We start from the raw sequence: 533,187 nt of genomic DNA, 5'->3' as shown, positions 1-533,187 counted from the left end.
AGAGAGAATAAGGAGCGTGGATCCCAACGTTCCCTCCAAGGGCATGTAATTTCTCTGACGTAACTTCCTGCTACGGGTTATCACCTCCATCCCTTTGCACTGGGCCCTGTTAATGTGGTCTAATGGTGCCCTTTCGAATCACTGGCTTAAGAGGGGTTTGTTTGTTGTCTTTTGAGCGCTTCCCTTGTAGTTCAGGCTTGAACTTGCTATGCTGCCTAGGATGAACTAGAACTCCTGACCCTCCCGGTTTATACATTACTGGAGAATATATAAACCCATCACTTTGTGCTTGCTAGGCAGGAGCTCTATCAGTTGAATTCCACCCCAGACCATCTGATTGTTGAACAAGATCATAATAAGGCAAGAAGCCAGACACGGTGTGACTCAGACCCCCCACCCCAGCACCCCATATGCATAGGTGGGAAGGTCTGGAGTTTGAGACCAGACAGAAAGACCCTGTCTCAAAAACCAAACCAAAGCCTTTTGGCCAAATTAGTTCTAAGACTATTTTTCCTGACTAGGTGATAACTGGACTATGCGGGGGGGGTGTTAGGGCTCCAAATCTCTTTGAATACTGTACTAGTCCACCAAAGAGAATTTAGGAATTACTGGGTTGACAGACATGGCACATGCCTTTAAGCCCAGCACCTGGGAAGCAGAGGCAGGAGGATCTCTGTGAGTTGGAGACCAGCCTGGTCTACAGAGAGAGTTCCAGGACAGCCAGGGTAGGAAACACTGGAAAAACAAAAAAAGTGAGGACCTTTTAGTGGGGCATAGCTTACCTCAGAGAGGAGAGTGGGGAAGCAAGAGCTGAGACGCAAGAACTGAGAGGCATAAGGTACGGCGACTTTAGAGTTAGTGTAGAAGCAGCAAGACCCAACAGGCAGGGAGATCTCCCCGTTTCTCCAAACCACCCTCACTGGTTTGGGCTTCAGAAAGTCCAAGTTGCTCCTCTTCAGCACATGTGGTGGGGTCCTAAGACTCTCTCTCCCAACCTCCAGCTTGGCTTAGGGCCTACAGCAGGGCCCAGAGAGCCCTGGGACTGGAGCTGACTGCCCACTCACCCCCTGCGAGCCCCCGTGCTCGCCCACAGCAGTGGGTCCCATCGTGGCCATCTGCTGTGCACCAAGCAATTTTCGTGTGTTCCATCACGCTCTGCCCTCAAAGGCCCTGGCATTATCTCTGCTGGGCAGAGGAGCAAAGGAGTTCAAAGGGTTTCCGCAGTTACTGAAGGGTTCATGGCCACCAAGTGACAAGAGCTGAATGTATAGCATGCCTCTCCTGCTCCTGTGGCCACAATGGAGAATTCCTTGTTCTGTGTCTAAGTGGAAGAGCTAGGATCAAGAGAAATGACAGCCATTCCATACTAGTTGGTTTAGTTGTCTCTGTAGTTGTTTGCAGTACATGACTTTGCACATGCTAGACTAATGAATGCTCTTCCACTGAGCAATAGTCTCCACCCTTTGTATGTATGTATGTATGTATGTATGTATGTATGTATGTATGTATTTTTGGTTTTTTGAGACACGGTTTCTCTGTATAGCCTTGGCTGTCCTGGAACTCACTCTGTAGACCAGGCTGGCCTTGAACTCACAGATCCCATCAGCCTCTGCCTCCCCTTACTATTTGTTTTTGAGGCAAAGCCTCACTCTGTAGCCTAGGCTGGAACCCATTATGTATCCTATGCTAATCTTGGACTTGTGGGACTCCTCCTTCATTCTCCTAGATTTTGGAATTACAGGCATAAATGAGCATACCCTACTAAGGCTTTCTTATTGTTAGGACTAAAAAAAGGAGCTTGGCTTGTGTTTTATCTAAAAACTGGCAGATAATTCGGAGGGATTAAATGCAGCGTGGTATCCCCAAACCACTAAAAGAAATATAAGCATATACCTAGCACCAAGCATACTTTTCAACTTTGAACTAGTCCACTCCGAAGGGAAAGGTAGCCCCACCCACTCTTATGAGCTTCCTGTAGCCAGGGCCCCAGACATCAAGGGCACAGAATGTCTAGAGCAGCAATGCTACTTTTTTTTTTTTTTGACTCAGGTCTAGCATCCACAGAACGCTGGGTGGATTTGGGAGGATTTGCACACTGCTGGAATGACAGGGTCTGGAGGACATAGCAGAGACCTGAGCAGCACTGGCACATTCTCAGTGAGGGTTGGTAGAGGAGTGGGAGTAGCTATTGAACCCTGGGAACTGGCTAGTGCCAACTGAAACAGCCTTCACTGTAAAATCCATTCTAGCTCCCTACCCCTAACTCATTGCTGCGCCTCAAACCCAGAACCCTGTGCGTGCTCTCTATCTCTAACACCAAGCTACTTTTTGAAAAAGCTATTTTCATTAGCATATTATGTGTACATGTGTGTCTGTGTGAGGATGGGTATCCTGTGAGTACAGCTACTCTCAGAGGACAGAGACCACCCCCCCCAAGATGAGTGGCAGGCAGTTGTGAGCCACCTGACATGGTCCCCTGGAAGAACAACAGCCTTCGCTCTGTCCTTACTGGCTGTGTCCCCTCTCCAGCTCCCACTGAACTGATCACAGCCTGTACTCCACATTTCTTAATATGGAAGTAAAATAATATAAAATAGCTTATTAATATTTTTAATATTGACCCTATGTAGAGGTAATGCTATTTGGCACATATTGGATTAAATAAAATATATTAAAACTGCCGGGCGTTGGTGGCGCACGCCTTTAATCCCAGCACTCGGGAGGCAGAGGCAGGCGGATCTCTGTGAGTTCGAGGCCAGCCTGGTCTACAAGAGCTAGTTCCAGGACAGCCTCCAAAGCCACAGAGAAACCCTGTCTCGAAAATATATATATATATATTAAAACTATTTTCATCTTTTTTGTGTGTGAGAGAGAGAAAGAGACAGAGGGAGAGAGAGTTACTGGAGGACTTGGAGGTCTATTGTGTATGCTAAGCAAGCTCTTAGCTACTGAACCTTCACACCTTCTTTTACATGTTTTGTTTAAGTTGGCTACTAGAAAGTTTAAAATACCTTGCAGGGCATGATGGAACATACCTATCATCCAAGCACTTAGAAAGTGAAGGCAGAACAGCAAGAGTTCAGGGCCAGCCTGGGCTACACAATAATATCAAGTCCCAGCCTGGGCTATACCCTAAGTTCAAGGCCCAGCCTGGGCTACTTGAGACACTGGCTCAAAAAGATCAAAAGTAAAGCAAAATAAATTTAAGAAACAACAAAAAAGTTTTTTCTTTCTGTTGGATGGCCTGACCATCAGTATTGTATGCAGGTGGGCAGAAGGTTGAGCTCCTAAAACTGACTGCACTGTCACCTGGGAAAACCTGGCTCAGGGGAGGAATGGGGGTGGGGAGGACCGAGCCACCCCAGGTGCTGGAACCCAGAGCTGAGTAACGGGGTTGAGGATGGACACACACAAGCAGGAGAGAAGGGTTCTGAGGGAATGGCTGTCAAGTGGGGTGGGACCCTCCTGAGGCCATGCCCAGACTGTGGGAAGGGCTGTTTTGGGTGAGATACAAGAAAGGGTATTGCTTACTATCTGTCCTGGTTACTTTTTTGTGAACTTGACACAGGCTAGAGCTATCTGGGAAGAGGAAACTCAAATGAGAAAATGCTTCTATCAGATTGTCCGTGGGGAAGTCTGTAGGGCATTTTCTTGATTAATGATTGACGTGGGAAAGCCCAGTTTACTGGTGGCGGGTGGGGGGGGGTAGGGGGTGGGGGAGGTCCTCCATGGCCTCTGACTCAGTTCTTGCCTCCAGGTTCCTGCCTTCGTTTCCCTAAATGATGGACTGTGGTGGGGCATACAAACCAAATAAACCCTTCCCTCCCCAAATTGCTTTTGGTGTCTTTCTCACAGCAGTAGAAACCTAATGAAGACACCAGCTATGGTGATGCACATCTGTAATCTCCATACCTGGGAAACTGAGGCAGGTTTGAGGCCAGTCTGTGCTACACAGCAAGACCATGTTTTTCTTTTATCCTCATACCAGAGTCTCCTGGTTTTCTAAGTGACAGACTGCTGATATCCCCCAGGTACTCTAGGTCTGCCCTAGGCAGTGTCCTTGGTGTGTCCTCATGGTCTCTAGGCTCTGGCCTGGCCCCCAAATCACAGGCATGGGTGACCAAAGTCTAGAGGTCCCGTGAGGGTTGCATATCTGGGAGTTGGAGCCTTGTGGCCTGGCCTGCGAGGTCTGAGGCATCAGAGTCCCCAAACTTTTGCATCCACATTTAGATGTGAACTTTCCAAAGAACTCTGCTGCAGCCGTGCCAGCCCCGGACCTCAGGGGCTGTGCCAGGAGCACCACAGGTGCAAGTGTGACTAGCTGGCGGTGACAGGGTGCAAGTGTGAGAAACCGCGTGCTGGCAGTGAAGGGGGGAATGTGATGCCAGCTGCCAGCACGTGACTGGTGGTGTGAGCCCACAGCTTAGTTAGGCCAAATGACTGGTGGTGTGAGCCCACAGCTCAGGCCCCTTTACTTACTGCTGGGTGTTACTTAAATGTCACCTCCAAGATGCCAAAGGATGCTTCCCTGGGTCCTTCATTTATTTTAACTTACTTTTATTATTTAAGAGTGTATATGACTGTAAGTTCCAGTGGGGGGGTACCCGAGGAGACCAGAAGATGTCCAATTCCCTGGAACTGGAGTTCCAGGCTATTGTGAGGCACCATGAGGGTGCTGGGAACCCAACTGAGATCTGCAATGCAGCCACTGCTCCAGCACCGTCTTTTCTCTTAGTGTACAGTGTATGCTGTGGAGTCAACCTGAGGTTTCTCTGCAGAGCTCGGCCCAAAGTGTAGATGTGTGAGCAAAATAAATGTTGTCTGAAGCCCTTGAGTTTGGGGATGGTTTGTTACACAGCAGCGGAACTGGACCAGAAGTCTGGGATCTAAAACAAGCTTTACATTGTCCTTAGTGGTCTTGAGGTAGAGGCAGGAGGATGAGGTGTTCAAGGCTACCCTCGGCTACATAGAAGGTTGAGACTAACCTGAGCTACATGAGGCCTTGTCTAAAAACAAAAAGAGTGAAAAGAAAAAGAAACAAATAAGAAACACAATTCTTTGATTTTTCCCAATGAAATGGAGATATTTCTCAGTCACTCCTGAAGACCATTAGCAAAATAAATGAGATCATTGGATGATACAATCAAGATACTTCCAGCTGTTCTAGACAAAAGCATCAACCCTCCCTATATTTCTTCAAGTCAACATTGAATTTCTAGTTCTATTTTTTAGATTCATTTTTATCGATGTGTATGTGTGTATATCTGCATGTATGTATATATGGGTGCCCACAAAAGCCAGAAGAGGGTGTTGGATCCCCTGGGACTGGAGTTATAGGTGGGTATGAGTCACTCAATGTGGGTGTTGAGAACTGGACCAGGAACCCTAGGAAAAGCAGCCACTGCTCTTAACCACTGAACCATCTTTCCAGCCTTGCCTAGTAGCTTTTTAACCATGGTGTTGCACACTTTGATCCCAGTCCTCAGGAGGCAGAGGCAGAGGCAGAGGCAGAGGCAGAGGCAGAGGCAGAGGCAGAGGCAGAGGCAGAGGCAGAGTTAGAGTTAGAGGCCAGTTTTGTCTGCATAGTGAGTTATAGGACAACAAGAACTACACAGTAAGACTTTGTCTCCAAAAGAGTTGTGAATAGGTGGATGTGTGCTTGCCATAGTGGACATAGTGTATGAGGGTCAGGGGGCAGCTTTCTGGAGTCACTTCTCTCCTTCCACAAGGTAGGTCCTAGACATGGAACTCAGGTTGTCAGGCTTCATAGCAAACACCTCATCCTGCACGGGAGCTCCTTAAGCCCAGAGGTAAACGACAACAAAAGAGCTTCAAGAACTCCCTGAAGCTGACTAGTTTCACTAGGCCCCTCCCTACCAGAGTAAATAGAGCCAAGTTGCAAGGAAGACTCTCAGAGGAGAAAAACTGCAAAGATGAGTCTGAGACCAGCTGAGCTGTTAGAAGAGGGTCAGACCAGAGTCACCTGGAAAGGACATTCTCCAGCCTGCTGAGCTGCCTGCAGGCTGTGCAGTGTCCTTGAGGTTCCCAGCTTCTGTGAGCTGTCACTTACACTGGGGTGGGCCTTGGCCTTGCAGTTGTCCTTGAGTCATTTCTGCTGCTGTAAGTAACCCCTCACCCATATTCCTGTAAGTAATCCCAATAAACTTGTTGACTCACCAAGTTGAACTTTGGTGGTATCCGATCTGCAGTGATTTCCCTATCTGGGGTGAGTGGACAAGTATGTTTTGTCTCCCCAGGAAAAGTTTTATCATATAACACAACTTTACCTATTAAGCCCATCTTGCTGAACCCCCTAATAGCATTTTAAGCTCTCTCTCTCTCTCTCTCTCTCTCTCTCTCTCTCTCTCTCTCACTCACTTGAACCCAGGTTCTCTTCCATGTCAAGTATAAAAGTCTGCTACTGAACTGCACCCCTCATGGTTACTCCCTCCCCCAATAACTGTTTTGTTGATTTGGTTTGGTTTTTGAGGCAAAGGGTCTTAACTGTGTAAGTATAAACCAGGCTGCTGTGAACCTCCTGCCTCAACCTTCCAAGTGCTGGAATCACAGGCATGAGTAGCTATGCCCAGGAAGAGTACATTTAATACTTTATTTTCTTAAAGGGCTTTAAAAAGGAAACATACATTTTACTTTGTGTGCTGGAGATTGAACTCATGGCCTCCTTCACACTAAGCATTGGGACTCTGCCACTGAGCCATACATCCCTCCAGTAATTTCTTTTTTGTTTTGTTTTGAAACAGGGTTTTGTTATGAACCCCAGGCTGGCTTCCTGCCCTGAAATTTTCTTGTCTCAGCCTCCTGAGACCTGGGATTATAGGCGTGCACTCCACGACTAAAATGGAATTACGTTTTCATTCCACGACTAAAATGGAATTAGGTTTTCATCAGAGCACAGGCAGGCTCTGAATATGCCACGCCCTCTCTTCTCAGACTCCCAAAGATGCGCAGGCTACCAGATTGTCCCTTTCTCATCGCAGACACAGCCCAGTCTTCAGACCACAGAGGTCGGAGCAGAGCTGGTCCCCAGTGCAGCCACTACAGTGTTTACAAGCTATTTCTCCATACTTGGCTGATGTAACCCCAGTCCTCACCATCCTTCCTTGGGGACAATGACGGCTCTGCTTGTTTTTACTTCAATCTCTTGTTTTAAAAGTTGCCTTATTTATTTTCTCTCAAGCCTTTTCTTTTCTCCACAGTGGTGGCCCCCACATAAAAAAAAGCAATGTATTTGCTACTTTGGTCTCTTAGCTCCCGGGAATCAGGAGGGTTCTTGTTTTGTTTTGATTTGTTTTTCCTCCGTTTATTTTTGTTTAGTGTTTCTAGTTTGTGTGGAAACACGTCAGTGATATATGAGAAGCAACCCCGCACCGCCCAGGGCATCTCCTACTCCAGGGCCTCAGCACAATGACTGCCCCCTACACACGTGGGGACGCACGGATGTCACCAGGTGCTCCCACTTCGCCCATTTCAGCGGGTCCCAGGCCGCGAGCTCCCAGGTTGGAGCGCTTTTGGAAGAGAACGGAACTGCCTGAACCGTTGCCAAACTTAACTCCCTAGTCTTTGCTACCGGTTTCCTGGGGACCACGAGGTCCCTCAGTTCCTCGAGGGTGGATTCTTGAGCAAGATGAGAGTTGATTTCCGGGTCCATGCCTGGATTGACGACCGGTCAGCCTCCAATCTCCATCCTCAAGGAGGATTAGGTAAACGCGACCCCTAGGACGCACGGACACCCGCTTGTCCCCTATCCAGCAGGCTGTGCTGATGCTCCCGCGCCTCCTTAAAGCCGCAGCCCCGCCCCACCCGCCCCGCCCACTCGTGGTTCTACCCAACCGCCCGGTCCCGAGCGACACCGCTGAGCGTCACAAAGCCACGAGCCCGCAAAGAGCGCGCAGCCCCCAGCGTCCTGGTGCTGGATCGCGCGTCCCAGCTCCTCCACCACCACCCGCCACCATGTCCAGCGAGGAGCTGGCCCGCAAACTGCAGCGCCGGTTGAGACTAGAGGCGTTGGCAGAGACCGACCAGGGTGCCCCCCATCCTGCACCCTGCGTTGCCTCAGCGGGGAACCGGGATCCCGAACCGCCTGCCAGGGCGCCCACTGCCAGCGCGGATTCCGAGCTAAGCGCCAAGTTGAACCGCAGGCTGGACATCCACCAGGGCACAGCGCGGTCCCGCCGCAGCAAGGTCTTCAACCCCTACACCGAATTCCCGGAGTTCAGCCGCCGTCTCCTAAAGGATCTGGAGAGCATGTTCAAAATGTGAGCGCTCGCCCTGCGCCCCCGAGGAACGGGAGGTCCGGGACAGGGCGAGGGGCGGCGCGCCGCTAGTGGGACGGTGCGGGGAGGAGGTGCAGGGATCCAGGGGTGCACTAAGCATCTGGCTCTGAGCAGCCAGATCGTTCGCACCGGACTTCGTTGCGTGCAATCAGAGACCGAGCCAGGCTAGGGATCTGAGAGTTAGGATCCCTGTGTCCCGGGCAGAGCTCTAAAGTTCCCACTAAAAGCTCCTCCCTGGAATCCCCTGATCCTCGCCCTCTCCACTCACACAGGTCCAGAGAGTTGCTCTGAGCAATTTCTAGGAAGCAAACCTGGGGCGCACCTCACCCGCCAGCCTTAACTTTATCCCTCAGGGAGAAATTAGCTGGATTGTTCTATTATCTTTTAAAACAAAGGAGAAAGTTAATCCTTGTCTTCCGCACCGGGTCTGAGGGGTGAACCAAGACTGAGAACTTGGTTGAGTTCAACTCAAAGGTGGAACCAGGAGCCACCTGAGGGCGTCGCCTAGTCAGCTACCCCTTCCAGCCGGCTGGGTTGCAGATGCGGCTGACGTGGGACTGGATCCCGCTACAGGTCACTAGGATGGTGGCTGCTGGCGTCCGGATCACCCCTCAGAAGAGGAGAGCATACAGAGGCCCAGAGGGTGGCCTGCCACGTGAGAGGTCTTTTCTCTGGCCTCATTTCCCCACCTGAAGAGGGGATGCAGTAAAGACCCTCGCTTTTTTTTTTTTTTTAAGTTTTCGGTTTGTTTTCTTTCTAAGTGAGGTGTGGTGACACTCAGATTTCATTCTAACATTTGGATTTGGAAAGCAGAGGTAGACGATCTCTCTGAGTTCGAGGCCAGCCATGGCTGCATGATGACACTCTGCCTCCCCCCCAAAAAAAACACATTTATTTACCGAGTGTGTATGCGTGAGGAAGAGCCATGACACACTCGTGGAGGTCAGAGGACAGCTTGTGAGAATCGGTTCTCCCTGCACCGTGCAGGTGATGGGATCGAACTCAGGTGGCCAGAGCTGGTAGCAAGTGCCTTTACCGGCTTAACCATCTCGCTGGCCCCACCTTTGCCTTTTAAGGTCACAAAGTAGTCTGTACACCAAAAATGCCTCACCAAACTATTAATATTATTTCCAGAATTGGGCCCAGACCGGAAAAATGGCTGGGGGAGCGAAGGCCACTGGCCAGGTCATGCTTGGGCGTCTTTAGAAGCGCTTGGAATGTGTTTGCCCTCCGCAAGGAGGCTCTATTTAAAGGCACTGTGGCGAGCACCGCCTCCACTGCTCCAAGGTTTGCCGAGCCCGCACCTGCAATACTCACTGCCCCGACACCTCGATCTCTCAGTCCCTGGCTCGAAGCCACTGTTTTCTGGGTTCAGTCTGGGCAGCCCAGGAAGGTGGAGTTGGGACTAGAAAATTAGACTTGAGAGAAGGTGGAAAAGCCCGGTAACACACAGTAGCTTGACAGAGACCCCAGTGATGTACTTTGGGTTTTACATTTCCCGGGAAGGGCTGCTCTAGACTGGATGCTCACCCGTGTGGCAATCCCTCCAGCTTGCTCTGTGGTCTCTCCAGCTTCCCTTGCTTTTACTTGGAAACACTCTTGGAAGGTTAAGTTTGTTAGTCTGCCGCCTAATAGGAATGAAGTCAACCGTGTCTGGAGGTCTTCGGGGCCCAGCGATGTAAGGGGCAGGCTGTGTGCGAACTGGTGTTTCAGGAGAACCTGCAGCCTGAACTGTATGTGCAGGGCATTTCTACAGAGCTGTGCTGTCCAACTGAATTCTAGCTTAGATCTTTTGTCACTGCAACAAACTTAGCATAAACAAAGGGGCGGCATCTGGCTCCAAAAACGAAGCCAGGATCAGCTTCAGGTGTGGCTGGGTCTGGGAGACCGGGGTTATGATGGAGTCAGACATGTTTCTTTTGTCTTTTCTTCCCCACCGTTCTCATTCCCTTTCCTGTTTTTTACGTTAGGGTCTTTGAGACCCTAGCCAGCCTCAAGTTTCCTCTGTAGCTGAAGCTGGCTAGCTCCTGGTCCACAATGCTCCCATCTCTGACACAGGACCTCACTCTGTGGCTCAGGGTGGGCTTTCAGCTGTTGAAGTCACTGGTGTACACGTCCAGCACATTCTTGTTTGTTGTTTGTTTGTTTTCAAGTCAGTTTCTCTGTGTAGCCCTGGCTGTCCTGGAATCCACTCTGTAGACCAGACTGGCCTGGAACTCACAGCGCTCTGCCTGCCTCTGCCTCCCAAGTGCTGGGATTAAAGTCACCACTGCCTGGCATATTCCTTAGTTTCTAACACCAGCTTCCTCCCCCGCCCTTCTTTTCTGTCCTTTTTCTCAGGTAGCTCCTTCCATTGGCAGAAGTGTGGCCATAGCTGCTCCAGAAAAGTCCAGTGAGAAAGAGTAGTCACAGCATCTGCCTTTATGTGCCCTTTTCAGGGGTGTGTGTGTGTGAGAGAGAGAGGGAGGGAGGGAGGGAGGGAGAGGGAGAGAGAAAGGAGAGAGGGAGAGAGAGAGGAGAGAGGGAGGGAGGGAGAGGGAGAGAGAAAGGAGAGAGGGAGAGAGAGAGGAGAGAGGGAGGGAGGGAGAGAGAGAAGAGAAAGAGAGGGAAGAGATGGGGAGAGAGGAGAGAGGGAGGGAGAGAGAGGAGAAAGAGAGAGGGAGAGAGAGAGGGAGAGGGAGGAAGGAAAGAGAGAGGGAGAGAGAGAGGGAGAGGGAGGAAGGAAAGAGAGAGGGAGAGAGAGAGGGAGAGGGAGAGGGAGAGAGAGGGGGGGGAGAGAGAGGGGGGGGAGAGAGAGAGAGAGAGAGAGACACTATTGTTTGCTATTGGCTCTTAGCCAGGTGCTGTGCTCAGGGTGAAGCTCTCAATGCTCTCATTGACCAGGACTTAGCCTCATGCCTTCCCACCAGCTCTGCCTCCCTACCTCAGGCTCCCCTTGCCTGATAGAAACCTTCTAAATGCCCATGCCACTCAGTAATGAAAGTCACTCTCCCCAGTTCACCTTCCCATGGGTGCTCCTGCTGGGTCTTCCGTGCCTGAGGCAGCAGAAGTCCATTCTCTCCCACACACCTTATAGTCAGGGTGCCCCAGTCTGGGAGACTCACTGTGTAGACTCTCCTAATAACCTCTGGTTTTGGGTCTCGCCTGGCCTGCTGTCCCAGGGAGATATGAAGCCCTGACCAGCAGTGAACACATCTTCTGAAGGCTCCCGAGGTCGGATCTGCCCAGCTGCTCTGCCTCCACCTTGAGCTGCCTGGGGTGGTCAGCTGGCTCCCGGTCCTTCTCTGTTTATCCCATCAGCTGGTGTGTGTGTGTGTGTGTGTGTGTGTGTGTGTGTGTGTGTGTGTGTGTGTGTGTGTGTGTGCGCGCGAGCCTGAGCCTTCTTCCACCCTTCTGATAAAGCCACTGTGGCTTGGTGGTCTGTAGATCTGCTCTGGCCTGGCCATATCACCTATCCTTTAGGCTGGCCAGTGTTCTTTTCCCTCTGCCTACAATCCTGTTTGACTTTATTTACTAAGACAGGTTTTTTACTGTATAACCAGGCTGGCCTGGAATTCGTGTTATTGCTCCTGCCTCAGCTTTCCAAGTGTCGGCTCTGTGTTACCTTTTTCTTTTCTCTGAGACAGAATTATATATATATTGATTTTTCAAGAGAGGATTTCTCTGTGGCTTTGGAGCCTGTTCTTGAACTCCCAGAGATCCGCCTGCCTTTGCCTTCCGAGAGTGCTGGAATTAAAGGCGTGTGCCACCACCGCCCGGCAGGATTTCATATATCTTGGGCTAGCCTTGAACTCACCATGTAGCCAAGTTTGACTTTGAGTCTCTGATCCTCCTGCCTCTAGCTCTCAAATGCCAGGGCTACAGGTGCGTACCACCACATCCATTCAGGCAGTACTGGGGATCAAACCCAGGGCTTTGAATATGTTAGGCAAGTACTTCACTAACTAAGCCACACCCCTATCCTTCTGCATGACTTTAAAAGAAGACATAAAACTGTCCAGGTGCTCCTGAACACCCTCTTGCCCTCTAAGCCCCACACTTGGCCCATAGAGAGCTCGCTGCCTTGACTGTTAGCTTTGGGCCAGACAAGGAGCTTTGCAGAAGGGGGCTCCTGCGGCAGACTCCCCTGGAGATCAGTGCATGCGAATCAGCTCTTCCCTGCTTTCCTGGCCCTGAGAGTCTGGAATGCTGGGGCAAATTCAGGCCCCCCTTACCCCCCCTCTGCCCCCAAAGCAGCATGCTAAAACAAACAAACTAACAAAAAGCAGAATGTGCCAGCCTGCCTTCTGTTGGGGGACTTCCTGCCTTTTCCTCCTGGCTGACCAACCACTCTCGGAGGCTGTGAGGAGCATAACTGTGATCGGGACTTCTGAGGTTCAAACCTGGCCTTACCTCTGCTCCCCAGGAGAGTCCCTCTAGGAAGCTAGTTTAAGCTTTCTTTGTGTTTGGGTTCTCCTTCTGCCAGGCTGGCTGCCCTGCGGGGTGTGAGGAGCAGTTCACTGATGTTTGTTGGAAACGCTTGTTGGGTCAGTTTTAGCCACTGACATTCAAATCATACTTATTGCTTATTGTTATCATCGCTTTTGGAAGTAGTGTCTCAATCTGTAATCCAGGATAGGCTTGAACTCAAAGTAATCCTCCTGCCTCAAAGTACTGGGATTATGCGAATGAGCCAATACATGATTCACAGATTTTTAGATGGCTGTCATTTCGTCCCCATGAAAACTTGCACTGCCCTTCTTGTTTTATGGTACACTTCCTATGCTTCTCGAAGTGGGAGGTGACTGGCCCTGGGGGGCTTTTGCTTGGCTGTTTGTTTTTCCTTTTCCAGTCATTTGTGGCAGGATCTCACTGTGAATGGACCAAGGGCCCTCAGCACCACACCCAAAGACAGCCTGCTCTTTGAGCTGTGTTGTGGTGGTCTGGTCCTTCTGAGGTCAGTGGGTGGATCTCTGGCTCAGGGTCCTGCTTCCTTGAGGCTTCCAGAACTCAGTTTCATACGGGGGGGGCTGAAAACAGATTCTTCATAGTTCTGGAAGCCGAAAGCTTGTGGTGCAGGTGTTGACCGTACCCTGCCTGCTCTGCAGGCTCTAGGCAGAATCTTCCTGCCTCCTCTGTCTGTCTGTCTGTCTGTCTGTCTGTCTGTCTGTCTGTCTCTGTCCCTGTCACTTGCTCTCTCTCTCTCTCTCTCTCTCTCTGTCTCTGTGTGTGTGTCTGTCTGCCTGCCTCTGTGTCTGTCTGTCTGTCTGTCTGTCTCTCTCTGTGTCTGTGTGTGTGTGTGTGTGTGTGTGTGTGTCTGTCTGTCTTCACATGGCTTTCTCATAAGTCTTCTAGTCACTGACTGGCCTAATCCAGTATAACCTCATCTTAATGTATGACCTCTGCAAAGACCCTATTTCCAGCCAAGGCCATGTTGTAAGAGTCTGAGTGGACATGATATGGGGGAAAGGGGATTCTACTTAACTCAGGAAAGTGAGTGAGACAAGCCACTCAGTCCTCAAATCGCTCTGGACCTGAGACTTAGGAAGATCAGAATCTCAGCACAATGCCTCCGAAACCCCAGCCCCTCTCTGTGGAATAGCCTCCTCAAAACCCAGGCTCCTGTAGAAAAGTGATCCAATGGAGGCAGCCCCATCTGTGCCAGGAGCGGTCTGGCTTCAGCTGGGCTTGCCAGAATTTCACTTTTCATTGTTTCTAGATGTGCAATCTGATGTCACCTTCTCTCCCTGGGCCCCTTGCAGGGTGTAACCTGATTAGACCAGCACACCCACTCTTTGTCAGTAGGTAAGGCTAGGTGGATTCACCCAGACACAGCAAAAATACTCTTTGGTCTCTTATATTTGGTTTTCCTGTTTTTAATGACGTGGCGTAGGGGAATGGTTCCCAGCCTGGGAGCTTGCTGGGTTCTTGGAGTAGGTGTCAAGTGTCCTGAGTTCTAAATGGAGAAGAAAGACAACTTTCTAATGAGTGTGGGAAGCCAGAGGCGTCGGCAGCCTCTCAGCAGCCTGGCCAGAGCTAGTGCCTCTCTGTTTCCAAGCGTGTAAGTGTGTCACTGGATAGCTGGGGCCAGAATGGTGGCCTGATTTTAAAGGAAGGGTGAGAAGGGCCCAGAAGAAACTGACCCTATAGTGTGTGTCTGTGGCTGAAATGCGATCAGAGCTGGCTGTGTAGTCAAGGTTAGACAGGAAACTTTAATTACCCTGGCTGCTCCAGAGGCCCCTGGCAAAGGGAGGTAACGGGGACAGCCACTGGCAGGCAGGGCCCAAGCACAGCAGCTTACCATGCAGCTGCGGCAGCTCTGTAGCACAGCAGTGAGAGCTTGTGTTTCAACTCCCCAAAGAGAGGGTGGGAAGGGGAGTGCTAGCCGATAGGAAAGCTGCTGTTTTATTAAGAATCTGAATTACTGATGTCATGATGCCCTGTCAAGGCCACACTCCCCATCGCCAAGACACCACCGACCACTGAAAACATGGATTTTCCTCCCCTTCCCCACTTCCCTCCCTCCTTAGTCTGCCTAGGAGGAAGAAGGGTGGGAGGCAGAAAGTGTGTGGGTTGATTGGATTTTCTTTCTTTCTTAGTTTTGGTTCTGGGCCTAGAACTCAGGGCATGTGCATGTCAAGCATACCCCCTACCGTGGAGCCATACTCTCAACCCTTCTAGACTGAGAATTTTTCATAGGAGTGAAGTGTATGTATCCTCTTAAGGGAGTTGGAGGGAGGTGCCTACATCTGGGCATCTTAGGCTTTAGTGTGAGTTGGTTCTTACCGTAGGGCAGATGGGAGCCAAGGCATAGATAGCTCACTGGTAGCATGTTCACAGTCAGCGCGCTTGAGGCCCTGGGTTCCGTCCCCAGTGCAAGCACACATGCTCACACACACACACACACACACACACACACACACACACACACTCACTCACTCACTCAGGATGGTGGAATAGAGAAGAATAAATGGAAGGTGAAGACTTTTCTGACTCCTGGATTTCAGCCCTCTTCAGTAGTGAGTGACTTGCTTTGGGTTTGAAATGTTCTCACCTGGACTGGGTTTGTACATTTAACCATCTTGTCTTGAGAGAGCAGCAAGAGAACCCAGGCTGGCCCGAACTCCTGGGAAGTAACTCCAGGCTTTGTCCTCTAAAGATGCATGAATGTCCCTCTCCTCCCCGACCCTTGCTTTCCGCCCCTCTCTCTCAGAGTCTCCTCTGCAGCATATCGTATGGGAATTTGAAGGATGGTGCTTTAAAATGGAGCGATAAAAACAGATTTTAAAACCTGAGACAACTTTGTGATAGGGAAATCATAGGTGGGTGCAGTAGCTGCTGTGTCCCCTAAGCAGCCCCTTGTCATCTCAAAGGCTAGCACTGCACCCTAGGTCCATCCAGGCCGGTGACCACCCAGGCAAAGATGATATTATAATGGATTTTTCCAAGCTGGAGCTAGCGCCCCTTCCCTATGGCCTGTAATGGGGATTCTGCTAATGAGGAAAGATAAGTGGCCCCTACTGTGTCCCTCTGGATCCCTTTTGTGACATAATGTACCATGATTCTTGTATGTTCTTGTATGCCTACCTGTTTTCTTGTGTGTGCAGGTTTTTTGTTTGTTTGGTTTTGTTTTCCTTTGAGACAGGGTTTTTCTGTATATCCCTGGCTGCCCTGGAACTCACTCTGTAGATCAGATTAGCCTCAAACTCACAGAGATTCACCTGCCTCTGCCTCCCGAGTGCTGGGATTAGAGACCACCACTGCCTGGCCCCACCTGTATTTTGTCTACCTGAGGGATTTTGGGTGGCAGGCGTAGAGGCCAACAATGGTACATGGAGAATCCTATCATGAAGGAGGGGTGGCTCTTAGTGTCCTTTCTCCTTGGACACTCATGCCTGTCTCTGCAACCCACATCTATCCCCAGTGTTTTCTTCTTGCCTGTGGGTAGGCTAGAGTATGGGCTTCCGTGTGGGGCTGTGCAGGATGTTAGTCAACTGTCTTCCCAGCCTTCTCTCAGATGAGCCTCCTCCACACCCCTCTGGGCCTGAAGGGCCCAGCTGACAGAGCTCATCCATTCCTGCCTGCCCTCTATCCTTGAGAACTGCTTACTGTTGCTTCCTCCGTTTCCCTGCCTTCCTCTACCCTCAGCCTCCTTTAGGTTCTTCACCAAGTGGGTCTGGGGGGGGTCATGCCTCTGACTTCCTCCCCTCTGAAAGCCAGGGGTGTGTGAGTGTGTGGTGTCAGCTTGCATTGATGGGCCTTGTCCCTTTAGTAGTGGTCTACAGTTTTGTTGCTAAGGCAGGTGTGTGTGTGTGTGTGTGTGTGTGTGTGTGTGTGTGTGTGTGCACACTCGTGCAGTCACTCATACATTTATCTGTCTGTCAGTCTGCAACTTGTTTGGACAGTGTTTTGTGCTTGCTAGACAAGTGTTTTGCCACTGAGCTACGCTCAGCCGTGGGCTATTTTATTTATCATCAAACAAAGTATCGTATGTGTAGTACACATGTGTAGAGGTCATAAGACAGCCCTGTGGAGTCTGCTCTCTCTTTTACTTTTAAGTAGAAGGTTCCAGGGATTGAGTTCAGGTCTTCAGTTCATGCCTTTGGGCCTGCATGGCAAGTACTTTACCTGCTGAGGCGCCTCTCTCGCCTCCCTTGTTTGTTTCAGCTGGAACCCCTTGCTTCTGAATGAAACTCCGTTTTTTGGCTTAGAGCTAGGCCTGTTTTGCTGGTGATCGCAGCAGACCTCCTTCCAGTTCTAGGTTAAGCAGGGCCTTGGGGACAAGGTGGGGACTGGGTGGAGACCCAATGGAGTGGCAGGGGGCTCTTTGTAACTGTTAGGGTCTGATTCCAACATAGTGACCCTCATCTCTGGTGGGTGTGGTGACTGTCTGGTCCTCCTCTCCAAGGCCAGCGGTAGGTCACAGACCCACCCTCGGCCTATTGCCAGCTTGGACTAGGATTGCAGGAAGCAGAGGAATAATGTTAAGGACTTACAGGCTGGTCCTTCCACCCCTTCCTGGTGGTAAAACACCAGGAGAGCCCCCCAACGTCTCCAGTCTCTCCTCTCCCTCCTCCCTGCCACAGTGCTCACTGAATACCCATTGTGCTTTGGGATAGTTCCTGCCAAAAATATCTCACTGCCGACAGCCCTAGGTCTTTGGCCATGAGGACCTGCTGAGTTCAGTCATGGCCTTGGGGAAGCTGGCCCTGGATCCTGCCCAGCTTGATCTTGGCAGTGACTTTCTCTGCCCCTCCCTGAGTGCTTCAGGCTTCCCTCTGCAGGGTAACCAGTGAAACTGAGTGCTGCCCTACCCCCAGCAGTGTTCTGGGCTCGGAGTTACACAGAGTGCCTACTGTACACAGGCTCAGTTTGTATCCAGGCACACATGGGAAACCATTCTTCCCTTTCAGTGCTTTGAACTGGGTGCTAACAGCTTGCTTACGGTACAGCAAGGAAATGGAATCCCAGAGAGGCCAGATGACCAGCCCTGTAAGTGGCGAACCTAGAGTTTGAACTCAAGTGGCTTGCACTCTGGTCTTCAGTGTCAAGAGCCTTCTTCATTAATACCACTTCTACCCTGAACCCCAGACTCCAAATCACAGCCACTCTTGAACACAGATTACTACACTTCTTGCCTCTGCAGCCTGCCTGAACTCCAGGTCCCACAGGACCTCACACCTCATGTCATACTGGGCCTCGTCCATCTATGGTACATATTGTATCCACAGGGTCCTTGCCTGAACCCAGATCTCATTACTCGCTTCCTTTTTTCAGAAGTCCTTGTGGATTAGAGGCAGCACAGAACATTCATGAAACAAAGCTCAGATTCCTCATTGCTCATCCCACTCTCACTAGTCCTTTAAGCCTGTCCCTGCCTTGTCCTCTAGTTAGTTTCCAGTAGACTTTGGTCTTTCAGTTATTGCCTCTTGTGTGCTCCCCTCCTCCTCCTGGGAAATCAGCCATATATGAATGTACGTATGTGAGCACGCACGTGTGTGTGTGTGTGTGTGTGTGTGTGTGTGTGTGTGTTGAGACAGGGTTTCTCTGTGTAGCTCTGGCTGTCCTAGAATTCACTATGTAGACCAGGTTGGCTTCAAATTCAGAGAACCTCCTGCCTCTGCCTTCCCAGTGCTGGGATCAAAGATTCATGCCTCCATGCACTGCCTAGAGCCAGATTATTTATTTATTGGTTTGTTTGTTTTTGGTTTTTCAAGACGGGTCTCTCTGTGTAGCTTTGGAGACTATCCTGGCACTCACTCTGTAGACTAGGCTGGTCTGTAACTCACAGAGATCTGCCTGCCTGGGATTAAAGGCATGTGCCACCAACACCCTGCTGAGCCAGATATTTTAAAAGACAAATATATATATTTCTTAAAGACAAGATCTCATGCATTTCAGACTGGCTTCAAACTTGGTATGCAGTCCAGGATGACTTCAAATTTCTAATAGTCCTGTCTCTACCTCCAAGTGTAGGTATTGGGATGTTATAGATGTATGCCACCATGCCAGATTTATGTGGTGCTAGGGACTGAAGCCAGGGCTCAGAGCATGCTCACTAAGCACTCTACAAACTTATCTGCATCTTAGTCAATGATTCTTTATAGTTGAGGGTAACCAGCATGTCTCTGTGATCTTCCTGGCCATCTCAGGGGCATGGACCTCCTACAGAGATTTTGCAGTTGCTCTGTACACGGCTAGGCAGCTCTCAAACCTGTGGTGGGGTCCTGTGGTTCCCTTCAGCAGAGCTACTGACCGGCTCAGGCACAAGCCAGTAAGTGAGACGTGGAAAAGGTAAATGACCACTTCTCAGGTTGTACCCAAGATCGCGTGACCACTGAGGGTGCAGGTGGGGCCTTAATTAGGTCACTGGTTCTAGCTGGGTGCTCTAGACACTGAAGACTGCTGGGTTTAAGGTGGTGCCAGTGTAGAAGAGGGCATGGGAAGAGGTCTTGTTGGCAGGAAGGAGTGGGGCAGAGATGGATGGCCGAGGACAGGAGGGTGACAGATTGTGCGTACTACCTTCATTTTTAAGCCATAAGTCATTCCTCACCTTACTCTAAAGCCAGGCTGTAGCCCTTGGGTGTCTCCAAGCCCTCCCTCTCTCTCCTTGCTCCCAGCAGGCTGTCCCCCTGCCCCTCCCCCAGCTGGCTGCAGGACTATCCTTTACTTAGTGCTTCCTAGGCTCTTCCGGAATTTCCTGCCCTGGGAATCAGGAGGGGTGGGCGCAGCCTGACCAGCTCTCACGGACCATAGAAAGCCTGTAGTGTTTGAGGGCATTGTACCTATAGTTCCCAACAAAACTAGTCCCGGGGGCACCTCTACCCTGAGGCCCATCCCCTCTGGACTTTTTGAGGCTGCACCATGGCACGCTCCCGTGGCCAACTCTGGTTGGAAGAACCCTCCGAGAGTGGTGTAAGTCTGACTCATCTGAGGTCGAAGAGGTTCTTAACTGCAAAGGCCACTTGAGCTACAAATTGAGTTCAAGGCCAGTTAGAGATGTAGCTCAGTGATGGGACGCTTGTCTAACACGAAAGACCCTGAGCTCACCCACCAGTAACCAAGAAAAAGAAAAAAAAAACCCTAGGACTTTCCCTGCCTCTCCCCACCCCCAACACCCACTGGAGCAGTTAGGGCTGCTCCAGACTGGCATCCTACAGGCCACCAGAGCTCTGCCTTCCCCATCTACTCATCTCCCTCTCCTTTCTGAACAAACCACCTGGAACTCTAACTCTCCAGGGTTTCTCACTCTCTTCCCTGTCCCAAATCACAGGCCAGCCTGCCTGTGCCAACTCAGACCCAGCTAAACCCAGATCCCTTTCGAAAAGCACCCTGGGATCATGAAGTAATAGTCGGTCCCTAACCAGGTGAGTTCTTTTCTGTATGCTGGGTGCTTCGAAGAACATTTGCCTGTCATCTTGTTTTTTTTAAGACTTATCATTTTTAATTATGTGGGGAGGGAGTACATGTGAGGAAAGCTGCTACCAGGGAGTGGAAACAACATCTTGGAGTCTCCAAGGCAATCCAGACTTCACCTTTACAGCTTCATGCAATGGCCTCTCTGGATCTCCATTCAGGGACACCCCGACACATGGTTGGCCTCAGTGACTTTCCTTAGTTGTAGAGGGAGATTCCATAGCCCCATTCTTCTATCCTTGACTCTAAAGCCAGAACCATGTGGCTGACACTGCCACGTTCTGCTGCTTACATGGTCCTCTCGTTCAAGAACCATGTGGCTGCTGCTTACACGGCCCTCTCGTTCAATTACACCTTTACCAGCTTTCTGTCTTTCACTGCCTAAGCTTGGCTGCCCTGAGACTTGCTCTGTAGACCAGAATGGCCACAAACTCAGAGATGTGCCACCCTCTTCCTCCCCAGTGCCAAGATTAAAGGTGTTCCCCACCACACCTGGCTCTAAGCTTTTCTTCAGTTCCTTTTCACACATTGGAAACGGCTGCAGGCAGACACGGCGCTGAGATGGCCACATCTGGACCAGAAGGCAGCAGGACGTTGACTGTCACACTGAGGGACCTCAAAGCCCACCCCCACATGGCATACTTCCTCCAACAAGGCCACACCTCCTGATAGTGCCACACTCTTTAGGGGCCATTTTCTTTCAAACCACCACAAACAATTGGTCTTCTGCAGCCTTAAAAAAAAGTTCATCTTTTACCAGAAAAGGAAGAGAATCTTCCAGAAGGGAGTCCTAAGGCACTGGCTGTGTAAGAGCAGGTGAAACTGGAGTTCAAACTCGCCTTGTGCTACTCCACATTCAGGCCACCCTCCCCAACTGCTCTGTCCTTTGCTAAGCCTGCCACATATTCACCAGCTTGGTGGTGACCTCCAGTAATCCTGTGTTGGCACCCAGAGGAGAGGTTTTCCTGAGACAGGCACCTAACGTTGGTCCTTAGTGCAACCTCACTATGCTCCTGCTGCCCCAATGAAAACACAGCCCTTTCAGAATGCCTTGTGCGAGATGGCCTGTTTCTCCCTTTCCAGAATATTCTGGCACCCCCAAAACCGCATCACAGCGGGCGTCCCCTTGCGGAGCTCTGCACTTTCGCCTCTCTGTTGGCCCCTGTGCAGCCTGTGACTGCGCTCGCCACCTCACAGCGCAACACTTCCATTGTGTCTGCAGCCCTTCTGGGACTGTCTTTGTGTTCCCTTCTGCCTCGCAGAGGCCCCAGCACCTGAGAGCCTACTGATGAGGGCGTGGATGAATGAGTATTGGGAGCTCAAGAAAGCCAAGAGCTGTGGGACAGAAGTGGCGGTGGGCAGGCTAGACACAGAGGTTTTGTGTTAACTGTCTTTGCGTTCACTTGCTGAGAGCCAGGGTGTCCAGAGCCAGAGTGAGTACTCTGGCTTTGGGAGCAGTGATAACCCACTGAAGAGCTGGTTTCCAGCCTGCTGCAATTGGGAAGGTAGGAGCAGTGATAACCCACTGAAGAGCTGGTTTCCAGCCTGCTGCAATTGGGAAGGTAGGAAGGGCAGGTGCCGTGATAGCTAGGGAGGACTCAGGGACCTGGGTAGGGAAATTCCAGGCCTGTAGACTCAGGAAGTCCCTGAGGCCAATCTAGACAGGTACTATGGGGGCCATCAGCTTGGGCCTCTGAGTGACCACCTGCTGTGGGTACCCTACAGTGCATTCACTGACTTAAAAATGCCTGGGGTCACACAGGAGCCGATGACATGAAGACTCTTATCCAGCTGGATTGGGGCAGAAAATGATTCTGACTATCCCACGACGTCCTTGTTCTGTGCTGCCAGCTCTGGTCATTTGAAAAGACATATGTTCCCAACAAAGCCTTACTTTGTGCATTTGTAGGTGTGTGAGCCTGCGAGCTACACAAACCCAAAGATAGGTGTGACTGTGCCCCAACATAAAATGGTGAAATTACTTGAAACAGTTTTTCTTTTTTGGTGGGGTTATTTTGTAACTCGATTGTGAGCTTCTCAAGCATGACTTTGTACATCACATCATGTTACAGTGTCAAAAGATTGTCCTTGCTGAGGCACCCGTCCCCAGGGACTCCCACCCTCCTGAGAAAGCACTGAGGGGTCCCCCTGGGGAGTTTCTGATGGCAGAGCCTCTACACAAAGGTTACCTGGTTTCTTTTTTTCTTCATTAATGGCAGGATTATTCTGGTGAGCTGAAAACCAAGAAAGCCCAGGGGCTCTGTGCAGTGCAAACAAAAAGAATAAGCAGTTCATCCCCCTTCCCCGGGGGTGGGGCTGGGGGGCAGGTGCCAAAATTGGTTGAACACTAGAAACCAACTCTTGTCCTCACTGCCATCTTTTTCATAGCTGGGCCCCTTAGGCCGGGTTGCAGAGGGGGTGGGGGCTACCATAACCAGGAACTCAACCTACCCTCCTCATGAAGCTTTCATTGCTGTCCAATTAACAAAGAGTAGAGAACATTTCCTGGCGGAGCTGGGCCCTGACCTTGTCCCCAGTGGACTGGCACAGAGAGTCTCTTCTGACCCAGAACAGGGAGGCAGATGGTGGGTTACATTTTCCTCAAATGTCAAAGATGGTGAAGACTGGGGCCAAGTTGAATCTTTGGGGTAGAAGCATAGAATCTTTGTTTTGTCTGTGGACTAGACTTGTCTGTGGGTACCAACTCTATAAAAGGAGCCCCAGGCACCAGTCATAGTGCCTGCTGAGGACCAGCTCCTTGGACAGCGCCACAGAGCAGGCCAAATCTCTCCAGGTGCCTAGTAGGGTGGGGCTTGTGCCCAGGTCTTCAGGACCATCTGGGGGGGTCAAGGGAACTAGAGTCCCCCCACATTAAATCCCAGAGAACCTGAAGAGGGAAGGACAGAGAAAACGGGAAACATCAACATCTAGGTGGAAGCCTCAGGAAACAGTGGGAGAGGGGCTTGGGGCTGTGCTGTTTTCCTCCTCCTCCTTAATCGTGTTGATTTATTTTCTTTTGTGTATGAGTGTTTTGCCTGCATGCGCATGTGCGTGTGCACCACACGCCTGGGGAACCTGTGGATGTCCGAAGAAGGCATCAGATTCCCCTGGAACTGGCGTTATAGTTGGTGACAGATGAGCCACCATGTGGGTGGGTGCTGGTACCTCCACCTGGGTCCTCTTGAAGAGCAACCAGTGCTCTTAACCACTGAGCCAACCCCCCTGCTGCTCCCCCCCCAGCCAGCCAGTGCTTGTTCTTTGCTGGGTGAAACAGCAAAAGAAAAAAAGATTTGAGTTAAAATTTAAATCAGAGGCCAGATGTGGTAGAGTATGCCTTTAGTCATAGCACTGGGAATGCAGAGTCAGGCAGCTCTCAATGTGGACCAGACTGGTCTATGTAGTGAGTTCCAGTCAGACTTACATGGTGAGACCCTGTCTAGAAACAATCCAAGTCACAGAAGGCATGGGGTGTAGCAGAGTGGTAGAGGGCATGCTTAGTCCTGGGTTTGACCCTAACACCCTCCTCCCTCCGATTGTAGGGACAAGGAGGAGATAAAGCTGAGTGTGGCGGCATATATCTGTAGTCCTAACACTAGGGAGGCTGAGGCAGGAATGTGGGTATCTAAGTAAGCCACATTCTAAAACAAGACATAAGGAAAGAGGAACTAAGATACTGGGGAGGAGAAATGGGGGCCAGGGGACTTTTCTAAGCCTAAAAGCATTGGAAGATGTAAGGGTGAGGGGTGTCCTCCCAGTTGTCATTGCTGGGCCTACTGACCTCAGGCTCATGAGTCACAATGGACTCCCATTCTTCAGCATGTGGACAGTGTCACACCTCTGAGAGTGGTGCTGAAAGATTAAGCAGGTGAAAATTTTCTGAGGCATTTCTGGTGAGACCATTCCTCTGAATGCTCATAAAGTGGTTAACAGAGCTCTCTTGACCAGAAATGAACTCCGTTGCGTATACTACAATTCTTGGGCACCATGTGGGACCAAACTCAGAGTCCATTCATACCTAGGCCTTTCAAATAGAGCTCTTACCATTTCTGCTGCTCTTCAGATGTAAAGTACAGAAGACGTAACTCAGCTAACACAGCTAGGATCTTCCTCGGGACAGTGAGCATGCCTTGTGCCTGCCCTAATCTCTTGTAAGTTGAGGGCTTCATCATTTAAATGCAGTCACTGGTTGTCTTGCCTTCCCTGCTACTGTAGAAAGCCCCTGCCTGAGGGGCTGGAGCGATGGCCCAGTGGTTAAGAATACAGGTTGCTTTTCCAGAGGACTGGGGTTCTCTTCTTCTAGCTCTAGCTCTAACTTCAGTTCTATGGGATCCAGTGCCATTTTCTGATCTCTTCAGACATTACACACACTTGGTGCATAGATAAAACACAGTCAACACATGAACACGCTGTTTTTTTTTTAAACCCTGCTTGAGAATCCCATGTTAAAATATGGCATGGAGTTAGTGAGATGGCCCAGCGGGTAAAGGCACTTGCCACAGAGCCTGACAACCTGAGTTCTATCCCAGAGAAAGGAGACAGCTAACTCCGGAGAGCTGTCCTATGACCTCCACCCAATGCCATGGCATAAGCGCCCTCCGTGAATAAATGAGTATAATAGATAAGTAAATTGTTTGTGGTGACTTAGACCTATAATGACAAGAGGGTCACTCACCAATTTGAAGCTAGCCTGGACTAAGTAGAAAGTCTGTCTAAAAGGGAGAGAAAGAGGAAGGTGAGAGAAAAGACAGGAGAGAAAAAAGAGGAGGGACGGAGAGAATACACCAACTTAATTCAGCTCCACCTGACTGTTTTCATCATCCATTGAGTGAGGCCACTAATTGCCTCCCTCAGTGAGGTAAGGCCCTCAGTGAGCTCTTAATTAGCAGTGAGGGCAGGCAGCTATTATTAATTTGTTACAGGATTGACTCAAAGACCAAAAGGCTTACACCAAGACGACACACACACACACAGCAGAGCAGTTGGAGTTACTATCTTGAGTCCTTTTTTTTTTTTTTGTACCACTGCTGCGTAAGTCACTTCCCGCTTTGAGTGGGCAGATAAAATGGGAAAATGAAAGCCCGCCTGTGAAGTTTTGCTCTTGCCTGCCTTGCAAACCCAGGCCCTGAAGGAAGTGACGGCTCTTGTAAAGCTCTTGTAAAGGGTCACTTTGAAGACAGGGCTACATGTCTGATTTTAAACCCCAGCTCCACAGGGGAGCAAGACATCACTGATGTGGTCACTTTATAGTCCTGCCAGGACTTCAGTAGATGGCACTAGGCCCATGTTTCTAGTAGGAACAAAAGGAAGCAGCCTTGACTGAGCACTGGGGCAGGGATGGGGGGTGGGGAGCTGGCTGGTGCCTCTTTGCTTTCCTGCTTGCTATCTTGACCTCAGGGATGCCCCTTCACATGTATATATGCTTTACTCCTGTGTCAGTCAGATGAGATGCTGCCTCCCCTGTCCCCCCCCCGCAGAACAGAGTCAGGGCTCTCTTGCCTTACCCTTGGCTCTTTTTTCTGCCTGGCATTACTGCTTCTGGAGGCTTCTGCTTCCCAGCAAATACTTTTCAAAGGGCTTGAACTCTAATCTCATCCCCTCCCCACCCCTTTTTAAGTTTTACTGTCCTTTTGGTTTTGAGACAGGGTCTCTATATGTAGTTCAGTCTGGTCTCAAACCCTTGATGTATCCTCAGCCTTGTACCTCTACCTCCCAACTGTTGGGGTGATGGGCTTGTATCCCCGTGTCCTGCTTTCTTCTCTATTTAAAAAGAACTGTCGAGGCTCAGTGCTTGAGAGAGAGCCAATGGCTGATCTAGAGGACCCAGGTTTGGTTCCCAGTACCCACAAGGAGGCTAGCAACTGTCTGTAACTGATGTCTCAGGGAATCTAACACCCTCTTCTGGCCTCTGCCATTAACTAGACACACGTGGTGTATATACATGCAATGTAGGCAAAATACCCGTTAATATTCTTAAAAATAATTTGGAGGCTGGGAAGATAGGTCAGTGGATAAAGCACTTGCCACACAAATGTGAGGACCCGAATTCAGATGCCCAGAACCCACATAAAGCTGGAAGCAATCCCTTGTCTGTATTCCCAGCACTCCTACTGTACGGTGAGAGGCAGAGACACGGGGGCCGGGGTCCCTGGAAACTGTCAGCCAACTAGCTTGGTATATACAGTGATGAATGTTAGTAACTCTGCCTCAGGAAGGCAAGGACTAACCCATGATAGTCTTCTAACATACACACCATACATACAGACATGTACACACACACACACACACACACACACACACACACACACACACACACGAGCATGCACATGGAATTGTGTCAATCTGAGCCTAGCGCTTACTGGGCTCCATTCTGAGCTATGTGAGCTTTCTGTTAGACCTGGAAGGTGTTTCAGACCTCGGGTCTATTAGAAGGTTTTTCAGGTCAGAATCCCAGGGCAGACTCAAGGACCGCTGTCCTGAACCTAGAGGTGAGCCCCTGCTCAGACTGGCCTCATTGGCAGCTCTCTCTAGTGAGCATGGGAAAGGCTCCCTCTCCTCCAGTGTGTCTGTAGACAAGTCTTTGCCTTGTTTGTTGACCTTTACTTATCACCCCATCCTTCCACCTAATCCTTCCAGCTGCTCCCCCACCTCCTCTATTCAACCAGCTTCGGAACCCTCTGTCAATGCCTGGGCTGATTGTTTATTGACAGCACCGTCTTCCATGGCTCCAGTCTTCTTTGTAAATGTTGGAATGCATAGTGTGAACAGAGGACAGAAGATATTTATCTACGTCTCAGCATCACAGTTACTTTAGTGTGCCCTAACTGGGCCCCTTCCCCTGCTGTTTTTGTGTAGTGTTGGGAATGGAACCTAAGGTTTGGTGCATGCATAGCAAGTACCTTGTGACTTAACCATAACCCCAGCCCCAAGGCCAACCCTTAAATGCAATATTGCCACTGTCTCCCGTGGAAAATCCCCAGGCCTGGACGATTGTGAGCTTAGGATAAGCCACAGGGTGATCTGGTTCCCTCTTGTAAGTTTTGGACACAGAGCCCCATGGATGGAGTTCTGGAAAGTTCCACTTTGCAGAAACCTGTTGTTTTTGACCAGGACTCTTGTAACAGAGACATCCCATTCTAGCCTGTTTGTAAAAGCTTAGCATTGCAGGGTCAAGTTCTCAGTGGCTCTCCGAAAGCGCTGCTCTACATCTGAGACCATCTCCGGTCACCGCTGAGCTTCGGGCAGCATCTGCAGGCAGCTATGCGTCCCTGTCAGATACCCCTGGTATTGCCTTCCGCTGTCTTTGAGTAGGATTTTAGCCTGTTCACCCTCCTAGAGTTCTCTCCCTGACCATCTCCAGCCTCTCTGGAGTGCACGACCTGCACAGGGTGGAACAGAGCATCATGGGACTAGAGAGGGTGACTGCCTCTGTAGGGCTTTGGGACTTTGTAGCCTGCCTTGCCATTATTGAGTGTTGTCACAGACTCTTGGACTCTCTGCCGGTCAACAGATATCCAAACTGAACTCTGCCTCTTCTGCAGCCTAGGCTTGAGAAGTTGACCTGGGAGTGGAGGGAGTTTCAAGACCTTACTTCTTCTTCATTTATTTTTGTTTTTCTTAAAAATTTTATATGTATGGGTGGTGGTGGTGGTGGTGGTGGTGTGTGTGTGTGTGTGTGTACCCCGTGTGTATATGTGTAATGCCTTCAGAAACTAGAAGAGCATTCCCTGGGGCTGAAGTTACAGGTGACTGTGGACCACAAAATGGAGCTGAGAATAGAACCCCAGGCCTCTGGAGGGGTAGCAGTGCTTTTACCTGTTGCACCATCATCTCCCTAGCCCCAGGCCCTTTGCTTTTGAAAATAATGATAAGATAAAAGCCAAGAGAGTTCTCATGAGTTCAGCTGTTTCTGCTTGCAAAAGATCATCCCCAGCTGGACTTCCAATGACAAACCAAAGTTCATCCTGGGTAGCCATTGGGTTTATTAGGGTTACTTACAGAGTATAGGTGAGGGCTTCTAGGCAGAAATGTGGCTGACCCACTTGGAAAGTTTGCAGCCAGCACGGATGATGACTTCCACATGGCTGTGTAGATGGATCATTGACCCTCTAGTCCTTCCCCACCTGTGTATTCTAACCCCCTCGCTCCCCCAGGCAGGCAGAATAACAACACACAACTGGATATTCCAGTGAGGTCCCATGTCTTAGTGTTTTATTGCTGTGATGAGACACCATGACCACACCAACTCTTATAAAGGAAAGCATTTAATGGGGCTGGCTTACAATTCAGATGTCTAGTTCATTGACGTCATGATGGGAACATGGTAGCATTCACGCAGATGTGGTACTGGAGAAGTAGAAAAGAGTTCTGCATCTGGATCAATAGGCAGCAGGAAGAGAGAGAGAGAGAGAGAGAGAGATACCGGGCCTGGCCTGAGCGTTTGAAACCCCAAAGCCCACCCCCAGTGACACACTTCCTCCAGCAAGGCCACACCTACTCCAGCAAGGCCATACCTCCTAATCTCTGTCAAGTAGCACAATTCTCTAATGACAAAGCATTCAAACCCATGAGCCTATGGTGGCCATTCCTATTCAAAGTACCATATCTTATAACCCTCTAGCCCCTTTTCTGTGAGGGGAGACCTTGGATGATATTTTGCATAGCTCTGCTCACAAACATGGTAGCAGTTTGGCTCAGAGGGTAACCTCCCCTACACCTTTTAAGAAATGGTGCTTAGGGTCAAATCCCAGGCCTTGCACACTCGGTAAGCATTCCGGCTTTAAACATTCATTCCAGTATCGAGAAGTACATTCTAACTGTGGCACAGTCGTCACCACCATGTGGCCCCAGAGCTTTTTTATCTTCTAACGCTGACAGTTCCCTTACTCCTCCCCAAGTCAGATACCACAATTGTACTTCTGTCTCTGTGAATCTGGCTACTCCAGGTGCCTCATAGAAGTGGGGTCGTGCAATGTGTGTCCTATACCTTGTGAGTTAATTAGTGAGTTAGCGTGAGTTAATTCACATAACTTTGAATTTACTTCGTCCTTGCTTTAGCATGTGCCAGAACTTCCCTTCCATTCTGTTGCATGGATCCACCCCATTTTACATATCCGGTCACAAAAGGGCTGATGGACACTTGGGTTTCTTCTGTTTGACTATTGTGAACAGTGTTATGATGAACCTTCTTGTACAAGTATCTAAGAGCCTATTTCCATATCCATAGAAAGTACAATAAATAAATAAAAAGCAAAACAAATAAAAGAGAGAGAGAACCTGGAGCTTATGTAGACGCAAACTGTTACCTAGCAGTGGGATCTCCCTGGTTCTGGGCAATGATGAAGGACAGAGATGGAGAAAGGTTCGCTTTCTGGATTGGACCTCCTCCAAGGACCACTAGAAGCCACGTTGGTATCAGAGTCCATGCTGCTGCCCCAGGCTGTGATGAAGCCTAAGGTCCGTGTGAAAGTATGCAGTCTGTGCCACTGTCTGATGCCTTGGTGATGTCCTTGGCCTTTCTGCCTCTGATGCTGATGTGAGTGGCATGTATAACCCACCTGAGGGCATGGCAAGGCTTTGGTCTGCTGAAGGCCCCGAGTGTGTCAGTGATCCTGATAAAGCAAGGGTGGTGTTGATGTCTACAGCCCATGTTTCCACAGAAGCCCATGTGGATGCCCTGTACTCTGTGCAGCTGCCTGAAACCATGTTACTATTTGTGTTCCCATGAGAGCTGGTCCCACCCCTTGATGGCTCATGGCACTGAGGTGCAGGCTGTGGTGCAGTGTAGGAGAGCAGTCTCGGGCCACTCTTGGTACTCCTCAGTTGATAGCTTCTGGTACACATGTAGGTGGAGAAAGACATCCTCCTCTGGAGGCCACTAGGAGTTTGACCATGCTCCAGTTAATATACGGACAACGGAAAATGGACTTTTGGGGGCGGGGGACAGGGGAGGGGATGAACATTGGAAGACTGGGAGGTGAGTGCCATCAGGATGCATGATGTGAAATTCCCAAATAAACAATAAAAAGTAATAAAAAATAAAAAAGGAGTGATGAGTATGTATCTTAGTGGCAGAGTATTGGTATGTGCAAAGCCCTAGGTTAAATCTGCAATACAGAGAGAGACAAAGAAAAACAAATGTGTTTCAGGATACTTGATCACACTGTGACACTGAGACTGTTACTAAAGTTAACTTTGAATCAGGGGGTGGAGTCAATGAAGAGCTGACCAGGATTAGCTATAGAGATTTTGGAGGACCTAGGAAATGATAGAGAGGCACAGGAAGGACTAGGGAGAAGCTTGGAAAGATTTGCCAGCCTTTTTAATCTGGGAACTGTGGAGAGAGAGGGTCAACTAGTTATTCTTCCGTTGCTTGCTTGCTCTGTCAGATTTTTACCCCAATAGCTGACTCCTGAGTTTTTGTTGTAATCGAAAAATTTAGTTAAATGCTTCATCAACAAATTGAGGTAAATGCTTCATCAACAGAATTGTTGGGTTGTGTGGTGACTTGAACTCCTTGCTGTGTTTTACTCCTCATCATCAAGCCAGCGTCCTTTCCCCCCCCCAATTATACCTTTTGTTTTATTAGTGCATGTGCACAAATACCAAGGCACCCGTGTAAAGAGAAGCTTTTTCCTTGAGAGAAGCCTTCCCGCCAGCCTGGTTCCAGAGCCACATCAGTCCCAAATAAACACACAGGAGGCTATATTAATTATGAAGCTGTTGGCCTTGCTTATTTCTTACTGGCTAGCTCTGACTTAAGTAATTACCCCATAATTGTTAATCTAAGTATTTCTCTTACCGGACAATAGTTCCGGGCTTCCTACCCCATGGCGTTACATCTTGACTCTCTGTGTTTCTCCTTCCCAGAGTCCTCCTGGACTCCTAGTCCCATCTATCTAGATTCCTATTGGCCAGCAGTGCTTTATTGACAAATAACAGGACTTCCCACCTCACACCCGTGTGGAGGTCAGAAGACAACTAGGAAGAGATGGTTGTCTCCTCCACCTTTATGTAGGTTCTGGGATGTCAGACTTGTGTGACAAGGTCCTTACTCACTGAGCCATCTCACCTGCCCCAACTAGGTGAGATGTTTTGGGTTTAGATTCTTCCCTGACAGATGCTGCCCCAGCAAGATCTGAGATCACCTTCCTTAGATGGCTCAGGAACAGACAGCTCCCCTGACTGTCTGGGTGAGTGCACCTTTGAGTGTCCCACAGGTGGCTAATGGAAAGCCTTGCTCACCTGGGCACTGGCATCAGAGTTGGCCATGGCTTTCTGTGGGACAAGCTTGACATCTGTGTTTCAAAAGTAAATGAGTGTATGTATTTCAGCAGTTCACCTTTGGACAGATCACAAGCAAGCTGAAACACAGGAACACTTGTACCCCAGTGTTCAAAGTGGGGTCATTTCTTATTAGTACAATGCATTTTGATATTTATTCCCTCCCAGGTATTTACTCATTCCAGATCCACCTCCATATCCCTACATACCCAACTTTGTGTCCTTTTTTTAAAAACCCACTGTGGTGGTTTGAACAGGAACGGCCCCCATAGACTCGTGTGTATAAATACTTGGTCCATAGGGAGTGGCACTGTCAGGAGATGTGGCCTTGTTGGAGTAGGTGTGGCTTTGTTGGAGCAAGTGTGTCACTATGGGGTGGGGCTTTGAGATCTTAGAAGTTCAAGCCAGTTCTTTTCCTGTTGCCTGTGGATCCAGATGTAGAACTCTCAGCTCCTTCTCTATCACCATGTCTGCCTTCATCCTGCCATGCTTCTTTTTTTTTTTTTTTTTTTTTTTTTGGTTTTTCGAGACAGGGTTTCTCTGTGGATTTGGATGCTGTCCTGGAACTCACTTTGTAGACCAGGCTGGCCTCGAACTCACAGAGATCCGCCTGCCTCTGCCTCCCGAGTGCTGGGATTAAAGGCGTGTGCCACCACCGCCCGGCCTGCCGTGCTTCTTATGACAATAATGGACTAAACCTCTGAACTGTAAGCCAGCCCCAACTGAATGGTTTCCTTTATAAGAGCTTCCTGTGGCTGGGCGGTGGTGGCGCACGCCTTTAATCCCAGCACTCGGGAGGCAGAGGCAGGCGGATCTCTGTGAGTTCGAGGCCGGGCTGGACCGATAGCCTCCAAAACAATACAGAGAAACCCTGTCTCGTAAAAACCAAAAAAAAAAAAAAAAAAAAAAGAGCTTCCTGTGCTCATTGTGCCTCTTCACAGCAATACAAACCCTAAGACACCCATCGGATGCAAAGTACAATTTATACTGCCACATGCTCTTGGTCTTGGATATGTGGCTTTCTTTGGAGGCTGGTCTAACCATCAAGGCCCACACTCTTTTTTTAATGTTTTAATTAAATTGTTTTTATTTAAATTAGAAACAATCTTGCTTTACATGTCACTCCCAGCTCCCTCTCCCTCCCCTCCTCCCCTGCCCCCTACCAACCCCCCCTAACCCCCCCCACGCAATCCCCACTACACTCCCCAGGGAGGGTGAGGGCCTCCTTGGGGGATCTCCAAAGTCTGCCATGTCATCTGGGGCAGGGCCAAGACCCTCTCCATGTGTCCAGGCTGAGAGAGCATCCCTCCATTTAGAATGGGCTCCCAAAGTCCATTTGTATGCCAGGGATAAATATTGATTTACTACCCAAGGTCCCATAGATTGCTGAGGCTTCCTCACTGACACCCAAATTTAGGGAGTCTGTATCAGATTGATTCTGGCCTCTCAGCCATCAGTCTGGGGTCCATGAGCTCCCCCCTTGTTCAGGTCAGCAGTTTCTGTGGGTTTCACCAGCTGGGTCTTGATCTCTTTGCTCATCACTCCTCCTTGTCTGCAACTGGGTTCCAGGAGTTCAGTTCAGTGTGGGGTCACACTCTTAAAGAAGGCAATCTCTCTCTCTTTCTCTTTCTCTCAGCTATCAACTGCCAATTCTTCCTTAGCTAGGGGTGGAACTTCATGTCCACTTCTCTTCTCCATGCTAGAATTTTATCTAGCCTGAGTCTGCATCAGTCTTGTTCATGATGTTTAAAAATGCTCTTAGTTGATGTATACAACTTCCCTGCTGTGTACAGAAAACACTGTTTCCTTAAAGTCAGCCATCAATATGACTTTTAAAATCTTCCTTCCCCCTCTTCCACCACGGTCCCTCAGCCTTGGGAGGAGGGAATGTGATACAGATGTCCCACTTAGGACTGAGCATTCTATGGTCTCTTATTCACTGCTCCTTGATCAGCTGTGGGTCTCTGTGTTAACCACCACCTATTTCAAAGACAAACTGCTCCCAGGAGAGCCCCGATACACTACTCTATGGGTATAGCAATAAGTCCCTAGGAGTCAGTTTAATATTATGTACTTTTGGCAGAGTGATAGTAGCAAGTTCTCCCCTAAAGATCCATGGCCTATCTAGTCACAGGTTCTTGGCCCAGTAATGGTGCTAGGTGTGAGATTCATCTTGTGGAATTGGTCTGAAATCCAATGAAAGAGTGGTTGGTTACTCCCATACATTTGTGCTACTGTTTAGCTTAGAGGGTTCACAGTTGGGCAAGAGTGACGATTCCTTTTCTCCCCTGTTAGTGTTTGTAGCACCTTCTAACACTGAAAGCTGGCCAGTAGGGATGAAGCTTCCAGGTTAATGTCAGCTTGTCTTCTCCGTGTTCTCCTATGAGGCGAATGTATGGTGCCTGCATGGTATGGCATTGTTGTAAAAAACGGATTAGACTTCTGAAGAGTTTCCTTTTTAAGATATATGTTTATTTTCTTTTTTCCTTCTTGTTTTTCTTCAAGACAGGGCTTCTCTGTGAAACAATCCTGGCTGTCCTGGCACTCACTCTGTAAACCAGGCAGGATAGAACTCACAGAGATCAACTTGCTTCTGCCTCCCAAGTGCTGGGATTAAAAGCATGCATGTTTCTAAGTTGTATTTTTATTTATTAGAATGTGCATGTCTACCGTGTGTGCTCATACTCACAATGACTGGAAGAAGGTATAAAATCTCGTGGAACTCCAGTTATAGGTGGATGTAGGCTCTCTGATGTGCGTGCTGGGAACTTGGGTCTTCGGCAAGACAATCCATGCTCTTAACCACTGTGCCACATCTCCACTCTGAAAGTGGTACCATTTGTGATACCCAAAAAGGAAAATAGCTCAAACACCTATTTCCATGGCTCTGGGAGAATAGTTTGGAACCTCACACAAGGACTGTACCACCAAATTACATTCTTAGCTTTAGATCTTTTGATTTTTAAGTAAAAAAGTAGGTAAACAGGGTCTACACTGAGTCAGTTTTGGCAAACCCATGGAAATCATTGTTTGCTTGTTTTGAGATAGGGTCTCAAGCTATGTAGCCCAGGTTGGGTTTTAAATCACTGAGATGTGCCTGCCTCGGATGTTTGGGATCACAGGCATGGATCCTCATACCTCGGTGCTTGAATTGATCACACATCATCCTTGGATGCTTCCAGGTCCTGGGCTGGCTTATCTAGAAACCTGGAGGCTTCCTGTTAATTTCCAGACATGGGGCTCCCATATTACAGGATTCTCAGAGGTCATCACCAGTTACATAGAGATCTTGCCCGTAAACTTTGTAGAGTAACTCTTGTGTACCCAGTGGGAGCTCAGAGGACCCAAGGGAGAAACAGCCAGTAGGAGAGGGTGGCACCAGAAAAGGACATACAATGGATGCTATTGGGGAGCAGGAAGGCCACAGAGCAGAGGAGGGAGCGCTGCCTGTGTTTGCAATGGGTGGAATAGCATGAGGCAGCCACTGTGGCTAGAATGGAGTGTGTCAGTGTGTCCTGCCCCTTCTCCAGCATGACAAGGTGGCCTTTAAATGCCACCGCCCACAGTTAGACTTGCCCACAGGCTACATTTCTTGGTGAATGGTGGTGGTTCTCAACAGACCTGCTTTTTCAGTATGGGGGTGGGGCAGGGGGGGATAGTGGAAAAGACTGACTGTAATTTTTAAAAAATAGAGTAAAATGTGCATAACAAAAGTGGCTACTTCAAGCTGGGCGGTGGTGGCGCACGCCTTTAATCCCAGCACTGGGGGGGGGGGCAGAGGCAGGTGGATCTCTGTGAGTTCGAGGCTGGGCTGGACCAACAGCCTCCAAAACAATACAGGGAAACCTTGTCTCGTAAAACCAAAAAAAAAAAAAAGTAACTACTTCAAGCTGGTATAGTTGCACACAACTACAAACCAGCTCTTAGGAAGTTCAGAGTGAATTTCAGGCTGGTCTGAGCTACAGAGTGGAGCCCTGCTGCATGCCAGCATGCATGTGCACATACACACACACACTCACACACACACACACACACACACACACACACACACACACACACACAGGAGTACGCACAGAAAGTGAGGAATGGACCCCTGGATGGTTGAGTGAGCACCGCTCTTATCAGAGGACCCAAGCTTGGTTTCCGGCACCCACATCAGGTAGTTCACAACCTCCTGTAACTCGATCCCAGGGTGATCTGCTTCTGTGAACGCCTGCACTCATGGGCACATACCCACACACATATTCACATGCATGCACATAATTAGAAATAAAGCAAAGGCAATAAAACGACCGTTTTAACCTTTCAAGTGAACTCAGCTCAGGGGCATTAAGCATGTACGCAGTGTTGCACCACTAACTTGACCCTTTCCTTATCCCAGACTGGACCTTTACCCGTTAAACCATCCCTCCAACCCCAGAAAACATCCTTCAACCTTGTCTCTGTGAGTTTGGCTGCTGTCCTTTTGTGACTGACTCATTGTCTTATCGTGGCATCCCTGAGGGACACCTATGTGGCAGCAGGCATCAAAGTTCTCTTCCTTTTATTGCTGAAGAATATTCCATTCTGGAACTATTCTATCCGGCATAATATGGGTGAGCCCATTGTGCTTACCAACCTATCTGTCCCTGGACTCTTGGGTGGTTCCCAGTTCTTGGGTATAGAGAACTCATTGATTCATTCTTTTGTTGTTGTTTTGTTTTTTGAGACAGGGTTTCTCTGTGTAGCCCTGCCTGTCTTGGAACTCACTCTGTAGACCAGGCTAGTCTCAGACTCACCTGTCTCTGCCTCCCAAGTGCTGGGATTAAAGATGTGTACCCCTCATCCCTCGAGCTGATTCATTCTTATTTCTGTGTATGTGGTGCTGGGGAGTGGAACCCGGGGCATCCTGCCTAATGAAAAACAAGTGAGCTTCATCCCAAGCCTCTTATTTGTTCTTTTTTTTCTTTTCTCTTTTTTGAGATGTGTGTGTGTGGGGGGGGTCTCTCTTCATAGGCGTGGCTGTCCTAGAAATCACTATTTAGAATAAGCTGGCCTAGAGCTCACAGAGATCTGTCTGCCTTTCTCTCCAGAGCGCTGTCACTTCTTATTTGTTCTTTAAAGCAAGTTCTTCAGACCTGAGCAACAAGAGGTTTCTGGGAAGGTCTGGAGAGAAGGCTCAGAGGTTAAGAGCACTGGCTGCTCTTCCAGAGGTCCTGAGTTCAGTTCCCAGTAACCACATGGTGGCTCAAAACCATCTCAATGTGATCTGATGCCCTCTTCTGGTGTGTAGGCGTACAGGCGGATGGAGCACTTGTATAGTGGGAAGTAGGAAGTAGCAGGAAGTATAAGGAGGACTCTCTGGGAAGGGAGTCAAGAAGCCCTTGGAAAGTCCTGTGAGGCCATATGCTCTGGGAGGAGTCACAGAGCAGGTACCTGAAGATGGCTGTCTCAAGGAGAAGGGGTCAAGGTAGACTTCTCACCCCATGAAGCTGGTCTTATTTACAGACAGGGATCCATGACTAGAGTGACAGCCAGGAGAGGGGCAGCCACCCAGCTGTGACTACTCAGGCCTGGAGATAAGTGACCTGGAAGTAGAAGCATGGAGCCTGAGGCGAGACTGCACCCACTTCACAGCCACAACTGGGGCATAAAGCAGCTTCAAAGACAGAAGACAAGCAGGAGGGGCTGGAGAGAAGGCTCAGTGGTTAAGAGTACCGTCAGCTCTTCCAGAGGACCTGGGTTCAGTTCCCAGCACCCACATGGCAATTCACAACTGTCTGTAACTACAGTTCCAGAGGATCTGGGACCCTCGCATGCAGGTGAAACACCATTGTACATAAATAAGAATAAATAAATTATTAAAAAAAAAAAGAAGACGAGCAGGAGGGAGGTTTGCCAGGAATGGGTGTGGCAGAGACATCAGGCCTGTGGCTGTTTTGTTTGTTGGGTTTCAGAGCATGCCCCACTACATGCCCAGAGTCCAACATTTGGCGGTGTTGGGTCTGTGTTGGTTGACTGAAAATGAAGGAGACGAAGGAGATAAAATAAATGAAAATCAACATGTTGAATGAGATCCATTTTGAGAGTGCAAAGCACAAAGTCAAACTTTTTGTTCAAAGAGAGGTCTCGTCTGATGAGGTGGCCTTGTGGGGGGCTCCCTCCTGATGAGGTTGCCTAGAGGGGTCACCTGTGGTGAAGTGGCCTGAAGAGCCTTACCAAAGCAGGAGGCAATTAAGTAACTTTTCAGTGGATAAAGCCAGAAGAGTTACACATCTGGGAAACGAACATGTATCATTTTGTCCTGACCTTACCTCCTTTGACTGTGCAGGTATGATGCAGGAAGAGATGGCTTTATTGACCTGATGGAGCTGAAACTCATGATGGAGAAGCTGGGGGCCCCCCAGACCCACCTGGGCCTGAAGACTATGATCAAAGAGGTGGATGAAGACTTCGACGGCAAGCTCAGCTTCCGGGAGGTACCTTCGGCCTGCTGAGCCTGAGAAGCCCCAGTCCGCAGCCCCTGAGCACAAATGACTTTGCCTGTTAAGCATGCGCTTTGGATGCATGTTTAATCTTCAGCTAAGCTTTTAAACGCATCTCCTGTAAACTGTGTGGGTGAAATGTTCCTATAATCCCAGCACTCCTGGACACAGAGGAGAACCATGAGTTGAAGGCCAGCCTCAGTTACATAGTGAATTGCATGAGAACCTGTCTCAAAAAAAAATCTTTCATGGTAGCTTATATTTGTAATTCAAGTACATGAAGGCTGAGGCAGGAGGATTGTTCTGAGTTTCTGCCTGTGAGCCACTATGCCTAACTTCTTATATAATTTTTTTTTGGTGTGTTTAGGTTTTATTGGAAGACTTTGAGATGTTTCAGTTGAATGTGATGTCATATAACTTGTGACAGCATCCTAATGACAGGATGATAGAATTACACCATTTTCTATTTTTCTGAATCAGCCAGGCCATTGGGATTAAGAGCAATACTCTTAACCACTGAGCAATCTCTCCAACATCCTCTCTCCTGTTTTATTCTGAGGCCACCCATAGATGATCCAACTTAATCTAAGCTACTAGATTGGCCATCTTTTGGTTAGCTTCTAGTGTGGCCATTTCTCACAGAAGTGGACATCCAATGCTTGGAGACCTCTAAAGCAGTTTTGCCAGCTGTAAACAAGCTCCAGTGACATTCCCCTCAATCCTTTGTGAGCTCCAAGTCCTGTCTTGGTCGCATTTCTAGGTCTTACTAGGCATGTAGGCTTGGAAGTGTAAGAAGATGCAACCATCTAGACCCCACAAGCATCACCCTGCTCTGTGATTTGCTTTGTTGTGTCTACGCATGGCAGAAGCCACCTGGGCTTGTAGGCAAACCTCAAGCTGTCAGAGCAGTGCGTGTCTCTTGAGAACGTTCTGCTTTCCTGGAAGCAGAATTTATCCTAGGCTGGCCTCAGACATGGGACCCTTCTGCTTTAGCTCCCCAAGTGCTAAACCTGTAGCCTTGTACCACATGCCTGGTCACCTTGGAGTGACATAGCCTAGAATTTGCTATGTAGCATAGGCTAGCTTTGAACAAGTAGCAATCTTTCTATCTTAGCTTCCTCAGTGCTGGAGATTACAGGCATGTATCACCATAGTCCACTGGGTCTGTCTGTGTGTGTGTGTGTGTGTGTGTGTGTGTGTGTGTGTGTGTGTGTGTAGTGTGTGTGGTGTGTGTGGTGTGTGTGTGTGTGTGTGTGTGTGTGATATTAGGGGTGAGGAGAGGGCCTTAAAAACATTGTTTTACAAATTACTATTTTATGTGTGTGAATGTTTTGTCTATATGTACACCTGTTTATTATCACATGTGTGCCTGGTGCCTTTGAGGCCAGAAGAAAGCATCAGATCCCCTGGAACTGGAGGTACAAATGGTAGTAAGACTCCATGTGGAAACGGAGAACCAAACCTGGGTCCTCAACAAGAACAGCAACTGCTGTTAACTGCTGAAGCCGTCTTTCCATCCCTGAAGGCAGGGTCTTACACAGTATAGTGACGGCTGGCCTCAAACTCACCATGTAGCTGAGGATGACCTTGAACTCCTGATCTTCTTGCCTTTACCTCCTAAGTGCTGGGATTACAGGCGAGCACCATCACATCTTGATTTACCCTTGGGGGTTCTTTTTTTTTTTTTTTTTTTTTTTTTTGGTTTTTTCGAGACAGGGTTTCTCTGTATTGTTTTGGAGCCTGTCCTGGAACTCGCTAAGTAGACCAGGCTTGGTCTCAAACTCACAGAGATCTGCCTGCCTCTGCCTCCCGAGTGCTGGGATTAAAGGCGTGCACCACCACCGCCCGGCTTGGGGGTTCTTTTTAATTTCTTTTTACTTTATTTATTGTATGGGATATATGTGTCTCCATGCATGTGTAAAGGTCAGAGGACAACTTGGAGGAGTCAGTCCAGGGCTTGAACTCAGGTCATCAGTCTTGGCAGCACACACCTTTACCCTTTGAGCTCTTGGGTTCTTGACAAATCCTTTTTCTATAGCAAGTTACCTCCTTGGTCCTAAAGTAAGACATGTATGTCTGTCACAAACGAAGAGCTCTAACACTTGTACACCAGGAGCCATTGTCATGAGTTAAAAATCCCCTCATCTCAGGACAGTGTCCTCCTTGGGCTTGTGACCGAAAGAGCTTCCGCACTGCGCTAGCTCCCTCTGCCCTCAGCCTTTGTTCTCTACCCCCCCCCCTGCTTTTCTCAGAGTCACAGCTCGGACCTTTTCCAACTGGACACCATGCCAGTCTTTGTGGACTATAAATAGGAAAACAAACAAGGTTGGGCAGTGAAGGAGACTGCAGTGACTATAGTGGGTGAAATGGGAGTGCCTGGTATGCTGGATGCCTTCGGGTTAAACTGGATTTTCTTTTTCTCTTTTCTGTTTTGACTGGCTGGAGTTAGGAGACCCCTGAATTATGATGGGGGAAGCTGTTGATGGTCAAGCAGAGTGAGCTTCTGCTACCTGAAATGTCCTGGGCCTCAGGGCTCAGAGCAAGCAGTGCTGGGAGAAGCCCAAGGGATTCGTTAATGTTTCTGGTTCACAATGAATTATGATGGGGGAAGCTGTTGATGGTCAAGCAGAGTGAGCTTCTGCTACCTGAAATGTCCTGGGCCTCAGGGCTCAGAGCAAGCAGTGCTGGGAGAAGCCCAAGGGATTCGTTAATGTTTCTGGTTCACAATGTCCTTCTGTGGATGTGAACACTCACGATTTTAAAAATTCGTTTTGTTTATTTTGTGTTGAGGGAAGGGGTACATGGGTGCCACGGCACACCTGTGGAGGTCAGAGGACAACTTCCATCATGTGGGTCTGGGGACCAGACGTAGGTTGTCAGTCTTGATGACAAATAGTTGGAGCCATCTCACTAGCCCTGCCTGTTGAAAAAACAGAGTCCTGGGGAATGGAGAGCCCCCGGATGCTGAGCTGGGACAATGCCCCCGCTTTCCTGAGTGGTCCCCCTGAGACTCTGAGAAGCATTGCTGTAGAAGGTAGCTCTCCTTGTGGGAACCTCCAGTCCGTGGAGTACTTTAAGGACAGTAGGTGTCTGGACTGGTTTCTTTTGTAATAACAGACCATCCCAGCCTGGATTGTCTTGGCCTGCAGTTCTGGGAGCCCAGGGCATGGCACCGGCTTCTGCAGAGCTCCTTGTAGAGGCTTGAACTCGGGGTGGAAAGCCCAGGGTAAGTGTGGATGACAGATCATCACGGAGAGAGAACAGGAATACAGAGCATCCCCCTCTCAGTGGCCTATTTGCCTCCTTAAGGCCACCACCTCTTAACGTTTTTGGGACCAAAGCATCATAGGCACCAGGTGCTGAGGGGCAGGCATTTACTCCATCCACAGCTCACACTTGCAATGCTGAAGTCTTTACTTGATCTCTCTCTTAATGAGAGAAGAGAAAACCAAGAGAAACTCAGCAGTCACCGCCATCCCCACCCTCCAGGCTGCCATCGCATTGCTGGGGGCCTGGCCTCCATCACCAGGCTTGGTTTCTCTCCAGTGTGCTGGCTCTAAGAACCTGCTGCAAACAGAGTCTTTGGTGGCCTCTAGTGAGAGAGTTGGAAGCTGCATGTGGGTGAACGTGGCTTTTCTGTTAATTGAGACAGCCCCGGGGACCTCAGAGGAGCTACAAATTCCCGCACATCTCTCCTCATCTCGTGGGTTGGTATTCACCAGTGTCCAGGGCAGAGGGAGGATTGAGTGACACGGGCAAGCACAGAGCAGGCTTCCTAGCACAGAGGAAGTTGTAGCCTTGAAAGCTAAGACACCGGGGTTGGGATTTGGAAAGTCTGTTGAAGTGGTTGACTGTCTTTCAGAAAAGGCGTTTTTGTTTCGAGACAGGGTTTCTCTGTGAAACAGTCCTGGCCTGGCCCGGAACTCACTCTGCAGACCAGGCTGACCTCGAACTCACAGAGATCCACCTGCCTCTGCCTCCCAAGTGCTGAGAGTAAAAGGGTGCGCCATCACCACCCAGCAGAAAAGGCATCCTTTAGGGAAGATGACTGTATTTTCCCTCTATACATGCTTTCAATCGCACCTGAAAACCTGGAGAAACCTCTTGCAGTGGTGTATAAAACGTTTTGCCTGCATGGATGTATATGTATACCATGTTCATGCCTAGTGTGCACAGAGGCCAGGAGAGGGTCTCCCATCCCCTAGAACTGGAGTTGTGAGCCACAGAGGCCAGGAGAGGGCCTCCCAATCCCCTAGAACTGGAGTTGTGAGCCACAGAGGCCAGGAGAGGGTCTCCAATCCCCTAGAACTGGAGTTGTGAGCCACAGAGGCCAGGAGAGGGTCTCCCAATCCCCTAGAACTGGAGTTGTGAGCCACTGTGTGGTTGTTGGGAAAGAGCCTGAGTCCCTTACAAGTACAACACATGCTCTTAGCCATGAATCCATGTCTCCATTGCCACCCTCTTCAAATTGTAGGTTTTGGGGAGGGTGAAACCTGACAACCTGAATCCAGTCCTGGGGACACACATGGTAGAAGAGAAACAACCAAGTTGTCCTCTGACCTCCACATGCATACACCATGGCATGCACGTACACAAAACAAATAAGATGTGACAAGGTGATTTTTTAATTCACAGGTGTTTGCTGTTTGTTTTTGTTTTGTTTTGGGCTAGAGTTTGATGCCATAGCCCATGTTGTCCTAAAAATCCTCCTACCTCGGCCTCCTGCTGCTGATGTTACATGTGCAAGCCACCGTGCTAGCTTTATAAAAAATGCTTAAATAATTAGAAAGTAACACAGGGAGAGAGGGCCAGGTAGAGGAGAGACTGATATTTAAAATTTTATTCAGTAGAGGCCCTAATACAATTGCCCTCCAAGATTACTTTGTTCAGATTGTACATTTTGAATGTGGAGGAAGACAGTGGATTGCAAAATAAATGTGGGGCTTACTAAGTAACTATTTGGAAGAAAATAAGGTTAATGATTACCCTTGCAATAGAACAAAATACATTTCAGAGATTAAATATTTACATGTTTTAAGGAAAAGCCATAAAAGTACTAGACAGAAACATGCCTGACTGTTTATGTAACCTTAGTGTTGGGGAAGGTTTTCCTAAGTGCTGGGATTAAAGGCAACACTACACCCAGCTCTATGATTCTGAGACCAGCCTGGTCTACAGAGTGAGTTCCAGGACAGCCAGGATTATGTAGAGGAACCCTGTCTCAAGAAGCAAAATCAAAAATAACAGGGCTGGGGAGGTGGCTCCGTGAGCAAAGATGCTTGATGTCAGTGATGTCAAGCCTACCGGCTTGGGCTTGATCTCAGGGACCCTCGTGGTGGAAGGACAAGAACTGACTCCCCTGACCCCCACACCTGAGTAAACAAATAAAATAACCATAGTCACAGCCTGCTTCAATGGCCAGTAGCAGAGCTAACGCATTTAAGACATACCAAGGCCTACAAAGTTCTCTTAGTAAACCACAAGAAAGGTAAGCCGTCTCATGGAAAACCAGAGCACGTGGAAAAAATAGAAGTGGCTAAGAGATGTTCAAAAGGTGGGGCGGGGAGGAGGGGCATCGAGGAGGCTCCAGTGGGTAAAGGCCAGGCCTGATGACCTCAGTTTGGTCTCAGGAACTCACATGGTGGGATAAGAGAACCCACATGTGTGCCATGGTACACGTACACACACACACACACACACACACACACACACACACACACACACGAACACACATGCATAACCATTAAATAAATATATACTTTTAAAAAATAAGATAATTACGTTGGGGCTGGTGTAATGATAAAGGTGTGTAATCCTAGCACTTGGGAGACAGGTGGATCTTTGTGAGTTCAAGACCATTTACACACCCCTAAAAAAAGCCAATTATTTAGTTAAAAAATAGGGTATAAGGAACAGGGAAATGGCTGGATGGATAGAGGCTCCAACTGTACTAACTGTGCAAGCCTAGCAACTGAAGTTTTTTTTGTTTTTGTTTTTGTTTTTCAAGACAGGGTTTCTCTGTGGCTTTGAAGGCTGTCCTAGAGCTAGCTCTTGTAGACCAGGCTGGCCTCGAACTCACAGAGATCCGCCTGCCTCTGCCTCCCAAGTGCTGGGATTAAAGGCGTGCGCCACCACCGCCCGGCTAACAACTGAAGTTTAATCCCTGGAACACATGTAAAAAACTGGGTGCCTTACCACATGTCTGTAATCCTAGCATTCCTATAGGAAGATGACAGGTGGGGACAGGAGCATTGGTAAGAAGCTGGAGGGCCAGCTAGTCTTGACTGGACAGTGCAGCAGCAGAGACATGATGACAGACCCTGCCTAAATAAGGTTGAAGGCAAGAACTAACTCTGGCCTCCTCACACACACACACCCTCACACACACACACACACACACTCTGAATGAATGAATGAGTGAATGAATGAATGAATGAATGAGAACTAGACATATGTTTTCAATCCCCACACTCAGGAGACAAACAGACAAATGGATTTCTATGACTTTGAGATCTTCCTAATTTATAGATAGCCAGTTCTAGGCCAGCCAAGGCTACGTAGTAAGACCTTGCCTCAAAGATATAAAGACCATCAAATAAATAAACACTAGGATTACAGGTTGAATCCAGGGCTTTCTATCAACTGAGCTACTCTGCAACCTTATTATGTGGATTTTTAAGGAATAGGTTCCCAACAGTGGCATTACTGGATGGGGAGAGAACAATAGTTAATTCAGTTAATCTATTTGGTACTGGGGATCGGACTCAGGGCCTTACACACTCCAAGCATTGCTTTACCATTGAGCTATGCCCTTAACCACCACCAACCCCTGCCCACCCCTTTTTTTGTTTTGATGATCTGGTAAGGGACAAAATAATTCTCCATGCATGCATAGACTTAATGTCCTTTCCAGGTAGAAGAGATGGCTAAGAGTATTTGCTGCTTTGGCAAAGGAGTCAAGTTTGGTTCCTAGTACTCTTATCAGGTAGCGCCCAGTTTCCAGTAGCACCAGCTCCAGGGGTTCCAAGGCCCTCTTCCAGTCTGTGGACACCTGCACCCACACATGTGCATCCTCTCCCTATATACATATAATTAAAAAATAAATGTTGGGGCTGGAGAGATGGCTCAGCAGTTAAGAGGACCCAGGTTCAATTCCCAGCACCCACATGGCAGCTCACAACTCTCCTTAACTCCAAGATCTGACAGCCTCACAGAGACATACATGCAGGAAAAACACCAATGCACATAGAATAAAAGTAAATAAATTATTATTTAAAACAAAACAAAATACCCTTTTCAAGTTCTTGGCAAGAATGTCAAGGCCAGAGGGATTCTTGTGGATGTGTTGGTGGGGCATCGTGGATAGCAGTAACCCTCCGGTTCCTCTTCCTCCCACAGTTCCTGCTCATTTTTCACAAGGCGGCTGCCGGTGAGCTGCAGGAAGACAGTGGGCTGTTGGCATTGGCCAAGCTTTCTGAGATCGACGTTGCACTGGAGGGCGTCAAAGGTGCCAAGAACTTCTTTGAAGCCAAGGTATGTGTCTGTTCCTTCCCTACCCAGCCACCATGCTTCCTTTACCCTGTCCCGGTGACAGGCACTCCCTGTCCAGTGACGCATTAGCTTACTCAGGACAAGGCTCTACTGGGAAGTGAGAGTGTGCCCTCACACAGCACAGAAGACTCCTGGCCCAGGAGGCCCCAGGCTCCAAGACAGACTCTCCCTCTAGACCTTGAGTTACTTCCACAGGCCCTGCCCCCCTTTTCGTTTCTCATCTTAAACATCTGGGTTGGAAGGCTGGAGAGAGGCTGCTCTTGCAGAGGACTGGAGTTTGGTTCCCAGCACCTGTATTGGGCAGCTCACAATTCATCTTACTCTAGTTCCAGGGAATCTGATGCCCTCTTCTGGCCGCTGTGAACACACACATACACACATACTCCACAGGCAGTGGTGGTGGCACATGCCTTTAGTGCCAGCACTTAGGAGTCAGAGGCAGGTGGATCTCTGTGAGTTCAAGATTAACTTGGTCTACAGAGCGAGTTTTAAGATAGCCAGGGCTATACAGAGAAATCCTGTCTCAAACAACAACAACAAATCAATAAAAATAAATATTTTAAAAAATAGCATATGGGTTGCAGACAAATAGGAAAGGGGTCATGGAAGGGTGTCAGGATGGTCTGTCCCAAATCAACGTTTGCATCACTGAAAATGATCAGGAGGGAGGGAAGCCTCATAGCCCTGCAAGTTCACAATCCCCGAACACTGAGGCACCTGTCCAGAGCTAGCTGCTGCCATCCTTGTCTCTGCAGAGCACACCTGCAGACACAGGCAGGACAGCCCCTTCACCCCGGCTGCCAAGCAGAGCAGAGTGCAGTGAGATGGGCACATCACCCCCGACCCCGAGCAGGCAGCGCAAGAGATCTGCCTCCCTCCCTCCCTCCCTCACATTGCTACACTGGCCGTTTCCACTTGTGCCACAGAGGCACTGGCGGGATTGGATGAGCTTGCACGTCCAGTATTAAGTAATTGCCTGGCTCTTGGGGAGCAGTCAGCACATAGTCCCAGCCATCAGGATTACATGCATCTGTCTTCAGTCAGTTGCTGGCCTCTGGAGGACTTTGAGTTTCTTCCATTAGCTTACCCCAGGACAGAGCAACCTTGGTGACATCCTGGTCTGTTTAGAGCTCGAAACAGGACACCATTCTCACTTGTCTATGAGGCTGCTTGCAGATAGACTCTGTTGGTGAACACCAGCCAGTGCATTGACTTCTGAAACCCAGGAAGAAGGGGATAGAACATTTGCCTTCCTGCGGGGGCACAGTGTGGGGAGGAAAGTCAATCACTTGTTGACACAGAGGGTGGGGGCAGTGATGAGGAAGGGTCCCTTCCACTGTGATGGAACCTGTCCATCCATTAGTGCCTTCACCTTTGCAGTCTCTTGAGACTTGGGAAAGATCCTAGGACTGAGGCCCAAGAGTACCAGGACAGTTCCCTGTCAAGGTAGACTGAGCTAAATGCTCTAGGTGAAGCACATGGGTCCCTGGGGCTATATCATCTGGGCATTCAGGACCTGTCACGACTTGCCTATGATCCCTGTTCCAGCCCCATCCAGTCCTTCAGATGTTGCTGGGAATTTTCACAACTGATCCTCAGAACCTGTATCTCTCCTTGCCCAGAACTTCACCCCAAGGCCACTGTTTGGAGAACTCTACTCCTTTGGGACCACCTTCTAGGGCAGCCTACTCCTGCCTATCCTTCTCCTGAATGCAAGTGGCACTGTTTTGTATCTGTTCGAGGTGCTCTTAGACACTTGAAGGGAGACTGCCAATCAATCTGTCTGCAGAGCAGTTGGTACTCTGCCTCTGGAACATCTCCCTTCCGAGGCGCTTGCACACTTGGTAAGGATTTACTGTAACACAACTTAAACTTCAGTTGTCAGAGATGAGTTCATCATGGCATGACCATATGCTCACTCATTCTGTAGCCGTCAAAGATTCGAGACAAGGCTGTGTCGTGTGTGTACGCAGGTGTCCAAAGTAAGTCAAGCAAAGTAATATGTGGACACCTGACTTTAAATGCTGAATACGGCCTAGATAATTACATATGAAAATAGTAATAGCTACGTGAAGGGACACATTTTATACTTCTGTAGTGTTGTAGAATTAGTGTGCATTATTTTTATAAGGAGAAAAGATGAAACGCACAAAACAATAAACTTTTTCCTACTTGCTGTGTAAATATGCCTGACTCCTCAGCCAGACTCAAAGGCAGAGTAGGCGTGTTATCTTTGTAATTACAGCGCCCGATGTGTAATGGCCCTCAATAAATGTTTGCATGAATGACGAATAGAGGGAAGCACCGCTTGGATTTGGGAGAGGCTGTAAGGGAGATGACACTGGTAGCAGATGCTCTAAGATAAATGGGGATTCACCTTGTAATCAAGGAAAGGAGGCGTTCTGATCATGGGAGCTGCAAGCGAAGGCTCCGTGGCGTGGAGGACTGGGCATCCTGGAGGCCAAGGAGAATGCATGGGGTTGTGGGAGGGCAAAGGGCTGGTGCCACAGCAGGGAAAGCAAGCCAAAAAGCAAGAATGGAGACCTAGGAACTGGGCCACCACTTCCCACCTTTGTTATGAGGTAGGTGACTCTGAGGTCAGATGGCCCCTGCTTGTAATTCCCAGGTTGAGAGACACCTGGAGACTGGCCTCCCAGGCCCAACCCGGGTCTCTTTAAAACTCTTTTGGGTGTGGGGGTGGGGGGTGTTGCCAGGAAACAAGGAGTTGATCCAGCCCTGCAGGTGGGTGGCATCAGGTGCACCCAGGCTGGGACAGCACAGCTGCAGGGGCTGGAGAGCCCTCAGAACTGGCTGGGAAGGTCTGACACTAGGAGCCGGATTCCTAGGAGAGGTTTCTATAGGCGCCTGGGGAGGAATATCAGTTTGCCAAGCTTTGTGACAGTGGGCCCAGGGGCAACATAAAGACACACAACTTTAGAACTTCTGTGTTTGTGACTACCTTATTAGGAGTTTGGGGAAGGCCAACAGAAGGTGTGCATTGAGGAGGGAAGCTGAGAATTTTTGTTATCAAGAAAGCCCCTCCCCCAAGTGGGAGTGGTTTGAGGAGGAAAAGCAATAAACTGGGCTCTGGTGTGAAGTCCAAGACAACTTCAGGCACAGTAAAGACATGGATGAGTTTGATGGGTGTGGTGATGGCTGCAAATGGTCCTCCAGTAACCACACAGAGGCTATAAAAATATCCGTCCGCCTTTCTTGGAGGTCTGTGTTTCTTGCTGTAAAGATGGATCGCCACCATTGACAATGGCTGGAATATGACTGTCCTCATAACCCCCTCCTGGGGTGTGGGGTCAGATTCCACGTGCCAGGTGAGCGTCCCATGGGAAGAAAGAAGGGAAAAAGTAAGCTCTATGGGCATCCAGTAACACAGGGGTAGGAGCCATCTTCACAAGTACACATTGAAACAGCAGGAGAGTGGCCGAGAGTGGATTTTCGTGGTGACTGGACTGCACGGGAAGCTTTGTATTTCTGTCTTCAGGAAAAAGATGGAGTCATCAGAAGCCCAAGGGAATACTGGAGAAAAAAAGCTACTTAGCTGGACGAGAGCGGTTTGGGCTTTTTAAATTTTATTTTTGTTAATTATGTGTATGTATGAGTCTGTGGCCATGACTACAGTTGCCCAAAGAGGCAAGAGGTGTCAAATGTCCGTAAGCTTACAGGTGGTTTTGAGCCTTCTGACGTGGGTGCTGGGAATGGAATTCAAGTCCACGTGGAAGAGAGCAGTGTACGCTCATCACCTCTGAGTCACTCTCCAGCCCTACCAGTTCTCGCCTTCCGCTACGTGGGTCCAACAGATTGAACTCAGGTTGTCAAATTTGGCAGCACGCCATCTGGCCAGCCCTCAGGAGAGATGTTCAGGGGTCAGATTCACCCTATTGAGCTGATTGCGTTGGGATGGACCTAGCAGGAGGAAGCCCGAGAGCCAAGACCCCATTGCTGATGTTGGAGCAGGTGAGACAGCAGCTTAGGGTTAGGTAAGAACGTCTTTGTTTACTCTGCAGCCTCTGAGAGAAGTCAGTATGTTTTCCTACCAGGGAGAAATTGCCTAGGAACCATGGACATAAAAAGCAAGATGACTGATCAGATAGGTTATGGGGTGGGGGTTTAGGGTCAGGGGTGGGCTATAGAACCCAGAGGCAAAACTTGTAATGGAGGAAATGAAAGATTCCTGAGTGAAGAGATGGCGGAATTCCCTCCCCTGCTGTCCTAACTAGGAATGGTGGAGAGGGAGGGGGAGTGTTGGTGCAGGGCCAGACCCCCTCCAAGGCTTCAGTTTAGTATGCTAACACCCCGGAAGTAGGTGTTTTTTGTTTGTGTGTTTGACTTGAGACAGTTTCCTGTAGTGTAGGCTGACCTTGAACTTTCCATCTTCCTGCTATAATCACCGTAGTGCTGGGAACACAAGCATTTGCCACTAAGACCCAACTGTTGTCTCTTCTTGAAGATAAGGAAGTTGAAGCTTAGACATTAGTAATTGCTTGGCAAACATTTAGCAACAAACTATAATATCTAGTAACTTTAGCATTCAGGAGGCAGAGGTAGGAACGCTAAAGAAGAGTTCAAGGCTCTAAAGTTGTTTTGCTGAAACTGCAGGCGATGAGGAAAACACGACAAACCCGGAGTTTACTGGGAGAAGGGAACAAAGGGAGGGGTAGGTGTTGGCCAACCGGGAAAGGGGAAGGGGGAACAGAGATGGAAGGGGGAAGGGAGAATGAGGATGATAAGGGAGGAAAGAAGGAATGAACAGGTGGAGGAGCTCGCTTAAAAGGGGAAGCTTGCACTCGCCTACAGAGTCCTTACGTAGACACATACCGCATGACATAGTCACGCAGCACAGGGCCCTTTGAGCTGTCTAAGTATCTGCCTGAATGCCTGTGTGCTTACCTTGCCAGTTGCCAGGGGGCGGGGTTAGCATAATACCTGAATCCTTACATCTAGTCAACTGTGTATGGAATTCAAGATCTGTCTGGTCTACAGGAGACCCTATTAGAAGCACAAACGGCATGTTTCCCGTTTGCTACAAATTATACAAATAACATATTTTACATTGTATATCATACTTCACGTAGATATTGATCCTCAGAGGTGTTTTTTTTTCTGTACTCTTGCATCTGTTGCCAGATTGTGGTTGCAATGGACAGAAGAGAGTAGTTTCCAGGGCTGAAGAGAAAGCCTCAGTGGTTCAGAGCACTCTTCCAGAGGACCTGGGTTTGATTCCCAGCACTCACATGACCATTTACAACTGTCTGTGACTCCAATTCCAGGGCTTCCAAAAATCCTCTTCTGGCCTTTGCAGGTAGAAGACATGCAATGTGGGGCACAGAATTACATGCAAGCAAACCACCTAAACATAAAGATATGATTTAAAAAAATAGTCTCCATATGAATGTTGGTTCATCATTTAAGATAATTCATAAAAAAGTGAAAGCATGAGTACTGAACCTCAGGCTGGGTTTGATAGTGCATGCCTGTAAACCCAGTCCTTGAGGAGCTGAGGTAGGAGGCTTGCTGCAAGTTTGAGGCTAGCCTGAGCTACAAAGCTAGTATCGGGATTTCCAGAGCTATGTAGTGAGACTGTGTCTCAAGTTGGGAGGGTGGGGTAAGTGTTAGAGCTCTGAGAGGAAAGGCATCCTGCATTTAAATGTTGTGGCTGTGAGGGGAAAGATTTCCCCAGGGGAAGTGTTATAGTTCTGAGAGAGAAGTTTTCCACATGGAAGTGTCACAGCTGTGAGGGGAAGGTATCCTGGCAGTCAGGAGCCAAGGAATACCACAAAGCCACACTGCATAACAGACCTCACACAAGAGGGTGGCTTGGGTGAGAAGCAACTGGGAACTGAACAGGAGACAGGTTTATATAGGGTTTCTTGGTGTGATAAGAGTAGAGGGAGTTTCCAGGGTGGAGATTAGTGGGATTTCAAGTCCTGAGCTTGGAGCAAATCCAGAGATTGATGAGTTTTTGAGCTCAGGGATTGGGTTTTTGTTTGTTTTTCAAGACAGGATTTCTTTGTGTAGCCCTGGCTGTCCTGGAATTTGCCCTGAAGACCAGGCTGGCCTTGAACTCACAGATCTGCCTGCCTCTGCCTCCTGAGTACTGGGATTAAAGGTGTGTGCTACTGTTACCTGGCAGATGGTGGGTTTCCAAACCAGGAAGTGAGCCTTGGACCTTTTACCCTGGTTGGGTGGGGACTTCAAGATGACCCAGTGGTTAACGTGTTTGCTGCAGGAGGGGCAGAGTTCAGATCCCCAGAGCCCTTGTGAAGCTGGGCATGTGAGCACATCTATAACCCCAGTTCTCTTGTGCTCTTGTGCCAAGAAGGGAGGTGGAAAGAAGCAACCCCCACCCCAGAGGCTAGCAAATCAGCTAGTCTGAATACAGAGAGATGAGCAAGAAAGAAACCTTGTCTCAAACAAAGTGAGGGTGAAGGCCAACACTTGAGGCTGCCCTCTGACCTCCACACACAGGCACCGCCAACAGAGAGAGACAGATATAGAGAGGCACACACAGGCAGAGAAACACACACACGAGAGAGAGGAGAGGAAGAGGAAAAAAACTACTTCATTTCTTGATGTGCTGAGCAATTTCTTATGGATGATTCCAAGTACCAAAAGGTCATCCCCTCATAATGCAAAGGCAACAGACAACAAATTTTTAAGCTTCACCTGCATTTTTAACAGAGACAACGAAGGTCAAATGTGTCACGTTGGCGTTTCCTGAGGTATAAATATTCACACCGAGGCAGAGTTCAAACTCTCAATGGAATGTGGACGCATGTGGAACAGAAAAGCTGTTCACAGTCATCATGTCATCACTCAATACTTCCATGCTGGGGGCACAGCCCTAGCAGATAAAATAAAATGTGCTGAGATCATCAGAATGTGATGGTCCTTCAGTACTCAATCCTTTTGCTTTTGGTGCAGTTGACTGTAGATTCATACAATTAAAAAAATTTTTTTGGTTTTTCGAGACAGGGTTTCTCTGTATTGCTTTGGAGCCTGCTCTTGAACTCTTCTGTAGACCAGGCTGGCCTTGAACTCACAGAGATTCACCTGCCTCTGACTCCCAAGTGCTGGGATTAAAGGTGTGCACCACTAACGCCCGGATGATTTAAAATTTTGTAATGACTAATTTTATAAACAGCTCACAGACATTCCAGGAACGAGGCAGTTGGTTTTTGAGCAGTTACAAGCCAGCTCCAGCATACTTAAAGGTAGTAGAATCTCTGTTTCCTTCCAGTTGAAAGAGGGAGTAATGGGAGGGATCAGGGACCACTGTGAGGAGATAGATTGGGAAGAAGGCCATTGAAGACCCAGCTCTGTCCAGAAATCCCCAAATTCCAAGTCACAGTGGATCTAGCCACTATTCTTTTTTGGGGGGTGTGGGGCATGGAGGAGTGGGGGAGATTGGAGTGGGGTGGGTCAAGACAAGGTTTCTCTGTGTAACAGCCTGGGCTATTTTGGAACTCATTCTGTAGCACAGGCTGGCCTCCAACTCAGATCCACCTGCCTCTGCCTCCTGAGTGCTAGGACTAAAGGTATGCACCACCACTGCCCAGCTTAGCCACTATTCTTATGATTGGTTTTTGAAAGATTTATTTGTTTTTATGTGTATGAGTGTTTTCTCTGCATATGTGTGTGTGTGTGTGTGTGTGTGTGTGTGCACCATGTACCTGTAGAGGCCAGAAGAGGGTTCCAGAATCCTTGGAACTGGAAATTCTGAGAGTTGTTAGCTGTCAGGTGAATTCTGGGAACTGAACCTTGGTCCTCTACAAGTGTTCCTAGCCACTGAATCTTCTCTCCAGGTGGAAGAGATTTCTTTCATTTATTATTTATTAAAAAGTGTGTCCTCAGCATGCATACTAAATCATGGCAGTGAGGGTGGGCCTTATTGAGAGGGATGGGCAAATGTGAACCTTGTGCCAGGCAGAGTTGAAGGTGCAGCTGGCCTTTTGTGTACATGGAGGAGTTGGTTCCAGAAACCTCAGATGTGAACATTTTTATATGCTCAAGCACCTGCCTCTGCTCTATCCCCCAGATCCCATATAAAATGGTACATAGGCCTGGAGAGATAGTTGGCAAAGCACTTGCCTTGCAAGAATGATGACATGAATTCAATCCCCTGAACCTACTTGAAATAGAAGCTAGGCATGGTGATGTATTTGGATCCTTGGGGCTCCCAAGACAGCCAGCCCAGAGTACTTAGTGAGCTCCAGCCTAAAACAAGGTGGACACCTGAGGAACTACAGTCAAAGTTGTCCTCTGGTCTCTGCATGTATGTGTACCGTCACATGTACACACATGACATAAAAGGCAAGAGTAAATGGTTGATAAATGACATCAAGATTTTAAGCACTGTGGAGGCTTGAGATATACTGTAAAACACCTGCCAAACTAGGAAGAGACAATGGAAATATCAACAGCAAGAGTAGGTAACTCTCCAGGGAAGAGATGAGAGAAGACAATATTTGACTATCAAATGGGCAAGAAACCGAGGATGATGATGGCAAGCTTTGGCCAAGTGTATGTGGGAGTGCTTCTGGTCCATGATGGTGGGGGTGCAATCTGGAACAGCTGCCTTCAAGGGCTGTATCACAGTCTTTGATGAAATCACATACACAGTGTGCCGTTGAGAGGTGGTACCAAATAAGGTTTTGTTTGTTTGTTTTCTGTTTTCTCAAGATAGGGTTTCTCTGTGACTTTGGAGGCTGTCCTGGAACTAACTCTTGTAGACCAGACTGGTCTTGAACTCACAGAGATCCACCTGCCTCTGGGCTGTATTGGGGCTAGAGAGAACGAGTATGTCCTGTTCTTCCGGAGGACCCAAGTTTGCCTCCCAGCATCCACCTCATCCAGAAAGCTATTATAAAGATTTCCCCTTGCAGCCCATCATCAGACGCAAACCCAACCAGAGATCTTCCACCTAGAATGTTGTAATGTTTTAAAAAACATTTTTATTCTTTGATAATTTATATTTTTGCTCCAGCTCCTTCTTTAATTCTTCCCAAATCCATCTCTTCCCTCCACCCCACAACTTGCATCCCTAAAAAAAAAAATGCTGGGTGGTGGCGGCCCACAACTTTAATCACAGCAGTGGAGGCAGAGGCAGGTGGATCTCAGTGACTTGGAGGCCAGCCTGGTCTACAGAGTGAGTTCCAAGACAGCCAGGGTTATACAGAGAAATCTTGTGTCAAAAACTAAAACAAGGCCGGGTGTTGGTGGCGCAAGCCTTTAATCCCAGCACTGGGGAGGCAGAGGCAGGCGGATCTCTGTGAGTTGGAGGCCAGCCTGGTCTACCGAGTGAGTTCCAGGACAGCCTCCAAAACAATACAGAGAAACCCTGTCTCGAAAAACCAAAAAAAAAAAAAACCTAAAACAAGCAAACAAAAACCAATTAACTCCATTTTTTTTGCTAACCATACACCTTTGGGTGTGGGGCCATCCACTGAAGCATGTTCGGCCTACCAGGAGTCACACTCTTAAAACTCACTCTCTGTCCCAGAAGCCATCAGCTGCCTGTACATCTTCAAGGATGGGGCCTCCTGAACCCCATTCCTACTATACTCTATGCTAGGAATGGTGACTGGCTTGATCGTGTGCAAGTCTCATGCAGGCAGCCACAGCTGCTGTGAGTTCATGAGTGCAGCTATCACTCAGCTGGGGCACCCCTCACCCCCTCCCCCTCCCACCTCAGCCCATCCCCACCCCTGACCTCTAGCTTTTAGAGTTTCTACCCACTCTTCAATGATTCTCCCTGAGGCTTGGTGAGAGAGTATGATATAGGTGCCCATTGGTGCCTGAGTACTCCATAGTCGATTATTCTCTGCACCTCAACTGGTGCTGAGTTTCTTTGTCTACTGCCCTCTAGCTGATGCACAAAGAACCTTCTCCGCTGAGGTCTGAGAGTAGCGCTGACCCTGGTTCAGGACTGGTCCACCAGAATGTAGTGATAGTGTTGTGAAATCAAAGGAATGTAAATGTGGGCAAGAGTTTGGGGAAGTGGCGTCACAGGACAGCTGGCCTACCAACATGAAATAGTGGGCACTCACTAGTACCCTGAAAAAGAATCGAGAACTAGCAAACCCAGGAGATAGAAGCAAGTAAAAACCAGTTACCAGTAAAGCAATGGTACCCCCACTCACCTGGACCAAAGGAAGAGGAGTCATTGGAGCACATGCCATGGGCAGTGACAGCTCCATTTGTTCAGAGTTTGCAAGTCCACTGCAAAGACTTGGGTGCCGCAGGGCGTTTGGCGCACACCTTTAATCCCAGCACTCGGGAGGCAGAGGCAGGCAGATCTTTGTGAGTTTGAGGCCAGCCTGGTCTACAAGAGCTAGTTCCAGGAGAGCCTCCAAAGCCACAGAGAAGCCCTGTCTGAAAAAACCAAAAAGACAAAAAAAAAAAAAAAAAAAGACTTGGGTGCCAGCATCCCCATTCCCTTCCCTGCCCTTACTGTGTCATCTGTTTGCTATTTCTCTGCAGGCCCAGGCTTTGTCATGCTCCAGTAAATTTGAAGCAGAGTTAAAAGCTGAGCAAGATGAGCGGAAACGGCAGGAGGAGGCCAGGAGGCTCCGCCAGGCAGCCTTCCGGGAGCTCAAGGCTGCTTTCAGCGCATAGTCCCGCTGACCTGACCCATGAGCACAGCTGTGCCTTACACCCTGGAGGAGATGACCACAATGTTCACATTTTTACCCCCGCTGCCCTCTGCCTTAATGACCTCCCCCTCCACACCTTAGTGCCTCTGGATACTCGGAGACTGCTTTCATCCTTCCCAGGGTCTTGGCCTCCTCCAAAAGGCTTGCCAGTTGACCTTTCCTGCCTGCACTCCTCTGCTGTTATCTGTAGTGGAGACTTATTTCTTCTAGGAAACCACCCTTGTCCCTGCACGGTTCTCTGTCAACGAGTCCTGTTCATCTATGGTCCTCAGAGGACATGTCGCCCATGTCTCGGATGGGTCTCCCCTGTCATCCTGCATTGTTTCCTGGTTACCATCTCTTCTTGTCACTGCTCAGATTCCGTTGACTTCTTTTTCACCACTCTCCATCCTAGTGTTATGGTGGGATTTGAAGGACTTGTGGATCATTACCTATCCCCTCTCCAACTGGGGACTAGCTTGCTATCATATTGCCTGTCTCCTGGCCCTGAACAGTACCTACCTTGTCGTTCCCCTCATCCTTTTCTTCCCATCTCGGCCATTTTCCCACTCTAAGCCCTTTACTATAAGAATGAAAGAATTGTTGGAAGTAATATTAATGGGCAGAAGGATATCTGTCACCTGACTCCATGCAAATCAGAATGGACCCCTGAAATTCTCAAGTGACACAGCAAGATCTTTTGAAATCCCAGAAGTCATGACCATCCTCTGGTGTCTGACACCAGCTCCATGGAGCTGAGGCAAAGGTACTGTCACCTGTGGGACAGATTTTTGTATCTTGTGAGTTCTTGGGATTTCTCACAAATACCAGGGGGTTGTATTTTTTAACAAAATTCCCAATGTCATATTTATTACTTCTCTTTTGTAACTGCTGTCTTTACAATAAAGAAAACATCTGCCCTTCTATCTTACAGCTGTTTCCTTTTAAATAAAATGTGCAAATGATCTTTGCCTTCACACCAGTGTGCCAGTGTGCCATTGGTCTTTTTTGAATGAGGGGAAGGAAAAACGTGTTTTCTTTCAGCGGGGTCAGTTCAGCCTTGGGCTTCTGTTGCCACTGAGTTCCTAAAGATATGGGTAGAAATAGGAACAGGGTGAGTGGGGCCAGGGCTGGATGTGGCTCAGTTGGAAGAGTACTTGCCTAGCCTGCATGAAGCCATGAGTTCAGTCCAAGAACCACATACGACCAAACACGGTAGTGTATTCCTGGAAGTCCAGCACTCAGGAGACAGATGCAGAATTCAAGGTCATGGTCATCCTTGGCTATAGACTGAGTCTGAGGTCAGGCTGAGCCACATGAGATCTTATTTTAAGAAATCAAACAACAAAAAAACAAAAGTAGGACCGGGATGGTGGGTCCCCACTCATGACAGTCACACTGACATTGTCACCTGCTCTCCTCACCAGTGAGACTGCTTTCAGCTGCTCGGAAAACAGCAAGTTTTGTTCTTTTGCTTGCAGATTCCTTGAAACCCTTACTAGGGTATGGCTTTAATAATACCTTGTACCTTGGCACATCAAATTGAACAAATATTTCACACCAATTAGAGAAAGTGACAGGTAGTCAGGGCCAAAGATGGAGAGATATATGAGATTTGAATAATTTTTTTTTGCTCAGTTTCTCTGTAAACCTGAAGTTTTCTTTAAAACACTAAGAGTGTTTAAAACACTAAGCCTGAGCACTTTGAGTTCGATACCCAGCCCTACAGGGTAGAGGGAGAGAAACACCTCCTTCAGGTTGTCCTCTGGATTCTACATGCATGCCTTAGCACATGAATGTCCACCCCATCCTCACATTTCACCCCTTTAAATGGCTCAGCAGATAAAGGTGCCTGCTACCAAACCTGGTGACTTGAGTTTGATCCCTGGGTCCCATGTGGTACAAGGAGAGAACCAACTCCACCATATATTCCTAGATATAACTGGGAAGAGGACATCTTAATTGAGAAAAATGCCTCCATGACATTGGTCTGGGCAAGCCTGTGGAACATTTTCTTATTTTGTGATTGATGCAAGAAGGCCCACCCACCCGTGGGCAAGTGGTTCTGAGGTGTTTTAAAAAGCAACCCGAGAAAGCTATGTGGGAGCAAGTCAGCAAGCAGCACTCCACGGCTTCTGCTTCAGCTCCTCCCTGAGTTCCTGCCATGACTTCCCTCCGTGATGGACAGTGACTGGACATATAAGCTGTAATAAGCCCTTTTGTTCCCAGGTTGGTTTTATCATAACAATAGGAATTCTAAGACAGCCAGTTTGAGACATCCTGGGCTACATGAGACACTGTCTCAAAATCCAACCAAAACAAAAAACCAAGATAAAAGCAAAAGTCATACAGGGGAAACAAAATCTTTCTGTACAAACAGGTCAAAGTAAGAGCCAAAGCTTTCAAGTGATATAAAATGTCCCACAAGAGTTCTTAGGACAGAAGATGACATACATTAGACCAGGTGGCCACAAAGAACGGGGGTACGATGTCTTCATGCCCTCTTAGTCCATGTTCCGTGTCCTGAAGAACTTGCTCCCTTTATAGCTGTAGCCTCTGGTTCCCAGGCTCCATCTCCAGGGCCAAGGCCAAACCCCAGCCCTTTCCTGGTCGTTCCTTGGGACTCTACAGTGACCTGACTGGTTTTTCTGCTCTCCTTTTGCTTGGTTGTCCACTGTTCAACTAGGATACTCTCTGAAATGCAAATGTGTTCCTAGCATCTCCAAAGCCTCCAGATCTGACCCCTGCTCACTTGGTCTACCAGAAGGCCCAGGACTGAATTGGGAGGCAGTTCCTGGAAAGTGCCATACCTCAGCCTTGCACAATCTGTTTCCTCTCCTCCCTCCCACTAGTGACTGCTTCTCCTGGAAAGTGCCATACCTCAGCCTTGCACTATCTGTTTCCTCTGCTCATTTGCACTCCCTTCTCCCTCCCACTAGTGATCTGCTTCTGCTTGTTGACTCAGCTCAGATTATCTTCCAGAAGTTTTCTAGCTGCTGGTAAGGAACACCGTAGGATTCCTTTTTTACCTTGAGACTTTCCTCCATTGTACTCTCAAGGCTTGTGGGCATTCTACAGGATTCCTCACTCTACTTCCTCGGCTTCCTGTTAGGATCATGACCCTCTTAAAAGTGTGTGTGCATGCCAGGCGTTGGTGGCGCACGCCTTTAATCCCAGCACTGGGGAGGCAGAGGCAGGCAGATCTCTGTGAGTTGGAGGCCAGTTTCTCCAAAACAATACAGAGAAACCCTGTCTTGAAAAAAACCAAAAAAAAAAAAGTGTGTGTATGTGTGTGTGTGTGTGTGTGTGTGTGTGTGTGTGTGTAGAGGTCAGAAGACAACTTGCAGGAATCAGTTCTTTCTTTACATCATGTGGATCCCTGGGATTGAACTCAAGTTGTTAGACTTGGTAGCAAGTGCCTTGCTTTGCTGAGCCATCAAGCTGGCACAGGACTATGAACCTTTTCGAGGACAGAAGTCTGGTCTGGTCTGGTCTGCTCTGTCTGCTGCTATAGACCTACCAGGTAACTTTGCAGACTTATATGTAAATTTAACAAAGATATGCCAAGTTTGTTGAAGAGATGGAGGTAGACCAGGCAGGATCCTCATCACTGATGTCAGAGAACTTCCAAGCACCTGTTGTTATAATCATGAAATACCCAAAGCCCATGATCTTTGAAACAAAAGTTTATGACTATTGTGTTGGTATCAGTTCAGTCTGTTTGTGGGGACAACAGACCTTGGCCAGAGACCCACCAGCCTGGGACCAGGCAGCTGTAAGACAATGTTTACTAAAAACAATACAATGCCCGGGCAATAAGTTCCTGAAAAGGGTTTGCTCACGGGAACTGCCCTGTCCTTGACCTTTTCCAAAGACTAACCACCTCTTCTGACCCACCCAACCGCCTCTGGTGTCAGGGTATATAATAACCAGCCAGAGTAGGAATAAAGGAGAGCCTTCTTGAGGAGCCTTCGGGTCTCTGTGTCATCAATCCTGACACCCTCCGCACATTCTCAGATACAGGCTGCACAGAGGGCATGGCATCTGTTGAGGGTCCTCATAGGAAACCATTAGCATACCAGGATCCAGTGCGGGTTAGAGGAATCACGGAGCCAGATAGGACTTCTGGAGTGAGCGGAAACAGTTCTAACTGTTTTTACAACAGTTCTCTTGGGTGTACAAATTCATGGGCTCCTGGACAAAAATGTGAATACCTTCAGAAGGCTGCACTCTCTGTGATCTAAGGACCTCTTTTCTCAAGGTCTCATGTAGCCCAGGTTGGCCTCCAACTTCATGTGTAGCTGAAGGTGACATTGAATTTCTGATCTTTCGGACTATACCTCCTAAATTCTGGGATTACAGGCATGTGCCACCCTATCTGATTTATGCAATTCTGGGGATTAGACCTAGGCTTTGGGTGTGCTAAACAGATAGCTCCTGTCCACTGACCTGCATCCTCACTCAGCCTTCTGCTCTGCAATTTAAAAAGTTGTATCTCTGAGTATGAATGTTTTGTCTGTGTGTATGCATGCTTATTACCTGAGTGTCTGGTGTTCTTGGAAGTCTGAGGGGGCTTTGGATCTCCTGGAATTGGAGTTGTGGATGGTTGTGAGACACCACATGGGTATTGGGAATTAAACCAAGGTCCTCTGCAAGAGCAACCTGTGTTTTTAATCACCATGCCTGGATTTTAAAGTGCTAATAAACCTCAACAACACCACACCAAGGACCAAGTCTCACAAACCACATCTAATCCCAGATAGGCTATTGACACACGCGATCCTTCCCTGTGGGAACAGTTCTGAAAGTAAGAGCAGCTAACACTGCATATCCATTGAGAAACAAACAAACAGCAACTAAGAGTTTCACCTCTGCCCAGGGGTCACTGTGTGATGTAATGAGATTTAGACTCAATCACTAGTGACTCAGGCCTTGGTAAGCCACCATATTCTTACCTGTAAAATGGGAATGGTTAACTACTAGGCAGATCTCATGCCTGGATTAGGATTCAGGACATGAGTCCACCCCTCTACTTGCCATCCTCCACAACTGCAACTCTATCTCTTCCTGAGCTTTGGGTCTCTACATTTAGGTTCAGTGACCCAGGAATGTTTAGTCCTGCTGTTGTCTTTGCCCCCAAGGTCAGGTATCCATTTACCATCTTCTCTGGTCTGTTGTGGTGGTGGAGGGAGAACAACTACTCCCAGTCTGTCTGCTTAGCTGCTACCCCTCTGCGGCTGACTTATCTCTCTGGGCCTGATCATGTACCTGCTACTGTGGCTTTGTCTCCTGGATATGTACTAGGATGTGTACAGACGTCTCCACCTGTGTTCTAGGCTAGATACCCTGCCCATCTGGTCTGTCTATAGAAGAACAGTAGTTCCACAGTTATCTGCAGGTTTTGTGATGGCTGTGCGGTACTAGGGGACCAGCTTAGGGTTCCATAATGGAGGTGGGTACTGAAGATGGGTATCTGTTTATCTATCTATGTATCTATCCATCCATCCATCCTTCTAATGAGATGAGAGTCTCACATTATAGTCCAATTTGACCTTGAACAACTCATGGCAATCCTCCTGTCTCAGTTTGAGATTACAGGTGTGAGCTAGCACAGCAGACTGATAGGGCCAGTTTCTTGTCTTCTTTCAGAAACCAGTCACTTTTACCACATGCTACCAGTGAGAGGGTAATTACTATTGCTACCTTTACTCATCTTTTTGGGATAGAGTCTCCTTATATAGCCCAGGCTGGCCTGGAACTCATGATCTTTCCTGCTCAGTTTCCCAAAGACTGGAGTTACCAGTGAGTAACCACCAGCTATTTATTGTCTTTTTTAAAGATCTATTCTTATCTTTCATATTATTATTATTTTGAAACAGTCTTTCTGTGTAGCTTGACTATCCTGGAACTCTGCATGTAGACCAGGTTGACCTCAAACTCCCAGAGATCTGCCTCTGCCTCATTTTTATTACAATTATTTTTTAAAGATTTTATTTATTTATTTATTATGTATACAGTGTTCTAGAAGGCACCAGATCTCATTACAGATGGTTGTGAGCCACCATGTTGCTGGAAATTGAACTCAGGACCTCTAGAAGAGCAGGGCCCCTTCTCAATGCTCAGAGCTGGCTTGCTATTGTCTTTCTGATGGGCAATTTGATGACTTTTCAACATTAAAATTTCCTCCCGTGTTAGTTACTTATTTCTGTATTAACAAACCATCTGATGACTTAATGGCTTAAAATAATAATTAACATTTATCAGCTCACAGAGTATTTGAGGTTGAGGGATTCAGATGCAGTTTAATCGGGTGAGTCTGACTCATGTGGCTGCAATTAAAATGCCATGTAGAGTGCCGTCATTTGAGGCTTCACTGAGGCTGGAGAATCAGTTTCTAATGTGACTCACTCCTGTGGTTTAAAGGTTGGCGCTGGATGTTGGCAGAAGGCCTCAGTTGCCTGCTACGGAAACGCCACTGGGTATCTTGAGTCTCTTCCAACATGGCGGAGTACTTGCTGCACTCCTGGCCTTTTGCTTTCAATGCCCAATTGTGTTCGTGTGTAATCTACCTACAGACAGACTACCTGAGTGCGGTCAAGGGTATTACAGTCAGAACACTGACTGGGGTGGATTTCAACCCCGCACAAATGCTTCGAGGGAGAAAAGTATAAGTCATTGTGGCCTTTAAGATGTAGCTTCAGAAAGCACACTGTCATTTCCCCAGTATCCCACTGATTATGTAGGTTAGTTTTATTGAGAAGAATCAGCAGGGGCCATCTTGGAGCTAACCATTATAGAATCAGTCAGAGTTCTTAATCACCAGTCATAGACTCTATACCAGACTGATTGAAACAGGAAGAGTTGGTTGAGAAGACACTGATGAGCTCCCAGAATGAGGAGCAGAAGAGAGTGGGTATCAAGCTAAGAAAATGGGCATGAGGCCAGGCAACTGGGACACAGGCCAATAGCACACCCTGGGAACCTGCCAAGGATAGTGCTGCTGCCCCGGCTGCTCAGAACTCTGTGGTGGTGTGCTTCTTCGGGTCATTTACTCCAGCGCCAGACACTGGGGCTAAGCTCAGTCATGTGCCCACAAGTTTCGGTTGAGGGGTATCATCTGGATTTTTTCTTTTCTTCTCTAAAGGGTAACAGGTGCTGCTTCACGCCAACAGTCTTACTTTCCTCAAACATGGGAAAGCATTTCAAGTGCAGAAGTCACTAGAAAGTGGCAGGTGTCCATTGCAGAGGCACCCATGAGTTTATTGTTTGTTTTTTGACAGGGTCTCACTGCATAGCCAAGGCTGGCCCGGAACTCACAATCTTCCTGCCCCAGCCTTCCTGGTGCTAAGATAAGAGTGTGCATGGCTGCTTCCTCCTTTCTTCATGACGTTGGAACTTGGAATATTTCCTGTAGCTAAAAGGTAAAAGTAGAGAAGGAAATATATTTCAGGGAACATATACAATATTCTTTCTTTTTTAAAAAGGTATGTTATGTCGGACATTGGTGGCACATGCCTTTAATCCCAGCACTGGGGAGGCAGAGGCAAGCGAATCTCTGTGAGTTCGAGGCCAGCCTGGTCTACAGAGTGAGTTCCAGGACAGCCTCCAAAGCCACAGAGAAACCCTATCTCGAAAAACAAACAAACAAAAAACCAAAAAGGTATGTTGTTTTTATTTGTTCTTTGAAAAGGTCATGCATGTATTTTGATCATATCCACTCCCCTACTGTCCACCTCTGACTCCTTCCCAGTCAGTATTCTTTCTAACAATAAAACCCTGGACTGCAACCAAACAATCTGTCTACAGGTGGATCACACATTGACACAAGTGAACACTCAAACAAAAAAGACATCTTGTTTCTTGGGAGAAAGCCAGGGGTACAGCTATAGAGAAGCCTTTTCCTTGCCAGCCACTTTAGTTTTTCCCCACCAGTCGCCTGGGCTCTGCCGCGGTGTAGTCCCCAAATAACACACAAGACACTGTATTAATTATGAAGCTGTTGGCCTTGCTTGTTTCTTACTGGCTAGCTCTGACTTAAGTATTTATCTCATAATTGTTAATCTTAGTATTTCTCTTACCGGAGAAAAGTTCTGGACATCTTACTTCTCTGGCAGGCTACATCATGACTCCCTGTGTTTCTCCTACCCAGAATCCTCCTGGACTCCTAGTCCCACCTATCTTGCTTCCCTATTGGCCAACAGTGCTTTATTGACATATACACAGGACTTCATCATCTCCACTTTTCTGTCTAAACAAAAAGAAAGCTCTTAACTTTAACATAGTCAAATTATATATAACAGAACAACTATCAAGTAAGAACACAGTTACAACATTTTGTCTATCAACATTTAGCAAGATTTAAAGAAAATATCATCTATCCCATCCTTGTGAGTCCAAAGTCCTATATGTAGCTTATCTTTTATCATACTAAGGAAAACTATAATTATAACTATCTGCCTTCAACTCTATCAAAGACCACAGAAGGATAATATATAAACACTAGGACTGACAGAGACATCTTGCTGCCTGGACAGTCACCTGAAGTTTCTCTGTAATGTTGGGGCATCCATCTTCAGCCCATAGGCCACAGTGTGTCTGGAAGACTTTTTAGCAAAGCAGGAAATTTCAAATTGTCCATCTGCATTGGCAGTCTGTCAGTCATTTTTCTGTGTGCTGCAGAAAGTCTCGTAGACTCTTTGATGAATCAGGAACCCTGAAGAACTGTTTGAGTTTAACAGTCATTTTCCTATGGGTCCTGCATATCCAGATTATACAGCAACAGTCAAACAGTCTAGGCAAGAGCAGTTTCTTGCCCAACTGGTTAATCTTGCCATGTTGAAAGCAAACTCCATAATGAGTTTCTTCGATGCCCATCTTCCCCTCAGATGTAATTGGTGATGCCAGGAGCAGACATTTCTCATTATCAAGAAAAACACTAAACCATGTTAAATGCCATTTTCTGAAGGTCTTTGAAAGGTTTGAAGACTGTTTATCTATCTCAAATATATCTCTGTATATCTAAAAAACCAAACTAACCTAAATATAAGTTTTGACTACTATAAGTCTTATCTATAGTCTTATTTAATTATGCATTACGTTTTAAAAGATCAGTATAATCACAATGCTTAATCAAGAGGAGAAATATACACATCACAAAATTGACCTTGAATTTGTATCAATAAATGAAAAACCATACCAATACAAAGTACTCATTTCCATAACATAATCCCCTTTTTCCTTTAAAAAGAGATTGGCTGTGATCATTAGCCAATTATAAACGACCCCATTCAAATGAAAACAAAGATTTATAAACAATATGGGGATTTGGACATCGCTCATTCCAAACTGCTTCATGCTGGAAGGGGGCGCTGTTCATACCATAAGGATCATGACAAAACTCAGAAACCTGTATAAGTCCTTATTTTCGGGATCTGTAAGACTCTGTCATCTTAGCTGTCTCAATTGTTGGAACACCTGGCCCACTGCTTCCGGGGGTCTTGGTTCATCAAACCACAGAAGCCTGGAAGGAATCCACAGCTTGCCATTTTCTGTAGAAACATAAACAAAAACTCTTTTCTTATACTTAAATTTTGAAGTCAAGGCATTTTCAAAGATATAAGTTGAATTAATTTATCAGCATTTATAATCAAGTGTACTTTAATAGTTGTTCCTTCCTTAGCAATCAAAAAACTGAAAAACACAATAGCATATAGTATCCAGACTCTCTGTGTATTTTCCATCTTTATGTGGCTTATTTATTTATCTATTATTACTTTATTATTTTTACTTTTATTTATTTTTCTCTGAGACAGGGTTTCTCTTTGGAAATTCGCCTGCCTCTGGAGCACATCCTACTGACGTGCGCCACCACAGCCGGCTTCTCTATTTACCAGTATATGCCGTTTCTTTTTCTCTCTCAATCCTACGTATATTTTTAAACACACTGTAAACCTTTAGAGGTTTTTCTTCATCAAAGTCTGACTTTACTGTAAATCTTTATGTTTTTCTAGCCACGTGTATTATCTGTAAAACCACGGCTGTTTAAACTGCCGTTTTTCCAAGATGGCGGGCGGAAGCGTGATTCCAGCTCTCAGTCTATGCTGACATCCAGCAAAAGCTGCCGGCTTGGAGATGTGATCACTGCCACTTCCAGCTGTACGTACACACCTTTCAATCGTTAGCAGAGTCTCTTAAAAGAACCTTGCTGGTTTTTTTGGTTTTTTTTTTTTGCTTATGCTTAGTCAGGAAGACTCCCTTAAGGGAGCCTCGTGAGTCTCTGCTTGTCGATAGCAAAACAGAGCCCACCTGAGAAAAATGTTGCTACCAAGAGCACATGCTTTTCTCCGTTCTTTTGTTTCTAAAATTCCTTTAAAGCTTTTGTCGTTCTACGTAGAAATTCAATGATCCCACTCCTGATCACCATACAGCAATATGCATAGCAATGTTTCATGTTTTGCTTGTCTATTTCAGATGGGAGACATAAACCCTTGTCTCTGCCCAAGAAGACTGTTTGATGACAGCAGCAACCAGGAGGGGTTTGGAGTAACTGTTGTGTCCCCAGAATGGAGTAGTGCTGAAACGCACAGGAGTCCATTGTCCCTGCTCGTATATTCAGATTTGATACACATGAACTGAGGGAAGAGTCATGGTTCTATAGGCCAGGGTGAGGAGAGATATTAAGTTTTGTTTCCCTTTATGTTTTGAATTTTTTAAAAATTGCTTTCATACTATAATAACTATTACCACGTCACTTCTATTTTTATTTTTCAACATAGAGTCTTTTGTATTTCGGGTTGGTATTGAAATTGGCATGTAGCCAAGGATGACCTTTGACTTCTGATTATCCTGCTTCCACATCTTGAATGCTAGGATGACAGACTTGTGCCTTCACGCTTCCTTTATTCAGTGCTGGGGATCCATCCAGAGCTTTGTACATGCTAGGCAATCAGGCTACTAACTGAGCCTCCCCCCCCCCCCACTGGCCTTGGTGGCTCACAACACTCAGAGGCGGGAGAATAGCTTCAAGTTCAAGGCCAGTGTCATACCCGTAGTGTGTTCCAGGCCAGGCAGTGCTATGCAGGGAGAATGTCTCCAAACAAATCAAAACAACGAGGGTGAGGTGGGGACAAGCACAGGAACGGTGGCATGTCTGTAATCCCAACAAGCAGAAAGGTCAGAAATTAAAGGCCACCTTTGGCTACATACCCAGTTTGATGACAGCGATCTGTCTTAGTTAGTGTTTCTATGGCTGTGATAAAACACCATGACCGAAAGCAGCTTGGGGAGGAACGAGTTTGTTTCAGCTTACAGTTCCACAGAACAGTCCACCAGCGAAGGAAGTCAGGGTGGGAACTCAAACCTGGCAGAGACCTGAAAGCAGGACCTGACGCAGCGTCCATGGGGGACAGTACTATTGGCCTGTTTCTCTTAGTTTGTTAACAATGCTTATTGGCCTTTTTCTCTTAGTTTGTTAACAATGCTTATTGGCCCGTTTCTCTTAGTTTGTTCAATTTGTTTTCTTATACACCCCAGGACCACCTCCACAATGGGCTGCACTTGTCTACATGAATCACCAATCAAGAAAAATGCCCTGCCAGGCGTTGGTGGCGCATGCCTTTAATCCCAGCACTCAGGAGGCAGAGGCAGGCGGATCACTGTGAGTTCGAGACCAGCCTGGTCTACCGAGCGAGTTCCAGGACAGCCTCCAAAGCCACAGGGAAACCCTGTCTCGAAAAACCAAAAAAAAAAAAAAAAAAAAAAAAAAAAGAAAAGAAAAGAAAAGAAAAAAGAAAAATACCCTAAGACTTGTCTATATAAGCCAATCTTATGCAGCCATGGTCTCGATTAAGATTCCTTCTTCCAGAGAGAACCAGTTCCTGGAAGGTACCCTCTGACCTTCACATGTGCATCATGGCATGGGCCTCCTCTCTCAACACACACAGTAAGTAAATAAATGTAATTTAAAAATTAAAATAATTTCTTTTCAGATAACTTTACCTTGTGTCAAGTTGACATAAAAACTAGCCATCACATTAGCCTACCTCATGTTGTGTGGCAGACTTTTACCAAGGAGACACAACATTTACATGTCTAGTCACATCACATAAGGACCCCACTACAAAAACAGACACCACCAAAGTTCAACCAATGGGTTTTACTGGGGTAGCTTATAGAATTACTCCAAGACAGCTACATCAGCAGGGCCTATGCCAGCATGGGTGACAGCTCTTGAAAGCTGGGAATCTGAAGCACTCCTCACAGCCTACAGGCAACTCAATGGGTTGGTAAGTATCCTTTCCAGGGCCTCAGTTAGTCTAAGCCTCTTCCAGGCAGCTCAATTAGTTTCTGCTTCTTCCAGGAGGCTGAACTGGTCTGAGAATGTTCCATTTTGTTAGTTTGCTTGTTTGTTTGTTTGTTTTTTTGGAGACAGGGTTTCTATTTTAGCTTTGGAGTCTGTCCTGGAACACACTCTGTAGACCAGGTTGGCCCTGAACTTGCAGAGATCCACCTGCCTTTGCCTATGAATGCTGGGATTAAAGGCGTGCGCCACCAACTACTCCCGGCTTGACCAAGAGACTCTCAGCAGTCCTCAATCGTGGAAGGCCAGTGAGATGACTTAGTGGATGAATTGCCACCAAGCCTGAAGACCCAAGTTTTCTCCCTGGATCCTATGTACTAGAAGGAGAGAACTCTTGAAATTTGTCCTCTGATCTCCACACTTGACTTCTCTCTCTCTCTCTCTCTCTCTCTCTCTCTCTCTCTCATACACACACACAGTATAGAAAATTTTTAGAAGTAAAAGAACATTCTGGAAGTAGTGATGTGCACTTATAATCCTAGCACTCAGGAGGCTGAGGCAGGAAGGTCTTGAGTCAGTGTAGGTGACATAGAAAGACCCTTTCTCAGCCTCCTTGAACAAACACACAAATGAGAAAGAGATGGTATCTCAGTTTCTTTTTTCTCTCGCTGTGATTGAATATAAGGAAAACAACTTCAGGGAGATTTGCTTTACTCACAGTTCAGCAGGCAGCAGGTTGAAGCATCTGCTCATATCGGGAGATGGGGATGAATGAGTGCTATTCCTTAGTTCCCTCTGTCCATTGTATGGTCCAGGATCCTGGTCAGTGAATGGTGCCACCCACAGTGGGCAGGACTTTCCATCAAGACAATCCCCTGCCAGCATCTGCAGAGGCCCACCTCCTCTGTGATTCTAGATCCTGTCAAGTTGGCAGTTAGCACTAACCATCACAGATGAGAATGTAGACCAGAAATACAATGAGAGGAACAGTTCAATTGTGTGTGGGAACTCTCTGGGACAGCAGAAACATGAACCTCTAAATATGTTTGTGGCAGTTTGAATATAATTGGTTCCCATAATCTCATAGGCATTATGGTACTCAAGGCACTATTAGGAGGTGTGACTTTCTTGGTGTGGGCATGGCCTTGTTGGAGGAAGTGTGTAACTGTGGGGGGCAGGTTTTATGGTTTCCTATGGTCAGGGTACCATCCAGTGTCTCAGTCAACTTCCTGGTTCCTGCAAGCCAAGAAGTAGCCAGCATGTTGCCATGTTCCCTAAAATGATGATAATGGATTGAACCTCTGAAACTGTAGGACACCCCAATTAAATGTCTTCCTTATAAGAGTTGCTGTGGTCATAGTGTCTCTTCACAGAAAAAAAAATCCCTATCTATGTCAATGTTAAAGATTGAGAAAATAGCCGGGCGTTGGTGGCACACGCCTTTAATCCCAGCACTCGGGAGGCAGAGGCAGGTGGATCTCTGTGAGTTCCAGGACAGCCTGGTCTACAAGAGCTAGTTCCTGGACAGCCTCCAAAGCCACAGAGAAACCCTGTCTGGAAAAAAAAAAGTTGTTCACTTCCAACTCACAGTAGTCCTCCTGCCTCATCCTCTGAGTGCAGAGATTTTAGGCCTAGCTTTATTTCTCCATTTTTTATAAGGGCACCAGTCATATTAGATTAGGGCATAGCCCAACTCATCTCATTTTATCTTGAGTAGCCTTTGGATAAAGTCACATTCTGAGGTACTTGGGGGTTAGGATGTCAGCATACCTTTTTTTGGGAGACACAATTTAATCCATAATCATGATGTTCCAGACTTTGTTGTTGTGAACAAATTAGTCTGAAATATAATGGCTTCCAAGGTCCATTGTATTATACTGATGGGCTCAATGGATCAAGAATTCAGATAAAGTGCCATGAAGGTGTTTGTCTCTCCTTCATGATGTCTTGGGTTTAGATGCCCTGGGATGACCTGACTGGCAGGGACAGACTCATCCAGTGGCTTTTTCCACTCAGAAGTCTGGCTGTGGGCTGAGACTTTAGTTGGTGCTGCTGATGAAGCCACACATATGGGCTTCTTCTTGTGGTTTAAAATCAAGGCAGTGTTCAAATCAGCCATCACTGTCAGTTTGACACAGCCTGGAGTCATCTGAGGAATTGCCTAAATTAGATTGGCCTGTGGGCCTGTTGGTGGGTGATTGCCTTGGCTGCTAATTGATGTAAAAGAGCCTGGTTCACTGTAGGTAGCAGAGTTCCCTGGGCAGGCAGTTTCAGGTTGTGTAAGAATGCTATCTAAGAACAAGCCTAGGAACAGGCTGGCAGGTAACCTTTCCATTGTTTCTACCTGGAGTTCCTGCTCAAATTCCTACTATGACTTCCTTCAGTGGAAGTCTATGACCTGGAAGCGCAAGCCAAACAAATCTCTGAGTTGTTTCTGGTTAGTGTCTCCCCTTCCCCTTTCTGCCCCAACAGGGCTTCTCTACGTAGCCCTGGCTGTCCTTGAACTCAGAGATCCACTTGCCTCTAGTGCTGTGATTAAAGGAGTGCACCACCACCGCCCTGCTGCTGTGATAAAATACCCTGAACATTTTTTGTTTAAGAGCTAAAGGTCTAGTTCGGCGTGGTGGTGCACACCATTAGTCCCAGCACTGGGGAGGCAGAGGTAGTTAGTCACATCTCTGTGAGTTTGAGGCAAGCCTGCTTTACAAAACAAGTTCTAGGACACTAGGACTGCCCAGGATGTTACACAGAAAAACACTGTCTTGAAAAACCACACACACACACACACACACACACACACACACACACACACACACACACAGAGGGGTGAGGGAGTGAGGGAGGGAGGGAGAGAGAGAGAGAGAGAGAGAGAGAGAGAGAGAGAGAGAGAGAGAGAGAGAGAGAGAGAAGCTTATTTTGACTCACAGTTCAAGAGTATGGTTCACTCTGAAGAGTATGTGGCCAGTCACTTTGCATCCAAGGTTAGGAAGCTGAGTATGATGAATTCTTTGAACGCTTCTGTACAGCTTGCTTTCCCCTTTTCACTCAGTTTAGGACTCCAGCCCATGAAATGGTTTTTTCCCACTTTACCTACTGTGGGTATCCCACATCAATTAACATAATCTTGGTAGCCCCTCACAAATTTGCCCAGAGATTTGTTTCCATGGTGACTCCAAATTCCATCAAGTTGACAGTCAAGATTAATCATCACTCTTCTGAATTTAATGCCTTTTTATATAGTTTGACTTTGAAAGGGAATCAAGACTTAGGGAGGGAGTCAGAGAGGGAGGTTGGCGTATGTGTGTATGTTTCCAGGTATTGAACCCGGGGTTCCCAACAGGCTATGTATTCTATCACTGAACTCTGAGACTCCAGTTTTCAACATTTGATTTTAAGGTAAAGCCAACTGAGTATATTTGTTAAAAAAAGGAAAAAGCTGATGGGAAGAACTATGTTAAAGGGCTGGAGGATGTAGTTCACTGGCTGTGTAAAGCCCTGGGTTGCTCCCAAGCACTGAAGGAAATATCGAGGAACACGAAAAGACTAATGGCGCTAGAAAGATCGTGATGACTAGAGATGGTAGCTGTAGCAGGTTTAGCAACTAGAAGTAGTATAGTATGTCCAGGTAAATACGAATTCCAGGAAGACAGCGGATAATTTCTTGTCTTCTGTATTTCCTATCCGTTATCTAGCAACCCTAAAACAGGAGCACAGGGTATATAGGGGTTGTAGGCACACATGTAGTGAGGCGGGGGGGGGGGCTGTCAGATCTTTAAAACACTTTACAGTTGTCACATTCCAACACTTTAAAATGAATTTCCCCTTCTACCAGAAGGGAAGCTGCTTTGAATTTCAGCCTCGCCATTTGCTCCACGATGGACAAACTGACAGGACAATGCTAGGCCAAAAGCTATGGAAAAGTTTGGAAACCAGCTCCTACTATGTGGTGTGGAGATTTCTGTACTGCAAACGGGCACTGGATTGGGTACACTGGAAGTGAGTCACAGGGCCTCTGGCTGGGCGGGTTCCAACTCCGGGACACCAGCTCTACTCTAGGGCGGATTGGAGCTTTAGCCAAAGGCCCCCCCCAATGTGCGCCTGCGCAGCCGCTGCTCCGCCCTCTCCTAGCCCTGCATCCGGGTCTCGGGAAGGGGCGTGCCCGACCGGAGGGGCGGTCCGCCGAGGAAGGGAAAGATGTCGTGGGAAGCTGGAGTGCAGGGAGGGAGCGAGGCGGGGGTGTGGGCGGGCCAGGGGGCGGGCCTGCGCGCGGGGTCACGTGACGTGCGTGGCGACGTGTCGGCCATCTTGTGTTGTTGAGGCTGAGGATTGACTTGGGTTCTGAGAGACTCCTGTCCCGGACCGCAGGTAACCAGTGGCTCGGTGTGTCTCCCTGCCCGCGGCCATCCCGCGCCCAGGCCCCGCTGTGGCGCCCCGAGCTGCCGTGGCCTGGCGCCCACCGTTGCGTCCCCGCCGTTCCGGCCCGAGCTGGCCGCATGGACACACTTCAGGCTGCCCGGCAGCGGCTGCGGCCGGCTGGGGGCGTCAGACGTGTGGACAGGGCAGGTGCGGGGTCGGCAGTAGCTTCCTCTAGTGCGAGGGCCGCTGCGGGCCAGGGCACGTTCCGGCCGAGGGCAGCCCCCTGCGTTCGCCCCCGTGGCATCGCGGGGGGAAGCCGAGGAGGAGAGGTGGGAGGCGGGGTGGGCAGTGTCAGGCCGGAGGGCTCGCCTTCCGCTGCCCGCTCCTCGGGGCCGGCCGCCCGCGCAGCCTCGGGGTGCCCCGGCTAACAGCTGCTGCGAGCCGACAGCTGCTCCTGCCGGCGCTCCTGCCCGCACCTGCCCCGGGGAGGTGCGCCCTTGCCTTGCCCACCGAGCATCTGGACTGGGGAAGACTGCTTCCACGGCCGGAGAACTGGTCTGGAGCAGGCCCCAGGCGAGGTGGAGTCATGATCTGATCCTGGGACTGAGAGGCTTGGGAAAGTAGAGCCCCGGGCAGCTCCGGGCACCTGAATGTTCACACCGGGTTGAAATGGGCAAGCAGTTTCCCACAAAGCACTCTTGAACACTTCAGTTTTGTAGGTGAAATATCAGTCAGTTCAAGTGAGCAGGGAAGGGAGGGTATGAAAGAAGCAGGTTGTGTGACCGCGTTTGGGAAGCAGTAACGTTGCTTTGCGTTTGTCTAGCACTGTCTCCCCTCCCCTCCCATTTTCTTGAAAGTCAAAGCACTTAAACACACCTAGTGGCTCTATTAGGAAGGTAAGTAGTCCAACATAATTTAAGAAATTAAGGGACTTGAATCCGTGATGGCTTCCTGCCATATACCTTGGACTATAGGTGGTTTTGGCTCAGAGTGTTGTATTTAGGGACTATAGTCTTCTGTAGTTTCTCCTGTTTAGCAACACTGACTTCCTAGATGATAAAACTTATCATCCTTTTTGTACATTAATTTTCGTCTTTTTAATTTTGTGACTCTTACCGGCAGAAATTGCCCGTTTTAGTTAGGATACATACTTTGCCCTCACAGTGTTTTCCTAGTGTAGCAGCATTTGAATTGCTTAAACTAGGATATGTACTTTATTGTCACATTAGAAGATACTAGAAAAACATTTAGAAGTCACACTTGCCTGGAAAAACCATCATTGAAGAGTTAACATAGATGATATTAGTGATTTGCTAGAAAGGAAAAGACCATACATACCTTTTTTGGTACTTGACAGGGACTTTAGGGTTTTGTGGCTGGGGAAGTAGGGGCTATGTATTTTTGGACAAACTTCAAGTACTTTACAGTGTCGTCTATGCTGATGACAAACATTTTTGTTTCTGTGGAGCTCATTTCTAGTAGCTTCCTCTAGTGCGAGGGCCGCTGCGGGCCAGGGCACGTTCCGGCCGAGGGCAGCCCCCTGCGTTCGCCCCCGTGGCATCGCGGGGGGGAAGCCGAGGAGGAGAGGTGGGAGGCGGGGTGGGCAGTGTCAGGCCGGAGGAGCTCATTTCTAAAAACTTCCTGATGTAAACTGATTGAAAGTTGAAAATATTTTAAGCTGCAAATGCATTTAATACAATCAGCCTGCTGCCCATCTTACCAGCAAAGCCTGTAGAATTTCCTCATAATTGTATGGCTGGATTGTGACTTTGTGGCTCTCTGTTCCTAGCCAGCAATGCTAGGGACCACATATTGCTAACTCGGGAAGAAATCAAAATTTGAAGAATGATTTCCACTGAGCCCATGTTGTTTTTACATCATAGTAAAGTGGAAAATCTTTAGTCAGTTCTGTGTAGGGAACATCTATATAATGTAGGAGTAATTGATGTTGAAAAAAAAATAATATAGGGAGAAAAAAACCAAATAACAAAGAAATGAGACAGGGTAATAGTTGTGGGAAGGGTTAATTTTTTAATTTAGTCACCTGGGGAGACTTTACAGGTAAGTTCAGATTTGAGGAAACACCTGATAGGTAGAAGGCAGGATGCTTCAGCCCAAGAGGCAAAAAGGGCAAAGACCTTGAGACAAAGCCAAATTTAGATGGGACCTATTAAGGGCTTGTTGGGAAGAGCATGAGGTTGTCCAATCTGGAGAAACTTGAGTGAGGAAGAAACTGATAGCAGTGTGTCTACACACCTCTTTTGGTAGGAAAATGAGATGGATCATTCACACTGTTCTGGAATCTCTTCTTTTCCCTTGTGACTGTGTGTGTGTGTGTGTGTCTGTCTGTGTCTGTCTGTCTGTCTGTCTGTCTGTCTGTCTGTCTGTCTGTCTGTCTGTCTAACCCAGGCTGGCCTCAAACTTGATATTCTCCTGCTTCAGCCTCCCAAGTGCTGAGCTCTATGGAAAAGGAAAATCAGATTCTATAGACATGAGTCAATATCCCTCTCTCCCTTACATTTGGAAACTCAGGTGTTCATGTATTTAGGGAATTCTAATGAATTATTATTATTACTATTATTTTTTGGTTTTTCAAAACAGGGTTTCTCTGTATTGCTTTGGAGGCTGTCCTGGAACTTGCTCTGTAGACCAGGCTGGCCTGGAACTCTCAGAGATCTTCCTGCTTCTGCCTCCCGAGTGCTGGGATTAAAGGCCTGTGCCACCAATGCCTGGCTAATGAATTATTTTAAAAGTAAGTTTTTCCTAAATGTGATTGGTGTTGGGTTGCCTGGAAATACTTTTCAAAAGGAATGGCCTTTAAAGAGGGTATCCCAACTTCTTGACTGACTGAAGTAGGAGCACTGGTAATGTGGTGAGATGTTAAGACTCAAAAGAGCTAGGAATAAAGCTCAGCGGTAGACCACTTGCCTAGCTAGCATGCCTATGACAAGGTTCAGTCCTCAATACTGCCAAAACAAAACAAAGAAGAATTGGAAGGTTTAGAATGTTTGAAAGTATAGGGAAATGAAGAAGTAATTGCTCTTGGACACTAGTAATTAAGGAATATAATCAAATGAATCGGTATATTAACTCAAATTATTCATAATTGGTTAGTAAAGAGTGTCTTGTAATTCTGTGTAGCCCTGCCTGTTTTTAATTGGCTCAGAGATCCTCTCCCCTAATACTAATGGATATTCTTGGCATGATTTTGCTTGTGTAGAGTGTTTGCTGTTTTTCCCTTTTTCCTTTTCAGACTAGTTCTCAAATTGATATGCGTAATAGATTGGGGAAATTTTTTTCCCTGAGGGCCTTTCATCTTATTTTTATAAATGCTGACTTAATAATCTTTCATTTTAACTTACCTGATCAATTTAGTATTTTGACTTTTGAAGCTTTTTTTTTTTTTTGCTGATGAATTACCTGTATGAAAATTAGTTTTTTTTTCATAGACTTGCCTCAAAGTCACGTGAAGATACAGAAATTGCAAGGTCAGAATATGAATGGAGTTTTGTAGCTAAAGAGGACATAGTGATGACAGTGCTGAGATGGTGTTAACTCATTACATCTACATCGTGTTCCCTTGTTCAGTTTTTGAAATGACATTTCCAAATTATAATGTATCTGATGTCATATCAGTTTGTTCTCATGACTCTGCATTTTAATACTCTGTACATGTATTTTCTTTTTGTTGACCTTCACAAGGGAAGATATGCTGGTAGTAACTTATCTGGGAAGACCTTTTTAGGTAGAAAGATAAATTTTATTCCTAGTTTTTCTAAAAGCCATTTAAAAAATTGCTTTTTTCCCCAGTTCTTCATTAGTTCCTGCTTACTAAATTTAATGTACTTTCTGTTTATTCTATAGTTGGACCAGTCTCATAGGTTGAATCTACAGTTTATGTTGGTGTTAATCTACGTAAATTAGAGGCAAGTTAAATGTCACATTTTCCTTCAGTAGTTTGAATTTTCTTGTACAAATCTGAACCTTTTTCTTTTTAATTTTCACTTGTTCCGCTTTAGCATTTTTAAAAAAATAACCTGTGTGTGTGTGTGTGTGTGTGTGTGTGTGAGTGTGTGTGTGTGTGAGTGTGTGTGTGTGTGTGTGTGTGTGTGTGTGTGTGTGTGTGTGTGTGTGTGTGTATGAATGCATCCATACCATTAATTGAGTACTTGTGGAGGTCTGGACAACTTGTGGAAGTTGGTTTTCTCCTTCCACTATGTGGGTTCCAGAAATTACAGGCTGGCAGCAAAAGTGCCTTTACTTCCTGAGCCATCTTGGTGGCCCCCTTATTAGTGTTTTCTGGTGATGTTATAGAGTACCATTGAATTTTGATGCTCTGAAGAATTTTGTTTCTAAAATATAAATACTTTTTTTTTTTTTTTTTTTTTGGTTTTTACGAGACAGGGTTTCTCTGTATTGTTTCGGAGGCTATCGGTCCAGCCCGGCCTCCAACTCACAGAGATCCACCTGCCTCTGCCTCCCGAGTGCTGGGATTAAAGGCGTGCGCCACCTCCGCCCGGCTCCATTTTTTATTTTGTAAGTTTACTTTCTTTTGTTTAAAAAATATTTGTGAGTTTTGTCTGTGGAGGTCAGAGGACAACTCTGTGGTATTGGCTCTTCCCATCCAACATACAGGCCAAGATCATCAGGCTTAAGCGCAAGTGCCCAAACCCACTGAACTGTTTTATAGTCTCTGTTCTCCCTCCCTTTTCCTCATGTAGACCAAGCCAGCCTTGAACTTGTAACTGAGGATGACCTTGAATCTCTTGACCCTGCCTCCACCAGAGTGATAGGGTTACTAGCCTGTGTTCTCACCCTATCACCCCATGGAGTGCTAGAAATCAAACCCAGAGCCTCATGCATGCCAAGGAAGTACTCTTCATTGAATTAGATCTCTCTCTCTCTCCCTCCCTCCCTCCCTCCCTCCCTCCCTCCCTCCCTCCCTCCCTCCCTCCCTCCCCCCTCTCTTTCTCTCTTTCTTTAGCCCCAGAACTTAATATTGACTAGATTATTATTTTTTAAATTTGTCCTGTTCTCATATGATTGAGAAATAAGCTAATTTCATAGGAATATAAAAACCATTGTTAACTTGCCTTTAATTTTGTGTGAGGTCAGGAGAAAAGGGAAGAAATGTGAAAAGAAAAGAGTATTCCTTTAGGTCACCAAACTTAATTGTATAAAAATTGTTCCAATTCAGTCCAGTAATACTAGCCCTTGGTGATAGAGCCTAGAGGATCAGGAAGGAGTTCAAGGTTTTCCTGTACTACATAGTGAGTTGAAGGCCAGCCTGGGCTACATGAAAGACTCTCTCTATAAAACAAAACAAAACTTTCAAAGTTACCATTCTATAAATAAGAGTTGTTTAATCTAGTTCTCCCTATTCCTTCCCCCTTTAAAAAAATACAGAGTTTATGAGGCTGAAATGATGGCTCATGAGCTAAGAGCACTTGATGTTCTTTATGAGGACCTGGGGTCAGTCAGCACCCAAATGAGCAGCTCACACTGCCAGCTCCAGGGAGGTTAGGCACCCTTTCTGGTCTCTCAGGCACCCCACCACCACCACACACACTTTATAAATAATAAATAGGTGAATAAATACTAAGAATCTTAAATGTACATTTCTTTTTTTGTTTGTTTGTTTTTTTTTTTTGTTTTATGAGACAGGGTTTCTCTGTATTGTTTTGGAGGCTCTTGGTCCAGCACTGCCTCGAACTCACAGAGATCCGCCTGCCTCTGCCTCCCGAGTGCTGGGATTAAAGGCGTGCTCCACCACTGCCCGGCCCACTTGTGGGTTTTAAGATTCTGTTTCAACACATCATTAAAAGCAGGCTATAGGTCAGGCCACAATGATAGATGCCTTTACTACTGGCACTTGGGAGACCTAGGTAGGTGGATTTCTATAAGTTTTCTAGAACTACGTAGTTGAGACCCTGTCTCAAAAACAAATACATCGAAGGCTTTACTTGTTGGATATTTGGTGACTGTCAGATCTTGGAGCCTTGGGTTATTTGCACAGGAATCAAATCACAGTTGTGATGCTGCTGCTTTTTTCCTTCCCTTCCATCAGCTGTGCAGTAAAGGTCAGTACTACTGACTGTAAAGCAGCTTTTAGTGGAAACCCCCAGTTAGTCACTTCCCTTAGGTCCCCAAGTGGTCTTTGCCACTAAATACTTAGGAGATTAGTACTTTTCCATTGCTCTGTAGAGCTAGTGAGATTCTCAGATGTGATGGAGTCTGGTTTGTTGTTGAATTTGTTGTTTCCTTAGTCAGTCTTGCTATACTGTCCAAGTCTTGAATTCCTATGCTCAAGTAATTCTCTTTCCCTTAGCCTCCTGAATACTCCAGGCATGTGCTACTGTGCTGGGCAGGGAGTCTGATTTACCAGATGTTCTCAGTATTTTAGTTAGGCTTGGAAGGTATTTCCTGTAAAATACATTTATTAGAAAAACTTGCTTTTTTAAGTTTAGTGAGATTGCTAGGTTTTTGACATGAATACTTTTTTTTTTTTTTAATTTACAGTGTTAAAAAGACCTGAAAAACGTTTGCTGAAACCTCCTACAGTGAGATAGCAGAACTTTTGAACAGGTAAGTTTGAAGAGAAGCACTAAGTTGAAGATTTATGCCAGTATTCCCCTATTCTCTAAGGATTCAAGCCAGGGCCTTGTGTATACTAGATAAGCGTTCTACTTCTGACCTTTATTCATAGTTCCCCAGCAGAGTTGATTTTTGCTTTTAGGTTTCAGCATTTTTTGGTCCATTTATTTATTTATGAGATTACAGTTAGTGAGAAGAAACTTTACGAATCAGAATAACATACCCTTTCTGGATTGTTCATAGTGTGAGTTTATGTTTTAAACTGTTGTAATGTTTTTTTTGATGACAAGCAGCAGGAAGAGCAATGTTTTGAGGGCATTATGTGCTGACAGGCCAAGGTATTTTCAAAGAACCCAAGAGTTGTTGCTTCATGAGGGACTTGAAATTGGGAAGCATTTGGGAGTAGAATGTACTTTTCTCCCAGCAGGTTATAAGTATCTTCTTTTTTTTGTTCTCTTAGCTGTGTTTCTCTAGTCAGGCCTTTGATGCTTCAGCAAATGGGTAGAAGAAAATGATTGCTTCATTCCTGGGGTCACAGATAAACTTGAGCTCCTCCAGTACCACCAGCACACTGATAACTAGCTCAGGGTCTTAGCTCCTATGAAGGAAATACAACGGATTGCATTCAGTTTGGTTCTCATTTAGTTGTAGCAAGGGTTGGGCTCTAGAAGGACAAATATAGTGAGCTGAAAGTACTTTATTTGCCTGTAAGACTAGTGGTAGATCTCTCTTTTTTTTTCTTCAAAATAGTGTCTCTCTCTGTAGTCCTGGCTGTCCTAGAACCCACTCTGTAGACCAGGCAGCCCTGAACTCATGGAGATCCGCCTGCCTCTGCCTCCCAAGTGCTGGAATTAAAGGCCTGTGCCACCAGGTAGATCTCAGAGAGTGTATAGTGGTAGCTCTTCTAGGGTAGACGCCAATGGAACCTTTTACACATTTTTCCGTTCTAGCATTCTAGAACAATTTTTGTATGTCTTGCAGTTTAGTTTTAACTTAGATGTTCTGAAGATGTAACCATGTTGCATCTGTTTTGGAGAAAGAGGCCCAGTAATTCCAGTGTTGGAAACTTATAGTTCATTAAAATTTTTTAATTAAAAAATTACATTTATTATGTTGTATATGTATGTGAGTATGTGTGTGGGAGTGAATGCCATGGTACTTGTGGTGGTCAGAGGAAAAAAAATCTCAGTTTATGTCTTTTTTTTTTTTTTTTTTTTTGGTTTTTTTAAGACAGGGTTTCTCTGTATTGTTTTGGACCATGTCCTGGAACTCGCTCGGTAGTAGACCAGGCTGGTCTCAAACTCACAGAGCTCACAGTTTATTTCTATTGACTGTGCTTTCATACTATGTCCAGGGATCATTGAACCTAGGGAGGGAGGGCATCAGGCTTGGCAACAAAGCACCTTTTCTGACTGAGGTATTTTGCTAGCCCCAATTGAGTCTTTTAATAAAAGTTGTAGATTTGGGGGTAGGGAAGCTCAGGAAAAAGGTTTTAACAGATGACTTTGGTTTGTGGAAAAATTCATCATTGATTGTTTTTATAAATTAAAATTTTGGTACTTTTTATAGTATTAAACAACTCATGAAGCTGTATAAGATTAGAGGGTTCAGAATTTATACGTAATCCTCATGTAACAGAAGTTAGTAGTACCAGGCCAACCAGGATTAAGTAAATTCTGTATATGTAAGACAGGGTCTCAACAGTATAACCAGGCTAGCTTTGGATTTACAGTCCCCCTTCCTCTGCCTCCTGAGTGTTGGAATTATAGGCATGCACTACCACACTTGGTTTTAAACTTTATTTGGGGAATAGGGTCTCATGTAGCCCAGGCTGGCAGATTTACTATGTAGCTGAGACTGGCTTTGAACTTTCAGTCTTCCTTACTATACCTCCCAAGTGCTGTGGTTACAGGTGTGTGCCATTGGAAACTTTATAGCCTTTGATTCCCTTCATTGTTTTTGAAGACAGGATCTAATGATAGCCCTACTGGCCTTGAAATTGCTATGGAGAATTGCATACTGGTCTGGGGCTCATGTGATCTTCTTGCCTTTACCCACAAATGTTGGAATTAACAGGCACGTGCCACTACACCCAGTTTATGGCAAACCAACCCTCCCTCCCTCCCCCCCCCCCCCTTCTTCCCCCTCTCTGTTTTCTGAGACAGGGTTTCTCTGTGTAGTTTTGGAGCCTGTCCTGGAACTTACTCTGTAGACCAGGCTGGTTTTGAACTCAGCCTCCATAGTTTTGGGATTAAAGGTGCTACTATACCCAGCTACTTTTCTCAGTGGAACACTTGAAGTCTTTTTTTTTTTTTTTTTTTTTTTTGTAGCTTATATATTTGTAGACTTCCAGTTTTCAATAAACTTTTATAGCTGGGCATGGTGGTGCACTTGGTTGGCACAGTCAGTCAGTTCAATCTCTTGAGTTGGAGGCCAACCTGGTCTACATAGTGAGTTCCAGGACAGCCAGGGCTACATGGTTAGATCCTGTCTCTAAATAAACAAAATTATATTGATATGCGACACACACACACACACACACACACACACACACACACACACACACACACACACACACAGATAGATTAAAACCCAAGTTTTAATCTTGGCAGTTGGTTCTTTTTCCATTATGTGTATCCAGGGTTTGAACGTATGAATTTAAGTGTGGCAGTAGGTGCTTACTTAACCTGCTGAGTTATCTCTCTGGTCCATTTTTTTTAGATGTAAAGCCTAGGGATTACTAATGAAAGTGGTACATTTATGTGGCAATAGTCCACAGATCTGACATCTTATAGTCTTTTTCCCCTGGCTGAAGATGTTTTGGTGTGTATGTGTGCATATGTATGGATGCATGCTTACTTGTGTTTATGTACATGTGGAGGCAAGAGGTTGACATTAGGTAGCTTCCTCAATTGTTTTTTACTGTTTTTTTTTAAAGATAGGAGCCCACTTAACCTGGAGCTCACCATGTTAACTTGATTGGCATGTTACAGGTGCATCCACTACCTGACTTTTTCTGAGGGCGCTGAAGATCCAGTTAGGTCTGTGTGCATGCAAAGCAGGTGCTTAACTGACATAGCCATCTCTCTAGCCCAAAGTCTTTTTATTTACCACATTATAGCTGAATTTATTTTTAAGGTAGAAGAGTTGTCTTAAATGATCTATTTTTTTAACTCAGGGCGTTAAGACATACTCAGTTTTGTGATTTTTCCAAAGATTTCCACGTTCTGGGTAAAGCTTTTGATAGTCTCTTTTGGAAACCATGGGCTTGAGGTAATATTATCATGGGACATGGCCATGTTGATGGCACCCTCATTTTTCTTAGGATTTTTTTTTTATACAAGGTCTGACTGTACTTTTGACTAGCTTAGAACTTGCTTTGTAGACTAGGCTGACCTTGAACTCATAGAGATCTGCCTGTCTATGCCTTCCTCAGTTGGGCTTAAAGGCATGTGCCCTCACAAACTAGCTCTAGAATAAGTTTTTATCCTTTCATCAAAAGGAGCACAAAAAGAAATATTTGCATATTATTCCAAAGCAATAGGAGAAATGTTGGTAATAATAATAACTTTTATTAGAGTCATCATTAATGGCTAGCATGTTCTTTTGTATCCAAGTTGTTCTGGGACTAGAGGAAGTCTTAGGAGCTCCAGTCTCTTTAGCATTTCATCTTTAGGTTGTAGAGATGACAATTAACTGACAGTAAAAGCAGTAGTCAGAAAAAAAAGTGGTGGTCAGAGAGCCTTAATTAATGTTTTGGAAACTGACAACTTTTTGGAAGCCCCTTACACCCCTGTTTCTGAGTATAAGAACATGCTCTTCTGCCGGGTGGTGGTGGTGATGCACACCTTTAGTCTCAGCACTTGGGAGGTAGAGGCAGGTGGATCTTTGTAAGTTCGAGACCAGCCTGTTTTACAAGAGCGAGTTCCAGGACAGCCTCCAAAGCCATAGAGAAACCTTGTCTCGAACCCCCCCAAATAAAAAAGAACATGCTTTTCCTTAAAAGAGGGATTACTATGATATGACGATGGAATGGGGTGGGAGTTAGTAATGGAACAATAGTGAGAAATATTGTGTAAAGGAGGAAAAAAATTACTCTAAAACTTGCAAGGAGATTGGAATGTGTATTAGGGCTTTCTAAAGGAACAGAACTGATTGAATATATATTTAGAGGAGATTTGTTAGATTGGCTCTCAGAATGTAGTCTACACAGTTCATCAATGACTGTCTCACACTGGAGAGGCTGGGAATCTAATTGTCAGTCCACAAGGCTGGATGTCTCAGCAGTTCCAGTCTGTCCCTGGAGGCTGGAAGGATTCCTGGGGAGCTGCTGATCTTCAGTCTGCACTGGAATCCTGAAGAAGTTGATTCTGAAGTCTGAAGGGATGCGGCAGCAGCAGGGTAGATGATCTTGCGAGCGAGAGTGAGGACAAGCAGGCAGAAAACAGAGTTCCTTCTTCCAGGTTCTTTCTGTGAATTGTCTGTCACCAGAAGACGCCACACACATTTAGGGTGAGTCTTCCTGCTTCACATAATCTGGTCAAGAAAATCCCGCACAGGGGTGCCCAATAGTTTGGGTTTTAGTTGGTTCCAGATGCAGTAAAGATTAGCTATCACAGTATCGAGAGCCATTTATCAGTGTATAATAAAAAGCAGAGAGACATATGTTTAATTTTCTGTCACTTAATAACTGGACAAGTTAACCAGTTGGCACTTTATTTTCCTATAAAGTATATTCCAGGAAAGTTGTGGGAATCACTCTAAAATGTAAACAATTCCTGGCATGAAGTAGTCAGTCAATGAGTGATAAGTTTTATGATTGTTATTGTAAATAGGTAAATCTAAACTTGTGTAATTTTTAGAACTTTAGTCTTTCTCTTTTTTTAAGTAGGATTATGTGTTTTGTCTGCATGTATGTATATACACCACATATGTACCTGAGAAGTTCAGAAGAGGGGGTTAGATTCCCTGAAACTGAACAGTGATGTGGGTTCTCAGATCTGAACCCATGCCCTTTGTAAGAGCAGTAAGTTCTCTAGCCCTTTGTTTTATCCAGTGTTTGAACTTGTGGAGGTCTTCTGGCATCTTTTTCCTGAGGGCTTAGATTACAGGCATGCAGCACTATTTAAAATTCTATTTTAGGCTAGGCGGTGGTGTTGCATGCCTTTAGTGCCTTTAGACCCAGCATTTGGAGGCAGAGGCAGACCAGCCTCTGAGTTAAAGACCAGCCTGGTCTACAGATCGAGTTCCAGGACAGCTAGGGCTGTTGTTACACAATGAAATACCATCTTGGCCGGGCGTTGGGAGCTCACATGTTTAATCCCAGCACTGGGGATGCAGAGGCAGGCGAATCTCTGACTTCGAGGCCAGCCTGGTCTACAGAGTGAGTTCCAGGACAAACCTCGAAAGCAATACAGAGCAACTCTGTCTTGGGGAGAAAAAAAAAAGAAATCCTGTCTTGAAAAATGAAAACAAAAAAACAAGAAAAAATATCCTATTAGATTTGTTTTTATTTTTATGTGTGTGAGTATTTGTCTGCATGTATGCATGTACACAGCACACATGTGTGGTACCCGAGGAGGTCAAAATAGGGCATTGGAGCCACTGGAACTGGAATTACAGTTGTGAGTTGCTATGTGGGTGTTGGGAACAAGAGCAACAGGTACTTTTAGCCACTGAACAATCTCTCCAGCCCCATGTATCACCATTTAAAGTAGCTTTTTGTTTTTTTGATTTTCAGAATTAGGTCATAACTATGTATCCCAGGCCATGCTGAAAATTGCTGTATAACCTCAACTCCAGATTCAAACTTATAATTCTGCTTTACCTCCCATTAGTTTACTACTGTGCCCATTTTTAAAATTCCACTTTTCTAAGTTTTAAATAGGTGTGCTATTGGGTTCTGATTATATGTAGGCCTTTACATTTTTTAAAAACTTTCTTTTTTCTCACCCTACATGTTTGTTTGTGGATGTGTGTGCAGAAGGACAGAGGACAACTTTTTGAGAGTGGATTCTCTCCTCTCACCATATGTATCCCAGGGAATGAACTCTGGTCATCAGGTTTGGTGTCCGGTACCTTTCTCTACTAAATATTGAAACCTACTTCCCCTCCTTGTGGCTCCCCACTCCCATTTCTTTTCTTTTTCGAGACAGGGTTTCTTTGTATTGCTTTGGAGGTTTGTCCTGGAACTTCCTCTTGTAGACCAGGCTGGCCTTGAAGTCAGAGATCGAGTGCTGAGATTAAAGGTGCCCGGCTCCACCCCCATTTCTGAATTCAGCAAATTCCTTTTTTCCTTTTTTTAAAATTTTGCATCTTTACTTACTTTTATGTTTTGCCTTGCATCTCTCTCTCTCTCTCTCTCTCTCTCTCTCTCTCTCTCTCTCTCTCTCTCTCTCTCTCTCTCTCTCTCTCTCTCTGTGTGTGTGTGTGTGTGTGTGTGTGTGTGTGTGTGTGTGTGTGTGTGTGTGTGTGTGTGTGTAGGGTGGGGTGGGGGTGCAGGTGCTGGTGAGGCCATGCACATGTACCTGGTCCTTGTGGAGGTTAGAAGAGGGTATCCTATCTTCTGGAACAGTAGTTATAGGAGTCTGTGAGCCACTGTGTGGGTGCTGGGAATCAAACCCTGGTATTCTGTAAGAGCAATTGGTGTTCTTAACTATTGAGCAATCTCTCCAGCCCCCAACTCAGCGAATTCTTTTTTTTTTTTTTTTTTTTTTTTTTTTTGGTTTTTCGAGACAGGGTTTCTCTGTATTGTTTTGGAGGCTCTCCTGGAACTCGCTTTGTAGACCAGGCTGGCCTCGAACTCACAGAGATCCACCTGCCTCTGCCTCCTGAGTGCTGTGATTAAAGGCGTGCGCCACCAATGCCCGGCAGCGAATTCTTAAATGTTTGCTTTGTGTCAGGTACTGCCCTGTCCTGAGGCTTGTTCAGTGAGAGGTGTTCAGACAACCCCACAAACTGTTTCAGAATCTCAAGTCTGTCAGTTTTGGAGAAGTTACTTTTTTTTTAAGGTTTATTTATTTTATGTGCATATAAATGTTTTGCCTGCATGTATTTTTGTGTACTACGTGTATGCAGTGCTCAAAGAGGCTAGCAGAGGCTGTTGGAAATCCTCTGAAACTGGATGGTTTCGAGCAGCCATGTGGGTGCTGGGAATTGAATTGTTTGGAAGAGCAGCCATTGCTCTTTAATTGCTGAGTCAACTCCAGCCTGAGAAAGATAGTTTGATTATTAGGCCACATTGATCTTTTATGTCCCTTGATAAGCTTTCCAAGGTCCATACTTGTGTTGTGTGTGGTGTTTATGTGTTCGTGCATGGATTGGTGCACACCTGTGTTTGTGAGTTTTAATTAATTTTTTGAGGCATAGTCATGCTATGTAGCCCTGACTCACTGTGTAGACCACACTGTCCTTAAACTCCTGAGCTCCTCCTATCTCTTGAGTACTGAGATTATAGTTGTATGTCATTGTGTCTGTTTGTTTTACTTTTTTTTTTTTTTTTGTTCCTTCGGGACAGGGTAGCTCTGGAGCCTGTCCTGGAACTCACAGAGATCTGCCTGCCTCTGCCTCCTCTAAGCCCTGGGATTAAAGGCATGTGCTATCACCACCAACTTGTTTTACATTTATTATGTTTTCCTTTTTCTCTGAGAAATATGCTAATCTTGCAGTGCTGGTGATTAAAGTCAGGGCTTTGGACATGCTAGGCAAGCACTTTACTATTGCCCCATTTCCAATCCATTTTGATCTTAAGACCTGCCTTAGTCTGATTTGTGCTGAAGTAACAGAATACTCAGGTGTGTACCACGATTCTTTTGTCTTTTGTTTTGGCCTGGGAATGTGAAGAGCATGGTACCAGCATCTGCTTAGGCTTTTATTTAGGCTTCATCATCCTATGGTAGAAGTCTAGAGGGAGAGAGCAAGGGCAAGAGGGAAGGATACTTGCTTTTATAGTGACCCCCACTAGTCATGACTAACCGTATCCCTGGTTAATGGCATTAATCTGCTCATGAGAGCAGAGCCCTCTTAATCACCTTTTGTGACTATTGTATTGGAAATTTCCAGCACATGAATTTCGGGGGATATATTTATTCAAACTGTACCAGGATCTGTTTAATTTCAGATTCAAATATCCATAAAAAATCTCTCAGTTGTTTTTCTTGTAGTAATAGTCTCTTGGTTCTCTTTGAACAAATGACCCAACTCAGATAACCATATTTGTCTGTTGACTATTTTTTGTTGTTGTTCAAATTAAAATAATCTTTAGCCAGGCGGTGGTGGCACACACCTTTAATCCCTTGTACTCCAGAGGCAGAGTCAGGTGGATCTCTGAGATCAAGGCCAGCCTGGTCTACAGAGTGAGTTCCTGGACAGCCAGGATTGCTTCACAGAGAAACCGTGTCTTAAAACAAACAAACAAGACAACAAAATCTTCCTTGGGGGAAAAAAAGGCAGTTTAGTTGATCTCACACCTCTTGAGTTGTGTCTTTCTAGGTGATACTGGTTTGTAAAAGTTAGTGCTTTCTGTTTATTTCCTGTTTCATCAAACAGATTAAAACAAATGCACAATAGTTTTTTTCTGATTTCTTTAAAAAGGGGCTATTTACCTCTTTACATGCTGCTGGCAATGAAGACTAGACTTGCTGCTAGTGAAGTTTGTTGTACTAACTTGATTGTTGTCACAGTGTCAGTGATAGTACTCTTCATTGCATGGTTATTAGTAAAAGTGCTAACACAGAGTAAAAGGCAAATAATATTTTAACAGTACTATCTATGGTGGAAATATTTTGACATTACCGATATTCAGTGTTATAATTTACACCTTTACCAGAATTTTAATTTTGTTGGCCTCCTCTTTTTGAGACAGGGTTACAAGATTCCAGGCTGGCCTTGAACTTCTGAACTTTATGTTTCCCCCTTCTCAGTGCCAGGATTTCCTTCTCTCTCTCTCTCTCTCTCTCTCTCTCTCTCTCTCTCTCTCTCTCTCTCTCTCTCTCTCTCTCTCTCTCTCTCTCTCTTTCTTTTTTTCTTCTCCCTTATTTTGGTTTTTCAAGACAGGGTCTCTGTATTGGAGCCTGTCCTGGAACTCGCTCTGTAGACCAGGCTGGCCTTGAACTCACAGACATCCACCTGCCTCTGCCTCCTGAGTGCTGGGACTAAAGGTGTGTGCCACCACTCCCCGGCATCAGAATTTCTTATATGTATTCCTTACTGTGTGATGCTAGGGATTGAACCTGGGGTTTTGCACGTGAAAGGTAAACACTATGCCAACTAGGCTACATCTCTAGCCTTATGCATTGAGTTCTTAAAAATGATTTAAAATTGTTTGAATTTTAATATACGTATCGTTGATGTTTAAATTTTGTTGTTGCTAGAGATTGAACCCAGGGCCTTATACAAGCTAAACATGCTATTATTACGGGTTAGAAACCTGAAGGTTTTTAGGACTGAGTAGGTACAGAGTTATGGAAGTTATGATCAGTTATAATTTCTTTAAAAATAGTCTCCAGTACTGTTCACCAGAACTTGGGTTGTGATGGACTATTCTTTAGTCATTATGGACCAAAACAGTAGGTATACACAAGTACGTTTATTGAGCTTGGAGATGTGGCTAGTGTGATTGAGGAACTTTTATTTATTTACTTAATAGTAGTTAGTAGTTCAGGCTTGACTGGAACTTGATGTGTAGCTTGGGCTTGGGTTGTCCTTGAACTTATAGCAATCTTCTGCCTCTGGCTAAGACTGTAGGAGGGAATGTGTAAATCACACTTTATATTTAAATGTTAAAAAAATGGCTGTCACTGTAGCTCAGTAGTAGGATCTGACATGCCCAGATCTTGAATTCCATTCCTAATACCACCAAAAAAAAAAAAAAAACTCCAAAAAGCAAGAATTAAATACAAAAAAGTTAACCTTTTAAAGTTATAGCCTTATTTTCTTTTGTTTTTATGATAGGCTTTAACAGTTGTAGATTTACAGACAATTGAGAGGATCATATAGGGATTTCTCCCATGTTGACATCATTGTTTTTATGATACATTATTATTATAGTAAGCCAATATTGACACCTTGTTAAAAATCTATCATTTATTCTTTTCCTGTTTAGTTTTACCTAGTTTTTTTTTTTTTTCCTTGTTGAAAGATAACGCTAGTGATGTTATGGTATTTAGTCTTTAGTCTTCCTTTTTTTTTTTTTTTCGAGACAGGGTTTCTCTGTATTGTTTTGGAGGCTGTACTGGAACTAGCTCTGTAGACCAGGCTGGCCTTGAACTCACAGAGATTCTTCCTGCTTCTTTGTTTTTGATGCCCTTGATGAGTTTGGTACTGGTCAAGTGTGTTTGTAGAATGTCACTGTGTTAGAGTTTGTCTGGTGTTTTATGATTTGATTGGGGTTGTGGGTTTTTAGGAAGGTTACAGAGTAGAACATGCCATCTGTACCATAATATGAGAACACTTAGGAGGTACAAGAGGCAGATGGATCTCTAGAGTTCAAGGCTAGCCTGATCTACAAAGTGAGTTTCAGGGTATTTGAGGCATAATGAGACCCTGTATCAAAAAAAAAAAAAGAACACTGATACGATAGCATGGTTTATCTATCACTCTTGATGGTCATCTTGATGAATTTGCCCATTGTAGTTATTTCTTTTAAATTAAGCCATATTTACTTTGTTTTCCTTCTTTCCCCTCCTTCCCTAAACCCTTCCCGCATACCTCCTCTCCTGAAAATTTATGGCCTCCATTTCTTTATTTTACACATGCACGTATGCACTCACACAGAGTCTCTATAATGCCACTTGTATTCCTTCTTGAGGAACTGATTTTTAAATTAAATTATTATTATTTTTTGGCTTTTCAAGACAGGGTTTCTCTGTATTGCTTTGGAGCCTGTTCTGGAACTCACGGAAATCTGCCTGCCTGCCTCTGCCTCCCGAGTTCTGGAATTAGAGGCATGCACCACCAATGCTCGGCCTGAATTAATTTTTTCTGGGAGCACTTATTCTAAATAAGTTTAGTTAAAAAAAAATCAACTTTTTTGGGGAGGGGCCTGGTGAGACAGCTTAGCAAGTAAGGGTGCCTGCTGCTAAGCCTGAGTTCAATCCCAGGGATCCACATGGTGGAAGGAAAGAATCAACTCCTGCAGTTTGCCCTCCTCTGACCTCTACACATGTGCCCAAGGTATGCATGTATCTGCACACACACATACATAACCCGGAATAACTAAAATAGAATAAAAATTAACCATTTTGAAGATTGCTGTGAAACTTCTTGCTGCTTACATGCTGAGTAATGAATTTGATTTCCAGAACTCATGTTAAAAAAAGGCCAGGAGTGTAATCCTCTAATGCTGGTCAACTAGCCCAGTAACCCCCTCCCCCCCTCTGTGTGTGTGTGTGTGTGTGTGTGTGTGTGTGTGTGTGTGTGTGTGTGTGTGTGTGTGTGTGTGTGTGTAACTCTAATCCATTCAGTGAGTGCTGGGATTATTCAGCTAGTTTTTTTGTTTGTTTCTGGTGTGTATGTGTATGTCTGGAATTTGGGAATGTAGCCCAGGCTAGCTATGAATTTGCAATCCTTTTGTCTCACCCTCTGATCCCTGAGATTAAGAGATGCATGCATTGGACACAGCTTTTTTAAAATTTAAACACCACCTAAATTATAGTAGAACTCTTAATATCTGTCTATCTCTGTATTTTTGGTTTTTTGAGGCCGGGTTTCTCTGTGAAATAGCCCTTAGAACTCCCTTTGTAGACCAGGCTGGCCTTGAACTCACAGGGATCTGCCTGCTTCTGCTTCCTGAATGCTGAGATTAAAGGCATGCACCACTACTGCCTGACTTAATTTTATTATTTTATGGGTAGGTTTTTTTTTTTTTTTTTTTTTTTTGGTTTTTCGAGACAGGGTTTCTCTGTGGCTTTGGAGGCTGTCCTGGAACTCGCTTGGTAGTCCAGGCTGGTCTCGAACTCACAGAGATCCGCCTGTCTCTGCCTCCCGAGTGCTGGGATTAAAGGCGTGAGCCACCAACGCCCGGCCGGGTAGGAGTGTTTTGCTTGTATGTATGTCTGTGTACTATGTGTGTGCCTGAATCCCTTGAAACTGGAGTTATAGATGTGTAAGTCACCATTCAGGTGCCAGGAATCTAATCCCAGTTTTCTGTGAGAGTAGTCTCAGTGCTTTTAAGGACTGAGCTATCTGCTTTCTTTTGCTTATACATATACAAATAAGTAGGTTTCAGCATGTTTTTATGTGTATGTGTATGTGTCTGCATGCATGTCATGGTATACCTCTGGAGATCGTGCTCCTAACCATCCATCTGGAGGCCAGGATCTCTCTGTAGCTTTTGTTTTTGTACTTCTGTCTCACTTAAAGAACATGGGGTAGGTACTATCATGCCCAGCTTTTATGTGAGTTATGGGGATTTAAATTTAGGTACTTATGCTAGGGAGACAAGCATTTTATCCACTGAGTCCTCTTCCTCTTCGTAGCCAATAACTTTTTTTTTTTTGGTTTTTCGAGACAGGGTTTCTCTGTGGCTTTGGAGGATGTCCTGGAACTCGCTTGGTAGTCCAGGCTGGTCTCGAACTCATAGAGATCCGCCTGCCTCTGCCTCCCAAGTGCTGGGATTAAAGGCGTGTGCCACCACTGCCCGGCAATCTCTGATTTTTTAATAGAAGAGCCTGGCTAACATTTGGTTTTTCGAGACAGGGTTTCTCTGTGGCTTTGAAGGCTGTCCTGGAACTCGCTTGGTAGTCCAGGCTGGTCTCGAACTCATAGAGATCCGCCTGCCTCTGCCTCCCAAGTGCTGGGATTAAAGGCGTGCGCCACCAATGCCCGACCGTAGCCAATAACTTTTGTTGTATATATAAATGACAAATCTGATAGGAAAAGAATTATCCATAGTTTCATTATTCAAAGTAAACAGTGGACTGACATTATGGCTTAGTGGGTGAAGGTGCTTTCTGACGAGCCTGACTACATGAGTTTGATTCCCAGAATCCACTTGATGAAAGGAGAGAACTGATTCCTGGATGTTGCTTTCTGAGTTTCACACTCAAGCCGTGGCATGGATCTACATGCATGCTCAGGCTGGTCATATAGCTTAACAGGGAAGGGTGATTGTCACCAAGTCTGATAATCTGAGTTCAATTTCTGGGACTGGCATGCCTTTCCCCAAACAGGTAAACACATGTAATTTCAAAACAAAAGTAAACACCACTAGTTTGGGATACACATATGAGTGTGTTAGGGGTAGTCTATTCTATGACTTCCACTTAGTCCTTATCATGCTTGTTTTTACTCAGTTGCTTTTGCTGGGCTGGAATCTTTACTAGGGATTGTTATTGTAGTACTTATCCTTACTATACTTTGGTAGTCTTGTTAGTTGTTACCAGATAATGTTATCTGAATGTATTAGGTTTTTATATTGTGTCACAGAAAATATTTTATACATTTCCTGTAGAAAACCTAACCTTAAATATTTCTGTACATGAATGCTATTCTCTAGAAGTTGGGACTACTGGAAAAGAGGTAAGATATTAATTAGAAGAACTCGGGAGAGGGACATCCTTTCCTTTCAGTTAGTAATAATGTTCCTTCTGATAGGAAAAATGGCTTGGAGTTTAAAATACTCAGTCAAAATGTTCCTTTTCTTCCAAAATAGATTCCTTTTATTGGAAGAAAAAGTGCAAAGTAAAAGAAAAACAGGTCCCATATAAACTTTGAAGATTTGGTATCTTTTTTTTTTTTTTTTTTTTTTGGTTTTTCGAGACAGGGTTTTTCTGTATTATTTTGGAGACTGTCCTGGAACTAGCTCTGTAGACCAGGCTGGCCTCGAACTCAGAGATCGCCTGCCTCTGCCTCCCAAGTGCTGGGATTAAAGGCGTGTGCCACCACTGCCCGGCAATCTCTGATTTTTTAATAGAAGAGCCCGGCTAACATTTGGTATCTTACAAGTTGTTTGAGTACAGGGTGATAGTGATGCACGCCTTTGTATTTGCTTTTTTATTAGTGATTACATGGGACTTTATTAGTTTAAAATTCATTTGAAACTATTTGTGACAGGACAGTATAAGAGATAGACTAATAGCAAATGCTTTGTTTAATTTTTTCTTTTTGAGACAGGGTTTCTCTCTATTGCTTTGGAGGTTGTCCTGGAACTCGTTATGTAGACTAGGCTGGCCTTGAACTCACAAAGATACGCCTGCCTTTGCCTCCCGAGTGCTGGGATTAAAGGCGTGGGTGTGGCCTGGCTTGTTTAAATTTTTTTGGAGCAAGGTTTTGCTGTTTCCCTAGACTTGCCCAAAACCCATGCTCCTTCTATGTTAGCCTTCTGAGCTGTACTTGTAGATAAGCACTACCATGCCCAATGGGAAGTAGGTGTTGGGGTATTCCCTACAACCAGGCATTCTCTTGTTTATGTTTGTGTATTCTTTCAATGTGTGTGTTGTTTTGAACATATGAACATAGGTTCTTTTCAGAAAAACTTTAATGTTTTTAAGTTAAAGAATCTCTTAGGTTAGTCTTCTGTTTTAAAAACTTTTAGTTCTAAGATAGTAAATTGGTCCTGATTTAAAAAACAAAACTTAGAATGTCACAAATATTAAGGGTTAAATTTGCTTATTGAATACAATGTAGAACATTTGTGTTTTTTTAAAATCTCATTATAAACTGTCGTCAACACTGTAGCCCTCTGAGGTTGTACTTTATGCACTAGCTGTAGGATGAGCTGCATGTATTAGTGTCTGAACAAGGCTGCTCTCCTGTTGCTCATTTCCTGTTGCCTTTGTTACTATACTCTTTAAACCTTCATTCAGTCTTACGTTCTACATTTAAAATCTTGCTTCTTTTTTGAGAGCCATTGAGTTTCTTTATACATATACATACATATACACATGCACATATTTGTTTGTTTATTTGGTGTGTACAAGTGTTTTGCCCTTGTATGTCTATGTATCATGTACATGTCTGGTGCCCACAGAAATCTGAAGATGGTATTGGATCCCTTGTCACTGGAGTTATAGATGGTTGTAACCCAAGTGGGCATTGGAATTTGAACTCAGGTTTTCTAGAAGAACAATCAGTGCTCTTAACCATTGAGCTGTCTCTCCAGCCCCTTTAGTTTCTTGAATGAAGTGCTCCTCCATAGCCCAGAACCCATCAGGGCCTGATATTTGATAGGCATTTGATAAATAGAATTTGAACACCGTTGTCATCATATTGTAAAATAGATGTTGCCTTTGCTTTAAATTTTACAAATTTAAGCTCTATTAGCCCACTTGCAGATGAATAACATTGACAGTCTTGACTTTTTGGAAACTGATTTGTTCATGTTAATTTGTGGTTGTTTAGCTTTTGGGATACTGTAGTAGTTCTGATCAATGATGGTCCCCACCTTTTTTGTGTGTGGGCAAGGAATTAACTCAGGCCTAACATATGTTAGATAGGAACTCTTCACCAAGTTACACAGTCCTCTCCCTTCTAAAATCCTTAATGTATTCTTAGAATTTTTTGGATTTGTTACGTGTGTGTGTGTGTGTGTGTGTGTGTGTGTGTGTGTGTGTGTGTGTGTATGCTTGTGTGCCAGAGACTGATTGCTAGTCTTTATCCTATTGCTTCTTTCTACTGTGAATCTGAGTATAGGATAGAGTCCTTGTCTTTGTGTCTGTCCGTGTGTGCAGGTTCATATTTGTATGTCAGATATGTTTATATATGTATACTTACATGTAGATGTCAGAAGACAACCTCAGCTGTTACTCCTTAAGAATTAATTACATTTTTAAAAAATTTATTTGTGCCTCTGTGCATGTATGCAAGTGTGTATATGTGTTATAGTTCACATGTGGGAGTTGAGGACACCTTACAGGATTTAGTTCTTGTATACTGTGTGGGTTCTAGGGAACAAAATCAGGCCCTTGGGCTTGGCAACAGTTGCCTTTCCAGATTGAGTTCATTCATCTGTCCCTCCCTCCCTCCTTCCCTCCTTCCCTCCCTCATGTATACAGTGTTCTGTCTGCAATTATGCCCGAATGCCAGAAGAGGGAATCAGATCTCATTATAGATGGTTATGAGCCACCTTGTGGTTGCTGGGAATTGAACTCAGGACCTCTAGAAGAACAACCAGTGCTCTTAACCTCTGAGCCATCTGTCCAGTCCTCTTTTTTTTTTTTTTAAAGACAAGGTCTTTCATAGGCCCAAGATCATAGATTAGGCTAGACTGACTGGCCAGTGGGCCTCAGGGATCAATTTGCCTCTGTCTACCCCCCACTGGGATTCCCAATATACACCACAATTTCTGACTTTAAAATATGGATTCTGCTGGGCATTGGTGGCACACACCTTTTATCTCAGCACTTGGGAGGCAGAGGCAGGCAGATCTCTGTGAGTTTGAGGCCAGCCTGGTCTACAGAGTGAATTCCAGGACAGGCTCCAAAGCAATACAGAGAAACCCTGTCTTGAAAAACCAAAAAAGTAAAAATATTAAAAAAAATTGGATTCTAAGGTTCGAAATGGTCCTATCAGTTATAAGGCATTTTAGTGACTGAGCCACCCCCCTCCCCCCTCCCCGTCTCTTACAAACTTTAGCTGATTTAAGGGTATAAGTGAGAAGTTAAAAGTAATAGCATGAGACAGGAAGTGAGCACCTGTCTAGCATGCAGCATGCTATGCCTTTGGTGAACACTGCCCCGACTCCCCAGACTCCATCACAAAAATGGCAGTATGGAACCTTTATAGACTGCTATATTGAATGTACAGTATGTATAATGTTAAACTTACTTTATAGAACTTGAAATGGGTTTCTCTAAAGTCACTATATTAGATGATCTTGGTCATACACTCCTGTAATTCTAGTATTTGAGAGACAGAGGATAGAGGATAATGACCAGCCTAGCCTACTTGGTGAGACTATGCCTCAAAACAGGGATCATTGTCTTATATGTCATTTTAAGTAGCAACTGATTTTGGGAATCTGTTCAGTATTAAAAGTATAATATAGATTTGTTTAGAGCGCTGTTCATTCACAAATGCAAAAAACTTGAAGTTACTTATTTTATAACTTTGAAAAGTTAGATGGCTCAATGATTAAAAATACTTGTTCTTGCCGGGCGCTGGTGGCGCACGCCTTTAATCCCAGCACTCGGGAGGCAGAGGCAGGCGGATCTCTGTGAGTTCGAGGCTGGGCTGGACCGACAGCCTCCAAAACAACACAGAGAAACCCTGTCTCGTAAAAACCAAAAAAAAAAAAAACAAAAAACAAAAAAACAAAAACAAAAACAAAAAAAAACCAAAAAACAAAAAAACCCCCAAAAAACCAAAAAACAAAACAAAAAAAACTTGTTCTTGACGAGGACCCAGTTCAGTTTCCAGCACCTACATAGTAGTTTACTAACATCTGTAACTCCAGTTCCATGAGATCTGATCCTCTCTTCTGCCCTCCTTGGACACAAGGCATTCCTATGGTATACATATGCAGACAAAACATTCATACACAAAAAATAAAATAACTAAACCCAAAAATTTTAAAAGAGCATTATAAACAAAATTATGAATTAATTGTATATATTTGTTAGAAATTTGTCCATTCATGTCTACTGAATGTTTTAAAATAGAGGATATAATGGGATTTTCTTTGGAGACACAGTCTCATGTATGGCAGTGTATTTTCCAACTTGCTGTGTAGCTGAAGATTACCTTGCAGTTCTGACCTGCTCCCATCTCTCCAGTGCTGGTGACTGCAGCATGTCCCATTGTTGCTATTTATGAGGCACCAAGGATAGCCCCATGACATATTTCATTTTAGGCGTCCCCAGCTTTATAGTGTAATTCTAGGTTGTGGAAATGAATAGCTAGTCCCCCCCTCCACTGCATGTAGGTGAACATAAAAAGAGTTATGGAGGTATGGAGGGATACTTTGTAAATTTTAATATGTCAGTTGAGAATAATCTTTGACTTAACTGAAAATTATTATGTTGTGGATATGGTGAAATGGCAAAAGCTAGAGATGAAATTGAATTAAGTAAAAGTTGTGGGTTGAAATGTCTAACCATATGGTCTTTCTCTACCAGAACCTCTAGACATTTTGTTGCCTCCCCATTTTTTGGGGGGGGGGGAGGCAGAACCTTATGTAGCTTAAGCTGACCTCCAATTTACTATGAAGCTGAGATTGACTTTGATCTCCTGACTTTTCATTATGATTGATTAGTTAACTTTCAAAACAGTGGTACCTTTATCAGTTGTTCCCTGTTTTGAGGTAGGCTTAATTGATTTAGTATGATACACAAGGTAATACTATAGGGGGAAAAATCAAGTTTGTAATTGAGACAGGATGGATGGGTCTTTATCCCAAGCTCCCCTTCCCAGGCCATTTAGAAATTTGTGTTGGTTTCCTCAGTGTCCTTTTTGCCACTACACACTTAGAGCAGAGTACTATCCACAGGGACTTACAGACAACACTCGAGGAACTGAGTTAAATAAGCCATGGATGTTCTGGGGAAAATTAGGAAGGGAGAAACAGAAAAGTTTGGGTCAAAATACTAGTACTAGATAGTACTAATTATGGAGGAAAAATGAACTGGTTTCAAAAGAAGGCAGTCAAGAGAGGCACTTGGCCGAGCAGAGTCATCTTAAGATCCCAAGTTGTAGGAGTTTGAGTTGGAAACATTTGGCTAGGTGGGGTTTGAAATGTAGACCAGCCTGATCTACAGAGTAAGTTTCTCAGGGCAGCCAAGGCTATATAATGAGACCCTGTCCTGCCTCCCCCATTCCCCACCCCCCAAAAAAATGGAAGAAAGAAAAAAAGATAAAGGTGAGAAGACTAATCTCATTTTTGCAGCCAACTCTAGCTTTAGACAAGACATTCAGAAGGAACTATGTAAGACAGTCTCTCCAGAGCTTACAAGTCCATTAAACTTGCTCTATTAGATTGATTGGGAAGGAGCAATCTAGGGTCTGGACCTCAGGATTGAGTAAGTTCCTTAGTGCTTAAGTTAGATTTCCTCCTTTAATCCATAAGAAAAAGGAGCAGAGCACTCTTGCTTGAATTGTTCTTAGAGTTCTCCAGAAGTGTTGCATCAGGAAATAATTCTAGGGAACCATGTTATAATTAGTAGCTGGGTTCAAGCTTTGGGGCTTGTGAGATTTTGTGTTTGTGAGATTTTTCAGTACTTATGGTCATGATGATCAAGTATACTAGAACAGGATTTTCCTCTCATTTGTCCCTAGATGTTCCCTGTGTCCAAGGGGCTTCTCTTACAGTTTAAGACTGCTGTCTGGACTTGAGTCCATACCCAATCCCAAGGGTTCTATTTCCGTCTTCTGTGTTAATAGCACCGGTGGAGTTTACTGCTTTGAGAACCTATGTGATCATATGTGATGCTCTTCTAGTAAGTTAAAGAGGAAAATAAGTTGCTAAGTGATTTTTTTAGTATTTTCATAGAATCTAAGTAAATAAGATAAAAACAATACCAAGAATGATTCCTAATACCAACGTGCACAGGCCCTTTGCATCCCACATGTGCAAACATGCAAGCTCAAGTGCACACCACAGGGAACTTGAGATTATAAACAGATCACATGTTGTCTGGCTGTATGTTCTGACTTGGTATTCTTCACTTTCTCTTGACATTATTTAACAAAGATATGTTTCTATTTAACAGGTTTTCCCACATACAAAAATCATTTTAAAAATACGGAGAATGGCAGCAGAAACGCAGACACTAAACTTTGGGCCTGAATGGTGAGTTCAGTCTTGTCCTATTTGGCATTGAATGACATAATCCACTAATATGACATATACAGGTGCTGGGTGGTATATAAATGTGCATATTTCTGAGACTTGTTTCATATGTATATTTTAAAAATGTAACTAGCATATAGTAACTTATATTTGGTAAAGGATGGCATTCTCTGAGTTTTTTCATGGTTTGGCTAGGTATTAATAATGAAATTAAAACTATAGTTCCACTACCCTAGCAAAGTGTTTATTTTTTAGCCTTTGTGTATGTATCTAAACAATTTTATATAATTATAATAGTGATACTTTAATATCTATGTTTTCTGCTATTGATATACTTTTTAATGGAAGCATTTGGAATTTTTTTATTGATGGGCTAGGCAGGTGGTCCAGAGTTAATACTGGCTATTAGCAGTAGCCCATCTAGAGCTGAGTTAGCATTTGCCTTTAATAACAATTAATTGACCTTTGAGTCTCTTACAGATATATTTGGACCCCGAATATGGAATTCTCATGGAATTTTGAGATCCATCACATTATAGTGTGGCTTTCCCCCCTCTTCTTTCCCCCCCAAAGTTGGTGATTGAAGATCCTCTCTTCAGTGGCGGGCGTGAATAATAATAGTTAATTTTCCATTCATACTTGGACCAAGCCCCTTTGGTAATGTTGAAGGCAGTACCTAAAGGAGGAATTTGAGTAGCATCATAATTCTTTGTGTTTAGGTTGTGGTTTGTAAGACTTCTTCTATACGATTTCAATCTTGTTTGAGGAGTCTTATGAACTTACTTGGTCATATGCACTTTTCATATGTAATTCCTAGATATTCTTAACCATCATAGTTAGCATTTGGAGACAGAAGGAGAAAGCATTTTTAGTTCTCAGAATTGACACACTGCCTATAGTTTAAATTTATTTTGAAAATGTTGATCTAAACAACGCTACACCTGTTTCAGTCATTTTATATTTAAAGAATTTTCTTATTACTAAATCACTGTTTCTAGGAAAATCAGAAATTATAAGTAAGCAAGGAAAAGGTATAATTACCTTAATTTGATCCTTAGTACCCATTGTAAATATCTTGGTGTGTCTCTCCAAGTGGTTTTATGTATCTTATTTGTGAATATGTATATTTATTTTCACAAAATGGGGTCATATTGTGCATTCAGTCTTGTAACTTAAAAAAAAACAAAAACATACAAACTAAACAAAACCTTTTTCAATAATGCTTTTTTTGGTTATATTAAATAGTTTCATTGTATCGATGTACTATCATTTAACCAGTTCTCCAGATGTAACATGTAGAGGCTATTCTCAGCTGTCAGTAATATAAAAACATTTTAACATTCTTATAGCTAAATCTTTATTCACGCCATAGTAACTTCTTTAACCAGGTGGATTTAAATTCTTGTAGTTTGCATTGTAAACCATTGTGTTTGCAGCTGTTCTGCTATTATTAATTACTTGGCTTTTGTACTTGTACATCCTCACATGTTTTTCTTTGTAAAATCATGATTAAAATTGTTAAGTCATTTAAAGGGTTTTTTCTTACAGCATCTTGCTAATAATACATAGTGAAAAAGAAAACAAAATTTAGCCAAAACCAAAGAATTAAAAACAAAACAAAGCCGGGCGTTGGTGGCACACGCCTTTAATCCCAGCACTCAGGAGGCAGAGTTAGGTGGATCTCTGTGAGTTCGAGGCCAGCCTGGTCTACAGAGGGAGTTCCAGGACAGCCTCCAAAACAATACAGAGAAACCCTGTCTCGAAAAACCAAAACCAAACAACCAAAAAACAAAAACAAATCAACCAAACCGATGATATTCTTGGTTTTTTTTTTTAACATCTTACATCACTGGTTTGCACGTGGAATCCTGTTGGAGTGTAAGTAAAGTTTTGTGAATAAAGTTTTATTGGAAGATAGTCATGTTCTTTTGTTTCCATGTTACCTTGATTTTGTACTATTCTGGCTGGAATGAGTATTTCTGCTAGAAGCAACCTAATTCTTAGAGCTTGTACATTTTCTCCTTGGTCCTTTGCAGAAAGTTTGCTGCTCTGACATGTGTTATCAAACATCAAATCATTTGCAGGTATCTTTTTGTCATTGGCTCAGTCTGTCAGTAGTGTCTCACATATCCTCCTTATTGTACCCTGAATTATTACAGGGTAATAATAAATTTGAACTGAGGTAACTTTAGCAGAGGGTGGTCATCAGCCCTGTCCTTAAACAGAAACTTTTAGTTGTTACCTAGGCTAATCCTGTAGCATTGGTACTTAGGAGCCTTTACTGAGGGAGGAGTGGAGAGCTAAGTAGGCACAGCCTTACTTGTGCCATCCATCAGTTCTTTTTAGCCAAGATAGTGTATAAGGCCCTTAAACAACTGAGTAATCCTGTACTAGAAAGCTGACCTGTCATTGGAGACTTCTGGCATATTTTCTTCATGTAGCATGTTCATTATGAATCTTAATGTAAGGAACTGTGTTCAAAATAGTTGAGAATCAAGGAACAGAGTGATTATATTGAGTCATTTTGTAACTCTGAAACAGCAGAAACATTTAATGGTTTTTTATGCAGAAGCCACCATTCTTGTAATGAATAATAGAAAATACAGTGCTTAATAAGAGATGCATAAAATGAAGTTTTTTCTCTTTTAAAAGATTTTTATCTTCATTTTAAAAAATATACTTGTAATTGAAAATTTTCTCATTTCTTTCCTCCCTCTAGTGCTTATCTGGGGCAGTTGTGTTGATATGAGAACATTGAAAATTGTAGGGAAGAACCACACCTGTTTAGCCTTACTAAACCCAACAGAATCGTTAGGTTGTGGATTGTTTATTAGAATCAAGAAATGCATTACAGATTCACCAAAATAGTGTAAAACAATATGACATAGTTAATGAAGAAAATAATTTTTAGGTATATTAAAAAAAACCACCTCAATTTTAAATGCCTTTCTTCAAATGTTACCACTTTAGACTTTTTGACTGTACAGCTTGTCCCTTCTCCCTCTTACTCCCTAACTCCTTTAGTGTCTATATCAAAATGTGAAATGCTAAATACTTCTTGTTCAGAACACAACCTCTAGCTTTGACTAGACTGTGAGCTCCTTTGTGAGCAGGCATTTGATCTGTATTGTTGTATAGTTTGTTATTGCTGTAGCTCCAGTGCCTGACTCTTCGGCACTCAATAAATGTTTATTAAATGAAATAATGAATTGCTGGAAAGTAAAGTTTTTCAGTGTTTTGTTATTGTAAATGATGTGTATGCTTCTGAATGATTTTACTTATATGCTGATAATTTTCCTTGGATTAATTCCCTTGAAGTAGTATTATTAAATCAAAAGTTTCATTTTTAATTTAAGGTTTAGATGACATCACACAGATTGACTATCAGAAGGATAGTGTGAGCTTACCTCACTTCCTCTGCATGTTGATGTTATCTTTGACAAAACACCTTTTCTGTTTATTTATTTATTTATTTTTGATTAGGATTTATTTGTGTAGCTCTGACTGTTCTGGAACTCACTCTGTAGACTAACTAGGCTGGCCTCAAACTCACAGAGATCCACCTGCCTCCGCCTTCTGGGTGCTTAAATTAAACTATCTTGATAAGTTGCTTTGGTATTAAATACTTTTGATTTAGATTAAGTCTTTTAGAATTTTTTTTGTTGTTCTATTGACAAGAAAATTTGGAGGAAACAGTAGTATGAAGAAAAGTAGAAAAAGTCTAAATTATCCGTAGTCCTATCACTCAAACATATATACTTCAAGACATCTAAAAGTCAAATTTACTTGAGAAAAATTTAAGGACCAGAAAAATACTCAGGTAATTCCAGATGACTTTATTCTAGGGAGAATAATAACAGACACCTTGCTTTCTGGGAAGAAGACACACAGAAGCTCTCCTAGGGTTTCCTCACAAGAAGAGAGGGAGAGGGCACCTCCCCCTAAGCACTTTGGTTATACCTTTGTTAAAATAGTTAACCATTTTGAGTTATGTCTCTTTTCTCTGTGTGGTTGCCTTAGGAAAGAACTAATTCCATATTAAAGACACTTATCTCTGTTTTGGCCAATATTTTGAGTTACTGCACCAGAGTTTTTAGTTAGGTACTTCATAAAGCTTTGTTCGGTGAAGTCATTCAGGCTTCATTGGCAAATGTGATTGGGACATGAGAATGTAAACCTGAAACTGCTATAGACAGTCATTACTCCTAAGAAAAATACAAGTTCTGTCAGAATGCCTTACTTTTTCCAGTTCTCAAAAAGGGTTGAAGAGACAGTGAATGAGGTGCTATCCAAAGGAGCTGTACTCTGGAAGAGAATATTTGTTTAAAAAACAAAACAAAACAACCCTACAGTCAATTGCCTGCTTCAATTATCCCCCACCCCCCACAATTTTTCTGGCTAAGTGTTAATTCAGCTTTTTCCTGTATTTACCAGTTAACTTTTGTTGTCTCTAGTATCTTTCTTCTTCCCCATTCCTGATAAAGGTTCAGAAAAATATTTGAATATTTCTGGCTGTATAAGGGGCATGTTAAAGACAAGTATGCGAGAGATTGCAGGTTTAAGAAATAAACTTCAAGACATATGCCTTTAATGTTGGAGAGATAGAGGTGAGTTTGGAGACACCCTTTCGTGTGACTTGTTAAGTTGTTTGGCTGTTGTGTACCAAGAAAGAATTGGTGAGTTTTAGTCAAATTTTCATTTGGAATAAGAGATGTAGAAGATAGAATAAGAGTATATTGTTCAAGATGATTATAAAATGTGTGAAAAAGATTTAGATCTGTTGTGAAAGATTTAGAATTAAGACATCATAAATGGGTATAGAAGATGGGCGGTAAAGTTGATGAGCCCTGTGAATGGAGGTTGTGAAGAGATGGGGATTAAGAAGTTGATGAGTAAGGTGTTGGGCATGTTGTACCCCAAAGACTCTGTGTGTGCATGTGTGTGTGTATGAGTGTATGTGTGTGGGTGTGGGGTTTTGGAGGGTCCTGCTTCTGGTCCCTGTTAGTTCTCTTGTAGGCTGGAGAGGTGAAGGCCATGGGCTTAGAACATTTTTCTTGTTTTTTACAGTTTAAGGCTGTTGATGAAGTTCGTAGAGCAGTGCAATGGTGAGAAGCTAGGTTGCATTGGGTTTTGAAGTTACAGTGAAGTAAGGAAGTGAACAAACTTCTAGAATAAAGAAATATGACTAGTACAGAGCTAGAAGTGAGGTGATACATTACTAAGACACTGATATATATTTATAAAGACTAATGAAGAACACAAGAGATCAGATTTCTAGAAAAGAGGATTGTATGGAAGAGATAAAGGTCACTGGTAGGCTTTGAGAAAGGAGATTACCCACATGCAGTTCAGCTTTTCCATGTATCTGGGTGAGGGGGGACTTGGAATTGACTTTTGATTCAGATCACAATGGTTATTCCAACTGTCTTTCTTAATTGCTTCTGTCTCTTCATAGATACTGAAGAGGAAGCTCTGATCATGTTATAGTTAGTGGATATGATGCCTGTAAAAGGTGTTGGTCCTCTTTGGGAAGCCATTGGGGTCTGTTGGAAGTAGTTAGGGCTACTAGGCTATAAGGGAATCTCTGGTAAGAAGACCTGATTCAAACAGTCACCAGGATTTTCACATGAAATGGCTCAGGTGTGCCCTCTAGTGTTAGGAACTATTGGGAAGCATTTTGTCTTAGTACCATGTGGAAGATATTTAAAAGTGATTGCTAATATATTAAAATTAATGCCTGTCAATTAAGTTGGCTATTGAAAATAAAAGTTTGGGATCTCATTGGTTATAGCATAGTTATTTAGTCATAAAAATCCTAGGCTTGAATCTTAGTTCTGTTGTGACTACTGAGATGTAGTAGTTTCCGGCTTCACTTTTTGTCTGTTTTTCAGTGCTGGAAGCAGAACCTAAGGCCTTTTGTATGCTTAGCCCTGCTCTATCAATGAGCTTCACACTTCTTATATTTTACATTATGGTCTTTATAAGCTTAAGTTGGATCAAATGAGCTAACGTATATATTTTCCAGCTTCAGTTCTTAGAGACAAACTCTGCCTACTTTTTTAAGGACAGGTTCAATTTTTTTCCTGTGTGAGCACGTGTGTGCACATGTTTATATAGATGAATGCACATAGAGAGCTGGAGAGCAGAGGTCACCATTGAAGGTCATCCTTTTCCTTTTCACTCCATATTATTTTTTTGAGACAGGTTCTCATTGAACCCGGAACTCTGGTTGAATAGACAGGCTGGCAGTAATGCAGCTTCTCCCACTTGCCTCCTTCTGTGACCCCCTTTCCTGAGTTGCAATTACAGACAGTTGTCACCACACCTGCCCTTTCTAAACGTGTGTGAGCGGGATCTGAACTCATGCCTTGCACTTGCCTAGCAAGTTCTTTACCCACTGAGCCATATCCCCAGCAGACAGAACCCAACTTTTGAGATTGTAGTGGGAAGAACAGTTTCTTGAAGATCTTTCATTAGTTATTGGCTTTCTCCTTTGAGAAGTGCTTTTCTGTCTTTAGTATGTCCTTTGGGCACCGAACTTCATGTCTGTCAAGAAGAATTTGAAAGGAAACAAAGACCAGTTCAGTAGTTGTGAGCACTCTGCCTGGTACTTCCTTTGGGGTAATGGGGGATTCTGGGACTGATGGAAGAAATTATTTAAAATGACCCTGGAACACTTTGGCAGAAGATACAAAATAAGCTTTACAAAGACTTAATAGGGACATGTCCAAAGGGGCCAACAGGAGCCATTTGAAGAGTTTCTTATTAGTAGTCAAAGATGAGATAGTGGGGGGAACATTATTAAAAATAGTTTCACTGAATTTAAATACATAAAGAAGTAATTCCTTACTGTTGAATATTATTTTGAAAATAAGAGACAAGTTTTTTCTTTCCTGTATAAACTAACATTGAGCCACTGTGCCAAATAGTGTAAGAGATGTTTCTCTCTGCAGAAATGCTACAAGAAAAGAGTAGGTGTGGCAGAATAGAATCACAGGCAACAACTGTAATAAAGTGAGGAATCTAAGCATGAATCATTAGAACATACTAGCAGTTCAGAAAACCAACTAGGCATTGTCTGTCTGTGATGGAATAATATACTACCACAGGGGAGAGATTGCCAAAAATATGCAACGCATCTTAACAGGATATACCCACTTATCAATTTAAATGAAATAACAGCAAATTCAAGACTTCAATTTTTGTTGTTGTTGTTAAACAGTTTCTCACTGTAGCTTTGGAGCCTGTCCTTGAACTCTGTAGACCAGGGTGGCCTTGAACTCGGAGATCCACCTGCCTCTGATTCCCAAGTGCTGGGATTAAAGGTGTGTGCCACCACCACCGGCTTAAAAAAAAAAACAACTTTGTGTGATAATTTACATATAAAATAATAGGTCAAAAATTTCCACCAAAATAGCTTCAAAGGCTTAGTGGCATGTTACTGAGAGTCGGGTTAGCCATGGATTGCTTATTTTGGGCTTCAGTGATTGGTACATGTGAGTTTGTTATGTGCTTCTTAATACTTCTGTATGTTCAGAATTGTTATGTTTCTAAATAGGATAAGAAGATAGAAACCCTGGAAAGAACCATTCTCACTGTATTGTACTAGTGTTTATTTTTTCTTCAGTATTTTGCATGTAAACATGTTCTTATGTTTGCTATGCATGTGCCATTTTTGAATAATAGGCAAATATTTCTTCTATTTTAACTGGTCTTCATGTTAATTTTTAATGTTTAGCAGTTTAGAGGATATATTTTTAGGATGTCTGTTGAATTTTCCATTAGGGTATACCAGATGAATTAAAGTAACTTAGCCTTGGTGTCTGTTACTGTACAGAACTTTGGGCAGCCGACAGTCAGTTGTTTCTAGTGTAGTTGGAATCAACCAACCAAATCTATCTGCAGCCTATCTACTTTCCTTAATTCTGTTTTTATTTTTTGTTTTTGTTTGTTTTTCTTTTGAGACAGGAACTTACAGAGCCTTGGCTTCCCGACTGCTGGGATTAAAGGCATGTGCCACCATGACTAGTTTAGGAGCTTATTTTTTTCTAGTTTTGCTGAATAGTCATCTGGCCCTGGATCTTTTTTTTTTTTTTTTTCTTTTCATAACATTACTTTGGGCTGGGGAACAGCTCAGTTAAAGAACCTACCTAGCTGCTGGTGTGAACGCAGTCCTGGGTTTGACCTTAGGCACTTGCTAAAACTGGGCCTGCTTGCAGGCTTGCTTTTAGGAGGTGAAGGCAGGAGGAGCAGAAGTTCAAGGTCATCCTTGGCTACCAAGTGGTGAGTTCAAGTCAGCCTCAGCTGTGAGGGACATTGTCTCAAAAACAAAACAAAAAAATCAAACCCCCAAACCATTATTATGTTGGTAGTGCTGAGATTCAGATATGAGCTATGCTGATCCCTCAAGACATTTTTAAATTACTTTTTAAGTTTTTATACTTAGCCTTCTCTTTATGTTCCATACTTTATTAAATATTTTCGCTATTACTAAGTAGCCAAAAAAGCTTTTAAATACTTAGCTTAAGTACATTCTTGGAAGTGGCTATTGCAATTTATAGTTTTTAAACACCCCCCCCCAATCTTTCTTTTTAGTCTTGGCTTGTCAATCAGAAAGCACAGGAACATTTCATGTATTCATAGACCTTATAATCCTCAAAAATATTTTTAATTGTGTGTATACATGTGTGTGTATACATGAGTACAGGTTTTGGATCTTCTGGAGCTAGTTACAGGCCCTTCGAGCTGCCTGATGGAGGTGCTGGGAACCAGACTCAAGTACTCTGCATGAGCAATGTGTACTCTTAACTGAGACATCTGGGAGGTTGGGGTGTCCGTCCCGCCCCCCCCCCCCCCAGAGTTTCACTGAGTAGCACTGGGTGTCTTGGAACTCATTTTGTAGTCCATGCTGGCCTCGAGCTCAGAGATCTACCTATCTTTGCTTCTAGAATGCTGGGATTAAAGGCATAAACTACCATGCACGGCTTACTTAAACGAACAAACAAACAAAAAACCATGTGTGTTTGTACATGTGGTCTTTGGCACATGTTTAAGTCAGAGGACAATTTCATAGTTGGTTCTGTTTTTACCTTTATGTGAGTCCTAGGGATTTAATTCTTGTCTGCAGACTTTTGAGCAAGTGCCCTTATGCTGAACCATTTTTCTGGCCTGTGACTTACGATCTTATGATCCCTATTTGAGTGTTTCTATTGTTTAATGTTCTTGTTGATACTTAGTAATTTTTTGTGAGTCTGATGGTTCCTGGTTTTGTGTTTTTGGTTAAAAAACTCTCCAAACTTGAAGCTTCATAGAGACAACTATGGCATCTTTCAGGTGTTGGAATTGCTGAGTTATCATTGACTGTCTAGTTAGCACTTAGTGAACTTCTCAGAGTGCTGTAGCAGAAGCTTGTAATCATCTTTGCTGTTTAAGAGAATGACGTTTTTTGCTTTTCTTAAGAACTGCAGTGAATTCTTACCCTGTATTATATAAAAAGCCCCCAGTGTCATAATATCTGTCTGTTTTTCCTGTTTTAGGCTCCGTGCTCTGTCCAGTGGTGGGAGTGTCACATCCCCTCCTCTTTCTCCAGCACTGCCAAAGTATAAATTAGCTGATTATCGTTATGGCAGAGAAGAAATGTTAGCACTTTTCCTTAAAGACTACAAGGTAAGAAAATACAAAAAGAGTTGAGAATGTTAGAAGAGTCAACTCTGGACAGTGATACTTAGTCTGTGTCTTTTGGACTCCTGCTTATTTCCATCTTACCCCTTTCCTGCATCAAAACACACACGTGGTTAATTGTGACTGAGGGATGTGCTGCCCTGAGAGAAGACTCATGATTCCATTATGGGAACAGGTGCCTTTGTGGCAGCACTGTTTATTTATCTCCGTCTCTCTCTCTCCCTTCTGTAACGGGTAGTCTTCCTGCCAGCCACCTGGGTCCCGAGCTGTCTCAGCCCCCAAATAACACACGAAACACTATATTAATTATGAAGCTGTTGGCAGTTTTCTTGGTTTCTATTTGGCTAGCTCTGACTTAATTATTAACCCATAACTGCTAATCTGATTATTTCCACATGGTCTTCTCTTACTGGAGAAAAGGATCTGGACCTCTTTCTTACTTCTCCTGCGTCATACATCGTGACTGTGTCTATTTTCCAGAATTATCTTTGAGTCCTAGTCCCATCTGGCCAACAGTGCTTTACTAATTAACCAGTAAGACAACATATACACAAAAGGACTTCCCCCTTCCCCCTTCTCCATTTTTTCCCCCTTCTCTCCATTGTCCCTTTTACCTTCCTTCTCAGTCGTGGTCCAGGATTGAGGGAGGACCAACATTCCTCTTCTGCACTCCTTAAATAGAAAGGTTTAGTAGGGAGAACTCTTGAAATGTAACACTTGCTTCACTTAAAAAAGAACCAAGATGAAACAATGTAGGGTTTTTAATTTGATCAGGGAAGATGATATCTTTTGTTTTTCTAGATATACTTTGTTTTTGATTTATTAGTTGATGGGGAATCTCAAAGTTTAGTTGCTAAGGACAGACACAGTTGCTTTGAAATGTCCCTTTCCTCTGTTTTAAGTGAAATGTGGAGATTTTTATTTATCTATTCTGTACTTTAGGATACCAGTTAATTCTAAGTTTAAAGGAAGTGGTTTCATGGGTGCAGACAATGGGTGTCTTGATATTTTATTTTTTTGAGACAGGGTCTTTTTAGCCTTGGCTAGCCTAAAGGTCCCTGTGTAGACCAGACTGGTCCCAAACTCAGAGATCTGCCAGCCTCTGCCTCCCTCTGCTAAGATTAAAGGTGTACCACTATGTTTGACTATGATTGGAGTTTTTATGTAAGTACTGCATAACTAATAGAAGTTAATTGTAATTGAATAAGCTTTAATGTATTTATAATAATCATTGCAAAAAATTAGTGTCTGTAATTTATCTTCTGTAGTTGGAGAAATGACAATCTCATGGCCTTGTGTTTATCACACAGATACCTTTTGACCTTCTGGAGAAAGAATTTTTGCCTATCCTTCAGGAGGAGCCCCTGCCACCATTGGCTCTAGTACCCTTTACAGAAGAAGAACAGGTTTGTACTTACTCGGCCTCAGGTTTAACTCTTATTTCTCTTGCTCCAGTATGGATCTGGAAAGTCATTGCTAAGGGTATCCTAAGGGTAGCACCACATACGCTCAGGTTAAACATCTTACTGATGTTTGGCATTGAGTTGCCAAGGCTTTGCTTTAGATTCTGAAGCTGTTGAGTATTATGCAGAGGTCAGGAAATCTTCCTAGATTTTTTTTTTTTAGTTAAAAATCTTTGTTTAATTTTTGTATGTGTATGGGTGTTTTGCCTTTGATATATGTCTGTGTACCACATGTCTTGTGTGCCTGGTCCCCAAAGAGGCCAGAAGAGTACTTCAGAGTTATAGATGGTTGTTAGCCATCATGTGGATTCTGAGAGTTGGACCCTTGTTCCCTGGAAGAACAGTCAGTGCTCTTAACTGCTCACCTGTCTCTATAGCCCTGTTTCTAGATTTATTTTTATTTTTTTTAAGTTTTGGTTTTTGAGATAGGGTTTCTTAGTGTTACAGTTCTGGCTGTTCTGGAACCAACTCTAGTTCAGGCTGACCTCGAACTCACATAGATTTGCCTGCCTCTGCCTCCCGAGTGCTGGGATTAAAGGCGTGCGCCACCACCGCCCAGCTGTTTCTAAATTTTTAAGGACAATGGGAACTATCCTTTATGAAATACTCAAGTTGAGGGAAGTTTCATCACCCCCCCAAGAAAGAAAGGAAAGATCATCTTTGTAGAAAAGCATACTTTTTCACAGATGATTGTCTCACCAGTGAATTCATTTAACCATTATCAAAAAATTTAAATCTTCAGCTTAGAACATACCTGAAACTTTTCTGTCAGCACTGCGCTTGGTGGTTTCATTTTATAGTTGTGGTAGTAATGTTTGGTCTTGAAGGTGGCAGTTTTATGTAGTGACTTTAATTGTGTATAGATAAAAGATTGATTTTAAGGACTTTAGATACTGCACTGCAATGGAAAAATGAGATTGTGTTGGAATTCTGTATTTCGTGTGAAACGAAGAATCCTCTCTGAGTGCTGGGATTATAGCAGCATGTTTTACTTTATGCATTGCTGAGAATCATACTTGGGGCTTTGTGTATGATGAGCAAGTGGTCTACCATCTGAGCTGTATCCTAGCCATTTGACTCTTTTTCTAAAAAATCTCTTTGAGACAAAGTCCCCATCATAAAATTGACCTTTTAACGTTTTGAGACAGGGTCTCATGTAGTCTAGTCGACCATGGCCTTGAGCTCATAGCTGAGGATGACCTTAAACTTCTGATCCGGCCTCCACCTCAAGTGTTGGGATTATAGATGTGCATCATCATACCCAATGAAGTCCATCTTTTTTTTTTTTTTTTTGGTTTTTCGAGACAGGGTTTCTTTGTATTGCTTTTGAGGCTGTCCTGGAACTAGCTCTTGTAGAACAGGATGGCCTTGAACTCACAGAGATTGACTGCCTCTGCCTCCCAAGTGCTGGGATTAAAGGTGTGAGCCACCAATGCCCGGCTAAAGTCCATCATTTTGTGTGTGCAGATATATGTGGGTGTGCAGGTACATGTGGAGGCAAGAGAACAAATCCAGTTGTCATTTCTCAGGTGTTGTGTCTTTTTGTTAATTGTTAATTTTTATTATTATGTTCCAGTAACACACATGGATGAATATTTTGTATCATGACTATTCTGACCTCTCATCTCCCTATCACTTCATCCATTCTATCCCCATCTCACAAATCTCTCTTAAACATTTATATTTGTGACCTGCTAAGATTAACCAGGGACACCAGTTTGACAGTGGGTTAGAGTTTGGTGGGTTAGAGTTGCACACAATGAAACAGTGATTTCCCCCTCTTCTAGAACCTATTAAAAACACTAGTTCAGATGTCAAGGATAGGGCCCTGTAAGTCACTCCACTTTACTTGACTGATGGTTGACAGAATCAAACTTGTGTGGACCCAGTATAGTAACTACAGTTGATACAAGTTAATGATGTAACATTACATTTTATTGAGTCTATCAGATGGCAGTTCTTGGCCTTTCAGACTCTTTTGTATTAGATAGCCCCTCTTCTTCAGTGTTGTAAGTCTTAGACTGTTATTAATGACTTGTTTAGGGTTGGGCCTGTATCTGTGGCTTATTTTCTGTATTTTTGGGTAACTTCCTTCCCCTAGTTTTTGGAGATAAGTTCTCTCTGGATAGCTACTGACCAAGTAAATGGTGCTAGCTGGCTGGCTAGGGAATCCCAGGAATTTTTTTCTCACTTTGAAACTTTGGGATTCAAGTGTATGCCATTAAGCTTGACAGGCTTTCTTCTTTTAACTCTAATATGTATTTTAATTTTTAAAAATTATGTTTATATGATTTACATGCAGACAATGTGTGTTCACAAGAGTGCTTGTGCCTACAGAGTACAAAGGTCAGATCCCTGGGAGTTGGAGTTATAGGTTAGTTGTGAACCACCTAACATGGATTGTTCAGACCAAACTGAGTTTCTCTGGAAGGTCAGTACATGCTTTTAACCACAGAGCCATCTTTCCAGCCGCAGCTTGATAGTTTTATGTAGGTTTTGGGAATTTGAACTCCAGTTCTAGTGCTTGAGTAAGCATTTTACCAGCTGAGCTATTTCCCTAACACCAAATTTACTATTTTAATGAGTATACATTTCAGTGACATTTAGTATATTCTCTAGAGTTCCATAGCTAGTACAGGTATCTAATCAACAGAAGAACATTCTTCTCATGGATTGTCCCTCCCTCCCTCCCTCCCTCCCTCCCTCCCTCCCTCCCTCCCTCCCTCCCTCCCTTCCTCCTGCCTTGCCCTGCCCTGCCCTATCCTACTCCACCCCACCCCACCCTTAAAGAGTCTTATTATATAGTCCAGTTGACCTCAAACTTCTGATTCTATTCTTCAGTTTTCCTAGTGATAGGTTGTGAATACGTTCTTGTGCCAGGCAGGAGGCTGTCTTAGAAGGTTGTATATTTTATGTTGAAGATAGCACAGTAATTTTTATTTTGCAAGTTTTTCTTTCCTTCACTGACTTCTATTTAAACTTGAGAGTGGGAGAGAGAGAGATACAGAGAGAGTAGAGTCTGTCTGTCTCACTTGAGCTTTCAACATAAAACAATAAATTTGGTACTTGTAGCTAGTCTCAATTGTTCATCTCTAATCTGTAGTATATTTTGAAGCATAGGTTTCCCAGTGTCTGTTGTAGGATTGTTGGATGTTGTGATGGTTTCTTTCATTGTAGGTTATGCTCTAGTGGGACTTTTCTGTTCTGGTGTTGTGCTGCTTGTGACTGAACCTAGGGACTTATGCATGCTAGGCAAGTGCTCTGGCCATGCTACCCCTGCTGTGGTCATTGTTGTGGTAATGGGATAACCTAGGTTTTAGTTCTTTGCATGTTTTTAAAGTTTTGTTTTTGGGATATTGTCCAGTAAGTTTCCATGGCTGTTGATCATAGTACACTCCCACCTGTAGTCTGTGACAGACTCCATTTGGATATAGGTTTTCTAGTTCTTAGTTTTTAAGTTTTGTTCAAAGAAAACGGTTGTGCTAGTTTATTTCCCTGTGTGTGTGTGTGTGTGTGAGAGAGATTTGTTTATCTCCATTTGGTGTCAGATTGGTATAGGTTTGTTATATATAGCCTTATATTTTGAAGTATGCTCCATATGTTTCTAAGGTCTCTGGGACTTTTATATTGGAGGCATATTGAACTTTGTCAAATATCATTTCAGCATTGATTGAGATGTAATTGCTGTTCTTAAGTTTCTTTACTAGTTTGTATATGTTAAACCAACCTTGCATCTCAGGGATGAAATGAAGCCCACTTGGTCTTGATGTATGGCCTTAATGTGTTTCTTAATTTGTTCCTGAATTCGGCTTCCGATACTTTGCTGACTTTTTTTTTTTACATCATTAAAAAACTACATGTTTAAATATTTATTAATTAGCAAGAAATCAAGTGGCTTAAATATAAAAATTTACAGGACTGGGAGACAATGATTATCCAGCACCCACATAAAAGTTGTATGTAATGGTACATGCTTGCAATCTGATGTTTTGGAGGCCTATACAAGAGGATCCTGGGGACTTGGGTCAGGCATTTCAATGAGAGATCTTGTCTCTAAAAAAACAAAAGAAAAAAAAAGGAATGATGGGTAGGAAGGAGAACTGGCTCAGTTAGTTAAGAGTGCTTCCACAGTAAACATTAGGAACTGAATGAAAAACTGGGCATGGTTATGCATGTCTGTAATTCAATGATTTTGAGGGCACAGACAGGAGGATCACTGGGGCTTACTAGGACTGATAACTTTAACTCCAGGTTCAGTGGGAGACCCTGTCTCAAGGAGTAAGTGGAAAATGATAGAGCATGATGTTTTTGTCTGACCTCCACACAAGTGTGTACATGCATGCATATACCACACCTACACAATGCTTGTTTGCATACATGTGTGCAGTGTTCTCTCTCTCTCTCTCTCTCTCTCTCTCTCTCTCTCTCTCTCTCTCTCTCTCTCTCTCTCTCTCTCTCTCTCTCTCACCCCCTCTCCCTTTCACTCCATCCCTCCCTGCCTCCCTCCCTGCCTCCCCCTGTCTACACACACACACACACACACACACACACACACACACACACACACACACACACACTCACACACGCACAGAGTAATAAAAAGAGAAAAGGAAAGGAAATAAAAAGGAGAAGCCCCGTGTTGATCTGGATTCTATATGGGTACAAGTCCTCTAACACTATATACACACTCACATATACACACATGCATTATCTACTCATGCAATAATAATAGACCAGAAAGATGATTCAGCAGGTATACAAGTCTGTGACTGAGTTTGATTCCTGGAACGTATGTTGAAAGAATCCATATGCAATGGCACGCATCTGTAATCTCAGCTTTCTTAAGGCATAGTAGAAGGAAGAGACAGGAGAACCATTGGGGAACTTTCAAGCCAGCTGTTCTGGAGTAGGAGTTCAGCAACAAAACTGAGAGGGCCAGGGAGATGACCCGGTGGGTGGGTAAGGGGACCTGCTGCCAGACTGACAACCCTGGTTTGATCCCTGGAACCCACAAGGTGGAAGGAAAGAACTGAATCCTAGAGTTGTCTTTTGCCTCTAGGTGCTAGTGATGGCATAGGTGTACCTTACACACACACACACACACACACACACTAAAAATACAATAATGATGATGTTGGTGTAGTAACAGAATAAGAGGGAGCCTGTCCTTTTCTTTTTTGGGGGGCTGGGGTTCCGAGACCGCCCAGCAAGGAAACCAGTCTTAACAAGGTGGAATGCAAGAATTGACTTCCTTAAGTTCTTTGACCTCCACACACATAGCATGGCACATGCTTCTCCTGCCCTACCAAACAAATACATAAATAATAAAAGCACCAATCTTTAAGAATGCTTAAAAATAAAATAAAAATATATAAAACATTATATAATAATAGAAAACTCTTCAGTGTCCCTTGTCTTCCTCCACCATATGTCTGCCTTCCCTAAAGGGAGGCAGTATTAGTGGTATATGTAGATACATATGTGTTTCTTGACTGGCTCTTATATTGCCCAGGTTGGTCTCAAATTTGTGAACTCAAGTGAGTTTTCTCACTGTGTAGGAATTACATGTGGGCATCACTCTGTGCAGCTTTCATATTTTTTCCAGGTAAACATGTATTTTCCTTTTTATGCGAATGGTACTGTGCATCACACATTGTGCCTTTTTGACAAAAGCAGTTTTTATTGAAATAATTCTCTGCACACTGGGAAAAGTTTCTGATGTTTGACTTTGTTCTCTGTCCATGGTGGTGAAATTGCAGATCCTTACCATTTATATTTCTTTTACTGTTGTCTCTGAATTTTTCTTTTATACTGCTAGTCTTTCCTTTATTGGTTTATATTATTTTTAGTGCTCCTTATCTTTTCAGGTCTGTCTTGATAAAGTTTTGAAAATTCTTACTCTATTTGTGGTTTTAAATATAGCTTAAGTTCTGGGCAATGAGCCTAGGGCCTTCAGTATTCTAACTAAGCTGTGCCCAGCTCTGTGCACTAATTTTTATATCTCTTATGTAGTTTAGTGGCATTATTTTGTGAACTTTCTTGTTTGGGGGGGGATGTTTGTACTTATTTGTAATTATATATATTTTTTCTTAGAATAATTTTGAGATTTCCAGACACAATACTGGCCAGAAATGATTTTAAAAAATGTTCTGGACTTTGACTCAAAGAATGAGTTGGGAAACATCCCATAAAATTCCTTCCTTTCCCTTTTCTTTTCCTTTTCTTCTTCTTCTTCTTTTTTTTTTTGAAATAGGGTTTCTCTATTTAGCCTGTTGTCCTGGAACTCACTCTGTAGATCAGGCTGGCCTTGAACCCAAGAGATCCACCTGCCTCAGCCTCCTGAGTCTTCGTATTAAAGACGTACGCCACTACTCCTTGACGCATAACATTTCGCAAGAAATCAGAATGCAGTAATTGGCTACATGAATCATTGTGAAAAAATAAAACAAATTTAAAACAAATACTGTTTTAAAACTGTTGATTAACAAAAGTAAACCAGTTACTAGAAATGATTGAGTGTTGAATTTTCTTGAAATATAGTTTAAGAAATAATGTCTCATCCTTTAGAACATAGTAGAGAAGACTTCCAAGCCTCTGCTCTTTAAATTAACCATTATTGGTTAGTGTTTAGGTAGCTTTCATGTTTTGTTTTTATAAACAGTACCGAATTTAGTGATCTATTTACTTACATTATTTTTTACATATATAAATAGTAGCACTTTTGTGTTAAAAAGTTATGAGCATTTAAGTATATTTTGAGAATTTGCTTGTTAAATAGATTAAAGTAGTTTGTACTTTGGCAGTAATATATGAAAGTACATGTGTTTCTCTATTTTTATTACATGATACATTTGACTTTATGTATGTATTGCATGGATCCTGGTGTACAAAGTGGCGTTACCACTGATCTTTCTTTTTAGAAAATATTATTTTAATTATATGTGTGTTTTGCTTGCATGTATGTCTGTGCATCATGTGTATGCCTAGTGCCTACAGAGGTAAGGAGAGGGTACCTGATCCCCTGAAACTGGTGGTGAGCTGTCATGTGGGTTCTGGTACCTAAGCCCAGGTCCTCTGTCAAGAGTAGCCTGTGCTCTTAACCTCTGAGCATCTCTCCAGTCTTGACATTTCTTTTCCCCTTCTTAAGTATTGCAATGCATTAATTGAGATTTTGGGACTTCATAGACTTGTTTAATTTTAGTAATGCCAAGTTGTATATTTAGTAGTCCAGTGATTACTTTTTAACAAAAGGTAAGTTAAATTTATTAAATTTTACTAAAATATAGTTTGAAATTGATGGTGTTAGGTATTTCCTCTTAACTTCTGTTTTCAATTTTACTGTTAGGTTTTTAGTTTTGAAGTCACTTGACTACATGATCAAAGAAAACTTTGTTTACACGGATAGTTTCTAAAAGTTATTTGGACAAATCACAGAGAACAAAATTGAGAGAATGACAAGCTGTGAGGAGAAAATGGTGCACATATTAAAAATCCAATAAAACAGAATTTTAATAAATTGCATGTTCTTTAAAAGAGGGTCTATTAGTTGATTTGGAATGTAAGAACACCGAGGACTAAAGTGGAGTTGAATTTCAGAACTTTTTTCACCTACACACCTTTTGTTTTGGATGATACTGGGAATTGAACCCAGGGCTTATGCATGATGACTATAAACACTGTATATCTGACTCATGTTCCCAGCCCCCTCCCCTCCCCCAAGATAGGATCTTACTAAATTGATCATGTTGACCTGAAACTTAAAGCAACCTATGCGGGCCTCAACCTGAAGATCCTAGCCTCCTGAACACTGGAATTACCCAACCTCAAGTTCACATTTACTTCCTTGCAAGATGGGCTGGTGATTCCATCCATATCTAAGGTTCATTTCCTCATTGTGTCCTACCCATGCACATCTGTGCAAATGGGTATTAGGTTCTAGGTGTACAAGATCATTTAATCTGTTGCAATAATTTTGTTTAAACCCTCTTGCAGAACTTCCTGTTAAAAGCCCAGGATTTTCTGTTTTATAGTTCATTTATGTCTTGTAATATTTCTTGCTATCTTTTCCTTAGCTTCCTTTATTTCATTTATTCAGGTCTGTCAGTAGACTTATTTTAACTCCCTGTCCTCCTCCCTTTCTCATGTGGATACTCACTTCCTACTCTAATTGTACTTGATTATATTCCAGATTGACACTGGGTTCAAGTGCAGGTTTGTACCTACATGATTATGATCACATATACACTGATACATACCTGAGCACGCATTACTCACATGATTGCCAGATGCACATACACACGTGTTTCAGGTGATTGTCCTCACACAGACTTTTACTTGACTCTTTTCCATTCACTTCTGATTTCTGTCACTCTGGCAAATACTACTTGGAGTTGCAACTCCACGTTGTTGAGTACAATTAGGCATTTCCTTTGTTAAAATGGTCACTCTTAAAAGTGCCAATTTAACCTAGTCTCCTTTTACAAAACTTTCTGCTGCCTGTTTATTTTGTCTGCATCTGGATATGTAGAGCACATTTAATTTGTTATCTTGTATAATATTTCCTCAACAAACTGCCTTGTGTAAGGCATCCATGTCAACTTTGCTGATCTGAAAGGTCAATTTGAAATTGTCTTAAGGCTAGCCTGGTCTATATAGCAAATTCTAGGGCAGCAAGAACTACATAGTAAGACTCTGTCTCAAAGACAGAAAGAGATTGTTAGGTAACTGGATTTGAATGATCTTTATATGCTATGAAGTTATAGTTTCTCGTTGCTTATAGTAGTTAGATACCATTACATTTTATAGGTGCAGTGGGAAGTGGGAAGAAATAATACGTAGTTTTGCGTGTTTATCCATTTTTATTTTTTTCTTTATGTTTATTTTTTTGGCAGAGAAACTTTTCCATGTCTGTAAATAGTGCCGCTGTCCTGCGATTGACAGGACGAGGAGGAGGAGGAGGAACAGTGGTGGGGGCTCCTAGAGGTCGAAGTTCTTCAAGAGGGCGAGGTGAGCTATGTGAAAAAAGTATTCATGGAAGAGGAGGAGGAGGCTAGGTAGAATCACTAAATACTTTAATGCCTAGTTGAAAATCAAACCAACTGCTCTTTGATGTTGACTGCAAATGCCTGAACATTTATTTTCTGCAGTGTTTCTGAAATGCCTTCTACAGCCCCTACTTTGGAGGAATGTATTTCTAACTATTAGTTGAAACAGGAGAGAGTCTGTAGACAGTCCTAGTTAACTTCTAAAGAGGAATCATTGCTCACATTCTTCATCCCTGGAGCTTTGCATTTTGGTTACTAGAGCATCCTGAAGGGGTTTGGTAACCGGCGTCTCCTCCATGCACTATATGATTTCTTTACAAGGACCATGTGTGTATATTACCATAGCCAGGAGGAATTTAGTGAGACACACCTCAATACCTTTTAGGAACTAGATCTCTTAGTGGGCAGAGCAGAATATAAGCAGGCAGCGTCCCCTGGCATAATGTGTAATTTTATGCATTTAGGCTTTTTTCTTAGAAAGTTTCTGATTTGTTGTTCTTTTTCATCCCCTATTTTGCATTCATTGGTTTTCTATTAAAATCGTTCTTGATGTTTATAATAGATATTCTTCCTTCAACATGAAACCCTGTGTGGGTTGAATCATAACATTAGTCCAACCATTTATTGTAATTTTTCTCTAAGACATGCTTTAGAAGTGTAATTGGGTGTCAGCAGTGGCCAAGGCCATTGCTTTCACATTGGGTGTGGCACAATTATGGATGTGGAATACCTACATTTTTTTTTTTCAATTTTGTTTTTTTCAAAGAAATTTGAGCATTTTGTTATGCCTTCTTAATAATTTATACACATTCTTTTTAAAAGTGGGGAGTGTATTTCATTGTGAAGGATGAAGAGGCTAACTAAAACTTTGATTTCTCCCCCTTACAATTTTTTTTTTTTGTAATTTGTCTTTGTCTGGAATAGTACTTTTTAACTGGAGTAGTGTTGATAGACTCATCTGTAGAACTTAATAAGAAACAGTATTGCCACAGACATTGAGGTAGTGAGAGTTAGGCATGTCTGCTTTCCAAGTTGTTCCCATATCATCATTGTCTGGGATCTGTGCATATTGATGTTTGGAGATGGAACTGGCTGATTATGGTTCTGGCTCTCCATGGGCATTTCCCATGCTTTCCTTCTGTGGGATTCAGTGAGAAGAGGTTTCATTTTGGCAGCTTTCCCTCCTGTGTTCTTCAGGTCAAGCTAGAGAAAAATTTCCTTAACCAAGAGTACAGACCACACACATCCTCCACCTGGTCTCTGTAGGCCTTAGAAAAACCTCACATTTAAGAGAAAGGAGCAGAACCTGGGTGTGGTAATGCACTCCTGTAATCCCAGCACTTGGAGGGTGTTGTCAGTAGGGTCAGGAGTTCAAGCCCAAATTTCAGCTACAATGAGAGTTTAAGGCTAGCCTGAGCTACATTAGATACTCCTACAGTAACAACCAAACTGCCCCCCCCCAACAAATGTAGTATGCCAAAGCATCAACAAATAGAAGCAAGTGAAGTATTGATGAGTTTTCCTGTTTTTGTTTTTTTCTTTGAAGTAATTTTTTTATAATCCATGCTTGCATAAAACCCATGTAAATTACTTACAAGTAGTAAATTTACATGCTAATGTTGAAGTGTGTAGAACTAGTTAAATGGATACACTCAGCTTTGTGAAAATACTTGGAATGTTATGGTCAGAATGGTCTGTGATGCGTGTGGCTATTTATTTTCACTTAATTCTAACTTTCTTGTTAATAAAGGTTAGTGTCTGTGGCTTTTCTTTAGGTTGTAAGTAGTATCTCTTTCCAATTCAAGGGAAAAAAAAACTCATTTGCAGATCTGCTGGCTTCTAGACTTAGATATTCTGACCTAGTAAAATTTAAATGAACAGATGTCTAGTGGAAACAATGTAACATTGTTATCTTTTAAAAAATCTGGTCTGGATGAATAAAAATTCATAAACTGTTACCTGCATCATTAGCATTGTAGATAGAAGCATATTTTAATTCTTATAAAGATTTAGGTGAAATCTCCGGTAATAGGACAGCCCTTAAAGTTTGGTCAATGTGTTTTCTTGCTTGTTCTTATGTATGGGAATACATTTATTTACAGACGATTTAAATGTGACAAGTTGGAGCTCTAACACCAGATCTCTTTCTAATTAGTAAAGCTTTAGTCATATGATCAAGGCTAGGGCCAGTCACAACTGCAGGGAATATTTATGTATGTTTACATTGATCTTTTTTTTCCTAATTCATCTAAAGTTTCAGTATTATTAAGACAGGGTTTCTCTGTGTAGCCTTGGATGTCCTGGAACTCGCTCGTAGACCAGGCTGTCCTTGAACTCAGAGAGATCGGCTTTCCTCTGCCTTCCGAATGTTGGGATTCAAGGTGTCTGCCACTACCACCTGGTGAAAAAATTATTTTTATTAAATACTGGTCTAAAGAGCTAGTTCCAGGCCAGCTAGGGCTGTTCACACAGAGAAATCGTGCCTGGAAAAAACAGAAAAGCAAAAAAAACAAAAAACAAAACAAAAAAAACCCTATTTTAAAAAATTACACGAATGTGTTTATATCTGTATGTGAATGTGTATTTGAGTATAGGTGCTCTCAGAGGCAAGAAGAGGGCTCTGGCTCTCCTGTAGTTGTAATTGAACAGTTGTGAGTCAGGCAGTGTGGGTCTTGGGAGCAGAACTCGGTTCACTGATGAGCTCTTAACTGCTGGGCCATCTTTCCAGCCCTGACAAAATTGTTCTTGGAAAGGAGAGGACTTTTTTTCTTCATCCTAAAAGTCATTATTGTGGAGGAATATTCTTGTTAGAATATATTATTTAAAGATTTAAAATAGAATGTGTCTATATTCTGAATGTGGGGCAGAGGGGAAGCTACTTAAGTTGGTTTTAGGTTGACTTAAAGTGACATCGATGACACTGGAAGATACGTTTGAGATTGTTATAGTTGAACTGTGGTTTTTCACTTTTATTTTATAGACAAAGTAATACTTACTAGTCAAGAGAATATCTGTTCCTAAGATTACCCCTGTACAGTTCTGCAATGTTTAATATTTTGTTAACGTCACAAAAGTACACCTGTATCTGAGTCGTTGTAAATCTTTTTTAGAATATTGTTTTGGGGGAGAGAATGTATTTTTGTGGCAGAGCATTTGACCAGTATTTGCAATGTGCTAGATTTCGTACCCAGCACCATATACATCATTTTCTTCTGATCATTTTGCTCTGTGGGAGAAATTAGGCTAGGGACAGTTAGTTATAAATAGACCCCAGACTCCCAGGCTGTCTCCAGCTTTCATCTGTGTAGGCTACAGTTGATATGTTAACTGAGAAAACTGTAGAATATGTACAGCTGAAAGTGCATACTGCTTGCTGCTCACATATCTGGCACTTGGCATGTGTATCCTTTACTCATAGCTGTGCAGCAGTGTGGACAAATACTTTATATACATATACGTCGTTCTTGAGTATGCTTTTGTCATTTAGTAGCAAAGGTTTACATTTATACCAGTGTCTTATGCTTTAGCTTCATACTGTTCTAGAATGTTCTTTCAGAATTTTTTTGTTTTGTTTTTTGAGACTGGGTTTCTCCAAAGCTTTGGAGCCTGTCCTAGAATTTGCTCTGTTAGACCCATGAGCTCACAGAGATCCATCCACATGTATCTGCCTCCCAAGTGCTGGGATTAAAGGCATGTGCTACTACTGCCCAGTTTATCAGAATTTGTTTAGCCAAACATTATTAGGTTGCTTCTAGTGTTTTGAAATTGAAGTGTTCACTTTCATACACATGTAGTCATGCCTTATTTAACGAGATACAGTATGGTAAATGCCTTATTGGGTGATTTCATATCTATTGATGCGTGAACATGATCATTTATAGAAGTTTAGGTGGTTTAGGTTAATCACCTGGCTTGGCTTCTTGATACAATTAAGAGACAATGATTACAAGATATATGTTGCTAATGGGATATTGCTTTACAGTAAATTTAAAATAAGAAGTACACTTGAAAATGTTGTATAGTGTTGTAAATCCACAAATCAGTAACATAACCGTTCATTGTCACAGTCACATACTGTATACTGCATGTTGTCAAATACACCATGTTTTTATGTGATTGTCGGTACAGGGGATCTCTTTAGACCAGTATCATCACAAATACTTGAGTAACACAAGAAGTCTCTAGTTACTATAGAGTTTTCCGCTCCATTATAATCTGATTGAACTGTGATTCCAGTAAATAGTCTATCACTTAATTGAAACTATATCCTTTGCATGATGGTTACATTCTTGTGAGTGCCTCTCTCCTCTCTCCTCTTTTCTTTTTTCCTCTTTCCCCTTTTCCTTTTCCTTTCTATTTTCCCCAAGCTTTTTGAGTTATTCTTGATGCAGTGTAGGCTGGCTTCAAACTTTTGATCCTCTGCTTCGGCCCCCTGAGTGCTAAGATTATGGGTATGCTCCACAACACCTTGGTTCTGCAGAGGTATTTCTGCTGGGATAAATTCTGAGTAGAGCCACAGAGTTGATAGGTAATCAAATGCCCTTCGTTAGAAGTGTGTTTATATTTGAATTGCAAAGCTTCTAAATTCCTACACAATCAGCTCTATGGTTTGATTTTAGTGTTGCTATTTTCCTTAGCCTCATATTTGAGTCAAGTATGAAGGATGCCTTTTAACCTGTAAGAACACATTGCATAATCCTAAAACTGTATAAGTCACTCCTACTACTTTTCTGGGACTAGATAAAAGTGTTTTTATCGTGCTTGACATTTTCCACTGTATTCTCTCTGCAAACTCTCCATATTAAGTGTTCCCAGTAGTTATTGAAAATAATACACTAAAACATTCAGTTTATAATGGTTTATTGAACTTAGATTTTTTCACTGTTAACCTTTTCATTGAAGAGCTTCTTGTTGATGCTGTTTATTGTGCAGGACTTGGATTCTTTCAGTAGTATTTTGTTTGCTGGTATTGGTTTGTTTTTTAACCCATAGTTAAGAGCCATTATAGGCCTCACTAAATACTAAAATGTAGACATCCTGCTTTGTATAGGGACCGACAGAACTTCACAGAGATTGACCTTTAATGTTAAACATGTGCTGGATGTCTGTTTCTGACTGTTTCACCTCCCCCTGTTTTCTTATTTTCAGGCAGAGGTAGAGGTGAATGTGGTTTCTACCAAAGAAGTTTTGATGAAGTAGAGGGTGTGTTCGGGCGAGGAGGTGGCAGGGAAATGCATAGATCACAGAGCTGGGAAGAAAGGTAACTAAAGTGTTTAAATTGTAATGTGAGGATTTGTTGGTCTATAAAACTTGCTCCAGTGGGATTCCATAATACTTTCCTGCAGTGCCAGCTACTTGGTAGGCTGAGGGAAGAGATCCTGGAGTTCAGGCTATCCTGCACAATTTAGCAAACTCCTGACTCAAAATAAAAATGGAAAAATGGGCTTGGATTATAACCCATTGTTAGCTCTCTGGGGAGGTTCAGCCTTTAGTGCTCCAAACAAAACAAAGCACACCATGTTCCTTTTGTGACTGTTGCAGGGTTACATGTTCCTGTGATTCCAGCACTTGGGAGCTATGGCAGAAGAGTCATGAGTTCCAGACCAAAATGGGCTACATAGTGAGCTCTAGAGAATTACAAAGATTGGGTGGAAACCTGTCCCCCCCAAAGGAACATTCTGAAAACATAAAGCTTACCCGTTTTCAGCTTTATAGAGCTGAAGCCTCTGTGCACAGTTACAGAACTTCATCCAAAAGTTTTAATTATTAAAAAACCATAGTGGTGAGAAAGTTTTAGATAATCCTTGTTTAAAACTATAAGTGTGAATAGATGAATAAATTAGTGTAAGTATGCATAATTGCTTTGTTATTTGATTAGCAGTCATTTTGTTGATTGGTATGTCATATATATGTGTGTGTATGCATGCATGCATGTATATATACATATATATTATATGTATTCATAGAATCATTAAAGTTAAGGGTGTACCTTGATCTCATAATAAGGACAGAAGAGTTAGGTTTGTAACTGTCTTACCCAGCACCCAGAGGCTCTGGATTTAGTACTCAGGACCACAAATGAAGGAGATTGAATGATGTGGAAAAACATTGCCAAAGTAGTATATAAACACTCTGCCATGTTTCTAACTAAAATGAATACTATTCCAATCATTAGAGGCTGATTTTTGGTAGGTAGCGTGGTGGAGTTTTTGTTTTCATCATTATGCTTTCCTGTGTTTTCTAAACATTAGATAGCAGAACTGCTGTTAAAGGGAGTACAGGAATGTGAGTATCATGATAAGAAATCTGTGTTGCTTTCCAAGCCTTTTTTGAAATTTATTTTGTCTTTTTAGGGGTGACAGGCGCTTTGAAAAGCCAGGAAGAAAAGATGTAGGTAAGGTTCTTACTGTTTTGAACTATGATCTGGACTCTCTTGTTATTAATGCTTAGCAAGTCCCATACTGCAGGATAAATTTAGTGCAGATTAACTGTTATCTGCACAAATCCAGTAGATGGAGCTGTAACACTGTCAAGAGTCCTGTAGGTCTTAAGGGCTTCCATGGGTGAAACCAGGACTAATGAATATAGATATTAAGATTCACTTGACTTAATGTTTTAGGATTATGTGTTTTCTGCAAGGCATATGTTTTTCATATGACACCTTATTGGACTGAAATTCTAAATCAGGAACTAATCTGGTTAATCTTTATTAACATGGGTGAGAACAGGGGAACTGCTGAAACTGTGGCCTTTGTGTGAGAAGGCAAAGACTAAAATGGAATATTCTTACTTTATCAACTATTGGACTGTTTTCTTTTATTGTGTGTGTTTGCATACTATTTATATGTGGAGCCAGGGGGACATATACCACACTATGCATGTAAAGGTTGTGTAGTTGGCTCTGTCCTCCCTTCATGTGGGTTCTGGGGCTCAGATTCAGCAACACCTTTACCTGCCTAGCTTTCTCTATTCAGCATGCTTTGTTTTTGTTTTTAATTGTGAGATGTCAGCTGTCAAACAAATTACATAGTAAAGGTATCTACTTAAGAGGAACTTAAGAAAAGTTGATTTAGTGTTTATGATGATTTAGTTAACTTATAATGTTAAGATGGGTTTTCTGACTGATAAATTGGTGGTCTGTATTAATATTTGGTGAAAAAAGCACCAATTCACAGTATCAGTACATAATTGAAAAATTTGGTATTCCTTGAAATATCAAGTGTTCTACAGAGTATTATTGTATTTGATAGTGATTAATATTTCTCATAAATATGTTAACTTATACTGTTCATAGACTGAATTTGAATGCAATGGTTTGTAAACAAGGAAGTTAAGATGATCAGTTTTATTTCATTGCTTCCATGCAAGACTCACCTAAACATATTTGTAACTTAGTTTTATTCATTAGCATGGCATTGGGAATTCCTGATTCTCAATAGTGCAATGACATTAAATGAGTGTAGCATGATGAAATTTAGGTTTAGCTAGGCAATTTATCATCACACTTCACCCATATTGTAGACTATTTTGTGAATGCTTCCTGGAGAGATTTGGTAGGTCCTTTGTTCCCATCCTTATCTGATTCAGTAGTTTAAAAACATTTTCATGTGTGTATGTGTATGCTGTGTGTATTGGTGCTGGGAACTGAACCTCAGGACCTTTGGAAGATCAGCAAGCAATATTAACTGTTGAACCCTCTCCCTTCAGGCCCTGACTCAGCACTTTTGCCCTTGATTGTAGAGAGGTGATGAAGAGTAGTAGTACAGGATTTGAAATCAGAAGTCCATGTTTATTCTAAGCTCTTGCATTCCTTATTCTCAAAGTCAAATGAGAAGATAATATCCTATGGAGTAATTGAAATCATTTATTCATTCAACGTTGAATTCCTAATTAAGTCATAGGCCTTGTGCAGGTGGTTAACGTTTTCTTTGGAGGATGTTGTTAGTTGCTGGTCAGATTTTTAAATCAGTGCTCAGGGAAGTAGTCTGTGGAGTAGGAAAATTTGAACTTTAGATCAAAATTAAGGTTTAATAAAAAGCCAAATCTAATGAAATGTAAATTTAACAGCAGAAAATGCAGTCTTATATAAGTAAACCACAGAATTTCAAGCATGGAGTAGCCTCTTGGGAAAGACTCAGCCTTCCTTTAGATGACCTCAGCTTCATGTTCATCAGCAATGCCCTTTTAGGTTAGGCAGTATTTACTAGATCTAAATTATCCTCAGTGAGCCAGAAGATGGAAAACTCATTTCCTTTTATTAGTTTCAGATTTTTAAATTATGCGTATGTATGTGTGAATGTATGTGCCCTCCTGTGGCAGCCTGTGGAGGCCTGAAGAGGATGTCAGATCCAAGAGAGCTGAAATGGCAGGCAGTTATAACCACCTATGTGGGTGCTGGGAAACTCTGCTCTTCTGTAAGAGTACCAAGTGATTTATCCAGCAAACACCCTGCCTACCCCATCACCTTTTGTTTTATGAGATAGCCCAAGATTTGTGCCCGCTTTATCTTGAAAGAAAAGGGTCATTATTTGCAGTTGCACTTGAAGTCTTGTGTTGGCAACTGCATCAAGGAAATGGGTTGTTTGGATAGAAGACGAAACTGTGGGCAGGACAGAACTTGAAGAAGGATTTGCAGGGTCACTACAAATACTGGTTTACAGATCATATGAGCGAATTTCAAAGTCTGAATAGTTGAAGACTCAAGGAGGCAGGTGTTAAACACATTCTAAAAATGATCTAACAGTTTCTGAAATTGTTGCTTTGGGGAAGTAGTGAGTTCTTGGTGAGATCCTGGCTGACATGGAACTCACTATGTAGACAAGGCTAGTTTCAAACCTAGATCCATATGCCTCTGCCTAAGTACTGGAATTAAAGGTGTGTACCACCATAGCCAGCCCAAGTATAGCTTGATTTTTAATTTTCAAACTTTAGAGTCAGGAACTGGTGAGTAAAAGTTTTACTTCATTGTCATGATTATTTGTAGTTACCATATGAATCTAATTAATTTTCCTAACCTTCCTCTTTGATAAGGCGAATCCCAATTAGGCATAGTGCTGAGGAGTTGAATCATAGCTCTTGGGGAGAAATGTGTGTGGAGGCCAGAGATAGATGTTGTGATTTCCCTGTTGCTTTCTACCTTAAGAGTCTGTCACTAAACCTGAAGCTGTTTTGGTTAGGCTAACTAGCCAAAATGTTCCTAGAATCTGCCTGTCTGGTCGTCTCCCTTCCCTGGTTCTGGGGTTACAGGTACATGGAGACATCTCTTGTTTTTTTTTTTTTTAAACATGGATTCTTGGTTTTGAACTCAGGTCTGTGTGCTTATACTGCAGGTGCTCTTACCCACTGAGCTATCTTCAAGCCTCTGCTTGCTTGTTCCTTTTAAAATTAGAGAAGGGTCATATTACATACTTACTTTAAATTATTTATTTATTTTGATGTCAGGGATCAAACCCCACGGTCTTGTAAAGACTAGGAAAGTGCTCTGCCACTGAGCTACAGACCTAGCACATGCATTTCCTTTATATGTGAAGATAAATGGATAGGATTGCAGACATCTGGGTAAGAATCATGGCTTACCCCTGTGAATCTCCATGGAGGAATAGATACATAGGTGGAAAAGACCTGTAGCATCAGATTTGTAAGTCCTATCCAGCAGTAAACGATTGCTGTACAGGAGAGATTAGTTCCTATGATCATCTTGTAGTATGCTTCTGTGAGAGTGAAATGAAAATTATCATTAAAAATAAATGATCCTCATGACATCAGTACGCTCAGTCAAGTATGATACATTTTATATTTTTATGTGAAGTATCTAGAAATAGTACAGTGTTCTTTGTAACTCCACCAACATGGATACCTATTAGGTTGAATTGTAAGATACAATATGCTTTTTGTTGTGAGGTACTTGGAGATAGACAATGTTTTTATTATTATTTTTTTAAGTTACATATTTTTTTTTCCTGGCAGCTAGTAGTATATACTTTTCAAGCATAAATCTAATTTGAAGAATCTTAGTAACTGCTTGTCTTCAGTTATTTAAAACTGTCATGCTTTCTTATTGGTTTCCAAGAGTAACTTTACTTGGCTGTTAAGTGGTCTTCCTTGTTGAGTATATGAGTTCCCAGTGATTTCTTCCTTTCTTGATTTGCATTCCATATTCCTGAGGGGATAATGGTCTCTGCAGAAAAATTAATCCTAGAAGCCATGATTCTTTGAAATAAATGAATTATGTACAGTGTTCCCAGAATCTTTCTTTTCCCTGAACATTGAATTTGAATTACATTTCTTGTAAAATTATTTTTTATGTATGTGAGTGTTTGTCTGCGCAATGTGTGTGTGTCTCTAGTGCCTAGGGATGCCAGGAGGAGGATATTGGATCTGCTGAAACTGGAGTTAAAGAGATGCATTGCCATGAGGATGCTGGGAATCAAACTAAGGTCCTCTGCAAGAGCAGTCAGTGCTCTTAACCACAGAGCTCTCTCTCCAACCCCTACCAACAAATTTTCAGATATCAGATTTTATCTGACTAGTAACTATGAAATGAAATGTCTGTAGGGAGATTTGGGTTTAAAGTGTTTTAATGTATTCACTGTCTCCTCAGGCAGCTTGATAAACTTGTAATCTGTGTAAGTAACAGGGAGTCTCAGATAAGGTTATATTTTTTTTTACTGGTCAGGTTAATTTTATTAGTACAGATTTCTGCTGTCTTTATCAGCAGTCTTGAGTTGCTCTGCCCGCCATAGCAGAGTTTATGCCTGCAATTTTTAAACAGCAAAATTTCATAAGAAATAGGGTTGTGCTAATAGTCTTCTGCTATTATTAGTCTTAGGGCTCTCCAGAGTTGTTCTTTATTTTTTTTTTCCTTCTGTCAGAGTAGAAAAATGTGACTTGCGGTTCTCTGTAACATTACTGTTACTTGGTATGTATTTTGAGATGATCCTGCCAGGGTCATCCACCACATTGAAAATTAATTTTGTACTTTCCCCACTTAATCCCAAATAAGGGAAATGGAAGAGGAGGCATACAGTTACACAGATCTCTTTGAAACCTGATAGTATCATTTTTTTTTATTTTGCTGGAGGACAGCTCAATTTTTTAATTGAAATGAAAATTATTCAAGGAATTTCCTTAAGCTGGGTAAAAAAAAAGCATTCATCTTAGTATATATAAAATAAAATCAGGCAGAGAAAGCATAGTTTTCATGGAATATTAGACTTGGAAAGAAATAATAGAGATCATCTAGTCCAGCCTCCTACTGGTAAATAAACACTCATTTTGTGTTTATAGAAAAAACTATTTGATGTTGGAAACAGGAATTTGGGTTTGAAAATACTTTGTTACCTAATTTTCTGCTTTGTCTATTGTAGATTTTTTCCTAGTTGAGTTATATCTTAATGAAACTTTCATATCTATAAAAACTTAATACATGTGTGTATTTAGGAAGTTTGTAGAACTTTTCCTATGTCATTGAATGTGTCATGAGTCCGAAGACACTGCTTTTACTGAGGGTGGGGGCAGCTCAGATGAGGAGGTGATCAGCTTTCAGATTACTACTTGAGTATTATGCAAGTCCGAGTTTAAGATAGTAGGAACACACAGCTTTGCAACTCTTGCCAGAAACACCACCCTGCAGGTTTTGTCTGGGCCAGAACTTTTCTTACTTGTTTGAATATTCTGCATAAATACATGAACATACGTATATGTATTTGGGTGTTGTAGTCAAATGTTTTTGCGGTTATCTATATTGTCACTTTTCTTTTGTATTTTTGCTCCTTGCTGTTAAAAATTGGGAAGATAATACCCTATTTTTGTAGCTTAAAGAATCAATGGAATGACGTTTGCTGTCTTGAAAAAAATAAAAGTTGTAAAAGGATATTCACTAAATATTGTAAAATCAGCTTTCCACCCAGGAAGCTATGTTTGAATCTAGACTGTTGCTTCAGTTTACAGATGAAAATGAGAGCCGATTTTCTTAGAGTTCAGCTGTATTAGCCGTCACTGTCCGTTTTATCCTCGTCATTGATACCATGCTACAATGGGTACCTATCAGATTGAGTTGCCTTGATTTGAGCAAATTATCACTGATATAAACTTGATAGTATAAACTTTTTTGTTTTCAGGGATGTATATAGTTAGCTTAGCCTTTTTTTTGTGGGCATAGACATGATGTAATCAGCATTGAGAAAAAGGAAGCATGAGATTCAGTGAAGGAAAATAGCTGCATAACTGGCTGGATATATTTAATACATTAAGAAGTGAGATGGTGTGGGTGAGTCTTATTCTGTCAGCCCTGTTTCAGAGATCTGAAAATTGTCAATGCTTTGTCCATTGATATGGATATCTAGGTCAGTCCTGTGTGGACTCTTAGAGACCACAGGAGTTGGATGTTCAGGAACAGTCTTGTCAAAATTCTCCATCTTGACTTGATACTCACCTTTGGAACTTCGAGTTATTAGAGCTGCAAAACGGTGATGTAACATGATCTCGGATGGTAGGTAGGATGTCCTCCTTTGGCAGATTTCTCCGGTGCCTTCTTGCATTGCTGAGAGGAACACAACCAGTTCAAAGTGTGGAGGGTTCTCATGCTGGAGAAGGAGGGTAGCTAGTGGACTTGATGGGACGATGGCATGGTAGTAGGTTAGCGGGAAGATGAAGAACGGACATTCCTCAGAACTGATACCATCAAGATGGAAGTCCACGCTGGTCTGGTAGAGTTCACCATTTTCTCTTTCCTGATAGAGTACAGCTGAGACCCGAACATTGGTTAGAGGGCTGGGCCGGGTGTTGGCCACTTGGAAGATAAGATTAGGTTTGCCATCTTTGTGAGCTACTACTGCTAAGTCAGTGAAGCGAATTGAGAAAGCTCTATTTTTTGGCCGTGCAATCTTCGCCACAAAGGCACCTAAATTAAAAACCATTGAAATGTTTTTTTTTTCAAGAATGGAAAACTTTAAATCTCAATATTTTTTTCTGAATGGGAAGAGTATGTCAAGTAGTTACTTATTTCTCATTCTACTGAGTAAGGAATTTATACCACTGTTAATTTCAGAATTTTTCAGAGTATATGTAACATGTCTGTTAAGAACCAACAAAACCCGAGATTTCAAAATGGCTGTAAGAATATTTTGATTTGTTATGAAGAAATGTAAAAGTTTATCTTGTAAGTTACAACGATCAAGAACTCATCATTTTCTATATTCATGCTTACTTAAAAACAGTAATAGAAAATAAATCCAGTGTGGTTACAGTTGTACAACTTGGAGTAAAGAGTAGATTCAGCGCAAGGGGATTAGGAGAGGGCTAGAAGAAGGGGTGATACATTAAAGAATGTTTAACTTTGAAACTTCTAGAAGGATGCGTTTGGGGAAGCTGGCTGTATCAGGTGATTCAGTGTATCTTTTAAGTGCATCCTCCTTGTGTACCGCCCACAGCTCTAGGAGGGTTTCCTAACCATTCTTGTGCCACAGAGCCTGTTGGCATGCTGGTGAAGCATATGCAATCCTTATATGTATATATGCATATATGAATATATATAATTTATATACGTATATAGAATTTACTTTACCTTATGCAAATGAGTGTTTTGCTTACATATATTGTATTTGTTTACCATATGTGTGACTCTGCCTGTGGAGAGTTGTAAGCTGCCACATGTGTTCTGGGAACTGAGCCTAGGTCCTCTGTCAAAGAGCAACAGGTGCTCTTAACCACTGAGCTATTTCTGTAGACTCCATAATTATGTTGTAAGTGCTTAAATGTTAAATGCAAAGAGGAAATCAAATACATTGAAATTCAGTTAATGTTTGAAAAATATACAGTATTACATATGCCATATCAATGTATTAACAAAATCTAGCAGTGGGTTATACTGTAATTCTGAAGTACTATAGTTGACTTGAAATACCTGATTCTGTTTATACCAAAGTTGCTGGTAGTGTAGGTTACCCATCCACCCATCTACCAACTTATCTATCATTTATCCATCTATTTATTAATCTCTATATAACAATATGCATATCATATATTTGTATATAAATTCATAATTGAAGGAAATGGCAAATTTAGTTAGGGATTAGTGCAAAAATGTAAACATTTTTCCCATCCAAACACACAGGCTATTTTCAGTTTATCTAAGACTGGAGCCAATATGAACATTCTTATAGAAGTTAAGTGATTTGTTATAAGATACAGAGCCATTTGGTAGCACAGTGGGTCATCATCGTTCATGATGCTTAGTGCTTATCAGTCTATTAGTTTGCTTTTTTTTAGGTGTATTATATATAAAAAGAATCAGCATTACAGGGAAGAGCCTTATATGTTACCAGAGATAGGCAAATGCTTATGGCCATATCCCGATTACATTTATGTATATCTGTAACTTTAAAACATTGTGTTGAATGTATTGCTGTGGGCGTATTTGTATTGAGTATATATTGAATAGGTGATCTTGGAGGAGAAAGTCCTACCTTAAGAAAGAAGATTAAGAAGTCAGATTCTTCTGTCAGGTAGCATGACTGTTCAAATTTGTATTTAGTATACTTACTCACATACTTAGCAAAAGAGCTTCTGTGAGAATTTACTTTTAGGCCATTTGTTATTATTTTTGCATAGTGCATTCCTGCAAGTTAATGACATAGTCCTTTTTTCTTACATAGTTCTAGTATTCTTTATATATATTTCTATTGTTTGTCCCTAGATTGTTAAAATAATAATAATACAAATAGATTATTTATGATAGACTTGCCTATAACCAACTATATACTTTATAAAAGGCTTGTAGTATTTTTTTTCTTTAAAAACAAAAATAATTACCTGTGATAAAAGCCTCTAGCATGAGGCCTAGGAGCATTTGTATGGCAAGTAAGGCGATTGCACTTGGACAGTCACCACTGGGGAACATGGTACCATAACCAATTGTAAGTTGCGTCTCCAGGGAGAAGGAGAATGCAGCTGTGAAACTGGTGATGTACTTCACACAGATAGTGTGGTTTTCAGGTGGGGCATCGTGATCTATTTCCAGATCACCATTCATCTCAGCTAGAACATACCAGAGTACTGCAAAGACAAGCCAGTGGACAACAAAAGAAGCAGAAAAGACCAGCATCATCCAGCGCCAGCGCATGTCCATTAGGATTCCCCAAGCATCCCGAAGATAAGCAAGGCCTCTTTGAGCACCATCCATTTGAAGTGTGCTGTGGCCATCTTTTGTGACCATCCTCCGGTATCTTTGACTTAGGAGAGGAGCATTAACTTTACAATTACTGCTGTCCATCTCAGTCTGTAATTTTCTGAAACAAGAGTAAAGTAATTAGCCCTTAACTGACTTAGAGTTCATATTCATGGGAGCAATTACTGCTCAGGTCATTTATTTATTAGCTAGTTATATATTATTTCAGGATATTTCTTATGCTTTCTTTGAGTGACTGTAAAATTATTTTCTAAATATATTTTCTGAATTACAGAGGGTGAGGTTTATGATTTGTGCTTTTTTTTAGCACCTACATTTGTCTTTGCACAAATATACAGGCATTAAGTATTTATTGAGTCAACTATCATTTTTAAATAACAAAATTTAAAAATTTGCTGATAATTGTGACTATAATAAGGAGACTAAATATGAAAGTATTATGCTCTGTAAATAAGTAAAAATCATTTGGAAAGTTAGTGTTAGACTATCTTGTTTCCTTGGAGTTGCTGGTGATTGAACCCAGAACTCTGGGCCTTGGGCATGCTAGGTAAGCACTCTACATTGATCTAGATCCCCAGCATTCTGCATATGTTTTGAAGTCAGACTTAGTACTAGGCCAAGACTTACATTTATGTTAAACTTTTAGGAATTCAGTTCTCTCTCTCTCTCTCTCTCTCTCTCTCTCTCTCTCTCTCTCTCTCTCTCTCTCTCTCTCTCTCTCTCTCTCATTCATTCAGTGTGTGTGTGTGGGGTAGGGGGAGGAGTGCATGTGTTCCATGTTATTTTTTGAAGGGCAGAGACAATCAGTTCTCTCCTATTTTGTGGGTTCAAGCTCAGGTCATTAGTCTTAGTAACAGTCACCATTACCCGCTGGCCCCAGATACAAAATTTCAATGTAGTCCGTGGAATTAGCCTATTCAAAACTTTTTTTTGCCATCGTGGATATATTAATATATTTCTGGCCTCATTGATGGATGGATACCTGTGGGACATACACATTCTTGGTTCATACTAAATCTTGACAAATTATGAAATTCCTGGCTGGAACTCAGTGGTAAAGCACCCACCTAACATATATAAGACCTTTGGTTCAACCCCCAGTAAAACCACCATACCTCAAGAAGACATTCCAACAAGATGTATCTAGATAATATCCCTTTCCCCTGGAACTAGGGATGGACTTTGGGCCCTTATGCATGCTAGGTAAGTTCTCTCCTACTGAGCCCTCCTCCCAGCCCTATTAAAGGTAGCTTTGAGAATAAGTAAACCAGAAGAAAAATATTAAATGTTTAATAATCAAAAATAAACAGTAAGAAATCAGATGGCAATTTTGAAAGCATTATAGTGTAATTAGTTCTGTGAACAGTTTTCATGAAGGGCTAGACTTTTTCCTGTGTTATCAATGGGCATCTTATGTATGACCAACCTTGGAGACTATACATATATCAATACTTTTGTATAGTGACTGTCAGGAACAAATCACTAAAGGTGATTCTTCCGAAGTAGATACCTTGAGAGTACTTAATAGCCACTTCTGTCCCCCTCCTCCCTTATTTTTGTTCCCTTAGGTAGCTTAGGCTGATGAACTCTGGATTCTCCTACCTCAGCCTTCTCAGTTCTAGAATTACAACATGTGTTATCAGCCTTGCTGCTTTCTTCTTTTTGATGCTTAAGCAGGTGAAGTGAGGTTACTTGGGTTTGCTGGACTGGTCTGTCTAGGGACTCTGGTGTTTTAGAGACTGATTTTCTGTTACTGCCTTTGGACATTGGACAGCTAGGCATGTATGACTTTTTCTTTTGTCCTGAGGCTGCTGTAATCTTATTTGATGATACGTAGGCCATTCTTTCATATTTTTAGATAGAGCTGATTGAACACTGGATAGTTATTTAATTTAGACTAGATGGTCACTTCAGTTTCATGTGACAGAGTTTAAAAAAACAAAACTTCATGTTGTATCACTTACTGCCCTACCAAGTTGTCATAATCATTGAGTGTCTTTTTTGTTGTTTGGCAAGTACTGACAAGTGAGCCACTCCTCAGCCCATATTTAATGTTCCTTATTTTGCTAGATTCTTAAAATATTTTAAAAGACCTTTCCAGAACAACAAAGCCTTTATAGATACTGTACTAGATGCTTCCACCCCTCTCTTTTTGTGTGGCAAGAGGATAGACATTTCCATTTTCAAAAATATGGAACCACAAAAGTATATAGAAAGGCAAGAGATTATACACCTTATGTGAGGGTTTTGGATTATTGGCCTAGTCTAATTAACAACAGCAAAAATTTACTTTTAATTTTTTCGATAAGAAGCTGTTTATGCAGCATTTGTGCTGTACTATGTTCTAAAGCTGATCTTTGATGGTTCCTAGCACTTTTAGTAGGTGTTTTTTTTTGATCCTGTGTAACTCAGATAACTGACTTAAACCATGTCTGCTTTATACGTGGTTCTTAACGGTGGTAATGATTTATAATAGTAACTGATAGATATTGTTTTTCCTGTGCTAGGCATCATACAATTTCATGGGAGGCTAAACGCAATGCCTTGTGCAGGCTAAATTCAGTATTAGTTGCTTTATTGTTGATAAAATGCTTCTTTTATAGTAATAGCTACTGATACATTCCCATTTTATAATGAAAGTGAGGCACAATAAATTTTCCAAGGTTATAAAATTAGCAGTTACTGAGTATTATTCTCAAGCGTACGTGAGTCCAAAATTAGTGCTAAAAACCAAGATATTTGAGTCTAGCCTTTGTGAGCAATACTGTGTTGAAGAACCACTATAGGGGCTAGGAGTGGCAGCACATGCCTTTACTCCCAGCACCCTGGAGGCAGAGGCACAAGAATCTCCCAGCCTCATCTGCAACCAGGAGCCACTAGAGAATACTGTTTCTCCAGGAATGCTTATTAGGTTCAGACTTAGGATTTATACGTAAGCAATGGATTTTCAGTTAAAGAAGACTTCTTTTAAGACTTAAAACTGAACACAATCAGAATTATTGAATTATTCTGCAAAACAGTAAAATAAAGCAGTCTGAAAAGGGGAATTTTATGCAACATTGCCTTGAACATACTTTGTCAGGTAAGAAGATAATTTTGAATTAATTTTAATGAAAGAAATCGTTTTGACACGAAGAGGAAGTCTAATATAGTGAAGATGCAGACTTTGATGTTCTTGTGTCTTTGTAAAAATCCTCTTGTGAGCCTTTGTAGCCATTAACCTACTAGAGTGTACTAAGTGCTCCTTGCTTCATAGAAGCAAAGTAGAACAAGTTCACCCTTGCTTAAGTCTGATTGCTGTAGAACCCCACATCTAGCAGGAGAGCTTTTCTATGCACACATTATGCCTTCAACACTATTTTCACTTGAGTCTTATTATGATTGCTGTGGTTTACCTACGGTTTTTGTAACAGTGTTCATCTCGACTCTCTACAATTTCATTTTTTTCCCCTCCAGCAACTAAATAACATGGAAACAGTTATGGGCAGGGAAATCAACAGGCTGGTATCAAAACAGTGAAGCATTTTTGGTTTTGTTTCCCCCCATGAAACATTGTTGACTTTTGTTTTGATCATGTTGGCAAATAGTTGAGAGAACGTGAAGCATTCATATAGTCAAGTCACTGCCTCATAATGCAAAGAATAGGGATAGGGATAGGAAACATGGCCTGGAGGCGCTGGCTCTGATTATACCCGGCAGTGACATTTTGGGCAAGCTGCCTTGTCCCCTTGGCCAGATATCATTAGATTAAAGCAAAGAATATGGTTAAAAGAGAGATTAAATTACATGATCCCTTAAAGTCTACCAACAAAATTTTAAGTTTATGTCTAGTTTCTCAACTAGTACGTGTTTCCTATTGGTTTGTTTGATTTTATGTCTGCTTATATAGTCTTTAAAAATATTTCATTGCTGTTGGCCTGATATTTATAGGATATTTTCCCCTTCTCCTTCATGTAACTGTCTGATGGGTAGACATATTTCCAAATAATTTTTACATTCTCACTGGCACATGGGAACATACATACTTTCCTCCCTCTCCTCTCTACCCTCTCTCTTTTTGAGATTGATTTTTTTTAAAACTCAGGCTGTTAGCAGTGTAGCTAGATGTCTTTGAACTGATGATTCTGCTTGTCTCCCAAGTCCTAGGATTGTAGATATGTGTTCCTGTAGTTGACTATGAGTACATTTTGGTTGCATTTTTCTTGATTTAGATTTTTGTTTAATTTTCATGAACTGATCACAACAGGAAGAATAGACAAATGGAAAATTTGTGTGTATATGTAGGGGGTCTGTAATATATTTATGTATTTATAGATTGTTTGCTGGGAAAAGTATTTATTTTAAAATGAGAGCTTCATTGCTTTATTAATTATCAAAATAACAGTGTTGCTCTGTCCATTGGGTGGTAGCCCCTAACTTAACAACTTCTGTTGCTGTGCTTCTAGAGGAGTGCTGTAATTCCTGTTCCACAGTTAAGATAGAGGCTGCACTTAGAAATGTTAAATGAATACAGTGTTTGTTCATGCCTTATGCAAACACTTTAAAGGCTGTGTTGAAAGTCTCTTAAGCACCTTTCCTGGCCTCCATAATTAGGGCAAATAATGTGGATTTTAACCCCATTATGTAAGCTCAGAGAGTAGTTCATATTTTAATTTCTTATATACAGAATCTATTTCAGTAATAATTCCCTGCTTAAAAAGAAATTTTAAGTTAGGACACACATCTCTTTTGGATTAAGAAAATTAAAAACATAATGGTTTATTCTTATGGCATTTATTTTCCATATGTTTATTTTGAGTTTCTCTAATTCCATCCAAAAAAACACATTCTTTTTTCAAAGCCACTGGGTTTTATCTAGGATCTTTTCCTATTTATTTATATATTATAACAAGGAATTAGTATGTATTTGCTGAAATAACTGAGAGCTAAACTTTCACCAACACTTTCAGTATGGCTACTTGCCAGTTCTAAAATTGAAGGAAAAAGAACAAACCTTAGCTATGAATGTCTAGTTAATGTCGCTGTTGTAAAACTCTATTGTAAGCAATCTCGCTTTGTTCCTATTTGCTGCCACTATTCTTGCCTGTTCCACTAAAGGAAAGAATAAGAATGAAGGTCATTTCATGTACTCACCAGTTCTCTTGTGGGGTCAGCCTACCAAGGTAGGTCTCAGGAAAGCTAGTAACCTTGTCTTTTTGATCAGGTGATTTTAACCTACAGTGTAGTCTGTAGGTTCTCTTCTTAGACTGGCTTTGCAGCTTACATTCCTCTGTTTATAATGTCGTGAGGGCTGGTTTCAGCTGAAGCTGATGTGATTGGTCACTTAGTCTGCAGGGGGGCCAATTAGCTCTGATCATGTGGAAAAGAATGCTGGTTTGTTAGGAGGTCTTTCTTTACCCAACACAAACCTTAACAACTCTGGAGAAAGCCTCCAGAACTGACGTGGAGAAGGGGTGCATTTTTTCCCTCTAATCAGGACCGGTTTTTAGTAAGTTTGCATAATCTTATTTAAGAGTTTATTTGAAAGTTCAAAAGGATAAAATTCCCTGCAAGATTTCCTTTCAGCCCTCTCTTCTTATATTCCTTGTTAAAGTGTGAGGTATCTCTTTCAGGAATCTTTTTTCCACCATTTCTTGAGGGGAGATTTTGTTGGGTAAGGATGTTTAGGCATAATTGATGAGTTGATATTTCTGGCTTTATCAGATCTCACCTCATCAGCATGGCTAAGATTAGTTTCAAAATGAGTAGGGATAGATCATTTAGTTACCTGAAACAGTGCCCATTCCCTCCTTCCTAATTGCAAGGTAACAGACATTGGTTTTTGTTTGGTTTTAAAGCTGTGTAGTAGGATTTGACTAGGAATATGATTGTTTGATACCTTGTACTTTTCTTTAAACAGCACCCTCGTGAGGGAAGGAAAGGGTTTTTTTAAGGCTTGCTTTAGTGATCCTTCACAGGGTCTTTTCTTGGTATATTTGATGAAGTAGAATAAAACAGTTTTCAGGGTACATGAATTGTAACTCAGTAGTGAAATTGTGTTTACCTGGAAAATGTCAGCAGTTTAGCTTGTAGCAGCCTGCACATGAGCTAGAAAGGATGGCCTTGTGTAATGCCTGGTGAGCAGTATTTTCTTCTCTGGTAGCTGCCAGTTTTAAAACTTTGATCAAATGTTACACATAAGAGGATCTGAGAAACAAAGGCACTGTTTGTTTGAAGTAAAAGCTTGGAGAGGCCTGCTGAGAAAGTTATGAATGTAGACCAATCTAATGCTACTTAGGAAGGGAAATCCGACTTTGTGGATTCCTCTCCTTCCCTTCACAATTAAAAAAAATACATTAATTCCTTCTTTGTTTTATTAATGCCAAACATTAATACAAGTTTAGACACAGCACTAGTAACTGTGACCTTTAGAACCAGGGAAGGTAATCAAGGTGAGATTCACATGTAAGACTTATTCCCTGCATGTGCTGTTAGGAATTTGTGTTATTTTCCAGCTAGCGGATTGAGGAAAACACCTAACTGAAACAGCAGAAACGCTGGAGCGAGTAGTGGGACACTGTTCCCAAAAAAGCAGAAGCACATTAGCATGTCTTGCATTGTCTTTAACAGTAGGTAAGACAGAAAAGAATGTCATTTAATTTAGGAAACACCTCCCACTATAAAGAAAAAGGCATTTTGACTGTATAGTCTACTGTGGCCTTCAACTCATGATTCCCTTGCCTCAGCCTCCCAATTACTGAGATTATAGACACGTACCACTGTGCCTGACAGACTTCTTCAAAAATATGCTCTTATTCCAGACTGTATTGATACAAAAATGATACATTAAGTTAATAAATGTCTTTAGCAGGTATAGTAGCTCATATCTGTAATCTTAGCCATTGGTCAGCTGAGGCAGTAGGATTGTTTCGAGTTTGAAACCAGTCTCAGCTACACACCCACACGTACATATACAAACATGCACCTACACAACGACTTATGTGAAATAGTTTTCTAATTCTGGGACTCTTTCAATTTGAGAGCCTGCTGTGGACAGTGTCACTGATGGCTGACTATTGTCGTTAGACTTTGACTCTGGAGCTGAGCATTCCCATGACAGTCACTTGGGCATCTAAATTATTGGGAGATAGTGCTATCAGAATGACTGAGGTGACATTGGTAATGGCCCATGAGATATGCCACCTTCACCCTAAAAGACATAGTAAGGTAACTGGAGTTGGATTTCAAACATCTCTTCTGTGTATGAACATAAATGCTACTGATCCATCGATGATTTTTTTATTAAGAATTATAATGATTATACCAAGTGTCACAAACAAGTAAATTTAAATTAGTCTTTATTAGATCCAAATTTCTGACCCTAAAAGTACTGATTCCTACTTTAGCTGAAGTAGCCTAGTGTACAGTTTACAAATACACTGCAGTTTTCTTTAAAATGGCAGGATTTGTTGGAGTGCAGTATCTTGCCTACTGGTCTGTCTGACTGGTTGCATGTATTCTTAACTGATTTGACGATGTTAAAGATACCTAGACTCCTTCCAGTTCTGCATGGTGAGATATGTCAGGCTGTTCTGGGTGTGCTATCCACACACTGAGTATGAGGGCTGTTGGGATGGGGTCACATGTCCATTGTTTGAGGTACTTTTTCAGAGACTCTTCCTCTAGTCATCCAGGCAGAAGCAGCTGAACTTTCAGGACCGTGCTCACCAGCTGAGCAGAGGACAAGCTGCAGAAGTTTAGAGACTCCCAGTGTAGACTTTAAACCCTGTTTTCACCACTCTGGAATTATGACTATTAAGAGCAAGGGGAAGTAAGTGTCCATACTTGGATGGGATTCCCTTTCACTATTTAATAGAGAAACACAAAGTCAATTGTTACAAAAATTTGCACATAAACAAGCTTCAAAGTCTGTCCCATAATTCCGCTTTTGCTTTTGGAGTTTGAGTACTTGTAAGCTCCAAGTTTCACAGCTGTAGATTTTGTTGGCTGAATGCCTCTGTGCTCCATCTGAAGTTTTCCATAAACACCAGTTTTGGCTGTGAGTCAAACATGCACACAGGTGCCCTTTTACCGCTCCTTCTCCTTAGGAAGTCCGCCCAGAAGACCAGGCAGAAGCCAGCACTAAATTTTCATTTAATTTGTAGAAAACTCCTATTTTGTCTTAATACATTAAGGAAGAAACAAGTATAAACTGTCATTGGGGGATACTACTTGTACATAATATACTACATCTGTATTTTAACAGCTATATGCCTTAAGTGACTATAAGGCAGTAGAATTTCATGATATAACAGTTGTTTACTATATTGAGCAGAAATTTTTTAATTGAATTTTTTTTTTTTTTTACCTTTTGAAGATCGCAGACACCGTTAAGATTAAGATTCTGAAAGCCTTAGACTGTTTGCTCTGAAAAACAAAACATCCTTGGTCACAGCATGCTTCCTGTTTAGGGCCTCTCAGCCCGGAGCTCACCCTTGATTATAGTTTGGGAATAGCTGCTTTACCTAGTCTCTCTTTCCAGTTTGGTGTGTTGAAGGCTCCCTGGTGACTGCCTTCTCCAGATATTCCAGGCAGTTTCTAGGTGTGTACCAGCAGACAGCAAGCATGAGGGCTGTAGGGGTAGGGGCATATTCCTATTGCTTGAGATATTTTTAAAAAGAAAATTCTGATCTGCTATAGTCTTTCCAGTCTCTCTGTAGCCAGGAACTATACTGCTTATATACATGCATTTACAGACTATTTCATTAGATTTTAAATCATCTTATTTATAAATTGAATTTTCAAAAGAAGTTACCAGAGTTGTTCTTTACTCAACTTTGTCATAGTGCTGATGTGTTACAAAGAGTCTGAGTTTGAGTGCTAGAAGGGTCTATGTGGGTGGCCCTCATTGTTGCCTTGGCCACCGTAGAACACTGCAGTTACTAGAAACAAAAAGAGGATAAGATAGCATCTTTTAAACTGTCTGCAAATAACTTCGATGCTTGTCATTTAAGTTTCATCAAGAATACACAAATGTACCAGGTGTGGTGCTGCATGCCTTTAATCCCAGCACTTGGAAGGCAGAGGCAGGTGGATCACTGAGTTCCAGGACAGAAAGGGCTACACAGAGTAACTGTCCTGAAAACTGAATAAACGAAAAGAGAGTGCAAATCTATAAGTCTTTTAAAACTAGATTATCCAAGTGAAATTCTTTGACATTTCTCCTTGTTTACCAGAATTTATACACCAGATACCTACTTATTAGAAAAGGCCCCAAACTATTCCAGAGGTTCTTTATTCAGTTATTTTTAGTTATTAGTAGCAATTGCAAATGTTTTTTATATTGTTTGAAGCCACATGTCTTCTTAAATTAATTTCTAGAACAAAACTTTTCTATTGAAGAAGTTGATCTTAACCATTTTTTTCCAGAAATAAACATTTTGAAATTATTTTGGTGGAAATACTGAAATAAAAACAAGTTGCCCTAAGTTGTACTATCCGTCATCCTTTTGGAGCTTGGCATGCTTAAATCCTAGATCTTCCTGCTGCTTCCAATGGGCATAGTTGTGAGTAACCCACCGAGAGTAATGTAGTAAAGATGGGTTAGGAGGGTGCCGGCCTAGGTTCTATTTCTGATTCATGACTCAGCTATGTGATCTTGGGAAACCACCCACAGGTATCTCTTTCCACACAGGAACAATAGCGATGGTGAGGTTTAACTTAATCTCCTGTGGTTTTTAGGACTATCAGGTGAACTATATCAGGACATTGTATCAACTATAATGTATCAGGTCCTTTATTCCTATGTGTATCCCTGGGCTGTGGAGCAGAGGGCAGGCGCTATGTTCAAGTCTGTCTTTGTAATCTCCTGTGTCTAATAGGGTTTGTTTATGAAAGAGGCATAATGTTAACTTTTACTCTAGCTTTGAGAAAAACAGTCAAATGGCAAGAGTAATACCATTTCTTTGGGGGAAATATATGATAGTAATCATAAAAACTGAATATGACGCGTTCCCAAGGGAGCATATCTCTATGGCCACCAAAATTTTATATAAGAATGTTCAGAAGCGTGTAGTTAATAATAGCAAAAAGCAAGAAATAACCTAAATGTCAGCAATTTAAGAGCAGTACATTGCAACTATTTCTTCAGTGAGATCCGTATACCAGTGTAAAAGAACAAGCTATTTTTCAGAGATAAATTAATATTCCATTTATATAAAGAAGTTCATGGCCGGTGATACAGCTCAGTGTTTGCTGTGCAAAGCCTGATGACTTAAGTTTAATCTCCAGGATTCATGTAAAGGCAAAAGGAGAGAACCAACTTCACAAAATTGTCCTCTGTCTTCCTTGTAGATTTTGGTGTGTATGTACTCCATTCCCCAAATAAGGTTTTTTTCCCCTCTTTTTAAAATTGTTTATTTATATCACAGTTTCTCCTCCCCCCAAATAAAGTTTTTTTAAAAGTAAATTCCAAAAGGGCAAAATTAAGAAATCAGGATAGTGTATGGATTTGAAAAGGCTGATGGTGGTATATGTGAAGATTTTTGAGAACCTCCCCCCCCCCCCCAAACTAAGGTTTGATTTTATACAATCATTTGATAAAAACTCAGTGAATTGCACATTTGTCATGTGTTCACCTAAGAATGTTGAACTTTAATTAAAAGGGGTTTTGAAGAGTAGAGCAGGAAAGAGTGAAGTCTATTTACAATTCCTTGAGTCTTTTTCACTCTTTTCTTTGGAAAACAACTGTAAGTCCTAAAGGTTGAATGTAGGATTGTAAGGACTGTTGTCATCTGGGTTTCCTTGGTTTACCAATAATTCATAATTGAAACCTTTCTATTGTTGTTATCCATGTGTTATATTTGACATGTGAAAAGTATGTGATCATTCTTAGCAATTGTTTTATAGCAGCCGGCACCTAGTAACTCAAATTTGAATTCTCATTGATTTGCTAGTGTTCATGGAAATTCAGGCTTCTTCATATCAGTCCCACTCCCCTCAGCTGAGAAATGTGAGGATATAATTGACTTGTTAGCATTACTAGGAGACGAGTAATTATAGAGAAATATTTGCTTTCAGAAGTGAAAACTGTGGCTGTAAGGCAGCAGGAGTGTAAATTCCAGTTACTCAGGCTCTGTGGTGATCCTCTGCATCCAGCCACTTACAAAGCAAAAGCAGAAGGATTACCTGAGCCTGACTGTTGAAAGCCTATCTACACCAGTCAATGAAGCAAGGATCTATGAGGGGGAGGGGAGGACACACATCTTACTTGTATGCATGTTTGTATGTATGCATTAACTCCTGGCCTAGTTATGTTCTCCATTCTTGCTCTTGCTCTCTCTTTCTCACGCGCTCTCTCACATGCTCACTCTCCTGTGTGCTCACCCCTTTGCTCTCTCACTGTATAGTGTGGCTCAGATTGCCTTGAACTTTTTGGCAGTCTTGTTTCAGCGTTCAAGTTTAAGATTGTAGAATTATTAGTACTTTAGTGATTTAACTTTTAATTTATTAAGCTCTAATAGTGTATTCATTTGGGAAAAGTGATATCCCGTGTTTGGTGAGTTCTGCCTTTTGCTATTAGTGCTGTATTGCTTCCTTTGATATGTTCACTACTCTCAAAGATTCTGTGTGGAAAAGCAGATGATGAAAATGAGTGGCTAGATTAGTTTAGCCATCTGTCATTAGTACTTTGTATTCTCACAGCTCAGTAGCATTTGTGACAATTCTCATTGTCTTTCATATTCAAATACATTGAAGGTTTCTTCTAATTTCTCTCTTGTATGGACAGCTACATTTTTCATGAAGCCATATAACAAATACAGTGTTTTTAAAGTTTATTGACCTCTCCATCTAAGCAGGAGAGCCTGGGAGGTCCTTTAGTGCAAAGAAAGAGTGTTACTGTACTTGAATCTATATCGTTGATTCACTGTGCTATAAATTACTATTGAGTGCTGTTTAATAATGAAATGTGTTTCTAGACAATTTCCAGAGGTTATTTATTGAGCCTCAATGTTGTCAGCCATAAAATGGGAAAAATAACTTCCTGTAAGAAGTATTTTAAATAAAATCAGTTAAGTGGTTTTTGGGGTCTCCTCTCTCTCTCCCTCCCCCTCCCCCTCCCCCTCTCTCTCTCTCTCTCTCTCTCTCTCTCTCTCTCTCTCTCTCTCTCTCTCTCTCTCTCTCTCTCTCTCTCTCTCTCTCTCTCTCTCTCTCTCTCTCTCCTCTCTCCTCTCTCCTCTCTCCTCTCTCCTCTCTCCTCTCTCCTCTCTCCTCTCTCCTCTCCTCTCCTCTCTCCTCTCTCCTCTCTCCTCTCTCCTCTCTCCGCGTGTGTGTGTGTGTGTAGTGGGACACATATGTGTGGAGGCTGTCAGGTTTGATGGCAAGAACCTTTACCCACTGAGGCACTATGATTCTGAGGCATTTCGTTATTTAGTTATAATAATACCTCCTAACAATCTAAAAACTGTGTGAACAAGCAGGATGTTAAGCCTTCATATATATAAAATGTAATATAACTAGAAACAGATCTCCTCATTGGATTCCTTTTTCTTTAAAACCTTTATTGTGGTTTAGTTGAAAGGATCTGTCATCTAGAGAACATGTAACTGTTGCAGACTGAGGGTTTTAGTGTTCTCCATTTTCAACTAATGTGAGATTTTGTAAGATGTTAGGAGTTATATGTCAGCATATACCAATTTGGTTTATATTGCCTACAGTTTTTTAAATCATTAATGTAACTCTTAAAACATAACTGTTAGACAACATAGCTTTGAATTCTGTCCAAAAATCAATTTGTCATATTCCTATATTGCTGAGTCTTTACAGTACACGACTTTCACTTTTAAATTTCCAATCTGTTTTTTAATAAAAGTGGTTGAAATGTATACATTTCTTGATCTGGGAGACTCTCCTATGCCAGTTGGTTATATAAGTTAAGGTAGTCATTTAATAAAAATGTCTTTTAAAAAAGTTTATGCTGCTAGGGAAAAGTTGGCAAAATGCACCATTGGATGAAAATAGCAGGAGTACAAAATAGTATGCTATTATCCTCAGGATGTGTGTGTAGGAGTTATCTGTACATGACTAAATGTACATATGGGCAGTTTTTAGAAGATTTTATAGGAAACTAGTGATGGCTCTTCTTAATGTTGGGGACTAAGTCTCTGGAGTTCTTATGTAGAAGGAAGATTAGTTGAATTTTCATTGTATGTCTTTTTTTAGTAAAGGATTTATTGTATTGTTTTGTGTCTGTGAGTGTTTTGATTGCATGTATATACATGCTTGCCTGGTGCCAGCAGAGTTGAGAAGAGCATTTTGAGCAGCTGTATGGGTGTTGGGAACAGAACCAGGATTCTCTGCAAGAGCAAGTGCTCTTAACTGTGAGCCATTTCTCTAGCTCCTCATTGTGTGCCTTTTAAAATTGCACTTATTATTTTTGTTTAGAAAACAATTGCCCAATCTTTGAACATTGAACTTCATAAAAAGTATATTTGCATGTATACATATTGTCAGTTTATTAACACTTTTTGGACATTGAAAGGAACAGGTAAGTGGAAAGTTTGAGGTATTACGTGTTTCTCAAAATCTTTGCTGGTAAGAACTTGTGCTAACTTACCATGTTTTCTTATAGGAAGACCAAATTTTGAGGAAAGTGGACCAACATCTGTGGGGAGAAAGCATGAATTCATACGGTCAGAAAGTGAAAACTGGCGAATTTTTAGAGAGGAGCAAAATGGAGAAGATGAAGATGGAGGTTGGCGATTAGCTGGATCAAGAAGGGATGGAGAGAGGTGGCGACCTCACAGCCCAGGTAAGAGTTGTGTTGTGTAAAGGACAAAGGAGCTGAAATGAGAGCTTGCTAAACATGATTGGGATTTAATAGAAAAGGAAAATAGCTTGTTTGTTACGTTTTTGTTTTTAAAGAAATCATTTATGCTGTCACAGTTCAGGCTTATTATTACAAAAATATTTCAACAAAACAATTCTCCAACACATCTACTTAGTTGATTGAAATCACTTTTCTATTTTCCTGGGGCAAATACGATGGTTTAATAGGAAGTACCTGCCTGCATTTGCAAACATGGGGGAAGATTTCATTCCAATTTTTACCTCTTAACCTTTAATCTATCTGTAGCATTCTTTAAAACTTAATAGGACATAGTAAAAAAATAATCTTACAAATGTATAATTATATGTTTGGAATGTGTGTTGTCTTCGTGAATATTTTTTTCTGAACAAGAAAGGATTATTCTCCCCCCTTTCTTCCTTTGAAAATGTGATTGGGGAGGGGGAGGCTTATTTGAAGAATAAACTTTAAACTCAGGTCAGAAGTAATCACAAGTTTATTCATTTGTTCTCTTGACCTTAGAAAGGAGAACAAGAATAGTAATGATTAGTAAATTTCTAAGTTCTTCTTTGGACTCTTAATGTTTCAAACCATTCTTGGGCATTAGCTGTGCCAATAATAGAAGACACTGGTGCTTTGTGAAGCTCCTTTGCTTCCATACTCATGATGCTCAGATGTACTGTAGCTTGAATCTTTGGGTCACATAGACAGAATGTGTCTGCCCTGTGAAGCATAATAATACCATCTGTGTTACCTTAGTAGGGTATTATAACAATATAAGTATTTTTCTCATTTTAAAGTCAAGTTGTTAGCCAAACCTCTAACCTAGCTGTAGCAGGGGTTTAGTTTGTTACTGAGTAGTATGTAAATAGAAACATAATGAAATTAACCTTTTGATAAAAGCCTGATTATACCAGTTCTTCACAGCTGCCTCTTGGGCAGGTTTTCTGTCATGAATGGATATTGTTTACATCATAGGACCCAGGCAGTTCTCATCAGTTTGTGTCCTAGGCAACCACATGTCATAATTCTCTTCAAGGCATTGCAGCATTTTGTGCTGAGCTTGCCTGTAAGGAGAGGGGTTGTAGACTTATGTTCCCAACAAGCATTCAGTGAAGAATGGACAGAATCTGGGCTGAAGGAGAAGAGAAATTCCAGCTGGTCAAAAACAAACAAGGTGAATGTTTTGGAAGATGAACAGTGCTTCTGAGCCCAAGTGTGTGATATTGTGTCTATTAAAGGGAGTTAGGTCAACCTTTAGTGTTGTCTTCTGCTGTTGTCCTCCCCTAGCAGCCTAGAATTTGGCCATGCAGTGTTTTTTCTCATCTATCTTTTCTAAATCTTTCCCCTTCATTTGTTTTTGTTGTTTTCTTTTTTTCTTTTTTTTTTTGGTTTTTCCAGATAGGGTTTCTCTATATGGTTTTGGAGGCTGTCCTGGAACTTGCTCTGTAGACCAGCCTGGCCTTGAGCTCACAGCCTCTGCCTCCCTAGTGCTGGGATTAAAGGTGTGTGCCACCAATTCCCGGTTCATTTGTTTTTCATAATAGTTTTGTCCAGCTTCATAGTCTACTTCTGCCCACCTTGTCCATGTATTTTTAAAATTTTTATGGGATAAAGACAAAAGAGATCTGGAAAAAAACTCATGTGCTTTTTTGGGGGTGAGGGTACCTGACATATCGAAAATGTAGTCTGATTACTTAGTTGTTATAAGGTAATTTTCATTTCTTAGATTATAATTAATTTTTATTATAATTAGAGTAAAATTTTCAGTATAGTATTTTAGACTGACTTTGAAAATTTTTCACTTTATTCTAGACGTAAAGCCCATATAAAGCTGTGTTCAGCCTTAATGAGTTTCCCTCACTTGCTACATTTAGTTTCACTAGAAAAATTTTGCTAACTCTTGGTAAGATAGCATTTGGGATGTAGTTTTATTAAAGCAGGGGTCACAGCTGGATATAACTGGAGATAGGGCTCCCAGGACAGGGAAGTCACCACTCTAGGAGATGAACTTAGGAAACTCAGTAAGAGGGAAACAGGAGCCAAGTGCCTAGAAGGATAGATTCCTATCAGTGTGCATACTTAGACTGTTTAGAAATGATAGTGGACAGCTGACTCGGAATCCAACATTTGATCAAGAAGGCTCCTTTTGAGTAATGATTGCTCTAGCCTTACATTTAAACAAAGCATATATAAAATTCTGGGCTCTCAGGTAGTGAATGTTTTACATATGAAAGATTCTGTCTTTTTTGAACATCTCAAGTTTCTACTTGTATGTGGCAACTTAATGTTTTCCATAGTATTTTTCCCCCTCCTCTTCCATTACACACTAATTGTAGATTGCTGGTTCTAGCAAATTTGTTCTCAGGAGTAAGAGCATTTCACTTTGGCCTCATTTGTTCCTGTATATCTCAACAGAATGAGAGTCAAGACTACAAACTTCATAGAAGTTAAGAACCACCTTTCCTTTTGGGACTCTTAGATGTAGCAAGAACTTCCATTTCCCTCTTAGAGGAATACTTCTGTTTTAGAGAAATACCTTGAGCAAACAGTCATTTTCCTTTGGAAAGTAGATTCAGTAAATAGTATGCCGGGGTGGACTCAGGAATGCCCCTGAGGGTGTTCGACAGGAAGAAGAGAGAGCTGAAGAAAGTGGGAAGGAGGAAGTGTGCTGCTGTGGGAAAGCAGCCGAGGATGCAGGACTGTGTGGCTCTGCCCTGCCGCTGTGCTAGGAGGTTTGTCATAGAGAATCATCTGTCAGCGCTCAAACGTCAGGATTTTTTTTTGTTGGCGATAAGCATTATAAATGAGAAATTAACACTGGTAATTAGGCACAGTGAGCTTGATACGAATTGACACTGGACCTGATGTAATTCAGAGATTTTTTTTTTATAAGAAAAAGGATATTTTAATACCTACCAAGGGGAAGGCACGAACTTTAATTCAGAAAGACAGCCAATGCTCTAGGAGTGGACTATACAAGTATTAATCAATGCTCACTGAATGCCTAATTATTCAGAGTGCATACTTTGAGTAAAGTATCCTTTCAGTGTGCTTTGTTTTAAATTTATCTTTTAAAGCTTTACTTTGTAACATGCTACAGACTTTGAAGGTAAATAAATACTGTGTCACTTAGTGATGGCAAATGCTCTGAGCTCACTTCTCCTGATTTTTCTCTCTAGAAGGCTGATCCATTAGAATTTGCTCTTAGTTGTAGTTGTCTTCTTTATTTCATAACCATGATTTTCTTTTTCAAATACTGTCATAAACGTTTCCTAAGGTTTCTGTCCTCCTCTTCAACTCAGATGGCCCTCGGTCTACAGGCTGGCGGGAGCACATGGAACGCCGCCGGAGGTTTGAGTTTGATTTTCGAGACCGAGATGATGAGCGGGGTTACCGAAGGGTGCGCTCTGGCAGTGGGAGCATAGATGAGGACAGGGACAGCTTGCCGGAATGGTGCTTAGAGGATGCGGAAGAGGAAATGGGCACGTTTGACTCGTCTGGAGCATTCCTCTCTTTAAAAGTAAGAGACTTGTTTTAAATGCTGTGACAGGCACTGACCCTACACCAAAGCCAAATATGTTGTTAACTTTGGTTTACCTTCTTGCTACAGAAAGTACAGAAAGAACCTATTCCTGAAGAGCAGGAAATGGACTTCAGGCCTGTGGAGGAGGGAGAAGAACGCTCTGACTCTGACAGCAGCCATAATGAAGAGGCCAAAGAACCTGATAAGGCAAATAGGACAGAGGGAGAGAAAACAGACAGAGCAGGAACTGGTAAGGCTTTTTTTTTTTTTTTGTCTTCCTGGATCCTATGTAAACCAAAACCTCCCTGAATTCACTTACTATTATATTACTTTGTGTTCCAGAAGCTAACGAAGAAGCACCCCAAACATCATTATCATCTGCTAGACCAGGTACCCCTTCAGATCCTCAGCCTCAAGAAGCACCACAGTTGGAAAGAAAAGATGAACCCAAAGCTGAACAAATAGAAAAACCTGAAGAAGAGAGTCGGACAGAAAATAGTCTCCCAGTCAAGGTCCCCAGCAGAGGGGATGGTATGTATTTGTGAGAGTGTACCTAAAATGGGATTTTGCTGAGACCAGTAGTCAATGGGGTGACAGCTTTTACTTAACCTCATGGAACTGTTTTCAGGGGATGAATGATTGGAATGGGTATCATTACCAGTAAATGCAGTCAGATATTGCTTTCGTCATGTTTCTTAACCTCAAAATTTATGAAAACAGTTAAAGTCTGATGAAGTGGAGATTAGAGCCTCACTTTCTCAGGTGATGTAGCTGTCTTGACTACACTTGAACATTTGGTTGGGTTCTTGTGGATTTGTTGGATTCCAATAGCAGATAGTTGCTTTCCGTCTAGTATCATATAGGCCACTTCCCACCAAGATGCCGTTGTCCCAAGGGAACAGAAGGAACTGCTTGGCTAGTCTGGGAGCCCATCATCACCTTTGTGAGAAAGCAAGTCTATACACATCTTTAGTGTTAATTGTGTTTGTTTGAATGGCTCATACATCTCAAAAGCACTATAGTTGTGTATTTATTCTTGTAAATACTTAAACATTGCACTGTAATGGCTGATGTTGATTTAGTCACCATAAGAGTCTGCTCTTTGTAACATAGCCTGCTAGACTTGGGATCTATCACATGACTCCTCTGTAGTTTCAGCATTAGCTCTTTTATCTCCCCCACATTGTACTCACCATCCTGAAAGTGATTTGTGCCCTGTTTTTGTGTTTGTGCTTCTCTATGTAACTGAAGCTTTATTCTCTTCTATTTAGGTTGTTGTCTTCTATTTCTTAGTAACCAGTACTATTTTTTAGTTAACAATGTTACTTGTATATGCCTAACGATATTGTAAAGATTTAAGGTCTCCCCATCCCATTAGATTAATATATTGAATACCTGAACCAAAAATTTGTTTTCAGGCTGGACATTGGTGGTGCATGCCTTTAATCCCAACACTTGGAGGCATAGGCAGGTGGATCTAGAACAGCCTAGTTTATCCACAGAGTTAGTTCCAGGACAGCCAGGGCTGGACAGCCAGGGCTACACAGAGAAACAAATTAAGAAATACTTGCATCTGTATCTATGCTATGGGACTTAGACCTCTTTTTTTTTTTTAAATACTTTATTTGGCAATTTCATGTATTTATACAATGCACCTTGATCATTATGTCTACCCTCTGGACTTTCCCTAGCACATCTCCCTGTTCACCACATGCCAGTTTTTTCTTTTAATAACCCACTAAGTCCAGATAGGTTGCCCATCTGTACACATATTTGAAGCCATTCTCCAGAGCTGTACAATCTATGTGTAGTCACATCCCTGAAGAAAAGTGACTCTTTCCTCAGCAGCTCTTATCTGCTAATAACCTTTCACCTGGAGGAGTGTTTTTCGCCTCTTGAGACCTTTTTGGTTCATAATAGTTGTCTCTTGGTTGTTCTGTGTCCAGGAGTGGAGCAAAAGTCTTATCCAAGAAAATTGTGAGTCTAGGTATGAATATTTTGAGAATATTGTGTATTAAAGGCTAACATTTCAGATATTCTGTCTGGAGTTAAATTGTGTGGCTATCAAAATTGGAAAATAAGATATTACTATTAGCAGGACCTTGGGATTTTTCCGGAGGTATGTAGTCCTAGATCTTAGATAGGAAATAGAATTTGGTGGTATAGATAAAGCTGGATCAATTGAGAGAACATTGTAGTACCAGGGAATGGTGAAAGTACAGTGAGAAAATATGGTTGTTTGTTCCATGGGCAAGAAATAGTTTTATTTATTACATTTACCCACCCATCCCAACATGTGTATGTTTACATATTACATGCACATATGTACCTAAAAGTAGAAATTTGAGACCATCTTCCAAGAGTCACTTTTCCTGCTCTACCATATAGACTCTGGAAATTGAGCAACGCCGAGCCCCACTGAGATACTTTGCTATCTCCTCAGGTCACCCACCCACCCCTTAAAAAATAGGTAGTGTGTGTGCTAAGAAGGTTGGTAGAAAACGTGGTTGCAACTTAGATTTGATAGCTTTGTGTAGGGTACCAAGACACATGGGCTACTATGTGATTTGAACTTCTGAGGAGACAAAGTAGGCAATGCACTTGTAAATTGAGGTAGATGAAATTTTAGTCAAAAATGGACAGACTTATTTATTGATTATACATGATGGTGGAAAAGAGGCAGTGATAGCTAAGGTGGCTCAGAAGATTAGGTACCGGGAAGCAAGAAGTTGAAGAGGCCATTTGAGAGGGGAATGATTCGTGGCTGTGAAACACGAAGGAGGAAGAGTTGACCAGAAAAAGGTTGTAAATGAGGGAACTGTAGGTGGATGGGTGCAGTTTATAGCCAGGGAGATAATAAAAGTCTAAAGGTGTAACTGGGTCCATTGTGGTGGCACAGGCCTGTAATCCCAGCAATTGGGAATTTGGAGGATTGAGAGTTTGAGGCCAGCATGGAATAAGGAGTATGGTGACTGCTTCAAAAACAAAATTAAAAGCACAACGAATCCATACAGTTGGTAGGGTGAGGAAGACAAAGGAATAAGCAGTAGCTTGGATAATTCCTAGTTCTAGGGATGGGAATTCCTTTGAGAGACAGAGGTATAGCTTACAGATGCAGTAAGAAAAATTCAAGCTTAGACTCGGGTCAACAATGTCAGCTGCTCCAGAGACTAGCTAATGATGGCAAGGAAAAGTCACTGAATCTGGCAGTATTGTGTCACTGTGTATCTTTGACTGGGTACTTTACTGGTGAGAAGGGGCAAACAGAAGTCCTGTCAATCACTCACACAGAAGCAACATGTATAGACTGAACTTAAGTTTGGCAATGCTTGAGGGAAGCAAGTATTTGAAGAGTCTCTTTGTGATTAAACATCCAAGGTTTTAAAGCAGAAACTGTAATCTGATATAGTTACCCCCTTTTTCATACTTGTTTCAGGAGCCAAGGACTGGAGAGATGGCTCAGTGATAAGACCTGGGTTCAAATCCATATGGCAGCTCACAACTATCTGTAACTACATTTCCAGCGATCTGACACCCTCACACAGATATGAATGCAAGCAAAACACCAACATCCACACACAAATAAATAAAAATTTTAAAAAATGTTTTTAAACTGGGCAGTAGTGGCTCACTCCTTTAATTCCAGCACTAAGGAGACAGAGAGGTAAATCTCTGAGATCAAGGCCAGCCTGGTCTTAAAGAGTGAGGCGCCCCCCCCCAAATAACAAAAAGCACTTTTAGAATTTCTAGTCTTAAAAAACACCCTACACTGTTGAGACTCCTAAAACATGCACTATATTACCACTTGAGATAGGAACTTAAGATTATTATAGGTGTTTTCTGTAAACATTTTGATGAGATGACATGTCTTTGAATACCTTAATCTTTACTATTACTGTTACTGTTATAAAGAATGGCATGGACTGACTGTTACCACTATTGGCTAGATGCTGTAGTGACATAAAAGATCCATTAGGGACTTTTAAACTCTTCCGTCATTCTAGAGAGAAAACTGCATTTCTCTGTAAGAAGTAGCTTCAGGGTTGACATCTTGATTGGACCTACACAGCAGACTGCTCCAGTAATGTAGAATTAACCTTGAGTTGTCTCCAGATTTATAAGTTCATTGATTATTCTATATTCTTTCCCTTTAGAAACAGTGCCTACCTCTCAGCAACCCTCGACACAGCTTCCTCCAGACACAGCCTCTCCTATCCTCATCCTTCCACCTCCTGTTCCCACTCCTCCTTCTGCCTCACGACCAGTTGAGACAGCAGCCATTGAGGCTCCTGGTATGGGTAGTGTTCCCACAGAGCCAGATGATGAAGAGGGCCTCAAACATTTGGAACAGGTGAAATCAGGTTACTCTATTATCTACTCTCAAGTTTCCATGAATATCCCAGTACAGAAGTTTTATGCACTAGTCTTAAGTACTGGAAAAAATGTTTGGTTATTTAATGTTTATGTGAGTAATTGTCTTTCAGATCATTTCATGCTTTTAAGTTTCTGCTATGTAGTAGTCATCATGTCAGGTTATTTTTTGCTCTTCTGAGATTGCCCTTAGCTGTTTTCTTTTCTTTTCTTTTTGGACCTTAATGGAATGCTAAAAATGGTGAATACAAGCAGCTGTGGATGGTCTCTGTGTCTTCTGTGGGTTTTTTTACTTCAAGTATAGCAGGGACGATGGTTAAAAGCTTCAGGATGTTAACATTCTTATTCATGTCTGTGTTTCCTGAAAATTGTGTGTAACATCATCACATGAAAAGTAAATAATGAGTTGGTTTTCTACAAAAGAATTTCTCTTTCCTTCAGGGTGGAGTGGTTAGAGACAGGAAATGTAGAAGAAAATGTTATTGATGTATTAGTGAAATTTGTAGAATAACTTATTTGCAATTGTATTAGTTGAGTCTTTTATTCTATCAACATCTACAAATAAAACAGGTATGTGAAAACAATCTGGAATGGGCTGACAACATATTTTAAAACCTTATTTGAAGCCTAAGCTTTGATCCATACCAGTTTGTATTTCGACCTAGTTGGCTTATTTTGGGTCTTTGATCCATAGCTTTTTTTTCTCCTATAAAATGGGATCAGGTTGTTAATTGTTTTGTTCTTTGTGCAATGTCTTTCACAAATCAGGTAGTTCAAAAACAGTGATCATTATTACTAGCCTTATACTATTAATTCAGGATCATTTGTTTCCTCTATCCTTTTATCTTCTGTTACTAGCAAGCTGAGAAGATGGTGGCTTATCTCCAAGACAGTGCACTAGATGAGGAAAGATTGACATCAAAACTGCAAGAGCACAGAGCTAAAGGAGTGTCGATTCCACTGATGCACGAAGCAATGCAAAAGTGGTATTACAAAGACCCTCAGGGGGAAATCCAAGGTAAACATCTATATTCATTTTAAACTGGAGTATCTGTGTCACTTTCAGAACCTCCGGAGAGGGGTTTGTTCAATGTTAGTTTGCATAATAGACAACAAAGGCAATAGACATTCTTTATAAATATTAAAAAACAAAACAAAAAACAGAAGAGTGATGACTAAAATGGCAATGGTATCAGCAAAATGCTTTGTGCACTATCCAAACTCCACACATCCCAGCTGGATAAGAGGCAGAGCAGAGTCTCTTTGCTTCGATACTCAGACAACAGGAAGGAATGGCAGCAGTGTTAGAACTTTGACTGATGTGCTGAAATGGATGTGGTATAAACAATAGAGAATTACTAAAATGATTAAGAAAAACTACAGTTTTACAAATGAATCCCTTGAAAGGATTGAGTAAGTTAGATTACAGGAGGGAATGCTGTAAAGAATCCATGTAGATCCATTTCTGCTTTTAAAAACTTTAGAGCCTGTGTTGCTTGTTAGTAAGTTAGTGTCAGTTTTAGCACAGCACTTACTGAATATATTGTTTGAGGGCTCCAGCATGTTAACATTTCCACTTTTTAGTCCCCTTTCGCTTCCTTACTCTTTTTTTGTAAGAGTTGCCACTGATTGGTCTTGTATATATTTGTTCATTGTTAACATCCAAGTATAATGTTAAGTTAGCTAAGAATAGGGTTTTGTACATATGTGCATTTTAATTAAATTCATTTTATTTGGGATAATTGTAGTTTCACATGAAATTGTCCTTCATCTGATTTTTCTCAGTGGCAAAAACATCCAAGGTGTTTATATCAACACAATTCAGAATCTTTGCATTTTAGCAGCAGTGTTGGCTTTTTATAGCAACACATTCTTCCTTTCCACACTGCTTTTTTAATCTATGGTAAGCACCAATCTGTTTTACAATTTTTATATTGTATCATTTAGGAATGCTATATAAGTAGAACCATATAGAATAGAATGGTTATATCCATTTAGATCCCTAGAGATTCATCCTGGTTGCTTCAAAAGTCATACTTTGTTTCCTGGTATTACTGAGTCCTAGTGAATGATGTCAATTGGTAGTAGTTTGTTTAACCATTCATCCGATGAAGGACATTTGGGTGGTTCAAATTTTTTGGCTGCTGTAAACATTTTGGGCAGCATGTGAAAGTATTTCATTTCTTCAGTATAAATGCTCAGAAGTGTAAGTACTAGATCAAATGGCCATTGCATCTTTAGTTTTTTAAACTGTTTTCCGGATTGCCCCCTAATGATGTAAATGTTTTCTTGTATCTTTTTCAAAATTTGATGATGATAAGTTTTTTGTTTTTGTTTTTAAATCATTCTAGCAAGTGTATAATGATACTGTATTATAATTCAAGATCTCTACGTGTAGCTCAACTTCATCTTGTGAGCCTCCTGTCTGTTAGCATTATAGACATGCTCTACCATGCCTGCTTCTAGATTATATGGAAAGTATTTTTAACTGTTTCCATAGCTTCTCTCTACTGTATGTTCTTACAAAAGGTACACAAGATCCTAATTTGTCTACATCATTTCTAACTTTTATTATAATTTTGTAGTTAATAGGATATTCCATTTTATGTGGGTTTTTTGTTTGTGTGTTGGGGCATATGTCTTATTGTATAACCCAGGGTGTCCTCCAACTCTTAATTCTTCTGACTTAGCTTTAAAAGTTTTGAGATTATGGATGTCTTTTCCCAAACCTGGATTGTCACAGCTTCTGTAGTTTGGATTGCTGTGTTGAGCGTCTTTACCTGTGCTTATGTCTAATAGAGTTTTTCCTTTTTTCATTCTCCCTTCCCCCTTTTTGAGACAGTGTCTCATTGTATTGCTCATACTGATTTCACACTTCTGGACTGAAGTCCTCTGCCCCAGTCTTCCTAAGTAGCTAGAAATAATAAGGCCAATTGACAAGATCATCCTACTAAGCATGATTGTGTGTATCTGGTGGTAGATCCTTACCTTTGTTTCTCCTTTTAAAGCTTATTTATCACTGCTTATATGTTTGCATGATGTGTGAGGTCAAAGGAGGACTCTGTGGAGTTGGTTCTCACCTTCCTTCTTTCTAAGGGTTCTTAGGGTGAAAGTAAGGTCACTAAGTTTTTGTGGCAAGTGCCCATACTTACTGAGCCATCTTGCTTGCCCTAGCCCTCTTCCTTTGTTTGTTTATGTGTGTGGGGGGGCGTATATGCACATGTGTGCAGGTACCCACAGAGGCCAGAGGTGTCAGTCCCCTCTGGTTCCTCCATGGAGGTACAGGTGTTTGAGGTGTTGATTCTCTTATGTAGTTCCCAGAAGTCTTACTCAAGTTGTTAGGCTTAGCGGTAAGCATCTTTACCTGCCCCCTCCCCCCTTTTGATTTCTTCTTGGTGTTTTTTTTATGTCAGTTCTTTTGGTATAAACGAGAAGGTCAGAATAAAGAGAACACTTCACAAATTTGGGTGTCATCTTTGTTCAGGGGCTATGCTAATATCTTTGTTTTGTTCTAAATTTAGTATGTGCTGCCAAAGTGAGCATCCCCATCCTTAATATGGAAGGGTGTTACACATTTCTGCACCAATTGACATAATGATATGCCACATGTAATGTGGTATAATACTGGTAATCCCTCCCACCAAGCACTGAGGTTAAAGGCCTGCACCACTATATTCAGCTTATTGTTGAATTTTCATGAATTGAATTAACCATCCTTATATTCCAGGAATAAATGTCTTATACTTAAGTGTGTGTGGAGTGTGCATGTTCACACAAATACTTTTTACCCATCAATTATTTGGAAGTGTCTTTAGATTCTAAGCTAGTAATTTTCCTGTTAGTATTCTGTTGTTGATATATATCTTGGTTCTGTGGTGGTCAAAGAACATATATATGATTTTAGTTAACAATTTAGAAGGGATCATTATATAAATGACTCAGTTAAAAACACTCATTGCACTTCTAGAGAACCCAGGCTTGACTCCTAGCACCCACACGATGGCTTAGAACCATCTGTAACTTCCATGAAATTCCACACCCTCTTATGTCCTCTGTGAATACCAGGCCATGGTGGTTCATAGGCATTTTTACAGGAAAAACAGCCATTCACATTTAAAAAATATTTTTAATGCCTAGAAAATACTGAATTAATCTATGTGTTCTGTAAATTTGTATGTTTAAAGAATACTATATTTTTTCTCAAGTCCAGATTTAGTCTAGTTAGGTAAATAAATTGTAATTTGACTTAGTTCATTTGTTTATTGCTTATATTTTGCATTTTTATTCCACAATCACTAATCTCCAGCAGAACATAGCAAAAATTGGAGGATGCGTTTGGCACTGAGCATTTATATTCTATGCCGCAGTGATACAAAGGCAGCAAGTTTATCAGCTCTTTTGTGTATCTCACTTTCTGACGTGTGAGTGGTTGCAAAGGGTGAGACAGTTTTGCTACTTACATCATCAAATCACTGATGACAACTTGGTGTGTGTAAAAGTGGAGTTTGGTTAGGAATGAAGCAGCAGATCGCTGGCTGAGAATGAGCAAAGTCCTGGCTCTTAATTCCCAGCTCTGTGAATTAGACACAGCGTATTTCAAAAAACTATTCGTCATTCTTTGAAGTAAGTCAAGATAATATGAAAATTTGTGTGAACACGAGACCCAGAGAATGTATTTATCTTTGAGCCTGACAAGATTCTTACTGTCTTTGTGTTTAGGTCCCTTTAACAATCAGGAGATGGCAGAATGGTTTCAGGCGGGCTATTTTACTATGTCTTTGCTTGTGAAGAGGGCATGTGATGAAAGCTTCCAGCCTCTTGGAGATATCATGAAAATGTGGGGAAGGGTTCCTTTCTCACCAGGACCAGCCCCTCCTCCTCATATGGTAAGTATCTTCCTGCTGGCCTGGGATGCACAAAATAGATACAGGAGTGCTTGTTTTTCCTTGAATGACAATCCAGGGTTGCAGTAGAGAAGGAAAGGATAGTAGTTTCTCTTTTCTTACTTTGAGACAGGTCTTATACCACATGGATTATAGGCATGAGCTACCATACAGAACACATTAGTATCATAGAAGTAAATTGAAATTGTAATGGACATTTTTGAATGGGATAGTTATATCCTTAACAGTAATGACCCTTTCAAAACTTGCATTTGTGTGCATGCGTTTTTTATACATCCACCAACAGTTTTCTAACCAATAAAAAATGAGACCAATATCTTACCCTGACCTAACTACTAGGTCTTTTTTCATGGTCTGGCTATTCTCTTTCAAAGCTCATGTCAAAGCTTTCATCTGCAGTGTTTTAGTGTGGTTGACCTCTATAAATTCCTTATTATCTTTACCTAGAATGCACATTCTTTTCCTCTCACCTCCATTTCCATTTTATTTCCGGCTCATACAATTTCTGGCTCATACAATTTGAGGCTTAACCTAAAATAAGTGCCGCTAGTGTGTTAGGATATTTTGAGGGCCTAAACCTTTTGCTGGGAAATATTTTCTCTTCAGGGCTGGCCTTTCTCCATAGAGTTGCTAGTGGAGGTCTCTAGGTATGTTTTTATCTAGGCCTTTTATGTCTTAAGTTGGAGCAAATAGTGACTGTCTGTTGATAAAAATGATGACATTTAATTTAGTGTGAATACTGACTTTCTACAGTAACCCGCCATTGATCTACTCAGCTACAATGAGGGCTACTTGGTCATGCTTTCATAGTAGGTTTTTGAGAGGTGAAGATGAATGTGATAAAACAAAGGTTTATGTAGGCAGGCTCACTGGTCATCATGCTTTCTCTTCCGTGATTCCTACATCATATTTGAGGATTGCTTCTTTTAAATCCCAGGAACAGTTAGTGTTTTAATTTACATGGCAAGTTTGAGCCTTGTCTTCTGTCTTGAAGTTGAGATGTGGTTTTTTGTCAGTAGCTAAAAGTTGCTCACTTGGTTCTTGGCATGCTTGTACTCCTTGTCTGTTTACCAACACAATCTGTTGGGAGTCACAATCTTTACCTATTCAGTTGATGCTGTACCTGAGCCTCAATCTGTACCCATTCAACCAGAAACCTGTAGGAAGCTCTGCTTCCTTATTAGCTGCTACCTTTTCCTTGAGTAGCACTGATAAGAGAGCTGACCTTCACGAACAGTGTCTCTGAATTTAGGATGTTTCCACCTCTAACACATCGTGTGTCAGATGCTTTATTTCAAACTGTAATCAGTATGTAAGAAAGATATAAATTCATACTTGATTTGCCCAGGTCTAGTCTGTTATCTTAGGTTTTTTTATTTCTTATTATTTTAGACCTTAACTTTAGAAAACTATACAATTTCAGCCATCTTACTGGAATTATTTTGAAATACAAAGAAATACTATAGCCTATGTATTAATAACAATAGCAATAGAAATACCTAATTTGAAGTAGTAGTATCAGGTGTTTTTTTCCCCCATATGAACTAGCTTATGAACTGATTGTGTGCTACTGCGAAATTCCTTTTCAACCCATCAACTGTTAGGTCATTTTACTCTTTCCCTTAATGTCCTAAAATTCTGACTTCTAGATGATCTTTAAACAAGCCACTAAGATTTGGAGTGCTGGGTAATTAATTTTTCAGTTATAATAGCAGCTCTGTAGAACACTGCTCAGCATTCAGCTTGAAGCAGTAGAGGACAGTACTGAAGGACCTTTTGTGGCTTATGCTTGAAAACCACCTTAATCCACTAGGTGGCATTGTTTACATTTTAAAGGTGGTGGGGTTTTTAGTTAAGGGTTTGAAGGGCAAAAGGTTGAAGTAGGAAGTAAAGGTCTGGGTTTACTGTGCTGTGTTAGGTGTATATATTCAGTGACACTGTCTCATTGCTGTTTATTTCATGATGCTTCTCTCTGTACCTCTTTTCTCTTAGGGAGAATTGGACCAGGAACGCCTGACCAGACAGCAGGAACTCACTGCCTTATACCAGATGCAACACCTCCAGTACCAGCAGTTCTTAATACAGTAAGAGCAGTGATGCAGTAGGATGCACTGCAGCACCAAGGAGCCTGAGATAGAGTCTGCTCCCAAGTCTCACCTTTTATAGTGAGAACTCAAGGCTTCTGTGATACTTGAGTAGCTTACTAGTGACATGTGTACTACTGTCCATCTAATTTTAGTCTCACCCTTTTAAATATTAGAAGATTGCAGAAAACCACATCTAATTATGATTTTTCAGGGTCTTTAGTTACTGAGGAAAGAGCCAACAAACATTTTAAGAACTAAATATTTTCCGAGGGACACAAAAAACGTAGAGGAGAAGGTCGGAAGAAATTAAAATTTACTCTCTTAGGAATGGTGTAGAGTGATGACCAGTTTACTAAGGTCATTATCCATCTTTATTTTGTTGTTGTTGAGATAGGATTTAGCTATGTAGCTTTGACTGCCCTAAATCTCATGTTCTGAAGCCTTAGTCTGCTGAGCACTGGAATTGGGGAAAAGAACTAACATTTGTGCCAGTAAATGAAATGGGTTGGCACTATCTTTCCTGGTGGCCTGCTGCCTGTTTTAAGCAAAACATTATCAGATCCCTGACTTGCCTGTTTATAGATTATCTGTGATTACTTACTGTTAAATCACAAAGGCCGAATTGAGGAGTTGCAACTGCAAACCTGAAGATACTTAGTATTTGGAACTTTCAGATCTAATGGAAAATATTACCTAAAAATTTCCAAACTGAAACATGAAATTTGAGACTTTAATTTTATTTTACAGAGTTCTTCATTTGGAAATAGGTGTTCAAATATGCTTATTGTCACTTACAACCTGGGAACAGATTGGTACTGATCATCTTATGGGTGTTGGCCAGTGTTTGGCATTCTGTGATGTGATATGCGTATATCACATATATCATTTGTTTTATATGTATATGTACACATACCTGTATCTCCCATTCAGAAACATCATCTATGAGTTCTCTCTGGAGTGAATTATAAAGTTTCTTGTGACTATTAGTACACAGACTTATAAATTATATTTGATTGTTATTTCTAATTGTGTTTTGGGGAGGAGATGAATTGCATTTTGAACTACATATGAGTAGATAGGTTATACTTTTTTTTTTTTTGACTTTTAAAGACAACAATATGCACAGGTTTTGGCTCAACAGCAGAAAGCAGCTTTGTCATCTCAGCAGCAGCAGCAGTTGGCTCTTCTTCTTCAGCAGTTCCAAGCTCTGAAGATGAGGTTGGTGTCACTCCATTTGTCACATTTTCTGTCTGTGCCTGTCTGTCTGTCAGTCTCTCTCTCTCTCTCTCTCTCTCTCTCTCTCTCTCTCTCTCTCTCTCTCTCTCTCTCTCTCTCTCTCTCTCTCTCTCTCCCTCCCTCCCTCCCTCCCTCCCCCTGTCCCCCTCCCTCCCCCCCTGTCCCCTCTCTCTCTGTGTGTATTAAGGAGAATGAAGAAATGTTGATATAAGGTGTGTTTTAGCATCAGAGGATTCCCATAAAACTTGACTTCATGGTGTATGTAAAAATAATATGACTTAAATCTTTTAGTTAGAGCGGTTTACATATATAAAAAAGCATTTATATATAGACTATACAATTTTTTGCATAATAATCTAAAAGTGATGATAATACTTGGAGAACTATAACAAAAGATCATAGTCTCGGATTTTAATTTCAATTTTACCCATGATATTTGAACAAAAAAAAATTGATAAATCACAAAGGATCACAATTTACTGAATTCCCAAACCCTTAAGGCAAGTCTGTGGAAAAAGCAATTATGAAGACATTCTTCATTCCTTCTACTTCAGACTTTCATTCAGAAACTTTGTCTCAGCTCCTGGAAGTTGTATCCAAAGCTGTTCCAAAGTTGTACTGTCTGTCTCAATCAGAGTACTTCACATTTCTCATGTGAGCCATAGCCCACCCTGTGAGGCAAGCAGGTAAACAGTTGGATTTTTATTTTTATTTTTTTTTACGTTTTTATTGATTGATTTTTTTCAAGACATGGTCTCTGTGTAGGCCTGGTTGTTTTGGAACTCTTTCTGTAGACCAGGCTAGCCTGAAACTCAGAGGACTGCCTGCCTCTGCTTCCCAAGTGGTGGGACTAAAGGCATGCTCTACCACGCCTGACTAGTTCTCTGTACCCTTGATACTGAGGGCTTGATTAACCTGATTTATAGAAAACCTTAAGAAAGAAGTGAAATGCAGTTCTTGGGTCTTGTTACTGTTTTAAGACAAGGGTCTACTATATAGACCAGGCTAACTCAGAGATGTGCTTGTCTTCGAAGAGCTGGGACTCAAGGCATGTACCACCACATTCAGTTTTCATCATATTAAAATAGAGCCTAATATTAGGAAAGCAGAAGCATATAGATCTCTGAATTTGAGGCTAGCCTAGTCTGTAGAGTGAGTTAAAGGTCAGCCAGGGCTACATAGTGGGACCCTATTTCAGAAAAATAAAACAACAACAAAACGATGGCATTTTCTAGCCAGATAACCCAGAAACCTACTAATATTCTAGAAATCCCTCTTTATCTTATTTTCCAAGTGACAGGAACACATTGACTTTTTATTTCCCTTTTGCAGAATATCTGATCAGAACATCATTCCCTCAGTAACTAGGTCTGTGTCAGTGCCAGATACTGGCTCTATCTGGGAGCTTCAGCCAACAGCCTCACAGCCTGCAGGTAAAAATTTAGCATTGCTTGTAGTGAAATTTAAGGGATCTAGAATGTAATAGTTATTTATAGTTAATTTTTTAATGTTGCAGATATATTGATCCACTATTACTGATTTTCAAGAAGCTCTATATTCAGTGGATCCAAGAAAGCCTTTGTAGGAAATATTTAGTGTGTAAATTGTTTGAATTGTATGAGTCAGGTTCTGTCTTTGTCGCTTTAACTAATGTAGGTTGTTTTGTTTTGTTTTTTGCTTTGTGGTGCTGTAGTAGTCTCTAGCCAGAAAAGGGCTGTGCCACTTTTCCAATCTCCAGCCCTGAAAAATACTTTGTTTTTGATGTTTTTGCTGGAGTGTGTGGTTTGTGTGTGGAAATAAAGTAATGATATTCTCTCCATTGCAGTTAAAGTTTTATAACCTTATAGATGCTGCCGAATTTTAGCATGAACACCTTCACTTCTGTGATGTTTTGTTTGTCAAATTAGAAAACTTGGGCATTGGGAATTTTAAAAATCTTAGTAATTGGTGGAGTAAGCTTGTTTTTGTTGTTAAGGTATAAACCCACAGAAGTGGAAAGTTTGACTAACCAATAGTGCTTATAGGAGAGAGTAGTTGACTGTTAAATTCTTAGGAACCATGTACTTTGACAGTTTTTTTTTAGAGTTGGTGAACCATCATGTGATAGTTCTCGAATTGACCCTACAGAGTATTGCAGTAGAGGGCCTAGTGTCTTCCTTCTGAAACCTTCCCAAAAAAGAGATCAAAGCAAAACTTTTCTACTATGTGTGCATACCCTATTGTGTAACAATTATTTATTTATTTGTTTTGTTTGCATGTATATGTTTGCATATTGTATTTGTATGTGGGCACAGGTGCCACAGTACACTCATGGATGTGAGGACAACTTGTGCCAGTTGGTTCTCTACTATCTTGGGAACCCTAGGGGTCAAACTCTTGTCATGAGGCTTGATGGCAACACCTTGTCAGCCTACATTAGTCTTTTATTACTATTCATTTATACTTAGGATTTTAAAATAGTCTTCAGTGTTTTGGAGTTTCTAAATATCTCAAACAATTTACATGCAATCAACTCCATTGGTTTTATACACATAGTATTTAATTTGCACAGATATATCATAATAGGTATGCAGAAAATAATGTGGCATTATAAGTTCAGTGGTAAAATACTTGTCTAGCATTTGTAACACTATTAAATCTCTAGTACCAAAAAAAGTAAAATAGGGAATTAATGTCAACAAACTTAACAATAAAATAATAGACTCAGTGCCTTTATTTTGTTGTATTTTATTTTAGAGACAAGGTTTCATGTGACCTTAATTTAGTATGTATCCAAGGCTGGCCTTGAACTTAGGATCCTCATGAGAGCTCTACTTCCCAAGTGCTGGTATTATAGAAGTGTATCACCATGTTTAGCTTGGAACCCCTTATATTTACTTCTATATCTAGCATGTGCTTTGTTTGCCAGATGTAGAAGTAAATATAAGGGGTTCTAAGCCAACACCAAATGTAATTTGTAAGAACTGCCCAGTCTCTCTCCAAAGATTTGTTATTTGCATTATAACCATATGATGAATAGCTGAGTAGCCACCTGGTTCTCTACTTGTATTCTCTCCTCTGTGGAATTTGGAATCACTGTGTTGTCACATTCTTGCCATGTTCCTTTTAAATTTTTAAAATTAGTTCATCTGTAAAGATAGGGATGTATCAGGTACCTGTATGGAGCATTACAAGGATGAAGTTGTTTCCTAGTAAATGTCTTGTACTACCTTACCGTCATGATGTATTGAAGAGTGTTGATGAGACCCTGCTGGCTTGGCTTCCTTTAAAGCAAAACAGCCAGGCACATGATGGCACATAATTTTAATCTCAGCATTTGGCAGGCTGGGGCAGGAAGAACTCACATTAAAGGCTGTTTTCAGGATTATATGGCAAGACAGCCCTGCACACTCCTCCCAAAGCCAGAACAGTCGAGTATGATGGAGCACATTTCAGTTCAGGGAGCAGCTGTTCTTTATGCCTGTGCTTATGTGACTACGCTACACTCTTGGACCTTTCTCAGTTTTGTCTTTGTCTTACAGTTTGGGAAGGTGGTAGTGTATGGGATCTTCCCCTGGACACCACGACACCAGGCCCTTCCTTGGAACAGCTTCAGCAGCTAGAGAAGGCCAAAGCTGCAAAGGTCTGTGTACCTTCTAGCTGTAGGATGCAAAACTTTGTTTTTTTTTCTTTCTTTTCCTATAGCTACCTATTTTCTTATTAGTTTACCTCTATTCAGCTGGGATAAGTACATTTGTATTCTTATCTTTTTTTTTTTCTTTTGCCATCTTCCAAAAAACTAAAGACCTCAATTAAAATAGGTTAGAATTAAGTTACTTAATAATGAACATGGTCATATGTGTATTTTACTAACTTTATTCATGGTATGATTATTTGTCATGAACACTGTTACATTGTTAAACTGTTGATCTAATGCTTGCATTCCTACACTGGCTCTTTATAGTCATTTGCTAGTATCCTGAGGGACTGAAATGCTCAACATGATCATTAGACTGTAGAGGAGCAAACAATCTTGAAGTTTAGAACTTGCCAAAAGAGGATGTCTGTACAAGAGCATGGTATGATTCTAATGGTTTTTCAGACCCAAAGAGAGTCACACTTACTGTAGCTTATATCCCAAGGGGGTAATGGTCTCTTTATAAAACCCAGACTGTGGAAAGGTCCATCATGAGAACTGTCTCAATAAATGATTGGGAGAGAGTGTAGTTCTTTACAGTTCTTAAGTTTAGTATCTTCTGATTCCTTGGTGCTTTTTGCTGGAGACATGTAGGTTAAGAATAAATATGGTGTTTAAAGTAGTTTACCAGTCCCCTGTTGGGTAGGGAGATGTAGACAGGGTGGTCAGGAGTAGATGGGCTACTACCTAGCTTAGAGAGGTAGAGACACTTTTAATAGTCAGCAATTCCTAAATTACTTTTCACTTCGAGTTTAGTACGAATTTGGTTTCGTTTGTGACATGAGCTAGCTATAGTAACCTTGACAGTCTTAGATGTTACTCTGTAGACAAAGTTGACCTCAAATTTACTGCCTCTGCTTCAGTATAGGTTTTCATAGATGAAAATTAAATTGCTGTTAAAGGAAATAGTCATGGCTAGATGGACTAGAGAACATTCAGTAATCAAGAAACAGTTATGTAATTTCATCTGATTTGGAACCAGGGTACAATCTGAGGAATAAGATGATCAGAGCTACCATGAGTGCCTTGTACACATTATGATAGAATTATTTTCATGGCAAAGAATGCTACTAGAAAAGCCTGGCTCTTTCCCCTTCCCCCTTAGCCCCAGCCCTCTTAACTGATTAGATTTTGATCTGAGGAATGTAGATGGAGACAGAATTTTTGGTGGGATGGTTGGCTGAGACTTTAGAATATAGGTGAGAAAAGAGAAGGCATAAAGTGTAGCTAACAGCAGTGAGATTGGTAACCCTTGTGTTCATTCCCAGCAGCCAGAAGTGTTCTGTAGAGATGAGTAAAGAAATACCACACATACACTTCAGGACAGTCTGAAGTTACTCTCATGTTGGCCACTTTGTTTTGCCCCACATCTTAGAGATGTGGAGTAATGTTGTGTTGAGGGAAGAGGTGGCCACAGTAGGAGGAACTTGCACTTTGTTTAGAAGAGCAGAAAAGAGATTACTGTGCCATGCTGGGGCTTAGGGCTCTTCAGAGTCTCGTCCACCCATTTTCAGCACAGCAGGGCACTGCTAAGTGAATGGCAGCATCGGCACCTCTCACCTCTGAAAGTACTGAATGCTTTGGTGTACCCCATACTTGCTGTCAAATCAATGGAAATTCTCCATCATCCAGCTAGAGCAGGAGAGAAGAGAGGCAGAAATGAGGGCAAAAAGGGAAGAAGAGGAGAGAAAGAGGCAAGAAGAACTCCGGAGACAACAGGAGGAAATCCTTCGGAGGCAGCAGGAGGAAGAAAGGAAAAGACGGGAAGAAGAGGAGCTGGCTAGAAGGAAGCAGGTATGTCTCTGGGAGCTCTGCACATAAGAGAAGTTTTGGTTCCTTAATGAGAGCCTTTGGTGATAGATGTGCTCCCTTCCATATCAAGAGGAATGGGGAAAGAAGGCTATAATAGCAGGATTAGAAAACTCACCCACCTTTAGAAAGAACTTGTTTTGTTTTTTTTTTTTTTTAACCAATATCCACCAAGGGACTTTTGACTATTCATAATTTACTCATAACCTAGTTAGATTTCAAACATTCTGGCCTTACTGGTAAGAACAAAATTTTTAAGCGTGCAGGCCATGACATCATCTGTGTTTTACTATTGTAATTTCTTACCACTGTCCTGTTGCAGGATAGCCTCATCGTCCCAGACTGAACATTCTTAATGCATGAAATGATGAATCCCATTTCTTTTTCCCCTGGTATATATATTCTTCTTTCTGTCTCTGTGATTTTGACTACTCTGTGGTCAAACAGTTTGTCCTTTGATGACTGACTTAAATTTATTGGGTCATTGTCATAGCGTATGGTCCGAATTTTCTTCCTCAGTGTTAAAGAAATGTCTGTTATATGTAGATAGCACATTTTGATTTACCTGTTCATGGATGTTTGGAGGACTTCCTATGTATATTTTCAGTGTATAAATAATGTTGCTATAAATGAGTATACAGATGATTGGGCCATTACTTTCAACTCTGTATATATACCAGAAGTGTATTTGCCATATCATATATGAATTTTGCTACAAAATTTTTCATGCTCCCACTTGCAATGCATAAGGTTTTGAGTATCTTTTTCCCAACACCTCTTATTTACAGTGATATTTTTGATAAAGTATCTCATTAGGGCACCATGGCACAACAGTTAAAGCAACCACATGATGGCTCCTAACCATCTATAACTCAAGTTCTATGGCAGTGCTCTGTGACACTTTAATACAGTTCTTCATGTTGTGGTGATCCCTAGCCATGACCGTAATTTTGCCAATGTAGATATCTGATATGTGGATCCCCAAAGGCGTTGCAACCCATAGATTGAGAACCACTATTCCAGGTCATTCAATGCCATTTTGCTCTCTGAGACCATCAGGCACACATGTTACACAGACAGATATATATGCAGGTAAAACAGCCATACACTTAAAAATGAATAAGTCTTTTTAAAAAAGAGACTGAATTTGAGAGGGTGTGATGCATGGGAGTAAGAAGGGTGATGCAAATATAGTACACATATGAAATTTTTTAAAGAATAAAAAAGGAGCCAGGCAGTAGTGACACAAGCCTTTACTTCCAGCACGTGAGAGGCAGAGGCAAACAGATCTCCAAGTTTGAGGCCAGCCTGCTCTACACAGAGAAATCCTATCTTGGGGGGGGGGGGTAAAAAAAGAAATACATTTAATTCTGCAGCACTCAGTGTTCTCTACATGATTCTGTGTTGTACTTACTGGTGAAATTTTTATCCTTCAGAAAATGTTCTGGGATGCATGGCTTTTCTTCACTAGGTTTTGGTGTCTATGTAGATTTGGCCACTTTATCCTTTGTATTTTTAGTTGATTAAAAAAAAAAAGGGCTAAGCCGGGCGTAGGTGGCACACGCCTTTAATCCCAGCACTCGGGAGGCAGAGGCAGGCGGATCTCTGTGAGTTCGAGGCCAGGCTGGACCGACAGCCTCCAAAACAGAGAAACCCTGTCTCGTAAAAAAAACCAAAAAAAAAAAAAAAGGGGGGGGGGCTAAAAGTACCAATAGAGAAAGCAACACCTACGTTCTAGTAGCCTGTCTAGGCTCAGTAGTAAACTTGTGACTTGTATCCATGCCAGGATAGACTTCTTACTGTTTTGCAGTGTACTAGTATTTTAAATAGTTGGCTTTTTGTTCATTTTATTTCTTTTGGAGACAGGGTCTCACCACATGGATCGGTCTTGGAGCTGTAGAGCTCCTACTGCCTCTGGGATTTAAGAGGCATGTCCAGTTTTGTTTTTTGTTCTCCCTCCCTCCCTCCCTCCCTCCCTCCCTCCCTCCCTCCCTCCCTCCCTCCCGTCAGTCTGTTGTCCACTTACTTATTTTTCTGTTTATTTTAATTTCCCCCTTCCCCAAGACAGGGGTTCTCTATGTAGCCCTGGAATCCATAATATAGACCAAAGGGGCCTCAAACTCAGGGATCAGACCGCCTCTGTCTCCTGAATGCTGGGATTAAAGGTGTGCGCCACCACTGCCTGGTTTGTTATTTTTATGATAATATATGTCTTTTCAACTTACATGGTACTTTTCACTCCATCCTGTTCTGTACTTACAGAGACTTAATTGCTCTTCACCTATTCCTCTTTGAATATTGGCAAGCCAGAGTTTCACACACACTCTGCCCACCCTACTGTTTTCTCTAGGAGGAGGCTCTTCGACGCCAACGGGAGCAAGAGATTGCACTAAGGCGGCAGCGAGAAGAGGAGGAAAGGCAGCAGCAGGAAGAAGCTCTTAGAAGACTGGAGGAGAGGCGGAGAGAGGAAGAAGAGAGGCGGAAGCAGGAAGAACTGCTTCGAAAGCAGGTAGCCAGATACCAGCTGTGCTGATTGGTCTTGAAGTTAGGAGTTTGTAATAGGACACAGAGCAGCTTCTCTGAGAGTTCTCAGCTTGATGACAATTACCAAGAGAAACCAAAGTGTTCTGAGACTTGTTCTTCAGTCTGTTTTTATCTCTTCAAATGAAAACTTGTGTCCTGGGAGTAAAAGAAACCTGTCTTTCTCACTTCATCTCTATGATAAAAGCACAAAAGGTGTGGGATTTTTAAATTTTATTTCTTATTTTTGAGATGGGAGTCTCACGATGTGGTGCCCTGCGTCCTGGAGGCCACTGTGTAGATTAGACTACCTCTGATCTCACAGAGATCTGCCCACCTCTGCTTTCCAAGTGTTGAGATTTAAGATATGTATCACGGTTTAAAAAAAAATCCATATTAGTGTGGATTTCTGAGCTTTCTGTTCTCTATCTGCATTTTTTGGTGGCATGCTTTAAAACACTTAATTTTTAATTTTTGGTAATGTTTTAGGTTTTCCCCAATAATTTAAAGTTTTAGCTCTCTTAAATATATAATCTTTATATTCTGAAAACATATTATTTGTTAAATAAATGTTTTACATGTATGTTCCCTTAGACTGTGGCTTGCCTATTTCCATTGTTCTTAGAAGTATCTTTTTTAGAATTTTGTAATTTTTAAGAATTTCATTTAGGATACTCTTATTTCCATTGTTTCTACCTTTGCCAGTCCCCCTCCAACTCCTTCCTTTTCCCTACCCAGCTCTCTTGAGTTCTACAGGTACATATATATGTATAAACACACAAACATACTCTCGAGTCCACCTGTTGCCCATAGATAAATTTATTTAGGGACCACCTAGGATTGGGCTACCTGTAGGTGGGTGAGGGGCTTGTCCCTGGAGAAAACTGATTCTCCCTCTTCATATAGAGATGAGACTTTGTGAAATTTTTTCTTTATTTATGTTGGTATATTGATGTGGTCAATCAGCCATATTGTTGATAGGCACAGCTGCTTGAGACACTATCTCAAGCAGCTGTTCTGATTCTTTGGCTCTTATGATCCTCCATGATGTTCCTTGTTGCAGAAGTTCTGTTGTAGATAACCCTCCTGGAGCAGGGCATTTCACAGTCAATAATTCTCTGCATTTCGAACAGCTTTGGATCTCTTCAGTAGTCTCTATCTGCTGCAAAGAGAAATTGCTTTGATAAAGGATGAGGCCTGTACTTATCTGGAAGCTATAATGATTTAGGAAAATGGCAGAAGAAGGTTCTCCACTAGGCTTACCATTCTAGCCACAGGCTCTTCACTAGGCTTACAGTACCAGACACGAGTTTCTACTGTTGAATAGCCTCAAGTCTACTTAGACATCTCTAGATCTAAGTGCCAGTGTTGCATCATGGGTAATACCTTTCCCAGCTTGTCTTTTTGGTTTACACTTTTTTTTTTCAGGTTTTACTGCTGGGTAGAACTATTGGTTACTGTTTTTCACCTGACAGTCTGCTTGTCGCATCTGATGCTTAGTCATCCGGGAGGAGGCTGTCATGTCTTTAGCAACAGGGTCTCATTTTCAAGTTTTAGGAGGCAACCAAGGATAATGGTAGTAGCCTATATTACTTTTGAGGTTGACCATCAACTTGAAAAGTGTTCCTTGCTTGGAATTTGGGTTTTTGTTAGATTGTCTGGTAATTCCACTGCCTGTCTGTCTACCTATTTATCATCTATGCTATCTATTGTTTTCTTATGGCTCTCTTTCCATCATGGATCAAGCTCAGGCTTGGCTTCCTGGAGTTAGTTTTAAACCTTTCCTCATGTTCAGAAAGCATAGCCTCTAAGTGGTGTATCTTGCAGACGGTCTGCTCCTTATAGCAATTGAGTGTGATTCTGTGAATGATAACAAGGTGATTAATACATTCAAATAGTTTATTTTCCTTATTTATGTCTAGTTTTGTCACTTGCTAAGACAGGCATGCTTAGATTTTCTTTGTTCATTTCTCTCTTTAGTTCTATCCTTTTGCTCTTGTGTTTTGAATTCTGTTACTAGTTGCCTACAAATCTATTGTTCTGTCCTAATACCTTGTTTGTTAAGTTTAGTGAACAGGTTCGGCTTACCTTAATGGAATGTTTGTGAGGAGCACATTCATCCTTGTGAGTGAGTAGTTTTTCTTCTCCCCACAATCATCAGTTGCCTGGTAGTTCTTTGTCTAGGGTTAGGACCCCTTGAAAATTTTCCCCATTCCATATTAGCATGTTCTTTAATATTGCCATTATTCCTGTCTTGTTTTTGTAGCCATTTTTGGAGAGAGTGTTTTCACAACTCATTTCCTGGTATTCCCCTCTTACAGTCGTTCAGCCCCATCTTCTTTGATGTTCCCTGAACAATAGATGCGAAAGCTGTGCTGCAGATATGTCCATTGGACCTGGGCTTCCCATGGTCTGTTGATTTCTGCATTGTGTCCAAGTGTGGTTTCCTGGATTTGCTTACAGCATTTGCTGTAAGGAAAGGTCTCCTTGATGAGGAGTGATAGCCACTGTAGATGTAAGAATATTTAAAAGTTGTAGTAAGAAATTACGGTGGTTTATTTTCTTTTTGGTTTTTTGTTTGTTTTTGTTTGTTTGTTGTTGTTTGAGACAGGGTTTCTCTGTATTGTTTTGGAGGCTGTTCTGGAACTCACTCTGTAGACCAGGCTGGCCTCCAAACTCACAGAGATCCACCTGCCTCTACCTCTTGAGTGCTGGGATTAAAGGCGTGTACCACCACCTAGCTAGTAGATTGTTTTCTAAGGTCCATGACCTCACTAGTTGCTGTAATTGGGCTGGGTGTAAAGGGAAACCTTTTCCTTGAGAGAAGCCTTCCTGCCAGCCTGGTTCTCGAGCCGCATGAGTCCCAAATAAACACACAGGAGGCTATATTAATTATGAAGCTGTTGGCCTTGCTTATTTCTTACTGGCTAGCTCTAACTTAAGTAATTACCCCATAATTGCTAATCTAAGTATTTCTCTTACCGGAGAACTTTTCGGGCTTCCTACCCCATGGCGTTACATCTTGACTTCCTGTGTTTCTCCTTCCCAGAGTTCTCCTGGACTCCTAGTCCCACCTATCCTGGTTCCCTATTGGCCCAACAGTGCTTTATTGAAATATACATAGGACTTCCCCCAACAGCTGGGTTTCTAGTCCCAGACATGATTTTCCCCATTGAGTGGGCATTACGTCTATTTAGGCAGCCGTTGGTTGCCACCACCATGGATGCCATTTAGTGCACCCTTTTGCATATCCTGCCATACTGGCATTTGTTGTGTAATGTGTCTTTGAGTATTGAACCTAGCTAACTAGTGTGCCACTACTGAACAGCCATACCCTCTATTCCTTTATTGTTCATGACCTTGATGATTTTAACAAATACTTTTCAGTCTTATAGGGTATCTCTCTCCTGAATTCACTTGAAGTTTTCTTCTGAACACACTGAGGTTTTAGATGTGCAGAAAGATCACAGAGAAAAAGTATTATATTATTGTTTTCTTCCGTGCTGGGATTGACTCTAGGACCTTGAGAATGCCGAGGAAATCCTCTACCACTGAGCTACAATCCCAGACCCAAAGGGGTGTATTCATTACATTGTATCAATGGTACTATATTAACATGGTTTGTAGTTGCTAAACCTTGATTACTTGGCTGAAACAGTGCTAGTTCTAAATTAAAACTTGTATATTAGTTGGTTAACTGTGCCATTTCTAATCAGTGTAAGCTTTTTTTTTTCCCCTTTTTGGTGGTGGGTGGGTGTGTGATTGAGGTTTTGAGACAAGGTATCTGGCACCATGTAACCTAATCTGTCAGTGGAACTTGCAGTCTATTTGACTCCAACTTCCAAGTGCTGGGATTACAAGTGTGTGCCACCATACCCAGCAAATGTTCATAGAGGACTTTAGGAAATGATTCGATCTTCAGCAGCTCACAGAATCTGTGGATGATGAAGTAAACACAGAATTACTGTATTTTAATTTGCAAACACCGAATGTGGCTCAAGCAATATGTGACATACTGAGCTTACAGGCTAAGGATTTCTGACTCTAAGTCCATGGGCATTTAGTACTCCGTGATGCTATCAGGATCCAGATTATTTGCATACTCGTCTATACTCTTGGTGGATTGATTTCTGCTTTTATTTTCTTTATCTCAGGTTGTGACTTTTGGGTGTGACACTCTTGTACAATCTCTGTCCAATAAAGGAGTGGGTTTTCTCTATATTATTTTTCTTTAGGAAGGGTGTCTTTCATAGAATTCTCCAAGCAGATGTCTCCTTGGCCTAAATCATGACTGTTCCTAGTTACACTTGGAAGCTTTAAAGCAAAATGTAGCATTTTTAAGTCTCTGAGGTGGCAGGCAAGATGGCTGAAAGGAATGGTTGCTTGTTAAGTTGAAACCGGTTTTATTTATAGCAGACTTAGGAACATGTCCTTCTTGCTGGGGCATGTCATGTTAGTGTGAATGAGGAGTCTTTGAAAGAAAGGATAGAGAGGAAATCCACCTACCAGAGGCTCACAGTCAACATTGACTTAGACACTGTGTTGTCTGGATAAGACAGAGCATTGCAGGCATAGCAAACCAACTCTGCAAAGGTGAGGGCATGTGGGTACTGAGGTGAGTGAACCAGAGGACATAGTGAGCTGAAAGAAAATGAATGCAGGTAAGGGGGAAAGTAGTAGAACGTAAAGAATTAGTTAGGGAGAGATGTTTTGAAAAGACCCTAGGTCCTATAGGTCATACAGTGGAATCCAGTGATTTTTAAGGAGTCACATTGGTTCCAGGCCTGGCTGAGGCATGTTATAACTATTGTTCTTGCCAGGTCTTGGTGGCTTCTTTTGAAGTACCCTGGAAAACTTGTTCAGCCTATAGTACTGAATGATATTTCCAGGAAACTTTGTTGCAGCAGGTGGTAAGCTACTTCTGAGATCAGCACTTTCACCCCAGACCTAAGTGACAGGTCTATAATCTGTTAAAGTTGGGTTCTGGAGCACACTGGTCTTTTGTGAACCCTGTTAAACCTGATTGTCCCTAATGACATCCTAAGCAGGGTTTTGCTTTATCATTTCTGTATACTATCATAATTGAAGCCTTTAAAAGCAATATATATGGATTATCCCTTCTACAATTAATTAATGAAACATTTTTCTCTTTAATTTTTCCTTCTGGGAAGGAAGAGGAGGCTGCCAAATGGGCCCGGGAAGAGGAGGAAGCACAGCGTCGACTGGAGGAGAACCGGCTGCGCATGGAAGAGGAGGCAGCCAGGCTTCGGCATGAGGAGGAGGACCGGAAACGGAAGGAGCTGGAGCTGCAGCGGCAGAAGGAGCTGATACGCCAGAGGCAGCAGCAGCAAGAGGCCCTCCGAAGGCTGCAGCAGCAGCAGCAGCAGCAGCAACTTGCACAGATGAAGGTATATCCTAGACATAAAAAGAGCTACTTGAGTTAAATATTTTGTTGGCTATTTGGTTCATCGAGGAGGGTAGGGGGAGAAGGGAAAGGAGAGAGAGAACGGGGAGAGAGAGTGTGTTGTTAATTGTTTAAATGAAAGGCACACACATATGATAAGGATGGGACACGCAGTGGCACAGACACAGACAGGCACAAACCCGTCAGTCTGCTTGGTTCTTTTGAGTGAGGGCCCATGGCAGTTGAAGCACCTCCTCTTTACCATTTCAGCACTGCTGACAGCAACATCAAAGAGAAGAAAGTGCTCAGCAACCTGGGGGCAGCAGGCATGACAGCATCCTACAGCACAGTGCTCAAACACAGTTGCCTTTGGGGCCTTATTAACAATTGGTTAAAGACAAGCCAAGGATGGTGGCACAAACCCTTAATCCCAGAACTCAGGTGACAGAGGCAGGCAGATGAGTTAGAGGTCATCGTGGTTTACATAGCAAGTTCTAGGCCTGCCGTGTAAGGAGGTGGAAGATTCAAAATACTGATTAAAGTTGAAAATTAATACTAAGAGTCTGCTAAAAACAAAAGTTGGTGTGGTGGTGGTGGTGAGATGAATAAGAAGGGTCAGTGGGAAAGAATTGCCTTGATATAGTTGGCAAAGTCTGAATTTGTTGATTGCCCAGATTTAAAGGCCATAGGTAGAAGCTGGGGTATAGCAGAGCACAGGATGAGAACTGCTCATGCAGACGAGTGGATGGAAAGGTTAATAGTAGCTTGGTAGATAAGCTTGCAAGCATCAAGTTGAGCCTGAAATTAAGTTTAGTCTCCCTTGTCTTCAAGGAATTCACAGGATAAAATATGAGAGCGAACTTGTAGTGAGCTGAGAAGTGCAGATGGCATTAATAAGGCAGGGATTCTCAGTAATGTCACTTGGATCTTGTAAGATATGCAGACCGTGAGTGGAACCCAGAAGCTTGTGTTTAAATAAACTCTTCAAAGGACTCTGATATTGGTAAAATGAGTCACCATTCCTCCAGGCTACTTCCTGAGATAAGTTAGCTTCCAAACGGTCCTTTTTGGGGTATAAAGAACTTTCAAGTTGAATGGTTTGTTTCGTGGATGAGGTTTATGAGAAAGGGATTCAGTGAGCAAGGCTTGAAGATTAGTGACACTCCAGAATCTTAGAGGATATCTTGGAAGCTGGAAGGATGCGTCAGTGGTTAAGGTTTGTTAGCTATTTCTTCCAGAGGATTCCAATTGACCACATTACATGGCTCCCAGACATCTATTAACTCAAGCTCCAGGGGATCCTACGCCATTGTCTGACCTCTGCTAATACCTGTACTCACATGCACACAACCTATATGTAGGCACACATATACATAATTTAAAAATTATGTACACTGGTGTTTTGCCTGCATGTATGTCTGTGTGAAGGTGTCGGATCCCCTGGAAAAGACATTTGTGAGCTGCCTTGTGAGTGCTGGGAATTAAACTCAGGTCCTCTAGAAGAACACCCAACTGCTGAGCCATCTCTTCAGGTTCCTAAAACTAACCTTTAAAAAATAAATTTAAAATCTTTTCCAGAATATGAGGAATGAGATAAGTATAGATAGGGTCCCTAATGTCATGATTGTATACACTCTAGTAAAAGATTAGAACTTAAAGGTATGCAGAACACAGAATAATACTCTTGGGTTTGCAAGAGAGCTAAATGGAAGATGAACTTGAAGGAAACAAAGCTGTAGGCTAACAAACTAGCAGTAAGACAAAGAACATAAGTCTTAATTGAAGCCTTTTTAGTTTGAAAAGTTGGGAAGGAGAAGTTGGTAATACCATTAATTATTGAATACTTCCTTTCTTAGGTACCATACAACAATTTTCCATATGTCATACCGCTTTGTCTTCAGAGTGTTTTCTCACAAAGCTTAGATATTGATAACTTGTATTTTACACAAAAAGAAGAAAGTTAGGAGTCTGAGTGTCTTGTTAAGTGAAGAGTTGGTAGCAGAGCCGTGTACAGTTGTCCAAACACCTTTAAAATGGTTTGAAATTATAATTTAATTTAAAAAGAAGAGCAAAGAGTTCTCCTTAGAAAACTGGGTTTTGAAAATTCAGATTTTCAGGGCCACATATTTATTTCTAGTTTGCTCATTAATGTAAAGGATAAATAAAGTGCATTGTTGATCCCCCCCCCCCAACCAACTTAATTTTCATGATTAGGGCTAGGGACTACATTGTAGTCTGTTTAGCAGCAGCTCTTCTGCCCGGCCCCTTCATTCCCTGTCTACCTCAGCTTAGAAATCCAGGACTTTCATTCACTCACTAGATCCTTACATTTGTGATTCACCTGCCTCTGCCTCCCAAGTGCTAGGATTAAAGGTGTGCGCCACCACTGGCCAGTGGATTAAATTCTTAAACTATATTTAGTCACTCTTTTTTATGCCTTTTGATTTTGACCTTGCATTGTTAGTTATGTCGATGCTCAATGTCTCAAATTTCCATCCAAATGGGACAGCAAGCACTAATACATGTGTGTAATTTTAGTTGTTTTGAAATGAGCAAAAGAAGCCAACTGAAAGAATAGAGTGGAAAAGGGATTTTTAAATAAATATTGTAAAATGAGGAAAGATGGAGATTCTGACCCTAAGTGTTGTTACTCTTTCCTTGTTTCCTGACGCTCTCCTGCTGTGTCATGTGTGTTTTGTTGTTTTTAGCTTCCTTCTTCTTCAACTTGGGGTCAGCAGTCTAATGCAACAACATGTCAGTCCCAGGCCACACTATCATTAGCTGAAATCCAGAAGCTGGAAGAAGAACGAGAACGGCAGCTTCGAGAAGAGGTAAACAATAAAAACAGCCTGCTTCAGTATTCAGGCAGCTTAGTGTACACTATGGGCTAATGCCTCTTGACAATGGTTGCTATCAGAATTGCTGTGTGCCTGAATATGATCCACTGTTAACTAAACCACAGACTGATTTGGACCCTTTAATATAAATGAAATATTAATAGGAATAACATTAAGATTGGGTGACATAATTGTTTTCTGGGACTTTCTCTTGTAGCTTTTCAGCTGTTATTTAATCCATAAATAAAAGTAGTCTTACATCTGTGTACATACAGACAGCACTAATAAACTTAGTGGGTTGTTTAAGGAGAGAGAGAGAGAAAGAAGAGAGGAGAGACAGAAAAGTTGGGTGGGGAGTTGACATGGGTAGTGGGATGTTGATATCACCAAGATACATTACATGAATGTATGACATCCTCAAAGAATAATGAAAAATTTTATTTAAAAAATAAATAGGTTGTTGAGAATTATGGGTAAGTTTTGCTCACCCTGTCTTAATTCCTTTTTCTGTACTCATATTAAACTACTCTTGACAGAAACAACTTAAGGGACAAAAGGAAGACAAGTTGTCCATAGTCAGGATACCGGGATGAGCACATGCTAAAGCTCAGTTCCTTCAATTCATTGTATACCCCAGGATGCTAGTTAGAGAATAGTACTGCCCACAGTGGGCGCAGCCTCTCATCTGAGCCAGTGTAATCAAGAGAATCTTCCAGAACCCAGAGATTTATTGTCTCCTTGGTACTAGATCATGTCAGCTTGACAACTAACACCATCCATCACACATCCATTTGTGAATTTGTTGTTTGGAATTCAGGGCACATTCTTCTGTAAAGGATATTTCGGTTTTTTGACTAGTCCAGAAAAACTTGTAATATGACAAAAATAGTATCTCACTTTAAACTTTATATCATGAAGCTCATTATAAGATAGGAAGGGTACAGAATAGTGGGAAGAAGTTGTAGAGGATGATAAGTTTTTGATAGAGAAAAGATGGTTAATTCACCAGACTTGCTGTTAGTTGTCTTACTCATTGATTGATTGATTCAATACATATTTACTCATATTCAGGGATTGCAGCCAAGCATAAAACTGATGAATGCTCTGCTATTGTGAACCTGCCCTTTAGCTAATGAGAGATGGGCCACCGAAATTAAGTAAAGTGTATGGTGCTTTAGAGGGCTAGAAGTGTCAGAGAAAGGAAGGAAAGGAGATAGGGCATGGGAGTTGTGGGTGACTAGGGATGGAATAGTAGGTTGTTCATGCTTAAGAGGTGTGCCCTGCAAAGGCCTTTAGACAAATGCGATAGACAGGCTTTGTGCAGCTAGCACTTAAGGCAGAGCAGTTAGTTTGTTGGTGAATACAAGCTATCATGTTTGGATCTGGACTGTGCCATTCACTAAAATAGGCAGCTGCAAGAGAGAGATGGGAGTTATCAGAGTGTGTGTGTACAGTATGTACTCTATCCATCATTTATAATTTCATATATATATAGGTGTGTGTGTGGGTGTGTGTAATATTTGGATTATACATATATTCTAAATAGTGGATATCATTCAGTAGGTTAAAGCATTTCTCTCTTAAAATTACTTTCTCACATTGTTAAAAGAAAGGATTACCTTTACTTTTCTCTAGAAGATTTTCAACAAATTGGTATCTCAGAGCAGGGTGTTTCTTTTCAAGGCTAGAAATTACAATGATTTTAGTCTTGAGTTCAGTGAAAAGTGAATGTAAACAAGAATCAGAGTACCTCAGGCCCATGTGCATCCTAAGAAGACATTCTGTTGCTGAGTGAATAACCTACAGTCTGTCTTGGGAAGCTGTGACAGGAAGGGGAGAAGAAATCCCATCTCAAAACCACACACAGATAAACCCATGAAAAGTTTATCCTTTCATTTTTGGTGGGACTTTGAGAAGTAAGCATTTATTTCATTTCTGTGCTTAACCAAAAAGACTCATCATTTGTAAGAAGTAATTCTGTGTTTAGTCTCTTAGTTTCCCATTCAGTACTGCTTGCAATTTCCATCTTAATTTAGCTAAAAGAATTAACCCCATTGGGTTTTGTTTAGCTGCTGTGTGTTAGTATTCTGTACAGATACTTGTAACTAATGTAAAAACAAATCCTGAGTTGGCTGTCCTTACCCAACAGCAAAGGCGTCAGCAGAGGGAATTGATGAAAGCTCTCCAGCAGCAGCAACAGCAGCAGCAGCAGCAGAAGCTCTCTGGTTGGGGGAATGTCAGCAAACCTGCAGGAACCACCAAGTCTCTTCTGGAGATACAGCAGGAAGAGGCCAGGCAGATGCAGCAGCAGCAGCAGCAGCAGCAGCAACAACAGCAGCAACAGCACCAACAGCACCAGCAAACAAACAGAGCCCGGAACAGCACAGTGGGTTCCTTTTCCTGAGTGTAGTCGTGGGCACTACTTTTTGTTTATCTTTTTGAGCTTTTCAAACTATCTTTTGAATGTTATTAACCAAAATCTTTTTTTTTTTTTCTTGTGTTTTTAACAGCATTCCAACCTGCACACCAGCATTGGGAATTCTGTCTGGGGCTCTCTAAACACGGGGCCTCCTAACCAGTGGGCATCTGATATAGTCAGTAGTATCTGGAGTAATGCAGACACTAAAAACTCCAACATGGGGTTTTGGGATGATGCAGTGAAAGAGGTGGGACCTAGAAATTCCACAAGTAAAAATAAAAACAACGCCAGTCTCAGGTAGGGCTCGTAATGATTACACCTGTGTACCTTGATTTGTGGGAGGTGAGAGAGCAGTGGAAGGTGTTAGATACAGTTTTTATTTACAGTTTCATCTGTGCCCAAAAATGTAAGTTTTAATTGTGGTGATTGCTTTCTACCCAGTGAAACACACGTGTTGTTCCTTGGGCTTGTCTTACTGCTGAGGACTTAACCCCCGCCTACTACATGGCGACTGCCTGAAAATAATAATAATAGAATATCTTTGTTGTTAACATTTCTGCAGTGTTTTCTCTAGGTAACGGGGGTTTTTGTTTTTAAACGATATTTATACTATAATGAGCATTCCAAAAAATCTTCCATAATGGCCTTAAACTTGTTATATAACAAATTAGTTCTATTTCATCTTCCTCTTATTTCCTCAGCCAGTGTTGTTGAATGAGCATGGGTTTGTTGTTACATTCATGAACTCAAATGCAAATCCCAGCACTACCACTTAATAGCTGTGTGACCTTGGGCAAGAGAAAACCTCTTTTGGGCCTCAGTTCCCTCATGGGTAAAATGAAGATAATAATTTCATGAGTGTAGTTGTAAGGAAGAAACAAATACACATTAAATAGTAAAGTGCCTGGCATATAGTAAGTGCTTAATAAGTAGTAGTGTTGTCAGATTCTTTCTGATTAAATACTTAAAGTAAACACGTTAGTTTATTGAGCTTCTTTGCCAGGCACTGTTATGCTCCAGGCTGTGAGATTGTCTTCATTCCTTAATGTAATCCAAAAAAGTGTTGGCACCATTTTGCATATGAGGAAACTGAGGCTTAGTAAATTGAACAGCTTACCTAAGAACATGTAGGAAGAATTTCATTATTTTCTCAAAATAGAAGCCTTGTAATCTAGGATATTAGCTGAGGCTAGCTTTTAAGGAAGTATCCAATCAAAATATTTGAATTTTTGTCATGTATAGAATTAAGAATTGGCTTGCTGGACAGCTATCCAGTGTTGCCTAGACAGTATTTATGCTATTATAGTATAATCACATAGTAACAGTTTCTGGGAATATAATATCGCCCTATTGTTTTGCTTTAGTAAATCTGTAGGTGTGTCTAACCGGCAGAATAAGAAAGTAGAAGAAGAAGAAAAGTTGCTGAAGCTCTTTCAGGGAGTAAATAAAGCCCAAGATGGATTTACCCAGTGGTGTGAACAGATGCTTCATGCCCTTAATACGGCAAATAACTTGGATGGTAAGAATGGGGGAGGGAATCCCAGCATGTGGATAGACAGAGCAGGACCTACAAAGAGGTTGGTAGGTTGGAACAGTGAGCCAAAATAGAGATGAAACCTATGGGGACCAAGTCCTGCACTTTCCATTAAAATTTTGACTCCTGTAGTATTACTTATGAAAAAAGTCCTATAAAACCATGCTCAAATAGATTATGAGCAGTTACAAAAATGAAATGCCAGCTCAGCAGGCTGCCTTAAATAATGTACAGGACAAAGTAAGTTATAGTTTCCCATTACCCTTTTCATGGGAAACATTTCCCAAATACGTTATCATGTCTAAGAGAAAATTAAATGCCATAGTCAGGATCAAGGTCAGCCTGGCCAGTAAGGTACCAAAGCCATGTTCCCTTCCTGCTTTGGGAGATGATGGAAATTGTGATAGAGTAAGTATAGACTTGCTTAGTATGTGCTGAGACTGCAGAAATAAAGGTTGTAAACAAGCTGTTTACAGAGAGTTAGCTCCTTAGGTGGAAATGAATCCCAAAGATAACCAATGGTGATTGTTGATCATATTGAAGAAGGGATTGCCTTAGCTGCTAGACCAACTGGCCTAAAGCCGGCAATCTTTAACCCTGAAAAGTCAAGAATTGACAGGCTCCTTTGCAGAATTGCAACATTAGCTAAGAGTCTGAAGGCCTTCACAGATTTTCATAGTAGTAATGGCTGCCATCCATTAAGCACCTACCATGTGCTAGGCACTAGCTGGGCTAACATCGAGTTATCCCAGTTATTCATTTTTTTGCAGTAAAATTTGAAGATACCTTTACAAGGTAGGTGATATTATCCCCATTTTATAAATTAGGAAACAGAGGCTCAGAATGGTTACATACCTCATCAAGGTCACACAGCCAGCAAACTTCAGAAATGAATTTTAAACCCATGCCTGTCTAACTCTGGTGTTTGTGATTTTTTCCCCCTCTGAACCACACAATTTTCATTCTTCACTTGATGCTTTCTAAATTATATAGTACCCTAATTAATTACAAGTGAATCTTCACACCCCTCCCATCAACAGCAGATAGATAAATCTGTATCTTTAATAACTGTCATGGTAACTGATGTCCATCATAGTACTTAGTAAATTTAATTAAAGGAAAGAAGGAATGAATCCCCCAAATTACTTTAGTCAGTCTTTGTAACATCTAGTTTCCACCAACATAACATGCAGTGAAGTTGGGCGTGTGTGGTGTGACTTTGTTTGACACTGCTGTTTTGGATAATTTGAATACTGTGATGAGGCTCTTTCATCTGTATTAGGCAGATGTGAGTATCTACCCCAGAAGCTGTATAGCTTTCACATTTCTGTTAATGTCTGTGTCGATGTGGTGATCTGTTAAAACTTGAGGCTTGTTCTTTGCCCATGTGTTTATTTCATTGTTACTGTCTAATGTCCTCTCCCCTCTTGTATTGCAGTTCCCACGTTTGTTTCCTTCTTGAAAGAGGTAGAGTCTCCTTATGAAGTCCATGACTACATCAGGGCCTATTTAGGAGATACTTCTGAGGCCAAGGAGTTTGCCAAGCAGTTCCTTGAGCGCCGTGCCAAACAGAAAGCCAACCAACAGCGTCAGCAGCAGCAACAGCAGCAGCAGCAGCAGCAGCAGCAGCAGCAGGTATAAATTAACAATGTGTGCAGCCCATGTGAGTAGGAATCTCTGTAAATGTTGAGTAGCCAGAGAAATTAAAAAGGAATATTTTATTTTTATACATCCAGTGACCAAAACTTTTCAAAATGTGTGGCCTTAATCTTTTCAAAGTCTGTAAATGTCCAAATTAGCAAGGAGCAAATTGGGAGTTCAAGGTACTTTAGTCTGTTTTCCAATTCATCTGTTTTTTTTTTGTTTTTTTTGTTTTTTTTCGGATTGCAGATCCAAACATGACCCATAAAATTGTTTTTTTTTTTTAAAACTTGGTATCTCCTATATTTGGCAATGTTACCCTATATGGAGCATGATGGGTATTTCACATGCTGTTGATGGGGGGTGTGAAGATTCAGGTGCCATTTCTTCCTCATTGCAGCTCTGCTCTGTAGCATTATGCTGAAAACCTTTAACTCTACAGTGCCTTGGGTTGTGGTGACACCCCCAACCATAAAATTACTCTTGTTACTACTTCACAGCTGTAATTTTGCTTCTGTTAGTAATTGTAAATATCTGATATACGACTCCTGTGAATGGGTCGTTTGACACACAGCGCCCTCCTCCGCCCTCCCATAAGGGCTTGTGACCCACAGGTAAGTTTGAGTGACTAGGACACTAAGGGTACATTCATTGCCTTTATGGATTATGCTGGACTGAGTTGTGAGCCTCTCATTTACAGTATAATCAGTACATAATTTTGTCTTACAATCTTGTTTAGAGGCCTTCTTTGTATGTTGATTTATTAACATTGGCCCTTGCCAGTGCAGCTGTCGTTGTCACTTGTACGGACCTCACCTGTGCATCTTCTCCTAAGATGTGCAGTCTTCCTGTGCTCAGGAACATCTAATAGCACCCAAGCACTGGACTTGGAGGCTGGAAGTCACAAGAAGCACAAGGATGTGAAATCATTGTACTAGATGACTAGCCAGAGGAAACACCTACCTACCGGGTGTGAACTAAAGTTGGAAGGTGGATGATCCTTTGTCCCTCTTTAGGGGAAAGCATGTGCCTAGGATGGTAAAGAGTGTTTTGCCTTTCTGAGCATATGTATACTCAGAATGACTATCAAAAACAAACAAACTTAACAATTTGTTGAAATTTACAGATGTTGGATCTTTGAGGGTTGATAGTTTACATTTTCTGAAAGACAAATTGGCATAAAATACTCATATTCTACTAGTGATGGTAGCTTCTGGAGATGTAGAAGATGCATTGTAGCACAGAGCATTAGAGATCTAACTGTGCAGAGCAGACTTGGGTAAACTAAGAGGCACTGGCAGCTGTCTATACCAGAGCATAGTAGAACATATGTCTCAGGGCATTGCAGGAACAGATGGTATGAAATAGTGCAAGAAACACTGTACCTGGGGATGGTCTCCTCTGGGCTAAAACAGCAAGGAAATGCCCCCACATATGTGCCCATGGACCCTAAGCATGTTCTTCCACAGTGCTCTCTGCACTCCTCCTTTGGTGCTTCTGAAGTAAGTTTCTCTAATAAAACAATAAAAACAAGAGGATCAGTGTACTGTTTTATACTCTAACCAGTTGGCAGAAATTGGGGCAATATTTTGGGAACAAATCCCTTCTGGGATTGCCAGTATTGAATAACGTGTGTGACTGTAGCCTTTGATGGTATACTGCCAGCTGGTTCTCAACCTGTCCTCTGACCTGTGTACTGTGAGTCAGTCAGGTGCATGTTTTGCCATACTGTTGAGGCCTGTTGAGGTCAGATGTGTGTTGCATTTCTTAATGGATGATACAGACACTGTATCTGCTAGAAAACTTAGGATAGTCATTCTGGTATAGCCGAGTGAATGAATGCCTAAAGTTCCAGGAGGGACTTTATAGAGATATCAGGTATCAAGTAGAGTGACAGTTCAGTGACCCTCTCTCTTTTTGTATTGCCAGTACTGGCTTAGGCTTTTTTTTTCCTTAAGATTTATTTTTAAAATAACTCATGTGTACTTATGTGTCAATGAGTATGTGCACATGAATGCAGATCAAAGCATAATATACCCATGGTGCTGGCAGTTGTAGGCTGCCTGATGTGACTGCCAGGAATCAGACTCAGATACTTTACAAGAATAGTTTGTACTCTTAACTGCCGAGCCATCTCTCTAAACTGACTCTCGTGTGTGTGTGTGTGTGTGTGTGTGTGTGTGTGTGTGTGTGTGTGTGTGTGTGTGTGTATGTGTGTGTGTGCGTGTGCGTGCGTGTGCGTGTGCGTGCGCGTGCGCGTATTTGAGCACATAGGTATATGCACCATATGGAAGTAACAAATACTTTTTGGGACTGGGTGGTGGTGGTGCATGCCTTTAGTCCCAGCACTTGGGAGGCAGAGGCAGGTGGATTCTGTGAGTTCCAGGCCAGTCTGGTCTACAAAGCTACACAGAGAAACCCTGTCTTCCCCCCACCCACCCCCCCAAAAAAAGAAATACTTTCTACTTTTGGGAGTTGGTTCTTTCCTCCCACTGAGTTCTGGCCATGAACTTAGGCCATCAGACTTCTGTGGCAATTACTTTTGCCCTATGAACTATCTCACCAGGATTTTTGTTTGCAGACTCACACTTGAGAAGGAAAGGCAAGCCAACCATTTTCTTAAAGCAGTCCACATTCATATGTGCTGTATAATTGTAGTTGTGCTATTTTGTTTCTTGTTTCACAGGACTCTGTTTGGGGCATGAACCATAGTACACTCCATTCGGTATTTCAGACCAATCAAAGCAACAACCAACAATCCAATTTTGAGGCTGTGCAAAGTGGCAAGAAGAAGAAAAAACAGAAGATGGTTCGAGCAGATCCTAGTTTATTAGGTGAGAATAGGCCGGGAGTCTCAGCCTGGATGGGAGGAAGGTTTGGGTGATGCGAGTAACCAGGTAAATCATAAATCACTACTGTCTTTATGGTAAAGATTAATTTTACTTACTGGCCTTAAGAGAAGTAGCTAGTATTTCCTGGGCATGTAGGTGCAGGAGATGCACCTCATGTGCTGGGACAAGCAAACTAATAGTATTATGGTCCTTCAAACTTTAAAGCATTGCTTGCCTTTTTTTTTTTTTAATATAATTATTTTAAATTAGAAACAAGCTTGCTTCACATGTCAATCCCAGCTCCCTCTCCCTCCTCACTTGCCTTTCTTACAAAGATAAGGATAACAGGTGGCAGTAGAGCCTGTTCTCAAGTTCTGCTGCTGGTTTGTGCTGGAAGCAGATATTCAAAGAAGCAGCACTTGTTCCATCCACTTGTATGGATACTGGGTGATTGCACTGCTAGGGCGCCCAGTTCTCCCGGCCAGCGAGCTGGGCTTCAGGCCTCCGCCACTCTTCTGTGGTGAACACCTCCTTGTCTGGTACTGAGGGCTGTTGTCTTCACACACAGCAGCCTCCTAGAAAAGCAGACTCCCAAATTAGGGCTTTAAAAGACTGGTGGGAATGGTGGGGACTGGTATTTCATAAGTAATGAATATAAGTTGCTGTTTCTCAAATTGGCCCAACAACCGCACAAGTAGTGATGGAAAATGAAACTCTTTTCTATTTTTAAATATGAAGGTAATATACTTGACTGTCATAGAGCCCTTATTTAGAGCATTAATATCAAACACAGGTTGAAAAGTATAAAATCTGAAAGAAATAGGTGAACAGGCTTCTTTTTTTTTTTTTTTTTGGTTTTTCGAGACAGGGTTTCTCTGTTTTGGAGGCTGTCGGTCCAGCCTGGCCTCGAACTCACAGAGATCCGCCTGCCTCTGCCTCCCGAGTGCTGGGATTAAAGGCGTGCGCCACCAACGCCCGGCATGAACAGGTTTCTAACTGTAGCTCTGGCCAAGAAGTCCTTAGGACTTGGCTTACAGGTATGAGAGGTTGCTCTGCCGATGTGGCCCAACTGTTTATGTTTGCTGTCTGCCATGAACCCCAGAAGGCAGGGACTTAAACATCTCTCAGTTCCAGTGTGGGAGATAGATGGGTAGGTCTTCTTAGAGCTCAAAGGCTCCATTATTCTGAAGGGAGGACAACCAGCACTTAAAGGACAAGAAACTTGACCATGAAGTGCTGAGGGGACTACTTGGGCGAGTGAGCTTTCCATGTGAAAACCACTTCCTACTTAAGCCTCTTTCTGGAGAGTCCTGTGTTTATTCACTTTCATGTGTTACTAATCAATGTATATATTCTGTGTAAAGTTACAGAATTAGAAAAGTTTTCCATGCACATACTGGATGAATAGCTTTCGGCTGGATCTAGAAGTATCCATTGCAAGAGCAGATTGAAAGGGAACTTTAATTCTGAAACAAACCAACAGAGGGAGCCCCAGCCTCGTTTCACTTCCCAGTGTCCTTCACTCTACTGTGATCATACTAATTTTAAGGGTTCCAAAGTAGCCAGTGTAAGCCATTTGGGGGTGATAATACACACCTAGCAGAGTCCTCCTGGGAGGTTGGGCTTCCCTTTCCTACAGAGGATCATAGTCCTAAAGAAGTCATGCGAGGGAGTGTTCTAGACCTAGGAGGAAGTGGTCTGTGGTGCAGCTGAGAGGACAAATCCCCCTTTTTGTTGCCTTACCTTTTGTGGCACCCACAAGGCTGTTTTTTGTTGTTGTTTGTTTTTTGTGGCGTTACGAGGCTGAGCTTTGAAATCAGTTAAGTTAGACCATGTCTTCTAAACAGCCTCTCATGGTAATCAGGAGATTATAACATCAGATAACCGTTATTTCTTCATAGGCTTCTTTTCCTGTCTTGATTGAAATTAGTTGGTTTTAAAATTACATTTCTTGTTCTGTTGCATACCGCTCATTGTTTCCATTACATTTCATTTGTTCTAGACATGGAATCAGATAACCCTGATTCAGAATAGAGTGAATAGCTCATTTCATAGATTATTGGTTTTTAAATTTACCAAATAAAACCTTTACCTCAAACATATGAACACTAAGTCTTCAGTATTTCCAAGGGAAAAAAGGTCTTGTGGGTGGGTTATGGGTTGGGACATGACAGCAGCTTGTCCCATGGCCTTCTTGGTTAGTAAGCAGGCTTATTTATTTTTTCAAATCTTATTTTTGAGTCTGTTAATTAAGCTATTTTGTTATGTAAGGCATTTTTTGTTTGTTATTGGAACATTTCAAATGTGTATTTATTTGAAAATTTTAACACTGAAGTACAAAACTGAGGGTGTGAAAAACCCACCCAATACCAACAACTTTGTTGGAGTGGATGGCGCCGCCTGTTTGCTTTTGGTTTTCAAACAGCTGCTGAAACAGTTGAGAATTCATCTAGAGTAGAGGAACTGGGAAACTTTCTGGGAGTCGCTCACCCAAAGAGGCCTACTCACTAAATTTTTATCAACTTGTGATTATGGATTTCATTGGAAAAGTTCTTCCACATGGCCACTAGCATTAGGTGTCATGTGTCATGTGTCCTGTTAGTGATGCTTCTCCTATGCTGACTCCATTCCAGTCTGATCAGAGGTGCCTTTCTGCATAGCTCTACTTGCTTACCTTTCTTCCTTCTGTCTTCCTCCAGTGCCCAGTGTACTGTAAATCTTAAGCACAAGAGGCTTGAGTCCCGCCAATTGCTTGATGGAGAGCCACTTGGCAGAACAGTCACTCACAAACTTACTTTCTTCTTGTAGGGTTTTCAGTCAATGCGTCATCAGAGCGACTCAACATGGGTGAGATTGAGACTCTGGATGACTACTGAGTACCTGCCGCTGTGCCAGCCTTCCTCCTCCTGCCTAGTGACCATGGATTCTCCTCGTTGGACACAACACACATTCACCATTTGCTCTCTGTCACTCTGCAACAAATCACAGAACCAATCATCTCAGGCTTTTTTTTTCCTAGCCCCTGGTGTCCAATTATTTTAGATCACTCTTGGTGAGCATCTCAGACTGTACCTAAGTGGACCAGACCCTTTGTCTTGGAGATGGCAGTTGGGATTGCTTCCCAGCAGGGCTGATAATTCGCAGCACACATTCACTGTGCGTTGATTTCCATCTACTGTCTCCTGAAAGTGTGTTGGAATCTGCCAATAGCAGGTTATTTTCTCTTGTCACTTTTTTTGTTCTGTTTGTTCCTTCTCCCCATGCCTCTACCCTGCCCCCAATACAGGCAGAGGGTCTTAACTGGTGCAGTCATGAAGAGAGTTAATGGTTATGAGACATTGGCCAGCAACAAATGCTCCCCTGGATGGTGACTTCACTATTGCCAGAGCCAGGCAGAACTCTGTCTGGAGATTGCATGATCATTGCTAACTTTGGGATTGCATCAGAGGCCTGAGGGGGTGGGTTGTAGACTGGCTTGTTTGATGTTGCACACCCTCACTTGTTCTTTCTGAATATCTTTCTGGAGAAAGGATTCATGTTTTCTTCATTAGGTAATGACTTTCCAAGCAAGCTGAGTTCTCCCCTGACATATTCCAACCTTACTGAACAAAGGAAACCCTATGGCCTGGGACAGGGACTTCTATTTTCCTTTCATATAAAAACTGATTCTCCCCCCCCCCATAAATATTTTTACTTCAAAGGACTAGGACCAGTTTGTTTTGGGCCCTTCTGTGAAAATTTGTCTCGTTTAAGAGGCATCTTTACCATATGTATGAATTTGTGTAATTTCAACTTGGATAGGGATAAACTTTTGCTTCCGATAAAAGCTGGGAATTTCATCTGTTCCTCAGAGCACCGTGTGTATGTTTTGCCGTGGCCCTGAAAGATTCTGTGTAAAGATTCTGGGATGGCACGCTGTTTGCCTTTTCTGAAAAGAGTGTACAAAACCTGACCATCTTTAAGACCTTCATCCGTGGAGACCTCTATGCAGGAGGATACAGTGGGATGAGGGGCATGGGCAAGAACAGGAGCAAGAGTCCTGCTCCTACCTGTTCACACCAAGTAGAGATGTACGCAAGCTCTGTTTATAGACAAACTGATGGCCTCCACCAGACACCTGTACAACATCACCTGGGATGGTCAGTCGTACCTCGAGGGAGCTGTGTGCCAGCTGTGCCTGTGCAAGAGGTGCTGTGTGCTGTGTGCTGTGGTGGGCAGCTTGTAGGTGAAGCATCTTTGGTCAGCAGTGCCTGGAGAAGGCTGGAGTTGCTCTGAGAGCAGTTTGGGTTTGGAGGATTATATTTGGTTTCTATTTTTATTATTTTGGATCACCACTCTCCCTATCCCTTCTTGCCTCGATCCCTCCTAAATGTGTACAATAACTATACAGAGACTGCTACAAACTTGTAAATAGTTTTTGGATCAAATAGCATAAGGAGCTGGGGGACCATTAAAAAGTGAGACTCCTACTTTCCTTTGCTTTGTAAATTCAAAGGGGGGTTGGGGAAGAGGGATAGTTTAAAATGTTTACAAAACTTTAAGCTCCCTCGGAACTTTTGCCAGTGTGGAGGAAAATAAAAGAACTTAAATGAAATGTGGTTTTGGTCTCTCCTGTACTCACCTCTCTTGAGGCTGAGGTTGGCTTGAAACTCTTGTTCTTGGTGTCAGGCACTGGTGGTGAGAAGGCAGCTGGGGTCCTCTCCCTGCGTGGAGCGCTGACTGGTCTGTGTTCGGGAAGGTAGAGGTTCAGATGAATGTGTTAAGTCTCCCTTTGTGCTAAACTCTGGCCTGGAGACTGCCTTTGAACCACAGACCCTCAAAATGCCCTTCCCTGAAACTTGTCCAACTCTTTTAAATCAAGCTGTGCTTTTTATTCCAGCGAGGTAAAAATAAATCTAAAAACAAAGTGGGAGCCTAGTGGACATACTGGGGGAACAAAGTCATTTTAGTTATGGAACATTCCATTTGCTAACCCTGGTTTTTTCTTCCCTGTTTGCTTCCCAGTTAGTGGAGAATACCACTCTTCTGGAGACCTTTTTCATCTTTCAATTGTGCTTTTTTTTTTTTTCATATTCTCTTTACTCACTCTTGCTTACAGTCACCACTCACCACCTTCTATAAAATTATTTCCTTCATTATTCCTCCGGGGTTCTTTAAGGGGGTGGGCAGTCAAGGAACTCTGGGCATGGTGTATGTTAAGCTTTACATTCTACCACCGGGTGACACACAAGCCCCTTACTAAGTTTTAAGCTCCTTTGGTAATTTGGAAGATTGGGTCAGAACTCTTACATATAACAAAATCTTAACTCTCAATTCAAAGAGGTACTCAATTTGCATATAATGTACAAATATGTCTTCCAGAATACTTTAAAATCATCTCTAGATGACTTGAAATGCCTCCGTTCATATGTTATATAAGAAAATAATAAGTATATATTGTGTTTATTACTTGTGTCATTTCCTCTGGGTAGTTTCCATCCTTGGTGGGCTTAACCTGACAGTGCAGAGCCTTCGGTGCTGAGAACTAGCTGTATGTGTTTTTTGTTGTTGTTGTTTTGTTTGTTTGTGTTTGTGTGTGTGTGTGTGTGTGTGTGTGTGTGTAAAGCAAACAAGTTTGGTAGCCCCTGTTCCGATCCCTATTGCTCTATAGAAAAATGTTGACAAATTGTCTTGTAGCAGGTACCTCATTGTGTTGGTAATTATGTGGTTGTGAGTTAGGGAAGGAATCATGATGACTGTTCAGATGTCAGCTGGGGTTGCTTGCTTTATGAAGGCTTAATGAGGTAGACCTTTCTGGATTGCCACTCAGGTAAGTAACTGACAGTTGGTTGCAGCAGGCTGGACCTCAGCTGATAGTTGCAGAAGCTGTTAACATTGGCTTTAGGGGATGGGGCTTGGCAGGTGGGGGTAGGTCTCCCTCTCCTTGGATTGCTTACTGTGATACTGTGTTTGATTCCAGGGGCAAGAACAAGGCCTGTCTCCCACCTTGATGGAAAGAGTGGCAAGGCCACATTGCCAAAGAGTATAGCCATTTGAAATACCAGCACAAAATGAGTTTATCCATCTCCATCAAGGACTGTTTTCATATTAAATTGGGGTGTGGGGTGTTTGTGCTTTAAATCTCTGGGTCATGATACTTCTGACACATTTGTGTGTACATGCACCTGCCACTGTAGATGTGTGGAGGTCAGATACTCTTGTCCTCAAGACTTAGCAGCAGGTGCCTCAACTCAGCTATCTTGCCACCCTGTAAATTTTTAGTGCAACCATTTTATTTATGTATGGTATGACTAATACACATAATAATACCACTTTTAAACATGGACACAATGGTAAATTTTTGCATTCCTCAAGATAAAAAAAGCCCATGTATGAAACTAGTGATGCTTTGAGATGAACATTGTTGTGCAGTGGGATTGTGAAGTAACGTTTCATGAAAGGAGCAGCTGGCTTGCGGTGCCAAGAGACACAGCCATGCACATCCCACACGAAAGTTGGCCATCTTACTGATGAGTTTCTTAAGACCCCAGTGAAAGTCTAATTGGTGCTGTCTTTGGCACTTGACTGGTTAATTCTTGGTATCCTAATTTGCTTCTCTTTTGCTATGATAAAACAACTAACTAGAAGAGGAAAGAGACTATTTATCTTAAAGCCCCTGGTACAATTTATCGTTGAGGAGAGTCAGAAGGAACTGTTGACAGAAGTTTCTGTCCTGTCCCGGTCCCACAGCTGTTTAGTTCCAAATAAATATACAAAGGCTTATACTAATTATAAACTGTTTGGCTGATGGCTCAGGCTTCTTATTGGCTGCTCTTAATTATTAACCCATTTCTATTAAACTATGTATTGCCACGAGGCTGTGGCATAACCATAATGCTTCATCTTGTTACTCCTTTAGTGGCTACATGGCAACACACTCTGCATTTCTCCTCCCAACCTTCTCCTAGTCTGGTAGACCTGCCTATACTTCCTGCCTGGCTTAATCCTGCTTCCTGTCTGGCTTAATCCTGCCTGTCCATTGACTGAACAGTTTTATCCATCAACCAATAAGAGAAACATTCACAGCATACAGAAGGACATCCCCCATCAGAACCTGGAGGTAGGAACTGACCAATCTGATAGAGGCATTTTCTCAATCATATTCCATCTTCCAAAATGACTCAGGTTTCTATCAAGTTGACAAAACTAACATGACCTACAGGCCAGTTTGCAATTAATAGACTTGAGTACATAGGTGAGGTGCAGCATCTCAAGTGGGGGTAACCACTATTTCAAATGTCTTAAGTTGATGCAGGGAAATTTAACAGTCTCCAAGGCAATGTAGTATGGCTTCCAGAGGTCTCCATTTTAGCATAAGCTTCTATTAACCCTTCCTTCCTGTCTTGTCTCTGGGACTGCAGTACTCGCTTGGGATCTTGGGTTGCTATCAGACTTTTAAGGCAGCTAGATGTGTAATAATAATTTTCAGATGTTTGGTTCCCTATGAGTGTTGATCATATATAGTGTCTTGTAATGTTAGTTGTATAGAAAGCCTAAACCTGCTCAATGGAATTTCATCCATAAGTTTGTCAAATCTATCCCCAAGGCAGTGTGGCATGGCTTCTAGAAGATTCCATGTTAATATTAGCCTCATTATAACTCAGTGTCCTTACCTGTTAGATTGTTTGGGGGTAGGGTATTGGCCCAGGTCATCTTGGGAACTTAACAGAACCAGTCCTGTCAGGGACCCCTACAAGCTTCAACTGGTAGGGAGAGATCCATGGTAGGTGAAGAATGAAACGAGTCATTATCATCTTTACAGGCACTGGATTAAAAGTTCAGACCATTTGATTTATTCTTACACATTTAAGTATAGTAAAACTTTGGGGAAAGGTTTCCATGTGACAGTTCACAAAAGAGCTTTAGGCATAGCTACATAGAAACTCCCTAGCAAAGTAACAAAGCACTTGTGACATTAGCAATGAGAATGAGTTCTATTGACTGATAGCAGAGCTCAGGGCCAGGATCTGAGGATGCATAAATATAATACTAGATTCTTTTGGTGCAAGATGCAAAGTTCTAGTCACTGAGAGACAAAGCTCAGGAATAGGGCCTAAACAATACCCAGGATTTAGGAAACCTGACTCCATTGAGTAGCAAAAAGATCACCAGGTTGTTGGACATTTACTCCCATCTTCAGGGTGAAAAGGTATCATTTCCTTCTCTTGAAGAAAATAGAAGCCTTTGTGTTTAACAATTATGGATTTTCTTTTTTAAAGAGTTATATTTATTATATATACAGTGTTCTATCTGCATCTACCCCTGCAGGCTATCATGTCATTGCTGGGACTTGAACTCAGGACCTCTGGAAAACCAGCCAGTGCTCTTAACCTCTGAGCCATCTCTCCAGCCCCCAATTCTGGATTTTCTAATGCTTTCTGTGAGCTGTACCTCCTACAGAGTTCATGTCCCAGAATTCTAACCTGGAATGGGGTCCTATGCTGGTGTTCAATATTCATAGGATTCTAAGTGAGCAATCCCCATGACCAGCTGCTCCAGAGCTTCCCTTCAGCTCCATCCTTCTACTGTGAATGAGTGTGTGAGCTCTCAGGAAAGGGACTGCTGGTCCTTGGGTTCTTAATAATGCATGTTGGACCACCTTTCAGTTTCACTGAAGGGGACTCAGTGCTCTAGATTACTGTGAAGAGTCATGATGACCAACTCTTATAAAAGCATTTATTAGGGGCTGGCTTACAGTTTCAGATGTTATCAGTGCAGCAGGAAGCATGGCAGCATGCAGGCAGACATGATGTTGGAAAAATAGCTGAGAGTTCTACATTTGGATCCAGAGGCAGCAGGAAGAGAGTCAATGGGCCTGGCTTGGGCTTTTGGAATCTGAAATCCTACTCCCAGTGACATACTTCCTTCAAAAAGGCCACACCCACTCCAACAAAGCCACACTTCCTATTCTTTCTCAAGCAGTGCCAAATCACTGATTATTAAACATTATTAAACAGGGGTCATTCTTAACCACAGAGACTCAAGCTGAAATGCAATAATTGTGTCACTTATGTACAGGGGCAAATACCTTCGTGGACTTGAATCACATAAAATGAATCTGAAGCAGGTCAGGGGCCCATCATGAAAGACAAGCTAGTTTATGAAGTCAAATAAAAATGGAAGAGACATTGGCGTTAGATGTATTAAGAGCAGTCTGGAGGAGGAAACTTCACTCTAAAAGATCAATAGACTGGGATGCTCCTGACATGCAATTTTCTTCCAGTTGCACCTAGACATGTATCAGGCAAGCAGGTAAGAGAACTGCTTCCAGACTGCATCCCATCCCTGCCACCCACTGAACTCTGCTCCTCCAAGACCTATTCTGCTGCCCAGCCCCATAAGCCTCAACATTCTCCCCATAGCCAGCCCATTTCCACAACCCTAGCAGACTATATAGGCACAGGTGCAAAGTATACCAGTTGGAAGAACAGGTGAGTGACTGACCTCCTAGCTAGACTGCCCCAAAGTACAGGCCCTAACTAAACCACAGGGGCACACCCCATGCTCCTCCCTGTCCCCACATCTGGTGGAATACCACTGCTTTGATGCAGCCCCCACCAGTCAGCAAGCAGGCACCTGAGCCATCCTCTCTGTAACCAGCCCTCCCCTGCACATCCAACACGCTACATAGACACAGTTGCAAACCACACCACTTGGAAGAACAGGCACTGGCACAAGCCACACCAGTTGCAAGAACAGGTGAGTAAAGGCTGGTGTAAGAATACATTCAACAACTGAAAAAGCAATATGGAACCACCAGAACTCAGTGATCTTACAACAGCAAGATATGAACATTCCAATGCAGCTGAAACAAAAGAAAACGAGCTTAAAAATAGCTTTATGAAGATGATAGAGGCTCTTAAAGAGGAAATGAAAAATTCCCTTAAAGAAAACCAAGAAAAAAACAGGTGAAGGAAACTGTTCAAGACTTGAAAACTGAAATAGAAACAAAGAGAACACAAACCGAGGGAATTCTGGAAGTGAAAAATCAGGGGAAGCAAATAAGAACTACAGATGCAATCATCACCAACAGAAAGAGATGGAAGAGAGAAGCTCAGGCATTGAAGATACTATAGAAGAAATAGATTAATCAGTCAAAATAAATGTTAAATACAATAGATTCCTAACACAAAACATCCAGGAAATCTGGAATACCATGAAAAGACCAAACCTAAGAATAATAGGAATAGAAAAGAATTCCAGCTCAAAGGCACATAAAACATTCAACAAAATCTAGAAAACTTTCCTAACCTAGAGAAGGACATGCCTAAAAAGGTGAAAGAAGCTTACAGAACACCAGATAAGCTGGACAAAAAAAAAATTCCCTTACCACATAAAGAATTTTAAGAGCTGCAAAGGAAAAAGGGCAAATATATAATGGTAGACCTATCAGAATTACACCTGACTTCTCAGTGAAGACTATAAAAGCCAGAAGGTCCTTTACAGATGTTTTACAAACACTAAGTGACCACAGATGCCAGCCCAGACTACTATACCCAGCAAAACTTTGAATCATCATAGACAACAAGATATTTCACAACAAAAACAGATTTAAACTACTTATCCACAAATCCAGCACTACAGTAAGTACTAAAAGGAAAATTCCAACTCAAGGAACTCAGATACGCCCATGAAAACACAGGCAATAGATAATCTCACAACAGCAAAACCCAAAGAAGGGAAATGCACACACTGCAGCCACCACCACCAAAACCAAAAAATAACAGGAATTAACAATCACTGGTCAATAACATCTCTTAATAGTAATGGACTCAATTCACCAATAAAAAGACACGGGCTAACAGAATGGATAAAAAACAAACAGGATCCATTCTATTGCATACAAGAAACACATCTCAACTTAAAAGACAGACATTACCTCAGAGCAAAGGGAAAAGATTTTCCAATCAAATGGAACTAAGAAACAAGCTTGTGTAGTTATCCTAATATTAACAAAATAGACTTCAAACTAAAATTAATCAAAAGAGATGGAGAAGCACATTTCATATTCATCAAAGGAAAAAAACCATCAAGATGAATTCTCAATTTTAAATGTTTATTCTCCAAATACAAGGACACCAATATTTGAAAAAAAATACTAAAGCTTAAATCACACATCAAACTACATACATTAATAGTGGGAGACTTCAACACCCCTCTCTCACCACTGGACAGGTCTGCCAGATAAAAACGTTATTAACAGAGAAACAAGGGAACTAACGTGACTCAAATGGACCTATAGACATCTACAGAACATTCCACCCAAACACAAAAAATATACCTTCGTCTCTACCTCATGGAACCTTCTCTGAAAGTGACCACATACTCAGTCTTAAAGCAAATCTCAACAGATTACAAAAAAAAAAATTGGAATAATCCTGTGTATCTTATCAGACTACCATGGGTTAAACTTAGAGTTCAACAACTATACAAACTACAAAAAGTCTACAAACTCAAGGAAACTGAACAATTCTCAACTGAGCCACCACTAGGTCAAGGAAGAAATAAAGACTTCCTAGAATTCAATGAAAATGAATCCACAGCATACCCAAACTTATGGGGCACTATGAAAGCAGTGATAAGAGGAAAGTTTGTAGTATCAGTTGACATAAAGAATTTAGAGAAATCTCACACGAGAAACTTTTTGTCCTCTTTTTTTTTTTTTTTTTGCTTTGTATTTCAAGACGGTTTCTCTGTGTAGCTTTGGTGCCTGTCCTGGAACTTGCTCTGAGGACCACCAGACTGGCCTCAAACTCACAGAGATCCACCTGCCTCTGCCTCCCTAGTGCTAAGATTAAAGGTATGCGCCATCCCTGCCCAGCCATACCAGCAATTAAACAGCACACCTGAAAGCTCTAGAACAAAAAGAAGGAAACTCAGGAGGAGTAGACAGCAGGAAATAATCAACTCAGGCCTGAAATCAATAAAATTGAAACAAAGAGAACAATACAAAGAAGCAATGTAACAAAGAGTTGGTTCTTAGAAAAAAATCAACAAGATTTATCCAAACTAACCAAAATACGTATAATATCCAAATTAACAAAATCAGAAAAAAAAAGGGGACCATAACAACAGACTCTGAGGAAATCCAGAGAATCATTAGGTTATACTTCAAAAACCTGTACTACACAAAATTGGAAAATGTAAAAGAAATGGGCAACTTTCTTGATAGGTACCACATACCAAAATTAAATCAAGACCAGATAAACAATTTAAATAGACCTATAATCTCCAAGGAAATAGAAACAGTCATTATAAAAGTCTCCTAACCCCCCCCAAAAAAGCCCAGAGCCAGATGGTTTCAGCACAGAATTCTATCAGAATTTCAGAGAAACCAATGCTCTTCAAATATTTCTACACAATAGAAACAAGGATGCAACAAAGAATTACAGACCTATCTCCCTCATGAACATTGATGCAAAAATACTCAATAAAACACTGGCAAACTGAATCCAAGAACACATCAAAATAAAATCATTCACAATGATCAAGTAGGTTTCCTCCCAGAGATGCAGGGATGTTTCAACATAAAAAAATCTGTCAATGTAATCCATCATATAAACAAACTAAAAGAAAAAAATCTTACTAGATGCTGAAAAAAAGTTTGTCAAAATCCAACATCCTTTCATGATAAAGGTTCTGGAGAGGTCAGGGATACAAGGGTCATACCTAAAAAAAAAAAAAAAAACATAAAGGCAATGTACAGCAAACCAACAGCCAACATCAAACTAAATGGAGAGAAACTGAAAGTGATTCCACTAAAATCAGGGACAAGGCAAGGCTGTGCACTCTCTTTGTATCTATTCAATATTGTACTGGAAGTTTCAGCAAGAACAATAAGACAACAAAAGAAGATCAAGGGGATACAAACTGGAAAGGAAGAAGTCAAACTTTTACTATTTTTAGGTGATATATTTACTCAATGGAGGTTGTCCTTGAACTTGCTCTGTAGACCAGGATGGCCTTGAACTCACAGAGATCTGCCTGCCTCTGCCTCCCGAGTACTGGGATTAAAAGTGCTATGCTCTCTGGTATTTGTACAATAATTAAATTGCCTAATGGTGAGTATTTCTAATGACATCCTATTGTTAAGTGATATATTGCTATACTTACAGAGATACAAACAACAGGTCACAAAAGAGGTTTACTATACCTCTCAGATGCCAGGAAGACCTTCCTAAGGCTGTTATGCTCTCTCCTATCATTTTTCCAGTACCTATGGATGAAAAATCAACAAAGAAAAAGGACCCAAATGGCTTCATTGCACATCAGTGGGAGCCAATACAGCTAAAAGATTTGAAGGGAATCAAGGAGGCTGTTGTCTCTTATGGTATACATTCACTTTGTGTCAAAGAGTTACTGAACTCATGGTCAACCACGAATATCAGCAGTACTTGAAAATTCGTCTCAAATACAATGGAGTGATTTATGGAGGGAAGAATCAAAAGTCCTCGAGCTTCAAAGCTTAAAGAAAGGTTATGAAGCTCCCCAAGATGAGATTTTTTAAAGGGTCTTTATGCTGACCCACAGACTGCATATGATGAACACATCTTGTCTTTATGCCATATAGCAGCCTTGAATGCTTGGGACAAGGTTCATGAACCAGGAGAGAAAATAGAACCCTATACCAAAGTGGTACAGGGACCAAGAGAATGGTTCACTGAATTCTTACAAAGATTGTCCAGAGCAGAGCAGTAGAATTGCAGGTAGCTGATCAGATTCTAGGTGAATACTCACAGAATCTCTAGCTTATGATAATGCAAATCCACAATGCAAACAGGTACGTTAGCCACTGAAGATCAGATCAACACCATTGGAGGAATGGGTTCTATATACAGCTAACCTTGAGTATAAAGATCAAGGTACAGAAGAGAAGTGATCTTGAAAGGTTTAAAGAGGCACCAAGATGCCCGATGCCTTAACTACAGTGATATAGAAGCTTGGGTAGGAGAAGCAGTCTCCAGAGGTTTAAAAAGACATCTAAATACCAGATGTTTTAACTGTGGTAAGATAGGACATCTAAGAAGAAATTGTAGGCAAAGCATTCCTAGAAATAATGCTCCTCCGAGGAATGACTCAAACAGAAGGCCTCAGTCTTCTGGATTATGTAGGAGATGTGTCAAAGGCCAACACTGGACCAATGAATGTAGGTCAACCAGAGACAGACAAGGTATCCCTTTATAATAGGGAAACTCCTTGGGGGGCCTTCGAGTAGTCCAGTCATTCCCAATCACTGTGGAGGACAATCTCCCCCAGGACGATTAGAAGATCCACTGCCTATTGTAAAGAATAATACTGCTCTGGATGATAGATTAGCTACCAAGGATGAATCAAACATAACTGGAGGACACAAAAAAAACCATATATTTTGGCAAACTTCTATACAGGACCAGAGACCTACACTAGAAGTTAGAGTGAACAACAAAGTGATTGTTGGCCTTTTGGACAGTGGAACTGATGTAACAACCATCAAAAATGTTGGCCTCAAGATAGCCCCTACAAGAGGTAAATGTTTGATTCTTAGGGATTGGAACCCTAACTCAAGTAAAACAAAGTACAAGATGAGTGTATAGAGCCAGAATGACAAAGGGGAAGACTGAGGCCATATATCGCAGACGTCACAATAAATCGCTGGGGTCATGATCTATTGCAGGAATGGAATACCCAGATTAACATTCCTCCAGTATCATATATGAATCATAAGCAAGCTGTTGGTGGTAGAAAAAATATTGTAAGACACTACAGAAAACAGACACCAACCATCCAGGCTGTACATAAACAGAATACAAGTGCCAAACCTACAGAGGAACCAAAAGGTCTACCCTTAAAATGGCTAACAGATGAACCTATCTGGTCAGGGCAATAGCCTATACTCTCTGAGAAGATAGAGGCTTTAAAAGACTCGGAAGGCAGAGGCAGGTGGATCTCTGTGAGTTCGAGGCCAGCCTGGTCTACAGAGTGAGTTCCAGGACAGCCTCCAAAACAATACAGAGAAACCCTGTCTCGAAAAACAACAAAAAAAAAAAAAAAAAAAAAAAAAAAAAGAGCTGGTTAAGGAACATCTAAATGCTGGACATATTGAAGAATCTACTAGCCCTTGGGATTCTCCTGTATTTGTTATCAGAAAGAAATCTGGTAGCAGGGCATTGGTGGTGCACGCCTTTAATCCCAGCACTCGGGAGGCAGAGGCAGGTGGATCTCTGTAAGTTCGAGACCAGCCTGGACTACCAAGCGAGTTCCAGGACAGCCTCCAAAGCCACAGAGAAACCTTGTCTCGAAAAACCAAAAAAAAAAAAAAAAGAAAAAAAAAAAAAAAAAAGAAATCTGGTAAATGAAAAATGCTTAGGGACCTGAGAGCCATCAATAAAGTAATTAAGCTTATGGGCTCTCTACAGCCTGGAATGCCATTGCCTTCTTTGATACCTAAAGGATAGCCTATTATAGTCATTGATCTAAAAGATTGCTTCTTCACTATACCTTTACAAAAAAAAAAGATAGGGAAAAATTTGCCTTTATGGTACCTACCTATAACAATTCTTAGCCACTTAGGAGAAACCAATGGAAGATCCTGCCACAGGGACTTTTAAATAATCCTACCCTGTGCCAATATTTTGTGCAAAAAACCTTTGGAAATAACTTGCAAACAATTTCTACAATCCATAATTTACCATTATATGGATGATATATTGTTGGCTGATTTGAAGGAAGGACTGTCAGAAAAGATTATGAGACAGTACAGGAAATTTTACCTCATGGGAATTACAGATTGCCCCTAAAAATACAGAGAGGAGATTCTATCAATTATTTAGGATATAAAATAGATCTACAAAACATTAGACCACAAAAAGTACAGATCAGGAGAGATTGTTACCAGACTGTTAATGATCTTCAAAAACCACGAGGAGAGATTTCTCAACTACAGACAATTATTTGAGTAGAAGGGCATGATTTGAAGCATCTAAAAATGGCCCTACAGGGGGACAAGAACTTAAATAGTTCACGAATATTATCAGCTGAAGCTGAAAAAGAATTAGAATGGGTAGAAAAGAGAATACTAGAAGCACATGTGGACTGTGTGGATCCAGAACTAGACTGTATTCTGGTTATTTTACCATCTAGAGAATACCCCTCAGGAATTTTGTGGGTTTTTTAAAATAATTTTTTATTTATTTAAGTTAGAAACAAGCTTGCTTCACATGTCAATCCCAGCTCCCTCTCCCTCCCCTCCTCCCTTGCACCCCCCCACCAACTTCCCCCCAATTCCCCATCCAATCCCACTAGACTCTAGTGGAAGGGTGAGGCCCTTCATGGGGAATCTCCAAAGTCTGCCATGAATTTTGATACAGAGAGAAGATATCATACTAGAATGGATATTTCTGTCACATAAACAGAATAAAAAACTGAAGACATATATAGAAAAGATCTCTGATTTGATCTTAAGAGGCAAATTAAAGCTTCGTCAATTAACTGGAAGGGACCCAGCAGAAATTATAGTACCTTTAACTAATGAGGAAATTTCATCCTTGTGGAAGGATAATAAATATTGGTAAAGGGTTTGCAGTAAATTTTTGGGAATGATTAGCAACAATTATCCCAAAACTGAGAGAATCAAATTCATAAAGAAAACAATTTGGATCCTTCCATGTATTGTAAGAAAAACACTAATCTCTGGAGTCTATACACTCTACACTGATGCAAACAAATCAGGTAAAACAGAATATAAATCAGGAAATGTAAGTAAAGTAGCTCAAAGCCCTTATAACTCTGTGCAAAAGGCATGGTACTTATGGATTTTACAGAGCCTCTCAATATAGTTGCTGACTCTCAATATACAGAGAGAGTCATTTTACACATTGAGACCTGTAAATTTATTCTTGATGATACAGAATTAACTTTACTGTTTATACAATAAAAAGAAATTATCAGGAATAGAACTCATCATATATATATATATATATATATATATATATATATATATATATATAACACATCAGATCCCATGTGGGTCTGTCAGGTCCTTTTAGCACAAGACAATGATGAGGTTGATTGTTTATTAATAAAAAAGTATGCTAGAAGCCTCAAAATTTCATAAAAAACACTATGTAAATAGCAAAGGCTTACAAAAGGATTTGTCTATCACTTGGCAGCAAGCCAAGGAAATAGTAAGACACTGCCTAATCTGTTCATTCTATAATCAAACTCCATTACCAGCAGGCAGTAATCCCAAAGGTATTCATAGAAATAAGATTTGGCAAATTGATGTGTTTCACTTTCTAGAATTTGGAAATTTAAAATATGAGTACCGTACAATAGACACATTTTCTATGTTTCAGTGGGCCACTGCTCTTAGCTCTGAAAAGGCTGATTCTGTTATCACACACCTGTTAGAGGTGATGGCTATTATGGGTATACCTACCCAAATAAAAACTGACAATGCTCCAACATATGTCTCCAGAAAATTGAAACATTTTTTCAAATATTATAACATAAGGCACATAACTGGTATACCATACAGTCTCACAGGATAAGCAGTGGTTGAGAGATCTAACTGCAACTGCACTTTAAAAGAAATGCTCCATACACAGGCAGGGGGAGCAAAAACTCCAAAACACAGATTACATAATGCTTTACTAACACTAAACTTTCTTAATGCGAATGAGAAAGGACAAACAGCTGCAGAAAGACATTGGACTACAGAAAAAACTTCTGAACTAAATCAGCTGGTGTACTTCAAAGATGTGTTGACCTCAGTTTTAAAAAACCAGGATATGTGTTATGTTGGGGAAGGAGTCTCACCTTTGTTTCCACAGGAGAAGAAAAGCTTTGGATTCCATCAAAATTGATCAAGATTCCGTCCAAACAGGAGAAACCTTGGGATAAGGAAAGATGACAGCTCATCCACAAAGTCATATCCCATGAGGTGCATGGAGACCTCACAAAGGAAAGGGAAATGTTTTGTTCTTGTATTAACAGGAAAACCCAAAAAGCAAGAAGACACTGAATGTGTAGATACCTAAAGAAGAGAGGATGGCTAGTCAAAAAGAACCATCAAACAAACAAGAACCAGATATTTAGTACCAATGCCTAATTCTCTTAACCTATATCTTTACAAAATCTATTTCTCTTTACTTCCTAGTACTCTTTTAGTCCCAAATCACTTAAACCAATGCTACCTCCTCTAAATCCAAGCATGTTGTTAAAATAAAATTCAGAGTTTCTATATTATGTCAAGAAGCCAATTAATATAAGACAGAAGAAAACAAAATCTAGGGACTGTCAATTGTCTACACTTAGTTCTTTCTCTGAAAGTCTAATTTCCCTCATATTTATTATCCTCCTTATTGTTGCATTTCCCGGTATATATTCCCATAAAAGTTGAAATTTCTTTGTTGACATTAACCTTTAGTCCTCCACAGAAAACAAAGAATTTCCTAACAGCAATTTTTGAACTCTCCGGAAAGAAAATGGGGCCCCACTTCATCAGTTCTACCTGATCCAACTTGATGCATCTGAACTGACGATTACTACCCTTAAACCGGTTTGGGACTACATCACTCTAGACAACTCCAGACTAGCTAACTGATATGGTGCACCTTCTTATTACACTCGGGTCAGAGCCTCAGATAAGAACTTCAATCAAGATAAGAACTTCAATCAAACATCTCCCGCCAAACAGAGAATGGGTGCAAATGTTGTAGCTAGTCTACTCGAGACTTTCACTATTAAGACATTTTCTTCCTACAGGATCCCATGATGTTATCAGCAGCCCATTTCATCAGGAAGTAATTCTGAGAATACTATGCCCCCTTTCCCTACTGTTGACATTAAAGGATAATTTACACCTGTTTGGGGTTAGTTTTCAATTGTTTAGGGTTGGGATTGGAAGGAGGTGTTCAGACTTGGGTTATCTCTTTCAGATAAGTTTAAGGTTTAGATGGGATGGATGGATATGCTTAGGATGGGATATAGGTAGATCATTATATCTTCTGGTGATTTATAATTTGGGTATCGCAATTTGTCATACTGTGTAAGGTCTTTCTATTCACGATGTTTGATGCATAAATATCCTTATCATCTTCTATGTATTTATGCTTTATATATGTTTAAGACATTTTGTATATTGACACAATTTACTTTTGTTTCAAGTCTAAATCTTTTCTTTAGACTAAATGGAGAATTGTAGGGAGAGACCTAGGCACCTGTGCCTCTAACCACGCCCATTTTGGGCATGGCTACAGGTGCATATAGACATGTGGAATAAAGGGCTGAGAAGAGAGACATTCTGTCTCTTTTCAGGGTTCCAGTCAGGTCTCGGAAAGCTGCTGAGACCACCCTGGGTTGCCAGTTTCTCTTGTAAGTACTTTCCCACAACAAATAGTCACCTATACCCTTATCTAGTATACACTTGTATTTCCTTATCAGGGTTTTGTCACAGTAACAAGTGGCTGATTAATACATCTCGTATGAATGTTTCTCCTCTGAAGTTAACACAAAAGGAGGAGGAATATGAAAATTCATAAAAATGTAAGTGCTATGAGGAAATTTGAAGTGATATGATGAAAGGATGCGGGCTGCCTGACCAAGCTGAGACCTGAAGGAAATGAACTGTGCACCTGATCAGTGCTGGCACTACTTTCTGGACAAGGAGAGCAGGTGCAAAGGCCTGGGGCAGGATGCAGTCTAGCATCCTGGAGGAGCGCAGTCAGGGTCAGCAGCTGAAACACAGAGAGGGAGCGAGTATGTGGAGGGAAGCCCAGGTAGGAAAAGCACTTAATTTGGCTTTTTGTTTGGAAAACTATGAAGTAGAGGAAGCAGCAGGACCTCTGGGGCTTGGAAATGGAGATGGAGGGGGAGACTTTGGGGACTTCCATGGTGAGCATACCAGAGAGGTATGTGGGCTGGTTGTCTATTTGTGGGCACAGGCAGAGGCTGTGGAGGACAGTGTGCTTGGTCACCAGTGGATGCTCAGCAACTGCCTGACAGAACTCTTGGGAAGGCATCGAGCTGAACAAGGTTCAAAGGGGAAACCAAGTCTCAGGATTAGAGGAGAGTGCCTGCAAGAATGAGGGAGCAAGAGAGGACATGCAGTCAAAGACTTTTCTGGAAAGGGTCTAGGGCAGCTGGGGGGACTTTGGTGGAAAGTGCATTAAAGGTATTGTGTTAGCAGGCACTAAAGCAAGGAGCTTTAACACGTTCTCCCGACCCAGCTGAGAACTCAAGTGGGAGGAGACTGAGCTGAGTCCATGCACACTGCTGGGCCACTCAAGAGTCCTGGGCATAGTGGCCCCAAGGCATTTGTCATGCTCAAGGTCCCTGGGTGAGGCTTCTGTCTTGGGAAACCTAGAAAGTGTTCACTTCCAGCGACCCAGGAATACATGTGGATGTTGTGGGGTGTGTGTGTGTGTGTGTGTGTGTGTGTGTGTGTGTAGAGAAAGAGAGTCAGAGAGAGAGAGAGAGAGAGAGAGAGAGAGAGAGAGAGAGAGAGAGAGAGGAAGAGGAAGAGGAAGAAAAGAGAAATAGGTAGAGAGAAATAAAGAGCAATTTTTCCCATTCCTCTCCAGGGTGGGGCTATTTGGTAGTTCAGGTCTGCCTCTCTCTCTCTCTCTCTCCCTCTCTGTCTATTTCTCTCTGTGTCTCTGTCTCTCTCTCTCTCCTTCTCTGTCTCTATTTCTCTATCTCCCTCTCTGTCTCTATTTCTCTATCTCCCTCTCTGTCTCTCTCTCTCCCTCTCTGTCTCTATTTCTCTCTCTCTCCTTCTTTGCCTCTATTTCTCTGTGTGTGTTTGTGTCTATTTCTCTCTCTCTCTCTCTCCTTCTCTGTCTCTATTTCTCTGTGTGTGTTTGTGTCTATTTCTCTCTCTCTCTCCTTCTCTGTCTCTATTTCTCTCTCTGTCTCCCTCTCTGTCTCTATTTCTCTCTCTCTCCCTCTCTGTCTCTCTCTCTCTTTCTCTGTGTGTGTGTGTTTGTGTCTATTTCTCTCTCTCCCTCTCTCTCTCTCCCTCTCTGTCTCTATTTTTCTCTCTCTCCCTCTCTGTCTCTTTTTCTCTATCTCCCTCTCTGTCTCTATTTCTCTCTCCCTCTGTCTCTATTTCTCTCTCTCTCCCTCTGTCTCTATTTCTCTCCCTCTCTGTCTCTATTTCTCCCTCTCTGTCTCTATTTCTCTCTCTCTCCCTCTTTGTCTCTATTTCTCTGTGTGTGTTTGTGTCTATTTCTCTCTCTCTCTCCCTCTCTGTCTCTATTTCTCTCTCTCTCCCTCTTTGTCTCTATTTCTCTGTGTGTGTTTGTGTCTATTTTTCTCTCTCTCCCTCTCTGTCTCTATTTCTCTCTCTCTCCCTCTCTGTCTCTATTTCTCTCCCTCTCTCTCCCTCTCTCTCTCTCCCTCTCTGTCTCTCTCTGTCTCTGTCTCTGTCTCTCTCTGTCTCTGTCTCTGTCTCTGTCTCTGTCTCTCTCTCTCTCTCTCTCTCTCTCTGTGTGTGTGTGCGCGTGTGTATGTGTGTGGGGCGGGCACGGTGTCCCAGGAGGACAGACTTTGCATTGATGAAAACCCTCCCCAGCTCTTTGAAGCCTCTTTCCTGCTGCCTGAGCCCAGCCACTTAGTCCTCTGTGTCCCACACACTGCTCACTCACCGCCAGGATGGCATCTTGTCTGGCCCTGTGCATGGCTCTGCTGCTCGTCTCTGGGGTCCTAGCCCCTGCGGTGCTCACAGGTAAGGGACACAGGCCTTTGGCTCTGCTGCCAACAACTTTTCAGAACCAACAATTACCAATGGGACCAGATTCTCCAGTATCCGCAGGGCACAAGCCCCTCACAAGAGGCAGGATGCCCAACTGTGGTCATTCTGGGGGGCAGAGAGGGGCTTCCACAATGCTGACTGGTAGAAGCTGGATAAGATGATGTGTCAGGAACTGTTAGCAGCAGGGTTAGGTGACCATTGACGTAGGGGGGGGGTGACCAGGGTATCGGAGCTGAGGACATTTGGTTGTCTGGAGTTCTGGGAGGTATTTTGTCAGTAGAACATCTGGAGGCTTCTAAATCTGGGAAGCAAGAGGGCTCATCAAAGGGCAAAGGGCTAAGAGGCCAGAGCCCAGCTGCTGGGTGGAAAATCCAGCGACTTAGAATTCCTTTCAATTCTGTAGTCCTTCTCTGCAAGCTTACGACCTAGGTGCTGTCCCCGCAGAGGTGAATGGCAAGGACGCTGTGCTGACACCTAGATGGCTGTATTTGGGTGTGGTGCGAGGGGCTGCATGGTGGGGCTTTTCCAGGTCAGCTTCAGAGTGGGGACATAGGTACAGGTGGGCTTGGCTCGGCATGGGAATAAGCCTTTGGCAGCTGTTCAGTAGTTGGCAGAAGGGCAGCCTACCTCTGGGTTCCCCAATGCTCTTAAAACACTGCAGCCTGAACTTTAGGGGTGTCTGCGGACCTCCGAAGGAGAGAGGTCACCTCTGTTGTGAAAGCAAGGTGGGGACTCCAGCCTCACTCAAGGGGGCACAGGTGATGGTGGTCATGGGCCTTTCTGCTCCCCCAGTCACCCTAGGGAGCAACTTAAGGCTGGGCTCCGGCCTGCTTACCTCATACCTCTCCTAGCCCCTTCCTCATCCACATGGGGTGACACTCACCACCCTGTCTCCCTCACCAGGTCTGACAGGCTGGGCTCTCAGGGTGGCAAGTGCTCGGTCAACCCTCAATCCATCTTCAGGGTTTGGACAGAGTTCGCAGCCCCTCAGCTAAGCCCAAAGGGGTCTTTGGGAGAACCATCTCTTCCCATAGGTTGGGACACATCCAGTTTTGGGGGGCAATTTAGCCAGAGGTACCCCTGATGTTGGGAGATGTGACTTACTGTGCTGGGAGGCATTTTCCATCACCTGGGACGAGGGGCTGGGCCCCGTGCAGTTCCCTGCCACGGTGAAGCAGTTGCTTGGCAAAGCCCTGAAGCCCAGGTTCCCGCTGGGTCTTCCAGCTCAAGCCTCTAGCCAGAGCCCCAGTCAGGCTGAGTACACATAACTTTGGTGGGTGGGCTCTCTGCTTCCACAGACGCGTTGGGAATAGCCAGGACCTCAACTGACCTCACCTCCCTGTTCTTCCAGGGTGCCCGCCCCCTCAAGAACCGACAAGCTCACAGTAGGCATGAACATGCCAATTAAGTCTTGGGGTTCTGACTGTCCTGGAAGTGGGGAGATAGGAGATTCTTGGAACTAGCCCTAGACCCACAGGTCTGAGTAGATGTGTGCAAGGTCCATGGCCCCCGTCTCTCTCCTGGGCTGTAGTTCTGTCGTAGGAAAGAGGTGATGGAGTCATCCTGAGGTTGAGGCACAGGCCAGCCTGCCATCCTCCCTGCCTCAGCCGGTGGCCATAGTCACTGAGGTAGAGGAGCAGGCCAGGTTGAGTGGGCAGGAGGCCAGGGTGGGGATGAAAAGGCTCTTCATGGCTGCACAAAGGCCGACTGTGTGAGCATGGGCGCCTGGCCTCAGGGTCTGTGGTCAGACTAACCGTTGAGCAAACTTATTTACCAAAAGGCAGCGCAGCTTGGGGTGGTGGGGCCAGAGGACAGCCTGAGGTGTTCAAACTTGTAGCACTGACTCCATGCCCCCTCTGCCAGAACAGAAAGTCCTGTGACATTGCTCACACTTATATGGTAGGTCTTCTTGTGGCCAAGGTGGACTGAGCCTTCTTAGGAGTCCCCTGCCATGTCTCCCTTCCTTATCCTCACTTGCTGTCACTCAGCCTACTCCCTCCTCATCCTGCTCCTGGGGCCCTGGACTGGCCCTCCTTCTTCTCATCCTCACTCCTCTCCCGCTGGCACACTGACACAGTTCCTAGCTTCCCTGGAGGACTTGGCGGGGACTGGCTTGAGTGAGTAGGAAAACAAGATAAGGCCTGGGCTGTGGGCTTCTTTGGTTGGTTGGGGCAGGCTCAGACTCTGGCCAGGGAACAGGCACTGCTTAGACAAGCTAGGCCTGATACTCAGAATCCTTGGGAGGCTTTCCTGGCATTGGAGGTGAGCTTTGGCTGTGGATAGGAAGAGGCCTGCCTGCTGGCCGGCCTGTTTGGGGTGTGTCCTGAAGAGCCTCAGGGTAGACTGGCGCTAGACCCCAAGGTTTGCTGTATGGCAGGCATGTTCAGGGCTTTTCTCTGTCCAACCCTGGGAGTCTGAGGTTAGACTGTTTGAGGCTGAGGCCTTTCGTGAGGGCTCTCAGGCTGTAAACACTGCTTCCTCTGACAAGGTCACTTTGCCTCTTTACAGAGGGCTCTTCGTGTTAGTGGGAGGCCTGCTGAAGTAAGCGACAGCAGTCTTTGGAGGCCTCGTACCAGTCTTTTCTGAAAAGGGTCCTAGTCTTGGGACTCCCCGTGACACAGGACAGTAGTCCCTGCCTACTAGCTGAGTCTACAGATTCAGTCCAGGCTTGTGAGAGGTTTCATGGTGGAACCTAGGGAGCAGGGATCTACCAAAATCTTAGAGTGAAGATTCCAATTTTACAAAAAAAGTTGTAAAATTATCTACCAAACCCCAGCATGGCCTTCACTTAGTTACCAGTTCCCAACATTTGCCATACTATTCTTTTACCTAGTTATAAGTTACCAACATTTGCCACACTGATCCTTGACCCCGAATGCAGGAGCAGTCCAAAGTTCCTGACATCATACCCTGATTTGTTCAGTTAAGAACAAAGACACTCTCTTCCCAACCAGAATGTGGCATCAAACCGGGACAGGAACCCTGGCACGGTACTACCCCTCCCCTGTCCTGGTCACAGATCCTTCTGCTTCCCAGACCTTGGCAGTTCTGAATGACTTGGCTATTTTGAGGCTGACTGGAGTCCCGTTGGCTGTGTGTTCTGTTTGCCCTAGCTGGGCACCATGGGCAGAAAACACACAAGTCCCTTGACTCTACCCTGAGCAGTCCCTGTGCTGAGCCTACACACGGGGGTGGGGAGGGTGGGGGGGAGGACCCAGAGATGGAGCCCCTGGCTTAGAGAAGTCCCAGGGACCTGCAGGTTGTGGCTGGGCTGGTAAGAGAGGTACAGTTTTACTGGAGGTCTGTCAGGAGACAGTCATCATCTGTCTCCTGTCTCCTGGACCATCCCACCATGGCTGCCTCCACTTAACCTGAGCCTTTGACTTTCTCATCTCCAGTTAGGGATAAAATGGTCCCTATGCCACAAGCAGTTAGAATTAATGAGACGGTGGGATGATGTCCACTGGACCTGTGTGAGGGACCTGTTTGGGGACTGAGCGTTCCTGGATTACTTGCCTTCCCAGTTGAGATCAGGGATTGAGCAGGGATCAGCCGGGATGCCAGGGGGACAGGCTGAAGGGAAATCTTAGCGTCTGTGACCAACTTGGCCTTGAACTTCTGTCTTGGGGAGGAGGTTGGTCCAAAGGTGTGTGGTGCTCTGGGCCTCACAGGTTGTGCTCCTATAGCAGTGTGTGTTGGGGGAGGTAGAGCCACAGCAGGTGGAAATATCACACCACTCTCATCCATGCTGTGCTTCCTGCCCCTCCCTTCCTGCCAGGATCCCTTGGGTACCCCCAACCATGCTGACTCCCAGCCCCAGAGGCGGAGGACTCTTGGTGAAAAGGCCACTCAGGGACTCACGTGCAGACAGAGACTGATGGGAGTGTGGGAACCTCCCCTTGCTGGTCACCTTCCCTTCATCGTCCCTTTTTCCTGCAGCAGCAATGTACTTGCCTTGGGTGGGGTGGGGTGGGGCTGTTAGATGCCCAAGATTGGTCTCCTGATGTGAGGCTGCGGCTTGGGTGGGCTTCTCCTGACCTTTCTCGATCGATCGATTAATCAATTGGATCGATAGTGTAGGGGTTGCACTATCAAAGGTTTTTGACTCTCAGCTTTTGCCCCAGGTGAAGATGGAGCTGTGTCTGCCCTGAGGGACAGACATTTTTCCAACTGACCCTGCTTCTCTGCCCATTTCGATCTGTCCTTCTGTGTTCTTAATGCTCAGTGGGTGTTCTGGGTCACAAGCAGGAGTGAATTTCCCAGCCAGGTGCCTCACCCTGCGGGCTGATGTGGGCTGATGTAGAACTAAGCGTAAGTTCTACCTAGGGCATCTCTCAGCTGATCTGGTGGGGAGGGTCTGCATCCCTGCCAGCAGACCACCTGAGCCCCACTGCCTGTCCTTGGTTTTGCAGCAGAGGGTCCCCAGGAGCCCAATCCCACTCTGTGGAACGAGCCCATTGAATTGCCGTCAGGCGAAGGTCCCTTGGAGAGCACCAGCCACAGCCAGGAATTTGCAGCCTCAGGCCCTCCGTTCCCCACCTCTGCGCCGGGACCAGAGGACAACACCCCTCCTGCAGGGGTAGACCAGGACACAGGTAGGGTCTGGGCGGGGCAGGGAGAGGGGAGGGCGGAGAATGAGAGAGGAGAGGGAGGAAGAACAGCATGAAGTGCCAAGCCTGGGCTGGACCTCGGGGGTGACAAGGTCCTCTGTCCTCCACAGGATCGCTTGGGCCCGGCGCCATTGCGGCCATCGTGATTGCCGCCCTGCTGGCCACCTGCGTGGTGCTGGCACTCGTGGTCGTCGCCCTGAGAAAGTTTTCTGCTTCTTGAAGCCAATAAAGGAGCCTCGCCGACCCGCCCGCGGCGACTCTGCAACTTGAGCTCCCTTTTGTCCCCTTTGTGTCCCCGCGTGTGCGAACCCGCGTGCCGGTGTAGCTGCATGTGAACAGGGACGGGGGTGTGTCGTTGGGCCGCGCTGCGTGCCTGGAGCCGTGGGTGGAAAGCTCCAGGCGGGGAGCATGTGCACGCGCGGCCTCGTGGCGTGTGTTGTGCCCGGAGGGCACGCAGGGCGCAGGGAGCTCAGGTGTCTGCTGTCTAAGGACCACTCGCTGCCCTCCCACGCCCCCCTGTCCCGTCCCCGCCCCCTGCAGTGGGACTTAGGGCCTCTGAACTCCTGACCCCTGGTGCTTCCGCCTGAAGGGAGGGACTGGGGGCGGGGGAAGTAGAGCCAGAGAACTTGACTCAGATTCATCGTATTCCTTGAGACCAACTGGGAAATGGTGGGGGACTCTGACAGAGGTCGGGGTAGTAAAGGCTTTTGCCCCTGACTCAGGCCGGAGGGACCACATCATAATTCAGAACCCCAGTTCTTGTGTCTTCAGCCCTCCTCCTAAGGCTCAGAATGTTCCTGTCTCCAAGCGCACACACTCCTGGACCTGGATTTTGGGTATATGTTCTCCCTGGGACTGTTCTTCCTTTTCCAGCTGACCCAGCAGTTGAGTTGCCCTCTGGGATAGAATTGGGGGAGAGGTGGAGAAGAGACCACCAGATAGGCCAGGGTAGCTGCGGCCCTCTGGTTGCAGTGTGGCAAGGGGCCATCTCTGTCCAGGAATGCTCAGGGGTCTGAGGTCTCAAGATCATCAAGAACTTTGCTGTGCTCTGTGGGAAGACACACAAAGTCCAGTGACTCAAACTCAAGTCCTGTTCTGAGTCAGGCGACACATGCCTGCAATGCCTACTTAGGGTGCTGAGGTGGGACTTCAAGTTTAAGGCCAATCTGGGCTACACTGGGAGACAGTCTCAAGAGACCAAACAGATAAAAGGCCTGTTCTGATGCAGACCATCCTCTGGCAGGTGCACAGTGCCCTGGACACTTCCCTAGGACAAAAGTGGGGTGGACACTCTGGGGTAGAAACAGGGGTAAGTGAGTGGACGGGCCTGAGTAGGAGCAGCAGTAGTAGGAGAACCAGCTACCTCTGGAGGCAAAATGGAGCATCCGAGGCCAGTGTCTGGGCCCCAGGCTTGGGGTGAGATCCCCTAAAGGGCCACTGCTTACTGATACTCGAGAGTCCCTGTGGCCTTGTAAATATGTACTTACACAGCAGCAGCAGCAGCAGCAGCAGCAGCAGCAGCAGCAGCAGCAGGAGCCCCCATTTCCACAGAGTCCTTTCTTGAGTCCGTAAGCAGAGGCCCAAATCATTCCCATTCTGAGACCTGGTGTCAGTGTCTGTCCTCTCCTCTGGGAGAGGTTTCTCCTACCAGCCTGGAAGGCTGTTCCTCCCTCCCAACCCAGAGTCAAATACCTCATTGCTGTGTACATCAGGGAGACAGACAATAGGCCTCCGTCCCTTATTTTATACAGGATGCTTCTTTTAATGCAGCCAAAAATGACATTTACTTTTCTCAAAACCATGACCAAAAAGGATGCAGTGATCAATTCATTCTGCGAAACACCTGGGCTCCTTCAAGGGCCAGGAGACACAAGTGACATCAAGCCCTTCAAGGAGCCAGAGGCTTGAACCCTCAGCCAAGCTCTGGGAGGCCTGCTGAGGGCAGGGCTTGGCCGTGCAAGAGAGGCTGGCAGAGGTACGGGGAGGGGCGTGCAGCATCAGCCCTGCTCACCAAGTTCCCTCAGGCGGGGGTGGCCCACTGGTGTGCCCGGTAGACTCTTAACAGCTTCCAAAGAGGGGAAGGACACGTGCAGTTCAGGGAACCTGACAGAGGTCACCTCCTGCCTGCCTTGGGCCAGGAACCCCTGTTTGGGCCTCTTCCCGTCACTGGAAGGTCTCTGGAGCATGCCTACCCTCTTCTAGCTCTGAGAGGCTGGAGAGGAGGTGGTGTAATACTGTTTAAAATACTTAGCCTTTCACCAGTGTGTAAGCAAGTGAGTGACCAGGACACTAGTGCCCCCACTGTGTAGGCAGGGACAGTACAGGCCCAAGCCACTCCTGCTGCCAGGAAGGCACTGGCCTTTCCTCCCTAAGACCCTGTGTCGGTCCGTCGGGGTTCTCTGCTGGGCCTGCTCCCTGCCCCTGCCCACACCCCTCCTTCAGGCTGGTTCCTGAACTAGAGTTCATTGCCTATTCCGGCTGCCCAACTTCCTGCGGTCCTTATTCTGGCTGCGCTGAGGGTCCTCCATCTTGTGGACCCGGAAACATTCCTTGAGGTTCTGGGAGCGGATCTTGGGGTTCAGGATCTCCTCTGTCATGGAACTGGGAAACCAGCCTCTCTCCTGGTCATGCAGGCGCTCACCGAAGATCCACCCTGCAATAGAGGCAGTAGGGTCAGGGTGAGGCAAGCTTCCTTAGCTAGGGCTCCCCTCTGTGTGGGAAGCAAGACTTGAGCCACACTCAGGAATTCAGCATTTCCCAAAGAGCAATGAGTTGGCAACCCAGCTAAGCTTGGATTCCTTCTACAGGAAGCACATGCAGTGTGAAGAACCAGGCTTTAGGGTCTCTCACAAGTGGGAACCTATTTCTGAATGTTTCAAGGCTATCTCACACCAGGACAGGATATTTGAAGGGCCACTCCTAAAAGGGACATCCAGGGAGCCTGTGTAGGAGGCAGCTGACCACTTAATTTCTAAACCTGGACAGTGAGCTCCCCCTCTCACTGGGCATATTCCCTCAGAATCTCACTCAGAGGGCCAGGTGGTTGCTTCGGTGGGTAGCATTATAACCTGGGGACACCCTGAGTCCCCAGGTGCCCTGACTTTTTCTCTGCTGTCTCACCTCTCCAAGAAGTCTTTGCCATGCTTGTTGCTAAACAGCCTGACCCTACCCAGGTCAGAGGCATGGCTTCTGCAGGCTACCTTGGGAAGGTGCGAGGCAATGGATTATGTTGTGGAAAGGGCCGGGGTCTCTGGGACCCCAGAGGGATGCTGTGGAGATCACTTGGTTTTCCAGTCACAACATGGAACAAAGGAGAGACAGGAAGGGGCCTTTGTTCTTCTCAGGTATTTTGATTGTCTCTGTTGTTCTCAGGTTCTCACACCGTGTCCAGGCCACTCGTAAAATTTCAGGGATCCTTCTGCCTCTACCTCTTGAATGGTGGAATGACAGGTGTGTGCCATCATACCCAGCTTCTCCTGGGATCTTGACCAGGAATAGTTAATATGCAAAAGTGGGGATTGCCACATTGGCTACATTGGGGTTAAATTGGGTAAGGGCTACAGAAAAACCCTGTTTGGAGTTAATTCTGCCTTTCACCCACAGGATGGGCAGAAACAGGGCTTTTTGGCCTGATGGTCAGGGTCAATCTCCCTCCTAGGGGAGGGCTGAGGCATAGGCAAGGCTGGGGAGGAGATAGAGAACCACCTGCTAGGCCTGCTGGGAGGGGAAGGAGCCTCACAGTTCACAGAGTAGAATGAAGACCCAGAAGCCTGAGGAAGGAGCAAGGAATGCTGGGTCCAATGCTCAGGCAGGATGCCCTGGGTAGTGCCAGTGCCAGCAAGGATGCTGGGTTCTGCCTGCTAACTGTGCCATCTAGTCCAACACCCAGACTATCAGTCTCCCTCCCCTTTGAGGGGCATGATTAGCAAGATGTGGAGTCCCCTGGGAGCCTCACCATCCTCCGTCTTCTCCAGGATGTTCAGGATGTCTGCCAGTTCCAGCGTCAGCTCATCGGGCTGCTGGGCCACATAGGGGTGCACACACTGGACCTGGGGACAGTCTGCAGGAGGGGAGAGCGGTATGGTGTGTCCCCATCACAGGTTTCACCCTGCCCCACATCCAGACGAGCAGGGACAACAGGCAGTGGTGCCAGGGACAATGCTGCCAGCAGCAGGTGGCTGAGTCCTGTCTAAAACAGGACCTGGGACAGCGCATCAGGGAGAAAGGTGCTCACATCATTAGACTACCAGGAACCTGGGGAAAGGATTTGACAGCTATGATGCAGATCTCAGCCTAGAAGGCAGGAAGAACCTCAGGTGTGACCCAGTAAGCAGCTTGGGGTGAGCACACGCCAGCAGGCTGGGACAGTAACTTCTTCACAAGGTAGCCAGGCTCATGCTCCCTTGGGTCTTGTATGAGTTTTAGACAACTGGAAAGTCCAAAAGAACACTGGAGTTTGGGTCCAATATTCTGCTACCTGGATCCTAAGACTTGGGACTTCCGTTTCTTCCTTAACCATGCAACTGGAGCGATGCTTAGACAGCCAGTGTACACAGGCACTGAGCTTCTGCTTGGTACCAGGATGGACTTCTGTGGGGCAGGAGTGCAGCCCTACAGGCAGTAGGAACCCTGAAGCTGAGGCCCAGTGAGTCTTAGCCAAAGCTGACCGAGAGCCCCCTTTTCTAAGTCAGGGACTCACCCAGCAGCCGGGATGTGAAGGACACGAACTTGGTCCTCCTGTTGGGGGCCAGTGAAGTCATCCAACGCTTCATCTCACTCCTGCATGGGAAGGGGACAGTGCCCCAACTTCAGAACCAACAAACTCCACCCTGTGGCGTGCACTTGGGCCCCTAGGCCAGCTACATTCTGAGCCTGGATCCAGGACAGCTCAGTTAGCTGCACAGTGAGTTCCTGCACACTTCCCAGGCTAGGGGTTTGAAGTCCGACAGAGTGAAGAGCCATCCACGAGGTTCTGAAAGCTACAGTGAATTATCTCTGCAACAAAGCTGGGAATGCTGTCACTACTTCCTGTTAATGCTATGAACTAGAGACTGGGGCCTCAGCAGGGCAGGGGACAACTCCTGGTGGGGAGAGGTTAGCTGAGCACAGAGGAGGGAGAGGAGGTCACCTGGGCAGGGCAGGTGAAAGCCAGGGCTCCATGGCCCACCAAGCAATTCCTGCTGTCTTATGTATCCCCCAAGTGCTTGGGACTGTGAAGCAGCTGCCCTGATTGCTCAGATATGGGAGAGGGAAGGACTGGAGGCCACACAGAGAGTGAACAAAAGGGGGGTGAGGGGGACTGTGGCTCACAGGCATATCAGCTGTAAGCACCCCATTTTACAAGATGGACTTGCTCGTCTGTGCATATACGAACCCAGGGCCATCCCCTGCCATCCACACCCCAACACGAAGCTGCAAATGCCCTCGATACAGGGTCCCCCTGGAAAAGATGGTGCTGAGTGGAAGCCAGCCTCCTACAGATGTGTGTTGAGGCCCGTTCTACCCGGGAAAGATTGACCTATGAGTGGCATTGGGTGTGGCTCATGGCACTGGATACTCACTGGGAAGATGCCTTCAGCATGTAGGTGGCCTCCCGGTCATCTGCATTTTCCAGCAGTCGCAGGATGAACACGTTAGCCAATGTTTGGCCCTGGTCCTCCAGCTCCTCCACTCGCAGTAGCCCTCTTGGGGCTGAGTCAAATACCTGGTACTTGTCTCTGGGGAACAAGCAAGCCAGGGTGGACCAGTTGGTCTCGGGGAACCCCTGGTTGGCTGGAAGGGCCAGCATACAGTCCTAACCATTCTTTGCCCCCCCCCCTTGCCCCATCTGAGAATCCCAGCATGCCAGTATCCTGCTTCTTAGAAGAGTTCCCATCCTGGGACATGGCAGGGCAGTGGCCACTTTATCGAGCTCAGTGTTAGGCACTGTGCAGGCTTTCCACATTTGCAGGAGGGAAACTGAGGTTCAAAGAGGCTCCATCGTGGCCAAAAGCTGGGCAAGAGCAGAGCAGACCTTTGGAAACCTGACCCCACTACCCTGCACCATGGCCAAACCAAGGCTGGGTCCTTTCCAGCACCCACCAGTGCCAGGCTCACCCAGGGATCTGCCGGCAGATCACCAGCAGGTCATTGAAGAGGAAGAGGTAAATTTCTCTGAAGAGCTTCTTGGTCCGCAGGGTGCGGGAGGTCTTGGGGCCCGACATCTGCTGCAGCTCGCCCTGCTTCAGCAGCCACCGGGAGTGTGAGATGATGGGCACTGACTGGGAGGGAAGGGGGTGTCAGCGGCATCACCCTTGCACCCTCCTAAGGGCCCTGGGGTAAAGCTGTGAGACACGGTGGGCGAGGGCTGCGTGGGGTCGTTGTTCTGCCTACCACCAGTCCTGGTGGTGGAACAGCAGGAGGTGCGAATTTGCTTGTGAATACATGTGTCCCTGAGTGTCTGCTGTGCACATGTTGCTGTGCGTGTGTACTGTGTTTCTGTGTGTATGTGCTTAGAGCTTCTGTGCTCATGCCTGTGCTCTGGTGTTCCCATGTGTACTGGTCTCTCTCTCTCTCTCTCTCTCTCTCTCTCTCTCTCTCTCTCTCTCTGTGTGTGTGTGTGTGTGTGTGTGATCATCAGCCCATTAAGCTCAGCTTGCTTGATGTAGCCTAAGAGGTCACGTTCACAGAGGAAAGGATGTAATGGTGCCCGTGGGTTAAAGAGGCCATGCCTGCAGACAGAGGGTGTTCTCAGGAATGGGAGCTGGGCACTCTGCAGTCACCCCAGCAAGTATAACCCCAAGAGGTATCAGAAGGCCCCTCACAGCCTCCATCTGGGCTCAGCTCCCAAACTCTGACCTCTAACCTCTGGGACCCTTTTGTTTTTGCTCATGCTAGACAAACGCTATCCTCCTGAGCTACATGCACAGCTTCCCAGGGCCACCACTAGACAACATGTGTCAATATCCAAGTTGCCAGGAACCCGGAAAAAGGAAGTAACTTGTGAATCTCTCAGCACTGAGAATCCCTTGGACAGTCCGCATCCCCATACATTGACTGCTTAGGATCCCCTATGGGATATCACTGGTGGATTCACACAGGCACAGCTGTGGGCCCCGCACCGCTCTCAGAAGGTAAACCTGGGCAGAGTGATAGTGCCTGGTGACTGCTTCCACCAGGGAGGGTGGTGAGGTGCAGACTGGACTACCTATGCTTCTAGGAAGGATGTGACCACCATGGCTGGGCACAGGCTGACCCGGGTCTTACAGCCTCACCTTGATCTTGAACTCCATCTTCTTCTGAATGCTAATCATCTGCTCCGTGCGACTCATCTTCCGGACACCCTCATTGCATGCCTTCACCACCTGGGACAGGGAACACGTGTTAGGTCATCCTCCCAGGTGTCCCCGGCTACCTCTGTGGCCACTGTGTCCAGGAGCTGACTCTGATCGACCAGCCTCATGTAGACTGTAGTTCTTTCTTCACCACAGTCTGGAACCAAGTGGGGCACCCCGTGGGGGTCTGGAGGATGACATAGGGCCTTGTCCTTGATTAGAAAGCCAGAGTCCCAGACAAAGAAGATGTGACCTTTCTTATCAGCTGGACTGGAAAAGGAATGAATTCTCACCCACAGGGGGTGCACCCACCTTCCTGGAGGGCAGCCAGGAATCAATAAGCCAGTAATGCTGTGTTTCTCTAGACTATTGCTCGCGGGTCTAGAGTAGAGCCTGATCTGATGCAGGTGCTTAGTCAGTGTTTGTGAGTAAGTGCAGAGCTCAAGGGAGCAACTACAAGAAAGTTCCTTGCAGTGTTGCTTAGAATGAGAAAATCTGCCACCTCATTTAATTCCCCATTAAATAGTAATGACAGAAGCACAGTATACCCGTGAACCCTAGGGCTCTGAAGTCATTAATGTGTACTCAACTGAAGAGCAAAGGCTGTGCTTTAGACACAATTTCTGTTTGTAAAGAGCATGGTGGCTGTGTGTGTGTGTGTGTGTGTGTGTGTGTGTGTGTGTGTGTGTGTGATGGGGGAAGTCCTTCTGTGTATATGTTGTCTTACTGGTTGATAAATAAGGCACTGTTGGCCTATAGGGAAATAAGATAGGTGTGACTAGGAGTCAAGGAGGATTCTGGGAAATGTAGTCTAGAGTAGGGAGTTGCCATGTGATCCTGAGAGGAGAGGATGTGTCAGGGTGGCATCCTGGGAAAGATAAGTCCTTATAAAGATACATGTTAGTAATTATGGGTTAATAATTAAGTAAGAGCTGGCCATTAAGAATATGGGTTAATAATTAAGTAAGAGCTGGCCATTAAGAATATGGGTTAATAATTAAGTAAGAGCTAGCCATTAAGAAACCATAGCAAATGGCCAACAGCTTCATAATATAGTGTCCTGCGTGTTCATTTGGGAGTGATGTGGCTCTTGAACCAGGCTGGTGGGAAGAATGCGTGTGTGTGTGTGTGTGTGTGTGCTATGAATATGTATGTATATATGTGTATGTATGTATCTATGTGTATATGTTAGGTGAACGTGATAATCACTACACTATAGAAAAACAATGTAGGTATATATGTATGCATGTGCACACTGGTGTCTGTTCAGGCATGCTGGTCAAAGTGTGTCGGCAGGTAGTATGGGTAGCCAGACATCTTTGCTGTATTTATTTTGCTTATGCTCACTCTCTGAATTTTCATACATCTGATCACCAATTACCTTTTTGAATGAGGAAAAATAAAACCTTTAACAGAAAAGTAAGCAAGAGAAAGAGTGTCTCTTTCATCAGAAGGAAAAGAGAGACAAGAGCAGAGAAGGGCTTAAAACAGGAAACACATCCATCCCCTGGCCAACCTCTGGGACATCCCTCTGGGGCTGGTGGACCTCTCACAGGTCAGAGGTCCGCCAGATCCATGCAGGGCGCTGCTGCCCAGTAGGGGCGAGAAACACGTCATGTGGATCATTGATATGAACCAAGAGCCCAAGCATCACTTGAAGGGCACATAAGGCTAGAGAAAGCTGCTGATGCCTACATACAACCCATCCCTACCACAGGAGTCATCTCCAAGAACCAGGGATGGGTGACACTCCTGCAGAATGCTGGGTCAGGGTATACACCAACATAAGCCGGATCCTGGAGAATGGGTAGGAACAATGGCTGTGACAGGCATGGGATTACAACAGAGTTCTTTGTTGGTACAGAGTTCCAGGCAAGTGTCTCCGCATCCATACTGGGTACATGAACAGAGAGTGGTAAAGGTGTAGAGAAGGCTCTGATGAGGCCCCATTGGGTGTGATTTTTCTTCCAGCCCCAGTGACTCTTCAGCATTGCAAAAGCCAATCTCAGAATAAATGGAATGTAAGATGACGCAGTGACAGAGGACATCAGTAGGGATAACAGTCTAGAGGGGAAATGCTCCCTGGGACACACAGGAGGGAACAACTTACCATTTCCAGCTCTTTGTGGGCATCCAAGGCAGTGCCTTCACGCTCAGACCTCTCTTCTACTCTCTTCAGTATATTCTGAAGGCAGAGTGAAGTTCTGTCACTCCCAACTCTTCCCACCTCCCTTCCCACTCCCTCCCTGGCAATGGTATCATCTCTCAAACACAGTTTGAACAGATGCAACACACACAATGAACCGAATGGACTGGGGGCACGGGACCCTCAGCCAGGCCAGGGAAGGATGCCTTGGCCCAGGATGATAATGGGAAGTTCAAGCCTCGTAGGACAGGTCCCCAGGGCCTATAGATAATCTGTGTCAATGCAGAGCCACCGGCCCATCAAGAGTAAAGCACAGAGGCAGTCTGAAGCAGCAGGGACCCTGGCCACTCAGGCAAGGCTAAGGGTTAGCTTTGTCCCCAAGTGAGGCATAATGTTTACACAGGGCACCAGCATCCTCCCTTCCTTTCTCCTGGGATGGTCACTGGAGGCCGAGTCATCATGGTCCTGAGGCTTTGCTGACTTGGGTCTTCTTAATTACTGTAACTGCGTTTTCTCCAATTCTCTCACCCTCGGGACAACCCTTTCCTCTGCCCACTCCTACCCTCCTGCTCCCACTCTGTAGCAGCCACAGTGAGCCCTGACAAATATCAACCAGATCAGGTGAGGCTGAAACCCTAACCCTCACCCCAGATCTGCTCGCCCAAGCCTCTGCATCCCTTCCCATCCTGCTTCTTGAGCTCACTGTTGACCCTTCTACTATGACTCTTGTTTCTCCAGGACCTTTGAATGTTCAGTTTTCTCCACATAAAATGTTCTTTCTTCCAGATGTTGATGCGGCTGGCTTATCTAAGCTGAACCTCGGCTTAAATCTTATCTATTCCTTGACTCCTCCAACTGGCAGTAGCCAGGCACCCTTGATGGGGTTAAGTCAACTCTACTCCTCACAGCTGTGCCTACTTTCCCGTTATGTCTGCTGATCTCTCCTTCTGGAATGTAGCTGAGCCCTCATTGCTTGCAGCACCACAGGACCCTAATGGATCCTTGTTTAACAAATGGATTCCCTGAAATACCAGCAGGGAGCTGTGGGGAGTGAAGGCCTGGGCAGGGGAGGCCTGCAGAGCCCAGGGCACTGTTAGGGGTCACACCTGGACCAGCAGCTTGAGTCTGGTGATCCTCTGGAAGGGCAAGATGAGGAAGGAGGAGAAGGGCAGGCCCTTGCATTTGGGGTCCAGCTCCAGCTGTGCGATCAGCTCCCGGAAAGCCGTCTTCTCCTGTCTGCAGATCCAGACACAGGGGACTATCTCTGAGCTCAGGCCCTGGAGGTGTGAATAGATGCTCCCCCTCCCCACACACAGCCTCCCAGAGGCCAGACAAACCGCAGGCACACGCTGAGATCTACTTCCCTCTTTTTCTCCCTCCCCTTCCTCATTTTTTTTAATGGAAAACAAACGGTTCATGTAAGCGTCAAATAACAATAGTGGCTCCATATGCCAGGCTTGGTAAAACATGATTTGTGTGGGAGGGGTAAGAATCCCATTGTAGCCAAGGTTATGAATCAGACATACAATTAGATGACTTCACCCGGCAGGAAGCCGTGGCAAGGTAGACCCACGTAGTGTTGCAGTGACGGAAACCGCAGCAGGCTCCAGGCACCTGCCAGGAGAGCCTGGGCTATTTCTGACAGGTGGGCTTGGCCACGTGACACGGTGCTGCTGAAGGCCAGAAAATGACTGCAGGGCAGCAGCAGACGTCAGGGCAGCCACACTCCACCTGTTTCTAGTGGGGCCAGGGGGTCTGTGTTCACAGGGCAAAGTGACACGGTGGCCAGCTGCCTTAGCGATTCTCGGGAACTTCAAGGCGTGAACACCTACTCTGCTTGTCCTTTGGTCTGAGAAATAGCACTCCAGTTCCCTGTACTTTCCAAACATCTAAACGCCTGGATATGCAAACTTTAAAATGTCTTCTTTAACCACGTGGCTTGACAGAAAGACCATCAAAATCCGGATGCTGTGTGAACAGTGGACATACAGCACCCAGAAACCTTCCTGCAGCAGAGCCTAGAAGCCATGGGGATCTCTCTGTCAAAAGGACTGCTCTAGAAACTCTCCCTAGGGGCGAGTTTCACAGAACTGTTTCAGCGAGTGTCACAGAAGTGCCACCTTTGACCCCAGAGCTTCTCAACATGGCTACTGCCATGTGCCAAGCAGAGCTTGCCAGCCCTCCCAGGCAACTTGTGTAGATCTGGTTGTCCTAATGAGGTCCCCAACCCTGTCTTCATTCTCAGGACATTCCAGAGACCCCTACGCCTGTGACTGGGACTGCAAACCTGGTCTTGCTTCCCCAGTCCGGGTGCCCTTACTAGAGAGTCTTTTATTTGTAACTTGCATTGGTGGGTACCACAAGGGAAGCGCTTCCCCGTGGTGCAAAGCAGGTCATGAAACGGGAGACTGGCTCCCAGTCCACAGGCACCCGAGTCTTCCTGCCCACCCTTTCTCTCCACTTCATACCCACATGTCTAAATTCTGGACCTTGGATCATTCCCGTGGCTACCTTTTCCTTCCTACAAGGCTTTAGTAGCTATTCTGGACACAGTTAGGGTGGGCTTCAGCTAGATTTCCTGGAGTACAGGTGGATTCAAGGTTTTCTTGATGCTCAGGGAACATGCTAGATTTGGATGCCATCACCAGCCTGGCCAGATTCTGTGAGTCAGTGTGCTCCTGGGGGAATGCCCAGGCAAGGATGGCTGAGCCCAGGCAGGGTATACTCACAGGAGCTGCTTGTACGTCCTCTCCTGGTAGGTCTGATTACTGACATAGGTGATATAGACGGAGAAGTGGTCAGCTGCGTAGCGGTACACGATGTCACACACGTCCGAGATAACGATGTTCTCCTCCATGCGGTGTTCCAGCTCCAGCAAAAACCTGCAAGAGGCAGAGTCTGGGCTGAAGGCACCTGGAAGTCAGCGTGCCTAGTTAAGCAGACCAGCACACTCACTGACGAGGTAGGTGGGGCTCTGCACTCGAGTGGCACGTCTGAGCAGGTGGGAACAGCCGTGCTTTTAGGCGGATAACACCAGCAGGAATATGCAGGGAGAGAGAGGGCACAAGGTTCATCTTTATCTCTTTCACATGTACCGATGTGTACTGATGATGAACAGAATAGCAGTTAAGATGTGCCTCAGAATGGTCCCCTCGCTACTGGGAAAGGCAGGGATGAGACTAGATTGACCCCATGTCCATCACTAGTTAAGTCAGTGGCCAACACATGGGGCCTGAAACATGGTGTCTCTGCTTCTGTATTCTGGAATTTTTCAAATTCAATTTCGAGTTGGTAGATAAAATACAGGCTCGGAGACCTCACGGGTTGCGCTGGCCTTACTGAGCCATAGTTACCAGATAGGACGGCCACCAGGAGGGACAGAGACTACAAAGAAAAGGCAAGTCTCGGTGCAAAGGGGGCAACTGGGGGACCCCATGGACAGCAAGAGCACTCGGCTTCCACATGTGACACAGAGTGACCCTCCACTGCAGGGGAGGGCTGCCTCTGCCACACCCTGCCTCATTTGAACATGGAAAGTTGGCTGTTCAGGTTACTGGGACGTTGCTAAGTGAGCCCTTCATCCCAATTTCTGTCCTCCTCCTCCACAGGCGCTCATTTCCTCCTTCAGCCAGATCCAACCTCAGGAAACACATATCTCACATCCTTTGCTGATGCCTCATGGAAGAGGGGAGGGAAGCAGCAGTCTTTGCTACATTGGCATTGGACTGCAGGGGGACTTAGACTTTGGCACCTCAGGGTAAACAGTAACTCCCAGATGACCTTGGCCAACGTCATGAGACCCAGACAGACTTGCCTGTGGATTGCATGCATAAGATTCAACTCGATATCACTCCAGCCAGTGTGGGAGAGTCCTCCAAATCACAGCACCATAAGGATGCACAGGGCCCAGAGGCTGATGGGAAGAGATGCTGGGGGAGTGGGTGGGTACCACTGGCCAATCTGATAGAGAAGATGGCGGGCCTTTGGGCTTACATCTGTGTGTGTGTACACACTTGTGTGTGGAGGTCAGAGGTCAGTCCTCAGGAGCCATCTGCCTAATTTTTTGAGACAATCTCTCATTAGTCTGGAGCTTACCAATTAGACTAGACTGACCAGTTGATCAGCCAGACCCAGTGATTCTCCTGTCTCCACATGCGCAGCACTGGAATTACAGGTGCATTCCACTGCACCTGGCTTTTCATGTGACTTCTGGGGCTCAAACTCAAGTCCTTGTGCTTGCAAGACAAGACCAGCACTTTACCCAATGAACCATCTCCCCCAGTGCCTAGATTTACAACTTTATCCTATTTATGTAAAATCCAAAGCATGCCAAGCACACTGTGGCATGGAGAAGAGACGGAGGAAGGTAGCCTTCCAGTCCTCACCGCTCACTGACAGCCATGACATCCAGGACATTGGAAAAGAGGATGTGGGCCTCGGATGGGTGCAGGATCTTCTTCAGGCGCTCATTCTCCATGAAGTGTGACACCAGCAGGTTCAGGCTCTTATAGTAGGAGGCCTCAGAGGTGACCAGCTCAAACATGGCCTGTGCACACACAGAGGGGAGCTCGTGGTTACTGCTAAGACGAGCTGAGAATGCTCTTAGATGTAGAGCTACTGAGACCTGATGGCAGATTTGTGGCAGAAGCCTCACACCAGTGCAAAGGAGAAAGTCCTCCATTCTTGGGAAGTACACTGTCAGAGCCTGCCACCAGGATAGCTGGTGACAAACTAAGGACCCGTAGTATAGAAGAAACAGTATGAGAGATTGGTCTTATGACAGAGCCAGATGGTGGCAAAGATGACTCTCAGCCATGGTTATTGAAGTAAAGATGGGAATCACAATCAGTAGATGGCAGGACCCCACCTGCCCCCCATTTTACAGGAAACAGGCCAAGATGCTAGTCAGGAAGGGTGTGATTTGGGGTGACTTTTACACTTTTTTATTATCTGAAAAGTCCTAAATTAGCCTTTATTATTTCTTTTAGCATCTGATTTTTTCATTTTGAAAAAGAGAACAAGAAACACAAACTCTACTTCAGCCTTCAGGGGCACCTACCAACATTGTCACCGATTTACCAAAGTGATGAACTCAAAACTAGCTGGGAGCAGGCCTGGCTAACGTGCCTTTAGTGGTTTGAAACAACCCCGGAACTAGTGGGGGCCATGTCCACTGTCTAATCACTCTCCACCGTCTCTTGACCCAGGGCTGGTTCAGATGCCTGAAGGGACAAGGTGGCAGGTTGAACGGTTGACCCCTCAAAATCTGTGTTCAAACCCTATTCTCCAGGACCAGAAACTGTGCCCTGGAGTAAAACTGGGTTTTGGCAGCCATGCTTGAATTGAAGGTCTTGAAACCATTCCAGAGTCAGGATGGGTCCTACCCCCAATACTAGGTGTTTAGTTCTGTTGCTGTTGCTGTGATAAAATATCCCAACAAAAGCAACTCTGAGAAATGTGTAGTCGGCTCCCCTGCCACCATTTTGAGGAAATCAAGGCAGGAACTTGAAGCAGCTCACAGTCAAGAGCAGAGGGGGCAAATTCCATCATTTCATGGCAGCTAGTAATAGCTGTCCTTAGAAACAAGTACACCAGACTGAGGACAGACAGCAGCAACGCTCAGGGGTCTGGCAGAGCAAGTTCCAGCTCCAGGAATCATGGAGGGGAGGAGGAGGAAGGGGGACAGTAAGGGAGGGACTGGTGTTTGTCTCCGGAACGCATGTGCCTGGGCGGTGGCAATGAAGGTGTACAAAGGGTTTCCCATGCTGTCTCATTTAGTGCTCAGAGTCTTCTAGAAGGGATATGCAGACCCTCCTGTCTCACCATAAGAACACAGATGCCAGGTGGTGAACAACACCCTTCAAGTCCTGTGACTTGGTGATGTGAGAACCCAGATTCATTGAAGGGCTTTCCATGTCCTGGGCTCTGTTATGACTCCTGCCAGGCTGGGTTCCAGCAAAGCAGGGTTAACTGGGTGTTTCCAATCACCTGTGAAGCCATGCCATCCAGCAAGCCTGGCGAGGCCCTTAGAGACAGGAATGTATTTGTAAGTTGGAGATGCCCTGCAGCAACAATAAGAAAGTCCACAGAGACATCACAGTCACACCACACCCCAGGTCCCTGGTCTGCACTTGACTTAGGACGGTGCCAATAGGGCTGAGATGCCACGAGCTGTGTCTGGGAATTCATCTTTGGTTTTCATAGTGGCCTGTATTCAGCTCAGACAAGAAGGCCGTACTGGGCATGAAGGTTTCTGGAAGCTTCTCTGCTACAAATGCATTAGTAACTCACCTTCCCACTGTTAAGTTTAATTTCTCAAAAGAATGCTGAGATAACTGAGTAGCCGAGCTCCAAGTCCAACTGACTCCAGACAACCCTATCACAGACTGAGGGATCCACCATACCCACACAGTTACATGAGAGGCATGTCTACCAGATGGCATGGCTCTACGGAACACGGTCAGAGACACCTGGACTAGACTTTCACGTGCCCTGTCTCACCCTGCAGATGACAGCTTTGGTCCCAGTGACTATGAGGACCAGGGTTGAGGGACAGCTGGGACTGGCTGTGCTGTGGTTGACACCCAGCAGGCCTTGTCCTGCGTCACAGCTGATGCTGGCTGAGAGCATTCACTCACCACGCCCCCCTCTTATCCATTTATAGGTGGTTAGTCATCTGTGAATTTTCCTTAGCCAGGATGTTTATCTTTATTTAGCATGTCATATTTTTTGCCGAATCAGTGTAGCTGTCTTTTCCTTGTCATTCTTGCTTTGACTCTCAGCCACTCAAGCCTTTTCATGGAGAGATGAGGGATCCAGGGATGTGGATCAGTGGTACAGGTGTTGCCCACCATGTGGAAGGCCCTCGATTCGATCCCCAGTACAAACAAAACCTTAAAAGAAATAAGAGGGACCCAGGCCCTATATGCTCCTTACTTAGGCACCCATTCAGCCGTCTGTGCCACACACTCACTGGGCACCTGCTGCATCTGGTATAGCACCAGCATCTAGTGGTGATTATTACCTCACGGATACAGCTACATCCAGGAGAGCAGAGAATGGCAGACTGAGTGACATCTCTCAGGAAGCATCAGGTAGTAAGGTATGACTGAGTGTGTGTTTAAAGAGTGTATGTAGGCCAGGAGGTGGTGGCCTTTAATTCCAGCACTTGTGAGGCAGAGGCAGGCCAGCCTGGTCTATGGAGGGAGTTCCAGGACAGCAAGGGCTACATAGAGAAACCCTGTCTCAAAAACCAAACACACACACACACACACACACACACACACACACACACACACACACACACATGCAGGCACACGCACACACCCATGCACAGTATATATAGATGTAGTTTGAATATATGAGATATCCACCCCACCTCCAGGCTCATATGTTGAAAGCTTGGTCCTCAATTGCTATTTTGGGAGATGGTGGAAACTTCAGGATATGGGGCTTAGCTGGAGAAAGTAGGTCACTGGGGTGGTGCTCCTTGTCCTAGCCTCTTCCTGTCTCTCCCTGCTTTCTGTCTGGTATGAGGTGAGCTGCTTTGCTTCAACACACACACTTCCTGCATCGCATTCAGCCTGCCCTCTAGCCCACAGCAATGGCGCCAGCTGACTATGGGCAAGACCCTGTGGAACAGAGTCAAAATAAATCCCCGCTTCTCCTTTTTTTTTTGAGGCAGGGCCTCTATGTAGCACTGACTGTCCTGGAACTCGCTCTGTAGACCAGGCTGGTCTCAAACCACAGAGATCCGCCTGCCTCTGCCTCCCAAGTGCTGGGATTAAAGGCGTGCAACACTGTGCTGAATACTTTATTTCTTCTCAGCTAGCCCATCACATTGAAGAAAAAGTGACTCTGTGTGCGTGTGTGTGTGTGTGTGTGCGCTTGTTCATGCACACATATGAATGTTCGTGTGAATGTGTGTATGAGAAGCTGAGAGTATGAGTATGGGACTTTGAATGAGTGTATATGGATGTGTTTGTGAGTATATATATATATGTAGTGTGTGTGTGTGTGTGTGGAGAGAGAGAGAGAGAGAGAGAGAGAGAGAGAGAGAGAGAGAGAGAGAGAGAGAGAGAGAGAGACTATAAAACTTTTCAGCAGTTGTTGCTACACTTCATGAATTAGCAGCATTATAGCTTCCCTCCCTGGTAGCTGCTTTGTGAGCCTGGCTGCTAGATGCTATCCTCAGAGAATATCCAATTAGACTGACCCAAATTTTATGAATCACAGCTTGGTCCCCCAGTGGTGCTCTTAGATCTCAACTCTTCCGTTTGTTAGCTGTCCAGAGTCATGAGGATCACAGGACACCCTGCCTGGACTCTTCGTGCAGGCTAAGAGCTGACTAACCCTTTCTGTTCCCTGGAAGGCCAGTCCAGGTGGCTCTGTCGTTGGTGATGACTGTGACATGACTGCTTGCTGTGAGCTGCTGGGCTGCCAGCAATACAGTAGCCTCGGGTGGTCAGTAACAACTACTTAACCTTACTAAGTGAGAATGGTGGCTTGGGCTCCTTGGGCTGTGAGAAGCGAGGTTCAGGAATAAAGTGCAGCCCGGGGCCCAGCCTGCCACAGAGCATCCGGCAGACTACCTGGGCATGACGGCCACCAACTGGGCGCTGCTGGCCTAAGGGTGGCAGAAAGGCACTCTGGCTAGATGTCCAGGTGGGTCTGTCCTTGGAAGTGAAGTTGGGGTTGAGTGGCAAATGGTGACAAGAAGGCCTCATTCCCAGGGACACCAATGACCACTCAGAGCAACCCTGAGCACACAGGATGAGGAGGGGAGGATGGGGGGTCAGAACATGGGTAGGTCGTGACTGTCCATGTGCTATGGACCCTCTGAAGAGATTCATCAAGGCCATAGGTTCCTGCAGAGAGTGAGGGAAGGTGTGTATCTGCTCTGGAGTGCATGTGCATGCACAGACACAGACACACAGACACATACACACAGACAGACAGACAGACAGACAGACAGACACAGACTCACATACACAGAGACAGACAGACAGACAGACAGACAGACAGACAGACACACACACACACACACACACACCAGCTTTCCCTGCCAGGCTCTGAGAAGTAGCCATGTCTTCTGTAGCATGTCCGTCCCCTGTCTCCCCCCTTCCCCCCACATAAACTTAGACTTTTCTTTGTGTAACATAGCTTTGTCCTCCAACCAAAGGATACGCCGAGTCAGCACCATACCCCTTGGGACACCTGTGGACATGTTCAGAGTCAACTGATCCAGGACCAGAGGCCAAGTGTGATGGCTAAATCATCAACTTGACAGGATCTAGAATCTCCTAGGGACAAGTCTATGGCAAGATTTCTAACGTGAGTTGATTGACACAGGAAGGGCCACCCTAACGTGGCTAGTACTGTTATCACAGGCTGGAGTCCTGGACTGAATAAAAGGGAGAGAAGCAGTCCCGATACCAGCCTCCGGCTTCCTCTGCCGCCTGGCTGTGGGCACACTGTGGCCGGTCACCTTACTCTCCTGCCATCTTGCCTTCCCCACCATGTGATTCACTCTGTGATTCAAATTAAACTCTTTTGTTTGTCTGTCTGAGACAGACTGTCTCTACATAGCCCTGGCTGTCCTGGAACTTTCTCCAGACTGGCCTCGAACTCACAGAGATCTGTCTACCTCTGCCTCCTAAGTGTTGGGATTAAAGGTGTGTGCTGCCACCTCCCGCCTAACTCTTCTTATGTTTCCTTTATTGGGTGTTTCATCACAGCGATGAGACCCCCACTAAGGCAGCAGGGCTGCACTCCTGCCTGTGGGACTGCAGGCAGCCTCAGGACTGGCTGGGTGCTGGGTGAGGTTTCCTGGAACTGCCCTGATGAAGCAGCTTCAGAACCAGAGGAGCCCTGGCCATCAGCAGGGAGATGTGAGGGAGAATCAGACACACTTAGAACAGGGGGAAGAAACGGGGGATGCAGGTGGTGGCGGCTGTTCTTGGTAGTCAACTTGACTACATCTGGACTTTGCTGAGACCCAAATGGCTGGGCACTGTGAGGGAATTTCTCTTAATGCAATGGGAGAGACCCCCCTCTAATCTGGGTCCTTGGGGTGAGAGGGGACACCTTTAACATGGCCACACCTTCTGTTGCAGCTACATGGAGAACAGGAAAGAAGAAAGCTTGCTGTCCTTTCTGCTTGCCCTCGCTCTCATTAGCAAGTCCCTTCTTCCACAGGCATCAGAGCCACCTCTTTGGGATTCTGGCGTTTACTGAAGACATCCAACCCTGTGGACTGAACAACTACTGGATCCTTGGACCTTCCACAGGTAGATAGTCATTGTTGGACTAGCTAGACTATAGTCTGCAAGCCATTCTACTACTCCCCTTTATACATACATACATACATGCATGCATCCATACATGCATGCATCCATACATATATACATACATGATACATGCATACATACATACATGCATACATATATGCATATATGCATGCATACATGCATACATACATATATACATACATACATTACATTCTCTCTCTCTCTCTCTCTCTCTCTCAGTTCTGTTTCTCCGGTGAACCCCGACTTACACTTGTTCTGTCAGACAGGGTCCTTGTTCCCTCACCGTCCTCCATGTCTGCTCCCACCTGTGAAATCTGTTTATTCCTCTTTGTCAGCAGACTCAAGGCTGAGCCATTTCTCTATAGCTGTCTACCCTAATTGTCGTCTTACAACTCAGACTCTGTACCTCACCCGGTTGGCTCCTCAAACTCCCTAATCTTTGATGCTCCAATCTCCATGGTTACCTCAGTGGAACTCAGCACCAGGGGCCTACAGACTAGGGACTGAAGATAGGAATCTCCTGCCTGCCCTTGAACGTCCCTCACGTGAAACAAAAGCCCCGATTCAGGGTCCCGGAGGTCCCTTTATATCCTCTCACGGGAGGGTTGGGCTCTCTCAGACAATGGATCATCTCAGGGGTCTGAATTGAATCATCATTGAAGCCCCATAAGGGAGATCAGCCAGCCTGTGTCCCCACGGATTATAGACTGAACACAGTCTCCATCTTAGTTAGGGCTTCTCTTGCTGTGATAAACACCATGACCATAAACAACTCCGGGAGGAGAGGGTTTATCTTACTTCACGTCATAGCCCATCATCCAAGGAAGTCAGGGCAGGAACTCAAGCAGGAACACAGAGGCAGAAGATTTCTTATGGTTCTGAGGCTGGAGGCTCAAGGTCAACATGCTTCTGCCTGGGAAGGACCAAGGGCATGTCACATGCCCCAGAGAGGAGGGGCCTGACTCATTCGGAAAGAATCCCCTCCATTGATAATGAACCCATTTCCACCATAGCAACAGAGCCCTCCAGACCTATACCCCCCTTAAATGTGCCTCCCGATGATTTACCTTGGGGATAAAGTTTCTAGGCCCCTGAATGTTGGGGACACATTGAAGCCTCAGCCATGGCTCTGCCGTTAGCACATTTGTCTGGAGGAGGGTGCCGAACAGAGAAAGCACGAGCCACAATGTCAGAGGCCTTGGGGTGTCCTTAAGCTTTGGGTTTCTCTAGAGGCTGTGGGAACATTACCCACTGACACCGCCGTTCAGACCCACCATCAGTCTCTGTCTCTTCAGCGTACCGTCAGGGGCTGTAATGGCCTCTGAAGACTGCCAAGGACCAGCCTGAGCTTCAGGTGTCAAACACTTCAGAGACTCTGAGGACCTGGGGGCACTGTCCTGGCTCAGGGCAGTGGCTCAGGTGAGCAGTTGTGTAGGGACAACTCCACAACCCCTCCCAGCAAGGTGTCACAAGAGCAGAGGAGTCCCTCTACCCCTGGGATGCCTGCTTTCTGCTCTGGTCCTCAGAGCAGCTACACGCGGTGGGTGGCAGAGAAGAGTACACCTCACTCTGCCAGACATTCCTCTTGGGTGATCGGCCTGCAGAGTCAGAGCTTGCGACTGGTACACACCACAGGCTTGAGACCATACACCAGGGTCTGGAAAGCTGCCTCAGTCAAGCAGGACCTCTTGAAGTGAGGTGTTAAGGGGAGTCCAGTCTCATGACTGAGCCCCGTCGCTAAAATCTTTTGAGCATGGGGCATGCCAACAGAGCTGGGCCAAGCGGAGGCACCACTGACAGCTGCCCGGGCCACAGTGCCTGACAGGGAGGGACAACGACTTCCCATGTAGCAGCCGTGCAGGGCAGCAGCTGAGGGTCTGAGGTTCCCTGGCCCATAACACCAAACCTAGCTCTCAACAAGCGTCCTGTGTCGCAAAGCCACTGGGGAAGTATCTACCAGAAGACCTGACTAAGGGAATAGCTTGCAAAAGCTTTCATGCTACAGCAGGGCTGCGAAAAGGCCTGATGTCAGAAGTGTGTAGACAAGCTGCAAGAAGAGGCCATTGTTCACCTCACTCACAAGCCAGTAGAAGCAGAGAGATAATGTGCCCGCAGGGACGAGGAGCTGGGGCACTCACGCATGGCTGGAGTGGGGGAGTAAGGAGTGCATTGTCCACAAATTTGAAGACGCTTCGCCTGCAACCAGGAATTCCACATAGCAACCAAGATGCCCTCAGTATACATTCTATTTCTTATGATATAAGGGACGGCTTTGATATGTAACAAATCCGAGGGCACCTGTTCGTCACCAGGGGACTGGCTGCACTAAGGGACACTAAGCTCCATAAATCTGGGGGAGAAGAATAGACATGGAGAGATGTGATGAATAGCTTACCAAGTGAAGAGAGATGAGATACAAAGTAACAGTCTACCTGCTCCCCTCCCTCCTCTCTTCCTTCCACTTTGAACATGTGTTCTCAGGAGGACACAGGCACCTCAGGGACAGGGAGAAGAGATACTTTGTTTTTTGTTTTCTTGAGACCTTATTTTTAGCTCAGGTGTATGAGTGCTTGCTTGAATGTATGTCTGCATACCACATGCGTGCAATGCTCGTGAAGGCCAGAGAGGGCATCAGTCGCCCTAGAGCTGGAGTTACACGTGGTTGTGAGGCATCACATGGGTGCTAGGAATCGAACCTGGGTCCTCTGTAAGAGCGACCACTCTTCTTAACTGCTGAGTCATTTTTCTAGCCCAGAGACACTTTTGTCATTTTTGGGCTCTATATCAGGGGTACAAACTGTTCATTTTGCTTCTTTGCTGGAGCCTTTTTGTTTGTTTGTTTGTTGTTGGATTTTTTTTGGCTTACTTTCTTCAGCAAACAAACCAGAAATGTGACATCTTAGGTGATAGCTACTGGCCACATTAGAGCAAAGGGCCAAACTTCCTGTCCCTCACCCTTTACTTAGGACTTACTTGCAGTATTGTTTGGGTTTTCTTGATTCAGGGAGTTGATAAGATGACTTCATGACTAAGAATACTTGCAGAGGAATGGAATTCAGTTTCTAACACCCACATCTGGCAGCTCACAACTGCTTATAACTTCAGGTCTGGGATATCTGATGTCCTCTTTTGTCCTCCAAGTATTCTATATTCTCTCTCTCTCTCTCTCTCTCTCTCTCTCTCTCTCTCTCTCTCTCTCTCTCTCTCTCACACACACACACACACACACACACACACACACACACACCAATCACATAATTAAATAGCAAACAAGTCTTTTAAAACTCCAAATGATTCAATTTGGGTTGGAAAATTACCTAGTGATCTAATTTAAGTGTTTGTTTGTAGTACTAGGAATCTAAACCAATGCCTCTCATGTCCTAGGCAAGTGCTTTACCATTGAGCTACACACAGCCAATAATTTAAGTTTTTGTTAGAAGTCCGCCATAGAACAACATGAAATACTTTCCTTCTAAAATAGTTTCATTGATTGTGGGGGTGTTGGTGGAAGTGTCTGCTCTAAGGTGTGAAACGAGGGTGAAACAATAAATTACAAGTCTTATTTCAGTGCCACAACAGACTCAGACTGTGGCTGACTGTAGGGTCCCCTCCCATCTCCTTCCCCAGAAAGATGAGGCCCATTCCTGTCTGGGCACGCTGGGCCTTGCTGCCAATCCCATCACTAGCCTCCAGGCCCCCCCCCCCCCCCCGTGTGCTTGAGTGCCTCTTCTCCCCTGGAGATGCTTCAAACACCACTGCCTGTTTTGCTTCCAGTTCTATCTAGCCTGCCCCTAGATCAAAGAAGCCCCTCTGCAGACACCGGGTCCTGGACAGAGCTGGCTCGGAGCCCCCACAGCCAAAGCAACAGCCATTCCAGGCACCTCAACTTCTTTGTTTCTCTCCATGCCAGGTGGCGGGCAGGCATTGTCAAGCAGGTTGAGGTTTTGCTGGGTGGAGATGGAAAGCCCCACCCTCCCTGCCTATTCCTCCTCCCTGACATGTAGTCTCCTTCTATCTCTTCCTGCCAGCTTCTAGAAGAGCCCCCTCCCTGCCTGTTGAGACGCCCTACCATGTTTTCTTTTTTCTTTTGAAACTCAAGTATAGTTTTGTTTGAGTTTAAAGGAAAAACCCTAGGGCAATAAACTGTAAGTCTCCAAAGGTCCTGGGAGAAGAAAGATGGAGGGGAAAGGGTGGGGGCGAGGCACCACACCATTTCAGTTATGTCAACATGGGGCTTGCCTGATAGTAGACAAGAAGTTGATGGTGGGGAGGGGACTTTAGAGAGCAAGTGAGAAAGCCCAGAGCACCAGAAGGAGCATATGGATGGAGTCTGAGCATTGAAGGAAAGGCAGAGAAGCAAAAGCAGTTACGTCTTCTGAGCCAGGGCTCAGAACCACAGGCAGACCCACCCAGCTGCCCCTCATAGCAGTTTGGAGCCACCGCCTCCCGACACCTTTGTAAACACCTTCCTCCTGGCCTTTTAATTTGAATCAGTTCTAATTATTCTTTTTTCAAACTGCCCTGCTTTTAAGCAGTGACTCAAAAACCAAGGGCTTCCAAGCAAGCTGCAGTCTCTACTTAAGTGAAGGGAATCAGACATAAAATCTCTAAAATTTTTAAAGCTGGACTCTAAACACTTGGAGCAGGACATATGGGACACACACACACACACACACACACACAGACAGACAGAGAGAGAGAGAGAGAGAGAGAGAGAGAGAGAGAGATTGAGATTTGCTGCTGAATATAACCAGTGCACATCAGCTTGGCCTCATTAATTTTTAGATATAACATTCTGATCCATGGGAAATTAATTGCAAGAATGCATGAAAGAAGCATTTTCCTTTTGTAAGTACATTTTACTAATTTGTGTGTGGGTTTGTGTATGTTGCACATGTGTGAAGCAGTCGGAGGATAACTTTCTGAGGTTGGTCCTCTCCTTCCGCCACATGGATCTGGGATGAAACTCAGTTCATCAGGCTTGGCAGCAAGCACATTGACCCATGAGCCATCTTGCTTGTTAGTCTTCTATAGATGCTCTGCTCTGCTCTTTGGAAAACATTGCATGTTGTGAATGTTCACCTACTTATTCACCTACTTAATTGTTCTCTGTCTCCCCCCCCCCCAGTTGAGGACAGGACCCCAGGGGCTTTCTCCAGGCTCCCGTGTTCCCACTGCATGTCTCTCTACAGTACAGCCTGGTGTGTGGCAACCTGCTGAACCTAGCGCCCGATTCATCATGGCTCCGCCTGCTGAGACACACTCTCTTCTTCCTCAGACGTCCCCCAGACGACTAGGAAGGAACACATACGCAGGCTTGAAGGTTTTCTCAGAAAAGGAAGACAGGAATTTCATGAAGGAAGACAGCTGTAGCAGAGGGGGAAGCCCAGGACCATGAAGGGGCACCTGCTTGATCTTGAACTTGGAATTTTCTCACGATCTGTGCAGAGCAATGGCAGGAGCCAGGGGAACCTGGGTCCCGCTAAAGTTCACATCATGCCTGGCTCTCTGTCCAGGAGGTGCTGGGGTTGCAGAGGAGGTGTCCTCATGGGTGGGTGACGCTTTTCTCTTGGGAATAAGGAAACTACTGGGGGGTTCTGCACCTCTTTCTCTCTGTGCATGCCCAATTGCCTTTGGCTTCCCACTGTGAGCTCAAGCAGCAGCGTGGGGCCCCCGTCAGATGCAGCTCCCTCATTTGACCTCCTAGACTCCAGAAACACAAGTCATGGGTGTGTGCGTGCGCGCGCGCGCGCGCGCGCACACACACACACACACACACACACACACACACACACACACACACACACACACACGTCTTTTCTTTGCAGACTACCCAGTCTCTGTACTAGTATGGCAACAGAGAGTAGAATCAATCACTGGCATTTTATGGATAAGCCAGTGTCGCACAGCTAAACAGCAGCATTGTGAAGAATTAAAACCTGGGCAGGCGGGTGCTGGCACAGGTGTGAGCAACCATTCTGTCACTTCCCCTTTGCTACACTGTGGGGGAAGACATTAAAATGTCAAAAGAATTAATACACAGAATATATAAAACCACTAATCAACCAGGATAATCAATACAGAAGGGGGAAGGGACAATGAGGTTGGGGTACGTGTATCTTAGTTTGTGGAAGGTTTGTCTAGCGTGTGTCCTGGTTCCATCCTCAGTACCCGCTAAACATGGCACGATGGCACATGCCTGAAATCCCAGTACTCAGGGATAGAGGCAGGAGGATCAGAAGTTCAAGGCTGGGGCTGGAGAGAGGGCTCAGCAGTTAAGAGCATTCCTGCAGAGGACGTGGGTTTGGGTCCCAGCACCTGCGTAGCAGCTCACAATCGCCCATAACTACAGTTCCATGGGATACGACCATCTTATTCTGACATCTGAGGGTACCAGGAACACTTGAGGTACACAGACATACACACAAGCAAAACATGCACTTAAAATAAATAAACATAAATAAATAAAAGCACCATTTTTAAAAGTTCAAGGCCATTCTCTGATACCTAGCAAGTGTGAGGCCAGTCTGGGCTACATGAAACCCAGAAGAAAGAAGAAAAAGGAAGAAAGAGAAACTAGAATAGAAGAGAGAGGAAAGAAAAAAGAAAGGAAAAGAAGAGAAAAGAAAAACAAGGGTAAAAATAAGATACCTAAACAAGACACACTCTTCATTCAGTGGACGAAAGAGCAAGCGGAGGTTTGGGACTGGAACTGGAGATGTGGGTGGTCACAGCCTTTCCTACAGCTGGTTAAGGGTGAAACTCCAGTGTCTTCACCCCAACTCTTGGAATCAGCAGAGTTTCTGATTTCAGATTTTCATTTTTGGGTTTGAGGATATTTGCATAAAATAACGAGCAATGTTGGAAGTGAGGCCTGATTTAACTATGTTTATAAGCATTTTATGCACACAGCTTAAAAAGTAATTTAAATTGAATGTGTGTGTGTGTGTGTGTGTGTGTGTGTGTGTGTGTGTGTGCAGAGGATAGAGTATGCTGATGCCCTGGACCTGGAATTACAAGTGATTATGAGGGGATCAGCATGGGTCCTGGGAGCCAAACTCCATTTCTGTCGGAGAGCAGCGAGTGCTCTTAACCACTGAGCCATCTCTCCAGTTCCCTGAAAGTAACTTTACATGAAATATCTTCAATGGTTTTACATGTGAAACGGTTTGTTGGTGTAAACTGGGCTGCTCAGCTCATACTGCCTTTTGAACGCCCTGTACTGGGATCTGATATGAGACGCCCTTTCACTGCTGTGAGGTGCCCACGGTCTTGCAAGAGTAAAAGGATAAACCACGCACATGACTGAGTTCTCCTGAGCCCACACTGGCTGACACCACCCCTGCACTGTGTCCACAAAGCACCTCGGTCCGCCAGTGAGCACTACTGTCCCCTAGGGTCACTTGTGTTCCTCCATCCTTATTCCAGCTACTTGTTAACTGCGATGCAGCTGGGTCCTTTTAACGCTAAAAGGCAGGCAGTGTGGCTGTGGCGGGAAGGGGTTGTTTTGGGACAGGGTTTCACGTGTAGCCTAGAAGTCTGCCTTCTACCAGGGAAGGGATCACTGGCCTGTGCCCTCAAGCCCAGCCGAGCAGGGGTGGTCCTAAAAACTCAGCTGAAAGCTGTGAGGGGCCCAGGGAAGGTGCTGGTATTATCTGCCTTTGAAAAAAATAATGTGTGTGGGCGGGCTACTTAAGGAACTTTACATCTTTTAGAAATAAGTGGCATCTTTATCTACCTGAAGGGACTTTGACAGTATTTTCTGTCTGATAAAATGGCGGCTTCATTTTCTAACTCATTAGAGGGTTCCCCAGTGTTCATTTGCCTTCATAACTGGGGTGTGTGTAAGCGTGGCCACTGTATTTATGCTATTTATTATTTTTTCTTTTTGCTTCTGTTTTAGTTTTGGAGGCAGGTTCTTGTGTAGTCCAGGTTGGTCTTTAACTGCCTATGTGTGTGAGGTTGACTCTGAACTCAGTCTTCCTACCTCTGGCCAAGGTCTGCTGGAATTACAGGCATGTGTCGCAAGCTCAGCCCGGCTTCTTTGCCCTTTGTCCCCTTCCTATGTGATATATAAAGGACACGATCCTCTGTGTTTAGCTCCATTTATGCTGGAAAAGATTTACTGTTTCAAAGTTTTAAATATATGAGCTGATCTCTAAGATTCACTTAATGACAACAACCACCCGAATAAGATCTTGATATGACCCCACGCTAGGAAGGATGTCAAAGTTTAAGTATATTTCTGCTTGATTCTGCCAGACAGGACACACATGTGAAACCTAGGTGATCCTTCAAAACTGCTTCTTTCCCCCCGTAGCAGATCCTGGATTGAACTGGGTGACACTGGCAATTGCTAGGCTCTGTTTTGGTCATTAGCCCTTTTGTCATTGAGACACGATGCTTACATCTACACAGTTCATACTCAAGAACCACACAAGCAAGTTACAGAGAAGATCAATAGTGCCCCCACCCTGCCCTGTTGACCATACCCCCAGTGACCTCCCTTTCTCCCATTGATCATCCTCTCCTCTTTACTATACTTTCCTGGTACTTACAAGATCAAGATCACTGCTCAACAAAAAAACAAATACTCGTTACATATCCTTACACGTTTCTGTTACTGATCATTTCCCAGCGATTACTTCTCACTGCTAGCAACCAACCATGGCACCACTCACTGGCTGCCTCTACCTCTTTGACCTTCCACAAAGGGTCTCTTGGACCCTCACACATCCTGAATCCACATGGTCCCTAATGTGAGAAGAAGCATGACAGACTCTGCCACCTGCAGGGGACCAGAGTCATTTTACAGACACCAGTTCTGTACCAGTTAGGGCTTCAATGTCACCATAACAGAAAGGCAGTCACCTGTCTAACAAAAACTGTCAATGCTTCTAACACTCAGCATGGGCACTGAGTCAGACCAGAAAGTGGCTGGGCGGTTTGTGACCTGTGAAATGTTTCTTTCCCCATCTGTAGTACATAGACACGGTCAGTCAGCTCTAGCTCAACTACTGGGAACCTCAGCTCTGCAGAGGACTACCCCGCAGACTCCCTGTACCTCCTGTCCTGCCAGGGGGACTTGCATTACCTCCTGCAGCTTGACCTCCTCAGGCTGGAGGATGTCCAGCACACCGCTGCTCTGAATCTCAGGAAGGTCTTGCCACAGGTTGAATCTGGAGTGGGGGTTGCTGAGCAGGCAGATCTGAGGCAGAGCTCTCCTCTCAGGTGGACTGGCCAGCTCCTCCTCTTCCTCTTCTTCCTCCTCCTCTGGGGTGTCTTCTCCAGCCTGGGACCCATCCGAGTTGCTTTGTATCTCTGCATCCTGTTGCCTCCGGGTTTCGATTTCTTGGAGAGTCGATTTGTCTCTATATTCTTGATACAGGAGCCCTGAAATCAAAGAGTTACAACAAAGACAAGGACGGAATGTCAGAGGAACGTCCTTTGGAAGCCCCATGTGCACACAGAGAAAGCCAGCGTGCCCCAAGCCTCCGCAGCAGGCTCCAGCCCTGTAGAAGAGACCGCCCATCGCCTTCATTGCTGGCAAGATCAGCATGTGTAAGTTTCTTCCGACAAGTCAAGAAATCCCTGAGTAGATTCAAAATTGCCCTTCCCACGCACACTGGAAGAAACAAGAATATAGACCTTGATGTGTTAATAGGCATGCGTGCAAAATTGATGGAAATGTCCCAATTATGTTTCAATCTCCCACCAGGGTCCTTTCCCCAGCCTTAAATGTTCCAATATTAAAACATAAGTCTATGCATCCCTGAACCGGGAGTGGTTGTGGTTGTGAGTTTTCATGTTGAATCAGTGTTGTCTCTGCCATTCACACTTGAGGGTGTATTCCCTGACCAATCACATTTAAAAACAAGTGTGACCCAAATCTGGGGGGCGGAGCTTATGGGTCAGTGTAAACGCAGCACCTCACAAGAAAGAAAGAAGACAAGCATTTGGCATATTCTGGCTCAGAACAGAGAGACAGCCCCTCCACACAGGCTGGCAGGGACAAAGGTATTGGATACTGCCTGCCAAGAGGCAGTAGAAGGGTGTTTACCCCTTGAGTCTTGTAGGTCATGCTATAGAGGTAGAACTCTGTCCCAAGGGCCCATGTAGACCCCAGATAGACATGGTGATGTGTCTGAGTGCATGGCAGGGAGGATAGGGCCCATGGCATTTCCCAGGATTGTAAGGGCATTAGTTAATTGGGGGCAGGGCAGAGCCAAGGCATCGTTACAAGGTGGAAGACAAGCCCTGTCAGCTAGCTGGCACTGGATCATGAACAATATTCGAGAAACCAGTTTGGCAAGAGGTCTGATGGCTCCATTGGTGTAGGCAGGGAGCAGAGAGCTGAGGTGACAGAGAGATGCCAGTACACTTGGGGTGCCAGGGGGCCCCGTTAGACAGCCGGATATACTGACAAGGAGGCCCTGGAAAAGCTACTTTCCCCAGGCAAGATCCAGTAAGGGGAGCCCTTGCAAAGTCCTTGCTGGGGAGGCAGCATGGACGTCAGCCACCATTCCTTCTGCGTGTGGCTCAGAATTACATCTAAACAGCAGAAAGGGGAAAAAGAGAAATAGATCACCCTGGAAATCCTGACAGCAGCAGGATAAATTGCATTCACTGGCAGGGGTGAATCTGGCACAAACCAATTCTGCGAGTTAAATTATTTGCTTCCGACACTTGGTGACTCTGTGACTCTGCATTATGAAGCCTTTACAACAAGGCAGGACAGCCCTGATTTCAGAGGATTAAGATCCTGGGTTTTTTACTGTTCTCCTATTTGTAGAATTCAACATGGAATTCATTGTCCAAAGGGATGCTAATGAGCATCAAAAGTCCATGCTAAACTCCACCTAGGTTATGCTCTCCAAGGATGCTCTAATCCAATGTCACCTCAGAAACCAGTTCAACATAAACACATCTGTGCTCGTTTCTGAGCACGTGGGGTATACATGTATGTGATTGTACATATATGCATGCATGCATGTAGAAGGCATGCATCATTCTTCAGGTGCTGGACACCTTGGGTTCTTTTTTTTTTTTCTTTTGAGACAGGTTTCTTATTGGCCTGGAACTCACCAAGTAAATTAGGCTAGCCGGTCAGTGAACTCCAAGTGCACTTACTCTATCTGCCTCCTCAGCACTAGCATGACAAAACATGTGATGGCATGCCTGACTTTCAGTGGGTCCTGGGGGTTGGACCCAAGTCCTCATACTTGTATAGACAGCATTTTACTACCTCCTTAGCCCTCCACACTAATTATCACGCAGAGATTCTTACTATGTTTGCTGGGGCTTTCTCCAGATGACATAGCAGAGTGGGTACTTAGTCATGGTTGAATACTTTTTAAAATCATCATTTCTAAGCTTCCTGAAAGCATCTAACTTAGCATGTTTTAAAGGCTCAAAAAGCAAACCTCGGACAAATACTACCCCAGACTTCTTCATGGTGCATGTGCTGGCAGGAGACAAAAATACCAGCACTGTGGGTAGCCGTGTTGAGATGGTATTTCTGAAAGTGCTTCACAGTGGACGCCGCCTCTTCCCTGTCCCCCCCCCCCCCCCCCCCGCTACTTTCCACTGAGGAGGGAAGGACTGGTCTGGACATTCTGTGCTCAGGGGAGTGGGCAGGGACTGATGCAGGCTCTCACTTCCGTTACCAGTGGGTCTCGGAATCTGCATTTGACACCACCGGGGGACCAAGGTATCTGAATGCTGATGCTTCTACCCCATCCCCACCCTCCCACCCCCTACCAGTTCCTGTGCTGGAATCTAGAGCCCAATGTAATAGTGTTAGAAGGAAGGGTCTTTGGGGCAGTGGGTCCCATGGGTAGAATTTATCCAAGAGGCTGCACAGTGCCACACTGTTCCTTCTGCCATGTGGACTCTTATTAGATGATCCACGAAGCAGAAAGAGCGGCCCTCTCCAGACACGGATCTGCTGGGTGCTCTGAGGGAAACCATCTGAAACATGCTTTAGGGTTTGGATGCAGCACTCCCCCGCAAAGGCTCTCATTGCAGCAATGGTGAAGGGTGACCTCCTGGGAGGTAATTAAGTGACATGGACACTTTTAGCTTTAGGTCAAAGAGCAGGTTGTTCCAAGGTGAACTCTCTGGCCCTGGACCTCTCTAGCTTCCTTCCCATAGTCTGCCTTGCTACCATTTCCTGTGTGTGCCACGGTCCTTCCTCACCATGGCTAACGGGAATCGGTGCCCTGTGCTTACACCTAAAAAAAGGTGTAACGGTCCTAGTCTCAGGTATTTTGTCACAGCAACACAAAATATATGAAGACATTCAATCTAAGGTATGTGGCAGGAAGAGGGCGTATCTTTCTAAAAACAGTATCTGTGGTCCTTTGAATAAGAATGATCCCCACAGGCTCACATATTTGGATGCTTGGTTACCAGTTGGTGCGAGGTTGGGAAGGATTGGTAGGTGTGGCTTTCCTGGAGTAGGTGTGTCCTTATTGGAGAAGATATGTCACTGGGGGTGAGTTTTGAGGTTTCAAAAGCCCATGGCAGACCCAGTATCTCCCTCTCTCTCTCCCTCTCCCTCTCTCTGCCTACTGCCTGCCTGCCTGCGGATCAGGGTGCAGTCCTCAGCTCCTTCTCCAGCTCCATACCATCTCCCCGCCATGGTGATAATGAACCTCTGAAACTATAAGGAAACCCAATTAAATGCCTTCTTTCTTAAGGATTGCCTTGGTCGTGGTGTCTGTTCACATCAACAGAACACTGATAAGACAGTACCCATCCCCATAGACACATGAAGACAAACCGCCCTTCCTGCCTTTGTAGACCTTGGCTTGAGGGTGTGGTTTCTGGAGCTGTAATCGCCATTCCTAACCCAAAACCCAAATAAAGGAGGTAATGCAGAAAAGGAGGCAGGGTGACTGTGTAGGTGAGGGACCCAGCTCTTGAACTCTCATTAAACAAGATGGGCCTCCTCCATTGCTGAAGCCCCTGTGTTTCTGGATAGAGTTACTTCCAGCCCAACACTCACACCCGCCGTGTTAGAACATTTCAAAGAGCTCCACACTCCAGCTCCAGCCCTCCTGTGTGTTACAATTGTCTAACACACCATTTTTCATACTCTTTCATTTTTATCTTAAATTTCAATTTCCATATCGATAGGACAGATTTATCTTGTACAACTTCTGTCCTCAACGTACTGCCAATGCCTCACGGTTTGGTTTGTTGTTTCCTATTTGTGTCACTAGTGAGAGTCCCCTTGGATGTTAATGTTCCCCATCAAAGCTCTCACTTATATGATCTGCAGGCAGAGAGAGCAGAAAGGCTTTGTTCCATTTCCTTCTGAAATGATCTGTCCTGGGTTGGCCATGTTCTGTTAGAAGGGGAGCCCCCAGTTCCTCTGACCAAAGTACCCCACCCCACCATTCAAAACCTTTCTTCCTGAAGAGAAAGCATTTTTCCTTTAAATCTTCTGTGCTACTTGGAAAGGGCAAGCTACTCACTTATTATTTAACAAGCAATGTCTCCATGCCAAGCATCATGTTAGGTACCAGAAACAATGCACAAGCGTATTCACACCCCCAGCACCTTCAGCCTGACTGGTAGATAACCACAGAGACAAAAACCAGAGTTGGTGCAGTTTACCCTCAGGCAGCAGTCATCTCCTAGCCTCCTGCTCCATCCTCCCATGGCCCTGGCAGGGAGCTCTGAGCGCCAAAGAGTGGCCTCCCTAAGAAGTCTTCCTACAAGCACACACCTTTAATCCCAACACTTGGGAGGCAGAGGCAGGTGCATCTCTGTGAGTCTGAGGCCAGCCTGGTCAACAGAGAGAGAGTCCCAGGGCAGGCTCCAAAGCCACAGAGAAACCCTATCTCGCAAAACAAAAACAAAACCAAAAAACAAACAAACAAAAAAAGCCTTCCTAGGACTGGGTTTGCTCCACCTGCTCCCTGGAGACACTGTTTCTCTCACAGGGTTTGGCGATGGAAGATAATTATTACATATCGTATATATTGGAATATGAATATATTTACAATGTAAAATTGTATTTAAGAGAATAGACTGTTGATGGCTCTGACAACATTCCAGAATATTTTCAAAGCAGCTAGCATCGTTTTCTGATTAACAGGAACCATTCACAGGTGGCCCTGGTGGTAACACCAGAAATAATTTGATGTCAGCAGCATTTTTTTTTTTCAAGCCCAAAGCTTCAGCTCTCAGGACACCTCAATCCTGAGGACTCATGCGGCTTCCTCCCAGCTCTGGAGGAGTAGGACCCCCCAAGTGCTGATCCCTTGGGGCCACCCTGGGCCACCTTCCTGAAAGAGTCTCTTCATCTCCTGGGGGGGGGGGACCCGGTGGCCCGCCTGCCTCGATCATTTCCACTCCTGCAAAGAGGGCACAGCCTGCTTGGCTCTTCCCAGAGCTCCCGAGTACAGCTTCAACTCCTGGCTACCTTCCAGGTCCTCTCAGGACCTCCCTGAAGAGGTCAAGAAAAGCTACAGCCTCTTCCCCCAGCCAGGCTACTGCATTCCCCCTCTGGGGGAAGAAGTGAACAGAAATAGCGTTTTCTGCAGGAAAGGGCTGGACCAAGAGTGTTCTCCAAGAGACATCAGGATCAAAAGCCACTGGTACAGCCCAGCGTAGAGTCTCAAGCTTGTAATTCTAGCACTTGAGTTCTTGTTCTAGTTCTTGAGGCAGGGGGGCCTGCCTGCACGAGGTTCAGGCTAGCCTGGGCTACTGAGTAAAATTCCAGGTCAGCCAGGGCTGCAGTGTGAGTCTCAGTCTCACAAATAAACCACAATCCCTGGCTAAATTAACCCAGCGGTGCAGCACTAATAAAACACAGCAGTTCTGCCTAGAAAACCATTAGAACCATTCATGTCAAAAGCCGCATGCCAGCCCAACAGCCAGGGGCCCCAGAGTCCACCAGACTCGGATGGCCCAAAGGAGATGCTGTCTGTCCGGGACTCACCTATTTGTTCAATAAGGTTTCTCCAGGAGTCGGCGGGAATGGGATGGATCATCTGCAGGGCCTCGGTGAGTGTGGTGGGGCTGTCAGTGAGGGCTGGGCACTCCTCGGGCGTGGTCCCATTTCCAGGGGTGGAAGATGACTCGCTGTAAGAGAGGGAGGAGAACCGGGGCCGTTTATTTTCAGGCAACGACACACCTTGGCTAGATCACAAGAGGCGACTCTCTGTCGGCACAAGTGGCTGCTGGCCAGGGGTACTGCCCTGTGCGCATTCAAACCAAGGGGGCCACAGTGGACGCCACGTGTCCGGGCCAGGCGAGTCCTACAAACCCTTTTTGTCACCATACCAGGGTGCGACGGGGTGATTCACTCCTACACCAGTCCGCCCAAACCTTCATGTTTTTCGAGCTCGCGGGCAGGCGTCGGAAACTTGGCGTACCCTGATCGCTCTGCAGCGCTGACGGCCGCCCCAACGGGTCCTGCTAGCCCAGGGCCACCCTAGTCGTCGCTCGCACCCAGACCCCACTCCGGATTCTGATCTTCCAGTCCTAGAGTCTCCGAGCGCAGGGCAGCACACGCACGCTCTGGGTGCCAAGGATAGGGTGCAGCAGGCTACCCCATGCAGGAGCTAGTAACCTAGACTAGGACATAGAGGTTTCCCGGGGGGGGGGGGTGCAGATCCGACGGTTAGAGTTAGTCGGGGGCAGCAGGAGCCTAGGGGGCCAGGGACCCTGATAGGCCGCAGGGGTCGGTGAACATCGCCCGTCCGAGACGCGAGTGGGAGGAAGTACGCAGGGACGGCTTTGGCATGCCGGGGCCGGGATGCTACCGGGCCTCACCTGCCGGGCAGGTGTCCCGTTGCTGAGTCGCGCGTGTCGCTCTCCGAGGTGGAGCTGTCGTGGTCCACGGCGCAGGCGGCGCTGAAGGCTGCAGCCAGCAGCTCCATGGGGGCAGGAGACAGGGTAGGCGCAGGGGCCGGCTGGGGGCCACGCGGGGGGGCCCAGGGCCCGACCGGGGGCAGCGCGCGGGCTCTGGAGAGAGGTCGCAGCGCGCGCGGCTGGAGTCGGAGCTGCCGCCGCCGCCGCTGTCGAGCGCTCCCGCGGACGAGAGCGCGCCTGGAGGCTCCCGGGGTTGCCACGGCAACGGGGGAGGCGGACCAGGCGCGCGCGGCGGGGGCGAGGCCAGAGGCGGCGGGGTGGGGGCGCTGGGGCCCGGTGCACCCGGACCAGGGGGCGGTGACTCTCCACATGGACCGGAGCCCTGCGGCGCCTGCCTCCCCCCGCGGCCGCTGGGTGCTAGGGAGATGCGGGGACAGAGGGACTGCGAGCTGCCGCCGCCAGTCTCCCACTCCTGTCGGTGGGCCGGTTGCGGCAGCTCTGCCTCGGGTTCCTGGAAGACGCCGGGCGGGCACTGCGACCCTCGGTCCCATTCCTAGATCTGCTGCTCCTTGTCCACAGCGGGGACCCTTGACAGTTCCCATTACAGTTGAGTCTCTTAGATCGTGTCTCTGTCACTCGGCCTAGGGAATGTATGTCCTCTAATCCCAGCTGGAGGAAAAACAGCGGTGTCTCCTGTTTGTGGGGGGCGGGGGGAAACACCAGTGCGGACGTCTCTCCTGAGTGGATCTCTCTGCTGGAACAATCTCCTACCTACCCCAGAGCTGACAAACCGGAGTTAAAGAGAAAGACAGAAGTTCTCTGAAACCGCTTGTAGGATTTTCCTGCCCATTGATCTTTGAGATCTGCACCTTACTGTTTGTTAGCTAATACAGGGCCCAGAAAGCGCAGATAACTGAGAGAAGTAGGTGTGTTGGTGTAGCATAAGCTCAGATCCACTCAGAGGGAAGGGGAGCATGGGCCAAGGCACGCAGCTCTTCCATCATGCTGCCAGCTCGGGTGTGACATGGGAATCTGGAGGGCCTGCTGCCCGGTCCCCTTAGCGGGAGCCCAGCCTACTCCTCTTGGTCTGCGTCCAGGTGACAGCTTTGTCTGAAGCAGCTGCAGCCAGATCTGTAGGTACCTGGGAGTGAGGATGAGGTAAAATTTTCCTACGCATGGCCCCCTCCACACTCCACCTGTGGGCATTGGGTTAAAGGAACCAGTTCCCAGGGTTTTGGAGCAGCTATATTAATTGGTTGACTTTGCCCCCTTTTGTGTGTATGGGTATTTTGCCTACATGCATGTATGTGACCACGTGTTTGCCTGATGCCCTTGGAAACTAGAAAAGGACATTGAATCCCCGGGAACTGGAATTACAGATAATTGTGAGCCACCAGGTGGATGCTGGGAACCGAACCTCGGGCCCTTTGCCTGAGTAACAAGTGCTGTTAACCACTGAGTTGCTCCAGCCCCAAGCTTTGCTCGTTCTTGGATGAGTAAATGGGAGGCAGGGCTGAACAAGCCAGAGAAACAAGGAAGTTTAAGTGAAGGCTGGGAATTGGGGGGGTGGATAATTTTAATTGTCATTTCACACTGCCTGAATGAGGAATTATCTACATCAGCCACGTCTGTGGAGGAATTGTCTTGATTAGGTTAAATGAAGTGGGAAAACCCAGTCTACCTTTGGCTGTGCCATTCCCTGTTTGGGCCACGGGCTGCGTAAGAGTGGGGGGTAAAACCCTAAGCTAAGTGGTCTAGGTATGCACATGTCCATATCTCTCTGCTCTTGGCTGTGGGTGTGATTCGACCAGCTGCTTCCAATCCCTGCCTTGAGTTAAACAAACCCTCTCTCTCCTTAGTTCCTCTGGGTAAAAGTGTAGGCACGGCAGGAGGGATCTGCCATTCCCAGGTTGCATCTCTCCCTGACTCAGTGAGGAGGACTGGAAGTGGCATAAAGCCCCCCCAACCCTGAAGCTGCACCTCATCTCTAGTTCCCTGAGACACAGGGTTCTCTCAAGGCCTTACGGGAGTTGAGAGATAACCTCCAGGTCTGTACCTGCCTCAGTGATTCTGCTCCTGGATACTGCTCCACCCAGCCTCTTCTACAGTTCTGTTTGCTCCATGGCCATCCCCATCATTACCACCCAGGCTCTGCTCTGACTGCCATGATGAAGCATCAGAGATGGGGTGGCTTCTGCACAATGCGAGTCTATCTTTTACAGCTCTGGAGGCTAATGTCTGAGGATGCGCAGGGCAAGGGCACTGCAGAGCACTGACTTCTCATTGTCTTCTGGCAGAAAGGGAGGGAGGGTGTTCCCTGGGGTCTTTGAAATCCCATGGAAGGGAGATCTGTCCTCATGTGATAGAAGCTTCCCAAAGGCCAGTGTCCTAATAATACCATATTGTGGGGGATCATGGCAACATATGAATTTGGAGAATACATTCAGTTCCTAATATTCTTCCACTGGAGCCTCCCACCCCCAATTTATTTCTCCATACTCAAAACTGCATTTCATTCATCCAATTAACACAACAGTCCTAACTTCTCTAAGCACCAAGCCTAAAGTCATCTAAATCAAGTGTGGCGGGCAGGATAATTCTGTGGTATAGTGCAAGAACCTGGGTTGAATGCCCATCCTGGGGTGAAAGAAAAACTATCAATAACAAGTTAAATATGGTTAAGATTCAAGGTCTGGTTTATCCTCAGAGATCAAACATGATATGCCCTTCTAAATATAGTATTTAAATAGGTGGGGACTGATGTCCCAGTTCCAGAAAGGAGGAGTAAGATTGAAGAAAGAGGTGACAGGTCCCAAGTAAGAATCCCGGTGTGATGGTCTATTTTCTTTGTCTGTTTGACTGGGTTAGAATCATCATGGAAACACACCTTTGGGTGTACCTAAGAGGGTTTCCAGAAATGAACAAGATCCTCCATGAATGTGGGCGGCGCCATTGATGAACTGGGTGGGGTCCCAGGCCTAGTGAAAAGGAGAAAGCTTGACAAGCTGCTTTGTTCCTCTGTTTCCTGCCTGGGGAACGCAATGGGGCCAACTGTTTCACTCTCCTGTCATACACGGTGATTTTCCTACCACGATGGCCTGCACCCTCAAACCACGAGGCAAAATAAAGTAAAGCCTTCCTTCCTGAAATTGCATTTGCTGGGAATTTTGGTCTGGGAGCAAGAGTGGTAGCTAAAACACCTGCTCAGGGGGCTGGAGAGATGGTTCAGGTTCAGCAAGAGATCTGTCTGGAAGGAATGAAGCAGAGAGTGATACAGCAGGGTACCTGATGTCCTTTGACCTCTATGTACAGGTGCACAGGCATGATCCCCTCCCCCATATACATACAACAGGCATGCATACCACTTACATACATATGTATATAAAATAGTTTTAAAATATCTTTTCTCAATTAGTCTTTCTCTGTGTCCTCTTCCTAAGCTGTGGGCTTGATTGCAAATACTGCCATTGGAGCTCTGTGACCTGAAGAAAAAGCCAGCCTCCTCCTGCCGTCAGAGCCTCCTGTGTCCCATTACCCCTAGCTCTCTCCAGGCAGGGGGATACTGCCTTTTATTCCCCCTAGGTTTTTGGCCTGGGCTTACTTTCCTAGGCTGGATAAGAACCGTCCCCTCCTCTAACACGTTGCTTCCTTGGTGATGTCTTCCAACTGGAAGATTGTCCCCACCCGGCCCTCTTCCCTTTATCCCCAGCAGTGGCTACTTGGCATGGCGACACTCTGTGAACCAGGCATCCCTGGGAAGAGTGTTTCATGGGCTGTGAGCAGAGCCTGCTGATTTGCTTGGCTCTGTCCCTTAAATCCGATGTGCCACTAAATGGAAGCTGTTACCTTCACACTCTCCTGCACCAAAGAATAAAGATTCAACTTTTCTAAAATCTCAAAAATACCACGGTGAAATTACATACATTAACATGAATATAATAAAATCTTCCAGTGGAAAAATAAGCTAAAAATATGCTCCTAATTATAAAATCAGTTTAGAGACTCACTGAGACATGTAACCTTAAGCTAAATTCCCCATGTTCTAATTCCCATCATATTTAGGGCTTATTAAGGAAGCTATTATTAAAATATCTACTTCCCTGACATTTTTCTCTGAATCATTCACAAAGTAAAGCACTAAGAGATATTTCTACCTGTATAGCACACAGAAGGTTCACCATATACATGTATGGATAATTTAATGTTACGTTTTTTAAAAGAGACATTTAGTTTTTTCTGGCAGTTTGTCCAAGAATTATTTGTCTTCTTTTAGGTCATAAGTATTGGCCTTTTCTTTATATGACAAACCCAGACTTTAGGTATCTTTGTTGATGCTTCCTGAGCCCTAGGTCTTGTAGGTGGCAGATTTGGAAGCAGATTGTGGTGGCTAGGGTCCTGATTGTCAACTCAACACACTCTGGAGGCATCTAAGGAAAGGCCTCAGTTGAGGAACTGCCTTCATCAGGTTGGTCTGTGGGCAGATCTGTGGGAGATTGTATTGATTATTAATTGATGTAGGAGGACCTAGCCCACTGTGGGTAGTGGCGGTCCTCAGGCTGGAGTTCCTGGTCCTTAGAAGCTAGTTAAGGATGAGGCAGGGAGGGAGCCAGAGAGCCTGCTAGCAAGCAATGTTCCTTCATGATTTCTTTCCATCAATAATGGATCATTACCGATGTGTGCAACAACAACAAGAACAAAAAAAACAAAAACAAAAACAAAACAACAACAACAACAAAACCTTTCTTCCTCAAGTTGCTTTTGTCAAGCGTTTTATTACAGCAACTGAGATGAAATTAGAGCAGTTAATTTAATTCTCAACTCAACCCACCCAAGAATCACTGGGAAAAGAGTCTCAAGAAGGGATGGTCTAGATCAGTTGGCATTACTGTGGTGGGTTGTCTTGATTGACTAACTGGTATGGGAAGAGCCAGCCTGAAAGTAGGCATACTACTCTTTGGTTTGGGTCTTGAGTTCTATAAAAGTAGAGGAAGCTGGCTGAGTACCGAGCCTATACGCTTTTACTCCCCCCCAACACCCTCTGCTCTTGACTGACGATGTGCTGTGACCAGTTGTTTCAAGTTCCTGATGCTTGCACATTCCCACAGTGATGGACTGTGAGCTAAATAAGTCCTTTCTCCCCTAAGTTGTTTTTTTGTCAGAGTATTTTTATCATGGCAACAGAAAGGTAACTAGGTCACATATCATAGTTAGTTAACATGACTTTTGTGGGATAAGGAGCCATGGTTTATTTTTTCTGAATAAGGAATTAAACCCAGAGTCATTTACATGGTAGGCAAGCAAACACTCTACCCTGATCTACACACCAGATCTGGAAGACACAACTTTCTACATTGTCAATCTATTTTCAGGGTCATATTGTATGCTGTCAGGCTTATACTCATAGGAAAAATGCCTTATGTGTGTGTGTTTTTTATATAAAAGATAAAGATATATTTTTAAGTATAAATGTATTCCTCTGTGGTAGTTTGAATGTAATTGGCCCACATAATCTCATAGGGAGTGGCACTATTAGGAGGTGTGGCTTTGTTGGAGTGGGTATGGCCTTGTTGGAAGAAGTGTGTCACTGTGGGCGGGCTTCGAGGTTTCCTATAGTCAGGATACAGCCCAGTGTTTCAGTCCACTTCCTGTTCCTGCAAGATGCAGGACTCTCAGCTACTTTTCTAGCACCATGTCTGCCGGCATGACACAATGCTCCCTGCCGTGATGATAACGGACTAAACCTCTGAAACTGTTAGCTGCCCCTCAAATGTTTTCCTTATAAGAGGTGCGGTGTTCATGGTGTCTCTTCACAGCAATAGAAACCCTAAGACATCCTTCAATAAACACTACAAACTTCTCAAAAGCTCCCAAGAGCATTTGTCTGTATCCTGCATCTATAAACACAATTGTTTATTTCTGTTGCTTCATGGGATAACCTATACATTTGAGATTGTCATGTGTCATAGAAATGTAAACAAAACCAACCAGGTTCTGTGTAGAGAATTCAACATATCTCAAGAGATCTGGCCTTTGTCTGATTCTTCTGACAAGTGAATTCTGAGCTGTTGGAGAGCATGGGCTAAAGAGTATGTTTGTTTACTCAGGGGCTTCATGTCACTTCAGATAAGGACAAGGCATTGGGGCACAAGGTATGGGTTCAGACTTCAGAGCTGAAAACCAAGTCCATTCCCCCTCCCTACTAAAAAACTGAACACTGAGGCTCAGGTGAGATCCTCTGGTTGGCCTTTCTCTTCCTTCCTTCCTTCCTTCCTTCCTTCCTTCCTTCCTTCCTCTCATCCTCCTTCTTTACTTTCTTCCTTCATTCTTTGTCATCCTTTGCCCAAGAAAGTTAGCACTGACCCAGGTACCATGGGAGAAGAGAAGACCATGGTGGTCTTCTGTATGTGGAAGTCCCTTGGCTCGATTCTGCTCGTCTCACCCCTCTGTTGATTTGAATGTCCTTTCATGGAACCACCACAATGTGAGTTTAATAGCCATCTGTGGAGTCCATGAGTGCTTCCAGCAAATTATTCAAGCTGGGGACTCAAAGACTTGTGACTGGACCCTGAGTTTGCATTAAAGCATGGCAGCCATGGCTCCTCCCAGCCTCCTCTGCTGCTCTTTCCTCTTCTTCTATCTGTCCTGAAGACACCCACCAGGTGAGTTTCCTCCAGCTCACTCATCCCACACACCTGCTACCCTCAGTGCCTAACTGGCAATGCATTGTGTGCTGGTATCAATGTCTAGCATGGCTAGGGGCAGTGGGGTGATGTTTGACAGCTACCATATCTGGGCCCTTACCTCTGCTAGTGCGTTCTGTCACCCCTGCATTTCTTGGGGATCACAGTGAGCTGTGACTATGTCACTTATCTCTGCAACCCCAGCCTCCTGCACATCTTTGGGCCACTGAGGGAGACTGTCAGTAAACACAATGAACATAATTAGGTTCCTGCTGTAAAGCCTGGCTTTAGATTTTCCTCTTCTATGTTGCAGCACCAGTGGTGCTTACATTGCATTTTGGGTATATTTGTCCAAAGGCTCCTTCAGTTGACTTTACTGGGACGGTGTTAGCAGTTCCTGGGATGAGAGCTCCCAGCTAAAAGGTAGCTGTGGTTTGTCATGGGGAGCCCTCAAACCCATTACACCTGGACGTGGTCTCCCTGAAAGGTACTTGCTTTGGCTTTTACTTTTTTCAACATGGTTGTTGCAGTGGGAGGTCATGCTTTTTAAATAGGGGGAAGGCTGGAAGATTGAGGAGAGCAAACAAACCCTTGTCTGGCATAGGAAGATCTTCTGAGCTCTGGGTGGGTTTCAATGGCCATGGGAAGTAGGCCTGACATCTTTCATATTGCCCTGGTGAGTGCATTGTCTGAATCAGTAAGAGGTAACCAAGAATCGTGCTGTACTTCCAAATGTGAGAGACAGCATGGAGGATGTCACTTGGCTGACCGAGTTGGAATTTCTGAGGCATTTTAATTAGCCATGTGTCCCTGGTACCTTCAGAAGCCTGGACTTCATAGGGCCCATATCTTCAATTATGAGCTGTCACCATACATGCCCCCCCCCCCGCCCTGCCAAATCCTAAATGCTACACTATTTGTATACTTTCCAGAAATGGTGGGAAACAGGGTGGATCTGAGAGATGGGTTTCTCCAGAATATTCCTAACCAAGGCACCTATAATATATAGCATATGGGGATTTGACTTGTGGGTGATATCACAGGCTTTTGACTAAAAGAAGAATCCTGAAGCCGGGACGAGAAAAGAGAGGACACACTGAGGATGAAATGAAGCAGTTGTCTAGATGCACATAATTTATACTGCGGTTATAACCACAGGGTCTATGGAGTCTTAATTAGAGCAATCGCCCCCTCATCTAGAGTGATTCATTTGAAACTGTCCTGTGAACTATATGCACTCATCCAATTCAGACCCATATTGCTGCCTTTGCAAGCTAGTTTCCAGAACACAACAGAAAGTGACACGGCTATTGTCGTTTGGTGTGAGAACACATAATTCATTGAGATGGAGATGGTGTTATCAGAAGTGTTCACACAGTACAGGGAAATTTGCTTGGGTTATTATAGAATATTATCTTTACTAGGCAAAGATGTGTTACATGTGTTTATGCTGCATTTGTTTAATGATGTAAGGATGTGTGTTTAATTATGAAAAGATATGTTGCATCTGTTTCACCTTGCCTGCCTAAGGCAACTGATTGGTCTAATAAAGAGCTGAACAGCCAATAGTTAGGCAGAGAAATATAGGAGGGGCTGCCAAGCAGAGAGAATAAATAGAAGGAGAAATCTAAGCTTAAAACGAAAGCAGGAACAAGAGGGGAGAGGAGAGAATGAGGGGCATACCTGGGGCAAGAAGCCACACACCTGCCAGGCAGACAATGAGAAGAAGGAAAGTACGATATACAGCAGTAAGAAAGGTAATAAACCCTGAGGCAAAAGGTAGATAAAGAGAAACAGGTTAATTTAAAAGAGCTAGCCAGAAACATGCCCAAGCTAGGCGGAGCATTCAAAACTAAAAATAAGTCTCCGAGTCATGATTTGGAACTGGTTGATTGCCCCAAAGAAAAAGCCTGGTACATGGGTTTCTGAGCCTCCAGCTTGCTGTGCAGCCAAGGGTGACCTTGAATTCCTGATCCTCCTGCCTCCACGCTCCAGATGTTGGGATTACAGACATGTACCGCCACACTTGAGTTTCAATCGGTAATTTAAACCCAGGGCGTCATGCACACTACATACTGAGCTACACTCTAAGGTATAAAATGTGAAAGAAAAAAACAACTGTGAATTCATAAAGTAAACTTGAAAGGATGGCATGTAGTTAAGAAAATTATCATTAGAAATCATTTCTTGAAGGTTACCAATAACTGAATTTTAGATAACAGGCCATAGTGATAAGCTGTGGGGTAACTTTTAATTTTATTTTGAAACCACCATCTTGCCCTGGCCATCCTGTTGGCCTTGATTTACAGGCAGTGACTACTCAAGGGTTTAGGGGGCTGTAGAGAGATTAGTGTGATTTTGAAGGAGATAAGCCGTCTTGGAGACATAGGGAGGTGTACCACCAAAATGCTAAGTCCCAGGTCCTTGCTTCTCTCTCGGCAAGCTTAGAAAATGGTTTTCTTTCCTGGAATTCAAAGCGTTGTAAGCAGATGTTTCAAAGAAAAAGTGTGACATCTCAAAAAAAGTCAGAAACACAACAAAGGGTTTTTAACTGGAGAGCCATTGGTTGCCAAGGCAGGCATGGAAGCCTGGAGTGCCCCTGAGAGGATGGGAGTGTGGACTGGTCTGACTCTCCTGAGGGCAGCCTCTAACTCTGTGCTGCAAGCCTGTGATTGTTCCTGCTCTACAGAGGAGACAATCTACTTCTAGGAATATATCCAGTGAACTGTTATGCCTGTGCAGAAAGAAATGGTTGCAAGGATGCGCTATTTATAACTGTAGCACTTAGAGCCATGTAAATAGCCAGTTACTGAAGATTGTGTGTGCACATGTGTGCGTGTGCATGCACGTGCACATCCGTGTGTGTGGGAGCTAGGAGTCGGTGGCAGGTGTCTTCCTAAATTGCTGTCCACCTCATTTTTATTTCAGATAGTCTCGCTGAATCTGGAACTTGCTCATTAGGCTGCTCTGGATGGTTAGCAAGGACAAGGGATCGTCTTGTCTGCCCAGTGCAGCGTGGTCACATGAGCCCTGAGAGTGTGAACTCAGGTCCTCATGCCTGTGTGGCAAGCGCTTTACCAACTGTCCTCTGCCCCAGCTGACTGTTTAAATAGTGGCACATCTCTCCCATGGAATACTGTATAGTTAGAATGATTTTAGAATAATATTTTAGAACCCGAAAATATGCCTATATAGTTTAATCAATTATATAGATGCCTATATAATTTTATAGTTTAAAAGCAAATATTATGACCTCTGGCTTGGTTTAATTTTTGTTTTCAGAGACAGGCTCATACTCTGTTGCTCATGCTAGCCTGTAATTCACGATGTAGTTCAGGCTGGACTTCAACTTGGGATGCTTCTGCTTCAATCCCGCAAGTGCTGGATTATAAGCACAAACCACTACATCCAAATTATTTTGCTTATACGTCAACTTTTAAGCATGGGATTTCAAGTGTGCACATGTCCTCTTAAGTTAAAGGATAGATGGAAGGGCCGATGAGATGTCTCAGTGGGTAAGTGCGCTTCCATGAAGGAGCCTCAAGACCCAGTTTGAGTGGCAGAAGGAGAGGACCAACTCTAGTGCTGTGGCATGCGGGGGCCCTGCCCCTGCCCATGATCTGAGCACTCACAGTGATAATGAAGAGATACGGGGGGGGGGGGGGGGTGCTGCAAGAACAATGCCAAAAGCATTGTACTGTACTTGTAGCTGGCTGGCTGGGTTCTGAGGGAACTTTCTTCTTTGTACTCATGTGTTTAATTTTTTCTACAATAAATGTGTCACTTACATAATAAGGGGAAAAGTTACTTTAAAAACAACATCAATCGTTTGACGTGCATAAATTTAGAGCCCGAGTTGAAAGTGCGCTGTAACTGTGGGAGATCATGATGATCCAGGAAGGGCTGGGGTTGCTTCTGCAGTCTCTCAGTTTACCTGAGAAAAATATCTCAATCCGTCACATCCATCAGTTTCTGAAAAAAAGAAAACCTTGGGTTTCCAGAGAACCCTGAAGCCACAGTTTCCAGTGCTATTTCCTGGCATCCTTAGCATTAAGGCACTTACCAGATACTCTGATCTGTCCGGTTTAAAAAAAAAAGTCCCTTTTCCAGAAATTGCCCTTTTCTTTCCAAAAATTTCAGTGTAGGAGTATGATCAGAATGCTGCTTCCATTTCAACCAGAGCTGTGATTACAGGCACTCACTATCTCCCGTTGGAGGTGGGGTCCTCCAGCACCCCTGGCTGGGCTCCGCCCCTCCCACTTGGCAGATGCCTCCCCCTTAGGAAGGCCCTGTCTCCTGCTCCAGAGGCAGAGCTGGGGGCCTCTGTGGACTCTGATCTCCCTTGATTTGAAAGTTAACTTGCTGGCCTACTGCACTGTTAGGGAGGAGGAATGGCCTGACTGGTTCTGTTTCTGCTTCCTTCCGGGGCTGCCAAGCAGGGTGCCTGCCCTGTCCTGGAAGTTCCTTGTACATCAGTCTGCCGAATGAAACAAATCGGGAGGTGCAGACACACGACCCTCCCAGCAGCCTCCAGCAAAACACAACCACAAACACCACCTTACAAACCTTTTTTCTTCTAGCCTACTCGTACTAATCTCTCCTTCCTGCTCCCTTAAGAGGAGTCCCTTAGCTAACACACTATGATTTTTCGGGGACAAATCTGTTTGCCAGCAAGAGCAGTGACTCCGTTCCAGTCTTTCTCCCTCTTGCCTGTTCCTCCCTTCCTGGGACTGACCAGTGACTGCGCTTTTTGTGCTTTCACAGGCAAGAGCGTCTCATTTTTTCCAGGCAGCATGTTAAGTTTTTGCAGTTCAGCCCTTGGAATGGCTTCGATTTGTCGCAGTCAGTGAACTCTCCCGGCCCCTCTCTCTGCTTAGCTCAAGCTAAAAAGATGACCCGTAGAGGGCTCTTTTTTCCTTCCTTTTTATGGGGGTCTCAGAGGAGGGTCCTTGATTTAGGAGAAGCACAGACTTCCAAATGGAACTGACATTTGTTCCTGAGAAAGAGGCCTCAGCTGTCAGTAGCTGTGCGTCCTCTAAGAAGTGATGGACTCTTCCCAGGAGAAGGGCAAGTCTGCTCCATGGCTGAGTCAGAAAAATGACAGCACAGAGTGGAAAATTCCCTTCCCTTGAAGAGCACCTTGGAGCATGCCTGCCCCTTCTCCAGCCAAGCCCTGGATCTAGCCACACCCCATGCTCCTTGTGGGGGTGGCCATCACTCTAGCCTCTTAAAGACAGAACTGTCTGAATTTTCTTCATTAAAATCTATGGTGATTATAAAAGTGAAAGCTAGAGATGTGTGCACGGACACTCTTCTGTTGGGAAGGCAAAATCTTTCCAGCCCCTATGGACAGGAATCAAGCAAAAACTCCTAGAAGCAGGCATACTTTTATCCCAGCAATTCTAGTCTAGAATGCTCCCCACACGTGGAACAAGACACACACAAAGTTAGTTGGTTGTGGCATCGTTTCTCAGAACTCTGTGTTGGAAACGACCTAAATCCCCACCTTAGAAGACTGGCTGGACACATTGCAATAGCTTTATGCAGCCCGGGAGATGCAGCTGTAGAAACAAGCACCAGAAAGGGAGCCAAACAGAAGTGATTGCCAGGGATGAGCTCAAGAAGCAAGGTAGGAGGGATCGTGAGCGGCTGCTGCTGTAACAGAACCGAAACAGAAGACAGTAACTGTCAAGAAGGCTTGGTGGTAAAAGCGCATGCTGACAAGCCTAAGGACCTGAGTTCAGTCCCCAGGAAACACAAGATAGGAGGAGAGAACCTCCAGGTGCACATTGTGGCATATGCATGCACACACACATAAACAAAATGTTAAAAAACACCTTTCAGACATGTGTATCTTCAACGACTCCCTGCAAAGGTAAAACTAATAAAAATGACTACTTCCATAGCAGTGGCAGAGACTAAGAATTTCCTGAGTGGAGTTTTGTCTTTCAGAGAGGGAGGGAAGGAGAGAATGAAGGCAAGGGCCAGGGGGAGAGAGAGGGGGGAGGGAGGGAGGCAGGGAGGGAGGGGGAGAGAGAGAGAGAGAGGGAGGGAGGGGGGGAGAGAGAAAAAGGGAGGGAGGGAGGGAGGGAGGGAGGGAAAGAAAGAGAGAAAGAGGGAGGGAGGGAGGGAGGGAGGGAGGGAGAGAGAGAGAGAGAGAGAGAGAGAGAGAGAGAGAGAGAGAGAGAGAGAGAGAGAGCTTGGATCCCAACCCCAGCCGTGCAGATCTGGGGTCATAGGAGCATTTGTGCAGAGCCAGCCACTGGCCTCACTGAGGAGCGAGTGTGGTGGTCCCCACCTGACTGTACGGAATCTCCTTGTTCTTAGGAGCTGCATGCTGGGTGTTTAGGGGTGAAGACTTGGGAGTCCTGGTTACTTTCACACAACTCAGGAAACGGAAAATGGAGAAAGATGGAACCCAAATATGCAAGGGACTGCCATCTTTTGAGTCTGTACTGAGAACACTCAGGAGTTCAATGTACCATGTTTAATACTTCCCTTCCCCTTCCTCCCTCCCTTCCTCTTATCCTTCCTTCGGGTACTGGGGGTTAAATTCAGGGCCTGACACACAACTATGCAAGTCGTCTTCTGCTGCACTAACAGTCCCAGAATTTTTTTTTTTGGCCACTTTTTATTTTGAGACAGGGTTTCTCTAAGTTACCCAGTCTGGCCTCGAATTTGCTTGTTGCCCACTCAGTCCTTGAATATGTGATATGCCCCCCCCAGTCACTGATGTGGTTGGGGTTGCAGGTCTGTACCACCAGGCCTAATCTTTTAAAAACCTTCCTTTATAAAATCTGGGGAAGCTTGGCATGGTGATTGAAGGACTCTAGCAGACCTGAGCATGGCAAATGTGGTGCCGACAGGTTTTGCCCGGCACTCTCTCTCCCTTCCTAAAGCTAGCCTCTAAAGACCATTCTCCTATTGACCACTGCCTCATCCCTGACACCACACACCAAGGTCCCACAACCAAAATTCATTATTGGCTATTATGTCCAAGCAGGATTTACCAGCTTACCCTCGCACAGACTCCCTCCCTTTTTCTCCTTAAAAACTCACTCCTGCAAAAACAAAACAAAACAAAACAACAACAACAAAAACACCTGCTTGCTGCTGCTGCTGCTGCTTGCTGGCTGCCTTTGCAGGCTCCCCTCTACTTGCCCCTCTGGGGTAATAAATCGCCTTTGTGCTGAGAATTTGGTGTCTGGGTGTGCCCTGTACCAACTCCAAGGGGGCTGTTTTCCCTTGCAGTGATGTATTTCTGTAATCCAAGCATTTTAGGGATCACAAGTTTGAAACCAGACTGAGCTACACAGTTGAAACCCTGTGACAAAAATAGACCAATAGGGGCCAGTGAGAGAGCTCAGGGCGTAAAGAAAGGAGCTTACTGCCAAGCCTGAAGTCTTGAGTTCCATCCCTGAGACCTTGCGGTGGGAAAGGAGAGGGAAGGGAAGGAAGGGCAGGGAGTGTGGGTCTGTGGGTTCCATTCCATCACCTCAAACTTCAGAGTTGGGGGTTGGGGTGTGAAATAGAGAATGACACCTCTGATGCAGAGGCGACAGGCTCTGTGATGTGAGGGGTAAGATGCTGAGGGGAGACAGGACGGGGAGGAAGGGTGAAGAGTTTTGCCAGTTCCCCAGCCTAACTTGGGAGCTCTGGGTACCAGTGCTGACTGGAACATGGGCCCACAAAGTGGGACCTTCTGTCCCTTTGATTTTCTGTGGTGTCTGCGGAGCATCTCAGGGCGGAGCCTCCACATCTAGCCTCTGAACAGTTCATCTCCACAGCCTCTTAAAGCTTAGGAGCAGTTTTTATCGCTTTCCTAGGTTCAGATGTCAGGGAAGTCCAGCCAGTGTCTAATCGCCAGTCAGGGAAGTCCAGCCAGTGTCTAATCGCCAGTGTCTCCTCAGTGCTCTTTCCAGTATCAGAGGCTTGTTTCTGAAATGCCAGTTTTCTCAATGAAATCACTGTCTTTATTCTCTTTACTTGTGAGTTGGTTTTTAAGTGGCTTTGTAGTGTGGTGAATAATCTTTTCATGTCTTTTTCTGCTTGCAAATTTTGAATGTTTATGTTTTCCCAACGGGTTTGTAAACACAGTGTTGTTTCCATGAATATTTTCCATGTATTTTTAACGTGACCCACTTCTTGGAAGGAACTAGCGTCTAAGGCTATGTGAATCAAGATAGCAAAGAGGGCCAGGTGTGGTGGCACATGGCTGTTCTGCCAGCACGTGGGAGGCTAAGGTATGAGGATCCCAAGTTCAAGGCCAGCCTGAGCTACATAACCAATTCCAGTCTAGCCTGGCCTGCACAGCAAGACCTTGTCTCAGACAAACAAACAAAGGAAAAGGCAGTGAGGAGAGCTGCTGTGTGCTGAGCATGGCTGGGGACCAGCTACGAAGCATCCATCCTTCATGGTTCCCACTCATCCTGAAGGTGAAGATTGGGAAGACGGGAGCCTCACGGGTCTTGTGGTCCAGCTCTTGCCTGTGTGCTGGCAGGACAGCTGAGTTCCAGAGACCTCTGCTGAGCCATGGCTGGTCCGGTGAATAGGGTTGGGGATGGAGCTCACGTCAGCACTTCCTCTCTCTCAGAGTCGATGTGATCTGCAGCAGCCGCTGTCAATCCTAGACCTCATCTGTCACTTCAACCCTTCTTTCATGAATATGTGATTAACTCCACAAGCTTCAGAGAAACATGAAAGGGGCAACAGCTGATGGATTTATAGTGCTAGCTGCTCGGGGATGAAGTTATTATTAACCAAATGACCATTTCCTATCCTACGTGAAGCCCCAGCAGAAGGCCAGGCTCTAAGTTCCCACATGGGGCTGTGGCTCACATCAGGGGCTCACTAGACAGTTGGCCCTAAGAGGCAGATTCTGAGAGTGGCTGATGGTCCTACTAGGCCCTTCTGGAAAGGTCTCTAAAGAATTTTCTTTGTGTGGTCCCTTCTGTCAGTACCCTGGCAAATGCTTTTGGAAAAATAATTGGATCAATCACATGCTTGAATTTATCTGCCTCTATTTTCTTGGTTTAAGAATCATCTTTGCTAATTACAGGAATGAAAGAGCATCTTTCAGAACCTGATAATGCTTTTTTTCTTTTTAATCTGAAGAAGGCAGAGTTCAATGTGGGTGTCTTGAGATGGGTTCCTGGGAGAGCCAGGCACAAGAGATTCGGTAAGGTAAGCTCCCAGAAACCCCTACCGGTGCTAAAGCAGGTATGGGGTAGCGAAGAAGCCCAGCTTGCATGCCATCTTGATGTCCTGGTCTCAGCTGCCCCCAGGAGAGCACAGACTACCCCTCAGAGTTCATTCCCCACCTCTTTTGAAGATGTAGGCAGCAAGCTAGTCCCCATCTAAGATCTCTGAGGAACTGGACCAGGAAGGTCAGCTACAGGGGTCCCATTGACAAGGGCCAGGAGAAAGCGGGGTTCTGAGAGATACGATGCCAAAATTCTACCCAGCATCGTCATCATATAAGGAATCACCTTGTATTTCTAGAAAACACTACCCAGGTATTGCTTATTGGTTTCCATGTAAAACTAGCCCAAAGACTTGCATTTATTATCTCCATTAGCTTCTGTGGACCATGAAGCCAGCTAGTGTTTCTGACTCTCATGAACTTGTGGGCAAAGCTTCTGGCTGGGTCTGCAGGCTTGCCTTCCAAGTTCATGGTTTCTGCCACTGGCAGGAAGTCTCTGCCACCTCAACCTTCCTTGCCACCACCCAGGCCCTTCCCTGGGCTGCCACGGGAGCACCCACATTGCCTTGCTGTGTTGGTCAGGGTTGATGCATTTCAGGTATTTCTGTTATCACAACAGTGACTAAGCTCCATCTACTCTTATAGTCAGTTGCTCTTGGGTACCAATACCAGGATGGGAGGCCCTCGGGGACCAAGCTGAGGTGGGCTCCTGCATAATTATTTAGTTTTTGCCAGAAAAGCAACAATGGGTGGTGATGCTCCCAGGAGCAGGCTGTCTCTTTCACCCCCTCAGGGGAGGTGTGAGCCACCCTGCCAGGTTCCCCCTGTGGTCCTCTGCTATTTGATGGTCTGTCTTGAGTGGCGCCCCTTCTCATTTCTTTTTCTTACACAGTTAGCTCTCTCCAGGCCAGGGCAAGGCAGGCTTTCCAGCACACATGTGACCTTGCAACCTGGCAAGACTTGAATCCTGGCATGGTCATTAAACTCCGTCAAAATAGAGCATGCTATTATTCTACACCACAGAGGCAAGGTCTTAATTTAGAGGTTCTGCGATCGCATGATGGGCAGTGTCGGGATCCAGCACTGACAGCAACAATTACTCGAGTCAGAGAGGAAAAAAATGAAAGCAGGAGTGTTCATATCTCCCCTTAGAGCTCAGTGTGCAAGCTGGACTCCGGGACCACCAGGATGCCAAAAAACCACGTTTGTTTGCTCCTTTTGGTCTCTATAACACTTCCCTGAATCTCTAACACACGATGGCCAAGACATTGTTCAAGGGAGAAGTAAGTAATTCTCCATGGGTTCTTGTGCTGCAGGAAGAATGCCGTACTTGGTTCATTGCTGCAGGCAGCTGAACAGGGAAGTCTGAGTGGCAGTGTTTCATGAGTTTCTCACCACAGGCCCAGGGCACAAGCCAGAAATGCAGCTCCTTGCCTACACTTCCACCAGAGGAGATACCTTGAGGGAAAGAGCAAACTACCGGGTCCCTGTGTGAAATTCAGATGCCTGATGCAGCAGGGCTTGAGGATCCAAGTTCTCCAAGATGTAGGTTATGAAGCCGTGAGCCCAGCAGGGAGGGGAGGGGCTTACAGAACTGAAGAGGCGGGGCTGAAGCCTCAGGATTGCTTGCCTGGTGATTAGGGCAGGTCTTTAAAATTATGAATAGCAGCTGGTCATGGTGGCGTACACCTTTAATCCCAGCTAGAAGCAGGCAGATGTCTGTGAGTTCAAGGCTAGCCTGGTCTATGTGGAGAGTTCCAGACAAACCAAGGCTGCATAGTGAAACCCTATCTCAAGACATAAACAAAACCAAAAGCAAGTAGTACTGACAAGGTGACTTGGGCATTTGCTGAGCAAGCAGAAGGACTTGAGTCTAGTCCCTTAGATTCCCTAAACAGGTTGGGTATGCCAGCACATGCCTAGAATCCCAGTGCTCGGGAGACAGTGACAGGAGGATTTTTGGAGTCTAACTGAGGTAGTGAGCTCCAGTTCAATGAGGAATGATGTAGAGAGATTAAGGAAGACACTCAAAATTAATGTCTGGTCTACACATTCTACAACCAGCGGGTCACCCTTTGTCACATAAGGAATTAAAGCCTTGCCTGAGCTACATAAGACCCTGTTAAAAACTGAAACCTGATGTGGAAGGCCCTTTTGTATGCTGCAAATATGTGTTGCTTTTATTGGTTAATAAATAAAGCTGTTTTGGCCAATGAATGGTCAGGATTTAGGTAGATAGGAATTCTAAACAAAGAGGCAGGGAAAAGAAAGACAAAGGAGAGATGTCATGTTTAACTGCTGAGGAAGCATGAAGCCTGGGATCACCTGTAAGCTAAGACTACATGGAGATAAGCAGGTTAATAGAAATGGGTTAATAATTAAGAGAGAGCTAGCCAATAAGAAGCCTGAGCCATTGGCCAAACAGTTTATAATTAATATAAGCCTTTGTGTGTTTATTTGGGACTAAACCGCTGTGGGACCAGGTGGGACAAAAACCTTCATCTATAGAAACTGACAATAAAAACAGCCATGGGAACACCAAAGAGTGCTAGTAATTCCGAGAGTTACATACATAAGAGCCATGACACTCTAAAAGCCATAGAGAAATTCTGGCTTCAGGACCCCCTTACTGAATGAGCACTAGAATATGGTTAGGACCCTTGAATGGAAAATTCACTTTTTGATCCCTCAGCATAGAACAATACTTCAAAGTCATCAACTTTTTCCAACAGTGATGTTTGCCTGTTTTTTATTGATTGGTTGTGTTTTTTGTTTGTTTGTTCTTTGTCTGGTTTGGTTGTTTTTAATAACTTTTCCTGGGATTTCTCTTCCCCGTCTGGATGTATAAAAGCACTGTGTTCTTTGAACACAGCTATGGAATCTGTGCTTGGTGACTGTTGTCTGCTCTAATCTTCTACTCTTTACTCTCACAAAACCATCTCTATTGAGAAATGCTCCTTTTTTCTTTCCTTTCCTTTCATAATTTTTTGGACAGTCTTTCTACATAGCTCTGACTGTCCTGGAACTCACTGTGTAGACCAGGCTGTCCTTGAACTCTCACTGAGAACCACCTGGCTCTGCCTCCTGAGTGCTGGCATTAAAGCTATGCACCACTGTGCTTGGCTGATGACTCTGTTTTCTGAGCCTGCCATCTTGCAAAGCGTTGGGTCAGTGATCAATTGCCTTGAACAATTTTCCTTTGACAAGGGGCTAGTGTATTGAACCTTGATGGTGTTCAAATGGCTTTGATTTGAGCCAGCTTCTCCTACACAACTAATGTGCTAAAAAATTAGATAAAGTCAGAGGATGGTTGACAGGCCCCCCTTTCTTTAAAGTGAAAGAAATGTTGACATTGATAGAAACATCTTTATGAAAGTTTAAGAAGTAAGATCAAGCCCTTCAAGCCTGTTGAGGGGGATCTGCCCAGGGCTGTACTCTTCTCTCCAAATTTGTTCTGTGTTTGCTCCAGGATTGATGAAGTTTCCTTCATGTACATGTGTGGTGGTGAACACTCATTGCCATCTTGACAGAATCTAGAATCTCCTAGTGTACATCCCTCTGGTCATGTCCATGAGGTATGATTTAGATTTCATTGATTGGGTAGAAGGGCCCCTGTGGTCAGCACCATTCCTTAGGCTGGGGTCCTGTACTAAATAAACAAGAGCATGAGTTGAGCATAAGCATTCATGCGTCCTTACTTCCTGACTGCAGACACAGTATGACCAGTCGCCTCAAGCTCTTGCCTCCATGCCTTCCTCATGGACCATACCTTTGAGCTATGGTGAAAACAAACACTTCCTTAAGCTGTTTTTGTCTGGTACTTGGTCACAGCAATGAGGAAAGTCATTTCCCTTAGTTTGAGATCTTATGTTTTCTTTTTTTTCTTTTTTTCTTTTTTTTTTGGTTTTTTGAGACAGGGTTTCTCTGTATTGTTTTGAGGCTATCGGTCCAGCCCAGCCTCGAACTCACAGAGATCTGCCTGCCTCTGCCTCCCGAGTGCTGGGATTAAAGGCGTGTGCCACCATTGCCCGGTTGCCTGGCATTGTTTTAACAGACTTGTCACTGTGGCTATTACGACCTTCTCTGAGCACAGCTATAGTTCTCTCTCTCTCTCTCTCTCTCTCTCTCTCTCTCTCTCTCTCTCTCTCTCTCTCTCTCTCTCTCTCTCTCTTTCTGTGTGTGTGTGTGTGTGTGTGTGTGTCCTGCATCTCCTGGTTTCAGACTCAGCTCAGCTCTTATCTTTCTGCTTTTCTTTTTTGGATGGGAGTCTCATGTAGCCCAGGCTGGCTTCCAACTCATTATGCAGTTGAGGATGACCTTGAACTCTAGTTCCTCCTGCCTCTACCTCTGGAGTGCTGGGATTGCAGGGTTGCTCCATTTGTGCAGTATTTTTTCTTGCTAGACAAACACTCTACCACTGAGCTTCTACCAGCCTGTGTAGTCATTAGTAAACGGCAAAGCAGTGATCAAGCCCCTGGACTGCGCCCTCCAGTCCTCTCCATTAGAGGCATTGCAGTTCTTGGTCATGTCTGTTCACCTACTGTGCCTGGCTTAAGGTAGAGACAGCCAGAGACCCTTGCTCACCTCCAGAGTCACACCTGAGAGATGTGCTTGACCTTCTGAAGAGGATAAGCATGTCTCTTCAACATCAGGAAGAGGGCATAAAAGATTAGAAATGCTGTAAAGAAGGCATAGCTGTCAAACGTATATGAAATTAGCAGCACGAGCTGTGAAATGTAAGTCACAGACTGTCTAAAAATAGGAAGATGTTCAGAGGTGAAATCCAGCCTCCACAGCGGAGGGCCTTGAATCTTCTGATGCTCTAGTCCCTTCACTGGAGGTCCGCACAATGGGTAGTCCATTTGGAGAACTCAGCTGGTATCCACATGGACACCTGGCACGGAGAAGACTTATGCTTTTGTATGCTCCTTGCTAGGCAAGTGGTCTTCACCTCAGTGGGCAGTAGAAGCATTAGACAGAGGCCAAGGAGTCCTGTGTGCTGGATAGTTTATGTCAACTTGACACAAGCTAAAGTCATCTGAAAGGCGGGAACCTCAATATAAAAAAAATGCCTTTGTCAGATCTGTCTGTAGGCTAGCTTGTAGGGCATTTTCTTGGTTAGTGATTTATGGTGGAGGTCCCAGCCCATTGTGGGCGGTGCCTTCCCTAGGCTGGTGGTCCTGGGGCCTAGAAGAAAGCAGGCTGAGTAAGCCATGTGAGCAAGTCAGTAAGCAGCACTCCTCCATGGCCTCTGCACCAACTCCTGCCTCCTGGTTTCCATCCTGTCTGAGTTCAGGTCCTGTCTTCTTTTGACGATGAGCAAGTGATATGAAGTATAAGCCAAGTTAACCCTTTCCTCCTCATGTGGCTTTTGGTCATAGTGTTTTCACAGTAAAAGAAACCCTAAAGACACCCGGTTACTCAGACCATTCCTTGGGACACTAAGACAGGGTTTTGTGAGAGTCCTGGTCTGCCTAGTCTTGGGCTACTATTAATCAGTTGGCATAGGTGTGTCTCGATAATTCAGAAGTGGAGGATTCTAGGTCCCAGCCTCTGTTAAAAATGTGCGTGTGTTCAGAAATCATGTGCAAGACTCATATGAGTCCCACTCAGGTGGGGACAAAACCTACTTTGGCCTACCTTCAAGTCTATATAGTCAATGCCCTCTGGGTGACCATGGTGAACAGTAAGAGCTGATGGCTCTTCCAAGCTCCTGGAAAAAAATCAGATATGGCCTCAAGGATCCAGGATCTGGGATCATGCCTTTTGCTTTTCCTTTTTAAGTTGGTTTTGTTTTGTAAAAATAAGCTGTAGGATGTAGCATGTAGCCCAGTGTCTTGAGCATGCACCAGGCCCTGAGTTCTAGCCCAGCATGACCAATAAACAAGTAAATGACATTTTAAAAAATCTTTTTAAAAATGAACCTAATTTAAAAAACCTTTTTATTATGGAAAATTTCAAATGCACTCAGATAAACAGAAAAGTATGAGGAACTCCCAAAACGTGCTCCCCACGCCCCAACAGTCCTCAGCTCAGGGCCTGTGTTTTATCTCCACTTCCTCCCACTCCCTCCTCCTGAATTATTTTGGAGCAAATGTTGGACATCATCTTGTCACATCCAAAATATTCCAGAATGTCTCTCCAAAAGATGCAAAGACTTACATATGGCTGAAAAATAACTGTCATGTCATGAGAATGTCCAAGGAAATATACAATCATTTCTTAACGTCACAAAATATCAGATCTGCATTCAAAATTTCATCTTCTAACTCTTGAGAAACTCATCCACCCCCATTCCAAATTCTCTCCCTACCTCCAATGCTGGGTCCACAGTGTGCTGGCTGAGAAAAAGAAATTTTTAAAGAGTTTCTACATTGCAATTGGTTAATACTACTTCTTACGTCTCTTGGGGCTTGTTTACATTTACACTTTTGTTGTATTTTATTTTAAGGAACTTTCTTACTATAAGACTCTCTTGTAGCAACAACCCAAACAAGCAAGGATGAACAGGCTGCCCCCAGAGAAACTGTTTGTGCCATTTGTGTGTTTCCATGGAAACATAGTTTGGACTATGGAACCTGGTCTCTGCCCAGCTTTAGAAATTCACACTCACAGTGCCACACTTGAATCTTTGGTGGCACTGGAGAATTCATGGCAGTGGTCATGTTTGAGATGGATCAGTGGATGGTAGTCATAGTACTTGCTAACCTCTCTACCTAGTTAAGTTACATAAGCAATAAACTATTGCTGGGAGCGGGCAGGAAGGGTGAGACTCTTTGGTGGTGTAGCAGCTTGCATGAGGGACTCCAGTGATGCAATTTTATGAGTTGTGTCCCATCCTGGGACAGGATATGCTGTGATGCTCTTGTCTGATGCTCCTGTGTTCTTGCAAGCAACCCCTCACCCATGCTCCTGTACAAAACCCCAGTAAATCATGGATCACCACGCTGCACTTGGCAGAACCATTTCTTTGGTCAGCCTATGCCCTCTGTTTCTCAGGCGAATAGACATACACTCTTCTGGAAAAGTCACACAATACAGATTCTAATTATGGTTTGTCATAATTAGCTCAACAAATAGAATCGCCCTTCCAGTGTCCCTCTGGAAAGTGCAGTGTTTTACCATGACTGTGTTTCTCCCTGTCACTTCACCCAGTGTCATTGTAACTCCCACTGTTTGATGGTGCATGGAAGAATGCTGGGAAAACATGCTCAGGTGAGCAGAAGACAGTTCTAGAACCTGAGGATAGGGACTGACTGTGAAGATGTGATGCATATCCCATATCAACACCACCCAAGCTTCTCAGAAATGAGAGGCCTGTGGTTCTTGCAGCCATTCTGAAGATCCCAGTCCTCGAATCTGCAGCCTGGAGCCCCTCCTGTTCATACCTCCAGACCTGGCTTTTTTCCTTGTGCACATTGCCATTGGTGTTCTCTTGTGTGTGAGCCCCAGAGCCTAATTGATGACACTATATACCCTGTGTGAGACCCAGAGCCTAATTGATGACACTATATACCCTGAGGGTTGCCTCATTCTCCTGGCCTTTTTTTCTTTCTTAAAGGATTATTTTTGCCTGTGTGTGAATATATATCATGTGTGTAGGTACCTGGGGATATAAGAATAGGGCATCAACTCTACACTGGTACTGGAGTTGCAGACAGTTTGTAGCTTCTTGAAACCCAACCATCTCTTTACCATGGAGACATCTCTCTAGCCGCTCACTTTGGGTCTTACAAACATAGGTCCCACTGATGAAGTGGGGATGGCCCATTAACCTTGCCCCCTGTTCCTTTAGCTAATCAGCATAGAGGTGGATATGTGACCCAAAAGTCAACCCAATTCTTTCCCTTCACAGGTCTTTTTTCTCCAAGAAATGAAAAGGAAGTTCTCATTGACTGTGGAGAGCATGGTGAAAGGTCATGTTGGAAACGGTTGTCATTTTGGTTATGGGCAAACAGAGAAGAAGCTGGGCTGAAAGAAGAATCAAGAGAACATAGCAGTTCACAGGAGAAGCAGGGAGGAAGGGCCCCAAAGAAACTGATCAAGTATTTCTGGTTCCTGCTGCTGTTGCTTCAGCTCTCGTGAAGACTGGCTTCGTTTCTTAGACTTAGATTCTTTGGGATTCCAGGACTTTTCTATGATTAATCACTTAAGCGAGTTTGAATAGGTTTCTGATTTTTGCAACTGAAGCAGCCTGTGCCAGGGAACGAAACGTGGATGTTTAGCTACAGTGGCTACTTCAATTCAACTTTGCCGTCAAAGACTTCCTTGCCAGTATTGTATGGCAGGAAAAACAAGAGCCCTGAAGGTTGAAAAGAAACAAGACTGTATTCACAGTGGGTAAGAGTCTATGCTTAGAAAATCCAAAGTGATATACAAACAGAGCAAATAAGCAAATCTGTCAAGATCATAGAATACTAAATAAACTTACAAAAATTAGTTACATCTCCCCATTAGTCAAGCTAATTGTAGTTTTATGCACTACAGATATGTTTCGTTCATCAATAAATAAGTTAAAAATAGACATACAAAAACTAGCATATAAAATAAGATAAAAAGCAAAGAAAGATCTAGGGACAAATTTAATTAAAATACATATAAAGCCAGGCTGGAGAGATGGCTCAGTGAGTAAGGCACTTTCCACTCAATCTTGAGGACTTGAGTTCTGATACCCAGAATCCATGTAAAACCAGATACAGTGTTATACATCTGCAATCCCAGTGCCTCCACGGAGAGGAGGGAGACAGAGACAGAAGAATCCATGCAAGCCATCATTGTAAGCCATCACCATAAGCCATCACCATAAGCCATCACTACAAAACAGTGAGCAGGCTAGCTAGCCCAATTTACATAGTGGTGAACAAGAGATCCTCAAACAAGGTAAAAGGCAAGGACTGACACTCCAGCTTGTCCTCTGACCTCCACAGGAACACTGCAGTGCACATACCTACAGTCACACACACGAACACACATATACTCAAGAACGTACATGCATATATGAACAACACACATAAGGATTAAAAATATGTATCAACACTGACTTAGTTTTTAAAACATCTAAATAGAGGGGATATATTCATAACTAAGTAAGTTGGGATATATTCATGGGCTGAATAATTTAAGGAGTCAAGGATCCCCAAATTTATCTGTATAATACAATTTCAGCTGCAAATCCTAACAGACATATTTTTGAGAGTAGAAATTGACATCCTGATTCTAAAATGTATATGGGAACACAAAATCTAAAATAGGCCTGTCTTTAAAAAGAATGATGTAGGAGGGCTCACACTACTAGATTTTAAGCATAAAGCTACAGAATTTAAGACAGTGTGGTAATGGTATAAGGATAGTCAAGAGATCAATGAAAAATCTAGAAACAAACCCACCTGTGTGCACACAGCATGGTGACTTCTTTAAAAGCATCAACGAGCCAGCCATAGTGGCTCGTACTTGTAATCCCAGCTCTTAGAGGGCTGAAGCAGGAGCACCATGAGTTTAAGGTCAGTCTAGACTATGCAGTAAATTCAAGGCCAGCATGGGTTATATAGTGAGACCCCAGTCTCAAACAAAAATGAAACACAAAAGATAAAAAGTAAAACTGAATAAGTGACAAGGCACCAATGTCATTCATTGACAGGAGCCAAAGGCAGTTTATATAAATGGTGCTAAAGCAGCCAGATAGCCATATGGACCACAAGATAGAGATGCAGAAGATAGAGATGTTAGATAGCAAAAACAATGATGAGCAATGAGAAAAGACTATTGGTAAGTTAATGCCATCAAAATTTAAAATGTACACTCATTAAGACAGGAAAATCATGATACACGGGTAGAAATGTTTGCAATGTGCGTCTTGGGACAAGAGTCTTTTCTTTTGTTTTGGATTTTTTGGGCCAGGTCTCACTCTTAGCTCAGATTGCCTTGGAACTCACTATGTAGGTCAAGGTGGCCTTGAATCCACTGTCATTCTCCTGCCTCTAAGTCCTGATTACTAGGATTACAAGCATGATCATCATGTCTGGCTTGGCCGTGGTTTTTTACTTGGCATATAAAGAACTACAAACATAAAAATAAGCAAGCAATGGGCAAATGGCCTGAATGGGCACCGCCTGAAAGGAGGTGGAGAGCCAATGAGACCACTCAACCTCATGGCCATCAGGTTCACCATTGAGAAACCACAATGCATTAGAGTGAAAACCAGGGAACAGACGGACAGAAACAGACCAGACATGAAAAGATGCCTTTCCCAATGTCCTTGACACCTGACGGGGTGTCATGCAAAGTGGTTTTATTCAACGAGATGTAAGCAGTGTCGGTGGGATGGCCTTCAAGGAAGCCTCTTAAAAGACGGGCAAAGAGCTGACAGAAACCATTCACCCCTTCCCTTCTCCCTCCTGAATTGTAGCTGTGATGGCTGGAGCTCTGGCAGTCATCCTAACAGAAGACAGCACAGCTACTAGAAAGAGCCTAGATCCCTGAAGGCATGAAGGAACTTCAGTCAACATCTTCAGGCTTCTTTTACCCAGAAGTCAATTAGACACCCACTGTGAGGAACAAGGACTGTGCTAAATAGTTTTATGTCAAGTTGACTAAAGTCATTTGAGAGGTGGGGAACCTCAATAAAGAAAAATACCTCCAGGGCTGGAGAGATGGCTTAGTGGTTAAGAGCACTGGCTGCTCTTCCAGAGGACCAAGGTTCAATTCCCAGTATCCAGTTGGCAACTCACATCTGTCTGTAAGTACATTTCCAGGGCTTCTGACACTCTCACACAGACATACACACAGGCAAAATACCAATGAACATAAAATAAAATTGAAAAAAAGAAAAGAAAAAGAGAAAAATAGCTCTATAAAATCTGGCTGCAGGCAAGTCTGTAGGACATTTCTTTAGTTAGTGTCTTATGGGGGAGGGCCCAGGTCATTGTGCATAGTGTTGCACCCAGGTTGGTGGTCCTGGGTTCTATAAGAAAGCAGGCTGAACAAGCCAGTAAGCAGCACCCCTCCATGGCCTCTGCATCAGCTCCTGCCTCCAGGTTCTTGCCCTGTTTGACTTCTTGACTTGACTTCTGTTGATGACAAGCAGCAATCTGGAAGTGTAAGCCAAATAAATCCTATTCTCCCCAAGCTGCTTTCAAATTGCTTTTGACCATGATATTTTATCAAGCCATAGTAACCCTAACTAACACAAGTAGCTAAATTCAGTTCTAACTGGTACAATACCCAAATACCCTACAAATAAGAACGCAATGAATATATGGAAATCCCATCACACTACAGCACACTGTATGACTGGCTGGTCTGCATATGTGTAGAAAACTATTTAAAATACAGGTGTTTGTGATAAATGAGTAGACAGCAAATAGAATGAATAGTAAGATCTGTTTTATGGGGGAAGTATACATAAAATGCACAGGAAAGAGACCAAACACAGGCGCAATTTATTAAAACCTCTCTAGGGTGGTGGCACCATAATATTTCTTTTCTATTCCTCAGTATATATAATATATCCAAATTCCTATTTTGTGATAGAATAGATAGTTTTTACAAAAGGAAGCTGTGAATTAAAAAGCACACACAGAAGCAATCAAGTCATTGTAAGAGAAATTAAAGCAAGCAGTTGTGAGTGTATTCAAGTGATAAAGTGATAGTCTATTATGTAGGAGCCCTGAGTTTGATTCCCAGTACCACATGAACCTGGTGGGCTGGTGCATATCTGTAATCCCAGCACTAGGGAGATAGCAGCAGGAAGATCAGGAGTTCAAGTCATGGTTCAGCAGGTAAAAGTGCTTGCCTTGCAAGCGAGACAACTGAGCTCAATCCCTGGGCACACAGTGGAAGGAGAGAACTGACTTCTGAAGATTGCTTACACGGGAGTGCTTGTGCGTGTGTGCGTGTGTGCGTGTGTGCGTGTGTGCGTGTGTGCGTGTGTGCGTGTGCGCGTGTGCGTGCGTGCGTGTGTGCGTGTGTGCGTGTGTGCGTGTGTGCGTGTGGGTGTGTGTGCGTGTGTGCGTGTGCGTGTGTGCGTGTGTGCGTGTGTGCGTGTGCGTGTGTGCGTGTGCGTGTGTGCGTGCGTGCGTGTGGGTGTGTGTGTGTGTGTGTGTGGGTGTGTAATTGTCTCTGGCTGTATAGTGATTTTTTGAGACTCTGGGCTATATGAGACCCTGTCTCAAATCAAAACAAAATAACATAACAACAACGACAAAAGACTCCCTGCAGCTCTGAGAAGACCTGGTGGTGTGGGACCCTGCCACGCCCTTCAATCCCAGAACCTTCTAGGCTTGCATGGCTCACCTGGCTTCCTGGGCTCCTAAGATCCTCTGTGCTGCTGTTCTCCAGGGAGGCATTCTGCCCTGGGGCAGATTCAAGGCCAAGGGCTCATTTACAGATTTCCCATTTTCTGCTGAATCTGTGGCATTTAAAAGATGAACAAGTTAGAAAATATGCATCTCTCCCCTTTCAGGCAAATCTATGAGTGACAGTAGTGACTGTCACCCCAAGGAGAAGGTAGAGTGAAGGAGGCTCCTCCTCCCACTCCCAAAGAGATATTTGCTATGCCTAGTATGGTACTTGATGGCCTGGGATGCCATTGCCCTGGAGGTTATAACTATGATGCCAGCAACTTCATATATGTATGCACGCATGGGCAGAGGGGTGGGAGAAAGAGATAGGTGGGGGAGGGGGTATTGGAAACACAGCAGCAAGCTCACAGGCAAGCCTGGCTGAGGTTTAGTGGACCACAAAGCTTCCATTGTGAGCTGGCCTCTCCTAGACAAACACTTGTAGCTTGTCAGGATCTCCAGAGTCCTAATCAATGGGTAATCACACCAGTTCTAGAATATCCCATCACCCCAGTGGGCAAGTGATACTGTCACTGTTCCAGGGCTCACAAGGGGCACGTTGTCAGCAGACGAAATGGGGGAAAGCCCTGTGCCTTCGAGCTCCAATCTGCTCGTGGTGAACCCAGAGTGCCTGGTGTCTTCTGTCCTTAGGGCACAGGTCAGAGAAGCCTGATGGCCAAGAGCATGTTGCTTGCTCCTAGTGCCACCACCATCCTCTCCGTGAAGCAGAGCTGGGGTTCCTGCTGGACCGTGGGTCGAGGAATCTCAGACAGCACTGGACCGTTAACTCCAGAGAGGAGGGAGAAATCATGTTAACCGACTTATCTGTGGGCTGAGCACCAGTGGCACCGTTGTAGGTGACAGGGAAGGGGGTGACTCTGCTTTAGTTTCCATTTGTGTCCTCAGGTTTGACTCAGGGAAGCTACAGGCTCTCTTCTTATCCGGTTGTTTCCCTCCCCACCCTTGTCTAGGACACAGCCCTGTTCTGGATGAAATGTCCCCAGAGGATCACATGTTAAAAGCGTTGTCTCCAGCTGGTGGCGCTATTGGGAGCTGGTGGACACGGGAGAGGTGGGGCCTGGGAAAGAAGCTGGTGGTTGGGCTTTCTCCTAGAAAGCTTATCTTTCCTTAGACACCCCCCCCGGTTTCTTCCTGACCCCTCCAGCATACTTGTCACCATTTAGATACCCTGCCTCCTCATCTCTGGCCAAAGCAGTAGAGCCTGAAAACCCTGACTTAACCCTCTTGCAGCCATGAGCCGGAATGCACTCTTCTTCCTTCCAGTTGGTTTATCTTGAGTATTTTGTTGTAAAAATGGAAAGCTAATGAATATACCCACCTTCCCTCCCACCACAGAAGGACCCCCGTGGCCCCAGATCTTGCAGTTATGTGTATTTTTCTACACCCTACACTCCTGCTCTAGCCAATGGGCAGTCACTGTCCACAAGAGGCTCTTGCAAGCTTAAGATATGATGCCTGGGGCCATAGAAATGCATTTTCCATTTCATTCAGCTTAATTTAAACCCAAATGTGAAAACAGAGCGGTGATTTGATGATGGGAAAACTCAGAATATTTGGAACAATTTGGGTATGTAAATTTACTTTTTTGATTGTACATTTTATGAGATCTAAATCCAGATCAAGTATTTATTTCCAGTGAGGATTTGGCAAGTTAACACAAAGGGCTATGCTATAAAACACTCAACAAGTTTCAAAGACAGCATACACAAAGGACATAGCTCACTGATAATTTTTTTAAGGTAGGTCTCATTATGTAGCCAGGCTAGTGTCAAGCTCTCAGTCCTCCTGCCTAGTACTGGGATCATACACGTGTGGGATTACATCTGTCTCTCTATATATACATTTATATGCACATGTGTGCATTTACATATGTAATTTATATGCATATATATGTACATTTATATACATTGTGCCTGGGTCACTGATAATTTTTATATGATTATTAACAATAGGATATAGGGATAATATTTTGGAAATATCATTGGACTTTTTTTGAGACAGGGTTTCTCTGGATAGCCCTGGCTGTCCTGGTACTTGCTCTATATACCAGGCTGACCTCAGACTCAAGAGATTCACCTGCCTCTGCCTCTCAAGTGCTGGGACTAAAGGTGTGTACCACTACCACCCAGCGTATTATTGTATTTAATAAGATATGCCAGTACAATAAACCTTATTCATTTCTTTGTTATTAAAAAATCTTTTAGATTTACTTATTTTATGTGTATGTTTGACCTACATGTATGTATGTATGTATGTATGTATGTATGTATGTATGTATGTATGCCTAGTGTCCACAAACGTCAGAAAAGGGCATTCCCCTGGATCTGGAGTTATGGTTGTGAGCCATCATGTGGGTGTAGGGAACTGAACCCTGGACCCTCTGCAAGAGCAGCAAGTGCTCTTAACCACGGAGCTATTTCTCCAGCCCCTCTTAGTAATTTTTAATATGGCCACTGGAAGATTTAAAATGACATGTGTGATAGGTATTTATTACATTTTCATTTGGGCTGCACAGATCTTGTGTGTGTGCATGCACGTGTACATATGTGTATATTTTTATATTATGTGAACAAGAGTTTTTGTCTGCATTTGTATCTATACACCATGTGTATGCAAGTGCCCACATAACAGACCAGAAGAGGGTGACAGATCCCCTGTTACTGGAGTTACAGATGACTGTGAGGTGGCCAAGTGGGCACTAGGACAAAACCCGGGTCCTCTGGAAGAGCAAACAGTACTCTTACCTGCTGAGCAATCTTTCCACCCCAATGCCTTGTTTGTTTGTTTGTTTGTTTGTTTGAGACGGGGTCTCTCATTGGCCTGGAGCCTGCTACCCTGGGGATACTCCTGTCTCTATCTCCCTAGTGCGGGGATTGCAAACACATGCCACTATGCCAGTGTTTTTACCTGGGTTCTAGGGATCTAACTCGGGTCTTCATGCTTCCATGGCAAACACGTTACTGATGGAACCATCTCCCCAGTCCCTGGGCTGCACAACTCTCCTTTATCTGCACAGGATTTGAACTCACTAGAAGGGTCTAGACTGTGGTTCAAGCTGTACCACATGTTAGCTGTGTGATTTGGGGTAAATGACTCCATCTCTCTTGGCCTCAGTTTTTCTGTTTGTTTGGGTTTTTTGTTTTTGTTCTCTTATTCTTTGGTTTTTGAGCTGTAAGGGGATAGGGTAGGAATACTAAGCGTGGTCACCGCCTAGTCTACCTTCTCTCTGGCAAAGTCCTTGTTCATCTTTTAAGACTCATCTGAGATGCCTTCTCCTTCATGCATCCTTTCCTGACTCCACCAGACATGGCTCTACCACCTTGACACACAGCTAGCAGAAAAATGAAGTCGCCATGGTGTTGTGGGATCCTCAAGGGGGACAGAAGTTCCAACTGTGTGTATGAAAGCTCATTCTTTGCTTTTGGTTAGGGGACGTGTTCAAACACAGAGAGAAGTCAATAGTAATACACAGCCCTAAACACCAGCTTCTGCGACTGTGGTATTTTGGGCGTTGCATCCCTATATTCATTCCATCTGGACACAAGGTTCTCTCAGTGTCTGAGGTAGATTGTAGACACAAATACTCCTAGCCTCAAACCGTAGAGTTCCCCCATCTCTGTTTTATCCGGGGTGGGCCCTGTGTGCTGTGATAACTACATGAAGCTGAGTCTAGCCCTCCAGGGTTTGAACACTTCTGCCCTGGCTCTCCAGGATCCTCTGCTGTGTGAAAACTAATGTCTACACTGTGGGAGGAAGAGATGCCCGTGGAGCCTCCTAGCAGAGATCCCAAGGGCTGAAGCCATATAAGAGCTGAGTTCACATAAGAGCTGGGCCAGGCTGTCCACATCTCTCAGCTCCATAAGCCACCAGCGGCCTGTGGAGACCAGGTACACTGGCTTAGTGAGGAGAGGCCCCCAACCAGCCCCACAATCGAGAGGAATGACTGTGTGTCTCTCTGTATTGGGGGCAGTTTGGCTTTAGACTGCAAAGTAACAGCAGTAGTTCTCAAAACTATGGATCATGACCCCTTTGGGGGTTGAATGACCCTTCACAGGATTGCCTAAGATCATCAAAAACACAAATATTTACATCATTATTCATATCAGTAACAAAATTATAGCTATGAAGTAGCCACAAAAACAGTTTTATGGCTGGGGGTCATCACAACATGAGAAACTGTGTTAATGGGTCACAGCATTAGGAAGGTTGAGAACCACCGCAATACAGGGTTTAATGAATATTTTTGGGTGGTCCTGATGCTGAGTTGTACCTCTAAGATGCTGGGGATGGCACACTTTCTGAGGATAGCCTCCATGCCCAGACTTTGGGAAGCCATCCCACATTCTGCAATCCCAGGACTGTCCTGTCACAGTCCTGTGGGCAGCCACACAGAAAGGTGTTCACAGCTGTGCCACGCCCTACTGACAAAAGTTTCTGGGCTTTATTCTGCTCAACAAATACATATTTTGAGCAGATGAAATGTGACCAGAACCAATGCAATAGTCAGGGGACACACTACAAATACACCCCAAGGTTTTAATCTCACTTCCATTCATGACAACAGAAGCCCAGCACTCACAGGAACAACATAAGATGGATTAGAATGTCACCAGTAAGGACGTTTGTGTTCCCAAATGACCCAGGATACAGACAGTGCTGTCTCCCTACTAGACCACCTATATGACTTGACTGTGTGTCTTCAGGAGGAGCCTGTCGTGTTGTATGACCTGAGGTGACACTTTCTCTGAAGAGGACATGTTGTCATACCATGGGAAGGTGAGTTCTTCATGGGAGAATGGTCTCGGGTGTCCCACCTTGCTGGACCCATTTCATTTAATGAGACTGATCATCAGTAGCTCACGTGACAGGTGTCCCTGGTACTGACCTGCTTGGTGACGGACACTCTGCTCTGACACGCCTCTGGCCTTGTGCTTGTGTCTCATGGCACGGTTGAAGATGGAATTCCTCTGGATTGGGATGAGGCAGTGGGGCTCTTCATCTTGAGTCTCCTCCTCAGGCTCGGGTGCCTCTCTGTTCTCTGGGAGTAACTCAGGCCTCATCTTAGCGGGACAATGACTGCTTTTCCATGAGCTGCTCGCTGATTTCCTCTGAGGTTTTCCCCAGCCTTCAGAGTCTTTGGTCTCCATGGCAACAGATCTAATGGTTTCTCAGCAGGGCTGCTGGGGTCAGTGACCCCCCTGACTTCATCAGTTTTCAGCACTTTAGAATAGACAGAGAACAATTGTCAGTCAGAGTCATTGGGCTAAGTGGTCCATTCAGAGCGTAGAATCCTTTTCCATTCAGGTTTGATGAGATTTGGGATAATCTGCACACCCCACCAATTGCATCTTTGCCAACAAGAATCTCAGCGCAAACCGCTCATTTGGAGGCAGGCGTGTATCATTGTGTAATTGAAACTTGTTTGTCCTATTCATAGGCAACACTTTAAGGAAAATGCTTAGAGTAACTAACTTGCAAGTAAATATTTCCTGAATAACTCTAGACAAAGAGCACCAAATAGTGAGGGACGTCTAGGACAGCTGTGGGAAAGGAAGGGTGGCCAGTAGGCCAAGGGGGAAGGGGGGCTGGCATCGCCATGTCTCACAGGGGTCCATTTATGCCTGAGCAAACTTGAACTCCATGAGGACAATGCTCACCATCATCTGGTGGCCACGTCCAGCAGGGCTAGTGGTCTCTTTGTATAAGAAGCTTTGTCCCGTGGACTGGAGTCACATAGGGTTGTCTGGGACAAATCCAACATGGACCTCCTTCCAGAATGGGGATCTGAAGTGGTAAGGAACCTGAGTGGTTGACACTGGTGGGACAATGTGACAGAGACTTTATGGGTGCAAAAGTCATGTATAGAAGCTGTGATATAGGAACTGTTTTCTGGGTCATGGGTTGGAGCTGCCATTGCTCTCTTTGTGGGTCAGAGACTCCAAACACTTAAGCAGTTTTGCACCTTCTATAAAACAGTGGGAATTGTTCGCAGGCCCACACACACACACACATTTGCTTATGCTTCCACCTCTCCAGCCCAGCTGTACACCTTATCCTCAGGGTAGCAGATGAGCTAGGAACTTCCTAGAAATGGAGAGTGGCTTTGTCCAAGGCAGGATTTGAGGCCTGAAGCCCACAGGCCAGAATCACCCCCTATGGCACAAACAGAGGGACAGCACCTTTTTCCCAACCCTGCAGGTCTGCTTGCATTCCACAGTCTTGCTTACACAGAGCCAAGCAGATGCATGCTGCACGAAAGGCTTAGGAGGCAGGTTCTCACTGAGAACAGGGCCTACCTCAGAATAGTAAGACCAGGCATTGGAATGCTGCCTGAGCTCTTGGGGTCTGGGAGCTGCCACTTACTCCCTGATTACTGTTTGTTTAATTGTTTGTTTTGTTTTCAAGACAGGGTCTCACTATGTGGTAGCTGTGGCTGTCCTGGAACTTGTTATGCAGACCAGGCTGGCCTTGAACTCACAGAGATCTGCCTGCCTGTACCTCCCAAGTGCTGGGTTTAAAGGTGTGCACCACTAGGTTTAAAACAACAACAAAAGCTAGTAGGTAATGGCAAATGCCTTTAGTCCCAGCACTCAGGAAGCAGAGATAGATGAATCTCCCTAAATTGAGTTCAAGGCCAGTCTGGTCCACAAGCAAGTTCCAGGACAGCCAGAGCTGCACAGACAGATCCTATCTCAAAAAACCAAAACAAAAATAAATTGTTTCATTTTGTTTTTTGAGATAGAGGTTTTTGCATAGCTCTGGCTGTCCTAGAACTTGCCATTTCTTGATCCACGAAAATACCATAGATCTGTGAGGTCCCTGTTCAGAAAAGTGTAATGCTCTACCTCAGGCGTGTCCAAAGAAGGTTATTGAGGTCATATCGAGGTTGGATCGCTAATGTCGCATACCTTGTAAGAGTTCCCAGAAGGGATGACACTTACAAACAAATGTGTTGAGAAGCCCCAACCCCAGCAGTACCATGGATGATTCCCATAACAGCAAGGTCAGCCTGAGTCAACAGGGGTGGTGACTGCGGTAAAAGCTAGTGTCCCTGAGCCAAAGACAAGAACTCAAGTGAACAAACAAGGTATCTGTCCCGCCAGACAAGCAGTGTCCCTGCCCTGTCTCAGGCTGCAGGGACAGGGAAAGAGGAATCACTGAATCTGGAACAACGGGGTCTCTGTCCCTCTGGGGGCAGAAAGGGGGGACTGGAATGAAAACCATAGCTAAATATAAGGCAGGGACTTGGCAGTTCAAAGCTTTCCCCTGGTGGAGCAGACACACGGGGGCACAATTCCTGCTCACTAGAAGAAGCAGAGAGCTTTGAGATGTGAGGATCCAGTGCTACCCACCTCTCCTGACATCTCTCTTTTTCCTCTGCCTCTTACCTCACACCAGCTCCTCCTCTGAGACTATGTGCTCAGCTCAATACTGGTTCTGAGACAAGAAGGCGGGGTCCCTGGGGAGGGACCAAGTGTGGTATAGGGGACTCAGGGTGGAGGTCACTCTGAATTTTGCAGACCCTTGAAGAGAATGATCTAAGAGACATCAGGTTCCCGAGTCTAGGGACACAAAGACCATGCTGAGGTGTGGCAGGGTGTGGCAGGTTTCATACAGGTGTGGCAAGTGAATAGATACCTGGACCAGGGTCTGGGAAAGGGAATGTTAGGAATCCAGCATGGTGACTCAATGGCGGAGGAGCCGCCTGAGCTCTCAAGGTGGTGGCCAGAGTAACAGGATGGCGAGGCCCCTCGGAGATGTGGGTGGGGCCAGTTTGGGGGCTACAGCATGCTGGTTTCAGGGTGTCAGATTGAGGAGAGTCTGCAGCAGGCTCTGACCGACTGCCTAGCTACCATCTTTCTGCTCTGACCTGATTGGCTCTGTTGCTGTTGGCCTGTACTGAAACAGTACATTGTGGTGAGAGCACTTGGTGGTGGTGGGGGGGGGCGGGGACTGGTCACCTCATGGCAGCTGGAGGGGAAAAGACTGGAAAGGCAGGGACCCCCAACATTCCCTTCAAAGGCATGTCCTCAAAGACTTCCTTTCCCCAGGCCTCATCTCAAAATGGGTCTGCCGTAGTCTGGGGACCTGGGACACACTGACCCAAACCCTAGCGATTATCATCAACCATGGCAATACAGTCACATTGCTGTGGTGACTGACCTTAGCTGTCAACCTGACAGATCCTAGAACCACAGAAGAGACAAACCTCTGGGCATATCTGTGAGGGATTAATTAAGGTTGTTAGACGCACCCTAAATATGGGCAGCACCATGTGGGCTGGGGTTATGGACAGAGCATGGGCATCTGTTGCTCTCTGCTTCCGGTCGGTGGATACATTGTGACCAGCCAGCTGCTTCACACTCACATCTGCTGCCATGACTTCCCTTCCCTCCTTAAGTTGCTTCTTGACAGGCATTTTGTCAAAGACAGAAAAGTGACTTACATCAATTTAAGCTTACATTTTTACAAATGGAAACCAGATTTACATAGAGTAGACTGTTTTAGACCGTATTTTATGAGTTGACCAGTGTGCACAGTTCATGGGGTGCCCCATCAAAATACAGTTCCATTGTCTCAAGGAGCCCCCTGGATACCATGGTCAGTGAGGGTTCCCTCCTGGTTGTCTGCTCTTGATGGCCATGGAGGTAGAGCTAGGTGGCACCTGACGCCTTTAGTCGGTTGATCTCTATTTTCAAATCTGTCCACCATTGTCTGGCCAGTGCTGGTCATCAGGATTTACTGTATGCTGCTATGGATATATGGAAGCCTTTAGGACTTACTGTCAAGGGCTCTGAGCCTTGGGTTCAGGACCTGGGTTCAAATCTCCACCTCCCACTGCCTTAGCATTGGGCAAGTAAGTCAGGCTTCAGCTTCTTGTCTAGGACACAGTGGCTGTGGGCATGGGGTGGGGTGGGTGGGTGTGGGTGGAGGGGAGTGTGGGTGTGGGTGTTATCCTTTACAGCTTCTTCTGGCTAAAGTTCTGTGATCGAGGGAAGCTGAAAAGGCCACAGTGGGTGCTTGTGTAATAACAAGAACTGGGATGAGGGGTTGGGGGACTGAAAGGTGGGTGGTAGATCATAAGCCATCCCTACCAATTTCTCTAGGAGAGAGGGAGCTGTGAACCTTGAGAAAATATATTCCCAGGCCCTACCTTTTTGGGGGGCACAGAGACCCTTGTTAGCTCCACAGTCATTAACCTCACCTTGTAGCCAGGAAACCACAGCCCCAGATCACTAGTGGCATGCCCAAGCCCACACTCCATGTGTCTGACTCACAACTGTGGAGAATGTGGCCCGTACACAGCCTGGTTGAGTCAGAGGCAGGAGTGGCCATCATTTATGTGTCGTGGTGCTTGAGGGCATTAGCCAAAAATGACTGGTAAGGCTCTCAGAGCTGGGCTGAAGGCCAGGGACCTCCTTGGTGAGTCAGTGGCCTTGGAGAGAAGCACACTTGGAGGGGAGGTTATAGGAGGAGCAGGGAGCAGGCTGCAGGCCCAGCTTCTGAGATGAGGAGGTCCAGTGAGTAGCAGAGGCTCCTGACCCAGATCCCTCCAGACCCGCATGTGCAGAAACCACTTGGAATCTTGCTTAAAGCCAGATTCTGCCATAAGAGGTCCTGGGGGGCCAAGACTGCATCTATGGAAGGTTCTCTAGGCACGTCCATCCTGCCAACCTCCAGCAAGTTCCTAGAGGACAGAAGTCCAGCCTTTGCAGGAAATAAGATGAAGGAGAGAAGCCAAATGAGTGAGCTGTACATGTTATTGGCCTTTCTCTCCCTGGGTCTGGGGAACATCTCAGGTTGGCGATCCTGAGACATGGAGAGCTGGGCAAGCAGGAGGAGGCAGGAGACACAGTCAGGCTTCGGGAAGCGTGTGCTGGCCTTATTGTTGCTTTGGGGACGAGTCCTCCCTAGAGCTGAGGGTCTTTGGCAGAGTCACACAAGGTACTTAGGTACCCACTCTGCAGTAGACCACTTTGGGTGTTAGATAGGCCAAACACAAGGAGGCCCGGCTTCCAAGGCTCACAGAGGCCACTGGTGGGATCAAGTGACTACAAAGGAAAGTTACAGTAAAGAGCAGGTCACAGGAAACTACAGCTCAGAGGAAGACCCCAGGTTGGGGACATCTCCTGAAGTCGGTCATTCACTGTGCCCATAAACCATCCAAGGAAGACCTGGAATGTGTGTGTGTGTGTGTGTGTGTGTGTGTGTGTGTGTGTACCTGTTCAGTGAGCCTTACTAGTCTCCTCATAGAGGGGACCCAGGACAGTATGTTGGTCATGAAGAGGCACATGTGGCCTTCAAGAATGAGTGATTGAGGCAAGAAGGGAAATGTCCCCCAGGTAAAAGGCAGGCTTATCTGGAGCTATCAACAACAAAGGCTTTGTGGGTGAGGAGCCAAAGGTGTGTGGGACTTGACAGGACGTTTTGGGACAGTAGAAGAAAAAGCAAATGACATTTCCAACACGGCTGAAAGTCCCTTCCAGGAAAGAGCTACTGGGAAGAGTTCTGGGTAGTGGCCCTGTGTCCTTTGTGCTGCACACAGAGTCCTAGTGTGCAGAGAAAAAGTCAGAGTTGAGCCCCGCTCAGGAAGTTGCCGATAGATCTCAGGGAGCAAAAGACAAGAGGGGGTAAATACCCAAAGGGAAATAATCAGAGAAAGTTAAAAGCTGGAGTTTAGAAACTGGGGTACTAGCAGTGCGGAAGGGAAGGAGACAAAAAAACTGGGGATGGGGGTCAGAGCAAGGCCTGGACGTCAGTCAGCTCTGTCTGAGGGGAAACTACCTGTAGTCATGTGGGCATGTGGGATCAGTGCGGATCCGGAGGTAGGAGGGAAAATGCCCAGAGCTGCCAGGGAGCGGGAAGGGGTGAGGGGGACGGGGACACGGGATGGGCACAGGGGGCGGGTCTTTCAGAACCAAGACCATGCCCAATGCAGAAGGTGCTCCCTGATGCTTGAAGGGAGCTGAGACTCTCAGGTATGTGAGGTGGGGTTGCTGGTTTGGGGAGGAGACACCTGAGGAAGGAAGCCAGGGAGACAAGCTAGGATCATACATGAAAGACTTTCCAAGCTCTGCTTGTTGTCTTGATGGCTCCAGAAGGAGGGCAGCCAATGGACACTGATTTTCCCAGAGGCTGTTCAGCAGGGGGATAGGAGTGGGGGAGGGGGGAAGGGGAGGACACATTAGGCAGAAGTTGGAATTGAACATGGTCCATTGCGACAAGGTCTAGTCCAGAGCTGGCCTTAACCAGAGTGCAACCTGGAAGGTTCAGTAGGAATTACTCCAACAGCTCACTGACACTCTTTTGGCAATCAGTTTCTTCCAGCTTTGGTTTTTGTGGTACAATGGATGGAACAACCCAGGGCCCCTGCCAGCTAGGCAAGCACTCTATTCCCCAACAATACTGCAGCCCGAATCCTAGTTTCTAACCCAAGCAACGTCTCTTTTTGGTGAGAAGACTAAAACACATTGAGGTTTAAGAACCAAGTCACATCCTGGCCCCTAGACTCTGGTAGCACTCGTCTCTACTGCCTGGCTACAGCACAGGGAGTGGGGAGCAGCAGCAGAGGGGACATCAACATGCAAGAGAAGTGATGTGTGCACAGCACCTCTTTCCTGATGAGTTGGTGCAGAAAGACTGAATGCATCTCTATCCGAAAGAAAGAACAGAGACATTGGAATGATGTGGGATAGAAGTAACAAAGTCAGAGAGCGGGAACAAACAAGATTACTCCTGTCAGCTGAAGAGTGGGCTGGAGTGGCGCTGGGACTCAGGGGTCCAAGGGCCAGTGTGGGAATGGAGGAGAAGAAACCGGAGAAAGGATTCGCATGAGGAAACCTACAGGCTTGGCAGGCAGAGGCAAGGCAGGCCAACTGTGGACTGTAAAACTTTTTGAAAAACAAACTTGAAATGTTATGTTCACAGAGAGATGAGGCTGCAGATGCTGATCTTTAGGAACCAGCTCTTCAGAGAACTGAAGGGCACCGAGTTTGAGATTAGGAAATTCTGGTTTTGCGATTTGGGGGGTTGAGTATTTACACACAGTTGTGAGAGCAGAAAGGGCTAAAGGAAAAAGCAGGCCAGGAGGAAATGAAATTAGAAATGGAGTCCGTTAGAAGGATCTGGAAAGCCCCCAGGATCCTCCAGCCACACCCTGTTTGCTGGACAGTCATGGACTTGTCAGGGTCACCAGGTTAGACAGCTAGGACTAGAACTATGCCGCTCAGTTTTCCTTTACTGTGACAGATTCTTGAATCAACTTATACAGAGAGCAGGTTGATTAGGGTTTAGTGTCTGCTGGTGGTCCATCTACAGAATGGGATAGTATACCACGGGGAAGAGACAACCTTACTCTCTGCAGCAACACAGTAGAACCTCAAGGACATTGTGCAAGATGAAATAAACTGCACACACAGAAAGACAAATGTATCTCAGCTACGTGTAGAAGCTAAAAAAGAAAAAAAAATCTGCCTGGAAGTGGTGGTACGAACCTTTAATCCCAGCACTTGGGAGGCAGAGACAGGCGGATCTCTGTGAGTTCCAGACCAGCCTGGTCTACAGAGCAAGTTCTAGGACAGGCTTCAAAGCTACAGAGAAACCCTGTCTCGAAAAACAAATAAGTAAACAAACAAAGTCTAACTCTTAGAAGCAGGGGTAGAGAGGTGGTTGCTTGCCAGGACCTGGGTGTGGGAGAAGGGGAGATACTGCCAGAGGGCACAGGCTCAATCATAAGATGGGCAACAGCTGGAAGTCTAGAGCAAGGCATGGGTGGTGATGGATGGATTAACTGATTTGATGATGGTAGTCACTATGCAATATATACATGCATTAAATCATCACATAGTGGATCTTGGATATGTTCAATCTTTGTTGGTAAATTAAATATATGAAAAAAGTTATGGCTGTGGTTTATACAACAAAATAAAAAGTCAGTCAGACATTGGGGTACATGCCTGTCATCATAACACTTGGGTGGCTAAGGCAGGAGAGTTGAAGGCCAGCCTGGACTACTTACCCTGCTTCCAACAAACAACAAACAAACAAACAAACTACCCTACTTCCAATAAATAAATAAAATGAAGAAGAAATGAGGAAGAAGGACACAGATTGGTCTTGGTCTTTTAGGGGTACGATATGCCAGAAAGAAGCAGATGGCTCAAAAGGAATTTGGAGAAAGCCCAGAGGTTTCGAACAAAGGAAGGTTTCCAACTGGGTGGTCACAGGGTTCAAGGATCCTAGGATGTGGTATGTTGTCCTTTTTGTTACAACACCTGTGCTCCCTAGGGTTGTAGACATACATAACATTGCAGCTGAGTGCGGCTTGTGGGATTTCTGAATCGGGGACCTGCTAGAAAGCTTTGTATAAGGGGCTCAAACAGACCCTGGCCTAGTGTGCCCTTGAAGGAAACAAGTCACCTCATCTTGTGTTTGGCTTTTAGAGAAGTCACTGCATAAAACTGCATAGCTCTCTGAAGCTCCCTAGAGCCTGGTTAGCTCAAGTGGTCACTGGGACAGAAAACGGGCTTCCCAAGCCACAGAAAGCACCGGAAGTGTGCACGTGACAGGGAAACAGTCTTCAGTGGACCTGGGAGGAGGCACAGATAAACCCTAGCCTTGAGGACCTATCAAGGGAGGCATCAGACCCAGGCTAAGCCAGTGGGATGTTTTTGCTGTGTCTCAGCAAAAGAATTTAGAAGAAAATGTTTCAATTACAGTAGCAGCAACTGCAACATAGAATAACTTTTTTTTGGTAGTGATGGTGGTGCTCTGCCACTGAGCTACACCCTTATCATCTTTTGTGTTTTAATCGGCAGATGCCACAACCTGGAATAACCTGAGGAAAGTCACAGTGGGGGATTGTCTGCATTGGGTTAGTCTGAGGCCATATCTATGGGGTAGGTTATCTTGATTGACCATTGATGAAGGAAGACACAGCTCACAGTGGGCGATACCATTCCCTATATTTTGAATAATATAAGAGAGAAAGAAGCTAACCGAAATCAAGCAATCAAGAATCCATGCATCTATTCTTTCTTTGCTATGGATGTATTGTGACTAACTGCTTGAATTCCTGTCTTGACTTCTTGGAAATTATGGACTGCAGTCTGGAATTGCAAGCCAAATAAACCCCTTCTTCCCTAAATTGCGTTTGGTTGGGGCACTTGTCACAGCAACAGAGTTGAAACAGAAAAGTCATGCACAGCAACGATAGCTTGAAGAATAAGCATTGTTAAAGCATATCCACCCAAGTAAGACGCGTTCTCTTACACTGCTGTAATTTTAGGGGGAGAGCACATAGCAACATATTTTGTACATCTTTCCAAATTACAGTATGCAGTCCCTGTTATTGAGTAATGTTTCTCTAACCAGTGTGTCCATATCCCTTAACCACCTCAGCCTCTTCCAGTCACTGTACGCTCAACTGTTGTGAGGTCATCTCTGAAAACATTTCATTGTATGTATTCATCACACTTGGTACTGTGTTACAAAAAGACACCCCACACACGCATGTGTGATACATTGAGTACAGTCCCGAGAATCCCACTCCCCTCTCCTAACTCCTGTTAGTTCATTAACTGAGGGCTTGCTTACAGTTTCAGAGGGCTACAACGCCATCATCACGATGGGAAGCATGATGGCAGGCAGGCAGGCATGTTGCTGGAGCAGCAGCTGAGAGCTCACATCTGATCTGCGTGTTGCAGGAGGCAGGTGGGGGGCAGGAGAATGGGCCTGGTGTGAGCTTTTGAAACTTCAAAGCCCACACTAATAATTCACCTCCTCCAAGGCCACATATACACTGTTCTTACTACATGCCAGAAGAGGGCACCAAATTGAATTGTAGATGGTTGTGAGCCACCATGTGGTTGCTGGGAATCGAACTCAGGACTCCTGGAAGAGCAGTCAGTGCTCTTAACCTCTGAGCCATCTCTCCAGCCCAAGGCCACATCTCTTAATGCTTCTTAAACCTACTAGGAACCTGACATTCAAATATCTAGCCCTATGGAAGTCATTCAAACCATCATAGCTCTGCACTGACACAGGGCTACTATCCTAAGCATAAAAGGGACTCAAGTCACTTTCAACAGAAGGGCAAATAGCCCAACTTTTTAAAGTGAATGTGACAGTTTGAATGAAAATGGCCACCTTAGGCTCAGAAGAAGTAGCACTATTGAGAGATACGGTCTTGTTGGAGGAGGTGTGGCCTTGTTCCCCATGGGGGTGAACGTCGAGGTTCAAATGCTCTACATAGGTCCAGCGTCTCTCTCTTCCTGCTGCCTGCTAATCTGGATGTAGAACTCTCAACTACCTCTCAGCACCAAGTCTGCCTGTATGACACCATGCTTCCCACTATGACAATAATGGACTAAACCTCTGAACTGTTAGCCAGCCCCAGTTGAATGTTTTCCCTTGTAAGAGTTGCTGTGGTCCTGGTGTTTCTTCATAGCAATAAAATCCTGAAGCAGTGGGCAAAGGACCTAAGTAGACATTTCTCAGAAGAGAACATACAAATGGCCAACAGATGTATGAAAAAGGGTTCAAAGCCACTAATCGCCAGCAAAGTGCAAATCAAAACTACAGCCAGATACCACTGCACCTCAGGTAACACAGTCATTAAAAAGAAACAAATGTGTGAGGGCATGAAGAAAATGAACCTTTACTCATGGTTGGTGAGAGTAAATCCATACAGCCATTAAGGAAAAACTGGAGTTCCTCAAAAAAAGCCATATCTATGCAAATCGTATGCAAATGTTTATGGCAGTATGCATTATTGCTGTGAAAGTAGAAACACCCCAACTGTCTATCAACTGACTATAAAGAGTGGTACGCCTATATAGTAGAATATTACAGTCTTGAAAAGTTCTTTTGACACACTCTATATCATGAGTGATCCTTGGACACAGTTTGCCAGGTGCAGGAAACTGTTCACAAAGATACTCATGACGGGAGACCCCGTAGAAACAAAAAGTAGGTGAGTGTTATACAACAGCCATGGAATGTCCATTCTAGATGGGTGAATTGCATGGAACCTCAATAAGGTTGTCACTTATATTAAAAAAATACCAATAAAAGTTTAGAACACTGATTAACAGTTGTAAAAAAGAAATCCACTTAAATCCTCAAACTATCCTCCCAAATAAGTTCTGAAGGAGCGAAAATGTGAGAGAGTTTCTTCAAAGCACAGAGTATTTTGGAGAAAGAATCTGGTGGTACGAGGCTCTGTGAGTGGACTGGCATTGAGGGTGCGGGTGGGGTCAGGGAAGCTGCCACCCCTCACCTCTGCCTGGCCTCTCCTTGCATAAGCTCACTGCAGCATGCTCTTAGAGCCTCCTGTTACTGCACTGTCAAGGAGGAACAAATTCTAGGATTAACACAAGCTTGCAAAAGACTGCTCCACGGACAGTTTTTGAGGAGTGCAGGACGGACATTCATCTGCCCTGGGGTAGAGAGTCTGACTGGTGTTTGGTGTTGAGTATCCTGGGATGGATCTCCTAAATAAGTATACAGAGGAGGCTTGCCTGTGTGTACAGAGAGCTGCCTATCTGAACAGATCACGGGAAGAGAAGGGGACAGAACCCGTAACAGGGCCAAGATTTTCCTCAAAAGAAGAGTTAAAGGTGGGGTTACGCCTCTGCAATTGCAGCACTAGGAGGTAGAGGCAGGAGGATCAAGAGTTCAAGGTTATTCTGGGGTAGATGAGACCCAGGCACAAAAATAAAATAAAGAGCAGATCGGAAGCTAATGCATCCTACAGGCAGCTGAGTGACAGAGCCGTCGACCTTCCCTTCGGAGGGGTGCGAAGCCCTGGCACATGACACCAACCTCTTCCCCCAACCCAACCCCAGCACTGGAATACAACATGTTCAGTAGCATCAGTCGTGGGGGACCGAGTCCCGGCTCTATGCTGTCACCTCCATCAGCCCGACATGTACCCCAAATCTTTTAGTGAGCTAGCTCTTCTTGGGCCACCGTTTTGTGACTGATAGAGAAAAGAATTTGAGGCCTAGCCACCCCAAAGCAGAGCTGGAGATTTTTATGAAAAATATCTTAGTATAGGCTTAATTGTGAGGGTCAGGAGGAAGAGAGACACCCAGAAGAATCTAAGACATACCTGAGCGTGCTCCTTGAGGGAGAGTCAAGGTCCATGTCTCGCTATTAGCCGTAGACACACAGCATTTGATGCTTCTAGAGCTTTGTCTGACAAGGTTGCTAGGAAATCTTTCCTTCTTGCCTCTTTTCTCTCCTGACAGTGAAGATTACCAGGTGACTCCAGAGATGGTGCCGATGGAGCAACCGTCTGATAACATAAAGTCAGGAGCCACTAGAATTGCATAAGGTTTTTAGTACACTCCCTTCCCCTGGAGTTTTTTGGTGGGATTTCTAGAAATTTGCAGGCATCCAGTTGTTAACTGTCCTGGAATGCTGGTGGGACGCTTCAACCAGTCTCGGTGGGGAAGGGCTCCCTTCCCTTCTGTCCCCGTGATCTTGCCTGTCTTTCTAGCCTGCCTTCCTGGGACCCTCTAGGATGAAGTTTTTGAATGCCCCCTTTGGTGATTGAATGAGGCACCTCCTCCTCTGGAAATGATAACCGCACAGCAAGAGAAGCAGAGCAGATGCATTTACCAAAAACGGCAGCATTCGTTTGAGCTGTGTGGGTCAATGGCCTCTCTCTGGTTTTAATTAGCCTGGCCTCTGATGTGTTGAGGCCATTTTTTGGGTTGAATTCGAGAAAACACTGCAGCGTGTGAGGGAAACACTTAGGCTCTCCCTGTGTGACCAGGTTTCAGGGTGAAGGCATGCCTGGATTCTCATATTCTTTGGTATGTTTTTCACATTAAAGCAAATGTTAGTGAGCTTAGCCTACCAGCTCATGGTGCTCGTATTAAGCGTGCAGATTGCTAGACACTCAGGTGTAACCAGACCCAGATTCCAAAGGAGTTCAGGACTGCTGTTCCCAACATCTCCTCCCCACCCTCAAGGGTAGAGACTGCCTCTAGCAAGGATCTCTCTGTGTTGGGGAATTTATGTGAGGAGGTGGTGCTTGTAATATTTGGCCGTGTTTCTGTGAATTGCCTGATTGTACTTGGTTCTCAATCTCTGGCAGTGGCTCTCATCTGGGTACCCCCAGAGTCCCCTGGAAAGTTAACACATGAGTTTTGACTCGGGGGTGCTGGTCTGGAGCCCCAGAGTATGCATGTCTGAGAAGTCCTCAGAGGGCAGATCTTCCTTGAATATCTCCTCCTGTCTGGGAAAGCAGCCTGTCCTTGTCACCACTGTGCCTCCTTCAGGGGCAGCATGTGACAGGAAGGCAGGAGAGTAAGGTAGAGAGTGAGCTCTGGAAGGTCTTTAAAAATTAGTAAGTGGCCGGGCGTTGGTGGCGCACGCCTTTAATCCCAGCACTCGGGAGGCAGAGGCAGGTGGATCTTTGTGAGTTCGAGACCAGCCTGGTCTACAGAGCGAGTTCCAGGACAGCCTCCAAAGCCACAGAGAAACCCTGTCTCGAAAAACCAAAAAAAAAAAAAACAAAAAACAAAAAACAAAAAATTAGTAAGTGAAACAACAATAAAAAAGAGGAAGACTGGAAAACCTTAACAGACACCCACTAAATCCAGTCCTCCGGCATGGGCAGAGAGACACTCAAAGTAGCTGGGGGCTCATTATAATGTGAAAATGCACACCCCTGGTGGAGATTCACCAGGTTGTTCTAGTGTATTTCTGTTGCTGTGACACTTAAAGCAACCTGGAGGAAGAAAGGGTTTATGTGACTTGCAATTCCAGAACACAGTGGAGACAGAAACTTAAAGGCAGGCCTGCTCACTCTTCCAAACTAAATCACCTCCCACCAAGGAATTCACTTCACAGCCAATGAAGATCAGCAGGAATTGGGAAGCGCTGCTTGCCAGCTGCCATGTGAGCTAATTTTCTTACCCAGCTGGGGACCACCTGCCTATGGACGGATGCCACCCATAACGGGCTGAGCCCTCCCGAATCAATTAACAATCAAGCCAATCCCTCCCATACATGCTTACAGGCCCATCTGATCTGGGCAGCTCCTCAGTGGATACGGCCAGGCTGTATCAAGCTGACAGGTAAAGCTCACGAGGATAGATGCTGAAGAAACACATTGTATACAGAACTACACCCAAGATCAGACTTGGAGAAGCCCATGATATACAGATGAGAGGAAAACAAAATTGGTCTTGTGAAACGTAAGACACCCCTCCCCCATCCCTTGGGCAGTGGGACCATTTGAGTTGTTTAGTTTTGTGTTCCCACAGCTTCCTCCCTTGTAAGGTATCTTTTTCAAATCAAAAGCGAAATCAAAACTGTGTCTGCTTCTGCCACAACTGTGTTTCTCTGATCACCTTTTTATTCAAGCACCCCAAAACCTGGAGTTCCACTGGAGGGGACTTCCAGAACCTGATATTAACCAAGTGGCATCTCTGGACCAGGTGGAGACTAGACCAGTGTCCTAGGGTGACACTGGCCTTTGCACTCGAATTGGGAGAGTTTAACGTCACAGTTCCCTGTGATAAGGGGCATGGGCCTCCTGGCTTATTGCTAGTTATCCAAATCAGATTCCCTCGGGAGTGTGTAAACCTACGGTAGAGATTTCTTCAAAGCTGAGGGATAGATTTCCAGGTATAATTGGGTCAGACCATGGCCAAAAGGCTCCAGGGTCCTGTCACACACAGCAAAAATTTACCTTTCCTTTCCCTACTCACAATAGTGTCACCAACTTGGAGGACAGTGGCAATGTGGTCAGAACCTTCTGGAGAGGAAGCACTGAGACTTGAACCCCATGATCTTCCCACCCCATTGGGGGAAATCAAGGCTGGCTGGGTGCTGACCTGTACACGGAAATTCATTGCTTCTCCCTCCCACCTGGGACGAGGGACTGGCAGGGACCGTCCCGGGTTCTCTCTCTGAGATGCTCAGTAACTTGCCTCAGATCATACAGTTGGGAAGGGGGTGAGGCAGAACTGGAATCCAGGTTCCACAACAAGGGAGTGGCTGCCTGCCACACAGGAGTGGGAGGGGACTCCACCAGCTGAGGAAGCCTGCTTGCCCTTAAGGAACAGCAACGGTCAGGTCAGAGACTCGAAGACCGCCAAGCTGAGCTGAACACCCTCTGCTCATTAACCCCTCTTTCCACACGGTGCAGCCCTCCACGAGGGCAGCCCTGGGCAGTCAAGGGGATAGGAGCCCAAGGCAGGTGCAGCTGTCGCTTCAGGGTGTCTGTGGAAGCCCCTCCCTCTCCTGTTTACTGGGTGCTGCGTCAGACCGGTTGTCTCCTGCTAGTTCTTCTGTAGCCAGCATTGCTACCAAGCTATTTTCTCAGAGCAAAGCTGTGGTTTTAGCTGGATGAGATGGATCACGCCTTTAATCCTAGCACTCAAGAGGCAGAGGCAGGCAGATCTCTGTGAGTTTGGGGTCAGCCTGGTCTACAGAGCAAGTTCCAGGTCATACAGAGCTACACAGTGAGACCCTGTCCAAAAGGAAAAAAAAAATCCCATATGGAAGCCATGTTTGCTCAGTCTCTTCTATGTATTGTCACCCTTAGATAGGGTGTGATCCATGGGCGGAGTGATCTGCGTACAAGGCTCAAGCTTAAGAAAGAGCCACCTCAGGCCACTGCCCTTGGCAAGTGACACACCCACCTGTGGGCAAGGCTTTCTGTTCCCGCCAAAGAGAGGGGAGCTGAGCTAAACTTGTAAATCGCAGAGAAAACAGACTCTGAGAGTGGATGGTGGCCTTCCTGTGGCCAACAGGGTTGGGGTTCGGGAACCACCTCCCTCTACTGGGTCTTTGTGGCACTCGGAGAAGGGCGGTTTGCTTGTCTGGGAGTCGTGACTCATCCAACGGCGCACATTCTAAAGCATTCACAGAGGCCTGGCAACGGCAGGGTCAATATTGGTGTCAGTCGGCCAGGACTGCCACAGCACGGCATACAGGACCTGGTGGCTTAGCAGAAAACTATGGCTTCCCAACTCTGAAGGCTCAAGGGTGAGGTCAGAAGGCCGGCATGGTGAGGCTCCGGCAAGCGCTGCCTGCCCCTGGCTGACAGACAGCCCTTACTCTCTGCCTCGCATGACCTTCCCTCCGTGTGCGCATGGTGGGGGCGGGGCTTTCCCCTTCCTTCCTTCCAAAAGGGATGTTCTCAGCCTGACCATCTGCCGTCCTCACCTCACCTAACACTAAGCACGCACTAGAGCCCCATCTCCAGACCTCCCCACTCAGGGTTTGGCCTTCAGCAAAGGAATTTTGAGGAGACAAATGTTGGGACTGTAGCCGTGGAAAAGGAATGAAAGTAAATGATTGACATCCAGGAATGTGAAAGAAAAAGGAGGAAAAACCACAAAAGCAGTGCCACAGAAGAGTTTCAGAGTGGAGTCAGTCGGAAGACGGGCCTTAAGCAGGGCCCCACAAAATCCCAGCGCTGCCCCCTCCACCAGTAACCCAGCTCCTGGCACATCTACACTGGATAAACACACTTTGCACCAAGACTCGATGTGCAGGTCCTGAGCTTGTGGACTCTGGATCCCTGGGCATGTCCGTTCTGAGGCTGTCTTCTTCTCTGTGTCTTCTGTCGTCCATACAACACTGTCCCTTCTCAAAACTCAAACTCTGTGCTCCCTGTCCATTCAGGGCCTTCTTGTACCTGTGTCTCTGAATTGCAATTCCTACTGTTTATTTTTAAAGTGTTTGTACCTCTAAAGTCAACACCTGAATTACAATTCCCAAAGCTGTAAATAAACTCTTTTCCAATGTTGGCAGTTGTTTTAGTGAGGATTCTCTAAAGAAACAGAACCAAGGGGATTCATTCCTCTCTGTCTCTCTCTCTCTCTCTCTCTCTCTCTCTCTCTCTCTCTCTCTCTCTCTCTCTCTCTCTCTCTCTCTGTGTGTGTGTGTGTGTGTGTGATATGTATATGAACATATATAATCAGAATTTTTTAAATGAGCTTTAAAATAGTAACAGTGACTTTAAAACACACCTGAGATGCTGTGAACCCTGGGCGTGGTCCTTGAAGCTGGGTGCCCCCATCAGAGTAGTCCCAGAAGAGCTCTCTCTCCCTGCTGGAGGCGACAGTCAGTAGTCACCCAGTCCATTGGGTGGGTGTCCCAGCCATCCCAGTCTGGCAGATGTCCTTTCCCAGAGTACCCTTTGCCCCTGCAGGGATCAGGGTGAGACTCTCTGAGGATCCCAGCCTCTCCCTGTCCCTGCTGGTCCCTTCTCAAAGGCCCCTAAGAAAGCCGGAAACCGCCGGGCGGTGGTGGCGCATGCCTTTAATCCCAGCACTCGGGAGGCAGAGGCAGGCGGATCTCTGTGAGTTCGAGGCCAGGCTGGACCGATAGCCTCCAAAACAATACCGAGAAACCCTGTCTCGAAAACAAAAAAACAAAACAAAACAAAACAAACAAACAAACAAACAAAAAAAACCAAAAGAAAGAAAGCCGGAAACCGGACTGGAGGTGGGGAAGTAGGGACGTATTCAGCCTCTGATTTCTGAATCCTGTCCATCCCTACTTCTTCCTCTTCCCCTTCCCAGCATCCTAGCCTCCATTCCTGGGGGGATCTCCGTTCTCACGCCGCCCACCGCCTCTGCTCTTTACCTGGGACCTTTGCATCTGTGCGTTCCTTTGAGCAGTCTCCCGGAGCCTCTCCAGAGCCTACACCCTCCAGCCCTATCCAGCCCTGACCAGTCCTGTCCAGCTTGTCAGCCTTATCTGAGGGCTATTCTAAGCAAGAACTACCCCTCAGGCACAGGACAGTCCTCCAGGCATGGGGACCTTTTCCTTCAGATGCCGAGAACAAAGCTCCCCAGGGCTAACAGCCAGCAGAACAGTTTGTGCTGGGGACAGAGACCTTCACAAAACACATGTTGTGTCATGCTCCTGCTAACAGTTCAGACGTGGGTGGACTTGTGAGCATGTGTGTATAGACAACCTCAGGTGTTCCTCAGGCCCCATCACCTTGACTTTTGAGATGGGGTCTCTCACCGGCCTGGAACTCACCAAGTGGCTAAGGAGGCTGACTAGCAAGCCTCCTGTCTCCACCACTGAAGTGCAGGGATTACAAACCCAATACACAACATCTAGCTTTTTTACAAAGGGGATTGTACTTGGTTCCCTATGCTTGTGCAACAAGCACTTTCCTGACTCTCTGAGCTCTCTCCATCCTACCATACCTTTTCCTGGGTTGTGTTGTTTTGGTTTGTTTGTTTGAGATAGGATCTTGCTACATAGTCCTGCCTGACCTGAAACTTGCTAAGTAGCCTCTACTTCTGCCTCTGCCTCTGCCTCCTGAATTTTGGAGTTACAGGTTCAAGTCTCCATACCGACAACTTTTAAAATGCTCTTCTAGGCCCTGCCTGGCTCTTCTTTCTCCTCTCCTCTCCTTGGCTATGCTGCCAAAGGGAATCCAGGGCTGAACACAGCCACTTCCCTGGAACTAGAGCCACTTAAGTAATTTTTATTCAGTACTTACTTCATGCTGGGTTGTGGGGAGTCAGTTCCCTCCTGTGACTTCCTGGGGTGCTACCTACATGGTACCCAGCCCCCAAACCTGGGCTGCAGCTCCTTGTTCAACCCTACCTTGCAATACTACCTGCTCCTGGCACAAAGCTGCTACTGCCTTGCCCCTTCCATGGTGTCTAACACAGAGGCTTGTCTTCAAACTCTTTCCCTGCTCACAGTGTATTGAGTGTCTTCTAAGCAGATAGGGTCCATGGGGCGAATGACTCAGGCTCAGATCTGCACCAGGCCCAGGACACATCACCAAGGCAGCACTGGCCAACCAAAGATTGTTTCTGTGCACTCAGGCCTCTGCCCCACAGACACAGGGCTGGACAGTTTGTGATGCTAGGTCCTATTCTTGATCCATCATCCATCCATCATGGGGGTCTGGAAAGGGCATCTCCAGCTTTGGTCATTTAAAGATGAAGCACAAACCACACCAGCCTACCCACTCAAGGTCACCCAGGTAAGATACAGCTTTTTCTCAGCGGTCCCTAGCATCTGCCTGGCTGCAGATCCCCCCTTTCTCTCTATTGAAACAGCAGGGGTGCACAGACCACCTCTTTGCTAAAACAGACACTACTGCTCCATCATAATGCTCCTTCCTTTAAACTCAGATGGGGCCTTGTTGTCTTGAATGAATCCTCTGGGCTTCAGCATGGATTAGAGTCACCTGTGATGGAACCCATTTGCCATTCTGGAAGCCTGGCCAGGAAGCTGAGGAGCATTTGGGCTGCTGGAGCCTGGCACTCAGTTTCCTCATCCTCCACCAGCCTGGCCCAAAGCGTTAACCCTCTTTCTTAGTTCCCCCAACCTCACTCTCTGAGTGGTCCTGGGACTCCTAACTCCTGGGACTTTTACTGTCGAGGCAACTTCTGGGATGTCTCATGTGGGACTGAGTAGGGGGAAGCACCCATGGGGTGGTCCCTACACCCCAGAAGCATGGGTCTGTGGCTCCAGCAGAAAGCAGCCACACCCAAGACCCTTCTTTCTGGGTACTCAGCTGGAAGGTGAGGGCCTCCTGACTTCATATCTGCCCTCTCTAGTTGGCTGTGTTCATGTGCTTTCTGTGGTGACTAAACCAGAGATCTACGTTCCCAGGCCTCCCAGTGTCTGGGACTGTCGTAGAGATACTTCAGGCAGGTTCCAATGCAGGAAAGGCAGGTCTCAGGTATAAGCTTTGGGTGGTAGAGTTTCAACAAAAATAGCAGGTATAATTGATCCAGCATGTGTCGACCAAAGTTAAAGATAGATAACGATATAAGCATTATTATGGGATGTTTGGTGTACGCAATCTATATTACAGCTTGTTTTTGACTGTGGTTTTTACCACACTGGAGTATTTTCAAAGAGTTGTCTATTCTATCTAAATATGTATTTAGAGATAGATTTAAGAAAGCTCTAGTTTCTCTTAGTTTAGTCTTAGTAATGCCTACCCAACCCCAAAGATGTACATATCCCAAGACCCAGGACAAGCGGCTCTGTGAGTTTACATGACAAAGGAACTCTGTAGATGTGACAAAACTGAAGACCTTGAGATAGGGGTGGGGTGGTGGTGTCGGTCATTGAAGATGGAGGAAAACCAGAAATCATTGTCTCAGGAAAGACCATTTCTGCAGAGGCCTTGATTTGAGAAAAAAAAAACCCACTTTTTTGTTTTTCTTGTTTTTGGTTTTTCTAGTTTTTGGTTTTTCTAGTCAGGGTTTCCCTAGCCATCCTGGGACTAGCTTTGTAGACTCAGGTTAGCCTCAAACTCACAGAGATCCCCACCTGCTTCTGTCCCCCGAGTGCTGAGATTAAAGGTGTGCTCCACCACCATACTGCTGAGAAATCACTTTGAGTTTTTGTCTTTCAGAGTGGTGAGGTGACACCTTTGTGTTATTTAAAAGTCACAAGTTTGTGCCAGGTTTTTTGTTTGTTTGTTTGTTTTGTTTTGTTTTGCAGCAATGCCAGATAGTTAATACACTTATCCTCCTTATGGAACATGACATCCATGAAGTTTGTTAACATCCATCTCCCAAGTCCCTTCCAGCTGGCATTTATCAAGCCTTTTTGTTTTAATTGGACCACTAGGATTTGGTTAGGAGAAAAAAGTCTTCATTTATCAGAAGATATTTATCCCTGGAAGAAAGCAATCACTGGTTCCAACATGCTGACCTAGAAGCAAGAGTTGGGGACACACGGGCTCTGGTACCTTGGAAAGAGGTGGGCTCCCAGTTAGCCAAACTCACATGCTTGAGGCATCTTGGTACACTCTTCAAAGACAGCCAGTTCTGTTTAAGTATTTTTTAGAGCTATTTATTTAGAAATACATATATACACATATATGCATCTACAAATACATGAACACACACACACACACACACACATACACACACACACACAGAGCAACAGAGGACTCCTGCTTGCACGAAGATACACACACATACTTCCCTGAACAGTGGAGTTTCTCATCTCCACATCAGCTATCAAACTTAGATCCTATTCAACCGTGCTCCAGTTATATCTTGGCACAAGTTTGGGGAGTACATTCTGGCCTAGACTAGTTTGTAGGTACATGCACAGTAAGGCAAACTTCGTCCTTTGAATGAACTTTTAGGGAGAATCACCTATTTATTATCTTATACTTATGCATAATTGGGTGTGCATATGATTAAAATCAGGGGTGTTGTGGAAAGGGACTTGCACTGTAAGCAGAGATTTACATCATCCAATCCTGTCAATCAAAACGGAGAAACATCTGTGCTACACGCCTTAGTAGCCAACTCCTACCTCTCTTGAACGTCATAAAAGGAAGCCCTAAACACTAATCAGGGCTTCTGAGTACTCTTTTACTTGTGGGGCCACTGTCATTCTTAACAATGTATTAATTTAAAACAGCCACCAAGAGCACCCAACCTTTCAAAATGGTGGTGAGGAGTTAACCGTATCTCAGTCGGTAGAATGCTTGCCTTGCATTCGTGAGTCCCTGAGTTTAATCCCCAGTACTGAATAAAGCAGATGTGTTACAGTGGTGCAGTCCTGTAATCCCAGCCCTGCAGAGGTGGAAGCAGGGGCATCAGAAGTTCAAGGTCATTCAGTAACAGACTGGGATACATGAGACCTCCCTGTCTCCCAAGAGAAAGAAAACAAGATAATAGAGAGTTCAAAGAACTGTATGCTCATAGGAGGCCTCTTGAGCCTCCACAGCCGGTATCTACCAGCAGCAACCCAGTGCTCAGTTCCTGCTCTAGCTGGTTGTGGGGGCACAGATCCAGCAGACACAGATCAGGGGGACAGACAGCACAAACGGGCATCCTGAGAAAGCCCAGTGCAAGAGGAGCAGGAGCAGGACCTCACCCTGCAGGACACCAATTCTGCTGTTTATCTCCCACGATTCTGGGCAACCTCCAGCGTGCCTACATTCTGGCAATTTCTGCGACATTGCCTCCAACAAACACACATGTTTACCAAAGACAACCCAGGTGGATCTGATTTTCTGTGAGCCTTGACAGGGCTTCTTCATTTCTTCAGCTCAGTTAGTAGCCTAAGATGGCAGAGTGCAGAGATATTGCTTTAGATTCACAGTCTGCTCCAAAGAGGCCAGAAATCCACAAGAGCTACAGGCAACTATGCTGATAATTTCTGACACTAAGAAGGCTTGTCCCTGGGCCAGACACCCCTTTAAATCTAAAAACAAAGGATCTGAGAGTCACTATAAGGGTCAAAGCTGATTTCCTAAAAAGGAACTCCTCAGAAAAGGAGGCTTCAGTCCAGCATGCTAGCATCCACCCAGGAATGTTTCCTTTAATTGCAAGCGACTTTAAAAAGACCCATACTTCCCTGAGTGGGTTTCCACCTACAGAACACCCAGGATAAAATAGGATCCTGTACTGAGGTTCTAAAAATGGGAAACAGTTGAAGGACGCTTGCCCAACTAGTGGGGATCTGTTTGGATGTGAAGCAGCTCTGGGAGGGAATCTGATTCTTAGGCTCCTTGAAACTCTCAAGGGAGGTGGCTGTCCATTTTATGTGAGATTGAGTGACACTGTGCAAGTCAGCTGCTGGTGACCAACTCTTCCTACTTCAGATGGGACCTGAAGTCAGGGTCTTTACACCCAATGTGACCTTCCTGCCTTACCCTCTCTGACCCCTGCCCCAGAGTTCCCAAACTTCTCTTGCCCCTTTCCAGACACCGCCCAAATGACTTGTTCTGGAGACCCTGTCAGGAGATACGCTCATAAGATAATGAACTAGCAAGTCCTTTGTAAGCTCTTTAAGGGTCTAGATGATGACTAGTCCAAGCCACTGTCCATAGAAGACCCCATGGCTGACGCATGCAGTTCCCACCAAAGATGAAGAAGACAAAGTCGGAGCCAGCCTGCTGTGTCTGCAAGGGAAGGGTGTATTTCCTGGGAGGTACATTGTCCTCATGTACAGGGTCCCCAGCTCTGAGTCTCTGAGTGCCATGGGTGGGAACACTCCTCCACCTTGCCCCTGTTTCAGCAATCACATTCACCCAGAATCCTTTACGTAGGCTTCTACTTCCCCAGGGGTTTCCTATTCTGTGTCATTAACACTCCAAGCCTTCATCCCTAGGAACTCAAAGCATCCAACTAGAATGAATGTGGGAAGCTACTGCTTTATTTTCAAGTGCATACAGCCAGGCTATCAGCTATTTTCTCAACAGAAGCTCACCTCAGGACATTCTGGAGAATGCTTGTCATTAATATTCAGACTCACTGTGGTGTCCCTGAGAGAGGCCAAAGAGTCTACTGTAGCCACCCATAGGAAACAGGATGACCTGGGTGTCTCCCTGAGCATTTTCTCTGCTCTAGAGGTTGAGCTCCTGTCCATGGTCCGACCTTTCCCAAAGTGGAAAAAGTGACCAAAGCCAAGAACAGAGGAGAATTCGTCAGGGGCCTGGGCTGCTCTGCATAGAAGTGTCCTCCCAGGGCCTCGAGCACAGGCCCTAAAGGGACACCCCCAGTTGGCTTGGCCCAAACCTCTCTCATCTCTGTGACCCAGTGGTGATGCCTAGGGTGAAGCCATGTCCTTGGCTCTGCTCATGGAGGGGCTTCCAGCCAGCCTTGGGTTGGGGCACAGAACTGTTTCCTCTGCCAGCCTGATGGCCACTGTCACCTCACCTGTGTCCCCAGATCCACTTCCAAGCCTCGTGTGTACAGGTGTTCAGTTCCTTGGTAAGGGGATAAAGGAATAGAGGTGATGCTGGAGGGTAACTTCAGAGTACCAGAGCAGGTGTGTGTATGTGTGTGTGTGTGTGTGTGTGTGTGTGTGTGTGTGTATCTATAAATCCTATATATTATAACATATATAAATATACATAAACATATCTATCTCTATGTCTACCTACAACTATACCTATATCTAATCTGTATATAAGTCCCAGGAGAAGAAACACCTGATACAGGGCTGTCAGGCTCACTCCATTCTTGGGACAGTGACTTCTGTGCCTGGTGGAATCATCAAGACTTGGTGGCTCTGGCTACTTTAGGACTCTTAGATAGGCACAAGTCCACTGGTGTGAGCTTGGCATGATGAGGTCAGGGCCTCCACAGGCAAAGCAATGTTTTAGATCCACCAGCTTTCCTATAAAGAACCCCCCCACACACACACACACTCCTGGGAATAACATCCATGAAAATCTGTGCTCGGCAAGTAGTGGGCTTGGAGTAGGGTTGAGGAAGGTGGCCTATCGCCCATCTTAATGGCCCAGGATGCTGAAGTCTCCCAGGAGATACTAGTCTCTACTTTCCAAGGCTAAGTAACATCAAATGTGGGCCAGAATGAGGAAGAGGACATCTAAGTGGAAAACCAGAGACATGGGGAGAGGGAGGACAAGGAAACACAGTAAGGGACCCAAGTAGCCTTAATGTCTCTCTGCATTAAGACAGCCATTTCTCTTGCGGTAACAAGATGCCGGTCACCAGCTGACACAGCAGAGCAGCCAAAACTACAGGAGCCCCAAGTTCAACTCCCTGTAGCTGATGGCGGTGTGGATACGCCGAATATTGGGCAAAACAGGAAATAAAAACCTTCTATTGTTACATCCAGGAAAACTTTCTCCAACAGAATCACACCATACTTTGGCTTCACGCCCACTAAACACACAAATCTAGAAGATTCTGAGGGTTGGGTCTTTTGTTCTGAAGTGGTCCCCGAGGAGGCAGTGGGGCAGCCACACCACACGGGAGCGATTACCTGATGGCTGTTACTTCCCTTCCCCTAGAGTACTCCTTGACCCTGAGGTTTGAGGCAGTAACACACAGAAATCACAGCACTTTACAGTCTACATATGCATTTACAACCAGGGTGTGCACCATAGAGAATGCCCTATTCCAGAGGGTTCCTTGCCTGACTTAACATGATGCCGCTGCCTCTCTGAGATTCTTTTTTTTTTTTTTTAATTAGAAACAAGCTTGCTTCACATGTCAATTCCAGCTCCCTCTCCCTCCCCTACTCCCCGGCGCCCCTCCAACCTCCTTTCTGAGATTCTTAATCAGTGTTTGGAACTCAATATGTTCCTTAATCATGTTCCTATCACTCAGGGCCCCGAGAGTAATTTATTGAGACTTTTCCTATATACTATATTGTCTTCCCAAAGCCAAGGATAGAGGAGCTGGAAGGAATCATCACCCCAATTCAGAGATGTTGAAACCCACAGGGAAGGAAGACGCAAGAGAGTCAAGATGGGCCAGGACTTCACAGGTGTAGCCAGGAGCCCACAGGCTCACCACATCACAGCCATAGCTGGAATCTTGCAAGGAGAGCCAAGCTCCTCTGCTGACAGTCTAGCTGCTTTCTCTCTCATGGTTCTTTCTCAGTCAATGCTTGTAGCACTCTCTGCACTTCTGACCCCACAGTGACCTCTATGCTACATCTTATTTGATCTCAATTCATTAACACACACACACACACACACACACACACACACACACACACACACACACACTTGGGTGCGCGCTCATGCACATGTGTAGATATTGCTTACCTGCCAGCCAGAAGTTCCCAGGTGTTGAGCTCCCTCATTAGCGCTTGGGTTTCTTCTTTTCCCATCCACTATCCTGTCCAGGCACCCCAGAGCTAAATGCATAAGCTCCTGACCTGTCCCTGGGAGCTACAGCCCGGAAAAGCCTCCCTGAGAGACATTCCTGACCTTCAGACCTGCCTCAGTCATAGCTGGCCCCATTCCTGTGACAGGCACTTCCTGCCTGGGTGTTTACCTTGCTGGGTGCCCAGAGCCCAGGCAGGGTGGCAGCCACACTCCTGTCCAGAAACCGGGCAAGAGGGGAGGTGCTACTGAGGTGAAGGCTGGACGTGACTGGAACGGCCCCCGAACACGAGGTAATATCGAAAGCAGACTAAAAGGGGTGTCCCCACAACTGGCTGACCCACCCCCAGAGCCTGAGACTGGGAAAAGGTTTGGGGTCCTCTAGGGTTCTGGTCATTTTGTGCGTGTATGCATGTGTGCCCAGGTGCACGCACACGCATGTGCTCATAGAAGCCAGAGGTGGATGCTGGGCATTTTCCTCCAGTGCACTCACCTTATCTTTTTCCCATTCAGCTGGAGCTCATCAGTGGGCCAGGCTGAATTATCAGCCATGCCCAGATCTCATCCGCACCCTTCTGTCTCAGCCTCCCATTGTGGGGATCAAAGGAACTCACATCTAATACAAGATGCCCGGCTTTTTATGTGGGGGCTATGGATCTGAACTCAAGTCCTCGTGCATATATGACAAGCACTTTGCCAACTGAGCCAGCCCTTCTCATCACTCCTTCGCATGGCCATCAAGGCTCAGCTTGACAGCTTCCAGGCAGGGGACACCAGCTGCTCTCTGAGGGGTCTTAATCCATTACTGCTATTACAGTGAATCATTAGTAGTGATGGCTTCCTTCTGCCTGGTGTTTACCACATAACAGGCACTCAACAGGCATTGCATAACCTTTCTGTGTAGCCTTGAGCTCTCATTACAAGTTGAGAATTATTAGGACAATTTTAAAGACACATATGCTTATAGACATGGACCATCTTGCCCAAGGCCACATAACCAGCAAGTTGCTTCAGGATTTCAACCCAGACCAACTGGAACCAAAACCTCGGCTCTTAACCCATTGCCTTCATTCATCAATGTTAATAGCCACACTGGCCGTATTTATGTAAGCCTCATATGAGCTATTGTCTTTGTGACCTACCACTGGTAACAAATTAACCCAGCCTGTACTGCCAAGAAGCAGAGCACACTTGTAATCTGGGCTTCTGTGGGCCAGGAATCTGGGCAGGACTTGGCAGCACTCTCAGCTCAGGGTTTCTCACTGGCGGGAGTCAATGTGGCTGAGGGCTAGGACTCTTTTCAAGGTTTCATGGGAAAGGCTGCTCTTCCAGGCCTCCTGGGGTTGTTGGCAGATCTGCATTCCTCCTTGGGGGTTGCTAGACAGAGGTCCAGTTCCCTGCTAGACTTGGCTGGGTGCCTGCTCTGTTTTGTTTGTTTGCCTTTCTGCAAATGTGGCCGCTTTCTTCATTGAGAGTACAGAAGATTCCAGAAGACAGTCACAGCCTCTCTCTCTCTCTCTCTCTCTCTCTCTCTCTCTCTCTCTCTCTCTCTCTCTCTCTCTCTCTCTCTCTCTCTCTCTCTCTCTCTCCCTTTCCCTCTCCCCTCCTTCTCTCTCTTCCTCCCTCTCCTCCTCCCCTTCCCTCCCTCCCTCCCTCTCTCTCTTTCTGTCTCTCTCTCTCTCCCTCTCCCCCTCCCTCCCTCTCTCTCTTTCTGTCTCTCTCTCTCCCTCTCCCCCTCCCTCCCTCTCTCTCTTTCTGTGTCTCTCTGTCTCTGTCTCTGTCTCTCTCTCTCTGTCCACTTTATTGCAGCAGGATCTATCGTTGGACCTGGAACTAGCCAATTTCAATTAGCTTACCCTGGGGATCACCTGTCTCCTCATGGGAACCTTTTATGGCCTGGGAAACTAAACTCCGCTCTTTATGTTTGCGTGCCAAACACTTTATCAACCCCACAGACTTTGGTGAGGAGCTCATGGAGATGACATCACTTTGCTATGTTCTGCCTGTCAGAAAGCAGCCATTAGGTTCACCCCACATATCACGGTAGGGCACAGATGCAGGAAGTGGGCATCAGTGGATCTCAGATGTCTGCCTAGTGTGGCATGCGGTTGCCACAAAATGTTGGTTTTGGTTTTGCCACTGAAAGCCAGATGGAAGTGATCTTTCATCCATTCATCCCTCCTTTTTAAAAACAAAACATCGGCCTGGTGTTGGTGGTGCACGCCTTTAATCCCAGTATTCAGGAGGCAGAGGCAGAAGCAGTCGGATCTCTGTGAGTTCAAGGCCAGTCTAGTCTACAGAGCGAGTTCCAGGACAGCCTTCAAAGCAATACAGAGAAACCTGTCTCAAAAAACCAAGAACCCCCCCCAAAGCAAGACATCTACATCCTAATTAACTATAAATCAAATATTACACATACAGGTAGATTAGGGCAGTCACCCAAACACTTGCCCAGTCCCAAACTCTCTCTATACAGGTCAGTAAACTTTTTTAGGGCTTTACACTTTCACTACCAAGTACATTTTTATTTACTAATCCATCAACACACACACATCAAACCAACCAACCAAAAAACAAACAAACAAAAAATTAATAATGACTCAGCTCTTGAGCATATACTCTAAAATCCATAACCTCTTTCAGAGATATTTGTATATTCATGTTTATTGCTGTTTTAGAGCAAGAAAGTGGGACTAACCTAGATGTCTGCCAACAGATGGAGAGATAATGAAAATACAGCGCATACACAAAATGGAATAACTTGGGTAGACAGAAAAATGAAATTTTCAGGAAAGTGTGTTGTGGGATATTTGTACACTGTGTGAAGATATATTTCTGTGATTGGTTAAATAAAGAGTTGAATGGTCAATAGCTAGGTAGGAGGTTTAGGCAGGTCTTCCAAGCAGAGGGGGGAAATTGGAGATGAATCCAGGTGCACTTGAGAGATGCCGGGAGACATGGAAGAAGCAGGATGGGCAGGCGGCATGTGAGAGGAAGAAGATGAACAGAAATGGCTTAATTCAAGTTATGAGCGCTAATTAGGAATAAGCCTAAGCTAAGGCCAAGCTTTCATAATTAACAATAAGTCTCCATGCCATTATTTGGAGGTTTGCTGATGAGGCAGAGAAAGATTTGTTACAAAAGTGGATGGACTCAGAGAGTACACTATTCAGTGACTCAGAAAGAAAAGAGACTGCTTTCTCTCCCTCATATGTGGTCCTAGCACATAATGTGCACACATGTATACATGCAAGCAGTTATAAGTGTGTGAACTAATTTGTCTAATTATCTTCAGAGGTTAGATACTTTGCCCAAGGTCACATGTATTTTCCTGAACACACAGAAATGGTGGGCATTTATTTCTGTAAAAAATACACATTTCTTTCAAAAGCAAGGCAAACCTCCAGGTGCCACAAATGAATACCTAACTCCACTGTCACCTGGATAAACTACTATGAATAATCTAGATGGTGTTTGTTTTACTTATTTTATTTATGTGTCTCTCTGTGTGTATGTCACCTGCATATGGGTGCCTTTGGAGACCAGAAGAGGGGGTTAGATCCCCTAGAGCTGTAGGTACAAATGGCTGCTGAGAACTGAACTCAGGTTCTCCACAGGACAATAAGGGCTCTTAGCCAATGAACCATCTTCCCAGTCCTTCCTTCCCTCACTCCCTTCCTCCTTCCCTCCCCCTTCCTTCCTTCCTCTCACCCTTTCTCTTTCTTTCCTTCCTTCTTTTTTTGTTTTTTCTGCTGTCTTTCCTTCTTTCTTTCTTCCTTTCAAATCTGCACATGTGCATGACGTCTGTATATACGTGTGAGAGTATGTTCATGTGTGAGAGTGGGCATGCCATGGCATGTGTGTGGAGGTCTGAGGACAACCTTGAGTATCGGTCCGTTCCTTCCACAATGTTGGAGACAGGGTCTCTTTTTTTTTTTTTTTTTTTTTTTTTTTTTTGGTTTTTCGAGACAGGGTTTCTCTGTAGCTTTGGAGGCCGTCCTGGAACTCACTTTGTAGACCAGGCTGGCCTCGAACTCACAGAGATCCGCCTGCCTCTGCCTCCCGAGTGCTGGGATTAAAGGCGTGCGCCACCAACGCCCGGCTGAGACAGGGTCTCTTGCTGGTCACTACTGCATGCACCAGGCTCACTGGCCCTCAAGCTCCCAGAGATTCTCCTATCTCTGCCTCCCATCCACCACAAGAATTCTGGGATTCAGATCCTGTTCCCACATCCAGCTTTACATGGGTTCTGGAGTCCTGAACTTGGGTCCTCATGTTTGCATAGAAAGCCACCCCTTTTGTTTGTTTGTTTTAAACGAATGCATACAAGAACACAAGAATCTGAACCTTGCAGATGCAACAGGAAACTTGAAAAGGACTTCTAGTGCAGAAGCTGAAAAATGTCCCAGGCTATGGAGAGAAATTAGATTTGCTTTACAGGAAATAGAAGCATGCATTGGAGCCACATACGAGGTCTAATTCGTAGCTGCTCATGATAATCAGAAATCCCAACATGGAAACTGAAGAAGGCATTTGAGAATCCTCAAATTTTGGAAGAGGCAATTGTGGGGGAGGGAGGCCTCTGTAACCCAGACACCAGTAAGATCGACTCATGGCACCTGGATGAGGATTCCCCGTAAGGATGAGCTGACAGGTGAAACACTTGAGGCAGCCTAGCACAAAGGGGAGACTCTCAAATAAATGAGAAGGGTGGCAAACAAGGAAATCAAAACAAAAGAAAAACAGAAAACACAGAGTCTAAAAGCAGTTGTGTGAGCTTTTTATCCCTACTGTGATTCCAAAGATATGGAAATTAAATATTTTCTCTTATTTCTTTCTGTTAAGTAATAATAACCAAGCAAGCTAGACATCCATGAATATGTGAGCCGACTGGAGGAGGAGGTTAGGACCGGTTGTGTGTGAAGATGATAGGTGTTCTGCTGGGGTTAGCAGAGGCCTTAAACAACAGAAACTTATTGCCTTACAGTCATAGAGGCTCAAAGTCCAAGATGTGATTGCATTGAGGTGGGTCTCTTTTGAAGTCTAGAATTGAAGTGCCAGCAGGTTTGGTTCTCGGCTTGCAGATGCCTGGATTCTCCATGTCTTACTGTGGTTTTTCTTCTGTGTGTGCCCAACTCAGTCATGTAATATCCTCTACTTACAAGGCACCAGCCAGATACCAGCCCATACCTCATTTTATCTTTTCTCTTCATAGATGTATTTCCAAAGGCAGTCACACTCTGAGGTATTACAAGTTAGATCATAAGACACCCCCCCCCCAGTTTAGGAATTGTTGGGTTACTCAGTTAAGTTCGTGATATTTTGGACTCCTGTTCTTTTGTTTTTTACTTTTAAGTCCAATTCTGCATATTTCTGATGATGTGACATTGATTTGGTTGCCTTGTTTTCTCTTTTGTGAAACAGACGTGACAAACAGTATCAATGTCATGGGGTTGCTATTAGAATTAAACAAATCCATGCATACAAAGCTTAAAAATAAGCACATGGCTGAAACGATGGCTCTGTGGTTAAGATCACTCCATGTTCTTCCCGAGGACCTGGATTCGATTCCCAGCATTCACATGGCAGCTCATACCTGCCTGTAACTGCATTTCCAGGAATTTCTATGTCCTCTTCTGCTCTCTATGAGGACCAGGCATGCACATGGTAAACATACATACCTGCAACTGAACATTTCTACACATAAAATAGTAAAATAAAATAATTAAGTACAAAACGTTTAGAGAAATAAAGAAGGGAAACCTATAAAAACAAGAACGGGAAATTTCTGAGCTCCAGAAGCCCCTCTGGGGAACAGAAGGGTGACGGTCAATCCTCTTATTTTTTCCATGCAGATTAGGGACAGATTTCCCACCTAGGAGAGACCATAAGGCTCTCCCATTCTGTCTGTTGGCCAGAGACAAGGCTTTGGATTCCCTATGGTAGGAGTTAGCTGAAATTCCTGCATCGTAAGTTTAGTTTTGAAATTGTCCTACATCCTAGAGAACACAGATTTTACAAGATTAAAGATTAATGTCTAAGCAAAAGTAGCAATGGCTAAGAGAGGGTAAGAGACAAGAAAGCCTTGGCTCTGTCTGTTCCAAGGGAGTTACCCTTGTATAGCTTGCTCTTGTGGAGGTATAATCCCTGGCAATTATACATTGTTGGGTTTTTTATTTTAATTATTTTAAAAAGCAGATTCAGAGAACAAAGGAGAAATTATAAGACTAAAATTATTTTTGAAAATCCTAACTAGCTGGGTGTGGTGGTTCACACCTTCAGTTTCAGCACTCAAGAGGCCAAGGCAAGCAGATCTTTGTGGGTTCCAGGACAGCCAGGTCTATATAACAAGCTCCATCACTATGAAATGAGACCCTGTCTTAAAGAGAAATTTGAGCTAAATAAAACTTTTTAAAAAATTTAGACTCAATTTTTGATTTAGTGATTTGGGAAATGGGCTTGGGGAAAGTCTTGAGTGAATCAGCAGGAGGTAAAGATACAGAAAATATGCAAAAGGTTCAAACCCAGCCACAGGGAGGAAAAAAAAAAAAACAGGAAAATGGAGGAGCTATTACCCAGGCCATTGTGAGGGAGAACACCGGAAGTGGAGGAGAGGGAGTGCTCAAAGAAACAGTGAGTGAGTGAGGAGTTTTCAGAGTGGAAGGAAGAGTCCTGAGTTTGAAAGCATGCTGAGTCCTAGGCCAGCTCAGTGGAATTAACAACTGAATTCACATTCAACCCAGAATGCAGCTGCCAGATACCAGGGATAAAAGGAAAAATCCTAAATGTCTTCAAAGAGCAGACATCAGTCAGCATGACCTCAGTGAGCCAGGCACTGTCCTGCTACCACGAGGCTTGCCTGCCACACTTGCTAACTCCCTTTCAGAGAGGACTCTGCTGAGATGCTGTCTCTGCCTGGAGACATTTTCCTCTTCTTCTCTGGGCTGCCTCAAGAGGTCCTCCTGACCCCACTAGTCCCTCAGTAAATTACCACGGCAATCTGCCCTGCTATTGTCCCTGCCTTTGCCAGCTCAGCTCCTCCCACATAATTAATAAGCAACTTGGAGACCTCAACTGTGACATTCCTGTCTCTTCCTTCCCAGTGAGTGTGGTGCTAGCTATGCTGAATTGCTTAACAAAATTTTGTTGAAGCAAATTTGGAGTTTGTATTAAGAGATTTTTTTTTATAGATTTGAAGCACTGGGCTTAAGAGACAGGAAGGCATTGGGGAAGAAAGTCAGACACACCCACACCATAGAACGTGGATGTGGGCTCTCAAAGGAGACTCGTCAATGAATATTCTTCAACACTTAATCTGTTGCTCCTTTGGACCTAAATATAAGTTAAGTTTGCACGTGGGATCAAGCATATCCACACTGTTATTTTTCCACTTGGTAATCCTGCTAGGACAGAGTCACTAAGCACCCTTATGCCATACTTTAATATTAAAATAGGTTCCCACATCCATATGTGTGCATGTATATAGAGGCCAGAGGACAGCTTCCCACACTGTCACTCACATGCTATCCACCTTCCTTTTTTAAAATTTATTATTACTATCATTATTGTTGTGGTGGTGGTGTTTGAGACAAGGTCTCATAGTCCTGACAATCCTATACTTTCCATGTAGACCAGGCTGGACTTGAACTCACAGAGAACCTCCTGCCTCTGTCTCCCAAGTTCTGGGATTAAAGGGGTGAGTTACCATATTTAAAGGGGTGGCTCACCATATTACTGTCAGCCATATTTTAAGATGGGGGTCTCTCACTGTCTTGGAGCTTACTGGCTAGGCTAGACTGGCTGATCAGAGAGTGTCAGGGCACCTCCTTGTCTCTGCCTCTGGAGTGTTGAGATTACAAGTGTGCATGCCACCATGCACAGATTTCTGTGTGAGCTCTAGCGGCCCAGTTCATGTCTGAGTCTCATGACCCTTGATAGGTCTTTCCCATAGCACCCACCTTCCCTCAGTGTTGTACACTGTGTACTCTTCTGCTCGTGCTCTCTGTGTCATCTGTGGCTCAGGGAGGGAAGGTTCTCCAGACTTCTGCTGAGTGGCTTCTTCGTGTTAATCTTGACGTCGCCCTCCTCTCCCCATCCCTACCCTGCTGCCCGCTGAGAGCTGTGGTCCAGAGTAGCTTTTTTGGGAGCAGACAGGTAATGGTCAGTCATTCTTCTGTCCTGCCTTCAATGCTGATATGAGACAGAATCCCTGCCCAGGAGACCGCAAGCTTCTCATTCTGCTTTATGTACTGGTCAGAGATGAAGGGGCTTTGGATTCCCTGTGGCAGAAGTTGGCTGAATCCCTTCATCAGAAGGAGTTTGGTTTGAAGTTGCATGCATGCACTCTAGAAGACACAGGTTTTTACAGGGTTAAAATATAAGGTTTGTGTGTGGGTTCATGCACACGAATGTGGTGCCCTTGGAGTCCAGAGGTGACACTGGGTCCCTGGAGCTAGAGTTACAGGCAGTTGTACCCAGCTCCATATGGGGGACTGTGAACGAATCCCAAGTACTGAGCCATCTTCAGGCCCTAATTTAATTTTAATACATTTACAATATTATATTTGTACGTAATGCACCGTCATTACACACAGACAGACAGACAGACAGACACACACACACACACACACACACACACACACGTCTCTTACCCCCTCTTTCTCCAAACTAGCCCCTTTCTTCCCCTCAAGCCTCCTGCCCTTTCCTTCCCCCCTTTCTCTCTCCCTCCCTTCCTCATCCTTTGGTCCTACAGTCCTTCCATCTCCTCTTCTACAATGTTCCCTGGGCCCTGGAGAGGATGACATGGACGTCCCATTTAGGGCTAAGCACTCAGCTGTCACTCACTCTCAACCAGCTATGGGTCCCTTCTTTGACCATCTCTTTAGGATTCTCAGTTATTGACAAAACTCTTATTCCAGTTCTTGAGACTGCACGGCAGCATGCAATTCAAGAGACACTGTGTGGGGCAAGATGTGCCAGGAGCTCGGGAGTGGAGAGAAGCATCCCTGTCCTCTGCCCTAGTCCCCAGGATCTAATGGCTTGGAGCCCTGCTTCCCAGCCTACCTGGGTCGCTGGCAAGAATGAGCAAAGTCCCTGGAGAATTGAACCCACTGTTTTGAATGCCCTACTCTTCTGCAGCTGCCTTGTCTGGGGTTTAAGTCAATGGCCTATGTTGTCCTTCTCCCAGGACCTGCTATGAGCACACCAGAGGTGATTTCTCTCTCTTACCTCCATGGAATAAGGTCTGCCTCCTAAAAATAGCCCCAAGCTATTGGGCAGCTAGGCTCAGAGAAGGAGATGGCTTATGTGAATAGCTGGCTTTGACTTCTTTTGTTTTAAATCCCTGTTCAGGTTAAAAGTGAGAATGAGCGGGTCCTCTCCCATTTGAATCATAAGCTCAAAGGGATTGTCTTATAACCTGGGGAATTATCTCCATGCTTCCAGGGACAGCACTGTCCACAGTAAATGAACAGAGAGGACTTGAGAGGAATTAAGGCATGATGAAGCAGAGGTGACTATAGCACAGCTTTAGAAAGTGGGGAGCATAGTAAATTAGGAGTGGCTTGTCCCTAGCAGCCTGAAGAGTTGATGGGCAATAGGACCTGGTGACAGCAAAGTCACTGTGGCCAATGCCCAAGTTAACAGCTGCGTCTGTCTGTCATTCCAGCCAGCCTGCCCAGGGCAGCTGGGAAGGTGAGAGGAAGGAAGATATTATGGAAGAAAGGAAGACAGGGTTGTAGGAGTGAGTACCAGCAGAGCAGGAAAGTCTGGGGTGTCGTACGCAGGGACCCCAAGCAGTCGTGTGAACACCGCTATCTTGGCTGGTCTCCACCTATGGCCATCTAAGTGTCTGTGTGAGCATGGGCCTCTGTTTATGCTGTGGCGTTCAGCACAGCAGGACCCATTCGTCTCCTGGACTCAGCTCTGGGCCGCTATGGTTCCTACCACAACTTAAAGGTGGACGCACCCTCAGCCCCCAGGCAAGTGTCTTCCAGTCTAGAGTTCTGAAGGCGTGACAGCTGCCAGCTCATGCGTAAGCTTGCTTGCCTATGAATACGCTTAGGTAAGGTCCCTAGGTCAGGAGAAAGTTTCAGGAACACCCACTCCTGGCAGCAGAAGCTGGGGGAAGGATAGAAAGGAGGGAAAAGGAGAGTTCCCTCCACACTAGCAGCCTCTCACAGAGCTTGCCCCCCCAAATGTGAAGGGGGTGCACAGAAGAAAAAAAAAAACAAGAAAAGCCCAGATCCTACTTCCTGACTGGGCCAGCTGTCAAAGATACAGAGGAATGATAGGAGGGTACCCCTGAGGTTTCCAGGTTCTCAAGTCCCAGGACGAGGAACTGCACTAAGGACACTTGGTAAGTAAAATAGTTTATTAAGAAAGAGAAAGACGTCTGAGGATGGGAGTGGGCCAGTGAGCGGGGGTGGGGTGGGGGGGGTGGGGGGGTCAGTCTTGTGCCCCTTTGTAGGTGTTTACACAGCATCCACAGTGTTGGCATACTGCAGGCATTTGTCTGCACGCTGTGTTTGTTACCCACAGCTTATCAGATAGGGAATGTTCTCCAGTCTTTCATGCCAACTGGCTCCTTTCATATATCATTCTTGTTGTCTCTCTGCATGTCTTTATTCTTTTGTTACATAAACTAACAATGAAGTTGGTATGTACATGGAGGAGTACAAGAAAGTAAATAAACAGCATCTGTAATAACACTAGTTAAAACTGAGCTCCAGTGGTGCTTATTTACTTACTATAAACCTGGGTGTGGTAGTGCATGCCTATAACCTCAGAACTTGGAAAGCTAAAGCAGGAGAATTAGGAGTTTGAGGCCAGTCTGGGATACATGTCAAGCTCTGGGCCAGCCTGAGCTACATGTGAGACTGTCTTGAAAAACAGGGAAGTAAATGAATGTTAAAATTAAAAATAGCAATTCTGTGCACAAAAGACAACTGCTATGTTCCATTTGTGGCACCATGCTAAGTTTGGGGAATGCATCAGTGCATATTTTCTTTGGTTTTATCTTTTAACAGAGTTTTAAGCATTTAGTAAACTTACCGAAGTGCAGCTCTCTTTGCCATCTTGTATCCTACTTCCTCTTGCATTACATAGCATTTAAACAAAACTTTGTTTATACTTCTTCTCTGTGGCGTTTCTGAAGCAGAGTCTCATTCTGTAAGCCAGAGCTGGCCCAGAACTCTTGTATCCCAGACTAGCCTCTTACGAGGACACTCTTGGCTAAGCCTCCCACATGCTAATGTTACAGATGTGAGTCATCACGATGGACCATTTTCTTAGTCTCCTATATTTAAGGCACTCTGAAACAACACTCTCCAGGGACCCACTGGTCAGCTGGTGGGAAAACAAGGGGTCAAAGGAAGTGTGTCACGGGGGTGAGGGTGGGGGAGCAGGAGGGAGGGGGGTGGGCTTTGGTGTTTCAAAAGCTGAAGTCAGGCCCAATGACTCTTCCTTTTCCTGATGCCTGTGGGTCTGGATGCAGAACTCTCAGCTACTTCTTTGGCACCATGTTCCCTGCCATGATGACAATGGACTAAACCCCTGAAACTGTAAGCCAGTCCCCAATTAAATGCTTTCTTTTATAAGAGCTGGGCATGGTGTCTCTTCACAGCAACAGGACACTGACTGGGACAGTGAAGCTTCCACGGAGAAATCCCAAGTACACATTAACTTGACTTACCTTTCAGAACTAGTGAGAGAGACAGAGGCTAAGACCAGAGCATGAAGACCCAGAAGAGGCCACAGAGAAGGGACACTGAGACCAGGGAGGTGGGCAGGTGTGGCAAACTTCCCAGGAAATGAAGAACTCAGTGTTTGTGCTTAGCTCTGAGCCAGGGAATATTCTAGACCTGAGCAGTCAATGGGAAAATATCATGAAAGGACTTTGTCCAGTTTAAGAAAGGAAATAAAAGGGAGCCTTTTCTCCTTCTTTGGTCAAGACTAAGACAAAAAATATGATTTGAACCAAGTTGACTTTATCTGCCTTTTGATGTGTCCTGTCTTCAGCCCATCCATGTCCTGCAGAGGACGGAAACAAAGTAGGATATGCTTTCAGCTTTGTGCCCCAAGTGACTTGTCCCTCTGGGAAAGACCGTGGAGCCTTGGACATGGTGGGGCCAGAAGATAAGAGTGCATCACCAGGGGCTGACATCTACTAGGTCTATAACCTACCAAACGCTAGGTTAAAGGTCAGATGGGTTATCTGCCAGGGTCCTTATGGATGACAGCCATCTGTCCATCAGTGCATGGAGATACCAATGGTGTGTCAGGAAGTACCTCAGATTAGAGCAAGAAGGCACTGAAGATCTTTGCTCTCTGTAGGTAGCTGTTGAACAAGAGAGGGGGTGGGGAATGGGATATATTTGGAAATTGACATGGCCATGAGAACATGTGTGGGTGTGTTTGAAGGGAAATGGAAATAGGGAAACTTTTAGAGGCAAAATGAGGATTTTTTTTTTTTGGTTTTTCGAGACAGACAGTTTCTCTGTATTGCTTTGGAGCCTACCCTGGAACTCGCTCTGTAGACCTGGCTGGTTTCGAACTCACAGAGATTCACCTGCCTCTGCCTCCCAACAAAATGAGGATTCTATAAGGTATTTTGAAGTAGTTTTTGGCTACAAGGATTAGGAAGAAGGACGGCTTCCATCTGATGTTCGTCAGGATAGTTGTTCTTGCAGCATTTTCTGTGTGAGTGGGAGCTGGCCTTTGTGTTCTGAAAGGGCCTTTCCTAACTGCTATCAGATATACATATGTCCTGACTGGGTTTTTAATTTTATTGTTTTGTCAACTTGACACAATTGAGAAAATGTTCCATCAGATTGGCCTGCGGCTAAGCCTCTGGGGGCATTTTCTTGATTAATGGTTAGTGTGTGAGGTCCTGTCCACTGAGGGTGGTACGACCCCTGGGCAGCTGGTCCCAGAAGCAAAGTGAGCGAGCCACTAGGAACAAGCCAATAGTCAGCGATCCTCCAGGGGTCTGCTTCCTGCCTGGAGTTTCTGCCCTGACTTCCTTTAGTGACGGAATAAACTACGGTTGCTTTGATCATGGTGTGTATCACAGTGATGAAGAAGCAGACTAAGTGGGGTTGGAATGGAAAAAGAAGAGACTAGGAAAATGCACCAGTCCCCTGTTTCAGAGCCTTCTGCCTGATGCAGTGCTGTGGTCAGGGTCTCACGGAGGGGACTCCATTTGACTTCTGAGCACTTTCACAAGCTTAGGATCGACATGAGAGTTTCACCTTCATTTTCAGAGGACCTGAGGGTCTAAGAGGTCATTTGGCTGAGCCAGAAGGCAGCCAAGATCTACGTGCCTCCAACCTGTTTCTCCCCAGGAATATTACATTTTCCCAAACCCCAGGAAGTCTGTTCCCACTGAGTGTTGCTCAATGCATCCATTTGTAAGAAACAACTTGACTCATGCTGCCCCAGCTCATCTCTGATTCAGGAGTGACTGGGTTGGTAGCTGGCAGATTAATGAGAGACAGCATCCTAATTAGGCCAGGGCTGGGCCTGGACTCTGACATTGTCCCTGAAGTGTGCCTTGTCAGGTGAGTGGGAGGCAAATAGGAACACTCCTTTATAGGCACGAACTGACAACGGGGGTGAGACTGGAATCCAGGCCAGGGTACTACAGGAGCCACAGCGACCTTCTAGAAACCAGATCCCCACTCCCTGTCCTTAGGAGTCCAGACCTTTCTGGATCCTGTTTGGCACACGCTCCTGGAGGTATGGCTCATCTCTAAATTGACCCATATAACCCTCTGTTGACAATCAGGAGTTCTTGCTGCCGGGACATTGTGTGAAGGATGTTGTGGTGAGTGGGGAAGCTTCCAGTGAGATCAGTTTAAAGAGCGTGCTGGTCTTAAAGAATGTCAGCCCATGCTGGTGGAACACACATCTTCATGGGTTCTCGGGTACCTGGAGTGCATGTAGGGTGGGGACAGGAGGGGAAGGGGACTCAGATCAGCAACTGGAGTCGCTGATTCTACTCTTGAATGACTTGCTCTAAACTTCTAAAGAGAGCGCTCAGGGCATCAGTTCCGTGTGATTGAAGGCCCCCATCAGTTTAGGATTGGAATGCCATCAAGCCCTGGATCTAGGTGGAGTTGTTTAACTGGCTGGAGGTGGTTTTTCTTGGGGGAGAGGCTGACTACACTTTGGGCGATGGCCCTGCACAAGGCTGCCTTCCTGGGGCTGGCATTCACCTACGGTAGACAACTGCTAGTCCTTGTAGAAAAGGTATCATTCCAGGGCTGGAGTTCAGAGGCAGTGTCCATCCAGACTAACTCAGAACCACTAAAACCTCACTAACTGACTCAGATTACCTAAAAACTGACTCAGAACAGAGGCTTTCCTGTGGATAGCCACACAGACCTCCCCATAACTACTGACATTTGACTTTTCTTTGGGGTCCCGGAGGACAGGGCCTGGTTGTTTGTGATTCCTGGTATTGAGAAGGTGCCAGTTTGTAAATTATCAAACATCTCCTTGAAGAGAAGAAAGCAAGTGAACCAGCAATGAGATCTCTGGCTTGGCAAGATAGGCGCCGGGCTGTTCCCCAGCAGGAAAGGACGAGGAGGCAGGGAGACCCTCGGCTGAATGTCTCTGGGGTGTGTGGGTTGTGGCATCTGACAGGTCCCGGCTCAGAGCCACGTGCCTCTGCCACCTGAGGCTGTGTACTTGTGGAGAGCCACCTACCACCTTCCTGACCCACTTTTCAATTTCCTGTGACAGAGCACCGATGCCTGCTTTCCTGGGTATGTGGGAGAGGCAAACTTCCTCATGGAAGACGCTCTGAGCTTGGAAGCCACAGCTGTGTCTATCAGCCTTGGGTAATCTTAGGGAGGCCCAAATGAAATGCTGTTATATAGTCCTTTCTGATCTACTGGTGATTTCTTGCATTGAACGCGAACTGTACTAAGTCTTGCCTTATACTGAGCAGCAGCCCCCCCCGTACCCTCTACCCTCCATCCTCTTCCGATCCTATCTGGGCTCATCCATTGCTGATGGAGGGGGCCTCTATGGCCGCCTCACTTAGCCCGCTGCTTACTATGATGAGAGAGAAATTTTGTAACAGTGAACAATCTTTTAGGAGATTACGAAGGTCCAGAACTGAGTTTGGGTGGGTGAGTGTGGAGACCAGAATTCAGCCTTGGGTGTCATTCCTCAGGGTCTCTCACTTTACTAGGAACTCATGCTTTAGCTCGACTGGCTAACCAGAGCCTCCCAGGGATCTGCCTGTCCCTACCTTCCCAGAGATTGCAAACATACTGTGTCAGGGCTGGCTTTGTTTGTTTGTTTGTTTTCCCAGTCAGTGTTTCTCTGTATTGTTGTGGAGGCTGTCCTGGAACTCGCTCTGTAGATCAGGCTGGCCTCGAACTCACAGAGATCCGCCTGCCTCTGCCTCCTGAGTGCCGGGATTAAAGGCGTGCACCACCAACACCCGGCAGGCCTGTTTTTTTTTTTTTTTTTTTTTTTTTTACCGGTTCTTGGTATAGAACTCAGGTCCTCATGCTTCCGAAGCGAGCATTTTACTGACTGAGTCATCTCCATCCAGTCTCAGAGTCTGAGTTTTTAACTCTTTAGTTATGTTCCATTGCATCATCTGGAAGTGACTGCCACTGTTTGGTGGCAGAACTGTGCCAAGGTGCCCCAGAAGGCCTTAGACACCTGCTCAAGTGCAGAGGATGGAGTTCAGAAGTGCCTTTGCACTCAGCTTGGCCACTTAAGCCTTGGTGACCATGGTACTAATGTCTACCATGTGCAGGTATTGGGAGGATTAAATGATGAATAATTATTTGTGAATAACAAAATTTCTAAATACAATTCACAAGGATTTCTAGATCTATTGTGTACTTACAGAACACAGGCCTTTTGTAAGGAACACGTGGGTAGGGGTTGGGAAGTTGTTAGTGGGTGTGGGGGTTTGGGCTGAAGGGGGGTGGGTAAGATACTTTGTTCTGACCTTGAAGCCCTTTTTCCTTGATCTTCTTCTCTCCTGGGCTCAGACTTGTCTCTACTATATAGGGTTTGACAGCTTAGAGAGAGATGAGTATCCTCCAGATGGACCCAGGTTAGCAGGAATCCACTGCTCTGTTGCCTCTACTCCAGTATCTCTCTATAAAAGACATCACTCTGAGTTTCGTGGGCTTGCAGAGGGCAACAAATCTGTGGGTTAGATGGAGTAATTGCTGTCAAATGCTCAGCCAGCCCCTGGCAAGGGATGTGTAGATATTGGCAATAATATTGACCTTTTCATCCCTGATCAAATACCCACTTCATCAGAACAGGCTTCTTGGCTCATTTTGTTTCTGGTCCATCCCAAGTTCCCAGAATACCACATGGCCCTGTGATGGGAGTGACTACATTTATTCTCATCCATAAAGAGGCTGGATGCTAAAGGAGAAGGTATCCAGAAAACAGTCATAGACACTGTGGAAACCAGACCCAGACTCCCATATAAACACTGCCAGGCCTGACCTGGCTTGCTTTCTGTTTTTATGGTAAACACTATGACCAAAGGAGGCCCATGGAGAAGGGGGTTTATTCAGCTGACACATCCCCATCCTGCTCTATCACAGAGAGAAGCTAAAGCAGGAACTGAGGCCACGGAGGAATACTGCTTACTTCCTGGCTTGCTTTCATGTCTTGCTCAACCTGATCCCTTAGACAACTCAGGTCACCTGCCCAGGAGTGGAGCCTATAGAGGGCCAGCCCCCCCTATGGAACACTGGTCAAGAAAATGCCCCCCACACATCCACAGGCCAATATAATGGAGGCATTTCCTCAGGTGAAGCCCCCTCTTGCCAAGTGACTCCAGCTTGTGTCAAGCTGACAAAAACTGACTGGCACATACTCTTGATCATATTACTTCTGCTGCCTCAGTCTCTAGGAGACACCATCACCACCACTACGTTGGTCACTATTGTCTGTTTCATCCAGATCTCTGTCTAGTCTCACATGGAGAACTGTAGCATGCTCATCTTCTACTCCCTGAAACTGAAAAAGGAACTTCCGGCAAGTTGATTAGATTGGATCAATCGCCTGCCTAAAAAACATCCTAGAAACCTTCTGCTTGCCTCTAGGCTAAAATGTAACTTTTGTGACCAGTAAGGTCATGCTAAGATGTTCAACATCATTAATATCACGGAACACAACCCAAACTATACTGGGCTATCCCTGCACAGCCACTGGGATGGCTAGAATTGAAAAGACATGATGACAATTGCTGGCTAGAGAGAGAGAGAGAGAGTGTGTGTGTCTGTGTGAGTGTGTCTGTGTGTCTGTGTGCCCTGTGTGCCTGTGTGTGTGCTTGTGTGAATATGTGTGTGAGTGTGTGTGAGTGAGTGTGATTGTGTGTGGGACTGGGACTCCTTTCACACCCAGAGAAAAGATGGAAATGCTAAAGTTGATGCAGGAAAGACTCAGAAGTAAAGTGCTCGCCCAGAATGCTGAGACTTTGTGTTCGAGCCCCAGTACTGTCAGGCGCTACATAGACCAGCTGTGGTTGAACATGTTTGTAATCCTAGTACTTGGTAGATATGGTTGAACATGTCTGCAATCCTAGTACTTGGTAGATGTGGTTGAACATGTCTGTAATCCTAGTACTTGGTAGATGTGGTTGAACATGTCTGCAATCCTAGTACTTGGTAGATGTGGCTGAACATGTCTGTAATCCTAGTACTTGGTAGATGTGGTTGAACATGTCTGTAACCCTAGTACTTGGGAGGTGGAAGCATGCAGATCTAGAGTTTAAAGTCATCCTGGCTCCATATTGAGTTCTAGGCTATCCTAGGCTACAAATTTCAAAGCAATAAATAAGTAAATGAATAAATAATGAAGTACCGATGCATGCTGTAACATGAATGAATCTTAGAAACAACATGCTAAAAGAGAGAAGCAAGGTACAAAGACCATGTACTGGGTGACTACTTGTATACGATGTATACAACAGGCAAAGCCAGAGAGAGAGTAGATTGAAGGTTTCCTGGGGCTTGGGCTGGGGTAGACGAGAATGACTGCTCACAGTTATGGGATTTGTTGGTGGGCAATGAAAACATCTGGAATTAGATGGTGGCAATGCCTGCACAGCCTTAGGATGGTCCTTTGAAATCGCTGTATGGCTCTTGGAGAAGCTGAATTGTGTATCATGTGTTATTATGCATCCCTTTTGAAAATGGAAAGTGGTCCTTCTCTGTAGGATGGACCATCTAGGGGATGTAGCTACTAGTTCTGGCCGCCAACCTCTCCCAGATCCCATCTTCTTCCCCTCTACACCATGCACTCCTGTCACATCACGGGCCTGAGCCATTGGCTCCGCATGTAGTTCTCGACCCCTGATGTTGTTCTGAAGTCACATCCCCCCTTTGAGCCCCAGGACTCGCTCATGCTTCTGTTCTGGTTCCTCCTGGAGACTCCTCTGACGCCCTCTTCCATTTCAGGGGTCTTTGTGGGTGTCCTTAGCTAACCTCCCACATGGTATACCGAAGGCCAGCTCAATGACATGGAGAAAGTTTTGGCCCCGGAGGCATCCTAAAAATCAACCTTTAAATTTAATTACAAGGCTTAATTTTCATTCAGGACCAACTTTTCGACTCTTGATCAAGTTTCTAAAACACTGAAATGTCATCTTTGTCTTCATTTTTTCTTCTAATTGTATTCAACTTTTTCTTATTAAGTTTTATGACAGTTATATTCATGGAGCAAAATAACAGTGTGCAGGCCTAGATTTTGTTTTCTTTAGTTTTGTTTTCTGTTTTTTAAAAAAACTGTCTCAGTCTAGCTCAGGCTGGGCATGAATTGCAAACACTCTTCCTGCCTCAACTTCTCATGTAGGCATGAGCCACCAAACCTAGCTTCAAGTCTCTCTTTTTTTTTTTTCCTGAGACAGTGTGTAACAGCACAGGCTGTCCTGGAACTCACCCTGTAAACCAGGCTGGCCTTGAACTCACAGAGATCTGCCTGCTTCTCCTCCCAAGTGCTGGGATCCAACGTGTGCTCCACCAGTGCCTGGCTTTATGTCTTATCTTAACATCTGTACTTACGTTCTGGGTAGGTAGGTCATCAAGTACATCCTTTATTGGAGATTACCTTGGCAACTGGTTCTCTCAGCCAACGGTGGTTATTCCAGCTAAGAAGTTACCTGTCAACTATTTGTCAACTATAGTCACCAAGCTATCCCCTGACTTCCCAGTTCTTTTCAGCAAATACTTATCCTTATTGTTGTTCATTTTCTTATAGCTCTAGGACTTCACTCAGCCCCATTAGTAGGTAGAGCCTATCTCTCCAGATCCACAGCCTCCCCTGCCTGCCTCAGGGCGGCACCCACACAGTGGGGGCAGCTGGTTTATCAGCCGCAGGCAGCTGTGAGAGCTGAGCCTGGGGAATGGAGGCGTTTTCTTCTTCTCTGGAACAGCTTTCTAGGGCTCTGGAGTTATAAAAGGCTCCCGTGTGTCATTCCCTGGCATCCGGACAGCTGCAGAGTGCCACTCAGCAAGCTCTTCTACTCTACACAAGCTTAGCAGCAGAAGGTTGTCACAAATCTGTTGTGAGGGGAACAGTTGACTTATGGCAGGAACCTAACACAAAACACACTTCTCTATTCCTGGATGGAGTCCTACCAGCACTGCTGCACAAGCGGCAAATGGGGCTTGGATATGAGAACAGAGACAGAAAATTTGAGGACAGGCCATCAGACAGGACCTGGTTTGCCTGTCAGATGAGTGCCACCTGACTCAGTGACTCTAGCCCCTGGCACAGGTATGACAACAGACAATGTATCTTCTCTTCCTGCCCAGATCTCAGGCCCATGGCGACCTGCCCTGTCCTGCAGAAGGAGACGCTATTCCAGACCGGAGTCTGTGCTTACAGAATCCCTGCTCTGATCTACCTGTCGAAGCAGAAAACCTTGCTGGCCTTTGCGGAAAAGCGCCTGACCAAGACCGATGAGCATGCAGATCTGTTCGTCCTACGAAGAGGAAGCTACAATGCAGATACCCATCAGGTCCAGGTAAGGCAGGACCCAGCTGCAGCAGCTCCAGCTGGGACGTCTCAACACACACTCACGTGGGTGCTGGGTGCTGTGGAACCAGGTGTAGATCTCACAGAACACAGAGGCAAGTCCATCCCTTGATGACTGAGATGCTGATGGGATCTAGGAAGCCTGGGAGGGCCCTGGAAACCCATTCAGGGACAGGATGGTTGATGGGTTCTAGTGCCCAACCCAGACCTGACTTGAGTTCACCAGGAGCAAGTCTTGTTGACTGACTTGCTTCATCACATGCCTGGCTGAGTTTCCCAGCATCCTTGAAAGCCCAAAGGTAGAGCAGTTCATTGTCATTTAACAGGGAGTGGTAGCCTTGCTTTAAGAAAACTTTATGCTTCCCCAGTCAGCTTAGGAGGAGAACTCTCCAAGAAAAAACGCTTCCCTTTTTAAGGACTTCTGCCATCCATCTACATACATTTCTCCAACAGCTCTCCCAGACTTCTCACCCCCCTGGCTGGTGGTTTAATCTCCGGCCCCAGAATCCACAGGGGGAACAGGAAGAAGCATCTAGCCGTAGGGGGTGTCAAAGTCATGGTGTTTCAGTGAGCGAGCCCTTATCTGAGCCCTATCAAGAGCTTTATAGCACTGAATTGTTTTCAGTAAACATTATCTCACAGCTGCCTGCTCCCAGGCTGTTGGGGAAGTCCTGTTATTTGCCTGTTATTTGTCAATAAAGTACTGTTGAGCCTATAGGAATCTAGATAGGTGGGGCTAGGAGTCCAGGAGGATTCTGGGAAGGAAAAACACAAGAGAGTTCGAGATGTAACCATTGAGGTAGGAAGCCCGGAAACCTCTCCGGTAAGAGAAATACTTAGATTAACAATTATGGGGTAATTACTTAAGTCAGAGGTAGCTAGTAAGAGACAAGCAAGGCCAACAGCTTCATAATGAATATAGCCTCCTGTGTGTTTATTTGGGACTGATGCGGATCTAGAACCAGGCAGAGCCCAGGCGACTGGCGGGGGATATACCAAAGCAGCTAGCAAGAAAAAGGCTTCTCTTAACACCAGGCCAAAGGGGAAGTGGGTCTCTGTTCAAGGTCTGGTGTCCCCACAATGGTCTTAGGCAACTTGATTATCTATTTCAGTCTCTCATTCTCAAAATATGAAATGGACCTAATGACCCTTCTCCTTCAGCATTGGGGGACTAGGCAACACAGTGGCCATCCATCTTTTGGCACTGTTTGTGCTCAGAGTCCTGGGGCAACTGATGTGGACTAGGGATGGACAGTGGCTGTGACATACATGCCGCAGGGAAGCTCAGTGTGAATCTTCAGTATCTGAGTTCATTGGTAGAGTCTCCTATGTAGGTGATGCAGGGTGACCCTCATTTTCTGTCTTGCATCAACCAGCTTACTGTGGTCCATACTAAGTCATTGCCTTTCAAGAGTTCTGGCCCAGCCAGGAAGAGGAAGGATGGGGTTAGGAATGGTTCCCACCATAGTTACCTACAGTTTTTTTAAATCACATTTACTTGCTGGCTTGTCTGTACGTGCATGCACTTGAGTAAGACAGTTCTCTCACCCGGCCACGTTGTGCGGGGGATTGAACCAGCCACCAGGCTTTGCGGCATGCCCTTTGTGCCTTGGGGGTCTGGCACGACATGGGTGCTCTGCAAATATCTGTTGGTGGGAAGCAAAGTAACAGAGCCTTCAGGGAGGGGAAGGGGGGAAGGGAGGAAAGGAGGAATGGAGACAGGGGAGGAGCCTGGCTCCTGTTGCGCTGGGGGAGGGTGGTGACAAATGGTAGGTGAATTAGTCCCTTCACAGCCTTTGACTCCATCACTCCATCTCTAAGATACACCTGCCCCATGGACCCCCAGAGAAGCTCCTGTCCTTGTAACGAGCAATTTCAAGTTTGCGGTTCTCTTTCTTAACTCTCCTTACATTCAGTGGCAAGCTGAGGAGGTGCTGACCCAAGCGCAGCTGGAGGGCCACCGCTCCATGAGCCCATGTCCCTTGTATGACAAGCAGACAAGGACCCTCTTCCTTTTCTTCATCGCCGTCCGTGGGCAAATATCAGAGCACCACCAGCTCCAGACCGGGGTTAATGTCACACGGCTCTGCCGCGTCACCAGCACTGACCACGGGAGGACCTGGAGCGACGTCCAGGACCTTACAGATACCACCATTGGCAACACCCACCAGGATTGGGCCACATTTGGCGTGGGGCCTGGGCACTGTCTGCAGCTGCGAAACACAGCTGGGAGCCTGCTGGTCCCTGCTTATGCCTACCGGAAACAATCCCCTATCCAGGCACCCGCCCCCTCGGCCTTCTGCTTCCTCAGCCACGACCATGGGCACACTTGGGAGCTGGGCCACTTTGTGTCCCAGAACTCACTGGAGTGCCAGGTGGCTGAGGTTGGCACTGGAGCTGAGAGGGTGGTCTATCTCAATGCTAGGAGCTACCTGGGAGCCAGGGTCCAGGCACAGAGTCCTAACAGCGGCCTGGATTTCCAGGACAACCAGGTAGTGAGTAAACTTGTAGAGCCTCCCAAAGGCTGCCATGGGAGTGTGATCGCCTTCCCCAGCCCCACCTCAAAGGCAGATGCCTTAGATATGTGGCTGCTCTATACCCACCCTACCGACTCCCGGAAGAGGACCAACCTGGGTGTGTACCTCAACCAGAAGCCACTGGACCCCACCACCTGGTCAGCTCCCACTCTGTTGGCAACAGGCAGCTGTGCCTACTCAGACTTGCAGAAGATGGGGCATGGCCCTGATGGCTCCCCACAGTTTGGTTGTCTGTATGAATCAGATAACTATGAAGAGATCGTTTTCCTTATGTTCACCCTGAAGCAAGCTTTCCCGGCAGTATTTGGTGCCCAGTGATCTTGCTGCATGTGGCCAGTGCTTGCTTCCTTGTGCTTCGAAACACCCATCTCTCTCTCTCTCCTCCCAGCATCCTGTAGACTTTTGAGCAGGGCTCTTGGGCCCTTTCTTTGGGAGTGTGTGGAGAGCTTGGTCTCCTGGCTCTTCACAGGCTTTGTAGTTCCAGTCTCCAAAGCGGGTTCACTTTCCAGCCCAGGAATCAAAGGAGCCTGGCTTTCTCCAGTCCCTTGACAGGGAAGGTGGGGACAGTACACACAGAGACTGTCATTCTGCATGTCAGCTGTCACTATGTTAGCTTAGCCTGCCTGTTTCCCCACTCCTAGTTATTGGATGAGTCTTAATAAATTATCCATCCCAGCCTATTTCTTCCTTGCTAATGCTTTAGGGTAGACAGCATCAGAACACTTTTTTTTAACCTAAGTCATTGTATTAATCTTAGAGGAATGTTCTAGCAAATTACCTCCAGTTTGGAGGTAACAAAACTTTTGTAACCCTTAAGCTTGCAAGTTCTCTGAGTGCCTCAGAACAGGGTCCCTTCTTGTCTCCTCCACATTCTGGTGACTTCCAACAATCCCTGTCATTTTTCACAGCTTATGGATGCATCACTACCTCCATGGGCTCTGTCTTCACATGGCTGCCTCTCCCCATGTCCTCCCCTCTGTCACTCAGGGCAAAGGCTGGTTGGTTTAGAATCCACTAGATGATCCAGAATGGGCTCATTCCCAACATCCTTCATCACATCAACAAAGATACTCCCCCTACATCCAGTTACACTCACAGAGACTGGGTGTTACTTGTGTCTTGGGGCCCTTACTCCCCCCACTGCAAGCATCCTAAACATGTTTTTTTTCTGTGTACATGATACAGCAGAAGGTAGGAAGGTGATTCTGATGGATCGATGAATTTGAAAGAACCAGGGATAGGCAGGGGTGGGGCGGGGCTGTTGGATGAGTATTAGAAGTATAGGGCTGTTTTGGGACACTCAAGTCTGGTGATGGGAGAGCTATGTGGCAGGGAAGGAAGTGGTCAGGGATTTCTTAGTGTAGTTCTTATCACAAAGGAATAGCAGAGAGAAGGCTCTCTCAGGCTGTCTCCGGGGATGACCAATGGAGGAGACTGACATCTCTGTGATGCCCTGGGGCCATTAGAGGCTTGTCCTTGGCCTTACCAGACCCTCTGTCATCTAGTCACAGGTATAGCTGAGTGACATCTTTGACTCAGCAAGTGTGGAAGCCAGAGGTATGTGTTTCACTGGAGGAGGGCAGTAGAGACCTTGTTAGAATGTTGCCTCTCCTTGTGAGGGCTTCATCCAGCCAGCTAGAAGGAAAGCTAGTTCCTCTGTGGGGGATTCCCACCTGGTGTTTGAAAAGCATTCAGAGTAGCTAGGATAGGTCCTGGGCTGAGACCAGGAGATGGAGGGCTTGGAATGCTGCCAGGCAGTGACTCCAGAGATGATGAAGATAGATGGCCCCACAGTACACTGTCCAGCTCCAGATACTCTGAGAGTGAGAGGGTCCTAATAATTATTACACCAGTCAAAGATCTTACCCAGGGCTGTCCTCAGCAAGCTGGGAGAATTAGGGGAGCCACACATCTCTTGAGACTGAGAGATATTCTCTAGGTACTACTTGCCTATTTCAACTCAAGGGGAGTTTCCCAGCAGTCCTGGCGCTAGGGTCTCACCTGGTCCGACTGATGCAGAACCCCTGGCACTGGGGCCCAGGGAGTGGCATTTCATCAAAATCTCAAGTTGTTCCAATGGGCACAGGGATTGAAAACCATGGACATATGCATTTCTAGAATTCCCTCTAAGACACCCACAGTTAAACACTGAACTGAACCCCTGGAGCCCAGTGACAGAGAGGGAAAGATGATGAGCAAAGGGGTCAAGGCTGGGCTGGTGAAACCCAAAGAAACAGTTGACCTGAACAAGGGGGAGATCTTGGACCCCAGACTGATGGCCGAGAGGCCAGCATGGGACTGATCTAGACCCCCTGAATGTGGGTGTCAGTGCAGAGACCTAGGCAATCTATGGGGCTTTGGGTAGTAGATCAGTATTTATCCCTGGAACACAAATGGACTTTGGGTGCCCATCCCACAATGAGGGATGCTCTCTCAATCTGAACACTTGCGGGAGGGCCTGGGCCCTCCCTGGAACAAAATGACAGACTCTAGAGATCTCCCACGGAGGGCCTTACTCTCCCTGGAGAATAGAGTGGGGATTGGGTGGGGGGCTGAGGAGTTGGTGGGGGGAGCGGGCATGGAGGGGAGGGAGAGGAAGCTGGGACTGACATAGGAAGCAAGCTTGTTTCTAATTTAAATATATAATAAAAAAGTGTTTCCAAAAAAAGAATTCCCTCTAGTTTTAAATACAAATGCCAAGGTCTTCTAGTTTGGAAAAAATGATCTGGTTAAAACTGAACTAATCCATTCACCAAAAGATGCCATTAAAAGAGTGAAAACAAAAGCTGTCAATATGACACGAATATCTGACAAAGAATCCCCATCTATAATACAAAAACTAATAAGGAAGCCAACCAGTCCAATAAAAATGGGCAAATGCCCTGAACAGGCCCTTTCCCCGAGAGGATATTTTTAATTATTTTTTATTTTACATACCAACCAGAGTTCCCCCCAAAGAGGATATTCTGAAGGTTGCTAAACACATGGGTAAATACTTATCACAACATTAGTGATTAAAATGATTAAGATTTTGAAGTCAGCAGCAGCAAGGTTTGCAGGGATCCAGAGCCGTTGCAGCACCCACGCACTTTCGGAAGACGAGTTACTGGTACAACCACTTGGAAGTTGTTTGGTAGGAGTTCCTAAAGCTACACACGCCAATCTGTGATGCAGCAGTCCCGCCTCTGAAATGAGTATCAGAGAAATCAGGGCCTGCATCCACCAAAGCCTGGAAGTTTGTGTATAGCAGCCATAGAGCAACAGACGACCTGGAAATAATTCATGTGTCAGTGGAGATTGAATGGACAACTGGTATACTATACAGACATCATGGAATGAGCTTTGACTTCACACTGTGGCATGGGTAACTTTCATGGGAGACCAACATAGCAGACACTGGACAAAAGTTCAGACTTCAGCATTCTCATGAAGGTGGCAGTCAAAGAAATGAATCTGTAAACATCAGTCAGGATACTGGCTACGTCTGATGAGGGAGCTATCATCTGGAAGAGGACGAGAGAGGATTCTGGGGTGCAGAAGTACTGCTGTTTTACCTGGCTGGCTTGGTGGTCAATTCCATCCACAGCCGAATTCTGTTGGTGCGTGTCCAGGTTGCATAGCTGACTGCATGTAAGTTATGTCCTAAAGAGAAGGAAGTTGAAGTGAATAATTTAACTTCAACAGTGACATATTATACAGGATTTTTTAAACTTTTGGGATGGAATTTAATTTTTTTAATTTTTGGAAGAATTTTAGATTTACAGAAAAGTTACAGAGACAGAAACAGCACGCTCAGAAGTCTTATGTAACTGTAGCATACTTGTCAAGCTGAGATACACTAGTGTGAGACTAGTAACTACACTCTGGACTTTATTCTGATTTCACCATTTTTCCCCTGGGCATTACTTTTACTAGTCTAGCGTCCAAATTAGGATGCATTCAGCACGTTTAGTGATAGGGCTTTTACTATAACGAGTTTGTGTGTAGCTTATGCCACATTGCTGGAGGAATGCTGGTCAGTCTTGAATATAGTGCTACCTCCTGGTGTGTGTGTGTGTGTGTGTGTGTGTGTGTGTGTGTGTACATATGCACACACATGAGTAACTAGCGTATGCTCATCCCTTGGTCCAAACTTGAGACTGGCAGCCCAGAACTGTCTGTCTGATAGCCTAACAGCCAGGCTGATATAGTAGGAACAAACACGTGTGCATTAGCATAGACTAATGAGAACTAGAGCTCCTGGTATGGGTCTCCATGGTCCTAGCTCTTGACCACCTCAGTTCAAAGCAGCATCATTCGAGAAGCCTCTCTCTTAGATCTGTCTTCAATATTACCCCCTGATGTGGTTCCCAGGTGGGGTGGACACACTGAGAAAGGCTTTCTGATATGGGAGGAGATGTTCCAGCTGGAGCATATGCCCTGGGGAGGGGAGGTGTGTCCCAGTGAGGCTCCCACACTGCTTGCCGTCCACTTCTAGTCCTTAGAGTGGCTAATGTTGCCTTACAGGGACTTGGCAGACATGATTCAGTGCATCCGGATATGGTTATCTTAGATTAGCCAGGTGGGACACACACATACCCACAAATGTCCTTGTGAGAGGGAGTAGAGGGGCACTCTGTGGAGGAGAAAGTAGAATGGCCCCCAAAGTAAGATACCACACCTTTGAGGATGGAGTAAGCAGCCAGAGCTAAGTAAGTCAGAGAGTGTGGTGCCAGGTAGGGACCACTCGCCCAAAGCTGCGGGAAACCTGGCTCTGTAGACATGTGGCTGCCATGTTGATGGAATTAGTCCTGTTCACATGGAGAAGGCAGTTTCTTCTTACCAGCAGTGCTAGGTTGAGAAGAATACCCTGTATCCTTTCTTGTAGGAAGGTCTTCATGGGGGAGACCTTCCTCTGCGCTGGAAACATTGAAGGGGTGTATGGTGAGAAGTCAAGAAGCTGCCAGTTAAAAGCATAGGAGAGGGGCCAATTGCAGCATGCAGGGTGGATGCTTGAAGTTGCCGTGTTGTGGAATACTGCTTTAACTAGGTAAAGATGTATTACATTTGTTTATGCTATGGACTATTACTTTAACTGTGTAAAGTTATTTTTGTCTATGCCACATTTGCTTAACTATGCAACGATGTGTGTTTAACTATGTAAAGATGTGTTGCATTTATTTCACCTTGCCTGCCTAAGGCACCTGATTGATCTAATAAAGAGCCGAATGGCCAATAGCTAGGCAGGAGAAAGGAAAGGTGGGGCTGGTGGGCAGACAGAATAAATAGGAGGAGAAGTCTAGGCTCAGGGAAGAACAAGGGGAGAAGGAGGAGGAGGAGAGAATGAGAAAGAAGGAGAGGGACATGCCCAGGGCAAGGAGCCAGGCAGCCACCAGCCAGCCAGACACAAGAAGCCATGAAAGTAAGATATGCAGAAGGGAAGAAAAGCAAGAAGTCCCGAGGCAAAAAAGTAGATGCACAGAGACAGGTTAATTTACATTAAAAGATCTAGCCAGAAATGACCAAAGCTAGACCAAGCATTCCGTACAGAAACAGGTTAGTTTACATTAAAAGAGCTAGTCAGAAATGAGCCAAAGCTAGACCAAGCATTCCGTACAGAGACAGGTTAGTTTACATTAAAAGAGCTAGCCAGAAATGAGCCAAAGCTAGACCAACCATTCCGTGTCATGCCTGAAGAGGTAGTTGGTGGCCCAAAAGAAAAAGCCTGGTGCATTGTCCAGTCTGGTCCTACAAGAAAGGATACAGGGTATCCTTCTCAACCTAGCACTGCTGATAGGAAGAAACTGCCTCCTCCGTGTGAACAGGACTAATTCCATCAACATGGCAGCCACAAACTGTGATTCTGAGAGCTAAAGCAACAGCAACAAGACAAGAAATGTCCCTTAGAGAGGAACACGACCTTGAGGCCTGCTAGCCTGTCCTATTCCTTTGTCAGGTGGGTGAGATGGTATAGGGCTTGGAATGAGAATGGCTCCCATAGGATCATGTATTTGCAAGTGTGGCCCTCCGTTGGCAAACTTCTTGGAAGGATTAGGAAGTATGGCCTTGTGTCACTGGAGATGGGCAGTGAGGTTTCAAAAGTCCACAGCAGGCCCCAGTCTCTCCTCTCTCTCTCTCTCTCTCTCTCTCTCTCTCTCTCTCTCTCTCTCTCTCTCTCTCTCTCTCTCTCTCTCTCCCCCTGCAGATTAGGATATAAAGTGCTCAGTTACTGCTCCATTACCATGTGTGTCCCCATGCTCCCCGCCATGATAATGGACTAGCCCTCTGAAACTACAAGCATGCCCCCAGTTAAATGCTTTTCTTTATAAGACCTGCTTTAGCCCTGGTATCTCTTCACAGCAACAGACCACTGACTAAGACAGATGGGGTCTGATGACTTCCTCCAAATCGCATAGCTAGTAAAAGACATGGCCAGGAAAAGCATCTGGGTTTGCCAACGTTAGAACCACACATGTGCATCTGTCCGAACATCCACAAAATGCAAAGGTTCTCCGGGTTCTGAGGGTCGGGGTCCTATTGGCCTACCTCTGGAGCCCGTGGGCACTGAGCTTTGTCCCTGCCCTTCCCTCATCTCCCCACCTGAGGAAGGGGTGCTAGAGCTGCTGCTGTGGGCCCCAGGCTGCAGATGCCTGGACCCAAGAATACGAGGAGCTGAGATACGGATCCACCTTCCCTCACTCACAGCCTGAGAAGGCAGTGACGCTCTCAGAGCCAAGCAGATCTGGGAGCATGCTGCCACCCGCATGGCATCGCATCTCACCAGCAAGGAGTGAGAGAGACAGGGAAGGATCCAATATCCAAATGTGCTGTTCAAAGGAGGGCGAGAACGAGCGCTGACTGTACTTTTGGCAAGGGGCTGCTTTTCCAGAGCGCCATTTTTTGTACTGCTTTTAGAGGGTCCTTTTAAAGCAATAGGTGCCAAGCGTCTGGAGATAAAAAGAACCAGGAGGGGGGGGGGAGGATAGCCCACTGACCACATTTTCTTCTGGCCTTTAACCTGATAGTGTCCCCCTTTCTCCCAAACTAGATTGCATTTCAAAACTGAGCTAGAACTGTGCTTGCTCCCCCTCTCTTCCTGCTTGGCGCAGAGGGAGCGTGTCCTCCCACAGCTCTCCTGAAGAAGGTAAGACGCCAACAGATACAGCACGGAAGGCTTAACCAACCCCCTTTTCTGCTAGACACCGAGGCCACCTCTCCTTTTGGTTATAAATAACGCTGGAGAAAACATCTTCCGGGACACACCTTGTTCTTTATTGGGGATTGTTTCTGTAAATCAACGCCTATGAATGCTTATTATTGAGTCAGGATAAACATCCAAAAGCTCTCGAAACACATTCACAAAGAGAAATGCATCTTCCCTTTTAGAGCTAAAATGTCACACAACGGATTTCTAAACCTTCAAATGCCCAAAATATTGACTGCATTTTTCATTTGGTGTTGAAGCAATAAATCACAGGCCCTATTTTATCTGTGCTGGTGGATAATCTAGGTAAAATACCCTAAGTGGACAAATGCAGAAGGTTCCAGACTCACAGACTTCTAAGTGCCCTGGTATTAATAACCCAGTCTGACTTTGTTCATCTGACTGGGGTGGGAACAGTTGCCTGGGAGCTGGGTGACTTGATAAGTCACACAAGTCCTGGCCTAGCCTGAATCAGGCTCCTTCAGCCCAACCCCACCCTGGCCCCAAACACCAGCCGTTACCTCGTCTTCTCTGTCCCTTCGCGCAGGCAGGTTGTAGGTGGGGCAGTCAGGGCCTCTGCCCAAGCTCCCGTCAGATGCCCTGGCAGCAGCCGTCTCCTGTCCCATGGTGCTTCACTAAGAGAAGCCCTTCCTTTCTTCTAGATCTTTCAGCCATGTTCTGAGTGTGGTTTTGACTGGATTCTGATGTGCTGGCTTCTCAGGCCTTTTTCTCCTTGAATCCAGTCAGACACATATCGCAGACCCTCTTTATTGCACTGTCCCGAAGGGAGACTCTATTAAGGGCTGCCACATACCAGATTTCAAGCCCTTTGCAGTCCATGATCGGATCCTCCCGGCTGTCAGCGGCCCCTGTCATCACCCCACTTAATCTTGTCAGAGGAGGGCGAAGCCTCTTGTTCATGAGCTCACAGGCTGAGGAGAGGCCAGGACAGACTCCTGAGTCTGCCTCTTTCCAACCTCATCACGGAGGAACAGCACAAGGGCCTGGTACATAACAGGAAGGCCCCAAGAAATCCCAGCATGCTCTAGGAGGCACAGAATTTACTCCCTGATACGTCTGGAAGCAGACTTTCAGACCTACATGAATGAGTGAGGCGAATACTCCAGTGAGTATACATAGAGGAGGCCCACAAGGTCTTGGGATGTAAAGGGTGTGTAGCAGAGCAGAAGAGCAGGATCAGAAAAAGAGGCAAGGGGGAGCTTGGTGTGATGAGCAGGAAGCTTGCATTTTATCCCAGGACAGGGAAATACAGACAAGGCTTGAATCTGGAGGATCAGCGGGTCAGAAAGACAGCCCCTGTAGTCAAGGGAAGAGCCGGCAGTGGGGGAAGATGGCCCAGGAAAGGTCCTCTTGGAATAGCCCAGAGACGGTGATGCAGGCAGGGCCTGAAGGAAGTGAATCCCAAGGCACTGTAGATGTGGGTGGTAGGGAGAGGTGGGAATGAGGGTGTCACCCTTCAGCTTGGAAGGAGCCAGCGTGGTGGCAACAGTCTGGGCAGGTGGTGCACGTGGAGGGAGGGGCTTTTGCGTGAAGATGGGAGATTTCACATGAGTAGGGTGTAAACGCCTCTGGGATTATCCACAAAGGCAGTAAGGTGTGTGGGTGTGAGCCTTGAATGAGGTCTCCGCCAGGAACACAGATTTTCAGGCTACAGGCAGAGAAGGTATTTTCTAGCTAGAGGGGCACGAGAGAGGGAAGAGAAGGCTGGTGCTCTGCAGCGGCCTGGAAGCCGATAGGGCTAGGCAGAGGTCTGGAAGTCCCTGGCTATTGTGTTGCTTGGATACGTGCATTATTCTACAACTGGGCTGCATGGGTGGGTGTTTCTCTGGAAGGGGTTCAGCGAGCCTGGCTAGAATATTTCAGGACAGAGATGGCAGAGAGGGGCTGTGAGAAAGTCCAGGACCTGGGCCGCAGGCAGGGTTGTGGACACGTGGTGTGACCAAGACTGAGTGTGTCGATGTGAGGACTAGGAGCAGGTGGGGTGGAAGACAGATGGGGACCAACAGACACTGAGCACTGGCCAGAGGAGTGGAGCAAGATTTGGAGGCCATGATTTTTCTTGCCTGTCTTCCCAAGATTATAGCTACCATGGGCATACCTGGCAGAAGATTCAGGACGCAGGCAGAGAGAATGGAATAAGGAAGAGAGACAGGAGTGGTTTGCTAGGTTCTTTGAAGTCACAGGATATGGGGAGCTTTAGGAGCTTCCAAATGGGAGGATTCTGGGAGAACAAAGGCTTTCAGCTAAGGAATCTCAGAGTCTAGCACCAAAGTCCTGCTTATCTAATTCAAGGTCTACAGCCTGCAGTCTTGTTCTAAGATCATCAGATGTGAGCTGGGAGCTCCAGGCTGCTGCTAATTTGCAGGCTAGTTATTTAGTCTCTCTGATTCTCAGTTTCTAGAGCATGGAGATGGAGGTCCTATCTGCTTTGAGGAGAATCTATGGTGGCCTAGATGAGGTAACTCAAATGCAAATTTTAGTGTGGTGTCTGTACCTAGAGGTAAGCTATTGCTACAATCCAGGTATTGTTCTGAAGTGAATTGTGGTGACTCCCAAAGTGGCTATCTGTGAAGGTGAGGCCTTTCGGTGACATTGAAGTCAAATGAAATCATAAAGGTGGGGTCCTGATAGGGTTGGAAGGTTGAAAGAAAAGGATTGAAGTCATGTGAGGACAGAATGAAGGCGGCCATCTTCCAGTCAGGAAGACAGCCCTCACCAGAACCAGCCATGCCAGCACCTGATTGTGGATGTCCACCCTCTAGAATGACGGAGAAATAAATGCCTGTTGCTGTTGAAGTCCCCATCCACGGCATTCTGTCGTGAAGCCTGAGCTGACAGAGACAAGTGCCCACAACACGCCGTTGTGGTGGTGAGGGGAACATGTGACATATTGTGGAGGTTCCTGGGTGGTGCAAGAAGATGGACAGCATTCAGCAGGTGCCAGAAAAGGCTGGTTTGTGGTCCGGGGTGAGGCAGCGGCAGGTCCAACCGGAGTGGAGAGCCATTTCAGAAATGTTTTTTGAGAAGTTTGGGGTTGCTAATCAACTAGCCAGGGTGTAGCCCCAGAAACTCAAAGTTTGCTGAGGGTGGGGCGGGTGGCATGGGAGGAAGACAGGCTGGGGAGAAGATTCTGGAAGCTACAGTGAGGGTTTTTGGCAGATCAGTTCAGATAGCTTCTGGCTGAGGAAGCAAAGAGGAAGAGGTAAAAATTCTGGAGCTGGAAGCAGCTGACACGTAGTCACCACGGAAAGCGGGTAGCTGCTGGCAGGAAAGGCATTTAGGAAGCACGGCGACAGCCCCTGCCAAGGGAGGCTGTCATGATTCACCCTTGGGAAGTGCTGGAGGCCAGAAGAGGTTGGAGGAGGTGCAGGCCGGGCATGTGCTTGCAGCAAGCTGCCTGGAGACTGTGGAGGGCTGGCCCTCTCTGGTCTGGGGCTTGACTTGGAGATTGGAGTCCCGGGTGGGAGGAAGGGTGTCTTAGGAATCTGCCAGCAGAACAAGTCTTTTCAGAGTGTTTTCCTGGGAATGTTTTCCAAATCTGTTTCCTGGTCTCATTTCATCCATTACTGTGTTAATAGAATCCCCCGTTCCTAAGAGTCCTGATGTGAGCGCAAGTCTCTATTGTGGATATAGCACTTTCTTACTCAATTCTTCCCAAAGTTGATCCCACCCAGATCTCCTTGCCACTGCCCGGTTTTCTGTCACCCTCGGGGAGCTGCTCATAGCCAGGCTTTCCATTTCCAAGCATGTCATGGAGTACAGTTATGGACGATATGGGCTCTTAATCCTCTTAGGAAATTGTCTCTGTTCCTGTCGGTGGCTTTTTTTCTTTTTTTGGTTTTTCAAGACAGGATTTCTCTGTATTGTATTGGAGGTTGTCCTGGAACTTGTCAGTGGCTTTATTTGAGAAGTGACCGCTGGTCTAGATGGACACCTGAATGCTGTTGAGGCACGGAGGCCAGAGTTCAAGGTGCCCCCTGGTGGTAAGATCCACAAGGCTCAGGCCTTCTCCTAGGGTTTTAGAAGCTGAGAGTGGATTTGTAGGTCACAGTCCTCTTTCAAAGCAGGGCTGTTAGCCAGTGGGCATGCTTACTGGTGCTGCTGCCGTCTGGAGCCCACCTGAACCTGTGTTCACCAAGGCCCTGCCCACCAGGCACTGTTCATTTGGAACACATAGGATGCCTGTCTTATCCTGAACAATCTCCTGGCCAGCCTTCAACAAAGATGTCTTCTCCCCTTTACTGAGATAAAATGTGACATTTGGATTGGCTAAATGTTACAAAGCTGGGCTTCAGACTCTGGCCCTGCTGCTGTGTATGCTTCTGGGTCTGATTTGTGTTACTGCAAGAGTTTTTGGAGGTACAGAGGGATATAGGATAAAACGAGACCCCATCATCCCAGCCTCAAGGCAAGCCCATTCCAAGAAGTCAGCCAAGTGTTCCAAGACCAGTTACAATTAACTGTGCAAGCTTGAAGGAAATCTCCATTTGCTGAAGCCTTCAATGTCTCGCAAATTCACCCTGAGGATCAGAAATGGAGATGGAACTGGGAAGGGAGATGGGTTAGCAGAGCATGGTACCCTACCTGAGGCAACTTAGGAGGCATATGGGGGTTGGGAGGGACAGAAAGAAGACTGGATGGAAAGAGAGATAGGGTAAAGGGAGTGGATAGAGAGGAAAGAGAGAGAGAGAGATGGGAAGGGAGACTTCCCAGCTCACAGCCAGGATGCCATCCTCCACATGAGTGTCCTTGGTCTTGGCTTGGAAGAGGCCAATGCAGTTCCATGATGCCAGTGAGGCTCCATGGGCCTAGAAGGCGTGGCTGCTGCATGTGCCAGCTGTGCAACGTGCCCTTGTGCTCTGAAGGTCACACGGGACAGGACAATACAAGATCAGGTCAGACCCAGGAGAAAATGATCCTCAAGATGCTGGCTCACTGTACTACAGTAAAAGCTTTTTTAAAAAAAGCAGGGGTGCAACATAAAATAACAGCAAAAATACACAGCTGTTTATCATCATTGCAAAACATTCTCTGTCTCTCTGTCTGTCTGTCTGTCTGTCTCTCTCTCTCTGCAAAACATTCTTATCATTATAAAATTTCTGCCATACTCCTGTAATTCCAGTACTTAGGAGGCTGGTTGAGGCAGAAGGACCTCATGCTTGAGGCCAGACTGGGTTACACAGCAAGATATTTTGTCTAAAAAAAAGTCGAATAAATAAGCAAATGTGTTGTTTTGTGCATGACTGTATGTATTGCTCTGTTTTAGACAACCCTCTCTGCTGTAGCTCTGCCGCCACTGGCCTCACCCCGGACGAGTGATGCACCAGCCTGTGCCTTCAGAATGCCCATGATATCACCAGAGGTAAGAACTTTTCAGCTCTGTTATGGTGTTAGAAGACGCCTGACATGGTGTCACTGGTGACATTGTCACATGTATGTAGTCATACCACCACATAAGGATATTTGAGCAGCTGAAGGACTGTGGAGAATTCAGCACCAGTTGCTTGTGGAGGAAAACTACTCACTTGAGCAAATGTTGAGTGTGGGAGAAGCTTCCCTGCTCTGGGACAGATGTGTGAAAGGACTTTTCATCCCTATGAGGCCAAGTCAATGCCAAGTCCAGTGGTTTCTACAGACAGGACAGATGAATTGCTTAGGGGCAATGTGACAAGCTACATGTTGAATCCTCTGAGCTCTGGCCAGATGAGTGTCTTGTGGCTTCCCAGTGTATTAATCTGCACACACTGCCAGTACCCTCCGGGAGTGTAAGGAGAGTCCCAGGTGACTTGGCAAGCCAGAGAAATGGAGAAGTACTGACTGGTGAACACCCCACCTTACAGGATTTGTTTATTATTGGTAAACATTCCTCCTTTTGCTGGGGAATCTCAACCCAGCATCAAAGTGGTGGTCTGTCCCTGGTCATGGTTTGAATGGGAAAAGTACTCCACAGGCTCACACAGTGCCCTGTTGGTGGCGCTGTTTTGACAGGTTGTAAAAACTGACATGGGAGAGGAGGGGCCAATGGGTTACAGATCAGCCTGTATTCTTGGTAAACTCTCTGCTTCTTCATTCACCAAGATGTAGCAAACATTACCCCTGCCTTCCCCAGCAAGGCTCTCTGTACCCTTTCTAACTAACTAACTAAATACACCATTCTAAATAACCCCCTCCCCAATCCTTCAAGAGCTCCCTTCGGGCATTCTGTCACAATGTTGAGATGGACTCCTTTGATCCAGCCGAAGGCCCCTTTAAGTCCTACTCCCTGAGCAGGAACTCAGGCTAAGTTATTGCTACAACTGAGAACCGTGCTGGCAAGGCCCTGACGCAATTCTAGGCTTTCAACATCTATGATCACATCAAGTACCTGGCTCAGGCTGGAGATGATGTCACCAATGACCATATGAATGGCATCTAGAAGCCACTTGAGAGCATCATTCATGACTTCAAAGGAGTTTATCAAGATGAAAAGATTGCAAAACTCAGCAGGGCGGTGTACACTTGTCGCAGGATGTGGATGAGGTTAACTCTGAGGAGTTGCTGCAGGTGTTTCTGATCAGACAGCCAAGGAGGGACCCTGCTCCACTCCCACAGGAAAGGAGGCAAGAAAGGAGATATAAGGAGAGAAAAGAGCCAGGCGGTGGCGGCGTACACCTTTAATCCCAGCACTCCGGAGGCAGAGGCAGGCGGATCTCTGTGAGTTCAAGGGCAGCCTGGTCTACAGAGAGAATTTCAGGATAGCCAGGGCTACACAGAGAAACCCTGTCTCAAAAAAAGAAAGAAAGAAAGGAAGGAAGAAGGAAGGAAGAGAAGAGAAGAGAAGAGAAGAGAAGAGAAGAGAAGAGAAGAGAAGAGAACCATAAGGAATCCACAGCAAAGGGCTTAGCAGAATTCTCCAAAACCCAGCAGTGGAAAGTTTGTGCTCATGGACAGGAATGTCCATGGCACCCTATCTGCCAGCAAGCAATCTACCACGAGGGATGCAAGTGCGGGTAAGCACCATGAATGCATTCCTGAAAGACTGGCCCTGCTCACAGACCCTCTGTAGGATACAGACCTTGTCACTGAGGTGGCAGCTCCAGGCTGTCCCTGCCCTGAGGAACTGACATGTGAACAAAATGTAAAGGCTGATAACAGCAATATTGATGACCCTAACCCTATAGAGTCCTAAGCTAATGTGTTAATTGGTGCCTGATTTTTCTGGGGGGGGGTGTGGATTTAAGCAGAAAACAACTTCAAAATTAAAGGCATAGAGTAATTTTGTGTTGTCACACAGTGTTTGTTTTAAATGGTGTTATTAAAAAATCAAAAAGGTTTTAAAATCCCTTTTAGGCATACATTTTATAATGTTAAAATAAAAGTCAACCGAGTGCATTGTTGGGGGGACAGGAAGAGGGAAAACCTGATTTAAAGTGGAGTCTTTGGCTGTGCTGGCTTAAGCCTGGAATCCCAGCATTCAGGAAGCTGAGCCTGGAGGATAGCTACGTGTAAGCCCAGCCTGGGCTACTCAATGCAACTTTGTTTCCCAAAACCAACCAAACAAACAAACAAATAAACAAAAGAGTCCCTCTACTCCCATTCCTAAGACTGTAGCATCTACTATACATATTTTTAAAACAATAGCTCACTTGGGAGACTGATGCAGGAAGGTCATTGTGAGTTCAAGGACAGCCTGGGCACATAGTGAGTTCCAGACCAGCCTGAGCTACATATAGAGAGCCTGTCTCAATAAATAGACAAAAGAGAAAACACTATGGGGGAGTTCACCCCCCACACTCACCCGCTACATTGACACAAACAAAAGAAATGTCACTCAGCTCCTGCACAAGGACATCATAGCTCTCCAGACCTGAGCTATGCCTGTCTCCCTTCCAAACTCCTAGGGAAACCCCACTTAATAGAAAGTTCAGCTGCACATGTGCTCTACTTAAAAACACAGAGACCTAGATCTTCCTCCGTGAGAGTCCTTGAAACCGTCACATCCTAGAACTTTCCTCTGGGCCCTCTAAACTATCAGGACCCTTTTAAAAACTTGGACTCTTGCTTTGGGTGTCTGAGGACTCACACACACACACACACACACACACACACACACACACACACACACACACACACAATCACCCATACACCTCTGCCTATTCTCCCTTTGGAGACACAGAAGACTGCCCCCCCTTCTGGCTTCCCAGCAGGGGGCTGACCATAATGTAGGGCAGACAGGAAGCTTTTAGGCATCTTGAGGGATCATGGGAGACCTCTAGGGATGTTCCAGGGAAAGGGAGGTGGAGATGGCGGCTGCCCACTCAAAGGTACTCCTTGTGCTTCATATGAGCCTGCTTCCTGGTCTCCGGCTTGAAGAGGGAGGGACCTGTTCCAGCCAGTCGAGAGATGGTAAAGGAAGATGCCATCAGTGGAGCCTGGAAGTACAGACATGATAGTCACCCATCACCAGAGACTACTAGTCTTAAAGATCTCTGAGCCCCTTGCAGCAAGGGTGATTCAAAAGAAGGAGCCAAAGTCCAGGCCACGGGGGACAGGGTTTTTGTAAGTGGTCTCCGATGGCCAGCAAACACATACAATGAGAGGGGTTGTGCCTATGATCTAGTTGAAGAAACCACTGATGATGTCCAAGCGTGCAAAAGTGTAGGTACCAGAGATGCCCGTAGTGGCACTGGAACCTGAGATGAGGAGCTTGTTACTGGTGAAGCTCTCCAGGTTATAGCCCATGGTGTTCATTTCCACTGTCAACTTGATTGGATTTGAAGCTGCCTGGGAATCATAGCCCTGCGCATGTCTGTGACAGGGGTTCCAAAGAGGCTGAAACGGGAATAGAAGACTGACCCGGAATGTGTGACACCACCCTATAGACTGGGGTCCTGAACTGAATAAAAAGGTAAAAGGGAGGAAGGTTGGGGAGTGTTTGCTTCTCTCTACTTCCTGACTGCAAATGCAATGTGACCAGCCATCTCCTGCTGCCATGCCTTCTATAGCAGCTCCCTCTTTGCTGTGACAAACACCTAGCAAAAATGACTTAAAGACAGACAGAAGGATGGGTTTATTTCAGTTCATATACAGTTCATCATGGTCAGGGAGGCATGGTGCGGCTCTAACTGTATCTGCAGGACTATGAAACCTCTGGTCAGCTGTGTCCACAGGAAGCAGAGAGATGACTGCCAGTCTTCACTTGTTTTCTCCTTTTCATTCTGTCCTGGATCCTAAACCAAGGAATGGTGCTGCCCACATACAGAGTAAGTCTTCCCCATTGTGGTGTTTTTAATGAGAATAGTCCCCATAGACTCATATGCTTGAATGCTTGGACTCGAATCAGTGGAACTGTTTGGGAAGGATTAGGAGATGTGGCCTTGTTGAAGGAAGTGTGTCACAGAGGGGGGGTGGGTTTTCAGGTTTCAAAAGCATACATCAGCCCTACTTCTGTGTGTGTGTGTGTGTGTATGTGTGCACCAGTACATGCCTGCTGCCTGTGGATCAGATATGAGCTCTCAGATACTGCTACAGCACCATACCCACATGCTCCACACTCCTCACAATAATGATCATGGGCTAACCCTCTGAAGTGTAATCAATGCCCCAATTAAATGATTTCTTTTATAAGTTGCCTTAGTCATGTGTCTCCTCACACCAAAAGAACAGCAACTAAGACACCTCTTTAATCAGATCTCTTTGTAATCTCACCCTCACAGACACTCCCAAAGTTTGTTTCCTAAATAGGTTCAAAATTACATCAAGTTGACAATGGACATTAACCCTGCCATGATGGATGTATACCCTCAAACCTTGAGACAAAACAAACAGGGTGACAGCCCAGATGTGTCGTAAGCTACTCCATCTAGGATTGTGTAAGGACACGTCAAGATTTTCATGGTAGCCAGATAATGTCTTTCTTAGAATATATTGTTACTAAGCAATACATTACTGTATCAACATGTAGTACGTATGGATTTTAATTGTTTTTTTTTCAAGTGCTGGTAATTGAACTTTGGGCTTTATACATAGTTATTAGATTAGTGGTTCTCAATCTGTGGGTTATGACCCCCTTGGGGTTCCAGTGACCCTTTCACAGGGGTCACATATCAGATAATTTACATTATGATTCACAACAGCAACAAAATTATAGTTATGAAGTAGCAACAGAATAATTTTATGGTTGGGGGTCACCACAACATGAGGAACTGTATTAAAGGTTAGCAGGGTTAGGAAGGTTAAGAACCACTGTATTAGATGGATAAATGATTGAAAGATTGATTCTCCAGTAGCTCAGAAAATGAGCAAGTCCAAGTCTTTCAGGCAAGGGTGGAGGCAGCAATTAGAATGAGAAGGCAATATGCTGACAAGCACCCTCTTTGGAGGAGGTTAATCTCTCTCCTAAAGTCTTCAAGCCTTTGGGTGAGGCCAGCCTACCACAAGGAGGATAATTGCTTTACTCGGTGTCTACTGTTTTCAATACAAATCTCTTCTTTAAAAGTGCCATCACAGGCACATCTGGAGTAATACTTGACCTCTGGGTCATTCTGCTGGTCAAGTTGATTGATATAAAATCATCATTGTGACCGTCTTTGCATTTGGTGATGTTGTGAGTGTCCATGCCTCCTGCTCCATGTAGTAGGTGACATGCACTTGTCTTCCCAGACTGGAGTAACAAGGGAGTCCAGAACAGTAAAGGGGTTTGATGGACACAGGAAGGAAGGGAAGTGTGAAGATTGATCCATGTTTGCCTGGTCATGTGTGGTGTGGCCTCTACTGCCTCAATTCCTGTCCATACAACTAGGACTTCATGGTTCTTCTCCTGTTTCTCCATCCCTCCATTATCTAACAGATGTATTTATAGGTATGTAGACTGGTATTCAGGCGAGAGTGTAACTCCGTGGTAGAGTGCTTACCTAGCATGTGTGAGGCCCAAAGTCCAGTTCTCAGAACTGAATGAAACAATGAAGTCCACACATACCACATGTTGGGTCAGCAATGCATTGCTTAACAACTGCTGTCGCTTCTCAGCCCCCAGAGTTGAACCTATCCCAGTGGAAGGACCTCAGGCAAGTAGGTTGATGGTGTCACCACTGTATCTCTCTTAGCTTTTTCCAATGAAAAGATGCAGCCTGCTCTTGTACTCTGCCCTTCAGACACAGAATTTGTGATATCTGGCACCAGCCCTGCAAGCTGGCTCTTCCAACACAGCCCTCTCTCTCTCTCTCTGTTCCTCCAAGAGCTCTAGAAATGGCCCAGTGCCCAAGGCAGAGGCCTGCCAGACCACCCTGTTGCTGTCACTAACTTGACTTCCCAAAATTTTCCAAACCTCTCTCCAGTGCCCAGGTACTGGCCATAGCTGGCAGGAGTGCCCTAGCTGGGCTTTCAACCATGTGAGTCTTAATCTTACTTCTCTCCATCAGATAGTATATAAACCCTTTCCCCCTTATGAGAGATTAACAGATTGCCCAAAGGAGCATAGAGCTTCATACCAATAAAGTCATATGTGGCTTCCAGAAATAGCCTGGGGAACAGGCCATTCCTGTGTGACCCTAAGTACCAAGTGAAGTAGAGATGGTGTGCTGTAGAACATTAACTAAAGATGTGTTACATTTGTTTATGCTGTGGAACATTTGTTCAGTGATGCAAAGATGTGCTGCATTCTTTTACGATGCATTTACTTAACTCTATGAATCTGTGTTACTTTGCCTGTCAAAAAAAAAAAAACCACCTGGTTGATCTAATAAAGAGCTGAATGGCCAATAGCAAGGCAGGAGAAAGGCTAGGAGGGGCTGGCAGGCAGAGAGAATTAACAGGTCAAAGAGAGAAGAGTGAAAGCAACTACAGTGGTGTCAGATGCCCTTTAACCTCTGTAACCCTGTCAACATGATCCAGGCAGCCACTGCTCCCTCTGGAGGCTCCCAACCTTCAGCTTTCTTCTCCAGTAGCAGCTTGGAATTTGGAGGCACACCGCCCACAGGAGCCTGCAGTCTCTCCCACCTCCCATCCTGCTGCATTACTGCACACCCTGGCTTGGTGTGAAGTCATGCCAGGTGTGCAGGGAATATTTCTGGCAAACGGGGCTGCTCTTCTACATGGAAGACTGGTCTGTAGTCATCTTTGAACAAGATCACCTTATAGGAGTGGGACAATTGTAACCTGAGATGTCCATGGAACATGACCCTGTGGGTGATATGTTGTCCTCCATTCGTGTTATAAAATTCAGAACAGTAAATTCAACATTACAAGAAAACAAAATCCCAGCACCTGGAAAATAGGGGCAGAAGGATAAGAATTCAAGGTTAGTCTGGAACACATAACAAGAGCCTGTGCCTTGTAAAAACAAAAATAAAAACAGCAAATGAATTATTGTCGTTTTCTTGCATGTTCTAGGTAAGTCTGGCATTGTGATCATGAAAAAAGCAAAGGTACAGTGTCAGCAGGAGTTATTGGAAGCCATATTCCAGGGCAGCCTGTGTGAACAAACCAGCAGTGTTCATTAGCTAGCAGGAAGGCATGGAGCTAGGGAAATTTGGAAGCTATGTAGTCTCAGATTCTGCAGAGCTGTGACACTGTGAATGAAACAGCTCCTACCCTTAGTGTTCAGTGGAAACACAGAATGAGGCAGGATGGTGTATTAGACAATGATAAGGCACCAGGCTGGTTCCTGATCCTGTTTGGGGCAGTAAAACTGAGAAGCATGAAGATACTTCATGTGTGCACACTAGACTTTGAACATGTGTTATTCCTTTTCTAACTGTCGTTCCTAGTATCCACTGGCTCCTCACTTCATCCCAGGTGGTTCTATGGACCTTGTGGCATAATTTAATTGAATTATTGATGGAGACAAAAGCCTACAAAAACATAATCCTTACCCAGGCTCTACCCACCATCAGGGCAATGTTGATCCAATGTTGGGATCTTCTCAAAGTAGAGAGCCTCTGCCCCAGAGTGCTGGGATTAAAGGTGTGTGCCACCACCACCCAGTTTATGTAGGCAATCTTATTGAGTTCAAAGGTAGTCAGGTGTGGCAACACACATCTTTAATCCCAACATTTTAATTCCAGGAGACAGAAACAGGGGGCATCTCTGTGAGTTCGAGGCCAGCCTGATTTTATATAGCTAATTCCAAGTCAACAAGGGCTATGTAGTGAGACCCTGACTCAAAACAACAGCAATGGTGATGGAGAAAAGGGATACAGGGAAGGGCCAGGGATACAACAGACCTCTAAAGGACACACCCCCAGTGACCTACTTCCTCCTGCTAGGCCTACCTTCTCACCTTTCACCTTCTCACAATAACACAATAGCATGCATTCATTAAAGGGCCAGTCTGTAATTAGATCAGAGTCCTTGTGACCTGATTACCTCTGGAAGTGACCTGGCAGACACCCCCAGAGGTGTGCTTTCCTGACTTCCCAAGCGCTTCTTAGTCTAATGAAGTTGACAGTCAAGGTTAACCACAGCAAGGGGGGTGCTGATGACAGGAGGATGCTGAGAGGTGCAGAGGGAACTCATCCGTGAGTGAGTCAGTCTCAGGTGCTGAGGGATCGGCAGAGCTGAGTCGGTCAAGGCCCAAAGGGACTAAGACTGCGATGGATCTGATCCCTGTGATGGACTCTGGGGCTCCCGGGATAAGGACAATGAAGCAGTCGGCAAAGGTGTTCAAGAAAAAGAGGAGAAGTGTTCAAGGATACATGTTGTACATGCGATGGACAGAGATTTCCTAAGAACGGGGTGGATGAGGTTCTGTGAACACGAGAGGCCTCCATGATGAGCCCATTGTAGAGTTAGCATCCTCAGGACCCAGATGGCTGGGCCAAGTCAGAATATGGAAGTGAGCTCTAGTCACCCCTTTGCCTCAGGACCTGGCTGGAGGGGACTTGGACCAAGAAAGCGCTCTGTTTACTCTCTGATTTCTTACCAACTGTGCCCTGCAGGCCCCAGGGCTCTCCTTGTAGATGACCTCAGCACAGGCCCCAGGCTCTCCACACACTGGAGCTCCTTTCAGTATACTCTGCAGGCTAAAGAAGAGAAAACTGAGGCTGAGAGTGACAAGAAACTCAGCCAGACTCCAGGAGGTGGGGGTGGGGCTGGCTTAGGTCCATTGTTACGTATTATGAGACAAGGTTTAGGTGAAGGAGCATCACTTCTTCCACAAGCCAACACTTTGCATTTTCCTGAGGAATGAGGTCACCAGGCTCTGGGGTCCAAAGGACAGTGGTTACCTTAGGGCTTGAAGAGCTGGTACTAAACGGTGACCTTTGAGAGGTGAACAAACGCGGCCACGTCCAGCCACAGAGGGAGTAGGCTGACTGACCTTTTGGGTTGCTATCATGCAGAAGTCAGTGACAAATGTCATCCAAGTGACCCGCTTGCCCCATGAGGACATGTAAGTCCCTCCATGAGCTTCCCCCCCAAGTGCCTAGCAGAAGTCCAGAGGGGTCAATGCACCAGATACAAGGACACAGTGCTGCCCATGGAGAATGGTGACCACAGAGTGAGTGAAATCTAGTCACTTGGAGTCCTCGGGAGGATGACTGTCAAGGTTGGCCCAGCACAGGGATGGTATGTGTCTGGAACCCTGGGAGTCTCCAGTGAGGAGGGACAGGGAAATCTATGTTCCTTCCATTTTGTTGTTATGGGCCAAGTCTTTTTTTTTTTTTTTTACGAGACAGGGTTTCTCTGTATTGTTTTGGAGGCTGTCGGTCCAGCCCAGCCTCGAACTCACAGAGATCCGCCTGCCTCTGCCTCCCAAGTGCTGGGATTAAAGGCATGCGCCACCACCACGCGGCTATGGGCCAAGTCTTAGTTCAATTTGAGAAGCTCTGCTCCTTGGGTATGTTTTAGATTCGTTCCTGTTAACTGGGATGAAGTGCCCTGACAGGTTATAGACCACCATTGTGGAGAAGTCACAGAGGGTCACTGTGGAGAGCTTTGAGTAGCTAGTCCATCACACCCACAGTGGAGAGCAGAGGGAAACAACCGTGTGCATGCCACTGGCTTGCTTGAGCTAACTATTTCTCTACCTTTGCATAGTTCAGCACTCACTGCCTAGGGATTAGTGCTGCCCACAGTAGGCTGCATCTTCTGATATCAATGGACTTCATTAAAAAAAAAAAACACCCTCAGGCCAACCCCATGTAAACATTCCCTCACTGAGACTCTCTCTTCCCAGGTAGCACTATGTTGTATCAGTTTAATGATGAGAGCTAACCATCACAAGTATGTTGGGGACGGAGCAAAAAGGGAAAGCGTCAGGACTGCCCTTGTGGACATCTGCACAGGTTTCCCAATGGCCATTCCTTCCACAAATACTAGGCCACACTTGAGAAGCCAGCCATGAAGCCTGATGCTAAAAGAGCCTGTGTCTTTCCCTGAGAAGAACTCAGGCTGATAATAGAAGCTTCTGGAGGTCGAGCCCCATGCAAGAGATATTGAGAACCAGTGAGTGAGAGGGTGGGGCAGGCAGCCAGTGGCTGGGCTGGGTGGGAAGGTAGATGATGCCCCCCCTCCCAGCTTGGTTTCTATAATGAGGAAGTTCTGTGCAGCTCAGTTTCCTCTCCCTTGCTGAGCTCCTGAAACAGGAAGTCAGTCAGTTAAGCTGGTAGTAGCAGCCAGAGGCAACTTCTGAGAGGCAACAGGCAGCAGGTCTCAGCCTAGGGCCCTTAAGTGCTCCGCTGGTGTGTCCGTCCTGGGAGTGGCTGCTGACCCAGCCCAGGAGACCCATGCCTGCCATGGTCCCTGGGTGGAACCATGGCAACATTACCCGCTCCAAGGCAGAGGAGCTGCTTTCCAGGGCCGGCAAGGACGGCAGTTTCCTTGTGCGTGCCAGTGAGTCCATCCCCCGGGCCTACGCGCTCTGCGTGCTGTGAGTACCTGTCTCCTCCCAACTGTCAGATCCAGGGACCCCTGAGGGGTAAACTCTGTGATGGCTTCATGTTACAGGATGGGGGGCATGACTGGCCTGTTGTTGCCCTATGGGGAGGGTAGAGGTGGTCAGTATCTGAGGCCCAATTTAGACCTTGGCTTTGGAGTTTGGGGAGCCTGTGTCATGACAGGCTGTGGGGTGCTAGGGCACTAAGTCACTCTGGGCCTGGCCCACACTCCAGTCCTTCATGACCTGTAGTGTCAGGGGCCTTCCTAGTCTCCAGTAGCAGGAAAAGTGGTCCTTACTTTGAGTCAGGAAGAAACTCGGGCCTCGCTGGTAGAGAGCACATTGGAAAACGTCGTGGTCAGCATAAGCGTCACTCAGGCACCCAATGAAGGGCAATGGTGACAAGAGGGATCCCTTCCTCCACACAGCTATGGACTTGGAGATAGTTCTATTTGGGGAACTGAGCCTGGGGTGCATTAATCAGGAATGAACTTCTCACCCAGAAGTTTTATTCCAGGCAGTGAGGACAGAAAGCCACAGAGCTGCTCTTTAGCGTGTCTCTGGCCCCCCATGCACTCAGCTGCATCCCCACCCAGCTGGGCCTCTGCCCCCATGGGTCCCCCCTATAGCCCAGAGTGAAGATGTTGCTGAATGTGCGGGTTATCCTAACAACAGAGGAAACAGCCACTTGCCGAAGGTTCCGTGTTGACACTCCATCTGTCTAGTGTTTGAGGAAGGCCCTTACCCCTGCTGCCCTGTGGTCTGTCTCTGTCCCAGCTTCAGACTGGAGCAGGGCAGGAACATAGTCAGGAAGGGTGTGTCCACTCCAGCAGCTCAGGTAGCATCAGACAGAATGTCCCTGAACTGACAGAGAGAACTCTCAGAACAGCCAGGGCCCTCTTCATGCAGGAGGGAAGTGGGTGAGTGGCCACAGAAGGTTCTGAGCTCTGACTCATGCTGGGACCTGCTGTGCTAGGCATTTATTGGCTGCTTTCATCTTTAAGACAACCAGGAGTGGGGTCCTATGAACACCTAGACCTGTAGATGAGGAGGATGAGGCTTAGACGGGTGAGGGACCGAGAACAGCCAAGGCTAAGGTCATTTGCTCCCAAAGACCTCTAGCTTATGCTGTCCAGCTCCTGCTGCCACCATCAAGATGGCAGTGCCAGTGGGCTCGAGTGAAAGCAAGGGGAGCTAGGGCGTTCACGGAGTTGGGGGTGGGGGCACTAGAAACCGGCACAGACTCACAGCTGGCTGACCTTCTTACGGTGCTGGAGTTAGCAGCCAGCTTCCTGCACGCCCACCGGCTGCGTGTCTCAGGAGAAGGGCTGCAGGTGGCCAGGACCTCCCCGAAGCACATCCCTTGGGGACTACCAGTGAGGGGCCCTCAAGAGGGAAGGAAGGTACTTTTTAGCATCTCAACAGCTCGGCCTGACCCCACTGACCCAGCTACATTTCTTTTCTGCCCCAGTGGGACTTGGGTCAAGGGCAATTCTGTTGGCAGTTGGCTATGGGCTGAGACTCTGGTGTGCTTGGGTTACAGATGAGAATCATGGCAAGGGTTCTCTTACTCTGAGCGGGAGCATCTGGAAGGCTGAAGTCAGCGGAGGAACAGCCTGACGGAGCCTGAGGGGTCTTGCGGGACCTTTAGGCAGACAGCTCTCAGCTTTTTTCTTCTCCTTCCCTACCTCAGTTGCCTTAGGCTCCTGCAAAGACAAGGAGATTTTCACACCAACCGGATGACTACTACAACCGCAGTGCATGGAATAAAGCACCCTTTCATGTCTGGCCCCACAAAAAAATATGCAGGAAAGACATACTTTTGAATTTGAAAACTTGTTAGAAGCCTGCCCTTTAATGCGAAGAGGCTTAACTTCCTGAAAAGCAACCTTCACATCCTTACTTTCCCGTTCCCTGTGGATGATGGAACCTCTTCCACCCCAGCCCCACCCCCACCTTATCCCCTCCCATCTGCCCTGGCCAGAGTCCAGACTCCTGTCAGAGGAGATCAAGGCAGCGACATCAGGGCAGCAGCAGGGGAGAGGAAAGAGATGGGACATCGAAGAGGAGGTGGAGTCCGGGGTGGGGGTGGGCTTCAGGGCAGCAGACTTTTCTTCGGTTGCAGAAGTAATAGATTGGCCGTGTGAGCTGTCTTCCTGGGTACCAGCCAGTCTGTGTGGACTCTGGGTCATGCAGCTGTGGGTCAGGACCTTAGTGACCCTGAAGCTGAAGCTTCCTCCATGTCCCTTCTTGTGACTGAACGGACAGCAGCAAGGCCCCACGCCTGTGGCTTAGGTGTGTTTGGCACGTTGGGAAGAGCGCAGTCTTGTCAGGAGGACCGTCTGGTTAGGAGATTTGACTAGACACAATCATGGAGAGGGAGGTTGCAATTTAGCACCACTCATGTGACATAGGAGCACAATTCACCCCACACCCCTGACCTTCTTGTTTCCTTGAGAAAGATCAATCCTGTCATCACACCAAGCAAGGGGGATTTTGTCACTGCTCAGTCACCCAAAGAGCCTTGGCTTAGGCAAACCTGGAGTCACACTGGGGGCCCAGAGCACTGTCTTGGGGAGATCTTGCTAGTGTGATTGGAGTCCTACTCTGCCATCCTTGAAGTGTGAACTCCTCTAAGTGGGGTCTGTGTCATCTTCCCTCATTTCTACTCAGCCCCTCCGTGGGGAGTCAGCTATGCTCCAGGGAGCCTGCCGGTCCTGGGTGGGATATTGTCCAGGTGGCCGGAGGCCATTTAAGAGTCTCTGAGGCTCGAGAGCAGGGACAGCACAGCTGCCTGGTACTGCGTGCTGCAGAGTAGACAATACTTTTCAGGGTAGGTCAGCCGATGCAGGGTCTGTGGGTCAGCCGGGTAACTTCTTCTTTTTTTTTTTTTTTTTTTTTCTTTTTTTTTTTTGCCTCAGCTACATTGGAAGAATTTGATTGATGGCTCAGCACTTGGGTACAATTTGCTCTTCATGAAACAGCTGATTGGGCCCAGACTGAACCCAAATACAACTAGGTCAAGTTAGCTGTGAGTGGCATTCCTTCCCCCTGAACCACTCAGGAAGGGTCTGGCTTCCTCTCTTGCTGGGAGAATGTGTCTGCCTTTGGTCCAGTCAGATGTGTGAGGGATTCCCTCAGCTTGTAGCCTTCCATAGTGCACCCAGGCCTGATGGTGGAGTAAGGATTGAATACCAGGTAGTCCTGGGCTTGGTAGCCCTGGCAGTGCAGAAAGAAGGGAGAAAAAGCGTGAGACATTTACCACCAAAACTGCCTTCAGAGAGGCCTTCTCGTCATTTGAAGAGAAGCATGTGACCAGCCTCTGGTAGGAGAGCAGGCCCCAAGGCTGCCAGAGGTGATAAAGCAGGCTGGGTTTTCAGGACTAATGGAGAGGGGGTGAGGACGGTGTCACACCTGTTTTTGGTGGAAAGAGAAGAGCCACAGAGAAGGGCTTCTGAGGGTGGAAATGCAGAGGGGTCAGGGCATGGACTGTGCCGTCGTCTCCCTTCCTCCAACCTCCTATTAAAGTTTCTGTGAGGTTTCTACGGCTGGCTAATGCCTTTTGTGCAAATGCAATGTGGGGTTGTTTTCCATATCTGGCATTGAAGGCAAATGAGGAAATGCCAGCATAGGCAGACGCCAGAGCTGGAGGCCCATGGCCTCCTGAAGTCCGATTGACAACAGAAAAAGCCTCTGTCTGCGGGTGCGGTGCTCTTGAAGATTACTCCTGTGTCCAACACCAGGGCGGAGGGCTGAACCTAGGAAGGCCCATTTAATGTATCACTTATGTGAAATGACAAAGAAAGACTATGTGTTTCCCCCTGTACCTGCCTATCCCCAGGTACAGGATAGGCACTGGCTTAGGTGCATTTTACAACTCTGCCTACCACATAGGTTACACTCACCAGTGCAAGAGCATTAGCTCTTTTTAACAACAATCCCATCTCTCTGAGACACAAGGCTCCTGCCTCCAAGATAGAACAAGAACTCTGCTATTGCTCTCCAATTCATGCCAGGTCCCACAGTCCTGAGGGGCAAGACTTGCTTAGAATCTGCTTAGAGTCCTTTCGCTGTATTAGCAAGACACCCAGAACCCCAGCTCCAAAGTAAGGCTGCCCAAGACAGTCCATGGCTTACAGTGCTTCCTGAGGTTAACACACACACTGTAAAGTCACCCGTCCACCTGCCGGTTTGTGGTTCAGCGGTCCTTAGTGCAATCACATAGTCATGCAAGCAACACCACTGTCTAATTTCAGAGCATTCTCATTGTCCCCAAAAGACCACTCCCATACCCACAAGCAGCTGCTTGCTGCTGCCCTTTCCCTGGACTCTGAAAGAACCAATCCATTTTCTGTCTCTAAGGACTTACCTGACCCGTGAATTTTCAGTTCATGGAATTATGTAACATGTGACTTTTGGTGTCTGGATTTGTCCCCTTGGCATCATGCCTTCAAGTTTGTCTAACCTGAAGCAGACATCCATCTTTTGGGCAGCTCCTTAGTAACGCATTGTGTGGACACTCCACAGTCGCCCGTTGAATGACTTTTGCACTGTTTTTCACTTTTTGATTGCTGTGAGCGATGCTTCTGTGAAAAGTCATGAACTAGCCTTTGTGTGGATATCTGTTCGCAGTAGTCTTGGGTATGGCCCTCAGAGGCAGGGCTGGGTCATGTGGTGTGGTGACTTGATGTTCAGCATTTTGAGGAACTGCGGGACTCTGTGCTCAGCTGTGGCACCCTCTAACCAACCATGTATGAAGGTCCAGTTTTTCCACTGGTGTGTGTGTGTGTGTGTGTCTGTGTCTGTGTGTCTGTGTGTGTGTGTCTGTCTGTCTGTGTCTGAGTGTGTGTGTCTGTGTATAGGTGTGTGTGTGTGTGTGTTTGTGTGTGTCTGTGTGTCTGTATCTGTGTGTGTGGGGTGTGTCTGTGTGTGTGTGTGTCTGTGTATAGGTGTATGTCTGTGTGTCTGTATCTGTGTGTGGGGGGTGTGTCTGTGTGGATGTGTGTGTCTGTGTATAGGTGTGTGTCTGTGTGTATGTCTGTCTGTCTGTGTGTGTCTGTGTGTGTGTCTGTGTATAGGTGTGTGTCTGTGTGTGTGTTTGTGTGTGTCTGTGTGTCTGTATATATGTGTGTGGGGTGTGTCTGTGTGAGTGTGTGTGTCTGTGTATAGGTGTGTTTGTGTGTGTCTGTGTGTCTGTATCTGTGTGTGTGGGGTGTGTCTGTGTGAGTGTGTGTGTCTGTGTATAGGTGTGTGTGCACATTAGCACTTTGTCTGTGTCAGCCAGAGGACAAACCTCAGGGGTTGGTCCTCTCCTACCACGTGGGTCCCAGGGACTGAACTCAGGCGGTCAGGCTTAGTGGCAAGTGCCCTTACCCTCTGACTCTCACCAGCTCCACATTTTTCTTTTTTCTTTTTTTTTTAAGAGCGAGGTTCTCGATGCTCTGGAACTTGTCATGTAGGTTAGGCTGGCCGGTGAGAGAACCACCAAACCCAGTTTGCCGTTGTTGGTTGGTTTTCAATGTTCATTCTGGGCATAAAACTTAGATTATGCCTTCAAGGGAAGCGCTCTACCTGTCTCCCCAGTCCCTTGCTTGTTTGTGTGTTTGTGAGCTGTGGTCTCATGTAGACTCTATTACAGTCAAAATTGGTCTTGAACTCCTGATGCTCCTGCCTCCACTTCCTAATTGTGCTTACCACTACATCTGGCTGTCTTTTTCATTCTACCCAGCTTAGTGGCTGTGAAGCAATGTCTAACTGTGATTTTAAATTCTATCCCTAATGTCAATAATGCTAATGGATAATTTGTATGCCATATTTGGAGAACTGTCTATACAATCTTTGCACATTCCAATAGCTCTACCATTGAGAGAATAAGATAGGAAGACAGGAGTAAGATGAATATCCCAAGGCCTAGCCTGAGACTGGCCAGAGTACACCCACCATGTGCTTTGCATATGTAAAAATGTAGCTGGCCATTAGTTTTATGAACTGAAAGCAACCAGAAATGTCCCAGAAATAGAGGAGCAGAGGTCCCATCTGTGAAGAAAGTTCCATGACAGGAGAGCTGTGACAGTGTCACTTCCGGGACTTCCTGGAGGCCTCTGGGAGACACGGAGCTGTCATGTGGGGCCTCCGCAGAGGAAGTTCTCAAAGCGATTGAGGCAGGAAGAGGACTTCAATGACGCAAGAATGTCTGGTGGCTGCAGCGCCACCAGGGTAGACCGCCTGGAAGCCTGAGAGAGGGAGGGGCCTGAGGGCCTAAGCACAGACGCGGAAAAAGAACACCCAGGGGAACAGAGAATAAGGATGAAGTCTAGAAAAGAGGCAGGCCCTTAACAACCTTCTGATCCCAGCTCCATCTTAGTAAGGAGGTGCCAAAGGGATCAAGTCCTACAGCCGTGAACAGCCTCACAGGACACAGAGTATTCTACGGGAGGGAGCCCTGTACTGGTAGCTGTAGCGGGTCCTTGCCTTTTGGGAGACAGGGTGAAAGAGGTGGGAAGGAGCATATGAAACATGTGGGGTCAGATTTCTTTGATTACAAACTCTACAAATTTGCCCGTCTTGTAAAATTGCCCCAACTTAGCGAGCATGTTCTTTTTGTCTCCATTACTTGGGAAACCATCTTACTGGGCTGGGGAGATGGCTCAGTTGGTAATGTGCTTGTCTTGCAAGAACAAGGATCTGAGTTCAATCCCCATAACTCAACTTGCTCAAAAAAGCCACGTGTGATGATGCATGCTTATAATCCCAGTGCTAGGGAGGCAGAGACAGGAGGATCCCTGGGGTTCACTGACCAGCTGGCCTAGGGGAATTAATAAGCCCCAGGCCAGTGAGAGAGTGAGAGACCCTGTCTCAAAAAAAAAAAATAGACAGACAGATAGGTAGATGGCATCTGAGGGAGGACATTCAATGGTCCTCTGGCCTCTACTCCCACATTTACATATGTACACATGTGCCCCTAAACACACACGGGGATGGGTTGAAGCATACTATTCACAAGTACCAGAACCCCTGTCAGTTTGGGTTTAGTTTGCAATTGAAATAATACTGTAGAGGTCTGTCCAAAGGAACCTCTGCAGAAAGGGGGTGCTCACCTGGCCCTGCAGCTGGAGTGAGCAGTGTAGGGGTGGGCAGAACTGGAGATGAACAGGATGCCTTCCTTTGGGTAACAAAAATGGCATTGACTGGGTAACTCCACACTCAGAAAGCTGAGGCAGGAGATTGCCGGGAATTTCAGATCAGCCTCCCAGGCCTACATAGTGAGACCCCATCTCAGGTTAACCTCCACAAAGAGTCAAACATAAAGTAAAAAGTATAAAACAAAACAAAACCATCACCCAGTCACTGAGAGACTATCATAAGCCTTGTTGATTTTGTTGGTGTGCCTTCTCATTCTCTCTCCATATATATGTAATCTTCACTCTATAACACACACACACACACACACACACACACACACACACACACACACACACCACCTTTTATCTGTGGTCTGAGGTTTCCAGCAACCTCAACTTTACCCGCCTAGTTAGAGTTTCTTCCTAAACATCTTTCTGGAAGCGCAGACATCTCTTCCAGGATGTTTCATGTTCTTTGGAATGATTCTTTGATTGTCTGACATTTGCATTACCTGCACTCTTGCTGTAAGTGTGACAGCAGCAAAGATCCTCCCGCAGAATTGTTACACACGTTGCTGGTTACAAATCCCCAGGGGATGATTAGATCACAGAGCAGGAGCCTTCAAAGGCTGTGGATACTTTGGATTGCTTTCCAGAGATTTTGACTTAATTTATGCTTCTGGCGAGCAGCAGAAGAGAGCATCTACCTCCTTCCAGCATCCTATTCTACATATTGTTGTTTTTAAGAAAAATTACAGAGTCTAAGGTGCAAGGTCATCCTTGTTCATTTTGATTTACTTTTGATTGCTGATTTTGATGGCTTATTGGCCATTCTCTTTTGTGGATGGTCCTCTCTATTCTCTTAGTCCCTTTTCTTCAATTAAAACTATATATAGTGCCGGGTATTGGTGGTGCACACCTTTAATCCCAGCACTCGGGAGGCAGAGGCAGGCGGACCTCTGTGAGTTCAAGGTCAGCCTGGTCTACAGAGCGAGTGACAGGAAAGCCTCCAAAACAATACAGAGAAACCCTGTCTCGAAAAACAAGGGAAAAAACCTATATGTAGCTAGGGAAGAAAGATTGCTATGCATTCCAGGTCACCATATGCTATATAATGAGGTCTTGTCTCAGTAAAGGGTGCAGTGGGGCTGCAGATATAGCCTAGTGGTTAAGTGTCTGCCTAGTATGCATGAGGTACTGGGTTCAGTCCCCAGCATCAGGGGTGCTGCAAGCTTCATCATCTGCCTACGTGGGTTATTTATGTCATGTTTGTCGCAAATACATTTTCATGATGGTTTGCCTTTAAGCTTTATATTCTCTGACATGGAAGGATGGTAAATATTTACAAATTTTTTCTTTGTTTTCTTTTGTGACAGAGACTTCTTCTGCATGCAGAAATCTACTCATGAGGGTTAGGACTGGGTCTATGTAGCTAATCAGCTCTGGTTAAGGGAGAAGCCTCCAGCAGTTTATCTAATTACCCTGGGCCCTAGCCTCCTCATCTGAAAATCAAGCATAAGAGGATCTATGCAGTAGAATTGCTGCATGTGAATAATGTGTATTGTGTGTTTAGCATCCTGACTACACAAACAAATATAACAGTGACTGAGACTGTTGCTTCCATATTTCTTATTGTTCACATTGAAGGCTTAAATCTTATTGGATTTAATTTAATGGATGACAAATGATAAAGATTTGTGCTTATTTTTCTCAAATAGTCATCTTTCTCTGACCTCTTATTAAATGATTTATCCCCTTTCTCTCCATAACTCCTTTGTCTGCCACTTACTAAGTCTTACAAAGGTCTTTCTTGGTAGTTTATCTATCCAAGTATGCCCCCTATGCCACTGTTGTTACAAAGACATTAGCATAATGTTTCAAAATATTTTGGGATTTTCTCTTATATTATCATATATTCAAGAGATTTTCCTGGTAAACAAGATAATACTATTTTTCAAGTTGGACAAAACTCCCTACTGTAACTTTCACTGGGATGGCAGGAAATCCTAATGTAGTCTGAGCTTGTGACATTTTAGTGACATTCAGTCTTATTATGTTATCTCTTTGATTGTATAATGTTTTTTTCATACGGATCATGAGTATTTCTTGTTAGGGTCTCTGCTGATGACTTTATGTTTTTGTTGCCATTGTAGACGTTACATTCTCCCCATAGTTACTGTATCATGACAACTGATTGCCTGCACAGAATTTTATGCTTTCATCTTTTATTCTGTCATTTTCTTTGACAACTCTTCATTACTCTTGCAGCTGTTTCTTTTATCTTTGCTTTTTAAAGAAACTTTATCATCTGTGGCATGTGCAATACCATGCATGTGCACAGATGTGTGTGCCCACATGTTTGTGTCTGCCTGTTGTACTGGCTGGTTTTGTGTATCAGCTTGACACAGGCTAGGAGCATCAGAGAGAAAGGAGCCTCCGTTGAGCAAATGTCTCCATGAGATCCAGCTATAAGCCATTTTCTCAGTCATTAGTGATCAGTGGGGGGAGGGCCCAGCCCACAATAGATGATGCTATTCCTGAGCTGGTGGTCCTGGGTTCTATAAGAGAGCAGGCTGAGCGATCCATGAGGAACAAGCCAGTAAGTAACACCCCTCCATGACCTCTGCATTAGCACCTGCCTCCGGGTTTCTGCCCTGCTTGAGTTCCTGTCCTGACTTCCGGTAGTGATGAACAGCGATGTGGAAGTGTAAGCCAAATAAACCCTTTCCTCCTCGACTTGCTTTTTGGTCTTGGTGGTTTTGTCACAGTAATAGAAACCCTAACTAAGACTGTGGGGGGGGCTGGGGGGCAGTTTCTTTTAGAGTGGGAAGTTCATTTCTGCTGAAATTACCCTATCAAACAAACAAGAAGGAGGGGGCTAAGAGGTCCTCCAAAGCCAATAAGCCCCGGGTGGTACAGGGCCAAGTGGCAAACTCTTAACAGACAGATGAGGACTCCCTTCCAGGGACCTTACTCCCGTGTCTTTGCTCCCTAAAGCTTTAGGTCAAGAGTGACCACCTGGGTCCCTATGGCTGAGGACAGTGCTGTGCCTGCCTTCCCTCAGCTTCTCACCTGCTGGCCACCTGGACCCTCCTCCCCTTGTATTTCTTCTGGAGGGGCCCATGTAAGCAACAGATGGCCTTTATCAATGAACCGATCTTAGCCCTGTGACGACAATGTTCTTTAGGTTTGGGCAGTAAGTGTCAAACACTCTTGCTTCCTGGGGCTATGTCTATTCTCTCTTATTCTGTGCTAACCAAAATGACTTGACTCCTCTTTTCATTGGGGCATGGGGACAGAGTCACTATATAGCCCAGGTTGGCTTTGAATTCTCCATCCTCCTGCTTCAACTTTCCAAGTGCTGGGATTATAGGTGTGCAGGACCACACCCAACTCCAGATGGCTTTCTGAATGCAGACTTTCCATTTTGCCTGTCTTCTATCCCATCATGCCCAGAAGTGTGCAATATTTAGCCTTGAAAGGAAAAAACACAAGGAGTGTTTTCTAGAAATCAGAAATGACACATAGCAAGGGTCACAGTGGGATTTACAAGCAATTACATGAGCAGATTGTGGAGTGAGACAAGCCCTCGTGTCTGGTTTTCAAGTTAGATTTCTCTGCCTCTCTGGGGAACTTGCTGGGTGAAAGGTGTTTTCTGGGCATTATTGGTGTCATTTGGCCAGGAATCGTCAGGCTAGACCAGTTTTCCTTCTCAAATATGACTGTCCTCTCTCCTCATGGTGAAACACAATTTCTCATGCTATTTATATCTGGATTGTCCCCCACCCTTCACCCAACCCCCTTCACCCAACCCCTACCAGCAAAGGCAACTTCCCACTTCTGCTGCTCCTCCAGGATCAGCTCAGGACAGACATCGGTGGCTTGGACCCAATGGAGCAAGTCAAGTGGCAATTCTGCCTTTAGACTCCCTTCTCTTGAGATTGGAAGATGTCCTCTGGTGGCAGAAGGAAGGTCGGTCCTGATCTGGGTCTCCAGTGAGGATATTAATCCAAAATTAAATTTCAAAGAGTTCTGGGGCCTCCGGGGGGAGTTTAGCTCCCCTACCCCCATTCACCAACAGCTGCCCTTCTCCCTGTTCTTATATGGAATATATGCCACATACATACGTGTGCACAGGCCAACTTATGTGCAAATGCATGACACATATGTCCACATGTGCATTCAAATAACATACACACATGCACATATGTGTGCATAGTACATTTCTAACACACATACAAAATGTTACAGTCACAACGCTGAGAGCAAGCTGCATGTGGATCCATGGTAGAGCACTTGCCTAGTGTGTGAGCAGTCCTGGATTTGATCCTTCATTCCATGCGGGAAAGATCCATAAGTAGCTGCCCTCAGCCAGCGGGAGCTGTTCTTACCCTCCCGAGCCTTTGATTATCTGTAGGAAGAAATGTCAGGGCTCCTAAGAGATAAACCCTACAGGCCCCTGACTCTGCACAGGTTTGAGGCGAGGAGCCATGGGGATGGGTAAGGGTGTGTGTGAAGATTCTCGGAGTTCCAGGGATATCTCTGAAGACGTGAGATTACATTGGGCCAGAGGGTGATAGTATCAGCTTTGGCTGTGAAGGTATATAGGTTCTTGGGGAGGGGGCAGAGAGTTGACTAAAGCCAGAAGAGCTTTCCAGAGAAGATTTCCCATGGGGAATAAAGCAACAAAGTTATAAAATCTCCCAAAAGCATTGCCCCAAATTTTCTTTAGATATATATGAATGCAAAGCCATAAAAGAAAAGATTATTAAAGCTGGCTACATAAAAGCATAAAATTCCACAGCTACAAAAGATAACCAGTAACATCATTGAAATGGATAAGAACACAGATCAGAGTTCTGTAAACCGGCACAAAGTGACATAAAGAAAAAGCAAGACAAAGACGTAAAAAGGAATTCAAAGAAAAAGAAACAGAAACAGCCAAGAACAAGAACACACTGAACCTTTCTCACAGGGAGAGGCAAATTAAGGCAAGCTGTCATTGTTCTTCCCCTCTCAGATTTGCAAAGATTAAGAAATCTGATAAACCAGTCAGCAGGGTGTGGGGAAATAGACACTCTCATATCCGTTAGGAGGAAGAAAAAAAATGACAGTCTCACTGGAAGGCAAATGGGAGTCTCTATTAAAATACAGAATGCCAGCAAGACATGGTGCAATCCTAGTACTTGAGAGGCTGAGGCAGGAGGATTATCACGAGTTTGAAGTGGGCTTAGGCTACATAAAAGTGTGTGTGTGTACGAATACAAGTGTGTAAAACGCCTATGTCTTTTTGTCTAGCTGGCTGTTTAGTTTTGTTTATCCACGATAACTAACAAACTCTGACACACGCAGTGTCCAGTGTGAGCTAGGCACTGTTGCAAAGGGTTTTAGTACATGAGTGCACCTAGTCTTCCTGGCAGCAAGTAGATGTCTCATTGATATCATCTTCATTTTGTGAATGCTGAGAATGTCGGCAAGCCATGTCTCTCAGCTGATGTGCCTTGGTTACTTCCTGTTGCTATGAAGAGACACCATGTCCAAGATAACTTACAAAAGAAAGAATTTCTTAGGGTTACGATGGGTTAGGAGTCCATGATCATCTTGGCAGGGAGCATTGCAACAGGCAGGTAGCTGGGAACTTACATCCTGATCCTTTTTTTTTTTTTTTTTTTTTTTTTTTTTGGTTTTTCGAGACAGGGTTTCTCTGTGGCTTTGGAGCCTGTCCTGGAACTCACTCGGTAGACCAGGCTGGTCTCGAACTCACAGTGATCCACCTGCCTCTGCCTCCCGAGTGCTGGGATTAAAGGCGTGTACCACCAACGCCCGGCACATCCTGATTCTTTTGAAACCCCAGCATCTACCCCCATTGACGCACCTCCTCCAACAGGGCCACACCTCCTCCAACAGGGCCACACCTCCTCCAACAGGGCCACACCTCCTCCAACAGGGCCACACCTCCTCCAACAGGGCCACACCTCCTCCAACAGGTGTTGGAGGTGTGTGTCACCATGCCTGGTTTATGATTGGAACCGAGCTCACGGCTTCATGAATGCTAGGGTAGGCAAGTGCTACCAATTGAGTTAACACCCAACCCTCAATATAAAATTTTTAAACAGAGTTAACTAATAACACATGTGAAATTATGGTATTGCATCTGGCACGTATATGTATGTGTACCATGCGTACAGTGTCTGTGAAGGCCAGAAAAGTATGCTGGATCCCTTGGAACTGGAATTACAGCTGGCTGTTGGCCTCCATGTAGGTGCTGGGAACTGAACCCTGGTCCTCTGGAAGAGTATCAAGTGCTCTTAGGTAGTGAGACTTCTCTTCAGCCTCCCTAATTCTCATTTATAGATCAAAACATCGTGTTATTGACAGAGCTTAGCCTCTCACCTTGGGGCAATGAGAGTACCTAGTTTTCACTGTTCATGCAAACCCCAAATAGAAGGTGAGGGAGAGGCCATTCCAGCAGGCTTAAGGAAGAATCAGTGGTGGTAGTGTTCTCATGGCCTTCCAAACTTAGCTGTGGGGTCAATGGCCTCTCATGGCCACCATGCTACCAGATACCAGCAAGCCAGTGACTTCTCACCAATGGCCACTTTCCATAGGGTCCTCAACTTTAACAAGTCCATCCTTTCAGAGATTTCAGGAAGGTAAAAAGTACCTGGGATCCTTGAGCCAAAGGACACCAAGCTTCTAGAAAGAGAAGGAGATCTTAGGTACTTGGCATTTCCTCTACAGAAATAACCAGAACTCTCCAACCCTCTGCAAATCCGAGTGTGTGAAGGGGTAGGGCTCACGTCAGAAAGAAGGAAGCCATAAAGCAAGGATTCCAGGGGGAAGGAGCCAAGTAGGGGGATGAGGTCTCAGCAGAAGGTAGGTTCTGGGGAGCCTCACCGTGGTGTGTTCCCTCTGCATTTGTACTGGAACCCCAGTTATCACGCCATTTTCCTGAGCCCCTGGTAGTTTTAGTCCTTCCAACACGTCTCTTGATCCATTATCTTGAACAGCACAGAAGCTAAGGAGGTTGAGGAAGCCCCTCTAGATGAAGCATTTAGATCAGACCCCCATGGCTATCTAGCGGTGACATAGCTGGCACCTCCATGGCCACTCTGTGTGCTGATGGGGTTGGGAAACAGTACCTTTTGCAGGACTGTGTGGTTTGGCTCCGCCTCAGAACACCATCAACCCTGACATTTGGGGGCTTTGTGTGCAGACTTCCCAAGCTGTGTCAGAGAGCCTTGTCCTCCTTGGCCTGAGCAAACTTCGTTTTCCTGCATGTTTTCTAATGTTGCCTTTGATCTATTTCAGGTTCCGGAACTGCGTTTACACTTACAGAATTCTGCCCAATGAGGATGATAAATTCACTGTCCAGGTAAGTCCTGAACCAACTGGTGCCTTTCTCCAGGAGAAAGTGAAAAGGAGAAGGGAAAGCAGGTGGCCTGATGAGCCTCCATATAGGGACCTGCCAGAGCTTAGTTTTGTCCCCAGTGCACATGTTTGGGGCTGAGTAAGTAACAGTGACTCTTCATAGGTGACAATCCTAAGAGGATAGTCACACATGCCACGGGCTGTTGGTGGCCATGACTGAGAAAACGACATGATGGTGAGGGGGGTCAAACCAGTGACTCTGTCACCGTGCATTATCTTCTTCGACTACTACAAATGAGCAAATGTTAGTGGCCCAGGAAGCAGCAAAGAGCGGTGAACTTGCGAGGGAGCAGGGTTAGGCGAGGTGGCACCTTTACATTCCCACAGCTCGCTTCTGACACGCAATAGTCGTGCTTCCGAACTCACTGTGTAAAGACAAGATATGCAAGGCCATGAACAAACCCTGTCTATTTACTTACAGGGTATGCCATGGTGCGCTTGTAGAGCTCAGAGGACAGTTTGCACGAGTTAGTTCTTTCTGCGTCGTGAGTCCTGGGGAATTGAACTCAAATCCTGAGGCTTTACCCGCTGAGCCATCTCACCAGTCACAGCTGAACTTTAAAAGGAAAAAAAATCAGCAGTGCCAACAGAAGCCTGAGAAGGCCACCTTGGTACAGTTGGTGTGACAAACATAAGGGCTTTGTTTGGCGTGTGGTAGCTGAGTGCTGTGGAAGGCAGAGAGGTTATCTTTTGCCTGGCTTCATTAAGAGAACATGGGGGTGTGCAGAAAGAAGGAGGTGACAGTCTCAGTGTCCTCAGTAGAGGAGGGGCTGTGTGTCACTAAGCTCACTAAGTAAGAGCAGCAGCAGCACGTGACACACATCTGAGCAGTGCAGGAAGAGTACACAAGCATTTAGGGACCATGGCACCAGAACAGCAAGGAACAAAGTTTTCAGGGTTTAGTTGAAGAGAAAGTAGAAACAGGAAGGGACACTGATGAATTCCAAAACTTGAAGGGCATCATGGTTGTGGGCCGACTCACAACTGCCTGGACAAAAGGCAGTGCCTGGAAAAAGGCCCTAGGAACTCGGAAGAGAGGGACGCTTTGAGCAAGGGGCAAGCCTAGCAGAGTGACTAAGGACTTCAGTCACTTCCATCAGCTGCTTGGTTCAGAGGGAGGCTGGATGGGGACTGGCTCCACCCAGGTGTGTCAGAGCTGCCTTCCAAGGGACAGATCTGCTCACACCGAGCTTCATGGGCGAGGCCAGTGTGGGCCACTGTGAGCTCGAGTAACCGCTTGGCTTGGCGGTCAGGCTGCGCATGCTTCTCTCCCTGTCTTGTGCGTCCAGGATGACGGAGGGTCGGCTGGAAGGTCTCAGGCTAGTCTAGGGGGTCAGAGAGTACCTGTGCCAGCCCCGTCTTTAGTGGAAATCACCGGGACAGATTTGGGTACACTAAAGCAAACACTCTTCTCGAGGTTTCAGCAAATGTTCACCATCTGAATACTTTTTCAGATGTGGACACCACAGTTTCTGAGGACATGGCTGCCTCAGGGAAGGTGATAAGCGGTAGGCCTCTGTGGTCTCTACTTTTTTATCCAAGTCTAGGACTGTGTGAACTTCGCCTGGTGGCATGGGGTCCGTCACAGGTGGCTCCCTGCTGGGAGTCAACTCTCTTAAGTTAAAAGTCAGTCGGTGTCTTTGATCTTTCTCCCACTTTGTGGTTTCTTCTATTCCTTCAAAGTGATGAAAACTTTAAGTATGACTGGAAAAGACGTGACTTTGTGGCTTCTTGCCCACAGCTTGTAAACCTGTAACTTCATCTGTCTGGAGTCTGGGCCCACATTGTCTTCACACTCTTGCTGTGGTGGCTTCCTGTGACTCCATAAATGACCACAGACCTTCAGTGGCTCTTAACTGAGAACTTCAGTGGGTTTAGGAAGTCACTCTGGCTGACTTGTGCAAGGGGCCACTGTCCCTAGTGGACAGAAGGATGCTAGGGAAGGCCAGGGCTTGGGCCCAGAGGCTCTGGGGCCCTGACTGGGTTCTACCTCAGTGGGTCAGCTCTTTTCTGTGGGCTTGCTCCTCCCCTGCTGACAGCATTGCCCTTCTCATGTCCCAGGCCCCAGAGGGAATCTGATTGGCTCAGCCACCAACAGCTTTCTCTGCCTGGACCACTCACAAATAACTGAGCTCTGTGTTGCTTGGCCATTGAGAAACAGGTTCTTGCCCACCACTGACAGAACATAACCTCTTATGGCCACCTCAGCAAGGGCAGTAGACAGGCAGTTTTCAAGGAAGAGATATGGCCTTGCTGGACATAATTGTTTCCAATCTTGCTCTTGACCTAAGAGCTTCTTGGTCACCAGTACCAGCTAACTAAGAGACAGGAAGCCAGGAACTAAGAGCTTCTTGGTCACCAATACCAGCTAACTAAAAGACAGGAAGCCAGGAACTTAGATGGTCTAGGACATTCTCCACCTGTGAGGATCTTTTCCTATTAAAAAACAAGATGCTAGTGGCTGGTTATGTTGCACAATTGATAGAGAGCCTGCCTAGAATTTGTAGCCCACAGTTCGATTCCCTTGTACTACATAATGCCTGGCATAGTAACACATACATGTAATCTTAGCACTTAGGGATAGAGGTCAGGCAATGAGAAGTTCAAAGTCACCCTCAGCTACAGAGTGAGTTTGAGATCAGCCCAGACTACATGAGACCCTGTCTCAAACCAAACACACCACACACACACACACAATGCTAAAATAACCGATAGCACATGTCTCCTGAGAAGCAAATCAAAGCTCACACCCAGTGAAGTCAAGTCAGAGCTGTCCTTCAGGAAGCCCCAGTATTGGTCACAGCTTATTTTAACTCCAGTTCCTCTTTTCATGTTGAAACAAAAACCTGCCTTCATTCCTGAGTTTAGCCACACTTTCTGTATAACTCATTCCTTGTACCTGAACCCATTTGGTGTCGTTAGGCTGAGACACTGCACGGCGGCACACTAAGACTCTTTCATGGATGGGAGGCAGGGCGGCTGTCTCTGAGACGGCCCTTCCTCACCCGCTTGCCTGGCATTTGATCACGAACAGCACTTGGCCATGTGCCCCATGCTTTCAGGACTTCGCAGCCACCAGGCTTTGTTCAGAGACTGCTGGGAAATCAAACAGGAAAGCAGAATGTCACATTTTCCCTGCTGTGGTCACAGTTCTGTGAAAGGATAGGGGGAGTGGTCTGCACGGAGGCCGTTCCTCCCTTCACTGTCCTCATTCTTAGGGAGACAGCCATGTTCAATTCTTGGTAAGAAGGAGACGGCCATATCTACTTCCTTGGGCTGCAAGGTGGGAAAGGACAGAAAGATAGAAGAGCATGAGATGGTGCCAGATGGAAAGCAGAGTAGTATAAAGAGAGATCACAAGGAAAGGCATGAGGAGGAACAGGAAGAGAGAAGGGGAAAGCTAACGAGGGAAGAGAAGGTCTAGGAAAAGGAAGGTTGGGATGGGATGGGAACAGCTCTACAAAGGAAGGCTGGTGGGTGGGGGAGAAGCAGCAGAGCCGGTGGTGGTAGAAGGTGGTTATGGGAGCATCTATAAGGACTGTGGGAAGGTGTCTGTGGCGGCTGTCGACCCCAGGCTCTGCTCCGTGCGCGGGAAGCAAGGATCTGCTGTGATCCCGGGAGGCCGTGAAGCAGTTTTAAGACAGGTCCTTAGACCCAGAGAATCTTCCAGAGTAAGGTTCATGTTGACATCCTCTGGGTACTGTGTGAAGCTAGGGACGAGCAGGATGCTCAGCCCATCGGGCCCCAGGTTCCCACACCCAGAGACGGGGTTCTTGCGGATCCTGGGTCCTTCCTGAAATGACAAAGGAAGTGACTCTCCCCTCAGGGAAGTGGCACCCATCACGGGCCAGTGACTTTAGAATGAGCTGTTCTCCCAGTGCAGTGCCGCCTTTGGAGTAGCTCTGCTCCCCGGGAAGCAAGGGAAGGTCTGAGGCAGGACAAGGAGACTTAACAGACACCTGCATTGTAGCTGAGGGAAGCCGCAGGTCTCTGAGCAGCTCTTAGACATGGTTCCCCTAATCAGGTCCACCACTGAAGTGAATAGGGAACTCTAGGCTTCACTTGCTGCCTGATACTTCCCCTGAATAAAAAGAAAAACAGCCCCGCTCGCTCATAACTCTATCACATAGATATCTCTGAGAACTTCCTGTCTCTGCTGAGTTGGCAGTGTATCAGGGATTAGCACTGTGAAGACTGGGGTACCATGGCTCTTCACGAATGTTCCAAAGAAGAGGGACTCGGTGATGATCTTTCCCACAGACACCGAGGCTACTCTTTCAGACAGAAGGAAACACCAGTGGCCAGAGCCTGCCGTGACCTGTGTAGGTCAGACGTGTGACTCAAGTTCCTGGTCCCTGGTGGTGTCCGTCACATTGCTCTGCGCAGTGTGGCATCTGGAGAAGGAACAAAACCACGCTCTGCGAGCTGGCCTGTCATAAGCGTCTGGGAGGGCGAACGGTTGAGTCGTTGTTATGAAGTTCAGGAAGCGGGTGGCAGCTGTTATTGTTCTGAGTGGTCACCGAGTGAAATAAAGATTCCGTCTGAGCCTTTGGGCAGAGGATGTGGCTCAAACACACGCTTCCTGAAGTTGCACAAGGAGGGGCGCAGAGCAGCTTCGGGGCTAGCATGGCCATGTGAGGACACGAGGCCCCTTTGTGCCATGGCAGTCATATTCTGGGGCACTACATTCTTCTTTCTTTCTTTCTTTCTTTCTTTCTTTCTTTCTTTCTTTCTTTCTTCCTTCCTTCCTTCCTTCCTTCCTTCATTCCTTCCTTTCTTTGTTTTTTGGTCTGTTGCAAACATGAACAGATCTATTTTTCTAATCCTCTGACTCTCTCAAAACATCGCTGGGTTCACATGAAAGGGAAATTCTTGGGACCAAGTTTTCCTTCAGCATTCCCCAGACGTGTAGTTCTGTAGCTTTGAGAGGGCAGTGCAACTGAGTCCCAGGAACCAACCCAAGGCCAAGGTCATGCTGTTCTTGTAGAAGGATGGGTCTTGCCGTCTTCTCTCTTCGTGTCGTTTTCCCTCTGTGGCTAATGTCTGGGTCGTTTTCCCTCTGTGGCTAATGTCTGGATCGTTCTAAGCCTGATTGCTTTGCAAACTCAGGTCTTTCTTTGACTCAAAGGTTTTTCTTGTTTCACTTTTTTTTCCAGCTCATCTGTTTTATTTTCTCAGACTCTGCAGAGGAAGTCAAGTCTCTCCCTCATTTGTTAGCCTTCTGGAGCATCCTTACTCCCAGGAACAAACACCTCCCCGCTCTCCTGTATGCCTGTGGGAGATCTAATTCACTCCCAGGCGTTTGGGGGACGTGTCCATTCTATTTGCCGTCTTTACACACCCCCAGCCATCTTGTTGCTGCTTCTCCTTTGCCCTGTGCCTTATGCTCTGCCTTGTTTTTTCAGGAAGCATCATCCTTTCTAGTCCATAGCACAGAACTGACACTAGCCATGTCTAGAAGTTGATGGGCCTAGACCAGGGAACAGTAGGCAGTCACAGTCAATGAGACGTGACAGGAAGGCTCTGTGGGGCGTCTAATCAAAGTCTTTCTTAGAAACTGACACAAGACAAAATGGCTCCCTTCCCACCCTAGAATATGATAACTGAAGTCACTGCTGCTGTTTTGCAACCATGAGGAAAGGTTACCAGAGAGTGAGGTCAACGTGTAGATGGCAGAGCAGGAATGTAAAATGAACCCCAGCCTGAAAGGTGCCATTGGATTCACTGCACAAAACTAACAAGCCTAGGGGGTGGCTGGCCCTGGGGCTTCCTGTTTAGGGAAATGGTCCCTTTGTTTTTAAGTACTTATAGGGTTCTCTGTTACCTGCAGCTGAAAGCGCCCCAACATACAAGGTTTGACCCACTCTAGGAGAATCTTAAAACAGAAAATGTACATTTTAAACTGGGCACCAAAGTTCTCTGCACCACAAGGCCGTAAGCAATGGTTGGCAGCCTATTATACACATCTCTCCTTAGTCCCGGCCAGCGCAATGCTGACATGATTGCCTCTGCCTCCACCAGACATTCCTAACGATTCGTCTATGGGCTCAATATCCTATTTCTCTAACTCAAATCAGAAAAGGCACAAAATCAATCACCATGTTAACAACCTCTGTGCCCGAGGAAGACATCTCAATTTCTGGCTCTCTGTGGGATGATTTAGTTTCCCATTTCAGTTTTGCCCTCTGAGATCGGGGTCACTCAGAGCTGTATTGAACAGATAGGAGTCTTTTCTCCCAGGAAACGCCACCTCCTCCAGAAAAGTCTTGCTAGATCACTCATGAACACAGCCACCTTGGGCTGAGGAGGTGGCTCATTCAGTCAAGTACTGGCCACACAAACAAGAGGGCCTAAGTCCAAGGACACAGCCACACACACCTGTAATCCCAGCAGAGGAGTAGGAGGGACAGAAAGAGGTAGATCTGAGAGCTCATTGGCCAGCTAGTCTATCCTAATTGGTAAGATCTTAGTTCAGTGAGACCCTGTCTCAAAAAATAACATGGAGGGGCTGGAGAGATGATTCATCAGTTAAGAGCACTGGCTGCTCTTCTAGAGGACCAGAGTTTGATTTCCAGTACTCACAAGGCTCACAGCCATCTGTAACTGTAGGTCCAGGTGATCCAGTGCCCTCTTCTGGCTTTTGTAAGCACCAGGTTCATGCATAGTACATAGACACATGGAGCCAAAACACCCATACACATAAAATTAAAATTTTAATATTTTTCTTAAAGATGGAGAATGACTGAGGAAGACACCTAACATTTGCCTCTGGCCTCCACATGCACATGTGTATGCACGCCTGCGTGCACGCGCACACACACACATATCCCCCCACATGTGTTCATGCCCCCGTGTACACACACACGCATGCACACACACACACACACACACACCAGGTTAAAAAGACAGACTCTGCACCCTCTACTTTCAGGTGACTAGTCATCTGGATGCCATTGTCCTTCCTTATTTTTTGAGTTCCTGAAGCTCTTCCCAGCCCACAGTGAGCATCCAGCAGCTACAGATGGGTTAAGTACACGCTGGCACCTTGAGAAGCAGAAGCAGCTGTAGGTCCCACTGAACAGCAAGACTTGTTTTGTCCTGATGCAGCCACTCTTAACTCAAGTCTCCACGACGCTGCCTGGAATCATCACCTTGCAGCACAGGCTTTTCTCCTTGTGGTCAAGTTCTTTGGAACCCTGGGGAGGGAGGCTTCTCTCTCCAGTGACTCACTCTTGCCTTGACTACCTCCCAGGAGGCCTGCATTTCAGTATTGAGATACTGACTATGATGAACTTGCTCCACTGGCCAGTCACTCTCCTTACTGACCTCGATGCCATCTGCTCCTTCGCCTTCCCATCCTGCGGGTTCTCATCCCTGGGTCTTGGTGGCCTCATTGCTCCAGGCTACTGTGTGCTGCCCAGGTAGTCACTCCCACAGCCACATTTTCAGAGAAGGCTCTTAGCCAGGTCTTAGGTGATGCTGTCCATGCGTCTGAGTCCGTCTCTTTCTCAGGAGCAATGGGGCACTGTGGCAATGCTCTCCCGTGAAAGAGACAGTCACATAAGGCACAATGACTGCCTTTACATGATGGATCAGATAAACCCAAAGTCCAGATGCTGGCTAGCTGCCATACCCAGGTGACCCAGGCAGCCCCCCAGGCCTGCTCAGACCAGGGCTGGGAACACCAGGTACAGAAAAGAGAGAGATGTGATGAGACATGGGAGACACTGAAATCTCCGGAGTCCTGAGAAAGGCAGTTGGAATGTCCAAGGGGGAACTTGAACCAAGGGGTCCTGACAGGTTCCCAGTTTTGGTCATGGACAGAGCAGGGGACCCTAGCTGCCGCATCCAGGAAATGCTGCTGGCACCTGCTCACTGGGGCAGAAACTCTCTGCTTGGAAGAACCAGGAAGACGGAGGCAGGGGGTGCGGTCAAGGCTGGTACCCAGAGCCCTACGGGGCAGGTCTAAGAGAGATTTGAGGACATAGAGGGGTCAGAGGGAGTTCATTCACTTCACCTAGGGCCTGTCATATTAGCCCTTGTTGCCTCAGCGGGGGCCACGGGCACTCAGGATGTACTATTTCATTTAATCCTCGGGAGAGGAGTATCAGTCTGCTTTTAAATTTAGGGAAACAAGGGCAGTGAGACAGCTCCCCAGGTTCGCCTGTGGCTGGCACCCCAACATCTCTTCTCAGAGCCTTTCTCCTCAGGCCTCCCTATCTGAAGCCATGCTTGCCCTAATCGTCCCTCTCCATTGTTCTCCCGTTCTGTTTTCTTAACACCGCTCACCTCTATCTGCAGCTGCATTTGTTTGCTGATAGCAATATATCTCGGTAGTGTACAATTTTATTATCTTGTATTTTCGGAGGCCATTGGTCCAAAAAAGGCCTTCACTGGCTGTGCTGAGATCAAAGCATAAGTATAGTTGTGCCACTTCTGACGGCTTCATGAGAAAAGAAAATCCCCTTTCTTGTCTTTTCTATATCTAGGGATCCCCTGAAATCCTTGAATGATGGCTCCTTCCTCTGTCCTTCAGGCCAGTAATGGCAGTCAGTGCTCTCTCCTGATGCCAGAGACATGGCCCTGTGATTATTCTGATTAATTAGTATATCCTTTCCCATCTCAGATCAGAACATGAACAACCTTAACTCACTCTTGCTATATGGCAGCTTATTCACAGGTTCTGAGGTGGAGACATGGACATCTATGGAACCAGGTGGGGAAGCCATTATTTTGCCTTACACAGCAGCTATGGCCATGATCTATCGACTCAACCATCTTATCTATCTCAATCCTGCAGATAGAAGAAGTGACCCACTGAGCTGAGACCTTGTCTGTCTTGTGCCGAAGTGCTAGAAAGCCACCTATACCCACTAGGTACTCAGAAAATATTAACTAAATGTGGACTCGCTAGGTACTCAATAAACATTGGCTAAATGCAGGCATGGTGGTTGCTGCTTGTAATCCTGTGCTAAGGAAGTACAGACAGGAGAACTCCTGGGACTCACTGGCCAGCCAGCCTAGCTATCAGCAAGGCCAACACAATGAGAAACACTGACTCAGAAGAGGAGGGTGAACAGTTCCTGCTATACACACACATATTCTCTCTCTCTCTCTCTCTCTCTCTCTCTCTCTCTCTCTCTCTCTCTCTCTCTCTCTCTCTCTCTCTCTCTCTCTCCTCCCTCCCTGCCTGCCTTCCTCCCCACAAACGTGCACACACATAAACTAATAAATATTGGCTAATGATTGAGCACACAGGAAACCTCTAAAGAAAGGAAATGAGCCATTGTGTTCTAATAATCCATAACCCTGTCCCTAATGGTATCGCCAAAGTTCACCAGTTGGTGGCTTCAGGACCTCTCGGCAGCCAGTCCAACTCATCTGCATCTGGGATGTTGCAGGGCAGTGGAGCATCTGGGGTCAGTCACAAAGCAAATCGACAGCTGTCCTGGGCTGCTCCTTGAGACAGCTCTTCTCCGGGCTGACTCCAGGGCCAAGCTCACCCTCTTGTCTGTCAGCTGTCACTCCTGTCTCCCAGAGCACCTTGAGAGTTTTACAGAAAGTAGAGAAAAGCTAGAAGGAAGAGCCGCTCGGGGATGTAATTAAGGATAAAAATATGCCACATCCTGGGCTCTGGCAACCTGGAAATAGAGATTGCTCATGTTCCCAGAACTGTGTTATCTGTATCCAAGTGGTCCCAAATGCTGTGTCTAAATTCTTAACAGGGGATGATTTAAAAGTTATATAAGTGTCTATCTCTTTCCTTTTCCTTTTCTTGTAATGCTAAGAATTCAATCCAAGGCCTTGCAGACTCTGGGCAAGTACTCTACCACTGAGCTACACCGCTAATCCCACAGAGTGCGTCTAAAGACAGGTTTTGCTTGTGTGAGGTGGAAATGGGAATTGGGAGTGGTAAAGAGATACACTTCCCTGGTTGTATGCTGCAGGAGAAGGCTTCTTAAAGTCTGATGCCAAACATGGGAGGAGGAGGAGACTGACGGGAACAACGTTCTTCTGCCCAGAAACCCAGCCTGGCCAATGAGCCCAGCCTTCACTATCTGCAGCCCTCAGGGACACCTCCCCCATGCTGTCTGCCCAGGGCTCAGTAGATTCCCCTAAGATAAAGGATGAGTGGGTGGAATAATCTTGACCTCAAGATGGAAACGTGCACACAGGAAGAACAAGGGGGAATTAACATGGCCTGAGAACCCGAGGAGGGATCCACGCAGGCTTCCACACCACGGCCTGCTACAGTCCTAGGGGCTAACATCTGAAGACTGCTGTGAGTCAGTGTGTGCTTTTTTTCTTTAAGGAAGGTAGAAAGCAGGAATAAGAGTGTTCAAATCAAAAATATGAAACATAAGTAAAATCCCCTCACCCCGAGAGCAGTTTCCCTTCCTGGGAAAGTATCATTGTGAATACATTTCTCTCAAATGCAGCTGTAATGTATTTGACACCTCAAAAATAGCATTGGAACATGGTGAAGGTTCACAGAGGCCATCCTTAAAGGTCCGTGCAGGGAAGAGCTGCACAAACTTGGTAACAGGGGCCAGGTCTGGAACACACCTGCCTTGCAAGCACGAGGACCTGAGCTGGATCCCCAGAAACCGTGTGACTGCACTTGGTGGGGTGAGGATGGTTACACTCGCAGCACTGGGCAAGAAACAGGAAGATCCTGGCCCAGGCTAAGGAGGGATCCTATCTCCAAGGACCCTGAGGATGTCACCTGAGGTAACATCTGGAGTTTCCACTGGAATGCACGTACACATATACAAAGACATACACACGTATGTGCACATACATATGTAAATGTACATAAACAAGATGAAGGAACTATTGACATCTCAACAGCAACAACTGGCTTCCATATAGCACTGCATATGTACGAACAAAGAAATACATAATTTAAAAAATTTTAATTTGGGAGTAATTATATGATGTCTGCTCAGCTAAACAGTTGTGTCTGGTTTTAAGTGCACTGGGATTCCTTTTTGTTGTTGTTGTTTGTTGTTTTTGTTTGTTTGTTTTGTTTTTTGGTTTTGGTTTTTTTGAGACAGGGTTTCTCTGTATTGTTTGTAGACCAGGCTGGCCTCGAACTCACAGAGATCTGCCTGCCTCTACCTCCCGAGTGCTGGGATTAAAGGCATGTGCCACCAACGCCCAGCCTGGGATTCCTTTTAACAGTTTTAGGCTCATTGCCTAGGAACAGACTCTTGTTGGGGAGCAGAAGTGGTTTGAATTTATGACATTTTCACCCTGGATGTTGGAATATTTGTACTTACAACTTGAAACCAAAGCCAAGGCAGGACCTAGTCCCAAGTGAAAACACAGAATCCTTTTGTTTACACAACTAGCCTGAAAGTCACTTTCTACAGTACATTTAGTGTTCCTATATTTCGACTGAGACCTGTCATGTGATGTCAGGTGTGGAATTCCCCACTTGTGGTATCTGCTGGTTTACACAAAAAATTTTGGATTTGTGAAGCATTTCTGATTTGGGTTTTGGGATTAGAAGTACTCCCTATCTTAGTCAGTTAGTTATTCTATTGCTGTAAAGAGACACCATGACCAAGGCAACAGAAGAAAGCAGGTAACCAGGGCCTTGCTTACAGTTTTAGAGGTTTGGTCCGTTATCATCATGGTGGGGGAAGGTGGCACACAGGGAGACACGCAGCTAGAGAAATAGCTGAGAGTTCTACACCCTCATCTACAGGCAGAGAGAGACCAGACCTGGCATGGGCTTTCTGAAGCCTCAAAACCCACCCCACAGTGACACACTTCCTCCAACATGGCCACACCTACTTCAACAAAGCCACACCTCCTTAACCCCTCTAATCCTTTTCAAACAGTGCCACTCCCAGATGCCTAAGCATTCAAATGTGTAAGCCCAAGGGGACCATTCTTATTCAAACCACCATTGTCGCTCTGTAATAATTAATGTGACAATAGCATCTATCACTTGAGTCCTCAGGAAACTGTGTGTATGTTACGTTTAAAACCTCCAAGGCAAAAACTGACTGGCAGGGTGATCTTTCAGGTCTTGAATTTTATTAATTAGTTGTTGATTACAGTTCCGTTAGCTGCTGGCCTCCTGGGAGAGAAGACTCCTCCTTCGGCTGGAACTCCCCTGGGTCAAGTGCAGGCTGGAGGCTGCTCAGCATTATGGGAGAAATAACTGACCTGCCTACAAACAGTTACTACACACACTCGCGCGCACACACACACACACACACACACACACACACACACACACACTTTCTTTAATAAGAAAGAGACCTCTGTTGAAGGAATGCTCATTTTTATTGTAGATTTGGTCAAGTCACCTTGCTCAAAACCTTGGCGCGGAGCCTCTCACCTGATGTCTCTTAGTTCCCCTCCACCTCAGTGCTGGACATCAGTGTCTGTAATGCTCCTCAAACAGTGGGTGAAGTTTGCATTCCCGGCATGTTGTTTTGCATTTCCCTTCTTAGGAATGACAATAAGCCTTTTTTTCACATATGTACTCATCGTTTGCATTCCTTTTCTTGTAACTTGCATATTTATTTTTTGTCAGTATTTTCCTGCTTTGCGTGTTTGCTTGTCTGAGATAGGGCTGGTCTTTTGTCCCAGGTTGGCAACACACTCACTATGTAACTGAGGCTGTCTTAAAACCCCCATTCTTAATAAAAACAAAACAAACAAACAAACCAAAAAAAATTCTTCTGCTTCTGCACGTGATGCTCTTTAAGAGGGCGTGGGTTTCATTCCCAGTACCCATATGGTGGCTTACAATCACCCGTGACCCCAACTTCAGGGGACCCAACAAGCACACATGCATGCAGGTAAAGCATTCAAACACATAAAATAAAAATAAACCTTAGAAAATCTTTCTCATTAAAAATATGCTCTTCACATTACTTGCTGAATTAATTTTTACTTAGTTTGCTTTTTCTTTTAAAAGCTTTTACTTACAAGTGTGTGTGTGTGTGTGTGGTTATATATGTGGGGTTGTGTACATGTGTGTTTGTGTATGTGTGTGGTATGTGTGCCATTTGTGCCTACAGGCACGTTGCAGCTGGAGGTCACTGTCTAGTACCTTTCCTTCGTCGGTCTCTTGCTTTATTTTTTTGAAAGTGTCTCTCATTGAGCCTTTGGATCGTCAAGTCCACTGGGTTGTGTGACAGTGGCCGCAGGGGTCCCCCGTCTAGTCCCATCACCACTGCTGGAGTTACATGCACACTCCACTACACCCCACTCTTTATCTGAGCTTTTGGGATCTGAACTCAGGTCTTTGTGCTGTAAGATTATTTATAGTCTATCGTGTCTTGTGACATTTTTAAATGGAGGCTGGGATGTATATAGTTCAGTAGCAACTTGCCTAGTGGTCAGTCCTCAGCACCACAGGAAACAGGGCGGGGTGGCACACACCTGTAATCCCAGCGCTTGGGAAGTACAGGTGAGACAAACAGAAGATCGAGGTCATTTTCAGCTAAATGCAGCCAGCCTGGGCAACATAAGATCCTGTTTCAAAAAAAAATTAGTTTTCATGTGAATTCTGGGTCTTGTGACTCACCAATCTTAATTATCAGGAGAAAACAGTATTTTTTTCTTATTTTCTAACACTTTTATCATGTTTTTATGTCAAGTTCTTTATTTTGACATTTGCTATAAAATGGGGAATATAATTCTTCTTCCCAGTGACTCAGCATCCTCAGATAGTAAACAGTCCACCCTTTCCTGCTGACTCATGATTTGTGAGCCGTATGCTAATTTCCCACTCCATCTCAGTCTGGACCCCTCCTTGTATTCCACTGACTGATTAATCTCTTCCTGCAATAATGCAGTGATGAGCCTTGGTAACGGTGATAGTCCCTGTGGCCTATTTCTGATTCCTGCTCCAGGCATAGAAAGACATTGACCAGACAGTGCCACAGCAGGACAGCAAAGGGGGCAGGACATGGGCACATATGATGCGGGTCAGCAGACACCCTGTGACATGTCCACTGTGGACGTCTTAGTTAAAGCTGAGTGCCAGGGAAGTGGTCAGGAGCTCTCAGATGAGCATCCCACAGTGTGTCCTTGAAGGAGAAGGAAAGCTTCCTGCTAGGACCATTCCTTCCCACTGCAGGTTCTACCCCTCACAAGATGCAACGTCCTCAGCTATTTGGAGAACTGCCCCTGGATGTCCCTTCAGGTCGAACTCTCTGAGTTCTGTCCACCAGTCCATATGTCCTCTCCTTACTCATGATGCACTCTGCTTGGGAGCTCCTTCCCAAAGGGTCTTTGGAACGCAGTGCTGCAGGACACACTTGCTCTCCCATTCAGCACTCTGTCAGGGAGCTCAGCTTGGCCAACACTAGCTTCCAGAAGACCAGACCACACCTTTACTCACACCGTGTTCACTGTGAAACTCCTCTGTGCCTTGCATGTATGTCTTCCTACCCCCACTCAGCATATTACTTCAGAACATCAAATTCCTCCTTCTGGTTCAGTCACCCAGCAAGCTGGAGATGCCTCCTAGCTGAGTGGCAGCCTTGTGTCCGTAAGCCCATATCTAACCATTTGAGGAGACGATGGAGCACAGATCTATGTCCATGAGGACTTGAATGGAATCTCACTGAGCCTGTACTTTTCTGTGTGGTCTCCAACAACTCAGAATGAATTTCCCAAGATGCTTTGCTCAAATCTACATGTATGAGATTTAGTGTCACAAGCAGGTAAATCTACATGTATGAAATTTAGTGTCACAGGCAGGTGGCTGCTGTGTTAAATAAGGTTTAGCACTGTTGGTTATCTGACAGGTGTTTTTCTTTAGTTATGAACCAATGAAAAACATTTCTTAAAATTCAGAGATTTTCCACGTAATTATCTGACATTCTTAGCTTCTTTAGAGAAAAAAGTGAAGTTCTGGGAACTTAGGCTTCTATTTCCCCATGATGATATACTGGAGTTGAAACTTTGTCCTCCTCAATGTCATAGTTCCCTCTTCATCTACTATCTCACCCCAAGTCTGTTCTACCTTAGATACAAAAAAGGGGTCTTCTTGTTATGGAAAGGAGAGGGATTTGTGAGCCCCCCCAGAAGATTTATAGGCACTTAAAAATGCCCAGGGAAGGGAGAGACCATTTCCTCAGTGGTGTAGCCACTGGTAAGTTGCCCATGCTCCTGCATCTATGCTCTATGCTCTCATAAACAACCGTAATTAAACTCATCAGTACACACACACACATACACACCTAATAAATGAGACATAAAGAGGGAGGATAAAAAACAAAGAGAGCAGCAGGAGAGTGAGAGGGACAACAGAGGGTAATAGGAGGTGAATGTGAACTAAATACACTATATATGTATATATATGAGAACATCACAATGAAACCTGTTATTGTGTATAGTCAATGCATACAAATCTAAAAGATTCAATAAATAACCTTATCTGGGAAGCAAACAAGCATAATGCCGACCTTCTACTGCACAGATAAAATGTGAAAAACAGTTTTTGCTGACTGGATCGGTTCCCAGTACACACCCACTGGTTCCTGGACCACTACACACTTTGCACTTTCTCATAGACCCTGCTTTGGCAAACTGACCTAAAACCTTACCCAGGATGCACACAAAGCCATTGAAGTGTGAACTGCAGAGTAAGGGCTCTCACCCATTGTGAAAGTCACAACTTCCCCATCTGCCCTTCCCCTTCCATCCGCCCTCCCCCACAGCTCAACTCTCTTGCTCAGAGCTCTCTTCCTTCCCTGGGATGCGGCTTGTGTGTCACAGCTGCGGGTGTAACTGCAGCTCCTTGCCTGCCTTGGCCTCAGGTCTCAGGTTGGACCATGCCTTGCTCAGTTCCTCTGGGCAGCGGGCGGGCGGGAGGCTTCAGTGGTGACTTTCGGTTCCTCTGAGGCCTGGTGTTTATCAAAGTCACCGTCTACCTATCTGAGCTTTTGGTCCCAGAGCAGGGGAGCTGGAGGGCCCATGGCTGTCATGACAGCTTGCCAAGCAAAGAACACTTTGTTCTTGTCTCTTTCCGGCACCTCTCGGCCTCAGACAATCCCACCGCCCACCAAGGCAGGCTGGAAACTTCCTGTTTTGGTCTGGGCCTTTGCCATCTTTAAGTGGGAAAATCTTTGTCCTTGATGAATACTGCTTTCCTTCTGCATTGCCCTAACGGTTGTTATCCTTTCTGTGGCTGCTGTACCTTTTCCTGATCCAATGTTGCCTTCTAATATGGGGCCATGCAGAAGGAAAACCGGTGTGGACAGCAGGCCCAGCCTGTAGGAATTGGAGAGATGATGTCGTCAACGTGGCCTATGTTGCTCCCCAAGACATACGAAGTGGCAGACATTTGACAGCCATTCTCCGACAAGGAAAACAGTGCCCCATCATTGTCATTACTCTCAGTATGGCTGCTCATGGGGTTTCTGAAGAATTGGGATTTAAGTCAGTAGGGGCCATAGGTAACAACCCTGTATAGTGTGGCATAAACTCAAATTGGAAGAGCTGGCAAGGTGGCAGTCTTATCAGAGCCCCCTTGTCCTAGTTAGGGTTTCTGTGGTGGGGTGAAACACCGTGACCAAAAGCAAGTTGGTTAGGAAAGGGTTCATTTGGCTTACACTTCCACTGTAGGCCATCATTGAAGGAAGTCAGGACAGGAACTCAAACAGGCCAGGAGCTGATGCAGAGGTCATGGAGGGGTGTTGCTTACTGGCTTGCTCCCCATGGCTTGCTCAGCCTGATTTCTAATAGAACCCAGGACCGCCAGCCAAGGGCTGAGACTTCCCCCATGGGCTGGGCCCTTCCGCATTGATCACTAATTGAGAAAACGCCCTACAGGCTACAGCCGCATCATACTGAGGCATCTTCTCAATTCAAGTTCCCTCCTCGCAGATGACTCTGCCTTGTGCCTAGCTGACATAGAACTAGCTGGCACACGCCTGTAGCTCATTGGGGGTGGGGCAGGGGGGTCAGGCAGATTCACAATCACTTCCACCTGGTTCACAGTCCTTTCAGACCCCAAGCCTTTACCCATAGTTGTTTAATTTCAGGGTTTTCTTTTTACCACTTTTGGGGGAGGGATTTTTTTCCCACCCGCCTCTTTTACTGACTTGAGTGTGTGATCAAACTTCCCTCCTCTTGGCTGATAATCCCAGGGGATGATGACTCGAGCCTTGGGTTTACAGCAGCAGCTAACTTAAACTCTTACACTCCTTGGTCATGGGCAAGGAGACTGGTGGAGTCTGAGAGTGTTAAGTATGACACTCCAGTGACAAAATGTCCCGATAAGAAGCAACTTAAGGTTTACTGGGGCTGGCAGTCCAAGGGGATATGGTCCATGGAGGTGGGGAAGCATGGTAATGGGAGTGCAAGGTGACTGGTTGTCCTTATTGCATCTCCAGTCAGGAAGCTGAAAGAGATGAATGCGAGTGCTCAGGCAGCCTTCTCCTTTTTCACTTTTTTACTCCTTTTTCACTTTAATGGAGTAGCAGATATGATGCTTTAAAAACAAAACCAATTGTGCACATCAAAAAATCTGAGAGTTCATTTGAAAACCTGGAGTTTTACGTTCTCTCAACATGTGTAAATTCTTGCAACTCTGGCCTATGTTCCTCCCCATGGCTATAACAGGTACTAAATGGAAATTTCTTTAAGGGGTAATCCTCCCTTGTGCCACAGCCACCGCCTCTCCCTAGTGTTTTACACTGCCTGCCTCACTCGCATTGAGCTCCAGATTTTATACTTTCTCCAGTGTTACTTATTCTTGCTCAGTTCTCCTGCATATATTAATATTACATTTGCATATATCTATTTGACAGGGTCTCATTCTGTAACCCAAGCTTGCCTTGAACTTACTATGGTAGCTTATGTTGATTTCCAAACAGCAGTGATCCTCCATGTGCTGGGATTACAGGTGTGAACCATCATGCTTTGCTCTTTCTCTGCATTTAAACAAAAGATAAAAACTCAAGCACAGAATGTTTTGTCAGTAAATTTCAGATCAGAGAGCTAGGAACCAATCTTAATCAACATGTGATCTAAACCATAGCCCAAGCTCACCACAAAGCAGTAACTTTACAAAATGATTTCATTTAATCCTCTCTACTGTCTAATATGTGTATATGACTTGCCCTCCATAAGCAACCATCTAAGGAGTGTCTTCCATTTGCACACTTCTTATAGAATGTCTTTTGTGTGCACACATCTTTGACTCATGTGATATTCCAGGTCTCATTCTGTTTTCTCTTGTTTTCCACCCAAGAATCTTTGTAGCATTTTTTTCAAATTTTTAAGTTGTATTTATTTATAGTGCATATGTCCACATGTACATGTTCCATAACATGTGGAAGTCACAGGGAAACCTGTGGGGGTTTGTTCTCTTTTTCTGCTCTGTGTGTCTCAGACATCAAACTGAGGTTATCAGCCTAGGCAGCAAGTGCCTTGACCATCTTACTGGCCCTGCAAGATTTTTCGATGTTAACTGGGTGTGGTGGTGCATGCCTTTAATTTCAGTACTTGGGAGGCAGAGGCAGACAGATCTCTGAGTTCAAGGCCAGCCTGGTCTACAGAATGAGTTCCAAGACAGCCAGGATGACACAGAAAAACCCTGTCTCAAAACAAAACAAAGATTTTTCCCCCCATGTTGCTGCATACCCATCCAATCCTTGCTTCCTGCTGGTGGGACATCCTGTGTGTCCCTTGATCAACCTCACCTGTCCAGTTTTCCAGGGGTACTTACCCAGGCTCCCTCAAAATCTTACCTACCATATACTTACCTGTGATCATGATTCACAGAGGTGGCCCAGTATGAGCCCTATGCTACAGGCCAGGAGTAAAGTTACTATACCATGGGATAAATCAGCACAGTGGATCTCTGTGAGTTCAAGGCCAGCCTGGTCTACAGAATGAGTTCCAGTCCAGCCAGGGCTAAACAGAGAAAGGCTATCTTAAAAACAAAACAGTAACAACAGCAAAACTAAAAATCATGCTTTGGGCCCAGGAGTAAGCGCTCATGCCATGAATCTGGTAGGAACACTGTAAATTTACATGATAACAACCCTCTGAGAGCATTAGACTTCACAAAGCTTCTGCCCGACCATTTTTTTACTGGCTTATGGTATCCACTGATGCTCAGGGTCAAACCCAGATGGATGCCAGTCAGAGTTCAGTTATGGCACGTGAGCGGTTGCTGTCTTGCTGGGCAGCCATCTCTAGTCACTCTGTCCCACCTCTGATGTTAAGGGTGACGTATGGTGTGTTCCATGGGCAAGGATTGCAAAAGTCCAGGCTTTGAAGAGTAGAGGGCACCAGGTAGAGGTTCTGGGAACCACAAGAGAGGACCCAGAGGGGGACTGCAGACCTCCACAAAGAATGAAATGGAAGGACAGTGAGCCCTGTGAAGCTAGAGTGAATGTGTGTAAGTTAGAGATTTATCCCTGATGACAGTCCCACTGATAAAATGAACTGAGTAGCCTTGGACCAGATACTCAATCTCTCACAGCTTCAGCTTCCTCAGACTAGTGAAGATGATCACATCATAAAGTTCAATAAGAGGAAGATCCCTGGGGAACACTCATTTTCCCTTTGTCTGTGCATGACCTTTTCACGACTCTGCATGCTGTCAACTGTCATTTGGGCAACCCACCAGAGGCCCCACTTTAGTTCTGTGCTAGGATTAAAAGTGGTTTATTATCCCCCATCCCAAAAAGTCTTTATTCTTACAATAAGCATTGATTTTTCTTCTCCTGCCTTGGACAGTCTGCTCGTCAGGCTGACCTCTATGGGCTCTGCTGGGTCAAGTTGGAGGGTTGGAGAAAGTGTAGCAATGGTTTCCATAGGTAACTAATGACCTCACTGCGATGCTGGGATGAGGCACAATGTCTAGTTGTCTGCTCTGACTCCAATGACAAAAGACCCCATCTTGTCCCAGAGTTTCATTGTGTCCTGAGGACCAGGTGAGGTTTCCTCCATCCAAATACCTGGTCCATAAGCTGACAAATGGCATTACCATCATTCCTTTCTTTTTTTTTTTCGGTTTTCGAGACAGGGTTTCTCTGTGGCTTTGGATGCTGTCCTGGAACTAGCTCTTGTAGACCAGGCTGGTCTCGAACTCACAGAGATCCTCCTGCCTCTGCCTCCCGAATTCTGGGATTAAAGGCGTGCGCCACCAACGCCCGGCTTCCATCATTCCTTTCTTTAGTCACCATGGTGATACCGGAGAGCTCAGAGGAAGCGCCTAGAGCTGTCATTTCTGTATCAGTCAGGGATGTATAAGATGTTCAAAGTGCTTCGTAAACTGCTCAAATCCTTAAGGAAAGATGGGTCTTAATCCACAACACAGATTCAAGGCACTGGGGTCAGGGATTTGGGCCCAGTGACCCTTGCCTCTCAGCAGGGATCACAGCCCATGGGAGATAAAGCTGAAGGAGCCCAAGTAGATGCTGGCATAAGAGGTGTCCTGGCATCCTGAGTTTTCCCAGCAGAAGAGTGCCAGGGAAATGACTGCTGCCTGGAGCTGAGGGCAGAACCCATACTAAGTCATTGCACAGTCTTCCCAAAGGCATATGAGCAAAAAGCTACATGAAATGGAAGAGGGGGGTTAGAATAGGGATGACCCCAAGGAACTGGCTGAGTGTAAAGAGGATCCTCCCCCTGGTGGACAGCCTGGTGCTCCCTGGATCTCTGGGTCAGGAAAAATGATATCCTTGTGGCTCCCGCTCATAGATGGAACTGGGCAGGATTAGCATTGTCAACTTGCATTCCTTACACCACAGGTGTCCTTCCCAGAGCTGTGTAGCAGTCCCTTCTGCTCATTTCTCTGAGCTTTGCTTTCCAAGTCCTGTTTGGGAGTCCTGACATGGGGCAAGCCAGCAGAAAAAAGGACTGTGCTCAGAGAAATGAGTGCCACCTGCTGCCCCTACCTTCATCTCCTTTGGGAAGGAAGAGCAGGGGTCCCTCATACAGGGTCCTCCCAAACCACCCCCTGAGCCCAACAAACTCGAATTTTCAGCTGCCACTCATTTGGAACAAATCAAGCGTATAGGGGCTGAGAGAGAAGAGAGTAGGGTCCACATTGACTTCCAATCTTGTGTCTGCTCTCTCCCAGCTAGACAGCCACCTGTCCCACTCATGAGCAAGATCAACTTTGCTCCTGTATGATGGGACTTTGGCAGGAGCCAGATCCACCACACCCAGTTGCCCATGCCACCTTGAATTCTGCAGTCCCAGCCCATGACCTGTGTCAATAAAGGGGGCACTGACCCTCCCCAAGCCTCGTAGCACTGCAGGTGAGACATCAGCCTGTGTTCAGTGGGAGCGTTCCTGGGGCTGTCACCACCCCCTCACGTCCGTCCACTACACAGGACTATCAGGCTCCTCGACTGTTTTTATGTTCTTACTGTATCTGAATTATTACAGTTGTCTGAGCACTGTAGATGACCCAAGATAGCTACATATTTTATACAAAACCTCTATAAGTATGTAAACCTGGAATGGTTTTATATGAACTTCTAAAGTTTGACACTTTTAGACAAACCCTTTCTTGTATATACACATGTATGTGCCTTTGTGCACATGCCTGCACGTGCACATGCTACCGAAATGATCTAGGTTACATAAACTGATTCTAAGAATGCTTTTTATAGCCGAGCGTTGGTGGCGCACCCCTTTAATCCCAGCACTCGGGAGGCAGAGGCAGGCGGATCTCTGTGAGTTCGAGACCAGCCTGGACTACCAAGCGAGTTCCAGGACAGCCTCCAAAGCCACAGAGAAACCTTGTCTCGAAAAACCAAAAAAAAAAGAAAAGAAAAAAGAAAAAAAAGAATGCTTTTTATAACCATGTTGAACTCAAAAAAAAGTTTGCATATAACTAAGGTATAGACCATTCCCAACCTGGTTGTCTTTAAAAAAAAAAAAGCTTACTTTGAAAGTAATTTGACTTAGGAAGATTTTTAAGAACAATACAAAAAATTGCATTTTCCTGTCTCATTTTTCCCCACTGAGCATCTTAACATATAATATGCTGATCGTTCTTTCATATTGCCATTGGTGCTTTTCTCAGTTGTTGAAGAGTAAGAGTCTGGCGATGCCCTGTTATCCCTCTTCTGCCATAGCCACACTCAACCATCAAAATCAGGACATTAACTCCGATCCGCCATCCAATCCCAAGACTCCATTCAAATTTCCCCAACAGTCTTAGCAGCAATATAAAAACATCCTATGTGTTTATCTATGTAAACTGTAGCTTGCATACATAAAATAGTTTTCCTCCTGGGCCAATGTTCAATCCAAAGGCACATGTGACATGAACCTGTCCTATCCCTTTAATGTTCCAAAGCTGGGCATGCTGTTGTATTGTCCCTTCTTTCCTGGCACTGACTTTTTTTTTTAGAACTAGCTAGTAATTTTGTAGGTTGCCTCTTGATTTGAGTTCTTCAGGGCTTTCCCCATGACTGGGTGCAGTCCTATATTTCCATCAGAACTTCTCAACAGTGGTGCTGTGCTCAAACTCTCACTCCAGGAAGGGCATGGGTTGTTCTGCCCTGTTGTTGGAGTAAAGTATGAGGCTAAGATGGGCATCAGCAGGGTTTCCTCTTTGCAAAATTACTATACATATTATTATTTAAAGTTTTCATTCTCTCTCTCTCTGTGTGTGTGTGTGTGTGTGTGTGTGTGTGTGTGTGTGTGTGTGTGTGTGTGTGTGTCTGCTTGGGGTTGATACCAGAGTAGTCACTGCCACTGAGCTATACCCTCAGCCCCAGGAATTCAAGGTCATCTATCCTAGGCTTCCTAGTAAGTTCGAGACCAGCTTAGACTCTGAGTCCCTGTCTAAAATAATAGAATAAAATAAATAGCTGAAGTCAGGTAAAACAGCACAATTTGTAATCCCAACACTCAGAAGCTGAGGCAAGGGGATCATGAGCTTGAGTGGAGCTTGGGATAAATAATAAGACCCTGTCTCAAGATAAGCAAAACAACCAAAAACAACTGACAGCTAGGCTAGGGGTACGCCTCAGGCGGAGACTGCTTGCCTAGCATACCTAATGCTCTGAATTTGATACCTAACATGTAAATAAAATAAAATTAGAAAATTCAGCACACACACAGTTTCATGGAAATAGTCTGAGACTATCTATCTCATCCCTTGTTTTAGCATCTCCTGGTGAAACCTGCCTGAATCAATTATTATAATGATGGCTGCCAAATGCTAACTGCCCTTTCCTGTCATTGGTTCGACAGTTATTAATTAGCAATCTACTGAGGGAAGAGCTTGCCCCTCTGGTTTATTTATATAAGGATCGATTCATGAATTTTCATTGTACTCAGTGGATTGTAACTATTTTCATTATTCATTTTGATGTTCAGATTGTGCTAGCTGCTCCCTCAAGTTGGTTCCATGGCTTTCCTCTGCAGTATGGTTCTTAACGTTCCTAATGCTGTACCCCTTTAATACTGTTCTTCATGTTGTGTTGATCCCTAACCACAAAATTATTTTTGCTGCTATTTCATAATTTTTCTACCATTATGAATAGTAATGTAATTATTTTTCAGAAATAGAGGTTTTCCAAAGGGGTCATGACCCACAGGTTGAGAACCACTGCTCTAGAGCAGTAGATATTATAGGTTCTGCTGTATTATCCTGACCCCAGATTGTAGGCTGTTAACTGAATAAAAGGATCTCTGGATCTTCCTAATAGGGAAAGATGTTCACCACCGAAAATTTGAACAGTGAGAATGCTCATTGCCGTTAGTGTGCCATCACTTCTAGGCCCTCTGAGAAGACAGAACCAAGAAATTGTGTGTGTGTGTGTGTGTGTGTGTGTGTGTGTGTGTGTGTGTGTACATGCACATTCATGCTCTTCACCTGGAATCATCTATACATTAAAGACAATGAGTTTGAGGGGCTAGAAAGTTGGCTCAGCAGTGAAGAGCACTTTCTGTGCAATCACAAGCACCAAAATTCTGGTCCCAGCGCCCAGGCACAAGGCACACATTCCTGCACACATGTTTCCCTAGCTCTGAGGAAGATAGAGACCAGAAGACTTCAGCTCTTCAAGAAGAGCTGAGAAAAAAAAAATGATCACTAGGTTCAAGGAGAGATTATGCGTCAAAAAGGGAGGGGTGATAAAAGAGGACACCTGACACCCTCCTTACACACACACACACACACACACACACACACACACACACACACACTGGATTCACACTGTTCAAGATCCCATTCCAATTCAAAACTACAGAGTTACTCTGTGGCTCCCTCCTCAGCCTAGCTTGCAGGTTTCTGCTTGTTCCCTAGCGGGGATGGAACCAGTCCCCTGCTCTGCTGTCCCTTTGACTTGACCCTCTCCAGTGCTCCCCAGGCTCTGGATTCTTCCTTATCTCAGCCTCCACTGTGTCTTCAGCCCAGCTATCTCTGAATCCTTCTGCATCTTGACCATCTCCATGATCCCAGCTCAGAAGTTGACCCTAGCTACTTCAAAGGCAATGAAACACTGAAAATGTGTTCATAAAAAGAGGATAGGGAGCTGGGCATGGTGGGTCATGCCTATAATTCCAATACTTGGGAGGCTGGGATGGGAGGATCTCGAGCTCTGGACCAGCCTGAGATAAATAGTGAGTGCCAGTCCAGCCTGGGCTCTAGAGTGAAATCCTATCTAAGTGTGTGTGTGTGTGTGTGTGTGTGTGTGTGTGTGTGTGTGTGTGTGTGTGTGTGTGTTTGTGTGTAGGGGGGTGTTAGTTGTCTTCTAAGGGGATATCCTATAGTGGTACCATTCTAAGCCTTATAACTAAAGAAAGATTTCTGGGTTCTAAGCAGCCTCCAAAACTATTCCCAGCCCAACCCTACTGTTCCCCAGGCCCTGGGTCTCTCTAGCTGGCCTTGCCTCCTGGGTGTATTAGTGTTCTAGCTGTACCAGCTCCCCACCTCGGCCCCTTTCTCCTTCTGCCCACCGTACCTCCCTAATTCAAGCACGGCATCCTCTCTTGCCCCACACTGCAGCCAAAGGGTTGTCAACCTGGCCAGCTGTGCTGGTTCACACCTGTAATCGTTACACTCAGGAGGCCAAGGCAGGTAGATGATGAGTTTAAATCAAGTATAATGTAAGACCATGCTTTTGTCAAAAAATAATAAAAGTTAAAACATCAATCCACTTATAATACATGGATATACACCCCAGCTGCTAAACACTCCCAGAAGCTTTAAATCACTTTTTAAAAATGCAAATGCTGCCAGTGCCCCCCAGAGATCCAAGGAACCATGCTCTCTCTCCCCTTTCTTCACTTCTGTGTGACTTTTGATGCTGACTTTTGATCTCTTCATTGGATCTGTAACTCTCAGGAAGACATTTTGTTGAGGCAGACATTGAAGGCTGAAGGGAGGCAGAGGAAACCACCTGGTGGCTGCAGAGATAGCAGAGAGACCCAGGAAAAGGTGTGTCCTAGCCACAGTGATAACCACATAGGAAAACGGCAGATTTGGTCTCCAGTGTGCTGAGCAGCTCGGAGAAGAGCACACACACGCCTGGCCGGGCCAACTGAACTCTAAGCTTCCCCAACCCTCCTCCCAGCCAGCATCGCCCTCAGCAATTCATCTAAGTCGTATCCCTGGAGCACCCTGGACCTGGACTGAACCTGACCGTGTTTGTCCCTCCTTCATGATCTTTCCAACTTCCACAGACACAGGGTCCTTTCCAAGGAGCAGAAATAGTAAGAGCAACTGGAGGCAGCCCTATGCACTGCAGACTAAAGTGTGTTCACCCCTGCCTAACCCTATGCACAGCAGACTAAAGTGTGTTCACCCCTGCCTAACCCTATGCACAGCAGACTAATGTGTACTCACCCCTGCCTAACCCTATGCACAGCAGACTAAAGTGTGTTCACCCCTGCCTAAGCCCCATCTCCTGACTTTCTCCTTGGATCTGAAACAAGCGCTTGGATGTGGTGGAATCGGGCACAGAACTTCTTGTTTGGTTTGGGTTCTCCACTTGACACTTCCCATCATCTATAAAATCTCCATGGTAACTGGGTAGCCTGGCCTCTAACGGCCTATATAGCTGAAGATGGCTTGAATTCCTGATGCTCCTGCCTCTGCCTCCTGAGTGCTGACATTGCAGGTCTGCAGTTCTGGATATTCTTTTCGATCAGAAATGAAAGAAAGCTGCCCAAACCTTTAGGAGTGACCACCCGGAGCACCACGCTTCCTGCTTCGCGGCTGGCAGACTTCCTCCCCTGTGCCCAGTCTTATTTCAGTTCTGCATTTAGAGATGGCAGACAGTGCAGACATTAAAATTATCCCCTGGGAAATTTCATCTTGTCTAGGGTTCTGACCTCCCTGACCTGCTGTCCCTCCCCCTCCCCCGAGGGCGTTCTCAGTCATCTCCAGGATTGAATCTGGAAAGGCATGCATAGTCTGAATACCGGCTGTCTCCGGTCAGTTGCCCCTTGTCTTAAAGACGTTAGCACCTCCTCTTCCTGACACCCCATCCCCCAGTCTGAGGAGCAGCACTTGTGCCTGACCTTGTGCCTTCTAGGATATCTCGGTCTGATAGGTGCAGACGCCAAGAGGTGGGAGAACAAGATCTCTCCCTGCAAGGCCCGGCTGGGCGGTTCCTCTGCTTCCCTCCACCTCTTTCAATGGCGAGGTCTGTTCTTTCCTAAGTAGATGTAGCTCGGAACCATGGTGGGCCATTGTGCATCCAACCAGTTATCCTGTAAAAAGGCTTGGGCTATAAGGCTGGGCTGCTCAAGGCGCTTGCAAACTTGTAGGGAAAGCAGGCCCTGAGACTGTATCCCGAGGCAGAGTGAACTGGACTCTTTGGGTTGCTGTCTATAAAGACCTTATAGAACTGCTGTTTCCGGATATTCTTTATAGACATATTAATTAATTGGAGGCAAGGGAATATGCTATATTTTGTTTTGTAATAATTTGAAATAGTTTGAATAATTTGTAATAGTTTGAAAATAAGGTTTTGTGTGTGTGTGTGTATGTGTGTGTGTCTGCGTGTCTGTGTGTGTGTGTGACTTTTGATTCTGAGCACATATTCATGTCCAGTCAGTTGATTAAGCAAGTCCCAGAGAGAGGTCTGCCTCAAAACTGGGATATCCCAGTTACAGACCATTTGAAGTAGAAAAAGCTTGGAGCTGAGGGTGGAGTTTAATGGAAGGGACCACCCAGCATGCACGGGGCCCAACACCATGACAAAAATATTTTTTATCGACTATGCCCGTCTTCATTTTCTCTACATCAAGCCGCCTGCCACATGTTCTAGTTGCTCTGTTAAAGAGAAAAAGGGATTCATCCCTGGCAAGCAGAAGGGAAGGGTCACCATGGAGCAGGAGAGGTGTCACCTTCCCGAGGGGCATCATGAGCAAGGGAACATCGATCAATAAACAGCTCGGAAATGTGTTAGCAGCACACAGCACGAGAACTTTGGAGTTCCTTCTCTATTTCAATATGACTTGCTGCAGCTTTTAAGGGAGGCCATAGCTGAAGAATGAGGAACAGCAGCTGGCAGCCTGGACGTTAAGAATCCAGGGCCACACCCCTCCTCTGACCTGAGCCCAGTCCCATGCAAAGCACAGTCATGGCTGTGAGCTTGTGTACTGAGATTCTATTTGCCAGTCCATTCGCTGCCCTGGGTTTCCATTGGGTTTAACCAGTGGGAGGCCCAGCCAGGTGACAGTGAAGAATTGGAGTGAGGGTGGAGGACCTATGGTCCTGGGTCCCTCCCTGTGATGTCCTGTGGGCCCCTCCACCGAGGCCTCCACCCTTGCTGGGCGCTCTCTCTGGGTTCCAGCATTATCCTTCTCCTGGGAACTTCAAGGATGGGGGTAAGCTGCTTCCCTCTGTAGTTAGCTCTGGAACTCTGCTCCCCTACCTACCAAACTCTCCCCAAACTCCAAATTTCTATGACACCTGCTTCATGCTAGGACTCTGACTAATGCCTGTAACAACTTTCTTGACAACATTCTACACTTTAAAATAGTTGAAAAAGTTTGCTGGGTGATGGTGGTGCACACCTTTAATCTGAGCACCTATCCTAGTTTTATTTCCTGTTACTGTAATAGCAAAAAACAACTTAGGAAAGAAAAAATTTATTTTTGCTCACAATTCCACATTACAGTTCTTCGTAACGGGGAGTAAAAGTGGCGGTGGCGTCTTTGATCCCAGCACTCAGGAGGCGGAGGCCCGTGCATTTCTGAATTCAAGGCCAGCCTGGTCTACAGAGTGAGTTCTAGGATAGCTAGGGCTACACAGAGAAACACTGTCTCAAAACAATCAAAAACAAAAACAACCCCCTAAAATAAAATAAAATAAAGAAAGAAAGCGTCAAGAACTTAAACATCCACAGTGAAGATCAGAAAGAAATGAATACATTCGTGTATATATTCCACTCAGGTTCTCCACTCTCTCATACACAGTCCAGGACCCAAAGCTAGAGAATGGTGCCTCCCATGGTGGGCGGGGTCTTCCCAGTCTACTAAGTTAAGACAGCACTCCTCTTCTGCCCTGCCCCCCCCCACACACACCACAGGCTGACCTGATCTAGACAGTCCCTCACTGAGGCTCTCTTCCTAGGAAAGTCTAGATTGTGTCAAGTTCATAATTAAGAGCAACCATCACAGTCCCTCCACTGTTCTTCCAGGCTCCAAATTCTTGTCTGCCGTTCTAGTCCCATTGTAGTAACCCCATGGAGTCGGTAATCGCCAGGTGCCTGGGGGAGGGAGGACTCTCAGGCAGGTAGATCTGGGCAATCGCTAATGCAGGAAGGGACCTCTAGGCTCCTTACTGAAGGACATTACTGTTCTTCCTGGTCCACAGTCAGTACACTGCCACCTGGAAGACCCCTCCCAACTGTTGGTTTAGACTTAGTGGGGTTTAGTAAGCTGAACCAGTGATGGCTGCCCTTTGCCCAGAGCTACTCATTCACTGACCACCCTGCCTGGACACAGGGCCTTTAAGGCCATCTTTAGAATGCTGTGCCATGGGTAGGCTACTGTTTCCTGCTTTATATGGATAGAGGTATGCACTCACCTCTATAGACTCCACCCATAGGTCTGCCCCTGTGTGAGCCAGATCACACCTTCTACAACTCCTGCCTTATACCATGGCCCTTTCTCTAGAATGTGCTTTGAATATAAATTCCTCATGGGGAGTCTTTGGGAACCTGTAAGTCATATTACCAAGAGCCAAGACATACAAAGACAGCGTTTTTGAACTGTGCCTCCAAGAGTCCCTTTCTGTGCCTATTGAGACCTTCACCATCTCCTGCGTGTGGAGACTGGCTGCTTCCTGCTGGTCCATGTAACATAGCAGGTCTCCCCTTCAATTGAGATTTGCCTCATGGGGATTTGTTTCCCTTAGGAGGGCCATGTATTCTTTCTGGCTGCTAGAGCCAGGAAAGTACTTAGAGCTGTCCCTGAACCCTGGCTCCTGGGTAGTGAATCTACCTTGTAGTGCAGATATATATATGACCAACATTTTTCTGTTGAATGGATCAGGCTGTCCACCCGGGATTTCTTCCTCCCTGTCTCATCTCCCATCTGTCTCTTCAGCTGCACACATACATAAATAACTGGTTAATATCACGAATGGGATCATTTATAAGAATTAAGCTTAGGGACTGGGGATGTAGCTCAGTGGCAGAGCATCTGTGTAGCCTGAACAAGGTCCTAACAAAGCACACACAATAAAGGTATGGCTTATTCGGCTCACAGCTCTGGTGGTAGGATGCCTAGGAGCAAAGTGCTAGCCCCTGTCTGGTGAGGGCCTTCGAGCTGCACTACAACCCGGCTCAGAGTACCATGGCCTGACAGCAAGTGTGAGTTTGCTTTCCCTCTGCTCAAAGAGCTTCTGATACCATCATGGGGCCCCACCTCCCAAAGGCTTTACCTCCAAGTGTGAACACAGGGATTGCCTTTCCCACACTGGACTAGGGGAGGAAATCCAAACTGCCCCACTCTTAGGGAGCGGTGCCTGTGGAAGGCAGAGGAGAGCTTCCCTCCCCAGGGGTGCCATTATGGACTAGCTTATGCGTTCACCCAGGGGTGCCTGCTTCACCATCCTTGAAGTTTGAACTCTGCATTCTCCATCTTCCTGGAAGCTTGTGCCACCTGGCTAGTCAACCACTCTGGGCTGCCAGGCCCTGTGACTGGTGCAAGCACAAGCAGTGGCCAGAGAGGTATGCATGAATACCAGCTCTCAGCATCCACAGCTGCTCCCAGCCCCTGCCTCCACCCTGCAGGGGTCCTTTCAGCTTGTCTGCTTCTTTGCCTGCTCAACACACAGCCTATTCACCCCTCATTATTTATTTTTCACATTAAAAATGTCTACAATTCAATAGTGCAGCAGTTCTCTCTCCCTCTGCCCTCCCCTCCCCCTCCCTCTCCCTTCCCTTTCCCCTCCTCCTCCCTCTCCCCCTCTCTCTCTTCTTACTTTCTGTGATATAAAATATTGTGCATCTCATCTTGGGTGCCTCCTAAACCCCAAATCACTTGTGCCTCCACACAAGCAACCCTCAGGCACTCCCTAGCCCTGCTAAGACTCCTTTCCTGGATTCACACATGGATCAGCCTACCTCGAATTTCTTTGACATTTTCATACTCTTTCCAAATGCGCAATGGCATGCTGTCCATTAGATGTAGCCCCCTGACAGGACCACACATACCCATGACTGCTTTAACTGAACTGAGTTCAAAGGCCTTACCTCTCATCAAGTTATGTCTGTCATTCCATTCTTGTTTGCATTTGAACCATTGAAAGAATATCCTGGAAATCTTGGCAGGGGCTGCCACTCAGGAGGTTAACAGTGCTTACAAGAGATTGTGCAGCATGGGGTTTTGAGAAAACAAGAGAAGTTAATGAAAAGAATAAAATGGTTTTGTTAAGCTCTCTACAAATTTACCAAAACAGCCTAAGCCATACAACACCCACACACAAACACATATGCACAGATTTTCGTGTGCAGTGCACATGCGCACACAAGTACACTTGGCACAAGAGAGAAGCAGACAGAGGGAGGCAGGGCCCACATGGATGGCCAGAGTCTCACACAAGACCCGTATTCTCACTACCATGTGGAAGACGCACAGGCCTGGGTTCACAGACAAGTCTGAGAGCTAGGATTCCTAGTTTTATCAGTTGCTTGTCTCATTGCGTGACAACATACCTAACAAAAGCGACTTGAGGAAGAAAGGGGTTAATTTGGTTTACAGTTCCAGGGGATACAGTCCACCATGATGGGGTGATGGGGACGGTACTTCAGGAGAAGCAGGGGCAGCTTGTCACACTGTGTCCACACTCAGGAAGCAGAGGGCGATGAGTGCTGGTGTCAGTTTGCTTTCTCTTTTTATTCATTTCTGGACCTCAGTCCATGGGATGATGTCACCGACATTTAGGATGGGCCTTCAGTAACCCTAACCTTGATAGGCCCAAAGACTTGTATCCATGGTAAACCTTAATCCCATCAAGTTGACAGGATACTTCATTCTGTCCCATTCACCTATGATCCTGATATCACCAAGTCATTGTCCTACCAAGCCTCCCAAATGAAGCCTTCAAACTCTCAGCAATAGGAATCTAATGTAGAGGTGACTGAGCCAACCGCTTGCTCGTCCTCCTGTGAGGACTTTCTAACCCAAAGTCACTTCTGAGTGGCCTCGTGTACCACAAGCAGTGAGTCTCTTCAGCAAGAAGGGCAACCAGCAGCCACTAAAGAAATAGTTCAACCTGTGATCTCCAACCCTGAAGATATGAGAGTCATTGTTGAGATGATGGGGACAACTGGACATAGTGGCTCAGGCCTGTAATCCCAACACCCAGATAGCTAAGGCAGGAAGATTGTCATGAGTTTGAGGCCAGCCTGAGCTACAATGTAAGACATTGGCTTAACATACAGGCGTGAACTATGGGCAGACACTTGGTGTTTGGAGGCCCAGGGGGAGGAATTGTGACCCTGCAAAACCACAGAAGACACATTAGAGAAAATGTATACGTGGTGCCCATTGTTACCTTCAGGGCCTTGGTCTCTTGCTCCGATCTGGCTGCCTGTGGGGATATTGTCTTAGCAAGGGTATGCCTAGATGGATGGAAGGGCATCTTGGAGGGGGCTGAGCTAGATGTTCAGAGAAGACCTTGAAATAAACAAGCCTTGTGTGACAGCATGTGTCCTTAATCCCAGTTAATCTGGGGGTTGATCCAGGAGGAGGATGAACTCAAGCTCAGCCTGGATAATTTAGAGAGACTATGCCTCAAAATAAAGTTAAAAAGGATGGGCAACAACTGTGCATGTGACCTATGCCTGTGATCCCAGCACTCAGCAGGCAGAGGCAGGAGATGGAGCAAGAGGTAGGATGTTCGAGTAGCATGTGTGAAGCCCTGAGTTCAATCCCCAGCACCGTAAAAATGAGTAATTAATAAACAAATGGCCCGGGCCTGGGAGTGTCTCTTAGTGGGAAGGTTGTGCTTTGCATGTGTGAGGACCCAAGTTTAGCCTTCAATACCAAAAATAAAAAATAATTTTTAGAAATGATCTCTGGGGTGGGCAGCAAAAATAGCTCTGTCATCACACTCACACACACCTAAACTTTAAAAATAGAATTCTTGGGCCTTTGAAATTATAGGTTATTTCTTTCAAAAGCCTGCATTTTCTAATTTGGGTATAATAAAAGCATACTATATTTGTATAGTAAAATACTTCAAAAAATAATTAACAGCTGAAAAGAAAAATAGTTTTTAAACACCCCTATTTGCACCTTGGCTACAGGATGTGAGGTGTGGGGGGAAGCCTGCAGCTTTTTCTGGGGTATGACCACTCCCTGTCTCTTCGGTCCTGCTGCAGGTGGCCCTTGGGTTGGGTGACATCCTAGTTAAAATGTGCTCTGTCCTCAGGCATCGGAAGGTGTCCCAATGAGGTTCTTCACAAAGCTGGACCAGCTCATCGAGTTTTACAAGAAGGAAAACATGGGGCTGGTGACCCACCTGCAGTACCCCGTGCCGCTGGAGGAAGAGGACGCCATGGATGAGGCTGAAGAGGACACTGGTAGGAAGGGAAGGAGAGGGCGGCAAGGGTGGAGCAGGACTCTGCTCGTCTAGTCTCACAGGCGCTCGTAGATCAGAGAGTCTTGCTGGAAGAGGGTGAGGATGGGTGGGGAACATGGACCCTGGAGTCAGGCATGGACCAGAATTCCTGCTCTCCAGCTTGTTGCCTTTGTGACTTTGGGTGACTTTGACTCTGAACCACAAGCTTCCCTTTAAAGAGATTAGGTGACAATAACACATATCAGTCCCTCTGGATGTCACAGGATCAGATGAACCCATGAGTGGAACTTCATTCACAGTCCACAGCAAACACTCCATGAATGAAGCTCTCTTCAGTTTCATCATAATAATGAAAACAAGACGACCCTTGCACCTAAGTGAGAGACGGGCAAAGTACTTCTTCATACAGCATCATTACATAAAGACGGCCATGGTAGTACATGCCACCAGCAACCCCAAAATTCGGGAGGCTGTGGCAGGAGGAGCATGAGTTTGATCTAGCCTGGGCTACATAGTGAGACACCACCATCTCTAAAGAGGCTCCTAAAATATGTTGAAAGAAAAAAATGTTCCCAAGAGTGGGTGAGGGACAGCACAAAGACAGGGACCAGTCGTGGAGAGACAGCTATGTAGAGAGCCCCGCTGCAGGACACCTTCTTTTCATCAAAGGTCCCTTGTCTATCAGAAGCAACCTCCTGAGCCCCTCAGCGTGCTCCTGGCAGGCTCCCTGGGGAAGACATTCAGCCAGCGATGCTGATGTCCCAGGTCTGACTCTTGCCTGGCCCTGGTGAGAATATGCCAGGCACATTTGAGGCATCCTGTTCTACTTTGGGGTAGCTATAGATCGCCTGCCCCCCCTCCAACCTTCAGCCTCCCGGTAGACCAGTAGACCCCCACTTCCTGCCTGTTCAGCTCACACTACCTGCCCAAAGGCAGCCAGGCAATCCGACCACCAGCCCTGAAGGAGCAGTAGAGGAAGACCAGGAGAACCATATGTCCTAGATGACCACTGTTCCGAGCCTGATGACGGGGACTGCCGTGTCTCCTCTGTCTGACCCTTAGAGATCAACAGCTGTGGTATAGCTGGGGCCACAGCTCACATGAAGGCCACATGGCAGCCTTGATCTTGTCCTGTAGGCATGTCCTCCACACTTCACTACCCTCACTTCCCTCAACTTTCCCTGCCCCTGGGATGCCATCGGAAGCAAACCCCCAATGCTTCCTATAAAGGCTCCAGACACAAGCCAGGTTTCCTGACCTTGACTTCACTTCCCTAAACAAGGCTCCTGGTCACATACAAGACCCAGAGCTAAGGGACATCCAGTGCCTGGACTAGGGGTTTGATTTGACTTGGGTCTTCTCAAGCGCCTGCAGTTCCCAGAGTGCAAAATAGAATCGGAACTGTCTTCCACAGTCAAGAGAGGGAGAGGAAGGGGCGTGCACATACATTGAAGGAAAAGTCCCCTTGTTCCTGTCACCTGGGCAGTGCTGTAGCTGGGAGCCTGGGTAGCCATTAGGGGTCAGGAGGGGCTTGGGCAGGAAGTCCTGAACCTAAATGGCTTGATGACCTTTGCCTTTATGTACATGAAAGATATTTGAAAGAAATTGGGAAGGGTCTCAATCTCTCAAAGGTCAAGTTGTTTGATATGTAGGGTCTCGGAATGAGAGGACTCCTTATTTTCTAAATAAGAGGGAAAGGAGGCCTGAGTCTGGAGGGAAAGGAGAGAGATTGAGGCAGAAGTGGGGGAGAGAAAACCACTGAGAGAGCAAGGGGTTGGATGAGCTTGATTTCCTGCCCATAAACCATGGCTGTGTATACTTTGTAGCCCTGAGAGCCAAGTCACCATGCTGATCTGCTGCTTGGTGTGTCCAACACCAGCAATCCTGCAGGCGTCCTTGTGCTTCTCAGGGTCAACCGACACCACTAGGTCTTTGCTGAGCGACATGGCAGCTCAGACCACAGCCAGAGAGCAGACCACAGCCAGAGAGGCCCCAGGTCTCGGGATTATGAAAACAGGTCTGCCTCGGGAAGCTCTCTATCTAATCAGAAAGTTGGCATCGATGCAGGGAGGAGGAAGAGGACAGACCAGAACCTGGAACTTGGTAGCATGGACCTCACAGGGCTGTGACAGAGAAGCAGAGCAGGCCTATGTACACAGTGTCCTCACAGGTGGCATTTGTCTCTGCTCTTCTGGTAGAAAGTGTCATGTCACCACCAGAGCTGCCTCCCAGAAACATTCCCGTGTCTGCTGGGCCCTGCGAGGCCAAGGACCCTCCTCTTCCAATAGAAAACCCCCGTGCCCCTGAAGTCACCCGACCGAGTCTCTCGGAGACACTGTTTCAGCGACTACAGAGCATGGACACCAGTGGGTGAGTTTCTATCTGGAGGGCCCCCCAGGAAGCTGGCCTGTGCCTAGTACCCAGCATCTAGCACCAGACTGCAGGGAGCAGCAGGCCTTCTCATTCGCCTTATAAATAGTAAAGTTGAAAGACAACTTCTAAGTTTTTAGTCAGGACTACCTCCCTCCAAAAAGCAAAAGAGCCATTTTTGTCCTTAGCCCATCAGATCAGGGTCTTCGTATTTTTCTTGTGAGATTTTATAATCTCCTTGTACACTAACCTTCATCATTATCTTTGTGGGGGAGAACGTCTCTTCTCCTTTTCCGCTTACTTTTGAAGTGTTTTTAGGTCTTTCTGCCGTGGTAAGTGCAAGATTGCTTTCCGTTGAGAAGGTCACCACCATTGTGTGGTCAGGAGGCACGTCCACACCCACGGTCACCCAGGTTCCTAAAGTGTTTCTCACAGGAAATCACTCTGCGACGCTGCTCCTGCTTGTTGCAGAGCAGCTGTCTGTTCCACGGGCATACTGTACCCCCAGAAACAGTAGCCCTGAACCCTAGGAAATCCAATGCGACTCTCCATATGCTCTCCTCACACAGGTCCTGTGGGGCCCCAGGATGGCACCACAAACTTAAGGCTTCACTAATAGGGAACTACCCGCCAGTCAGGTCTGTCCCACCAGCCAGCTCCCAAATAACCACACAGATACTTATTATTAATTATAAATGCTCAGCCAGCAGCTTAGGCTTGTTACTAACTAGCCCTTACATCTTAAATTAACCCATTTTTCTTATCTATCCGCTACACGGCAGTACCTTTTTTCAGCACAGCATATTCATCTTCTGCTTCCTCTGCCTCTCCCTGGTGATCCCTCATGACTCTGCCCTCCTTCTTCCCAGCATCCTCTTAGTTCCGTTCTCCCACCTAATTTCCTGTCTAGCTATTGGCCAGTTACCTTTTTATTAACAATGCGAGCAACATGTCTTGACAGCGTACAGAAGGGTTATTCCACAGCAGGGTGCAGACAATATTCATAGGAGAACTACATCAAGTTCTGGGGGGAAAGGCTGGCTCCTAAGAGCTGGAGTCCAGGGAGCATATGGCCCCTGGGGATTTGTGATGGTGGGGGTAGGAGAGCAGGTAACACATCCTAATGGAAAGGAGACAACTTGGGTCCCAGAGTTGGAAACACACAGACACAAACACCTGCCCTTTGGCCCTATCACTTTGTAAACTGAAAAGACCAGGCCAAGCAGGGGTCCTGGATGGGTAAGTAGGCAAAATCAGGCCACCTGAACATCCACTGCCTGGTCTCACACTCCTTGCCCTAATCACACAGAGGAGGCAGACATGGTGATACATGTCTATAATTCAAATTATGGTGAAGCTGACTGGAGGTGCCAGCACTAAGGCGGCAGAGACAGGAAGATCGAGAGTTCAAACTCAGCCTGGGTCTCACAGGCAGACACTATCCCACCTCCAGTCCCTAAGAAAATAAAATTAATAATACTTTGACTTTCCCAGAGAGGCCCAGGGTGACCCCAACCCCTCTATATTTTTGTGCTCCGGGTCCCCTTTGACTGTGAATTTGGACTTTGTATGAGGGTCAGACTTACCTGTCACCTCTAGGTTGAATTGTTCTTCCAACCGTTGGATTCCAGCTGTATGAGCTGAGATGTTTCAGAGGCTTTTCTCCCAGCCTCTCACCTCCTTCCAACAGTCCCCAAAAGTGCTCATCCCAAGATCATTCTTGCTGGCCTCTACCTGGATGATAGACTCCTCTGCCTCTGCAGTCCCGCCTAAGGGACCTTCTTCACACAGGCACACGGATCTCCAGAAAATGTCTCAGCCAGAGACTGAGAACCCTCAATGTGTCACCATTGCTGTGACTGGAACAGGCCAAGCAGACTTTCACTTCCTTTTTGATTCTCAGGCTCCCAGAGGAGCATCTCAAAGCCATCCAGGATTATCTGAACACCCAGCTCGTCCTGGACTCTGACTTTGTGAAGACGGGATCCAGCAACCTTCCTCACCTGAAGAAGCTGACTTCACTGCTCTGCAAGGAACTCCATGGGTAATGGACGCCCCTGAGGGAGGAATGGGAGCCACTTCACAGGTAATGGGAGCCAGTGGATAATGGCACCCCCAGAGGAGGATGGCCACAGCAAGAGAAGGCATTCATTAAAGTGACCCTGTGTTCTCCTCTCTGTCCAAGGGTCTCAGCTGCACTCACAGTAATTGGGCAGTGGGCAGAGTCTGGAAAGCTCCATGCTCGTTTTAAAGCTCTTGTTCTCATAGAATCTGAATTCTAACTGGGCTGGGAAAGGTTGATTATTCGTTTGTTCTTTGTTGTTGTTGTTGTTTGGGTGTGTGTGTATGTATGCTGGGGACACAGAGCCTTATATATGCTAAGTTTTCCTATCCTGTTTCAGTTTTGTTATTGTTTGCTGTTTGTTTTCACTCAAATTAATTAGAGGCAGTTTCCTTTAAAGAAAGGCAGAGGTTACTGCCAACTCATTTGCTCGGGACCTGGTCCTTAATATATTTTTATTTATGTGAGTGTGTGTGTGGCGGGGTGGGGGCACGCATGCCCTACTCTGTGTGTGCAGGACAGAAGACAGCTTTGCAGAGTTGGTTCTCCTGCCTTTATGTGGGATCCAGGGGTCCAACTCAGGTTGTGAGACTTGCACAGACGCCCTTTGACCCGCGGAGCCACCTCAGCAGTCTGATCAAGCCCTTTAGACTTTTGTCGCCGCTTTTTCTCCTTGCTCCAGCCTCCACATCCAAAATGAACACATAATAGCACCAGCAGGAAATAAATTGAAGTCATTTTATGTGTGGGAGGGGACGGCTCAAATCTCCTGGTGATGGAAGTTTTTTAAAGTGAGCTGATTCACCAAAACATTAGTTCTCCAATACTGAAGTTCTTGAATGACTGACCAATTGGTAAAACTTAATCAAAAATTGTTTTGATTGTACATTTTGAATTTCATTAACCTTAAAATGAACTTCAAACATAAACACACTTTGGTTGGAGCCCCTAGTAGAGCACGCCTTTAATTCCAAAATTTGGAAGGCAGAGGCAAGCAGATCTCTGTGAGTTCAAGGCCAGCCTGGTCTATATAATGAGTTCCAGGACAGCCAGGGCTACAGAGAGACCCTGTCTCAAAAAGCAAAGCAAAGCAAAACAAGTCAATCCCATAACTACACTGTCTTTGTAAGGAGACCAAAGTCAGGTTGGTCTGCAATGTGAGGAATTAGCAGGGATATTTTGAATGCTTACAGCTCAATGAGGAAAACTAATGTCACAAAGCAACTGAAAACAGTCACAGAGCTACAACAACCCCCCCCCCACACACACACAATGAGGAAAACTAATGTCGTGAAGAAACTGAAAACAGTCACAGAGCTACAAACCCCCCCCCCCACACACACACACAAGGAGCAGGGAAGCATCTTGCACATGAGGGCTTGCAGCCAGCCTGTACTAGTTCATGCTGTGGTGCACTTACAGCAGTGCCCCGTTCTCTGGTGCTGTACCAATTTTAGGTGGGTTAATAATCAGAGAGAAGCCTCCCATCACGGTAACTAATTCACCACTCTGTCTCTTAAAGGCACAGGCAATGAACGCGTTTCGTACGTGTGACAAATAATTCCTTTGGCATGCCCAACAGTTGGCCTGCCAGACATCTGTTTCAGTGAACTGCCTTTCTCGGCTGCTGCTGTGGTACAGCCAGCTGGACTCGGGGCTGTCATTTTTATAGGTCTCCAAGGTATATTTTGTTCCCTTGTTATAAATTATTCATCACTAGAGCTGGGTGGTGGTGGCGCACGCCTTTAATCCCAGCACTTGGGAGGCAGAGGCAGGTGGATCTCTGTGAGTTTGAGGCTAGGCTGGACCAACAGCCTCCAAAACAATACAGAGAAACTCTGTCTCATAAAACCAAAAAAAATAATAATAAATAAATAAATAATTTATCACTAGAGGAAAATAAACACAAATGACCCTTTCTTTAAATATGTGTGTATGTGTAAATATATGTATATATATATGTACACATATATTTATACACACGCACACACATATATATATACATATATATACTTTTGTGACAGCTCATAATGAGCTATTATTTCTGCCTAGACACAGGTCCTGACCTCTGCTACTGTGTCCTTGATAGGCTTTGTCCAGACCCTTCCACAGCTCCCCACAACACTGAGTTCCCCAGCACCTGCCTCACCTCATCACCATGGTGACAGCAGCTTCCCTGACGTGCCTGCTTCTCTGGCACATTATTCCAGTGTAAAAAAGACTCTCATACCTCTATTTATTGAGTAATTAAGTTCAAGTCGTTCAAGACACTGGAACGTTCTTAACCACCCTGCACACATTTCTTCACTGTGATGGCCAGACACGGAGACATGACTGAATGGAGAGCTGGAGCAAACTGCTTCCCTTCCACATGACATCCCTGAAGGTGGATCCCACATAAACCCAGTGCTCTGATTAGCAAGATAGGCGTGTTCACTCATGCATGTTTACCTTCCAGCAAGCACTAACTGAGAGCCTCCTCTGCATCCGGTTCTGAGAACTAAGATAAAGTAAAGATAAGTCAAAATACAGAAAACTGTAACTTAGTGACAGATTTCACAAATAAAGGCACGCGGGCAGGGCTGGAGAAATGACTCAGCGGTTAAGAACATGCTCTTGAAGAGGATCTTGGTTCAGTTCCCAGCACCCACAGGAAGGCTCACAACCATTTGTAACTCTAGTTCCAGGGGATCTGATGTCCTCTTCTGACCTCCATAGATGTGTCATATATATATATATATATATATATATATAATAGTGCACATACACTCATAAGCATAAAGTAATTTTTAAATAAAGGAATTATTTATATAATGTTGAGAAAGGCAAAAAGTCATTTCTACATTTTATTATTTTTATGCTCAAATTTATTTTTATTTGTGTGTGTGCCTCCTTATCAGTATGTGTACTATGTGCATGCATGTACCCATAGAGACCAGAAGAGGGCAGCAGACTCCATGAAACTGTAATAACAGGCCCTTACGAGCCACTCCGCATAAGTACTCAGAATCTAAGTTGGGTCTCTGTGACAGCAGCCAGCTCTTAACTGCTGAGTCATCTCTCCAGCCTCTCTTTTTTCTAACTTTTAAAGCTTGCTTTTCCCCCTTCTTTTTGAGACAGGGTCTCAATATATAACTCATCCCTACTTGACCCCTCTCTCCTCTTGCCTTAGTCTCCATAAGGCTTAGTTTATAAGCATGAACCATGATACCCAGCTTTAAAACTTCACCCATGAGGCTAGAGAGATGGCTCAGCAGTTAGAGCACTGATAGCTCTTCCAAAAGGAGCCGGGTTAAATTCCCAGCACCCACATGGCGGCTCACAACTGTCTGTAACTCTAGTTAGAGGGGACATAACACCCTCACACAGACATATATGGAGGCAAAACACATAAAATTTTTAAAAAACTAAAAGAAAAAAATCACCCACAACCTGTGGGTGGTGGCACATGCCTTTAATTCTAAAACTGGAGAGGCAGAGGCAGATGGCTCCCGAGTTCCAGGCCAGCCTGGTTTACAGAGTGAGTTCCAGGGCTACAGATAGAAACCCTGTCTCAGAAAAAAAAAAATCCACCTATAGCCCAGTACTGGAGTAGACAAATGGGAGGATCACTGGAGCTGGCAGCCCCCAGCCTTGCTTCAAATTCAATGGAAACCCTGTCTCAAAGGAATCAGGCAAAGATGGTAGAGGAGGACACCTGACATCTTCCTCTGGCCTCTGCACAGGCACAGGTGCACCTGCACACTCATGTACATACATCACACACACACAATCATACACACACACAGACATCACACACACACCACACACATACATACACATACACACATATACATCACACACACATCACACACATGTATATCATACTCACACACACATATACATCACACACACACACTCATGTACATACATCACACACACATATAATCATACACACACACAGACATCACACACACACCACACACATACATACACATACACACATATACATCACACACACATCACACACATGTATATCATACTCACACACACATATACATCACACACACATCACACACATATACATCACACTCACACACACATATACATCACACACACATACATCACACACATATACATCACACACACATACATCACACACATATACATCACACTCACACACACATGTACATCACACACACACATATAATCATACACACACACAGACATCACACACACACCACACACATACATACATACACATACACATACATATACATCACACACACACAGAAATTTCAATGAGCAAATAATTGCTCCCTAGTAAATACTAATGATAACTTTCTAACTATGGTATATAAGGAATTGCTAGAGAAAAGATAATAGGGGAATAAAAAATTACAAATCACTTTATAAGAGCATCTAATCCATCTAGAATAAAAGTAATGTGATAATGCAAAAAGCACAGCGCCCAGATTAACTAAAAAGCAGAGCACTAAGTAAGCAGTATAGTGATTTATGAAAATGATGAAATTCCCAACAAAGAGTTGGTGAAAGAGATATGCTGTTTATTTAAAGATAAACACTTGAAATCAACCACAGAAAAATACTTAAAGGCATTAGAAATTAATATAGAAGCCCACTCAGGACCCCAGGCATGATCAGTCCTCAAGTATGACATAATTATGGACATTTAAAAAAGAGAGAGAAATCATGGCATGCATGGCATACACAAAGCCTTGTGTTCAATCCCAAATGCCATTTAGACCAAATGCCATTTAGACCTGTAATCCCAGCACTTGGCAAATGGAGGCAGGATGATCGGAAGTTCAAGGTCATCGTCAGCTTAATAGCAAGGATGAGACCAGCCTGGGCTACATGAGACCCTTCAGAGAGGAGGAGCCAGAGCGGGAGGAAGGGAGATAGAGAAGAAGGCAGTAAAAGCAACACAAAAGTCAGTCAGGTCATTGTCCCAGTAACAGTACCGGCAGCCTGGCCACTGTGCTGTCACAAGGGCTGTCAACATTGAAATAAAGCCACAATCTCTGGCTCTTCTAATTTTCTAATTGGAAAAAGAAAAGAAAGGCTATATGAACAGCACTGTTCAGATAGTATTTGTAATGACAAAGATCTCACACTAACCAAAACTTCTAGACAACGATTTGGGCTTATCTCTTGGCAGCTTATTCTGAAAACTTTAGGATATTAAACATGTAGAAACATGGCCAGTTTTGTTTTGTTTTGTAGCATGCTAAGTAAAAAATCAGACTTAGGATTTTAAAGGATGTGGCAATAACAGACAGATGGGGAATAGAGAATTCATCAAACCTAGTTCTGGGACTATCAACAGACTTGATACACTCCAACTGCCAGGAAATCTGAATCTGAACACAGGGAACCCCACCCAGCACCCCAAAGTTGAATTATTTATTTACTTTGTCTCCCCCCCCCCTTCTCTGTGTAGTCCTATAGCTGTCTTGGAACTCCCTATGTAGACCAGGCTAGCCTTGAACTCAGAGATCTACCTGCCTCTGCCTCCTGCATTCCGAGATTAAAGACATGTGCCATCACTCCCAGCTTCCTTTATCATTTTAAAAGGGAATTTCATACATTAGTACTGTGTTTATATCATTTCCCCCTCCCTGTCCTCTCTGCGACTCCTCCCAAGTCCCCTCCACTCACCCAAATTCCTGTCTGGTATTCTTTATTACTGTTACATCTACACATATAAATATACAATGCTATCTGCTGAGTTCATTTAGTTTTGCTCATATGTTGCCAGTTTAAAATGTGCTTTCTAGGAGACTGAGGAGATGGCTCAACGGATAAAGTCTTGCCATGAAGCCTAAGGACTAGAGTTCAGATCCCCACTTACCATATAAAGACCAGATGGGTGTGGTGGCTCACCTGTGATCCCGGCATGCATGCCGGAAGCAAAGACAGGGAGTCCCTGGAGACATGGAATCCCTGGAGCAAAATGGCTGGACAGACTAGCTGGACTGGCCAGCTCTGGGTTCATCAAGAAACCCTTCTCCCTAACATAAAGTGGAGTATGATGGAGAAAAACACCTAATGTCAACCTCAAGCCTCCGCATATATGTGCACACATATGCATAATCACACACACACACACAAGTAAATAAATGAATTTAAAAATTGACTCTCCAGACCAAATCATAGTGAAGCCCAGTCGGTTGCATTTTTAATGAGGTGTGTGTGTGTGCCCAGTCATTTGCATTTTTAATGAGGTGGGGGGGTGTATGTGCATTTCCTACAAAAACACTAAAGGTTGGGAAGCATGTTCCTAATTGATCTTAAAGTAGTTTGTTTCCAGATTGGAGTTTTCCACAGGCTACATATTGCTGAGTGGGTTATGTTCCTGTCTGATGGGAATTGAAAGGGTAGGGGGTCTGGGTGGGAGGGTGGGCCAGGTTGACAGGCTGACTGATCTTTGCCCGGGCATGTCACACTGGGGAGGGTTCTGGGATTTGCCACTAGGGTGTGACTTGTCTGCAGCTAGGGCCTGTGTTGCCTTGAGTGCTTCTAGTTCCCACTAATTCTTGAACTTTACCTTGATCCTCTGCTTCCAGGGAAGTCATCAGGACCCTCCCATCCCTGGAATCCTTGCAGAGGTTGTTTGACCAGCAGCTCTCCCCAGGCCTCCGACCAAGACCTCAGGTACGGGATTGGGGTTGGGGCTGGGGTTGGGGTTGGGGTTGGGGTTTAGGAAGATGAAATTGCTACACCAGAGAGAGAGGAGAGCTATCGGGCACCCTAGAGACTCTGAAAGCAGATAGAAGCACAGCCTGTCCATGTCTGCTAATCTAATGTAAACGTCGGGGTGGGGGTGGGGGTGGGAAGAACCCCTGCCCTGTAAAGACATTTCCTGGCACCAGCCTCTGATTTCAGACACTGTGCCATTCAGACAAACTGCCTGGTGTTGGATGAGGAGGCATGCAGGGTGGTTCCCATCATTTCTCCTCAGAAATTGAAAAGAAAAGAAACCATGAGGTCCAAAGTTCTTCACACATTTAACTCCAGGGACTGCAAGATGGTGGTGCCCCTTCCCCACAGCTGCTCATGGCTGGGCAGGAGTCAAGGGTCAAATTAAGCATAGGTCTACCTATCTATATTTTTTTAGTGCCCTTAGTAAATTTAAAATCAAGTAAGGGCCAGGCATGACCTAGATCCTTATGTTACAGCATTGTTAAAAGTGAGAACAGGTAGCCTGGCAGTGGTAGGCACGCCTTTAATCCCAGCACTGGGGAAGCACAGGCAGGTGGATCTCTTGAGTTTGAGGCCAGCCTGGTCTACAAGAGCTAGATCCAGAAAAGCCAGGGCTGTTACACAGAGAAACCCTGTCTCAAAAAAAAGTGAGAACATGAAATAACACAGCATGGTCTAGGGTCAGAGAGGGCAGTATCTCCAAAAATACAAATATTACTTACTGTAAATACTAGGGACAACAAATTAAATAGATAAAAATTAGCTCTATTCTAATGATGGATTTATATTGTTGATTTTGGGAAATTGGCCACCAGCTTTCCATCCCCTGCCTTAGCCTCCAAAGCGCTAGGATTACAGACATATGTGAACACCCCTGGATAAGGCCTATTGTATGCATGGAAGAGGAGGGATGAGTGTGCGTGTTTGGCACATGTACATGAATGTGTGTGAGCACGAATGTACATGCACTTGCATGTGAAGGGCAGAGGTCAATGTCAGATGTCTTCCTCACTTGCTGTCCACCTTTTTATTATTTCATTTATTTATTGTATGTGTGCGTACACGCATGCGTGCGTGAGCGTGTTCCAGGGCACAGGCATGAGGGTGAGTTCTTTCCTTCCACCGTATGAGTCCTAGAATCAAACTCCAGTCACTAGGCCCTGGCCACAAGCTTTACCTGATTCGACACCTTACTGCTCTACCTTATCTTTGAGATAGCATCTCTCACTGAACCTGAAGCTCATCTAGGTGCACCTTGGCTGCTCAGCCAATAGTCTCCAAGGATGAAGCTCTCATTCCAGCCCCACCCTACTTCCACACCCAGTGCTGGAGTCCCATATGCCTGCCACCAAGCCCAGCTTTTTCCTGGAAACCTGAGATCCAAACTCAGTTCCCACGTTTGCATATCATCAAATTAAGTCTTCTTTCTGCCCAGCCCCTTTACCCAAGTCTTTGAGCAAGACTATAAACCAGGCTGCTCACCCACAGTAGGTAGGAAATAGACCTTTACATGAGAAAAGATGTTCAACTGTCCCTAATGGGTAACCAGGAAATGCTGTTCAACTCCTGTCTTGCCTATCAGACAGGGGAAATGTTGACGGCAGCATGTAATTTTGACTTTGGGAGTGACAGTGACACACACAGGTTTTCTGAAGGGCAGATGACCTGAACAGAAAAGTTGGCGGCTCTCTCTTCTGAAGGGAAATGGAGGAGTGGATCTGGGGGAGAGGACACTGGGACGAGGGGAGGGAGAGGAAACTACAGAGGGAATGTATTCGATGAGAGAAGAATTAAAAAACGAAATTTAGAAGAAAAAAGAAAAGTGCATCATTCAAGTAGTCTCTGTGTGGGAAGTTGGCTTGGAGATCACATAGGCACTGAGAGGCACTGCCAAGGGCGGGTACTGACCCTGTGTCCTTGAATATGAAGACAGGAAATTAGATGAATGACGAGATGTGCCACAATAAAGTAAGAGAATTCTGTCCACGGTGCAGACGCCGCTGTGGAATGAGCTCCTGGCGTTTTCAGCTGCTGTTTAGGGACAGCATATTACAGAACAGGATGGAAATGGGGTGTAAGGCTGCAGCAAAAGTCAAGCCGGGGGACTTCAATCCAAAGGGTGCTGATTGCCACTGGAGAGAAGCAGGACCATCAAGGAGCTTGAGTTTGTAGGGTGTGAAAATTACTCTGAAGGGTTAACTGACAAGTCTGCTGTCTTCCATTGAAGATAAGGTACTCACAGGGGTACTATTTTGAGACTCCTGAGCAAGCTGACAGTGGATTTTACACATAAGTGGGGGTGTCACAAAAATGCGGGGCTCTGATAAAGCCCCTGGGATGGCAACTTTTAAGCCACCCTCAGGCAAAAAGAACAAATAGGGACTTAGAGCCTGGAATGCTGGAATCGGGTAACCATGCAGCTCTTGGGATCATGAGGAAGGACGTTCTGGGAAAGATAGGTTGTCTTCATAGCAGCCTTGATATAGGTGAGGGATTAGTAGTCCTAGTTCTTCAGAAGACTGAGGCAGGAGGATTACTTGAGTTCAGAAGTTCTAGACCAGTATGCACAATATAACAAGACTCTGAACAAAAACAAAAAAAATAAGAGAGAGAGAGAGAGAGAGAGAGAGAGAGAGAGAGAGAGAGAGAGAGAGAGAGGTGAAGGGAAAACTAAATAGGTGAAGGGTCATGCTAGTCTTCCTGCTCCAAGTATCCTGTGCACATGAACTTCCCTAGTGCCAGACACGGCAGAGACCCTCCTCTCCATCACCCTTGACCTTACTGATAGCTGGCTATAATCTGTTTTACAAAAGAACAGCTTTTCGGAGCTATTCCCATCTGCAGTTGCTCTGAATAGCCATCTTGAAATATGCCAGAGAAGAATATTTTGAGGTAGCCTATTTTGGTCTCCCACAAAGATTTTACAGGGAAAATATATTTGTGTTCTATTTATACAACTAAAAATATTCATCAGAGCGGGGGAAACTGATTCTTCGCTGTCCTTGAAGTGAGGGATGGGTTAATTTCTAAGAAAGTAAATGCAAGTCTAGGCGAAATGGGGCCTGCCAGACACCAGCATTTAAATAGTTTGAATGGGAGCACACACCCCAAATCTTTGAAGTAGATAAGGAGAGAGACCAGGTCTCTGCAGTGGCCAGGGTAAGACCAGCGGGCGGCATGGAGGACTGTGCTTGCAATTGGAATCAGAACAAAGTAGAGACAGGGTAGAATCTACATGGGATAGAATTCATGTCTCACTCCTAACCCCCGTAAAGCAGAGAAATATCTATCTTCGTTTTAAATGTTTATCTTTTTGTTTTTAACTCGAAGAGATCCATCTGCCTCTGCCTCTGCCTCTCCAATGCTGGGATCAAAGGCATGTGCCATCATACTCAGCTGGTTTTTGGTTTTTTATTTTTGTTTTTTCATTTGTTTTTTGGTGTGTGTGTGTGTGTGTGTGTGTGTGTGTGTGTACACGCGCGCTCATGTGCACGTGCGTGTGATATGTGCAGGTGTCCACAGAGGTGAGAAGGTGTTGGATCCCTAGAACTGGAGTAATAGGCAGTTGTTTGTAAGATATCCAGTGTGGGGAAATTAAGCTTGAAGACTGAAAAATGCTCTTAACCACTGAGCCTTCTGTCAGCCCCAAGAATTTCTATCTTGATAGGCCCTCAGACCTTGCAGTCCAGAGGAGTGACCTAATACAAGGGGTAGGGAGAGAAGACGGCCCCTGTGCCTGAGTTCACTTACCCCACTGGCTCTCCATTGCTTGTCCAGGCAGTAATGTCCTACCCTGCACAGTGGGGAAAGGAGCAGATATGCCCAGATATGTGTCTGGCGTCTTGACAAGGCGTTGACTCTTGCCACCATAGAGCCCTTTTCCTCTGGGAGGCAGAGAAGCACTTCTACCGGAGACGTGAAAAAATACAACAGCCAAAATAGCTGCTGGCCAAGGGGATGGCATTGGCCTAGAGTCAGGCCTATAAATCCTTTCAAAAGTGTAGCTAATCTCTGAATGGTGGCGCATGCTTTTAATCCTAGCACTTGGGGGCAGAGGTAGGAAATGTCTGTGAGTTCAAGACCAGCCTGGTCTACAGAGTGAGTTCCAGGACAGCCAGGGTTACACAGGGAAACCCTGTAACTAAAGCTGGGTTTGACGGCTCAGGCCTGTAAGTCCAGTTTCTAGGATGCTAGGAAAGGAAGACTGAAAGCCTGCCTGGGCTGTGTCTCTAGATCCTGTCTCAAGCAAACAGAAAACAAAGCAAATCAAAAGCCAGTGTAGCTTGGCTGATGGCATGAGCAAGGGCTGTGGTGAAAGGCTAGTGTTCAAGTCTTCACAGGTCGAGTTTGTTCCTCCTACTTCCGTAGGCAGGGGCTGCACCTCATTAGCTCCACCTCTCCCACAGGGCAGCACGTCGAGGTAAAAGAGATGCTTTAGAACTTAGCTTTGCTTTGGTTTTTCTTTTTTCAGTGCTTGGGATTGAACTTGGACCTTACTCATGCAGCTCATGCCTCTGCCTTGCAAATGTCTATTCTATAAACATATGCTTGGAGTCAGGGCCAGCATACGTGGGGACCAGATCCAGTCTGCTATTTACTAGCTATGTGTCTTTGGATAAGTGACTACGCATTTGGGCCCACTGTTCACTAGACAGGCCTATTAAGCATCTATCGGGCAGACATCAGTGTTGAAACCCTGAACACTGTGGTCTCATGGAGCTCACAGTCTAGCAAGGGAATCATATACCAAACCCACAACTGAAAGCAACAACCTCACCCCATGGTGACTGATACAGAGCACAGCAAGGTGATTTGACAAGGACAACCAGGTGGCTGTTTGAGCTGTGGTAGTCAGAGAGGAGTTCTTTATGGATCTGAGATCTCAATGGCAAGATGCCCTTCCCAGATGAGATCCACGCCTCTGGATATGCCTTACTTAGCAAGCATATCTCAAGGCAGACCAGAAGGGAGGAGGAGGGTGGTTCCGAGTGGGCTATCTGAACCTACGGCACCTTCAGACTCAGGGTACGGAGTTTGGATGGGCTCTGTCTGCCGTGGGAAGCAACCAGTGGGGGTTTTAAGCAGGGGGTGGGGCATGGGTAAATTTTGGAAGTAGAGCAAGGAAACCAGCTCAGGAGACGTAGGAGGGCAGGGAGGTGATGATCAAGGATGTCCCCGGAGTTTTAAGGACTATGTAGGTGGAGTGAGAAGCACTGTGGGTGAGGTAGTTAAAGAGAAGTGAAGATCTATTTTTGGCCATGAGGAATTTGGGGTGCTTATATATACACCATAGTGTCCTTGTCTTCAGACGGGGTGATAATGGCACTGGAGTTAGGGAGGTGAAAAGGAGCAGCATGGGAAATGTTCAGTGCCCACCACAGCTCACTTGTCAGTCAAACCTCATTTATTCTCACTTTCATTTTCCAGGTGCCCAGTGAAGCCAACCCCATCAACATGGTGGCCAAACTCAGCCAGCTGACAAGTCTACTGTCTTCTATTGAAGATAAGGTACTCACAGGGGTACTATATTACCTCTGGATTTTTCTGTAGTTCCCTCTTTGAACCAAGAGTATCCAAGTCCCAGGCTTGCAGTCCCTTGACTCCGACTCATCACTGCTGTCCACAGGTCAAGGCCTTGCTGCATGAGGGCTCTGAGTCTCCCAACAGATGCTCCCTCATCCCTCCAGTCACCTTTGAGGTAAGTGACCCTGGAGGAGTGGAGCCGCACCTTGGGGGCCACCACGGTTCCTGGGAAATGAGGGCTTTTCACTTGGACTGGAGAAGGACAAGGCTCCCAGTGGCAGGGAATAGTTAGTGAAGCCACCTGCTCAGAAAAGTGGCTAAATGTTAAAATTGCTTTATCAGTGAAGCCCCCATCATGGGGAGCCTGTAAAGAAAGGGCTCCTCATTGGTCCCAAGGTGGTTTAAACTTTATCCTCCTTAAAATGGGGAGAAGGAGTAGCATCAAATCGAGGGCCCAGACTGCTTATAAAAATAGCGTCTGGGGGGAGGGGACAGTTATGGAAAACTGTTCTTGTCATGTCCTTAAAAATCACTGTTTTAGGCTGAGACCCAGCAAGGTATCTTTTTCTTTATGGGCCTCCATGTTTCTGGTGCTTCCAGGCCTAACCAGTTCCATCTTCACGAGACACCACACCGTCCCCTCCTCATCCCTGAAAGCAACCCCACAGAAGATAGATTTCCATCATTTTCTTCCTCCACCTTTTTAAAAATTTTATGCTGTGTGTGTGTATGAGAGAGAGAGAGAGAGAGAGAGAGAGAGAGAGAGAGAGAGAGAGAGAGAGAAGTAAGAGGACAGCTTGAAGAATGGTTCTCTCTCCTACCATGTGGGTCCCAGGGAATGACTCCAGGTTACCAGGCTTGGTGGTAGGCTCCTTTACCCACAAAGCTGTCTTGCCCGACTCCTCTGTCACTCTTGTTTGGTTGTTTGTTTGTTTGAAACAGAGTCCCACACAGCCTCCTCTTGCCTCCACTTAAATGTGCCACCACACTCAGCTTAGATTTTCCTTTTCTGAACATGCCTGGGCAAGAGTGTGCTTCCTAATTATTATCAGTAGATGTTCAATTAGTGGTTGTAACAAGGCCCCAGAGTGTGAATCTATTAGTAAGATTCTTCCCAGAAGTAGATGACACATCCGATTAATGACTGTTGTCAAACTAATCAGTGAATGAACCATTTCCCAACAGTTCATCTGTTTCCCTCACCAAATCTGTTGGCGGAACAGCTGGGTTGCACAATGGGCGAGCCTGGCTGTTTTAGCGTGAGCCATTTTCAGGCGTGTTATGGAATGGGGGGGTGTTTTGGAAAGTGCGTGTGTCAGGCCCGGGTGGGGAAGGCCTAGAAATAATAGCCACATAGCCCTACATAGGACACTGACCGAGGCTCTCCCAGTTATGTAGACAAACTGACCAGAGTTGGTATCCCAAAGCCCAGCCGCTAACTGCATCTCTTACACTGTGAAGGTAAAATCAGAGTCCCTGGGGATTCCTCAGAAAATGCATCTCAAAGTGGACGTCGAGTCTGGGAAACTCATCATTAAGAAGTCCAAGGATGGTTCTGAGGACAAGTTCTACAGCCACAAGAAAAGTAAGCCACCCACCCCCATGCCATCCCAACCCTTCAACATACACCCCATGTTCTGGTTCTGTGTGGGAACTCTTGCAAATGACCAGTCAACAACAAGTGTCTTACTTTTCTACTTCTGTGACAAAATACCGCAGCCAAGACAACACACCAATGTTTGACGTGGGGCTCACAGTTCCAGAGGGCAGTGCCCATGAAGACCATGATGGGGGGGGGCAAGGCAGCAGGCGGGCAAGCATGGCCCTGGAGCAGCAGCTGAGGGCCTACATCTTGACTCACAAGTATGGAGCAGAGAGGGAGCTAATTAGGGATTCTGTGGGCTTTTGAAACCACAAAGCACCCCCCTACCACACACATACACACACACACACTGTCACCCCCCCCATCAAGGCCATAGTTCTTAATTCTCCCTAAACAGTTCCCCCAGCTGGGGACGAAGCGTTCAAATATATGAGCCTATGGGGCCCACGGTGACTCTCAGCAAAAGCCAGGTGCCCTCCCCATTTTTGAGGGTGGTCCTTGTCCCTGCGTGCTCCCCGAGCTTCTCCATGCCTATGGAATTCCTTTCTTGATACAAGGACACACTTCAGGGGTCTCCCCCGGTATACTTTGCCAACACCCCTGGAAATGAGATGATAAATTAATTACTTGTCACAACTGCCCCACAGTAGTGTGTACACATGGGGCTTTCGTATCGGTGTGTGTGACTGTCCATCTCCTCCCCACAAGCATGCAGTTGCCTCACCGTGCTGGAACAGGCCCCGTACTGAAGGCGTGGCTAGGAGAGCAGCTGGGTGCTGGGTGGGCACCTTTAGAAAGGCACTAGGCCCCCGGGAACTGACTTGCACGAACTCTGGGTCTAAATGGTCCAGACTCACATCCCAGCTCTGTCACGTAGAAGCCGGGGACCTTGACCCACCTCTGGGAGCCTCCGTTTCTAGTTCTCAGGGATGAAGGAGGTTGAGTGAGAACACTTGGGGCGCAGCCCAGCACCTGGCCCCCCGAGACCAGCTGTTCTCGAGGGCACTGCTGAACCACCGCAGCTCTGACGGTCACGCTGTGCTTATTTTATGCACACAGCGGGAAAGATGCCCACTGCAGCTGGCGGAGAGGCTCCCTCGAGCAGAATAGTGTCCAGGGCAGCCAGCAACCCATCTGGTCCCTGCCCACGTGCAATTGGTATTCTGGCGCATCAAGGGTGAATACACACTCAGATAAATCAGTCAATACAGGGGTTTCAGCTGCTTGGAAGCTCTGAAGCAAACAGAACAGGCAGAGGGCCTTCGGGAAGAGGGAATGGTTTAGGGAGCAGACAGGGGCAAACGCCATGAGATGGAGTGAGACAGAATCTTGAAGAAGAGCAGAAATAGGCCTGGGTGGTGTAGTAACAGAGCTGGAGGGCAAGTTAAGTGTTAGATGCCCTGCTGGGCAAGATAAATATCTCCTGAAGAGGCCTGTGGAAAAACTCCCAAGCAAGAAGTTTCAGCCTAACCCCTGGTGCTGTTGAGTTAGTGCTGCCGGTGGCTCTGAGGGTGACTGTTCATCCCCACAACATGGGGTTTCTTTGCCCAGCTTCAAATCCAGGCTCTATCTCCTGCCAGCTGTGTCACATTAGCTTGGTGACCTATCCTTTCCGTGCCTCTAGTCTCTATCTGTGAAACAGGAATGATGATAGTGGATGTCACCGGGAGACTGCATGAGAAGCCATGAACTCAAGCTTACCAGAGCAACTTACACACCTCACTGCTCTGAGGACATGGGAGAATGTCCAGTCAGGGGCTAGGAATGGGGCCTGTTGACCCTGCATGGCCTCTCCTGAGCCCCTTCTAGACACCCTATCATGGGTAGAGCACAGGGAAGGGCCAAGATAGTCCCAGACAGGAAAAGGTCTCTTTTCCCCTCTTGCATCTTGAGTTCTTGGCAGAGTCAGGACAAATTACCACGAAAAGAGAGAATGGATTGATCATATGCTCCTCAATGGCATCTTGCAAGGCTGCTGCTACAAGGGTTAAAAAGGATAAATACCAAAATATGTGGTGCCTGGCGTGGAGAGGGTGTTTGGTGCACTTGGCTACTGGCCGCAGTGTCACTGTTACAATTCTTCTTCCCATGTAAGGACAGAGGGAATGGGAGTGGAGGATGGGGAGAAGAATCAGGAAAGAGAGTCTCTGGACTCTGGAGTAAGAAGCTGCCAGGTAATTGTAGAGTTGAGCTTACAACATCAGGGCAGGACGCCACCTTACTGCATCCAGCTGGGGAGTGACAGATGGTTTGAGCAGGAAGCCTGTGCCGGAAGCGACTGGCTTAGACAAGTGTGTGCCACTTGTGCGGGGAGAGCTGGTCAAGAGATCCATTGCAGCAGAGTCGCTGGTGACAGCTGAGGTCACACTGAACTCCTGAGAAGTGCTGAGAACAGGGTGTCAGTGCTAAATGCTGTGGCCACCGTGACAACTTCGTTATTTACTCCTCCCTCCCCATGCTACTTAGATAGACAAACCCATTCCACGCTGTACCCACGTTTCAGAGTCTCGTGTGTGCTGTTATGTATACGGAGTTTTCTCTGTCAACATAAACAAATAAAGGAAATGTTGAGGGGGGATGGAGGGAAGGAGAGAGAAAGAGGCTTCCTTTCTGTGGGTGTTTTTGTTTTATTTGGTTCGTTGGTTGGTTTTCTTGAAACAGAGGCTCTTGTTTTCCAAGCTAGTTTTGAACTCACTGTGTAGCTAAGGCTGGTCTAGAATTCCCGATGCTCCTGACACCACCTGTGTAATTGCATTCCATACTCTATAAAACTGGCTGGTTTCAAGAAAGCAGAAAGCAGAAAAAACAAATAAGCAAATGTTTAAAACAAAATCCTGTGTTGCCAGATGACCTTGGACCTCCCAGATGCTTTTCAAATAGTGTGAGGCTGTGCATGGTGGTGCAACCTTTTAATCGCAGTGCTTAGAATGCAGAACAGGCAGTTCTTCGTGAATTCAAGGCCAATGTAATCCACATAATGAGCCTCAGGCCAGCTAGGGCTGCATAATGAGACCCTGTCTCCAAAAAAAAAAAAAATTAACGGCAACAATAATAGTGCAAGCTGGGCATTGTACATGTCTGCAATCTCAGCACCTGAAAGCTTGTACTTTCATTTCTATAAATTTACCTGTGTGTGCGTGCGTGCGTGCGTGCGTGCGTGCGTGCGTGCGTGCGTGCGTGCGTGCGTGTGTGTGTGTGTGTGTGTGTGTGTGTATACATGCACAGAAGACCAGAAGAGGCTTTGGATTCCCTGGAAGTGGAGTCACAGACAGTTGTAAACTGCTTGGCATGGGTGCTGACAACCAAGCTTGTAGCCTCTACAAGAGATACATAGTCTCTTAAACACTGAGCCTCTCCAGCCTATACTTTAAATGAGGGTACACAGAGTTCTCCATCATGTGTCATATGAAAGGACCAATGCTATTTCAGACCCCACAAACCTTAGAAATTTCATGATTCAACCTCATAATTGCAAGCCTCAGTTGTCCCCTCTTCATCTAACAAAAATGTAAGGGTGGCCTCTTTACTGAAACTTATCTTTAGTTGGAAATGACTCAAGATTTGCTGTCTTGGTTAGTTCTGTGTCTGTATTCTTCTGAGCTTGCAGCCATGTGGGACAACATGACAAAAAAGAATGAAAAGACAAAACACATGAGGGGGGATGAGTTGTAAAAAAAAAAAGAAATTGGACTATGAAATAAGAACATAAGACTATGAAATAAACTGGAGGGATGGCTCAGCAGCTAAGAGCACTGGCCGTTCTTCAAGGAGACCTAGGTTTGGTCCCAACACAGACACAACAGTTCCCAACCATGTATGACCCAAGTTCTGGAAGACCAAATGCCTCTTCTGTTACCAGGCCATTTGGTACACAGATACATGCAGGCCAAACACCCGTACACATTAAATAAAATTTAATTTAGCTGGGTGTGCTGGTACACACCTTTAATCCCAGCATTCTGGAGGCAGAGGCAGGTGGATCTCTGAGTTCAAGGCCAACCTGGTGTACAGACCAGGACAGTCAGGACCACACAGAGAGACCCCCGTCTCAAAAAAATTGCTAAATTAATTAATTAATTAAGCCAGGAGTGGTGGTATATGCCTTTAATCCCAGCATTTGGGAGGCAGAAACAGGTGGATCTCTGTGAGTTTGAGGCCAGGCTAGTCTACGTAGAGAGTTCAGGAATAGTCAGGACTACATAGAGAGAGACTGTTAAAAAAAAAAACAGAATTTTAAACTAGAAATATTTTTAAATTAACAGAAAGAGGAAAGAAAAAAGAAGAACCATTCTGCACAGGGTCAGAGGCATGGGGATCAGGAGGCCAAGCTATCAGCAAAAATCTGAAAAGAAATAAATAGATTTTTTTTAATGAAAAGTTTAAAGGGCTGGAGATATCTCTCAGTTGTAAAGCACTTGTCTATTGTGTGTGAGGCCCCCCAGTCCTGCCAAAAATAGAATAAAAAGAGTAAAAACATAAATCGGAGGGAAGCCCTCAGAAGGAGGGTTTGTTTTTGTTTTTGTCTTTTGAGAGCAGAGTCTAATGACCTAAGCAAGAACTCACTATGCCGTTTAGGCCGGCCTCAGACTGGACCCCGATGGCAGGGTTCCTCACTCAGTCTCCTGACTTCTGCCATCCTGTACCAGGCTTTTCTAAATTGATCACCAGTCCAGGGAGTTTAAACCGTAACAAGTGTTAGTAGAAGAAAAGAGGAGAAAGAGAAAAGCTCATCAAAGAATCCAGAAAAGCATGTCACCGAATAATGCGTGTGTCCCGGAAAGCACCTCCATCAGTGAGTGAGGCAGAACGCAGAATACATTAGGGATTCCTCAGCTTCTGTGGGTGCTGGGAGAACTCCTGGGACTCAGCATGGGACCCCATCCTGGGTAGGACTTATTCAATTGAAAGGATACAAAGAAAAATCAACAGAAGGGGAAAGCACATGAGGAAAAGTCTGGAGGTCTTCACAAGCCTTTAGAGCAGTAATTCCCAACCTTCCTAACACTCTGACCCTTTAACACAGTTCCTCATGTTGTGGTGACCCCCAACCATAAAATCATTTTCATTACTGCTTCATAACTTAAGTGACCTACAGGTTGAGAACCACTGCTCTAGATGCTTTCCTACCGGAGTCATAAAAGACATACTCAATCCCTCCACCTGTTAATTGTGATAAGTCTACTGAAGGCGGGGTTTAAACGAGTCCACCAGACCCAAGACAGATGATAAGTAGGTATTTATTAGGGAAGCACTTACACAGATAGAGTAAGTAACCGCCGTGGTCTTCCTGCTCCAGAAGATGCAGTCTGTGCCCTTCCAAAGCGCTCCACAACCCAAGAGAGCTTAAGCCAGCCCCTCCTCTACCTTATAATGGGTCACATCTACCCCTGAAACCACACCCAAAGGGTGTGGCCGCCACCACAAGTTCACTGGCAAGGCAAGATGCCACTATGTGAACAATGAGATAGCATTTATAGGAAAACGAATGGAACAGGAGAAGAGAACGGGAGGGAGAAGGAAGACGGGAGAAACAGAGAGAGAGGCAGCCACTAAGAGGAGCAGAGAGGACCACTAGGGGAAAAGGGACAAGATGAGGCTGGGAAGTAGGACAACATGGAGGAACTGTGGAATGATCCAAAGTTCATCACGTGCATGAAGAAGAGGCAACAATGAATGGATGGGTTGATACATGCTAATTAAAAGTCAGACATTTCTTAGAAAATAGTTTAGAAAGCTACTAGAGATGTTACTGTGTCAAAATGAAGGCGTAAACAAAGAAGCAGGAGGACATGGGATGAGAGAGAAGGTCCAACAAGAGACGAAGAAGGAGTAGACCCCAGGTGTTGAAGAAGGAAGGTTCTCATCAGGCCTCAAAGTCACCTGACCTAGAGGTTCTGGAAAAGTGCTTAGTCACAGGGTACCACAACAGAGAAGTGCTTAGTCATGTGGGAATGACTGTTACAAATTGTGGGGAGAGTTTGAATCAAGAAAAGCACATAACACAGGGTTAGGGCAGTAGTGTGACCCACAGCACCGATAAAAAAAAAAAAAAAGAACTAGGCAATTGCACAATTACAAAAACCCAGGAAGAGTTTAATATAGCTTTTTGTTTTGGTTTGATTTGGGGTTTTTTGGTTTTTTGGTTTGGTTTGGTTTTTTTCGAGACAGGGTTTCTCTGTGTAGCTTTGGAGCCTGTCCTGGCACTTGCTCTGTAGACCAGGCTGGCCTCAGACTCACAGAGATCCGCCTGTCTCTGCCTTCCGAGTGCTGGGGTTAAAGGCACGCGCCATCAACACTTGGCTTAACTTCAGTGTTTTTATTCCTTGAGATTTCACACATGTTTACAATTTATTTTTATCATATTCACCCCACACCCTCCTCCCCTAGCTTCTCTCAGATCCACCCTCGCCCATCTCTCCTCCCAACTTCACATCCTATTACTGAGTCCAATTTGTGCTGCCCATAAGCTCATGGGAGTGAGACCTTCCCCCAGGTCTTGGTGCCTACCAGAGGCCATGTCCTTAAACTAGCTCTCTCTCCCCCGGCAGCGGGCTGTCAATAGCTCTCAGCTACGGGTGGGGATCTTTGAGTCCAACTCAGGAAAATCTGCTTTAAGTTGTGTAGGGAAGGAAGAGCAAAGAAAAGACTAGGACTCGTCTGCCAGGAGCCTCAACAGTCATGGTGACACAGCATTGTTTATCTGGCAAAAATACGACACTGGAAAAATGATAGGGAAACTAAAATTATGTGTGATAGGAAGTCAGAGGTTATATTATGAACAACAAAAAAAACTAAACCTTCATCTTCAAAGGGAGAAAGCTAATATGTAATAGAAAATCTTCCTAGTGTTGTGTATGTGTGTATGGTGTGTGTGTGTATGGTGTGTATATGGTGTGTGTGTGTGTGGTGTATGTGTGTATGGTGTGTGTGTGTATGGTGTGTGTGTGTATGATGTGTGTGTGTGTTATGCCCAAGTGTGGAATGGTCTCTAGCTGTGTGTGTGTATATATGGTGTGTGTATGGTGTGTGTGTGTGTGTGTGTGTGTGTGTGTGTGTGTGTTATGCCCAAGTGTGGAATGGTCTCTGGCTGTGTGTGTATGTGTGTATATGGTGTGTGTGTATATGTGTGTGGTGTGTGTATGATGTGTGTGTGTGTGTTATGCCCAAGTGTGGAATGGTCCCTGGCTGTGTGTGTGTGGAGGTCAGAGGACATCTTCCATGAATCAGTCTTGTGTCTGCCTCATTTCTGCTACCGTGTGCATACTCCTGACTGGCTGGCTCTGAAGTTTCTAGGTAATTCTATCTCCACCTCCCATCTCCCTGTAGGAAGGTAGCATGTTGCTTAATCTAGATTTTTCTTAAAGTTCTAGGGACTAGAATTCAGGTCACTGAGGCAAATTATTTTACTCACTGAGCTATCTCCTGACCCCAGAAAATGTTTTCAAGTGAAACCTCAGGAAACATAAAGCTGAGAAAAAAAATTTTTTAAGAAACATGGGATTGGGGCTGGAGAGTTGTCTCGGGGGTTAAGAGCACTTGTTACTCTTGCAGAGGACCTGGGTTCAATTTCCAGAACCCACATAATGGCTAACAACCATCTGTTACTCCAGTTAAGGGGGTGGGGACATAATGCCCCCTTCTGGTCTTCAGGAGTATTGCATATATGTGATTCACAGACATGCATGCAGGCAAAACCACCATACACATAAAACAAAACAAAACAAAATTAAAACGACATAAGAAACATGGAATACATTTCCAAAGAGTTCATTGGGAATTGTTCATTGAAATTAGTTGCCTTACTGGGCAGGACAGTAGAGGGAGGTGGGGAGGAAAGGTAATATTAGCTAAAGGAAAAAAAAAAAAACTTATGGAATGATTTGATTCTTTTTCTTTCTTGCTTGCTTTTTCTTTTCTTTTTTCTTTTTTGCTTTTTAGAGATAGGGTTTCTCTGTGCAGCCTTGGATATTCTATAACTTGCTCTGTAGACCAGGCTGGCCTTGAATTCACAGATCCCTCAGTCTCTGCCTCCCAAGTGCTTAGATTAAAGGCCTGCACCACCACTGCCCCACTCATTTTTAATTTTATTTTAATTTTATTATTTTCAATTATGCATATGAGTCTGTGTATATGAGTTCTGGTGCTCCCCCCCCCAGGAGACCAGAGGAGTCACATCCCTCTGGAACTGGAGCTGCCTCATGTGGGTGCTGGGAACTGAACTCAGGTCCTCTGAAGGAGAAGTGCATGCTCTTAACTGCTGAGCTACCTCCCCGGCGCCTCAACTTTTGATAAAAAATGAAAATTACAATTTTTTTGTGAGTTTTTCACAAATTTCGCAAAATGGAAAGGAAGGGGGAGGCAGCGTGGCACGAAGGAGAAAGATGAAAGGATGGTGGAGCTGCAGTCTGTGTAGTGAAACCACTTCTAGATGGCTCTGGGTACCACATTCTCAAGGCCCTGGGGCTTGGCCCGGGTATGTGAGGGTCAGGCTGAGGGTTGGGTGCGTAGGATGCGACAGACATTGCACACAGCGGTTGAGGAGCAGACGAATCAGTAAACTTCTGGTTTTCCAAAGTCCTGCAGCTCATCAAGTCCCAGAAGTTCCTGAACAAGCTGGTGATTTTGGTGGAGACAGAGAAGGAGAAAATCCTGAGGAAGGAATATGTTTTTGCCGACTCTAAAGTAAGTGACAATAGGCCTCTCATGCAGGGCAAGAAGGGTCATGTGTCTTGAGGTCTGTGATGTGCCGGGAGATTGTGTCTTTAGCTCCCTGGGTTGCAGAGCACCCTTTTCACACCTGGGAAGCTGAGCTTCAGTGGCCAGGCGGAGTTCTAGTCCCACTGTCCCAGGATCTCCAGTGCTGTCGCCTAGCGGAGAGAAGGCATCACTCTGAGTACTGAGCCAGCCAGGAGGCTTCTATTAACAGTGTCTGTGGCTAGGTTTAGAGCCCTTTGCGACAGCTTTGGATTTAAACCTGAACCCTGGCTGGTGCCTCCTCGTGAAGACTTCTGTTTTTAAACTCTGCCCCACCTGTGGAAATAAGATGCCTCCACCGTCATCGACTGGCAGAGGAAGAGGCACGATGGGCCATGAGAAACCCCCGGGGTGTGCTCCATCCCAGCCAGACCTGTGCTCTCTGTCCCTTGATAGCTAACCTCATAAATCACCCCAAATGATCTGAATCCCACACAGAAGCCCTGCTGTCCGTGCTCATCAGTACCATTTATGTGAGGCGGTGAAAACAGATGGAATAGCAGACCGGGCATGTCTCCTGGCGTGTGTGGCTGACCCTGCATGTCAGATACTGAAGACAAGCTAATGGGGGCGGGGTGGGGGATGTTAGGAGGCGGGAGGCTCCCAGTAGAGTCTCACAGAGATAACTCCTGCCAAGTTCCCTCGGCACCTGCTTTCACCTGTCCTGGGAGTGACTATGAGGGTATAGCGCCTGCAGGTAGTGACAGGAACAATGGTGATGGAGTACAGACTGATAATAGGAAGCAGAGAGAGGTCACACAGCTAGGCACTGTTCTGGGCTTCGGGAAGCATAGGTCCAAAATTAGTTATTTCGGCCCGATTGCTGCACAATCAAAAGGGTTGAGACATTGACTCTTGAGCCATCCCCAGCTAAAGACAGGTTTCAGTAAAGAAGCCATTGTTAGGTTTTGGTGGGCTGGTATTTTTGGAGTGGGCAATTGTGAGACTTGCAGTGATGAGGCTGGATCGTATGAAATTGCTGGCTTTGTAACCAGGGACACCAGGCATCCGGCCTTTCATATTGCACTACTTGAAATTTTGTGTACTCTCATTTAAAGCAGATGCCCTATTGACAACAGCCCTCTTGACTAAGAGGGGGACAAGTCAGCTTCGTGCCCTACTGTGAACACGGGAAAAATCAGTGTAAAAAGATTAGGGCGGCTCTTTTCTTAATATACTCTTTTGCCTTTGCTTAGTTTCATTAAATTTTCTTTTTAAAAAATATTGGATTTATGTGTTTGGAGGTGGGGTTTGCATGTGTGGAGGTCAGAGGAGAGCTGGCAGAGGTCAGCTCTCTACTACAGAGTCCCAAGGATTGAACTCAGCAGACACCTTCGCTCGCTGAGCCATTGCGCTGGCCCTAGTTTCTTTAAATATTCCTTCGTTGACTAAGTAATTCAGTCTCACTATTTTAAACAAAAGCAGCAAATACAAATATTCAAAAGTTTAAAATAAAAACAGCATTCACCACTACCTGACTCTGAACTAACCACTTCCAGGTGTCTTAAGGGCTTTTTGTTTGTTTTTATGTTTGGTTTGGTTTGGGCTTTTTCGAGACAGGATTTTGCAATGTAGCCCTATCTAGCCTGGTACTCACTATGTAGTACAAGATGACCCTGAACTCTTGGCAGTCTTCTAACCTCAAACCTTCTGCATGCTGGGATTAAATGCATGACTTCCCAAGTCCCAAAAATGTTTATTTTTTTTTTTATTTTAAAGGGTGGTGGTGGCACCCAGACCATTTTTTACCAAGCAGTTTTTCAGGAAGTGTCATGACCACTGCTCTATGCTAAAGTCCCTCTGTACCATAATGTGGAAACCCTGTGGAGTTCTAGCTTAGGGGTGGTGTACAGAATAGTTACTTGTGAGCCCCCTACCTATGGACACACTGCAGTACCCTGATGTGGTTGGACCTTGGTTCAAATCACACCCTTGCACCCTTGAAGTAGAATGGCTGGGTCCAAGAAGCCACATGCTCATGGCTTTAAACACATCTCTCCAGGTGGCTACTCTTCTCGTTTATAGTGATATATATGTATCATACATATCTCTCAGTCTGCTTATATATATGAAACCTCCCCTCAGTATCTTTAAGCAGAGCACATCCTTTGTAGAGGCCAATGTGCAGGGAGGTGGAGGCCCTTCTCAATGTGTCTGCCCTTCCTCCTTCAGAAGAGAGAAGGCTTCTGCCAGCTACTACAGCAGATGAAGAACAAGCATTCGGAGCAGCCGGAGCCTGACATGATCACCATCTTCATTGGCACTTGGAACATGGGTGGGTCCCTGTGCCCCCCTTCCTCCTACCAGTTTTCCTTGGGTTCGCCTCCTGCCTTAGCATCTGCAAACGGCACAGGAGGGCACCTCCATCTCTCATTCATAGCCCTGGTCTCTATCGCATCTGTACAGCCTCTTTTCTAGAGAAGTCTACCTTTGTCCAGTGATGATGAACAAGAAAAATGGGCTTTAGGATTAGTGCACCCCAAGAGTAGCCACAGTGGGTTTCTCTATAGCTCACCAAAGGGTCCCAGGTCTTGAAGAAAGAAGTCTGACCCTGGTGTATGTAGGGAGGAGGTGAGGGAGAGATACAGAGATCAGTGGATGGGTAGATGGATGGGTGGGTGGGTGGGTGGATAAGTGGTCCTAAGTTTAAATTCTGTATAAATAATATATAAGTTTTTCACATAGGTGTGTGACTAGAAGTAAACAAACAGCAAATATATGTGCTAAATATATGGTAATATAGTCCATATGATAAATATGTAAGTGAAATATTTAAATAGTTGTTTGGTATAAGTACTCAGCTAGAAATAAAAGCCAAAATACAAAATATATATTGGGCTAAATATATACACTATATATTTATATACATAGTTATATAACCATATATTATTATACTAAATATATACATTATACTAATTGTCAATTATACCAAATAATGTTTTGGTATAAATATTGAGCTAGAAATAAACAGTTGGAAGATATCCAGTTAAATCTGAATCTCAGACAGACATCCATTGCATGGGGAATACTTATTCTAAAATTCACCCATCGATCAGAAATTCAAATGAGAGCTGGGCATTGGTGGCACACGCCTTTAATCCCAGCATTCGGGAGGCAGAGGCAGGCAGATCTCTGTGAGTTCTAGGCCAGCCTGGTCTACAGAGCGAGTTCCAGGACAGCCTCCAAAACAATACAGAGAAACCCAGTCTCGAAAAACCAAAAAAAAAAAAAAATTCAAATTAACAGGTGTCTTGGTCTATTAACTCCCTAGGCTCTCATTCCCAGGGACTCATGCATGTGACACAAGGGTGGTTAGGTCTCCCTGTGTGGTCACTGAGAGCCCTGGGGAGCTGAGTTTGGCAGCAATTGTTATTCGAATTCTTAGTCTCCTGTCTCTCTGTTGGTCAAAAGACATCCAGTTCTTTGGAGTATGAGGAGAACATCTACTCATACTTTGGGCTACAGAAGTAGATCTCCCATCATTCCTTGAGTGAGTTGCTCCCACTCTTTTTTCAAAACGGAAACCGAGGAAGGTAACAGGCTCTTCCAGTTTCTCTGTTGAGCACCTCTTCATCTCAGCTCTTAGCTGAACGTGGCTAACTTCCTTCCAGGAAGCCTTTGGTGTTTCCTAGCACTGTTGGAATTGTAAACTCCTGAGTGACAGGGCCACATGCCATGTGTTAGTGCCACCCTAGAGCCTAGGACATGTTTGCCAACCTGTTCAGTTAGATCGGGGGCTCCATAGAGGATCTCCCAGCATTCCCATTCTTGAAAATGTACAATTGTCTTTACAACAAGACCTCACTGAGCTCTGACCATGTGACATTCAAGGTGATGTCAGCACTGAGTTCTTTATCTAGGGCATTTGCCTCAGTGATTTTATAGCCATGTGGTCCTCTTCTCCCCCTGTTTTGAATCCCCTAATGCCCTTGACCTGACCTGCCTTTGACTCACTTGGTGTTGGGTTTTGCTGTTGAAGGTAACGCACCCCCTCCCAAGAAGATCACGTCCTGGTTTCTCTCCAAGGGGCAGGGAAAGACGCGGGATGACTCTGCTGATTATATCCCCCATGACATCTACGTGATTGGCACCCAGGAGGACCCCCTTGGAGAGAAGGAGTGGCTGGAGATACTCAAGCACTCCCTGCAAGAAGTCACCAGCATGACGTTTAAAACAGTGAGCAGCTGGCCCAGCCCCGGGTGGGGGAGATGCTTCTGTTCCAAGCATCTCAGAAGTCAGACAAGATACTTCCAAAGATGTATAGGAGCGCAATGGCTCCCCCATTTTCGGAGCCAAAGACATGCAGTCAGGTGCCATCCTCAGAAATTGACAGGGTCCCGAATCCTCTGCCTTCCCCACTCCTGCTTAAAAGGATAATGTTTACCTGCTGGGAGTATCTTCAGCCCCAAGTCTCATCTGTGAGGTGCTTGGTCTTATTCTTAAGCATCATTAGAAGTTCCCCCTGAAAGTTAGGGATTACAGATAGGGTGTCTCACTCCCAGGGTATGAGCTGGGGTGAATCCCCTTGGGATGCCCAGGGTTCCAACACGAGACCTCATCATCTCCCACCACCACCACCACCAGGTTGCCATCCACACACTCTGGAACATTCGCATAGTTGTGCTTGCCAAGCCAGAGCATGAGAATCGGATCAGCCACATCTGCACTGACAATGTGAAGACAGGCATCGCCAACACCCTCGGTGAGCAAAGAGGGGAGTCCCATCCCTATGCATCTGCACCTCTTCCCTCTCTTGGCAATGTCCCCAGATTAAACCCTGAGAATCCTGTCCTTGGATCCCTTAGTCTTCAGCAAATCCAGATTGTTTCCCCTGCAAAAACTCATCCAGGGTCTATACCAGCTCTGGAGAGCTGGTTAAAATGTGGATGCTGACTCAGTAAGTCTCAGGTGGTTTTCAAAATGCCGTTGGCTCTAGATCCTAATCTTCCTCCCTACAGAACTCAGTGGTAGAGTACTTTCCTAGTATATGCAAGGTCCTGGGTCGGATCCCCAGCACCAAAAGAAAATTAAACAGGTGATCTCCCACCATACATATTTATGCTGTTTCAGTTAGTAGTGGGCCCATGTCTACCAACCCCTTGCCTACAGGGTTTGTCAAACACATGTTTTTAAGCCCTAGAATCTCTGGTTCAGGTGCCTGGTATCTGCCTCTCCAGTAGACTCCCTGGGGCTGCTATACTGACCTAGGGACATACTTTAAATCACTAATGTAGGACTGGAGAGATGGCTCAGAGGATAAGAGCACTGGCTGTTCTTCCAGAGGTCCTGAGTTCAATTCCCAGCAGCCAAATGATGGCTCACAACCATCTATAGTGAGATATGATGCCCTCTTCTGGTATGCAGGCAAACATACAGATACAACACTGTATACATAGTAAATAAGTAAATTCTTAAAAGAAAGAATCACTAATGTAAAATAAATTAAAATATCAGCAAGGTGTGTGGGGGGGTGAAGACACTGAGTGGGTAGTCAGTTTACTCAGCTGGGTGGGGAGAACACCCCTCAAATCCCAGGGTTCAGGCTGCTTTGATCCTCCCTGTCCCCTCTCTGCTCAGTACAGTGACCCCCAACTTCCCCGTACCCAGTTGCATCCGTGTTTAGAAAATCAGGAAGCTGCTACCATCGGCTGCTCACCAGCATGTCCCGCCCCTTGTGACCTATCTACTCAGCCTGTTTCTCTAACTCTTTGTTAACCCCTTGACAAACACACCTTGTTGACATGCTGCTTCTTCTCTTTCTTCCCTAAGGAAACAAGGGAGCTGTGGGAGTGTCCTTCATGTTCAATGGAACCTCCTTGGGGTTTGTTAACAGCCACCTGACTTCTGGAAGTGAAAAGAAGCTCAGGTAATGAATGGCACTCATCCCCTCCCAGCACCCAGATGACCCTAGCCCTCCACACACCCTGATGGCTTGCTCAGCCTTAGCCTCAGACCTTCTGGGCCTCTGTTGTCTAAGCAAAGACAACCGTATAATAGTAGAAGCCACAGGTATATGTAATTCTTGTCTGGAGGACAGAAAAGATATTAACCTATAGACCCCTTAAAACCTGGTCCATTTCTAAAGGAAAATACTCCTCAGGAGCATCCTATAGCTCAAAGCTTGTTCTGTACGCAGGCAACCCTATCATGACCATAGCCATCTATCTAGTGTATTTACTGACCCGGTTTCCTGATGAGTAGGTTCCAGCTTGGGACCTAGACTCTGTGATCCCAGCTGGGTCTCTTAGGTACACTCAGATGCCTACTGAGACAGACCTGCAGCCTAAGTTTCCGTTTCCCACCCGTCGCCCTTGTCGCCCCGGCTTCCTGCCGTGGCAGAGTGAGGACAGTGCCCTGTGCCAGACGGCCCTTGTTTCCCTGAAATAGGCGCAATCAAAACTATATGAACATCCTGCGGTTCCTGGCCCTGGGAGACAAGAAGCTAAGCCCGTTTAACATCACTCACCGCTTCACCCACCTCTTCTGGCTTGGGGATCTCAACTACCGTGTGGAGCTGCCCACCTGGGTAAGGAGAACCCGCCTTGGGCAGAGCTGTACCGAGCAGAGGCTCCCAAGACTTCACTCTGCACCGAAGAGCAAAGAGACACGTGAACACTCAGAACCAGACTAAGGCAGCAACTCCTCTCTGGGACTCAAGACAGCTCCTGTCACAGAGTCTCTGCCTTTCTTTACAGTCCCTTTCTGATTCCGTCTGCTTTGCCTCAGGACTTCAGTGGTCACCCCTCATTACTGACACTGTCCCTCAGCAGCTGGGCCAGGTCAGGAAGCACAGGCATCTTAGGGGATCAGCTCACTTATCTCAACAAATGATGGGATTACTAGTGGATCTAAGGCATTGCCTGCTGGCCTGCCAGGAGGGGACCAATAGTTGAGACCACAGGATGAGTCTAGAACCCACGCAGTTGTTTTTCATGCTCATAAAAGTGAAAGCGGGAGACAGTGTGGGATGGAACAATGAGTGTCCTTCTGTCTGGAAATCAGAGTTAGCAGCCTGTTTCCTTCCCACTGAGGGACTTTGATGCATTCCCACACTCTAGTCCTAAGAGGGACAAAGGGAACCCAGCAGGAGCTGACCCTGTTTCACAGTCAGTCACACAGAGAGACCAGGAAACCTGCAGGGAGTAGATTACACATCATTTATAGTTGTGGTTGGACCTCAGGTGTCCCTTTATCTCCATGTGACCCCATGTCCCTGAGACATCTCTGAGCCTTCAAGCTCACAGCTCTGAAGACTGTGAGCATCTACAGCCGCTTACCATACTTTTCTCACTAAAGATCCCCAAGTGACATCTTTCCTCTCTGGAAATGACCAAGCAGGTAGGAACAGAAGAGTTCACATCTTGAGCCTCCTGGGAAAGGGCTGCCGCAGTTCCATACTTAGCTGGGCAGGAGCCCAGAGTCTAGTTCAAAGTCACAGAGAAATAGACAGGAGGGAAGACTGGTAGACCCCAAGGCCAGGATACCCATCCCCCAGTATGCTAGATCCCAAGGCCAGCACACCCCTACCACCCCCCAGTATGCTAGACCCCCAAGGCCAGCACACCCATCCCCCAGTATGCTAGACCCCAAGGCCAGCATACCCATACCCCAGTATGCTAGACCCCAAGGCCAGGATACCCATACCCCAGTATTCTAGACACCAAAGCCAGCACACCCATTCCCCCAGTATGCTAGACACCAAGACCAGCACACCCCCTACCCCCAAATGTGGCATCAATTTTTACTGGGTAGGACTCACGAAGGCTGGTGCTCAGAGACCTCAGAGCCAGAAATTCTCTCCCACTTGTGGGTCTACAGCTGGATGTCCTTGTTCTCACAGAAACACAAAGGAAACATACTATCTTTCTCATGAAGTATTACTAACAATAGTGTTTAAAAGCCAGTATTCAAAAACAAAAAATCCCACATGCAAATCTGGCCAGCCTAGAGTTACTTACGGTGATGTTACAGCCCTCAGGCTTTCCTTATACTTATAGCAACCCAGCCGGCTGGGGCCTAGGCCTTGGTGTGGTCAGTGGAAGTGTGGTGAGAAATGGGCCTGACCTGGCATGTCCTCATACCAGGAGGCAGAGGCCATCATCCAGAAGATTAGGCAGCAGCAGTATTCAGATCTGCTGGCCCACGACCAACTGCTCTTGGAGAGGAAGGAACAGAAGGTCTTCCTGCACTTTGGTGAGAGCACACTGCGTCCCCTTTATACCCTGACCCACCATCTTCTCTCTGCCTGAATGTCCTAACCAGGGAAGGGTTATGTCTACAGGGGAGGGAAGCTGGGCTGCAGGTGTCAGGGAAGCCAAACTGAAGGCCCCTGTCTGTTTCAGAGGAGGAGGAGATCACCTTCGCCCCCACCTACCGATTCGAAAGACTGACCCGGGACAAGTACGCCTACACGAAGCAGAAAGCGACAGGGGTAAGTCCTCCTGGAAGCAGCTCTCCTGCCCCAGCCACTTCCTTTGCCCAACCCACCATTCCATAGTGCTTCCTAGAAAGTGGGAAGCATCCTCCATCACCAGGCAACAACAAAAACAAAAATTAGAATGCACATTCTGGGCCTGGGGATGTAACTCAGTTGGTAGCGTGCTTGCTTAGTGTGCTCAAAGCCCTGGGTTCCATTTCCAGCCTCAAGCCAGGCATGGTATTATGCATCTCTAACCTACTACTTAAGAGACGGAAGCAAGAGGATCAGGTGTTCAAGATCATCCTGGACGACCTAGTGAGCTTGAGGCCACTCTGGGCTTCATGAGACTGTCTCTAAAAACAAAACCTTCACATGTAAAAACTGCCATCAACCTACACACACAGAAAGCTGAGTTAATAATGGCCCTATTCTGAAAAGCTGAGAGCATTTTAAAGCATTGGTTCTTAACTGTACAGAAAGGTTAGTTTTAGCAATTTGTCTATTTTTATTTTATGTGTGTGGGTGCTTTTGCCTCAAGAATGTCTGTGAATCACATGCATGCAGTGCTCACAGAAGTCAGAAGAGGGTGTCGGATCCCCTGGAATGGGAGTTAATGAATGGTTGTGTGCTGCCACGTGGATACTGGGAACCAAACCCAGAGTCTTCTGCAAGATCAACCAGAGCTCTTAACCACTAAGCACTGAGTACAGCCCTGTAAAGCTGGTTTTAAAAGACCAAAATAAACAAAAGTTCTCCCCCCAAATTCTGTTAGCCAAGATTTAACAGGCTTCCACCCATCTGAGTGTGGTGGTGCATGCTTGTAATCCCAATACCTGGGAAGCTTAGTTGAGAGAATCATGGGTTCAAGACCAGCCTAGACTACATGGCTAGACTCTAAAACAACACCAGCAAGACAGGTTCCTTTGCTATTGGGCTTATCAGAACCTATAAGAGCTTCCGAGCATTATAGTTCTCCATAGGTAAAGCCAAACTAAGCTGATCACAGAATAACTATTAATTTATTAATAAGGCCACTACTATTGAAAGGACAGCATTTGGGGAAAGATGAAATAATATATTTATTTATTCAAAGAGTTACTGATGGCCAGTAATGGGCAAAGCACTCTCCTGGGTAAAGAACTCTACCAGGTGTTGAGAGGTCAGAACTGAATATACATTGGTGGCCCTAGGCTGTTTATAGGAGGAGACAGAAGACAAGTGTGCAACTGACTACCCCAATAGAACACGACGTCACAAGGAGCAAGAGGAGGAGGAAACCATTGGACAGGAAAGATGGGGAGGCTTCTTAAAAATGTTAAAAATGCCGTCTGAGGTGCCTTGAAGGACAGCGGGAATTTGGACTTGGATGCATGAAGGGAGAGGGGGAGTGACATGTTTCAAGTTCAAGGGCACACTGGAGAGAGCCCAGCCAGGCAGCCTTCTGGACCTCGATCATTTTTCATGGGGTCTAACCCAAGGCCACCAACCTAGACAAGTCCAGGGATAAGCAGTACCAGATGAGCTTTGAGAGCTGCTTAAGCTAAGCATGCAGCTGGATGAGATCCAGGTACTGCCTGGGCTCGGGGGCAAAAGACAAGGACATGGAAGGGAGAAGCGGAGTGAAATGCTGGGAGGGTTCTCGCAGGAAGGGAGAGGGTGTCCCGGTGCAAGGTGAATCAACCTCACTCACAAGCAGGACTCCAGGACATCTGAAAGTGTGGAGGCCAAAGCAGAGTTCAAAGAGTTGAAGAGGTTAAAGCTTAGTGAAGTAAGCCAGACTCAGAAATGCAAGTATCATATTTTCTCTCATGTGCAGAATTTAGGTTTAAATATATATATACTTGTTTCTACTTGTAATCATAAAAATATTTTTATATTATTTACACACAACACATACAAGTAATGTATATGCCATCAAAGCAGAAAGGAGCTTATGTGGGGGAGAGAAGGGAGACAGAAGAGATGGGGTAAAGAACAAGAGCGGAGAGAATACAGGCAAAGCACGTACATGAAAATGTGATGATGAAACCCATTGTTTTACATGCGACCCTAAGAAGAAGCATTTCCAAAATAGTGTAAAGGGCCGGGATGGCTCAGTCATTAAGAGCACCGGATGATCCTGCAGAGGACCTGGGTTCAGTTCCCAGCAGCTACATGGCTGCTCAAAACCAGCGGTAACTCCAGGGGATCCAACATCCTTTGCTGACTTCTGTGGGCATTGCACACACATAGTGCATACACACAAACAAAACACTCACACATATAAAATAAATAAATATATTTTAGATAGTTTGAAGCTGTAGGGAAATTCCCTAAAGAGGCAACAACGGATGAATTTGAGGATGGCAGACATCCCCAGTTAATATTGTGTTTCTTGTTTTTACTAATAACAACGGAAGCAGCGTGCGTGCTATGAAACCGTGATGTTGCTTTTGTAGATGAAGTACAACCTGCCATCCTGGTGCGACCGAGTCCTCTGGAAGTCTTACCCCCTGGTGCATGTGGTCTGTCAGTCCTATGGTGAGTGGAGCATTGGGGGAATGCAGACAAGGCAGTGAGCTCTGAGGACAGTGGCAAACCAAGGGGCTGCAGTTTTCTTGGAGCCCTAACCAGAGTTGGTGTAAACCTGTCCTCCTTGGGCTGCAATGCAATAAATACCCCTGCTCAGAGAGACAGTAATGTACCTTTAACGGCAGCTCCCTCTTCTAATTGAGAATCTCACACAGTTGTATGCATTCTGATCAAATCCTCCCCCCAGTTCCTCTCCAGCTACCCTCCCAATTTCATAGACTCTCTCTCTTTTTTTAAACCTACTTAGTCCACTTAGCGCTGCCTGGAAGTGTGTGGATGTAGGAGCATCTACTGGAATATGGGTTGCCTTTTAAAGACCAAATCCCTGAAAAAAATATCCTGTCTCCCCCAGTAGCCATCAATTGCCAGTAGCTCTGCAGCTAGGGTGGGACTTTATGAGTCCCTCTTCCATCCACACTGGGATTTTGGATTTGGATTTTGGATCTTGTGCAGGTCTTGTACATGCAGTCGCAGCTGTTTTCATTTGCTCTCATATTTAACAAATGTTTCACTGCATGTGTCCACTCCCTCTGGCTCTTACATCTTCTGCAATGATCCCTGATCCTCGGAGGGAGTAGGTGTGTGTATGTGTGTGTGTATGTGTGTGTGTGTGTGTGCGTGCGTGCGTGCGTGCGTGCGTGTTTAAAAGACATCACAAGTTCCTAGGCAATGGCACTCAACCGTCATCCCACAATACACCACAAATGAGCAGTTCACAAGCCAGAGACCCCTGACAGGCAGTTCATGACCCACACCTGTTCAGCTGAGCCCTCATACCTACCCACCCTGCAGAATAAGGAAATAGGTTGGGGGAGTTTTGCCACTGTCTGGCAGCTGCCTTAGGGTCCCACTCTCTCTAGAGATCATTAAACTCTGATCTTCCAGATTAAGTTGGTTTCTGTTCCCTTTATCTGTTGATGTTTACTGTCTCACTGGGATAGTTTAGCATATGCATTGCAGTCCCCCTCCCCCTTCTCTTTAGCTCTGTCTCCCAGAATTGACTTCACTGATGAACTTCATACAGCACCTTCAGATGTGTGGTACAACAGCATCTCTTACACTCTCTGCTTACACACTTTCATCTCTTACACTCTCTGCTTACACACTTACATCTCTTACACTCATCTTACACATTTATATCTCTTACACACTTACATCTCTTACACTCATCTTACACATTTATATCTCTTACACACTTACATCTCTTACACTCAGCTTACACATTTATATCTCTTACACACTTACATCTCTTACACTCAGCTTACACATTTATATCTCTTACACACTTACATCTCTTACACACTCTGCTTACACACTTTCATCTCTTACACTCTCTGCTTACACACTTACATCTCTTACACTCTCTGCTTACACACTTTCATCTCTTACACTCATAGCATCGGCCAAGGCACTGTTCTGCCTTCAGAACCTGAAAGTTTGACAGGAGTATGTATAGCTCAGGGGTAGAGTATTTTCCTGCCGTGCATAAGGCCCTGACTTCAATCCCTAGTGCTGCCCAAATCAGCCAGACAAAATAAACACAGAAAGTACCCATATCTCATCCTTTACCCAGACTCCCTGAGAGTTTCCTGTTTTCCTACCCCCACCCATACCTGAGCTCTTCAGTCCTGTGACCTTCTTCCCAGAAATACACAGAGCCAATCATACGAGTGCCTACTCCCCGAATGCAGCCCTAAGGGTCCTCTCAGTTTCTGTCTCAGAAGATCGTACCAGCTATCTCCATCAGTCTGCTGCCTGATGGTGGAGGCTCAAGGAATTGCCACTTTCTCTTTTGACCTAACCTTAGCCTTCAGAACTGCCCCCTAGTGCAGGTTTCAGGAAGTGGAAGGAGAAGGGTCTGGAAGTGGCAACTGGGGTTGAGGAGGACATACATCCCACACATCACCCAGTGTGTGAGGGGCAAAGAGGAAAATCAACTTACATGCCAGGCTGTGTTGTCTTCCGTGGAAGGATGGAGACCTATTATTTTGCTAGTATCCTATTGAGTACCAGAGGACACAGTAGAGGGTTTAAGGAGTTGGAGGTGGAGGATGCCAAGAAGGAGGCCAAGGAAAAAGCGAATGCATGTCTAGAACAAAAGGGGAGGGAGCACTGGGAGCCTTAAAGGGAGGACTGGAGCCTGGGTTTTCCTCCAGCTATTAACATTGTAGCACCTGTTTTTTGCTGCATAACAATCCCCTAAATCCCAGTTCTTTAAACACTGAATCCTTTGCTCAGAATTCTCTGAGCTGGACTGAATTTGGACAGCTCATTTCTGCTGTTTGGTATCAACTGACTACACTGAGGAACCTGATCAGATCTGGGGTCCACTGGCTGTCAGAAGGGTGATGGTGACAACTCCTGACCCGAGAGGCGAGCTCAGGCATCTTTGCTTCCTGAACTCAGGGTTCCCAGCTTAAGGTCCATCCAGCCTGTCCCTGCACTGGGTTTGCAGCCATACCTTGGCCAGAAGGCCTCCTCCATCCCTGCTTAGAAATACCTCCTCTCCCTTGCAGGCAGTACCAGTGACATCATGACGAGTGACCATAGCCCCGTTTTTGCCACATTTGAAGCAGGGGTCACATCACAATTCGTCTCCAAGAATGGTAAGTAGTGGGCAGCATCAGCTTTTCTTGTTTCTCCCAAAGACAAGGGCCCTAGAGGCATTTAATTCTCTGGGGGCAGCTACCAATGTCCATGTTAGATACAGGTCCCTCTTTCCCACACACCCACAGTCTGCCTACCTGGTCTCTTCCTGTCCAGGCCAGTTTCAACCCAGAAATCCTACTTTTGAGACTCATTTTGGTAATTAAAAGTTGGAGGTTGTAAATCAGTGTTTACTAAGGTATGGGTTGTCTAATACCAAAGAAGATTCTGGACTGGGGACACATGGTTGAACATTTATTTACTGATAATATATGTACGTTAGTGTATTTTGAATCTATCTCTTCTGGATAAGCAAGTACTTCAGTTTCCTCCAATTGTGGCATATTTTATTTAATTACATCTAAGTTTAAAAACTGGCTCTAATTAAAGAAAATATTAAGCCAGTGTTAGTGTAGGTGCACAGTAGGCTGAGATGGTGAAAATCATGGAGATGGGGTGCAGAGTCCTGGGAGACTTGGAATAAGCTGATGCCAGGCTACCCTTGTCACAGGAGGGGCTGTGGCAGCCTGTTAAAACAAGTCTATCCAGCCCTGTCTTAGGTGATCAGGAAACTATCTTGTAACCACTCTTTACTTCAGAGCAGCAGATGACTGATTCAGGGATCCTGGGTGTGAGAGACCTAAACAAGGCAGAGAACACTCACTGTCTCACTCTGTGCTCTCTGTGCTGAGAGACATACATGAAATAAAACCATGGTCTTCCCGGGATGCCCTTCTCTCTACCATTGGATCAAACATCTGTGGGTCTGATGTGACCTTCCCTCTCCAACCACGTCTCCACCCCTGCCCTGTCTCCTGGCCACCTTTGTTCTGCTACCTTGCTGGCCTTTAGGCTCCACCTCCCCCTTTGTTCACACCCATGCCCCCTTCTCTGAGTTCTACAGTGCTGCTGGAGTAGCCTCTGTCACCTCTCCCTCTGTCACTGGGTAAAGCATCTTCATTTTCAGGCGTCATTTCCTTCTGCTGGGACTCAGTACACAGCAGATGCTTAAAAATATGGTTGCCAGTGTTGAGCCTTGATGGAACATTTGTCTAAGCAGATTCTGGCCAAGATGCTGTGGGGTTTAGGAGAAAGGAAAGAAGGAAGGTTGACAGGCTCAGAGGTGGTTACTCTCAAGTGGCTTAGAATTTATACGGGAAGACAGAACACTTGCCTAAAACCAATTCAAGATTGAGTGTGGTGGTGCACACCTTTGGTCCCAGCACTTAGGAGTCAGAGGCAACAGGCTCTTAGATACACAGTGAGTTTGAGACCAGTTCTGGGTACATATAAGACTCTGTCTTATAAAACAAAAGCAATAATAGAAACTAGTTTGGGTTGTATAAATTAGCACAGTTATGAACATGTTAGATGAAGGCCAGCAAGTCCCGGAGCCCAGAGTAAGGACTGGACATGACTGTGCCGAGGAAGTAAGGGCATATCTCCCTTGCTGTGGACTCAAAACAGCAGATTTGGGTGGTGAACCTCTAAATCGCTGTATGAACTTTCTGTCAGAACTAGTGGGGAAATCTGGGCCTGTTGGCTTATGCCTTTAACCGTAGCAACTGAGAACTTGATGCAGGAGAATAACAAGTTAGAGGCTAGCCTTAGCTATGTAGTGGGTTCCAGGCAAGCCTGGACTATCTAGCTAAAGAATGAGGGGGGAAGGGGAGGGATGGAGGGAAGGAGGAATAAAGGAAGGATGGAAGGGAGGGAGGCAGGCAGGCAGGCAGGGAGGGAGGCAGGGAGGGAGGCAGGGAGGGAGGGAAAGAGAATTAGTAGGGACAGATGAGATTGAGGGGTTGACTGGGGCCACACAGATTTGTTGGCAAAACTGAGATTAGATTGTGGGACCTTGCTGTCTTTACTCTTTCCGCTCTGCACTCTGCATGGCCAGCCTGTGACAGATTAGAGAGGCTGTGGCCATCATCAGGGATGCTGAGCTTGTGCAGTGAGTCATGAAACTTTAAGGAAAATCTCTCCTTCCACCCGGACATTCTCCATCCTTAGACCCTCAGAGGGAGCCCAGCATGGTTCATGGACAGAGAGAAGCTGGGAGAAACCTCCGTAGGTGGGTACAGTGTGCAGATAAATCCCTGGTCTCCCCTGCTCCAGGCCCTGGTACTGTGGACAGCCAAGGGCAGATCGAGTTCCTTGGATGCTATGCCACACTGAAGACCAAATCCCAGACAAAGTTCTACTTGGAGTTCCACTCAAGCTGCCTAGAGAGTAAGTGGCTTAAAAGCACCCTTAGGGGTGATTCTTTCACATAAGTGCCTTTTCATTAATAATCCACCCCTCACTGATGAGGTTTCACGGATGGGCCCAAGTGGGTTCACAGAAGTAGGCATAGGTGGGATGCCCACCCATGGCTATAGGCCCCTTCTCTACCTTTGTGGTCTGTGTTTCCACTGCCTCAGCCCTGGAGAAAGGGGCAGCCACTAGCGTACTGACCCCTCTGTCCCTGGCTTCACTGTCAACATTCTGTAGGCAGACTCTTACCCACTGAGTTTCCACCAAGCTGGGCTCTTACTCAGCTTTGCCCTGGGCAAATCCCCAGAGCTCTGGAGATCAGACAGGGTCTAACAGTTGCTACTGCCTTCCTGCTGTTGCCCTGGGCCACCTTGTCCTTCCCACGTTCATTCTGGGTCTCATTGTGGCTGGAAGCAAGATAGAGATGAACAGTTCCATTTCCGGTGGCCATGTTGAGCACCCGCTGTATTTATGAAGGATTCTCTCTATATGACATCTCCAAGCATGTTGTCTGAGACTCCCATGCAAGATAGCTACATGCTTTCTAGTTCTCCCTGGAATGGCCTCAAGAATAGTAGGGGAAGGGTATGAACCAATTCTGCAAACAGGCATGGACTCCTTGCTTCTAGGGCCCAGGAATACTGCCAGCCAGAATTCTGCCCCCACATACCTTTCCATACCTTCCTTCTCCAACCCAACCCACCCCTTCCCTGGGATAGTACCAACTTCACCATAACATCCTGAAGCTCCAGCTCAGCAGGCAGGGTCAAAACAGTTCCAACAGGGATGAGGGGTTTTGTGCGGGTGTTTTAAATAAACCATCGAGACATTTGCATAGATTTCTATGGAAACAGCATATTAGGAGGCTTAAATTAGAATTTCAAAAGGCTGTTATCTTGAGTGGCGTGGGATGAGCTGTCATGTTTCCCAATCTTCTTGCCTGTGGTGTGATGACTTCTTTGTTGCCTGGTATCTTGCGAAGAAAAGTCAAAAAGGAGGGGGGATCTCTTTGATTTTCCTAAAAATAATTAGACTTGTGTTGGCAAATGACCATGCCTTGAACAAAAACAGAATCCCCAGCTAACCTGATTCCTAAATGGTGCTGGGGCCGTAGAGATTTCGGAAGAAAGACAGTCTTCCACGGTCCAAGGAAGGCAACCCTCAAGAGTCTTTTCTGTCTGGTCCTTGCTCTGTGGTCTGCGAAACCAGCTTCTGATTCTCCGACAGGTTTTGTCAAGAGTCAGGAAGGGGAAAACGAGGAGGGAAGCGAAGGCGAGCTGGTGGTGCGGTTTGGAGAGACTCTTCCAAAGGTAACTCAGCGAGAGAAGGAGGCGGGGGCAGCAGTGGAGGCCAGTGTGCCCCTGCAGCATGTCTGCCAGGCTGTAGCCAGCCAAGGCCAAGGCCAAAGAGGTCAACTCAGACTTTGTTCTCAAGTGGTTTAAGGCACATTAAGTGACCTCAGTGTTCCTAAGCGGTTTTCAGCCCCTAGTATGCCCATTCCCCTTTGGTTCTTATTGTTTACTTGGCGCTTGTAGTACCTGAGACCAAGTTCAAGCCTTTGCACATGCCAGGCAAGCACTCTGCCATTGTGCTTTGTCCCTGATATCTCTGAGCAGTTTTTAGCAGCGGGAAGTTGGGGGCAGTGCTACATTCAGGAGTCTGTCATTCATCAAGCCTCACCTTTAGCAAACCTCGGGATACTTCAAGCCCAACTGAGGGTCTTTGGCAAGGAGACACATTTCCCATGGGGAGCAGGCCTCTTTATATGCAGCTGCAGACCTTGGAGGCGCTGAAGGGGAAGGATGGTACTGAAGGTTTCATTCCAGACCTGGCTGCCAGTCGTTCCCCTGGCCCCTAGAATATGCAAAGGAGGGAAGGAAGAACGGAGACTATGGACAAGGGGCCTGGAAGCTCAACCAAGTTTGGGGCTGGGGCAGGTGGCCAGTTATTCCTCATTTGGCTGAGCAATGGGCTGTACCTGCTCTCATGGGCGTGGAGAGTCAAGAGCTGAGTTTGGTTGAAAGAACATCTCCAATTCCATCTTCCTGTGTATTCTAACATCAAAGACTGATGACCCACATCCACTGTCCCCACCTGTCCTGTGGGCTCTAATCTGGTGCCTCCTCTGCAGTTAAAGCCTATTATCTCTGATCCCGAGTATCTACTGGACCAGCACATCCTGATCAGCATCAAATCCTCTGACAGTGATGAATCCTACGGTAAGCATCCCAGGCCAGAAACCATACCTGCCTATTAGCCTCAGCCTCCCACCTGAAGGTGGTGGTGATGACTCAGCCTTCCAAGAAAACCTGTCTGGCCTAGCAATTAAGAGCACTGACTGCTCTTCCAGAGGTCCTGAGTTCAATTCCCAACAACCACATAGTGGCTCACAACCATCCATGATGAGATCTGGTGCCCTCTTCTGGCATGCAGGCATACATGCAGGCAGAACACTGTATACATAATAAATAAATAAATCTTTTAAAAAAAAAGGGTGGGGGATAAAGAGATGGCTCAGAGGTTAAGAGTACTTGACTGCTCTTCCAGAGGTCCTGAGTTCAATTCCCAGCAAACACATGGTGGCTCACAACCATCTATATTGGATCTGGTGCCCTCTTCTGGCTTGCAGGGATACATGCAGATAGCACTCATACATAATAAATCTTTTTTAAAAAAAACTTAAAAAAAAATATATATATATGCCATCCTACCATGATCTGCCTCTTCCTCTGTCCCTCGACTTACGGAGGAACTTTTCCTCATGGCTTACCATCCCTCCCTGCTCCTCGTGACTTCTGGGCGCAACTGTCAGCAACCTCCCTCTTTGTCTTGCTCGGTGAGCTACAGGGACTATGTAATTTAATCTTGACAAGACTTCAAGAGGCAGGTTCTGTTTTCCCAGTGAGTAAACAAGTAAACTGAGGCTCGTGGAGGTCAAGTGACCTGCCGAGGTCACACAGTCATCATCTGAGCTGTGACTTGAACCCTCATCTTCCTAGGCCACTATGCCTCTCTTATGCCCCCAGCCAGCTCCTCAAACCTAGGTACAGAACAGCAGCCACTCCCTGCTGCCAAGTCAGCTCTCCAGCCTGTCTCTCTTTCATTCCAGACTTTTCCTTGTATAGATGTTTTAGACTGACCTATGCTCTTACCTGCTCATCTGGTTTTATTTCTTATACTGTTTCAAGCCTTGAGATGTGAGCTTTCCCTACAGCAATAAGATTAGCATTTAATGCTGTTTCTTGGATGGATTTTCTAGGATTTAATTTTTCTCTCCACATTGATCTGTATAGAGTTCTTTTTCCTATGAGGCTTGAGACATTTGCCCCATGTTGCTAAGGCACTGATCGAAAGGGTTTGTCAGTTAATCCATGCCTGGCTGATTGCTTCAAGAATTGTCTCCCGGTGCTACAGCTAAATCTCCAGGCATGCTCCATGCCTGTCTCATGCCATGGTTTTCGTGCTGATGCCATCTCTCTTCTCCCCCAGGTGAAGGCTGCATTGCTCTTCATTTGGAGACCACAGAGACCCAGCTTCCCATCTACACACCTCTCACCCACCACGGGGAGATGACTGGTCACTTCAGAGGGGAGATTAAGCTGCAGACGTCGCAGGGCAAGATGAGGGAGAAGCTCTACGGTAGGCCAGCCCTTCCCGGGCTTCCCAGAGGCCACTGCACTAGGGATGGGCATGTACTTCTCTCAGCAAAGCTATCAAGTGGTCTGTGATCCATGCCCTCAGAATAGAGCATGATTGGTTAGAAAGCCTCTAGGGCAGCATGGTGGTGCACACTTGGGACCCTGACACTCTGTAGGCCGAGGCAGGTGGATCATGAGTTCAAGGCTAGCCTGGGTGATGTAGTGAAATGATGGCTTTGACGAGAAGAAAAACAAAGGCATCTTATTTATCTCTCACAACAGTCCTGTGAGTCAGGTATGATTATCTCAACTTGGTAGATAGGGAAACTGAGACACAGATAGCCTAGGTGACTGGGCAAAGGTTACAAAATCAGGAAGTGGCTAAAATAATGTTCACCCAGGGCCAAGCAGGAGTTGGTGGGCACAGTGTTTGCCTGCCTGTTATGGAACTAGTAGGAGTAGAACTCACAACACAGGGGAGTGGGGCTCCCCATGTCAGGGAAGGCTCTAGTTCACCAAGGACCACTGCTTCTGTCCATGTGACCCCCCTGTGCCCTGTGAGAGATATTTTCTCTAGCAGGACAGTGGGTTAGAGAGATGGTGGTTGTTGTGATTTTAAAAAGTGGCTCAAGAGAGAAAGACATCATGCAACAGAGTTCAAGCAGAGGGGTCTTTTATCAAGGGAAATGGATGGTAAAAGGGGGAAGGGGAGGGGGGAGACCAACCTCTGGGACAGGAGCAGTGGAAGAGAGGAAAGAGAGAGAGGGAAAGGGGAGAGAGGGGGAAAGGGGGGGGGAGGGAGGGAGGTGGGCAGAGACCTTTTAAAAGGGAACATATTAAATAGGCACAGGTGGTACTTTCCGTGGCAGCAGCTGAGGGTGGATCTTGTCAGAACTCGAAAGGCAGACTAGTACAAATGCCTAAATACTAACAGTGGTCATCACTTAGCAATCACGTGCCAAATTCAGAAATAAAGTTGGGAATCCCTTTAAGTCCCATAACAGATACCTCTGCATGTGAGATACTCTTATGGGATGACCTAGTAGTGTTCATTTTGTTCTAATCTGACAAGAAACGTTTGTCTGTCTTGTCCCTAAGCTAACAATTTAGAAATATTTCACCAAATAACAACTAAGTCGTAAGTACCTGTTCTCCTTCTGGACCCATGGCAGACATCATTAACCAATCACCAAGCATAAGGATTTTGAAGTCTGAAAATCTTGCTTGAAATACTTCTCCCTGTATTTGCTTCCCAGGTTTGGCCTGCAAATGGATAGCACTTTGCATTTCTAACCCATGTGGTGGCCTGGCCCTCACATATTTTTCCCCAAACCTTCTCTTCCAGACTTTGTGAAGACAGAGAGGGATGAGTCCAGTGGAGTGAAGTGCCTGAAGAACCTCACCAGCCATGACCCCATGAGGCAGTGGGAGCCTGCTGGCAGGTAGATGAACCTTGCCAAGAGGCGCTACAACTAGCCGGGTTGTGTGAGCCAGAGTCTAGGAGAGAGTAGGTGGGGCACAGGAAAGCCAAGATCAGAGAAGGAGTACTATGGGCCTAGGGGGACCACTCTCCTGCCTCAATCCTACATCCTGAGTTCAAACCCCTTCCTTTCGGGAGATCAGCCTGACTGTGAGAGAAGCTTGGAGTCTCTTCCTTGTTGGAACAGTTCAGCTCAGCTGTCCCTTCATGAGCACCTACTGTGTATCAGGAAGACGCCAGTGTAAATACAGTGTAGTCCGTGGCCAAGGGTCTTACCACCAGCTAGTGGAGGATGAAGGAACTACAGATTACTGAATAATTCCAGGGCAAAAGATGGAGGCCAGGAATGCGTGTGGTCAAAGGTCCCCATCTGTGACTTCCTAGTTTCATTTCTGTTGCTGTGACCTCTGGGCCTTGGCATGGACCTTTGCCACTGCCTGAATCATCCTTCTTACTCTTTCTTCTGCATGTCACCTAATTTCAATTCAAAAGCAACCTTGAGTGGCTCTTCTCCGGCCACCTTCTGCCTAGTGGGTCTCAACCTTCCTACTCGTCTCTCCTTGATCTCGTTTCTCTTTACTGCATTACATGCATACGAAAATGAATTAATGAATTAATGTGCCCCAGGAATGAAGGTACCAAGTGGCTGAGAAGCCGAGCAACATTTTCCTGGGGCTGCTCCCAACCGAGATGGGAAGAGGTCTCAGACGTGCCTCCATATCTTCCTACAGGGTCCCTGCATGTGGTGTCAATGAGATCATCAATCCAAACTACATTGGTGTAGGGCCCTTCGGACAGCCCCTGCATGGGAAATCAACCCTATCCCCAGACCAGCAACTCACAGCCTGGAGTTACGACCAGCCACCCAAGGACTCCTCTCTGGGGCCCGGAAGGGGAGAAGGTCCTCCCACTCCTCCCTCTCAGCCACCTCTGTCTCCAAAGAAGTTTTCATCCTCCACAGCCAACAGGGGCCCCTGCTCCAGGGTGCAGGAGGCAAGGTTAGTGTCCTAAATTGTGTTTTCCTGCTCGAAAGCGCCCCCTGGGGGCTCCCAAGGATTGTGGCCTGAAGAGACCAGAGTTGTAATAGGTTCTGCCCACCGCTTTGGCAACTGCTTGTCTAAACAATTGGTTCAACTTGATTTTAATCAGAGGGGATTTACTATTGCTGGGGAATGGTGGCATAAACCTTTAATCCCAGCACTCAAGAGGCAGAGGCAGGTGAATCTCTGTGGGTTTGAGGCCAGCCTGGTCTACAGAGAGAGTTCCAAAACACCCAAGGCTGCACAGAGAAATTCTGTCTCCAAAAACCAAAACCAACCAAACAAAAAGACCTGAATTTACTGATGAAGACATTTCTGAAACCAATGACATCCTCTGGCATCCTCCACTCCTGGAGGTCTCTGGGAAAGAGGTGAGCATTTCTGTGTAGAAGCCTTACCTACCCCAAATCTCTCTCTTTTCTAAAAACAAAACAAACAAAACAAAACAAAAAACAGTCCATGCTCTCATATATAACTCTCTGGTGGAAATTTAAAAATAATAAATAATTTGGGACTAGAAATCCAAATGAAGGCAGAGCTGTCACCCTGCAGAGGGACTGACAACACTGGTTTAGGAGGAAGAACCACACAGCCCAGGGATGAAGTCCTTAAGCAGTTAAGGTAAACTCTAGGTGGGGATCTCATTCCTACAGGATGACAGATGGCCAAGAGACATCTGGGCCCAGTTAACAGTGACACAAACGTGTCTCCGCTACCTTGGGCACTTTGTCAGGACACGGGCTCTCACATCTCTTTCCTGAGTACTGTTTTCTTTTCTGTCCTCCTCTGGACTTCAGTTCCTTAGTGGAGCTAACTAATGGTAGTCGGGATCCAATGCTGGGCATCATCCCCAGCGAGTTTCTCCCCCAACCCTCCAAGTCAAAGGCCGATGCCAGGCCTGCCTGGGATTCCTCTGGAGAGGCACTGATACTCCCGTGCCTTAGCTGTTACTTGCTGAAAGAGGGGAGCAGGGGAGAGGCACATCCCTGAACCTAGCTAGGTCTAGAGCTGGCCTCAGTACCCCTCCCTGGGATTAGGACCAAGGTCTCCATCCAGTAGGTACTGAGGTGTTTGCTCATTTGACAAAACCAATCTCTTCAGTAACCCCAGGAAGCAAAGCTAGAAACATCAACAAAGAAAATGGAAGTTTGTGGTGTCGTCCTCAGAGGTTCCCAGGGTAGAGTCACTTCACGCTTCACACTGTGAACAGAGCGTGGTGGGAACATGTTTCCTCCAACCCTGACAGCACAAGGGTAGGAATCCTTCGGGACCCCACAGGACAAGGTTCTAAGCTTGCCTCTCACCAAGGAGAGAATGAGAAGCAAGATCCTTGAAGGCCCCATACCTGCCGCTCCAGGTACCCAGCTCAGCCTGAGTAGAGACAACAGAGTACCTCAAGGTCCTCCCACCACTCCCGCAGAGCTAAGGGTTTAAGTGCCGTTTCCTGGGAAACACTTCAATCTTGGCCAGTGAAAACAACTGCTGTCCAAGGTCAAGGCTATGTGATGAGAAATAAGCCTCTATGGGCCCCTGGCTGGTGTCCAGAGTCTTCTGTGACAGAATGGACTCTGTCACCTAGATAAAGGCTTGGTTCTCTGTTACCTGTACTCAGGAGACTAAAGCTCTTTAATCTGTTTTTCCTAACCTCCCCCTAAGGATGGCAGAAGCACCCTGAGCACCCTGCTGGAGGGAACACTTTCTAGGCTCCATCTCATTGGCTCTGTCCCCTGCACCCTCTGTGTCTACAGCCGAGTAGATAGTGAGGTGCCAAGCCTTGTGGGTTTTTTTTACACACGCACATGCGTGCATGCATGCACACACACACAGTGGGTAAATCTTCCCACATAATTATCTAATCAAGATGATCGTCTCCCAGGTCACTCCAGACCTCATCAAGTTGACAACTGAGACTAATTGTCACAGAAACCATACTTCCCAGAGCCCTCCAGAGGGAAAGCTTTCTGCCCCTGGGAAGAATACTGTCACTGTTGGCTTCTGAGCCCAGGGCTTGTTTTGTGGGGCATGGCAGCTCTGCTGTATCACAGCAGCATGTCACACATATGTGGTGGCTTCCCACATTACCCTTTCTACAAATCTCCAGATATAGCCCACCTGCTCACGGATGCTCTGGTTCAAACAAATTAAGGTTGCCTCTGAGATCACAGAGAAACTTGGAATGTCACAATACCATCCTCTCTCTGCACCTCTGTCCTCTCTCTCTCTCTCTGTCTCTGTCTCTCTGTCTTTCTGTCTCTCTCTGTCTCTCTGTCTCTCTCTGTCTCTCTCTGTCTCTCTGTCTGTCTCTCTCTCTCTCTCCCTCCTTCCCTCCCTCCCTTCCTCCCTCCCTCTCTCGGCTCTATTATGTAGCTCTGAATGTGTTGGAGCTCCCCATGTAGACCAGGCTCGCCTCAAACTCACAGAGATCCACCTGCCTCTGTCTCCCGTGTTGAGATTAAAGGCATGTGCCACCACACCCAGCTCTACCATCTCTTTTTTGTGTGCTGATTTTAAGACATTATCACCAGTCATAGTGACATGAACAGGTAAAGTATGCTGAAGAGGTGCAGGCAGGAGGACCATGAGGCTGTCCTGGACTATGTCTTTAGCTTGGCATGGTGTTGCATGTCTTTTATGCCAAGGCTCAGCAGATAGAGAGGCAGGCAGATCTCCATCAGAGATACATTTGTGAGACCCTGTGTTTAATATATATATATATGTATATGTATATATGTGTACATATATATATCAAGATTAAATTCATGTAAAATTATCCCCTGGAAAATCAACAATTTAGTATATTACATGTTATACCAACACCACTATATTTAGTTCCAGACCATATTTATCATCCCTAAATGAAAGTCCTGACTTCTGAATGTGTTTCCTCCCCACTCTCCTCTCCTCTACTCCATGTTCCAGACCCAGCGACCTGGGGAAGGCAGAAGCTCTGTTACAGGAGTGCCTTCAGCTGACGAAGCCGGAGATGTTTGAGAACCCCCTGTATGGGTCTGTGAGTTCCTTCCCTAAGCTGGTGCCCAGGAAAGAGCAGGAGTCCCCCAAGATGCTGCGGAAGGAGCCCCCGCCCTGTCCAGACCCAGGAATCTCACCGCCCAGCATACTGCTCCCCAAAGCCCAAGACGTGGAGGGTATCAAGGGGACAAGCAAACAGGTCCCCGTGCCTGTCTTTGGCCCCACACCCCGGATGCGCTCTTTTACCTGTTCCTCCTCTGCTGAGGGAAGAATACCCGGTGGGGACAAAAACCAAGGGAAGCCCAAGACCTCAGCCGGTTCGCAAGCCCCGGTGCCAGTCAAGAGGCCTATCAAGCCTTCCAGGTCTGAAATGAGCCAACAGACGACTCCCATCCCAGCTCCACGGCCGCCCCTGCCAGTCAAGAGCCCTGCAGTCCTGCAGCTGCAGCATTCCAAAGGCCGAGACTACCGAGACAACTCGGAACTCCCCCACCACGGCAAGCACCGCCACGAGGAGGGGCTACTTGGCAGAACTGCCATGCAGGTGCGTCGAGCCGTGTGTGTGTGTGTGTGTGTGTGTGTGTGTGTGTGTGTGTGTGTGTGTGTGTGTGTGTGTGTGAACTTGGGGTTTGAACCTGGCACCTCTGTGCCCCTAATTGGTCCTACACAACACCTGCAAATGATTCTTGAGAGGGGGGGGGAAGCTGTGGATAGACATCTAGCTCTCTAAAATATGGGAATTTAGGTCATTTATATTTTAGTTTTATCCTCTTTTTAAAAATTATTTATTATGTATACGGTGGTCTGCCTACTTGTATCCCAGAAGGCCGAAGAGGGCACCAGATCTCACCATTTAGTGAACCACCAAATGGTTGCGGGGAATTGAACTCAGGACCTCTGGAAGAGCAGACAGTGCTCTTAACTGCTGAGCCATCTCTCCAGCCCAGTTTTATCATCTTAAGTAATATATGATTTAAAACATTCCTTATATTTTAGAAACTTCAGACAGAATATCCCCTTCCAATAGAGTCTATTTATTCTAGAGCAAAGCTAACAACGCTTTAGAGAGAAATCGCAGTTGAGACTGGACATAGTATAAACCCTGTAATCCTAGCACTCTGAAAGTCTAATGCAGGAGGACCAGGTGCTCAAGCCCAGCCTGGGCTAAATGACAAGACACTGGCTTAAGAACCAACAGCAGCTGAATGCTAAGGTTGTAGCTCGGTGGTGGAATACACACCAAGTCTCCATGAAGCCTTCGCTGAATCCACAGGGCCACAAGAGAAATGAACAGGCTCTAAAACCAGACTGTTGGCTGTTCTGTTATTGTATTGTTATTATTGTTTTCTGTTTGTTTTTGTTTTTGTTTTTTGTTTTGTTTTGATTTGGTTTTTTTGAGACAGTAGTCCTGGCTGGCCTTGAACTAAAAAATCTGCCTGCCTCTGACTCTTGAGTGATGGGATTAAAGGCTTTTGCCAACACACCTGGCCCATTATTGTATTTTATTGCAGTATTGAGGGTCAAACTCAGGGCCTTACACAATAGACAAATGCTGTATTGCAGTTCTGTGTCAGATTTAAATCCCAAGTCTCTACTGCCCAGCTCTTTGCCTTCTTAATCTGTAAAAAGATGATATTGATGGCATCTGCTGTATAGATTTATGGGGATAAATAGACTATGCCATACACTGTTACCTCATTATCAGCTATCATTCGTGTTTCATATATTTTGTGTAACATGTATCTATGTCATATATAGTATATGCATATAACATGTGAATTAGCATATAATACAATCAGGACAGTGTTCTAAGTATACTTTCAGGTCAACCTGATCTAGCCCACAGCACTAGGGATCTGTTGGGGAATATTATTTTTAGGTGTATGACTTTTGTTTATGCGGCATTTGTTTAACTCTGTGAAGCTGTGTTACTGTGCCTGTCTAAAACACCCCATGGTCCTCATAAAGAGCTGAATGTCCAATAGAGAGGCAGGAGCAGGGATAGGCGGAGCTGTCAGGCAGAGAGTATAAACAGAAGAAAACGAGGGAGAGGAGGACACCAGGGGTCAGCCAGAGAACAGGGAGAGGAGGACACCAGGGGTCAGCCACCCAGCCATAGAGTAAGAAGGAAAGTAAGATATACAAAAGTAAGATAAAAGCCCGGAGAGAAAAAGCAGACAGGTTAATTTAAGATAAGAAAAACTAGCTGGCAACAAGCCACACTAAGGCCAGGCAGTCATAAGTAATAATAAGACTCCGTGTGTGATTCACATGGGAGCTGGGTGGTGGGCCTCTCAAAAGACCTAAAGAACGAAAAGCCAAAAGAGTAAAACATTCCACAACAGGAGTCAAATGTGGCCTGGAGCTGGCAAGGCTGATAGCCCTTCTGTTTTCATCCTACAGTGAAGGCCTCGGTTTGCTGCTGGTGACGGGAGCCCCGAAGAACAGCACAAAGCAGGTCAAAGCCTCTCTCAGGATGCCTCTCCCAGGACCTCCTGCTAGCTCCTCTTGCCCAGCTTCAAGTCCAAGGCTGTGTACTTTTCAGGAAGGGCCTCACTTCTCTGTGGTCCAAGAGTGTGCTGGCTGCAACACTGGGCGGCAGATGCCGGAGCTGGGTGGAAAACACTTAACCACATGGCCAACAGGCAGCCACACCTGGGTCTCAGGACTTGGATTCCAGGGCTGCCTTCCAGTCGCCGTTTTAAAGAAAGGAACTGAGACACTGTCTGAGGGCGAAGATATTAATAATAATAATATTAATAATAATAATGGTCAGGTGCCACGTGCTGTGTTAAGTGCTTTACCAACATTTGTCAGGCTGGCCTCCAGAGCTGAGGTTTCAGTCAACCTGAACCCTGGGCCCACACCCACCAACCCCAAGCGGTAGGTCCTGAGAAGTTTAAACAAAGCATTAAAAGAGCCAGCAAACCCCTCGAGCTAGCCAGGCTCCACTGCAGGGACCTGAAGAGTCTGCATAGGTAATTGAGGCTACAAGGAGCCCGGCCCTGCCTATCTTCAGAGATACAAGCTGCCTTAGCTAAGGTTGGAGTTCTGTCACAGCCCAGATCTGCCTGGTTTCGGTTAGATTTTCAGTCTGCCAGAGTCAAGAGATCAGCTCCAACTCTCCAGTGAAGAGATCTGGCCTCAACCTAAACCAGCCATGTCAGACCCTTGCTGAGCCTATGGCCCAATACCCCCTGTGCCACTATAGGTGGGCAGCTACCGCCATACCCTAAGTTGGGCCAAGCATACCCCCCAAACCCCCCATAGCACTTCTGATGTACTGAGGGAGAATCTCTACCACTGTCCCAATGATTGAGCGCTCCAGCCTGCTATCAAGGAAGGGGAGCCTTGGTCCCAGGCTCTTGAAATAGTGCAGCCTCTTCTTCCCATGTGGTGTGACTCCCCCTGTGTCCTTGTTATACCAGGAGAATGGAATGATGATGTCTTTTCTTGTCTTGCTTTTTGATAATATCAGGATCAATGTAGGAAACCAGATCCAGAGTATGCAGGAAAGCAGGTGTATTCCCTATGTGTCCCAGTCTATGTGACCAATAAATTGTGCCTTTCTAACTAGGTTCCTGACTGTGTGGCATCTTCCTGATCTCCAGGGCCACAATTCGTCCCTGTGCTTTAACCACTGCAGAGAGACTTTGGAGCAGGAGGAGGCAGTTAAGGGTTCTCGATGGCCAGAAAATAGTATTCTCACCATGGAGACAGTCTGAAGTTGGGCATGGACATGACCATGGGTGGACATCATAACTACTTCCATACATATCCCTGTGATGGACTCCAAATGTCCTTCAGCAACCCAACCTCCACAAGTGTCTTCTAACACTGGCTGACCAAAAAGCCCACAAGTTCTTCCTAGCTTTTACCAGCGTTGGTTACTTCAGGGACAATACGCCCATGTAAACCATTCCAATGACATGGGTTCACAGGTTAGGGAATAGCCTCCAGTCAAAGACCAGCATAGATACTGGTACCACTTGTAAGGGGCCATGGCCCCTGTTACCATTCCTTCCACCTTGAGATATTTAGCATCTCTCCTGCTCACAGACCCAAGGCCTGGTCTCTAAATAGAGATCCAAAGAGCTGCATCCTTGGCAGGCCCTGAGTAAACTACTCACTGCCTACTTGGATGGTCCTTGTGGACTGGTAGACTCAAGGCTGAGAATATTCCAGAATAGTTCCTCACCTCTACTTAGGTGAATGTCTCTACAGATTCACTACTTGGTTCCAACAAAGAACTTCACCCCCATCTCTAGGCAACAACATTCTGACCCAGCAGATGAGTAAAGCAACCCCCCACCCGCCCCAGCATTCTGACCCAGTAGACCAAGAGCCAAGTAGAGGCATAGCTGAAGGTACCTTGATATTCTAGAGGGAGGGCACACAGGGAGTGCAGGCAGGCTCCACCCTGCTGTTCTTTACCTCCCTTTTCCTGGGGCTTCACCCTGGGTCACACTCGCTTGTGACCCCAGAGCTGAGGGCCAGGACCCTACTGCCTTTGACCCACCGGACACCTCCTGCTATTATAATGGGCTGGCTTGCTATGTGGGGCACCTGCAGCTGCCTATCCAAGGAATAACAACTATCTCCTTCCGTGGATGTGCAGCCTCCCCTATCATTTCTGTGGGCTCAAGGATAAGCAGAAGGTAGAACCTATGTATGCTATCATTTCTGTGGGCTCAAGGACAAGCAGAAGGTAGATGTATGCTATCATTTCTGTGGGCTCAAGGATAAGCAGAAGGTAGGACCTATGTATGCTATCATTTCTGTGGGCTCAAGGACAAGCAGAAGGTAGGACCTATGTATGCTTCCTGTCCCTTCACCCTGAGCTCTAGTCACCAGTGCAGATCCTCACCCATTTTTCCTCCTCCTCCTTTGCATGTGGATGGTCGCTGGGGCTGCCTGATGCTTGAAGCTGGAGACACAAGGACTGAAGTTTCCATCTCGTCCTCCTAGCCCTGTACACACCCCCGAGCTCCTTGACCACCTTCTGTGGACTCTGGGCCATCACTGTCTCCCAGAACCCACGCTAGTTGTCTCTTTTGCTAACGATTCTATCCTACCCCCACCCTCCAACACTCAGTTCCTCCTTCTATGGCAGAGGAATGGGAAGCCAGATATCAGCCCTCTGTCACCTCAGTTTTCTTCGATGAGTCCCATGAGAAGTTAAGAAGCTTTGCTCACAAACTGCCCCACCCTTAAAATGACCCATCACCCCTAAAATTGTAGATCAACAGTCACTTTGTCTTTTAAGAAGCAAATCTTCCCTTCTTTGCTTGGCTATATGAAGCTGGTCAGAGCCCAGATTTCCTGTTACCATGATAATGGTCTCTGGTGTGAATGTATCAGCTTCTAAGCGCCATGCAAGGGATCTAGAGGGTGGCAGTGGGCTGTCAGGCCACCTGTGGGACTCGATGGGCAGCCACTTTACTCCTCTGCCAAGTGTTTCCTGTGGCTTTCTAACCACTGATAAGAGAGAAAGAGTGAGTCACTGAGAAAAGCTCTCTCCCACAGATATCTTCCCTAACCCCAGCCTACCAGGTTTGTCTTTGCTTGTCCTTAAAATAGCTCCTTTCTGCAAACTAATTTCCATGGAGACCCAGCTATGGAAAGACCCAGAAGCTTTCTGTGAGGCAGTGAGCTCAGTAGCAGCCTTCACTCCAACAGGGAGACCTTTTATGATGCAAATATCTGGTCTCACCCTCCCATTTACCTGGCAAGGTCCCATTCTGGGGAAACTGCTCTGCACACAGGCACGTGGAGTCTAGCACTGACAATCTATATCTGGTTAGGCCCTGGTTAGTGACTGCTCCAAGCTTATCATTTCTCTCTCAGCTCATAGATGACCCACCCATTGGTTCTTCATTCAAGTGATCTTAGACTTGATATGCATAGCTCCTGTTCTCCATCATCCATTTGTACTGGGCCTGAGAATACCATGGGACAGGACATGGTCATGGCTGAGGGTCAGACAGAATGGGATTTAACACCTTAGTTTGTGTTTTCCAACAGAATTCTCTTAATCAAGCCCAACAACCTGAGTTGGATCCCCAGAACTCATGTAAAAAGCTGGATGCATAACCTGTGATCCCTGGTGCACACCTTTAATCCCTGCCCTCAGGAGGCACAGGCAGGTGGATCTCTGAGTTCAAGGCCAGCCTGGTCTACAGAGCAAGTTCCAGAACAGCCAGGGCTACACAGAGAAACCCTGTTGAGAGAGAGAGAGAGAGAGAGAGAGAGAGAGAGAGAGAGAGAGAGAGAGAGAGAAGGAAAACCTGGATGCAGTAGTCCCAGCACTCCTACTGAGAGATGGACAGAAAGTGCAGGAGAATTGCCTAGAAACTCAAGCCAGATAGCCCAGTGTGTATGAACCATAGCAGCCAAAACAAGAGAGGTCATGCCTCAACTAAATTGAAGGTCAGAACCAGCTCCCAAAAGTTGTCTTCTGACCTCCACACACACTCTGTGGCATGCATAGGTCTACCCACACACACACACACAAGCAACACACACACACACACAGGAAGAGGAGGTAGCAGAGGAGGAGGAAGTAACTCCAGTTGTCAGGGTGGCTGATTTTAGGCCAGGGAATCTGTCCTTGTCTCATTAGTTTGGGCTCAGATGGTGAAGCAGATTCAAGGGCAAGGAGGCAGACCTGAGGTAAGGAAGGGAATGCCCTCATGAGTAGGTGACTGCTGGGGACAGCTGGGTTGTCTGGGGGACAACTGCATGTGGAAACACCTATTACCCCATCCAAAGAGGGCCATGTTAGGGGGTGCCTCTGGGAGCTGCTTGGTCCTAGCTCTCCTGGTCTAAGCAGAAAGCTAGCTCCAAAAGGCAGGCAAGAGCCCTCCAGCTTGAAGGGCAGCACGCAGGAAAGCCACGTGTGATATGTGTAAGGCACTGGTGGGTTTGCTCCACTTACCAGTAGCACCATAGACAGAGTTTCAGTACGCTTGCCCACAGAACACCAGCCCCTCCTGCTACTGCTGTGTGTCTACAGGCTGAGGTTTCTGGATGCTCAGACGGACATCTGTGAAGGGGGGCCCTCTCTTTGGATAGGTTCTGTCTCTTGAGAAAAACCAACCTGGAAGGCCCAGGAAAGAACATTCTAGACAGAAGGAGGTGCACAGTCTCTGAAGGAGTAGCATGGAGTGTGGTGAAATGAGAAGATGAATGGGAGCAGGAGAGTATACCAGGAGGTGCTGGGGTGCCGGGGGTCCTGTAGGAACCAGTGCTCAGATGTACGGAGAGCCGTAGGATCTGTGCGGGCACAAGAGAGGCCCATTACTCAGAGTAGATCTAAACCAGGATGCTGGTAGCTGAAAGAGCATCGAGGTACCTGTGAGAGGTAGTGACAGAAGAGGGGAGACCTACATGAGTGTCTTCTCCACCCTGTCCCTGGCACTTGACCTGGGGACCTTTTCTAAACCTTCTGGGAAGAACACAGATATAGTGGCTCAAACAGCTCTCATTATAGGGCTCCATGGTCAAAAGGTCAGCAAGTTTAACAGACAATGGTATAAGATGCCCAATCCAATTTGATCATCTAACAAGAGTTTTGAGTGAAAGTGTATCCCCAAAGAGTAGGTTTGTGGTTTTCTGTGTGGATTTTGATTAGCTATCCTCTGACTGCCCCCCCAAAGGGAGGGTACCATGCTTCCAAATCTGGAATGAGGTACTACCACCTTGAATCCAGAAGACATAAACCCGAGGCAAGCAAAGAGAGAGATGGTAAATAAAATCTACCACAGACTGCACTCATATTCTGTCTTTACGTCAAAAAGAACTATGTGGAAGCTGAGACGGCACCATTTGCTAAGTTATATTTTATAGATGTGAATCTAGAAGAGAGTGGTGGTGGTGGAGGTGGCGCACAACTTTAATCCCAGCACTCAGGAGGCAGAGGCAGGCAGATCTCTGTGAGTTCGAGGCCAGCCTGGTCTACAGAGCGAGTTCCAGGACAGCCTCCAAAACAATACAGAGAAACCCCCTCTTGAAAAAAACAAACAAAGCTAAAGGAACCGGGTGTGGTGGCACATTTAAGTCCAGCACTTGGGAAAGCAAGAGGCAAATGGATCTCTGCAGATCTGTAGAGTTCAAGTCAGCCTGGTCTACATTGCTAGTTCCAAGACAGCCAGGGCTACATAGAGAAACATGTCACATAAAACAACAGCAAATAGAGAGGAACGTTGGCCTTAGGATGTGGCAATGGGTAGAAACTCAGGAATGAGGAACCCTGAAAAAGGGAAGAAATGGATATATAGAAATAACTTTTTCTCAGAATTTCCCTCAAATGTAATAAGATGGAGCAATTGTTGTAACAGGGTTTATAATACAGACACAATATTCTGACAACATTTGAGTGAAGGATGGATAAGGAGGTTGTGAATAGCGTTAGATAATTGTGACGGTGAAGCTTCAGTGTCAACTGGACTCCATGAAGAATTTCATAGGATTTATCTGTGAGGTGTTTTCAGAGAAGCTCAACTGAAGAGGGAAGTCCTACCCTGAATATGGGTGGCACCATCCCCTAGGCTGGGGTCCTAGGCTCAGTGGGAAAGCAGGAAGGGAGAGGGCTGAGTCCTCAGACTGCTTTCTCCCTGTTTCCTGGCTCTGGAGGCAATGTCACCCCACACTCCTGCCACTGCACCTCCCCAACATCGTGCACAAACTGAGAGCCAAAAGAAACCTTTCAAGGCACTTTTGTCAGATTACGTTGTCCTGGCAGTGCAAACAAAAGCTGAGCTTATGAGTCTCTGCTTGCGTAAGACAATATCCACTGTAAATACGCTGTGGTGTATGTTTTTGTCTCTAGGGCAGCCACTCAGATGTGGGGGTTCTTGAACTGGTGACGGAGCACAGTGGTAGAGGACTCTCTCACACGTGGGTTCATTGACAAGATGTGGGGGCTCTTGGTGTGCTGTGTCTCTTCCACTGGGTTCCAATTCCACATCCCCATCTCTTCCCTAAGTTTGGTCTTCTGACCCTTTTCTGCCTCATGCCCAACCCTGTCCATTTCCTTCCCTTCCCAAATGCCACCAGCAGAGGGCTGCATCGTCAAGCAGACTTCACTGAGAGTTTTGGGCAATGATTGCTATATCCCAAACTGTACAGCCAGCTATGTACAAATAACTATTATCCATCTTTTTGTTTGGGTTTTTTTTGTTTTTGGGTTTTTTTTTTTTTTGGTTTTTACGAGACAGGGTTTCTCTGTATTATTTTGGAGGCTGTCGGTCCAGCCCAGCCTCGAACTCACAGAGATCCGCCTGCCTCTGCCTCTCTGAGTGTTGGGATTAAAAGTACGCACCACCACCCAGCTACGATGATCCATCTTTGTTATGAAAATTCCTCAGTCAGCTGACTGACTAGAAATCTTTCTCTAGCCCCCTCCCGCACCCCCAATCTACCTAAAACCCATCTTTTGCCATCCCTTAGGGCTGTTACTTCATAACAACTATGGTCCTGTTACAAGAAGACAACATTCTCTCGGAAAACTATAACAACCAACTTTTGAACCTATCGTTTCTCCCACCGACAAATAGAAGAGGAGAGGAAGAGGGAAAGAGAAAGTGAGAAACAGACAGGCAGAATTGAAGACGCAGCCACTGTTCATACTCAGCCAGAATCCCGAGGGCTAGGAAGCCTAGTTAGGGATAGTGCTCTTGAGTGCTAGCCTGCACCCAGAGCTCATTGAGAAGTGCCGAGAATTCATAGAGGGGGAGAGTTCTATAAGTGAAGACAAGCTAACACAACCTGTTACAAAGATGAGTAAGACCATCTTTGAAGGCAGCTCTCAAACTATACAGATATTTAGAGCGTGGGAGGGGTGTCATGTAGAGGACAAGTGTCCAAACAGTTAATGAAAATAGACAGTGCTAGTGATTGGCATGGCAGTTATTTGTAATTACATGAGCTAACAAAACAGAATTCCTGGCATGCCTTCTCCCAAAGTCATTTAGATTTGGCTTAGAAAGCAGCATGGTTTTTATAACAGATTTTTCTAATTATGTTTTGCTTATGTTAATATGAAGATTTTATTCCTCAAGTAAACACCACCTGATCACAAAGCAGCAGGGCCCAAAAGTACACTGAGCGCCAGGTGGAAGCCAGGCTGGGGTTTCGAGATTTGCTGTCATGCAAAGGTTTGCGTGCATTCTGCGTGGGCTGCTCTCTCCAGCTCATCTATGAAGCGTGAGGGCAGCTACTCTGTCTTCTGGGCTTCCTCTGAATTCCTTAGCTGGGTGCAGCAGTATCTGGTTGCCAGGAGGCTGAGGCAGGAGAATGCAAACTCAAGGTGGGCCTGGGCTACAGAGGAAGTTCAAAGGCAACCTGGGCAATTTAATGAGGCTCTGCTGCAAAATAAACAGGGCTTAAAGGGATCTGGGGTTATAGCTAAGTGGTGGAGCTCTTGCCTGTGGATGAAGCTCTGGGTTCAATGCCAGGGCTAAAAAAAGACCACTCCAACTTGGCCTCACATAAAATTACCTAAAGAATCTGTTTAAATGTAGGTTTCTAGGCCCTGCCAGGATGATTGACAGGTAGTTGATTCTCTTGGTCTAGGTGGTACCTGGGAAGCTGAATTTCAGCAAGTATTCTATACCTTCTAGGATACCTGGGCATGTTATTTCGTTTGTTTAAAAAAATGCTTCTCAAATTGCCAGATGCATGTTTCATATTTGAGGTAAAGTGAGGAAACGAAAGCCAGACCTGGGCTCGGACCCCACCTCAGCATTAATGATGCTTGCTTCCTTCTGAGACTGCCATTCGTGAGAAGGGTAATAAATAGATATGCCTCAGAATCCTGCATGGGAAGACTGGAGGAAATAAGCTACAGAGTGGCTCTCAGTGCTGTGTCCAGAAAGTTCTAGAGCCTTTCTCTGTGATCCTTGCCTTCAAAGCCTCAGAGGCTCCACACCTGGGAGCACTAGCCTTATTTCCATGTCATTGAGTCATCTTGTAATTCTGTATTTCAGAGTCCAGGTAGTATATCAGACTGCGTGAGTGTGTATCTGTGTCTGTGTGTGTGTTCATGGGCATGTGCATGTGTACGTGATCACCTTTGTGTCCACATGGGGAGACAAGAAGTCAACTTTCAATATCTTTCTATAATCTCAATCCACGGTGTTTTTTGAGACAAGGTCTCTGACAGCATCTGAATTTTGCTGTTTCTGAGTGCATGGGATCTTCCTGGTCCCTCTCACTCGCAGCACTGGTCTTACGGATACATGCTGTCACGCCCAGCTCTGATATGGGTTCTGTAGATCCCAGCACAGGTCCTTATGCTTGTGCTATGAGTGTTTTTCACACTGAACCATCTCCCCAGCCCACAACTCAGAGCTTTCAGGCTCCTCTGTCTCTTGTTTCCACTCATGCCATTATTCATCCTGCAGCATATGGACAGCAGGTTCTGTGCCCGCTCTCCTTTGCTGTTGGCGCTGCACCATTCAACAATATGGTGTTAACAAAAAATATTAAAACTCGCTGTCTTACATTTTTGGTTCTTGTTCATAATGTTGCATAATGAAAGGGAAAATCTTTCCCACAGTCCCAGTGGTGCAGAAACATTTAGAGAGGGCTCTAAATATAGCCTCCCAGATGACGGGGAGGTTGTTTTGTGTCATTCTGTGATTTCTTTTTCACAGCATGTTCTGTGTGCCGGAATTTTAAAAAAAAATTTTAAATGAAGTCAGAATGCTAAATTTAAAGGCACCTTTGCTCTTTGCTGATTGCAAAACACATTTTGTTGCCATTTAATTTACTGTGCCTCTTGGCATCAGACTCCAATGACAAAGCAAAAGGCAGAAGGCAATGGCCCTGAAAACACCAGATCCTACCTTCCACAGCTTTCCTAACCTGTTAGCTATTGACTCCCAGTGACTGAATGTAGAAAGAGTTGCAACACTTTCTCTTAATTCTTATTGGGCTTGGGTATGTGTGAGAGAAGACTGAAGAAATCCAGTATTTTACATAATGTGATTATTAATCCCAAGTGACATATAATAAGCTCCCAAATAGCCTCAGAATACTGGTTGTTAAGGAGAGTAAATTGTAACTGCAAATACTTCCAACTCAGGTACAAAATCTGTAGTAACCTATTCATGGTCAATACAATTATAACTAGGGCTTCTGTATATGAATCAGGAAGAGACATGACTCAATCCATAGGACATAGGTTTGGTTATTTTCTAGGAAAGCAACTTTAGGGAGATGCATATGGACAGATTCCCTCAACTGAACAGCAAACTTCTGAGAAGAAGAAATGTTTCCAACCTCTTTCCCTTCTGTGGTGAAGTAGGTGGTTTATCAGGAAGTCAACAGGGCCCTTAGCTGAGGCAAGCAGTGGCTCCTGAACTAGGTTCCAGAGTGACTCCCGCTGGCCAATTGTATGCAAAGAGCCACGTGGGTGTGAGTACTTCCTGTATTAGTGTGCTTGTTTCCTGGGGAGGCATCAAGTCTGGCTTCCTTAGAGTTTTTAGGAAATAGTATGCAAGTCCTGGCCTCAGGGCTGAAATTTTGGTCCCTGTGATTGTTAATATTGTCAACTTGACAGAATCTAAAACCACCTAAGAGGCAAACCTGTGGGCACACCTAGGAAGAATTATCTAGACATGCTAACCTCTGGGCTTCCTCGTGAGGGATTATTTTGATTCCGCTAATAGACGTGGGAAGACCCACCCTGGATGTGGTTGATACCATTCCCTGGGCTGGGATCCTGGATGACCTAAAAAGGAGAAAGCTAGCTAAGCACTAATAGGTTTTCTGCTCCCATTCCCACAGGTTTCTCCACCGATGCAGTAAGTCAGAACAAGCTGAATTGAAAAGTATAACAACAGGTTTATTTGAGCAAAGCAACTCCTGGACAAATTCTCCAGTCCCACAGATAGAGGCCAGAGAAGACACACCCCTGAACGAAAAGCGGAGAGACTTTATAGGTTGCAGGTTGTGTCTACCACAAGCTGGATTTGTGCCCAAGGATGGTCAAAAGCTGAGTGCTTTATTTGGGGGCTTGGATGACTGGCGACTTCAGAGGAGGGAGCTGCAGTAGCTGCCAAGAATTCACAGCTGGGGTTGTTGTTGTTGTTGTTTTGTTTTTGTTTGTTTGGTTTTGGTGGCTTTCTTTGTTTGGAGATTCTCTAAGTGGGTGGGGAGTGAAGAGAAACAGGATTGATCTTCTCAGACTGTACAGGGCTAAGCCAGAGGTTCCAACAGCACAGGCACCAGCATTTATTTCTCTCTGTGTATTGATCACCTCAAGTTCCCATCACCAATAACCCCCCACATTGGACTTTGCCCTTGAACTCTGAACTGAGATAAGGCTTCTTTCCTTAAATTTCTTTGATCAGAGTTATTTTATCATAACAACAGAAAAATAACTAACTCAGTCCCCAATGTATGTTGATGCGAAAGAGATCACCCTGGGTCTGGCTGGGTGTTGGACAGATGCCCACTCCACAGAATCATACATAGGGCCCAAGAAAGGGCTCACGGAGGTCCAAGTCTTCTAAAAGTCTGCTCTCCTCCCCACCTTGTACTAGAGAAACAAATGTGGACACTAGTTTCTATAGATGTTGGTGAAAATGGCCAAACAGGGCCTTGCACATGCCAGACAAGTACTCTGCCACTGAATTATAGTTCTAGTCATCAGACTGGGATCTTATGTAGTTCAGACTGGCCATTACTCACCAGGTACCCAAGAATTATCTTGCACTTCTGATCCTCCTGTTTCTACCTCACCAGTGCTAGGATTATAGAGGGGTACCACCTTGTCTGTTTTAAGTAGTGCCTGGAGTCAAACCCACGGCCCTGTGCATACTAGGCAAGCTACATCCATAGCCCCTGAGTTTTCCTTTCTTATAAAAAGTTATTTTTTTTCTGTTTGTGCGTGCACATGCACATGTTTGCATGGGCACACAAGTGCCAGTGTGTGTGTGTGTGTGTGTGTGTGTGTATGTGTGTGTGTGTGTGTGTGTGTGTGTAGGACAGCTTGTGGGAGTCAGTTTTCCCTCCTCCTATTCCTTTTATTATGTGGGTCCTGGGGATCAAACTCAGGTCTTCAGGCTTAGTGGCAAATGTATTTACCTACTGAGCCACCTTACCAATAACTTGAAAGACAAACTGTCTTCACCCCAGTTATCTCTCAGAATAAGTAGGTTCATCCCTATGATGAAAAAAATCACACTCTAAAAAAAATGAAACATTTACAAGCAAATGACCGTGCATTGCTCTGACCTGCACTTGGACAGTAATTTGCTACACTGTGGGTTCTGTGTGCATTCTCTCAGAAGCACACAGGGAACTCAATTGGTAGCCTACTCTGTGGTGGTCTCTTGCTTCTTCCTTCCTGAGAGATTCTCAATTTTGTTTGAATATCACCCCAAAGCACAAACCCATAATCTACACTTCCGTAGCTGTCTGAGCTCAGCTGGGTGTTTTTATCTGGAGAGGTCTCGTGAAGTTATAGTTGGATGGCTGTCAGAGCTGGGTCACCCAAGGCTTCCTTAAGCTTCTTCATTCACAAGTCGGAGGTCTCAGGGGTCATGGCTGCAATTGCAGACCACTGACCAAGCATCTGTCTCCCATCCTCTCATCAGTTCCAACACAAGTCTGTCTTGGGCTTCCTTATAGTCAGCTGTGTGTGGCTGATGGCTTCTTACAAGATGTACAGGCAGAACTATAAGGCTTCTATCACCAAGCTGCAAGAGCTATGCAGTGATCTTGTCAGTGATCCAGTGGTAGTCAAAGCAGTTCAGGAAGAGACCACAGGTTACCATGCAGGCGGTCAGGGGTGAGGTGGGTAGCAGTTCGTTTAGACCATTTGATTTTCTCCTAGGCTGGAGGGGCAAGTTGGGCTCTCCTTGTAGTGGGTGTGGAGGTGTGAGTGCCATGGTAGGGCTCCCTTCAACTCTTGGGAGCCTACTTACCAGATGGTTTCTGGGGATTTAACTAGGGTGGTCAAGTTTGGTAGACACCTTCACCTGCTAAGCCTGCTTGACAGTTCAGAAATATATTTATTTCTTCATTTATTTTACATACAGTTTCTCCTCCCTCCTCTTTTCTGTTCCCTCCCCTTACCTCCATCCACTCCTCCTCAGTTCAGAAAGGGGCAAGCCTCCCATGGAAGTCAACAAAGCCTGGCATATCAAGTCGAGGCAGGACCAAGCTCCTCCCCCTGCATCAAGGCTAGGTGAGGCATCCCAGCATGGGGAATGGGTTCCAAAAAGCCAGCTCATGTGCCAGGGACAGATCCTGATCCCATTGCTAGGGTCTCCACAAACAGACCAAACTTCACAACTGTCCCCCACAAGTGAAGGTCTAGGTTGGTCCGGTGCGGGACCCCTAGTTGTTGGTCCAGAGTCCATCAGCTCCCACTAGCTCATAACTTAAAGCCTGGAAATCACCAACCACAGTCAAAGCGCTGATTGTCTTTCTGATATTTCCCAGCCACCCACTTCTTGTCCAGATCATAACGGCCACCTCTCCTTTCTAAAATTGTCCCCTAACTGAGGAAATAGATAGAATGGAGAATGGTGGACAGCCTTAACCTTCCCAGGTTAGGATCATATCAGATCAAGGAGATGATACGGGGGACTTTAAGAAAATGGGAGGGGGGAAGGGAGATTGTGGAGCTGAGGGGATACAGTTACTCCACCTAGCAGAGTGTGAGCCACTGGCTCGCTTCCAAGGTCTAGGGCAGAGTCAGACCCTGGATAGATGTCAAAGGTAGATTGCTAGGACCAGAGACCGCTCCTTAATCTCTGCCTCAGCCTGGACTTTGTAAGGGTGGGGCTATATTGCTTGAGCCTGAAGGAAAAGAGTTAAACATTTTCTACCATCAATTGTGCTTCACTGGTGCTAGGGTTTGGATGTGTCCCCAGAGTTCATGTGTTGGGACCTTTATCCCCAGTGTGGAGGTGGGAAGAGGAGCCTGCTTTCAATGAATGGGTTGGTGCTGTTAGTGAGGGAGTGGCCCCTAATAAAGGATGAGCCCACCTTTCCCTTCCTCATGCTGCCCTCCCTCTATGTGGCTCTTTGGCTGTACTGTGGTGTGCTCAGAAGACCATCCCAGTAGACACTGTTCCTCCATCTTGTTACTCCACACTTAAAACGCTCAGTTAGGCTGGGATAACATGCTAGGCCCTTCTGCTCTAGGCTGGACTGCCCACATTTTCAGGGGAATGAGGTCTATACTTCCCTTTAGTTACTGGAGAAGCTGTTTGTCCTATATACTAAGAAATTTCCAAGGAATCTTTTGAAGGAGAGGGTGTAATAATTTCACTAGACCCAAGATAAATGATAAATGGATGTTTATTGGAGGAACACTTACACAGATAATAATAAAGAACCGCGAGAGCGTTTCTCTGCAATTCCTATCAGATCTGCTGACCCAAGCGAACGAGACTGTGCAAGTGAGAATACCCCTTAAACTTCCCTCCTTCCATGGCCATCCGCCAGAAGCCACGCCCAGAGGGGTGTGGCCACCGTTACAGGCTCTCCGGAAAGACGAAAGATACCACGTACAATCTTTAGTTATGGGAAGCTTAACAAGAGACTAAGGTGTGCACAGGGATAGAAAAATTTCTCTCATTGTAAAGACGTTTGGAACAGAGTCAATGAAATGTTGCTATAGAGTGGAGCATCACTCAGTTCTCATCAGAGAGACTTCTCCTTGCCGCAAACGGTACAAAGGGATCCACAACAGGATAATGTACAGAGAGTGAGAGACTTTGGAGCACCCTAAATGGGATGTCTCTATCAAACCTTCCCCTCGAGGTTCAGAGATCTATGTGGAATGCTGTGGAAAAATCTTTGTACATTATAAATGTGCATTGCTCTCATTAATAAAAGGCTGATTGGCAGGCTGGGTGTTGGTGGCACACCCTTTAATCCCAGCACTTGGGAAGCAGAGGCAGGTGGATCTCAGTGAGTTCAAGGCCAGCATGGTCTACAAGAACTAATTCCAGAACAGTCAGAACTGTTACATAGAAAAAACCCTTCTCAAAAAACAAACAAACAAAAAACGGATTGGCCAATAGTTGGGCATGAAGATATTGGGAAAGACAACCTGACACAGAGAATTCTGGGAGGAAGAAGGGCAGAGTCAGAGGAGAGACACCAGCTGCCCAGCAAGCAGGATATGTAAAACAAAAACAAAAAAATGAGGTAACAAGCCAGGGGCCATGTGACAAGCGAAATAGAGATATGGGTTAATTTATGCGTAAGAGTTAGCTAGTAACAAGCCTGAGCTATCAGTCAAGTATTTATATTTTTGGGGAGGGGGTTGAGACAGGATTTCTCTGTGGCTTTGGAGGCTATACTGGAACTAGCTCTTATAGACCAGGCTGGTCTCAAACTCACAGAGATCTGCCTGCCTCTGCCTCCCGAGTGCTGGGATTAAAGGTGTGAGCCACCACTGCCCCGCCAGACTTCTCTTTTTATATTTGGGTGTCATTGTCAGATTTCTTCCATGTGACAGACACCTGAAACCATTTAAGGAAGGCAAGCTTTATTTTGGGGTTGGGATTTTAGGCCTTGATGGCACAGAGCTTAAGTCAGAGCTGTGACACTCACATCACAGGAGCAGTAAGCCAAGTGTGTACCTGTGCTGTCTGGCTTCCTCCTCCTGTGAAACCCTGCTTATTCCATCCATGCCCCCTGCTTATTGGACAGTTGATGCTGCAACAATAAACAGCACACTTACTTACTGAAAGTATAAGTAAGTATTTATTGTAGAAATTACTTACAAGAGACAAACAAGTAACCCAAATGAGCCGAGTAGTTTTCCACCGCCGAACTGGAAGCCGGAAAGAGAGCGAGACTTCTGATGCTCAGTCTTTTATTCCTTCCTCCGTACATGCCCCTAGCCATGCCCAAAAGTGGGCCTGGCTAGTGATGTAGTTCACCTACTATGTCCGTATACATCTTTAGTCATGCCTAAAGTAGGTGTGTTAGCGGTGCAGTAAACTGCCCTTTTATTACCTCATCTGTGTGCGCCTCTAAGAAGTCACATGGCTAATGGCGGAGCATTGTTTCCTCCTACAGACAGTGTCATCCATAGTCAAGGCTGGTCTTTATCCATTAGTAATTCTCTCTGGAAACCCCTCATGTTCACATTCTGAGTTGTTCTTTGCTATCTAGGCATCTCTCAATCCAGTCAAATTGACTCAAATTTGGGGGGAGAGAGGATGCCCCTAGTACATGTGTGCATGTGGTACATGCAGGTACACATGTGTACTCGGTCATACAAAGGCTAGGTATCTCATTTTATTATTCTCCACCTAATTTTTCAAGACAGGGGCTCTCAGTGAGCCTGGAGCTCACCATACGGCATTCTGGTTGGGCAATGAGCTTCAGAATCTGCTTGCCTCCTTCTGCCCCATCCTAACCCTAGTGCTTGCATTTTACACACACACACACACACACACACACACACACACACACACACACACACACACACACACAGCATATCCATCTTTTTTGCATAGACTCTGGGTTCCAAACTCTAATAGATCCTCAAGTTTAAGTGTTACGACTTGACTGAGTTAGCTCCCCTGTCCAACAGTTGAGTAGCTGCCACATTGGTGTTCTAATTTGCAAAGCAGATCAATGATCTGCTGCTTCAACTCTGAGTCTTATTAAAGACAAAATGTCAACTTGACTGCTAAGCAAAGAACCGTATCCCGTGGCCTATGATATTCCAATGTCTGCGGAATCTTCTGCTGCACTTTCTGGCTCTACCACATGAGAGTGCAGTGCTGATGAGGCACCCTGCTATAAATATCTCATGACTCATTTGAACAGCCCATTTTGAAATGGTGTCCCTTCATTTTCTGTTTAGGAAGAAAAGAAAAAATAGCTTCAACATATGGCAATAACAGTATTTTCTAATATTCTAAGTTATTCTCATCTTTCTAATTATAACTTCTAGTTTACAATTTAAAAAATTCAGTATCTCACCAGCAAATACTATCATTTAAAACAGAATCAAACTTACTAAAAATTCATGTGATCTCAGCTCCAGAAACTCCTGAGTTTCTGACTGCTCACATCAAGTGCTAGAGAAAAGAACAGCAGATCATCCCTGGGTCATCACTTGCAAGGAGAAAGGACTGATTTAGTGTCTGCCTATCCCTGGGCTGGTTTGCTGTAATAGTGGTAGGTGACATATAAGAAGAAAAACTCAACATAATCCAGACTGTGCATGTAGCCAGGAAGGCAGAGGCTGTTTCCAAAAGAAGGAGAGCTGGGCAGCCAAGGAGAGAATACTCTACAAGTCCCTTCTGGGAACTCCCAACCCTCCAAAGACCCCCTCAAGGAAGACTGTCCCATCTTCCTGCCACGCTGGTTCATCAAAGTCCTTTCCTGTGAATTAAGACTGGAGCTCGCCGGGCGTTGGTGGCGCATGCCTTTAATCCCAGCACTCGGGAGGCAGAGGCAGGCGGATTTCTGTGAGTTCGAGGCCAGCCTGGTCTACAAAGTGAGTTCCAGGACAGCCTCCAAAGCCACAGAGAAACCCTGTCTCGAAAAACCAAAAAAAAAAAAAAAAAAAAAAAAAAAAAGACTGGAGCTCAAAGATCAAGCTCTGTTAGGGAAGCCATTGATCCACCAACATGAGGATGACAGAACTGGGTAACGAAAATAATAGAACCACAGGCAAAGAGAAAGGGAAAGAAGTTGTAGACAGAAAAAGATGCCAAGGGCTAAATACTCTGATTATTCAGTATCCAGGTTGCAGAGATTCCTGAGGGCTGGCCACATCCCTGCTTCGAAGCACCCCAAATCCAGATGATTGTCTCTCGTTCACATTAAGGTAGTCATATTGTACATCTGTCTACCACTGGCAATAAGAAGCACTTCAGTACTTTTCACTAACTCAGCCAGAAACAAACAACAAAGAACTTGTCTTACAATTAAGCTGGTGAGATTTAACATCAGTCTTCCTGGCTATATCCAAGCTATATCTGTCAATTACCAAGCACCTCTTTATGTCTGACTCCCCATCTATAAAAATGACATATTAATAGTTACTCAGGCCACAATATTGTAAGAAAAAAATAGGTTGATTCTTAGAAAATAGTGCCTGGTGTGTAAAAATCACCCAACAAGTTAACTTTTATTCACAGTAGGAAAAAGCAAGCATGATTAAGAGAAATACTATAATTTCCTTAAAGATTATGGAAACTGGAATTCCCCTACCCTGCTAAGAATCACAGTAGTGTCATATGGAGGGGGCTGGGAAGATGACTCACTAGTTAAAAGCACTCACTACTCTTGCAAAGGACCTGGGTTCAGTTCCAGCACCCACACAGTGGCTCACAACTATCTGTAATTTCTGTCCTAGGGTAGCCAATGCTGTCCTATGACCTCCAAGGGCACCAGGCACGCACACACACACACACACATATATGCAGACAAATCACTCATACATATCAAATAAATCTAAAAAATTAAAGCAGCAGCTGTACCATGTGAAATACTTTGGCTAGTGTTCCAGATGCTAAGCTGCCAAAACACAGAGAAGATAACAAGGACCCCTCTAAGGGGGACTGCATGTCACCAAGTGCTGATAATGCCATCTTGGCCAGTTTTTAGATATGCAATCTGCAAGCCAAGGTATGATTATGAACCCATCATCCCAGAGCTTGCAGGCAGACACATGAGGAGTGCAAATCCTAGGTCGGCCTGAGCTACAGATTGAGACTCAGTCTCAACAGCAACAACAAACAAGTATGCAGTCTGCCAACAGAAACGTGGACATGAGCTTCAGGGGTTCTCTGTGCAAGGATTCTTCACAATGAAAATGGCTTGTGTTGCGTGAGCATCTGTGAAATCAGTACTGCTAAAGACAAAAGGAAACAGAGGGAGTGAAAAGTGAAATGATGAACGCCTGTATGGAAGCTACATTATTGACATGGAGGTGGGGTGGGGGGCTGTACTGGTATGTTTAAAACCCTGTGTAAGTCGGTTTCTTGGCAATCATTAGGTTTCCCTGACATATACTAGGGGTAATACAGTAACACAGGTCCCTTTGTCTATTTCCATTTGAGGTGATATATTTTAAGGAAGAGTTGAAAAGAAATGGAAATAAAGATGAAGAATTAAAAATACAAGAGACTTCCAGACATGTTGGTAAATACTTCTCATCCCAGAACTTGGGAGGCAGAGGCAGGGGAATCTCTGTGAGTTCAAGGACAGCCTGGTCCACAGAGTGAGTTCCAGGATAGCCAAGGCTACACAAAGAAACCCTGTCTTGAAAAACCTAGATAGAGAAATAAACAAACAAATTAATTAATAATTAATGTGCATGCCATCACTGCCTAGTAGGATTGTGTTTTTAGAAGAGAGATTAAAAACAAGGAGAATAAAAGGGAACAGAAGAAGCCGGGCGTTGGTGGCGCACGCCTTTAATCCCAGCACTCGGGAGGCAGAGGCAGGCGGATCTCTGTGAGTTCGAGGCCAGCCTGGTCTACAAAGTGAGTTCCAGGACAGCCTCCAAAACAATGCAGAGAAACCCTGTCTCGAAAAACCAAAAAAAAAAAAAAAAAAAAAAAAAAAGGGAACAGAAGAGAATGGAACTTACTGCCATCATGTGTTACATTGCATACATAATATAGAATCATGTCTCCTCTAGAGAGAGTTCCTTGAGGCCAGGACCTACGCCTGGGATGTCTGTCTCCCTGGAGTTGCTCATCCCTAAGCCTGACCTACACTGGGGCTGAATTATTTTCATTTGCTGATTAAAAGACAAAGGGAATCAAGGCAACAGAAAGCAAGGAAAAAAGCATTGAAGGTGGAAGGCTGTGGTAGAATATTTATATTTTAAGGTATGTTACTTTTGTTTATGCTGCATTTGTCTAACTCTGTGAAGCTGTGGTTCATTGCCTGTCTAAAACACATGATGGTCTAATAAAGAACTGAATGGCCAATAGCGATGCAGAAGCAAGGATAGGAATGGCTGGAAGGCAGAGGATAAATAGAAAGAGAAATGAAGAAGAGAGGGGAACAATGAGAGAACAAGGAGATGAAGACCGCAGGGACCAGCCAACCAGCCAGCCAGCCAGCCAGCCACCCAGCCAGCCAGCCACCCAGCCAGCCAGCCACCCAGCCAGCCAGCCACCCAGCCAGCCAGCCAGCCAGCCACCCAACCAGCCACCCAACCAGCCAGCCAGCCACTCAGCCACCCATCCAGCCAGCCACCCAACCAGTCACCCAGCCAGCCACCCATTCAGCCAGCTACCCAGCCAGCCACCCATCCACCCATCCACCCAACCAGCCACCCATCCATCCAGCCACCCAGCCAGCCAGCCAGCCACCTAGTCCCCCAGTCACCCGTGGAGTAAGAGTAAAAGTAAGATTTACAGAAGAGAAACATAAAAGCCCAGAGAAAAAAGGCAGTCAGGATAATTTAGTTTAGGAGAAGCTGGCAAAAAAGCAAGCTAAGATAAGGCTGAGTGTTTATAAATAATAAGACTGTGTGTGTATTTATTTGGGAGCTGGGTGACCGGCCCCCCCCAAAGAAAAAAGGAGTTAAACACCACACTACAGAAGGCTGATCTGGAACTCTACCAGGTTGGAGTGTAGGTAACAGACCCCACAGACAAGACCAGACATTAGGGCCGTCACCCTCCTAGCCTAACAGTCACTTCTATCTTCATCAGAAGCAGCATCTTTAAGACTGGACCTTTTGACGCCGGGCGGTGGTGGCGCACGCCTTTAATCCCAGCACTCGGGAGGCAGAGGCAGGCGGATCTCTGTGAGTTCAAGGCCGGGCTGGACCGATAGCCTCCAAAACAATACAGAGAAACCCTGTCTCGTAAAAACCAAAAAAAATAAAAATAAAAAAAGACTGGACCTTTTGGCAGTCCCTCACAGAATGGGGGGGCGGAGTCCTTAGACCCTCCCCAGAACTTTCCCTAGTACAGTCACCTACAGCTAGATGCAGTGCTGCCCCAGATGCACATGGGCTTGGGAGATACAGAGTACATGCAGTATGGAAGAGTAATTGGAGGTGTCCTCATCCGTGCAGCTATGGGGAAGTTATCCTTATGGGAACTTCCTGGATAATACAGCTGTTTTAGGGTCATCTACACTCCTGTAACTCCTCACCCATGCTCTGTAAGCAAGACAATAAAACTCACTGCTTCACCGAGTTGGGTCTTTGTGGAATTATCACTGTAGTCTGTCATTGGTAACCTATCTGGGGGATAACAGCTTGTTCATGTCTGCCTAGGAAAAGTCATCCAACAAGGCTTAGGGTAAGAATCTCCTAGAAGGTCTCAGCAGAAGAAATGACACCACTGAAAATCCATTATGCAAAAGCAGGTGGTGCTTTGTCTCAGTGCTCAAAGAGCCTTGGTAAGTGATGCTCCTTCCACTCTTGTGAGCAAATCTGTACTGATTCTCATGTTGCTACAATATATTTCATGTTCTGCTTACATCCATTATGGGCAGTCAGAACCATTTCACAAACGCCGCTTCCCAGCAAAGCATGCCAAATCTGGTTGACAATAGTTATTTACCAGAACAGAAAAAAATCTCTTCAGATCTGTTATCAGTCACTGTAAGATCCTGACAGCCTCATTTCCTGCTGATTGCTGTTACTAATCTCTGGTCCATTTGTTTCCTTCAGAGCCTGTAAATGCACTGAGGCCTCCCCATCACTGCCTGCTGGCTAACTGCTGGGTGCCCTCCATACTGGCTAATTTGCAGATGAATTACAGATTATTTAAATTTGTTCTCTAGCCCGTGTGGTGGCTCATGCCTTTAGTCTTAGCACTGGGAGGCAGAGGCAGCCTGATCTCTGTAAACTCAGGGCCAGATTTGTTCAACATAGCAAGTTCCAGGACAGCAGAGCTGTCTCTAAAGACAGAAATAAAATATGATAACATTTGTTTGTGCAAAGGGTTCCAGTGACCTGTAATGACAGCTGGACAAGAAACTAGCTAGTTAAGTGAGTGGTTAAAAGCACCGCACTGGCATCTGGCTGCCTGTATCTGAACACAGGTCTAATTAACCAGGCTTCGTCAGGCAAGTTATTTAACCTCTTTGTGCCTCAGGTTCCTCAGCCGTAAATAAGGCTGGCAATGGGAACCCTAACTAATGATAGCCAAGTGGTGTTATTGTGAGAAGTCTAATATGCTCAGAAGAGTGCATAGCTCACAGTCCTGCTGAAGTAGTCCTGCTCATGCTGTCATCCACAGGGCTGAGCATGCTGCTCCTCAGTTGGTCAATAACTACATGGCCATTTGTGGAACCTTTTCAAGCATATATAGTGTGTATATACAATCTACCAGTTAGAACATGCACAGAAGGTACTGTGGTGTCTTGAATAGGAATGGCCCCCATAAGTTCATATATTTGAATGCTTGATCATTAGGGAGTGTCAATACTTGACAGGGATTAGGTGTGGCCTTGTTGGAAGAAGTGTGTTGGGGGGGGGGCTTTGGGGTTTTAAATGCTCAATCTAGGTCAAGTGTCTCTCTTCCCTGCTGCTTGAGGATCTAGATGTAGAACTCCCAGTTCCTCTATCACCACATCTGCCTGCATGACGTCATGCTCCCCACCACGATGATAATGGACTCTGAAACTGTAAGCCAGCCCCATTTAAATGCTTTCCTATATAAGAGCTGTCGTGGCCATGGTGTCTCTTCACAGCAATAGAACACTGACTTAGACAGGTACATATATAAACAAAGACGCGCACCAAATGCTTGGAAAGGCTGAGATAGGACCAGGAGTATGTACGAGCACAGCTCCAGCCACACAGTGAGTCTCAGGCCAGCCTGGGCTACATGAAACAGAAATGAGGCTGAGGGGAAATACCAGCATTGTAAGTGTAACGCCGCAAGAAACGTTAATATTGGTGCATTCTTCCTTCACTAAACTGTGTTTGCTGACCACCTTCTACTTCAAAACTTTCAAGTCTTTGCTGGACAAGTAGTGATCATAAGAAAAATACACAGGGGTTTTGTTTTGTGGAGCTTACAACAGACGAGCTAGGGAAGTCAGGCCTCCATCAAGTAATGACACAAGCACATGTGTGAAATTCCAAATGCAATGAGTGCTATGAGGAGAGGTACACTTGCAAGAGGGAGATTTGACCTGGTCATTAAGAACTTTTCTCTGTGAGGAAGAGGCTACAGAAGGGAGGAGTGGGCCCAACACTCTGCAGAGGGAGGGAGCACAGTAATGGAAGGATGGTTCAGGGTGTGCCAGCCAGAGCTGTGGTTAGGAAAGAGGATGGAGCAGAGCTTATCCCACTTAGTTTAGTGATTATCCATCATTCAACAAGTATCTACAGTGTCTGAGGATTTAGGGATGCTTCTTTTAAACAAATAAGATCTATACCATATACTGCTTTTACTATGAGCAATTAACAATGAGGCTACAATAATGTGGACAATCTCTTAGGGTTGGAAAACCATCTACACTATTGTTAGTAATGCTATGACAAACATTTTTGCATATGGTTATGCCATCAAAATATTATTTGACGTAACTCCAAGTGGATGCTGCCTGGGCAAATTAGTAAAACTATCAACACTATTTTAATTATACTCCTGTCAGAAAATGATCATGATTAGTTGTCAGGATTCAATTCCATGGTCTTTTGCAGTTGACACCACCATTACAGTTGGAGATATTCCTGGTGACTTTCAGCACCTGTTTCTTCATTCCCTTCCCTGTAGGAGGTAATCGCTTACATCTCTGATTCCCGTGGGTCCTTTCAGTGCCTCCAGAGTGACTGCTAATGGAGTGTCTTTACTACAGTTCTAGAAACTGACTGTCCTCCTCCTCTGCTCCATGTGTGTTCTGTTCCAAGGATTTCCTACTTGTCTCTGAAGGATTTTATTAGAAGATTCTCTGACATTTCTTCCCCCTTCTGTGACCTCCTACTTTGTGCAGTTCCATTATTTTTTAAATTGCATTTATTTACTTATTGTATGTACACGAGTTTGTGTTGTATATATGTGTACATATGGGTGTCACTGTGTGTGTTTGTGTGTGGTAAAAAGATAACTGGCAGGAGTCAATTATCTCCTTCTGTGTGGGTCCTGGGAGTTGAACTCAGGTCATCAGGCTTGGCAGCAGTTGCCCTTACCCACTGAGCCATTTTATTGACCCTGTAACAACTTTACTAACACGTTAAAGACAATGTATTCACTAGTCTGTTGAAGGCAATGACGTTCTGGCAATTCTATTTTGACCCAAGTTTTCTGTTCCGTTGAGTTTATCGACCAAAGCCACCTTTTCAAGGAGACCCTAGGAATCTAATGGTGGACACAAACTGTGCTTCACTGTTCACACTTCCTTTTATTAGCTCTCGTTTTCATCCACCCACTTCTTCAGTGATGGTAGGGCTGTTTCTAAGGTCAGTGGTTCTAGGCATGGGGCACATGTGACTGTATACAGTCTCAGATACTCCAGAAGCACATACAAGGCAACTTGAGGGGAGAATCTGGGCGAAGGAGTCCTAAAAGACAGCTTAATCTCCATTCCTAACTTAGTACAGTTTGAGAAACTCTCTTGAAACCATGGCCCAACTCTCATAATAAAACTCCAATTTTCTTTGTTTGCTTTCCAAGACAGGGTTTCTCCCTGTAGCCCTGGCTTCCCTGGAACTCGCTCTGTAAACGAGGCTGGCCTTGAACTTAAAGAGACCCACCTGCCTGTGCCACCCAAATGTTGGGATTAAAGGCATGCATTACCACCACCTGGCTAAATTCAAATTTTTCTTATCAGAGAGCCAAGAAATCTTTCTGGGAGCTTGAACAGTCTCAAAAAGGATCTAGATATGAAACAACTGTCTTACTTTTTTGTTTTTTGGCTTTTTGAGACAGGGTCTATGTAGCCTTGGCTATTCTGGAACTCACCATGTAGACCATGCTGGCCTTAAACTCAGAGAAATCCACCTGCCTCTGCCTCCTAAGTGAGCCATCAAGCCCGGCCTTTAGTTTGTTCATTAATCAAGAAAACACTGTACCGAATTGCCTACAGACCAATCTTACAGAGACATTTTCTCAGTGGAGGTTCCCACTTCCCAGACTGTATCAGGTTAAAAGAAAACAAAAACAAAACCAGCACAGCTCAAGAAAGCTACAGCAGCAATTTGATAGCAGAGTCTCCTGATGAGCAGAATTCCCCATGTGCTTAAATATCCTTGAGCCTACAGATATTTCTCCCAGCTAATCAAGAACTAAGGCTCTCGCGTATATGTGTGTATTCACGAAGGGAGAGAAAGAGACACCTTGCTGGGCGGTGGTGGCACACACCTTTAATCCCAGCACTTGGGAGGCAGAGGCAGGAGGATCTCTGTGAGTTCGAGGCCGGGCTGGTCCGACAGCCTCCAAAACAATACAGAGAAACCCTGTCTCGTAAAAACCAAAAAAAAAAAAAAAAAAAAAAGACACCTTACTCCATATGCTACCTACCTCCTTTTCATAAAAATGTCAATAAAATCCCCAACAGAGACACTTGGCAACAGCCCACTCCTCTTTCTTTAGAATGTTTGGTTTGCTAAACTTCTGCTTAAACCGTGTCTCTCAACTGATTAATTTCCTTTGACGGTATAGGAACCGAAAGACCAAAAGGATGGTTTGAGTCCAGGGGTTTGAGACTAGCCTAGAAGGCACACCCACACATGCACAAAAAGTCAGCTGCCCGGCCCGCGTTACAGCAGCTAGACGTTGGGCAGGCCTGGGAGGGCCATGGTTGTCTACTCAAAGATAGACCTGACATGCAGCTGGGTCAGAAATTACATTATATAGCTTTTCACAATTCTGTTAAGCCCCATTACTGTTCCTATTTTACAGGTTAGGCAACTATTTAGTCACTCACTCAACAACATTCAGCTACTGGGAGAGGGGTGGCCCCCACTTCTGAGCTGAAATAAGGAAAAAGGAGGTGACACTGGAGGACAAAACAGACCCTTCCGTGTTTCCTTCCGCGCATCCAGGGCGCCCCACAGCGGCAGTTTCTGGTCACCGACGCTTCCGGCTTCAAGGTTGCGTCATTTGAGAGCGTCCCGCGACGTCTCCGGCCGCCAGTTTGCGCGCAGCCTGCGTCGTCCAGCTACGAGGCGGGCCTTCCGGCCTCCTCCAAAATCATTTCCTTCAGGGACCGGAAAACCATCCCGGATAGCCTCTGGGGTCCCTTATAAGTGGAGGTCAGGTTCCGGCGGCCGGCCCCCTGCGCCGGGCGCTCGCTGCACGCTGCAGCCTGCAGTTCCCAGTGGCGGCGCGGATCGGCGGCCTTGGGGCGCCGGGGCAGCGTTCGGCATGTCGTCGGGCCTCCGCGCCGCTGACTTTCCCCGCTGGAAGCGCCACATCGCGGAGGAACTGAGGCGCCGGGACCGGCTGCAGAGGCAGGCGTTCGAGGAGATCATCCTGCAGTGTGAGCCGCGCACGCGGGCCCGGGGCGGGGAGTGGAGTGGCGCGGCAGCGGGAACCCCAGGCCGGGCCCCGGCTCCGCCCGCGCGCATGGCGGCCCCGGCGGGGACCTTGGGCCCCGCGCGCCCCAAGCCCTTTCAGCGCTTTCCTTCCTTCCTTTGACTTAAACCTCGGGTGAGATCGTGGAGGTTCCACTTCCACTTTGTTTCCACAGGCATCGTTTGTGGTTGTGAATCACGACAATCCACTCGGTGCTGATACACTCCAGAAACATTCTATTTAGGGGATCTAGACAGACGTCGACTTTAAGCAGTAACTTGAGAGATTAACGTTCTCTTCGGAGTACTGTAGAACACGTGGCCTTTGATTTCTCAGGCTTTTTTTTTTTTTTTTACACATTTTGAATCTTACGGTTTGTCCGTTGGATCACAGCCTTTGCTATTATTGAAAGCCTAAGGCCAGAAAGAAATGGTTTTCTTCGCCGCTCTCTACGACTTTAAGTAAGAATCAAAAGTATCACGGGCATTTTCGTTCTTCGTGTCCCCAGTTTTGCCAGTCTGTTTGACATTTGAGCGAAGAAATTGTCATTCTTCGGTCCTAAGGTCCCATCTGCTTCCTGCGTTGACCTGTAGGACTGTAGGCTTTGACCTTTTGTAGAGTGATCACTCCCATTTCTGCCCCTTCAGAGCCTCAATCACACCTTATTGGACTGTGCCTTTTGTCCCTGACTGTATCTTTCAAGCCCTGTCTGTTCTTTTGAGTTTTTTTTTTTACTATTTGCCATCTCATATGGGCAGAAAGAACTTGTTTTATTGCCAAAGTCTTTCCTATAGTGTTATGAGACAAACCTCCATCCAATTGCCTGAGCAAGAAACCTCGTGGGGGACTTTGACATCTTTCTAATTCAGATTATTTTGCATGTGGCTGCCTGCTTTTAACAGTTTTATTTCATCACTACCAGTAAGAAGTCTAAATATTTCACCTCGCACCTTTAATCGCAGCACTTGGGAGACAGAGGCAGGTGGATCTCTAAGTTTGAAAATTGCCTGGTCTACAAAGCAAGTTACAGGACAGCCAGGGCTACTTAGGAAAACCCTGTCTCAAAAAAAAACCAGCAAGTAAAAAAATAAAGTCTTAATATTTTATCCTTCTTTTTCCTGTGTTGGGCTCTAATCTTTCTTTCCAGCCCATTAGACTTTCTGTTTTTCCCAGTACTCTGATCTAAAGAGTATTTAAATTCATCAATACAGTAAGTTTAAACACCTATCATTTCATTTTGCTGTGATGCGTGAGGTGGAAAACAATAACCTTGGAGGTAGAATGCAATTTTAGTTGTCTGTAGGTGTCATTCTTACATATGTGTGTCCATGGATGTCTGTAGTTGGACTTCACAAACTTAGACCAAGAAGCACCTGAGGAATTGAGTTCCTAGATTGCTACATGTGACCAAGCCTACTGCAAACATAGTTTGTTGCCACCTAATAATGATGACAATGCCTGGAGTATCTAGTGCTTTTTTGGTCCCAAGCTTTGTAAGTTATATGCATGGTGCAATAATAGCTTTTTTCTTTTTATGTATATAGATACCAAGTTGCTGGAAAAGTCAGATCTTCATTCAGTATTGGCCCAGAAGCTACAAGCTGAAAAGCATGACATACCAAACAGACACGAGATAAGGTATTCAGAAACAAACTTGTACATCTTAAGCTTGTCTTACTGTTCTCTCTCATGCTTGCTTGCATGTGTGTGTGTGTGTGTGTATGTGTATGTATGTATGTGTTGTTGAGGAAAGCCCAACACGATAGCCCAGGCTAGTCTAGTGCTTGTAGCCATCCTTCTTCTGCCTTCCAGTTGCTGGGATTACAGGGGTGCACTAGCATGCCCTGCTCAGTGAGCACTTTCTAAAGCAAACACTTGTTTTTCTAACCTAATTTTTCTCAATTCCCTTCAAATAAAAGCTCCTAAAGTCAAGTAACTAAAGCGATTGTTCAGGAGATATGCACACACACCCCTAGAAGCCTTACCAGTATGGTTTTATCAGGTTGAGAAACTTCTCAAGGCCTGTTCACAGGGTACCTATTTCAGTCTCACTTCTGACCCACTGAGTTCTCTTTTTGAGTAATCAGAAACAAGGGCTACGTCTGGTGTTGCAAACCTGTAATTCCAGCACTCGGGAGGCAGAGGCGAAAGGCTAGTAATATAATGTGATCCAGCCTTTAAAAAAAAGTTGGATGATCAGAAACAACTGGGTTCCTGAGTAGTCTTCCAGGGCTTTGTTAAAACAGGATTAACTGACAAATAAACACAGATTGCTTTTTATTATAGTGCTGGTCTGTTTGATCCTTTTTAGCCTAGTGTTTTCAGCTTTAGCTTGTGAAATCTTGCAGCAGGTTTTTCTTTTGAGAACTTGATTGGAAAAGTATATGTTCATGTGGGATGTTTGATTGCTTACTAGACTTTAATGAAAAGCCACACTCTAGTGCAGATGGGGTTCAGAGTCCTTCTGTCTTCTCCATAGTGTCTAAGACGTATGTGCAGTTGATGGCTGATATGGGAATGGTACCCATTATTAATCTAAAATCTACAGTCTTTTTGCGTGTTGACACCTAGCAATTGTTAAAAACAAAACAGAAATGATGGGTGTGGCCTGCCATTTACTTCTGCCTGTAAATGCATCTTCCCCGTAGCCTTCTGTCCATCTGGCAAGATGGTTTCCTGGGAAGTGACAGGGTAGGAAAAAATCATAAAAATAGGTGACTCTGCCCAACTTACTTTCTGTCTTTCACTTAGTCACAGTTCAGGAGATCTGCATGTGTGACCTGAAGAGGCTTCTGTAGTGTTTAAGATGTTAGTTACAATGATCTGGTTAATTACAGGAAATGTGGTTTTACCTTCTTGTTCATCTAAATTCATTTGGTTAAAAGATTGTATTTCTGTCTGAGTAAGCACTTCAGTTTTGAGACAGGGTTTCTCTGTTAGCCCTCGATCTTCTGGAACTCAGTCTGTAGACCAGGCTGGTCTAAAACTCATATCTGCCTGCCTCTGCCTTCTGAAGGCTAGGATCAAAGGTGTGTGACTTGTCTGGTGAGCTCTTGGTGACTGTCCTAATTAGGGTTCTATTTCTGTCATAAAGACCATGATCAAAAGTAACTTGGAGGGGAGGGTTATTGGGTTTATATATCACAGTCACAGCCCATCATTGAGGGAAACTGCCATAGATACTCAGGCAGGGTAGGAACCTGGATGTGGCAGCTGCAGCAGAAGCCACAGAGGATCCCTGCTCCCAGTGGCTCCTCAGCTTGTTTTCAGATACGCCAGGACACTTGCCTAGGGTTGACACTACTCCTGGTGGGCTGGGTCCTCACACATGAATCAGTAACCAAGAAAATGCCCCATAGACCTGCCTACAGGCTACAGTTGAGGATTCTTCTTCTTGTATGGCCCTAGCTTGGGTCACATCAATGAAAACAATCAGCAGAGTGACTGTAGTCTTGTATCATCAACAAGCTGATGTTTTTAGGAGGGTGTTCTAACTCTGGTCAGACAGTTCTTTGTGAGAATTTTACTAGTATGATTGTTTTACTGGAAGTCTGTCTTTTCCCACAAACATCCGTAATGAGCCAGTCCTCTTGATTGCCTTATTCCCTTAATGGTGTCCTCCCCAAGTTGCCTGGGTTCCTTTTTCCCTACATATCCCTTCCTACCATATCTCCTCTGTCAGCCAGGCTCTTTATCTCAGGCTTGTGATTCTGTCCATTGGTTTACATTTATTTTGCTACCACTTTTCATTCCTGAACTGTAGCTAGAGTCTCTTACCTTAGATTTGTGACTAGTGTGTCTAGGCATTGGGCTTGCAAAGGTGAGAGTTAGGAATCCACTTTGTGGGAACAGAAACTAAGCCAGAGACCAGCCAAAGGGGTGTCTGCTTGGAAGTGTGCTGAGTGTTCACAGAAGGCATCCAGTCCCTTTGTTTTGTTGTGAGTAGGAGGAAGTCACTGGTCCCAGAGCAGGGGAGTGACCTGTCCCTTCTTGCCTTGTTCTTAGCAGCTCTGATGGGAGCTGCGTCTATCCGTATGGAAAGTTCCCCTCAGCCTTGTCTGCAGTTAGCCATCCTAGGAAGTCCTCCCTGTTACTCTAGGAACCCTTCCCAGCTTTGTGTGAGGAATGACTTAATTTTCTTACTGCTGTGATGTCAGAAGCATTTCTTTTTCTTTTCTTTTTTTTTTTTTTAAGATTTATTTATTTATTACATATACACTATTCTACTTACATACCAGAAGAGGGCACCAGATTGAATTGTAGATGGTCGTGAGCCACCGTGTGGTTGCTGGGAATCAAACTCAGGACCCCTGGTAGAGCAGTCAGTGCTCTTAACCTCTGAGCCATCTCTCCAGCCCTCAGGAGCATTTCTTTTGAATGCCGGTTTATAGGTTAAAAGGAGTGTGTTTGATGCTTTGCATAATCCCTGCTGCTTTGCATTTAGAGAGAAATTTGGTGAAATACTTTCTAATCACCCAAAGTCATTATAAATGGTTTTATATGGGTTATTCTACTTTTTGGCTGCTGCTGTCTACTTCTTGGGCTAAGAAGTATCCATTTGCCTAAAGGGTGAGATGAGTGAATAGTTATGCTTACATAGATGATAAAAATCCAAGTATAGGTAGAGGTTTGAATTGCGGGGTGTTACCATGCTGTTCCAAAACAGGGCTTCTCTTTTTAGTCCTGACTGTCCTGAAACTCATTGTGTAGACCAGGCTGGCCTGGAACTCAGATCCTACTGCCTCCGCTGGGACTAAAGGCTCACACCACCACGCCCAGCTTCCTGTGCTGCTCTTTGTCATCACCCCTCCCCCCTTCCCACTGTAGCCTAAATAATAAAGAGAACACTGTTCTCTCTCCCTGTAAGTATGGATGTTCCAGTCACTGTCCAGCCTCCTTCCTTTTTTCCCATCACTTTTCCCAGTTCACATCACCTGCTAATAAGCACATCTGTAGCTCTTGCCAAGCCCCTCCCCTTGAACCATAAATCTTCAGTTGTTAACCAGAGTTTTGCAGAATCTCTGGAATAAACGTGTTTATTCGTCCAGTGCAGATTCTGACCAAAAAAATAAAGAGCCAGAAGCTGGGACACTGGTCCTTTGAATACTGGGAGCAGAGCTAGGTAGCCCTTGATAAAAGTGTATAGCCACCACCCCTGATCGGAGCTATTGGCAGTTTTGTTTGTTTTCCCTTGAGCTTTGGAGAAGAGATCTTTGGGACTGGTAGGAGTTCCTTGAGGAAAAATGGTTTCTTTTGGATCTGTTTGGGTTGGAGTCCAGACATTTCTCTGAACAGCGTTTGGTGGCCTTGGAGATCTGTTGTGATAGGATTTAAGTCTGGGTTTCCACATAGTTTGTTTTGCCCACAGCTGTTAACTGATTAACTTCCTTGATTTCTGCCCCTCCACCCTTGTGCCTTTGTAATTTAGTGCCTGTCACTGTTTTTTCATCATAGTGTTGTTTCTCGGATATTGTCAAATATCTGACAAAGTTCCCAAGACACACACTGTTGGGGTGGCCTGTACTCCTGTAGCATGGTGCACATCTGTGTGCTGACCTTACCTTTGTGCGCCTTCAGTGTGGATATCCATAACAGAATCCTGTCCTCACCTAGACCTGTTCTTCCCCAGGCTGGCCATACAATTAATTCATGATACCTGGCTTGCAGGCTGCTCAGGCCCAAAGCCCTGGGTCATCTTACTCCTGTCAGTCTTTTGTTCTGGCCCATCCAAGTACTGTAGGCACCCTTCAGAATGGGCCTAGACTCTCGTCTCCACTGGCACCCCGTGGTCTGAGCTACTTGGTCCAGAAGGGTTATTCAGTGTCTGCTAATTGGTCTCACTGTTTGTGCTCCTGTTCCAGCACCTCCTCCCCACCCCAGACTGGTAAAATCCCTCAGCAGGGGAGGGGAAGGAAGGTTCGGCATCATCTTACTTACTGAGTCTTGGTTCTTGTTGCTCTTCACTGTCTCCCAGGTCTGTAGTTTGCTCCCCTCTCTACTCAGGGGATCCTGAGGGTAGGGGTGAGCGCATGGCTGGCCCTTCATTTCTTTCTGGTCACCTTAGAGAAACCCTGCTTCCTTAGGCTAAACAAAGTAGGATTTCCTTCCCTGGTTTGTACTTCCTTTGTAGCATGTAACGTCACACATTTACTTGTTTTTGCCCGTCTGCTTTTTATTGATCCTCAGATGCCTGAGGACAGACCTCTGTACCCCCTCTGCCTTTCTCGTCAGAACCAGCAGTACCTGGCCCAGGGCTGGAATGCAGATTTTGGGGAATGAGTGGGTGTGTTTGCTGTTCACCTACACTTAATTCAGAAGCCCAGCCTTTGCCCCTGATTTGACTGTTTGCTCTGGTTGTGTTTGGTTTACCATCATCAGTCTCCTGCTTTATACCCATAGAGGCTCAAGATTTGCCACTATTTCAGATGCCAAAATGGTCTGGTAGATTGACAGGTTTAAATTCTTGAGTTAGTACCCCATTACCTAGTGGGAAAGATCTGAAGTATGATATTTTATTTTACTCTCCATTTTTGCATGTTGCCTTCATGTGGCTGGTGGTGATTTTTAGTCCTGGACACGATGGTGCGTGGAATGATAGTCAGATACAAGAAATGGCCCAGTTGAAGATGAAACACCAGGAAGAGCTGACAGAGCTGCACAAGAAACGCGGGGAGGTAAAGAAAGCCCTTCTGCTCTTTCCAGGACCTTGGTAAAGGCAGGAAAGCAGGCACTTTCTAATCTGACATCACAAACTCTCCATGAGGCAGGGTGGAAGGTGGGGGGCATGGGACAGGATACAGCAAAGAAAATCATCAATCAACATGAGGTCTAGAAGCAGAAGGTGAGCCAAAGCCAGACCACTGCTCTAACAGCAGCTTAGGAGAAATGGTGGGAAAGTCTTCAAGAGTAAAAGGTTTGCTGTGTGATCCCCTTAAGATCTTTCTGAGTGTATCAGTCCCTGAGGCTGAATGCCTTACGGACTTCTTGGTCTTACATAAGACACATCTGGATGAGAAAATACCTTTACTGTGTTCAACTGAGTCAGTCACAAGGTGGAGGGTATCCTCTGCACAAACGTCCCGGCCAAGATTGTAAGAGGCAGCAGACAGCCCCAAAGCCCCTTCTGCCTGCCTTGCAACCATCTCCACTTCTTCTTTCTTAAAAATAAGGAAATAGTAACCCACTGTGTAGCTTGTGGTTGAGATTCAACGGTCTCTTATTTATGAGAGTCTTTTGTCTCCCAGTTAGCTCAGTTGGTGATTGACCTGAATAACCAAATGCAGCAGAAGGACAGGGAGATGCAGATGAATGAAGCAAAGTAAGTAGAGACTGTGTCTCCTGGGGGTCCGACTGTTGGCTTACACATTGGTTTTGCTGCACTACTGTGAGCAGGGCTGGTAGCAAGCAGTAGTCACACCCCTCTCAGCAAGAATTTTGTTGCATTGCTTGCAATCTGGAGTTCTTTTCTGAGTGAAGCAAGGGCAGTGTCCTTGAGCTTCTGTGCTGGATATCTGCGTAAGGAAGTAATGGTGGCCTTTGCAAGTGAATGTTCTGGAGGCATTCTCAGTTCTCCATGGCCACTGTGAGCGGTCACTGGTGTCTTCCACTAGAGGTGGGGCCGCAGTATCCAAGCACGTGTCTGTTAGGATGGTGGAAGGTACATTTGTGAGCAGGAAGATTGTTAACTAGCAAGAACTCTGGCAGACGGGAAACAGACTCAGACCTTATGCCTTTAGAGTTGTGGAGAGCTCCTTACAAGACCTTTTGCCACTTGGGAAGTGCCTAGAGCTTCCCCCTCTCTCAGGTCCTGTTTTCCTGAAAGCTACCGTTACTGGCCATTCGTGGTCAGTAGGAACTTCATCTTGGGTGTCTGGTGAGCTGAATAGGCCAGGTATGGTGGCCAGTGTTCTTGCTGCTGCTTGCTCAAGCCCATCTAGATGGTACTTGGCCAGATGCTCTGGCTGTGGTACAGGGCTCTGATGAGGGAATGCTCCTCTCGAATTGTACTTTCAGAATTGCAGAGTGTTTACAGACCATCTCTAACCTGGAGACAGAGTGCCTGGACCTGCGTACCAAACTGCAGGACCTGGAGCTAGCTAACCAGACTCTGAAGGATGAGTATGATGCCCTGCAGATTACTTTTACTGCTCTGGAGGAGAAACTAAGGAAAACTACTGAGGAGAACCAAGAGCTGGTCACCAGATGGATGGCTGAGAAGGCCCAGGAAGCCAATCGCCTCAATGCCGAAAATGAGAAGGACTCTAGGTAGGATGTTTAGCTGCAGTTAGTGTTGTCTGAGCTTAGTGGAGCAGAGCCTGGTTCTTTGCAAAGAAAAACATGCCTGACAGTTGATGTGGTAATGGAGGAGAAGAAAACACTGGCCAGATTAGAAGTGCAGAGCCAGAGAAATGTGCATCTGCGAGGCCCTTTGCAGCTGAGCGGGGTACGCACTGTTCGGAACACTGTTTAGGTGGCAAGTGGCGCATCCTTGGCATGTCTCCTTGCTGTCTCCCCATTTCATGAAGCAATTCAGACATATACAAAAATTCTGATTCTGCTAGTATGTAAGAAAACTATAGTTTAATCTCAGGAATATAAAAGTGAGATTCCTAAGCCAAATTTATTGCTAATATTTTTTTAATACAGTGAAGTCTGGGAAGGGTTTCTGCCAGGAATTAAAAGTGGGTCATTAGGGTCCCAGTTATAGCACTTTGAATAAGGAATTTTATAAACATCCAGTAAGTACTGTCCTACTAAGTCATCCTGATTAAACCCCATAAATCCAGAACAACAATAGCAAAACTTGAAAAGAACACCTGTCTGACCAGTATCCTGTGTTTCAGTAGGGAAGCCTCCCATCCTTCATATTAGGAACTTGCATCTGTGTGACAAGACATGAAGTAATTTAGAACGCATGAGTGCACACGGGTGCCAACGGTGTGTTCATGGTCAAGGTCCACTGTTACCACACATAATCCCATTCAGACAACAAGACTACACTTTAAAACATCATCTGGAAAAATCCCTATCGGTTTGAAAAGAATTTTAGTTTATCTACAGTGGTGTTAGAAATGAGTCCTAAGGACTAATAGTGCATGTCTTACCATGTTTCGTGCTCACGTTAGTGGAAAAGTAAAGTTTAAAGGTTAAGTTAGAAAACGGTGAGAGTGCTGATCATTTTATGACGAGTTCCTAAATAGAAATATTAGGGAACTTTGCAGTCAGAAAATCAAATATAATAAATAAGGAATGATGGTAAAAGTGTTAAATTTCTTAATATCAGAGAACAGTAAATTAAGAAATGCTTTTTATTTCAGTACTCTATGTGTTCTTGTGTATGTGCCCACACAAGGTAGGGAAGGGAAAGCATGCCCTGTAGTGCACATGTGGAAGTTGGAGGGCACCTTTGTAGAATCAGTTCTCCCCTTTGTGTGGATTTCAGGAAATCAAACTCAGATCATCAGGCTTACACATCAATCACTTTTATTCCCTGGACCAGGAATGTGCTTTCAAGCTAAAATATTCTTAATGCAGTCATTAGGAAGAGATGGGTATGACAAGCAGCAGTGGCTATGGTCAGTAAAGGTAACAGAAAGGTTTGTTAGGCTAGTATATTCTGGAAGCACAGGGCACCATCAGTAGGAGGACTGCTTTAGACCAGCGGGAATCTGACAGCTTTCCCCAGTTATCCCAGGGAAGTAAGAAAACTTGTTCACAAATGGTTGGTCAGGGTGACATGTTATTCATAGTGAAAAAAATTAGGTCCTTAAATTAAGTTGTGGCATAAGCACACAGACAGTGAATTTTATTGTATTTTACTTGGTTTTTCTCTGTGTAGCTTTGTAGACCAGGCTGGCCTAGAATAGAATAGAACTCACATAGATCCGCCTGCTTCTGCCCCCCGAGTTTCTTCTTAGTTTTGTTGCTGGGTTAGTAGATAGTTTACTATAGGAAGCAAAGTCATAACCATAACTAGCTGTGATGTCATGAAGTACCTTTTTGTCCTAGGCAGCCATGGGTCCCTGCAGGCTGGTTTTCTTTTGTGTGTGTTAGAATACACTTGCCACAGGTGGCTCCCACTAGAGATCTGACGCAGGTTGTCAGACTTGGTAGCATCACTGGCCCTGGAACCTTTTTTGGGTGTTTTTTTTTTTTTTTTTTTTTTTTTTTGGTTTTTGCGAGACAGGGTTTCTCTGTATTGTTTTGGAGGCTATCGGTCCAGCCCGGCCTCGAACTCACAGAGATCCGCCTGCCTCTGCCTCCCGAGTGCTGGGATTAAAGGCGTGCGCCACCACCGCCCGGCCCCTGGAACCTTTTTACGGTGGGATTCTCATCAGTATTTGGGTGTCTTTGGCCATACTAGCTGTTATTTGAAATGCCTTAAACATCTTTTTGTGTGCTGAGGGGCAGAAGGCATGCTCAAGGAGGCTGTTAGGTGTTGTGCTCTGTGACTCTGCCTTATTCCTTTGAAATAGACTTGCTCACTGAACCTGAAGTTAGGCTGGCACTGAGCACAGGTCCCAATGATCCTCCTGTCTACACTCCCACTGGGGTTTATAGGCATGGAGCCTATAGGAATTCAGGTCTTCATGCCTGTGGCAGTGAACACTCCTAACCACTGAGCCATCTTTCCAGTCCTGCATTGAATATTCAAATATGCTTTCAAAACTAGAAGTTTTTTGAGAGTGAAACTTTTGTTTTGTTTTGGGGTCTTTTGGCAGGGAGAACGGTCGAGACAGGGTTTCTTTGCGACTTTGGAGGGTGTCCTGGAACTAGCTCTTGTAGACCAGGCTGGTCTCAAACTCACAGAGATTCATGTGCCTCTGCCTCCTGAGTGCTGGGATTAAAGGCGTGCGCCACCACCGTCCAGCTGAGAGTAAAACAAAACAAACAAAAAAGTAGGCATACATTTACGTTTGGTTTGTTCATTTTTATTTTTGCAAACAGGAGGCGTCAAGCACGGCTGCAGAAGGAGCTTGCAGAGGCAGCAAAGGAACCTCTGCCTGTTGAACAGTAAGTTCAGAGAAGCCAGTTTAACTACACTCTTAAAAGTTTAAAAAGTTTTATTACAGAGAGGCTACAATCCAAAGTTAAAGAATTAAAGGCAGAAAGTAAGACCACGTTATTCTACCACTACTGGAACAGTAGGATGTGTACAACCATTTCTGTTACTTTTACGACGGTGGCATCCCATTGCACTTAGAAATAATGTACTGAAAATGGCCTTTGTCCATATTTCAGATAGGTTACTTGGGTTGAAATTTTGAAAGTAATATTGTGTTGACTTAAGACTTTCGCATTTATCACCTAATTACTTTCCAAGAATTTTTATTTTATTGTTGTTGATAGTGATCAGTTGATTCTGATTAACTCCTGCCCACAGAGTCACCTTACTGGTTCCTGTAGTCAACTGGATCACTGGCCTTCCTCTAACTAGACCTGTTGTCATGTAATCTGGGCTGTGGTTTCAGTTTCTTACTATCTTGGTCTGTGACCTTAGTGGAAGTTTTTCCAACTTTTTTTTTTTTTTTTTTTTTTTTTTACGAGACAGGGTTTCTCTGTATTGTTTCGGAGGCTATCGGTCCAGCCCGGCCTCGAACTCACAGAGATCCGCCTGCCTCGGCCTCCCGAGTGCTGGGATTAAAGGCTTGCGCCACCACCACCCGGCAGTTTTTCCAACTTTTGAGACATAAGTGAGGTCAGAGATCTCTTTGCAAAAAGAACTGAAATCAAACCAGCTCTCCCTAGCCACCTACTAATGAAGGTGAAGTGCCTGGTATTGGAAGCCCTGTGTAAGTGGTGGGTATTTCAGTAACAACCCTCTGTGCTCTGGGTGTATTAGCTTCAGAATTATGACTTGCTGTTACTTTAATTTGTACTGACTCCTGAGACTGAGAGATGCTCAGCAGTTTAAATCACTGGTTGCTCTCGCATAGGACCTGGTTCAGTTCCCAGCACCCACATAGTGGCTCACAGCCATCTGTATCTCCAGTTCTAGGGGAACCAATGCCCTCTGACCTCCCCAGTACCCAGCATGACATACACACACACACACACACACACACACACACACACACACACACACACACACATGCCAAACACTCACACATGAGTACATTTTTAAGTGGAGAGGAGTGGTTTAAACTTAAGCCTATACATTTTCTCAAGCCTATACATTTTTCCTTAGAGGAAAGGAGAATTCTCAGGCTAAGCTTTTGCTCTGGGAGACTATGAATGCTTGTGTCTCCTATCCTCAATGTATTTTTTTCAAACCCACAAAGTAAATAAGTAGGTGGCCTAAAAGAGATTTCATTCCTTTAAAAAGAAAAAGGATTTGTCATGTGTCTGTCTCCTGTTTGCCTGTGTAACCAGGTGACATGATTAAGAAGGATCCAGGATCCCACATGGAAGGCTTGTGCTAAATTGCAAACCTGAGAGAGCTTGCTATGTTTTCCAAGTCTGTCTATTCCTCAGGAATGTAATAGTCTGGGTCAGAGAAATGTACATTTCCAGATGCGGAGGAAAGACCTGGTATTTTCTGGGACTGGGCTTACGTATACTACCAGGTACACTTTAGAACCATGAGACTCTGTCCCAGAGATTCACTGTAGGCTCAGTTCGTATTATTCCTCTTGTTATCTTTCTCCTATGACTCTCTTAAACGCTACATCTGGGAAGGCCAGCCAAGTAGGAAATCAGGCATAGCCTTGTTCTCTTTATCCTCCAGCCAAGAGTGTGAGACAGTGACGTGTTACCCCAGAGTAAACAAGGGAAAATAAATTTACTTAGCTATGGTTTGACTTGCCTAGTGTAACAGGTTCTTAAGTGCATATGCTCGTAATCTAGATGATCATAGGAAGAAAAAAATCTTGTTTTCAAATTCTTCAGAATCCAAATAGTAGGTGATAAACTCTTAAAATTTTTTTTTTTTTTTGGTTTTTTTTTTTCGAGACAGGGTTTCTCTGTGGCTTTGGAGGCTGTCCTGGAACTCGCTTGGTAGTCCAGGCTGGTCTCGAACTCACAGAGATCCGCCTGCCTCTGCCTCCCGAGTGCTGGGATTAAAGGCGTGCGCCACCAACGCCTGGCAACTCTTAATTTTTTTAAGGTATTTTTTTCCCATGAAGATTGCAACACAATAGATCATTAAGGCCTAAATAATTTCTTGCCTTCCCCACAATCAGGAAAGACTGTCAGAATCAGAAAGAGAAATACCAGAGGTGCCTGACATCCATTGGCATAAACAACAAAAGAACATGTTCTGAAACCAGATGATTTCACAGGAAATGTGCAGACCCTCTGGCCATTAGAAACATGTGTGTTTAAGTTTTGCTTTTGGAAAATTATTTTTGACTGTCACTACTGGTTTTGAATAGGTAAAATGATTTGCTTCTCAAACATGATACAGTTCCCCTTTCTCCTTTTCATCACTTTGCAGCCAGGTCTTAAGGAGTCCATCTCTAGAATGTGGTACTGGCCTTTGCAGCTCCTGTTGAGGACAACAACAGATTCACTTTCATTTCTTTCCAGGGATGATGACATTGAAGTCATTGTGGATGAGACTTCAGATCACACTGAAGAGGTCTCTCCTGTGCGAGCCGTCAGCAGAGCAGCTACGTGAGTGGCCCGGCTGGGTGGGGAAAAGGCGAGCTGCAGCATCAGGGTGACTGCCCATTTGTGGAAATGACCGGAGAACCTAGTCAGATGTACCTAGAGACCCCAAGCCTCTTCCACCCCACAGAGAGAGAGTGGGAGGGAGACAGAGTACAGGTGGCCTGGCATTTCTAACACAAACAGATGCAGCAGCCGCCTGGAAGATGGGTGAACTGTTAAACTTTATTATGCACCATGAACATTCAGACCCTAGGACACAAGGATATATATTGTAGGGTTTTTCTTTTTTTAATTTGTTAAAGTAGGGCTGAAAGAATGGATGGAAATTTGTTATTAACACCCGAAAGTTCTTGGTGAGTTAGACAGATCCCCTGTCAGGGAATTTCTTAGGGATCCTTGTTTCTTTTAAGACTATAGGCTGGGTTTTCCCTTCTGCCTTCTTACTATTTCCTGATGGTTCAAATGCTGTGTTGGTTGAGTTTGTCTTGGCTGGGGTTTGGGAATGGAAACTGTATTCCCGGGTACTTGTTTTTAGGGGCTGTTTTGATTTGGGGGCAAAATGTTTCTAAGGTTTAAACCTATCCTCCCCTCCTCTTTAGTAAGCGACTCTCGCAGCCTGCTGGAGGCCTTCTGGATTCTATCACTAATATCTTTGGGTAGGTTAGAAGACCTTCACCTTTCCTTTTAAAAATGTGTGAATATACCTAAGCATATGTATGTGATGCATTATTTTTAATGTACAGCAGAACTTCAGCAGTGCTAAAAACATGGATGCCTTAATTCAGCTTGTCATTTAGCTTCTTTCTCTTTTCTGCAACTTCCCTTCTCTTTATCTTGCTGTGAGCTGATCTATGGCCTTTCCCTTTAGTCTGTCCGAATCTCCCCTTTTGGGACACCATTCTTCTGATGCTGCCAGGTGAAAATATTACCCTTTCTCAGCCCAGCATGTGAGTGTGGGTTATTGATAATTGTGCTGATCACACTGTGCTGCCCGCAATCATCGATGTCTACACGCTAACCAGGGCGCTTTGCATGCTCCTAGGAATGAATGCTGGAGCCCTTGAGCTGGGCAGTGAGGTTGAGCGCTGTGCCGTCATCATGCTCTTGATGCCCTTCCTCTTAGCACGCATCTGACTCTTGTCTTGACCACAATAATAAAAGCTGAGACTTGTTGCACTAGGCATGGAAATCAGCTCAAAATAGTGCTCCAACGTGCCAGAGGTTTGCCTCTAAGCTGGCTGGTGTGTTAGGTTGAGAACGTTTCCCCGAAGTTTACTGACAGGGTAAGCAATTTTTGTTCAGGATTCAGTCAATGCTGGATTTTGGAGCCCATGATTAGCAAACAGAAAAGTAAGGTGTGTGCTAACTCCCGTCATTTGAGTGAGATAGTATGAATTCTGGACTTTGGAGGGTCTAAAAAGACAACAGCTATTAACATAGGCACACTGTTCAAGCAAGCTTGTTCTTGAGGCTTGTCTAGCAGTTTGGTGGACTCTAATCCCAAACGGTCCTCTATAATGTCTGCATTTGTGTTGTTCCTTAGGAGACGCTCTGTCTCTTCCATCCCAGTCCCTCAGGACAATGTGGACACTCATCCTGCTTCTGGTAAAGATGTGAGAGTCCCAACTACTGCCTTGTATGTTTTCGTAAGTATGCTCTTTACCCAGACCTCTCTGAGCCTGGGATAGTAGCAGGATCTGGAACTAAAGGGTCCTTTGGGCCTGTATCTAGGCCTTCCATTTTTTACTTATTTAGACCTGCTGATTTTGTGCCCTATGGGGAATTAAGGTATGTTGTGCTTAGCTTCGCACAGAATTTGTTAAAGCTATCCTTTGTATTCCAGGGCTGGCTGAGAGGATTGGTGGCTTGAGCAATGGGACAAGAGGAACTAGGGATGGCGAGAAGCCAGTGTATTTAAGTGCAGTTGTTTTTACCAGTTAGCTGCTGCTTAAGGTGAAATTCCTGATGGAGGCTTGTGTCTGTCAGAGTCACTAGAGAGATGACTCAGGATAAAAAGTGGAGAGCTATGCCAGGCGGTGGTGGCGCACGCCTTTAATCTCAGCACTCGGGAGGCAGAGGCAGACGGATCTCTGAGTTTGAAGCCATCCTGGTCTACAGTGCTAGCACCAGGGCAGGCTCCAAAGCTATACAGAGAAACCCTGTCTCCAAAAAAAAGTGGGAGCTAGAGAAGATTCTGTGGTTAAGAAAACTAGCTACTGTTCCAGGGGACTTGAGTTTGAATTCTAGCACCCACATAGCAGCTTACAGCTGTCTAACCTAAACTACAGGGGATCCAGTGCTCTCTTCTGGTGCACAAACATTCATGCAGACAAAACACCTATGCATTCTCACAAAATTAAAAAATAATAAAGTCCAGCAGGGCAGGGTGGACCAGCCACCAAGGGCCTGGTATTGGAACCAGGCTACAGCACTGGACAGAAACCACAGCAGTACCTAGGGTTCTATGTTGGGGTTCTGGCAGTAACAGTTCGCCTTAGTCCCAGCTCGGGCATACAGCGGAAATGTGGTCTCCCTTGCTCAAACCTTTCAGAACAGTGGGGAGGCAGAGAGGCCTGTGACTTGCAGTGCCCTGGAGTTGGCCAGGTGGGGTTGGGGAATTGAGAGGGACATGTGGCTCTAGCAGCCCGCAGTAGTTAGTGCCTGGAAATGGAATGGCCCCTGGGCGGTGGGGCTTCAGTTTAGGACGTTCAGAAGAGCTTCATTGGTAGTCAGGCATTGCCATTCAGTGAGCTGACTGCGCCTCAGGGTTGAGGATGAGCCCTGCCTTGGAGGAGGAGTTGGGCAGGACACCCACCAACTCCTGTGATTCCATATAGGGCTGAGTTCCTTACTGAGGTCAATGATGATTGGTAAAAGGTCTGATCGCGCTAAATGTCACAACTTCTTCCTTGCCCTCCGCTCCCAGCAGCCCGCTTTTTTCCTAGCACATTGAAGTCGTGTGTGGGAAAGTGGGGCAGCTGACAGTGGAGGACTCTGTCAGTGTGTGTTCCGAGAGAGTGGTTCACAGCTGGCTGCTGTCCAACAGAACCATTACACAGGAGTCATAAGGAGTGGCAGGGTGAGTGTGACAGTGCATGATCTCAAGTTTTCAATCTGAGACCTCGGGAACAAAGGAGAGCTGCATGAGGTGAGAAGTCCATCTGGACCTCCCCCAGATGGACATGAGGGAAAGGGGACTGTCACATCGCCGGTCAGTTAGGGAGATGCTAGTGCATTGACTTTGTCTGTAAGTAGGTCTGTGTCCACTGTCTGTCTATATATATATATATATATATATATATATAGAGAGAGAGAGAGAGAGAGAGAGAGAGAGAGAGAGAGAGAGAGAGAGAGCACAACACTGCCTCTTATTCTTCCCCTTTTATGTGGATGCTTTTCCTCTTACTTTAAACGTGAATGCTCATCTGTACTAATTTTAGAAATTCCTCCGTGAAAAGACCAGGCACAGTGGCTTACACTTTTAATCCCAGCACTTGGGAAGGAGAGGCAGAGTTAACGGTCAGCCTGATCCGTAAAGGAATTTCCCTATGAAAAACTTACAATTCTTCCAAAATAGAACTTAAATTAATCATTTATTCATTTTTCAAACACAGATTGGGTCATAAAAACATTTCTGGTTAAAAAAATACTGAAGCTATCGGAAGTTAAACACTTGATGAACATCACACTGTTAATGCATACTAGTGCCATGTTTCCAGAGTGATTACACAGGCTCACAGTATTAGGACTGGCCAAGAAAACTTTTCTTGGGGCTGCGTTGATGGCTTTATGGGTGAGAACACTTGCTACATTCTATGAGGACCTGTGTTCATGTCCATTTGAAAAACTGAATGTCTTTGTGCCTGTAACCCCAGTACCAAAGGGTGGAGAACAGAATATTGCAGGGTCTTGCTGATTGCCAGCCTAGCTTCTAGTTCAGTGAGAAGTCTTGTCTCAAGGTACTAAGGCACATTGACAGACCTCCACACACATGAGCACAAACACACACACAAGGTACATAGTATTTAATATTAGTAATAAGAGTGAATTTAATAAGTGTCTGGCACAGAAGATGCAGTTTGAGGCTGGAGAGATGCAGTTCAGTCTGCTTTGCTGCTTTTCTAGACAACCTGAATTTGGTTCCCAACCCCCTGCATCAATCAGACAACTCATAACCACCTGTCACTTCACCATCAAGAAATGTGGTCCTCTTCTGCCCCCCACAGGCACACACACACACACACATGCATTCATTTTTCTATTTACTTTTAAACTAGTAAAATTAAATCAGATTATGATTCTTCGGAATAAAATTAATGCAAAAGTTTAGGCAATATACAATTATTCTGAGTGCTTTTTTTTTTTTGTGGGAGTACATCGTTGTATCCCTGTCTGGCCTTGAACTTCTGGCAGTGTGTCTGTCTGCCTTCTGGGAGCTGGGATTAGAGGTGGGTGTCACCATGCCTGGCTGATTTTGAATACTTTTTAAGTGACTACAATCCAAACATGGTAGCAAACTCCTGTAACTCTTACGTAGCTCAGGAGTTTAAGGCAAGAGGATTACAGCTGTAGTTCAGGTTTGCCTGGTGAAATAGTACTATTAAATGAATGGATTTATGCCATGCAGCTCTAGGAATAAAATGAAACTAGGATCTTTAGAGACTTTGGGCACAGAGTCTACTCAGTTCATAGTTGGATCAAGCTCTATTTAAGACTGAGCATTTGGCCTAGGGTTAGCAGTTGGAGTGTATATATGTCTTAGGCTCCTGGGTGATGATGATTTGAAACAAGGTACTGTCTTGCAGGATGCACATGATGGGGAAGTGAACGCAGTGCAGTTCAGCCCAGGCTCCCGGTTACTGGCCACTGGAGGCATGGACCGGAGGGTTAAACTTTGGGAAGTATTCGGAGGTAAGAGCACATTATGTCCTTAGCAGGAAGCTCTGATGACATCTAAGTGACATTTTTTCTTTGTTTTGAATTACATTTTAATTTGTCTAATGCATGAGTAGTAGAGTCAGAGTTAGGGCTAACTTAGAGCACATGACTTGAAATTAATTCTCACTGTTTTCGAAATAGTCTCATCATATTTGTAGGCTAGCCTGGAACCCATGGTTCTCCTGCTGTGTCTTCTCCAGGACTGAGGTCAAAATCCCATGCTCTTAACATTGAAGACCTCTAGGTTCTAGAGTGGAGAGAAAGACGTGGGTTCCTGCTCTGATTTGTGTGTGAGCCAGAGCAGCTTGTGGAATCTTTTGATTGTTGGGAAGCATTGTGCCGTCTTCCCTGAATTGTGGTTAGCAGGAAAGTGACTCAGATAAACCCCTAGTCTGCTGAAGCCATGAGAATGTGCTGTTTTACTCAGAGACTTATGTTCAGACAGATGGAATGACTGAAGTTGTTTGAAGATAAAACTCAACTATAGAAAATACATCTTGGCAGATGTGCATTAGAAAGATTATGCAGTGTTGTAGATGTAGCTCAGCTGTAGAGCACTCACCTAGCTAAATAGCAGCATAGTTTCATTTTCTGTGGTCAGTAAAACACCTCTGAGATTAGATAGGTGGAAATAGGACTGGAAGAAGGTGAGAGAGGATTGTGCCCAGGAAAGAGGAGGTATTCATGGGTGGCTGTCTTAATTGATAGAATTACAGAGTCCAACAGTTTTTCAGACCATAATGAAATGAAGATTCCCAAAACAAGAATTAGGAAAATTTGGTGGTTGATTTCACTGAGAACTAATGTGAAGTCTTGCATGTGCCCCAGACGACAACTTGAAACATGCATGTGACATTGCTGGATCTCCACTGTTTCTGGACTCAGACTGCAGCAGACGCCCTGATTTCTGTTTATCTTGTCTGATTCTGCAGACCTACAGGAAAAACTCCTGTTCAGTGTCATGATTGACTTGCCTGGGTTCCACTGCCCCCTTTAAATACATTTATTAACTTTGAGTTTTTGATTTCATGCAGATAAGTGTGAATTCAAGGGTTCTCTGACTGGCAGTAATGCAGGAATTACAAGCATTGAATTTGATAGTGCTGTAAGTACCTAATACCTATGATTTTAGGCTATTGTTTGTTTGATTTTTGAGTCAAGGTCTCTACATAGCTCTGTCCTAGAACTCATTATTTAGACCAGTCTGGCCTGCCTCTGTCTCCCCAGTGTGACCACCATACTTAGTCAATTTGAAAGATTAAAAAAATAATAATAATTTAAGATGCCTGATTCTTGACATTAAAAGCAAAAACAACATGACAGGCAGAGTCAGGGAGGTCTTTGTGAGCTTGAGGCCAGACTGGTCTACAGAGCTAGTTCCAGGACAGCTATACAGAGAAACCCCCCAAAGAAACCAGAACCATAAGACTTCCTGTTCTCTGCCATATGAATCCAGTCCACACTGGGGGGGAGGGTTAGAAGTAGATCAGAGGCTGACTCTCACTTTGACTGCTTCATAGACTGATTTGGTTTGCTTAGATGCATGCTCCTAAGGGCAGGGTGGTGTCTTCTCAAGGAATTTCCCTTTCAAAGAGCCAGGCCAGCAAATTGGCTCATTAGGTAAAAGCGCTGGCAGCCAAGCCTCATAATTTGTATTAGATCCCTGAGACCCCTGTGATGGAAATAGAGAACTGACTCCTGAAAGTTTTCCTCTGTTTTTGGTTTGTTTTTTGAGACAGGGTTTCTCTGTATAGCTCTGGCTGTTCTGGAACTCACTCTGTAGACCAGTCTGACCTCAAACTCAAATCTGCCTGCCTCTGCCTCCCAAGAGCTGGGATTAAAGGTGTGGGCCATCACTACTCAGCTGAGAACCTTATCTTAAAAGGATGGGCATTGACTAGGTATCTTTATGCCTCAAGCAGTAGTGCCTGGATATTGGGGAAAGATAAGGAAATAAGAATAGTTATGCTGGGTGTTGATGATGCACACCTTTAATCCCAGCACTCCCTCCAAAGCCACAGAGAAACTCTAGGGGAAAAAAAAAAAAACAAAAAAAGAATAGTTAGTTATGTGTGGGTCAGAATATATGTAATGTTAAAATTTTTAAATAACCATAAAGCCATTCTGAGAGTCTTGAGGTTCTTGGCAATTTTGGGGATCAAACCCAAGTACTTGAACATGCTATACAAGCGCCTTATCACTGAACTATATTTCGGGTTCTGAGGGGTTTTGAATAATATAAATACACACACACACAGATTCATGCTAAAGAGGCAGGTCTGAAATGGCCCACAAAAGCCCAGTAGGGCTGAGGCAGCAGAACTCCAAAGGAAGGGGTGAAATTAACATGGAAGATAGGCAGCCTCAAAGATGGGTAGGAGATGAGTTAAGAGACCTTCTGATTTGCTCAATATTATAAGGAAGTCCTGTTTATTGTTAAGGACATTTGTGAAGGGAAAAGCGAGTGGGCAAGGCTGAGCTCTACTTTGAGCTTCAGATGTCTACTGCAATCATGTTAAGGTCAGATGAATCCAGGGAAGAAGGGCTTAGCTTCAAAGACTGGTGGGGTTAGTTTCCAGCACATTGGCTCTATAGGTTGTGTCTAGCTTAGAGGTGCATCTGAATTCCTTCTTGGACCTGCTATGTGAACTGAATTTCACTAAAAAATGTTTCTTTTTATTCTTGTAGGGAGCTTACCTCTTAGCAGCTTCAAATGATTTTGCAAGCCGAATCTGGACTGTGGATGATTACCGACTAAGGGTAAGACCCAATTTGAGAAAGCTAACATAGTCTTCTAATTGCATATGTCAATCAATGTATGAAATAACACAAAAAAATTAGCAGGTGTTTATAAATCTGTGTGTGTGTATTTATATTTTGTTTTTTTGAGATAAGATTTCTCTGTGTAGCCCAGGCTATCTTGGAATTCACTCTGTAGACAAGATTGCCCTGAACTCAGATCCACCTGCCTCTGCCTCCTTAATGCTGTAATTAAAAGTGTGTGTCACTACTGTGCAGCATGGAAATTATATTTAACTCATGCTTTACTCTGGGAAAATGTGTCCAAGGTCTTTGTTTCAGCATATTTGCTGCTACCATACCCTCACGTTTCCAGGACTCTTGTGGTTGGTTTTTTTGTTTGTTTGTTTGTTTGTTTTTGTTTTTTGATTTTTCGAGACAGGGTTTCTCTGTATTGTTTTGAAGGCTGTCCTGGAACTCGCTTTGTAGACCAGGCTGACCTGGAACTCACAGAGATCCGCCTGCCTCTGACTCCCAAGTGCTGGGGTTAAAGGCGTGTGCCACCAACGCCCAGCTCTCTTGTGTTCTTAAGAACCAGGTATATTTCATAATCTGTTTTGCTTAACTTGTCATATTATGATACCCCATGTGAACTGAGACAGGATTTCTCTCAGTAACAGCCCTGACTATCCTTGAAATAGCTTTGTAGACCAGACTGGCCTCAAACTCAGAGATCCACTTGTCTCTGACTCCTGAGTGCTGGGATTAAAGGTGTGTGCCACCATACTTATGAATTGTGGTTTGTAAGGGTCCTAAACCCTGAGAGTTACCTCATAGTTGGGAGTTAGGGTGATAGAAATACGTGGATGTACTTAAACCGATGATGAAGCTGAGATACAGAGATAGGTGCAGAAGAGGGGAGAGTGGTAACATCCGCTCTTGAAGAAATGTGCATTTGAGCCCAGTTCCATATCCTGACCACGATCAGAACTTGGTGGTTCTGAGAGTTAGGTAACTAATGAGAAAACATTTTCACATAATCTTTTTTTTTTTTTTTTTTTTTTTTTTTTGGTTTTACGAGACAGGGTTTCTCTGTTTTGGAGGCTGTTGTCCAGCCTGGCCTCGAACTCACAGAGATCCACCTGCCTCTGCCTCCCGAGTGCTGGGATTAAAGGCGTGTGCCACCAACGCCCGGCCCATTTTCACATTATCTTACTGAAGGATTACACAGAAGGCTTTTGGCATTGGTGGGGCATTTTAAGTTTGACACAAGTTGCTTTTGTGTTGCCCCACACATAGAATGACTTGATGTTAAAATGAATATTTGAGCCAGTTACATTCGAGTGGTCTTTACAATTAGTTGTTTTGTGATCTGATTGATGCTATAGTGATAAAGCTAGAAGATCCTTCAAAAGCAGATTAACTTACCACTTTAGCTTTTCATTTTCCTGGAAGAACTGTGTATACAGTACCTTGAGGGTAATAATTCATGGTTCTCAGTTAAAAGAGAAATCAGTTCTGATCATGTAAAACATGAGCTCAGAAAGCTGGCAGATGCATGCTGTGAGTGGTCAGGAGTTGGCCTTGTGTTTTCTGAAGGGAGGACTGCAGCAAGGGGCTGCTGCAGCTATATCTGTGTAAACACTACACACATTTTCAGTTGCTGCTCCACAGCTTTGCATCCTAAACATAGGAAAGGTGCCCAGCCAGTGCTGCTGAGTGCACAATGATCCACCCTGTGATCAGCTGACATTTGTGTAACTGTTCATCTTTTTATTCCTAGTTGTGGGGAGGGAGGTGTGCACATGAATACAGGTGTCTGTGGAGCCTAGAGGTAGCACAGGAAGTTGTGGTCCAGCAGTGCACAAGGACATGGACACTTTCACACACCTTTTATATTTTTTGAATTGGAATTTTCCTACATAACCTTGACTGGTATGGAACTCGTATAAACCATGGTGGCCTATGCTTTGCACCAATACTCCTGACTCTTCTACCTCGGTGTTATGCTATGACACTATGCCCAGCTCTGTTCGTCTTTCATTGGGTATTTAGGATTGAATGAATACTTCAAGGAGTTAGTTTGCTTAAAGAGAAAGCATTCCTTTGTGTTGGACGCAGATGAGGGGAATAGATAAGCCAGGTTCAGATAGAGAGTGAGAGGTCATAGAATTAAGTAATTTGAAAAATTTGAATTGAAGCCTATGGTACACTGAGATGTAACAGTGCTGACCAACTATGGAAGAGGGGCCTGTGGGTTTCTTCATACTGGGCCCTGAGAGGAAAAAAGAGGAGGCATTTGAGGCAATGTGAAGTAGGGGGTGATTGGTAAAGAAAAATTATAGATAGGTGGGGATCACCCTCCTGAAGTATGGATGAGGCAGCTGGGGAAGGAGGCCTGGAAGATGGAGCTCAGAGTCAGGATTGTTTCCAGCTCACTGGACTGAAGCACTGAGACCCAGCCACCAGATGCAGAGACAGGAATGTTTTAAATATCTGTGTTTAAGGGCAGCTTGATCTACATGATAGTTTCAAGACAGTCAGGACTAAATGGAGAAGACCCGGCAGGCTGGGAGGGAGGGAGGCAGGAAAGATTCATTTGCATTTATTCTGTGGGGGAGGGAGGTCCATGTGCCATGGCACTTGTATGGAGGTAGAGGACAACTTAGAGGAGTAGGTTCTTTCCTTCTACCATGTGGCTCCTGATTTAAGCCATCTTGCTGGACCAAAGCATTCTTTTCTTCATTAGAAACAAAACATTAATGAACCTTTTGAACTTTGGGGAGGGAGGCATACTTATAAAAAATTATTCTAGTCAGGAGTGGCTATACTACATACTTTTAATTCAGTCTGGTCAACATAGTGAACTCTAGGACAGCCAAGGTTACATGGTGAGAATTTAGTGAGACCCTGTCTTTAATTTTAAAAAGCCGGGTGTTGATGGCACATGCCTTTAATCCCCCTGGGAAGCCAAGAGAAAGCTCAGTAAATATAATGCTTACCATACAAGCCTGATTATCTGAGTTTGATCATTAGGAGAGCATTCACACTTGGCATTCACACACATTAATAATAATATATAAAAATCAAGCTGGGTGGTGGTGGCGCACGCCTTTAATCCCAGCACTTGGGAGGCAGAAGCAGGCAGATCTCTGTGAGTTCGAGGCCTGGCTGGACTGACAGCCTCCAAAACAATACAGAGAAACCCTGACTCGTAAAACCAAAAAAAAAAAAAAAAAAACTCAAAGGGCTGATGAAATGCCCTTTGATGAAGTGCTCTTGCAAAAGATCAGAGTTTCATTTACAACTACTTGTAGCACCAGCTCTATGGGATCCAATGCCTCAACCACCTGGAAACTGCAGTGGTGTGCAGGAAGGAAGGTAAACCTTTAAAAATAAGTAAAAATAAAAAGCAAGACATGTTGGCACATGCCTTTAATCCCAGCACTCAGAAGGCAGCCTTATCTACATAGTAAGATCTTGTCTAAAAAAAGAAACAAACAAAACAAAACCAAAAACAGACAAAATTACCTTGAAAAGAAGTCAACGATGAATGGTATAAGGTCTGACTTCCAAGGTCACCTACCAGCATCCTACATCCCCAGCTGCTTGCTTCTTTCTCATCTTACTGTAGTGGTGCTAGCATGAGAAAACCAGTAGCTGACATGCAGTGATGTCTCCATTCTGTGTTCTCTGACAAGCCCAGAGAAGACACGGGCTGGCATCCAACAGCTTAGTCTCAAAGGGATTTGATTGTTGGGAGTGCTGGTATCCCTTGGCTATGATCTGACTTTTAAGCTGAGACTTCTTATTTTAAATGCCCCATGGCTTCTAATTGTGTATGTGGAATCTGATGTTTCCTTTTGTAAATGATGTCTGCAGTGGACCTGCCTGTTCTCTCATTAAGTATAGAACTGACTTTCAGTGGCACTGGTAATTTGAGCCATACTAGGTGGTACACCTATTAATCCCAACCCTAGACAAGTGGGCACCAAGAGGTTTAAGCATTTAAGGAGTTTGTGAAATTTTGAACTGTGGTTTGTGTTTATCTTTAGTAGGAGATCCCTGCCACCTCCAGTGTTGGGGGTCTAGAGCCTCATAGGTGCTAGACAGTGCTTTACCACTGAGCTATAGCCCCAAGTCCGGCTGTGTTGCTCAGGCTGATTTTGAGTTTACAGATTGCAGGAATCCAAGTACTGGGATTACGTATGTAGCACCATGCCTGCCTTTGTGGTCTTGATCCCTGTGTTATTCAGCCTTGTGTCACTATTGTGAAAGACAAAACTCTTGATGTCAGCATGTTGTTCAGGTTCAGAAGTTTAGCCCATGGTTACTTAGAGTTGGGTATATTGCATATCTGAGGAACCTGTTTGCCTTGTGAGAGTCAAAGATCAAAGCAGGAAGGGTCTAAGGACACCCAGTCTTTTGGGGGAGCATGAGCTCAATGTGTTATCTTTCCATTGGGCCACATTCTATACAGACCAAGTCTCAGCACATCAGTTCTTGGGGTCACTCAAAGTCAAACCAGAGCAGTACCTCATCTCTAGGTAGCACCAGAAATAGTTTCTGGAAGATTCTGAAAGCTACTGCCTGGTTGAAAGTACTTCTGATGAAACACTGCAGCTTCTTTGATTGAGGCTGAGTAGGTGAAGCTGTTCTCCATATGCTGTATTTCTTCCCCTCTTTCTTGTGATTTCTTTGAGGATGTGTGGCTGGATTTCAGGGTCTTTTGATTTTGAGACTGGCTCTGGAGCTCCCCTGGGAGGGCTGTGTGCCGTCCCAAGGCTCACCCTTGCTGTGTCCTCTCTCCTAGCACACACTCACAGGCCACAGTGGGAAAGTGCTCTCTGCCAAGTTCCTGCTGGACAATGCTCGCATAGTCTCTGGAAGTCACGACCGGACCCTCAAACTCTGGGATCTACGCAGCAAAGTCTGTGAGGAAATTCAGTCTCTTTCTCTCTATCTCTCCCCCTCTCTCCCTCCCTCCCCTCTGTGTTTGTATAGATATTAGCAGTGAGGTGGTGTGCCCACATCAGAGCTTGCATTTTGTGTAGTGAGTCTGGCCTCAGGTTTATTTCAGTCTGGAGGACACTGGGGTAGTGGGGGTCATGTCTGTGTGGTCTCATTTCAGTTCATAATTTGGGAGGGCTCAGTAGTCAAGAGTGTAGCCATGTTATATATGTATATAGCCAAATGGTTGCCTTTGATTGATGATGTTTGGTTTTCTTTCAGGCATAAAGACAGTATTTGCAGGATCCAGCTGCAATGACATTGTTTGCACTGAGCAATGTGTAATGAGTGGACATTTTGACAAGAAAATTCGTTTCTGGGATATACGGTATGATGCCTAAGAGCTTGGTGGGGAGGCTGATGAGTTATGTATAAAGAGCTGTGAGCATGCTTGTGTGGAGCTGTGTTCTTGAGCTTCAAGACTGACACCTGCGTCTGAGCTGTGCTGTTCTTTATACAAAGAACCTTTAGGCAAATGAAGATGAAACAGGGAAGACAGAACACAAGGCAGTGAACATTTTGCTATAGTGGAGACAGGTCTTTTTCTGCAGTGATGAGTATGCGAGTTAATCTACAAAAGCAAATAGACTTTATATGGCAGAGAGCCATTGAAAGGTGTGCCCAACTAGAACAGCCTGGTATAAATGACATGAAACAGGCATGTGCCAATGAGATGGTAGGGTGAGTGGGGAATCAGGTGTCCTCTGGCTTTATAAACCACTTTGGATGGCATGTTTGAGCTGAGAGTAATAATAGGAAAAAGTAATGACTGACTCTAAGTCTGCTCAGTGATTTTTGTTCATCTTCAGAGAGGTTGGGTTGCATTGAAAGGCAAGTGTTGATGAGGGCCTGAATTCATGGCAGAAGGGCGTAGACGGGGACATGCAAGGAGACTCCTGTTGCTGGCCAAGGTTAGGAGGGGGTCATCTGTCAGGACACTGGACCAAAAGAGGCCCCGTGAAATGAAGCCCTGAGCTGCTTGCTGAGGAAGACAGTGGCTGGTAATTGGATTGAAATAGAGGCCACAGAGGCACATGAGTGTGGAGAGAACGGGTAAGATTGTATGGCTCTGGATGGACTTTGAAATGCAGAGTACCCACAAGGACACTGTGAAGCTTGTGACTCCTAGACCCCACTTCAAGCTGTATTTTTAATTCCTTCCCCAAACCAATTTCACTGAATGTTCTAAGACTCCTAGCTAATCCCTTAGTTTGACAATAAAATGGTCCACATACCAAAGAATTGGAGTAGAAGTCTAGGGCTATATATATAACAAGACAAACTCCACTCAGTTAAGACATCAAGTGAGTTCATTGAAAACCTTCAGCAAAACCATTCATTCCAGTTGTTCCCCTTGGGCCTTGTCTGCTGGTGGTGTACTAGCTGACTTCTGCGGGTTGAGTAAGAGAATTGGGGAAGCAGCAGCAGAGGATGCACAAAGTGACAGCTGTGCCCTGGGGTCATCCAGTCCCATGTCTCAAGCAGTCGTAATGAAGCTACCTGAGCATGACAGGCCCTGTGGGCTCCCAGACCTAAGAGTAACATTGAAATTGTACCGATTCGTGGCTTGGGGGCAGATCATCGGTAGGACACATAAGGCCTCGGATCTAGTCCACAAAACAAAGAAAAAGCAATTATTCACTCTTATTTATCAGGAGTTCTGGTTGGTAATTGCCTTGTTATTCTAAAAACAGGCAAGGAAATTCCTAACCAGTTTCACAATTCTAGTACTCAAGTAGGTTCTTTTTTGTTGTTGTTGTTGGGAAAGTTTTGTGAGCAGTAGTGAGGCTAGGGACATGCTTACAGCCCTTGAAGAATGTTGGATCTAGCTGGGTGGCAGTATTTTTTGCTCAATGACATACATCCTAGTCTAGTTGAATGTGGCCCACTTGCCTTAGGTCTCAGGCTTCTGTCTCCCTTAGATCAGAGAGTGTGGTCCGAGAGATGGAACTGTTGGGGAAGATCACTGCTCTGGACTTAAACCCCGAGAGAACTGAGCTCCTGAGCTGCTCCCGTGATGACCTGCTGAAAGTCATTGACCTCCGGACAAATTCTGTCAAGCAGACATTCAGGTACTGGGCCCTGACCTGGCCTGCTTCTGCCCGCTGGGTGAGTGCACCATGGGCGCTAGCTAATCTATCTGCTGTTTGTTTCAGTGCGCCTGGGTTCAAATGTGGCTCCGACTGGACCCGAGTTGTCTTCAGGTTAGTAGCCATGTCCTACCCCCTGCTTGGTTTATCTCAGAGGTTAAACCTGGACCTTTTCCTTTAAGGGAAGTAAATGCCTCTCAAAGCTTGCAGGAGTGAGTCTGAGGGGCATCTGGTGGTCCTGCTGGAATCTTTTTAGGTTTTTCAAGAGCCTGTCCTGGCCCTCTCTCTGTAGACCAGCCTGGCCTCTAACTCTCAGAGATCCACCTGCCTCTGCCTCACGAGTGCTGGCGTGCACCACCAATGCCCAGCTTCTATTTTTTTGTTTATTTGTTTTGCTTTTCCTTTTTTAATGGTGTTCCTCTTGTGGTTATGAGCATGGGTATGGTTGGCTGAAGATTGGTTCAGAGTGAGCTACCACGTTCTCTCTTTCACCCGCCCACTTCCCAGACTTGGCACAATGCCAGGGGATACTGGAAAAGCTACCTCCCTGCCTGGAATGGTACAGTCTGTTTGGGGTGACACTCCTGGGTGACCCAGTGTCCCTCTCCTCGTTCTACCTTCTATGTACCACACTTTTCTCAAGAGTGTTCTGGGGTTGGCTCTCATAATGGGGAAAAGTGTCTGCCTTTGCACGCACACATGCAGAGACCAGAGGACATCTGGTGTCCTCCTCTACCACTCATTGTCTTCACTGACCCTAGAACTAGGCTGACAGCTTGCAAGCCCCAGAAATCCTGTCTCATCCCACAACAGCGCTGGGGGTTATAGGTACAAATATGCGCGCGCACATTTTTTTTTCAAACATGGGTTTTAGAGATTCAAACTTGGATCCTCTTGTGGCAAACACTCTGACACATTAGGCCACCTCCTCAGCTAATGTCTCAATATTTCATGGTTTCCCCTGCCTACTCACTAAACCATTCAAGTTCATGGGTAGAAACCTTAAGTTGTGCAGAGATTGGCTTTGGGCTCCCCTCTGCGTTGCTTGAGTCTGGCAGGTAGCGGTGGGGAATCTCAAGATGCACTGTGACACTCCTCCCAGGTGGCTGAAAGAGCAAAATGACCGCCTGTGGCCACCATACTCAGAGCTAGCACATGACCTGCGTCTGTGCGCACAAGGGTGGTCATGTGAGATCAAAGCTCTGTAGCTTTTGCTGTCCTACTGTTTTCTCTAGCCCTGATGGCAGTTATGTGGCAGCAGGATCAGCCGAGGGTTCTCTTTATGTCTGGAGTGTGCTCACAGGGAAAGTGGAGAAGGTTCTTTCAAAACAGCACAGGTAAGATGAACCCCATCAGTGGACATTTACTCAGGCCTGTGATTTCATCCCAGGGTTATGCCATATTGGGTTGGATACGAACCTCAGTGGGCTTCTTGAGGGCAGTCCTGTTCTCATTTGCAGGGCTGATTGGCCAAGATGGTAGGCCAGGCTTCACCCCTCAGCAGTATAGCAGACCACAGTGACTGACTGAGATGCAGCAGGTAGAATCATTTAACTAGAACATTGGCCCCGGCTCCCTGTGGGTCGGTGGCCTCTGCTGCTGACCTTGTGGGATGTGCAGCTTTTCGGTGTGCTGTCGCTCTGCTTCCCTTAGAGCTGATCTCAGGATGAGCCAGCTAAAGGAGACAGGCGTCTGGTGTCCACTCTAGTGCTGCCTGCTGGAATAGTGCAGCCTTCTTAGCATAAGCCCCTGCTGTGGGTGAGTGTATCTGACTAAAATCTCTTCTGACCCATCTTTAAAGCTCCTCCATAAATGCGGTGGCATGGGCCCCCTCGGGCATGCATGTTGTCAGTGTGGACAAAGGAAGCAAAGCCGTGTTATGGGCACAGCCTTGATGACCCTTCAGGAGCAGCGTGGGACCCCCACAGCCCTGTGTCAGAGGGTGATGCGTCCTCCCAGAGAAGAGCTGGAGCCATGTGGTACCATGGCTTTCCTGAGAACTTGGACTTAAGGTCTCTAAGGCCTAGAAGAACCAACACTGAATCACACTGACTCTGCAAGTGCCTAGCAGAGGTTTGAATTCTTGCCTGCATTTGAGTGGGAAACACTACTAATAGACCTACCATACCTCATGGGGAGCACAGGGTCCCTTCTGGCTCTCCCCACTGGACACAGTGCCAAGGACAACCCCACACACTGGGTATTGGGTCCCCTGTGCTTTTCTTGTCTTTCCAAAGTCTGTTGTGGCCTGATGCACACTCCCTTCCTGGGGTCATTTACCCAAGGGACTCACTGTAGTCATTGGGTCAGTGGAAACCAAATGCAGGGCCTGTCCTCATGTGATAAAGGATGGGTGGAGCTATTTTCAGGGCTGGGGGTGTGGTCTGGTCTCATTGCTGAAACCTGCATCTGCAGCTGGCCTTCAGAACTCCGTCTGCCTTCCTGCCAACATTTCCACCTAGCTTTGCCTGTGTGTGAGAGGCGGGGAGTACTTGGAAAGGACTTTTGCCAACCTTCCCCTGTCGGTAGATTAGCAGCAGAGGAGAACACATCTGTATCCTGCATCACTGCAGGTGCACAACAGCTGGCTGAGTGCTCACCTGGGCATTCTTGCTGAAGCCTGCAGTGGCTGGTGAGTTCAGCCACTGTGCCTGCAGTGACCTTAGGGTTCTGTCCAAGAAGCCTGTCTAGGACTGGCTATGAGAAGGCTGGGAAAGCATCATCTATACGCTCACCTGTGCACGTGTCTGAGCTTTGTGTCTGGGTGGCTGAAGCACTATGTGTTTGTCACATTTACTTTGCACTTTATTTTTTGCCTCCACACTGGTTCTCTGGCCAGTAGGGACACGAGTGCTAGAGTTAGGGAAGAGAGTCAACGGTCTTTCTCTGACATCTTTCCCTGCTTGCAACTCTCCTGTTGGTTTGCTGCCAGAGTTCTTGTGTTGATGAGTTGAAATTCGCTGGCCAGGGCACATCTTTTATTTATGTAATTATGTGTCCCAACCAAACTTGATTGTAAATAAAGGAAAAAATGTGTTATATACTTTTCAAACTCCTGGCATCATGGTGTTTTTGTTGTTGTCTTTTTGTCCTTAAAGGGGAAAGGAACCGATTTTTTGATACTTAGTGCTTTTGGAGATAAGATAAGGTCTGCTTTATGTGTGGCCTGGACCTGCTTCCCAGTGGATGGGGTAACAAGGTTACACAGCCTTGCCCAGCAGGCATTTGTATTTCCAGATAACAGTGTTTTCCTGGTCATTTTCAGCATGTCACTTATCCCCATAAATTATTACTCCCTGTAAACACCAGCACTCCAGCTTTGTGTCCTGTGCAAGTCTGAACACTAGGAAAGTGTCACACACACACAAACACACGGTTTTGCTACACTGATATCCTGCCTCCCCCGAAGATGTGTGAGTTGGGGACTTGACTGTTCACTGGTCTTGGGAAACTCAGCAAGACATCAGCTATCCTTGTAAGGGAGAGGGAGCATCAGGTGAGTATCACAGTTACTTCAGGTCACCCTGTTTTTGAACTTTAAGCAGAACTGCTCGACTTAGTTCATCCCCCTCCCCAATATTTTTTATCTTTTTGTTTTGTTTTGTTGAGATAGAGTTTCTCTGTAGCTTTGGAGCCGGACCTGGAACCTGCTCTGTCGATCAGGCTGGCCTCACAGTGCTGGGATTGAAGGTGTGCGCCACCAACACCACACTAGTCCTTTTTAACTGCCAGCACTAGAGAGTATGCCTTGTTCACCCCGTGGTCTGTTCCATTCTCTGCCTGCAGGTGGAGTCCTTGCATCACTGGGTGTCTAGTCTAGTCTTTACATGGTAAGCTTTTGTTTTCAGGTGTTTGTCATGGAACCTCCAGGGAGAACAGACTTCCTCCTAGTAATCTGACCTGTTCAGTCTATGTAATGTTGCTTGTGTAGGGATGTTTTTGGTTAACAGTTTTATGTTCACTAGGTCATTTCCCAGTGCAGTATTGTAGGTCAGTTTAAAGGCTTGGTTCCTAAAGTACACTCTGGGTACACTTCTGCCCTCTCCCCCCAGGGTCTCACCTTGTGGCCTTGACTGGCCTGGAACTCACAAAAATTCTACCTCTGGAGTGCCAGGATTAAAGGGGTGCACCACCATTTCTGACCTTGTGCACTGCTTTATATCATATATCCTAGATACTGGGGAGCTGGGGATTCTGTGGACATTGCAGTAAATGTATGGAGGAGAGGGCAGGAACAGTTCAAGGCATACAGAACAGTAATGTGTCTTAGTGTCTGTCTGACTAGCATGAAGTTTACAATCTAGCCTGCGGAATACATTAAGAGGTGAGTAGCAGTGACGTGCTAGATAGTATTACTTCTGCTTTCTCTAGCCACCATTTTAGTTTCTATAAAGTATCCCAAGTAGTAATAAAATGAGTTTTTAGTTCTCAAATTTAGTCATCCAAACTTTTTTATTTTAAGAAATGGTGGAAATTTCACAGCTGAGTTCTGACCAGCTTCATGACCTCAGATGGGCACGTTTGTATTAACACTACCGACTCTAGGTCCATATGTGGGGAAGCTATGATGTCATCTGTGTCCTATTTCAATAAATGTCATCCATCAACCTAAATCTCAGATGAAATGAAGGATTCCCAGATTGAGCGGGCTCCTATGGAAGTGCCTGGATATGTGTGCCAGCAAGAGATCACACTGATCTGTTGGCTGACTCACTTCAGCATTCTGCGGCTCTGATCTCAGAGTATTTTAAAGTGAACAATTTTGTGATATTTTGTAGATTTACAATGTATAGTCACCAGTTCTTAACACTAACCAAAGGTGGCACTGGTTGTCTTTCAATTTAGGAGTCAATTCAAAGAAAAGTAGACGCTTTGTTCTTAGGTGGAGACCACTACAGAAAACTACAACCAGTCAAAATACAGAGTTGTGGACTCAGTCCCAGTGGATACCTAAAGCTCGGAACATTGCTGAACAGGGGCAGAAAGGTTGTAAGAACCAGAGGAGTTTGCTTTGAGACTGTTTCCTAGTAACATCAGAAGATACACCCATAAGCTCTCACCAACATTACCACCGTGAGGGCCCAAGGAGGACACCAACAAACACCAAACAACGGGGAAGTTCCTAAGGCCTCAACCCTACGCAGCTTCAGGCAGCTGGGTAAAGCTGGGCGTGGAAGAGGTGGTCTTCCCAGGGAAGAGCACTCCAGTTGGTGATCCAGTGCCCAACTGTCAGCCGGGAAAATACATACAAGTAACATTGGGCACAAGTTTGCACAATTGTCAAGTTCACAGAACCACAAGTGGGGGAAAGACACTGAGTGGTCTCACTATGTCATTGGGGTGCAGTGGGCAGGACAGACCCCAAAGAAGCACCCAGGTGTATATCAACTTCCAGTGGAGGAGGAAAAGAAGGAATCTGGTTGAGTCCTGTCTAGCCCTATACTGAACGTTCTTTCAAGGGACTTGTCTATACAATCCATAGGCTTCTTCACTCCCCACCCCTCCGCTACAAAATGGTCAGGTAGATGTCTTATACAAATGGAGAAAAGGAAGTACGGACACTGAGTAGCTTTCTCAGGGACTCATCAGTGGACATGGAACCCAGGGCCCCCACCTGGAACTACCCACCTCCCACTACACAAACCTAGGGCATCCGTAACATTGTATCCCAGAGGGGTGAAGAGTGCCTTTGGGAAAGTAAGGTTTTTTTGTTGTTGTTTTTTGTTTTGTTTTGGTTTTTTGAGACAGGGTTTCTCTGTGGCTTTGGAGGCTGTCCTGGAATTCTCTCTGTAGACTAGGCTGATCTTGAACTTACAGAAACCCGGCTGCCTCTGCCTCCTGAGCGCTGTGATTAAAGGTGTGGGCCACCGACACCCAGCTGGGTGGTATCCTGCTGTTCACAGAGAAATTCGCATGTGGGAAAAAGAATAACTTGGAGCATGCAGAGATGCAGAAGGAATGCCAATTTCATACTAACAGCCCTCCCATGAGTAAGCTATAGTGGTACATGTCTGTATGCCTAGCATTTGGGAGGCTGAGACAGGAGAATCCAGAGTTCAAGACTAGACTACATGATGAGATTAAAAAAATAAGTATATAATGAGTTAGTAGTTTTCCAACCTTGGAGACAGTCAATAACTTATTAGGAATGTTGCACAGGAGATCCAAATAAGAGCTAGAATATGGACTAAGGGGTTGTTGTTTGTAAAGTCTTACTACCTTGAGAGTTTGTGAACTACAATTATGCTTTAATACTATTAGCCAGCCCTCTGTTCTGTAGGAGATTAACTAGTGTAGGGGTTGGAGTAATAGCTTAAATTTTTTTCAGTATTTTATATGTTTGAGTGTTTTGCCTGCAAGCATGTCTGTATGCCACTTAAATGTCTAGTAACTTTGAAGGCCAGAAAAGGGTGTCAGATCCTAGAACTGGAGTTACATACAGCTGTGAACCTCTGTGTGGCCTGTGATACACTAGGAATCTAACCTGAGTCCTCTGGAAGAACAGTCAGTGCTCTTAACCACTGAGTCATCCCTCCAACCCCAGTGATGGCTTTTAAAAGCTCCTGTCCCTTAACACTCTTCAAAAATGGCAGCTACTTCAGACTTCCTGGTGTTTGCACCGTAAAACTCTAGCAATGAGAGGTAGGCATGCCATTTTCATTTGCAGTTAATCTGAGCATAGTGCCTGTTTTCCTCCAGCGATTGCCCTTAAGATAACAAGCGAACAGCAAAGTCCATAAGCTTCTTGGCTGATAGTCCCCATAGTACTGCCCCTCCCCCACGAGTCCTGCCTGTCCTTAGTGTTTAGAGTTGAAACACAGGACTTGGAGCTTCATCTTCCTGTGGGTGCTTCCAGAGAAAGGTGTCCTATATGAACAGGACTTCCTGAACTGGGGTTTCAGGCCAGTCAACTTCAAGAAGAAATCCAGTGGGAAGGTGCAAAGGGGTGTGTGTGTGTGTGTGTGTGTGTGTGTGTGTGTGTGTGTGTGTGTGTGTGTACATCTGTGAAGGGTATTGGATCCCCTGGAGCTGAAGTTAAAGGTGTAAACTACTGGGAACTGAATTCAGGTTTTTGTGGTAGAGTAGCAAATGCTTTAACTTTGAGCCATTCCAGTCCTCTTATTTTTTTTTCATTTTCTCATGTGCATCCCAGATTGTCTTTGAACTTAAGATCCTCCTGCTTCAGCCTCTAGAATATAGCATGAAGCATCGTGCACAACATTGTAGTCATTGCAGAGTAAGGACATATCCCTGAGCATTGTTACACTGTGCTTATTTTATAGAGTGGGTATTTCTGTCCTTATGCTTAGAAGCCATCTCCCCAAATGTTTATAGGCTAAGTGTTGCGTGTGCACACAGCAAACATTGCTGATCTTGCCAACTGGGTTAGGGTTTATTGTGCTTCTCCAACTGTTCCCTGTGCTCTGCCGTTTCACAATACAGTTCTGTAATGCACAGCTAAAGACAGGCAGATCTGCCCTTGCCCAGAGCTGGATGGCCTGTGTAGGCTTGACAGAAGTGGGTGCTAGATGTCACTAGACATTGCACTGAGGGTAGGCAAGTCACGTTGGTTCTAAAGTCCGTGCTGTGACGATGGGACGAAGAATCATGGAAATGCTGAGAACCTCAAAATCAGAGTAAGAGCGTCCTCTGTCTGGAATACTTGGTTTGTAGAACAAGGATACCCCCTTTGTCCCTCATTTCTCCATCAAGAAGAGAAAAATCACAGACCAGATGTTTAAAATGACATTTCCAAACCAAGGTGGTGCTGAAAGCGAAGAGGGAAGCGTCCGCCCCTCCTAGAGCCAAAATTAAGGCCTTGAAAGGCAAGAAGACAATGCCGAGAGGCGTCCACGGTCCCAAAAAGATCCACGCATCACCCACCTTCCAGTGGCCCAAGACCCTGTGGCTCCAGAGGCAGCCCAAATATCCTCAAAAGACACACTCAGGAAGAACAAGCTTGACCACTATGCCATCATCATGTTGTCCCCTAACCACTAAGTCAGCTTTGAAGAAGGTAGAAGATGAAAACACATGTGTGTTTATGTGGATGTCAGGGCCAACAAGCACCAGATCAAACAGGTTCTGAAGAAACTATGACATTGATGTGGCCAAAGTCAACACCCTCGTAAGGCCTGATGCAGAGGAGAAGGTGTATGTTTAGTTGGCTCCTAATTATGATGCTCTGGATGTTGCCAACAAAACTGGGACTATCCAAACTGAGTCCAGCTGGCTAACTGTATGTATGTATGTATGTATATTTTTCCCCACATTAAAAAAATGTCATTTCAGCTGGGCTTTGGTGGCGCACACCTTTAATCCCAGCACTCGGGAGGCAGAGGCAAGCAGATCTCTGTGAGTTAGAGGCCAGCCTGGTTGACTGAGCAAGTTCCAGGACAGCCTCCAAAACGAAACCCTGTCTTGAAAACAAAAAACAAAAAAAAAAAACCAAAAGGAAAAATGTCATTTCTGCAAAGAAGTGTATAGAGGCTTCTTTAGTTTGTATAAATCCAAGGTGTCTGGTTGGACCCCCAGTGCACGCGCGACACACACACACACACACACACACGCTTGCATGCATGTATGCACACAAAGTTACAGCAGGTTGGTGACTAAGATGTGCTCATCTGTACCCTTCTTGTGGCACCCATGAATCAATGAGAGGATGCAGGATTCCACAAGCAAACAACTTGCATCCAGGCAGAGCCAGATTCCTGGCCATTTTTCTTTGAATTTGTGGTGCTCTTTGATTTTTGTACTTTTAGCTTTTAATTATCCCCATGCACACTGTGTGTATACATGGTGTGTATATATGGTGTGCACACATGACAGCTTGTGTGGAGGTCAGAGGACAACTTTATGGGGTCAGTTCTCTCCTCCCATTTCCATGTGGTCCAGTGATTGAACTCATGTCATTAGGACTTCGTGGCAAGTGTCTTTACCCACTGAACCATCTTGCCGGCTCTAGCTTTGGAGTAGAGCTATTAGGGGAGGTTAGTGTCTCACTATGTAGATCACACTGGCTTTGAACTCATGGAAATCCTCCCATCAGCCTCTCAAATGCTAGGATTACAGGCACGCATCATCATGCCTGGCATTATTTTATTATTAAATTTACCCATTTATTTTACATCCTGACTGGTTTCCCTTCCTCCCTCCCTCCCTCTCCTCCAATTCTCTTCCCCCACCCCAAATCCACTCCTCTGTTTTGTATTTGAAAAAACTAGAGATTTTTAATATATATTTTTGGTTGTGAGCCTAGCCTTTAACAGTTGAGTCATCTCTCCAGCCCTAGATTTTTTTAAAATTACGTTGTTTTAGTGTTTTGCCTGTATGCATGTATGTGCATGCCTGGTGCCTGCAGAGGTCAGAAGAGGGGGACAGATCCTCTGTAACTATAGTTTTAGATGGTTTTGAGCAACCTTGTGAGTGTTGGGACCCACACCCAGTCCTTTACAAGAACAAGTGCTCTTAACCACTGACCCTTCTCTCCAGCCCCTAATTTTATGTTTTAATGGGAGAAGTTTGTCTTGAGATGGTGAAGATTGCTCTTCCAGAGAACCTGGGGTCAATTCCCAGCACCCACATGGCAGCTCATAACTGTCTGTAACTCCAAGATCTGACACCCATGCAGTCAAAATATCATTGCACATAAAATAAAAATAAAATTAAAAAAAGAATCTCCTGGATTTATAGCCTATTTTGTTGTTTGTTTGTTTTGATTTTGAGGCAGAGTCTCACTATGTAGCCTGGGCTGACCTGGAACTCACTATATAGACTAGGCTGCCTCAGAGATCTGCCTGCCTCTGCCTTCTGAACACTGAGATTAAAAGCATGTGCCACCATGCTCAACTTATAACCTATTTTAATGCTTATCTTTATCTTGTTGGGTTTTTTCTTTTTTCTTTTATATGTCTGAGTGTTTTGTGTGCATGTATGTGTATATGGGTACCGTGTCCATGCCTAGTGCTGGTGGAGATTAGAAGAAACTATCTGGTCCCTTGAAAGGAGTTACAGGGGACTGTGAGCCACCACTTGGAACTGAACCCAAGTCCTCTGCAAGAACAGTCAGTGCTCTTAACTGCTAAGCCATGGCTTTTGATAAGGATCCATGCTTGTCCTCCTGAATGTGCCAAAGCACTGAAGCAGAGATCAGAGCACAGCCTTTGTGAGCAGATTCTCCCCCTCCCACATGGGATCCAGCGATTAAACTCAGGTCAACATCAGGTTTGCATAGCAAGCACCTCTACCCACTGAGATATCTGCTAGCCTCTATTCTGGTTATTCTCTTTTCAGCCATCTTCACATTTCCTGATTCATCCAAAATGTTCTGTGCGTCCCACTTAACCCAACTGAGTATCCAGTCTGGGGTCACACATTGCACGTGGATGTTGAGTCCTTAAATGTATTTTAATTTAACACATCCTCCTTTTTTTGCCAGAAGTAGGACCTAAAGACGTCATGGATGTAAGCTAATTCAAGGGGATACCTCACATACAGTTGGGACGGAGATCCATACACAGCACCTTGTACTAGAGGGACTTCATCCCCACATTGCCTTACTGCCCAAAGAGCAATGCCTCGTCCTAGGATTTTAAGATGTAAGGTGAAGCCAAAAGATCAGGATGTAAGTAACCTAAAGAAATGTGTCACTCATAGTTCCCTAGGCGCCGGGGCATGCCACACCACACAGAACCACAGTGGGAAACGCTATGGTTGGCCAGGGAGTAAGAGGAAACCATGGCAATAATCTTTTTGCCGTTTCCATGGAAATAACAGGAAGACGGGTCATGTAGGATCTGGGGAGTAGTGAGTGTCTCTAGCTGTGATTAGGGCAGATCAGGGCCTAAAATATAGCATCCTTGATAAAAAGGGTTTGTGTCTAAGTGAAGCATGATGGTGTAGGACTGTGCAACTATCACTCAAGAAGGTGAGGCAGGGGAATCATGAGTTCAAGGACAGCCTGAGTTAGATGAGAGACCCTGTGTCAGAAAAACAAAACCAAAGGGCAGGGGATTGGAAATATGCGTTCTGGGCTGGGAGCACTAGGAAGCTAGGATTCTTACTGTCTCTAGGGAAAGAGCAATCTCTCCAGGACCTGCAGTATCCCAGCTGTAAAAACTAGTCAGGGTTGGTGGCACAGACCTATAAGCCCAGCACTGGGGATGGTAGGGCAGGAGGATTGCCATGAGTTCTAGGCTAGGAAAAAAACCAAAAACCTAAACAAACAAACCTAAAAGCTAGTATTCATAAAATTGCATTTTGTTGGATGATGTTTTATTTTATCATTCCTTTTACATTTGTTATCTAGCATTTCTTGTTTTTATTTTGTTTTGTTTTATGTCAGGACTAGAGAGATAACTCACTGGTCAGGAACACTAACTGCTCTTGTAGAGGATCTGGGTTTGATTCCTGCATCCGAGTGGAGGCTCACAACTGGAACCGGTTCTAAGGGATCCTGTGCCCTTTTCTGGCCTCTGCAAGTACTACATACATGTGATACACACACATGCACTACAGCACACACATGTACTACAGTACACACATGCACATGAAAGAAATTTTATTTTATTTTGGCTTTCAAGACAGAGTTTCTCTGTGTAGTTTTGGAGCCTGTCCTGGAACTTGCCTGGTATACCAGGCTGGCCTCGAACTCAGAGATCTGCCTGCCTCTGCCTCCCAAGTGCTGGGATTAAAGGCGTGCACCACCACCACCTGGCTAAAAGAAATATTTTTTAAAAGACAATGTTGGAACTGGAGACATAGCTTCATGGTTAAGAACACTCACTGCAGGCTGGAGAGATGGCTCAGCAGTTAAGAGCTCTTCCAGAGGCCTTGAGTTCAATTCCCGGCACCACATGGTGGCTCACAACCACCTTGACTGAGAACTAATGCCCTCTTCTGGCATGAAGACAAAATACTGTATACATAATAAAAAAAATCTTTAAAAAAAAGAACATTCACTGCTCTTGGAAAGGACCTGGGTTCCATTCCCCGCACCCACATGGAGGTTCACAGCCATCTGTAATTCCAATCCCAAGGGACTGGGCACCCTCTTCAGGCCTAGGCAAGCACCAGTCAAGTATATGGTGTGTATACATGCAGACAGAGAGAAATAAAAATACAACTTTAAAAACTGTTTTGCCAGATGTGGTAGTGCACACCTTTAATTCCAGCACCCAGGAGGCAGAAGCAGATAGATTCTGTGATTTTGAGGCCAGCCTAGTCTTATGAGAGTTGTAGGCTGGCCAGAGTGATGTAGTGAGACCTGTCTCAAAATAAGAAAAAAAAAATTGACTCAAGAGGCTGAGATGGAAGGATTATAAATTATAAGCCGGGCTGGGCGGTGGTGGCACACGCCTTTAATCCCAGCACTCGGGAGGCAAAGGCAGGCAGATCTCTGTGAGTTCGAGGCCGGGCTGGACCGACAGCCTCCAAAACAATACAGAGAAACCCTGTCTCGAAAAACCAAAATAAATAAATAAATGAATTTTAAAAATTGTTAGCCAACCCAAGGTATGTAAGCATGACTCTATTTCAAATAGCTATCAAGTTTTTCCCCTTGGAAAGTAAAAGCTTTGCCAGTTTTAGGTAAAAAACTAAATAAAGGGGTCACAAAGGAGAGCTTATGGGGGACAGGGAATTAAACAGAACGAAGTACAATGACAGATGTGTGAAAATACTATCAACAAATCCATTGCTATGGTAACTACTTCACTAAATCACGAGCTGTTACTGCTGCAGTCCAGGACCTTGACTTGGAAAGTGTATGGAGTCCCAAATGCTCCTTTGGTTGTGTGTTTGGGACTGGGGAGGAGGAGAAGGAGCAGCAGCAAAAGCAGGAAGGGGAAAACCTGGTTTACAGAAATCAAGGCAGCAGACCAGACAGTGGCTATGGGCAGAGAAGTAAGTGTTGAGAAATAAGACCAGGACCTGGCAGGTATTATTCAGGAGGGATTGAAAGCCACCAAATTGGGGGGCAGACACTGACATCCCAGGTATCACACACAATAAGCCTTCCATTGCTACTGTTTTAGTTCTAGAGTGAATCCCACTATATTGGTGAGTTAGTGACTATAGCATTCCAGACTCTAATTTCCTGAGGTCTTGGGGGAGTATGGACTGCTCCCCTCAAAATGAGGGGCACACAATGTGATGGGCACTCTGCTAAAATGGAAGAAAGGTCACTAGTAAGGGTGAATGGCAACTGGCCCGGTCCCTTGAGGAAATGACATCTGATCAAACTTGGAAGGACCCAGGTAGAAGGTTCATGCATTGTCTACATGCAAGAGTGACAGGACCTCCCCAGCAGGGGAATTGATGGTTCAGGACTAAGAAGGTCTCGTAAGTAGAGATGGGTGCCCATCAAATGTGGACTCGTTACTGCCCGGGGAAGCCCAGGTGGTGTGTGGACCCATAGTGGATGTGTAAGGATGTAGGAAGATAGAGGGCCCAATAGGACTCTTGATGCAGAGTGCAGAAGAGGGACATGTGCAGCTCAGCCCCAGGGTGACATTTCTCCTTGACCTTTTCCTTTAATGAGGCCTTAATGCCAACTGAGTTTAATCATGTCTGTCACTTGAACATCCCCCTTCCTGATGATGGTGGGGAGCGAAGGGATAAACTATCTATTTCCAGAACCCTAAGAGTTTTAGGATTTTAGAAAGTAGCTTTTAATTAGCTGTGCCTCCCACTGCATCTTCTCCAGGCCAGCTGGATGGCCCCTGCATCTTTGGGATCCTCAGGAGATTGGAGCTCCCAGCTAATGCTTAGAACTGCTGAAATGGTCAAATCTGTCAGCTCACTAATCCAATCTCCTCCCTGCTCTTCAAATCTGATTTGGCTTTTAGACACTGAGACCTCAGTGCTGGCCATCCCACAGATCCCTACAAATTCCCCCACGTGGCAGCCAGGGGCCTCACCCTTGCCCTGGGGGGTCATCTGGTGGAACTTCACCAGTTGCCTTTGCGAGCCTGCTGTTCACCATCTGAAAACACAAGGACCCTCTCCCCACCTCCCTGGCTATCCCAACTGGTTGGGGACAAATCACAAGGTAAGTGAGAGCCAAACCCAAGCATTTTCAGAAACCTGGGTGGACACGGGGAGCCACAAAGACAGACATGCTTCTGCAAGGCAGAATAAGGGGTTTTGCTACCTCTCACTTCCACAGAACTTTGCTTGGAAAAGAAACTTGGAAGGCATTCAATGCTAGACCATGAGATAGCCTGACTATCATGGAAACAAATACATTGAGTGGGGGAAAGGCTTTCTTGATGGAACTGTGGGGTTCTCATATGCTCCTGACAACTACATTTGGGGAGCAGTCTTGTGTGTTTCAGAAACATCTCCTGTATGCTTACCACAAGGCACAGAAAAGCCAGGTGTAGTAATCCACACCTGTAATACTGGCACTTGCCAGTTTGAGGCCAACCTGGGCCACATATTGAGATAAGGAGGGAGAAGAAGAGAGAAGAAATAAAGTTGTTTGGTTTGGTTTGGTTTGGTTGAGACAGGGTCTTAAGTATGTAACCCTGACTGCCTTGGAACTCACTTTGTAGCCCACTAAGTAACTAGGTCTGTCTCTTCAGAGTTGAGATGACAAGTCACCACACCTGGCATGACAGCATTTTAGATGTGACCTGACAAGTACATGACACTGACATTTAATCCAAAAAAAGCAAAACTGCATTAGACTCTAGCTGGTGAAGTTTACTGAAATGTTTGAAGCTTACCAAGAAAAACAGAACACCAAATATACACTGGGCCAGGTGTGGTGGTGCACGCCTTTAATCCAAGCACTCTGGAAGCAGAGGCAGGTGGAGCTCTGTGAGTCTGATGCCAGTCTGGTCTACATAGTGAGTTTCAGGACAAGTAGGGCTACATAGTGAGACCCGTTTCAAGGGTAGGGGGTACCCGTGCTTGAGAATGGTTCAGCAATTACAAGTGCTTGCTGCTCTTCCAGAAGGCATGAGTTCGGTTCCTAGCACTCAGGTCGGCTTCAAGGAAACCATCACCCTCTCCTGGCTTCTATAGGCATCTGTGCACAAGTGGCACACATACACATAAGTGAAAATGAAATACTTTTTAAATGCACTCTACAGTGAAGTACAACAAGTCAGGCAGCTGATGTCATCAAGCATGGGTGCTGGGGCATTCGGGAGGAAGTGTCCAAGGGAGGAAGTCGCAGGAGTAGGCTTTGTGTCCAGAGTGTCCTTAACTTTATGTTTGGGATCATTATTCTTTCCCAGCCCTCCAACCTGACATACATCCCAAGGGACAGGCGACATGGCAGCCTGTGTGAAGACCAGTAAGTCCCAAGTCATCTTCAAGAAGGTTTCTCGGGACAAGTCGGTAAGTGGCACAGAAGAGAATGGCTTCCTGGAGATTATTGTGAGAATAATAGGAAGCAGACATTTGTCGAGTATAACCATGATCAACATCCAACTGCCATGGGGCCCAGGGATGCTCTGTGTCCATGGGCTGGGCAATCAGTGAGAGAAGACCAAGGAACACCCATGGACCCTGCAATCCACCACCTCTCAGTCTCATGGTCCCACCCAACCTTGCTACTCCTCCTTGTAAGCTATGGAAATGTGTTGTGTGTTACAGCGCATGCCAATCTGAAAGCACACTGAGGCTGGTGTGTCTAGTAGCAGTGGACAGTGCAGATCTGCCGTGGTCTACTAGCTGGTTTCCTTATGGTGCCTCCCAAAGGAATCAGGCTTTCACACACTCTCCTCCTGCCTGCAACTCTGTTGGCTGGAAGTGTCATCATTGTCACAAGCATCTTTTTGTTGATAGTTTTGGTACCCTATGTCTTTTCGGCCATGCCTCCTTGAAATACACCTGATCGCTGAACGGACATCATTTGAACCAAGAAATGTATTTCTTCTTCCCTCCCTGCCTCCCTGCCTCCTTGCCTCCCCTCCCTCCCTCCCTCCCTCCCTCCCTCCCTCCCTCCCTCCTTCCCTCCCTCCCTCCCTCCAGTGAATTGAACTTAGAGCCTTATACAAACTAGGTCAGCACCCCATCATTGAGCTATGTATATCCCCCCAACTTTAATTTCAGTACTGTTTTGAGACAGAATCTCACAAAATTTCCCAGGCTTGAACTTGAACTCCCCCAGCCTTGACCTCCTGAGAAACTAGGATTCCAGGCATGTGCTGCCAGGCTCTGCTTAGTATTTTGATGGCCCAAGGATGGAGGAGAATCCATCAATTAATGTTTTATGTACTGGGGTTTTTCTGTTGTTGTGTTTTTTGTTTGTTTGGTTGTTTTTTGTGTGTTTTTTGTTTGTTTGGTTGTTTTTGAAGACAGAATTTCTCTATAGCTTTGGAGCCTGTCCTAGAACTCACTCTGTAGACCAGGCTGGCCTCGAACTCAAAGAGATCAACCTGCCTCTGCCTTCCAAGTGCTAGGATTAAAAGCATGTGCCACCACCACTCGGCATACTGGGGTTCAATGACAGCCTCTGTGTGAACCGGTCATGGGGTGCCTGGCCTCTGCAGTCATTTCTATGTGATTCTCTCCTCTGTGATATCCTCAGGCCGGTGGTGAGCACCCCAGTTCATTTTGGGTCATGGTTTGTGGTACAGCCCAACATAGTGGAGCTGGCCTGGTGGTAGGAGCATTAAGTGATCCTTAGGCAGGAAGCACAGAGAGATGAGTGACCCTTAGGATTTCTTTCAAAGGTGAAGAAACCTTTCCCTGGAGCTCTCCAGAACACTTTCGTCTTTCAATCACTGGGTGGGCCTGAGCTACCTGCCTACACTAAGTCAATCACAAGTCAAAGGAAGTAGATGCTCAGCATTAGATCAGACCAATCAAGGAACATTCCCTGAGCTGAAAGTGACAGCGCACTTCTGATTTCAGCACTGTCAAGATCCCAAGTTCAAGGCCAGCAAGATCTATATAGATAGATCCTGTCAGCCATCCATCTTGGCATAACAGTTAATAGCACTTGTTGCTTTTGCAGAGGACCTGGGTTCAGTTCCCAGCACCCACTAACAACCATTCATAACACAGTTCTAGGGGATCCCATGCCTTCTTCCAGCTTTTCCCGGCACCAGGCACAGACACAGAATACATCATACATACATACATACATACATACATACATACATATATGCAAAACATTCATACACATAAAAACAAAATAAACAGCTAGCTGTGGTGGCACCCGCTTTTAATCCCAGCTCTCAGGAGGCAGAGGAGACGGATCTCTGTGAGTTCAAGGCTAACCTGGTCTATAGAGTGAGTGCCAGGAAAGGTTCCAAAGCTACAAAGAGAAACTCTGTCTCAGAGGAAACAAAAACAAACCCTTTAAAACACTGTTTAAGAAAAAGGCAGGGCAGTGTGGTGGGTGGCACACACCTTTAATCCCAGCACTCGGAAAGCAGAGGCAGGCGATCTCTCTGGGTTTGAGACCATAGCTGTTACATGGAGGAAATCTGTTTCAAAAAACAAAACGACAAAAAAAAACCCCAAAACTAAAATAAAAACCAAAATTGTTAAAGAAGACAGGGTTGGGGGAGGGGAGAGAAGAGGGGAAAATAATCACCCCTTAGAGCTGGCCTCCTGTGAGCATGCTACCTCATGAGGACGGTGCCGGTCTTGAGCGTGCCTGGCTCTTTTTGCCAGGAAGAAGGTGTGCTTAGTTGAGGGTGGGTTGCCGGAAGCCTGTTGGCTTCACATGACCACCCTTCTCCACCTGTTCCTGTCCTTGCCGTTTGTTTCCAGGGCAATAGAAGAGTGGCCTTGTTCCCAACTGAGTTCAGAGTCATCACTCACCCCTGGAAAGCCTCATGATCTACCACCACTGGGAACTTAGTCCATCTACATACAGCCTTTCCCAGAGCGAGAACAGTTTCTAGCTGGGCTTGATAGCACACACCTTTAATTCCTGTTCTTGGGAGGTAGAGGCAAGTGAATCTCTCTGAGTTTGAGGCCAGCCTGGTCTACATAACAAGTTCGAGGACAGCCAGGGGTGCATAGTTAGACCCTGTCTCAAAAATAAAAAAATGTCAGCCAGGCATTGGTGGCACACGCTTTATTCCCAGCACTTGGGAGGCAGAGACAGGCTGATCTCTGTGAGTTTGAGGCCAGCCTGGTTTACAAAGCAAGTTCCATGACAGGCTACACAGAGAAACCCTATCTCTAAAAAAACTCAAAAATAAATAAAAGATAATAAAAATGTCTTAATATCCTGCACTTAATAGTGGCTATCAACAGCTCCCTTGGCCTCCATCTCCATCTTTCTCCCTTTCAGCCAAAGCTTGGGAGAAGAAAATGCTCCCCCATCTACTCACCTTCATCCTCCTAGAGACTTTTCAGTGCTCTCTTCCCCAACCATAAAGAGGCTGCCTGCCTGGCTTTCCCTTGCTAATCCTCCTTCCACTTAGCCTCCAACAGGACCCAGGTCTCAGCATCTGTACAAGACAGGGCCAATCTGGTCTTCCAGAGCTGTTTTGTGTTTGAAATGACCAGAGTGTCTGGAGTGGCACCTGGTTGTGCCAGGGCATCTTCCTGGGTTCCCCAGGCCCAAGTCCTAAAGATCTTGCCTCACCCAGCCTTCATCCTCACTCAGTGGCCACCTGATACAAAGGAGGCCATGGCTGACTCCAAAGACATTCTCCTCACTTTGGCATCTTTCCATCTCTTTTGCCCAAGAGCCACCCCTTCCTGTTGTCTGGCCACTTCCTGTGTGGTCTGCTCAGATAGAGCCTCCTTCAAAGGCAGAGCTTCCTGCCTCCTTCCTGACCGTACCCTTTGCCTGTCTCTTCTCCACCACTTACCTCAAACCTAAAGGCAACAACCTGGAGAGCTTTTGTCCTCATAGACCAGGTGTATGGTGAGGCCTCCATAGTCCTGAAGCCAGATGGGGCATATGTGAGGATGGGGCTGCAGATCTTGAGTGTTCCTGTGGTACCATAGGCTGAAAGATGTTAGGCATGATGACTGATGTCCCTAATTTCATCATTTGACAGGCTGAGTTGGGGAGGGGGGTTTGGAGTGAGCCTGGGATACCCAGTGTGTTTAGGAAAGCTTTGCTATAGAATGAGAGACACTGTCTCAACATAATAGCACAGGGGAGCCTGAGTATGCTGAGATGCAAGGAATTTGTGGTGCCTGAGTGTTCTCTTGAAGCATGGGTAGGGCTTCCTCAGCTACAGATGTGGCTGAAGGGCCTTCCTTGTCATGCAGGCAATAGGAACAAATGGGTTCAACAGAGCTACCATGGTCAAGGCCAAGGTGAAGGCAGAGGGGCCTGGAGCCCGGAAATAAGGATCCTGTTGGCGACTTTCAAGGAACTGGATGCTATTCCATAGGAGGGAGGGAACACATGTACAAATTAGGAGGTGGCCACACTTTAGGGTTCCTCAAGAACAGAAATAGATGGATATGAGAAAAGTTTGTGCCCTGGGTAAAACTCAAGGTCTACTGCCACTGGGGGATCTTAGTCCCATCCAGTCTGTATTTGGCCTGTGGCACTGGACACTGGTGCTCACTCGGGCTGAAGGGATGGGGTGTTCAGTAGGTTTCATAACCTAGAAGCCAACAGGGCTGCTCCAGGAACTGTGACCATGTTTGGAGGAACATGCCAGTCACAGGCCAGACAGGGAAGCAGGAACACCAACACCCCCTCTTCTTTCCCTCTACTTTTGGGTGCATCCTACATAGAAAGCAGAGGGCAGGGAGTTCACTGAGTGAGTCAGCTGGGCTAGCCTCGGAGTGGAACTCTGGTCTAGAGGGTGAAGCTTGGCACTTGCTGCATCACACTTTGCAATGTGTGTCCCTGCATCCTATGCCCAGCTCCAACCCTTCCCAGGTGGTTGAGACCTGCAGAAGCTCTGTGCACAGAATTACAAGGTTTCTCATGGGATCCTCTCTGTTAACAGGGATCTAGAGGCATTTGCTTGATACAACCTCCAACATCAGTCGTGCAAACGGAGCCATCTGGGGACAAATGATACACTGTGGAGGATTGACTATAAGACACGATTTAATGTCAAAATCATTTGGATTGTTTGAAGAAATAAAAATGTGTACTTGAGAGGCCTAGAGAAACATAGGGCTAGCCAGGATGCATGATTTTGATCATTAGTGTACTTAGCAAGCCCTGATAGAATGCCTCTGTGTACAAAGGCTGTAGTACCGAGGCTGAAAGGGGCATTCAACACTCCAGATCAGCAGTTCTCAACCTGTGGGTTGCCATCCCTTTGGGGGGTGGGAGTTGAACAATTCTTTCCCAGGAGTCACCTAAGACCACTGGAAAACAGATATTTATATTATGATTCATGGCAGTACCATAATTACAGTTATGAAGTAGCAATGAAAATAATTGTATGATTGGTGGTCACCATAACATGAGGAACTGTTTTAGAGGGTCACAGCATTAGGAAGGTTGAGAACACTGCTCTAGATCCTCACCTCAGAATACATGAGGGGACTGACTTCCAGAAGAATGGTAGTGTCTGTTGTAATTTATGAAAAGCAGCACAGGAGAGAAGATGCCATGTGATAGGGTTCAACCTGAGGGGGTTTTTATTAGGGAAAGGGATTATAAAAAGGGACAAAGGAAGGGGGAGACCAGTCTCTGGAGACAGGAGCAGCAGGAGAGAGGAGGGGGGCACAGACAGAGGGAGAGAAAGAAAGAGAGAAGGATGGGAAGCAGGCAAGGCCCTTTTAAAAGGTAGTGAATGTGCACAGGTGGTGCTCTTAGTGGCTGCAGCTGAGGGCGTATCCTGTCAGAACCCCAAGGACAGGCCTGAATACTAACAGTGTCCCCACTAACTGAGCTCCACCACCTCCTTCCTCAACTCAGGGTTGCTGGTTTACCTGTGCAAAACTCACCCAATGGGATTTCAGGCTCCTCTGGAATTCCTGCTTCTTTGCCTAGTCCAGAAAGTCCTGGACAAGAAGACAGGGCCTTTCAGTGCACATCTAGAAACAGCTGACTGTGTCCATAGGCATAACCTTCCATGAATGTATGGGTTGGCCTGTCGGGTTGCTTACAGACCTGGGCTTGATGGGAAGGTCAGAAAGAATTCCCACCATCCATATGGATGGCAAGAGTCCCTTGGAGCTGATATAGGGCTGGAAGTCACAAAGCAACGATAGAGCCAAGTGACTCCTCTGTTGAAGACTAATGGATGGAAAGGGTTGAGGTTCCAGGGCACACATGCCTTGCATGTGTGTGGCCCCAGGTTTGACTCAGCACTGACTATGAGGAAGAGAAATACATTACTAGAAAGA

General features: G+C 45.4%; 9 protein-coding genes, 2 long non-coding RNA genes, 3 other non-coding genes and 1 pseudogene across 29 annotated transcripts in view; 10 read left to right on the top strand and 5 right to left on the bottom strand.

The window, feature by feature from the left end:
- The first annotated feature begins 7,673 nt into the window (after positions 1-7,673).
- On the top strand, positions 7,674-57,056 carry Efhd1 (EF-hand domain family member D1). Its single transcript, XM_005082238.4, has 4 exons — positions 7,674-8,276; positions 37,780-37,927; positions 45,332-45,466; positions 55,979-57,056. Exons 1-4 carry the CDS (start codon positions 7,783-7,785, stop codon positions 56,111-56,113), a joined length of 912 nt encoding a protein of 303 aa, XP_005082295.2. The 5' UTR covers positions 7,674-7,782; the 3' UTR covers positions 56,114-57,056.
- Positions 57,057-72,681: 15,625 nt separating this feature from the next.
- Positions 72,682-193,690, top strand: Gigyf2 (GRB10 interacting GYF protein 2). 4 transcript variants are annotated; one of them, XM_040753095.1, is made up of 30 exons: positions 72,716-72,793; positions 76,649-76,710; positions 79,304-79,369; positions 99,022-99,101; positions 108,638-108,767; positions 110,093-110,188; positions 119,137-119,251; positions 124,438-124,549; positions 125,643-125,683; positions 148,086-148,265; positions 151,607-151,824; positions 151,915-152,077; positions 152,170-152,358; positions 155,982-156,178; positions 157,057-157,216; positions 160,918-161,084; positions 163,095-163,186; positions 164,300-164,407; positions 165,758-165,858; positions 167,947-168,047; positions 169,734-169,895; positions 172,261-172,419; positions 177,602-177,838; positions 180,543-180,665; positions 182,821-183,057; positions 183,182-183,387; positions 184,455-184,609; positions 186,063-186,259; positions 188,952-189,099; positions 191,905-193,690. In XM_040753095.1, the coding sequence occupies exons 4-30, from the start codon at positions 99,061-99,063 to the stop codon at positions 191,970-191,972; spliced, it is 3,903 nt and encodes a 1,300-aa protein (XP_040609029.1). In that variant the 5' UTR covers positions 72,716-72,793; positions 76,649-76,710; positions 79,304-79,369; positions 99,022-99,060; the 3' UTR covers positions 191,973-193,690. The 4 variants fall into 4 exon arrangements, with proteins under 4 accessions (XP_040609028.1, XP_040609031.1, XP_040609030.1 ...); XM_040753094.1 differs by lacking the exon at positions 76,649-76,710 and having other exon boundaries at positions 72,682-72,793; XM_040753096.1 differs by lacking the exons at positions 76,649-76,710; positions 79,304-79,369 and having other exon boundaries at positions 72,687-72,793.
- On the bottom strand, positions 127,136-148,120 carry Kcnj13 (potassium inwardly rectifying channel subfamily J member 13). Of its 5 annotated transcripts, none has more exons than XM_040753101.1 (5): positions 148,071-148,109; positions 142,824-142,882; positions 134,101-134,576; positions 131,723-132,190; positions 127,136-127,274 (listed from the first exon to the last, which is right to left on the bottom strand). In XM_040753101.1, exons 1-5 carry the CDS (start codon positions 148,071-148,073, stop codon positions 127,255-127,257), a joined length of 1,026 nt encoding a protein of 341 aa, XP_040609035.1. In that variant the 5' UTR covers positions 148,074-148,109; the 3' UTR covers positions 127,136-127,254. The 5 variants fall into 5 exon arrangements, with proteins under 5 accessions (XP_040609035.1, XP_040609032.1, XP_005082293.2 ...); XM_040753098.1 differs by lacking the exon at positions 127,136-127,274 and adding an exon at positions 127,298-128,999 and having other exon boundaries at positions 148,071-148,112; XM_005082236.4 differs by lacking the exons at positions 127,136-127,274; positions 142,824-142,882; positions 148,071-148,109 and adding exons at positions 127,298-128,999; positions 139,610-139,780.
- On the bottom strand, positions 159,638-159,739 carry LOC121143041. Its single transcript, XR_005880173.1, has one exon. It is a non-coding gene; the product is annotated as a U6 spliceosomal RNA (small nuclear RNA).
- Positions 189,076-191,907, bottom strand: LOC121142761. Its single transcript, XR_005879846.1, has 2 exons — positions 190,840-191,907; positions 189,076-189,671 (listed from the first exon to the last, which is right to left on the bottom strand). It is a non-coding gene; the product is annotated as an uncharacterized LOC121142761 (long non-coding RNA).
- A 16,883-nt stretch (positions 193,691-210,573) lies between the features above and the next one.
- Positions 210,574-215,748, top strand: Snorc (secondary ossification center associated regulator of chondrocyte maturation). 3 transcript variants are annotated; one of them, XM_040753093.1, is made up of 3 exons: positions 210,574-210,841; positions 215,284-215,463; positions 215,589-215,748. In XM_040753093.1, the coding sequence occupies exons 1-3, from the start codon at positions 210,769-210,771 to the stop codon at positions 215,696-215,698; spliced, it is 363 nt and encodes a 120-aa protein (XP_040609027.1). In that variant the 5' UTR covers positions 210,574-210,768; the 3' UTR covers positions 215,699-215,748. The 3 variants fall into 3 exon arrangements, with proteins under 3 accessions (XP_040609027.1, XP_005082291.1, XP_040609025.1); XM_005082234.4 differs by having other exon boundaries at positions 210,591-210,841; positions 215,281-215,463; XM_040753091.1 differs by lacking the exon at positions 210,574-210,841 and adding an exon at positions 212,805-212,985.
- A 1,468-nt stretch (positions 215,749-217,216) lies between these two features.
- On the bottom strand, positions 217,217-309,967 carry Ngef (neuronal guanine nucleotide exchange factor). Of its 2 annotated transcripts, XM_040753086.1 has the most exons (15): positions 309,828-309,967; positions 284,202-284,536; positions 279,249-279,363; positions 250,201-250,343; positions 244,342-244,640; positions 229,323-229,483; positions 227,667-227,819; positions 226,044-226,173; positions 224,902-224,976; positions 222,732-222,821; positions 221,575-221,738; positions 221,040-221,195; positions 220,178-220,257; positions 219,434-219,538; positions 217,217-218,131 (listed from the first exon to the last, which is right to left on the bottom strand). In XM_040753086.1, the coding sequence occupies exons 2-15, from the start codon at positions 284,461-284,463 to the stop codon at positions 217,941-217,943; spliced, it is 2,124 nt and encodes a 707-aa protein (XP_040609020.1). In that variant the 5' UTR covers positions 284,464-284,536; positions 309,828-309,967; the 3' UTR covers positions 217,217-217,940. The 2 variants fall into 2 exon arrangements, with proteins under 2 accessions (XP_040609020.1, XP_040609019.1); XM_040753085.1 differs by lacking the exons at positions 279,249-279,363; positions 284,202-284,536; positions 309,828-309,967 and adding an exon at positions 251,037-251,273.
- An 85-nt stretch (positions 309,968-310,052) lies between these two features.
- Neu2 (neuraminidase 2) lies at positions 310,053-333,135 on the top strand. Of its 4 annotated transcripts, none has more exons than XM_040753090.1 (3): positions 310,053-310,180; positions 329,696-329,907; positions 331,835-333,135. In XM_040753090.1, exons 2-3 carry the CDS (start codon positions 329,707-329,709, stop codon positions 332,771-332,773), a joined length of 1,140 nt encoding a protein of 379 aa, XP_040609024.1. In that variant the 5' UTR covers positions 310,053-310,180; positions 329,696-329,706; the 3' UTR covers positions 332,774-333,135. The 4 variants fall into 4 exon arrangements, with proteins under 4 accessions (XP_040609024.1, XP_040609021.1, XP_040609022.1 ...); XM_040753087.1 differs by lacking the exon at positions 310,053-310,180 and adding an exon at positions 319,554-320,244; XM_040753088.1 differs by lacking the exon at positions 310,053-310,180 and adding an exon at positions 323,359-323,446.
- Positions 333,136-355,233: 22,098 nt separating this feature from the next.
- Positions 355,234-458,681, top strand: Inpp5d (inositol polyphosphate-5-phosphatase D). Its single transcript, XM_040753083.1, has 27 exons — positions 355,234-355,506; positions 369,945-370,008; positions 402,922-403,072; positions 405,270-405,441; positions 407,345-407,485; positions 414,073-414,160; positions 419,636-419,716; positions 419,835-419,906; positions 421,193-421,316; positions 429,910-430,016; positions 432,261-432,363; positions 434,068-434,264; positions 434,673-434,790; positions 435,858-435,954; positions 436,476-436,614; positions 438,173-438,281; positions 438,431-438,519; positions 440,946-441,027; positions 443,595-443,684; positions 445,840-445,953; positions 447,205-447,287; positions 448,109-448,196; positions 449,467-449,616; positions 450,961-451,057; positions 451,827-452,093; positions 455,055-455,649; positions 457,509-458,681. Exons 1-27 carry the CDS (start codon positions 355,364-355,366, stop codon positions 457,509-457,511), a joined length of 3,564 nt encoding a protein of 1,187 aa, XP_040609017.1. The 5' UTR covers positions 355,234-355,363; the 3' UTR covers positions 457,512-458,681.
- On the bottom strand, positions 457,744-460,740 carry LOC121142760. Its single transcript, XR_005879845.1, has 3 exons — positions 460,656-460,740; positions 459,973-460,032; positions 457,744-457,831 (listed from the first exon to the last, which is right to left on the bottom strand). It is a non-coding gene; the product is annotated as an uncharacterized LOC121142760 (long non-coding RNA).
- Positions 460,741-483,236: 22,496 nt separating this feature from the next.
- Atg16l1 (autophagy related 16 like 1) lies at positions 483,237-514,984 on the top strand. Of its 3 annotated transcripts, XM_040753080.1 has the most exons (19): positions 483,237-483,509; positions 485,089-485,182; positions 490,113-490,218; positions 490,789-490,862; positions 491,558-491,809; positions 494,492-494,557; positions 497,072-497,158; positions 497,755-497,811; positions 498,024-498,071; positions 498,699-498,801; positions 501,961-502,066; positions 503,128-503,198; positions 504,782-504,853; positions 509,646-509,766; positions 510,065-510,170; positions 511,765-511,914; positions 511,999-512,046; positions 513,168-513,269; positions 513,734-514,984. In XM_040753080.1, exons 1-19 carry the CDS (start codon positions 483,395-483,397, stop codon positions 513,825-513,827), a joined length of 1,872 nt encoding a protein of 623 aa, XP_040609014.1. In that variant the 5' UTR covers positions 483,237-483,394; the 3' UTR covers positions 513,828-514,984. The 3 variants fall into 3 exon arrangements, with proteins under 3 accessions (XP_040609014.1, XP_040609015.1, XP_040609016.1); XM_040753081.1 differs by lacking the exon at positions 498,024-498,071 and having other exon boundaries at positions 483,238-483,509; XM_040753082.1 differs by lacking the exons at positions 497,755-497,811; positions 498,024-498,071 and having other exon boundaries at positions 483,238-483,509.
- On the top strand, positions 500,011-500,277 carry LOC121142998. Its single transcript, XR_005880141.1, has one exon.
- LOC121142997 lies at positions 508,374-508,638 on the top strand. Its single transcript, XR_005880140.1, has one exon.
- A 4,477-nt stretch (positions 514,985-519,461) lies between the features above and the next one.
- Positions 519,462-522,279, top strand: LOC101830190 (annotated as a pseudogene).
- A 3,519-nt stretch (positions 522,280-525,798) lies between these two features.
- Positions 525,799-533,187, top strand: part of Sag (S-antigen visual arrestin) — a 41,925-nt gene continuing 34,536 nt past the window's right edge. The window contains exons 1-2 of the mRNA XM_013122110.3: positions 525,799-525,985; positions 527,181-527,283. Of these exons, the coding sequence (XP_012977564.1) occupies positions 527,218-527,283 (66 nt within the window). The 5' untranslated portion in view covers positions 525,799-525,985; positions 527,181-527,217. The remainder of the gene's footprint in view (positions 525,986-527,180; positions 527,284-533,187) is intronic.

The sequence above is a fragment of the Mesocricetus auratus genome, unplaced genomic scaffold, assembly GCF_017639785.1.
Source record: "Mesocricetus auratus isolate SY011 unplaced genomic scaffold, BCM_Maur_2.0 Super-Scaffold_100010, whole genome shotgun sequence".
Lineage (NCBI taxonomy): Eukaryota > Metazoa > Chordata > Mammalia > Rodentia > Cricetidae > Mesocricetus > Mesocricetus auratus.
Note: the sequence above shows the minus strand (reverse complement) of the source record. Positions and strands in the feature narration are given on the sequence as shown.

Excerpts from the sequence above, each read along its gene's own strand:
- Efhd1 (XM_005082238.4), top strand. The coding sequence starts at position 7,783 with ATGCTCCCGCGCCTCCTTAAAGCCGCAGCCCCGCCCCACCCGCCCCGC. Across the intron at positions 8,277-37,779 it reads CTGGAGAGCATGTTCAAAAT|GTATGATGCAGGAAGAGATG; the intron begins GTGAGCGCTCGC and ends TTGACTGTGCAG. Across the intron at positions 45,467-55,978 it reads AGAACTTCTTTGAAGCCAAG|GCCCAGGCTTTGTCATGCTC; the intron begins GTATGTGTCTGT and ends ATTTCTCTGCAG.
- Gigyf2 (XM_040753094.1), top strand. The coding sequence starts at position 99,061 with ATGGCAGCAGAAACGCAGACACTAAACTTTGGGCCTGAATG. Across the intron at positions 119,252-124,437 it reads AAGTTCTTCAAGAGGGCGAG|GCAGAGGTAGAGGTGAATGT; the intron begins GTGAGCTATGTG and ends TCTTATTTTCAG. Across the intron at positions 124,550-125,642 it reads TCACAGAGCTGGGAAGAAAG|GGGTGACAGGCGCTTTGAAA; the intron begins GTAACTAAAGTG and ends TTGTCTTTTTAG.
- Kcnj13 (XM_040753098.1), bottom strand. Across the intron at positions 134,577-142,823 it reads GTGTCTGCGATCTTCAAAAG|AAAATTACAGACTGAGATGG; the intron begins GTAAAAAAAAAA and ends CTCTTGTTTCAG. Across the intron at positions 129,000-131,722 it reads AATAACTCGAAGTTCCAAAG|AAGCATACTACAAGATGATC; the intron begins GTGAGTATCAAG and ends TCACTCTCACAG.
- Snorc (XM_040753091.1), top strand. The coding sequence starts at position 212,820 with ATGTCTCCCTTCCTTATCCTCACTTGCTGTCACTCAGCCTACTCCCTC. Across the intron at positions 212,986-215,283 it reads CTTGGCGGGGACTGGCTTGA|AGGGTCCCCAGGAGCCCAAT; the intron begins GTGAGTAGGAAA and ends GTTTTGCAGCAG. Across the intron at positions 215,464-215,588 it reads AGGGGTAGACCAGGACACAG|GATCGCTTGGGCCCGGCGCC; the intron begins GTAGGGTCTGGG and ends TGTCCTCCACAG.
- Ngef (XM_040753086.1), bottom strand. The coding sequence starts at position 284,463 with ATGGAGACCAAAGACTCTGAAGGCTGGGGAAAACCTCAGAGGAAATCA. Across the intron at positions 224,977-226,043 it reads GACTCAAGCTGCTGGTCCAG|AATATACTGAAGAGAGTAGA; the intron begins GTGTGACCCCTA and ends CTCTGCCTTCAG. Across the intron at positions 221,196-221,574 it reads ATCTGCCGGCAGATCCCTGG|AGACAAGTACCAGGTATTTG; the intron begins GTGAGCCTGGCA and ends CTTGTTCCCCAG.
- Neu2 (XM_040753090.1), top strand. The coding sequence starts at position 329,707 with ATGGCGACCTGCCCTGTCCTGCAGAAGGAGACGCTATTCCAGACCGGA. Across the intron at positions 329,908-331,834 it reads CAGATACCCATCAGGTCCAG|TGGCAAGCTGAGGAGGTGCT; the intron begins GTAAGGCAGGAC and ends CCTTACATTCAG.
- Inpp5d (XM_040753083.1), top strand. The coding sequence starts at position 355,364 with ATGCCTGCCATGGTCCCTGGGTGGAACCATGGCAACATTACCCGCTCC. Across the intron at positions 441,028-443,594 it reads TGTGGTCTGTCAGTCCTATG|GCAGTACCAGTGACATCATG; the intron begins GTGAGTGGAGCA and ends TCTCCCTTGCAG. Across the intron at positions 447,288-448,108 it reads TTGGAGAGACTCTTCCAAAG|TTAAAGCCTATTATCTCTGA; the intron begins GTAACTCAGCGA and ends CCTCCTCTGCAG.
- Atg16l1 (XM_040753080.1), top strand. The coding sequence starts at position 483,395 with ATGTCGTCGGGCCTCCGCGCCGCTGACTTTCCCCGCTGGAAGCGCCAC. Across the intron at positions 490,863-491,557 it reads ATGCAGATGAATGAAGCAAA|AATTGCAGAGTGTTTACAGA; the intron begins GTAAGTAGAGAC and ends TTGTACTTTCAG. Across the intron at positions 510,171-511,764 it reads ATTCGTTTCTGGGATATACG|ATCAGAGAGTGTGGTCCGAG; the intron begins GTATGATGCCTA and ends TGTCTCCCTTAG.